The 576,716-nt window shown below is 42.3% G+C and overlaps 1 protein-coding gene, 1 long non-coding RNA gene and 1 other non-coding gene across 3 annotated transcripts; 2 read left to right on the top strand and 1 right to left on the bottom strand.

Annotated features, from left to right (window-relative positions):
• Nucleotides 1–12,985: 12,985 nt before the first annotated feature.
• LOC123587095 lies at nucleotides 12,986–13,066 on the bottom strand. Its single transcript, XR_006707151.1, has one exon. It is a non-coding gene; the product is annotated as a small nucleolar RNA SNORD115 (small nucleolar RNA).
• Nucleotides 13,067–136,894: 123,828 nt separating this feature from the next.
• Nucleotides 136,895–556,519, top strand: XKR4 (XK related 4). Its single transcript, XM_045455233.1, has 3 exons — nucleotides 136,895–138,006; nucleotides 400,863–401,062; nucleotides 555,399–556,519. The coding sequence occupies exons 1-3, from the start codon at nucleotides 137,186–137,188 to the stop codon at nucleotides 556,343–556,345; spliced, it is 1,968 nt and encodes a 655-aa protein (XP_045311189.1). The 5' UTR covers nucleotides 136,895–137,185; the 3' UTR covers nucleotides 556,346–556,519.
• Nucleotides 556,520–556,568: 49 nt separating this feature from the next.
• On the top strand, nucleotides 556,569–567,520 carry LOC123586246. The gene is made up of 2 exons (XR_006706705.1): nucleotides 556,569–561,871; nucleotides 565,090–567,520. It is a non-coding gene; the product is annotated as an uncharacterized LOC123586246 (long non-coding RNA).
• Nucleotides 567,521–576,716: the final 9,196 nt, after the last annotated feature.

The following is a 576,716-nucleotide window of genomic DNA, read 5'->3' as shown; positions in this document are numbered from 1 at the left end:
GCCTCCAGGAGCTTGACCAGGTTCTCACAGTAGGTATGAGAAAGAAAACCAAATCTCATGCTTCTGGCAGGGAGAAGGGAAAAGGAGAACCATTTTTGAAACAGAGCAGAGCATTCTGTTGTCCCTAACAAGATCAACCCTTAGGAGAAACTACTTATCCAGGACCTGCATGTTGGTGTTTTGTCAGAGCTAACTGACCTGGCAGAAAGGAAATGATGGGTTCCAGTCAGCTCCAGCCATCCTTCCCACCCAAGAGGAGTAGGGGGTAACTGAGAAATACCCATGACATGTACCCAATTAAAAAATGTGCCAAAGACCTTAACAGACACCTCACGAAAGAAGATATACAGATGGCCAATAAGCATATGAAAATCTGCTCCACATCATATGTCATCAGGGAAATGCAAACTAAAATAACTACGAGATACCATTATACACCTGTTAGAATGGCCCAAATCCCAAACCACAAATGCTGGTGCGGACGCGGAGGTACAGGAACTCCCATTCGTTGCTGGTGGGAATGCAAAATGGTACAGCCACCTTGGAAGACAGGGTGCTGGTTTCCTGCAAAACTGAACACTTTTATTTTATTTTATTATTTTATTTTAGAGAGAGAGCACAAGTTGGGGGGAGGGGGTGGGGGAGAGAGAGAGAAAATCTTAAGCAGACTTCACGTTCAGTGTGGAGCCCAACACAGGCCTTGATCCCACGATCCTAGGACCATGAACTGAGCCAAAATCAAGAGTCGGATGCTCAACAGACTGAGCCACCCGGGGCCCCCCAAGACTGAACACGTTCTTACGTATCATAGGATTCAGCAGGTGTGCTGCCTGATACCCAAGCAAAGGAGTTCAAACTTACGTACACGTCAAACCCTGCAGAGATGTTTATCACAGCTTTATGTGTAATTCCAAAACCATGGGAGAAGCTAAGGTTTCCTTCAGCAGGGGGATTGATAAATGAACTGCGGCACATCCAGGTGATGGAATTGTTAATCCACCCTGAAAAGAAATGACCTATCGAACCATGGAAAGACACAGAGGAAACTTACATGCGTGTTAGTAAATGAAAGCCTTGTTACTAATCTGAAAGGCTGCGTCCTGTATGATTCCAACCATTTGACATTCTGGAAAAAGCAAAAGGATAGAGGCAGTGAAATGTGGTTGCCAGGCACTAGAGGGGAGACAGGGATGAATAGGTGCAGCACAGAGGAGGTTTAAGACCGTGAAACTACCCCGCAGGAGACTATAATGGTGGACACATGGCATTATACATTTGTCCGAACTCGTAGAATAAACAACACCAAAAACCTAACGTAACCGGCGAGAGTTGGGTGATGAATATGTGTCACTGAAGGTTTGTCAATTGTAAAATATACCATCTGGTGGGGGATGTTGAGAGTGGGGGAGGCTAGGGATGTTTGGGGAGCAAGGGGCATATGGGGAATCTCTGTACTTTGTCTCAAGACTTCTGGGAACGTGTAACTACTCCTAAATAAATAAATAAATAAATAAAGTCTTTAAAAAGTGACCCATGTTTGGCAGGTTTCCTCTTAGAAGCATTCACTTAAACATATGTTAGCTTTCTCAAGAGAATTTGAAAAGTTTGGCTGAAACAACATAAGGAGGCACGGCATTCGATCTCTCCCCAAGTTTGTGTGATGTGCTGTTTTAACTCGGGCAGATGAAAAGGCGTAATCAAGAGATGTGGAGGGGCGCCTGGAAGGCTCTGTCAGGTGAGCGTCCAACTCCGGATCTCAGTTTAGGTTTTGATCTCCAGGTCAGGAGTCCAGGCCCTTCGTTGGGCTCTGTGCTGGCTGTGGAGTCTACTTTAAAAAGAAAAAGGAAGAGAAAGAAAGAAAGAAAGAAAGAAAGAAAGAAAGAAAGAAAGAAAGAAAGAAAGAAAGAAAGAAAGAAAGAAAGAAAGAAAGAAAGAAGAAAGAAAGAAAGAAAGAGAGAGAGAGAGAAAGAAAGAAAGAAAAAGAGAGACGTGGAGGAAAACCTGTGGTCAGAGGAACATTTGGAACTACTTCTCAGACATTTGGGTATGTAGCGAAAACCAGAATTGTCTAAGAAAATTTATTTTCCAACACTCTGCCAAGTCCCAAATGCCAGCGAATCTTGGCAGACTCCTTGGTAATTCCGTGTATCTGCTCTGAATCATTTTCCAGAGACTGGGCTTTGTGATGTTACACGTAACAGTGTTGAAAGGAAGCAAAACTGCTCAGATATCATCCTATTTTAGAAACAATGCCAACAACCAAATATGCTTTGAGTTCTAGTATGGAAAGATTCTTGTTAATACTGCCTTTCTATTCTGTTTGGGTTTTTTGTCATTTTACAGTTGCATATTGAGAGCAGAGTGCTATAGGTGAAGTTTCTTTTCTATCACATGGCTTATATTTGGAGAGAGGAATTAAAGCTACATAAGACACTTTCAACATTGCATATCAAATTGTTACACTTAAATAGATAGAGGTAACATATCACTGACAGGTCAACGCTTTTGGGTAATACGGTGCATTTCACTCTTCGATGATACATATTTTTAACTTTATTTATTTATTGAGAGAGAGAGAGAGAGAGAGAGAGTGAGGGAGGGGCAGAGAGAGGGAGAGAGAGAATCCCAAGCAGGCTCCACGCTGTGAGAGCGGAGCCCGACAAGGGGCTCCACCCCATGAGCCATGACATCGCGATCTGAGCTGAGATCAAGAGTCGGACACTTACCCCAATGAGCCACCCAGGTGCCCCTATTATACTTTTTATCGACAATGAAAGGAAGGTAATTTCTCTAGTCAATGTAGTAGATCTTCATGCAGATGAAACTCATGATTTCATAGGTAGGGGGTTAAAAATCTAAGTGATGTAGTAAGCTGCAATTTTTGTCTTGAAAGCAAATCTTTGAAAATATAACTTTGTAACTTTAATTTGGAAATTAAAGTCACAGTCCTAGGAACTTGGATCCTAATATATATATTTCTTTCTGAAAAAGCTGTTATGGCCTTCTCAGTAAAGTGGCCTAATCCCCCGACCAACAGCAATACTCAGGTGAAACCACGAATATACACTTTTCTCCAGGACTATTTTTCAGATAAAGGAAGCTGGTCTCTCTGAGAGTAACTGATTCCCTGTTGAGCATTTGGAGAAAGAATCCAGAGGTAGCAGGAATATCTTATTATTGTTAACAAGCAAAGATACTTTAACAAAATGTCTCGGGTAATGTTTAAAGGACAAAACGCATCTGAAACTTGCTGTTCGTAGTCAAGATGTAAATATTTGAGTTACATCAAGTCACTGTCATTAATTATAACAAGTTGCATCTTTGTCTATGAGATGCCATAGATTCGTAATGATATTCAAAGAGAGAAAAGTGAAAATTGAAGTATATAAGAGCTACTTTTAATGCAATTGAAGGAAATATCATAGGACATTTATTCTAATAAGGCTTAATTGGATATTGATGCATGTAGGGATTTAATTTAATAAATTTATTAATTTATATTAATAAATAAATTATTAATTATAATATATATAATATATATAATATATAATTATATATAAATATATTTATATATTTAATTTAATAAATTTATTAATTTATATTAATAAATAAATTATTAATTGTAATATATAATAATATATAATATATAGTAATATATATTATATATAATATAAATAATATATATTATATTATTTATATTATATATACAATATATATTATATATATGATATATATTATATTATTTATATTATATATATAATTATATTAATATATATAATATATATTATATTATTTATATTATATATATAATTATATTAATATATATAATATATATTATATTATTTATATTATATATAATATATATTATATATAATATATATTATATATAATATATTATATTATTTATATTATATATATAATATAATAATAATATATTATATATATTATAATATATATAATATAAATAATTATTAATAAATAAATAAATTTAATAAAAAGATATCTGTTCATAAAGCATTGATATGTATTTGTCTTTGAAGAGATGGCAAGACATTGGAAATTTACAGTGGGCTGAATAGTTCTAGAAAAAGATGGGGTTTTCCAAAGAATAAAAAGAACAAATGGCCACCTGTGTCACACTGTAACAGGGTAGACGAGGTCCCACTGTGAGTGGTGAACTGATAGATTAGCCACTTGTCCAAATAAGAGAACTGTACAAATAAATCACTGTAAAGGCGCTCTCTCCCTCTCTCTTATCTCCTGGGAGATAAGATCTCAGAATAACTTGACTAATTATAACAAAACACCAATTAGCCACGCTTCGATTTGCAGAATTGTTAAGAGATCGGGTCAATATAAGATATCGATGTGGCAAAGGGTTGCAAAATCTGCAAGCACATCATTTTGGATAAAGGTTGCATTTAACAGAAACTCAAGCCTGTGGGAAAGCTTCAAAAGTTCCGTGGATGTAACAACTTGTCTGTGCGACGGGGCTCCAGCTTGAAGACCAGAAACAAGGCCGAGAACTTGCGAATGCAATTTGGCAAGACTGCTGAAAGCTGAAGAAGGTACGGAAACAGGAGAGGCCTGAGATGGCACGGAAATAAACACCAAGGGGCAGGACATTGTAGCGGATCCCTGGGGGGCAATGCAACATGGCGGCTCCAGCCTGTGTGCCCACCCCCGGGAGTCCCCAGGTCTCCTCCCTTGTCTTCTTTGGTCGGAAGCCTTTCTGAGTTCTTCAGGAGACAGATTTTCCAGCAGCTGCGCCCCAGCTAGGCTTCTTGTAGGATAACTATCTTCGACTACTTTGGAATTTGGGAAAACGGACACACAGGACCCCTTGTGTCCGGAGGCATTACGACTCGAATGGAATAGTTGGCCAATCATAGTTGTTACCAATCCTAGGACAGATGAGTACGTGCCTCCTTGGCAAAAATGCTAACCTGAATCGAATCATGGGGGGTGGGGCAGGGAGAGGCTGGGGCAGGGGGAGGAATCCGATAAATCCAGATTGTGGGACAGGCTGTAAAACGGGACTCCAAAAACCACCAAAGACACAAAATGGTGGAAAGGACCATTTTAGATTAAAAAAGACAAAAGCAACCAAATGGTCTCTGACTGGATACCAGATTTTTTTTAAGTTTTCTTTTTTTTTTTTTTTTTAAGTTTCTTTATCTGAGAGAGAGAGAGAGAGGGACAGAGCAAGGGAGGGACAGAGAGAGAGGGAGAGAGAGAATCCCAAGCAGGCTCCTCATTATCAGCACGGAGCCTGATGCTGGGCTCGAACTCACAAAACATGAGATCATGACCTGAGCCAAAATCAGGAATCAGATGCTTAACTGACTGAGCCTCCAAGGCGCCCCCACCCCCATTTAAGAAAAACTGTTTTTGATACTGGATTTTTACAAAACAAAGACTTATAAAGGCTATTTGGGGATCACTGCAAAATTTTATGTATGCACTGCATATTAGGTAATATTGTACCAACGCCAAATATCTTGAGTATGAAAATGATACTGTGTTTATGCTGGAAAATGTCAGGAGATATCTAAAAACTTAGATATTTAGAGGTAAAGTGTTATGATGTTTACCATTTATATTTAAACTGTCAGCAAAAAAGTCTGTCTGTATGTTTGTATGGATGTATGTAGGTATGTATATGTGTGTGTGTGTGTGTGTGTACCTGTGTACTTATCCATCTGGAAAAAAAGATAAAGCACATGTTATAAAATGTTACAGTTAGTAAATCTTTGTAAAAATACACAGGTATTTACTGTAGTATACTACTACTGTATCAGTCTTTCCATTTTCTACAGATCTGAAAATTTCCAAAGTAAAATGTGAGAGAAAAAGTATATGTCACTTGCTCGACACATTTACATAATGCTTAATTTCATTATTGCCGTTGGCCTTTATAAAATGCAAAAGCATACTTGCATTTACATCTAAACCTTCTGTTTACAAATATAAATGAACTTAAAAGACCTTAGGCAAGGAAGCTGTTAGATTCGAGGGAGAGAGGAAGAAAAAGAGATAAATTTTAGTTAAACCAGGATCCTCCAAATAGATATTAAAATAGAGGAAAGTGAACAAAATGCGACGAATATAAAATAACATTTCTGTGCAGTTTCTAATCTGACAGCAGATTAACTGTGACTTAAAAATGACTTTGCATTTTTTGACTGATACTTAGAGGAAGTCGCCCCAAATAAGCAGTGTATGCCGCATGAAGCCAGACTCCCTAAGAAAACTAGGCACACACAATCTAGTGTTTATTTTTATTAAAAAAAAATTTTTTTTAATGTTTATTTATTTTTGAAGGAGAGAGAGAGAGCATGAGCAGGGTAAGGACAGAGAGAGACAGCGACACAGAATCAGATGCAGGCTGCAGGCTCTGAGCCCAGAGCCCAGAGCTCTCAGCACAGAGCCCGACTCGGGGCTCGAACTCAGGAACCGCGAGATCATGACCTGAGCTGAAGCCAGACGCTCAACCGACTGAGCCACCCAGGCACCGGTCTAGCGTTTATTTTTTTAAAAAGTATTTGTAATCACTAAAAGTAATGGTAAACAAGTCACTTTGTATTTCATTTCATTTTATTTTTGTTACATTAAAAATGAGTTTGCACATAGGCCTTCTTTTTCTCGTGGCTTTGGCTCAAAGTCAAGGATATGAGGTAAGGGCTCTGTTTCTAGACACCGTGTGCCCGGGTGGGAAAATGTGGCAGGGCGCCTGCCCATCCAAGGGTCTCCCCCAGTTCTTTCTCATGTCGGGGACCTCATTGGCTAAGCAGGCCAACCTTGCAGAAGGTTCTCTAGCACGCTTGATTTCAAGCATTCATGGTCACATGTCTAGTCTGGAGGTTAGGGATTTCAATATCATTTCTGTTTACTATTTTAGACCAATAGCATTTCTTGCTAAACACACTTTGTACATCTGTAAGTTCTTTTCACCGCAAATGGCTGTTATTTACTGGCCATTTTTAAAATGCAATGCCAAAAAGCAGATAAAAAAGAAAAAGAAGTGTTTAGAACAGCCTGAGGTAATTTTGACCAAATAAGGTGCAGCACTGCAGATGAGGCCATCCGTGTCCACACTGGTGTATACACTGTGGCCCATGGAGACCGGTTTTGTATGTCCGTTTGGGAGAAGGTCAACAATACTACTCAGAGCCGGCTGGCCAGCCTGCGTCACAGCCAGGACATCGGTGAAATTGCATAGGGAGGGGCTTCATGGCATTCAGTTCTGTAATGAGTCTCCGTGAGCCTCGTTAAAATATTTCTGACACTCTGCCTGAGGATCGTGTGCTAACCATACTTATCACCTAGAAAACACGCTACATGCTAATTATAATTACTCTCCTGCATGAAAAGTGTTAATGCTTGGTGATGGGAAAGGTGGAGCCCTTTCCCAGGCCACATTAATGGGAGGTGACAGTGATTACCTCTCTAACCGGCCATACTGCCTACTTCTCATTTGGAAGAAAGTAGAAATTCTTCACGGTGAATTTTCTTCTTTATACTCCTAAAGCTCTACAGCAGGCAAGTAACCTACAACTCACCGAACTGAAGGGGCGTGTTATGTTTTAAACATAAACCTGAACTAGAATATTAATATTCCATGTTGGGTCTTTGAAAAATTGAAAAATGACAGTACATAAAGTCAGAAAAGGACACTCGATGGGGCGACTCAGCCCCTACATCCTCACAGTAAAGATATCTGTGTGGGGGTTGGGGGCCAGAAAACATGATGGGCTCGTTATTATATCTCAAGAAAAATAACTTCCCAGTATTAACTCTGGATGCAGGAAGTAATATGTATCTATTATTAAGGCTTCTTTCTCAGTGTTTGCATTAATAATGGCATTAAAGTTGTTTCCCACTTAATTTTTTCCCACTAAGTTCTTTTTTGAAGACCGTGCTTTACTTGGCCAGAGTCCATACAGAGGTGTAATCCGCGTCTGGAACAGATCAAGACATCTTTCATTTGAGGAACAGGATCATTCTTCCTCATTCTTATAAAACTTCAGTATTTCAGCATCAGCATAAGGGCATATTTAGGAAAGGAGAGGTTAGTAGAAACTCCAGAAGACAATATTATGAATGCACATTCATATGTCCTAGCCCACTTAGCATGCAATTTCTTTAACAAAAACAATTAAAAATAATCCACTTGAAACAATAGTTTAATAAGTGAAGAATGGTGATTTAAAAAAAAAGTCTTCAAAATATCTTGTTAGTAATATTTAAGTGAAGATTTTATTTTATTTTTTATTTATATATATATATATATATATTTAACGTTTATTTATTTTTGAGACAGAAAGAGACAGAGCATGAACAGGGGAGGGGCAGAGACAGAGGTTCCAGGCTCCGAGCCGTCAGCCCAGAGCCCGACGCGGGGCTCGAACTCACAGACCGCGAGATCGTGACCTGAGTCGAAGTCGGACGCCTAACCGACTGAGCCACCCAGGCGCCCCTTAAGTGAAGATTTAAAAAAATTGGTGGGCTTTTCCTTTTTTCATTTCTTTGTTGATGGTTCCTGGATATTGATGTTTGGACTGACACTGCAGTAAAGTGTATGCTGCTTTATTGAAAGCTCAGATCTGAAAAAAATCACAAAATGGATAAAGTACTTACGAAGGCACAGCAATTTCTCTATTAACAATTAAGTCAACAGCTTAAAATAGCATAGACACTGTATTCACAAGGCCATAAACAATTCACAAAACAAATAGGTCTGCTGATATAAAGATAAGGCCAGAAATCCTTTAAAAAGCGTATATAATAAAAACGGAAGTTAAATGAAATGATATGAAGATCACTGGTAATATTGGGAAGAAACCCTAAGAACAAACTTTGCAGCTAACACTAAAGTAATATTATAAAATTTTTATCCTCCCATTTTATGGGATCAATCTGCTCCTGGTCTAATAGAATGGCTCTCAACTGTTTCTTGTTTTTGTTTTAGCTTTCTTTTTTTTTTTTTTTTTTTCAACTATGGACTATTTATGTGGGAACACCTATATCATAGTTCCCACCTTTTGAGGGAAAAGGAGTTAGAGATAATAATAAATAAAATAAATTATTATTTTATAATAATTTAATAATTATAATTAAATTAAAATAATTTAATAATTAAATAAATTTAATTAAATTTATTAATTTATTAAATTAAGTAAATTAAATTAAATTTAATAATTAAAATAAATAAAATAATAAATAAAAGAATTTTTTCAGGAATTACTTATGTATATGCTTTGGCAGTCGGGAGAAGTCACTTGAACTACAGATTCTATGTATTTAAGGATAATTATTGGAAGCAACGTTGACTTCCATCACAATGTTTTATTGGTGAATTTTAAAAGAAAAGTCATCTAGATTGACTAAATTAAAATGACTGAATATACCCTTAAAAAATAAAACCCTGATCAACATCAGACAATTTTGACAATCCCTTGGGTATTCTTTACAAATCTGCTGGGAATCTACTCTCTTTATATGCTCTGACAAACCAAATGATCATCTACAGTTTGCTAAATATCTTTATATGTTTCCACCCAAACTAGTACTTTGATTTATGAATAATTACATTTAAGATGTACCTTAGATACGGTCAACGAGTTTGTACAGTATAACATTAACATGCAGAAGGAGAAAAAAGAGCAGATAATATTTTGGTTCTGTTGCTTTAGTTTGGGTCCTCTAAGAAGCAGACCCCAAATGGCATCAGCGGTGCAAGAGAGTTTCTTTTTTTAATATTTATGTATTTTTGAGAGAAAGAGAGTGAGTGGGAGGAAGGGCAGAGAGAGAGGGAGACAGAGAATCCCAAGCAGGCTCCATACTGTCAGCACAGAGCCCTTCACGGGGCCCAAACTCATGAACCCTGAGATCACGACCTGAACCAAAATCAAGAGTCAGATGCTTAACCAACTGAGCCACCCAGGTTCCCCATTACGAGAGAATTTTTAAGGGAGGAACAGGGGAAAGTGACGAAAGCCTTCAGACCGCATTGCAGGGAGGAGGTAGGGAGGAAAACCCTGGGCCCAAAGAGACTTGAACTACGACAGAGTTCTGAGAAAGATTGGGCCATGTCAATACGAATCCTCAAGCTGGTGGCCGCTGGACATCTTCCCACACCTCAACGTAGTGGGACGGCCTTGCTCCTGCACCACACCCAGTCACAGCTGGAGCGTCTAGCAGAAGCGTGGCTTCGGAGCTCACTGGTGAATCCAGCAGCTGGGGCCATCAGGCAACTGTGTCCCCTGTAGCAGGAGTCCTGAGTGTTGCATTTTCATGCCCGTCCAAGTTTAAACTTTGCCCCACACAGATTGACTTCTCCGTGTAAGTTTGGAACTAACTTCTCCATGGTGCTACGGGCCTCTTTTCTTAAAGGGAAATGTAGAAGCCAGAGCAAAGTAGGAGGAACTACACCCCCCATGGCTACCATTGGTCTGGGAGCTACAACTGGTTCTCATCCTTACCATCCTGCAGGAACCATCCTGAGTTTTTCTCACCCTCCACCATCACCTGGACAGGTCCTGGTGGCTTCCCTGGTGATGTCACCAAAACCTTCCTTCTTCAAGGTTCTGAGCCCTTGGCATCATCCCCTTTTCAGCCAAAGTTGTTGTCTGGGCCCGTTCATAGTTACCACGGAGAAATCCAGTGGCATGCAAGTTCATGGCCCTACTCCCATGTGGAAAAGCAGCCTTCCTCCTCCTGCAGATCAGGGTTGGTAACTCCTGCCACAATGATGACTCCTTTTTTTTTTTTTTTGGCCTACTGGACCCTGAGCACCAGGAGTCCAAAGCTCCTTGGCATCAGTCATCCTTGCAGTTCAATAGAGCTGGGTTGTGCCCCCTTGTAAGGATATGAGCCTCTGGGGACTAGAACCTCCAGCACAGTTATTGAAATGGGAAGCACGACAACCCCCAGTGGGTCGTGGGGAGAGATGGTGAGTACACCTACGTATTCTTCCTATTGGGAAACAAATATATAGAAGCTTCTGATTTAATGCATGTATCACGCCGTGAGGAATGTCGCCTCATCCTTTCAAAGTGTTGCCTTGGAGCTGGCATTTAGCTGACTTTTAGAAGATTGTTCCAGTACTCTGAAGCTCGCTGCTTCCAAGCAGTGCAGTATATGATATGACTAGTGGTCCTATGACCGCAGGCGCCCTCAGTGAAAGCTGTGTCGTGTGGGCTTCTGTGCCTGTGAATCAGGACTCACGTCAGCAACACCAGACAGGGGTGTTGACTGAAGATTAGCACCAGGAACCCAAACCCATACCCGAAATAGGTCTCTGTTTGAGGATAAAGTCCTTCCCTTCCAAAGTAGGATAGATGGTTTGTTCAGGTGGCCGTGATTTCATATTTGTTCAACTATTTCATATCAGGGACTTAGCTTTGGTCTCTGTTGCTCACAAGTGGACATTGAGAGGTGGCAGTAGCTAGCTCAGCGTTGGTGAGTGGGAGCCCATGCCTTTGGGTCCATAACCAGCCTCCATCTTTACCCACACATAAGCCACCCTATTTATGTGTTTATGGTGCTACTTATGCCGATTCCAAGGTACCCAAGACAAAGTCTGGCTGCAGCCAAGTAACTGTGTCATTTTGTCTACTTGGTTGTTCAGTGACTCTTCTCTGGTGGCTGTTTTCTGCAGGGCATTAAGTTAAAATCTTTACTCTTTGTGCTCCCTCTTGTATGTCTGTCTGTGTGTCTCTATCCTCAGACCTGCCATTCCCTTTCCTTTCCCTTACAGGCCAGGCCACTGGCCACCTCCTAGTTGCCTGGATATGATTTTACCTTGGACTCCTTTTCCTTCCACTCAAGGTGAATGACGAGGAGCACTCCTTGCCGGTTCCTATTTTTTCCCTCTCCGCTCTCTTCTGAGGCTCCTGTCTGTGGTAGTGGTGAAGTCTCCATCCGTTCAAGCTCGTCCCCACATGCATAAGGGGCCTGTCCAGAAGCCAAGCTTGGCCATTTCTTCTTCTGCATTAGTCATGGGGGAACCTGCACTCGTCTATGGCCATCGGTGTGAGCTGGGGGGAGGGCACTCATAAATCCATGGTGGGTATCCATGGGCTACCTGCCCAAGAAGCCTCCTCATGTTCTCTTATTCTGCTCAAGCTCAATCCCAGATGTACCTCCCTGGGCCTTTTATTTCTTCTTCCATCTGACAGGGCACCAAAGGTGTCCTCCCTTTGCTTGACATTGGACATCACCTTTACCAGGCTTCCAAAGGCCACTCCAATGGTGATTTTGTCCATTCCCTTGGTCCTTGCCAGGGTATTAACCCTCATGTCCCAAGAAAATGTCTCCATATGAATAAATTCTTGCGTATCTAGTTCCAGCTTCCTTTATCAAAATTCTCAAAAATTCAATCCTAGATGTATCCCCTGGCTCCTGCTGTTTCGCTGTTTTTTTTTTCCCCAACTGGTCTCAACCTGTATAGAGATCGAGGTGAATGTTTTTCAAGGGCCACTTAAGGAAAAATTTCCTCTATTTACAATCTAATCAATTTTAGGTATAAAAGAAAGGTTCCTATCTCCAAAGGATCCCTTAAGAGTGACACTCAGAGAGAAATAAATTATATACATATATTTGTATTAGGTTCCCTAAATGAGTAAAACCTGTTGCCTTTGGGCAGGACTCATCACTAATCCATTGTTCTATTTTGCACATATCAATGATCAAGGAAATCTACTCACTTGAGATCATTAGCATTATGGTCTGTGTAACCTTGGGTAGAACGTCTCACTGAAAATCACAATGAGAGAAAAGAAACTACCCTTAAATGTGCCCTACTACTAGGAAATATGTATCATTTAACAAAGCATAAAGTATGAGAGTGCGTTGTTCATTGAGAACTTCATAGACGGGTTAGGGCCATGTGAGACCCCTGCAAGGGACTGATGGTCTCGAGCCTCACATACCATTATTCTAAGAGGGAAATAAGGCCTGTCCCGGGATTGTCACTGAGATTGGGCCCCAGTGTAATTCTCCTGAGCGTGACTGTTAGGTCATTAGCTCTCTTCAAGACAATATAAGTTCTCATCATTTACCTAACCGAGGTACTCCCCACACACCCACACATTTGGACCTGAATATGCTTTTACCAGGGAAGGATTGGGAAAATTCTGATAACAAGATGGACATGATTTTCCATGTATTCCATACTGGGCATCTTGCTGATGTAGGTTGTATACAATTATGTTGAGACAGTGAGGAAGCCTGTCAAATTCTCATCTTATTTACTATTTTTTTGTCCACCCCCAGTCCAATTAACGTGTCCTGTTAATTTGTGTCTGCCAGAAAGCATGCACAAAAACAGGATTATCTATGCAGGAAATTTATTGAAAGAAGGAGCAGGAAAAAAGTGGGATTGCTTTCAGCCCACACTTCAGGTCTGACACCTGTGGAAGGAGAGAGGGAAGGAAGGGGATTGGCTAGGAAGCATCTTGGACTGTAGTGTGGTTCCCAGAAATTTTTGGCCAGGCTGCTGGAGAGCTCACGAGACCCCAAGTTGCCCCTTGGAGGAGATTCTAAGGAACAAAGGGACAGATCTGAGGGGGGCAGCAGCAAGGCCATCAGGCAACGACGCAGCTTTCTGCAGGACATGTGGGTGGCACATTTTCACGGCTGCCACATCAACTATCAGAATAAGAAGTTACGAGAACCATTATTCTGTAGCAGAAAAAAACTGTATTTGAATCCTGGCTCTTTAACCTCGGACACATTCTTGAACTTCTCGAAGTCTCAATTTCTTTCATCTGTAAATATGGAGATCATAGGAACTATTGCACAGTGTCATGGAGAGTATAAAATGGAAGCCCTTAACATGGAATCTGGTTTGTACGTGTAGGTTCCTCTAAGTATATGGCTGCGAGAGACGTTTGCATTATCTGGCCAGATGGCTATTTTCTTCTGCTGCTATAGAATGTGCAAACTTCAGTCAGCATTCAAAAAATAATGGAAGGCCTCTTCTTATAATATGTATGAAGAATATACATGGACTCACTTAACATTAGTTCAAATAGTGTGTAAAGTATTACTGATATCATAGGAATGAACACAATGTTTGCTGATTAAACATCAGTTTAGTATCTGTAACTTAATAGTAAACAAATTTTTCAACTGTAATAACTTTTATGACAAATAAGAAAAGGGGTATACTATATTTTCTGGCATTTCTTAGCAAGACCTCTTTTAAAAATTACAACCCAGGGTGGGAGGGTGGGGAAGGGGGCAGTGATGGGTATTGAGGAGGGCACCTTTTGGGATGAGCACTGGGTGTTGTATGGAAACCAATTTGACAATAAATCTCATATTTAAAAAAAAAGAAAATATAGTTAAAAAAATAAAACAGAACTTGTAAGCTCAAAAAAAGATTACAACCCACTTCTTCTAACTCTCAAAATAATGTGCAATTGAAACAATGGCTCTGTCATAGATGAGTCATTAATTCTGGTTTATTGGTTTATCAGCTATTACAGAGTTTCATACTTCTTGCTATGAATTTAATATTAGATGACAGAGATACTTGTTTTTACCTTTGGCCTAATGTTTTGGATCACTGTGAACAAAAATTCTAATGTTTACTTGAAAATGTTTCATTTAATGTAGGTTAACCATTTTAAGACTATTCAGATTTGAAAATCTTACATTACAGCAATTCGAGGATGGAAATCAATCCCTGCATACTGAGAAAAATTAAAAAACTAAGGAGGTAAGCATGATGTATAAAATATCACTTTAATAATAATCATATAATGGAAAATGTGATGCGAATTCACTCAAAACAATGACTGATTGTGTCCATTGGTGCCTAGTGACTAGGAATTATTAGAGAGAAAGTGGATTTGATGCCAAATCTGTCCTTGTTCGTCTGGTCTTTGGCGCTCCTCGAATGGTGTAGTGGTTGGCAATAAAGGGTTGAACTTCCTGCTTCTCCCTTTCACCTGTTCCCTTTCGTGTCACCTGCACATTCACCCATGTGTCCACGGCAGAATCAACCCAGGATGAAGACACTGATTCTCCGTGTCATTTTACAATTACTGCGTAAGACGTGTATGTAGAGTGATCAGGTTTTTCACAATATTTGTGGGGTCCTTGAATCAGATTCGGCTAATCCTGTAATTGTTACTAAACATCTCATATCCCTTCTCTGTTCTAAAATTCATCTATTTTACTACTTTTGTTATTCTGCTTAGGTCCCCAATTAGAGAATGCTGTGTTGCATTTCTCACCAAATCTAACCTCCTGTCCCTTCAGTGCCTCCTCACGGGAACAGATTGTTGTACTGAGGATGGTCACGGGGTGCTGAGATACTGATCTCTTTGGTTTCGAGGAAGCGTGGCGTGAAGGTCTTTAGGCTGCTGCTCTCTAGGTAAGCAGCGTTGTGCATTTGTTCCAACACGCTGCACAAATTCTGTCATGCTTTATGTGGAAAAGGCATGGGACAGCATGGTCCTAGACTTGTCCTAGATCCTTCTTCTCTGCCTCCCCAGAACATGGTCCCATTACCTTCTCACTCTCTCCGTCTCAGATTTTTAGTGTCTGCACCATGTCGTCTGCCTCAGTCACAGCACAACCAGGATTTCCCAACCTAGCATCCCAATACTAAAATGGACACACACAGACATGGCTCCCTCGTCTCAATGGCATAAATTGCTAATAACAACAAAGAAAAAGAGAACCTCCGTATTCAATTGAAACGGAAGAGCTCTGTAAGCTCAAACCACAATAATTAAGGAAGGATGACCATAAGCAGAAAGGGAGACCAGCAGAGCTAGAGAGAGAAGATGCCTGAGCCTGGGGGGCTCGGACAAAATGCCCGGAGCACAGATCTCCACTCAGTTTTCCAAAGCAAGTGTCATATTCTAAGAGAAATAGCTGAAACAAATATATTTGTTGTTCAAAGCAATGAGAACTTGGCACACAAACTGGCTGTGGGGTCTTCCCGAAATTCATTTTGACAAGCAGGATTGAAGAAGAAATGAGGCAGACGCCATATTTACAGGAAGCAGTATGTTGTTGAGGCGAGAGAGGTGCGTCTCTGTGTGAGAAGCAGCTATGGTGCCCCTGACCACTCTGGCCGGGACACCTCATCCACTCACACAAGTCCGTGTCATAAGGAACTCTGTTGTGTACCAGGGAGATTTCCTAAGAGCCTTCAGCTTGAAAGCCCTGGCCCCTTCCTCCTCAGAACTGCCCACTACCACTGGCCCAAGGAAAATGTTCTTCTTCAAAACTCTACTTTGAATACAAAGCACCAAGAGATTCTTTTTTTTTTTAAGGAAAAGAGCAAAGGAATAGAGAAAACAAACTGAAGATGAAAAACACTTAGAAAAATGTTGGAAGAGAACAACGAAACTTTCGCCCAGATGGATTGTTGTGAATTCAAAAACTCGATGAAGCCAAAGGCAATAAACTGGAATGGAATCCAAAACAAAGGCGTATGGCAGTGTATTAAATGGCGTGGAGAAAAAGAGAACTGGTCAGGAACCCATTGACCCCTGAGCCACATCGCCACCTATAACTAAGAAACCACCTTGGGGAAAAAGCCACCCTGAGCAGGTCTATTGTTCCCAGGTCCAAACCCAGGCCTATGCTGTGGTCCCCACCACACATGAATAAACACCCCATGTCCCTCTTCATGACATCTGTGGCAGTGGTCACCAGACACCGGGCTGCTGCAGAAATCCGTGCAACACCACCACGCTTGCCAACACAAACAGCAGAAGTGAAATTTCCATCTCACCTCTGCCTCCCGGCGCGCATGAGAGCGCATTTGCTTTGTCAAATCTAAATCACGCCTCGAGTGGTGACCACATAAAAGTCTGAAAAACGGAGGCTTCAGCTTTTCAGTCACTGCAACACAGGGAAACAGCTAGAAGGACAGCAGGTAGGACCAATCTGCCATATCCATCAGCAAATACCTAAAGGGAATACTAATGCAATCATATAATCGTTGGAGTTTGGGTGGTGTGAAAGAGAAAGGGGAACTGATATCACGTAAATGTAATGATTTCATCTCTGCTCATATTAGGTAATAGATATCTAACACGGTGTCTTTTCACACCACGAGCCACATAGAAAATAATATTTACATTCCAAATGCAGTATATAGGTGATCCCCTGCTTCTGCCCTGTGGTTGGTGATACACCTAGAAGCCACCATATAACATGCTGTGCCATACTCGTTGAGAAGCTCTGCTCTAAAGAATGAGAGAATTAAGTGTGAAATGCACTTTGTGAGTTTTTATCAAAATTATAAATTAAAACGCCCTGGATATTTACTTTACACACATACCTTCACATGTGTAAAATGACATGTTTATACAGATATTCATGGGAGCACTATTTGCAATGGCCAAAGCTTGGGACCAATTTTATTCATATAGGGGGCCAGTAAAGTAAATTGTAATGTATCCATAATATGGATACTAATGTGTAGTAGTTAAAAGGATGAAACTTTCCTGTGCATCGATACAGAATGGTCTCTGAGATGCACCCTGTGTAAAAGCAGCAATATGAAATTAATTTGTGTTAAAAAGAAGATACACCAGTGCACGTATGTGTCTGTGTGTGTTGGGGCCTATTCTAGAAATCCTCTGTGTTCCTCTTCAGGTGTGCTGTCCACCCTTCTCTGCCCTGCTGTGTGTTCTGGAAGGTTGACCTGTACGGGCTGCTTCAGTGTGTTTACCTGCACTCTGGGTTCCCGTTGGCCTCCACAGATAGGAAACATTGAGAAGAGATTGGGGGGAGGAAAGACAGGGAACCCGGGGTCTGTGTTACCCCCTCCAATGTGGCTCCCTCTCTGTGGCTCACAATGAATTGGTTGTGGAGATTCATGACTATTTAGTTCTCAGACCTAAGTCAGTTTTTAGATTGGAGACCCGACTGAGACAGGACTCTGTATATGGTGATTCTTCTCACAAACCTTCTCTAGAGGGACCTCGGCCATTTATCAGGGTGACTGCCCTAGGAAAAAAGAAAAACATAGATTTTCTAAGGATTATTAGTACTGGGTTTAAATTGTTGCTAATACCCGGAAACTGGAAATACCCCTGTAGTACGCTGGTCAAAGTGGGAGCTTATGGAAGTCACGTGATGGATGGAGTGTTGGCTTGAGTTCATCCCAGAGAGAGCCCATTAGGAGTGTAGACCCATCCTGTGGTTACTTCCCCAATCCCCAAATATATAATGAGAAGAGACATGATTAGTCTCAAGATAGCTTACAAGATAGTAAACCAAAGGCAACACCACATTCCTAAGGAAACCACATGGTTTTTCCTACCATCAACAAATTGAGAGGTGCAGGAGTAGTTATTCCTACCCATATTTCCATTTAATTTACCTTTTTAGACAATACAAAAGCAGATGGATCATGGGGAAAGATTCTGTAGTGCTGCAAACCTTATCAGGTGATGATGCAACCGCATCTGTGATTCCAGATGTTATGTCTTTATTGCAGAAATAAACACAGCCCCTGATACCTATTTACTATCAAACACTGTATTTTCCCCACTGATATCAGTAGATCTCGGAATGTGGCAAAGATAGAAGGAAGACCTTCATCAACAACTCTGCCCGTTGTCATCATATTGCCTAAGGCTGTGCTGGCCGATTTGGTAGCCATTAGCCACATGGTTGACCACTAATAATGTAGCTGGGACAATTACAGATGTGCTGTGAGAGTAAAATACATACCAGATTTCCAAGACTGAGTATGAAAAAACATTTCAACGTTATTGATATTTTTTATATTGGTCACATTTTGGAATAACATGTTGATGCACTGGGCTAAATAAAATATTAAACACATTTCATCTGTGTATGTTTACTCTTTAAGGGGGGGGGGTTACTAGAAAATATTAAGTGTCAAGTGTAGCTAGCCCTTGCTGTTTATTTTGTGTTTCTATTGGACAACGTTGGTCTGGAGGAAACTGGATTGTATTCATAACCAACAGAACATCAGAAATACCCATTAAATTGATGAAATTAAAATAACCAGACCCAGCAAGAAAGAAGTAGGACATCTCTGTGATGCCTTTGCCAGTTTTATGTGTGTCAAGGGGTAAGTGATTCAGGGACCTGCCATTCCAGTGAAGATTCTGGGGTTCAGGGGTCTTTGTGAGATCTCTCCTACAGTGAGAGATACAGTGGTACGTCTTGCATTGCAGACAATATATAAAGAAATACAATGTTTGGTGGCCCTTTTTGGCTTTTAGAGGCAACACATCCATATTTGGGCACGCTACTTTGACCTACTTATCTCTGTAACCAATAAGACTGATAATCTTGAGTGAAGCCTGTGGGAAAACCAACCAACCGAGCAAAAATGAAAATTTTAAAGGCTCAGCAGCAGGTCCCACTGCCCTGCCCTGTGGGCCCTTCGTCCCCAAAAGCCCCATGAGCTGAGAGAGTCTGTTGCAAGACCCAGAAGGGGAACCAGTGCAAGTCCCTGGGGCTTTGGAGTAAAGTCACTCTCTTTTGTACTGAGAATTATTCTCCTTCTGAAAAGAATCCCATAGATAACTACTGTCCCTGGTAGATAATGCATGCTTAATCATGATGTACGAAAGAACTAACTGTCGTGAAATGGGTGTTATATAGCCTATTTATTCAGAAAAATTGACACACTCCAAACATTCCATTATAAAACAACACAAGTAAATAGTGCCGGCAAGAACTCAGACTCCCAGGATAGTTGTTCCTAATCATCTGCCATTTTCCCTCTCAGCCCAATTCCCTGGCCTCATGGGATTTCCCAATGACCAATTAACCGAAGAGGAAAAAGCACAGGCCTCGTCTCCTTCTGTGTCTGCTGCACTTCTGCTCCGCTCTGGGGTGGCCCTGAAGGCAGCCATGGAGAGAAATCTCAGCGGCTCCAACCTCAAATTGAAACTGTTGCGTGAAGCTTTGCACAGCCAATCAGGTTTATCCGAGACGCCATTATTGCTGATTAAAAGCATTGTGTGAAATGAGAGATGGCCTTAAGTACAAATCTACACTGATTCATGAGCATTGGTTAATGGGCTGGCAGGCCGGACATGGACTGAAGAAAAAACAGGACTGGATGGTTGTTGAAAAGGTGGTGTGAGGGAGGGGTACACAGATGAAACTTAGGGAGTTGTCCTGGGATGTGGAAATATTCATATGGCAGGTGAGTGCACGCCATAGCCTCTTTGATAAACTCTCTAGTCAGTAGGCCCGTGTGCAGAGTGGGCATGATGGCAGGGTGGAGGACATGGATAGGCTCAAGAAAATGGACGTGGTCTCACCAAAACTTATCTGGTTGTTGTGACTGTTGAACACACAATTTGTAAACAGGAAACACCGACACTGAGACTCAGTGAATGATCATCCCCTATAGAGCCCTCTTCTGGCAGGTTGACTATATCTGTTCCATCCACCACTGATTACCTTCAGAGGCTTCAAGGGCAGCTATAGAAATGGGCATAATGGCCACGTTTATGTCACCTGTGTCTTCTGTCCTCTCCTTATCCCACTCACTTCCATGAAGTACCATAGTGATGGCTAATGTTTTAAGTTTTAGGGAGAAATATGATCAAATTGATATCACTCTGTGATGACAGTGTAGCTCTGTCCCTGAGGTGTGTCCCATGTGTGGAGTCAACCCCAAACTTTTCACTGGACAGAAGGATAACTGTGGTGGCTAAAGGACCACCACATAGGGGACATAGGGTTGACTATACTAGATACCCTCCGTTTTTACCTTGAGATCCACCTTCCACCTCTCCATATTATTCTTTACCTGTAAATTTGGCCTATACAGACCACATCAATGAACTCTCTTGCCTTCTTCAACTGGGTTTAGTCAATGTGGAGCGCTAGAAGAATGCGTTTTTTTTTTTTAAGTAGGCTTTGCCTCAGCATGGAGTCCAATGCAGAGCTTGAACACATTGCCCTGAGATAAACACCTGACCTGAGATCAAGACTTGGACACCTAACCAACTGAGCCACCCAGGCAGCCCTAGAAGAATGCATTGTTGAAGACTTTTTTGAGGTGAGGAAACAGTGTTCCCATGGAGTTCACATTTTATTTTTTTAAGTTATTATTTGATAACTATTTATTTATATTATTTAAAAAATTTTCAATTCCAGGATTATTAACATACAGTGTTATATTAGTTTCAAGTGTACAATCCAGTGAGTTAATAATTCTAGATATTACTCAGTGCTCATCGTGGTGAATGTTTTTTTAATCCCCTTCACTTATTTCACCCATCCCCCCACCCAGCTCCCCATTGGCAAACGCCAATTTATTTTCTATAGTTAACAGTATTTTTTTTCTTTTTAGCTTATCTCCTTTTTGTCTTTGTTCATTTCTTTTTTCTTAAATTCCACATCCGAGCAAAATCATATGGTATTTGTCTTTCTCTGACCGACTTATTTCACTCAGCATAATACACTCTAGTTCCATCCATGGCAAGATTTTATTATTTTTCATGGATGAATAATATTCATCCATATATATATATATATATTCATCCATACTATATATATATTCACATATATATTCATATATTATATTATATTCATATATATTCATCAATATATATATTCATATATATTCATATATATATTCATCTATATATTCATCTATATATTCATCTATATATTCATCTATATATGAATATATAGATGAATATATAGATGAATATATATATATTCATCTATATATTCATATATATACATATTCATCATATCTTCTTTATCCACTCATCAATGGATGGACACTTGGGCTGCTTCCATAACTCAGCTATTGTAAATAATGCTGCAATGAACATAGACATGAATATATCTTTTCAAAATAGTGTTTTTATATTCTTTGGGTAAATGCCCAGTAGGGGAATTACTGGATCAAGCACCAATTCTAATTTTTTGAGGAACCTCCATACTCTCTTCTACAGTGGCTGCACCAGTTTGCATTCTGACCAACAGTGCACAAGGATCCCTTTTTCTTCACATCCTCGCCAACACCTGTTGTTTCCTGTGTTGTTGATTTTAGCCACTCTGACAGGTGTGAAGTGATACCTCATTGTGGTTTTGATCGGTATTTCCCTGACGATGAATGATGTTCAGCATCTTTTCATGTGTCTCTTATCCATTTGGATGTCTTCTTTGGACAAATGTCTGTTCACGTCTTTTGCCCACTTTTAGTTGGATTGTTTGTACACATATATTTTTTGGCCTTGAGTTGTATGGATGGAGTTTACATTTTAGCAGGTGAGACACAAAATAAACAAATAAGTGTATGAAATAATGTCAAATAGCACATGGAGGAAAAGAAACAGTTAGATGAGGACTTATCAGGAGACCTATCACAGACAGGTTGATCAGACAAGACCTTGCTAAGGGGTTTTGTTTGAATATGGACATTAATAAAATGAAAGGAGATTCCAGAGAAGACCTGGGGAAGAGTATCCAGGCAGAGGAAAGTACACTTGAGGTATTGCTAGATGGTGGAGAAGAAAATGCAATGATGTAAGAGGTAAGTTTGGAGAAGTAGAGGCTTTAGATTGTGCAGAGATTTGGAAACTTAAATGGAATTTGGAGTGTGACAGGAAGTCAGTAGGTAGTTAGTGAACTAGAGAGTGGTATGATCTAATTTATATGTAAAAAGACTACCCTGGCTGCTGCCTAAAGAATCCACTGGAAGGGGCAAAAGGGGAGCCATAAATTTACTACTGTAATACTCTTGCTGTGAGCTGGTGCCTGTTTATAGTAGTATGGAAACTGGGAGAGTGCTTGGACAGGAGGAAATACTTTAAAAGCAAGGTTGAGAAGCCAGTAGGCTCTGCTTTCAGAATGGATGTGGGCTTGGATGCAAAGAATTTGATAGCTAGGATATGACCTCAACAGCTAGGCCCACAGCATCGCCCTTAATTGAAACAGGGGAGATGGGAAGGGGGGTTGTGGGTGGAAGGAAATTAAGAATTCAGTTACATTTGGGATGCCATTTTTCAAGTAGAGAATGTTGGAAAGGCGGTTGAGGATAGCATTCACCTTTGATACTCAGGAGAAAATCAGGATAAAAGTGTAAATTTGAAGTATCTTAGTGTCTAGATAAATTTTAAAACCATATACTAGCTGAAGAAACCTAGGGAATTTGTACAAATAAAAACAGGAAATAGCTAAGGTCTGAGATGCGAGCCATGCCAATATTTAGACTTTAGGAAGATGGAGAGGTGCCGATAAAGAAGAGAAGCGAGGAACAACGAATTCAGGAGGAAATAGCATGGTATCCTGAAATCCAAGTGAAAGTTGTCTTTGGTTAGAGGGAATGATGAACTGTGCCAAACAGTCATGAAAACTGGAGTCTGGCAACTGGCCATACAGTTTGGCAAGATGGAGATCATTGTTGATCTTGACAAGAAATTACAATATAGTGGTGGTACCAAAAGTCTAAGTCAGAGTGAAGCAAGAAATGAACAGGAAGTAGAGAGGTACCACGTCTGGTAAGAAAAATTCTTTGAGGATTTTTTATTTTTAAGGGATCTGAGTGGGGGCGGGGTTGCTGGGTGGCTCAGCCGGTTAAGTATCCGACTCTTGGTTTTGGCTCAGGTCCTGCCTGATCTCTCGGTTCCTTGAGTTCAAGCTCTGCATTGAGCTCTGCACTGGCAGCATGTGGCCTGCTTGGGATTCTCTCTCTCTCTCTCTCTCTCTCTCTCTCTCCCTCTTCCTCTACCCCTCCCCCACTCACACTGTCTTTGTCTCTCTCAAAAGAAAGAAACTTTACAAAATAATGAAAATAAAGGGAGTTGAGACATGGGGTAGTAACTGGCAGGATCTAGGGGTGCTAGAAATAATTTTTTTAAGGGGGAATATTAAACATGTTTAAAAACCACAACTAGAAGGCAGAGAGAAAGTAGTGAGAAATATTTTATGTGGTAGTAGTTAATGAAGCTCAGATTGGAAAGAGAAGGCAATAAGACCAGGAAGTGGGGTTCTGGTAAAATGAGAATGCTTTCGAGCAGGGAAAACAGTGAGAGCTGGAGAGACAGACAAGGTTGATCAGAGTCCTCTGTGTAACACTGTCCTTCCGAATTCAGATGACATTGTCTGGAATCCCCTTTCTGGTGCCATGAAAGCCTCATTCCTTCCCTTGCCTCTGCAGATACAGTGCTAAAAGCAGGGACTGTCCTTTCAGGCTGCCGGCTTCTCAGAGGGCCATGCATTTAATGGGGGGGGGCCCTTCACTTTGTGTATGCCGCCCTTTTTCCTTCCCTGCTAGAGCAGGTGTGGATTTACTAACTTCCCATGGCGTCTACATGTAGAAGCCACAGGAAAGAGGCGTCACCTAAGCAGACTTTACAGAAGTTCTACAGATATGGAAGGAGTTCACGTCACAGAACACAAGTCACTTAAAATGGAGTGTTTGGCCGAACCTGTTCTGAAAAATCTCTCTCCACCAACTCCAGCTCCAGCCTCCTGCTGGGAACACAGTGCTCTCCCTGTCTGTCTAGTCTCCCTCGACCTTTCGTCTTGGATTCCTGTTTACTCCATTTTACTGAAGGTTTAACTGGTTGAGTTTCCTTTTCTCCCGCCAAACCACATTCTGGGGACTTGTCTGCCTCTCCCAGATCACTTTTATGAGCATTTTCTTAAACGCAGACAATTCCATCCTTTCTAAAAGTTCTGGCCTCAGTAGTTCCGGCCATCCTCCCACTGGGATGCCTGATGGGGGGGATACACAAGTTCACCTTTGACGTGCAGCAGTTTTGGAGTGGGGTTCTTGAAGTGTACCTGGGAGCTATTACTAACTGTGATCTATTGAAGATTTGTGAAGTTCGAATGTTGGTGGTGCACCCATGGGGATATTCAAACTAATCAGTTTGGACCACACAGTGGGGATGAAGAGACAGACAGCAGAAAGGACCAAGGTGTCCAAAAAATCTGCAGCCCAGATGATAGCAATGAGCTGAATTGTGTCTCCCCCAAATTCGTATGTTGAAGCCCTAACCCCCTGGCACCTCAGAATGTGACTGTTTTGGGAGATGGGGCCCTTAATGAGGCAATTAAGTTAAAATGAAGCCACTTAGGGTGGGTCCCAATCCAATAAGCAAACTGGTTCCTCACCTTCCTGTGTTTGTCACACACCTTCCAATATGGGAATTTCCGGTCTTAATACTGAAGGATGTGAAAAGCAAGCACTAGTTTTAAAAAAGAAATTCAAGAAAGTGGAAAATAATTATTCGTACAGTTATTACACTCTTCACTCTGTGCTCCAAACCCCACATGGCTCGGTGTTGATAGAACCTGCTGACAATCCTGACTTGGCCCCGTTTTAGATACGGTCAGAGGCTGTTCTCATGCATCCCACAATTTGCAACCAGTTTTAGTCCGCTTTGAGTTGTATCCCATGATCCCTCAGCTTCCATCTCTGCCTGAGAAAAGTCATTCGAAGTGTGTCATCATTTTTAGAAAAACAAATTGTACACACCGGTAGAAACTTGAAGGCCCCTCTGTGAGGGTTTTAGGGCCCCTCAGTATGCTCCAGCACACTAACTGTAAACCACTACTGTTGAAACGTGAGACCCAATGAAGGCACTCATCCCCAGGGCTGGGATCGAAATCCTCACTTGAAGGGATCCCTGCAGGTAGAAAGGAAGGCGTGCTGCTGTTCACCGCCTTGCTGTTTCTCTATTGACCTTTCTACAAAGATCGTGCTACAAGAACAACCACACCCACAAGCCGTCACATTTGCATATCAGAATTCTGCTCTTCTACCAAAGACACTTGAGTATCCCTGTGTTGCTCTTGTGATTTGCTCCTGATCAGTTGAACCCCTTCACTCCGTGTGCGGTTGACCTGGGCAGGTGAAGACAGGTGCCCGTTATGCAAGAGCGTGCTGAATGTCATCTGTGACCTGGAGGTTATCCAAGGAGAAGGAGGAGTAACAAAGCCTTGGCCTTTCCCTGCCAGCAAGACTTCGTGGTAAGGTTAGTGACAGATCAACTGGAAGGGAGGTGAAGCTCCTTGGATGGTTCAACAAAGAGATACCACTGCTCCATAATAGTCAAGGTGAACTGTCCTTGGTAAGCAGCTGAACAAGGGAACCACTGGACTGAGAACAGCTTTCCCCCTCCCCAGTGTTTCAGTGTGTGTGTGTGTGTGTGTGTGTGTGTGTGTGTAGAATACTTTTTTAAACAATGCTTTGGGTGACATCGTTTCATAGATTTAAAATTTTTCCTCTTTAAAAAATTAACCACTGTGGTAAAATATGCTTGAAGAGGTTGCATAACTATTTTTATAGATACCCCCAAATTATATGTTATTCAGGACTGACATTATTATTTCAGATGATATATCATTTAAAGACAAAAGATCTACACTCAAAGCAGAAACTGTCTTACTCACTCTAAGCAAAATTTGGGGGGCCTCCTGAAGGACAGAATGAGGTACAGAATTCAGAACTCGTTCCTCTTATAGTATTTCTGGGTGTGTCTGATTTGTCTACTGTGCCTGTATATATTCAGTTATATTATGGGTTTGTACAGTTTTCGCTAAAATCGGTCATGTCAAAACGTGCTATCATTACATTTACTTAATCAGTTGTCTGGTTGATTGAAATAGGTGCATTCAGTCCTTTGTAGATAGTGAGCTTGTAGCTCTTTGAATTTATTTCTGCTTTTTCCAGAATGAAATGATACTAAATATAATGCCCTAACTCTAATGGCTTTCTGCATCATCGTTTCTCCAGGAATTCTTGTCCAACCCACTAAATGTGGGGACATGACCAAAATTCAAGGGCTGTCTCATTGATAACTGTGATCACTACAGCTGTCCATGGAACATAACAGAGGCAATTATCTGCTAATATTTGATATTAGGTAAAGTTGACAAATCAAAAACTACCGAACATCAATGTAAGTAAACGTGTGCATTTTTTTACCCACATATAATGATATCACTTCCATATTCCTTCTCCCTGCTCCCAGGCTGCTCTTTTGTGTATTCCTGGTATTATTCTTTAAAAAAAAAAAGAAGTTCTTTATTTTGAGAGAGAGAGAGAGAGAGCACGAACAGGGGAGGGCCAGAGAGAGAGGGAGAGAGAGAATCCCAAGTCGGTTCCGCACTGCCACCATGGAGCCTGATGTGGGGCTCGAACCCATGACCCTTGAGATCATGACCTGAGTCGAAATCAAGAGTCTGGCGCTCAACTGACTGAGTCACCCGGGTGCCCCTATACTCCTGGTATATTCTTAAATCACCCAAGTTCAAGCTCCAACTTCCTGTAGACATATAACAAGTCATGATCCATCTCTGACCTCAGTGGCTGCTTTCTCTCTTCTGCTCACGAGACTGACTTAATTTTATGCACCGAAACCACACCTCGAACCCTGTGCCAACTCTCTCTTTGCTAAATTGCTTAACAAAGATGTCGCTAGTCCACCCAGCATCACTGTGAGAGCTAAAAGAAGGTGTCCTTTCCTCAACTATTTCGCTTCCACTTGTCAAAACCGCAGTACCCATTTGCAAATCAGTGATGGCTATCGTGTAAAGGTGGCTCCCAGAATAGGGTGGGGCCAACCGTCTTCAGAGCCCTGCCTGAACGTCCAGTAGCCAATTCCTCCAGGACGATGACTCTCAACAGCCCTTTTTAGTTTAACTGAAGTACCAATGTCACATTGGTTGCAGGTGGACGACATCATGATTCAACAACTCTATCCATTATGCTAGGCTCATCACCAGTGCAGCTGCCATCTGTCACCAGGTGACACTATTATCATCCCATTGGTTGCACTCCCCATGCTGTGACTTCCCTCTGGTGCTTATTCATTCCGTAACTGGAAGTCTGTACCTCCCACTCCCCCTTCACCCATTTCCCCATCCCTGCACACTCCTCCTGTCTGGCAGCCACCAGTTTGCTCTTTGCATTTGTGGGTCTGTTTCTGCTTTTGTGTTTGCTCGGTTGTTCTGTTTTGAGATTCTACACCCGAGAGAAATCGTATGGTATTTGTCTTTCTCTGTCTGACTCATTTCACATAGCATAGTTCCCTCTAGGTCCACTGGAGACCTCTTTTTAAATCCTGATTATAAAGGCAATACTGGACAAATAGAAAAATTAATGAACAAAAAAGTACAATGTCGTTACCCAGAAACAATCACCTAGCTAAGGGATTAGTTTGATCAAATGATGAAAACTCAGTCAAAGTAGCTCAAGTAAGGGGACTTCTATCAAAAGAAAACAATAAGCAATTTCATAAAGAATCTCAAAAAATAGGAACAGGAATAAGAATGTCAGGATCTTCTCCGAGGCTCTATTCCATTGGTACTCTGCTCCCAGCAGAGGAGATTTGTTGCAGAAAGTAATAACTTCCTTCTCCAACTGGACTTGCCTGCACCACCGTCTGGCTTACTATGTGCATCTGTTCATTCAAATCTTCAATAAAATCATTAGAATAGTTCATTCAGCCCATGACTGGCCATGCTTGGGTCAGACACTTGCTACTGTCCGAGTCTTAAAAAAAATCATGGTTGGATTTTCGTTGCAATTTCATTAACCTTTTATATTAATTTACATTACCAGTAATTTTAGAATGCTGACTTATATAGTGGAGAAGTGGTATGTTCATCTATTTTGTCAAATATTTCTTCTTTGATATTTTCTGTTTTGAGTTTCCACATCATTTTTTTAATGTTTATTTATTTATTTTTGAGAGAGAGAGAGAGAGAGAGAGAGAACAGGGGAGGGGCAGAGAGTGAGGGAGACAGAATCCCAAGCAGGCTGTGTGCTATCAGAGCATAGCTGGATACAGGGCTCAAACCCATGAACTGCGAGATCATTACCTAGGCAGAAACCAAGAGTCAGACGCTGACCCGACTTAGCCACCCAGGTGTCCCAACACATCATTTTAATTCTTTAAAAAAAATTTTTTTTAATGTTTATTTATTTTTGAGAGAGAGAGTGAGACAGAGCATGAGCAGGGGAGGGCCAGAGAGAGAGGGAGACACAGAATCCGAAGCAGGCTCCTGGCTCTGAACTGTCAGCACAGAGCCCGACTTGGGGCTTGAACCACAAATCGTGAGATCATGACCTGAGCCGAAGTCAGACGCTTAACCGACTGAGCCACCCGGGTGCCCCGGCACATCATTTTAATTCTTAAACATTCTGTTTGTTGTTGCTTTTACAAACAGAATTATCTCCAGATCTATTTTAGAAACCCATTTTTAGGATATATTCAATAATTATAAATTTGCACATATTTATCAAACAAGACTTGTTCTAATAATTAACAATTTGCCTTTTATTCATTTGTTTCCTCTTTGAAGATACTGGGAGGTATAGGAAGTCCTACTCACCTGAAACTGACGAACTGATGGAATGCTAGTCAGAGGCTGCTACACCACAGGGCATTAGGACAATGACTGGCTCCCTGCTCTCTCTTACCTAACCTCCTGGTAACCCACTAGGAACTCTGCATTTCTTGTTCAGAGATGTTCTCTGTACTGTGCCCATCATTAGGGATGCCATTTGCTTCTTGTGGTAACTTCTTCCTGCTTCTTGATTACTGTGCCTCTAATCTTGTGATGCCCTCTATATGGTCAACATAAGGTCTCACATCTGCCCGAGCCTGCCCTTCATATCATCAAAGCCGGTTGTATCTCCCTGCCTCGCCTGCCCCACACCAGAGACAAACATTGTCATTCCCAGTGAATCTCATCTCTAATGTCAAGCCTTCTCACGCCCATGGTTACTAGAGAGTTGATGACGCTTTTGTGGTCTGTATTCAGGCACTTCTTAAAATTTAAAATGAACCAGTTGGTTATACATCACAGTTTGGTCGTCTTCCTGATTCTTTATTGTCTTCAATGATGACAATGACAAAGTAGCAGGAGGCCCTGGTAAAATAGGATGCACACATTTTGATTTTTTTACATCTTGATTTACTGATGTCAGTCCTTATCAGTGCTGACATGTTGCATAAAGTAGGCTCCGAAAGAATCAGGAGAAAGCATGAAGGCAAACGGGTTGGACAATCATAAAGCCACTGTCATCTCAAAAGTGAGGAAATGGTTTCTATGTGTCACTGCACCATCTTTCCTTTAAAATATTTGCTAACCAAGAGACTCGTTCCTTTAACACCAGCAATTTCCTAAACGAAAACAACTTTTTATTCACCCACATAAAATACCAGGGTTTTGGAAACAACAGGAGGAAAACCCAAAGCCACAACAGTAGTTTCAAAGGCATCAATTGTAGCGTTCCCTCAAATTACCTTGTCAAGCTCTGAGACTGATCAGCCTTTGAAATAACAGAAGTTAAACACTTAGTATGGTTTGAAATGGAAACAAAACCATAATTCTTTGCGTCTATGTATTTGGTGAACGTGTACAGTATTCTACCGCAAAACACAAGTCAAATGCTTGCAATAAAATACTGTGCTTGTCTCATAGAGAGCAGCGAGCTAATGATTAGCGGTTCCCAAGCTTGGTCTGGCTACCCAAGCTGTCATTTGACTAGCTAAGGACACCCTTTCCCAAAAAGTCCGGAGTCTAAGTATTCTTGTCTCCTGTGGAGGGGGATGTGCTCGGCAAAGATGTCAGAAGATTTGTTTCCCAGCTTTATCTCTTAGCACACATGTGAGCTCGGGCAAGTCATTCAACCCCATCAAACTTGATATTCGTTACCTGTAACATAGTGGTAAAAACACCTGTCTTATAGGCTTGTGTATGATTACTGCAAATAAATCAGTATGACTAGATCATGGGGCGGTTTGGGGACACTGGAGAGCAAGGAAGCCAGAACAGAAGGCAGGGTTCAATTGTTGAAAGGCACACAAAACCACAGTAGGGGCCTAGGGTTTTATTCTGCAGGGTTTGTATTAGTCACAAGTTTGTGATTGAGCTGCATATATTTGTTTTCATACCTCTTTTTTTTTTTTTTTTCTAAAATTCAAGTTGGTTAACATACAGTCTTGGCTTCAGGAATAGAACCCAGTGATTCATGTCTTACATCTGACACCCAGTGTTCATCTCTACAAGTGTCTTCCCTAATGCCCATCACCCACCTAGCCCATCCTCCCCACCTAACACCCCTCCAGTAACCCTCAGTTTGTTCTCTGTATTTAAGAGTCTCTGGGGCGCCTGGGTGGCTCAGTCCGTTAAGCGTCTGACTTCGGCTGAGGTCATGATCTCGCGGTTCATGAGTTCGAGCCCTGCATCCGGTTCTGTGCTGACAGCTCAGAGCCTGGAGCCTGCTTCAGATTCTGTGTCTCCCTCTCTCTCACCCCTCCCCAGCTCACACTCTGTCTCTCTCTCTCCAAAATAAATAAACATTAAAAAAAAATTAAGAGTCTTTCATGGTTTGCTTCCCTCTCCATTTTTACCTTATTTTCCTTCCCTTCCCCTAATTTTGTGTTTCTCAAATTCCACATATGAGTGAAATCATGTGATATTTGTCTTTCTCTAACTGACTTATTTTGCGTAGCATAATACCCTCCAGTTCCATCCACATTGTGGCAAGTGGCAAGATTTCATTCTTTCTCATCGCGAAGTAGTATTCCTTTGTATATACACCACATCTCCTTTATCCATTCATCAGTCGATGGACATTGGGCTTTTCCCACAAATCTTAATTCATACTTTGATGTGTTTATTACACCCCCAAGCAAACAGCATCTTTAGCTGTCCTGAAGTCACCCCCTTTACGTAAGAGGGACTGTTTCAATTAGACCCTGTCACTTCTTATAAAGGCACTGCTTGATAACCTTGCAAACAAGGAAATAAAACCACGAGGAAGCAAAACATTAAACAAATGTAGTAAAAAATAAAAATGTAACACCGCGATGAATAATGTATAAAGTACACATGATGAGATTCAGCACATGTATCACACGAGGTCCAAAACGTACGTTTTGCAACCTAGATCTCCACTGCACAATGAAATAATCACATGTGACTATTAACCACTTGAAATGTAGTTGGTTAAGGTCAACCTGTGCTGTAATTGTAAAATACACCGCAGCTTTCAAACACTTGGAAAGAAAAAAACGTAAAAGCACTCATTAATGTGCTTATAGTGACGACAAGTTGAATGATTACATTTTAGAGTAATGTTAAATAAGATGTATCGTTACAATTAATTTTTCCGTTCTTTTACCTTTGAAATGAAGGGACTAGAAAATGATAAAAGTGTGCATGTGGCACACATTCCATTTCAATCAGAAAGCATTGTACTAGATCATCCTGGAATAGCACTAGAGGCAGAGCATCTCAGCACCATCATTTTCTCTTTAGGTATTTTCCCGGAGAATGATTAAACCCGCTTGAAAACAGATGTTTTATGTATCTTTATACTTCTTGGAGCAAATGCGTATCTATCGATGGCCATGTGCTTTTTTAAAAAAAATAGAAAGTTGGGAACTCACGTTGAACTTGCCAAAGCTGGAGCCCCGAAGTGACCTTTGTAGTTTGCTGTGATCAGAGTGTTTGTGCACTGGTGTTGGTCCTGAAAGCCTGTCTTCTGAGAGCGGCAGGGATGTGAGACAGCATTGCCAATAAATGGAAATAAAGGGACCTTAAATATGGTGGGTCTACACATCAGGGACGTCCAGAATGGGAAATCCATTGCCATCAAGTAAACAAGTAAATCATTTGCATTCTCTTATTTCTTATGTTTGTGTTTTGCCCCCACTTCCATATTTTTGGAGGACAGGAATTACACAGGAACCCAGCATCATGTTCCACGCAGGCAGGAGTTTGATCCTTTTCAGCGATAAAGCGCTTAGCATGATTTGACTTGGTGCTCGGTTTTCAAATTATTTTAGCCGCTAAGTCTCAGCATTGAAGGTTTTATATGCGATGAGAAAACATACCACTTGTGTATTCTTATTGGATGATCTGTTCATTGGAACATTATTTCTAGCTGGGAGAGAGCCGGAGTTCGTTTGGTGCGAAAATCAAGCTGAGCACTGCCCCCACTTCAATGTATTTTTTTACTTTTTTGTGAGCATGCAAGAGATTATCAGCATAATTCCAAACTGGCTGCTATATGCTCCAGACGTATAATCCCAAGGAGGTAATACACCGAGACTCCGGAAATGCCTTTGGGCAAAAATGTCTGCCACGTGGGTTAACCTGCTAAAAACGAAATGAACGTCTATTTGCGTGAGGATCCCGAAGATAATCCTCTGATCACATCAAAATCGCTGGGCAAGGACTGCGGTCGTAAGCAGATTAGGCTCTGATCCATTTGTCCTGGCAATAAGGAAAAGGAGCAAGGTGGGGGGGAGGGGGGGAACCTCCCCTTGAAGGTTTACCAGCCTGTATCTAAGAATATCTTGTTGTTTTTCTGTGTAAGCATGGAAAGAAAACCTCTTTATCAGTTATTAAGTGTTGGAACTGGTGGGGATGATGAAACACACAGCGAACATTAACCTTCAGGCCCACCTGCCAATTTCAGCTTCCTCCTCCTGTGAAAGATGCACCCGTTGGGCCAGGTAGCCTACTTAAAAGTGATTTTAAAGACCGCACTCACTGGCTGGTGTATCTCAATAGCGGGCACATACTCAGGGCTGGAACTTTGCAATTAACTGCTGGCACGGGACCCTCCACGAAAGCCGGTGATGATTCAAAGCCATGAAAAAAAAACAAAACAAAACAAAACGAGAGAGAGAGAGAGAGCGCTACCAGAGTCATAATAATAATTCAACCCCGAAGGTTTTCACAGCTGGCGTGTCAATTTGGCATGGCTGTTCCCCTGATCTGTTAAGTATGTCAGATTTTCTCGTGACAAACACAGAGGGGAGGGTCTCACTGCATGGTGTGTTCAGGTCGGAAGAGCTTAATGAGAATGGCTCTGTGTTCTGTGCCTGCCCCCATAGGAGCTATCAGCTAATTGTCCTGAAAGCCCTTTGCAATGAATATACTCAGAGCCAGAATTTCGACACTCAGTCTTCAATCTGATGGAACGTCAAGCATGTTCAATATCAGCCTAATAATACCAGGCATAAAATAAGGCACATTTATGCATTAAGTATTTAGGTGCGTGATCATCCTTCAGACTCGCTCAAGTCTGTTTGTTTATTCTGGGATTTTTCTCACAAGGGGCCCCTGTCTTCAAGGTGCCGTCATTAATATTGTCATTTCCAATAAAAATACAATTTTTAGTTGCTTTTAATATTTGGATATATACTTGCTGACTTGATGTTCCTCTGAAAATAAAAAAAGCAGTGAAAGGGGCGCCTGGGTGGCTCAGTCAGTTAGGCTTCTGGTTTCGGCTCAGGGCATGAATTCATAGTTCACGAGTTCGAGCCCTGCATTGGGCTCTGTGCTGACAGATTCTGTGTCTCCCTCTCTCTCTGCCCCTCTCCCACTCACACGTTGTCTCTCTCTCAAAAACAAATAAACATTAAAAAAAAATAAAACAGTAAGATAATCTCGATGGGGTCTGGACCGCGTGGCAGGGAGGCTATGCAGGGGTTCTGCCACGGAATTTCCTGACTCCTCATCCAGTGTTTATCTCACCTCTCAAATAGAGCCACAGCAAAGATGAGACAGGAACAGCATAACCAAGGGTTAATATCAGTGTGGCCACAAACAGGGCACTATGAAGCCACGGATGTCAGGATGCCCGTTGTGACCTGGCCCAGTACTGACTGGCAGCCAGTCTGGGGAGCAGATCCTAATGGTTTGTGTTGCCTCGGTGGTGTTCCAGAACGGAGGACGCGTTCAGGGTTGCTTCGGCTTCAGCATTTCATTGCCTCCAAAATAGAATATGCCCATCTGGGAGAACCTGATGTTATGAAGAGCAAAGGAACCAGCACAGAATAATAATAAAGCCACAGGGTTCTTGCCAGAGGCAGAACAATGCTTCAAGGCTTCCCATTTGTACGCTCATAAAGACAATTTATACCTCAGCCATTTAGCAACGACTACATTGTCTTTTCCAGCCGTGTTCTTTTCCAGGACGAAATCTGTGTAATTGAAGCAGAGGGCATTTTGCCACAGCCCTCATATGAGTACTAGATCTTTATCTTACGGCGTTTTCACCCCGTATCTACGTGGGCTCGGGCTCACAGAGTATGGGTAGTGACAATGGAAGCGTGACCGAGGGCACCGAAAATGAAACTGGGACATCTGGCCAGGAGGTTCAGAATTCCAGTCTGTGTGGCCACTGTGAAGGGAATGCAGACTTTGGGGTCTGAGCCTGGATCTGGGATCCATACTCACAAGCTGCGGGCAAGACACTTCGCCAGCCAGGGCATCAGTTTCCACGCGTGTGAATTAGAGTTGTAACAAGGCTTATGTCAGAGGATCGTGTGAGCCAAGAGACATCAACATGCAGTTTAAACTGGCAAACACTCTTCAAATATTAGCTACCACCAATTTCTATGGTCTCAAACCCAGGAATCGGTGGGAAGGGCTAGAATCTGGTAAAGTCCAAAGCTGGAACCAGAGCACATGTGCAGAGATCTCTACCTTTTGATAGAGGCTCACAAAGTTGATTGTGAAGGAAATTTTCAGTTTTATGGTATGGGCTACTAAAGAAAATATTCTTTTTCAACAATTTGATTCTCTTCAAGAAAAGCTCTTTCTTGGGGACACTTAAATGTCTTAAAGGGACAAGTGACGCAGCCACCTGAAATTGACGCAGTTCCCTCTTGCCTGTGCTTAACAGGGATTTCAATATAATGGAAGAGGTCTTAGGTGGTTTCCAATTTATCCAAGATTTATCTTCAGTTTCCAAGATGAGAATGTGTAGCTCTGCTGTGATGTCGGTTTTCGTTGTACAAATCATTCAAAACATAACCTGTGTGTTCTTTGAAAATTGTTCCAATCACATACATGACTGATGTCATAGGCTCCTATGACGGCATGTGGATAGTATGTCTGCATTCCACTGTATACAACTCAGAGTCTGGGACACCGGAGCTTCTTAGAAAAGTTACTCAACTCACCCACATCACTAACGCGTAATTCACATTCACAACCGCATAACGAGCCTTCCGGTCTGGCTTTTTTTGCCGCAGCACAATGTTTTCGAGCTTCACCTATGTTGAAATTACTTGAACTACAGTTGCAGCACTGGGCGAGGACTTCATTTCCGTGATACAGACACACAACATCTCACTTATCCACTCATCACTTGGTTGATACCCGCTCTGATTGATTCATATACAAGTTTTCGTGTGGACATATGTTTCCAATTCTCTTGGGGATATAGCTAGGACTTGGCTTAGGGTAACAAGTTAAAGGGTAACTATATCAAGCCTTCTGACCAATGGTTTTCCACTGGCTGCATCCACCCCGGCTGCATCAATTCACATTTTCTACAAGTGTGCAAGGATTCCAGTTTCTCCACATCTTCACCAATACTTATTATCTTTTTTTTTTTTTTATTTTACCCACCCTAACGAGTGTGAAAGGTACCTCACTGTAGTTTTGAGTTACACTGGTGGCTAATGGTGTTGGATATCTTTTTACGTGCATATTGGCCATTTGTATATTTTCTTTGGAGAAATGTCTATTCAGTTCCTTTGTCTATTTTTAACTGGACTTTTTTTTTAAATTGACTTGTAAGATTCCTCTATACATTCTGAAGATAAGTCCCTTCTCAGATAAATGAACTGAAAATATTTCCTCCTATTCTATCGGTCACCATTTCACATCTAAATGGTTTCATTTACAGCATAAAATCTTTTAATTCTGATGATACTAACTTTATTAATTTTTGCTTTTGTATCTTATGCTTTTGGTGTTGTATACAATAAACAATTATCCATTTCAAAAGCATGAGATTTACATCATTGTTTTCTTCTTAGAGCTTTTATGGTTTTAGCTCTCACATTTAGGTCTTTTATCCATTTCAATTAATTTTTATATATGGTGTGAGGTAGAGTTTCAACCTTATTATTTTGCATATCGATATCCCATGGTCCCAGCACCATTAGTTGAAAAGACTTTTCTCATTGAATTGTCTTGCCCTGTCAATTACCAATTGATTGTAAATGTGAAGATTTATTCCCAGACTCATAATTCCATTCCATTGATTTTTATGTCTATTCTTATTCTGGTTTCACACTGTTCTGATTACTGCAACTCTGTAGTAAGGTTTTAATTTAGGAAGTATGAGTCCTCTAACTTTGTTGTTCTTCAGGATTTATTTGGCCATTCTGGGTCCTCTGAATTTGTATAGGAATTTTAAGATCAGCTTGCCACTTTTCACAAGCCAGCTGGGATTTTGATAGAAATTGTGTGAAATTTTTAGATCATTTTGGGGAGTATTGCCATAGTAACAGTATTAAGTTTTCTGATTCATGAACATGGTTGTCCTTCCATTTACCTAGATTTACTTTAATTTTTTCAATAAAATTTTGTAATTTTCAACATATCAGTTTTATACCCCTTTTGTTAGATTTACTCTTAAGTATTTTATAATTTCTATACTGCAGCAAATATAATTGTTTTCTTAATTTGATTTTTGGATTGTTCATTATAGGTGGATATAAATGCAACCGATTTTTTATATCTTGAATCTTGAATGTTGCAACCTTGATGAACTTATTTATTTGTTCTAGTAGTTTTTTATCAAGCTGAAATTCACATAAAAATTTTAAAGTGTACAAGTTAATGGCAGTTAGTACATCACAGTGTTGTGTGACTACTGCCTGTGTCTAGTTCCAAAATATTTTTATTCATTGTGTCTCATAAGGAGTCATATCCAATTCCCATCTACCCACAGCACCTGGCAACCACCAGTCAGCCTTCCATTTCTATGGATGTACATATTCTGTATGTTTATATAAATGCAATCGACTGGTTATATATTTATATTTTATATATATATATATTTGCATATTATAAATTATACGTAATTTTTGAATATAATATATATTTAATTCTGGACTTTCTTTTTTTAAATTTTTTTTAATGTGTATTTAATATTATTGAGAGACAGAGAGAGACAAAGCATGAGCAGGGGAGGGGCAGAGAGAGGAGGAGACACAGAATCGGAAGCAGGCTCCAGGCTCTGAGCTGTCAGCACAGAGCCTGACGTGGGGCTCGAACTCACAAACCGCGAGATCTTGACCTGAGCAGAAGTTGGAGGCTTAACCGACTGAGGCACCCAGGCACCCAGGTTAAGTTTATTCTTAAGTATTTTACTCTTTTTCATGCTCTTATAAATGGAATTATTCTCTTAATTTCCTTTTTGTGTTGTTCGTGCTCAGTATATAGAAACGTAAATGATTTTTATGTGTTGGTTTTATATCCTGCCACTTTGCCAAATTCATTTATTAGTTTGAGTAGGATGTTTTTTTTATTTCTTTTTTTACATTTATTTATTTATTTATTTTTGAGAGACATAGAGAGACAGAGCACAAGTTGGGGAGGGGCAGAGAGAGAAGGAGACACAGAATCTGAAGCAGGCTCCAGGCTCCAAGCTGTCAGCACAGAGCCTGACATGGAGCTTGAACTCACGAACCGTGAGATCATGACCTGAGTGGAAGTCAGATGCTTAACCCACTGAGCCACCCAGGTACCCCTCGAGTAGTATTTTTGGTTGTTTGTTTTTGTTTTTGTTTTGGCATGAATTCACTTGGGATTTTTACATAAAGGTTCATATCATCTGTGAATAAAAATAGTTAAATTTTTTCCTTTCCAACTTGGATGGCTTTTATTTCTTTTTCTTGCTTGATTTTTCTAGCTATGACCTCTAGTGCAACGTGAATAGAAGTGATAAACGTAGGTGTCCTTGGGGTGCCTAAGTGGCTCAGTTGGTTAAGCATCCAACCCTTGATTTCAGCTCAGGTCATGATCTCATGGTTCATGGGATGGAACCCCACATTGGGCTCTGTGCTGACAGTGCAGAGCCTGCCTGAGGTTCTCTCTCTTCCTCTCTGACTCTCCCCTGCTCTCTCTCACTCAGTCTCTCTCTCAAAATAAATAAATAAATAAACATTTTTAAAAAATGTAGGTGTCCTTGTCTTATTCTTGATTTTAGTGCAAAAGCTTTCAATATTTTACCATCGAGCATTATCTTGGCTGTTGGTTATTCATAAATTCCCTTTATTATATTGAGGAAATTTCCTCTATTCCTCGTTTCCTGAGGGCTTTTTTTTTTTTTTTTTATGAAAGGGTACTGGATTTTATCAAATGCTTTTTTCTCCATCAGTTTAAATGATCAATTTTTTCTTCATCTGTTAGTTATGTGGTATATTACATAGATTTTATGTTGAATCATCTTTGAATTTCTGGGGAAAAATCCCACTTGGTCATGTTGTATAATCATTTTGCTATGATATTGGATTCAGCGTATAGCATTTTTTGAGGATTTTTGAATCTCATAAGGCATATTGATCTATAATCTTCTTGTGTTATCTTTGGCTTTGGTATGAGGGTAATACTGTCTTGTAGCATGAGTTAGAAGCTGTTCCTGCCTCTTTTAGTTTTGCTTATTTGTTGGTTTTTGGAAAAATTTAAGATGGATCGGTGGATTGGTGTTAATTCTTATTTAAATGGTTGATAGAATTTACCAGTAAAGCCATTTGGTCTGGGACATTTTTTAATTTTAATTTTAATTTTTAAAAACGTACATCCCAATCAGTTAGCATATAGTGCCACAACGATTTCAGGAGTAGATTCCTTAATGCCCCTTACCCGTTTAGCCCATCCCCCCTGCCACAACCCCTTCAGTAACCCTCAGTTTATTCTCCATATTTATGAGTCTCTTCTGTTTTGTCCCCCTCCCTGTTTTTGTATTATTTTTGTTTCCCTTCCTTTATGTTCCTCTGTTTTGTCTCTTAAAGTCCTCCTATGAGTGAAGTCATATGATCTTTGTCTTTCTCTGACTGACTAATTTCACTTAGCATAATACCCTCCAGTTCCATCCACGTAGTTGCAAATGGTAAGATTTCATTCTTTTTGATTGCTGAGTAATACTCCATTGTGTGTGTGTGTGTGTGTGTGTGTGTGTGTGTGTGTACCACATCTTCTTTATCCAGTCACCCATCAATGGACATTTGGGCTCTTTCCATCCTTTGGCTATTGTTGATAGTCCTCCTATAAACATGGGGGTGCATGTGTCCCTTCAAAACAGCACACCTGTATCCCATGGATAAATGCCTAGTAGTGTAATTGCTGAGTTGTAGGGCAGTTCTCTTTTTAGTTATTTGAGGAACCTCCATACTGGTTTCCAGAGTGGCTGCACCAGCTTGCATTGCCACCAACAACGCAAAAGAGATCCTCTTTCTCCGCATTTTCGCCAACATCTGTTGTTGCCTGAGTTGTTAATGTTAGCCATTCTGACGGGTGTCAGGTGGTTATCTTATTGTGGTTTTGATTTGTATTTCCCTGATGATGAGCGATGTTGAGCATTTTTTTCATGTGTCGGTTGGCCAATCTGGATGTCTTCTTTGGAGAAGTGTCTATTCATGTCTTTTGCCCATTTCTTCACTGGATTATTTGTTTTTTGGGTGTTGAGTTTGATAAGTTCTTTATAGATTTTGGATACTAACCCTTTATCTGATATGTCATTTGCAAATATCTTCTCCCATTCTGTCAGTTGCCTTTTAGTTTTGCTGATTGTTTTCTTCGCTGTGCAGAAGCTTCTTATTTTTTTTTTTTTTTTAATTTTTTTTTTCAACGTTTATTTATTTTTGGGACAGAGAGAGACAGGGCATGAACGGGGGAGGGGCAGAGAGAGAGGGAGACACAGAATCGGAAACAGGCTCCAGGCTCTGAGCCATCAGCTCAGAGCCTGACGCGGGGCTCGAACTCACGGACCGCGAGATCGTGACCTGGCTGAAGTCGGACGCTTAACCGACTGCGCCACCCAGGCGCCCCAGAAGCTTCTTATTTTGATGAGGTCCCAGGAGTTCATTTTTGCTTTTGTTTCCCTTGCCTCTGGAGACGTGTTGAGTAAGAAGTTGCTGTGGCCAAAAAAGAGGTTTTTGCTTGCTTTCTCCTCAAGGATTTTGATGGCTTCCTGTCTTACATTGAGGTCTTTCATCCATCGTGAGTTTATTTTTGTGTATGGTGTAAAAAAGTGGTCCAGGTTCATTCTTCTGCATGTTGCTGTCCAGTTTTCCCAGCACCGCTTGCTGAAGAGACTGTCTCTATTCCATTGGATATTCTTTCCCACTTTGCCAAAGACTAGTTGGCCATACGTTTGTGGGTCCATTTCTGGGTTTTCTATTCTGTTCCATTGATCTGAGTGTCTGTTCTTGTGCCGGTACCATACTGTCTTGATGATTACAACTTTGTAGTATACCTTGAAGTCTGAGATTGTGATGCCTCCTGCTTTGGTTTTCTTTTTCAAGATTGCTTTGGCTATTTGGGGTCTTTTCTGCTTCCATACAAATTGTAGGATTATTTGTTCTAGCTCTGTGAAGAATGCTGGTGTTACTTTGATAGGGATTGCATTGAATATGTAGATTGCTTTGGGTAGTATTGACATTGGAACAATATTTGTTCTTCCTATCCAGGAGCATGAAATCTTTTTCCATTTTTTTGTGTCTTCTTCAATTTCTTTCATAAGCTTTCTATAGTTTTCAGTGTATAGATTTTTCACCTCTTCGGTTAGATTTATTCCTAGGTATTTTATGTTTTTTTGTGCCACTGTAAATGGGATCAATTCCTTGATTTCTCTTTCTGTCACTTCATTGTTGGTGTATAGGAATGCAACCGATTTCTGTGCATTGATTTTATATCCTGCAACTTTGCTGAATTCATGAATCAGTTCTAGCAGTTTTTTGGTGGAATCTTTTGGGTTTTCCATATAGAGTGTCATGTCATCTGCGAAGAGTGAAAGTTTGACCTCCTCCTGGCCGATTTGGATGCCTTTTATTTCTTTGTGTTGTCTGATTGCAGAGGTTAAGACTTCCAATACTATGTTGAATAACAGTGGAGAGAGTGGACATCCCTGTTGTGTTCCTGACCTTAGGGGGAAAGCTCTCAGTTTTTCCCCATTGAGGATGATATTAGCATTGGGTCATTCACATATGGCTTTTATGATCTCGAGGTATGCTCCTTCTATCTCTACTTTCTTAACGGTTTTTATCAAGAAAGGGTGCTGTATTTTGTCAAACGCTTTCTTTGCATCTATTGAGAGGATCATATGGTTCTTGTCCTTTCTTTTATTGATGTGACGAATCATGTTAATTGTTTTGCGGATATTGAACCAGCCCTGCATCCCAGGTATAAATCCCGCTTGGTCGTGATGAATAACTTTTTTAATGTATTGTTGCATCCAGTTGGCTAATATCTTGTTGAGGATTTTTGCATCCATGTTCCTCAGGGAAATTGGTCTAAAGTTCTCCTTTTTAGTGGGGTCTCTGTCTGGTTTTGGAATCAAGGTAATGCTGGCTTCCTAGAAAGAGTTTGGAAGTTTTCCTTCCATTTCTATTTTTTGGAACACTTTCAAGAGAATAGGTGTTAACTCTTCCTTAAATGTTTGGTAGAATTACCCTGGAAAGCCATCTGGCTCTGCACTCTTGTTTTTTGGCAGATTTTTGATTACTAATTTGATTTCCTTACTGGTTATGGGTCTGTTCAAATTTTCTACTTCTTCCTATTTCAGTTTTGGTCGTGTATACGTTTCTAGGAATTTGTCCATTTCTTCCAGACTGCCCATTTTATTGGCATATAATTGCTCATAATATTCTCTTATTATTGTTTTTATTTCTTGGTTGTGATCTCTCCTCTTTCATTCTTGATTTTATTTATTTGGGTCCTTTTCTTTTTCTTTTTGATCAAACTGGCTAGTGGTTTATCAATTTTGTTAATTCTTTCAAAGAACCAGCTTCTGGTTTCATTGATCTGTTCTACTGTTTTTTGTTTTTTGTTGTTTTGTTTCGATAGCATTAATTTCTGCTCTAATCTTTATTATTTCCTGTCTTCTGCTGGTTTGGGTCTTATTTGCTGTTCTTTTTCCAGCTCCTTAAGGCATAAGGTTAGGTTGTGTATCTGAGATCTTTCTTCCTTCTTTAGGAAGGCCTGGATTGCTATATACTCTCCTCTTATGACTGCCTTTGCTGTGTCCCAGAGGTTTTGGGTTGTGGTGTTATCATTTTCATTGGCTTCCATATACTTTTTAATTTCCTCTTTAACTGCTTGGTTAGCCCATTCATTCTTTAGTAGGATGTTCTTCAGTCTCCAAGTATTTGTTACCTTTCCAAATTTTTTCTTGTGGTTGATTTCGAGTTTCATAATGTTGTGGTCTGAAAATATGCACAGTATGATCTCGATCTTTTTGTACTTGTTGAGCGCTTCTTTGTGTCCCAGTATATGGTCTATTCTGGAGAACGTTCCATGTGCACTGGAGAAGAATGTATATTCTGCTGCTTTAGGATGAAATGTTCTGAATGTATCTGTTAAGTCCATCTGATCCAGTGTGTCATTCAAAGCCATTGTTTCCTTGTTGGATTTTTTGATCAGATGATCTGTCCATTGCTGTGAGTGGGGTGTTGAAGTCTCCTACTATTATGGTATTACTATCGATGAGTTTCTTTATGTTTGTGATTAATTGATTTATATATTTGGGTGCTTCACATTTGGCACATAAATGTTTACAATTGTTAGGTCTTCTTGGTGGATAGACCCCTTGATTATGACATAATGCCCTTCTGCATCTCTTGATACAGTCTTTATTTCAAAGTGTAAATTGTCTGATATAAGTATGGCTACTCCGGCTTCCTTTAGTTGACCGTTAGCATGACAGATGGTTCTCCATCCCTTTATTTTCAATCTGAAGGTGTTTTTAGGTCTAAAGTGGGTCTATTGTAAACAGCATATAGATGGATCTTGTTTTCTTATCCATTCTGTTACCCTGTGTCTTTTGATTGGAGCATTGAGTCCATTGACATTTAGAGTGAGTACTGAAAGAGGAATTTATTGCCATTATGATGCTTGTGGAGTTGGAGTTTCTGGTGGTGTTCTCTGGTCCTTTCTAATCTTTGTTGCTTTTGGTATTTACTTATATATACTTTTTCATCTTTTCTCCCCTCAGAGAGTCCCCCTTAAAGTTTCTTGCAGGGCTGGTTTAGTGGTCACAAACTCCTTTAATTTTTGTTTGTCTGGGAAACTTTTTAATCTCTCCTTCTATTTTGAATGACAGCCTTGCTGGATAAAGAATTCTCAGCTGCATATTTTTCTGATTCAGCATACTGAATATATTCTGCCACTCCTTTCTGGCCTGCCAAGTTTCTGTGGATAGTTCTGCTGCAAACCTGATCTGTCTTCCCTTGTAGGTTAGGGACTTTTTTTTCCCTTGCTGCTTTCATGATTCTTTCCTTGCCTGAGTATTTTGTGAATTTGAGTATGATATGCCTTGTTGATGGTCGGTTTTTGTTGAATCTAATGGGGGTCCTCTGTGCTTCCTGGATTTTGATGTCTGTGTCTTTCCCAGGTTAGGAAAGTTTTCTGGTATGATTTGCTCACATAACCCTTCTACTCCTATTTCTCTCTCTTCCTCTTCTGGGACCCCTGTGATTCTGATGTTGTTCCTTTTTAGTGAGTCACTGATTTCTCTAATTCTTAAATTGTGCTCTTTTGCCTTAATCTCCCTCTTTTTTTCTGCTTCATTCTTCTCTATAATTTGTCCTCTATGTCGCTGACTCTCTGTTCTGCCTCATCCATCCATGATTGCAGCTCAGTTATAGCATTTTTAATTTCATTCTGGCTATTTTTTTCCTTCTTTTATCTCTGCAGAAAGGGATTCTAATCTATTTTCAACTCCAGCTAGTATTCTTATTATTGTGATTCTAAATTCTGGTTCAGACATCTTGCTTGTATCTGTGTTGGTTAAATCCTTGGCTGTCATTTCTTTGTGCTCTTTCTTTTGGGGTGAATACCTTCATTTTGTCATTTTGAAGGGAGAAAAGGAATCAATGAGGTAGAAAAATTGAAGTAAAAAAATTAAAATGAAAAAACATTAATAATTTTAATTAATAATTAAACCCACAAACACACACAAATCGAATAGATGATGCTAGGTCCTAGTTGTGTTTTGGTCTTGGTGTTGAAAGTGGTTTGATAGATTAGAGAAAAAGAAGGAAAGAAAAAAAAAGGAAGTCGTTTGAGAATTTGAAAAAATGAATACACTGAAGTAGACTAAAATGAGATGATGGGAGTGAAATAGAATTTGAAAAAATTTACATGAAAGTAAAGAATATAGTAGCAAAAAATTAAAGAAAAATGTTTTTAATAAAAACAAAATAAAAATGAATTTTTTTCTCTTTCTGTATTCAAGAAAAAGTAGGGTAAAAGAGAAAAAAAAAAGAAAATTGAATAGATGCACCTGCTGACAGATTGAAGTAGGACTGAAATTACTTCGTTTTCCCCTAGAAGTCAGTCTATGTAGAGCCTTATAGTCCATAAACTAAGCCCTCGGTGAGACTTGTGTTCTTGAAGAGCAAGGTGGGCCCAGTTGGGCGGGGCTCGGTGTAACGGCTCCGTTCTCCACTAGATGGCGCCGCTGGCCTCCTGGGGTGGATGGTTGCGGCGCTCGTAAGTATGCGCGTGCGCGGGAGCGTGAAAATGGCGTTCTCCAGCTACCCTGTCTGTTCTCCCCGATCAGCAATCGCGCACCTGTCCTGTCTTCAGCTTCTGTCCACTCCCTGCTTCACTCTCCATGACCAAGCACCAGGCAGTACCTCTCTCCTGAGTTTTGTCTCAGATGCGGCTGTTTTCCCCGCCCCTTACTTCTGACGGACTGCGGCCTTGACCCGTTGAGCCCCTCTGCGGGAGGGTCTCCGAGCACTGGCCGAATGACCAACAGCCCAATGTCAGCTGAACCCAGAAACGCTTGTGGGACCCTGCTGCTGCCAGAGCCCCGAGACGGCGGCCAGGTGCCAGCCCGCCCCAGGAAAAGGTCGCGAGATGGTGTAGCAGCAGCGTTTCGGGGATTATGGAAAATCACAACACATGCCTGGCAGCGGGCTTCACCCTTGACGACCTTGTTCCAGCACCAGCGAGTGTGGCCGTTTTCCGGGGTCTTCCGGGACCAGGTGGCTTCAACCGTCTCCGCCAAATGTCCTTCCAGCAGTGGAGCCGCTTCTCCCCGTGTGGCCCGAGCACCTCCCGGACCCCACTCTGCTCCTGGGGATTCGCCCTTCCCACCAGAGCACCGCCAGGTAGGGAGCTGCGGAGTTGCGGTCTCTGTGCCCCCCTTGTTTGCAGTCTTAATGGCACTTAAACCCTCTCCTTTCTCCTTCCTCCCTTTTTAGTTCAGTCCCTGTGGCTGTTTCCAATTTTCCACTTTCTCCCCGGCTGCTTTTGGGGAGGGGTGCTTTTCCCGGATCCTCTCCCCCTCCCCAGTCTCCGTCCTCTCTCCACCCACAAAAGTGGTTCCCTATCTTTCGCGGCTTCTCGCTCCCCAAGTTCACCTCTCCGCACCGCCTACCTGCTGAATTCTGTGGTTCAGGTTGTGCAGATTGTTGTGTTAATCCTCAGATCAGTTTTCCAGGCATGTAGGATGGTTTAGTGTTGGTCTGGCTGGATTTCATGGACACGAGACACACAAAAAACTTCCATACTGTTCTGCCATCTTGGCTCCTCCCCTCTGGTCTGGGACATTTTTTGACTGAAAGATTTTTGATTGGTGATCCGATCTCTTTATTTTGTAATTATTTGCTGAGCAGTTACTTTGGGGGTTACAACCAACCTCCTAATTGATAACAATTTGGTTTGAGTTGATCTCAATTTAACTTCAGCAGCATACACAAACTCTGCTTCTAAATAGTTCTCTCCCCTCTGCTGTTATTATGTTGTTATTGTCACAGATTACATTTTTATACATTGTGTATAAGGCAGGGACAGAATGTGACAAAGACAAATAAAAATGACACAAAAACAAAAGTGCCACAAATATAAAAGTGCCGCAACGCTTTCTTACTGCTCTAAATTGTCTCTTGATTCATCATTTGCTGGGTTTCTGGGAACTTTAACAATTTCCCAGACTCATGACAGAGTTGAATCAGACAATTTTTGCTTGATTTTTTGATGTTTTTTGGAAGAGATGGGCCCTTTGTGCTGTCTAGTTTTCCGTTTCCCTGACTCTTGTCCTCTAATAGTTCTTTAACTTGGATTCTCTGTAATTCCACATATAGTTTTGCGTCCTATGCAAACAAAGATTTTTACTTCTCCCTTTCCAACCTGGATGATACTTTTTTTTTTCCTTGCCAAAGAGCGCGGACTAAACCCCCAACACTAAGCCCGGAACACTAGCACTAGTGAGAACAGACATCCTTATTTTGTTCCTGATCTTAAGGGAAAGCTTTTGGTCTATTACCTATGCTGCGTGCTATGGGGTTTTCATAGGTATCTGTTATCGGGTTGAGGAAGTTCCCTTTTATTTATTCCTCGTTTATTGAGTTTGTTTTTTTTTTTAATGAAGAAAGGGTGTTGCATTTTGTCAAATGCCTCTTTTAAATATACTGAGTTGATAATGTGGCCCCCCCCCCTTTTTTTTTCTATTGAAATGGCGTATTTCATTAATTGTCTTTCAAATATTAAACCAAGTTTGCATTCCTGTGATAAATCCCACTTGGTCATGGCATACACTTCTATGCGCCCGCCTTGTACACTTCTACACATACACACTGCTGGATGTGGTTAGGTAGCATTCTGTTGATAATTTTGAATCTATATTAATAAAGAAGACTCTGTAGTTTCATTTTCTTGAGGTATCTTTGTCTGGCTTTATTATCAGGGTAATACTGGCCTTCTAGAATGGGTTGAGAAATAATTCCTTCACTTCTAATTTTTTGGAAAAGTTTGTGAAGTATAGATGTTAATTCTTTAGATATTTGCTATGATTAATTAGTAAGGCCATCTGGACCTGGGATTTTCTTTGTGGGTAGTTTTAAAGAATCTATTGATAGCTCAATCTTTACTTATTAAATAGCTGTTCAGATTTTCTACTTCTTCTTGGGTCTTGATAGTTTGTGTCTTTCTAGGAATTTGTCAATTTCATTAAGGCTCTCCACTTTGTTGGCATATAGCTGTTCATAATAATCTCTTATAATCCTTTTTGTTTCTGTAAAGTCATCTCTTGCTTATTCCTGATTTTTGTAATTTGAGTGTTCTGGTTTTGCTGTTGTTGTTGTTGATTGTTGTTGTTTGGCATATCTCAAACTTTGTTGTTTGGTGTATCTCAAGCTACCGTAACAAAAACTATAGACTAGATGGCTTACACAGTAAAATTTATTTTCTAACAGTTCCGGAGGTTAGGAAGCCCAAGACCAAGCTGCGGGTGGATTCAGTTCCTGGTCAGAGCTCTCTTCCTGGCTTGTAGGTGGTCACCTTCTTGCAGAGTGTGCTCTCATGGGTTTTCCTCACTGTGAGCATGCAAAGAGAGAGAACAAACTCTCTGATGTCTCTTCTTACGAGGACATGAATCCTATTGGAGCAAGACCCCACCATTATGGCCTCATTTAACCTTAATTACTTCCTAAAAGCCCCCTTTCCAGATAGAGCCACACTGGTGGTTGGCGCTTCAAAATATGAATTTTAAGGGGACACACATGTTCAGTCCAAAACATTCCACCTCAGTCCTCCAAAATCCATGCCTTTCTCACATGCAAAACACATTCATTCCACTCCAGTAGCCCCCAAATCTCAGTCTCATCTTAATCAACTCTAAAGTCTCATCTTAATATCATCTAAATCAGATATGGGTGCAACTCTGGGTGTCCCCCATCTCGAGGCAGAACTCTTCTCCAGCTGTGAAACTGTGGAACCAGACAAGTTATGTCCTTCCAGAATATAATGGTGGATGGGCACACTGTAAACACTCCCTTTCCAAAAGGAGGAAAAGGGTAAGTTTTGTCATCCCTTTGATGACAAGCAAGCAAGTCCAAAACCTAACCAGGCAAATTTCATTAGATTTTAAGGCTTAAAAATAATCCTCTTTGGTTCTTTGGTCTGCCCTCCAGGCTCACAGGGGTGGCAGCCTCACCCACAAGATGCAGAGAAGCCCTGACCTTTCAGATCTTCAGGGTGGTCATGCTCCTTTGGGCTCTAGGGGCAGCCCCCCCCCCCCCCATGACTTTCTGTGAGGATCCTGCCCTGAGGCCCTCTGCAAGGGTATACTTTCTCCCTCAAACAAGAGAGGTGGCTGTACCCTTCAAAATGGAGGAGGAACCAGTCCTGCCCTCTGGGTTTGTGGTGGAAATGGCAGTTTTGATGACCTCTGAATCATTGTAAGAATGGAGCCTGAGCTGATAGGACTTGTGTCCTTAAATAAGAGACACCGGAGAACTTTCTTTCTCTCTCCACGTGCAGGAACCAAGGGAAAGTCATTTAAAGACAAAGCAAGAAGATAAACTGTCCATAGGGCAGAAGGAGAGCTCTCCCCAGAAGCCAAATTGGCCGGAAACTTGATCTTGGACTTTTAGCCTTCACAACTATGAGAAATAAATGTCCATTGTTTAAGCCACTCATTTTGCCTCTCCAAAATGTTGTCAATCTCGGTTATCTTTTAAAAGAATCTTTTGTTTATGTTACTTTTCTGGATTGCTTTGACTCATCTGCCTTTATATTCATTTATTTCACAAGCGTTTTTCAGGTGCTAGCTGCCATGCTAAGATTCTAGGAATATAGATGAAGAAGTCATTTTTCTTGCCCTCATGGAGTTACAAGGTCTTATACATTAGTCTCAAACTTTAGTGTGATTACATATCTTCCTGTAAAGCTATTCAAAAATGAAGATCACTAAATCACATGTGAATAAATTATGTTTTATTAGCTATCGGTTATTACTTAGCTCAGGTATGAACCCAACCTAACGATCAATAGGTGTTTATGATGCACTCGTTTATGAACCATACACTGAGATTTATAACTCTAGTGGGTGAATCAGACATGAGAAGACATACTTAGGATACAGTGAGAAGGGGATCCAAGAGAGGTATGCAGGGGCAGCTGGAATTTACAGAAAATAGGAGAACAATAGGGTTTACAGGTAAAGTCAAGGGTGAACAAGGGAAGTCATCAGAAGGAGATGACAACTGAGGTAAACTTTAAAAGCATAAGTAAGGGGCGCCTGGGTGGCGCAGTCGGTTAAGCGTCCGACTTCAGCCAGGTCACGATCTCGCGGTCCGTGAGTTCGAGCCCCGCGTCGGGCTCTGGGCTGATGGCTCAGAGCCTGGAGCCTGGTTCGAATTCTGTGTCTCCCTCTCTCTCTGACCCTCCCCCACTCATGCTCTGTCTCTCTCTCTCTCTCTCTCTCTCTCTCTCTCTCTGCCAAAAAAAAACATTAAAAAGATTTTTTTTTTTTTTAAAAAGCATAAATAATCTTCACGAGTTAAAGAGATTGGAGAAGGGAAAGTTATCCCAGCTGGGGAGGAAGCTAGAATAAGCAAAGACAAGGAGTGGAAAATCACCTCTTCCCTTCAGGGAAGTAGGCTGTCTGATACTGGGGGAGAGTAAAGTGTCATCTCTGTGTGAAGGTCTTGCTTACTTATGCCTTTTTTTCTTCAGACATCACTTTTAAAAATCCTGATCTGGGTTTAGTTGGGTTACCCTTCTTTGAAGAAAAACTGTATGGATTTAAGTTCTAAGTTCTTTTTATTAGGTTCCATGCCGTCATCGAGGCATTGCCCTTCTGGTGGAGTGTACTTACCAAGGGACCCAACTGGTTCATTAGATCAGTAGACTCATCACATCAGTGAATTGGTTTTCAAGGTATATGAGCAGCTAGGTGGTGGTGATTATATTAAACCTGGCATCTATGCCATTCAATTAATTAATGGCAAAAGCAAACACAGGTGTTTGAGATAAGGGACAATATATTTTCTGTCCTCTTAACCAGAAGAATATTATACGTACGTGTGGATGATAAATGAGAAGTAGTAGAATTGACAACCACTGTATAAAACCGAAACTAAAATAAAATAGAGAGTCCATCATTCTTGATATGTGCATTGGGAACTGGAAATAATTTCTGGTATTGTAAAATATTTCTCTATAAATGCCTGTATTCTATACATTTATATTTATAGTAGAAACATTTTTAAACCGGATCAACTTGCTTTTCCACTCGTCTTCTTGATTGTTCACTTAAAATTATCCTGCTACTCCAGTCATGGAGCTTTCTTCTCTGAAATTTTTGTTAGGCCTATAGAATTAATGTGGAAGAAAGCCAGAATTATTAACTCAGTGAAATTTCCTACCATACCCAGATCTCCAAGGAGATTTAAAATTCTTTTCTTCATTGGACGTGAAGGTTGTTCTTAAGAGGAAAAGATGGGCCAGGGGGAAAGTTATTAGGGAAAAAATGGCATTGCAAAGCCAGGTTAAGCCCAGAGCAAGATGTTCTTATCCCCTTGAGCCATGGCATGACCTGTCCATTAAACAAGATTTTATTCCTGGAATCTCAGTGGTAGATAAAGTCCCTAGATGCCTCATCAACCAGAGAATTTCTTTCTTCATTTGTTTCTGGCTTTAATCTTAAAATAATGTGATGTTTTGAGTAGCATGACACTATTGGTACTTAGAATAGCATTTAACCAGAGTAACTTCTTATGATAAAATTATTCTCAGGGTGCCTGGGTGGCTCGGTCAGTTAAGCATCTGACTTCGGCCAGGAGCTCACAGTTCATGAATTTGAGCCCCACATCAGCCTCTGTGCTGACAGCTTGGAGCCTGGAGCCTCCTTCAGATTGTGTCTTCCTCTCTCTCTGCCCCTCCCCTGCTTGCCCTCTCTCCCTCTCCCTCTCTCTCTCTCTCTTTCTCTTTCTCTCTCTCTCTCAAAATAAATAAACTTTATTTAAAAAAATTATTCTCTTCCATCTGGTCTACTCAGGTAGTTTTTGAACACAGAGCAAGTCAAGGAACTTTCCAGAACTTTCCAGAAGTTCTTCTAGAAGTTTTCCAGAAGAACTTCCCAGAAATTCTTCCCAAATGTAGATGGATACTCAGTGGCTGAGGGTGCTGTTTTTATGGGCAGCCACTTCTCCTCATCACACGTGTCACGATTTTGAGGCAAAACACTGAAAGGTCAAGCCCTGCTTTTGGACGATGGTATTTGAAACTACATAAAACAGGCAGCTGTCACTCGATGAGCTCTTATGAGGAGTGTACCTGCTACTACTTTCAGTGCTTTTTCTTAAGCATGAAATGTAAAATCTATACTTGTGAGGCATTTGGCTTTTCTAGATCTCTGTTTCCTTAACCGTAAAATGAGTGAGTTGGACAAATGGTGTCAACTTTTCTTTTCAGTTCGAAAAGTCTATAATTTATCTTAGGACATCCAAAAACTGCCCTAGTGAAGATAACAATTATTTATGTCGCATGACTTATGGATCATTTATAGATATGATCTGTGAGTCGTGCTGGCAGACGCTATATCATTCCCGATGCTGCACAATGCCAACAGCAGAAATGGAGTGCACCACGGAGCAGGTTTTAATTTGCTAAGTACATTTTCATTAAAAAAAGAAAAGTGATCCCTAAGAAATTGCCTTCATTCTCTCTCTCTAAAAACCTTGAACCTCTCTATTAATCTGCTTCTAATTTTAGATTACTTAAAGTGGACCACTTAATAAATACTTATCACCTGAACACAAATGATGTAGACACATCCAAGTGAATTACAGGAGACCAAACTCAGGACAGGTAATCAGTTGACAGGGTTATGGGAACATGGGGAATTTTCTAACTTTTACAGATCTCAGATTTCTCATCCTTTTGTAAATGGATATTTACAAAATATACTATAAAATATATATATGTGCTTCTCAAATTCCCAATGTTGTGAGACCTTAGTTTGAATGGATGTACTCTATTATTTAATGAAATAATTTTGCTGTTTCAAAGTTTCTCAGTGACTGAAAGGAACAGAAAGGTCAGAACAAACAGCTGACGGTGACGACAGAAGGAGGAACAAAACCCACTCAGTGCTTCTACCAGAAGTAGCATTGTTATTTTAGTGAAATAAATATTCACTTTAATAAAATTAAGTTTTATTGAGAACCGAAATGCAGTCGGTAACGCTGGACTTAACGTTCCCTTTAAAGTGTGTGTGGGGAGCCAGAAATCTCAGAGGGTGCGAATAATGACAAGATAAACGTGAACATTTGGACTTCCTATGCACTAGAGCTTTTGTTGGCACCTTGCTGGTCCTCCTCGCCAAGATACCATGAGGTAGACATTGTCTCTCTCTTATCTGTGGGATAACTGAGGCGGAGAGATGTTCGTTACTTCTGTGGGGTCAGATTTTATTGACCGGACTTGTTCTACTCAAAAGGACCATTATTCCTTTACTTTACCTTCTTTAACTCTATGCGATTCCATCATGCCAGCCCATGGAAAATTCCACACGTATCACCTCTGGTAGCTGTCCACACGTGCACACGCACACACACCCCCAACACCCTCACACACAGGGAGGGACCCTCATGGCGGTGTCACGGTCAGATACACAGCTGGAAACTCGGACAATGACATCTTCTCCATGTACAGTGTTGTCCTTAATACGAGTGCTTTAAACGTCAGTAAGATTCAACCTCAAAGTTGTAGACAAAGAATTTTACGTGTCATCAAATCATATGGTAAAACTTATCATGGTGGGAAGGTCCTGGATTTGCCGTAGCACAGTCTCTCCCTGACAGTGGAAATAAACTAGGTCAAGAGGTCCCAGGAGACTCAGTGTAGTTCTGTATCAATTAACAGTGTGTTTACTTTATGAGAATACTGTGTTCTGCTTCGAGAGAGAAGCCATGCTTCCTTCCCTGCTGGACAGCCCCCCCGGGGGTCAGGCATTGGAGTCTTCAGCTCTCACTGGGAGAAGGTTGCTCAACAAGAGAAAAAGTGGGCGACACTTTTGCAGGTTTCCTGACTTTTTCTTACGTTCCCTTTCTTCGAATTGGGAGAGGGATGTTGCATGAACACAAAAACGTATTCTTTTAGGGAACTTATTTCCTCCAGGAAGCAGATAATTTTTCTGCTACTGAAAAATCTCCGTTTCCATATTCTGCCTCTTCCAACTCGCTCTCAGCATGCTCCCCACAAACCTCTAGTTTTCTTAGCCGAAGGCATCATTCTTTCTCTCGTTCTACCACTTCTTTGCCCTTTCCAGATGTTTCTTTCATCCTCTTTCCTTTTCCCTCCATGCTCACTTACCCAAGACCGGTCACTGCAGCTCTGTGGCTTGGCTTGGGGCAGTAACAGCTGCTAGGAACACAGACTGCACAGAGAGGTGCCCCAGTTCAATCCTGCCTCTGCCACTTTTTTTTTTTGTTGTTTATAAAACAAACATGAAAAACCTTCTACAGCCTTTGTACTAACTCCTAGAGCTTTTTGGAAGACAGGACCTATAAAACACCCAGGACAGCCCCCAGCGTTGCCCAGAATTTAGTTGGGTTGGGTGTCATTGTCACTGCCCTCAGCCACATCCAGGCTCAGTGTAAGACACAGACGCAATCCTCAACTCTAACGCTGAATAATTTAAGTTTGGTGCCTGCGTGTTCTCATTCAAAAACTAAAGCTGATAATTACCATCTACATCAGGAGCTATTTTCAGTGCTTGAGCTGTACCTGCTTCCTTTCCCCTCACTTCTGAAGGTAGATGAATTCTTCAAAACTGTTGCCATAGTCTTTAGGAAAGAGTCCACTGCGCCATTAATTAAAATAGAACTCCACTGGCCTCAGTGAGACCATACTCCTTCCAAAGGTAAGTGTCTGCCTCCCTGACTGCTGAGAGGGTATTTGGAAAATGACGTTGGGCTCTTTAGATGTATCCAAGTCCCAGAAGGACACTTCTTGAGTTAAGTAGTCACCTTTCCCTGAGGGTCACAGATACTTCTAAATTCAAAAAGGAATTTCTCTCTTGAAGGTACTATGTTGCCTTTGAGAAAGATAGTTTGCACACCTGAGCACAGTTCTTTTCCTGATATGTTATAACTGGTTAGAATTAGGTGACATTAAGGGTGGCTAGGGAACGCACAGTGAATAAGAGACAGACCAACTCATGCCAACTTAGCAGATGAAACTGTGGGGGACACGAACGTTATTTTCTCCTCCTTTTCCTATCTTGATAGACACCTTTGTCCCCTGAGAAGGAGCTCAGTTTATTCCAGAAGTCCCAACCCCCAGCCTACCATGAACAGATAATAAATGCAAGTCTACCCCAAACCTTAGGAGGTCAATTCTAAGGACAGCTACAGAACCCAGAGGGCACTGTCAGGATAAGGAGTCAGGATAGAAAAATTTTCCTTCCTTCCTTCCTTCCTTCCTTCTTCTCTCTTCCCCTTCCTTCCTCTCTTTCTGTCTCTCTCTCTTCCTTCCTTTCTTCCTTCCTCTCTCTCTTCCTTTTTCTTCCTTCCTTCCTTCCTTCCTCTCTCTTCCCCTTCCTTCCTCTCTTTCTGTCTCTCTCTCTTCCTTCCTTTCTTCCTTCCTCTCTCTCTTCCTTTTTCTTCCTTCCTTCCTTCCTTCCTTCCTTCCTTCCTTCCTCCCTTCCTTCCTCTCTTTCGTTCAGTGTTTATGTGTGTGTATATATGATTAGCTCTGAATTTCTTTGGGCTCTTTGGTTGATTTGAAATGAATGCCAGTGTAAGGTGTAAGGTTACTGGCCCTTGGCATCTTACCTTTAGAGGCATTAGGATCTCGGTTGGCTGCAGTACCTATGGATGAGTTTCCAAATCCCTGCTCCATCAGACATGGCAGCCTGGTTGGTGGTTGCTGGATGAAAGACATGACTGGAATCTGAAAACGGGTTTTAGTTCAAAGCCTGTTGTCCATTGGAGGGAGGGAGCCCAGAAAAATCTTATCTTCCAAGCCCATAAGCTTTAAGATTTTTGTAATATTTATTTATTTTAGAGAGGGGGGAGGGGCAGAGAGGGAGGGGGGACAGACGATGTGAAGTGGGCTCTGTGCTGACAGCAGAGAGCCCAGTGCGGGGCTCGAACTCATGAATGGTGAGCTCATGACCTGAGCTGAAGTCTGACACTTAACCCACTGAGCCACCCAGGCGCCCTACTCCATAAGCTTTAAATGCAGCTGGATGGGTTTACATTGTAGTCTCCTTCTGCCAGTCTGGAATCTCCTGACACTTCAGTGGGCCTTTCCACCACTGAAACGGGACGCCTCTGGAAGTAAGAGCTGCCTTCCCGAACGGGCAGGGGAGGGGCAGGGATGAACCCCAGCTGCTCTCCCTAAAGCTCAGGATGGGCAGGCTGGGAGCAGGGGACGAGGCCCCACCCAACTGCACACCCTTCTCTCTCAGTCATTACAGACACTTAGCAAGAACCATTTCTCTTAAAGAAATCCTGACTAGTTCCAGCATTGCCATCAGATTTGTATCTGATAGAAATAAACTACTTGTATTGAGCTCTTCCTTTATGCCCGGTGTTCTTCTGAGCACTTTGTGTGTCTTAAGCCTTTAGTCCGTAAAACAGGGACATAACTCAAGCACTCTTAATATTCCCTTTTTCTAGCAAGGGAACTCGGGTACCGTTAAATAACTTACTCTAAGTGATAGAGAACGGACAGAAGGCGAAAAAGCCAAGGTTTGAACCTTAATCCTAGCCCTGACCCTTAACCGCAACCCCAACCCACTGTCTCCGGAAACCTCACTTTTAACCACTTTGCTCTAAGGAACAGTTACACGCTCATTAACGTTATTTGGGGACTAGTGAAAGCATTCAATACAGAATAAAATGTGCAGGAATTACTAGATACTGAAAGAGAAGATAATTTCATTAAATAAATTAATTCAGTGAATGGCCAAATACGGTTTTGAGCTAGTGAGATGAAGACAATATCCAAAAGGTGCAATTGTCATTTATGCCTAAATCCCACATAGTTTTCAAGGAGGAAAAATGCTCCAATAGGATTAGAAGAAAAAACATTCATGAGAGTAAGAAAAATGGGATTTTAATTTTTCAAATCTCATCGACCATCTTAAAAAAAATATTCTTTTTTCTTGTAAGGCTCTGTCTTGTCTCAAAGATGCTACAAAACAGCAACTATATTTTACCACTGAAATAAAATGCTGTCAAAATATTACGTTAGTTATATAACAATCCAACTACCGAGAACACAAATATTAGGTCTGTTACACCCCAAAGACTAGCACGGTGCAAAGGAAAATGGAAAACATCAACATTCAAAATGATTTTCCATGAACTGAAAGCTCATTTAGAAAATGATAGATTCTTTCCCCTTGTGAGCCGAACACCAGCTGTAGGTCAATGGATATTAAATTTAACATTCAGTTTTATATTCAAACATAGTAACAATGGAAATCACATCCAGCATCCACAAGAGGCCAGATAAATAAGGCAAAGAGATAGTGGAGATGTGCATTTCTGGGATTGTGACCTCCCTGAGATTTTGCCCCAACAACCTGTAGAGCAGGCCCCTAGGTGTCACATCCGTGCTTAAAACCTACTTGTTGACTGGATGAAGAAAGAAGTCATCACAGCCGATCCGTGTGTTTGAGCAGGTTCGGGGACAGACTTCAAGATATTGATGATGTATACCATACAATTTTAGTGAAGCGTCTTCAAAGAGCATATGGAGAGGGTAATGTACTTTTTATGTGTTTGGGTTTTTTTCCTCAACTGAGAGAGACATAAGTTGCTTCAACTCAGTAAAGAATCTAAACATGTTAAAAATCACTCCTTGACAAAAAAAACTTCTCTCCAAAATAAGATTTGTTCAGGAATAGTGATTGGACTCTAAATTCGCATCTATGTAAATTGACCACATTACTTAAGTTGACAAAATTTCCAATGGAAAGGGAAAAAAAGGAATGTAACACAGCAAATTGTAGCTTTTTCTAGTGTTTGTTCCTTCGTAATAGTAAAGGGTCACTATGGCCCATGTCTAGCTAAAGGTAATTGCAGTGCTAACCCCATTCAACCACAATTACTCTCTGTTCTTTCTTCCACATGGCTGGAATAATAAACTTTGCTGTGTGTCTAAAGTTGGGTTGTTGATTGCTTCATAGAAAGATGTGACGGCAATATAACATCATATCACTCTCTTGCCTAAATCCTTTCTTTGGATTCCTTTGTCCTTAGAATAAAACCTTAGATTAGATTTGTGGTAGTGACTTCTGAGACCCTCCATGCACACCTCCCTGATTAATTGTGCTACATCATCTCCTACCAATTTCCTCCTTGATTACTAAGCTTTGGTCAGTATTGGTTTGCTCATAATATTTGGTTCTTTTTCTTTTCACTTGTTACAATGTATAATCATATATCTATTTGCATGTTCTTTCATTCAGTGTCTTTTCTTCCAGTTGGTTGGGGGCATGAGATTTTAGAGTGTGCTCTTTATTTTTTTTCTAATTTTTTTAATGTTTATTTATTTTTGAGAGGGATAAACAGAGTGCAAGTGGGGGACGTGAAGGCAGAGAGGGAGACACAGAATCCGAAGCAGGTTCCAGGCTCTGAGCTGTCAGTACAGATCCCAATGTTGGGCTTGAATTCATGAGCTGTGAGATCATGACCTGAGCTGAAGTTGTATGCTTAACCATACAACTCAGTCAACTGACGTTGACTGAGCCACCTAGGCTCCCCTAGAGTGTGCTCTTTAAATGAAGGTGGGAATGACCCCTGACTTCAAGGACACTTGCAATGCAGTGGGGACACAAAAGTATACACAAGAGCCAGAGAATTATATAAAAGGAGGTATATCAATTGTACAACATCCTCTGTCGGCACTGTGAACATTATGGCAGTTAGAGACAATGAGTGATTTGAACTAGGGTTTTTGAAACAAGTTTCTAATGGAATGAAGCCTGAATGGATGTAACCTAACAGGTGGGGAGATGGCTCAAGACAGGGGTGAGAATTACCTGTGAGATTGCGTCACAGGTGTTGGGGTGGGGGGCGCGCGGAGAAGAGCTGGCTAAATCAGAGCAATTGTGTTTGACCTGATCGGCCTTTTGACTCCCAGAGCATTTATGGTAGACGTTCCTCCTAAACCCTCACCTTTGCCCAGAATACGGACCATAGCCCAAGTCTGATGGAGTTTAAGTTGGACACAATTCCTGGAACTCCATCACCTCCCCCTCAGAGGATTTGGATAGTTTTGGCAGAATAGTCTGGAAAGGAGTTCAACCATTGCTCATATTCACCTTACCTCTTCCTCTTCTCTCCCCATACCGCCCTCCAAAATAGAACTCCCATTATCTTTTTTTTTTGAACCTCCATTATCTTAAATTCATGAGGCAATCAATGAGGTACTATTGGCTTCATTAATGATGCACTAATTCACACATCACAGAAAAAAATAAGGGGAGTTGAAGATGCTGATTGTTGAGACATCCCCCAACGTCTGTTTTTGTTCTTTATCAAGTCCATTGGCTTCATGCTTCTTGCCCTGCATGACTTTCCTCTGGCTGAAGTCAATATGACTAATTCCTTCACTCAACATTTGCATACACAGGACAATTTAATGACTATGTGCACATTTTGAGAAACAGGTACGGTGGGCGTGAGCAGTTTACGTCTTTGGATTCAACATTATCCTATTTCTTCATGTATCTATTCAAAAAAATACTCCTTCGTGTTTCTTGATGCTGAACTATACGACTGACATCTTAGTAGAAATAAATTTTTCAGAATTTTTCTATGACAGAAAGAACTTTGGGGCAGCTGAGCACTTGGTTCATGTGAGGAAGATGGAGGAGACCCTACTGAGTCTGGAGAGGAGCACAAACATAGGGCCCTCATGTGAACACTGTGCCCACTTAGCTCACCGCGGAGGCAGCCATCTTGAATGGGCTGCTGTGTGAAAAGAGCACTGGGAAGGCCGTGTTTGGAACAATAGATGTGAGTAAGGCTGGCACCCAATGGCTTAATCTTCCAGACTTTGTATTGCTGCAGACAGGGGTGTTGCTTCAAGACGTGGCAGCCCTGACGGCAGGCAGCACCTTCTCAGGATGTTTTCACACATGCCTTGTTGATGAGCATGGCTCCCAGCCCGATTCGCTACCTCAGAAACCAGTCATTTCCAAGGCTTTGGCGTTGGGCTCCCCAGGGCACACAGCCTGAGTAAACTAGTCCCTACTGGTTGGTGTGGTGTCCACCAACATTAGTGCTGGAAAAACACAGATTCAGGCTTGGCCAAGCTCCATTTTATTGTCAGGATGCTCGCTTCAGAGGGACAACTGTCCAGATTCTGTCAGCATCCACCAGAGGCACCACACTGGCTTACAGGGGTCGTTCCTGTGTGCCAAGCTCTGGGGGAGCCCAGAGACGAGGGGTGAGCAGACAGAGCCCCCTTCCACAGCCAGAAGCACTCACGCTTCTGACTCTGAGCCCAGGGCTCCCTTGCAAACCACGTCTAGGGGAAGGAATCTCCCTAGAGAAAGAGACAACTTGTTTGACATGTTGTTCAAAGTGGCTGGTTTTAAAATAAATCAGTCTGCTTTACATGAACAGTTTATGACTCCAGAGTCAAATGGGTACTTTTATGATTTCATACACTGTATTTTTTTTTTCCTGGAAACTTTACATTTTGTGAGTTCTCTCAAAGTTCAAGTTGTTCTCATTATTCTGGAAAAGGGCACAAATTCTTATATTGTATTCAAAGGCCTTTTAGTAAATACAACCATTGCAAGGGATTGTCATCTTGGCTCTTGTAAAGTGAAGGGTCATATAATGCATAGGAAGTTTATCTGTGGCCATGAAACAATATTGTGTTTCTTTTTTCTTTTGGTTATGCCTTTAGGTAAACAAACGCCCCCTTCCCCCCCCCCCCCCTTAATATGTATTTTCTCCTCTCTGCCTAAAATGTTTTGAGTCATCACAAGGTGTTTCTCCTGAGTAATTTCCACGTATGTCATACCTACTTGAGCATTACTAAAAGAGTCATTCTAGAACACAGTTGTTTATTTATCACCCCCCCCCCCACTTCCCAAATAGCTTATGATCTTTTAAAAAAGCAAACTTTAGCACAACATCAATGGGTAATGCAACAAACAACCTCAAATATAAATAAAAACCATCAATCACTCTTTCTCACTGTCTTAACCAAAAAGATGAAAATGTATTCTCCCCCCACCCCCCGAAAAAAATAATGGCACAGAAACATTTATTTTTCTTTGCTCTTCAAATTTGTCTTTTAGTAGTTGAGAGCAGATGAAATCTTTTATCACTATATTTAGACGTCAACCAGGCAGGTCGGTGCCATGGCAACCGCTGCACGAAGAAATGTTAGCAAGGGAGGCGCAGGCGTGCTCCGAGGAGGTGCTTACTTAGTGCCACTCGACTGAGACGAAAGGTACTGTCTGGCCAAGGCTACGTGTCCCGCTGCTCTTGGACCCCTGCAACAGGGGAGGGTGCACGGCCGTCATTGTGTATCATCCAAGTGCAAGAAATGGCTGAAGGCTGAATGCAAATGAGCCTCTGTGCCTGAGTCTCCTCTCCTGATTCCGGGCTCCTCTCATCACCAATGACTCTGCCTTGTTCTTAAAATTCCTGCTTACCTTGAGTCCCAAGATTATTCTAGATGCTCACTTGATACCCAGATACCAGCAAGATAAGTTCATACCCATGCATTTGTATTCCATGGTTTTCCCGCACACCTATCTGAGGGTAAGAATGCACGCAGGCAACAGGGGCTTATCCAGAGCTTATCCATTGCCAAATACTGTTTTAGGCACTAGACACAAGAAGGGATGGAACAGGCAGGGTCTTGTCTTCTTGGAGCTCACATTCACTGGGAGAGAGATAGATGATGAAATACAACAGTAAGTAAGAATAACACGCGTATAGTAGACACACATTTAAAATGCCATATGTGTCAGTAAGTGATGTAACAACTACCAGGTGAGACAGTTTTTGTACAATGGGGCCAGGCTAGTGGGTGGAGAACCTGGGGAAAACTGCTCTGAAAGACTGACACTTGAATTGAAACTTGAATGACAGGAAGAACAGCCACCCAAGATCCAGAGAACGGGCTTCCAGAGCGGGCAGTGGTGCAAAGGCTCTTGGGAAAAAACAGCCCTGCCATATTCCAGGAATAAACAAAAGTCCAGTGTGGCGGGAGAGCAGCAAGGGCCAGGCAAGCACCGAACTGCACTTGTCCAATCTACCACCCACATGTCCTTCAGAACCACTCCCGTCTGCGAGCACCCCGCAGACAGGCATGGGAGTCCCCAGGAGAAGTTGTCCCCTGAGATCTAAAACGAAGAGAGTGTGTCCACCTCGGCCACGGTGGCTACGTCTGCCAATGCCAGGGTGACCATAGCAGATCCCTTCATTCATGCCTTCCTCGTGTGGTGGTCTTCTTTCACTAGGACTCAGTCAGAGCATTTGGTGACCACACCTGGAGACAGGCTGGAGAAGAGGCAGCAGGCCTGGCTTAGAGGTGTCCTTCCCTCTCAGGGATCCTTAGCTTCCAGAACTTGAATTTCCTCTTCCTTTGAGGCGAACTCTTTGTTTCTTTTCCCAGGAGGTTCTCTGGTTTCTCATGTGATGGTACCCCTCTCAGTTTTCTAAGGGTACAGTTAGGCCTAAATTTGAGTAGGTAGGGTTCAGCTTGGGTTCAAGTTGGTTCTTTATTCAAGAGTGCTTACTTACCTGTGACCCTCTTGAACACCTCCTTCCTCAGCACTGTTGAGAAATGTACGTCGTATAGGTGAGCTACGCGGACTGGGACACGAGATTCCATGATGCTTCTTGGAAAAGGATGTAGAGTCAGTGGTTTTCCTTTCCTGGGTGGGAGGGCTTTCTCCTCTTGTTTCATTGCAACAGATTTAGAGTAATCCGGGCAGCCCGACATCATCATTGTCTCTAGCCGAACAAGCCTAAGAAAAATAAAGGAGTCTTAGAAAAGGCAAAGGACTATGGGAGATAGTACTTTCGACTAGCCACGCTGCTCTATTCTCCATGCCCTAGCGAGGGATATGAATTAGAAACCAAAGCATTTATTTTCTTTAAAACGGAGATAAGGCGTGTAGGCAGGGCATGTAAGGAACCATGGTTTTTCAGGCTAAAATATAATTTGTTCTGTTTCTGAACTTGCTACTCGGAAGGAGGACATGAATCTTCCTCTTTGAGATACTGACCCTTCAACTAGTGAGAACGTTCATTATTTCTCACATTTAATAGGAACTGTGGAGAGAGTCAGGACATTTTGGCAACCTCCTCAAGAAATATTATGAGAAACCTACCAAGCCGAAAACACAATACTAAGACTTTATAGTGGCTGAGCCCAAACAAGGGCAAAGTACCATTGGTTGCTTATTCACTTAATGCACATTTATTGATTACTTCTGACGACTGGTCCTCGGGTCATAGCTGTGTTAATCACCCTTTCTCCCAGGGTTTCTTGTGAGAAATAAATGAGATAAAGTTACTTAACAATACGTGTTAACTGGTACCGAATTAGTAAATAATTATTTTCCTGCCCCTTTCCCAACCTTTTCAAGATAATGTGCTTGATGTTTATGACTCTTAAAAAAACAAAACAAACCAACAAATAACCCACTTCTAACACCCATCTAGTCTTATTTTCTATGAGTTTTACATCTGGGACTCTTATGTCAGCAGTGGTATGTCGGTCCTCTGGGGCTGCCATAACAAATGACTGCACACTGGGTGTCTTAAACTACAGAAATGGATTGTCTCACAGTTGTACAGCTAGATGTCCTAGAGCAAGCTGTCAGCAGGGTTGGTCCGTTCTAAGGGCTATGGGGGAGGGATCTGTTCCAGCCCTCTCTGCTTGGTGTATGGAAAGCAATTTTCGCGTTCACGTGGCATCCTCCCTCTGTATGTCCAAATTGCCCCTTCTTACAAGGACACCAGTTATACCGGACTGGCGCCCGCACCACTGATCTCATCCTAACTTGAGTAAATATAAGTGCAGCACTGCTATTTCAAAATAAGTTCACATTCAGCTCCTGGGGTTAGGACTTCAACGTAAGAAGTGGGGGGAGCAGAGAAGAGGGACAATTCAACTCATAACAAGTGGTATTGTTTTACTTTGAGTATCTGAACTCACCCTCTCTCTTCTCTCTCTTTTGCTCTTTCTACTCTCCTAAAATCTATTGAAACCTCTTGTATCCTTCAAGTCTAATTTAATGCTTCCCTCTTCCATGTAGGTCCGATTTCTCTACCTAGAGTGGAATTAATTTTTCTGAATCCTATATGTAGTTATTTTGCTTTTTGAAAAATAGTTTTATTTATTCGAGTAATTATTTTCTATATCATTAACATATGGCACTATTCAATCAATAAATACTTTGAATGAATGAAGGTATTTGTGAAGATTTCTTCTTCCCCCAAAGACTATAAACTCTCAAAATAAGGGCTCATGTTTATGCTTATTTCTATAACAAATGTTTTTTTCTTTTTATTACGTTTATATATTTAGAGAGAGATTGAGCACAAGCAGGGCAGGGACAGAGAGAGAATGCCAAGCAGGTTCTGTGCTGTCAATGCAGACCCCGACATGGGACTCATGAACCTTGAGTCATGAACCATGATCATTACCTGAGCTGAAATCAAGAGATCATGACCTGAGCCAAAACAAGAGCTGGAGACTTAACCGACTACCCAGGTGTCCCTATAATAAATATTTTTTTTTAATTTTTTAACATTTATTTATTTTTGAGAGAGAGACAGACAGACAGACAGAATCCAAAGCAGGCTCCAGGCTCTGAGCTGTCAGCACGGAGCCCTACACAGGACTCTAACTCACCAACCATGAGATCATGACCTGAGCCAAGGTCAGAGGCTAAACCAGCTGAGCCACCTAAGTGGCCCTATAATAAATGTTTTTTAACACAGATATTTGTTTGTAGGGTGGTCGAATGGAGAAAATGCACCAGTGGGAAAGAGGCAGATTACTTGGGAAGAGAATCCCAAAGGATGACATTTCCCTGGTAGCCTTTTCACAGTACAGAGGCTACTTGTTTACCTTGTTAGCTTTGAAAACCGATTCCAACAGCAAATGGAGAGTGGTTTCGTCTTTAAGATAAACGCATGCATGAGGTCAATGGATAAAATCAGAACATCGATTTATTAATTTGCAGTGAGAAATGAACTGTCATAAACCCTGAAGGGCAATGTCTCTTGGTTAGTTCTATGTGGGAAGTCAGATATAATCAGAAGTTTACTGAACGAGCAGGGGGTCAGATCAAGGAAAATCAATAAGTGATTTGAATATATAATGACATCCGACTAAGATAGTCTGATGCATTTATCTCCACATTTGTGGTTATCTTGCCAGTGGAATAACATCCTTGAGTCCGGGGGCTTAGCACGAAGGTGCTTCCAATGTTTGAGTCTTGGGCTGTTCTTTCTGTTTGTGTAAAGTGAGTATCCTGTTTTATAATCCTCATGGATCATGCCTTACTCTTAATATCCAAACAAAATACTTTATAGCTCCCATATGGTGTGACTGTAACATAATTCAGTATTTCTCAAATATTTCTGAGAATTTCTTGTCCTAGTTATCATTTATTATCTGTCATTCCAAAGTCCTGCTCCTAGAATCCCCTCCCCAGCCGCTTCTTGCCAACTTACTGCTATCTCTATGTTGTTTTATCTCTCACTCATATTACTGAGTCCCAACACCTGTATCTAACCTTATCTTTAGTTCCCAGAAAAAGTGGAACACTTAACTGTCCTCGTTAGCTAGTTTTCTGGAAATACGTGTCATAAGGGAATTTCAAAGCAGAAAAGGGGTAAAAAAAAAAAGAGCTAACCAGACTGGCCAGCTGTCACTGCTCCCAAAGATTATTGGCCGTGGTCCATCACAGACCATCCCTTCGTGGCAATTTCTGCACTGCCATGTTGTTGCAACAACTATCCTACTCTATTAAGAGATCTCAGGGCACCTGGGTGGCTCAGTTGGTTAAGTGTCTGACTTCTGCTAAGGTCATGATCTCACAGTTTGTGAGTTCAAGCCCTGCATCGGGCTGTCTGCTGTCAGCATGGAGCCTGCTTTGAATTCCAGGTTTTCCTCTCTCTCTCCCCCTCCCTCTCATATGTGCATGTTTTCTCTCTCTCTCAAAAATAAATAAACATTAAAAAAAGAGATCTCCACCTTCTCTCTTAAACTCCCAAACTACCTTTCCCAGCGTACATGTAAAAATAGCAAAATCCCTTATTTAAAAAAAATGGGCGTACAATTATGTATCCTAGTTTTGCACTTAGCTCTGTTCTAAAAATTATTCATATTGTTGCATAATCTGAACGGTTATTTTATTTTATTTTTTTAATGTTTATTTGCTTTTGACAGAGAGAGAGAGAGAGACATACAGACAGAGCGTGAATGGGGGAGGGGCAGAGAGAGAGAGAGAGGGAGACACAGAATCCAAAGCAGGCCTCAGGCTCTGAGCCGAATGGTTATTTTAATGTTTATTTAGTTGTTCATTGGCATTTGACCCAAATATACCTATAGATTACTCTGACGACTCTGTATAGATACTCTCTTGCTGTTTAGATACAAGGGAAGCACCACTTACTTTAATAATAAAAGATGGCGTATGTAAGTTTTAATAAAATGACCGTCGAAGCATTCTCATTAAAACTAATAACAAACTAAAAAATTCCCCCTTTTATATAATCATACTATCATTTTCAGAAAATGTTTATTAAATGCCTACCATGTGCCGAACACCGTGATAGGCCTTGGGATACAACAGAGAGCAAAAAAACATACAGCCCGTATTCTCAACTATACATTAAATAAAATAATTACACAAATGAGTATATAATCACAAAGTGAGGTTAGTACTCTGAAGAAAAGAAACTTGGTCTTTGGGAGCATTAAACGATAGCTTCTAGCCTAGGCTGGGCATCAGGAAGGCGGAGTCACATTCACACTGATCAGGAGACATGGCTGGTAAGCCAGCAGAGAAGGAGGAGTGGACAGAAGCACAGCCTTCCAGACAGAGTCGGTGCTCGGTCACTTAGGATAACAGAAGATGTCCACCGCAGCTGGAGAGCAGGGGTGCAGAGAGGAGTTGTATGAAGCCCACGATGAGGCTGGAAAGACAGGCGGAGAGGCTGGACCATGCAGGAACTCAGAGGATTGTCAGAACTCAGATAGAAATTTTGAAAAAAGAGCCACTCTGGTCGTAGTGTGGAGGAAGTACTGGAGGTGTGCCAGAGTCTGCAGAAGAAAACAGTCCAATCCAAAGATGATAAATGTTGGAACTAAAAACTGCCCCCCAACTGAAGAAAGGACAGGAGGAAGGATCGGAGAATCGGAGAGGAAGAACATGAAGAAGAATCAGCGATGGATTGGATATTAGCAATAAAAGAAGGAAAAGCCACAGATGTGACTCTTGCACCTGAAAGGATGCACGTTGAAATAAGAAACCCTAGGGAAAAAGCAGGACTTGGAGGCTAAAATCATGAGTTCAGTGCTGGTCATGTGGAGTTTGGGTGCATTTGAGATACTCAATTAACCTGTTAATAGTGGCTGGTTATGCTGGCTAGAGCTCGGAAGAAAGACCTGAGCTCTCTCAACAGTTGATTTGAAGAGGTAGTTGAGGGTGGGTGAGATTGTCCTCGGAAAAGAGTACAATGTGGAAAAAGCAAAGGGTCAAAACACGAGTTGCAAGAGGCACTAGCATTTCGTGGCTGTGGAGAGGAGCGTGTGTCCAGAAAGGGCGATAACCAGGAGAGGGAGGTGCCCCACAAGGCACTAGGAGGGGAAATGACCCCAAGGGAACAGGAAGGAATGGAACCAATCAGTAGGGACCAGTCACTCAGGAGGTTTTCTATGGAGTAGAAAAGCAAAAGTTTGGGGTGTGAACAGGGAAGTGTGATAGAGAAAGGTTTTTGTTGATCATGTATCTGATTTAGTTGGGGGACTTTAAGCGCCAATGGCAATAATAGGGTGGATCTATGTGGGTGATTACACTAGACAGAGGGGATTATTAGTAATTTCGGCTACCTTAGGATCAAAACACTGGCACAGGGGTTAGCTCTGGATAGGGGAAGGGCACAGCTGAGAAAAACAGGAAGAAAGAAAATGGATGTTTCTAGACACAGCAGGGTGGATTAATTTGGATGTTGAAGGATATTCCAAATGATGGCTTCCACTTTTCTGTTAAGAAGAAGGTTTAATCTTTGCCTGGTGAGGGAATGGTTGGGTGGAATTGTAGATCATTGCAGATGGATATGATGAAAAAAAAAAAAGGGAGAAAGCAGTTTAGGGTCGTGACAAAGCTGTCTCTGAAATGGAGGGACATGAAATCGAAGTTGAGTAAGAAGGAAGCAAAGAAAGATTTGGGACATGGTGATTGGGACATGACTGGAACGTGGGGGAGGCATCCTTGGAGACCTCTTCCCATTGGGAAGAATGTGGAATACTTGGGGTGGATCAAGGTCAGTTGGTGACAAGTCCTGGGCATGACTTTGAGAGAGCATGGCTGAGGCAGAGGGAAGAAAGTCTTACAGGGCTAGGTCATGGAACTGAGCGACTGAGGTATTGGATGGGCCATCTTAGTGGGGGCTGAAGGGCAACTCAGGTTCTCATTTCAGTCTGTCTCTCAAGACTGAATGCTGGAGCAGTAACCTACAGAACCTAAAAGGAGCATGACAACGCTTTCCTAATCAAACGATAAGCCTTTTCCTGAAGACAAATTTTGTTTGCATCCCCAGAGGCTTTTTTCTTGATGCCAAAAACCTGGTGTCTTTTCCAACACCGACCCTCCGATTCGCAGTCAATAATTGTTATGGGATGAATGTTTGTGTTTCCCCAAATTCTGTGTTGAAGCCCGACCCCCGGTGGGGGGTTTCTCTCTTTCTCCACACGTGCATGGAATAAGTCTGTGTGAAGACATAGGAAGACAAAAGCTGCTACAAGGCAGAGAGAGAGGTCTCACCAGGAATTGACCATGCTGGCACTTTGATCTTGAACTCCCAGCCTCCAGAACTATAAAAAAAGAAATCTTTAGTATTTAAGCCACCCAGTCTATGTCATTATGGCAGCTCAAACAGACTAATATGCAAACTGTCCAGAGTGAATGCAGACCGCCCAAGTTAACGAGCTCAGTTCCACAAGACTGCCCTTATTTCAGATGTAAGTTGCAGGTTCAAGTCCCTGCAGGGTCCCTATACTTCTGTCTAACCTGGCTATAAATTCAGGGGTTCTCATGACACCTCTACAACTTTGATAATTTGCTAGAATAGCTCACAGAATTCAGAAAAAACACATTTACTGGGTTATTATAAAGGATACAACACAGGAACAGCCAAATAGCAGACATGCAAGGTTAAAGTATGGCATGAGCAAGCGAGGCACAGAGCTTCTGTGCCCTCCCTGGGTATGCCATCCTGTCACTCTGGTGTGTTCAGCAACCCAGAAGCTCTCTGGACTCCATTGTCTAAGGGGTTTCTATGAAGGTTCTGTTATATAGGCATGATGATTAAATCGTTGGCCATTGGTAACTGAACTCAACCTTTGGCTCCTTTCCCCTCCCCAGCAGTCAGGGGGTAGGAGTGAGAACTGAAAATTCCAGCCTTTTAACCATACCTTGGTGTTTCTGGCAACCAGCCCAACCAGAAGCCATCTAGGAGCCTGCTAGAATCACTCTATTAGCATAACACAGGTATGGTTGAAAGGATTTTGTTATGAGTGACAATAGAAGCTCCTGCCCACTCAAGAAATTGCTAGGGTTTTAGTTAGCTCTGTGCCAGGAACCAGGGACAAAGAGCAAATATACATTTGCCATTATACCACACATCCTTTGAATGGTGACCTTGGTGGCAGACACCTTTTGAAAAAACGATCACTGGGGACCTGGGTGGCTCAGTCGGTTAAGCATCAGACTTCTTCTCAGGTCATCATCTCATGGTTCATGAGGTCGAGCCCCGCATCGGGCTCTGCACTAACGGCTCAGAACCTGGAGCCTGCTTCCGATTTTGGGTCTCCCTCTCTCTCTGCGCCTCCCCTGCTCACTCTCTCTCTCTCTCTGTCTCTCTGTCTCTCTCTCTCAAAAATAAACAAACATTGAAATAATGATCATCGTTTCTTCCTGGTCCAAGTTTCCTTTTTTGACCAATTCATACACTCAGGCAGGTGTGATCAATCCAGGGTAGTATAACAGCCATCATCCTTCCCCAAGATGACCTGTGGCTCTCGTATTCAAATCATTATAGTTTGATTTTATACTTTACCTCAAAAGATATCCATAATTGTTTTATTGCCAAGTTCTTCAGGTGTACCTTGTAGTAAGTAGCCTTTATGTCTTTAACAACTGTATTAAGTGAATAATTCCCATAAGAGCTCAGAAATAAACAAACAAGCAAACAAATGAGAACAAACAACTACATTTTTTTCTGTTACTTTTCACATTGTTACCCATTTGGGTGTTTTGAATTAATACGTACAGAGGATGTCTATTAATTTTTATTTTATGTTACTGAAATGATTGAATGTGGTATCTACATGTGCATACACTTGTATACATTCCTTCTTATATTGACTGCTTAGCTTTCTGTGCTCAAGGATAAGCGGGCATTAGGTATGGTTGTCATGAAGAGACCCCTTGTTTCACCTGATAGCAGTGTCTGGGCAACCACAGACAATTCCTTGGCATAACAGAAGCTATTCAAGGCCCCCACTTAATTTTTAATTTAATTTTGAAATTCTTTAAATAAAATGAGAAATCATCACAGTAAAAGTGTTTCAAACTGATAAAGTGCCTTTGGACTTCCTGCCTGATGCCTTTAGAACATAATAAGCCTTAGCCATCATGCCTGTATTTTTTATTTGGTTTTTATGGATAATGACACACACACACACACACACAAATCCTAAAGTGATTTTCTCAAGGTGCTGTAATGTTTTGAAGGGAACTTAGCACCCCCCCCCTTTTTTTTGGAAGAGAGTGGTAAATTTATTAAGGAATATTAGGGAGGCTGTACATTATATATTTCAGAGTGAGATTTATTATAAATGACTACAACAGTATTTGCTTCTTTAGCTATTGTTAACAATCTTTTTAAAAAAGTCAAGAGGCAAGGATGTGGAGAAAGAGGAACCCTCTTGCACTGCTGGTGGGAATGCAAACTGGTGCAGCCACCCTGGAAAACAGTATGGAAGTTCCTCAAAAAAAAAAAAAAAAAAGTGAAAATAGAACTACCCTACGACCCACCCAGCAATTGCACTACGAGGTATTTATACAGAGGATACAAGTGTGCTGTTCCGAAGGGGCATGTGCACCCCAATGTTTATAGCAGCACTTTCAACAATAGCCAAAGTACAGAAAGAGCCCAAATGTCCATCAACTGATGAATGGTTAAAGAAAGTGTGGTATATATGTACAATGGAGTATTACTCGGCAATCAAAAAGCATGACATCTTGCCATTTGCAGCAATGTGGATGGAACTAGAGGGTATTATGCTAAGTGAAATCAGTCAGAGAAAGACAAATATATGACTCCCCTCATATGTGGAATTTAAGATACAAAATAGATGAACATAAGGGAAGGGAAGCAAAAACAATATAACAATAGGGAGAGAAACCATAAGAGACTCTTAAATATATAGAAGAAACTGAGGGTTGCTGGAGGGGTTTTGGGTGGGGGAATGGGCTGAATGGGCAAGGTGCGTTAAGGAGGATACTTGTTGGGATGGGCACCGGGTGTTTCTTATACGTAGGTGACAAATTGCTGGATTCTACTCCTGAAATCATTATTGCACTAGATGCTAACTAACTTGGATGCACATTTAAAAAATAATAAATAAATAAATAAATAAATAAATAATAAGGTCAAGAGGGTGTCTTAGTTTTACTATTAAATCTAATCAAATAATTTTGTAGGTGAGCAAATTTGGCCCAATGAGACTAGCCCAGATTACAGGTCAGGCTGGGCTTCTCCAACCTTGGACTCCATTCTCTCTCCAGAATAGCAAATGGCCTTCAAAGCCACAAATCAACACAGAGAGGCAATACGCTGTCGTACCCTGATTCTCATTTCCTCTACCTGGTATTTCGCTTGCAAACTTCTCATAATTCTTTTTTTTTTTTTTTTTTTTTTTGAGAGAGAGAGAGAGAGAGAGACAGTGAGCATGTGTGGGGAAGGGGGCAGAGAGACAGAATTCCAAGCAGGATCCATGCCCAGCACGGAGTGTGATCTCAAGAACCATGAGATCGTGACCTGAGGTGAAATCAAGAGTCAGACACTCAACCAACTAAACCACCCAGACACCCCAGAATTCTTTTTTTACTTTTTTATGGAGGATGTGTGGCTTGTGAATTAAACTGAGCTGTTTGACAGAGCTCAACGTTTCAACATTTGGTATTTTCATTATGAATACTTCTGCCTGGAGGTGTTGTGACACAGTGGCAAGCCATCTGCCTTGATGTCACCTGGACAGAAAGCCCTGGACCCGGTGGGATCATCATGAGCTCTGGAGTGAGTTGGAGCAGCCCATAAAGTTTTGAATTGGTAGCCATGTGACATTGGGAAAGCCATCAAGCCCTTTTGAGGCTTCAGTTACTTATCTGTCATATGAGAAATAACACCTAAGTTATAGAGTCACGTGAGGACTAAATGTAGTGCACTATTGGTGGGGATGAAAATTGGTTTTCCACTGTGGAAAACAGTCTGGAGGTACCTCAAAAAATTAAAAACAGAACTACATATGATCTAACAATTCCACTACTGGGTATTTACGCAAAGAAAACAAAAACACTAATTCAAAAACATATATGGACCCCGATGTCTATTGCAGCATTATTTACAATAACCAAGAGATGAAGCAACCCAAGTGCCCATAGATAGATGAATGGATAAAGAAGATGTAGTGTGTGTGTGTGTGTGTGTGTGTGTATTCATATATATATATATATATATATATATTGTATGTATACATATACAATGGAATATTACTCAGCCACAAAAAAAGAATGACATTTTTCCATTTGTGACAACAGGGATAGACCTAGAGGGTATAAATGTTAGTAAAGTAAGTCAGAGAAAGACAAATATCATATGATTTCATTCATATGTGGAATTTAAGAAAAAAAAATGAACAAGAATAAAAGAGACAAATGAAAAAACAGACTCTCAAACACAGAGGACAAACTGGTGGTTAGAAGAGGGAAGGTGAGTGGGGGGATGGGACAAATCAATAGAGGGACTAAGAGCACACTTACCTCGATGAGCACTGAGAAATGCACAAATTGTCGAATCACTATTGCACATCCCAAACTGACATATCACTGTATATTAATTATACTTGAATGAAAAAATAAAAGCAAAAATAAATGTAGCATCTAGCACAGTAGTAGATACTTAATAACTAGACATGCTTAGTGTAGTCTCTCTGTTTTCCGTGCCATTTACCCGATTTGTGAATCCGGGCAAACTATCTACCTCTTGGAGTCTCGCGTGCTCACTGGCCAAACAGAGAAAATCAAATCCTCACAAGAATGCTGTGAGGATTCAACGGTAAATATAGGTAGGGTGACATTCAATACATACAAATTTGTTGGCTTTTCTCTCCCTCTTTCTCCTGACAATAATTGGCTCTGATTAATCTGAGCCTGTGAACTCTTTAGAATAAAATACGGATTAGCAACACTTGATGGCGAGGGTGTTGGTGTCTTCACTGCAGGAGACCCGTCGTCTGCCCGGACACTGTAAAAGTAAGCAGCTAATGCCTCGAGCCGTGGTTTTCTTGGTTTTGCAAACACCTCTTCCAGGGGATTTCTGCTGAGAGGCTCTTGCGTTTAGAACAAGTTTCTTCCATCATGGAAACTCCAGCTCTGGACAGAGTTGGTCAGGCACAGCCCTCTTGGCAAGGCTTACAGATCTAGGAGATTATGAAATGGTTTTAACCCAAACTGTCAGGTTTATCTCACAAAGAAAGGAGGCTGGCGCTTATGACTCAGCTTTACCCGGAGTCGGGTGTTTCTCTGAGAAGGAAAGGTTTGTCCCATGCTTCTCCTAGGTTGCATGCAGATGAGGATTTCCTCCTTGTGAACCAGGATGCCTCAGCCGGCAGGTGGACACGCTCAGGGTGGAGGCAGTTGTCCTTGTGCCTTTGCAAACGTTGCACGGGTAAAGGGGGCAAGGCCTCGGCTAGCATTTGAAAAAGCTAACTGCGAGAGAGGCATCCGTGAACGCAAAAGGCACTGCGGCTTCTGGCTCAGACCTGCTCCGACACAGGACAGAATACTTACTGGTTACACGAAAAATCACAAGTGGTGTATTTTTCCTTTTGGTAAAAAAGTAACTCCCATGATAACTACCAGCTCGTGAATCATTTTCTACAATCGCTGTGGAAGAGAAGTGATCTAGCCAAGCATTTCTGTTGCCGTTAGAGGACATGATAACGGTTTCCATTTTATGGCAAACAGAAGAGCTTGGGCTGGACGCAGCAGAACAGGCAAAGCCGGAATCAGCAGAACTTGATTTTTATTTCCCACTTTGGAGCTTGCTCACTGAAGGAACTTGGGGAGAGATGTAATACACTCACCCCAACTGCAACAAAACTTGGATTCTCTAAGCTGTAGCAACCGAGGGGGACGTGGGGCTTAATTGGATGATCCGTGCATGTAAAACTTATCACAAGACCCAGCATCGGGCACAGAGCAGACCATTTCTGCACATTGTCTTGCTTAATTAGGAAATGCAATTGGAAATTGAAGCCTGGGAATTCATTAGATCCAGGTAATACTGTTGTCAAAAGTGCCCCAGTGTGATCCAGTTGCAAATGGTAATATGCTTACCTCTTATAGATTTTATGATTTATTTATATTATAAGAAAAAAAAGAAAATATTTTGATACTTACTCTGCGTTACATCCACAGGAGTAATGCGGTCTGCTGGTGTTTGTTAGCATGTGCATTGTTATCTAATTTTTAATTATCTAGCCTTAATCTTATTACTGTTTTTTCAAAGAAGTGAATCATTGTCATCTGCTTATAGCAAATCAAGTTATTAACAATGTGTTGTTAAAAATCTTGAGCGAGTCTTAACAGTTTTACAAGTAATTCTTAAGAACAATGGATATTATAAACTTCGATACCAAGTGTTTTGTGAACTACAGAAATACGGAGGGCTTTTGCTGACTTTGTCACGAAATCAAAAGAGAAAAAGTTGCATTTTATTGTACACAGTTGCATCTCATTATGACTTAGGTAATTGGCTTGGTATTAGAAATATCTGATTAATTCAGACACATCCAAAGCAGTGAGAGCAATAATTAGGTACATGAAGCATAAATAATGAAAAATGAACAATAGTGAACGTCTAGACCTAACGCTTTTCAAAATACTGTCTGTGTTCTCGAACCAGCTCGTTATGCAGAGCAGTGTCTAGGAGGGTAAAGTTAGGTAGAAAATCACATTGTAGACTTCTAAGTTTAATCCTAATCTAAATGATACTCAACTGCCTAACCACAAATGAATACGTATGCTCATTATCATTGAGATACTGTTTTGCCAAAACATGAATTTGGATTTCCATCTCCTTTTCAGTTAGAAATCCAGGAAAGCAGAAATATAAATGCCTTGTCACTAAGACACTGATACAGGACATCAGGTGAGGCACATGCTACCACCACCAAGACTGGGCCAGGTAGTTTAAATCTAGTCATGTGTTGGCTGTTAATACCTATGTGAGAATTTGCCTTTTCCAAGGAAGCCTTTTTAAGTTCTCCTGTGCTATTTAAAAATGGAGATATGTTTAGAGTCTATCACCCAGTCAAAATACACATTTTAATGTATTTTAACTTCTTTTCGTTCCTTAAGTTGCCGTCTGGTATAAGTTTAGCCCCCAAAGACACATAACAATTTTCAAAAATAGCTCATTTTCCCTAAATTCCTGCCTTTCTGCTCTAAGGTAGAAGCAATATAAACACTGGAAAGTATACTTTGTTGGGTGCTAGGCTGCCCGGATAAAGCCTTGATTGAAATAAAATGAAATGCATTTCCTTTTCCTGATTTATTTTGGGCTCTTCACAGGTTTTATGTTGGAAACAATTTTATCTTACATTTATTATATCCTTCCTTACATAATTTGGTCAGAAAGTATATGGGAAATATGCCTAAAGGTTCAAGAAGAACCAGCAAAAGAATGTGAAAAGTTTGGACTAAATGTGTCTTATTTGGGGGAATGTCTGCTTTCAGATAGATGAGTAGAAATACTCTTCTATATTCCTCCCACCAAGTACCAAAAACACCCCCTCTAGACATTATACGTATGACAAACATAAGAAGATTCTGAAAGGTGAGAGAAGGTAGACTGACTGGGGACATCGAGACCTGAGGAACAACACGAAGATGAATTCTCTGACTTTTCTTTTGCCTCACGTGTCCCAGACCAGATACTGGAGAAGGCAGCAATCTATAAATGCCATTGGGCACAGACTAAAAATAAAAATAAAAATAAATAAAATAAGAATCCTGTTTTCTTTAGTCACATGACCAGGAAAAAGGCAGAGTAGAAAGACAGAAAATCTTCTAGGTAATAACCACTTTACTGTAGCCAATACCACGGGGCTGGGAGGGGAATGTGTTGTTTCCCTACACTTCCTACCAAAGATTGAATAGAAAGCCTAGATATTCACACTCTCCAGGCTCTAAAAAGATACCTCAATCATCTCCACGAGTATGATGTCAAAGGAGAATGAGTAGGAAGTCAAAATTTTCACCTCTGCTGGATGGTAACAAGACACCTTCTTCCACGAGGGGTCAGTGGAGGCCATATTGGGGTCTCTAACTTCCATCCCATCTGCTAGCAATGAGGTGCCATCAGAGGGGGATGAGTGGAGAGTCAGAACTTCCACCAGAGATGAAGTACAGGGTAAGTTCTACACCAAAAGTGTAATAAGAGGATATTATGCACAACTCTACACACATAAATTTGACAATTTAGATGCAGTGGACCAATTCTTCAAAAAACACATACTACAACTCACCCTGTATGAACTAGATAACTTGAATAGCTTTGCCACGATCCAAGAAATTGCATGTATAATGAAAAGCATTTCAAAAAAGGACATCTCCAGGCCAGATAGTTTCACTGGAGAATGGGTTTAAAGAAGAATTATGAAAGGTTTAAAGAATTAGCTCCAGTGCTACACAGTATCTTCCAGAAAATAGAAATCGAATTTGCCAGTTCATTTTATGAAGCTTGTGTTTCATGTTATCCTGATACTAAAACCAACGACAGTACAAAACAAAGAAAAATAAAGACCAACAGCACTCATGAACATAGACACAAACATCCCTAACAAAATATTAGTGAACATAATTTTAGCAATAGGTAGAAAGAATTTTATATCTTAAAGAATGGCATTTATTTGAAGAATGTAAGGCTGGTTCAAAGGTTAAAGATTAATAATGCAGTCTGCCATTTTAACATAAAAAAATCACATGATTCTATCAATTGATTCAGGAAAATCATTTGACAAAAGTTAACACCCATTCATGATTAAGATATCAGAAAACCAGGAACAGATGAGAAGTTCTTCGCTGCCAAAAAACATCCAAAAAAAGAAAACCTACAACGAACACAATATTTGATGATGAAAAATTGAATGCTTTCCCCCTAAGTAGGGAGAAATGAGTACCAAGCAAGATTGACCACCAGTGTCATCGCTATTATTTAAAAAATCTTTTTCATGTTTATTTTTAACTTTGAGAGAGCAAGAGAGACAGAGCATGAGTTGGGGAGGGGCAGAGAGAGGGGGAGACAGAATCTGAAGCAAGCTCGGGGCTCTGAGCTGTCAGCACAGAGCTCGACTCAGGGCTCAAAATGACAGCGAGATCATGACCTGAGTCCAAGTCAGACGCTTAACCGACTGAGCCACCCAGGTACCCCAGGGTCATCGTTATTATTGAATGTAGTATTAGAAGTGTTGGCCACTTCAATAAGGCAAGAGGAAGAAATACAGGAGTACATCTTAGGAAGGAAGGGAGGGCACCTTCCCTATTCACAGATGGCATGATCATATATGTAAAATTTCGCAAGAAATCTACCAAAGGAAAGAAAAAACTTTTAGGATTAATAATTGAACTGAGCTAGGTCACAAAATTCAAGATCCACACAAAAGTATCGATTGCATGTCTGTCTCTATACTGGCAACGAATACACGGACATTGGAATGTAAAAATACAGCACCACTGGGGCAGCTGGGTGGCTCAGTCAGTTGGGCATCTGACTCTTGATTTCAGCTCAGGTCATGGTCCCAGAGTTGTGGGATCAAGCCCCACATTGGACTTTGTGCTGAGCATGGAGCTTGTTTAAGATTGTCTCTCCCTCTGTCTCTCTCCCTCTGCCCCCCTCTCTTTCTCTGTTCCCACTTTCTCTCTCTCTCTCTCTCTCAAAAAAAAAAATTACAATACCACTTACAATCCCCTCCAATACAATGGGAAACTCTACTTAATACAGGTATCAATTCTAAGTTGATATACTGGCTTAATGCCATTCCTATTGAATTCATGGCAAATTTTTTTATATAGAAAAGATTATTCCAAAATAATATAATGAAAGACAAAGAAACTAGAATAACTAAAAGCAATTCTGAAAAAGAATAACCTGTGAGCAGTCTACCCAATTTTAAGATTTATTATAGTTTGAGTAGACAAGACTGAGTGGCATTCGTGGAGTGATAGATACCTCCATCAATGGAACAGATTGTAGAATCAGAGATAGTCTCCCACACATATGCCCAACTTATTTTTAGCAGGAGTGCAAAAGTGATTCAGTGGAGGAAGGAAATCCTTTTCAACAAATGGCATTGGAAGATTTGACATCTATAAGCAAACAAACAAACAAACAAACAAACAAAACCCATAAACTTCAACCTATATCTAATGCCTTATACCCAAAATAACTCAACATGGATCATATATTTAGATGTAAAATATGAAACTACAATATGTTTAGAAGAAAACATAGAAGGAAAACTTCAGGACCTAGGGTTTCACTAAGAATCCTCAGGCATGAAAAACATAATTCATAAAGGAAAAAAGATGATAAACTTTTCTTCATCAATTCAAAACTTCTGTTCTGCAAATGACCCTGTTACGATGATGAAAAGATAACCTACAGATTGTGAAAAAAATATTTGCAAGCCACATATCTGTTACAGGAATCATATCTAGACTATATAAAGAAGTCTCAAAATGTAACAGTAAAAAACAAGGACCAAACAAATCTAATTAAAAAATGGGCAAACAGCATGAAGGGACACTTAACTGAACAAGATATATGGAGAGAAAGTGAGGCCATAAAAGATGTTCAACATCACTAGCCATTAAGACTACAACGAGACAGGGTGCCTGGGTGGCTCAGTCAGTTAAGCGTCCAACTTAGGCTTAGGTCATGATCTCGCAGTTTGTGAGTTTGAGCCCCACGTTGGGCTCTGTGCTGACAGCTCAGAGTTTGGAGCCTGCTTCAGATTCTGTGTCTCCCTCTCTCTCCACCTCTCTCCCGCTCATGCTCTGTCTGTCTCTCTCTCTCTGAAAAATAAACATTTAAAAAAAGACTACAATTAGATATCAATACATACCTGTTAGAGCAACTACAATTGAAAAATACTGACAATACTAAATGTTGATGAGGATGGAGAGAGGCCCTATCTCTCAGACATTGCTGGTAGGACTATAAAATGGTACAGCCATGTTGGAAATCAGTTTGAGTGTCTGTTAAAAAACTAAACGCACACCTAGCACGTGACCCAGCAATTCCCCTTCTGGGCATTTACCCAAGAAAAAAGTAAAAATGTTCTAAAATAGGCAAATGGTTAAACAAACCCATACCATGGAATACTCCTTTGCAATACAAAGGAGTGCCCCAACATAAAAAGAAATGAAACGACCTGGATAAGTCTCAAGGATCTCATGCCAAGTGAGAGAAATCCAGTGGAAAAAAGCCACTGTACAATTTCCCATGTGATTCCATTTGTATAATATCGTCACAATTACAAAATATAGAGATGGAGAAAAAAATTAATGGCAGGGAGGTGAGTGTGCATACAAAAGGGAACCGCGTGGGAGAACGTAGCGGGGATGAGACATTTGTGTATCTCACTGCAGTGTGGTTACACAAACCTACCCACGCAACCCCACTGCAGACCCAGCCACATACTTTGTTCCTGTGTCAGTTTTCTAGCTTTGATCTTGGGCTCTGTGTAACAGGTAACCCGTGGGGGAGGCTGGGTGCTATCTTTGCAATTTCCCATGAACCTGTATTTACTTCAAAACCAGAAGTTTAAACAAAACAAAAAAAAATCCTACTTTGTCTCTGGTGATCTGTGGCCCTCGCTGTCCATGACACCCTGTGTGGCAGAATCAAGGAGCCCTTCAAAGTGGATGAGATTTGCTTATTGAGAGGTTTGGCTATCGGGTGATAATTTGGGTCACTCAGTGCCTTCTAGGTTCTGATCTCTTTGACTTGGGAAATGATCAAAGAAGTCCTACTTGAGCTGAAAAGTTTGGGAAGCAGCATCTGTGTTTCTTCATAATTTTAAAATGCATAATAAAGCAACAATGGATACTTTTAGTTGTTCTATAAATAAAACCCTTCCTCTTTCTTTTAATGGAGACAGATGGATTGAGTCCCTGCTGAGTGGCCATTAAGGGAAACACTTTCTGGTGCGTATATATCTAGTTACATAGAATATGGTAAATGATTCTGAAGCTAATGTCTGTCATCTAATACATTTTTTTCACAGTAGTACATGTTTGGTATGTTTAAAAATTCCTGAAAGCCATTTATTAATCCTAGGTTTAATTCTAATTAAACTGGAATCCATTTAGTTTTTGTTTCAGAATCAGGATATCTAGAGCAAGAGTAAGTATTTTTTTACACACTTCGAGTTTTTCATATAATGCATAGCTAAGCATTACTTGGCAAACCACTGTAGTTGCACATCCTTCAGCATCCGTTAGTGTTACTTTCCCGTGCCAGGGTGGCCCAAATCATAGAACTAAGAAAGACCTTCCACATCCTCTGGTCCAGAGGGCTCAAATTGGCAGCCAGCAAACGTTCTCTCTGGAGCATGACTATTTTTTAATGGGATTTGAAAGTCTTTGGATTGAGCCCAAGATATCCCCAGTTGGCCACAGCCCAACCAGCCTCTCTGGGTCGCCTCCAGGACTTTCCCACAATGCATTCCTTACTTGGAATTTGAGTGTGAAACTCCTCCTCCTGGTTCAGTGTCCTCATGGATGAAAAAATCAGAGGCCATGGGATATTCAGTTATTTTATCAAGGTCACATGGCTAATTCATTGCAGAGCTGGGTCTATGTCCAGGTCTCAGTCTTCTTGTCTCCATCTTACTCCACTGTCTTATACACCCAGCAGGCATTAAAAAACAATAATAATAAAATAAAATAAAATAAAATAAAATAAAAGTAGAGTAGAGTAAAATAAAATAAAATAAAAGGAAAGTAAAATAAAATAAAATAATAAAAATAAATAAAATAAAATAAAATAAAATAAAATAAAAAACAGCTCCTCAGGGGACCAGAAACCCCACGTTTCTTCTTCTGTGTTCAGAAATGCTCAAAGGAGCAGCTCAGAGGGAGACTCGGGCCGAGCTCAGAGTGATCTCTTACCGCTTCACGTAGACCAGACTCTACTGCAAGGAACAGCCCGCTTCTCTGCCAGCTGCCTCCCACCCCCACCCCCAGTCCAAATTGATTTTGTGCTTCCTGTTTTCCTGTGCTTGACAAAGAAAGCAAAAGTAACATGCTGTCAATGGAGAGTTGCCAAAAAAAGGAGAGTGGCCTTTAAAAAAAATCACTTGCTTCTAATTTCCAACTGCAGTTCAAAGTCGCCTTCCAAGTAGACACCGCATTATGCTAATAATATGCTAAATCATTAAGGTCTTCCTATTTGTCTATCGATTGTTTAAGTAGAATGTTATGACAGGGAAGTTTTGGTGCTAGAAGTATCGATTGCCTTCAGTGTGTTCTTAAGCAGGAGGCTCCGGTGTATACATTACACTAACTCTGATAAATTGCACATCATAAGCCATTTCATCTTGACCCTCGATGTTGCACTGAGACTGTCTTTTGGGGACTTTAACATTCCAGAAACATTGAGAAAATATGGAACGTATACAAATAATATTAATAATTACTTATTACTTATTGAGTGGCTTCTCTGAACCAGGAACCATGCTAGGCATTTGACCTATATCATACCATTGCTGCCTATAAGGAGTACCGTCTTCTTTGCACATTTGGTGGAACTGAGACCCAGAAAGGTGACGTCCGCTAAACTCTCTTGGTTGCTGATGTCTATGATCAGGCTCTGAACCTGGATCCATGCTAGTTGAAGTCCAGGCTATTGTAAAAATGTCTGCACGTTGCTTAAAGAATTATTCAGATTTACTTGGTCTCATTTTGGCTTTGAGCTCTGGAGTTTCGGGCAAATAGTTAGATGTTTTGGGTTTCACACTTTTAGTAATCAGTTCCCCTACTGGTGACCAGGTGAAGGACCTTGGGCCGTAGCGAGCCGGGCACAGCAGTGGCCCTCCGTGAAGTAGTAACATCCGTAATTCAGTCACGCACTTGGCACACCCAGAACCCAGTGCACACTTACTGGTGCTCGGGGCACACTTACTGCCCATGTGGTGACTGTCACCAGGAAAAGTGGCAGAGGTGAGGTTTGCGGGGGAAGAGGGAAGTAGGGCTTAGAAGGGCTATTTTGACCCCTAGTGGAGTAAATAAAATTTTCAAAAACAAGGACCTTTTTTTTTTTTTTTAAAAGGCTAACTAAGTTATGAAATGGTTTTCAAATGGAGATCCATGGAGATATCTTAACACCCAGGAGGCTGGAGAAAGGCACAAATTGAAGAGGAGGGAGAATTGAAATGGAGGCACTCTGGGGTCCTAACGGCTTGGGCTTGGCACTCTTTATACCGTGGAGACAATGTATAAGCTTTGTCCTTTACCGAGAGAACTCCACGGGGGAAAAAAACTTCTGAAATCAGAATTAGATTGGCTTGGAATATTTGGAAAAGAATCACAGATTATATAAAAATCAATTCACAGTTGTCCATTTTAACTTCAGAATTTTGGAAAGGCTTTTTTCCTTGACCCTACAGTTCTCTCCCTCTCTCTTTCTTTCTTTCTTTCTCTGCCATGGAAAATAGGACTCTTTGCCCCTACCACTCATCCTGACTATGAACTTCCTTCTAAATTTTACCTTCTCAGCAGAGCCCAGCCTAGTATAACCGTTTGCTAATTCTCCATTCACACATTACATGGATTCGCTTTCTGTAAGAAAAAGGGACAGCCATTGTATTTCACAAGGTAATTAATAACAACATTCTTTCTGTCAACGAGGACTAATAATTTTCTTGCTGCCTTTCTAGAATACTATGCTTTGAGCTTCGAAAATCCTCTCTCATTTTCATGATTTTTTTTTTTTATCTTTAATACTTTTCCTTACCCAGGTCTTTGTTCATTAATCCTTCTTATGCATGGCTCACCGTCTCTGAATATAAGACTGCTTCTTTTCCTGCCTCTACCACAAACCGTTCTTTGGGCTCCGTTTAGAGTCCTTCAAAGTACTGTTTTTCCTCTTCTTTCCTTTTTTCCCTTCTGACATTATTTACCTGACGCGTTTAGAAATGAAATGACAAGATTTCTTCCCAGAATTGACTCTCATCTGCTATTGTCCCTGGAGAACAATGTGCCGTCAGAAATTAGAAGAATCCAGCAGGGTTTTTATTTCAGTTCAAGAAACATTTGTTGCACGCCTCCTACTTACTAAGTCATGTACATGGTACGTAGACTCTCACGATTCAAATAAACAGTGCCAGAAACCCTCCCGTCCGGCATCTTTGGGGTCACTCTCCATAACCTTCCTCCTGACTCCTTTCCCCTCTCAACATAAAAACTCCTCTCTTCTCTTAAAAAAAAAAAAAACAACTCACAAAGAAATACACCCTGCCACCCCCACCCCCAGATTCAAATGATACTCTCTGCTTCATAGGCAACACACCCCTTTCTTATCTCCCCTCCTTCCGCTCCTATCCAGTGTTCTAATCCCTTCTGCTCCTACTTTTAAATATATATAAAACCTGGGGCGCCTGGGTGGCGCAGTCGGTTAAGCGTCCGACTTCAGCCAGGTCACGATCTCGTGGTCCGGGAGTTCGAGCCCCGCGTCGGGCTCTGGGCTGATGGCTCAGAGCCTGGAGCCTGTTTCCGATTCTGTGTCTCCCTCTCTCTCTGCCCCTCCGCCGTTCATGCTCTGTCTCTCTCTGTCCCAAAAATAAATAAACGTTGAAAAAAAAAAATTAAAAAAACAAAACAAAACAAAAAAACCTATCACTAAAAAGCCACCTCTAATATTTCACCCTGTGCTTGCACCTGTCTGCTTATAAGTCTGTCTTCCTTCCCAGGCCGAATCCCATGAGGACAAGGGGCATGTTTTACTTCTTAGGTTAAATCGTGTGAAATTGCTGTTTAAATTGCCACTAACTGTTTTAACTTAAAAAAACCGAAATTCCGGCTCAAACTGCTACTCTGTGCTCTGTATCCTTAGCGCCAGATAACAGTGTGAAACACAAAGTTTAGGTCCAACAAATACTCAGTAAGTATGAATTCATACATTACATTTCCACGCCTTATGGACTTATTGAATGGTTGTTACAAATTTTAACCGATATTCATATTTCAGAATTTATCTCCTTTTAAATGATTTTTCCTCTAATGCTTCAAGTGCCAGAATAAATTTTATTGGAAGATAATGTTATCTATATATTTATGGAATAGAAATCTTACATATTCGTATACAGATACCGAAAGTATATATGAAGCCATATTTAGATCTCTGAAGTAAGCCATATTTATTTATTTATTTTATTTTTTTATTTTTTTGAACGTTGATTTATTTTTGAGAGAGACAGAGACAGAAAGCTAGTGGGTTAGAGGGCAGAGAGAGAGGGAGACACGGAATCTGAAGCAGGATCCAGGCTCTAAACTGTCCTGATGCGGGGCTCGAACTCATGAGCTGTGAGATCATGACCTGAGCTGAAGCCGGACGCTCAACTGACTGAGCCACTCAGGCCCCCCTTATTTGTTTTTTTTTTTTTTTAATTTTTAAAAATATTTAGTTTTGAAGGAGAGAGAGCAGGAGTGGGGGAGGGCCAGAGAGAGAGGGAGACACAGAATCTGAAGCAGGCTCCGGGCTCTGAGCTGTCAGCACAGAGCCCAACATGGGGCTCGAACTCACCGGCTGTGAGATCATGACCTGGGGCGAAGTCCAACGCTTAACCAACAGGCCACCCAGGAGCCTCAAGCCATATTTAATTTGTAACTGTTATTATATTATAATCATAAAAGTAAAACTTTGAAATTCATTTTATTTCTATGCGACAATTGTTTGAATTTATATTTAAGTATGTTACTTTAAAATGAGAAGATGATGCCTTCTTTATTTTGTTTTTTTGATGCCTTCTTTTAAAAGCAAATTTCGAAGTTATATTTAGAACAGTAACCTGGATGGTTTTTCTTATCGATGGCAGTGTTTAAGTGCCAGCTGACCCTGAACTCTTGCCATTTTCTGATTTGGGGGATTGAGTTCACCTTAAAATTTTCATCTTCAGAACCAGTAGAGACACAGAGACTTTCTCTCCAATCAGAAGCATGTCCTAAAAAAAATGTAAAAAAAAAAAGGCAGAATGGCATTCCATCTTTCATTCTCTCTAGGAGATGCATTTCTTATTTTCTTTGTCTTTGAATTATTAATGTTTTCCCCATTCTCTTTTCAGTGCCTTGATCTTGATCCTGGATGAGTTTGTTGTTGTTCTTTTTTGTTTTGGTTTTGCTTTTTTTTCCCCCAGTAAAAATGGCATCATATTATCTTCGTTATCAGCAATTCAAATGTATCCTTTAAGTAAGCTAAAAGAGTTGAAAGAAAATAGACCAGCACAGATCTCAGGAGACATGGGCCGCTTTTATGTCAGGAAGGAAACGTATCACCCAGGCATGGAAGCCAAAGTGGTCTCCTGGGATTCCACTCCTGCTCATACCAGAAAGCCTAGAAGTGTGATGGGAGCAAATCTCAGTATGTGCATCCCCACCTTGGGGGAAGGACACACACAGATGGATCTGTTTGTCCATCTTTTGTGAAAGGCCGTGGGAAGCAATGTCCCTCAGTCCCAGCAAAAGAATTCAAGTAAGAGAAAAAGAAACTAATTTTTAGTCATAAACGGTGTCATATGTACCTGTAACTACCCACTTATGTACAATGTAGGGTATAATGAGCTAACTCCGGCAAGGATCCGAGTTCTGCTTTGGCAAGAAAAGTCCAAAGGAGCATGCTAAAATTAAAAAAAAAAAAAAATTGTCGTTGTGCCAATTTCACATGCACAAAAGGCACAGATATTCTTTGAGATGTTTCAAAGTGAAGGAAGAACGCAACTTTCTCAAGGGTAAAGTGTGTGTGTAAAATTGTATGCTGGAGGAAATGAAGAGTTTGAAGCCAAACGAGGCAGATTCGAGTTGAACAGAATGATTCTGGGCAAATGGTTTGAGTCTCGGACTACAGTTTCCTCAAATGGGAGTGGAAGTAAGAATGCTCGCTTCTCAGGGTTACTGTGAGCATTGAAAGCATTGAACGTTTGAAAATGTTTTGTAAATGTAAAATGTGAACCAGGTGTTAGCTATCCTAGCTTCCGCTTCCTGGGGAAGGAGTTAGCAATCTGTGCAGAGTCGCCTGGCCCTTCGAACTTTATAACTCTGCCTCTTACCTTCTTGCTGGACCTGGAAAGAAGGTGAGGCAAAGCAGATAGACTGGGGCTGGAGAGTCAGAAAGATTTGCATTTGAATCCTGGTTCCATTACAGGTAATCCTCGGAAAGTTACTCAGTGGTAGGATAAGAGGCAGCATGTGTAGTTAAGTGACTTGGTTCTGTAATTGCGAATTTCATCTCTACCACTTCGTAATCTTGGAAACTGAGGCAAGTCGTCCAACCTCAAGAGCAACGTCTATCAAATGGAGGCAATAAAACGTGTTTCTCGTAGTGTTGAAAGCAGTAGTAATAACGATGGATAATATTTGTTAGTTCGTGTTTTGAGAGTATGAAATACTCAGAGTACGGACGAGCAGACCCTTGAGTCATGCTGAGATGGCCTGAAAATGCCAAGTGTCTGCTACAGCCAGCATGCAGGGAAGGAACTTGGGCGAGCTCTTCAAGTCAATGTTACTTTGCTTCCTTTCCTTTCTTTGGCTATGAACTAGATATTACGGCACTATATCTGAAGGCAACTCAGAAGAGAGCTCACTTATGTTTGTGAAGTGAATAAATAAGCCCGATCCTCCTAACTCACCAGACAATCTGGTGTGTAGGGAGCTAGGGAGAAGGCCTTTTAACAAGTATGCTGACTTCTAATCTCCCCCATATGTGAGAAAAGCAAACTGTCACACGAAGGGGCAAATGTGTCCACAAGGCTCACCAGACTAATTCCCACGCTACATGGGCTGCCTACAAAATGGGCATAAAAAAGAGTAAGGCTTTTAAAGATACTCTCCTCTAGACCCCTAAATATGGATTGTTTTCACCGACCCCTCTGACGACATTCACAGAGCACGTAGTCCGGACACAAGGCATAAGCTCCAGGATTGTGCGCCCTGCGGATTCTTCTACAACACCCAAGGAGAGGGTGGGAGGTGCCGTTTTATTCACACGTAATGGGATAGAAAGCCAGTTACCATCATCAAGCTCCCTGTGGCTATTTGGAGCCCACAGAGCCTATTTTACCTTACACAGTCAGGAGGGATGCCCCCAACCCCCAGCCCAGGCAAGAGTCAACTGGTGACAGGTAGCAACACCCAACTGTGATCGGGCTGGATAGTGCAGCATAAGAAACAAACCACAAGCCATTTTATAGAAAAAAAAACCCACAAAACTGGAACTGAAAGCCATCCCCTGCCTAAAGATTTACTTCTGTTTTTCCATTCTTTGTGACCAAAACCCAAGAGCAATGTTCGATGCCTCGCTACAACTCATTATGACCAGAAGTCTGTGCCACTAAGGCAGCTCTCTCTCTCTTTCTCTCTCTCTCTCTTTCCCCCTTTAACAAGTCAGCAATCTCCCAATGCATGTGGCCCAACCAATTTCTCTCCTTATAGAAATACTATTGGTTATAATAATAATAAAATAAGCAGTTATTATTCCATAGAGGACTTGATAGGCAGTAGTTCTTCTAGATATTAGCTTGTGTACCTCTCACAACAATCCCGGGGAATAAATGCTATCCATTATAAGGAAGAAACGTGTGGCTAACCTCCCCAAATAAGGAATTCGTGGTTAGTTGTCTGTAGTCACCACATATTTTGAAGGTGATGGCTTCATGGAATTCTCCAGGCAAAGAAAAAGTTTAACACCATGTGAAGCTTGGGTTCCAAATTCTCTGTGATCTTTCACTGTGGTCAATAGGGCTGGACCCAGATGAACATTTAATCTTTCTTATTTTAAACTCCTTTCCCCTGATCTTACCCTTCTCATTTGATCATGGAAAGGTGAAAAGCCACCTGTTCTCAAGGGTGAAGAGACCACAGATAAATCCAGATCACTGGTCACACTGTAAGAGATGAAACTATTTCAAAATGGACATATGGAGTCTAAACAAGATGAACTGAGAAAAAGATAATCCAGTGTAAGCAATCCCACACAAAGTCAGGAACTGTGTTCTCTGTCCCAAAGTGCCGCCTCTGGCATCTCTATCCAATATTCACTGGCAGCAATCTGTCTCATCAATTTTCCACAGAAATGAGATGGAGGGGGTTTTGACCTTCACCCAAGGAAGATCCAAATGATGCTAATGTCCCACCCCCACCCCCCAAAAAAGACGATCATCAAATTACCAGAGAAATTTTCTCTGCATCCTTCTGAGGCCAGTTTTCTGAACTTGCCTTTGCTTGTTCGTATTCATGCTGTACCATGTGACATTGTCCCAACTCACCTCTTAAAGGTGCACTTCTGGTTGGGATTTGGAACAAAGATAAGAAGACTTTATTCCCTCAGCAGCAACAAGAAAAACCCAGATAAAATTATGAGCATGATTTTCACAGGGCGAGTAAGGAATTGTGCATAAAAGTGAGCCCTGATATGCTGAATTACAGAAATATGCTTTTATTTGCTTAGCCCAAAACAATGGCAGCTTCTATAAATGAGGCCAGATACCTAATATTGATGTGGTCAGGCAGATTTGGTTAGCTCTACACAGAGAGATATTTCAGAAATGAGGAAAAATCTGCTGAACCTTAGATTACAGTATAGGCTGGCAACACTTATAGCAACTATGTATGGTGTTGGATATGAACTGTGATCATTTCACAATATATACAAATATAGAATCATTATGTTGTACACCTGAAACTTATATAATGTTGGGTGCCATTTGTATCTCTATAAAAAGAAAACAACCCAATTAGGTATCAAGTTGAAAACAATTTAAAAAAAAGAAAATTTTGGGGCGCCTGGGTGGCGCAGTCGGTTAGGCGTCCGACTTCAGCCAGGTCACGATCTCGCGGTCCGTGAGTTCGAGCCCCGCGTCAGGCTCTGGGCTGATGGCTCAGAGCCTGGAGCCTGTTTCCGATTCTGTGTCTCCCTCTCTCTCTGCCCCTCCCCCGTTCATGCTCTGTCTCTCTCTGTCCCAAAAATAAATAAACATTGAAAAAAAAAAAAAAAAAAAAAAAGAAAATTTCTAATTTTTGGTAAAAATTCTAAACCCACAGAACCAAGAAACTAAAAATGATTACAAGAGAGACAGACAGACAGAAAGAACCCTACGCAGTTTGCTCAAATACAAAGATAAATTAAAAAAAAAAACTCTTTAAAGTAGTAAGAGTAAATGACACATTCATAGAGATAATCAGCAATAAGAATTATAGCTGATTTCTAATCATAAAAAAAGTAAATCAGATGATAATGGAATGGTATCTTTAAAATGTTAAAGGAAAAAGTAATTAACAACCAAGAATTCTGTTCTATTATCAGGGAAAAAATCCTTAAGCATTAAGGTACAATAATGACATTTTCAAATAAATGAAAGATGTGAGAATTTGTCATCAGCACACTTTAATATTTCAGATGGAAGGACACCTGGGTGGCTCAGTTGGTTGAGTCCAAAATACACATTCTTTTCAAGTGCACATGGACCAGTCACCAAGATATGCCATATTTTGGGCCATTGAAAACCTCAATAAATCTAGAGGGAATGAAACAATATGTATTACAATCCATTAACAATAAGATGTTTTAAAATTCCCCCATGGAATTAGACATTAAGCAATGCCCTCTGAGGAAGAAATCACAGGGAAATCAGAAAACACTTTGAGTGGTAATATTAAAGAAATTAAAATTTATGTACTATAGCAACATCAGTGTTCAGAAAATATATATTCTTAAAATGTTTGTATTAGAAAAGAAGAAATTTTCATGTCAATGACTGGCATTTCCATGTTAAGAGACTAGGAAATTCAGAGCAAATGAAACCCAAAGTTAACAGAAGAAAGGAAATGATAAAAATGAAAGCAATAATCAATGAAATTAAGAAACCACAGAGTAAATCAATAGAGCCATTATGGGTTGAAATGAAAACATTATTGAAATTGAAATCATTATTAAAATTGATAGATCTTTAGCAATGCTGTTTAAGAAAAAAAAAATAACTACCAATTACCAATATTAGGAATGAAATAGAAGAGATAGCCATTGACCAATCATTAAAAGGAAAGTAATCATAAATACCTTTATGCCACTAAATTTTGTGGGTTACATAGGATAGACAAATTCCTTGAGAGACAAAATTATGAAAACTGACACACAAGGAAATAGAAAATGTGAGTAGTTCTCTATCTACTAAATACACTTAATTTATAATTAGAAACCTTTCCATAAAGAAAATTCCAAGCCAAAATAGCTACCTTGAATAATAGAAATTTTAGACAAAACCTTCCAGAAAACAGAAGTTATTGTTTCCCAATTCATTTAATGATTTTACCAAAAACCTAAAAGAAAAAGCTGACAAGGAACACTACAAAAATGAAATTAAAGGCAAACATTCATAATGAGCCTAGGTATATAGAACCTTTAATAAATATTAGCTAATTAAATCAGGCAATATGTGAAAAGGATAATACGTCATATTTAAATGGGCTTTACCAAGGAATACAAGGTAGGCTTAACAGTGACATCCACGTTATTCACCACTTTAACATTTCATAAAGAAAACAAATTAAGTAATCATCTAAAGAGAAAAAAAAATTGATAGATTGAAAGTGACATTCATCATACAAGTTTTCAATAAACTATAAATAAAATACACTTCATCATTTTGATGATGGGCATGATAAAAGCCTAGAGCTAATATTATACCTAATGGTAAAGACTGTATTTTTTCTCCTGTATTAGGGCTCTCTAAAGACACTCTATATCTATATCTATATCTATATCTATATCTATATCTATATCTATACCTATACCTATACCTATACCTATATCTATACCTATATCTATATCTACATCTATATATCATCTATGCACACATATATATGTGAGTTTTATATTTTATCATACTTTCATCCCACCTTAATAAAAATATATATGTATATATACGAATTGCTTATGCAATTATAGAGGTGAAGTCCTGAGATCTGTAGTGTGCAAGCTAGAGACCCGGGAGATCTGATGGTACAATTCCAGTCCAAGTCCAAAAGTGAGAAAAGTCAATGTCCCAGCTCAAAAAAGCAGTCAGGCAGGAGTTCCTTCTTATTCACAGAAGGGTCAGCTTTTTGTTCTGCTCAGGCCTTTGACTGATTGGATGAGATCCATCAACATGGTGGAGAGCAATATGCCTTACTCAGTCGTCTACCGATTCAAATGTTAATCTCAAGAAACGCCCTGACAGACATTCCCAAAATAATATTTGACAAAATGTCTGGGAACTCTGTGGCCCAGTCGAGTTAACACGTAAAATTAACCATCACATCTCCTAATTTCAGGAACAAGACAAAGATATTCCTCTTTTACCACTTGTGTTCAACATGTAATAGAATTCCTAGTCTGTCCAATTAGATAATAAAAAGAAATAAATGGGGGCACCTGGGTGGCTCAGGCGGCTGAGCGTTGGACTTCAGCTCAGGTCGTGATCTCACAGATGGTGAGTTCAAGTTCCATATCGGACTTGCTGTTGTCAGCACAGAGCCTGCTTTGGCTCTTCTGTGCCCCTCTCTCTGCCCCTCCCTGACTTGTGCTCTCTCAAAATATAAATAAAAACTTAAAAAAAAAAATAAAAAGAAATAAATGACATAAAGACTGAACTGGAAAGAAAAGGTAAAATTGTCTCCATTGGAGATGTAATTGTGTATATAGAAAACTCAAGGAAATATTGCAAAAAATAAAAACTTATTAAACTTAATAATTGAATTTATTGAGGTCATGAGACATAAAGTCAATATGCAAAACTCATTTTATTTCAATACACCAGTGGGAAACAATGGACAAATGAAATTCAAATAAAACCATTTATGACAGCATCAGGGAAGGTAAAATAGAAAAAGATCAGATACCTGCAAACCCCTACCCTGAAAACCACAAAACACTCTGAGAGAAATTAAAGAAAATACAGATAAATGGAAGGATACAGTATATTCGCGGATTAGAAGTTTCAATATTATTGAGGTGTCAATTTTCCCCAAAGTGACCTATAGTTTCAACGTAATTTCGATCAAAATAGCAACTGGCCCTTCTTTTATAGAAACTGATAAACTGGTTATAAAATGTATATGGAAAACCAGAAGAACTAGAAAGGCCAAGGTAAGATTGAAAAAGAATAGTTAGAGGACCTATACTACTTGATTTGAAGATTTGCCAGAAAGCTACAATAAACCGTAGACTGTGTCGTTGGTGAAACATTCGATGAATAGGTGGGTGGAACAGAACACAGTCCATAAATAGTGTCCCTTATAGTTAATTTGTTTATTTCCACAAAAGCATCAAAGCAATGCAACGGGGAAAGGGATATCCTTTCAAAAAATTAGAACAACTGGTTGACTACATGGAAAAAAGTGAACTTGGACACTTTCATCACACCTTCATAAGAAAAAAAAATTATTCCATAAGAAGCATAGACCTAAATATAAAATCAAAAAGTATGGAGCTTCTAGAAGTAAATATAAGATGACATATTTGTGATCTTCAGGTAGTTAAGGATTTCTTAAAGTACTGAAAACAAGAAAAAAAATCCAAAGAAATGGATAAATTAGACTGCACCAAAATTAAGACTTTTGCTTTACAAAAGATACTATTAAAAAATCAAAAGGCAGATAGCAGACTGGAGAACATATTTGCCATTATTGCATTTGACAAAGGATTGGTATCTACAGTATATTTAAAGAGTAGTAAAAGTAAAATAAAATAAAAGTGACATAGAAGTAAAAAAACTGTAGTGTATTTAAGTTAAAAAGTACAAGAAAAGAAACTCCATAAAAAATGGCAAAGGACTAACACAGAATAGAGATCTCTAAATGGCCAATAAGCATATCAAAAGGTACTCAATATCATTAGCCATCAGGGATGGGCAGATTCAAACCACGAGGAGATACCACTCCTTCCCACCAGAATGACTAATTAAAAAGGCTAAAATCACTAAATGTGCTCATTGGAACTTTTATATATCGCTGGTGTGAGTGTCCAATGGTGCGATCATTTTGGAAAGCAAATTGCCAGATTCTTGCAAATTTAAACACAGAACTTTGCTACAACAAAGTGAAACCATGTGCCCATCTTTTCAAGAAGAGACTTGGGTAATGACGTCCATAGTGGCTTTATTCAGGATTTCCTGAAACTGAAAATAACCTAAATGTCTATCAATAGGAGAATGGAGAAACGTATCACAACATACTCATTCAATGTAAGTCTTCTCAATGATAGAAAGAACCAACAGCAGCTACATGCACACACCTCAGAAACATTGTGCTGTGCAAACCAAGCATGTGTACAAAGAGGTCGTGCTGCAAGATTGCACCCATGTGAAGGTTAAAGAACATGTAAAACTTATTTGTAGTGTTAGAAATAACAACAGCGGCTGCCTCTTGTTGGAGAGATGTTTAACGGAAAGGAGGACAAAGGAACTTTCTACATTGATAGTTAAAATGTAAACCATAGTTTTTTCCTTCCTATGCAGGAAAAAACCCTGTCTTCCCTTCTATGTGTTTCTTTCCTATGTGTCTCCCTTACTATTCATGAAACACTTCAGGTCATCAAACACGTGGAGGTCTTTCCCCGCATGAAGCAATTGTCTGCCACACCAGTTGGGGCTCCTACAATTTAATTCAACTCTGAACCATCTACTTGGAGATTGTATAGATCTCACTGGTTAAGGGCTCAGTCTGACAACACTACACCCCCACCCCCCACCCACACACACTTCAGATAATGCCTATGCTTTTGGCCAACTGGGTACGGACCAGAGGTTCCAATGACTCACTCTTGGAACTGGAAGATTAAGACCTATGCATTTCACTGTGCGGTAAATTATACCGAAATTAAAGAAAAAGAAAAGAAAATCTTTAGATCACATAGTAGGTCAGAAATCCCCCCTCACCTCTATTATCTTGAGTTTTGCTCAACTGCACTGACCAACAGAGTCTGGATGGAATCGAGCATTGTGGGGTGGATTTGGACCCTGTCCCTAAACTAGAAGAACAACAATCTAAGTTGCTTACATTTTTCATCATCTGATACGTTTTTAGGCAGATTGAATCAACTCATCCTTTGACTCCCTCTGATTACTTTGGAGAAATGAAAGTTACAAGACGTGTACAAAGCTTTTCCTCTCTCCTATTTTCCTTTTGCTCAGCCCTGGCCGATGGACCCCATTCTAAGTTCTGGTGCGACCCGGGGTCTCCGGCTCAGTGGCTGAAGTTTGGGTCAGCTTCTGCTCAAATCTATCCGGTTCCTTTCGTGCCTTCAGAGATAGAATAAGCCAATGATGACAGAATTGCATGTCCATGGTTCCGGTTTCGGGAGCTCAGTGGACACTGCTGTGGATGGAAGCCACCATCCACTACATCTGTCTACAAGATGTCAGAAGCTCTGAATCCCAGAGCCTGACGGGACCTCCTCTATAGCCGCCGTTCAACGTGCTTGAAAGAACCTTATATAGTCGTGCCTCCCCAGAAAAGGGCTATTCCTGGAAGCCAAACGATGCTGCCTTCTAGAGCTTTGTGGCGTGGTTAGCTGTAGAGGAGAACGGAGGCAGTGTTACTAGGAGGAGGTGCATAGCGAAAAAGCAGAGAGAAAAAGAGAAAGGCTTTTTCCTTTCTGTTTATGTCAGTTATCGAGACTCTCTCACCAGTGAATTTAAAATGCATTTGGGGGAAGTGTCCCATAAATAGGTTAACTGCAAAAATATTCCCACAACTGTGCCGACTGCCTCATCTGAGGAGAGTGTCTTCAGAAACACTGTGTTTCTGACAAACTTTAGAAATTTTCAACGCAGGCAACACTGGCCCTCAGGTCTTCCCCAAGGCCTTCTTATTCTCCTTAGCATCCTTAATAAATATTGAAAGAACACTTTTTTTCACCTCTCTCTTTAGCTTTGGCATTCCTGATACTTTAATCCTGCCTTGGAAAAGACCTCTGGTCTAGAACATTCTTCCTTTCTGTGAGCGTTGGTGACAAAAATCTCTCCAAAACACACCAGGCATGGCTTTGCATTTCCTGGGAAAGGAGAGAGAAAGGAAAAGCAAATGCTATTTCATTCACCAGTGTCCAAAAGGCCCAGTTGGAGCCTCTCCTCAGGATCTCCTATTCTTCTTCTTTTTTTTTTTTTTAATGTTTATTTATTTTTGAGAGAGAAAGAGTGTGAGTGAGCAGGGGAGGGGCAGAGAGAGAGAGAGAGAGATTGAATCCCAAGCAGGCTCCCAGCTGTCAGCTCAGAGCCCGATGTGGGGCTCGAACCCAGGAACAGTGAAATCAGGACCTGAGCTGAAATCAAGAGCCCGGCGTTTAACGGGCTGAGCCACCCAGGTGGCCCAGGATCTCCTATTCTGAGGCGAGCCTGCCTGGCCCGGACAGACCCCTCTCTCTCCCGCAACTAGATGGGATGTGCGGATCACGTGGTCCACCAGGCTGCAACTTGAGGTACCTAGAGTGAGGCCGGCTTAGCAGACGTGTGAACAAGCCTCTCCCCCAAGGCTTTCCTCTCCTGAATAAAACTGTGCCAATTAGTCGTGCAGCTGCCTTTGCAGCTTGGGGCTCCCAAGGGACCCGCCCTCCGTTGAGCACGCTGAACTTCGATTTGCTGAGCGATGCCAGATTTGTCATTCTAAAGGAAAGGGATTTGGGAATAAAGCGGCATCCCAAATCCTGGCTGGGCCAACGTCGCCCCAGCGCAACGCGTTCGTAGGGAAAATTAACACATTAGGGCGGTAAAGGCAGAAGGGTATGCTCTATTATTAAACTACAGCTTTGGCCTCAAATTTCTACCTGGACGCTTACCCTGGTGAGCCTGGTGGTATCTAACTAGATCAGGGAGGGCAAATTCATGGTCGGTATGCTCTGCTGCCCCACGAGACACCCACTGCCAAGACCAATCCATCATGGCCTCAGAATCCTTCTCTGTGCAACGCTGTGCACAGTGGAAAAGGAGAGGAAAGCTGTTCACACTCTTGCACTGGATTAAAAGTACATCTGAGAAGCCTGTTCCCTAGGCTCTTTTTCCCAGTTCCTTCTTGTCCTAAAAATGGGCAAGGAGTGGTAATGAAAGAGATCTCTTCTCTCCAAATGAGAGGCATGCCAAACCCCTTTATAATCCTAGAGGAGAATTATTACATTTAAAAAAAAAAAAATTAGAGACACCAAAGCCTTGGGACCCACCAAGCAGGTTTTCAAGTAGAAACGAGACTTTCTCTTGTTTTATCTCAAACTGTGGCCTCGTAGGTCCTGACCCTTATCAGACCACTGACAATGGAAGGTGGTGGGAGAGGGGCGGGGGTTAGAACTTCCACTCGAGTGAGAACGTGTAACTAATATATTTGCACTGTCATCGCTATGTTAAAAATGGTTGTTGTTATCTTCAATTTACAGGTTAGGAAACTGAGGTTGGGGAGACAAACTTACCATCTTGAGGTCAAAGAGCCAATGACAGTTGGAGCTTAATTGGAAAGTGCCCATTACAGCAGTCCCTTGTGTCACCCCATTCCTAGAGAATTCCCCTCACAAGAGGCTAGGAGTCAACAATGTCTGTGGATTCCAGTGCGGCTGGGCTTCATAGCAGACCAAGATAGTATGATTTATGGACTAATGGAGAACCCTACCTCCTCGCCACCCCCTGAACCCTAAGAACCAGGTGCTTGAAGCTCTACGATAAAAGTAATGATTGGAACAATCATTACTCACAATAGACATTTTTGTTTTAATCAAAACACGCCTGAAAAGAATAAGCATCCTCTATCATTCGTGTCTGAGCACTGTACCTGTCTGACAGGTGGCTCTTCTCTGGCACAAGTGACCCAGCTTTAAGAGAGCACAAGCAGGGCGCCCGGGTGGCTCAGTCGGTTGGGTGTCTGACTTCGGCTCGGGTCATGATTTCACAGTTCATGGGTTCTAGCCCCTCATGGGGCTCTGTGCTGACAGCTGGGAGCCTGGAGCCTGCTTTGGCTTCTGTTTCTATCTCTCTCTCTCTGTGCCCCTCCCCTGCTCCTGCTCATGCTCTGTCTCTCTGTGTCTCTCAAAAAAAAAAAAAAATTTAATAAAAAAGAGGGAGAGAGAGAGCACAAGCTACCGAGGGAGCTGGCTTTACAGTTAGGCAGGAAAAGCTTCCCCCTCACAACCATGTACAGAGAGCCTGCCCTCTGCTTAGGTGAGCATGAATCAGCATAGGGCAAAGGTGACTCATGGGTTCTACTAAGTCAAGAAGACCAAGTTTAAGCTCTCTTCCCCATGGTAGGGGAGTGGTTAGTCCTAGAAAGACAGGGGGCTTTCAGTAGGCACATTTTCTAGCATATTACCTGAGTTTAACCTGTTTTTCTGATGCTTCCTAGCTAAAGTGCTAACAAATCTTATGTTTACATTGATTTACTTGTCAGAAAGTTCATTATGAACACTGAAATGCCTGAAATTCAAGAAAAAAAAAATCTCAGTTTCCTCCGTTATTGATAAAAATGCGGAGCTGGCTCTGGTACTGAAATCGTCCTTAACTCCCAGGAGGCAAAAGACCTGGACGCGGTGTGACTGAGTATGAAATTAAAGTATATTAGTATATTAGCATACTAATAATTAGTATATTAGTGGTGCTAAAGATACAGGAAGCGGCGACTATCTGGGAAAGGAGCGTATTTGAACCTCCGCGTGTCCCTGGTCTCAGGACCATTCAGACCCCGCGAAAGACCAAAGATGAATGTTGGTTAAGTTCGTCATGTTACATAAATTAGCCTTATGCGCACAGACACCATCATTCTCATCGTTTTTGGATTTAAAGGAAATCTTTGTAATGCTTGGTATTTATGTCAGATACTTTTTTTTTTTTCCTTTTTTAAGAAACCGGGTATTGACTACTGAAGCAGCTACCTGAGTCTAGGGGAAAGAGCAGGCCGGGTAAAAGGACAAGGTTTAGACTGACAAGTTAGGTATTGTGGTCGTGGAGAGAGTTCACACTGGTCCTTTTGAGTTAATCGTTCGGATCTTTTAACATCTGGTCTAGTGACACCAGTCCCGTTCGGTCCTTAATTCCCATGCTATTGCTGTGATAATCACACAGGTCTGTGAGAAGTTTCTGGGGCTTTCTTCTTGGTTTCTCTCCCAATCATCTTGCTAATCCGTTCCCCAAGCCTTCAAGATTTTATTCCCTATCAAGCAATGTTGACCGTGACAACCACATTTGAAGCCTCTATCTTCCAAAATAGATTGTGAAGGAAGGCTAGTGCAGGGCTTTCCACCCCGCTAAAGATATGTTTAAATGTCAAAACTCCAGTGGACAAACCATTGGAAGGCTGGGAAGGAACATAAGGAACATGACAGGTGGTAGATGGAGGCCAGGGAAGAGCCAGAGAGTTGACCCTTTGCCCGACTGCGTTGTATTAATACGATGCATTGTATTAATTATTATTATTAGGACAGCCTATGGAATCCTGCTTCCTTTTTCTTGTCGGTATGTTTATAGTACTCTAGAAGAAAGATTTTAATTTGAAATTCATTGCCATCCTTTTATTATCCAACTGTGAGAAGCCATCTCACACTTTCAAGCTGAAAAGGGGGAGGAGTTTGAGCAACCTGACAAAATGCAAAGCACTTACTGTATTTTATCCTTTCTGGTCACCTGTCTTTCTGTGTTCCCAGGGCAACACTAATAAAAAGTAAACTATCTGAGTATGTTGGATATTTTCTTAAACTGCGGTTCCAACCGTGTCCCTTTCTGGCTCAAAACCCTTCAAACTCAAATCCAGATCCCTTTATATAGGGTTCTGTCTTCCCTTTTGGCTTTTTCTTTTATATCCAAACTAGACGATTCTATGGCTTCCCAAGTTGATTCCTCCCCCATGCTATCCCTGACGTTCCTCTGTCAAAATCCTGCTAATTCTTTAAGGTCTGCCTCCAAGACACTTGGTGATTCCTTCTCCTGGGTGTAAACTCTTCCTCTTTCTGTCCCCTTAGAACACGTGCAGGTGTGTGTGTGTGTGTGTGTGTGTGTGTGCGCGCGCGCGTGTGTGCGCCCTTAATCTACTCTGCCTTCCTGCCTTCTATTATACATTATTTGTGTAGCAGTTATGCCCATGTCTGAGTGTAAATACATTCCGGTGGGAAAGGTGAGTGTCTTTATTACCCAATACCCTCTGCAGGCCCTAACACTGCAGGCTGTACAACTTTGGTGGCCCCAAAGCCTGTTTGTTGACCTCATTTGTCAAACCATGACTGGGTGGGGGGACCACATCCCTCTATAGACCCCATTTCGAAGTTAAAATGTGCCAGTTGACAAGTTGGAAAGTGGATTCCTCATGTTTAAAGAAGAGAATATTAATTCTGAAAGAAGACACGAAACATCCTGGCATCCATTTATTTGGTACAGTCACAAACCTGAACCAGCCGAGACCTCAACTTTCAATGCTCTGACTTTTATTAAAAAAAAATCTAAGTTTATTTCTTTATTTCAAGAGATACAGAGACAGCGTGAGTGGGGGAAGGGCAGAGAGAAAAGGAGACAGAGAATCCCAAGCAGTGTCAGCACAGAGCCGGATATGGGGCTCGAACTCATGAAACCGTGAGATCGTGACCTGAGCTGAAACCAAGAGTCGGGCACTTAACTGACTGAGCCACCCAGGGGCCCCTGACTTCTCTGTATTTTAATACCCCCACCTCTTTGTCTTTTGAAGACCGAGACAGTCCACATTAAAACAAAAACAAAACAAAACAAAACAAAAAAACTGGGACAACTCCAGAGTACTGAGTTTGGGCATAACAGAAAAGGACTTGGTAAGTTCTCCTTAAGGAAAATGTAACTGAACTGGAGCTATCCCAGATATCTACCAGTGTCTTTTCTAGTCAAAGATACTGCCGCTGACTATGTTGCTATATATGTGCATGAGGAAGGCTGAAAAGACCAATGTGAGCAGCTGTCCTCTCTACAGTGCATTTGAATTAAGGCTGTTCTTTCCTTAGCAGCTGTAGATGCTGTTTGCTGAGCGTGTTGCTAATTTTGGTCCTGCCTTCCTCAAAAGAGAAGACAAAGAAAAGAAAGAGAGGAAAAGTCACACCATCCCTGGTCGGTCTCATGTTCAGCCGCTCTTCGTCCATCTTCTTGAGGCTCAGGACTATAAAGCAGCATATATTCTTATGGTTTCTGTGCCCCCTTTTCAATTCATCTTACTGTGATTCCTATGTACTGAATCTGCAGCCGAACATGAGCCTCACATCTGGAACATCAGAGAACTTGCAAATAATGTTTCAGCAGAGCCAGCTCACTGGTTGCATTCCAGGATTCCAGGTTTTTGTTTGCATCTAGCGATTGATGAATGGGTATTGGCTCCCCAGTAACACCGGTTACACCACCCAGAGTGAGGCATGTGAGATTTGAGGGGAATCCGAGCCCCCACACCACATGGCTTTAAATCCCCTTGTCCCATCAGCATTTAAACCTCTCGTACTTTGACACCTCACTTTACCCATCAACCCCTCCACTGGCATGGCCATCACCTTGATCGGTGCCCTGAGATTTGCTTATTGGACATGTTGCCCCATCTGTCCCCTAGAGCCGAGTGTGCTGACTGCTTCTGGATCTTAATTGGTGAAGAAAAAAATCTCTTGGTTTATGCGGATGAATATGTAACATCTATTTCCCACGGGCTTTCTCTCCCTCATGACTGACCAACAGAACACAATTTCTTGCATAATCTCTAGGCTCTAGACATGGATGCCTCCAGCTTATTATATTCACTGACATTAAAAACCCCACACTCCTACCACCAGGGTTCTCCTGTGTCACTAGAATACTTTGTTCATTTGAGCCCACAACCCCGTAGCCAGGCAGCTCAAATCTTTCCTGCTGCGACCTCCTCTGAACACAGCTTCAATGTTCTTTCCATCCACCAGGGACGTCCTTGGGGAAAACAAAGATTCTCTGATATTTCCCTCTATCCAGCACTCAGTGGAAACTGTTCTAAAATATTCATATACAACTTACACACTGTGGTCCTCCAAAGTCAATCCTAATTCTCCTCCTCGTGGCGAGAAGCACTGTGGCCTCCGGGTCACCAGCGTGGTGCTGAAACTTTGTGACCTGGGTTCATCGTCACGCTCTGTACCTTGGAGCTTGTGACTTTTGAAAGCTGTTTTCTCCTTCAGTCATCTGTACAATAAGAACAATAATAGCATTTACATCATGTGGTTCCTATGAGAAATAACTACGCAATTTATACAAATAAATATAAATTAACGAAGCTGTGGAAAATTCTCATCCCCATACACGGTGTTGCGTACAATTTGTAAAACTCTATAGAATCTACAGAAATCCATTGTTTGCAGGGTGGTTTAACTGGTCAGGATTTTGCCAGAACTGAAGTGTTGACAGATGATTTGCTTTATTTAGCTTTTATTACCCACCCTCCCCTTTCTGGTTGCGATCTCAAAGAAATCCTCATCTTTCTTCAGCAGCTTAAAGGTCACTGGAGAAAAATATGTAGAATATGTAGACATCGTCTTCTCCTCGTGATTTCAAAATATTAGAGCAGACTGTCTTAACTTTGAAAACCAGTATCTGTATATATAATAGTGTTTACTAAAATCTTAGCATGCAGAAAGCCATACATTTCAATCAAATTTCACTGAACGTTTATAAATGCACTTAAATATGCTTGAGTCTACTGTTTTCTTCATGTGTTTTGTCATAAGTCAAATCAATGAATTACATGTCAGCATTTCTCCTTGGAATGGTGGTAGAATATATTTCTTACATTTCATGAACACAAATCAACCAGCCTGTCATGATCACTTAGGCCAAGAAAACAACCACTCATGTTTATGAAATGCCAGAACCATGCTGAAATGTTAATGAAGAATGAGCTGGCCCTGTACAAGTGAGAGGAATAAAAAGTATCGTTCTTTGGGACTACGATTAGGACTTGTATTCCCAGAAAGAGAGTTTAGTAAACCTGTGCAGGTGACCTAACAACAATCGTATAACTTTGTCACTGAAATAAGTGAAGACCAACGAGGGGACCAAATTCATTGACCTGCCTAGACACCTGCCCAAGTCAGCAAAGAAGCCCCTGAGGATAGAAAATACAGTCAGTGCTAAGGATTCAAAATGGAAATCTGGAACTGTCACATGCCTCCCAAAATCTCAAATACGTTTGAGGAGTAAATGCAACCCAAAGCCCAAAGGTGATGGAGGGAGTGTTCTTCTTTAAGTCTGATCTACTCCAAAATCTCTGGTTTTCTCAGAAAAAGTCAAATCCCTCATGACTTGCTGTCTTACCTGGCCAGAGCATCAAGAGCTGCATCATTAGGCTCTAACAGCATTCTTTAACAACATTTCACAGTGGGAGAAGAAGACAAAATTAAAACGTACAAATTGGTGTTGTGTTGCCTCGTGCGGCTAATTTGACGTGATTCACTAAGCTGCTGTTTGGACTATACTTTAAATGGGATCAAAACTCACCTTCAGAGTTTTGAGACTTGCCCTCATAACCCCCACCATCACCGCTAAATAACTTTCTAAAATGGTCTGTAAGCTTTATGTTAGGACTTCTGGTATGGGGTGTGGGGATAATGATAACTACCCCTTAAGCAGGATTTCTCTACAAGCCTCAGGCTACTGGTAAGAATATCTTTATCCATATCTGAATGTTCAGCATATTAAAATATTTTATCACTTGAGTATTTTTCCCTTATAGCGTATGGCTGTTTTTTTTTTTCCTTTGTTTGTTTGTTTTTTGTTTTTTAAATAGCAATTGCAGAAGTCCAGGGAGAAAATACAGTCCCTTCTTCACAATAGGTCTGTACACAAATTTGTGTTTTGTCTCAGAGTGGAAATATCTTATAATTGTACATTCTTTTTTATTAAGTTTTTAATTTTAATTCCAGGAGAGTTAGCATCGTATTAGTTATATTAGTTTTAGGTGTACAACATAGTGATTCAACAATTCCATACATCACAAGTGCACTCCTTAATCCCAATCAACCCCTTCCCTGACCTCCCCTCTGGTAACCCTCAGTTTGTTCTCTCTAGCTAAGAGTCTGGTTTTTTTGGTTTCTCTCTCTCTCTCTCTCTTGCTTCTTTGTTTCTTTTTTAAAAAAATTTTTTTGACATTTATTTATTTTTGAGACAGAGAGAGACACAGCATGAACGGGGGAGGGGCAGAGAGAGAGGGAGACACAGAATCGGAGGCAGGCTCCAGGCTCTGAGCCATCAGCCCAGAGCCTGACGCGGGGCTCGAACTCATGGACCGCGAGATCGTGACCTGAGCTGAAGTCGGACGCTCAACCGACTGAGCCACCCAGGCGCCCCCTGTTTCTTAAATTCCACATATGAGTGACATCATATGATATTTGTCTTTCTCTGACTTGTTTTGCTTAGCATTATACTCTCTAGCTCCATCCATGCCCTTGTAAATGGCAACATTCCATTCTTTTTATGGCTGAATAATATTCCATCTTCTTTATCCATTCATCATGGTCTGCTTTGATAATTTGTATATTCTTAATCTATTGATATATTCCTTATTTTCCTCTAGACCTTCCAACTTTCTTCACTCTGTTAAGCTATCTAGGTCAAGATTCTTCTGATTGCAAGAGATAGACCCTCAACTCAAATTAACACAACCCTAGAAAAAGAAATTTGTTGGTTTGGGTTCCTCAGAAGCCTAGAGGTAGATTTGGCCTCAGGCAAGACTGACTCTAGAAACTCAAATGATACTGTCGGCTTTTCTCTCTTTCTGTCTCTTTCCTCTTTCCCATAATTTCCTCTGATTCTCCCTTACCGAAGACGTGCTTGCTCTATTTTGGCAAGGAGAAAGGCAAGTCAACCTCAGATTTACAACTTTTCAACGTCACTCGATATCTTTCGTGTAAAGAGACTTCATCTGTCCTCAGCCCAAATGTGGTTCCAGGAAATGGACTCTGATTGGTCAGATCCCCAGTCATGGATTAGTAACTGTGTCCAAAAGGAGTGGTTCCTGTTACAGAGCCAGCCTGGGTCACGTGGGCACACTGCAGGTGGAGGTTGAGATCGGGACGCTGTGTTTGATAGCTCCGTTAGATCCTTGAGAAATGGGAAGGAGCTCTGCAAACAGAAAGAGATGCTTTCAGAAGAAAAGGTATTGGAAAATGGGATAAGGGGACCAAAAAAGACAGCTACCCTAGTTTGGCACACTTGCCTTCAGCTTTCTCAGCAGGGATAGCTTAAAGACAAGACACATGGTTCCAAAAGACACGATGAGCTAGTACCAGTGATTACCCCCATCCCTGTCTGTGCGGACACCCCCACTTCTTCAGAACAGGGGTGTTCTTTAGTCATTGTCCTTTATAGGAGACGCCCACTCTCCTCTCTGCATGAAGCAGGGTGGGTGCAGCTTTCCTGCCAAGGGACCGAAGTAGATCTCAGAAGTGCAGCCGGGAGAAAGGGAACCAGGTTACATACACGGTTATGAGAACATAGGCTTTGGGGTCAGAGAGGATGCAGGGCCAAATCTCAGGTTGACAATACACTGGCTTTGTGACCCTAACGTTTCTGAGACTCAGCTTCACCTCATTGGATTCTGGTGAAGATTTACTGAAATAATATACGTAAAATATAGGGCATACATGTGGTGACAAGTAAGCTCTTCAAAAGCAGTATCCCCCATCATTATCAAGGATATTATTATTATTATTATTATTATTATTATTATTATTATCATTACTTCCTCTGCTTCTCAAACTGGAAATGAAGAGTAATAATTAGGGACGGGGGACCCGTTAAGGGCCTGATGTTATAATGAAATACACATTGTTACGTAGGTGCGCAGACGCTCTCACACAAGAACTCTGTATTCTCTCCTTTAGTCGTCAAAGCCCCCACTGAGTTCGATGTCATTAGTATCCAGTTTTCAGAGGAGGAAGATGAAACTTAGTGGGATTGTGATTTTATCGGGTCTCATAACTGGTAAAGTCACAGAGACAGGGTTGAAACAGAGGTGTTCTCTTCTCTCTTAATTAGACCACACTGTAGAGACCTACTTTTCTGACAGCCCAGCATGTGCCAGAGTATGTCCGGCTAATCAGATGGCACAATGGGTATGGGCAGAGGCCTGAGAACGCCCAGAGAATTGTCGTTAAGTTACCAAGGATCAGACCGGTTTTGCCAGAGACCGTCTCAGAAGGTGATAATAGCTGGCAAGCTGTGACTTGCTTGAGAGAAAGGAGGTAAGACAAGTTCAGAAGAAGGAGGAGAAGCAGAGTGAAAGAAAGAACAGGCTGGAGGCTGGGATGAGAAAAATCAAAATCTGCCTGATTAGGACTTGTAGGAAATAAATGTTATTGTTTTTTAAAACTTTTTGCGCTTTTCGGTGAAAGAAAACAACTTGTCCTTGCCCAAAGGCAACACTTATTAGAGAGTTTAAGAAAGGGGGAAGAGAAATAATAATATCGATTTTAAGAATAAATTGGATTAACTTTTGTCTTTGATCTTTAAGATTTTTAACCTTTGAGAAGTGATGCCCTAAGGGATTTCTGTAAATGCTGACTCAGTTTTGCTCATTTAGTTTATTGTTATTAAGTTTATTCCCCTTCCCTTTCAAAACCCCTACATTTTAACTTACACATCCTATTGCTCAAAATATCACCCTGTAAAACACTTTATCCAATACTGACACAGGGATTTAATTTTTAATTATTATTATAAATCTAATTTTCACCTTCCTCCAGTTTTCTCAGATATTCTCACATTCTTTTAGGGATGAGTTTTGGAAGTCTCTGGAAGAGAGCAGCATATATATGTATATATATATATATATATATATATATGTATATATATATATATATATATATATATATATACACACACACACAGACACACACACACACATATATATATATATATATATATATATATATATATATATATATATATATATCAAGCATACAGTATACACTTGAGCTTTGAAAAATATCAAAGAGGGCAGCCATGAGATAAAATCACAGACTTGTCCTCTGGGCTCTTTATTTGTATTTATTTAATTTTTACCTTTTGAGTCTCTGACATTTTCTTTCCTACATACACAGACAAAAGCCAGAATATAAATGTATGACCAAAAGAAATGTTCTTTAGATTTCAGTTATTCATTGCACCCCAAAATATTGTGCTCAGAAGAAGCAAACGAGGTTGAGTATATGATCTCCAAGGTGAGATAATTTCAGTCTGATATGGACAGGAGAGCTTGCATACATAGTTTTAAAACATATATAAACATCAAAATGAATGTCTGATTTTGTTATCAGGGTAATACTGACCACAAGAATGAGTTAGAGATTGTTCTTTCTATTTTTTGGAAGAGTTTGAGAAATATTAGTATTAATTCTTCTTTAAGTGTTTGATAGAATTCACCTGTAAAGCCATTAGTCTGGGTTTTTTCTTTTTTTGTATGTTTGTTTTGTTTTTTAACATTTTTTGATTACTGACTCAATCTGTTGACTTCTTACGAGTTTATTTTAGATATTCTATTTCTTTTTGAGTCAGTTTTGGTGGCTTGTATCTTTCTAGAAATTTGTCCATTTCATTTCTTTCCCATCCACAGAAGAAAAAGAGCTGAAGAAACTGGAAATCAACTACTTTTCTTAGATCCGCCAGAGAACTGAGGTCACAGGGCAAACCGCTACCCTGTGCCCCTAGAGACAGACTAGAAATACAGAGAATCACAACTTAGTGGACCAGGATCATGGGAGCAGAAACCTCCAGGACCAACCAGTGCCAGGGTAGGAAATCTAAGCTATAAGTGAGAGATTACCAACGGCTCCGAGTGAGAGTTAAGAATTCTGGGAGGACCTAGTCATAAGGGAACCCCCCCCCACACACACACACTTTTTTGAGTTTTATCTCCAGGAGCCCTACCAGCTTGTCACAGTAGAGATTGGAGAAAACTCCCCCACGCTTCTGGCAAGGAGAGGAATAAAGGAAATGTTTTGAAATATGCGAGAGCCTTCTATTTTTGAAAACACCTGCCCTCAGGAGAAACCTTCTTCAGAGCGTAAACAGTTGGGGTTTTATCAGAGCCTAACTCTCCATAGAATGGGAAACACCCGACTCCAGCCCCATCTAGACTTCCTGTTTTATGGGGGGGGGGAACCAAACAAAGCTGAGAAACACTGGTGAAGATCATACCTGAGGGACGCAAGGTCACGAAAAGACTGAGACCAAATCTTAGGACAATAGAAACTGAAAAATGCCTCAAGAGATATCAAGAGATAATCTCTTTTCTTTCGAGGATCCAAACTCCATTCAAGTCTGTTCAATTAAAACAAGAAAATCTCCTTTTGAAAGCAGCAGACAGGTCTTACAAGATCCCAGGGTCACAGGGAGAAACCAAAACAGACTCTGAGGGTGCAGGAAGACTCCATCTGACCCCACATGGACCATGATTTCTCTCTCCTCTCTGACTCCAGCCCTCCCTCCGTCTGACCCTCGTCATCCTCCTGGCCGTAACGCCAAAATGCTAGGAGCCCTCTTGCCTCAAAACGTTGAAGTAAGGGAATGTTCCTTCCCAGATATCACAGCTCAGTGCTTCCCCATTTGGGCTTTTGTTCAGTGTCACTTGTCATGTCTGTGTCAGACACCTTCCTTGAAACCTGCTGGAAAATAACACTTACCCGTTCCTTGTTCCTATCTGCCTCGCCCTGCTTGATCTTTGCTGGTAGCACTTATCAGCGCCTCAACTTCTATATGCCTTCATATTTGTTTATTTTCTCTTTCCCTCTAGACTTGCCCATGGTGGGCTCTTAGTAAATATTTGTAGAGTAATTGGATAAATAAACGGATGAGTGAAGAACAGACACCAAGTTGGCTTTAGGGACCAGCCTCTCTGCCTCCCCTATCTTTTGGTTTCTCAGCTTCTCTTTATGCATTTGCTTCATTCTCCTTGTTTTGCCAATCAGCTTCTGACTCTCTGCTCCCTTATTACCTTGGGGACATATGACCCCATCATAGACACCCTGCCCTGTTTGGCTGGTACTTCTTATCTCCACCCTTTATTTTCTTCCCTTTCTGTCTCTTAGTTCAGGGACAATATTTGTCCCGCAGATCTCCTTGATTTGTCTTGTTTTTCTGGTTTAGTTTTGTTTCGTTTGGGTTTGGTTTGGGTTTTTTGGCAGGTGGTGGTGAGAATGGAGTTAAGTATCACAGATGCTGCTATCTACTCTTTGTACATCGGCATTCTTCTAAGGAGGAGTTTAGGAAGTGGGAAGTAAGCACCCAAACTATGTTTTTTTCAAGGCAAGACTTCAGGGGGAAAAAAAAAACAAAGAAAAGCATAATATTTATTCTGAGCCCCTGCTAATTGCCAAATGCTGTGCTCAACCCAAGGCATGAGCATCACTCAACCTTTTTCAGGCTACATACGCCTTTTTTTGCTGAAAGATTAACCTATCGTCATGGAACATTAGACTAGAAAAGGTAGACTGGAGATGCCAACCCCGAATGGTTGACTCCAAAATCAGTGTCCATTCCCTTCTGACATTTTACCTTCGGGTGGGGGCTACTTTCTCGTGGAAAAGGATCTAAGGAAGGGCTTTATAAAGGAAAGAGCTTTTGCAAGGAGGTAGGCGTGGCATTGCCAGATATGAGAGAAAGGCACTACTGATGGAGAACAGAAGAAGCAAGGGGACATGGGACATGCCACAGGAAAGGGAGGAGGAGCAGCCCGGTTTGCCTGGAACACAGTGGGGAGGGAGGGAGAAATGGGGCTAGAAAGTCATTCGGGATGGGATCAGGTCAGGCTAAAGACTTTGGCTATCATTGACCTTGAACAACTGGTGGTTTTGCATTTCTACGAGACAGGACAGTTCAAATTTTATAGCATATGTTTTAGAAAGTGAGATTTTCTGTTAGCGTAGCTCTCCAAGTAAGTAGGCCATATTCGTTTTCCTGAGTTGCTATAACAAAATACCACAGACTGATGGCTTAGACAAGAGAAATTTCTTTTTCACGGTGCTGGAGGCTGGGAAGTCCAAGATCAAAGTGCCAGCTGATTCACGTTTTGGTGAGGGGTCTCTTTGGGCTTGTAGACAGCTGCCTTCTTGTTGTGCCCTTTCATGGCTTTTCCTCAGCGCACATGCATGGAGAAAGAAAGAGAGGGATGGGGGTGGGGTGAAGAGAAGGGGCAGTTAGGTGGGGGGCGGAGAGGGAATGAACACTCTCTGGAGTCTCTTCTTATGGGGGCACTAATCCCATCAAATTAGGTTGCTACTCTTGTGACCACCCCTCGCTACCTCCCAAGACTCTGTCTCCAAATATCATCACATTGGGGGCTTGGCGTTCAAGAGAATGAATTTTGAGGGAACACATTTAGTCTGTAGCCTAGGCCAATGCAAATAATATATGCAATTAATATATAAGATAGTTTTAGACTTCCTGACGAATATCTGTTTCTGCATGAATCAAAATGCCCTTTGGAGGGACCTGGCACCAGACGAGGAAGACTCAGGAATTTTTACTAAGAATCCAACACTGAAGGGGCCTTCTTTAGAGTGATGATCAGTTTTAACTTTTCTAGGAGTGCTCTCTGCCTTACAAAGTATGAACCACTGCTCAAACCTGAAATGTTCCTCTTTAGCCGTCCTCCTTGCCTCGATGTGGCCCTCAAATCCTCGCTGATCGCCTCTTCTGACTGTCATCCACGAGGTTTATGATCCAGGAAGAAAGCCTATAGCTCAAGAACTCTCTCATTTATAGGAGACATAAAGCAGGGATTTTCTCTTGTCTTCAAATATCCAAATAATCCATCCCCCCAAAAAATGAAATAATAAATCTCTCCCCTAGGCTCTTTGCTTTGCTTTATCTTCAGCTTTACTTCTCAATCATCTCGTCCCAGCACAAGTGGCTCAAAATCAGAAAATAATCTGTGTTTGAATGAAATACAGGAGGAAAGGGAAGATCATGAGCATTTTCCAAACAACTCTGCACTAGATATCCCATCAGATACTTTATATGCATTTCATTTAAAAGCTCGAAAACCCTGCAGACAGTGTACTGACATCCTTACCGTACAGACAGAAAACCTGAGGCTCAGAAAGGTTTCATTGTGGAACTCACTCACTGGCCAGTCCAGGAGCCAGCTGAGAAGCCAGGGTCTCCTGTGCTGGCACTGATGTTACCTGTGCTGTTGCCCATAAGATTGTAACATTGAAATCTGCACCCACTTGAAATAGGGTGAAGTCTCTTAGGAAGCCTTAAGAAAGCTTTAAATCCCTCCTGGGTCGGAAGGCCAAAACCCTGCTTAATAGCTATCCCTCATCTAGAGGAGGAACAGGATGGTTGTGGGGCTTAGCCAGGTCTACTCCTCGTCACTCATTATCACCAACATGTACCCAATGCTCATGAGCACACGTGAGCCCCTCCAGGGACCCTAAGCTTCTCCCTTTCTCTGGCATAATGCTTCCGTGTGTGCTTTTGGCATCCTGCCACCATGCAGTTCAAGCCTTTCTCAGTTTCCTGAACCACGTGTTCAAAGGAAGGTATACATTGTCCCTGGAATTTAAACACGATTCCCATAGCCCTCAGTCAGTAGCTGCCATTCTCCTCCATGATGAGACCGACTAATACCTTCAAGGAGCCAGGTATTTATTTCTGCTGTAGAATTTTATGCCAGACATATAATATTTGTAAAAAATAAAATAAAATAAAGCTCTTCGCATGTTCAGCTCTTTCTCTTAGACTGTCTCACGGCACCTAATAAAACTGGGAGCAAAAGACAGGTTTTCAGCAGGCATCTATTGCTTGCGTGGTCTGGATGAAGTCTTAGCAACTGGTTATTTTTTTCCCGTGTGACTAAAAGTAGCAATTGAGTTCATCTTCAGGGCACGAGCAGGCTGATTGGGCTTTGGATAAAGTGGGGATTAGTCCTTACAATTAGGGTGCGTGTTTGCTAGCTGCCTCTTGGATTGACGTGGGGCTCTACCTGAGGCAGCCATGTTTTCTCTCTCCCCCAACCGGGTGATGGACGCAGTGTGTGGGTGATGAGCTCCCTGTTAGGAAGCTCTGCCAGTGAGTCCACTGTTGTGTTTCCCCAGCATTTATTCCCCATGTACTTCTCTCTTTTTTTCCAAGTAAATGCTAATTTTATTCCCCGGATTTCTTCACATGGAATTATGAGGGTCCTCTAATTAATTATTTATGAAGCATTAACAAAACCATGCATTGGTTTCAAACATTGTAAGTTAATGTGCAACCCATCCGCGTGCAATACTAAGTACTTTGCTAGGATGATGTGTAAATAAAGACTTGTGCTGTGAGTTTGCGGTCTGTGTGCATTTTTGATACAAGTTAGCTCCTATTCAGTTCTTTGAACTGAGATCCTGTCCTTGCACTCAATAGCTCATGGCCCGTGTGGCTTTGAATCAGATGACGTGAAGGAGTAATGATCGATCATCTGTCTATTTTTTTCTCCAAAAAATCTTTCACTTGATCTGTATGGAGAAACATAGTAATGCATGAAATTAATAGTGTCAATAGCTGACTGGACATTGGTCGGAAGGCCTTTTTTTCTTCTCTTTCTGTAAATTCCTAGCTGTGTCCTTTGGGTGCGATTGCCCTCATGCCCCCGCTGAAGGAGCGAGACTTGCCTTAGCTCCGTGGCTGTGTTCCATCCCCCGGGGATTTGTTATGGATGAACCGCGTGTTACAGTTTGGGTCCAGAAGATTGAGATGCTTCCTAAGGGGCCTCTGGAAGATGCCTCTTTCTTCTTTGGAGGCTACCAGAGGAGAGATAGTTTCCTTCCCTGCATAGCGTGCTCTAGATTTAAGGTCCGAACTGCGGCTACGATACTACCAGGAAGAGAGCTGGTCCAGAGATAGTGAGCTCACACACAGAAAGCCAATGCTGAGGAACTGCAGAGAGAGAAAGCCCGAGATTAATAACCTGGAGACCCCTGGATGAAGAGCTCTCTTGAAGCTGGCTCTGCAAAAGTTTAGTTACATTAACCAACATACTACTCAGTTTGCTCACATCAGTTGGCATCACGCTTCCTGTTTCTGGCAACCGAAGCGTGGCAATGGATGAAAACTTCTAGTTATCTAAGAAAGATCATACAGCTACTTCACTTTAGTGGTAATTTCCCCAAGTTTCCCTTCTCTTCCTCGTTGATGTTTCTAGATCAGAAAGGCCTTAACTCCTGATTCAAATTTTCAAAAATAATTGAGCCGCGATACCCTGTGGACTTCCTCACTTTTGCCTCCTAAAGGAGTTTGAGGGCCAATCATTCAAGCAGTACCTATGGAACACGTACTATGTGACAACTGTCCTCTCTTCAAAGAGTGCTTCCATTTTGATGGAAGTTTTTCCTCTTTGATGTCCACATAATCTTCATTGTGAATAAAGTAGGCATCATATGCAGTCGAGTATATGAACTACTGGCTACTCCTCATCTTAAAGATCACAAAATGGAACCAGAAAGAAGTTAAATGGTTTGTCCAAGATCTCATGGCAAATTTCAGTCTTAGAAGGAAACCCCAGTTTCTTAATCCACGGTCCAGTGGTGTTTCATTACACTTCCCTGCCTCCTCCCTTTGATTAGCGCTACCTTTGCTAATAATTATGATGTTATTGTTTTATTCCAGGCCGTAATTACCCAAATCACTTTGGCCTGCACAAATTGAATCAGAGAGCTAACAAGAACTGACTTCCTTATGAAATTTCTAGCACTTCCTATTTTCAGACAGGCTAGAAATACCCTGCGAACAGCCTTTCTTATAAGATTTGGCATCTGCCTCTTGCTATGATCAGAAATAAGAAGTATAGAGGTTGGAGAAAATTAACTAGAAAAATGAACCTGAAAAGTCTCAGTTCTACATACCCACGGGAGCTTTTCAAATGTCAGATCTGGACCCTGATATTGCCGAGCTCTCCTGTTGTTTCCTTATACAGCAAATGTTTGTCCTGACTTGTCTTGTCTTCGCAGCAGTTATTTGCTTAATACAAAGTCTGTATGCTGTAAGGCACTAATTTCAGAATTGAAACAAAAACTTTTTGTTTGTAAAAATCAGATTCAGCACTGATTATTGACTGACCGCGTTCCCGAGGCTCTACCATATTTCCCAACAGAAAACCATACGGTCCTCTCAGAAGTTTATCTTTGTTCCCTGAAAAGTAATAATTCCAGTGATTCCTGAGAGAATCCAAGTAGCCAAATCACGACATCATATTAGCTCTTCAGAAATATAATTTCCTCGTTTACTGTTACAGTAGCACCTGGAATGGATTTTAACTCCAGTCCTGGGAGTGTAGTCTGGTTATTTGGTACCAATATTCATCATCCTAAACCACTTCGTTGTGACTAGCTATGTGCTCTGTTTCATTACCATGCCTTTCCATTAATTGTACAGAACATTAATTCTCTTCAATACCGTATTTGATTTTCATGCGTAAATATGGCCAAGCGAATCTTCTTGTTTTCTACTGGGGGTAAAGAATGCTTTCCTTTTGTGGCTGAACTACTTCTGGAGGCAGAGGAGCCAGCCTTCCCACACCTGTCTGTCTCATCAGGGTGCTCATCCCCTGTGGGTCAACAACATGGGGAGTGTATTTTGACCTTTAAACTTCATTCAAGCACCTTGTTTCGATTTTGATCAAGGAGTGACGGAGGCAACTGCCCTCTCTAATTTTAGAGACTGTGCTTGGGAATTACAGTTCTAGGCTTCTCAAGGGGAGAGTAATTCCCGAGTTGCCTGTGTAAGTGGAGCGCGGGGAAGAACAATTGAATGAATAACTAGAAAGGATTTATTTGAAAAGGGAACAGAAGGCACACATTGAAGAATGGGGTATCCAATTTTAACAAAGAAAAAGGACGTTTTTCTTTCTGCTTTCTAAAATGTCTGACACTTCAGGAGCGTCCAGGGGGCTCAGTCAGTTAAGCATCCAACTCTCGATTTCGGCTCAGGTCATGATCTCACAGTTTGTGGGTTGGAGTCCCACCCACATTGGGCTCTGGGCTGGGCAGGGAGCCTGCTTGGGATTCTCTCTCTCTCCCTCTCTCTCTGCCCCTCCTCTGCTTGTTATTTCTCTCTCTCTCTCTCTCTCTCTCTCTCTCTCTCTCTCAAAATAAGTAAAATAAACATTAAAAAATGTCTAGCACTTGGGGCGCCTGGGTGGCTCCATCATTAAGTGTCTGACTTCGGCTCAGGTCATGATCTCACTGTTGGTGGGTTCGAGCCCCGCGTCAGGCTCTATGCTGATGGCTCAGAGCCTGAAGCCTGCTTCTGATTCTGTGTCTCCCTCTCTCTCTGCCCCTCCCCTGCTCACGCTCTGTCTCTCAAAAATAAATAAATGTAAAAAAAATGTCTAACACTTCATACGGGTATTTAATCCAGGAGATTCTAGATAGGTAGGTAGATAGATACATAGTCACATATGTGTATACATATTTAACTGAGGTATTTTTAGTAAATAAATCACTCCAAAAAAATCCATAAACGTCAGGAAACAACTAGGATATTTTAAAATTCATTGGGGTAAAAAGATCTACAGAGGAATAAAAAAGTATTTTTATACTGACCAGTATTTATCGAGTTAACTCTGATGACTTTTATCCTGTCTCCTTTGGCCATCGTTACTCTAGAAGAAAGTTGTTACCTCAGTTGCCTGTAACATTCAGATGATGGGTAGGATGCCACAAGGTATTGAGTTTTGTTCAACTGAGCCTTTTCTAACAATACACACTTGAATACCTCCACTTTGAATATATTACAGCTGTTACTGGCATAATAAAAAATGAACACTACTCAAGGTTTCTTAACGGTGAAATTTTGTCAATAATTTGTTGTATGGTATGGGCACCTTCAATGATTTTTACAGTGTGCTTTCAGCACAAGCTAAGTAGTGAGTGCACTTGAGTTTGTTGTTCTTAAACATTTCAAAATACAAGTCCATTTCACTCGTGGTTTCATTTGACTTATTTACTTGTTTGGAAAACACAACCACAGCTGAATCCTATTTTAAGAGTTAACACACCCTTTCGTTGGTGGCCAAGAGCAAGAAATTCTGCCCTGATTCCCCAGAGGACTCTGATCTGTGGCTAGCTTCCTGGTAATCGATACCGTATTCCCGAGTGAAGATTGTTGTCCTCTTTTTCACATTCCTTGTCTCTTACAGGCCTTTATACCTATGTTTCTGACACGCTAGAAATATGACATCTCCAAAGAACACTTTGGCGTGAGCAGGTACTTCCAGAGCGTAAGCTACTTGATTATTAATGCTGTTGTTTTCAGGGTTCAAGTGCAGCACAAGATTCAGGAGTCTAGAGCTTATCTTCTGTTCCCTCTGTTGATCCTAGAACCACGGCAGTAACAATTCTTGACTTCCCTCACTCCCACCCTGGCCAGATCCCCTTCCTCCCCATGAAGAATTTCTGGTACCTGTCCCTCTCATCTATGAAAAAAAAGCTGTAGGCGACCTATTTTCTTGATTCAGAGTAGTCATTTGACTCCCCCCCCCCCCCCCCACTCCCAACCCAAGCAGGAAACCTAATCCTATCTTGTGAAAAACAAAGTCCAACTGACCTCTGTGCCCTCAGACTCAATGACATCTCGGTCTCAACCAGAACCCGAACCCGTGTGAATAAAGCAGATGCCAATTTTGTTTAGAACTTGCCTTTTCAAAAACATACTCTGTGTCAAATTCATGAGGTGACACTCAATCAGTAATTAAGTCCAGGAACTTTTTGAGGTCTTGGGGAGGCTTCAATATTCATTGTGTGTCACTTGCATGGTTAAGTGAAGCAAGTGTCCCATCGGAGTCTGCCTTCTGCGAAGGGAGACTACAATTCTCTTTGTTCTTGTTCCTACGTGAAGCAGTTAGACCTCACCTTTCTAAATTTAGAAAATAAAAACTGCATTGGAATAGAAAACTTACTTTGCTAGGCTTTTTGTGCCTGTTAGTTTAGTTATTCACACCAATCTTCTGTACGTTTTGAACATATTTCTGCAACTCCTAAAGATCTGTCCATTGTCCAAAATAATATCTGTATGTTGTGGATGTTTTACTAACTAAGGTCTGTTTATCATCACCTTAAAAAAAAAATTTGTCATGCTTCAATTTAAGTCAATTCAATTCAAATTCTTCTAAGTTTATGTAAACAACTGTCACATCTTTATTCTTCCTGACAAGTGGTTTATTATGCTTCCAGAATTTATCTATAACATACACTAGAGCATTTTGGAAGCAGCAGAACCATTAAAACATTAAATACCTATTATAATTCTAGAAGAGTGTTGGGTGTTTTTGTTTACTTGGGGGTTTGGGTATTCTTTTTTAATGTAGTATAGCTTGAGTATGAGAGAGAGAAAAGAGAATTATCCCAGAATTACCCATTTTAATTTTTGTATGTAGTCATACCTTTTTATCAGACTAATTGAGAACATTTTAAGTCTACATACGATTTATCAAGAAGTTACCTTGAAGTGTAAAGCCAGTGGATTTTCCAATTACTTCCAGTTCTATCAAACAATAGAGAGTTCCCATTTCCACTGCCTTCCACCCCTTCATATTTCCTGAGGCATGCACGAATCACCTCGGTTTGCTATCACACTCTTTTTCAATGAGCTTGGAAACTTAATTAGGAAAAAGGAAATCAGCAGCCGCTGGAACAGGGCCCAGTTACCCTCTCAGACTTCAAAGGGAGCTCCCGAAGCCAGAGTGATTCAGGAGAGGAGATAAGAGGTGAGCATGGGGTCTCTGGGCGCCTGAGGATATCTGCTTTCTATGTTCTCTTTGAATGGCAGAAGCCCAGGGATCCAATCCAGAGGATGATTAAGGGTAGCGGGGAGAAAGTGCTATGGAACAGAATTTTTCTTGCATATCAATCCCAGAAACATATGTATTACAATGATTAAGACCTTAGTGGACCCATTTTGCATTGGCCATCTTGACTTTATTCCGTTCAGTTGCATGGTTTTGAAAATTCTCTTATATGTCCCTATCTACTTATCTTCTTGTGAAATTTAATTGCACGTAGTTAAGTAAACATGGCATACGATTCATGCCTCTTTACTCTTAGAAATTCTGCGTGCTCTGCGTGGCATGCACTTCCCCGCTCTGCGGGCCTGACGAATTCCTAGTGATTCTTTAGGAACCCTCCTCAAACATCACCTCTGCAAAGCCATCCCTGACTCCAGAGGGCTAATTACATACTGCTATGAATCCTTATTCTATCTTGTATGTATCACCTAATAAACTTTTCATCCTATGTTACTGGTATTTATGTGTTTGCCCTGCTGGATTTAAAGCTTTTTGAAGGAATGATTCATATATCCTCCACTTTTTATCCTCATCTACTAAGGTCCAGGTTAATGTGCGTGTGTGTGTGTGTGTGTGTGTGTGTGTGTGTGTGTGTGTGCGTGTGTGTGTGTATCAAGTTAGTGTCCATTACTGGCTCCAATTTTTATAACAGTTTCATAGCCATCACACAATGAAGCTGTAATATCTCCAATTCGTTTTCAGGTGAGGAAACTGAGCTCAGAGAATGTTGCTCACAGAAGCAACATTCCCAAGGGAAAGCACCCAGAATTCCCGCCCAGAATGAAATCGTGGTCAGCTGGACCCTAAACTCTGGGCTCACTTAAGGTACCACTATGCACACTTCCGGCAGACTTCTATACAGTTCACATTTGCAGACAATCAGAAAGTATGCATTCCGTGTTTGTTGAATTAATGACGTCACTGACCGCTCTTGGTGGTGATTCGTACTACACGCGTGACGATCAGCTCCTGATCAACAGGATAGATGCCTGCTTCTAGAAAGAATAGATCCCACAAGACAGAGATACTGCATCATTTCTGATTCCCCAGAAAACTCCCCTCAAGTAGGTGCTGCATGAATACGAGGCACGGATATGCAAAATACACCGAGGGCACCTCCTTCGTGGTTACATAAATGGAGAAAAACCGACGAGGTTGGAGGACATGGCGCAAGTTAACCAGATAATAAGTGGCAGAGAAGGAGCTAGTAAGGAAGGAGCTCTGGCCAGTGTTGGTGGTGATCTGGACTTCATGATGTGGAGCCAGCATATGCCTGGTTAGTACTTACTCCTCTGTTCTTTAACACCAGGCTTGCTTTAGCATTTAATTGAATTTTAAATTTAATTAATTTAAATTTAATTTAATTAATTTAATTTAATTTTTCTGTAGTTCCTCCTTTGTTAAATACCTGTACCTTGCTTTGCTGTACATCATTGTGACTTCACCTTTTTTATGTTCAGGCTTTGTATGACTTCTAGATTCTGAGTACGGGGGAATCCAGGGCTAAGATAACTAGGGTTAACCTCCCTTGGTTCCAAAGCATGAAATAAACCCTGAGCCACTGTAAACATTTCTGCTCTGGGCGCTGATGACAAGAACTCATGAGAAGAATATGGGATGAGATATCCAAAGCGGAGTAGGGAGGATAAGCTACACTGCGGTTTCTCGAGTTGCTGGTTATTGGGTGTGGGTTGTCGTGGCAATGAGAGGCCACTGCAGGGAAGGCAAAGAAAGAGTCAGTCTAGACTAGGAAAGGATGAGGAAGTATGGTGGGTGAATGTGTCTCTGGCATATAAGTCTTGGCCAAACTATTCACTTGGCTGAGGGCGGAGACCATTAAAATCTCTTCCCCATGATGCTGGCTGGAAAAAGTCACATCACAGAAATCTCCTGTATTTCTGTAATCCAGACCTCTTTCTCCATTAGCCAAGATCCTCTAAGGCTACAGAGACACAAAGGGGGATCCTGGTCTAAACAGCGTTTAGAACCCATCTTTCCTGGCTCCCAGGGCAGGCACTCTTTGGTCTCATTAGACTATCTTTTGATCGTTAGCCCTATTTAAACTTCTGGGTGTTCAGAACCGTGCAGAACAGTGACTCAAAAAGCAGAAAGCATTTTCAGGAGATTGATTTTGTTGAATTTGAATTCAATTGATCTCTATTTTGGCTTAATCATGAATCAAGAGTTAGATTCAGCTTAGTGACTTATTTCAAAGTCAGAATTCTTTTTAAAGGCCATCGATGTTACTTCCTCATTAAAATTCCAGTTTTGTATTTATATTAAAAAGACTCTCTTGGCGAACCAAGAAGCAGACTCTTAGCTTTAGAGAACAAACCGCTGGGTACCAGGGGGGAGGACAGTGGAGGGGATGAGGGATGGGGATTAAGGAGGGCACTCATTGTGATGAGCACCAGGTGATGTACGGAATCATTGAATCACTAAATTGTACACTTGAAATTACTGTTACACTGTATGTCAACTAACTGGAATCTAAACGAAGACTTTAAAAAATGCTCTCAATACCTACAAAGGAAGTCTGTATGTTCAAGGACCACCCTACCCCCTTTTCAGTTGACCAGCCAAGTCTATCTTGCACGTTACTTTTTTATACAAAATGACTGCCAATACAGGTAAGATTTCTTACCATTCTGTAAAACATAGATCGGGATTACTTCACGTAAAACCATTTTTCCCAACCTTAAAGGATCTGCAAAATAGATCTGAGAAAGCTTGTTACTATAAAACAAGGGTACAGTATCTCATAATACGGTTGGCTCTGAAAGCGTGTGTTGCGTATAGAAACTTACGCAACCAGGAAGTCGCTTTATTTCCAGTTTGTTTCATGGCTCTGCTTTGAGCACAGTGATGCGCACGGCGTCCATTTACATTCATGAGCCGGCACACAGCCACTTGCGCTCCTCCTTCCGTTAAAATGATAGTTTTCTTTTCATCTTTAATGTGCTCTTTCCTTTCCTTTTTTTTTTTTTTTTTTTTTTTTTCAACTTCCTTTTCTTTTCCTTTGCAAACACGCAAAACCCTATTTGGCCAAATGTGCATCACACGGTGTGGACCAGTAAGCGCAAGAGGCTAAAAGGAAGTGAATTCCGGGTTTTGACGCCTGGAATGAGGGAAACAAAAACAAATGCACGATGAATCCGAAAAGGCAGGTGGTAATATAACTCTGTTATTATGACCTCAACCCTGCATCTTTTTGATAGATATGTGTGTTACTTTCATAGCAATAACAATGTATCACAGAGTGGCTGGCTTAAAATAACAGAAATGGATCCTCATGGCTGTGGAGGACAGAAGTCTGAAATCAAAGGGTTAGCAGGGCTATGTCCCCTCAGATGTCTCCACAGGAGGTGAAGCTTCTTCCAGCTTCTGGTGGCTCCTGGCGATCTTTGGCTTGTGGCCCCATCACTCCAACATCTGTCTTCCCATGTTGCCTTTTCCTTTGTGTTTCTGTGTGTCCCTTCTGTCTCATGTAAGGAAGGGCACGCTCACTGGGGAAAAAAAAATTATATACATATGTTAACGCTTTAATACAAAGTATGAAAATTGATGTTCATTTAAAATTATGCTTTTCTGGGAGTGTGTGGGTGGCTCTGTGGGTTAAGCCTCTGACTCTTGACTTTGGCTCAGATCAGGATCTCACCGTTCGTGAGATAGAACCCAGTGTTGGGCTCTACGCTGACAGCATGGAGTCTGCTTGGGATTCTCTCTCTCCTTCTCTTTCTGCCCCTCCCCTGTGCTCTCTTTCTCTAAAAATTAAAAAAAAAAAAATCTTATGTTTTTCTATATCATTTACTTTTGGTTACATTGATGCTATTATTTAAACAAAGCAATAGGACTAGGTAACAGTATTTACAAAAATTTTTTTAATGTTTACTTATTTTTTTTTTCAACGTTTATTCATTTTTTTGGGGACAGAGAGAGACAGAGCATGAACGGGGGAGGGGCAGAGAGAGAGGGAGACACAGAATCGGAAACAGGCTCCAGGCTCTGAGCCATCAGCCCAGAGCCCGACGCGGGGCTCGAACTCACGGACCGCGAGATCGTGACCTGGCTGAAGTCGGACGCCTAACCGACTGCGCCACCCAGGCGCCCCGATGTTTACTTATTTTTGAGAGAGAAAGAGAGAGAGACAGAGTGCAGATGAGGGAGGGGCAGAGAGAAGGGGAGATACGGAACCCGAAGCAGGCTCCAGGCTCTGAGCTGTCAGCATAGAGCCTGACGCAGCCTCGAACTCATGAATCACAAGATCATGACCTGAGCCAAAATCAGATGCTTAATCAACTGAGCCACCCAGGTGCCCCAAGTAGTAGTATTTAACAGTAGGATTAATTAAATGACATATGTGAGGAAATATAACAATATTTTCATATTTTTGTTCTTATTCACAGAAATTTATTTTAGACCTTGGGTATTTAAATTTTCATAACTCATATCATATGTTCTTAATATAAATAAATGTAAGACTTTTAAGCAAGGAAAAAGCAAAGACAATAAGATGATTAAGCAATTATTGTTTATCACCTATATTTCGTAGAAATAAAAATGAAATGTTTCTTTGGGCTCCATAGTTACACCAGGATAGTTGTACTCTATTTCTTTTGTAATAATACTTTTCTGAACTGCTTGCAGCTTTTAAGACCTCCTTCTTTTCTTTTATGTAATGATAAAACTAAAGATGGTCAGACGTAATATTCACTTTGATATGTATCTGTGCTCTTATCGAGCCCACATTAGACTGACTCCTGGTGTCAGTCCAGCGTGAGGACACCAAGCTAAAAAAGTGTTCGTGTATGGAACACTTTTAAATACTACATACTAGAAACAACGGTTTTTTGACTTGCAGGAATTTGTTCTCTGCTCCCCAAGAATGCCTATTCACTTAGTATTGGAGGCTTGTCTTGGTAGACCAGCTATTTGTCAGTCAATAAGGCCCTCTACATCTATGCATGCACCGTATAGGCTCCTCATGACTCACATGACCGCCGATTTTTTAACTTTCCGAAGCACATTAGATACCATCATAAACTAAATCTTTTATTCTCAAGGAGCCAGCGTGGCTCAGTCTGTTAAGCATCTGACTCTTGATTTTGGCTCAGGTCATGATCTCACAGCTCTGTGAGTTCGAGCCCCACATCGGGCTCTATGCTGATAACGCGGAGCTTGCTCGGGATCGGGTCTCCCTGTCTCTCTGCCCCTCTCTGCCCCCCAAATAAATAGACATTAAAAAAAAGAAATGAAAAAAAAAAACCTTTCTCAGGGAAAAAGACTTCAAAGTGAAGAGGTAAGCTGAACTCATGCAATGGAAGTAGGATTCCAAATATGTTAAAATTTTAGTAAAGAAATGAGAGAGTCCTATTTAATTCAGGTGGTTTTCTGGTGACATTTTTTGTTTGCTTGTTTTGTTTTGTTTGTTTGCTTGTTTATTTATTTATTTTGAGTTCTGAGGTAGCCTTGTTTTCAAAATCTGAGGGTCTTTTTTTTCCTGTATGAGGTTTTGTCACAGCCCACGAATGATATTGAACGTGGCACAGTTAGTAAATCCTTTCACAGTTAGTAAATCCTTTCACAGTTAGTAAATCTCTTCAAAGATCATCAAGAAATTTTATTATTTTATTATTTTTACTCTTTTATTGAGACATAATTGAAATACATCATATGGTTTTAGATGTACAACATAGTTATTTGACATAATCGTCACAATGATCGTAGTTACCGTCTGTCACCAAAGTTAGTACAATATTATTGACTACATTCTCCATGCAATACATTACATTCCCATTCCTTATTTATTTTATAAGTGGAAGTTTGTACTTCTTGATTCACTTCACCCATTCCCCACCCTCAAACCCCAACACCTGTGGTAACCACCAATCTAGTCTTTGTATCTATGAGTCTAGGTTTTGTTTTGTTTGTTTTGTTTTTTAGGTTCCACATATAAGTGAGATCTTACAGTATTTGTCATTGTCTGACTTATTTTACTTACCATAATTCTTTCAAGGTCCATCCATGCTGTTACAAATGTCTAGATTTGTTTCATTATTTTATGGCTGATTTGGGTATGTGTGTATGTGTGTGTGTGTGTGTGTGTGTGTGTGTGTGTGTGTGTTTCATCTATTGATGGAAACTTAAGTTGCTTCCATGTCCCCTACTATTATGATCAATTAATATTTGCTTTACATATTTTGGTTATTCTATGTTAGGTGCATGTATGTTTATAAATGTTACTTGTTTTTGTAGGACTGGCCCCTTTATCGTTATATAGTGCCCCCTCCTTATCTTGTATTACAGTCTTTTAAGTCTATTTTGTCTGGTATGAATATAACTACTCCAGATCTCTTTTTGTTTCCATTCACATGAAATATATTTTTGCATCCCTTCACTTCCAATCTGTGTGTGTCCTTACCTCCAAGAGAGTCTCTTATAGGCAGTATGTGGATGTGCCTTGTTTTTTTAAAAAAATTTTTTTTCCATTCAGCCAATCTATGTGTTTTGATTGGAGAATTTAGTCCATTTACATTTAAAGTGATGACTGATAGGTATGTACTTATTGCCATTTTATGAATTGTCTTCTTGAGTGTTTTTGTAGTTTCTCTTTTTTCCTTTATTCTCTTTCTCTCTTTCCTTGTGGTTTGATGACTTTCCCTAGTGTTATGTTTAGATTCCTTTCTCATTTTCATTTGTGTATTTTATAAGTCTCTGTTTTGTGCTTCCCATGAGGTTCACATATATCATCCTATGTGTATAGCAGTCTATTTTAAGTTGATAGCAATTTAAATTTTAACACATTCCAAGACTTTACTTTGTTACTCCCTTCACCATGTTTTATTTTTTTGATGTCAGATTTTACATTTTTTTAATTTCAGGTAATCTTTTACCATTGCAGTTTTTGTTAATTTTACTACTTTGTCTTTTAACCATATTTATACTTTATGCTTTTTAAGTGATTAATCCATTTCCTTTAGTATATATTTACCTTTATCAGAGAGGTTTTTACTTTCATATGTTTTCTTTTATTAATTAGTGCTGTTTCTATTCAGCTTTAAAAAATCTCTTTAACATTTCTTGTAAGGCAAACTTAGTAGTAATGAACTCCTTTAGCTTTTGCTTATCTGGAAAACTCTGTATCTCTCTTTCAATGTTGAATGATAATTTTGCCAGATAGCGTGTTCTTGGTTTGAAGGGGTTTTTTTTTTCCCCTTCACTTTGCCTATGTAATGCCACTCCCTTCTGGTCTGCAAATTTTCTGGTGAGAAATCTGTTGATGACTTTATGGGGTTTCCCTTATATGTTACAATTTGTTTTTCTCTTACTGATTTTAAAATTCTCTTACTATCTTTGACTTTTGACATTTTAATTATAATGTCTTGTCTTGATGTGGATATCTTGGTGTTCATCTTACTTGGAAATCTCTGGGCCTCCTGTACTTGGATGTCTGTTTCCTTTCTCAGGTTAGGGAAATTTTCAACCATTATTTCTTCAAATAAATTGTCTGCCCCTTTCTTTCTCTCTTCTCCTTGTGGGAGCCCTATAATTCAAATATTATTCCACTTGATGTTATCCTATAGGTCCCTTCAATTATCTTCATTTTTAAAAATTCTTTTGTTCTGGGGCGCCTGGGTGGCGCAGTCGGTTAAGCGTCCGACTTCAGCCAGGTCACGATCTCGCGGTCCGTGAGTTCGAGCCCCGCGTCGGGCTCTGGGCTGACAGCTCAGAGCCTGGAGCCTGTTTCCGATTCTGTGTCTCCCTCTCTCTCTGCCCCTCCCCTGTTCATGCTCTGTCTCTCTCTGTCTCAAAAATAAATAAACGTTGAAAAAAAAAATTAAAAAAAAAAAATTCTTTTGTTCTTTTTGCTGCTCTAGCTGGGCGAGTTCCATTGCTTTGGCTTCCAGTTTGCTGATTCACTATTCTGTTTCACCTAGGCTGCTGTTGAGCCCCTCTCGTGTATTTTCAGTTTGGCTATTTATTCTTCAGCTCTGTGATCTCTGTTTGGTTCTTTCTTATGTTTTCTATCTCTTTGTTGAAATTCTTGCCATGTTTACCCATTCTTCTCCCAAGCCTGGTAAACATCTTTATGACCATTACTTTGAATCTATATGAGGTAGATTACTTATCTCCACATCATTAAAGCCTTTCTTTGGCTTTGTTCTTATTCTTGCATTTGGAACATTGTTCTCTGTTCCCTCATTTTGCTTGATTCTCTGTGTTTGTTTCTATGTGTGAGGTGAAATGGCTACGTCCCTCAGTCTTGAAGGAGTCACCTTGTGCAGATGATGATCCTTCTCATTCAATCTTGCCCTCACCCTCATTTGTCTCTCAAACCTTTGTGCTTGTCTCAGCCACCTGATTTATTCTTGATATGTCCCTGTTGAAGCTGGGCCAAGACCCGCCAGTGTTCCAAGGAGGGAGGAGGAGGATCTCATTTAGTGCTGAGTTTCAGGCTGATGGCAAGCCAGACCCTCAGGTTGTGGCTTTTAAAGTATGCAAATATATATAGTTTTGTGGAGCTATGATCATCATTTCTGCTGGCCTACAGACCAGGAGGTCAGGAGGTGTCCCTTGGGTGACAGTTGTAAAAAATTGGGGGTCTAAGCAAGTGTATAAGTGCCTTTCTTGGAGGTCTCATTGAGCTGTAGTGAGGGCAAAGGGATGTTCAGGGAGAGGGCCTCCCTGCTATGCTCCCCAGGGAGAGGCTTTTTAGCCTCTAGATGTGTGGGAAACCTGAAGCCTGTCCCTCAGGCTGAAGCTTCAGGCTAATATGCCTTTTTCACAAGAATATTGGGGTTGCGTTTTAGTTTGCTGTCCGCACGGTGCCCTGAGGGTGGCAGCCTCTTAAGAACGGTTTTTCTCATTATTACATTCCCACGGAACTCAGGGATGCCAGCCCCTTGGCCACCAGGGCCAGGCAATCAAGGGGCGCCCCCTGTGTGGGTTGTGCACACCCACTGGCTTTGGAGCTGGAGAGTATAGGCAGCAGGGCAAGCTCACTGGTCTGAGAAAGGTAGGGTGATTGTGCTGTGACTGCTCACCCTGCCTGTCTCAGTAAGGCACCAGGAGGACAGCTTGCTCACCTGTGCTAGCTGGCCAGGTGAAAAGTGCAAAAGTAGCGTCCACCAGTGCCTCTGTCTCCAATAAGTCAACTCTCCCCTGCCCCTCCCGCAATGCTTTTAGAGTAGCTAATAAATCTCATAGTCTAGGTCCTTTGCAAACTTCTGGTTTTTGGGGGTCACCCCCACCCCCCGCCTAGGTCTCAGGGTGAGCGGGACTCCACGTGAATTTTTAAAAGCAGAATCTCACTTTCCTCTATCACTTGGGAGCCCAAGTGACTGGGTCCCACTCTGCACTCAAGGTAGTCCCGGTCTGGCTGTCCCACACTATGGTGACTCCACTGTTTGGCCCCGTCTTGTTCAGCCTTGCAATTGCATCTGTTTGTTGTAACATTCTTGTTCTTTTCGTGTCTCTTAGCTCTCTTCCAAATCCCAACTGAGCCCTCACAGACATCTTGCCCCTCTCCTTTCTCATGTACTCCCCTCGTCTTACATGAGTTTTGTTTCTTATCCTCTACATCCCTAAAGTCCTATATTAAGAAAAATGTTAGTGATGTATCTGCATCACAGAAGCGGATAGTAGAATAAAGAATCCTTGCTGACATCTTCTAACGCTCTTGAGAGTGGGAGGGTCTGCTTCAACATTTTTATAAAACTCCCTTTTTATACCTTGTATGGGAGACTATGTACTTTTTCGGGTCTAGTGTTAGATTTACAGAAAAGTTACAAAGATGTCATCGAGACTTCCTTTATATACCTCTCACTCAGTTACCCCCGTTAACACCTTACATTGGTGCGTTACCTTCGTCACAACTAAGACACCAACACTGATACATTCCTACTAGCCAAACTTTGAACTTTATTTGAATTGCACTGATTTATCCACTTATGCCCCTTCCAGGATCCTACCCAGGACACCCTTACTCCTCATTTCCTTAGCTTCCTCTCGGCCGTGACAGTTTCTCAAACTTTGCTTACTTTTGATGTGTACTAGTTGGGCATGTTGTAGAATGTCCCTCTACTAGGATCTGTCTGATGATTTCCTCATGATTACATTCGAGTTGTAGCTTTGGGGGAAGACCACAGAGGAGAAGTGCCCTCATCCCCTGTTTTAGGGGTACCTGCTATCAACATGACTTATCACTGTGGATTTTGATCTAGATCACCTGGCCAAGAGAACGTCTGCCAGAATTCTCCACTGGAAAATGGCTCCCCAACCTTCCCAGGGTAGAAGGTAGGGCAGGAGCGGGGGTGGATTAAGCCCTTTCTTCTCAAGGGGTTCATGTGCTTTTTGATTCTGCTACTTTCCTCTCAAGCACCAGAATCCAATATAAATAAAACTCTTTCTTAGTCAAGACTATAATACTTTTAAAATTTGTCTAAGTGCTAGAGTGGAAACTACATGTTTTCTGCTTTTTTATTGCAAATGTACATTTTAACTATGTCAGAGTTAAACAGAATCTTATTGGCTAGCTTGGGGACTTAATCACCTAAGCACCATTTTTGTTTTTTGTTTTTTTTTTTTCTTATGGGAAAATGCACTTTAAGACTTAAATGACTCACTAAGATACTTCAGAAACAAAACTCACTTGGTTGGCCAGTCAGAGGCTATTATGAAGTATAGAAAGAAAGCCAGGGCTCCCTCTTTCTTTCTGCATCAAATCTAACCCTTTGTCCCCAGCAATTAAGATATTTCATTTTAGGAGTGCCTGGGTGGCTCAGTCGGTTGAGTGTCCAACTCTTGATTTTAGCTCAGGACATGACCCCAGGGTGTAGGGCTGGGCTCCCAGTGCTGAACGCAGAGCCTGTTTAAGATTCTCTCTCTCTCTCTCTCTCTCTCTCTCTCTCTCTCTCTCTCTCTCTCTCTCTCTCTCTTTCTCTCTCTCTCTGCCTGTCTCAAAATAAATAAACAAAAAAAGGACACTTCATTTTAGACCCTAAATTGCATCCCATTGTATTTGCTTTTCATCAGCTTGTGTTGCTCTGCCCATTTGGAGATTAGAATATTGGGGCAATTCAACCCTCCAGATTCCTCTAATGATCATTTTTGGTGCTTAACACCTTAACATCCCTTAACATCCCTTAACACTAACCTGTTCCTTCCCCAGCTTCCTTCTAAACTTTAAATTCCATGGTACTGCTCTAATTTTTTTTTTTTTGGATTTTGAGCATTTTAGATGACTTTATGCTTTTGGAGTTTTAGTTTTTGGAAAGTCATGGGCATAGTTCTCCTGGACTTCAGAAGAGGTGCAGATTATTTGTCTAGGAAACCTTTTCCAGAATATTTACCAAATGCCTGCTAATATGGCAGACACTGTGTTAGGCTCTGGGCACAGAGTCTATACATGGAAGATTAGTGGTATCTCATAAATCATAAAGGGTCTTATATAAGATCTCTCTTTAATTCTCAACTCTGCTACTCGATTGTTCATTCTAAAATGCAAAATTAGCCATGCTACTCTTTTACTTTAAATGGTTCAAGAGTCCCTATAGTTTTGAGGGGCAAATACATCTTATTAACTCATCCCATAAGAACTGTGATATCAAGTAGTCTTTCCAACTCTCAAGGTCTCATTTTTTTCAAATAGTAGTAAAATGCCTGTCTGCATTCTTTTTAAAATGTGTCATGAGGTCTCAATAAGGCAATAGTGTTTGAAAAGCATAGGGTATGAGATAATTTTATTTCCTCTTGGTTGTAAACTTTTTATTTCTTTTCTTTTCTTTTTTACATTAACTATGTGTTATTCTATTCATTTAAATGGAATCCTGAAGAATGGACAAGAGTTAGGAAAATGGGTCTTGTGGTGGCACAAGGGTGTGGCCCAGATGTCTGGAGAAGAGAGGAGATCTCTCCACATCTGGGATGGCACAGTGAAGGGTGTGCCGGAACATAAGACGGGTCTCTGGCTGGCCAACAAGGAAGAGCAAAATAGCTCCATTATGATGGGTTCCTACCAACTCTTAGAATACCCCCAGAGGGTATTTCTTCACTCATTTGAAATGACTGGATGTGAAACCCTACAGTCTTCTCAGAATTATGGTTGATAGTGTAAGTGAAAAATCTTCAATTTGGTAGTTTCCCGGATGGACTCCAGAGAGGGGTTCTAGGACATATGCCACTGGCTTATTCATCAAGACACCTGTCTCAGTAGCATTCAGTTGCTTCGGTAATACAAGATTAGCTTTTCTTTTTCCCCCCAAATGAAGCTCTTATTGGTAAACAAAAATACAAGGGAGGAATATAAGTATGGATAGTCACCCTGTCTTAGTTTACTTAGGCTGTGCTAACAAAACACCATAGACCAGTGGTGACATATATTCAGTCCATACCACACCCCAAGTGGAATCCTTAATTTGGTTGGGGTTGAACGACTGACTTTCCTGTCTGACCATAGGGGACAGCTGGGTCTTCTTTATTTTTTTTATTTTTTTTTTTTCAACGTTTATTTTTTTATTTTTGGGACAGAGAGAGACAGAGCATGACGGGGGAGGGGCAGAGAGAGAGGGAGACACAGAATCAGAAACAGGCTCCAGGCTCTGAGCCATCAGCCCAGAGCCCGACGCGGGGCTCGAACTCACGGACCGCGAGATCGTGACCTGGCTGAAGTCGGACGCTTAACCGACTGCGCCACCCAGGCGCCCCAGCTGGGTCTTCTTCAATTCACCTCTATCTTTTCAAGGTCAAACACGTTGAATCAAAATATTTAATACTGACTATGTTTTACTAACTACCTTTCTCCCAAGTCCGAATATTCCCTCTCTGAAGTTGGATTATATATTAAAAAAATAGGGGTGCCTGGGTGGCTCAGTTGGTTAAACGTCTGACTCGATCTCCACTCAGGTCATGACCTCACAATTTGTGAGACAGATCTCCATGTCAGGCTCTGTGCAGACAGTGTGGACCTTGCTTGGGATTCTCTCTCTTTCTCTCTCTCTCTGAAAATAAATAAAGAGACCTTTAAAAAATAGAAACATACTAACAAAGACCCAAACAAAATCTGCTTTCCACCCCCACCTAATATGAATCTTTGGGGCAAATGTTAACATTAATGCCTATTCTGATAGAGCTTCTACATTGGAACCTATAGGATAAGCTCCGTACCTACTGGTAAGTGTGTGGGCTCTCTGCAGAATGGGAGATCATTCCGTGCCCCACGCTACCTGCCATAGAACAAGGTAGAACCTTAAGTAGACAGGCAAAGAGTCAGGCCTCTTTCTCTTGGCCTAGATGAAGGGACTAAGCATGTAAGTACAATGAAGAGAGGACTTGTATAAAAAATGAGGTTGCCCGAACTGGTGGCGAAGGGTCTCATCGATGAGGATTTGAAGTGCAGATTTAAAGAAAATGAAACAAACCTTATGGATACTGGAGGAAAGCATCCCGGAAAGAACAGACAGCCTGTGCAAAGAATCTGGGAAGTGGCCTTACAAGTGCATCTGAGGTATCATCATAAGGAGAACGGTGTAGATGGAGTGGAGGGAGGGAATGGATGAGTAGGGTCAGAAGGAAACTGGCCGCCCGGGAGTCAGATTATGTAGGGCTTTGCATGCCAATATGAAAATGTTTCTTTTTATACGGTGAAAGACGGGAAGATGTTGGACAAATACGAGTCAGGGCTGACCTCGTGAGTGTGTGACCAGTGCAGGTGCACAGGGCTCCATGCTTAGAAGGGCACTTTAATGCGTTGCATTTGCCACCTTTTGTTCTTTGAATCTGTGTTTTGTAAGTGAATTCTGATCCGATAATGAAGCATGTGCCAAGGACTTGGAACCTCAGCTCACAAGTGGCCTCCCTGCTTCCCTAGGATGGATTCTCTGCCACCCACTCACCACCTCCTGGTGCTCTAGCCCTGCCTGACCTCCCACTCCACACTTTCACCTGTGTCCCAGTACCATTGCTATCCCCCACCCTTAGTGGAGCCCCGGGTATGAAGCGAAGAGTGTTGCGGTCAGGTGTATGCTCCATGGCATTTCAGGGTGAGGCAGGGTGGCAGCCCTCCCCTTCTCGGGCTGGCAGCTTTAGGAGCCTTCAGCAGGGGTCTCTTGCCCACCGAGGACCCAGGTATTCAGCATGTCCCAGTGTGAAGGCTGCAATCTCTTAAGGATTGTTTATCCATTACGGGTTGAAGCAGAGGTTCACGGGGAAGGAGACTGGCTTCCTTGCCCCTGACCAGGGTCCTGCATTATCATTTCGTGCTGGGCCCCACAAGTTATGTAGCCGACGCTGATGTGAAGCAATGAATAGCCTGACCCGGCTTGCTCATCTGAAGGATCCCGCTGACTGCCATGTTGACCGTAGGGGAAGCAAGGGAGGACACAGAAAGACCAGGAGGGAGACGGGAATCCAGGAGGGAGGTAACTGTGAATCTAATCAAAGTGGCGTCAGGGAAGATGGCAAGGAATGGTCAAATAAAAATAGATTTTGAATGTGGAGCCAACAGTATTTTCTGGTGGATTAGATATAGGGTCTAAGAGAAGGAAGTGGCCAAGAATGACTCTACAATTCTTTGGTTTGAGAAACAAAAGGAAAGAGTTTCCATTAACTGAAATAAGGAAGGAGGAACAGATTTTGAGGGGTGTGGGAGGACTCGAAGTGCAATTTCAGACTATTTAAATTTGAGATGTCCATTAGGCATCCAAGTACAGACGTTGAGAAAGCTGTTTGATGTATTCTGGGGTCCAGGGCATATCCAGCCTGGAGAAATAAATAGGGGAGTCATCACCATATAGATGGTATTTTAAAACATAAGATTTCGTGAAATTATCGAGGGAGCAAGAGTACACAGAGAAAGATTTGAGGACTGAGCCTATTTAAAGATAGAGGAAATGAGAAAGAATTAGCAAAGGACCCAGAATTAGCAGAGAGGCAGGCTTTGAGAAAGAAAAAACCAAGAGTGTGTGGTGCAGTTTAAGCCTAGTGAATAATATATTTCAGTGAGCAGGGAGGGAGTGGTCAACTAGGTCAAGGGTGCCGAAAGGTCCGAGTGAGATAAGAAGTGGGACGTTTAATAAAGTAGAGAGAGATGGGGTGCCCTTGGTGAGAACAGTTTCTCTGGAGCTGTCCTGGGTTCATCTGAGAGTGTGCCAGAGGTTAGGAGAAGAGGAATGGAAGAGTGCCAGGTTAGGTAACTCTAGAGGAACTCTGTGTGAAAGGTTTTGGGGAGATTTAGTGGTACCTAAAAGGGTACTGGAATTAAAAAATTTGGGGTGTATGTTTTGCGTTTTTTTTGGGGGGGGTTGCTTTGTTTTCTAACTCGTGGATACATGAGAGCATGCTTGTGTGCCAACTGGAATGACCCAGCAGAGGCAGAACCGATGACTGTTGAAATTATCCTTGAGCTGTGCTCTTGAGCATTGAGAAGGGTGAGAAAGCGGGGTCTCCTGGTGCAGGCAGGAGGCTGAGTATGTTGGTACCAATGCCAGTAGGTAGGCTGGGAGGTACTGAGAGTTTTGTGGGTTCTGTTCTGATTGCTTCGTTTTTCTCAGTTAAATGGGAAGCATCAGCTGAGATTAAGGATGAGGAAGGAGGTAAAGTTGGAGAAGGGAAAATTAAAAAAAAAGAAATAATGCTTTAGAAGAGTAGAAAAGAAAAGGGACAAGTAAGGCACAGTGTGAGGCTGAGCAGGACTGGGGGGTCCCTGCAGGCTTTTTGTGACCCAAAAGGAGCTCAGTCAGCCTGGCTGCACCCTTCCTCTGACTGCAGCTGGTTGGAGGGACCTAGGCTTCCAGTTGGTGGAGAGCGGGGTTTGGACAGGCTCGGTGTTTTGTGGAGTGGGAGGGACAACAGGGATGAGGACGTGTCTGAGAAAGAGCTGATGATGGCTGACCATGGAAGTTCTGCTACGTAAGGAGAAAAGTGAGGGCAAGATCAGGTTAAAGGGCATGAGAATGAAGCAGAAAGGAATCCAAGGGTACTTGAGGGAATGGGTGAACCATTTGGGACGGAGTAGCCGCAGTGGGATGCCTGCCGTTGAGTAATGTCACCGTTTAGATTACAGTGGAGGTGAACTTCTGAGATACAGTAGAAGATCAGATCATCGAAGGAGAGATTATAGTACAGACAGGCCAGGAACCTGCATCAAAAACCAATGGATTCTGACGCAGTTGGTCCAAGGACAGTATTTTGAGGAAATCTAATTTTAGGGAGAGTTGACAAGCTGAACATTAAATTTTAGAGTTAAGCCAGGAAACATGAGGGAGTGGAAGGGGCGCCTGGGTGGCTCAGTCAGTTGAGTGTCTGACTTATGCTCAGGTCATGATTTCACGGTTTTGTGAGTTCGAGCCCCGCGTCGGGCTCTGTGCTCACAGCTCAGAGCCTGGAGCCTGCTTCGGATTCTGTGTCTCCCTTTCTCTCTGCCCCTTCCCTGCTCATGCTCATGCTCTGTCTCTGACTCTCTCTCAAAAATAAATAAACATTAAAAGAAAAAAAAAAAAAGGAAAACATGAGGGGGTGGAAGAAACATGAAGAATATTAACAGAATGTTGTGTATTTAGTGTTTGAATGTTCCGGACACTGGATGTGGTGTTAGTTTACATGTATCATTTAATTTATTCCTGGCGACAACATTGGATACTAGAGACTATTATCATCCCTGTTTTACGAGTGATAAACATGAGAGCCAGAGAGGTTAAATAACATGCCCAAGGGCGCCTCTGTCTGAGTCTAAACCCTGAGCGCTTAAGCATTATGTCCGTCAGTCTTGACAAGTGCCATGATTATGATAGAGCAGGTGATATTAAAATCCGCATCCTGAGATGTGAATAATAGACTTATGGGATTAGAGACTCTCGGGAACAATATTGTATACAAAGCCCAGTAATATGCATTATCTCATCTAATCCTCCTCTTAATCCTGTGTATTAAGCAATTTGCCCAGATCCTGGGGCCAGTAAGCAGCAGAACCAGGATGGGCCAGAATGTTCATCTTCTGATCACCTACTTGTATACTCCTTTCACCAACTTCCACTAACATTTCCAGAGATGGTCCAGACAGAAACTTTCAAAAGGGTCTAGACGGTTTCGAGCAAATGTATTATTAAGGAAACCATCACTAGTTATTTCTTTCTTAGAACCTAACAGGGTAAGTCTCATAATTCCTATGTTGCCATGGGAACATAGTGAGTACAGAATGTAGTTATGGAATGTTCTTTCTATAAACTCATGCATTCATTCAACTGTAATTTTCTGAGCAAATAGTCTGTGCAGGTGCCGTGCTAGGTGCACAGGATACAACCGAGTAAGAAACATCCCTGCTCTAAAGGAACCTTCAGTCAGCTCCCGGCCTTTAGAAGCTCAGATGCTCTGCAGGCTCTTTTCCCTGGAACAATTTAAAGGCACTGCATTTGACCTAGAATACACTCCATCCCTTAGGACCCGGTCACCTAAGAGATCATACCTCTCCCCAGTCGTTTGGCACACAGTAAGATGAGCTGTCGTGCCCTGGAGATGGAATCTTAGATTTGGACCTTGGGGACATAGTACCAGAGTGTTATTCTAGAAAGGATTTTCTCACTCCAGGAGGATCCGAGTTGAAAGTTAGATTTAAAAGTATGCCCTTTGCCTGGCATTCTGTCTGGCTCCGTGATACTGCATTGACCTTTATTCACCACTGGGCCATGACTTTTGCTAGACATAATGGATTTGTACATGCCATGTAAGGGGCAGGGGGCTCTGTGGCCCTACAGGCTCCTGCCACACAGGAAAGGCCAAGTAAAGCGGCTCCCAGGGCCGCCACCTGTAAGAGTAAAGGAGGCCGCATCCAGGGCTGGGGCGAATTCCACTTTGTCCAGGTTGGTGCTAAAACAGCCCTAGCACCACCAGATGTCCGGCGTGGCTATTTCTACGCGCAGAGAATTTTTCCCCCTGCATTTCTACTTCATGATGCTACTAATTAAGAATGGCGCACACACTAGTTCAAATGGAGCCTGGTGTCTACAACGGGGAAGGAGAGGAGGGTGCTATGTTTTGCCTCCAGACTTAGAAGACCACAAGTGGTGCTCTTAATGGCAGTGTAACACGTGTTGCCTCACTTCCCTCTGGTCTTAAAACATGTGAGTCACAGTGTAATTAAAGAATTACACTCTCTGTCACTTACACTGCAAAAGTTAAGCGAGACAAATCAGACTAAGTTTTCTGGCTTTAAAAACAAAATGAGGATCCTACGTGCGTTGGGTTTTTAAGGATCTTTTTTTTTTTTTTTTCAAGCCCCCAAATATCCTATATTCTCGTCGTTTCTCATTTGGCGAACCACTCCCATGACAGATTTGATTCACTCGAGTCATTTCTGGAGTTGGGGGACCACACCTCAAGTCCGTAACTCCTACAGCTTTAAGAGAAGGTAATTCTCCTTTTGGAGTAGGGGAGGTGGCGCCCGCTCGCGGCTCCGCCGCTGCCTACCTGCCGGCGGGGCCACAGTTTCCCGGGGTTGCCGGCCCCGCCCCGCTTCCCCGCGGCGCCGGGAGCCGCCGCCAGGGGTGCTGCGCTTCCCTCCCGAGGGAGGAGTGGGTGGAGGGCAGCCGCCAGGCCCGCCGCTCCCCCCGGCTCGGCTGCTGCCCGGCGGCGGAGAGCGCGTGGGGCGTGCTGGCCGGGCGACGTGGGCTTGGGTCGCAGAGGGGGCATGGGCCACCTCCCCACCTCCCGGCTCCTGGCGCCGGGGTCCACCGGAGAAGCCCGGCCCGCACCCTCCCCCGAGGGCGCCGGCTGGGGCTCCCCGCGGACCCGCCCCCTCGCCGCGGCACTCCAGGCCGGCGGTTCTGCGCTGCGCTCCGCGCCTCTGCGGGCCCCGCACGCCCTCTCCCTTCTCAGCTCTCCCGAGGCCGGGCACACCCACCGCCGCTGCCAGCATTCGGGGCCCTCGTGTCCGAGTTAAACCCCGTCTCCCAAACCGTCGCCAGCCCCAGCTGCACACCCAGCCCTGGTCCAGGTACCCGCAGATGAGAGCGGCATACAAAGAGGCCTGCGCCCCCTGAGCCCCCGCCGCCGCCGCCGCGCCCGCCCCTGCCCGCTCTTCCTCGACCTCCGCGAGGGCTGGACGCCGAGACCCCTCCTCTCGGCGCCCTCCTGCCCCTCCCCCTGTGTCGTTCAAATCCACCCAGCGTTCCCCCGAAATCCTGTGAGCTGGGGGCCCTCGGCCGTCCCTCGTCGACCTCTCGGCCGCTGCCCCCGGCCCCCGGGACCCGCCGGCCGCCCACCCCCACCGCAGCCGCGAGTCTCGGGCCCGGCCCCTCCTCCGGGGCCCTCCTCCTCCTCCCTCGCCCCTCCCGAGCCGGGGTGGGAGCGGCGGCAGCTGGAAGAGAAGGGATGAGGTCATCCTCTCCCTCGGAGTCAGCTGGTGGAGGAGAGGAAGCGGGAGGAGGGAGCGCGCGCGAGGGGAGGAGAGGAATGTGCAGGTCCGAGGAGCGCCGCGGCGGCCGCTGCTGCTCCTGCTGCTGGCGGCGGCGGCGGCTCGGGCGGCAGCCGCGGGGCCGGGACGGCGAGGAGCGCGGGCGGCTGGCAGGGGCGCGCGCGGGGCGCCGCGAGCAGCTTGGCTCCGCGCAGGCAGCCAGGCGGCGCTCCTGCCGGCCCCAGGCGCGCCGCTAGCCCGGCCCAGCGCCCAGCCCGGCGGGCGGCGGGCGGCGGCGGGCGAGCCGGCGCAGGAGCAGGAGGAGGGGGAGCCGCGCCGCCAGGGAGGGAAGCCGGGGCGAGGCGAGGAGGTGGCGGGAGGAGGAGACAGCGGGGAAAGGTGTCAGATAAAGGAGGGCTCTCCTCCGGTTTGGAGGCATCATGGCCGCTAAGTCAGACGGGAGGCTGAAAATGAAGAAGGGCAGCGACGTGGCGTTCACCCCGCTGCAGAACTCGGACCACTCGGGCTCGGTGCAGGGATTGGCTCCGGGCTTGCCGTCGGGGTCGGGAGCCGAGGACGAGGAGGCGGCCGGGGGCGGCTGCTGCCCGGACGGCGGCGGCTGCTCGCGCTGCTGCTGCTGCTGTGCCGGGAGCGGCGGCTCGGGCGGCGGCTCCGGGGGCTTGGGCGGCCCGGGCGGCGGCGTTGGCGGCCCGGGCGGCAGCGCGGCGGGCTCGGCGGCGCTGTGCCTGCGCCTGGGCAGGGAGCAGCGGCGCTACTCGCTGTGGGACTGCCTCTGGATCCTGGCCGCCGTGGCCGTGTACTTCGCGGACGTGGGCACGGACATCTGGCTCGCCGTGGACTACTACTTGCGCGGCCAGCGCTGGTGGTTCGGGCTCACGCTCTTCTTCGTGGTGCTCGGCTCGCTCTCGGTGCAAGTGTTCAGCTTCCGCTGGTTCGTGCACGATTTCAGCACCGAGGACAGCGCCACGACCGCAGCCGCCTCCAGCTGCCCGCAGCCTGGAGCCGATTGCAAGACTGTGGCCAGCAGTGGGTCTGCAGCCGCGGAAGGCGAGGCTCGTCCTTCCACGCCGCAAAGGCAAGCGTCCAACGCCAGCAAGAGCAACATCGCCGCCGCCAACAGCGGCAGCAACAGTAGCGGGGCCACCCGGGCCAGCGGCAAACACAGGTCTGCGTCCTGCTCCTTCTGCATCTGGCTCCTGCAGTCACTGATCCACATCTTGCAGCTCGGGCAGATCTGGAGGTACCGTATCAGGGGTGGGGACGAGGGAGAACTGCTATTGCTAAGCACAGATCATCCTCACTGCTTTGCTTTTGCACGAAAATCCTTTAGGGTTGCTGTGGTAGTAACCCTAGTCACACTCTTTCAGTTTGTGGGGTTTTTTTTTTTTTTTTTCTTTTTCTTTTTCTTATACCGGGTTTTGCATTTTTAAGATTTGTGATCACAGCCTAAGGTGGGAGGGAAGTGAGAAGCAAGAGACAGGCAGCAAAGTGGTTTTGATCAACCCATCCCTCCCCTCTGTGTCCCCACGCTGCTTCACCAGCTTCTCTCTGTTTATATGCTACCCCCTCCCCATTTTTAGTGATACTGTTTCAGTGGCCGGGAGAGGATTCCTGTCACATCTTCTAAAAATCCTTTTTTATTATGTTGAATTTGCGGGGTATATTGCCCTTTGGATGGCTTCTTTTGTTCCCTGTTGCTAATTCTAGTTATATGGGAATTCTTACTGCTCAGAAGTACCCACATTGGAATGCTCACTGGTAGGAGAAGTACTGTGCTCCAAGTAAAAAGCTTAGTGGGCAGACGGCTTGTCCTTTTTTGGAGAATACCGACACCTATATCTATCATCTATATTTATATCTATCTCCAACCATGAGTAGGTTCACTTTTATGATGTCTTTTCTGCTTAGCTTGCAATAACTCCACATTCTGATTTCTCACATAACTAAGAAACCTTAGAAAAGGGGTGGCGCGTCTTGTAAACTTTAATCGGACTTGGCATCTTCATTGGTCGCTCTGCTACTTGTCATCTGATGTACCAAGTCTTTTTACACAGATATCACTTCCACTTAGACACTGGAATACAAAGCTAAACTCTCTGGGCAGAGGGAGCCGTCATTTGAGCGGTCACTGCCTAGCTTTAGGAATATCATGAAACAGAGTGCTCAGAAGTATGCAGTGTAAGTAAAATGAGGAAACTTCCTAGTAAGCGCACCAATGTGGGGCTCACGTGCTGGTATGCCAGTGTCCTTTTCCATTTCATTTGTAGTTATCTTTGTGATAAAGGCTTTATAAATCATTAAGTGTGCCGAGGACATGTTTCCCATGTGGAAACAACTCAGAGGATTTGTCGAATGGGACGAAACGCTTGTTTTCTTTGCGGCGAACGATAGTGTTTTCGTGGAGAAGAGTAAGGGTGGTTATTTTGCAACCTTTCCTGGGACTGTCGTTGCTTTGTGAAGCAGGATGAACATTGCCATAGACGGCAAACTTTCAAATTGCGAAACTTTTTTTTTTTTTTTCCAAACGGATACTTTCTGGAAAAGTGGTATAGGAGAGGCAGTCAGACCCGTCGGTGTTGGAAAGCTCCATAGTTTGGACTCAAAGGACTTTGAAATGTCAGTTAAATGTGATAGCTGTATGTTCCATGAATGACCATTATGAAGCCTTATATGCAGCCATTATTACATGAAGCCATTCAGATTTGATGAAGAACTCAAATGTTCACACTGATCGCTGAAATTGTTTAGTGGTGAGGTGCCTATGATTAGTAGTTTCCATCTGATAATGTGGAAAATGAAGCTTACACGCTTACCATTCCATTTGGTGACTTTTGCAAACCTTGTGCCGGATTTGGAAATCACTTACTATTCGATCACCTTTGAAATGTCTAGATGTATGTAAATAATGCAGCCACTTCTCTTATTAGCTGAAGAACTGCCCGTGCGTCCTCCAGATTGATAGTTTATGAAAAATATATTATCAAATTCTGTGACCTGAAAAATAATTTTCATTATCATTATGTTTACTAGACTGTCGAAACCAAACATTTTCCCGGTTGAAAATTGACATTTAGTTATCTCAGGAGATAAAATGCAGAAAGTGAGAAATAATTAGGAAAAGAAAAGGGCCCACATACATCTCAGGGAGACCACAGCCACTGGGTCAACTGGCCGTACAGAAAAGCTGATCTAGGAGGCGGAGGGAAAGAAGGGTAAGGTCAAATGCACAAGGAAAGTCACAGGCTGTCTGAAAAATGCAGTGACCCACCCAACTCTTAGAGAAACTGTGGTTACACAAGACTCCTTTTGTTAAGTATTTCTACAGGGTTTTGAGGTTTTTTTCTGCTACTGCATGGTTCCCTGGGAGGAAGTATTGTGGAAAATATTTTCAGATATTTGCCCACATTTTCAGAATATTGTGTTTAACACGTAAGTCTGAATGATCTAATCCACCTGTTCTTGGATTCTAGTTACGATATTCGGGGGGCAGTGGGGTAACTTGATGGAAGTATGGTCTAAGACTCACCCTCGTTTTCTCCTTATAAAGTATGTTTAAACAAACTTTAGCCTAATGTAGGAAACTGGAAAGGGATCGGAAAATTCATGGAGTTTAACACTCAGATGCATTCTAAATTGTTTCAGCTTCTCCGAGTGTAGAGTATTGGAATGCAACTTTGGGCAGTAGGTCCATCTTTGATAAGCTGGTGAAAGGCAGTTCATCACAGATTGTTGTATTAGATCATTATCTTAGACCATTAGGATTCTTTAAATTAGGAACACCCCTCTGCTTCTTCTAGCTTTTCTTTTCAGTGCATTATGCACAAATGTTGCAGAAACACCGAGGTACTGAATGGTTCAAAGCTCAGGGGCCATCATTCCTGTTTTAACATGCTACTTTCTGAGATCAATAAAATAGATTTTAGCTAGGTTGCTAACTGTCCCTTGTATTTCCATGAAATTTTAGTTATTTTAGGTAAGGGCAAGGTTCTAAAAGCTTTCTGTAGATACAGTCCTTTGAAATAACATCAACGTGTTTGCTTGTTCAGAAATAGCTATCTGAAACATTTTGGGCAAGATTTGAATGTATTTATACATTTATTACAAATGCAACTGCTGAAAGCAATGATACATATTCATTTTAATTAAAGTTTACTAATGGGAAATTAATGGCGGCTTTTAAAGTCACAAGAGTTGAGGGGCGCCTGGGTGGCGCAGTCGGTTAAGCGTCCGACTTCAGCCAGGTCACGATCTCGCGGTCCGTGAGTTCGAGCCCCGCGTCGGGCTCTGGGCTGATGGCTCAGAGCCTGGAGCCTGTTTCCGATTCTGTGTCTCCCTCTCTCTCTGCCCCTCCCCCGTTCATGCTCTGTCTCTCTCTGTCCCAAAAATAAATAAAAGTTGAAAAAAAAAAATTAAAAAAAAAAATAATAAAGTCACAAGAGTTGATTCTGAGAAAGAGCCATTTGAAATAATGAAGTGAGCTTTTGCTACCATGTGAAAAGAGCAATCACGACTTTAAAGGAAATGTGTGTGCAAATGAACAAGTATTTTTTTTCTTGTTCATTTCAGACGAGTCCAGAAGTTACTAAGAGTGAAATCTAGCCAGTGGAAATCACAAATGCCCAGCTGGAACAGTTTTTAAGTCTTCGCACCCATAACCAATTGTATCTGGATGCCTTCTTCCTTCAGAATTTATGACTTCCTCTCAAAATTCTAACTCGGTTTTTCCCGTGTACGCGTGTATATACTTTTTTGGTTGTCTTCTAGCAAGCAGGCATACTGCATACAATAAGTGAGTAGATGGTAGAATGGGGAGTGTTTTTAGTCTTTGACTGTTTTGGTTTTTGTTTCCGAATGTCTATCATGAGAGTCATGTGGTGACGACCTGGTGAAAGAACATTTCTACTCTTCTCATGCTTGCTATTCCACAAGGTATGACATGTGTTCCATATTCAAATAAATTGGAAAAGGGCAATTGGAAAAGGGCAGCTTAAATGGAGTTAAACAGATCTCTCTACAGCAGGACTTCTCAGAGCCTTTAATAAGCTGATATGCAAAAAAAATAAATAAATAAATAAAAATAAGCTAATGTGTAGTTACCGATAACTTTGCAAAGGTATACTTATTAAACACTCTTGTGGCACACAGGGAACTTTGAGTAATGCTGTTCTAAGTCGTTCTTAAATCTGGCCAACCATGAATAATAATAATTTCATATAGCACTCGAAAAATTTACAAATGTTTTTATATTCTTTATCTCAACTACGCTTTACAAGAACCTAAGAGAAAAATCATTAGCATCTCTATAATATGAGAAAAGTGGCTCAGAGAATTACCCAGCTATTATGTGACATAGCTAGGAGTCAAAGCCTGGCCCACCATACCCAAAGTCTGTGCTCTTTCTGGATCAGTTTGCTGCCTCCAAATGCCAGCTTGGATAATAATGACAACATTGTGTAACAGTGACACTTGACCTTCACTAAGGATGGCAAAGTGGGAGAGGGAGCTGCGGTTTAGACGGGGTAAGAGATGTGTCCAATAACACACCAGTAGTCAACCCCGCCGAATAGGGCCTGGGGCTCAGCTTGTCTGACTCTTAAGTCCAGTGCTCCTCATGCTGAGCTTGCGACATTAAATCCCAGTTGGGTAACAGGGTCTTGCAGTGGCATTAATGATTAAATGGCGCGATGCAGGTGAATGTGTGGAAAGTGCCTTGCAAATGATAAAAGAGGTTCTAGCAATCAAGAATGGGTAGGGAAATAGCATACAGGTTACACCTCCGACCACTGAAAAAGTACTTTATCGATTTGGAGTTAGTTCTGAATTCTGATATAGGTCAGGCAAGATTGATGCCCTTTCCTCAGTTCATTGAATGGTTACTTTTCTGTATATTTGTGTTTCCCTCTACTGCATATTAATTAACTTATTCATTCTGCATATAGTGAGGACTTACTCTATGCAAGGCACTGTTCTAGTTATTAATTACCCCCAAATGAATAAAATACACATCATCTTTTAAGGATTCCATTGTCTGGCGAGGAAGACAGAAAAACAAACAAACAATTTCAATACAAGGAAATAAGTACTAGGAAAGAAACAGGAACCTCAAACCATCTTAGTGATTCAGATGAGACTCCGGAGGAGGGGATGTTTGAGCAAAGGTTTGAATGAGGAGAAAATCTGCTGTCCGAATAAAGCGGGGCAATGGCTGCAGAGCCTTGGCTATGACTTTGTGTAAAGGCATGGGGGGTAGGGGTGGGGCGGGGAAGAGAGAACAAGGCAGGTAAAGTGTGTCCTTTGAATAGAGAGTGAATGAGCGATAGTAGCTAGAGAGGAGGAAGGAGAATTCCTTGGGTAGACAATGAAGGGGATTTAGATTTTATTCTGAAAGCATGGAGGAATCCTGGATTATAAGAGCCAGGGAGGGGAGGGATTGTTACAAAAGCGTTAAAACATTGTTTTAGCCGAAGGAATGGCGCGTAGTTCAGTTTCAGAGGATACGTCATCAGTTCCTTTTGGATTCAGTCATGTCTTTTTCATTTGTTAAAATTCGTTGATTTTAAAAAGGATCAAGTTTGGATGTAATTGGAGTGCCTAAGTAGGCTCAACAAGTTGGGGAGTGCTTTTTCAGAAAAACAGATCGGTTGAAATTGTTCCTGGATTTATGCCAAAGTAAACTCTTTTTTAAAAAAAATTTTTTAATGTTTATTAAGTTTTGAGAGAGAGACCAAGAGACAGAGTGGGAGCAGGGGAGAGGCAGAGAGAGAGAGAGGGAGACACAGAATCCAAAGCAGGCTCCAGGATCCAAGCTGTCAGCACAGAGCCCGATGTGGGGCTTGAACTCACAAACCGTGAGATCATGACCAGAGCCGAAGTCCACCACTTAACTGACTGAGCCACCCAGGTGCCCCTATGCTAAAGTAAACTCTTGGCAAAAGTTTATTTCTGGCTACCTCTGGAAGAGATTTTCCTTAGGATACGGTGGTCTTCGTGTTATTCAAATTTACGTTTCCTTGTCCTTGGAAACTTGTTCTTTCTGTTTTTGTAACACTTTTTTAATTTTCCGAGGGCTTTGATCTTCAGAGTAATCTCTGAGGTAGCCCTTTCATTTTGCAAATGTGGAAATTGAGACAGAGAATGTTAAGTGTGTTTTCTGTCCAGGTCATATAGTTCAGCACCGATTCTAGGTTAGAATTCGGTACCGATGTGGGAGGGGAAAAAAGGCCACATGAGAAAATCATTGATGAGATTGAGGGTCCTTAGGTAGAAGAGAAGGCTGAGAAGTTAAGAGCTCCCTGGTAAGTACTGAAGGGTTGTAATGAGGGCCAGGCACTGGACTTGGGTGTGGGCCCTCTGGGGTAAGATGGACAGATTTTGAGTCAATGTAAGGAAGCAGTTTTTAGCTAGTCAAAGGCATCCAGAGATCAAGTATGATTCCTTATCAGCAGCGAGTTCCCCAACACTGGAGTGTCTAAGCATCATTTGGAAAACTGGACGCAGAGTTGTAGCAGAAAAAACTTTTAAGTATCATGCAGTGGGTTGAACTAAAAGATCATCCTCCAGCCCTGAGGTTTCATGACAGTTTCCATCATTAATTACATGCTGCTCCAAACATAGTAGACTGATCTTTGCTTTCTCGTGGATGGAAGAAGCAGGAGTTTGCTTGGAACACTGCAGTTATGTTACTTTGAGATCTGTTCATTGGTTTATGGACCCGCTATCTTCCCTAGAGCACCACAAGTCTCTGTAACATCCTTGAGTGCTGGCCTTGCTATTTAAATCTCTGAGTTACCTAACAGATATAAATCCACACACAACCAGCAGTCCTCTGTGCATGTACTGTGGCTTCTCTATGTGTTGGAATAATTTATGCATAAATCTATGTGATAGATATACTTATTTCAGTATCTTTGCAATAACTAGTGCAAAAATTGTATTTTTTTTCCCACTCACTTCAACCATATACTGTTTATTTATAAGGGTGAAAACGGATTTTATGGTTATTACATTCTGATGGAATTTGCCGACTTCCTGCATAGCGTAGTTAAAAGTATCTATACAAATGGATGCTATCATTTTTGAACAGTATCCACAACTCCTTGGCTCAGTAGCTTTGAAGGTCTTTGCTCAGTCACTTGCAAAAAATTCTTTAATGTTTGCGTATCCAAGTACACATCTTGCTGTTAAACGTGTTCTATACTTTACAGCTTGAGCGAAATCGTTTACCTGTGATATTAAATAACACCAACCACTGGGTAACCGGTACAGAATGATTCCCCTTTGTCTGAACTCACTGGCTAATCCAATTAGCACATTGCTTGACTTGCTATAGAATTTGAATGACACCCTAACTAGGCCCATGGAAGCAAGATCAGGAATTAGAAGTTTTAGTCTTAGGTGTTATCAGACACAAGGTGCAGTGTGGTACCAGTCATGAGAAAGTGCTTGTCAGGTGTAATCTTATAAAATAGTCGTAATGTGTTGAAGGATGTCAGGGAAGAACAAATTCTGTTGAATGGCGTTGCACAATTCTGACCACCACCGAGTGACTTCCTTCCGGCTATATGCCGGTGTCGTTGGTAATTGGTGGCATGGCCGGTCAGGAAGGAAGACCACGGGCCCGTCCTTGGGAAGTTACTCCAATGGTTGTGGAGGTTCCATGCTCAGTGAATATTTACTGACCTGTGAATGAAGCCCAGGCATTATTCCTTCTTCTCTATGAGAAGGGGGCTGTTTGCTTCTTGAGTTTCTAAGGGTGCAGCGAATCAGAAGGGGTGTTGCTATCTAGAAACGATATCCCTCCTTGCCCCAGCTCTTTTTTTTTTTTTTCTTTTCAGATCGCCAGCATTAAGGAAGTGGGGATAAATTCCATAAAGTACTAGTTCTGCTCAGAGAAAGATGCATCCAGAAGCCCAGCTTGGCATTTCTGTGCTTGCTGATGGAAAAGGCAGCCCGGGAAAGCTTTGGGATAAAACTTTTTCACTTTCTTCTTCCCTACACCTGACTGCCTGAGGGTATATTTATGTATGGAATGATTTTGCTCTTTCCGGTGCTTCTATTTGTCTATGCAAAGAAGGTTTGTAGCTTCTGCTATTACTCGTGCCACTCCCGTGTTTGCCATGCTTCTTACCACCGTAAACCAGTAATTTCACGTCTAGTATAGCCACAGAACTAATCTAGATTACCGGTTGCCAAGGAAACTAAAGAAGGGTTCAAGTGGAAATAAATCAGTCCAGAGGTTTTCTAGAGGCAGTGATCTGAAGGACAGCATTACTTCCTTTCCAACCCTAAGATGATGGGTCCCAGTAGAATATCGGTGACGGATCTTCTTTCCAGAGGCAGCTCCTTTGGGGGCAGTGGACTAGGTGAGGAGTCAGAAGAGATGAACTGGCTGCTTGATAGCCCAGACCCCAGGCAGGTCACCTCAGTGCTCTGGGCTACGTGTGTCAGCATGATGGCAGAGTGCATCTCCCTGGGTCCCCGCAAAGTTTAAATCTTCATTTGGTTTCCTCCTCCCGAGCCTTAATTTTCTATCTGTATGATGTGATCGGTCAAAAAATAATATTCAAGGTTCCTTTCCAGGTCCAAAATTCTGGTCTTGCTTTTACTATAAATTCTTCCTGTTTACCCAGTCCCCAGGGTAGCAGCACCACAAAGTCTGTATGTGTTCTTCCAAGGACATCATCGTTAATAGCGTTTCTCTGGTTACCTACAAGGGACTTTCCAGAGTTGATGATATTAGCGTCTAACATCTAGGAACTGGTATGATCCATACACGTAGACAGAATCTTAAGCGTGTTCGTGTAATGTAACTTACTTTGTGTCATTTCTGAATTTTACTTACAATCAAATAACACCATATTCATAAAAACCCGTATCTAAGTATTTGACGCTGATGTGGGAAGTGTTCCCATATCACTAAACCTAAGGTATCTATCATATAGACCTGGGAAGCCAAAAATACTGTTTCCATTTCATGTAGCGAGGTAGGCACAGTTGGGGTGCTATGATTAGCAAATAAAAACAATGCTTCACTGGCTTATAAAGAACTATACGTTATGTCAACAAGAAGGCTGTTGTCAGAGCTAGGTGGGCTTTTAAATCAAAAGCCTGTCCTGGGTTACACTGTCCCTGATTTAATATGGTAGAAATTGAATTTAAACTCTAAACAAAGACACTGTATCCAGGCCTGTCCTCATTAAAGAATAGGGGTCTGTCACTCAGAGCGCAATGCATTAACCTTTCTTGGATAGGAATTGCCTGGATCTCTAGGATGTTAGCTCTCTGTCATGAAGCTGAACAATTTTCAACCCCACGCCAACATTTCAGATATTTAATTTTTAAAAAAAAATTTTAAGCATCTATTTTAAAATGATCCGAAGTGTGTCAAACTATTTTTTCTTCTTCATGATTCATAAGTAGGCTGTTTGAATCAGTTCTACTTCTTTTGTTTAATTTATGCACATGCCCTGTTTTCCTGCCAGGGGAATCCTTTTATATAAACAGAGCAGTGGGCAGTGTGTGGGGCGGGTGAGGATTAGTCAAACAGAAAATCATGCATATATAGAAAAAATAGGATCTACAGTGAATACGGGTCTAAAAAGACTTGGGATGACTTTGATTTGGCTTCTTACCAAGTACACTCGGACAAAGTCACCTTTCTGAACCACCAGTCTGAGAGATTTCATCCATATAAAGAGCAGTAGGACTTCGGATGACAGTCGTGAATAAAGATATGGGGATTCTTTACAGTTCAGGTCTTTTTTCAGTAACAGAGAGCCAATAATCAAAACAAAGGTAGCCCCTGTAGCTGTAACAGTAACAAAGTGATCCTCCATTATTTCTACCGTTGGTTTATGGCCCGGCCACTGGATCGATGAAATGGTAACACTGAAGAAGTAAATGATTCTTTAGCAAAGCGGGGGAAAGGATTTGCAGAGGTTTCTTTATTTTGGTACCTTTTCAGCTCATTAATTAATTTCCTGCTTTACAAAAGTAAAATTAATACCAATTATTTTTGTAAATGTAGGTCAGTTTCAGAAGACTCTCCAAAGAGATTTATAGCACTTGGATCCATTATTCTACTCTAAATTAGGAAGTACGTCCCATAGGGTTTCATATTTCCAGGGGACATATTACTATTAAGAGTAGCAGTCACAGATATATCCTATAGGATTTTTCTTGATTTGGTGATGGTTGGGTTGGAAAAATTGAGTTCTACACAGCAGCGGGTAATGTAACACTATTCTAATGAAAGCATAAATATTATGTGTTCATATTTCTGAAAAGTAGTCAATAGTTATTAGTTACTTAGGGGCATAATATCTACCTACTTTATTTTTTAATGTTTACTTATTTATTTTGAGAGAGAGAAAGAGGGGGAGAGGCAGAGAGAGAGAGAGAGAGAGAGAGAGAGAGAGAGAATCCCAGGCAGGCTCCATGCTGTCAGCACAGAGCCTGATGCGAGGCTCGAACCCATGAACTGCAAGATCATGACCTGTGCCAAAATCAGGAGTGGGACACTTAACCGACTGAGCCACACAGGTACCTCTCTACCTACTTTAAAATAAGGCTGGAATCAAATGAGTAAGAGGGAGGAGACCTGAAGTTTCTGTCAAGGAAGCATGACCAAATACCCTGGACTCTATCATTGAGATCCACTCTCTCATCTGCTCATAGGAGATGAGGGTATTGAAGATCAGGCATGCATTTATGAGCCCTGAGAGAAATTTGGCCACGAGAGAAATGAACAAAAATGGAAAATTTTGTTCCAAAATCAGAGGCTGAAATTTCGATCCCTGGTAGTGTGAGTGGGAAAATTGTACTGACAACCATTTTAAAACTCATCACAGCAAAGCTTAAAGCAACACTTCACTAGGCAGACCAGACAAGATCCATTAGAGGAGTTTGTTCTAGGAACAAAGGGGCAAAACTCCAGTTGTGAAAATAGTCAGGTTTAGGTTAACTGGATATTGAGGGCACCAGTGGGGTGTGTAGTCTGAAGGTGTTTGACCCGAGAGTCCTGGGTTAAAACACAAATCAGAAGTAGGTATGAAATCACTGGCCAAGGCACATCACCACTCATGGTAACATAAGAGAAACCTGGGAATCCAAGTGAGGTGCAGAAACAAACTTGTTAATAGTAAAGGTAGGTGAGAATCTGAAATCAAGGGCATCACAAAGGCAAACTATAACTGCTTCAAAAAACTAAAGGGAAATTTGCTTCATTTATGTTCTCGTTATACAATTTCTGCCTGGTCAGATGTTGAGAGTAAGGGTACAGGCTGGACGTCTAGTTCTTTTTTTTTTTTTTTTTTAATGTTTATTTATTTGTTTTGAGAGAGGGGTGGGGAGAGGCAGAGAGAGAGGGAGGAGAGAGAGAATCCCAAGCCGGCTCCGTGCTGACATGGGGCTTGACCTCAAGAACTTGGGCTCCCATGAGATCATGACCTGAGTTGAAATCAAGAGTCTGATGCTTAACTGACTGAGCCACCCAGGCATCCCATGGAGGTCTAGTTCTGATGGCAATGAGGGGAGGTCGCAGAGCTGGGATGACGGGTTCTCACTCAACTGCTATTGATATGTGCAAATTCATTAGCAGTCTATCAACTAAATCACGACTTGGTCACTGTAATCAGTTGTTGAGAATAGAACGATAAAAAATAAGTGACCACAGTGATAGCCTTTCGATCGTGGATTCCACAAACATGTGTTTGAAATCATCATAAGGAGGACATTTTAAAAAAGAACATGCTCTCCTAGGGAAGGAGGCAAGTCATGTTCATAGCACCAAATCTGTCTGTGATGTTGTGCCAAGAGTGGAGCTATCACCTTACAATACAAGGTAGGATCTTCAGCCAGTGCAGCCACATCACTTGGAAGTGTGTCAGCAACGCAGAATCTCAGGCTCACCTAGACCCACCTAGTGAATCACGACCCATAGTTGAACAGGATCCCCCGGGGATTAGTATGCACATTGAAGTTTGAGAAGCAGACAGGGGAGGAATCCCCTTCAACTGAAGTGGTGAAGGAAGATTAATCTGTGCTGGATATCAACGGAAAATATGGTCGATCCAGATGTGTTAACGGGCTTTCTCACCAAAGTCAGCTCACCCACTAGGAAAGCAAGGGCTGGTACTTGGAAATGGTAACAGTGGGATCTCCTTATAGGCAATACTATAAACAAAGATGTGAAATCTCCCATTGACAAAGAAAGTGAAAGGTTTTAATAAAATCTTTATGAAAAATCCATTACTTTATAGTTTTGTTGTTCACAACCAAACTCTAGGAAATTAAGTCAGCACATTGGCCACCCATCTCTCACAGTTCTGTAAGTCCTCATGCCCTTGGGATGGAATGGACAAGGCGTGGGGAGAGGGGAAATAGGTAGACAGTAAGGAAGGCGGTGCCATCAGAGTAAGCAGACAGAGGGGAGAGATACAGGGTGGCTGTTGCTGCCAAGCGGTAATGATTGCTGTCTGTGCTCAGACAGGTGGAGCTGGGCTGTTTGTGCTATTCCTTCCTGTTCCGAAGTTTCTGAAAAAGCAGCAGCCCCGAGGGTGAGCAAAGGACATCACCCTCCCTGGCTGTCCGGACAGTGGGGAGGGAGTTCAGGTTGTGGGCGTCTCTCACCCCCAGCTTTTAGTCTGATAGGCCAAGGAGCCTCTGCCTCTGCAAAGGGAAGGAAGAACGAAGGGAGGAAGAGAAGAAAATGGAACTAGGCCTCCAGGCCCGCAAGGCTAGGCCCTGGCCAGGAGTTAGCGGGATATTTTTATAAAATAATACAAGAGACGTCTGATGGCCAATCTGCTTCATGCAGTTCAGTCCCTCCCAGTGACCCCAAGACCGACAAGGCCAGCGAGATCATGGGAGGATTTCATGCTTTGCTGTTTGTCATCCTAAGTGAGAAATAGGACATTCAACTTGAGGACAAAATACGTCCGTGTCTGTGGTGAAGAATGAAAAGAGAACGTGAACTGCACCTTATCAAATGCATGGTTGTGTAAAGGTATTGCCAGTTGCCTTAGTTCATACCACACAAAATAGAGAAAGGCGGACCTTCCCAGAAATGCTTCTCTTCAGAGTAGTAGTTTTCTAATTTCCCTTTCGTACAACAGCTGGTGTTGCTATGCTGTCGCTTATGTTGCTAGGGCTCCTTCCCCCATCTATGTGCTAGAGTGTGATTGTTTCCATCAGTGTTCTTTAAGGGTTTCCATGGAGAGTGACTAAGTTAATTTTTCTAGGTTTGCGCCATCAGTAGGTGTGGTCACCTGCCAGGCTCGAGACCTGCATAGCTTTTCAATATGGTGGCCCTGAGCGGCACGTTGCACGTTGAGCATGTGAAATGTGTGTTGCAAGGGTCAAATTCCCTGGGGACTTTGAGGACTTGGTGGGGGGGGGGGCAAAAAAGGGGATCTCACTAATAATTTTCGTATTGATTACGTGTTGAGCCGATAACATTTGGGATATATTGGGTTCAATAAAATATGTTGTTTAAATTAATTTCACCTGTTGCTTTTTATACTTTATAAATGTGACCACCAGAAAACTAAAAGTACGTGTGTGGCTCGCATGATATTTCTGTTGGGCAGGGCTGCTCTAGGTAATGTCAGGACTCAATTGTTGAGAGGGGAGAAGAGGAAAATCCTAAGTGAAATGGCTCAAAATACTAAGAATTTACTCGAAGTTACCATAGAAAGGGCAGTGAGTGTGTCACTGCAGAAGCGGGCTGACTTAATGGATTTTGCAAATAAGATTACCTGCTGGTAAAAACTTGACTCTTTGGGAGATAAAACCCCTAATGTGAATAAAGCCCATTGTCTTCCCTGCTTCCTGCTTTGCTTAAGGCCTAGTGACATGCTGTGCTTATTTGGTGGTTTAATAAATAGTATTTGGTCATGACAATAAGGACTAAATCTTTGTTAAGTGCTGTTCCAGCTTGCAAAGCACATTTACTCATATTAAATCATCTCGTCTTCTCGCCAGCCTCTCAAGGTAGGTGTTACCCTTGCCCTCATTTGAAGATGAACTCACTGAGGTTCAGGGAGGTAGCAGACTTGCCCAAGTGCACGCAGCTGCTAAATAGCAAGTATCAGCAGTCTAGAATCATGACTTTGGCTTCCCTATCTTGTACTTTCGCCGCTACGTCTTACTACTCTTCGTGGGGCATATCAGCTCCTTTCATAGACCTGACTGAACATACACGTGGGAAACAATATTCATGCTTTATTGACCTGGGCTAGGTTTCTGATAAACTACTCCCGAGATTGATATTTCACACCAAACTTCAAACACAGAGACCATGGATCAATTTTATCCATAATATGTCACTTTGATTTGATAACCTCCTAGTAAAATACATATACTTTCCATTGGGAAATGCATGACACTACAGAATCCTAAGTAGGCTCCAGCCCCGTGTGAATAGTATGTAATTAACCTGTATTTATATCCTCATTTTGCACGCAGTCATGCTTTGCATATACTAGAGTTCTCCTCCACATATGTTCACGAATTATGAATTCAGCTACAAGTATGCAAGGCAGAACCTCTCTGTCAGTCACATCACTTTCTCTGAGACCAGCAAGATTTACGTCTATGTGACACAACTTCAAATTCAAGTCCTAAACCTTGTCTCAGAGGACCAACTCTATACAAGTCTAGCATGTGCAAGTGCTAGAAAATTCATTCTCAAGTGCACACAATTCAAAATTTTCAGAATCAGACCTAACTAGCTTTTATAAAGGCGTTTCCAAATGTTTATTTCCAAAAAAAAAAAAAAAAATTCCCCTCTGCCTAATTTAAAAAATGCACCCCCCTCCCCCCCCTCCCCCACCAAGTAGATACAATTTGCCTTGGAAGGGCTTGCCAACTTCCGTCTGGTTTTTTTTTAATAGTTTTTTTTTTTGGGGGGGGGGTGGTGGTGAGGGTAGGCATTCAATGAAAAATATGCACTATGGTTTTTCTTTTTAGTTCAGTGGTATCTCTACAAAATGTAGTTTTTCCAGAGAGACCGAGTGATTTCCAAATGTGTTTTTAAGGCTCATGACATTCAATAGGTTCTGATCTACTGGATTTTTTATCCCAAGTATTAAGTTCTAAGAATCATGTATATCTATAGCATGGTTATTTTTCTCATGATTTGCTTCTGTGTGTGCCCCTGATCATGTGATTATATAGCTTAGGACATGCTGGAAAGCGCAGAAATAGTTTAATGAAACCAAGATGGTCTGGAGTAAAAATGCTTTCGTTCATTTAATATATGTTTGTGAAATATTCACTGAGTGCAGGCTCTGGGTGCACCAAGAGTCGCAAAAGGCACTCCCTGACTTAAGGGAGTTACCTGCCGTGCAAGGGTTATATTTGTTTATACCTCGAAGGGTGATACATCATCAACAATGGCGGGAGGAGAAATGTTTAGGGATTGAAGACGGAGGATTTCTTTCCTGGAAGCTTTCACGTGGGAGTAACCTTTGAGTAAGACCTCAGAGGATTCCAAGCAGAAAGAAAAGAAGGGACAAAGGTGGTCCGTGATGGGTTCTGTAAAGGACTGACGTGGAAGGTGTCAGGGAAAGAATATCAACAGATGAATTTTGAGTTTAGGACCAAACTGACCAGGACTGTGGTGCTTCCCTGGGGAATCTGGACTTGATTCCGTCGGTAAGTGTCAGCTCAGGGAGCAAGTTCAAGGCTGTATTTCCAAATGGTCGTTTTTTGTAAAATAGTATAAATATGGGGACTATCGGAGAAGGAAGTCTCCACTCTTCAGAGGCAGGGAAAAGATATGAATGAGGGTAGACTTGAAATTTATTTGGAACTTGCAAATATTCTATAATGAGGAAATGCACGGAAAGCACTTAAGTAGACTTGGACGGTTCTCACTGAGGATTCTGATAGTACTGGTAAGAACTCTATTTAATGAGCTATTGGAAAAGGCATAAACATAAACAGAGTTGGAAGCGTGTTAAATAAAGATGCTCTGTAAATGCGGACTGGGCAATTAAAAAAGATTTACCAGAGGAAAGCTAAATACAGTATAGGGGATAATTAATGGGCCTTTGACAACTCAGTAATAAGTACCCTGAACTTTTAAAATAGCGCATTAACATGTGTGCGTGTTGGAAGGAGGGTTGGCTTTTACAGTCAACGCCAGCTAGCTGGGAAGTTCCCCCACAGAAGTTAATTAGGGATTCCCAGTGAAGGAGCCTGCTGGTTAACCTCCTGAGCCAAGGGTGACCCCACTGCTATTCATTCATGGGTTTCTCACTGAGCCTAAGAGGGCTTTGGTTATAAATTCCCTTCCTTCTCCTCAGTTCCCTAGGCCCTAGATGCTATTTTAGCTTTTAGTAGGATTTACCTTTCTTAGTTTAGGAAATGAGCTTCGCTTTGTAGGTGGGAGAACTCCGACCTGGAAAGACCTCTGTAGGTGAGCATTCCCTGAATGGACCAGGCCATTCGCCATTAGGACATGGTGAACCTTTGGTACTTGGCTCAGTAAAGATTACTTGGAGGAAGGTGCTTTTGAGACGCAACCAACTTCTTTTATTTCTTTGTATCTTCATTGAACAAATTTAAGCAATGTTTTTTTTTTTAATTTTAATTGTTTAGTTAGTAGATTTTTTTCAAGCAGTTTTAGGTTTACAGAAAAATTAGATGGGAAGTACAGAGTTCTCAGATGCTTCTCACCTCCAGTTTTCCTGACATTGACATTGGATATTACTATGGTACATTTTTCTTTTTCTTTTTTTTTTTTTTTAAGTTTATTTTTGAGAGAGTGAGAGACAGAGCCTGAGTGGGGGAGGGGCAGAGAGAGAAGGAGACACAGAATTTAAAGCAGGCTCCAGGCTCTGAGCTGTCAGCACAGAGCCCGAGGCGGGGCTGGAACTCACAGACTGCCAGATCATGACCTGAGCCGAAGTCAGACGCTCAACCTACTGAGCCACCCAGGTGCCCCATACTATGGTACATTTGATATAATTTGTGGACCAATGCTAATACATTATCATTAGTGAAAGTCCATACTTTACATTAGCGTTTACTCTTTATCTAGTAAATTCTACGAATTTTGGCAAATGTATAATGATAGCTAACCACCATTACAGTATGTTACAAAATAGTTTCACTGCCCTGAAAATCCCCTGTGGTCCGCCTCTTCATCCCTGCCTACACCCAACCCCTGGCAACCACTGATCTTTTTTCTTTATCCTTAGTTTTGTCTTTTCCAGAATGTCATGTATTTGAAATCATGTAGTATGTAGCCTTTTCAGACTGGCTTCTTTCACTTACAGTATGCATTTAGGGTTCCTTCCTATGTTTCTATGGCTTGATGGCTCATTTCTTTTCAATACTGAGTAATAATTGTGCTACGGATTCACCACAATTATTCATTCACTTACCAAAGGCCATCTTAGTTGCTTCCAAGGTTTGACAGTTATGAATAAAGCTGCTACAAACATTTGTGTGCAGGTTTAGTGTAGATATGTTTGCAACTCATTTGGATAAATACCAAGGAGGACAATTTCTGGGTGTTATGGAAAGAGTATGTTTAATTTTATAAGAAACTGCCAAACTGTTTTCTAAGTGGTTGTATCACTTTACATTCCCACACTTAACAACTTTTGTTGTGCCCAAATCCCCTCAGCTGAGAAACAAAGTTAGTGAACCAGGACACAAAATGTTATTCTATTTTTTTTTTAACGTTTATTTATTTTTGAGACAGAGAGAGACAGAGCATGAACGGGGGAGGGTCAGAGAGAGGGAGACACAGAATCTGAAACAGGCTCCAGGCTCTGAGCGGTCAGCACAGAGCTTGACGCGGGGCTCGAACTCACGGACCGCGAGATCATGACCTGAGCCGAAGTCGGCTGCTTAACCGACTGAGCCACCCAGGCGCCCCACAAAATGTTATTCTAGATGGAGTGAAGGTACCATGCACTTGTCCAGGTGACAGATCAACTAAAATTTTGGAGTGGTTTCCTGATTAAGATCTATGCTGTCTAGACCTTTATAGATTAAGATCTATACACACTACATAATAATTCTTAAATGAGAAATGGATAAAATACTAGAAAATTTGTTACAGTAAAATACTACAATTAATCCAAGGATGCACTTAAGTAGCTTTATAAAATTAGTCTGCTCTATATCTAGATGCTGAGTTTGGTTTCATATGGATGAAAAAAAACCTATTGGAACAATATTTGTCTTTAAAAAATTTTTTTTAATGTTTATTTTTGAGAGAGAGAAACAGAGAGAGAGAGAGAGACACAGTGTGAGCAGGGGAGGGGCAGAGAGAGAGGAAGACACAAGAATCCAAAGCAGGCTCCAGGCTCTGAGCTGTCAGCACAGAGCCCAAAGCAGGGCCCAACTCAGGAACCGTGAGATCGTGACCTGAGCTGAAATCATATGCTTAACCTACAGAGCCACCCAGGCACCCCTATACTAGTCTTTTTTTAAATGTACCTTTGGGATTAGTGATTTTCATGAATTTATAAGGTTGCTCAATAATTAATTATTTCTTGAAAACAGAAAAAAAAAAAAAGCACAGCTTGTGTGCATACACACACACACACACACACACACACACACACACCCCTTCTGAAATACTTTGGAGTCCTGCCAGAGACTTGAACAATTACCCTGGGGTAGTAGCATCCTGATTTACTTACTCCTGCTCCGTTTGGCTTTTGCCTCCAATGGACTTGAATGAAAATTGTATACAAATAAGTGGTGAAAAATTGATTTCTCTACCTTTTAAAAGGCCTTGTCAAAATATTTATTTGAACTGTGATACTGTTAACTAAGATTGAGCAGAATTAGTTTTGTAATGTTTCTTTATTTTTATTTTTGTACTCTTTTAAAGTTTACTTATTTATTTTGAGAGAGAGGGAGAGTGTGAGCAGGGGAGAGGCAGAGAGGGAGAGAGAGGGAATCCCAAGCAGGCTCCACACTGTCAGCGCAGAGCTCAATATGGGGCTCGAACCTACAAACCGAGATCATGACCTGAGTCTAAATCAAGAGTCTGGAGGCTTAACTGACTGAGTCACTCACCCCTATTTTTGTAATTCTTAAAAGCAGATAATGAATTGAAATTTTTGTTCTCATCGGTTCATCAGTTCAACTAAAGCAACAAAGAAGATGAATGTGTTCATTTTCGCCTAAATTATATAATCAGATATTGTTCTTTATTCCTTTGTCTAATATATACTTTATAAAAATAACTGGATGTCAGTATCAAATGTCTTTGCATTATGTATAAACGTTCATTTCAGTACAGGTTCCCAAATTTGTCTCCATATCTCCACCTTTCTGGGTCTTAAAATTGTATACAAACATTTGAGAAACGGAACATTTTACATGCTATGTAAAGACAGTTCTAGTAAGACTGGCTGAGGACACCAAAACTTTACTAAGTTCATCAAACAGCATCAGTCATTCTATCTGTTGAGACCTCTTAGCTTGGAAAAGCATTGAGATGTTTGCTTCTCTGTCCTGAGCATAAACGCATGTCTGTTGTTTAAAATGGGATAATTAGTGAGCGGGCAGGGTGTGCCCCCTTCTCCCACCCCCCGCCTGGTTTTTTTTTTGTAATTAACAGAGAAATGCTGAAGAATCACTTTTCCCTGTGCTTGAAAGGAAGAACAAAGTTTTAATCCGATACAGATATGAAGGCTCTGAAATCTACCAATTTAAAAATAAGGATAAGATACAAAAACAATAGAAAAAGGAATGTGGTTCACCTGAACTCGACTCTAAATTCCCTGACTTGCAGGAAAGTGCTGTCTCCCTTTCCTTCTGTGTAAGAAATAATTAAACCTGCAGTCCTCTGAGCCTTTTCCTGTGGTCACCTGAGGGCCTCCTGGAGAAGGGAGAGGAAGAGGAACTGTCAGGATGGCAGAGGACTGGAAAGGCAGGGTGTGGGGCAGGCGTGTGTAAAAACCCCTGGTATTTACATACTGGCTCCATTTAGGGGATCTCCCTGGGTGTTAGTTTGCAAACTTCTGGAGCTTCCCAGATGAAATTCGCCATTGGCCCCTGGAAAATGGAGGGCAGGGAGGAATGGGAAAGAAAGAGGCAGACCCCACTGGTAGGTGGCCGTTTTCATAAGCAAAGGGAACTGACATATGCAAGGCTTGTCTTGGGCCCTAGCAAAATAAGTGGGTCTCTGCACCCGCCACGGAAGAAGAGGCCTTCACTGGGTTCAGTTAAGTACACACTTGTGTATTTCAGAAGGTAGTTATTCAGATTGCTTGGTTTTATCAGCCTCAGCTTCGTTTGTAAGTTCTGCCCTTTCTGGAATGTGCACTTTGCGGGAGCAGAAACTGATGTGTTCTCTGCAGCGTCCCCAGTATATAATATGGGTGTTGGGCACATTGTCATTTAACACATATTTGTTGATTAGATGCATACAATGGAAGTCAGCAAATTATTAGAGGATTTTATTTTCATTCCAATGAAAGGTATAGTCCTTATTTCTCTATGTTCTGTTTTACTTGTGAATGTAATCCGTGGATTAAAAAAGCATTTGAGGGGCGCCTGGGTGGCGCAGTCAGTTAAACGTCCGACTTCAGCCAGGTCACGATCTCGCGGTCCGGGAGTTCGAGCCCCGCGTCAGGCTCTGGGCTGATGGCTCAGAGCCTGGAGCCTGTTTCCGATTCTGTGTCTCCCTCTCTCTCTGCCCCTCCCGCGTTCATGCTCTGTCTCTCTCTGTCCCAAAAATAAATAAACGTTGAAAAAAAAAATTTTTAAAAAGCATTTGATGCCCAAGGTACCCCTTTTAGCATGCCTGACGCCCTCCCTATTGAATTTGGCAGCTGACATCAGGCTAGTGGACGGACAGGATTTCTGCAGAGTCAGGGCTGACTTTGACCCCAGAGGGTCGGCACCAGAACACGAGAGCCTACCAGTCTGCAAAGACACTGCGGAGTTAAGTTTGCCTGTAGGTTCCCTTTGGGAACATCTAGGAATGACTGCCCATGGAGAAAACTGTGCTGTCTCCCACTGCAGACCCGGGATGAGCCTGGCCCTTTAAGAAAGTAGAAGCTTTGGTCCTGCTGGTTACGTCGCCGCCCCTTTCCACAACCCCCCTGAGAAACCGGTCTCTGCATAATTGGCTCCGGCAGTGCCCCTCCCACAGGGGAGATCCCCTGGGGCTTCCTAGTGACAGCCCAGGTTTCCTACTCTAGGTGGTCCCGTTCTTAGTTTGTCTTGTGGAGCCGGAGTGAGCAAGAGATAACAATTGGCACCATTTTCTTAGACCCGAACCTGCATTTTCCATTTAACAGCTCTGATTGAACAAAAACAAGCGGCAAGAGTAATCATGGCACCGCGTCTTTTGTACCTGCTTGTGTTTGTTTATAGCAATCCCTCAAAGCGCCCCCCCCCTTTTGCCACTATCAGATGAATTCTCATGTTTTAATGAGGCCCCGTCTTCCCTCCCCCTCCCTCCCCAGTGCTACCATCCTTAGCTGTGCATGGTTCCCAAATGCTTCCCCTGACTTACTCCGCGTGGCTTGGGAGGCCGGGTCCACTTCCCCACACCGGCCACCGCGCTTTCTCTAGATGTGAACCCTTCTCCTGTCTCCTTGGTTACTTACTTGCTGTCACTGCCTGTCCCACCGCCGTCCCCTCTCCTTATCTCTTAAGACTTGAGCACAGGCTGCGCCTCTGTTCTTTCTCCCCAGCCTCTGCTTCCTGCAGAGCGGAAGGCATCCCTCCCAAGGCAGGACAAAGAGGCTCCCTCCTCCAGGTGGCTCTCAGTCGGGTTCTGAACCCCAGGGCTGCTACCTGACTTAAAAACCCACCGCTGTTAATGACATTGGTGACGCGGTGGTGTCCGTGATACGAGATACGATGTTGTAGGTTGGTGTAGCTTTTATTATCCTTTTCGAAGCATTCCCACAAACTTTCAAAGCTAAATGCGTTTTCGTGACCATTTCTTCTAGCACATCCTAGTGTTGAAACTCTTGAGAAGAGTTTTCAGCATCTGGAGAACAAGGACATTTGTGGTTTTACTGTGTTCTTCTCGGAGACAAACACTATCCAACCTATTTTCCTTATCCTTATTTTTAACTGGAAAGCTAAGTGACGTTTCTAAATGTAATGCAAGACCACCATCATTTTCTTCAGTAATAATGAATCTACCCATGCTTGAAATATTACAGTCATTAGAAGTATTTACTAAGGTCCCACCTCATGTTAGCGGCCATTCATGGCCCCACTCGCCTTCTCTGCTAATCCCGTGAAGATACTTTTCCCTCACAAATTATACATTTTAGCATGAAGCCATTTCCCTGGAAAGTGGTGTTGCTGGGAGAAATAAATATACCTGACGTCACCCAATAAAGAAATCCAGTTCAAGTGATTTTCAAAGGGCCACAGATGGTGTGTGGAAACTGAGAAATACTATTTGCTTACCGATATTAATTTGCTGGTTTTCATTTCTTTACAATGTATTGATTGCCCGATAATATGGTAAAATATCCTTACACACACACACACACACACATACACACACACACGAATGTGGTAAAACATCCTTTTACACACACACACACACACACACATGCACACACACACACCCTAATGTGGTAAAATATTCTTTCACATACAGACACACACAGCCTAATGTGGTAAGAGATCCTTACACACACATACACACACACACACACACACACACACCCCTTAATGTGGTAAAATATCCTTTCACACACATATGCACACACATGCCACAAACTGTCAAGAGACATATGACAAACTGTATAAATACCTTTGCAACATACAGTACATATTTTGGAAAGAGTTTTGTTTCTCCTAACAAAAATTGTCATCAATCAGTAAGAAAAAGTGGCCAGTAACCACTCAAAAATGAACAAAGGACACGTGTAGATGGGTCACAGGAAAGAAATGTTTTTAGCACACAAAAAGATGAACAGCTTCACTTACAATTAAAGACATTCATCTTTATTTTCAGGCTCTGTTTGCATTTGTTCAATATATAAAATCTGCTGTGTGTCTCTTGAATGCAAATGCAGGGCCTTGTATTTATAGCACCGGTTCCATATCCATGAAGCAGACCCTGAGATTGAGATACCTTTTTTTTTTTTCAAAGTTTATTTATTTATTTTCAGAGAGAGGAAAAGGGATAGCATGAGCTGGAGAGGGGCGGAGGGAGAGAGAATCTCAAGCAGGCTCTGTGCTGTCAGCATAGAGCCCAACACGGAGCTTGATCTCAGGAACTGAGAGATTACGACCTGAGCGGAGATCAAGACTCAGAGGCTCAACCCACTGAGCCACCCAGGGGCCCCGGGGTTGAGACTCTTTTTATCCCTTTGTTTACGTAGCAGGTAATTATAGATTGGCTCACCAGACACCCATTCCAGCTCCCTTCCTACGGTGTCGTATGTGATAGAAACTGGAAAGCTTTGAAAAAAAAATTAAAAAGAAGGAAAGAAAGGAGGGAGGGGGGAGGAAAAATGTTCAGCCTTTCCTGCAGCTAAAGAACCCAGGTGTTTGTAGTACTTTGGAATGGTGAAGCCCAACCACAGGTCAGGCGCAGGCTGTGTGCGGGGACGTGGTTTGTTCTTCTGGGGAGTGACAGAGATCCGGAGGTTCTGTTCCTTTCGTCCTAAATGCTGAGCAGCAGGTGACCGCCAGGGCAAGGTTGCTGGAAGAAAGGTCTCAGGATGTGGTAAGGTCTCCAGCTGCCCTGCTCCTGGCCCCCAGATCATCGGGGTTCCTTGACGGCCCTGACACCCTTCAGGTGATCTAATACCTTGTAACAGATCTTTCTCCACTTAAACCGTCTGGCATCCTTTCAACAGATGCATTTCAAAAGTCAAATTGTGTTTTGCTAAGGAGAGAGGAGAGGCGGAAGACGGAAGGGAGAACAGGTACATAAATAAGCCAAATATTTTCAAAACCAAGAAAATCCCGTGGTAAGTTTCCATTAGATTTTCACTTCCACCTACTTCACTGCTGAAAAACACTGTAAATTAAAGCTAAACTTGCTTCTGGTTCTCCCCCTTGAAATCTCATAAAATGTTATTCTCTAGATATTTACTCATTCACTTAGTCAGATAACATATATCCATCAATTAGCCACAATTACAGAATTCAGGCATACTTTGATTTATACGATCTATTTTCTCCTTGAAACGTATAAACCCAAGCAGTAACTTGCTGTTTTCAAAAAATCTTGACAGGAATCCTTTAAAAAAAAGAGAGACGATTCAAAGATGAACGGGACTTGGTTTCTCTGCCTCAGGAAAATGTCATCCAGTTGGGTAAACCGGTTAGAAAACCAGTCACAACAGGGCAACACGGGAAGTCCTCTATTAGTAGGTTGTGTAGAATGCTGTGGGAACACAGGAGAATGTCAGAAACCAATTGAGAAACCCAGGATTTCTCCACTTTTATTTTATTTTTTTTAATTTTTAAAAAACGTTGACTTATTTATTTTTGAGGGAATGGGGAAGGGCAGAGAGAGAGAGAGAGAGAGAGAGAGAGAGAGGGAGAGAGAATCCCAAGCAGCCTCCATACTGCCAGTACAGAGCCTGATGCAGGGGGCAGGTGGGCTCAAACTCACAAACCCTGAGATCATGACCTGAGCTGAAATCAAGAGTTGGACCCTTAACTGACTGAGCCACCCAGGTGCCCCGGGATTTGTCCACTTTTAAACCATTCGAGGGGTGCCTGGGTGGCTCAGTCCATTAAGCGTCCAACTTCGGCTCAGGTCATGATCTCGCATATGTGGGTTCGAGCCCCGCGTCAGGCTCCGTGCTGACCGCTGGGAGCCTGGGGCCTGCTTCTTGTCACCAAGGAAGAGCAAAAGTGATTGAGCTTGTCTTGGATGACTGTATATACTTTCGGTTCACTTAAAACTTATCAAATTAAAAGTTGATGTGGCCCTGGGAGGTTTTCTCTGGCTGACAGTTGAACCAAAGGTACAATTCCTGGCATTTCAACTCTTGATGTTTGAACGGCACAACCAGTAGATTCCCGATTTCTCTTTTGGGGGAAATATTATGGAAAAGAATCTGTCCAAAAAATGAGTAGCACAGGTAATCAGAGTGCAAAAGGCATCACGTGTGAATAACAACACCTTTATTTTCAGGATATGGGAACACCGGTGCTTGGTCACGAGGGTGGATTAAGGACTGGAATTAGGGAGATATGTATGCTAAGCTTTTATTTCGGGGATCATCTCAGCAACGGTGATGGGCTCTGAAGCCTTCATCAACCACACTGAATCAACTGAAAGCTTCCACAAACCTTCTTATATTCCAGCTGAGCTCAGGAGATTTTTTAATTTGAGTGGGGAAATCTTGACTTTGTGACAAAACAGTTTTTTTTTTTTTTTCCTGAAAAATCCCAAGAAGGAATGAATATCTGTTGGGTTTTGAAAATGGAGAGAGTACCCAAAAATCTCAGAAAAAAATGTTTTTCTTTCCAGTTCCAAGGCTGGCTACTCACGTTATATTCTGAGAGCCTATATTCTAAATCAAGAAAAGAATTTTCCAAGATAAAGGAGGGATGCCCTCGAGGGACCTACCCCCTCTGGGCAAATTCCAAGAGGAGAATTTTTGTATCCTCTCAAACACTGTAGTAAGTCTGGTGCCAGGGGGCACAACTGCCGTATTCCCAGAACGGCACGTCCTTTTGAAGTGAGGCGAAGTTAAAGGAAGATTTCAGTTTTCACTAACTACAATAGTTTGACCTCAATTACTTGGATCTTAACTCCTTGCTTCCCTGCAGAATGTTCCCTGGATTTAGCGACGGTTCGATTGATCATTGCTGGCTGGGTAAGAGCAGTTTTGCCCCAGCCTGGTGGGCAGAAACGGGTTGTCTGTGGATGCGGGTCTGAATCCGCAGGGTGGAGGTGGGGGAGGTGAGTGTGGGCAACTCTGGACAGAATTGACCCTGAGGCCCGGAAGAGGGGCTGGACCCAGGGCCTAGGAAGGGAGAAACTTTAAGGTTTTTTCTCCTGTTCCTGTTCTTTCCTTTTCTTTTTTTGCCTCTTTGATGTCACATTTTAAATAGGAGAATCTGAAACGTATTTGCATATGGTTGAGACAGATCTGAGAGAGGATGTGGTGGGGGGGACGGCGGTAGTGGAAGGAAGAGGAGAGGAAAAGTGAAATGGTCCCGCACTGCCACACCTCGTGACCTTGAGGGACGTTTTCCTGGATGGCATTTGAGGAAGTCACCTGGAAAACCAGGCAGTGCAGGGATGGACTGCGTTCTTGTGGCATACTGTAGAACTGTGTGCCAGTACCCAGCGAGGCGGGCAGTCGGTGGTGAAGGAGGCCAATGAACTCCAGGGCGTGAGAGGGACGCCCCCCTCCCCAGGCTGAGCCACCTGGAGTGGCAGGAACGGGACTGGGCAGCCTGGCCCAGGGGTCCCGCACATTCTCTGGAATCGTCTTTCATGAGCCTGTTTGGAGCTGAGCCTTGGTTTATGATGTCTATGCACCCTGCTCCCGCCTTTACCCTGGACAGTGTTTCTAGACTCCGGTCCCACGGTATGGATCGCCTGATGACCGGACCCCAAATCGTCTGTGAGCGAGTTCACGGAACTCCCCCTGCGTGCTTGTGTGCAAGTGTGAGTACACAAGTCCCCTTGGTAAAGGGAGGTTGGAGTCAGCCCCTGATGGTGTGCACCTGACTTGACTTTGCGGTGCCCCTGGTGCAGTGCAGGTTCCATACCCAGTTTTTGTTTTTGTTTTTTTAACATTTATTTATTTTTGAGAGACAGAGAGAGACAGAGCGTGAGCAGGGGAGGGGCAGAGAGAGAGGGAGACACAGAATCGGAAGCAGGCTCCAGGCTCCGAGCTGTCAGCACAGAGCCTGATGCGGGGCTCAAACTTACGGACTGTGAGATCATGACCTGAGTCGAAGTCGGACGCTTAACCCACTGAGCCACCCAGACGCCCCTATCCCCAGGTTTTGATCCTCACTTGCTTGTCAGAAATGCAGACCTTTGGGCCACACCTGAAATCTAGTGGATTAGAACCGAATTTTGCATGAACAAGATCTCCGGGTGTTTTGTATGTGTATGAAACTTGAGAAGTCCTGCTCTAGAGAGCGTCGAAAAAAGTAAGCAAACAAAAAAGCTGGAAGGTTTTCATTTTCTCTACTTCAGATCATTTTTCTGCCATCCTTCTAAGCACAGTCTAACAGGCCTTCTCTACTGTCTTGGGGCAAAGTAGAAACATTTGTGTCATTACTTTGTTACAAAGTGGAGCCCCCATCATCTAATTACATGTGTAATGGGAAGCCATTCCTTTTTTGCATCTTACCTTTTCTTTTAAGATCCAGATCCTTTTATCTTTCTAGATAAGAGTTCTCTTCCCTTGAAGCTTGGACCACTTCACCTACGTCCAATGTCTCACTTGCGCTTCCCCTGAATTGAGTTGAGTTGAGTAAGTCACATTGGACGACTAGGGTGCTTTTCAAAAGTGTATTTGTAAAGGTTTTCCAACATCTTCCTGATGTTAGTTTCGGGACAAAGGCTACTAATGCTTGGCGTTGTGCGTGGCTTCCTGAAAATCATTCTAGGGATGAAACGATCATGTGTCTGTCTCCGCAGAGCAGTTTCAGTGGGTAGAGAAGCAGGGGGCCTGAAGCGTGTGACAACACCGGGTCATCAGTTGAGCCGGGGCGTGTCCAAGCAGCTGGACATCCTCGAAGGTGGGCAGAGCACTGTGGCAGGGACTAGTAACAGGGACTTCAGGGTGTTGAGTTCCTCCTGTCGTCAGGCCCTCTGCTTTGCCCACATGACCCCCTTTGGGTCTCATAACCTGCCCAATCAAAGCTGTGATTTGCCTGCTTCACAAAGAGGTGGACAGAGAAGTTCGTGGCTTGTCCAAGATCATATAATTAACAGGCAAAGTCGAACTGCACATCCAGATGTACCTGACTCTAGGAGCATATTGTTAACCTCTGTGCTAGAACCACTTCTCAGAAATGGAGGTGGCAGATTATTAATGTCAAGGAGGTGTGGCTACTGGGAGTGGAGAGAGCCTACCTGCCTCATGAGGGGCCCCGAGTGGGAAAACTCCGGTGGAAGGTGGGAGTGGTACATCCAGGATATTATCAAAATAGAATCGTAGTCAGAGGAACCCGGGAGAGGTCAAGGTCTAGGAAGAAGGTAGAAGTTCAGTTACTCTAACTGGCTGCCCCAGCAGCACCCAGCATGTCATAAAGTATAATGACTTTATGTGGAGCCACTGATGGTGGTGAGGGTGGCTGGGAGCCTATGCTGATCAGTTGGGCTGGGTCCTGGCTGGGGTGGGTTCAGGTCTGCGGGTGGGAAGTGACTAAGTGACCTGGCTGGTCCTGGAAAGGTGAAAAGGTCCCATTGCACGACCAGTATGCTTTTCAAAAGCGCATTTGTAAAGGTTTTCCAAATACATGGAAAGAGAAAAATGTGGGAGGAAAGAGAAAAATGCATGGTTGCCTGAGCGATAAGGGTTTGTCAGCCCTGCTCCTTCCATTTCTCCAAGTTCATAGTCATAAAAATGGGAACGGTTGTTGGAAAACAGCCACAGATTTATGGGAAAGTTGATGATGGAATAGGGGAGAGAGAAATGTTAGAGATCTACCATGAAGGCTAAGTGCAGGGGTGAAAGTAATTTAAAAAAATTTTTTTAAGTATTTATTTTTTTTAATTTTTTTTTTTTAAATTTTTTTTTTCAACGTTTATTTATTTTTGGGACAGAGAGAGACAGAGCATGAATGGGGGAGGGGCAGAGAGAGAGGGAGACACAGAATCGGAAACAGGCTCCAGGCTCCGAGCCATCAGCCCAGAGCCCGACGCGGGGCTCAAACTCACGGACCGCGAGATCGTGACCTGGCTGAAGTCGGACGCTTAACCGACTGCGCCACCCAGGCGCCCCTATTTTTTTTAATTTTTAAAAATTTTATTTGTATTTGAGAGAGAGAGAGAGAGGGAGAGTGTGTGGGGGGAAGGAGGGGCAGAGAGAGAGAGGGAGACACAGAATCTGAAACAGGCTCCAGACTCTGACTTGTCAGCACAGACTCCAACGTGGGGCTCGAACTCAGGAGCCATGAGATCGTGACCTGAGCGGAAGTCGGGCACTCAACCGGCTGAGCCACCCAGGCGCCCCTAAAAGTATTTGTTTATTTATTTTGAGGCTGAGAGAGCGAGCGAGCAGGGGAGGGGCAGAGAGAGGGAGAGACACAGAATCGGAAACAGGCTCCAGGCTCTGAGCCATCAGCCCAGAGCCTGACGCGGGGCTCGAACTCACGGACCGCGAGATCGTGACCTGGCTGAAGTCAGACGCTTAACCGACTGCGCCACCCAGGCGCCCCATGAGTGGCAGATTCTTGTAACGGCTGCTCCTGAAGATTACTGAATAATAAGTTAACACTCCCGGGCGCAGGAAACCTGAGAATGTGTTTACGAGTCAAAGTTGTCAAGGTCTTGGATTAGGTATTTTGATACATAGTGGATATAGGTTTGCTCCCCTCGGTAACTGTCATCAATTAAAAAGAAGAGATGGATAGGGAGAATTATGTTGCACTTAATTTTGTCTGAATATTTAATCACAAATAATGGAGATGAAGATTTATAAGAGATATTTTGACATTCTGGGAGATGCAGCAAAGTTAATATTGTGGGAGCCTTTTCAGTTATGGATGGCCTAGAATGTGAGCAAGTCTGCAATAGCTACAGAGATTTGAGACTCGCAAATTCAACCTTTTAGATGCTTTGGAAAAGTTTTTCTCCTAGAGAGAATTTTGTTTTTTCATAAGTTTCCTCAATTACTGAATTTGAAAGGAAAGTAAAAGACGACTTACAACAACTGATTAGGGAGAGAGAAAAAAAAGAAAAACCCTTTTCCCTCAGTACTCAAATACATCGATATCTGTTATCTGTTATGCATTAAGATTGTCTCCAAATGGGAGCTGCCAGATCAGTTCATATGAATTCTAGAAGAGAACGCAGGTGAACGGTAGATTGCTGGATGGTACTTGGGATGGGACATTTCTTTCCCTTTTCCAAAACAAGTTGGGTTGGTCTAAAAACATTTCTGCTGTTTGGGGAAACCGTTGTGTACGTTTACGGAGATGGCAAGAGCCAGAATCTTCTCTGTGGAGGTAAAGAAAGCAAAATTTAAAAAGAGAAAAGGTCTACGCTGCTGTCATCTTTCACGTAAAGCCTAGGAAAGGGCAAAAGGAAGGCAGAAAAAAAGGCAGCCCACCCGTGTTATCCACATTTGTTGCTTCCTTCCCTCATCCGTTCTGTGTTCATCCCTCCCGGATGTTGGCATGGGCCATTTGCCTGGGCATCTCTTAGCTCAGTGGCCGACAGGCAATGAGGTAGAAGAGAATGTCACAGACCTGGCTTCTGGCTTTCCCACCGCTGTTTCCTAGCTGCGTGATTCGCAGGAAGTAACAGTCTCTCAGCTGTAGTTTCTTCATTTGTAAGGGGGTAATAATATCTGTGACCCTGTCTTGGCAGTCTCTTGTAGCAGATGAAGCAAATCTCGTGAAATTAGTTCCTACTTTTTGTTCAAATAGCATATTCGTGTGCAGCACGCTGAGTACGTCAGGTACTTTATCTCATAATAATTCTTACACTCTAAGCCCTAATTAGGAGACAAAGAATATGAGGTGCAGAGAACTTAGAAGTCACAGGACTAGTAGGTAGAGAAACTGGTATTTAAACCCTAGCGGCAGGGGTCTCGAACACGTTTTCGTTTTTTTCTTAAATGGCCCGCACAGTAAGAAGTACGTTGTACATTATGAATCAGTACAGATAGACGTGATAAATACGGACACACATATATAGAGGGCCATGTGTCCAACAAATATGTATGTATGTATGCGTACATAATCTGTTCCATGTCTTATGAATAACGAAATAGGAATAATGAAGTCTGCAGACCCTCTAAAACCCTTCTCTGGACCAGTAGCTTCAATCTTCAATCCCTTGTAATGTTAGCTCTCTTACATCAGTCGAGAACAAGAAACACAATCCAATGAAACCAGGACTTTCTGCACCACCATAACGTAAGCAAGCTGGGGAGAGGAAGCCCAGGGCAGGTGTATTAGCCAGACAGCTGAGTTTTCAAAGGACACGAAAGCAAAGTCACAACTAAGGTTTTGCCGCTTGTCCCATCGTCGTCAATAATACCAGTTTTCAGTTCTTCGGCGACTCCTTTTGACAACCTCATGGTCAAGAAGAAGAAGTGGGATGGTTGAGCCACAGAAGGGAGCCTAACCTCATACTCTTCTTTGAGTACCTCCTTGACCCCAGACCTACCAGGCAGGTCTGCTCATGTCCCTGCTGTTGGCTGCTGCTTCTCACCTGTCTCAGGAGGTGGGAAGGCTCCTCACAGAAGAGATTGGCCGTAAATCTTTTATTTTACTATTCTTCCGGATTTTCTTTGAATGTGCTCAATCAAGAGTTGCCATTACTGCAAACAAAGTCACAATATAATTATGGACTGTTATTTTATAACTGGGGTATATTATTGGCTATGCCTGAAGTGAGGAAGGCATTGTTTTGGGAGCAGCAGGCATATCTTACTTTCTTCGGAGCGAGCAGTCTAAAATTTGCGAATATTCACTTGCCTATCCCTTATGGGGATTGAAGCTGAATGAATCACCCTTCAAATATCTCCTTAGTTTAACTAATGCTTTGAGGCTTTCTGTAAATATATACATTTAAAATAAAGATTCTATGGGTTGCCTGGGTGGCTCAGCCGGTAAAGCGTCTGACGTCAGCTCAGGTCATGACCTCATGGTTTGTGGGTTCGAGCCCTACATCGGGCTGTCTGTGCTGACAGCTCGGAGCCTGCAACTTGCTTCAGATTCTGTGTCTCCCTCTCTCTCTGCCCCTCCCACACTCATGTGCACGCATGCGAGTGCTCTCTCTCTCTCTCTAACAATAAATGAACATTTAAAAATTTTTTAAAAAATGAAATATTTTATATCTTAATTTTCTTTCTCACACCAGCAAAGTATTATGCATATGAGAGTTTCTAGTAAGTGGTAGTATGTAGGGTAATAGTGTATTTAATATAAAAAGCACGCTCTCAAGAACCGTGTAAGAGCTTTTGCTGGTTGTATTATCAGAAATATTGGCCAATAATCAAACAATAATAATTGGAGTAATTCACATCTATAGGCCTGGATAATTTTTATTCATTGATAATAAATGGATTACAAGTTCTCCTTTACTGTGAATACATCTGATGTGTTTTAATGAACTGATAATACTTCTTTAATTACTGGTGGGATTTTAAAATAGTAGTTGTACAAAGAAATAAGAAAACCTATTAAATCACTTTAGCTTAGTTCTGAGCAATTTTGACTCCTAGAATAGTTTTTCAAAAATGCCCTTGTGCTTCTGCCATGTATCGTAGCTTTAAATTCATAACAACTGGTATTTCCAAGGAAGAATACGAGAAAGAAAACATTGAAAAGACACCAGTCTTTGAGGAATAGAGAGCTAATTACGATATAGCATGATTAAGTGTCTGTGTCTGTCGTTTCTACTGAGGACAGAACCGGAATCTGCAGCCTTAACCACAGAAGAAAAGATAATGCCAGACAATTGCGAGAACAGGTATTTAGGTCCTGCAGCTGAACTTACAGCGTGAGCATTTTATGTCGATAATCTTTAAGGCTAGACTCTCATGTCAACATCTGGGAAGACATCCAGAGAATCTTCTAGGAGAAAGGTTGGAAGGATTTGTATAAGGTCCAAAGGAAGTTGGGGGGTTGGCTAGAGGATGGATAGGTTGGAAGAGAAGGGGGGAGGAGAGGGGAGAAGGAAGAGATAAACAAGAGAACTTCTGAAATTTCTTCCAGGCCTTTGAACTTCTGCCTAGAGATCTTAAAATGTACTTTTTAGGTGATTATCCAGTTGTCCATTATTATCCAATCAACTGGTATTTTGAGCACCTAGTCTGATCAAGGCATTTAGTTAAATTAAAGAGGAATGTGAAGAAAGAAGGTTTCTCAAGCCCTTTAAGGGATGATTATGTAATTGAAGAGAGAAAATACAAAGTACCTGAAATAATCTGAATAGCTAATAATCCAAAGCTAAGAGTAATAAGAGGCAGAGGCACTTCAGAGGAAATTATAGAAGATCAAAGAATATTTGGGGGAGGGGGGTGGGGACACAGATTTCTATATTTGCAAAGATGGGAAGAAGGAGGCTGACTCACTGTTTTTAAAACCCGGCCCTTGCTTGTGCCTTAAAATGGGTACAAAAAAGAGGCGCCTGGGTGGCTCAGTCGGTTAAGCGTCTGACTTCAGCTCAGGTCACGATCTCACGGTCCGTGGGTTTGAGCCCCGTGTCGGGCTCTGGGCTGATGATGGCCCAGAGCCTGGAGCCTGCTTCCGATTCTGTGTCTCCCTCTCTCTCTGACCCTCCCCCATTCATGCTCTGCCTCTCTCTGTCTCAAAAATAAATAAACATTAAAAAAAAAAAATGGGTACAAAGGGGGTGGGGCTGATTCCAAAGCAAGTTTCTGTTTATGGCTTCTCAGTTCAAAAGATGCTTTCTTGTTTGTGTGTATTAGGGTTGTCTCACCAATTATTTCTTTGCTGACATCTAGCTCATTGAGGCAAGTTTACTAGCTCTTAGTAAGTTAGTTAAAAAGGTACCATGGGTGAGGAGTTCGAAGCCAATGAATTCTTCAACAGGGCTTTTAGATAACCGTTCTATGCTTATCCCCCCCAAAAGGGGTATCCCAGAGTGTGTGCTTGGAGGGAGGGTGAGAAAGAGAAGGAATCTGGGCCAAGAGGACAGAAGAGAAAAGTTTTGAATGTTAAATCACAGGAAAGTATTCAGAGAATATTCTAGAGCAAATTATAAGAAAGAAAAATGAAGTCTTCTTTCTTAGATGCTCTAACTGGTAGAGAGTTCCTAGATATTTCTAAAACACGACGTCTAAGAATCGATGCCACGTTCCATAATGCAAGGGCGGTGCATCTAATAAAAGATAACTGTCAATTAGTGTTTTCTCTTATGAAATGAGGCTCGCATTCAGCTCATCCATTTATTCTATAATGTGCTAGGCACTGTGCTGAGGGAAACGATAGGAAAGTTTTCCGGTGGGGATGTAGGGTTGAGGGAGGTGATTCCTTTGTTTAGCTTTTGTACACGCTTGAATAAGAAAGGAGGAAGCTCTTCTGACTGAAGTCTTCAAATTCTATACTTTAAAAAATATGTTCCTTTATTTATTTTTGAGAGAGAGAGAGAGAGAGAGAGAGAGGAGAGAATGAGTGGGGATGGGCAGAGAGAGAGAGACAGGGAGGCAGAGAATCCCAAGAGGCTCCATGCTGTCAGCACAGAACCCGATGTGGGGCTTGAACTCAGGAACCATGATATCCTGACCTGAGCCAAAATCACGAGTTGGAGACTTAATCTACTGAGCCACCCAGGCACCCCCAAATTCTGTACTTAATCACTGCATTGTAGACAGTGAAAGTGTAAATGGTGCCCATATGTACATTTTTTTGTACTGAGACAGGATTCTGGAAACCCACATTCTAATCCCCATATGGCCGTCTGGTTTTATACTGCGTTCCATCTTCTTTGAGAAGACAACAGTAATGTTGACCGCATGTCTGTCTCAGGAGGGTCTACTGTGCCAACGAGAAAGAACTTGGAGAAGAAGGAAATGCTATTTAAGTATGTTTGAGCCCTAATTCTCATTCCATGTTACTCGGAGGAAAATATACTCAGTACCAGTGCTGTGTTTACAAAATAAAGATCCTAGAACACATAAATCTCATATTAAAGAGAAAATAATCTTTTAATACAATTATCTTCTTTGAGAAAATACCGAATGAAAACATCCAGTTTCTCAAAAGATTTGTTGGAGCATTTTATGAGCTAATAAATTTAAAGTGTGCCTGGTGTAGTAAGAGGACTCAGAAATGGTGAGCTATTATTTCTATCATCCTCATCAATAAAAAACAATAATGAAACCTTTTTACTTAATTGAATATGTACACCATTAAGCCATGGCCTTAATTTACCAAATTATGCATAATTAAAGTTAATGTATTTACAAATCATTGATTCCTTTCCATTTCAGTTAGCTAACAGTTGGGTTTTAAGCTAGCAAAAATTGGGAAAGGCTTGACTGAAGAAGTTCACGTTCTATTTTATTTCTTAAATTGAAAAATATTACCTTTTTAGACCATTTTACAAGGTGGGGTCTTTCCTGACAGTGAATGTTCTCTCGATTATTCTGGGTTGGTACCCTCTTGACAGAGTATCTTTTCCAATGTAATTGTCTCAAAGTCGAGTTCCATCGGCAGACTCTAATAAAGAAACATCAGTTGCAGATTCTGGAGTCCATTTCAACTCTTAGGAAGAAAAGGGTGAAAATGTAGGGATGTGGCCTTCGTGGAAGTCCATAAAAATATTTGCATTTGGGGCCATTCAAAGACCGTTATGAAAACTTCAGATTATGATGCCTCTTGTCACAGAGAAACGTGTTCACTTATCTTATTAAGGGATGTCCTCGTTGCTGGGGCCCCACGCGCCCGCACCTGAAGATCTCAGTTCAACGAGGGGCTTCATTTCAAGGATGAGGGCAGAGGTTCCCAAACTCCCCGCCCAACGCTCCGTGCTGGTGGCCGTCCTCTGCCCGTGCTCATCAGGGCGCTCATCAGGGCGCTGAGGGTTACCCCCATTTTGGCACCATAGATGCACTAGAAAATACATCCATCTGGGTGTTTTCAACTCTTCAGTTTCCTCTCGTTTTTTTCTCTTTCTCTCTTCTTTCCATGAAGTGGGCATGAAAGTATGTAGCAGGGGACAGATCTATTACATATCCATTTGAGTGTTGCTGCAATGGCTCTCTGGTGGCACAGGGTGCTTGTCCTTTGGCCCCAGGTCGAGTGCCATCCTGCGTGACGCTTGAGGTGGGACCTTGGCCACCTTGGCCGACGGACTTCGGCCCGTTCCTGAGAGAATAATCTCCATCAGGTGGAGAAATAAAGTTAAAACCATAAGGCCATCTTGAGAGAACTTTCAGATGAACTACAGATATTCATTTGTGAATTTTCATGCTGTGCTATGGTGAGTATTGCATTTTGACTCAGCAGTATGGACCGCCCTGCCAGGCAGCCCAGCTGTTCCTGGATTTGTCCCTCCCTCCTCCCTTCTGCCTCCACTCCCCTTTCTCTGCCTTCCTGCGGGGTCTCCCCGCCCCCCCCCCCCCCCCCGCCCGGAATCCCTTCCTCCCTGTTATCAGGAAGGATAATGCTTTGGCCTGAGGTCCCTGCTCAAGAGTGGAGATGTCTGATTTCTCCCTTGCTCCCTTCTCCTGACCCTCCCATCCTCAGTGGGGCCCAAAACGCATGTGCCCGAAGGAAAGTTGGGACTCACCAATCTGCACCCTACTGAAACGCACAGAATGGAAGGAGAGAGATGCTGGGGAAGGACTGGGGGACCCCGGGCTTGGGGACCCGGGCAGCTGAGGGCGATGGTTCTGATTATTCTCTGTGTCTGGATAGACTGGGGCTCTCTTTCTGCCCCTCTCACTGCTGCTTTTGCTTCATTCTCTTTTTTCCGCGGGAGGACGGCCACCTCTAGGCCCTTTCCTCCTGATCGATCAGGAACAGTCCCCAAAACAACTTGCCAGAGATTCGAATCCCCGAGTCTCAATTACGGGCTCCCAGAAAGGAAAATAGGTTGGACTCAATTCGGTTGTTGGTCAATCAGCTATGAGGAGAGCATGTGGGGTGGGGGTCTCACGCCTTTACACACTCAGCAGGGGCTGGCCTCGGAAGAGGGGAGCCAGCAAGGCTAGGAGAACAGGCATGCTGGCCCAGCACCCCTTTCTTAGCTCAACGCTCCTCAAAGATGCTTCCCTGGCTCCACCCTTCCATCAGAGATGGCGGGAGCCTGAGCCCGGCTGTCTGGAAAGGCGTGTTTCCTTTCTCTTCCTCTGGCATCCCCCTGCTGACTCTTCCTGCTTCCGGGGAGCTGTTACCCAGTTATCCTCTCCTCCCTGTGGCCATCCTGCCCGTTTGGTGCCCTACTTAGAGAATTTCACGGTATTAAAACTGACTCTCTGCCCTCTCCTTTCTTTCTCCATTTTTCTCAAAAGCAGAAGTTGTCACCATTCTCCTAGAAATGGAAGGGGTGGAGTGCACAACGCCCTCTTCACGCTGGGGACTGATTGCACCTTTCCTACCAAGGGCTCGTTCCCCCTGCTCCCAGCCCTCCCTGCCCTGGGTCCCACTTACACTCCCGAGGTTGTCAGACGGCTAGCTGAGCCTCCTGGGTCCTCGTAGAAGGCCAAGAGCTTATTCGAAATGGGAAGTTTTCTGTATTTTAAAATATCAATTAAAAAGTTTATGCTCAAGTATATTCTAAAAGTTCTTGTTTCAAGTGCATCACAGGTGGATTTTTTTTTCACGACTTAGATTTGGAGAGTTGATGGGGCACCTGGGTGGCTCAACTGGTAGAGCGTCTAACTTTGGCTCAGGTCATGATCTCACGGCTTGTGAGTTCGAGCCCCGAGTCAGGCTCTGTGCTGACAGCTCAGAGCCTGGAGCTGCTTTGGATTCTGTGTCTCCCTCTCTCTCTGCCCCTCCCCCCGCTCATGGGCTCCCTCTCTCTCTCCCCTTCAAAAATAAACATTAAACAAACAAACAAACAAAAAGATTTGGAGAGTTGACCTCCAGAGATTTAAATAAAGAGAACTTTTTAAAACGTGGTGCAACCTCTAAGTATATTAATTCTTGGTATTCAATAAACTTCTTTTTTGTCTCATAGTTCCCAATTTGAGTGAGTAAACCTACCAACCCTCTGAACTTGGAAGCTAGAGACTTTGGGTTGACGCCTTGTGTTATTTTTTTAGCAAGCATTCCCTGCGTGGATGTATGAAGTCTAACATGCGTGCACACACATGTGCCGTGACATGCAGCTCAGAGAATGCTCACCGCACGAGCCCACGCATGTGACCAGCACCCCAGTGGAGAAGCAGAGCGTCACAGCCCCATTCACGCCTCCTCTTGGCCAGCAGCCCTTCAGGGGCGACCACTAGCGTTCCTTCTAACACTCTGCATTAGTTTTGCCTGTTTTGGTTTTGGTTTTGGTTTTCATTTCGGAGAGCGGGGCGAGCCGAGAGAGAGGGGGACAGAGGGTCTCAAGTGGGGTCTTGCGCTGACTGCAGACAGCCCCATGCGGGGCTTGAACTCACGAACCGTGAGATCGTGACCTGAGCTGGAGTTGGACACTTAACCGCCAGAGCCCCCCAGGCACCCCCGTTTCGCCCGTCTTTTAAAGTCACACAGATGCATGCTCCTTCTGGTCTGACTTCCTTCACTCAACATTAAACTCGGAACACTCACCCCTGCCATTGTGTGGTGCCATGGTTCACTTATTCTCATTGCCATGTGCTATTCTGTCCTGCAAATTTACCACATCATCCAATTATTGCTGGATGCTTGAAATTTGTTTCCTATCTGGGCCGTTAGAGAAAGGGCTGGTGGGACCATTCCCATGCATGTCTTTTGGTGAACATATGGGCATGCTTGGGCAATGACTGGGGTTGGAATTGCCGAGTCATGGAGTCTGTGTATGTCCTGCTTCGGTAGGCACTGCCCAATAGTCTTCCAGGTTGTTTTACCTTTTAACGATGATTTAAAATGTATGGGGCGCCTGGGTGGCGCAGTCGGTTAAGCGTCCGACTTCAGCTCAGGTCACGATCTCGCGGTCCGTGAGTTCGAGCCCCGCGTCGGGCTCTGGGCTGATGGCTCAGAGCCTGGAGCCTGTTTCTGATTCTGTGTCTCCCTCTCTCTCTGCCCCTCCCCCGTTCATGCTCTGTCTCTCTCTGTCCCAAAAATAAATAAACGTTGAAAAAAAATAATAAAAAAAAAAAAATAAAATGTAAAAAAAAAAAAAAAAATCTGATAAAATTTCGATTTTTTTTTCTCAAAAGACCTAGTATATTTTGGATCTTTCTCAAAAGAGTTAATATCTTTATAATGTAGAAACCGCATTTTGTTCACTTTCGGGAAGAGTAGCAATCATTATTCATAGAAGGGCACAGCACAGAAGAGGTTAGAATTTTCCACTAAAAGAGACTGTAGGGGTCGTCGGGGGCATTTTGAAATATGAAACACATTCCCTAGAATTTGGTGATACGATAGTCAAACTGTGAAGGAGTGACAAGGAAGAATGTGCTTGGGGTCCCTTACTTCTAGGACTCATGCGCTTTTCATTGTCATTCATTTCTACAAACAAGTTTGACCTCCTTCTCCAAGCAGGTCAGTACACTAAGCAGTACGGGAATTTCGAGCAAAGGCAGAAGAGAGCATTATAGTGTAGGAGCTTAACCTTCAGTGGAAAAGCAAATCCCTATAGTATTTTTCTGCAGCGATTTTGACTCCGTTCTGACTTTGGTCTTCAATAGCCAACCTGTCATTTATACCAAATTGACCCTTTTCCTTTGGCTTTTTATTACTTTCCCCCTAATTCAGACCCTCATCATTCCAGGGCTGAATTATCGCGACGACCTCTTGGCTGGTTTCCGCAACTGCACCTTCGGTCGTCTCTAATATTTCTGATCATGTTACCGATCGGATTAGTCTTTGTAAAACAACACATTAATTTTGCATGTCTTCCGATCAGTGTTCTTCAAGACGAGTTACACACCCAAACACCGATGGGGCCAGGTAATGCGTGTGTATAAAGAAGACCAAATAATAGCCTTTGCATATTATGCGTCTAGTAATACCCTTTAAGCCCCCTGGGAATTATGCTTTGTTCCATATCCCTTGGAATCCAGAGACCTCTTGGTCTCTCATTTTCATGATTTGATAGAAAGGCATCAAAAAAAAAAATCACTTCCCTGTTAACCCTATGATGAGAAAATGAACAGCACAAGCCCAACTAAAAAGAGTGCTGGGATCCCCAATTATAGATGGCCGTCTGCTACTACTCAGCTCTAGGCAGTTGTCGCCATGATGGATTTTAGTCTAGTGTTTCTACATCTTCCAGTTTTTCAAAAGAATGGGGAAAGCCAGATTTTTCTGTGAAACCTCCTTAAGTTTAGATGTTGACATCTAATCCAAATTTTTTGGGAAACAATGTGACGTGGGTCCCTGGCTGCCCGTTTGAGTCCTGCCATTTATGAGACACATTAACTGCATTTCTGTCATCCAGTTATGGCCCTTGGTGGCTAGGCCACCCTCACTATTGTCATTATTTTCTGTTTTCTCCAACACATGTGCTTAACTTCAGCCCCTCCCCTGCCTTCTTCAGAGAATATATCCACTCATTCCTGTGGCTGTCCCTTTGGCATTTTTGAATTTTAAGTCTACTCATATGCTGCCCGCCATCATCCGTTCCACTTCCTTCTTCCTTTAAAGCTCCCTTGAAAGTTAGAGAGGGAGGGAGGAAAACCATAAGAGACTCTTAAAAACTGAGAATAAACTGAGGGTTAATGGGGGTGGGAGGGAGGGGGGGTGGGTGATGGGTACTGAGGAGGGCACCTATTGGGATGAGCACTGGGTGTTGTCTGGAAACCAATTTGACAAAAAATTTCATATTTAAAAAAATAAATAAACTTGATAGGGGAAAAAAAAAAAAAAAAAAAAAAAAAAAGAAGCAACAACTCCCTTGACATCTGACTTTGTCCAGGAAGCCATTCTTGTAACTTCAGGATACATTGATTGCTCCTTTTTCTGAAAAGATTTTAAATCTGTGCCTTTGAAATCACTGACACCATAATTGCCATAAACAGTTTTTTAAATTTAATTTTCCTAACGAGACTATTTGTTCTCAGGTTTTAGATTCGTGTTGTAGTACCCCTCCCCCCAGGAATATCTGGTATTATTTGAGGGCACATAGAGAGTATTTAATAGCTGTTTTGTGTGGCTGATTGATTACATAAAACGTAAGCTGCTATCTCCAGCCCTTTAAAATGATCATAATATTTTAGCAACTATTCAGTTGGTGGTGATGCATACACACTTTAACTCAAGATATTTTGTTTGCTATCTAAAAATGTGAAATAAGGGTGCCTGGGTGGCTCAGTGGATTAAGCCTCCGACTTTTGGCTCAGGTCATGATCTCATGGTTCGTGGGTTCGAGCCCTGCATTGGGCTCTGTCCTGACAGCTCAGACCCAGGAGCCTGCTTTGGATTCTGTGTCCCCCCTTCTCTCTGCACCTTCCCCACTCACACACTGTCTCTATCTCTGTCTCTCTCAAAAATAAATAAACATTAAAAAAATATATAAACAGGGGCACCTGGGTGGCTCAGTTGGTTAAGTGCCTGACTTCAGCTCAAGTCATGATCTCATGGTCTATGAGTTTGAGCCTCGCGTCAGGCTCTGTGCTGACAGCTCAGAGCCTGGAGCCTGCTTCCGATTCTGTGTCTCCTTGCTCTGTCACTTCCCCGCTTGTGCTCTGTCTCTCTATGTCAAAAATAAATAAACATTAAGATGTGTGTGTGTGTGTGTGTGTGTGTGTGTGTGTGTGTGTGTGAAATAGATTTAAATAGTCTGGATTTTGAAATAAACTCACTTAATTATGTGCTCTTGAAGGTGCATTTCCCTTGTGAAGTCCTGAAGAACAAGGCCATCTATTTGTCTTTGCATCACATAAACTTCTTTTTTTTTTCTTTTCAGCTATTTTTTTGTTTCAATTTTTTTAATATGAAATTTATTGTCAAATCGGTTTCCATACAACACCCAGTGCTCATCCCAACAGATGCCCTCCTCGATGCCCATCACCCACTTCCCCCTCCCTCCCACCCCCCCCATCAACCCTCAGTTTAGTCTCAGTTTGTAAGTTTGTGCAGAATGAATACATGTTGGCTGGATAGTTCATTCCTGCAGCCTGATGAAGAGATTTGAAGAGAGTGTCATTATCACAAGCAGATGATTTGTGAAACAAAGACATTATCACTCATTTAGGTTTGGAAAAAAATGTTTTCAGCTTAGTTGGCAATGTAGATATTATCTTGGATTTATTTTTATGAGTTGGCTAAGCTGTGAAGCAATGTCATGCTTTGCAGAGGTGAACAATGAAACGACACTGTAACCCGAGTCACCGCAGGGCATGAAATGCGACGTAAGGCTATGCTGGTTTTTGCTCTGCCTTTTGCGTTCTACAAAGTGACTTGACCACTGGTGTTCTAGGAGGTCTGGAAGATGCATTCCTTATCTACTCTGAAAACAAGGTTGCCATTCCCAAGGAAAAGCCAGGTTTTTCCCTGGGCGCCCTCCGAAACAACCGCCATGAGCTGAGCAGAGACAACTGCCAGGGAGAATAGCTGGGAGCTGGGGATGAGAAGTAGGAGCCTCTCGTTTCCAAGAGGATAATGAAGGAGACTTTCTGAAACAGTGTTAATAACATGCAGTAATTATAATGAGGTGCAAATGAGTTTCCAATATGATAAATACCATTCTGTTACAAAGTATCGTATTTTCTAGAGTAGCACTTCCCAATCGCAGATAGAAATGTTTCTGTCTTTTTTTTTTTTTAAAGTATTTATTTATTTTGAGAGAAAGAGAGAGAGCAGGGGAGGGGCAGAGAGAGAGAGAGAGAGAGGGTGGGAGAGAACCCCAAGCAGGCTCCACACTCAGCGCAGAGCCTGATGCGGGGCTCGAACCCACGAACCTTGAGATCATGACCTGAGCCGGAATCAAGAGTCAGACGCTTAGCCAAGTGAGCCCCCCAGGCACCCCTCTATCTGTGCTTTCTAACATGCGGCCGTTGAGCCCTTGAAATGTGGCAAAGGTGGCAATTGTGACTGAGAAATGGAATTTTTAATTTTAACTAAATATAAATAGCTACTCGTGGCTACTGTATTCGACAGAATAGTTCTGGGGACAAATAGGTCTTTTTTATGTCTTTTAGAAAGGGCTTAACATAATTTTTGGTCTTCTATCCAGGTCAGGAACCCTGAATATCTTCAACGCAGGTCTTTGCTTTTTAACTTCTCAAGGTGAAGTCTTCAGGCAGAGATAGGATGTGGGCAGTGTGAATGGCAGCCACGGCCGACACTTGGCAGGGGACAAAAGCCACCACTTCCACTGTTCCTTTGAAACAGCTGCCCTCTGGGTGAGGGGACGTCCACGCCAGCCTCCCTTCTACAGCAACAGACAGAGGTTGGGGTTGAGCGACAGATAGCCATTCCAGAGAAGGATCGGCTACGCGTGATCCGATACACTGAAATGCGGGTTTTGCAAATAAGTTGGGCATCTTATTCAAGTCGAGGGCAATCTAATTTGATGGGTCTCAGAATTAAGCGTGGCCATGCTTATCGTTAAGGTAGGTTCGAGGGATCTTTCAAGTCACACGTCGACTTTTCAGCATGTGTGCCCCGGTGAGTGGGAGACGCAGGTACATAAGAAAGCCAGTTCGTATCTGCCTCGTTTCCCGTCTTTACGGCTTCAATTAACATCTGTGCTCGTTTAAAAAGAGACTGAAGCTTCATTTGGAAAAATTACTGGTCATAAAATAACCAAATAAAGCAGCTTATCAAATGGTACAATATCGTAAGTAAGAGACTGCGAAAGCCCTAGCGTGGTTGGCGACATCAGCTTCAAGAGCAGGCAGGGAACTGAAAGGAGGAATATCTCTCCTGTTTTTAGCGACCGTTGGAGAGGAGATCTAATAACCTCTCTCGTCTTTTAATTATGAGGAACATCCTATTTTCTGCTGATCCTCACGATCCAGAGTCTAACGTGTGGACTTTGCAGATCCCCCAAACTCTTGAAGGACAAACTAAATTGTTTCCAATGCATCAGGAGCAGGATATGTGGCTTCTTCAAGTCCCGGACGCCGTGATTCAGAATGGAGGGGCTTCGCCTGTTGCCGAGAGACTCCTGTTGAGACGAGGCGGGAGGCGCATTGATCGCCTGCCCCTTTCCCCTTTAACCTGTGCATTTGGTCTTGAAGTGTCATGTTTAGTAGAGCATTGACGTCTAGGCCCTGAAAGAATCTCTGTCAACACGGGATGACGCCAGACAAATTATCAGCCTTTGGTACTTTGGTTGTATTTTGTGTTTTTTATAGTTTCCTGTCGTAAATACAAAATTGTGCCCAAAGGGGGAAATATAGCCTATTGAACGACCTGAATCAAGAAAAGCCACTACGTTTTTTAAATGTTTATTTCTTTTTGAGAGAGAGAGAGAGAGAGAGCAAGCAGGGGAGGGGCACAGGCAGGGGGACCCAGAATCTGAAGCAGGCTCCAGGCTCCGAGCTGTCAGCGCAGAGCCCGGCGCGAGGCTCAGACTCATAGACCACGAGATCATGACCTGAGCCGAAGTCGGACGCTTAACCGACTGAGCCACCCAGGCACCCCATGCCACTACATTTCTGAGTCAAGACTTTTGCCCTTTGTAGAGTCATAGCTCTCTTTGACTCTAGAGGACAGGGCTGTAGATGTTCTGTAGGGAAGGTGCTGGGGCTGGAACTTCTAGTGGCCTTGGGATCTCATTTCCCATTTCTCTAACCTGCTAAAAAAAAGGAGGGGGGGGGGGAGTAGGCCGCTTTTCAAGCACCCTGGTTCACGTTACAGCATTAAGACATGAACACTGAATGTTCTGCATAGGAGAGTTCCGATATATGAATTTTAAGAGGTTTGGACTTCAGAAGGAAATCTGTCACAGAGGCATAGCTTCCTTTTCCTAAGAATTATCGTAGCTTCAGTTGACCCAGGAACCGATGACCCCCATCTCCTTTATTAGAAGTGTCTCTCATATCCGGACCTAGGATGCAGTGTGGACCTTTCTCTTTTACGTCAGTGTGATTTAAAAAAAAAAAACAACAACATGTTTATTTATTTTGAGAGAGAGAGTGTGAGTGTGAATGGGGGAGGAGTAAAGAGACAGGGAGAGTGAGAATCCCAAGCACACTTTGCACTGTCAGCACAGAGCCCAATGTGGGGCTCGATCTCACAGAAATCAAGAGTCGGACACTTTGCCGACCGAGCCACCCAGGCGCTCCTTTTTATGTCACTGTTAAATAATCAGGTCAGATAATGTAAATTACATAAAATACTTATCTTGTGGCCTCTCCTGCCCCCACCAAACCATGTCAAATTTTATCCAGTGTAATTATCGAGAGGATTATAATTTACGATTTGCCCTTGAAACAATTAAATGTTTTTCTTTTCTTCTTTCTTCCTTTCACAATTAAAACCCAAAGCTAGACCCTTGAAGTGGCCAATTAACTTAAGGGCAAATTAAAATGATGTGCAGCTACATTAAAATTGGTGATTTATGTTGCACAGCTGGGTTCTAGACTTGCTTGACTCACAGAAGGAGTTCTTCGTAGAGAATGGACTTTCCTTCTTAATGATTTGCTTTCCTCCTATCAACCCGTTAATTCTTGGAAAGGAAGGTAATATCGAAGCCACACGTACAGATAAGACAAAGGCTCGCATGGCTTAATTAGATGGCACTCAAAAACTCCTGCTCTGGAAACATATGAGCTTTTTTTTTTTTTTTTTTTTTTTTGACTTCTAAGACATAGTCCTATTTAGATTTTGTCCAGGAGCAGTGGTTAATTTATTTGGCTAACGGGCATGTACTTCACCCTGGGTCTCAGGTTTGCTGGCTATCTATGTCATTCGAATTTCTGAGACTTCTTTATAACACGCTTGACCCATTCAAGAATTCTAATTGCCACTGAACCATCTGATAGTTTCTTTCACGTACCTCAGTCAACGAGTTCTCTTTTCCAATTGAACTTCCTTTGTCCAAGTGCTAGTGAGGAGGAAAAGCTATAATATCGTCAGAGAGAGCCGCCCCAAAGCTATGTGGAGTCGGAGAACACGCAGGGAGGTGGGAGCTGGGGGCAGGTGCACAGAGACGATGCGTCTGAAAAAGTAGGAGAATGAGAGAAAGGAAGAGAAGACGTAGGCCTGGATGGGGCGGCGGGGAGCCTTTGGGATTGGAAGTTTAAATTTAGGCATTACATCCTGTTCCTCAAGGTTTCCTGGTGACATGGGGGTCGTTTTTTGGTAACTAACAGCATGACGAGAGAACATGGTGGTCAACAGGCAAGAGCGTTTCAGCAGAAGCCACAAGGTCTGCCCTTTGGAATATTTACAGCTCGGTTGGGGCCATAGCTCGGCAGCAGCCGGCAGACTGGGATCGGGAAGGATGTGAGCCTGGTTCCGTGTGACCTACTGCAGACACAAGCACTGCCTGCAGCACAACCAACGAGCACCTGTCATAGCATGCGAGGCTTGGTCTGGGGACACTTGCCTATCAAAACTCTTACTGGGAACCTTGGCTATTTATTGGTAACAATCTCATACAAGGGGAAACCGTATTGACCTGTTATTTATCTTTGAAGTGCCTGCTTTCCAGCGGTGCACCGTGGTGGGCAGTAGGAAGAACCCGCATCGTGAACCTGGAGACTCAGGTCCGGTATCGGCCGTTCTGCCGCTGGCCATGTATTCTTGGATGAGTCAGCATATAAAGCCTCAGCTTTTTCATCTGTGAAATGTGGATTGATTGCACTTCACCTCGATGGTGCTTTACAACTCGAAGATGATAGGGGCACCATTTCGTGGGTTGCTTGGTGAAATTGTCATTGGTTTATGTAACCGAGTCGTGAAATTAATCAGAGCAATAGTTGCATCATCAAACACTTTTTGTGACTGTACCCAAACACTCTGGGTAACTGTAGCTGAAACTGCATTTTTCTGCCATTTCTTTCTCTTCTTGTTTTGGTTCAGTTTATATTCAAATCTGTGCTTATAAGTTAAACACAGCAGATTTATTGCAGACTGATGCTGGTATGTTTTCGTATACTGTATGAGTTGCTGAAGAAGGAAGTAGGAGGGAGAAAGTTGCTAATAGAGGGTTAGATTTAGCTATTCCAGACTATGTAGATGAAACATAATTTTAGCATCCAACAATTATGGAATAATCTTAGTAAGGATATCACTCATACTGAGCAAGTCATGTATGATCCTTCATAACTCCCCCACTTCTCAGGCCAACTCATGCTCCCTCTACCCTATCCCACGTCCTACCCTGACAGCCACAGGTCAGCAGTAGGCCACGCGTCTTCACATCACCTAACCCTGCCCTTGACGTGCTCTCTGCGCTCTCTTCCCTTTCCTTTGTCCTGCTCAGGAAGCGCCTCCTCAGAAAACATTTCATCCTGGAAATCCCAGTCTAGACGTTACCAGACGATGAAATGTTGTCGGTGGTTGTTTGTTTTTTTTTTTTCCTTCAGGACTTGCACAGCCCATTGTAACTATCTCTCATATGATATTTATCACGTGTCCCAACTACCTGAGTGTTTTTATACTCCAGTAGACGGTGGGTTCCCCATTGCATTTCAGCTCTTGAAGGAACAGAAGCTTTGCCAACTTATACCTGGTTGAAAATAACAGTGTTTGATTTAGTGATTACTAAACTTGCCTTCGGTATTTAAAGGAAGTTAATAATAGTAACACCTTAGTACTTTTTGTCTGTGTGAGGATGTCTTTGATTGATTTGTTTGTTTTTTGCTTATCACCTCTCAAGCTATAATGTACCCAAACCCAGCTCGGATGGCCTATTGACAGCCCATCTCACAAAGCAGCATATGAATCGTTAACGAACAAAACTAGGCACTGTCTTATTAAATCTCAGATTTATACCTAAATTTCTGGTTTGCAAAATGAAATCCACAAGTCCTTTCAAAAGACAGTGTCCGACCTTAAAAACTTATCTGGCTGAATACCAGATCTGACAGTGAGAGAAGAAGCAGAGAATGAGGGATGAGCCACAGGAATGCAAGGTGAATTTCGATCACCCCCTTCATCTGCAAAAGACATACTGGCCATTGTGCGGCAAGCTGGTGTCCCTCCTTGTCGTCTAGTTTATGACATGACCGCAAACCGATCAGTGAATGCCACACTGATAAAAGTTCAGGCGTTATCCTCTTTCCTAAGTGTACATATTGCTACATGATAAAAAAAAATAGGTAATTATCACGGAGAATACACTCAACAAACATTTAGATGTTGCTTTTCATAAGTATAAGAATAATAACGTGCTTCCTGGAAAGACTTAGAAAGGTGTGAAAAAAAAAACTTAAATCACTCTCTGCCCTCCACTCACTTTCGATATTTTTGTTGAGTTGCGAAGAGAGAGCGATCGATACATAGATAGAATTGGAACCAAGATGTAAATGGTTTTTTTGTATCCTGTTTTCCCCTAACATTTCATTATGAGCATTTCCTCATATCATTAGATGGCTCTCAAAAACATGATTTTAATGCCTTATTAATATCCAGTGAATGCATTTATCATAATTTATTTAACCATTTCCCTAATGTCTCAACTATTGCTATTGTCAAAATACAATGAAGAGTCTTGTGAGTAATTTTATGGGGACATCTATATTTCTTGAAATTAAATTCCCGGAAGTGTAATTGCTGGGTCAAAATACGAAGGATTTCAAGGCTCCTGCCATGATGGCAAATTGCCCATCTTATCGTATATGTCTTCTAACAACAGCAAAGCCTACTTAAGTGAGAATAATTCCCACCCTTACGATGGGGGGGGGGGGGAGTAGTTTTGCATTAACCTTAGCTAGAAAACTTCCCAAGAAAAGGGAATATTAATAGAATGAGGTGGTTTTAACATCAACTATCTTTATGAAAGAGGGCCCTAGATCTCAGATTCACCAGAGGCTAATGGGGTAGTAGCTCCGACAGTTCTGTTCTCTTTTACATCTCCGTACTCTGTTCAAAGCTAGGTAATAAATATTATGTACTTTTAGAAGACTCTCCAGAAGGTTTTAGGGCCTGATTTGAAATCCAGGAAGATCTCTCTGTTAGGTACAATTTATCTCTCCTCACAGAAAAATGGCAGGTTTTGTACAGAACTTTCAGTGAGGCACAAATTGAGAAACTTTACACAGGCTTTGAAAATTCTGTTTTGTCTCCAAGCCATGATAAATGAATGGTCAGTCACTTGGATTCCTAAATCCTTAATACTTAGAAAGTGTAGACCCCTGCTTCATGGAATGTCTCCAACTTTCATGTGACTTACATTATATACTAAATCCAGCCCCGGTCCTCCTCGAAGCAAAGAGTGAAAATAATTGTTAATATTGGTGAGTTGTAAAGTTGGACACCTCTAGATCATTGATGACAGGGTGAAGGGGGAAGTCAACTGATTTATTTTGCAGGAAGTTCAGTGCATTCAGGGATCGGAATGTGGTACGTGCTCTTTGTAAGTATCAACCCAAGGCTTTGGGATTGACCTGCTGAAGAAATAGAGGCTTCTATTCCAGGGGATGTATTTTGACCGGCATTTTTCTGGTGCACCCTTGGGAGAGTCCAGGGTCACCCGGGGTTGAACTCAGTGTGCTTCCTTGGCTTAGAATGATCAACGCTCAGAGTCCACGCTTGAGTTGACTTTAATGGCGACATAAATTGTAGCATCAGATTGGCCTTTCAAGGGTCTTCTGATTTTATTTTATTTTTTTTTTTAATTTTTTTTTTCAACGTTTATTTATTTTTGGGACAGAGAGAGACAGAGCATGAGCGGGGGAGGGGCAGAGAGAGAGGGAGACACAGAATCGGAAACAGGCTCCAGGCTCTGAGCCATCAGCCCAGAGCCCGACGCGGGGCTCGAACTCACGGACCGCGAGATCGCAACCTGGCTGAAGTCGGACGCTTAACCAAGACTGCGCCACCCAGGCGCCCCAAGGGTCTTCTGATTTTAGAACGAGGTGGGTTATCTGTGCTTGCTCAGCTTGCGTGTGAATTTTGGTCCAAGCGCGCTACAGAAAAATTTTTTACTGGAACAAACATAGAAAAATGAACATTTTCAGTGCTTTCACCTTCTGGTTGTTGCCCCAAGGGAAGATGTAAGGGAGAAAGACCCAGTTATTTTTGAAAGCATTGGACCCTTAATGGGAGAAAATATTCAAAGACTATTCTATGACCTGTCGACCTGCAAAGAGCGTATGTACCAACACTTCAGCCTTCCAGAGAGAAGACCAAGAGGAAATTATCACTGCTGTTGCTAGGAGAGGAGCCACCTTCACCGCGGAGTATCCACTTTAATGATAAAAATAAAACACCTGAGATGTGGGGCAGGCCGAATCACTGATTTCTTCATACGTTATTGCACATGGTGAATCCCGAGAATGTTCCGCTGAGTTGCGATACAAGGACAACATGCTCAAATTAATAACGGCTTCTCTCTTCGAAGGGATTGTTTTAATGCCAAATCCCTACTGTTCGGGGCCCAGTTCTGCTCCCCTTCTGAGCTTGGAAACAGAGATCAAGGCCAGGGTGTAGACAGATCAGCTATGTCCTCCGCCACTAACCGTTAGGTTTGGTGCTATCTGGAGTTTGTGCAAATCCACTTGGGAAAGGGGAAACCAGCCTCGTTACTTCATGAAGATATTAGACATACGGACACTTCAGAGGTTTTGGGGAATTGACAAAGTATGTTGGTTTAGAGTATCTTCCGACACGGTTTCTATTGACATTTCTTACAGTCCTGGGCACAGATGAGAGAGTATATGGCCCATTGATTGCACTTAGGGCTGTTAATGACAGGGAAGAACATTGAATTCCTCTCCCTGTGTACGCAGGGAAGGACAGCAACATTTCCGTTCAGGTCTCCACACACTTTTGAACGTATAAATCTATTTTCACGCCCTGTTACTAATTTAGCAACTATTTCCAGAGATGTTTTTTTTTATTGTAATTCTTAAAATATTTTAGGAATATTCTTCTACATATGACAGTTCAAGTTGTGGGTTTTGAGTCTCTCCACCAATGAGATTTTGAGAAAATTGTATGAAAAAGGTTTACATCATTCTTGTGTTGTGACGCTTTCTATGTATGAGATCTATCATACGGATTGCAATCTTAAAACCGGACAAAAGCTGATATTTCTAAGTACTTGGGAACCTTTTCCTATTTAAAAATATTAAAGATTCCTGAGAAAAACATGCTTAACATCAGTGACATCAGATATCACATTTCACCAAGCCTTGTAAGATGTTGGATAGTAAATGGCTAACCAGTTCCCTTCGCCTTGCCTTTGACCACAGACCTCACGGCATCCTTTTCATATTCGTGGCACGAGGCAAAATGCTCTGAAAATCTTTCCACTGGAGGTACACTGCGGCCAAAGTCTTCTCCATAAGGACACTGCACTTTAATAGAGAAAAGAAACTCATTCCCACCATTAGGTTATTCGCAGCTGCAAATAACCTAAACTCACTTAAAATGTTTTAGTAGAAAGGAGTTATAATTAATTAAAAGCAGCTTATTTACTGAGGAGGAAAATAGGTCAATTAAATGGAGATTTGGAGGTATGTATTGACTGGGAGGGATCACTTGGAAATTTACAGTCACACGGTCAGAAAATGTTAGTAGTGTCCCATGTGACGATTAGGCAAAGAAGACTTTTGTTCACACATGGCAGATTAAACACGTGGGTGTCCTGAGCTCCCTTCTCTACCCCACAGAGAGGAGTTTCCTTGCTTACCCTGTCTGCAGACCAGAAATTGATTCTCTAGAGAAATCGATCCAGAGAGTCTTTGACTTGGGTCAACAGGTCCAGGAAGAGTAGAGTTGAGATGTAAGAATGAAAGCAGAGATCAAATGTCGTGTTGCCCACTGATCTGCGAGATCCCCACCCCTCCCGGTGTGCTCCCCAAGAGTCTACAACCAGCTGTGCAGTCCTCAGAATTCTTCTCAGAAGAAAGTGAACAATCCCAGAGAAATCAAAATCACAAATGCTCTTTTTTTTTTTTAATGTTTATTTATTTTTGAGAGAGAGAGCGTGCGCGTGCACACGCACAAGTTGGGGAGGGGCAGAGAGAGAGGGAGACACAGAATCCGAAGCAGGATTCAGGCTCTGAGCTGTCGGCACAGAGTTGGAAGCGGGGCTTGAACCCATGAACCGTGAGATCATGACCTGAGCCGAAGTTGGCCTCTGAACCGACTGAGCCACCCAGGTGCCCCCAAATCACAAATGCTCTTCATGTGAGCAGATTGCAAAACCCAGCAGACATTAGAAGAACATTCCCATTGTGAAAAACTGGAACCAAAACAATTAAAAAGAATTTTTTTTTTCAGTTTTATAGATACATAATTAACATACACACTGTGTGAGTTTAAGGTGTAGAGCATAATGACTTGACATACATATACTGTGAAATGATTACCACCATAAGTTCAGTTAACAGCCATCACCTCATATAGTTACCAAAAGGGTTGTTGTTTTTTCTCTTGTGGTGAGAACATTTAGGAATTTTTCTCTTAGCAACCTTCAAATGTAGCATATATAGATAGTATTAACTGTAGTCATTATGTTGTACATTACGTCCTCGGTACTTAATTTATTTTATAACTAGAGGCTTGTGCCTTTTTATCACCTTCACCAAATTTCCCCACCCCCATGCCACACTTCTGGGAACCACAAATCAGGTCTTACTCTATGAGTTTTGTTTTTCTTTTCATTATTTTTCTTTAGTCTCTTTCTCTCCCTCCCTCCCTTCCTTCCTTCCTTCCTTCCTTCCTTCCTTCCTTCCTTCCTTCCTTCCTTCCCTCCTTCCTCTCTCTCTTCCTTCCTTCCTTCCTTCCTTCCTTCCTTCCTTCCTTCCTTCCTCCCTCCCTTCCTTCCTTCCTTCCTTCCTTCCTTCCTTCCTTCCTTCCTTCCTTCCTTCCCCTCTCTCTTCCTTCCTTCCTTCCTTCCTTCCTCCCTCCCTCCCTCCCTTCCTTCCTCCCTCCCTCCCTTCCTTCCTTCTCTTTTTAAAGTTCTGCTTGTAAATGAGATCATTTTTCTCTCTCTGACTTATTTCATTTAGTCAGATGTCTTCAAGGACCATCCATGTTGTGGCAAATAGCAGGGTTTCCTTCTTTTTTTATGGTTGAGTAATATTCAACTGTATGTATGTGTGTGTGTGTATACACCGCATTTTCTTTATCCATTCATCCACTGATGGGCTTTTGGGTTGTTTTCATGTCTTGGCTATTATAAGTAGTGATGCAATGAACATGGGGGTGCAGGTATCTTTTGAAGTTAGTGTTTTCCTTGTCTTTGGATAAATATCCATAGTTGGAATTGCTGGCTCTATTGCTGGTAGTTCTATTTTTAATTTTTTGAGCTACTTCTGCGTTGTTTTCCACAGGAGCTATACCAACGTTCATTCCCACCAACAGTAAATCTCATAGAAAGTAAAGGCCTTAAGAGAAAAAAGATAGAAATCTTAAATGATTGCTCCAAAAAGTTTAACATAACTAACTGCCATTCCAAAAAAACAAACAGACAAGCAAACGAAAAAGAACAGATTAAAAACTTAAGTGAAAGTATTATTTGTTTCTTAAATGATTACAAAGAAAAATTGTTTATTTCTTAAATAAAGACAAAATTACAAAGAATAATATAAACTTCTAAATTAAGAGACTATCAAACACCTAGTCTAATTAAAATTTTTTTTTCAATGTTTATTTATTTTTTTGGGGGACAGAGAGAGACAGAGCATGGGGGGGGGGGAGAGAGAGAGAGGGAGACACAGAATCGGAAACAGGCTCCAGGCTCTGAGCCATCAGCCCAGAGCCCGACGCGGGGCTCGAACTCACGGACCGCGAGATCGTGACCTGGCTGAAATCGGACGCTCAACCAACTGCGCCACCCAGGCGCCCCAAACACCTAGTCTAATTAAAAAGAAACCACACACACACCCATGCTAACCATTGTAAAATAGTAGAAAAATAGGGACAACGTGTAAATCCTAAAGGTGTTAAAAATGGGACCACCCACAGGAAAGATCAGTTAACCTTCAAGTCAACATTAGCTTTTAGGGAACAGTGGAGATAGACGCTAAAATTCTGAGAGGAATATGATTTACCATATAAAATTCTACATTCAGCCATTTATTCATTAAGTGTAAGAGTAAGATAAAGACACTTTCAGACACGTACACAAAAGTACCTCTCAAGCAACCGATCTTGAGAAGCTGCTGGAAAATGTGGTTCAGCGAACAAACTTATTCCAGAATGAGTAAGACCCAAGATACGAGAGACTGGGTGTTGGACATAGGCAAGTGGCCTCCAGGAGCAGCCAGTTTTGGCTGGAGCTGAGAAGCATGATTGTGGGAGGGAATCCTTGTTTTCGTATTGTTTTTGTGCATTTGGAAAAATACCTTGCTACGCTTCGGCAAATCTGTTGGAATGCTTAGGAAGAAATTAGCAATAGATATATAAGAAGACAAATAAACTTAAACTCATTGTTGGGTAAATATTTGTAAGGATATGCAGTCAAGTTCACTGAACACCATGGGGCGCCTGGGTGGCTCAGTGGGTTAAGTGTCCAACTTCGGCTCAAGTCATGATCTCGTGGATCGTGGGTTCGAGCCCTGTGTCAAAAATTTAAAAAAAAAAAAAAAAAGTTCACTGAACAGCAGACAATGTTTACATCATCACAAAGTGAGATGTTAAGGGGAGACAGACGTAGAGTGGGAGAGAAAGGTTAAATCTTTCCCTTAATGGGTAGTTCATTCTGTAATCATGCTAAAATTCACAGGGCAACAAATAGAAACAGAAAGAGATGGCAGACAAGCGTTTGAAGAAATACCTAAAAGGATTGAAACTGTTTGTCTCCGGGATATGGGATTAGGCATCCACACTAAAAAAGAAGACAGCACGTGTGTTACCTTTTCCCCAACGTAAATCTCTTACTATTTGATTTTTTTAAAAGGATGCAGGTTTACAATTCAATGAAAGTTTAAAAAGCCTTTAAAAAAAATGAAAAGACAGGAAACGGACTGCACACTAGAAGTGTTCAGCGAGTCGAAATCTTGGTACATCTGCCTTAGACTGGGATGCGGCCCATCCATAAGAGGGCCCGCATCATGGAGTTCGGGGCTACACCAACGGCATGTCTCTGTAAACTTCCCTGGGAAACTGGCCTCTAACAAGAGTGCTACCAATGGAGCTGAACAGAATATCCGGCATTCTAAATGTAGTATCAGACCATAAAATACCGAGCAGATTTTCACCGGGGAACATCACATCCTCTTCTAAATTGGCGCTCAGCGAATATATATAATCATTTTTCATTGTGTTTGAAGGTGCATGCTGTTCCTGCAGATAATTCATTTGTTCTGTCATCTTAACTCATACCTCCTGCTAGGGGCCCTGGAAAATTAAATCATCCCTCTACCAGTTAGCCAAGTGACCTGTTGTTGGCTTGTTTACTGCTCTCCGACTGGAAGGTTTTAGGTTTTTCGCTGGCTCAACCTGAACTTGCAGCGTGTTAGAATGTGGCGCAAGATCCATTTCCCAGGCTCTTTGCCTACATTTGGTCTTTTGCTCGGTGGTCTTTCTTCACAAGCCTTCACGCACATGCCGCGTAAAGTACACATTCTGCCCAATTTGCAGGGAAACAAAGACAAGTAGAATTAAGGTCACTTACCACCTCATCCGCCAAGGATGACTTGATTCTTACCCTTGCAACTATCCCATTCCATCTGATGCCATACTGGCTTCTTTCTGTTGATAATATCCAGATTTATGCTGACTCACCAGGATCCCAAATTGTCTTTCCTGTTATAAGTACCCTGCGGAATCTTTCCCACTCTGGCTTCTTGTTTCCTGTCTGGTCAGAAGTGATGCTGTTACCACCACATTCCTATTGAACATTCCATCATTGATCACCCATCCCAGCCCTACTCTGGATGTTAGTGTCTGTTCTTGTACCTTCTACAGCATGGCCCAGTCATCCTATGGAATTCTAGAGCAAACCACCGTCTACACTTGGTGACTTTGGGCAAGTCATGAGCTTTACTGGCTTTATTTTTAATCCATCAAGCAAACATTGATTCACATCCTACATAATTTATAGGGATATTTATGAATAGGTTTAAAAATAGAAGTAGTAAGAAGCAAGTCGAACTTACGCAGTCACGGTGAAGTTGGAATAATTCAGAAAACCAGTATGATCCAGACAAAAGGGAAAGGTAATTGGGAAATTCTTAACATTCCTTGCTTTTATTCATCTGAGATTTAGATATATCAGATAGCTCTCGTGCGGGATTTGGGTTTACCAACCCAGGGTTCGTGCCCTTTCTGTTTTCCTTTTTCCTGTTGGTCACCAAGATGCCTACAGCTTTGGAGTTTGACAGCACACCTGGTGCTATGCCAAGGTGCCAAGGTCTCGGCTACATGGACCGTGAACATCAGTCTAACAAGGGAGGGGGCTGTGTCGGGATTCCCACAGGCAGAGATCATATATAAGGGACAAAGTTGGAGTTATGTCACCCGGAAATGTCTCCTGGGCATTGCTGTCCTTGTACCCATTGGATAACAGTGAACCAAATTCAGGGCCAAACTGGGGACTGCTGGGACCAGTGAGCTAAGAGTATTAAAGAGGAAAACATAATCTGTAAGACTGGGCAAGAGTATCTGCTTTGAGGGCTTTAAGTCTATTTAAGAGCCATTCCTTTCTTTCATGGAGGGGCCAAGATCAGACTTGCAACAGATTTTTGTGGGGAGTAGTCAGGGGAGGAAGAAGCTTTCACGTAACAGAGGGTAGAGACAAACTTGGCCTAATCTGACCTGAAGTTTTCTGTAAATATTTCTTAGCTGACAGAGAGCACTCCAGTCCCAGAATGACCCTTCAGGTTATCCTTTTTGTAAGTGCTTATGTAAGGGACTGCCGAAAATGCTTGTCTAGTGCATGCATGAGTAGCAGGGAAATTGTTAATTGCTTTTAAATGGCATAAAAGTCAAACCAAATATAGGGAAGTATAAGAAAATGTAAACTGTATCTCTTCTATTTCAATCTCCCATACACTTATTGTGAGCAAATTTAAACATCAAGAAAAGTGAAAATAAAGTTTAAAAATCATCCGTAGCTGTACCACCTAAAGCCAACTTCGCTTTTCTTTTTTTTTTGCATTTATTATATGATTTGGATTCCACTGTGCCTAGAGCTTCGTGTCCTCTTCTTCTTCATGTAGCAAAATAAATACCATTTTCCCAATTTTGTGAGCTCCTTAGCAAATATTTATGATGCCGGCTCATGGTGCAATTGTATGGCATTATTATAACTTATATAACCATTCGTGTGAGAGATTGGGATTCACCTTTGTTTATGGTTAGTAAACAGAACCTATACGAATTAGAACCTATTGGTTTATATGTTCAAATTAACCCTTATAATTTATTTTCTGGAACTGGCTTACGTAGCTGTGACTTCTTGGGAACGTTTGTCTATAAATAGGCCATGGAGTTTACTTAGTTATGGGACGATACACGTACATAACTTGACTCGTGAAGTTTCTTGCCCTGAAGGATTCTTTTTCTCTTAGGATTAAAAGAATAATGATGGGGGGCACCTGACTCTTGATGTCAGTTCAAGTTGTGGTCCCAGTGTCGTGGGATCGAGCCCCGTGTCGGGCTCTGTGCTGAGTGTGGAGCCTGCTTGGGATTCTCTCTCACCCTCTTGCGTACTCTCTCTCTCTCTCTCTCTCTCTAAAATAAAATGAAAAAAAAATTAATTTAAAAAAGAATAATGATAAAGAAATGCAGTGTCTTCTATAGAGGATGACATGGGATGTGGTCTGTTTTAGTAGCTGAGAACATTATTTTAACTCCTTTTTTTTTAAATTTTTTTTTCAACGTTTATTTATTTTGGGGACAGAGAGAGACAGAGCATGAACGGGGGAGGGGCAGAGAGAGAGGGAGACACAGAATCGGAAACAGGCTCCAGGCTCCGAGCCATCAGCCCAGACCCTGACGCGGGGCTCGAACTCACGGACCGCGAGATCGTGACCTGGCTGAAGTCGGACGCTTAACCGACTGCGCCACCCAGGCACCCCTATTTTAACTCCTTAATAGCATGCTTATCTTCCTAAAACTAGGAGGAAAACATATATGCCTCATAATTTTTTTGGAAGTACTCTTTCCACCCGTGAATATGTACCAAATGCCTACTATATGCCATGCATTTCAAAGCACTGAGAAGTGTTAGTGAACCAAGCAACGATCCCGGTCCTTGTAGAGCTTAAATCCTAGTGGGCAAGACAAGAGACAATAAACAAAATAAATGATTTATGTTTATGTGTATATACACACATGCGCACACATTTTATGCTATGAGGCAATATATGTTAGAAAAACGAATGAAGAGAAGAGTCACGAGGAGGTTTTGGGGGAGCATGCAGTTTTAATACTGTGAGGATGTATCTTTTGAGCAAAGATCGAAGAAGTCATGTCGTCCTTGATATGAGTAGTTTAGCAAGGAGGAAAGCCTGTGACTAAGAGGGGAGGAGAGGAACGAATTAGAAGCATCAAATATATGTGACCCTTCAGAACAATTTTGATGCAAACTTGAGCGTCAAAAGAAGGCAAGATAAGATTCTGTTTGTTTAAGGCATGAGAAATGACAGCTGATGGGGATGATCCAGAAGAGGGGAAACTGATGCTGTTGGAGAGGGGATGAATCTAGGGCACAAGTCGGGAGTTGGCTCGAGCTACGTGAAGGTCATCTGTGGTAGCAGACTGGGTAACATTGCCAATGGATTCTGGTGGCGAGGCGATATGTGCGTAGGTACGTTTCTTTCTCTGATTGCTTCTTTAAACAACCTAATTGAGTCAGAGTAAGGATGATAAGGAGGTGCTATGGATTTGAGTGAAAAGGAGAAGTTGTAACACCCATCTAGGAATGCAGAGGGTAGGTGTACAAGGGAGCTACGGTATTGTCTAGAAGCAGCAGGGGTGTGGTCATGGCTGTAAAATGAGGCCAGCTCTGTGGTTATCTTTCCACTCCAGCTACGGGTGCAGACCTGAAGTCGCGGAAAGTTTGATTTCATCAGGATGTGGTGTTTTCTTCAAGTGAGGACAATGCAGCAAACGTGTGCGGTGCAAGGCATGTTTGAATCGGTTGACATGCAGGAGAACTGGGAAAGAAGGGGAGAAAGGGGGAGGGACAGTGAGGAAGTGGCAGGTTCCGTGGCTCAAAAGTGCCTGAAGGGTTGGCGCTGGCATTCTCCAGGTGTGAACTGGGAGGAAAAGAGAGGATGGCGAGTTAGTGGGGTGCTCGGGGCTAAGATTTCAGGGTGGTTGCTGGCCGCAGCTCTTGGCAATGACAAGGCCTAGGGCCGGTCCCAAGGTGAGAGTGCACAGGGTGTGCTCATCTTGCGACACACAGCTCCTGGCAGAGCCTTCCCTCACCTTCTCGTGGAAGTTCTTGTGCCTCACTCTGCGTTTCTCGAATTCCCTGTAAATATGCGTTATGCATTATCATCACCGTCACCAACGGTATATTAGGTTGAGCCGCATGAAATCACCAGTGTTTGACTGCATTTGCCAACAAAAAGGGCAATTTCATGGGGTCCAACCCAATATTTTTCATGACCCTGAACTTCTTGAGGGAAGGAACCGTGTTCCATTCAGCTCTATATTTCTAGCGCTTATCGCAGTCTCTCTCTTATAATTGGATCTATTAAATGTTTCTGAATAAATCAATAAAATTCTGAAAATAAGACCGCACAAACAGCTTGCAGGTACCATATGCTGTATTCCATTGGGTGGATTTTTTTCAACAGCCTATGGGTGATTTAACGGAAAGGCAGGGGTGTTTCCTGGGCCCATGTCAACAACCAGCAAAGCAGTGGGATGGCTCCGTGGTTCAAGCAGGACTCGTGTCCCATACTTTTCCTTTAGCGGTGACTCTCTTTCATGGGATCTTGCCAGCACCTGGGGCTGGTTACGGCGGATGCTTCCGAGTTGCTTGGGCCCACACGCTGGACAGAAGATTCGTGAACGCAGAGCAGCGGCGATGCTCTTTCTTATAGTCATAAGTACGTCGCAGATGCCATAAAACTGGACACACGTGTCTCTGCTTTGCAGACACATTTGTTTCATCTGCAGACATGTTTTTTTTTGTGACATAAGACACAGGCGTGGACTCCTTCAAATCCACGAAGGACGTTTTTCAATGCAGCGGATTTGGTTGGTTCCCTCCTCACGTCATGGCAGATATTCTGACTCCCAGATTCTCCCTGAGGGCCTGAGGGGACTTGGTGGCCCTGATAACCTGCTGTGGGCTGGGCAGCGATGGGCCTTTCACAGCCACCGTCTTGAGGGGCAGGAAAGGACAGAGAGGTGGCACTCGACCCTCCCATCACCTGTCTCCATTGGCTAAAGTTGGATGAAGAGCAGTTCCCTTCCCTCAGGTTGGAGGGCAGATCAGATGGGTTAACACCTGGGCAGCGTTCGCAAGCACCTGGTTCCTCCCTCCTTGTCACTGAGCAACTACTCTGGGGCGGTGTCACCTGCTGCTTGGTACGTACTCACCCGTGTCATTGCTGCTAAATCCTCTTGTCCGTTTTCCAGGTGACAAAAGGGAGCCTGGCAAAGGTAAATATCCAAGATCTTAAAAGCCAACGTGTTCCTGCCAGCCTCCTTAAAACCCTGCTCACATTTTCAGATAAATTCTTCAATAATCTGTCCCCTGATCTCCCTCCAGTCTCTCCCTCTGCTCTTCCAGCCACCACACACCTTTGATCTGACCGTGCTTTCAAGACTCTAGAAAGATCTCTTCTCACGATCTCCTTACCAATCGGCTATCCTTGTCTAAATCATTTCTACTTGTCTCTTGGAGGTCGTCTTGAGCAGCACCCCCTCCAGGAAACCCTCCTTAACCTAATTCGAAGTCTTCCAGCATTCTCCTCGAAGTCCTGGATAACCTCGTTTCTCATCATCCCATGACATTTATCACAGCCTACTGTGGTCACAGGAGTGTAGGACCAGGTCCCCGTTGAGGCTGGAAGGGCTTTAAGGATACACAGCAAGCCTTATTTGTCTTTGCACTAAGCTGTGCACTGGGCACGGGAGCAAGAAGTGACTTCACTTACTCACATCCGTCACTTAGGAGCTGAAGGAACTGTGCTTCTTGAGCTCTTAAAATCACAACTTCCTCTGTAAAATGAAGGTAATAATACTGTCTTTCCAAAAAGTTTTTAATGTTTTTCTTTATTTTTGAGAGAGAGAGAGACAGAGCGAGTGGGAGAGGGGCAGAGAGAGAGAGAGAGAGAGAGAGAGAGAGGGAGAGAATCGGAAGCAGGCTCCAGGCCCGATGTGAGGCTCGAACTCACGGACCGCGAGATCATGACCTGAGCCAAAGTCAGACGTTCAACTGACTGAGCCACCCAGACGCCCTGGTAATAATATTTTCTTAATACAAATGTTGTAAAGAGTAAATAAGACAACGTATTTAAACGCTTTACTCCAAGCTTGGTGCACAATAAACACTGAATAAATGACATTACTGTTATGATCATCACTTTGTAAATTATTTATTTTATTCTTTTATTTTAGACAGAGAGAGAGCATGAGTGGAGGAGAGGGGCAAAGGGAGAGAGAGAGGATCTTAAGCAGGTTCCACGCTCAGTGCAGAGCCTGGTTCGGGGCTGGACCCCACGACCCCTGGAATCATGACCTGAGCCGAAATCAAGAGTCAGATGCTCAACCAACTGAGCCACCCAGGCGCCCCATGATCATCATTTTTAAAGTCAGGATTCAAACCCAAGTCTGATTCCAGAAGCATCATTCTTTCCACCTGCTATCCAAATCCCTGCCTTGAAAGCAAGCTAGATGCATAGAAAGCACATTCACCAGTCGGGTCTCAAGAGCACCGTGTGGACGTTACCGTGTAAAATTAGACTTCTTGTGCCCTTTTAAAATTCTAATTATTCAGTTAGAAATGTCCCAGACTAGAAGGTTTTTTTTCCTGATACAACTGTATTATATCTGTCCATAGAAATGGTTATTCTGAACCAAATTCCAGAATATCTGAACTTAATAGCATGTATTAACACGGGCCCAATTTAAAAAATGTAATCACCCAAAGTGTGAAATACATATTATACAAATATATAATGTTGTGTAATGCTTTATCTTTTCCACTCGTCTCACAGTGTACAAAAGGGTTAGAATATTCATATGCATTCCTCGGCCCGGCCTTCCCTGTCACCAGGCACGAGCATCTATGTGGTCATTTCAGCAATACGGGAATGCTCCTTCCTCAACGTAAATCCACTCTCCCCCCAGTACCTATGTAGCTGGTAGAACTTCTAAAACTTAATTCTTTAAACTTAACTCCTGGAAGAGAAGACTTTTTACTAAATGTTAGCCGTTTGTAACTTAAGCGTGAATGACCTTCGGATTCTTCCATTAAAATAAGCTGTGTTTAGGTAGGGGCCTCAGGAAGAGACATTCAAGACCCTATGGCCCCAAGAGAGAAAACAGAGAAACAAAGGAACAAGTAAATGTCCAAAGGGACAGCTCATGTTTTGTAGATGCCCCGCGTGGTTCCAATTAGAACTTCGCTTCGATGTAACCTTCCAACTCATCCTCGTGTGTCCCCGTGGATTCTGTGTCTCAATTCCGTGGCTCAGGTAACCATGTTAAACAATTAGCATTATTATAAATACAGTGGACCCTTGAACCACGTGGGTTTGAACTATGTGGATCCACTTATACACAGCGTTTTGGGTTTTCTTCGATAAATACGGCACAGTACTGCGAATGTATTTTCTCTTCCTTATGATTTCCTTAAGAACGTTTTCTTTACTCTAGCTTACTTTACTGCTTCATTATAAGAATACAGTCTATTACATACAATATATGTGTTGAACGACTATTTATGTTACTTGTAAGGCTTCTGGTTAACAGTAGACTATTAGTAGTTAAGTTACTGGGTGGGGGGAGCCAAAAGTTAATATGCAGATTTTTGATTGCGTGGGGCGGGGGGTGGGGGGGTGGGGAGGGTCAGTGCCCCAAACCCCTGGGTTGTTCAAGGGTCAACTATAATTACACATACTCTATAAAGGCTCGCTATTTATTTATTTATTTATTTATTTATTTATTTATTTATTTTTAACATTTATCTATTGTTGAGAAACAGAGAGAAACAGAACACGAGCAGGGGAGGGGCAGAGAGAGAGAGGGAGACCCAGAACCCAAAGCAGGCTCCAGACTCTCGGCTGTCAGCACAGAGCCCGATATGGCGCTCGAACTCACCAACCTTGAGATCATGACCTGAGCTGAAGTCAGACGCTTACCCGACTGAGCCACCCAGGCTCCTCCCCTAAATGTCCTTTAAAATAGAATGAGAAAGCCAGCTAAGAAGTGCCCAGACACTGACACCTGCATGAATATTCAAACGTGCGTGTGGGCATACGCATGCACACATCTCACACGCTCACAACTGCTTCGGGCGTCTCCTTCGCCCTCTTCTGCGATCTACGCTGAGACCTCTGTCCGCTCTTCTATCCAAGCCACAGCTTAGACCAGCCCCACAGGAACCCACCCTGAGGATGGAACACCGATGACCCTCTCTGTCAGGGCACACAAGCATCCTCTCCTGGGGCCCCCACCCCTCAGCACCCTCCTGCCGTCCACAGACATTGGGACCTACCCCGCTTTCTCCAGCTGTCTTCCCCTGACCCTCTTCCACTTTCCTGGTGGGCAGGACACTTTCAGCCCTTGCAGCTTGGTGGGGCAGATGCCCCAGGAATAGAGATAACTTCCTTACGTTCAGAGATCCGGCTCTGACAAGCTACTATGCACGTTTTACTGGTGGACCCCTAAACCGATAAAGCACCTTGAGGGCAGAGGGTGAACCTTCTTCTCTGCGTCTTTTCCACAGCTGCTAGCACAATGCCCTGAACAGAGAAGTTCTCAGAATATGTTCAGGAATTGTTTTTGCCCTGAGGGCAGGGCCAGTGGGCAAAACAGATCCTTCCAGAACCAGCTCCTGTGATGGCCGGACTCTGAGGAAGGGGGAAGGAGACGATGGGTCATGTGCTAACACACGTTTTTATTTAAAGATTACAGAGAGAGGGAGAGGAGGGGAATGAGACTGAGTCCAATCTGATCCATGTATAAGCAGCATGGCCAGTTTTTTAAGTTACTCTGTGTTTTATTCCAAGTCCTCCTAACACAAGTTAATATATATTCATTCTTCCACACCAAAAAGTGCTGTGGTCTGCTTTCCAATTCCCCGGCGGTAACTCCCTGACTCACCCCTGCCTCTCCAGTGTCCTTCAGGCCTGGTGTTCAGGATCTGTCCTTTGAATTCTCCTGAAGGCCCGGTGTTCATTTCTTGTCAAAAGACAAAATCTGTGAAATTATGGGCTCGTAGCACAGAGGAAGTAGGATGGCCCTTGGGAGGAAGATGGTCAGCTCCCATAGAAGGTGAGACAATGAGAATTCAACATGCTTGTTTTCCCCAATAGTTCCTTTTTGGATGAAGGGACAAAGTTGCTTAACTGGTCTTTATTTGAAATTAAAGTGCTGATTTGTAAGAACGTCTCAATGTGAGGCTAATGACATGTTAGAGGTGTATTAATGAACCCATGTACAGGAAGACAAAAAAGGAATCAGGGCTAATCAAAATGCCAGCTATTTTAAGATCTTTCCTTGACCGTGTAATGACCTTCATACATATTATGCACCATTAGTATTCATGACAATTATATATTTTTAATTTCCCCAATGTTATAAAACATTAATCATCAGTACCAGCAAATAAGATATTTTTGCCTGAATAGTTCATATAAAATTTTGGCAGTATTAAACTTGCAAATACCGTGAAATATGTCAAGAAAGAGAGAAGGAAGGGAAAGAAAGAAAGAAAGAAAGAAAGAAGAAAGGAGAAAGAAAGAAAGAAAGAAAGAAAGAAAGAAAGAAAGAAAGAAAATGAAAATAATCTACAAAACACTCACTAAATTCTAAATGTCTACAATTAGTTTTGGCGTCATATTTAATGTCAGGGAGGAGGCGTTTCAAATTCGAAGTTATCTAAATTTTCATCTCTTCATCTGAAAGCTCATAAAATTTGGTAGTTGAGAGTCAAAGAAATCTGTGGAAAAATAGAATGTCAATGCTTATGATGTCCTGAGAGAAAGTAACTACGTAAGTACAAATAAAATGAGTCGGGATACTTTTTACCTTTGCTCTTTTTTTTTTAATTTTTTTTTAACATTTATTTATTTTTGAGACAGAGAGAGACAGAGCATGAATGGGGGGAGGGTCAGAGAGAGAGGGAGACACAGAATCTGAAACAGGCTCCAGGCTCTGAGCTGTCAGCACAGAGCCCGACGGGGGGCTTGAACTCATGGACCGCGAGATCATGACCTGAGCCAAAGTCGGACGCTTAACCGACTGAGCCACCCAGGCGCCCCTGCCTTTGCTCTTTTTATATCTTTCCCACTCAGAGTCAAGTGTGGTGTATTCAGAAATGACCTCGGGCATTACTTTAAACAAAATTAATGGGGTGTAGGGAAAACATATACCTGCGGCAACGTGTAGATTTGACTACCTCTATCAAGCGAATGAGTTGGGAAAGGTAGGGAGTAATAGTGCTCGTGTGGTCTAAACCGTGGCCCAATATATGCGGTATTGCAACAATTGATGAACCAGTCCAAATGTTTCTGTTGTGTTTGGCCACAGAAGGTATCTTCCTGTCTTTTGCCATGGTGCACAGTGCTCTGGTAATGCTTAGGGACCGTTGGACCCTGAATCTGTAGAGAAGTTCCAGCTGTGTTTGATAATGTGATGACAGAGCACGAGGAGGCTGGCCAGTTGGTGGAGGAACAGGCATCTAGCCTGAGTCTTTAAAGATATTTCAAGATATTTCAAGATATTTCAAGATAGATATTTCATTTATTCGCTTAAAACTGTAAGAATGAGCAGAGTGCGCTAATGTCCCCTTAAACTACATCTTAAGGGGCTCCTGCGTGGCTCAGTCGGTTGAGCGTCCGACTTCGGCTCAGGTCACGATCTCGCTGTTCACGAGTTCAAGCCCTGCGTCGGGCCCTGTGCTGACAGCTCGGAGCCTGGAGGCTGTTTCGAACTCTGTGTCTCCCTCTGTCTCTCTGCTCCTGCCTGGCTCGCTCTCTGTGTATCTCTCCTTCTCAAAAATAAGTAAACATTAAAATCTATATATGTGTGTGTGTGTGTGTGTGTGTGTGTGTCTTAAGCACCTATCATGTGCCAAACACCACCCAGTGTTGTGGATACAGCAGCAAAAGCTAACAAACGAAAAATGCACAGAAGTCTCTGCCTTAAAGCACATAATATGTACGATGATGGTAAGTGCCGTGCAGAAGAAAATAAAGCAGAGAATGGCACGGGAGTCCTCCATGACGTGGGGGAATGATGTGAATCTGCCGGAGAAGGTGGTATTTAGCGAACTATATGACATCCGGGGGATATGCGGTTGGAGGGATCAAAGAGAGGTCTTATACAGCTTGTCCAAAGGCAGCAAGAAGGTCTGAATCGGGTGGAAATGGGGAGCTGATGAACCCCTCGATCGGTTTCCTTCTCGATTACGTGACAGGAGGATGGGTTATGACTTCATAGTGATTTTTAAATGCGTCCATTTTTCGACTTCTCTATGCCCCCCTCCTTCTCTGTGCTTTACTTGATAGAGTCAGGAAAGTCACTCTGGCAGTATTGCTCTGAGGTCATTAGAACCACGGGAAGACGCGATGCCCTGTTGTCTCCTCCCCTGTCCCATGTCATCTGTCTACTTTCAATCACGTGCCTTCACAAACGTTTTTTGATCGACTTTTTCTTCTTTCAAGGCACGAGTTGCATACTAAACCCTGAAGAGGAAGCAGTCGGGTTTTTAACATGTGTTTGTTGAAATACCGACACGATCCACAGTTTTTGCACCTGCTGCCATTTGCTAATGTTTTATGTGTAGTTTAAAATCTCAAACTCATCTCATTTCCCACGACCTTGGTGCCGGGGAAGGCTCCGTGGCTCTTGGTGCCTTTCTGCTGCTGGTGGATCCTAACAAGCTCGCCTTGACTGGACGCTAGAAGGAGGAAGATGGGAGGCTGGATAAAATGGCAATCAGGCCCATCAGGGGTTTCATCCCCTTGTGAAGATTGAATCTGAACAGGAAATGCCAAAGCAGGTATGAAAGTTACCAGTTCGGGGTTACAGAAGGGCACCAACTCATTAGTTTCTCAAGGTCTTTGGTGTTTCATGTCCCATTTCTCACGTAATACCAGGTGGACACGAGTCCAGCATCAGCACTGGTCCTTTCACAAAAGCATAATGACTGAATGGGCGCTCGGGATCGGGAATCCTCCCTCCTCTGTGCCCAGGAGCGCTGGTGTGCGAAAACAATTCATTTCTCTCTGTTCCATCCAACTAAACTTTATTGATTTCAGATCAAGTGATGGCAGGCTGTTTCTCCAATCACATAAAAACTTAAGATTGTGGAACCACAACGGGAATGTCTACTATTCCAGAGTTAAGTTTTGGACCTTGAATAGCGATATTTACACAGCCACGAACTCCTGAATAAAAAGGGGCCATTGGATGGAAGGATTTCTTACTCTCCTCCTAACCGATATGGATTCTTGTAAGAAGTATCAGAGTGAGCCAACATCCCCTTAAACTTAGTCTAACTTTTATTAGTCTGCCATTTAATGATGTCGCATGTATCTTGAGTTCCGAAAGTAACTTATTGTCTCACACGATCACAAAACACACAATACTTGCCTTCCTCCCAATACATCTTCATATTCGCATTCTTCATATTCATGGACAGCAGCCGAAGTTTACAGCATATTCCTAATCACACCAGTTTGGCTCATGCCTGGTGAATAGGACAGTAAAATACCACAGCCGGCCGAATAATGGCCCCCAAAGATGTCCACATCCTAATCCCTGAACCTGTGAATACGTCAGGCTACAAAGCAAAGAGGATTTACCGATGCGGGTGGAATTAAGGTTGCCAAGCAGCTGACTTTAAAGTAGGCGGGTATCCTAGATTATCCAGATAGGCACAGTGTCATCACAAGAGTCCAGGCTCCAGGCTCTGAGCGGTCAGCGCAGAGCCCGACGCGGGACTCGAACTCACTGACCGCGAGATCATGACCTGAGCTGAAGTCAGACGCTTAACGGACGGAGCCACCCAGGCGCCCTTAGGCCGCCCTATTCTTTATTCCCGGACCTGACATGCACCTCTGCACACTTGCCTAATGTGACTGAAATCTTCATCTGAATGTTGTTTTGCTTTCCCTGCCTCTCCTGGGGATCCTGCCATCCATTCTGTGTTCAGCCACAGCCCCTGGAATTGCTGTATACTCTCCCTTCCTGCACCTGTCAATCAGACAACCTCTTATGTGGCCTTCTCCTGTCCCTAAGCTACTTTCTCCATTCTCCACCTCTACCTCCTGAGTTCAGACCCTCGCCGCCCCTCAGCTGAACGGCTCTTTGCTCCCTGGCTGGCCTCCCGGTGTCCACGTCAGCCCCTCTCTCCCGACAGAGATCTTTGTAACAGGCACATGGCCGTCGTGGAAATGCTTGAAGGGTTCCCTTCACTTACAGGACAAGGGTCGTGGGTGGTTACTCGTTTTTTCTCTGCCACAGTTACCTCATCTCTAAAATGGAGATGATGCTAATAATAGGCAACCTTATAACAGTTTAAAAATTTACTCTAGTTTTTAAACAGGCAATACATTTCCGAGGCTCAGAAGTCAGACCAAAGGCGAAAAGTCTTACTTCTATTCTTGGCCTACCTAAAGGGTTGCTCATGTGCTCCGAATGGGCAATGACATTTATATTTTCTAGTATTTTCTTTCATATTTTCTTCATATGAATACAATGCATACATATATGTGTGTGTGTATATATGTGATTTTTAAAAAAATTCCTCTCTTCTTACACTAAAAAAGAGAATTGGAGCCAAAAGCATATAGAAAAGGAAAGAAACTAACTTGTAAAGCATTACAAGTGGGCTAGCCAAATTTAAAACAGCACAGGTAGGGGCGCCTGGGTGACTCAGTTAAGCATCTGACTGCGGCTCAAGTCACGATCTCACAGTTCATGAATTCAAGCCCTGTGTCGGGCTCTGTGCTGACAGCTCGGAGCCTGGAGCCTGCTTCAGATTCTGCGTCTCCCTCTCTGCCCCTTCCTCGCTTGTGCTCTGTCTCTTGTAAATAAATAAACATTAAAACAATTAAAAATAAAATAAAATAAAATAGCACAGGTATTTGGGATGCCTGGGTGGCTCACTTGGTTAAGCGTTTGACTCTTGATTTCTGCTCAGGTCATGATCTCACAGTCGTGAGATCGAACCCCACATCAGGCTCCACATTCACAGTGAGAAGCTTGCTTGGGATTCTTTCTCTCCCTCTCCCTTCTGTCCCTCCCCTGCTCATTCTCTCTCTCTCTCTCTCAAAATAAATAAACTTAAAAAAATAAAATAAAATAAAATAGCACAGGTATTTAAAACACACGCACAGTTATCAAATTTATCAAGATGGCAGTTTTTCTGTTCATAAAAAAAAATAGTTTCATGCACAATTAGCATATCCACAAAGTCTGGAACACATTTCCAGGCATCAGCAATGGAAAAGCCAGAAATAAAATGGCTTCTGTTAGGGCATTGGCAATTTATGGGAATATTCAAGGTTTCATTTATTTGGGAAGCTAGTGCTAGACGAGTTGACCCCGTTTTTGTGTGTTTGTTGGGCGATTTGATTTGGTTTCAACGTGCAGTCTGATTGTTTTTCTCTTCCTCTGATGGCGGAAGATGCTTATTCATCATGGCAGCAGGGGAAGATACCCGTGTTGCCTCTGCACAGTTTTGCAGCCGGAGCAAATACTTGTGTTGCTTGGGTACTGTGGCTGCTCACTTCATAACTTCTCCTGGACTTCGGGCTTTGGGTTGGTGCAAATTCTGACCCCCGCGGTTGTCCTGCGTTGCTGCCCCTGTGCGCTCAGCTGATAGCTTAACCCCCTCCCCCCTGTGCCGCAGTGAGGATTACAAGGGTTAATGCATGTGTGCTGAGGGCCATTCCCGGCATGTCCCATGGGCTCGATAAATGTGTGGCGTTGCTGTTGCTGTTTTCTCAATATGGCCTGGCCCTTCCTGACTTCTCCAGCCTTGTTTCCAAGTATTCCCCTTCTCCGTTGTCTCATACATCATGCCACCCCAATATAAGAATATATACAGCTTTAGAACATGTGATATCGTGTCGTGCTTTAGGCCTTTAACTGTGCAGTCCTCTCTTCCTGGACTGTCTCCACCGTTCTTCGAATGCTTTTTCTGCTTTTCTCGCAGAGGAGGTGACTTCTATCCCCATAGTTTCCCTCATCCCTGCAACACACTGTGTAGCACAGTTCCAAGCGCATTGTGAAAACAAAATGTTTGTTGCACGAACACGGTCATGGGGCCCGGCACAATCGCCTTTCCCGAACATGCTTGCCTTGTGAGGGAATACGACCGATTACGAATACGGATGTTGAATCCAATGAGAAGTTTCATTGCTCATGTCAGAAAAATGTCTGAAAAAATGTCTCCTGGATTTCTTGCGTCAACCCATCGTGCTAAGATGTCAAGCTACCTGGCTTTTATGGGTCACTTGCTATTCACAGTAAAAGCAGCACCGCACGTGGAATTTGTGTCCACCTAGAAAGAAAGGGTAAATCCGACTTTTTTTCGCACCCTGCATTGAACTCTTTCCAAAGAACAAAAGAATGTTGCTTGCACAAGAGAAGTAGGATGGAGACCATATCTATATGGCTCTGAGGGCCAGTGCCCTCCATGATGCTTGGAATACAACGGTAATGCTTGTTGAATTGAAGAGCTTCCTCAGAAAAAAGAATACAACACTCATCCTGTGATTTTAGGTTAATTCCTACTACCCTCCATCTATGACTGACTGGTTCCCTGTCATATTGGGCAGTACGTTGGGAAAGACTCAAAGACCTAGGGCTTTGATCCAACTCTGTTTTATCAACTAGTTGGAGTAGAGACTGCGAGTTAGATTTCCTAGTTGACAAGAGAATCATACACCAGTTAAAGATAATTCAGGGAGGGGCGCCTGGGTGGCTCAGTTGGTTAAGCGTCTGACTTCGTCTAGGGTCATGATCTCATGGCCCTTGGGTTCAAGCTCCGCTTTGGGCTCTGTGCTGACAGCTCAGAGCCTGAAGCCTGCCTCGAGTTCTGTGTCTCCCTCTCTCTCTATGGCCCTCCCCTGCTCGTGCTCTGTCTCTGTCTCTCTCAAAAATAAATAAATGTTAAAAAAAAAAAAAGATAATTGAGGGATTGTCTATTATTTAAGAGGTTTGAGATGGGAAGTGATTCAGCAGTGCCAGAAACATCTCCCACCGAGTGTCCTGTGACAGGGCCTGCTTGTCTCAGGTTGTTCTCCAGGATCTCATTGAGAGTATTAAGTTCCTCTTCAGATGAGAAGACAGTCAGACAGGTGACCAAGAGAACGTTTCTTTCAGTAGAAGCAGGAAGGAAATTAATTTCATTAATTTCATTTCACTTCAGAATTTTATACTGCATACACACTAATGCTAAAGAATATGATTCAAAGTAACGAGTAATAGATTGGTGTTGCGTTGGCTCAGAATACACCCAAAGATAACACAATGTCTTGAACATTATTACCGTCTATATGAGAGTTGTTGGGAAACCCAGGAGATGGTGGTCTGTTGCGAGTAATTAGGAGATTTAAAGCCATAATTTCACCTGATGGTTGAAGAGGCTTTTAAGACCTTTTTTATGAGAAGCTTAGGTTTTGTAACTCAAAGCTATAATAAAAATTGGCTTTGCCAGAAAGCAGTTTTGTATTCAATATTTTTGTTGCTATGGAGTCAATTTGGCAGATTATGAATAATACAAGAATAATGTAAGCTTGAGTTTCCAGAGGCTTGGAACCATGGTTAAGAGATGCCGCTCCTTGACCAGCAATGAATGTTGACTCATGTTTTTCAATCTCCAGTTGTGTAATTGCAAATACTTGCTAAAATAATCACGATTTATGTTTGGCCATTTAATGACTCAAGGAGGCTTTTTAAGCACTATACTACATGTTCAGAGTTCTGTCAGGATGCTAGGGCCAGGAAGAGAGCATCCTATTCAGAACTTCTTCATGGCTAGGCCTGTGTCACGGAAATAGCATCAGCAGTGCCTGAATAGAAATAAAGCATCATGCCTGATTAAGCTTTATTTTAGCGTCTGTTTATAAAAAAAAAAAAAAATGATCTGCCTTTGAGTCACTTGTACATAGGAAAGAACATAGCAGTGTGTACAAATATTTAAGCCAAATGGTGAGTAAACAGACAATAAAATAAGCAAATATCAATTATGTGAGCCATCCACACGTCTTAGGGGATGCGCACACTTAGATGTTTGGGGGTGTAGGACCCCTTCCTCCTAACCAGGGGAGGTAGGTTAAGTGATGTAATAGCCCCTTTACACTCTGTAGGATGAAATTCTTAATATCTATAAAAATGCGAGATGTTTTTTCTCTGCGTACTCAACAGAGCGGGAGTTGAGACTCCTTTCCGAAACTTGATAAGCACACATCCTCTTTCTAAGTTACCTAATAAAGTAAATCATAGATGCAGGTGGTCTGTGACAAAACACAGATCTGTATTGTCAGAACCTAAGAACGGATTGTGCACAGCCACTAATATTTATCTCTCCTAGATAAAGCTTGCACTGCATCATTTTTCAAGGAGCTCAGAAGTGTGTTTTCTATAAATTTAGTAGCCTGAGATGGAGATTAACACTGCAACGTGGACAGATGAGGTCCCTTCACGACTGGCAGGGCCTGCAATGGAAAGGGCTCTGCGAGCTCTGCATTCTGTGCACCGACCCTTAACCAGTGCCTCGAGAGACACCTGTTTAAATGCAGAGTCCCATGCTCCACGGAGTGTCTAGGGACTCCTGCTCGTGGGCTGGGGGGCTGGTACGGGAGATCGGGTATGTGCACATATGTAGGAAAGCCTCCCAGCTAATTCTGATTGTCAGGTTTTAGAAGCACTGCGCGAGGCCATTCTTTCTGAAAGAAATCTATTCGCTTTATGGCGGACCCCAGACATTCACAAGGGTTGTCTCTCTAAACCTTTGTCAATGTCCAGATTCCCAAATATGGGCGGGCTTCTGACATTGATCCGACTTTCCTGTGATTGGCGATCATGTGTTTTCTCTTCATAAGGCTCACAGCACACCTGGATATACTTTTCACATTTGTGGAAATTTTCTCCCGCTGGATGGCCGTTTTACTTATTTGTTTTGTCACAAGGAAATAATGGTGAGCTGTGGTTTCATGAGAATCGGGAGCCAAGGATGATGGTAACGGGTTGAGCCGTGGAAGTGTTGATCAGTTATCTCAGTCTCTACTAATTCACTTTTTTTTTTAAGTTTATTTATTTATTTGAGAGAGGGAGAGAGTGCACACGCGTGGGAAGGGCAGAGGGAGAAGGAGAGAGAGAATCGCAAGGAGGCTCCGTGCTGTCAGCGTGGAGCCGAATGTGGGGCTTGATCTCAGAAACTGTGAGATTGTGACCTGAGCAGAATACGAGAGTTGATGCTTAACCGACTGGGCCACCCAGGCACTCCTGGCTAACTCACTTCTACACACCAACATCCACCTCGGTGTATCCAAGGCATCATTTGTGCTCAGCCAAATTCTAAAATCACAGATGTAATTGCCTAATAGTTTTTCAAATAACCGCGGTAGAAATGTTCAATTCATAAATGTCAATGGTCTACCCTTCTTAACTATAAGACACCATACTGCTCCTTGATTGACTCTTCCATTGAGGACATCTAGTACGTATTGGGTTCCCACCCAGGGGCCCATCTCAAGCACATTCCATCTTATAGGCAGAACCTGAGCACATGCCCGCTTTGGAATATCCTTCCCAGTAGGCATGCTCCTCATACAGCTAACCCATGCCTGGCTCTCCTGTTGGCTTTGAAAGTTATTCTCCCTGACTTGTGTTGGCTCTGTGGATCACAGGGAACTGGCTGTGAGTCCTGGCAAATTCCCTCCTGCTGGGGAGAGATGTGTTCTCTTTGTCATTCCTCGTAGGTACCGTTCACTGACACCAACCGAAGAGATGTCATTGTTCTGAAGTTACAAATGTCACGTTGCTTTTTTTTCCCAGAGGATTTCGCTTTAGAGCATGGCAGTTGTGGACTTTGAGATGGTTCTGATTTGCCTTGCCTATCTCATTATTGTTCTTTATCCCCGGAGAGCCAGTTTTTAAAAAGGATGATTCCACAGCTACCCTGGCCAGAGGTACATAGGCAGCCAAGGACCAGTGCCCTGCCAGGACCAGCCTTGGCTCATCTAGGGATACCCACTGCCCCATGAAGGTGCTCTAAAATATGTCCTATCAAGGATTAAAACAAACCCCTTTAATAGCAGTGATTTCTCAGAAGGAAAAACACCGTTGGCAATTTTTGCGTCGCCCCTTGGTTTTACTGAGGTTGTACACATTCTCATGCCTGTGGGCATACAAATGGAGACGGAGGTAAGAGGCATTGGAGCCTCCCAGGAAAAGTGCTACAAGGCGGCGAATGTTATTCTTTACATCCATTTCTGAAACTCTGTGGCCTTAGAGTTCAATCCCTCATTGTCTTCACTAATATTAATAGCTGAGAGATGTTAAATAACCTAGTTGGGTCAGTTTCATGCCAGCAACTATGTGATCTTGGGATATCAGCTTAAATTCGGTGCCTCAGTTTCCTTATCAGTAACATGGAAATGGTGATATCACCTAATTCACTGAGTTGCTGTGAAGGTTAAAAAAGATATTGGGGCGCCTGGGTGGCGCAGTCGGTTGAGCGTCCGACTTCGGCCGGGTCACGATCTCGCGGTCCGTGAGTTCGAGCCCCGCGTCGGGCTCTGGGCTGATGGCTCAGAGCCTGGAGCCTGTTTCTGATTCTGTGTCTCCCTCTCTCTCTGCCCCTCCCCTGTTCATGCTCTGTCTCTCTCTGTCCCAAAAATAAATAAACGTTGAAAAAAAAAAAAAAAAAAAAAAATTTAAAAAAAGATATTGAACATCAGGCGGATAGTGCAGTCCCTATCACATGGCCAACAGTGTTTTCTACAATAATAACTATTAGTATTATTACTGAAACAGATCTCCTCACCCCCAGCCAGCAGAGGCTTCTTCTATGACCCTGCCACGTGTTCTCTCGATAAAATATCCTACTGTGGTAGAGGACAGAGCCCTGCTAACCATCAGAAAGCCTGTAGTGTAAACGCATCTGGACCCTAGTCACGTGACCTTAGTCAACCCATCCAACTTCTTTGACTCCCATTTCTTGATATATAACATAAGGACTAGGAAATACACAAAAACCTTCATGCACCCTGTCATCTCTAACAGTTCTGGGTCTACAAATATGAAAATAGCCACCCCAATGTACCCTGTCTTGCTTTAGGCTGCTGGCTATTACCATGGCCCCAACTGCCTCAGTTTCCCCCAATGAGTAATCCAATCTTACTCTTCTGAGCAACAGCTCAGAGTGTTCATTTATTTGCTTCTGTTAGTGGAATGTGGTGCGGTAAAGTGGATTTATCTGAACGCTGGGGAAATATGCGTGATAATGAGAGCCTGTTCTTTATCTTCCCCGAAAGAGTAGACAAGGGAAAGTGAGCTTAAGTGTAGCAGAATGAGCTAGAAATCAAGGAATCAGAGTCTTCTATAGTAGAATAGAATATTAGAGTTTGTCAGTAGAAAAAATCCTGACAATAATAGCCTTAAATGCAATTACCAAACAATATTTGAAATATCTACCTTAGAAACTTGAAAATACAACAGGTTAATTTTTCTGAGATGATTCAAGAACGACACTGTCAAATGGCAGGAGCATGAGGACACTCCACCTCCTCATTCACTCATTCAGCGTGCATTGAGTGAGTGCCTGCTGTATGCTGGGGCTGATATGCATGACTTCTCGAAGTCCTTTCAGTTCTAAGATTCTCCAGTGTTAGCGAGAGAGGTATTGTTTTGACCCCGAACAGATCATCTCTCACATTTTCAGACTGATATGCCTCTGTGGATTTCTACCAATTAATTACTGTTTTTGTGCTGTGCTCTGATCATTAGAAAATAATCTAGAGCCTACAACTTACTGAATTTTAAAATCGCTTTATTAATCAACTTTTCATAAAGATCGAGGGAGTTTCAGCTTTGCATTCAGATCTGCAAATGTCAAAGGCACAGCTAGCTTGCGGTAGGGTATTCTCCACATTTTTCACTAGAAAATGTGTGAATCTATTTTCGTTGCCTAGGTAATAACACAGCTTTGCTTCAGCTTCCTGGATGCCCAGCAATAGTACAGAATGGATTGTGATAAACAGCGAAGTGTGGCTGGTGTAATGGAATATTGTAGGAAGTCGCCCGGCTCTACCCTTTTTTAATATTTGTCTCCTGTGCCATTTCCATTAATATCATATTATAATGAAAACTACTAACACCTTACTTAAATATGATCATGTTTCCTTTTCAGTGAAAATTAGACATTTTTTTCAGAAGCCTTTACGGAACAGTTTCTTCCTCTTCTAGCACAGAGTAGAACTATACAGTGGTCTCTTAGAAGACCTTGATTATAGTTTTTCTTTTTGTGCAGTGATGTTTAAACACAATATGATTATAATTATATGCAGCATGAGCTATATCTTGATGTCAACACATGGATTATAAACCTGTCCGTGTGAATCAAACACTGGTTCTAATGAACCAAATCATCTTAGATTGGGCCGTTGAAAAGGTTCACGAGTCAGAAGGTTCTTTATAAAGACCATTGATGGCATGATGTCTTCAGCGTCTGTTGATCATTAATCCATCAGAGGTTATCTGTGTAGGCAACGGCTGCGTGGAGTGGTGGATGTGTGGATACACCTGTATGTGAATGAGCATGAATTGGATGGATATGCGCCTGTCGTATCTAAGACTTCGGTAGAGAACATGACTATTCAGAGTTCATAGCTCTAATGAGACTACCTGCCTACTCTCTTGAAGAGATCACTCATTCCTTATGCTCAGGAAAGACAATGTGGCCAAAGGAATTTGGGAGTCATTTTTTTTTTAAAGATGACTGTGGAAAAATATCCTGTTTCAGTAGAATTATTTCTCCCTCTCCAGACTTCCTTGTCTCCAAAAGAGAGATTCACTGTGTTCTTATGTGATGAGAAGCTACCTGCCATAGACCATGACAAACTTACTAAAGGGTGATATGGATGGATGATGTTGATACTTGATGTTATCAGTGCAAATTCATTGAGGAAACCATGGAATAAAAACCTTAAAGTAAATTTGGACTTAGAGTCCTATTGGCAAGTCTTCTATGAATAGAGTCAAGCACCTACTATGTCTAAAAAAAGAGCAAATTTGCAATTCTGAAGAAATGGACCAAGTCTTGCTTACCATCCTTACTCTGCCTTCTGATGTTGTTGTTCTTCTAGGGTTCAGGCTTCATTGCCAAGTAAGCATCTGTACTCTTCACATCCTTCTTTGTGAGCGGTAATTAGCTGGGTTTAAAGGGATTGTTTCTTTCTCTCCATCCATCTCGTTCTGGCCCTGACCTCTTCCGCAGCGTCATCTCCTGGCCCCTGACACGTCTCCTGTGCGTGGGTAACTCCGATGACCATTCCACAAGCCTCTTTCCTCCTTCCCCGCGTGTCTGTCTTTTACACTCCTCCCTCGGATCATCTTTTCTGTCGCTGCCTTCCCTTCTTCTCTGCCCGCCTTCATTTTATCCTTCTAGGAACACTTATTGGGGACTTTTATTGAAATGTTTTAAGCGAGCTGAGGGCCCACTACTGACAGGGAGCAGGCATCAGGTAAAGGTGTGCGCAATGAATAAGGAATCTTCATGTTAGGAAGGTCACCTGGGCGCCAGCATGAAGGTTGAGAGGCAGGTAAGCCTATCAGGGGCCTGCTGGATTCGTGCCAGTGGGAGATGAGGACTTGACTTGGCGGAGGCGGGAGAGGAGACACTTGAAACGAGAGGCAGTTGGGTGGTAGAAGGAAGAGGACTTGGAGACTGATTTGTTAAGGGAGGGGAGGTGTACATGAAAGCAAGGAGGGCAGAGAAGCAACGAGAAATCCCATATTCGTTGGGTAATTGGAGACCCAGCCAGCTTGAAAGTCCCGTCCTCTCCTCCAGGAGTCTTTTTTGATCTCCCGCAGCTTGGATTCCTTCCTTCCTTCTCTTGATTTCCATCACTCTATAGTGAATTGAAATTTTTTTGGTTTTGTTGATTTTAAATATCTACATTTTATTATCTCCTTGGGACTGAGGCTGTACATGGTTCGCTGTTGTATCTTACAGCCAGCATGACCACTGACAGGTCACAAGTCCTCAGCACATGCCTGGGGACCAAAGCCCTGTGTGATGCTGTGTGCACTGGTTATTCTTCTTAGGTTTTCTTACAACTAACGATACATTCCACTTCTGGGAATTTTTCAGTCTACCGTGCAGTATAGGTCAGAATTCCTTGAGTAACGTACAAATACATTTAAAATTTTTTGTTAAAAGAGATTTTCGGGGCTCCTGGGTGGCTCAGTCGATTAAGCGTCCGGCTTCTGCTCAGGTCTCGTGGTTCATGAGGTCAAGCCCCATGTCAGGCTCTGTGGTGACAGCTCAGAGCCTGGAGCCTGCTTCGGATTCTGTGTCTCCGTCTCTCTCTGTCCCTTCCCTGCTCACATTCTGTCTCTCTCTCAAAACAAACAAACAAAAAGATTAAAAAGAGATTTTAGACATAACAATTACAAAGACAGTAGAAGGAGTTCTGGTATATTCCACCTACCTAGAGTCTCCTAACATCTCATGTAACCATGATATAATTATCAAAATTTAAAAATTGATATTAATATAGTATAATTATGTAATATAGTATAATAAACAGTATAGTAAGTTGACATTAACATAGTATGGCTAATATGCTATAGTTAATAGTATAAATATGGTATAATTCATATTTATATTAATTTATATATAATCTAGTATAATTAATCTAGCATAATAATATAGTATAGTATATAATACTATATATAATATAGTATAATTATAATGTACTGTAATATAGTATAATAATGTAGCAGACATGATTTAATGCAATATAATCAATAATTAATGTGAATGCTATTGAGTAAGCTACAAATTTAATTCAGATTTTCCATGTTTTTCTGTTAATGTCCTTTTTCTATTCCAGGATCCAATGTAAGTATGACAACTTGTTTTCTTTTTTTCTTAGTCTTCTCTCATTGCTTAAAGTTCTTCCCTTTATCTTTACTTTGTTTTATGATCTTGAGGCTCCTGAAGGGTGTTGGCCACGTATTTTGTAGAATGCACCTCACTTTGGCTTCATCTGATATTTTCTCATGATTGACCTGACGTTATGGATTTGGGGAGACAATGTCCCCTTCTCACGACATCATCTCGGGAGTACTTGCTATCAATATGTCCTGTTACCAGTGATCCCTTGATCCCTTGATCCCTTGACCCCTTGATTAAGATGGCATCTATCAGGTTTCTTTCTGCATCATAAGTTACCGTTTTCCCCTTTGTGTACTATATTCCTTGTAAGCAAGTTGTTATGTCCAGCCCATTCTCAAGAGAAGGGGATTTAGCTTTTGCCTCCTGGAGGAAGGAATGTCAAAGAGTTTGCAGACATATGTTGAAACCACTGAAGTAACGAATACGTTGGAGGACATATTTTGAGGTTATGCAGATGTCCTGTTTTTCCTTAAGGTCACTGGTTTTAATGTATATCAATGGATTTTTTTTCTTGCAGCAATTATTGCCATCGTGATAGGTGGCAATTTTCTGGCTTTCTAGTTTTTTCTACATGTACTGATTGGAATTCTTCTGAAAGGAAGACATGTCTCTGCTCCCACATTTGCTTCTCTGTTCCATCACTTACTTATATCTGCATGGACTTGTGGATATTTCTTTTATTCTTTGTGTTAGAATCCAGAACTATCATTATTTGCTTTACTGCTAAAACTGTTCCAGCTTTAGCCACTGGGAACATCTTTCATTTAGCATCTGGGTTCTTTTCATATGACCCATGGCTTTCTTTTGTTTTTATTTTTGTTGTTGTTGTTGTTGTTGTTGTTGTTGTTGTTGTTGTTTTGGTGGGGAGCAGTGAGAGTGGTAGGTCTGCCCTCTTTTACTTTTTGGCACAGCAAGATGCTACAGGCCTATCTAGCATTTCCTCTGCCGCAGTCCTAAAATTAGCATTATCTCTAAGGAGCCCTGATGCCTTTTACTGGAGAATGTTGTTTAGAATCCAGGATTTGGACCAAAAAATGTGCTGGTTGCTACCTGGGAGACTGCTTCTAGTCCCTTTCAGGAGACAGGAAATTCATGGATATGTACTAATGCATGTATATACACTTTATGTTTCTCTTTCGATCTACGTATCTAATCTATCTATATCATTTATCATCTATTTACCTGTTCAAATAAACATGAGTTCATAATGATGATTGGACTCCAATGCAGCCCCGCCGGTTCATTCTAGCGTTTCCTTATTTGCGGCTTTATTTGCAAAGTTGAGACCCGGAGTGACATTACACACGATATATTTCCTTACGTGTTCAACACTTGTGTGCATGTGAAGTTGTCTTAGAGTTGGTAGGAAGTAGAATGTGGTGTCTGTGTATCGTTCGTTTGTCTTTAGCCTCACAATATTGGTCAAAAGTCTGTTTAATTCAGCGTTTGCATATGTGCTATCATTGCATCACACAAGATGCTCTGTATATCCCCAAATTCCTTCATGCTGCCCCTTTGTAGTCAACGACTCACTCCACCCCCAATCCGGTGACAAGGGATTGCTTTTCTGTCCCTACAGTCTTGCCTTTTTCAGGAGAATGGAATCATTTGATATATAGCTGCTTGGGTCTAACTGCTTTCACCTAGAAGAATACATTTCAGATTCATTTCTGTTGGGGCAACTGGGTGGCTCAGTCAGTCAAGTGCGGCACTCTTGATTTCAGGTTCATGAGTTTGAGCCCTGCTTCGGGCTCTGCCCTGACAGCGTGGAGCCTGCTTGGGATTCTCTGTCTCCCACTCTCTCTGCCCCTCTACCCCTCGCACGCTCTCTCTTAAAACATAAATAACAACAACAACAAAGAGATTCATTCCTGTTGGTGCACGGATCAACTGTTCATTCTGTTTTATTGCCGAGTGATATTCCATTGAATGCGTGGGTATACCACAGTTTACCCATTCACTTCCTGAAGGACACGGGAGTTGTTTTCCAGTTTGGGGAGATGGTGAATAAAGCTACAATTATTGATAAAGATGCTAATCGGTTTTTGCACAAACATAAGTTGTCAATTAATTTGGCTAAATACCTAGGTTTTGCTGAGTTGTATGATGAATGAATGATTGAGTGTTTAACTTTACAAGAGACTCCAGATGAGTTTCCAGTGTGGCTGGCTGCAACATTCTCATACACTCATCTGCATTTGACATTGTCAGTTCTTTTGTTTATCTATTCTAATGGGTGTATAATGGTGTCTCACTGTGGTTTTAACTTGCATTGACTAAATGGCTAACGATGTTGATCTTTTTTGCATATGCTCACCTGCCATCCTTAATTCTTTTTTGATGAAATGTCTACTCAGATATTTTGCCAACTTTCTGTCAACTTTCTTGTTGCGTTCTTATTGCTTAAGTTTAAGAGTTCTTTATATATTTTGGAAAGGAGGGTTTGTTTGTTTTGTAAATCAGATATGTGATTGGCAAATATTTTCTTCTAGCCTGTGGCTTGTCTTTTCATTCTCTTCAACACAGACACCACGTAAATTGCCAAATTTATGAGGATAGGATTGTTTGTGTGTAGTACCCCATCATTCTCCTTTTAATGTCTTCTGGGGTCAATACCGATATTCCCTCTTACATTCACAATAGTGGTAATTTGCATTTTCTTTCTTTTTTCTTGTTCAATCCGACTAGAGTTTTATCAATTTTATTAATCTTTTCTAGGAACCAGCTTTTGGTTTCATAGATTTTCTTTTTTTTTTTTAATTTATTTTTATTTTTGAAAAAGAGTGAGAGAGAGCATGGGGGAGGCAGGCCAGAGAGAGAGAGAAAGAGAGAGAGAGAGAGACAGAGAGAGAGAGAGAGAGAGAGAGAGAGAGAGAGAGAGAGAATCCCAAGCAGGCTCTGTGCTGCCAGTGGTTTCCATGTCACAAACCATTAGATTGTAAATTGAGCCAAAACCAAGAGTCAGATGCCTAACCCATTGAGCCACCCAGGCACCCTGGTTTCATGGATTTTCTTATTATTTTTTTCTATTTTCAGTTTCACTGATTTCCACTGTAATAAAATTTAATAAATAATAAATATTATTGCCTTTCTTTTGCTTGCTTTGGATTTGAACTGATGTTTGTTTGTTTTTTGTTTTTTCTGGTTTCTTTTGGTGGAAGCTTAGGTGAATGATTTGAGAACTTCCTTCTTATTAATATAACCATTAATGCTACAAACGTACCTGTAAGTGCTGCTTTGGCTGTGCCCCACAAATTTTGTAAGATATATTCTCATTTTTTTGATCAATTCAAACTATCTAAAATATTTCCTCAACACTTCTTTCATCATGGATTTACAGGTGTGCTGTTTAATTTTTGAATGCTTGGGGATTTTCCATACATCTTTTTGTTATTGATTTAGAGTTTAATCCCCTTATGATATGAGAACATACTTGGTATGATTTCTATTCTCCTAAAATTGTCAGCCTCTTTTATGCCCCAGAATATGCACTTGAAAAGAATGTCCATCATGCAGTAGTTGGGTGGAATGTTCTATAAATGTCATTTAAGTCAAATTGGAAGATAGTGTTGTTCAGGTCATCTGTATCCCTGCTTATTTTCTGCCCATTTGTTCTATCAATCATGAGAGAGGAAGGAAGTCTCGACTACAGTGTGGATTTGTCTATCTCTCTTTTCAGTTCCATTAATAGTTTTTGCCTCACATAATTTGATTCTTTGTTAGGGATATACACACTCGGGACAATTCTTCTTCTCTCCCCCCATCACCTCTCTCAAGGAAACTTTCTTGGGATTCTTACCAAATTTGTCTGACTGTCTGCTGGGTTCATGGAGAGACACCACTTATTCTCATTCCTTATTCTGCATCCCTAGGAACCTGACCCCTCTTGATAGTCCACACTTAGCCTTTAGTGATTTGTTACAAACATTTTCAGCTTAAGCTTCTTACCAGCTTCCACGGTGTCCAGAAGTCTGCCCCAGGTTAAGCAAAGGCTTGGGTTCTGTTGCTCCCTGTAAATACCTTTCTTCCTCCAGGTCTCATCGTGGTTGGTTGCTCTCCAACCTCAGTTTGCCCATAGGTTTGCTGTTTGTTCAATCTTTTCCTGGTTGCAAAGGTAGGAGCAACAGTCTCCAAGTTTCCAAGCTGAAACCAGATGCCTTTACAAATATTTTTGAGAACTGAAAATCTGTTTTTGTTAGTGCTGCCATCTCGCTGATGGAAATTTGTGCTATTTTGCCCTTTGACTTCCCGTGTTGATAGGAATCATGGTCCACTGAAGCTGTCCACTGGCAGAATATTACTTCTCTCTTTCTGGACATTTCCAAGCATTGATGTTCACAGTGGAAATTGTGTACAATTGACCCTTGAACAAACACACAAGTCCACCTATATGTGGGGTTTTTTCCCCAACAAATACAATGCAATACTTTAAATGTATTTTCTCCTCCTTATGACTTAATAACATTTTCTCTTCTCTAACTTGCTATTAGAATACAGTGTATAAAACATATAACATACAAAATATGGGTTAATTAACTATGTATGATACTGGGAAAACATCCAGTCAACAGTAGGCTATTAGTAGTTAAGTTTTGGGGCATCCAAAGTTGTAAGTGGATTTTCAACTGCGTGGGGTGTCAGCACCCCACACCTCTGCTTTGTTTGAGGGTCCACTGTATTTTTCTGCTGTGTTTTCCTATAGTTAGGTGTATCTGTTCTGTGTATCTATATAATTACATTGGTGCTTTTTTGGAAACAAACTACATACGAATGTCTGTGGCAAGTGGGGTGGGCTCACTGCTGAGTACATGTTAAATAAGGGAAAGATCATATCAGTGATAATTGTGGTAAACATCACTCACGTTCATGGTCCCCAAAACCATATTTCTCCAGCGTTAGCCTCAGCTCTTCTGTCTTCTAATCAGCATGTGTGTTGTGTTGAGATCATAGAAGTCATTTTTCTCAGGAGTATTTTCTGTTTTCCCTTTTTTTAGGGCTAGATGATCATTAGTCACGGCATAGTAATACACAACTGAAGAATTACTTAACTCCAGAAAGGTATAGATATCAATATCTAAATATTCAATAATGAATGCCAGTCATGAATTCTCATTCATTAACCTGATACCATTTGAGATTCCATTTAAAATTGTAAAAAAATAAAATAAAAAATAAGAAACACGGCAGTTTGGGTACATAAGCCAATCTGGGACATCGCGTTGTTAAGCAGTGACACAAAGCAAATTTCTTTTTTAATAGCTTGGCTTGATGAAAAGTGGCTAGAGAAACATGGGGATCTGGTTTTTACTGCTTGAGGCAACCTCATTTGCAAAACCATTTCAAAACCAAAGCCCATCTATCACTACGTATCTGGAATCCGGAATAATTTTTTCTTTTCAGTATTGGTATGTTTGGATTCAGAAACCCACTGTTACCTAGTGGCACTGAGACAATAATTCCTATTGAAAGGTCACCTTCTGGGGCACCTGGGTGGCTCAGTCGGTTGAGTGTCCGACTTCGGCTCAGGTTATGATTTCACGGTTCATGGGTTCAAGCCCCGCGTCGGGCTCTGTGCTGACAGCTCGGAGCCTGGAACCTGCTTCGGATTCTGTGTCTCCTTCTCTCTGCCCCTCCCGCACTCATGCTCTGTCCCTCTCTGTCTCTCAAAAAATATAAATAAATGTAAAAAGAAAGGAAGGAAGGAAGGAAGGAAGGAAGGAAGGAAGGAAGGAAGGAAGGAAGAAAGAAAGAAAGAAAGAAAGAAAGAAAGAAAGAAAAAGAAAGAAAGAAAGAAAGAAAGAAAGAAAGAAAGAAATGTCACCTTCCATCGCTTTATCCGTCCTTACACATCCATTGTACACACATCTCCCTTCATGCGGCTGTTTTTCATATCCGCCGGGTTTTCTGACAGACACATAGAAAGTCACCACAATGGAATGACCTTTTAATAACTATTAAGACAATCGAGAAGCTGATGAAAGGCCTTCTTGCTGCCATAGCCATTGGTCTCGTACTTAGAGTAATAAGAATGGAACTAGGTGAACTTCTGATGAAAAACAGTTGTATGTATTTAATCATTATTTGGAATTCAAGAACTCTGGCTCTTAAGGGTTTGCTGTCACTGTCTGCAGTTAGGTAAAACGTGCTTGCTTAGAATATGTAGTTCTAGTTGGAGAACTATACGCATGAAGGCTGTCGCTGAAATGACAGTCTATTAGTGTATTAGTGGACGGTAGACATTTTCCAGAAGAAAGTATAAGAGTTTGATTCCACCTAGAAGCTAATCAAATGTTGAGTACCCCGGCATCTTTGCCAAGTTATCGTGAAGTTCTGCAAACTCTTTAGGCACAAGAAAGCCAATGGGGGTGATAAAAGAACCAAAGCATGAAACTGGTCATCCAAAATGGTTGGTGCTTGCTAAACCATTTATATTTCTTTTGGGGAAGCGCTTCATATTTACATCAGGAAGAGTCTTTCTAAGGTTCCAGACGTTCATTGTACCCCCCGAAGAGTGTAATAAAAGCAAATTGCAAACCCAGTAATCTAAGTTCTTCATTCTCACTGGCGCTGGACTATTTCACCTCTGAAAATAATGTAAAATATCAGTATGAGCACAAGCTTGACCCTCGTAACAAAATTGCTGATTCGTGTTTTTCCTAAAGGGCAGAGAAGTAACGGTTTCGATTTCAAAGCTCTGCTCTTCTGATTTGTGCAGATACGTGGACCCCGCTCATGTTAACACAGTGCTTCATTAAGTCAGAGAGATGACAATGTCAGTAAGAATTTGAAAACAAGATTTGGCTTTAAAAATCCAAATAGGGGTGATCTGTCCGAGATAATCAACGTAATTCTGTCACACAGTATATATACTGTTTTCACCCTCAAATGTGCTTCATAATATATCCTACTTCTCTTGAAGGAAATTATTTATGCTCCCTAGATTCAGATAATAATAGTAATGAAATAATAGACTGTTATATTTATAATCAGTAATTATGTAGTCACCAAATAAGTGGCCAGTATCTAGGGAAGAAGCAATTAGATGAGCTATGATTATACTAAAGAAGTAATTATGATGAAAGATAAACCCGTCTTAGTTGTGCTTTTTTTTTTTTTTTTTTTTGCCTTCTCTTAAGACCAGCATTTATATAACACAGTCCCTAATCTGTAGAGAGTGTTTGTTTAGGTCTGAGAGAATGTGCATCTGTCCTGCACAGTTTAATTCAGGAAGCCTTGGCGTTCATGGATTTGACATTCTCGATTTCAGCCTAGTGACTGACAGTTTGAAGGACAGTGGCTTACTGTTACTAGTCTACAGCAAGGATCTGAATCATTTACTCAAGGTTTCTGTTAAGGATTCTAGAGTGCCTGGCATTGCACTCTGATGTCATGACTTGCGGTGGGGGGGGGTGGGGGGTGGGGGAGTCTCTCGTCTAGTGAGAGAAGCTCTCTGTCCAGGACCAAAAAAAAATAAAAATAGCTGCTACTGATAGTGATGGAACTAAAGAAACATGGTTGGTATGGTCTGCATATTTATGTCCCCCCCCACCCCCCGATTCATATGTTGAAACCCTAACTCCCAAAGGTGATGGTATTAGTAACTAGGGCCCTTGGGAGATGTTTAAGTCACAAGGGTGGAAGCTTCGTAAGTGGGATTAGTGCCTTATTAAAAGGCTCCACAGAGCTCCTCGGGCCATTTGGCCCTGTGAAGACACAGGGCAAAGTCTGCATGCGACCCAGAAGGGAGCCCTCAGCCGACCATGCTGGCCCCTGATCTCGGACTTCCGGACCCCAGAGCTGGCAGAGACAACCTTCTGCTGTGTATAAGCTATCCGGCCTGTGATATTTTGTTACAGCAGCCAGAAGGGACTAAGACAGTAATGGGAAAACTGAACCGTGGGGGAAATTACATACTGAAGGTGTTTGATCGAATTGGGGAATTCTCAAAGTTCTCAAAGCATGGGCCTGTGAGTAGTAAGGGACTTTGGTGACCTTGCTAGGTAGGGTTAGTGCTGTGTTTGTTTGTTTGTTTGTTTTTGAGGTATTAAGATCTTATTTTAACTGGTACAATGGGATGCAAGAATTTTACTTAAGAGATAATGGCATGAAAAAAAGTCTATATTTAGCAAAAACACCTGCATTTCCAATGGACCCCAAGGCTGTCATTTTCTCTCTATCTGTGTTTGGGGGACGTTTTATGTTTTCTCAGATCCTGGATAATTCTGTCTGTTTATTCATTCTGCACATATACAGAGAGAGAGCTACGGTAGGCACAGAGAAATGGAGGTAGGTAAGACCAGATCACTAACTGTTGGAAATGATACGATGGGTCAGAATTTGTAGGGAGTTCCCATGAAACATGGTCAGTAGGTTTGTTTCCTTTTACTGGTAAAAGTTCCCTTTCTCTTTAAATCCAAATTAATTATAAGAACTGTCTCTCTGACAAACTTGTAAAGATTGAATTTTCTCTGTTTACTTGGAAACTTAAGAGCTTTCTTCAGCGTGTGTATGTTTTTTACCTTTTCCAATGAAGACAGAATTCAAAACAACTTCTTCCTGGTGCTGATACAATTTTCTTAGAAGTCTGAAAACAATTTGTGAAAGCAATGCTATTAATTTTGTTTCAGCAATACAGATATGGAAGTGGATACGCGAGTGTGGATTCATAGATAAGTACAGGACTGTATATTTAAGGTACAACCAGAATTAAATTTGTAGAACATCTCCTGCAACTAACCTTTTGTAATTGTTTAGTGGTGCTTCATGAGACATAGTCACATGATTGTCTTCTGGCCTTAACCATGAAATCAGTCTGATTTAATTTATTCCTAATTTTACTTGGTAACAGTAGGAATTGAATTTATCAAGAAGGTAATTACTCATTCCCCTTAAAAAAAAAAAAAAAAAAAAGACAAACAACTTCACCAGTCTTCGAAACCTCTTAATAGTCCACAGTTTGTCCAAAGCAATCCTTCGTGATTAAAAGAAGCCAAATAATAAAAAGAAGAAGAGAGCAGATAGTAAGAATAAGGCCCCATGCTGAGTCCAACAGATCTGGTCATTAATCCTCTAAGTTTAAAAGGGGGAGCGTTTTTTGAAGTTATTATCGTTATTATTTTTAATACTGCCACTAAATTACTCATATTGCCAAGTGAGTTGGTATCTACAAAAGAGTGTTGAGAAATGCTGAAGAATTGTAGGTCTAGGGTCAAGTTGCTAGGGTTTAAAGCCTTATTCCGCCATTTCCCAGATAGGTGACAAGCTGAGTGGCAATACTTAGTGATTGTGGGAGGCAGGCATGTTACCTAACTTTGCAAGGCCTCAGTTTCCCCATCTATGAAATGGTAATAATAATAATAATAATAGTACCTCCTTTGCAGTAGGGAGGTTGAATGAAATAATGCAAGTTGAAGTCCTTAAAGTAAGTGTTCAATTAATGTCAGTTATTATTTATTCAACATACGTATATGGAGTACCAGCTCTATGCTAAGCGATAGGATACACAAATCTCTTCTGGTATGTTTATTGGTAGCTGGAAATCTAAACACACAATTCTACTTCAAAGTACAAGTTTAGACACGAACGACTGGAATCTTGAACTACTCCCTCTGCTCTACTAAGCCTTCGACTCCTACACTGATGAGTTAACTTGTGATTTAATGGAATTGTGACTCTGGGTTAACTTAGGTTATTTCAGCCATTTTCCCCCAGAATGTGCTTATCTAGATATACACCCTAGTAACAGAGGTTAGCATAATCTGAAAAAGGTGGAGTTTTGCCCATCAGCTAATGATCTTCTTTTGAAAACTTTTTTCAAAGATGCAAATGTTCTGAGGCTTCTTAGGAAATTATCTGCCAAGTCACAGCTGACATATGAGTATTCGTATTTGTCAGGATTTGGGTTTCCTGTTCATTATGAAGTCTCTTTTCTGCCCCCACTTAACTGTGGTGTAGTCAGTCTATGCTGAGTTTGTATGAGTTTGAATCTCATATTAGGAAAAGGTGAGCAGCAAATGGGTATCCATGCAGTCTGAAAATCTACACGGCAGGCGCTTCTGTCCCATTTCAATTCATTAAAACTAGATTTCTCATTTCTTAAAGACCTTGGGTTCTGTTAGTCAGAAGGATATTCCTGAACCAAGATCAAAATTCCAGCTCTGGAGAGAATCGCGGACTCCCTTGTCTCCCTGGACAAGGGAGGTGTATTGCTAGGCTAATACATTCCCAGTCTACTTAAAACAGATCGGCTTTGCCCTGTATCTATATTGGGAAGCTTTTGAAATCGACTCTTTTCCGGGACCATGTTTATGAATGGAGCCCGGGAAGGTTGGCTGTCTGTGGCTCTCCCGTTCTTGTCACAAGTATTTGTGAAAAGGCTCCGATGAGCTTGTGTGCAAGCAAACCACTGTTGGTGCGGGCATGCCTCGTTCTGTCGTGGTTCGGTTTATTGCACGCGCAGATACTGCCACTTGTACGGATTGAAGGTTTGTAGCAACCCTGTCCCGGCGAGTGGGCTGGTGCCCTCTTTCCGACAGCAGTCGCTCATTCCATGCTCCTGTGCCACATTTTGGTAATTCTCACGATACTTTAAACTTTCTCATTATTATATTTGTCATCCTGGTCTGTGATCAGTGATTACGCCTCGCTGAAAGCTCAGATGACGGTTGGCCTTTTTTTTTTTTTTTTTTTTTTTTACCAATAAAGTCTTTTTATTTTTAAAAAAAAAATTTTTTTTAACGTTTATTTATTTTTGAGACAGAGAGAGACAGAGCATGAACGGGGGAGGGGCAGAGAGAGAGGGAGACACAGAATCGGAAGCAGGCTCCAGGCTCTGAGCCATCAGCCCAGAGCCCAATGCGGGGCTCGAACTCACAGACCGTGAGATGGTGACCTGAGCTGAAGTTGGAGGCTTAACCGACTGAGCCACCCAGGCGCCCCCCAATAAAGTCTTTTTAAATTAAGGTAGGTACCTTGGTTTTGGGGGGACCTAATGCTGTTGCACACTTAACAGACTACAGTAGGGTGTCAACGTCGCTTTTACATGCAATGGGAAACCAAAACATTTCTTTCACTCTCTGTATCACGACATGCGCTTCATTGCCACGGTCGGGCTCAAGACTGCAGCGTCCTGGGGACGCCCGGAACTCACTCAGCCCGTCCGCAAACCACACACTGTGACACTTAGGATTTGGCCATGCTTTCATGTCGTTTCTTTTCTTTTCTTTCTTATTTTTTTAAATCCGGTTCTTGCAAGGTCCTTGATTTGAGGTCTTAAGACGAAAAGAATCTGAATATATACATTGGACTGGTTTAGAACTGCAACCCCGCCCCACAAGCCATCACACTTGGTTGCCTGAGGCAGGTACCTTGATTTATTTATGTCCCTTTTGCTCCTTTTTAACTCCAACCCTTCTGTAGTGATTAAACTTACGGATTTTTTTTTTCCACACTTCTTCTTCCCCTTTCACGTCGTCCATCCAGGGTTTCTCTGTTGTTAGCTTCCTCCCATCCCCCTTTCCTCCCCAGGTCTTTCCGTCAACCCCACATTTCCTCCCTTCTTCCTTCTTACAGAGCTCCTAGGTCGCTCGCCACAGGTCCCAGACCCGCTGTGCCCTAACCTCTACCCCATCGGGGACTGGGTTCTCCAACCACAGCTGCTGTCTGGGGTGGCCCAGGTCCCATTGTGGGCCCCTGAGCCACATTTTGGGGGGCCATGCTCCTGTACCCCCTTCCTTACTGCACTCCCCCCCCCAGAAGCAAGTTGCAAGAGTTCTCTCCTGTAGTGACTGCCTGTTTGCAGAAAAAAATAGCCCCCAGGCAAGAAAAGACCAGACGCATTGCAGAGCCCTTCTGTCATTTTTCTTAGAAACCCTGAGGCAGTCCCCTCAGGCCACTGGAGCAGGTGCAGAGCTGTGTCCCCTGCTGGCACCTGGGGACTCTGGGTATGAGCTAGCTGAAGTACAGACGCTGTGCTTCTGGTCAGGAACGCTGGCCACCCCACCAGGCACTCTCCCAAGTTTTCAGGTGATATTAAGTATTATATTTCCTGACGGATGGCTATGATTTGGAACATATAACTTGAAAAGAATACAGAGAATTGAGGAGGCCACTTCTAGGAAGTTCTTTCCATCCCTACTCATTAATGTGAACAAAGCTTTTAGTACCTCGTTCTGAAAAAAGGGGAAAAGAGGAACAGAGTTGATACTGACCCTTGTCCATCCCAGCAATAAATAATTTTCACATACAAGTACATGATCTAATTTAAAAAAGTATTATCTGTCTCATTACTAGATGCATTTACCATCAAGTTTGACTCTTCATTATTCTCTCTCAAAAGTCTCCCCCCTCTATATTTTTGACTAATTATACACTAATAATAATGTAATTAAAACAAACAAGTTTTTCTAACACTTTAGGGATCTACAGTTACACCAAATATTTTTCATTCGCACTTAAAATGTGATTTTTGTTTCACAAAAGTCTAACAGCAAGATCCATTAAATTTTCAAAGTGAAACTATATTATGTTAGCCTAAAAGGCAATAACATAAGTGAAATGGAAATAAAAATTCAAGGGGAAAAGGGAATTACCAAAAATGTCCAGTAGCTTAAAAAACAATGTTGCATTTTTTATTGAGATACAGTTGACATAAAACGTTATATTAGGTGCAGGTATACAATGATTTAACTTTTGTTAGTATTAGGAAATGATCACCACAATAATTCTAGTTAACATCCATCACATACATAGTTATGAATTTCTTTTTCTCGTGAGGACAACTTTTAATATCTCTACGTACATAGTTATGAATTTCTTTTTCTTGTGAAGAGAACATTTAAGATCTCTTCTCTTCACAACTTTCAAACATGTACTACAGTATTACCAACTAAGTCAACATGTTGTGTGTTTTATCTCTATTTATTTTAAAACTGGAAGTTTATACTTTTTGACCCTTTTCCCCCATTTAGCACCACCTCCTGGCCTCTGGCAACCACACATCTCTTCTCTGTATCTGTGAGTTTTCTTTTTTTAAGCCCACGTAGAAGTGACGTCATGTAGGATTTGTCTTTCTCTGTCTTATTTCGCTTAGCATAATGCCTTCAAGATCCCTCTCTGTTGTCACAAGTGGCAAGATTTCTCTCCTTTTTATGGTTGAATAGTATTCCAGTGTGTGTGTGTGTGTGTGTGTGTGTGTGTGTGTCCCATTTTCTTTGTCCATTTGTTTATCAGTGGGATTTGGATTGCCTCCATGTCTTGGCTGTTGTAAATAATGTTGCAACGAACCCGGGGGTGTGTATATTTCTTCAAGGTATTTTTTTTTTCATTTCCTCCAGATAAATACTCAGAAGTAGAACTACTGGGTCATATAGTGGTTTTATTTTTAATTTTATGAGTTACCTCCATATTGTTTTCTATAGTGGCTGAACCAATTTACATTCCCACCAGTGGTGCACAGGCTTTCTTGAGAAAAAGAACGTCTTCACCAACACTCCTTGTTTCTTGTCTTTGTGATAAAAGCCATTCTGCAAGTATGAGGTGATATCTCAGTGTGGTTTGATTTGCGTTTCTCTGATGATTAGTGGTGTTGAACACCTTTTCATGTACCTATTGGCCATCTGTAAGTCTTCTTTGGAAAAATGTTTATTCAGATCCTGTGCCCATTTATTAATCAGATTGTTAGCTTATTTGGTTTTTGCTATTGATTTGTATGAGTTCTTTATATACTGTGGATACTAACCCCTTATTGGATTTATTATTTGCAAATATTTTCTCCTATTCAGTAGGTCGCCTTTTCCTTTTGTTGGTGGTTCCTTCTGCTGTGCAGAAGCTTTTTAGTTTGATGTAGTCTCTCTTGTTTATTTTTGCTTGTATTGCCTTTGCTTTTGGTGTCAAATCCAAAAAGTCATCACCTAGACTGATGCTAAGGAGCATATTTCCTATGCTTTCTTCTAGAAGTTTTATGGTTTCAGGTATTACATTCAAGTCTTTAATCTATTTTGAGTTAACTTTTGTGTATTGTGTAAGATAGGGGTCCAATTTCATTCTTTGGCATGTGTCTGTCCAGTTTTCCTAACACCATTTACTAAAGAAAATGCCCTTTTCCCACGGTATATTTTTGGCTCTTTCGTCATAAGTGAATTTACCATATACGTGTGGCCTTATTTCTGGGTTCTTTATTCAGTTCCATTCATCTGTGTGTCTGTTTTTATGCCAGTACCACAGTGTTTTGATGATCATAGCTTTGTAATATAGTTTGAAATCAAGAAAGGTGTTGCCTCTGGTCATGTTATTTTTCAAGAGTGCTTTGGCAACTCAGGGCTTTTATGGTTCCACATTTTCTACGTATTTTTCAAGTGGATAATTTTGGCTCTCAACTTGCTTGGATATTTAGCTTCTATTGCAAATATTTTTATGACATGGGAGGTAAAATTTTAAATGGCGTCAATTTTGCATCCTTTTCCGCTTTTAAAATTATAAGAAAACATTTTAGATTTTCACTAAATGTCAGGGGACGTGTCTGGTTTTTACAGTTCTTTTGAGTATGCCAACAAATCTGTAAAGACTACTTTGGAAGACACTGACCACTGACCACTAAAGGAGGTTACCCATCAAAACCACTTTGAGGCATTTTCACATCTTATCAATACTGAAGCCGCACCCCCAAACCCGCCAAATCGGTGCCAAATCTGTGGCCGTATGACTTAGGAATCTAAGGTTTTATAAATCTCTCCCAGCTAGTCAGCCAAGGGGGTGGCTTGCTCTCCACTGCTTTATGCACCAAATGACACAACCCCTAATTATCCAGACCTTGTTGCAAAGCTTCTCTTCTCCAGCTCTCGGCGCTGAGGGTGGTGTCCTCATGCTGCCATTTGAGACATCAGGGAAGCAGCAGGTGAAGCCAAAAGGGCAGTCGCTAGTTCTGGAGAGAACTGTGCTTGTCCTGGGCTCTGCCACTTGCTGAGTGTGTGGCCTCAGGCAAAGCATTCCCCATCTCTGGGTCCCAAAAGCCCTTCTTAGGCTGTTCAGAGGACAGTATGGCACCTGATACATGATGATCTTTTAATAAGAGGCAGTTTCCTCCTACTCCTTAAGAGTAAATATGCTAACCCCCACATGAAAATGTGGTGCTTTCACTAAGGATCTGAATCCATTTTTCAAAGCTCATAATTGAGCATCTTAAAAATGCTGCACTGGGGCACCTGACTGGCTCTGTCGGTAGAGCATGTGACTCTCGATCTTGGGGTTGTGAGTTCAGGCCCCACATTGGACATAGAGCTTACTAAAAAATATATATATATTGCGTTTCTTTTTTTATAGTTAAAAAAAAACCTCAACCAGGTTAAGGGACTATAAGGGCAAATGTCACATGGGGATAAAGACACGGTTTACTACTTAAGTAGTTGTAACTTAAGTTACTTAAGTTACAACTACTTAAGTAGTAGTAACTACTCATTAATTACTTAAATGTAAGTGCTGGGAAAAAATAAGGAACAGTTGGATTTGTTGAAGAAAAGAATGAATAAGAGAAAAACTGTTAATATCTAGATTTCTATGAAAAGAATGAGGATGAAGCCGAAAGATGAAAAATGAGTTAGAATATTTAGGACAGCGTAAAACGGAAGGAGAGAAGGGTGGTCCTCTCTCTTTCTTTGCTGCTTCCCAGGAAGGCACATAATGAAGGCGATGGACTGGACACCAGAAGAAGAGTTAGAATTATCTGAAGGGTAGAGCTAATGGAAGGCTTCTAAGCCGCCTCATCCACCGCCATTCCTGGTGTGGTTCGTGGAAGCAAGAGAAGTACCTAGTAACGCAACTCTGAAGAGAGAGAAGATGTATGGGGAGGGGAAATAATCTGCATTTCCTTTTTATCATCTGTTTGTTATGAACATCACTAGGGAGAGCCCTTGACCGGGTAGTTTGCACTGCGGTTTCAGGTGTTCTATGATGCCACCGAGGCCGCCACAACCCTTGATGAGACACGCCAATCACTGTCTCAGCCACCTTTATATACTTATAATCTGATTTTCTGTGACTCTTTTAATGGGGTGGGCCCTCCATGTTCCCGTTAGTAAGACATCACTATGGTATTAGTAACATTCAGGACGAAGCATCTTCAGCCACGACCACCACTGATGACCTTCTTGCAAAAATTGGATTTTTGTTACTTAATGGGCCAAAGGCGTTCAGTTTGCGATAATTTTAATGTAACTCAATGGGTAGATACAATAAGCTCCTTATGAGCTTTGTATTTGAAACTTGAAAATGGAATCTGTGTAACACGAAAGCACTGGCTTCCGCTAAATTTTTAAAAATGAAGTTTTAAGACTAAGATCCCTGATTAAAAGTAGGAAGAAGTAAGAAATGGCACTAAAGCTCCGTCTAATTTTACGGTGGTCCTAAGAATCCCAAAACTGTCAGAACAGATGCCCCACCTAAAAGTGTCTACACTGGCCAAATGAAGTGTTTTCCTGAAAACCAAAGGTCTTGCCTCATTGACTGTTTCAGGCCCTAGTACTCCTTATATGTTTTCCCTGAAATACTTGAACATCTCGGTCATGGCTGCCCTTGATTCTAATACAGGAGCCAAAAATGAAGAGTGAAAGTACTCTGCCTGTACATATCACCTAAGCCGATGACTCGAAATATCCGTGTTCCTTGGACACCAGAAATATCTGTGTTATCCATATAGTGATTTTTATCAGAGTAATGACTGGTCACGACAGTGATGGTAATTCTCATCTGCTTTAGCTGGACAACTTGTAGTTTGGTGTCTAATCCAAAACGCAGCTTCCTGAACATCAATCATGTTTCTATGGAGTGTAGCATAAATGATCACAAATCAATAAAAACACTAAAAAGAACACCTCAGAACTAATAAAGAGGATTAAATTATTAATATATATAAAAATAATATTATATAATTAATATATATATTAATATATAATATAGTTAATTAGGAATTGAGGACTCCTAAAATATAATATATAATATAATATATAATTATAATATATTATTATATTTATTATATTATATATTATATATTATATATTATATTATATATTATATTATATATATAAATATATATTTATATATAAATATATATTTATATATATAATTATATTATAATTTATATATATATAAATTATAATATATATTTAATTATATATAATATATATAATTATATAATATATATGTAATATTATATAATATATATTTATATATATAATATATATTTATATATATTTTTTATATTTTATATATTTTTATTTTATATTTATTTTATTTTATATTTATTTTTATATTTATATATTTATATATTTATTTTTATTTTTATTTTTTATTTTATATTATATATTTTTTATATTTTTTATATTTTTTATATTTATATATTTATTTATGTATACAATATATATTATATATTATATATTATATATTATATATTATATATTATATATTATATTTTAGGAGTCCTCAATTCCTAATTAACTATATTATATATTATAATATCATAAATAATATAGATAAAAAGGATTAAATTATATATATATATTAAATTATATAGATACCACCCATGTGGGTGCCTTCACATAAATTAAGAAGTGAGTTTCATTAAAAAAAATTTTTTTTCAACGTTTATTTATTTTGAGAGATAGAGACAGAGCGCAAACAGGGGAGGGGCAGGGAGAGAGGGAGACACAGAATCCCAAGCAGGCTCCAGGCTCTGAGCTGTCAGCACAGAGCCGGACCCGGGGGTCAAAACAAGGAAACCATGAGATCTCGACCTGAGCAGGTGGGACATTGACCCGACTGAGCCACCCAGGAGCCCTGAGTTTAACTTTTGAATACACTTGTCATCAGTTAGAAAATTGAAGTAACATGCTGGTTTTGTATTTTATCGTCCTATTTTCGAAATGTTAGAAATGTTAGAAAAATATACTTATCATAAATTTGTCATAATAAATAAATAATCCTTACAGGGTGAAGGGCACCCTTATTATATAACACACAAACTCATAAATGTGGGTAGTCCAGTGTCCTTTTATGACATTCTGGTAAATATAACAAAGGGATCTCAACCCTCTCTTTTGCACGGTGGGAGAGATTTCGTACCCTGATGTCAACCAAAAAAAAAAAAAAAAAAAAAATACAATTTGACCTTAAATTTAACAGTTTGATAATCTAGCCTTTGAACCAGCTATACACAGTTGGAAAGAGTATGTAAAGCAATTTTAAAAAGAAAATGAAGAAAGTATTCAGCTCTCATATAAAGAAGCTATTAAAAACTTATCTCAATATAAGAACAAAGATTAAGGCAATAAATGTGTTTGTAGTTCTACTCCTTACATATTAATGCCGCATTATAAAATGGTCCATTGTAGAGCTAGAGGTAATCACATAATGACAGAAGGTCAAAGGCATCTCCCAAAATTACAGTGGGTTAGACTTTGAATTTTGACAATAATAACAATGTAAAAGAAGAGAAGTTAGCAATTCACCTATTAATAGGTTGCAAAACTACGACATTCCCTTTATATAATTTCACATTACACTTAGGGACAGGAGGTAGTGCGTCTGAAGTGCTCAGCACACTGTCTGTCTGCCTCATAGTAAACACAAAATAATCGTCGGGTATCATCCTCAATTCATCATGATTTCCATTTACCTGAAACACCCATTAGTAATAACGTAACATCTCGTAGGTGCTGTACAATTTCCAAAATACTTCCACGTATGGTTACTTTCTCTTTATCACATACCTTTCTGTGAGTTATGTCCCCATTGCACAGGGAAGGGAACAAAACTCAGAGATGTCAATGACCTGCGTGTAGTTTCAGAGTCAATAATTACAGAATCCGTGCGCCAAAGTATTTGGACTCTTAATTTGATGGTCTCTACGATATGTCAACTGCCTTGATCATAGCTATGTATCACTAACATTGGAGAAATAGATAAAGACTCCTCTAATTAGATCGATGGCCAATTTAGTGTTGGATAATATATATAAAATAGTTATGTAATAGTATTAACCGCTAATGTTTATCCGAGGCTCACTATGGGACAAATACGGTACGAAGATCGTTACTTGCGTTGTTCTTTAATTCTCCCAGTATCCTTCCGAGGTAGGTGCTATCATTTCTGTCAGCCTTCAGAAGAAGATACTGAAGCTTGAAATGGTTGTTCTCCTGAGGTTGTGTAGCTGGCCAGTTGTAGAACCTCTCAAACATAGTGACTGGGTTGCAGAGTCCTCAATTCCTAACGAGTTCGCTTCTGTCGATGCACCTCAGTTAGACAGTGCATGTGGCTAAGCCTGGACCCTTCTTATACATCCAAGAAGAGATAGCGAGGATAAAGGTAGCCAGGAGAATTATTACAAATACAATAAATACACAGAACTTTTGGCAAACCTATCATTTATGGTTGATCTATGTGCCGAGGAAGTTAAATGTAAAAATGGCATCGTGAAATGTTTTTTGAAACAGAAGTGATCGTAGCTCTTTCAAGCATTTTAGAAATGAGTTAAAAATCGAAACATCTAATTGTTGCATCGTTGTATCCTACACCTGAAAGTAATACAACTGTATGTTATCTATACCTCAGTTAAAAAAAGGAATTAAAAAATGTCTTTGTAAATTGAATTCAGATTTGCAATGTGTTGACACGGTAGTTGGATTTAGTGTGATTTTTACTATCGAAAAAATGACAGCGTTTTTTTTTTTTTAATGAAAGTTATAAGGGAGAGAAGCTGCTTGCAGCATGATTAGCTCTACACCAGGGTCACCTCCTTGACTTCTGGGGCGTATGTCAGCAGAAACAATGATGTGTTTCATGTTTTAATAATGACTAACCAGTTTAAGCATAAGGTAACAAAGTAAGACAAACTAAGTGTTTGTAAACAGTTGCTCCAGACTCTTCCAGTATTGAGTCATAGTTGACAGTGTAGACTAGCCGAATCTAACTAAAATATCCTTTTAACTTATGTTAACTGATAATGAGGTGTGACTTATTTAACTAGCGTTTCCTTTTAGCAGAAGATCATATGAATCTCTTAGGGGATTTTGTTGCTGCTGTTGGTGTTTGCTTTTTTTCTTTATTTTATTTGAGAGAGAGAGAGAGAGCGCACAAGTGGGGGAGAGGGGCCGGGAGAGATAGGACAAGTATCCACAGCAGGTTTCATGCTCAGCATGGAGTCCAGTGCAGGGCTCAATCCCACGATTTTGGGATCATGACTTGAGCGTAAATCAAGAGTCAGACGCTCAACCAACTGAACCACCCCGGCATTCCCCCTCCCTTTTTTTTTTTTTTAATAGAATAGGTACTGGCTCCAGCACAGATAATGAAACATGAATCTAAAAGTAAATCAAGTGAATAAAGTTGACTGTATTATCTCCTAGTTGAACGTCTTAAGGAAATCAAGATTAATCAGTACTTTGTCTTTGCAGCGTATCTCTGCAGAGCCTAGGGTGGTGCAGGCAAATAAAAGGCACTCAAAAATATTTGTGGCTGCAGTTGAATTGAGGAGACGATGCATCTGAAAAATTGTCGTGTCATCGGGACATTTCTGTGCCAATAATTGGTGTGGGGACAGAGCCCATGCTGTTGTAATGCAAGCTTAGTTTAACCTGAACAGTTAGGAGAATACTATGCTACATTTATATATACCTGTCCTGTCTGAACTCCAGAGTAATTTAAAATATTTCTCATGGCACTCCTGGGAAAATTGAGACCCAGAGAATTTTTGTAATCCCCTCGGGGCACACAGATGCTGTGCAGTGGGTGGCCTCCCCCCTTCCCCCAGCTTCACCTGTTACCCTGTCTGTAGGAGAGCTTGCCAGACAGAGAGCTGTCGGGAGCTTTGTGAGCATGAGATTCAAGGAAGGAAGCTTTAGGTCTGATTCTGGAATTTTCCAGTGTTCTGTGAAATGAGGCATTGCAAGCCAATGCTCTGATGGCCCTGGAGACGTACCGAAATTGCCCATTGAGTTTATACAGCCTCTCGCTGCCTACATAAGTCGAGCTGTTATAGGAAGAGACGGCTTCCAATCAATATCTTGTCCAAATGAGGCCTCTATTTATGTTGTTTGGGAAATGTGTTATTAAATCAGATGACCTCTTAATATTAAAATGGAGCGTCGTTCTTGGTTGCTAAAACGGAGAGATCATTTTTTTTTTTTTTTTTAGTGACAAAATGGAGGCTTTGATACTAGTTTTGCTCAATATTACCTGCATTAGAGAACGGCCATTGCTCAAGAATTTTTCTCACTTAAGCAGACAGTGTGAAGAGAAAGGGACTAGTGCCAACAGCTCTTCAGATTCTCATAAGGCTGAAATCCTAACAAGGGAATCGGTTCCAAATTTGAAGGGTGCTCAATAGCTTGGACTTGCCTTTTAGAATCTAGTGAATATATAATCAGCCAAGGGCATGTGGGACCCAAAGTTCGATATGTCATTACAGCCGATTGGCTCAAGGCCTTACGAGAAGGGAAATGATTTATGGCACCAGAGTACGGTGGCCCAAGGGGCCCCTTCCCAGACTTTGAATGAATCTTGCGAACGATTCCAGACCCACAATGAACATTTCAAGATTTACCAGTGATGCAATCTGCATCCTTCTCATGCATATTCTGTTCACTGGTCAACCTTTGACTTACCAGCAAGGCTCTCTAGGCATCGCTCCCCCCCCCCCCCCGCCATTTTGTTATCACAGCTCACCTGGAAACGACCTCCAGCATTTATGGCTGGAGGCCCTTGGTCTGGGGTCTGCTCGTTCAAGGCCACGCCCAGGGATCTCGGTTTACCCGTACTGGTGTAAGAGTGCCTCCATTTGGGTACGATCTAATTCTGCTTCTAAGCAAAGGACAGACTTAAATGTATCGTCGTGATGAGGATTCCAAGAGGGAAGTGAGACCTTCTCTACATTCAGATGCAAAAACTATTTTTTAAAAAGGTCCAACAGAGCGGCCACCAGAGGTGGCAGTTTCCCGAAGTTGCGGGCATTTGAGATGACAGATGAGCCCACTTCACCAGATGCTTGTTCCTCGTGTAGCAAAGTTCAGACAGTTTCAGGCTCAGCAAAGTATGGGGCAAGGAGCCTGGCATAGAACAGCTACCAGGGTGTTTGATAGAAGGACAGGCATGCAGCGTGTGTGTGCGTCACAGGTGGCACCAGCGGTGACACATTGTCTGTAATAATACAGCAGACGTGAACACCTGCCAGCCGCTGCCCCGGCTTCCAAGAGCTGTAACTTGGCTTTGGACCAATACCACGCTGTCCTCCTCCCCCGCCTCCCTTGCCGCCCAGATTGTGTCTCAGCACACCTCGTGTCTGCGTTCACCGGGGAAAGGGGACTTGAAGATGGGCGACAAATAACATAGCGCTAACAATCATAACTTAACAATGGTGCACCTCGTTACTTTCAGGGAAGCCATGTTTTACGTCTCCCCAAATGCCCAGATGATAAACATTTCTCCAGAGGAATGTTTAGGTTACGTATGGGGAGAATCCATCTCAGACCCACTGAATGAAGTTGATAGGATAGGCATGGCCATCTGTACCGTTAATAAGTTTCCAGGTTATTCTTCTCAGGGAAGTTGGAGTAAGTGTGTATCTGGAGAACTGATTCTCGGTCCTGGCTGGAAATAGATCACCCGGGGAACTGGAAGAATCCTAACGTCCAGCCCATACCCAGATTCATGAACTCGTCATCTTTGATGAGGGGACCCAGGCACTGGTAACTCTCCAAGTAACCCGAACGTGTAGCCAAGATCAAGAACCACCGAACTGGATGGAATGTCTCATCGAGGAGTTTCTAGCCGTCGGGAAAATCTGTGTCCCAACAAACATTCATTTGACATTTGCGTACAGAGCACTTCACTGTAAGACATGTGGCCTTATTTTAAGCGACAGAAAGATCCCTGCCTTTCTGGAGCCTTTGATTTGCTGGAAGACATAGGTACACAAAGTGAATTCACAGTTCTTGAGCAACAAATCACAATGGAAATGATAATTTGAAAACGAATACTGTCCATCTGAGGGAACACAAAATAGAGAAAGAGCGGGTGGAGAGGGGATGATTTCTGGAACGTAAATGTCAAACTAGAATTTCAAGTGTACAACTATTCAACCTGGAGAGCACTTTAAAAAAGTGTAAAAGCATATTCTCTGTGCTTTCTTACTTTCTAATAGTCACAGAGGTGACAAAGTGGAAAGTACAAATGATCAATGATACGTGTTAATGTTTTCAGAGGTAAATAAAATCTTCCAAGAGAACTTCCCACAGGACCACCTTAGAGATGGGCTGGAAGGCTGGTTGTGTGGACACTGGGGACCTAGTTAAACATTTCCTGGGGTCACGTGCGTTAAGTGTAATTCTCTTTCTAGTCACCCTAACTGGCTATGGAGGCAGTTCTCTGAAAGGCTTTCCAGAAGTGTTCTGATTAATGTTCACATGGCCAGAACACCCACTGGATTCTATCGTTTCTTATATTTGACTAAAGCATAAACAGCAAGACAATGGCAACAATAATCGACTTTCTCATCTTGAATAAAGGAGATGACTTTTAGCCCAGCCTTTCTTTTTTGTTATGTTTTGTTTTTTTAAGGAGCAAAGAGCTCTCCTGCCTGGCTGATCACATTTCAAAAGTTTCGTGTCATACAACATCCACGTTGCCCTTCAGGTGTTTTATTTGGTTTTATACTTAGATTGTTGGACACACACTTGTTGTCATACAATCAGATTCAAACTCAAAAGCAGGGAATGTTCCTTCTACCCTATTTTCATGCTGAAAGGGTCAATAAAGACTTGTGGAATAAATGAACAAATGTACTTAGGATGTCAGCAAACTGGAAATAGCAAATTCAGGAAAAAGAAACCCAGGGTTATATTGGGCAAAAGATGTGTGCTCCAACTTCTTTTGAAAGATTAACCAGTGACACATTTGACCAAGAGACATCAACACTGTTCAATTTCCTTTCTATTGCAAAATAGTGCATTCAATAATTTTGCTCAAGGGGTAAATTCACAATGAAGTTTATACGTTTGATACAACACCAAATGCAAAAGTTCAAGTAAGTGATTTGTCTCTCGACCATCTCATGATGACAACATTATGTGCAATGTCCTCTTACGGCCCATGTAAATCGCATACGAGGGATGTGAAATTTCCTTTGTCCTACAACACACAATTAGAATTCGGGGTCTCGGGCGGGGGGCGCCTGGGTGGCTCAGTCGGGTGAGCAGCCAACTTCAGCTCAGGTCATGATCTCACAGTTTGTGAGTTTGAGCCCCCCGCCAGGCTCTGTGCTGACAGCTCAGAGCCTGGAGGCTGCTTCAGAGTCTCTCTCTCTCTCTCTCTCTCTCTCTCTCTCTCTGCCCCTCCCCTGCTCACGCTCTGTCTCTCTCTGTCTGTCTCTCAAAAAATGAATAAATATTTAAAAATTAAAAAAAAATTGGGGGTTTTGGGGTCATAGGTATTTACTGAGTGTCTGCTATGAGCCAGAAATGAGAGTGGGGACAAACCTTACAACGATGAGAAAGAAAATTCCAACCTCTGAAAAAAAGAAACTGCCACACAAACTGTACATCTGTCACAAAAGAATCTGGATTGTCCACTCAAGGAGGCATTTGATTTTTTTATTTTTTGACATATTTACGATTTTGGAAAAAGGTCACTTTCTGGTAAAAAAAAAAAAAATGCCTTTTTTGGAGACCCTTTTTTCCCCTCATGGTCAGGGGTATGGATTTATTTATTTATTTATTTTTTTTTTTTTCAACGTTTATTTATTTTTGGGACAGAAAGAGACAGAGCACGAACGGGGGAGGGGCAGAGAGAGAGGGAGACACAGAATCGGAAGCAGGCTCCAGGCTCTGAGCCATCAGCCCAGAGCCTGACGCGGGGCTCGAACTCACGGACCGCGAGATCGTGACCTGGCTGAAGTCGGACGCTTAACCGACTGCGCCACCCAGGCGCCCCAGGGGTATGGATTTAAATTGGAAGTGGTGAAGGCAATTCCATACAGTTATCACAGAAAGAAGGTAAATTATACTAAAGATACCAAGGATTAGCATGACAGACCATTTCTGCAAGAGGGGGACTGAGCTATTCAACAGAGTCACTGGCACATGTTGGGTAGAAGGCCGTCCAGCCCCATGGGAGCAAGTCTGCTTAATCAAGTCTGCTTAATGTGAACCTCATGGCATTGCAACTAGGAATACAGGCTTGGAAGAAAAATTTCACACTCTCCCAATTCCAAAACCATTTGTCATGCTTCTCTGGAAGTGTGCTCAGCAAGGGAGGGGAGGCCAAGCTCTAAATACATTGGTGCTTGGCTCTCCCCCATTCTTGACTCTCCCTGACTCCGTAGTAAGGACAGCATCCTCCTGCAGCTTTCAAGTGTGCTCATTATTATTTAACGGGTAGTCACGCAGAGCTCCTGGGGGCCAGGCAGGGAGGTGGGATAGTGGCTGCCCCCTTGACCTCAGCCAGGTAATATGCCCAACACCCCCATTGCTCCCACTGGGCCATTTGTGCACGGACCTCAGGACCAATGGGCATCCCCCTCCCCAACTTGAGTCTGCTCTCCTTCAGGATGCTGGTAAAATCTCACATTCTCTGTCCCCAGACTTTCCCCCAGCCATCTCCCCTGCCCTAATTATTCCAAGAACTCTGTTCCCCAGGATGAAATCATATTGTCTTTGTATGGAGGTTTCTTTTGTGTGACGTTCTTGTCAACCCCATTACATTTGGAGTTCTGCCATAGCAGGTATCATTCCTCTCCTCTCGTCATCATTATCCCCATCCCTACTCCTCCCTCTGTGGCTCCCTCTATTCTCCTGCAAAACACAGATTTCACCGCCCCCAACACACACACACACACACACACACACACACACACACACACACACACACACTGACTGTGCCCCTACAGAATGCTAAGTAAATGGGAACTTAATCCCTGCTTCTATTCTCATCAAGTGGGTCCAGCCGCACAAGTGAAGATACCTAGGTAGAGGAAGAAGAGGAGGAAAAAAAAGAAATAGATTTCATACCGGCAATGTGATTAGATCTGAATAAACCAGTCCTGGTGTCTACACCTCACCCCGTCCCCATCCTGCCCAGGCTCTGAGTTTCACACGGAGTTGTAGCGATGTGAAGATTCCTCACGTAAATTTTTTTTTTTCGAAAACGCCACTTCACCACTCAAGAAAATACCATGAAGCAAAGGGAGAGAATTTTTAATTATGTTATTTTAGGTGCAAGGATTGAGTGAAGCTGCTCATTGCTATGGTTTGTTTGCTTTTGTGAAGGGAACCTTAAAACCCTCCAGTATGGTGTGTGGACCCCTCCTTCCGTTCCCCCACAAGCCTGTGCTGCTATGTGCAAATAGGCCGCTCTTTTTATCAGTCCCCCTGCTGATAAGCAGCATGAACCTTCCAGTGGACGGACGCACATCGCAGATCGGAGAGAGAGGGAACGAAGACAGTTCTTGCCCATAGCCTGTGACTTGGCACCGTCGTTGGCTTTCTCGTTCTTCCCTTTTCCCTCGCATGTTTTAAATGAACATCTTCTTTTTTTTTTATTATTATTATTTTTTTAAATTTTTTTTTCAACGTTTATTTATTTTTGGGACAGAGAGAGACAGAGCATGAACGGGGGAGGGGCAGAGAGAGAGGGAGACACAGAATCAGAAACAGGCTCCAGGCTCCGAGCCATCAGCCCAGAGCCTGACGCGGGGCTCGAACTCACAGACCGTGAGATCGTGACCTGGCTGAAGTCGGACGCTTAGCCGACTGCGCCACCCAGGCGCCCCTAAATGAACATCTTCTAAACAGGTCCACTCTCGGCTCACAGGCAACCAGCTTTGTAGTCAGGGCTCTGCAGTAACTGGCTGGGTAACCTCAGGAAGTCAACTCACTCCAATGAGCTCCGGTGCTAAAAGCGAATGTGCCGGATCAGACGGCTGGAGGGCCATCGTCCTGATTATAAATAGTACTTATCAGCTAAATTCGCTTTCTCGGAGAGTATTTTTGGTTCGGAAGAGGGGTTCTCAGAACACCTGCTGGAGAGAGAAGCGTGGCAGGGAAAGAGAGCGGTGTTTGGGTAGGTTATCTGTCTACCCTCTCTCCTAGCGCTTTCTAGGGGCAAGGCGCTGAGCTCAAGGCTTTGCCTCTGTTCTCACCCTTGAACCTCAGAGCCGCCTGCCAGGCACTGCCCTCCCCGTTCCCATTCTGCAGATGAGTAGGCTGGCCCCAGGGAGGTCGGTCGATCTCCTAGTTATGTAGGGTGCCCTGCCAGCCCGTGGCCGATCCGTGAGCCCACGCAGTCTGCTTTCAGAGCCTCCGCTCTTCAAAAATACCCTGTGCAGTTTCCGCCTCGTCCTGGCAGAAACAGCTCTTTTCAGGTAGGTTTGCAAGGAGGGCAGGGTGAGGAGCGGTCATCCTAACTGCAGACTTTGCAAAGTTCTCTCACGTGCCTGCCATGGGGTGCTCAGCCGGTGTGCTCCCGGGGAAAGCCAGGCTCATTGCAGAAGTGCCCAGTGTGGCCTGAAATCCCACATGTGGGTGACCTGTGCCACCTGGGACGTGTTGCTGGACGTAGCTGCCTCTTCCACTCTGCGGACCAGGGGGCACCGCTTCACCACGCAACTCGTGGCTCCCCGGGGCCATGCCCACCAGCCAGAGGGGCCCCTTCCCGGAGAGGGCCTGCGAGTGGCCTGGCTTCTTGCCACCCCTTCCCAGTAAGGCTTAAAGGGCAAGGTCAGTACCAAACCCCGTGTCTTTTTCTGACTTTAAGCCCACGTTTCTTCTTCCAGACACGGGCCCAAATGTTTTGGACCCAAGGGTGCCGAATCTTTGGTAGCACTTGTTTTTGCACAGCTAGTTATGGAAAGATCCACTGATTTGCCCAAAGGTTGAACAATGAACTCATCGTATTGGACACCAGGCCAAGAAACACAGATTTCGCCTATTCTAGAGTCTCGTGTCTTCACTCCCCCCCTTCCAGGGTTCTGGTCTTGTCGTTGGCAGTTTCTTCGATAAATCTGCCACACGTACGGGTGATCCAGATTAACTAATGTGGTTAATTTAAGTCATTCTCTATGACAGTCATCAGAGCTTTGGGATATTTTTCATCTCTCTCCCATGAATAAAATGGCAGTTTGTAAGTAATTATAAGGAAGAAAAACTGGAAATGTTTGAGAATTCAAATTGGGTTCTTAAATTATTAATTCATGAGAGACATCGTTAGAAGGCCCTAAAACATCCAAACTTCAGTCACAGTGTGTCTGCATTTATTTACTCTGAAGCTTTAAATATTAACCATTTTGCTATTTATATATCTACTTTGAAGGAGATGAAAATTTGATTGTCCCTCCCCAAACTTGATTTGGGCTTGGAGGTTTGTTAATCAGGTTCTAAGCCAAGTACTTTGTCAAAATGAACGTTTCCCAGATCAAGATTTGGGATACGACCCCTTTGACAGGTACCCGCCAGGAAGGTCCCAAGGGGGAGAGTGCTAACGGTTCTGACTCAAGTTGGCCCTTTACCGTTGTATGTTACTATGTTGATTTCAATTTTTTTTTTATTGTTAATTTATTTTTGAGAGAGAAAGAGACAGAGCACAAGCAGGGGAGGGGCAGAGAGAGAGGGAGACAGAATCCGAAGCAGGCTCCAGGCTCCAAGCTGTCAGCACAGAGCCTGACACGGGGCTCACGAGCTGTGAGATCATGACCTGAGCCAAGTCAGATGCTTAACCGACTGAGCCACCCAGGCACCCCTGATTTCAGTTTTTGAAGTAACTCTGTTTCTCTCTTTTAATAATTATCAGTTATACAGTTTTTTTTTTTTTTTAATTTTTTTTTCAAAGTTTTTATTTATTTTTGGGACAGAGAGAGAGCATGAACGGGGGAGGGGCAGAGAGAGAGGGAGACACAGAATCGGAAACAGGCTCCAGGCTCTGAGCCATCAGCCCAGAGCCCGACGCGGGGCTCGAACTCACGGACCGCGAGATCGTGACCTGGCTGAAGTCGGACGCTTAACCGACTGCGCCACCCAGGCGCCCCCCAGTTATACAGTTTTATGGGATAATTCTGCGTGAAAGAATTTGGACATTAGTTCTCTATCTTTAAATATGTTTGTGCTTATATGTCAATTGTATCTCAATAAAGCTGGAGAAAAATTTGTGCACCCTCTTCCCCTGAGGTCAACTAATGCCATTTATAGTTGTGTCTGGCACCTGTCATGCTCGATCAAATATTAACCTATTGGTTTCCGTTACAGACAAAGGAAAACAGTTCCCCACAAGCATTCCTCAATGCCATGTTGTTTTGGCCTGAAAAATCCAGAGGCTAATGTAGACACTCCTCATTCAATTCAAACAGAACTAAGTCCCATTGAAGCAACATTCCAGAAGGGGTCATGCATTTCTGTTTTTGCTTTGTTTGTTTGTTTGTTTGTTTTTCCTTCTCAGCAACAGACTTGGGTCAAATTGTTGGATGGTGCTCACCCAGTTTCTGTATCAGCTTATGGCAATAGCTGAAGCTGGCCGTTTAGTAAAAGATTAGCAAAACACCAAAATGTAATTTGCTGAAAATGACTGCACGCTGTAGGATAAGGATAATCTACTGTTTATTATACATTAAGTAAGTAGAAATGTACACGGAACACCGAGGACCACGCGGTAGAGTCACGATAGGAAATTTCTAGTTCTTTCTCAGTAGAAATTGATGAAAACTTTTTCAGGATCTGCTGATTCCTTTCTGGGTGTCTTACCCAATTCCTGGTCCTAAACCCTGAGGGGTGATTTCTCATTTTCTTCTTCCAGACTCTTTGTTGCTATTAGGAAAGATTCTTTATCTTTGCGCCCCTCTGGTAGTCATTGGTCAAGCGATTCCTGGTGAAATTTGCTCTTTTCATCTTACTCTGCATCAGGCTGACTGCCTGCTTCGCCATCACCCTGGAATGTCTTCTGCCTGCTTGGTTGGTCTTGCAGCCTATCGAGTGTCTGTCAGTCTTGTGCATCCTCTGATGTACTCTCTTCTCTCGTGACATTGTGTGTGCCACGTGGTGTGGCAACGAAGGGGCAGTTTAAACGCACTTTGGCAGAGTCCCGTCCTGATAGAGGTCCAAACTGATTAAAGGTTATCTGTCTCTTTCAAACTTCTACCTTTCACTTAATAGTGAGCTCAAGCCACCGGAAGACTTCCCATGTAATAATGTCAAACATTTCCCCCGGCTGCAGGCTCGTTTTTATGCATGCTGCCATTACATATGTATTCGCTGCGTTGGTAAGCAGAGCTGAATCAATAAAAGCTCATTATCAATACAGGATCAGCTCAGAAAAATAAAGTAGAAAAATCAAGTAATTAAAAATAATTCAGCCAGGTTTTAAAAAGCTTTTGTAGCATATTATGGATAAAAATACTATGAATCTATCGAGGGTAATGTTTTTCCCTAAGGTCAGCCAAGACAATGATGCTGCCTTAACTTCATAATTTTTACAGTGCTTAACACAGTGCCTTGTACTTAAAGGTACTTAATATATGCTTACTTAATGGAATATTTTATTCATGTTTCCTATGTAGTACTTCGCTCTGTACCTTGACTACAGTAAGTATTTGATACATGCTGATGGAGAGTAAATAAATGAATGAAAAAAATTAATTTGTCACAAATGCCTAGCTGTCATCGATTGGAGTCATGCCAGCACCTAGACGTTACTAAAATATATCGAGGGGTGACAGTTTTTCATTTTAAAATGCCGTGGTGTCATTCAGGCAGGTCCCTCAATTTCATTGAACTTGAGGTTTTGCATGCCTCTAATGTCTATGGTAATCTGTTGTAGATGTCTCAGGTTCGGGAGTTAGGGGACAGGGTTTCACTGACCCTGAAGTTCCCTATTTATCGGTAGGGAGTTGGGGGAGGTCTTAGTAAGGGAAAGAGAAACTACCTTTCCATTTCACTTCATAAAGGAGGTTCATGCATGCATCTGGGACTGGTAGGAAAACAATGCATCATTTATTAAACCAGTTATCTTACTTGATGTCGAAGAGAGTTTTGATTTATCAGAGGCGTGTTTTAGAACTGTACACAGAAGAAGAAAATATACCACAAATTATTTCTCCAGGCTATGTTTCTTTAGCCAAAAAAGGATTGTAAGTTGTGATTCTGCTGTCAGTTAATGTTTTCTGTATTGTAAATTCTAACATCTGTATCATTGACCTCTTAAACTGGTTCAGGTTTAGAGTATACTATAAAAAGAACTCCTGAAGCCCAGGCCAAGTTTATTTGCTTTTCTCTTAATCTGCATTCAACTCCTGAGAAGTATTCCATCAACAGGGATGTGTCAGAACTCCTCCTACATATCCTATGACATTGGAGGGAACCCTTTATGGCTTACTATTGAGGTTATAACTTGCCCAAACACTTACAGACTGTATAATTTAACCTGGTCCAATGAAGACCCTCATATAGGGCTTTTTTGGGATTAAGCAGAAGGTAAAGATTATTTCAATCTTCAATTTTGTTCCCAAATAATTTAAAAAAATGGAACACCCACTAATTTATTATATGATATTAAAACTAGGCAATATCAGTAGAAAGAAGAAAAATTACTGACCAATCTCATTCATGGATACAGATGTAAAATTACTACACAAAATACTAGCAAAGTGAACCCAACCATGATCAGATTGGCTTAATCTTAAGAATGCAAGAACAATTTACCCTTAAGAAATCTACAAATGTAATTCACCATAATAAACAAAGAGACTAAAAACTACATAATCTCTTATTAGATGCAGAAAAAATATGGATAAAATTCAATACCTAAGCATAACTTAAAAAAATGAACTCTTGGGGCGCCTGGGTGGCGCAGCTGGTTAAGCGTCCGACTTCAGCCAGGTCACGATCTCGCGGTCCGTGAGTTCGAGCCCCGCGTCGGGCTCTGGGCTGATGGCTCAGAGCCTGGAGCCTGTTTCCGATTCTGTGTCTCCCTCTCTCTCTGCCCCTCCCCCGTTCATGCTGTGTCTCTCTCTGTCCCAAAAATAAATAAACGTTGAAAAAAAAATTTAAAAAAAAAAAAAAAACAAGAAAGAAAAAATGAACTCTTGGAAGCTAGGACAAGAAAATACTTCCTTAAACTGATAAAGACTGTCTACCAACAACCTACAACAAACATTATTCTTTGTGGTGAGACAGAAGTATTTCCTTTAAAACGAAGAGATGAAAATGTCCACTAACGCTCATTTTATTCAAGATTGCTTTTGAGGTATTGATTAATGAAATCAAATAAGAAAAATAATTATTAGGAATGAAAAGGCAGAAACCAAACTGTTTTCTTGTAAATGGCATGATTGTCTGCATTGGAAATTATCTTCCTCCTCCCAAAAATATTTAGAGAAGAATGAATATATATATATGTATATATACATACATATATATACATATATATATATATACACACACCAAAAATAAGCAGGACCTTCGTGGAAAAATTTTATAAGTTGTTGGAATTTTTAAAGGGAGAACTAATTAAGTGAAGATATATACCATGTTCATGACTAGCAAGATTAAAAAATCATGCATCATCAATTCCTCACATATTAATCTCCATAGGTTGATCAAAGAAAATCAAGTCAAAATCCATAAAGTACGTTCACAGGAACTTGACGAAGTGATTCTAAAACGTGTATGGAAGGGCACAGGGGCAAGTGTAGCCAAAACTCTCCTGGAGAACTAATTATAATTAAGAAGGCATATGCTCTACCTGATATCAAGACTTACAATAGTGCTGTAGTAATTGAGAACGTTTATGGTGTTGGTGCAGGGACAGATGAATAGACTATGGAAAACAGAATTGAGAGCCCAGAATCAGACCTACATATTTGTGGTCGCTTGATTATGCTACAGGTAGCATTGTAAGTACCTGTGGAGAACTAACTATTCAATAAATGGGGCTAAATCAATTGTTTATTAAGGTAGAAAAGTTGGAATTGGGTCCTACCTAGTACCATACAATAAAAAATAATTCCACAGGATTAAAGACTTAAATATTAAAGGTGAAGCTTTTATAAGTCCATCTAAGGGAATAGCTTTAGGAACCCAGGGTAGGGAAGTATTTTTTTAAATGAGGCAATAAAAAGTGTTAGCTGTAAAAGGTTGTTGAGTTTGACAACATGAAAATGACTCATTTCTGTTAATAAAATTACCATAAAGATAAAGGAGAACAAGACTTGATCTGGAATAATGTATTTCCCATACAAAGAAACAGGAAAGCATTAGAATTGCAAATAAATAAGTATCTTTGACCAAAAAATATTCAAAAGAACTACGCACAAAAGACATAGATAGTCTGCACACAGAAAAGATGAATTAATGGCTAATAAACAGATGAAAAAAATAATGTAAATTAAAACTATAAAGTGATGCCATTTTATAACGTCTAGATTGGCAAAAATTAAGCAGTCCGGTGAAGCACTGGGGGAGATTTTAAGTCCAGAGACCTAAAGTTTGATGAGTTTGATGAGACCTGCTACATACTGCCAGTGGGAGTGTAAATTGGTATCACAATATTAGAAAAGAATTTGGCATTATCTCATAAGATTGAACTTGACCTAGACATTCCTTTCCTGAGTCTATAATTTAGACAGTTTTTTTTTAATGTTTATTTATTTATTTATTTATTTATTTATTTATTTATTTATTTTTCTTTTTGAGAGAAAGACAGAGAGTCAGAGTACAAGTGGGGGAGGTGCAGAGAGAGAGGGACTCACAGAATCCGAAGCAGGCTGCAGGCTCTGAGTTGTCAGCACAGAGCCCTACGCTGGTCACAAGATCATGACCTGAGCCGAAGTTGGACACTCAACTCACTGAGCCACCCAGGTGCCCCAGAGTCTATAATTTAGAAATATCCAGGCGCCTGGGTGGCTCGGTCGGTTAAGTGTCCGACTTCGGCTCAGGTCATGATCTCACGGTTCGTGAGTTCGAGCCCCACGCCGGGCTCTGTGCTGACAGCTCGGAGCCTGGAGCCTGTTTCAGATTCTGTGTCTCCCTCTCTCTCTGCCCCTCCCCTGTTCATGCTCTGTCTCTCTCTGTCTCAAAAATAAATAAAACATTAAAAAAATTTTAGAAATATCCCTATATTTTTGTGGCACATTTAAACGATGGAATGTTACTCAGAAACAGAAATAAATCATCCACAACTATGAACGAATGAGTTGTAGATACAAGCTAGTTGTAGAAATCTAAAGGAGCATGATAACTTTTTTAAAAATAGAGATCAGAAGAACATAGGGCAAAACGAGGTAATATGGATGGATGGATGGACGGACAAATGAGAGATACATAGATATAAATATAAGTATTAGAGTCTCAGAAGACTGTTTTGCAACGACAACGAAACACAAATCTTAGGATAGTACTTACGTTTGGTGGGGGTGGGGGAATTAATGAGAGCAGAGATAAATACACAAGACAGCTCGACTCAAAACTTGAATGACGAAAACAAAGAACATAATAGATGATATTTTCTAACGGCTCCCCATTCATTTTTCACCAGATCTTTTCAAAACATTCTCTCTCAAAAGGTAATAGGAACTGGCGAGGAGGCCCTGTGGGTCAGCCCTCAGCAAACGTTTGCATTGACTCCTCACAAGAACCAATAAGCTACATATGACATTACTTATTCTAGAGATGAGAAAACTAAAACCAAGAAAGTATACAGTTGACCCTTGAATAACATGGGGGTTAAGGGCACCAAATCTCTATACAGTCAAAAATCCCTGTAGAACTTTTGACTCCCCCAAACATAACGACTAATAGCCTACTGTTGAGCGGGAAGCCTTACCGATAACCATCCCTTCACACACATTTTTGTGTTAAATATGTTATATGCTGTATGCTTACAATAAAGTAAGCTAGAGAAAAAGAAAATGTTATGAGAAAACCATCAGGAAGAGAAAATATATTTACAGGATTGTAGTGTATTTATATGAAAAAAAAAAAACGTATGAGGGGACCGTGTTGGTCGACTGTAATTATCTGCATGACGTCACCTGCTCTAAACTTCTAGAGCTCACTTTGGAATTCACATCTGCATTTTGAAAGCCCATGTTTGTAGCAAGAGGTCCGATTATATCGTGTGATGTGAGATTATTATCTTTTCAAACCAAAGGACGTTTTCCCTAGGAAGAGGAAGGCTTTCCGTCTGCTTTCATCAAGAAACTAAACTTTTTCATAAAACATAGCATGAAGTAGAATGACTTAAAGGTGGAGTGTACCTGATATTCTGAAACATATCAGAATAGACTGACATGCCATCTCGTACACACTTGTGGCGCGTAGATTCTTGAGTAATGAAAACTAATACAAATCACCACCAGAATTCACTGTAAAGGGTAAAACCTGGTACCCAAATCATTGCACCCAGTGCCTTTTAAGTTATAAGAGACAGAAAGATTTCACATCACTTTTGAAAACTGATGTTGAAATGGTCTCAACGTTTGTAGGTTCGCAGATCTCACTTTTCTTCGCGATGCAAACTTTTACATAGAACGTTTCGGTTTTTCGTGACGAGGGACATTTACGACAAGTCAGCGTGGTCTTTGAAGTCAGTATAAATCTGAACAGACAACAGAGCATGATTCCGCAGCTTTTGAGATGTTGTCACAGGTCTGCAAAAAAGAAGCATCGCTCTCATTTTTGCTTGGAATTATTCCATGGTTTATTGAAGAGCCCTCCGTGTCCGGCAGGAATCGTTCTCACCTCTGAGACCCGAAGGCTGGCATTCCAAACACCTCCAGGTTCAGAGAGATATTCAGTAGTGTTAGAGGCAGTAAGAGCCATCACACCCCAAATTCTAGAAGCGATGCCTTTTTATTTATTTTTTGTTTTGTTTTTATTTTTAGTTTTTTCTCTAGAGGCCTTTATTCTGGCACGAACCCTGCTGCGAAGGAGCGTCCTGTGTCCCTCTCAGAGCTTGGGCTTCTGGAATCCAGTCCCCAGGCAATCAGGTGCTCGGTTCCCATTATCGTTAAGCAATTATGGGAAAAGGCAGTAATATCTGAGATCCCGGTCAAAAGCATTGCTGTTTACTGGGTAGTATCGCCCACGGAGTACATGGTAGCTGGTTCATTCGTGGTCTTGCCGTGGGTCTTTGTTCTTTTCCCATGCAGCATGGGCTCTCCTCGCTTCACTCTGGAGGTTTGCAGCTCCTGCTGACAGCAGCAATTCGTCTTGGCCAGGCTCCCCCGCGGGCTTGGATTTCATAGCTCCTGCAGAGCCGTGCCCAGCACAGGAGGGTGAACTGGCGTGGAGGGGTGGAGGCCGGGCCTCAGTGGTCTGTTCAAGCTGCCTCACAACTGATCTGCTTACCCAGAGGCTCTGGAAACTAGAATATTGTGGCTCTTTTGGATGGACTCTGAAAACGGGTATGGGTGTCTCTGCACAATGAGGGATGCTCTCCTCTCAGTCCATTTCTGGCAAATCCGGAAAATGCCCAGACCCTGGGCCTTGCAAACCAACAGCCTCTCCCCACCCCTTCTCCGAGCCAACCAGCTGAGTATTGATTCCCACTGGAATAAATGCTGCTTAGAAGGCCAAACTTGAGGCCCTTCCAGAACTTTTAGATAACTTTGTAAGCTCTTCCAGAAACTTTTACTTTCTTACAACCTTCACTAATTCTTTTGCTTCGGTGACAAGGGCATAGAAATAGGCTTAAACTTTATGTATGTATTCTGTTCTATGGGAGCTTTAAGGAAAGGGAAGAATTGAAAGTTCCTTTTTTGTTTCTCTTAAGCATTTTTTTTTTTTTGCATGTGTTTACCTTGGATCCCTACAACACCATGAACTCCCAAAGTCTGGGAGTATATTTTCTCCTTTCTGTTCTCACATTGCCCCATGGCTAGCACATGATTGTCACTTAATACATGTGTTACGAGAGGCGCCTGAGTGGCTTAGTAGGTTGAGTGTCCGACTCTTGATTTCGGCTCAGGAAATGATCTCACAGTGGTAAGATGGAACCCCACTTTGGGCTTTGCACCAACAGCGTGGAACCTGCTTGGGATTCTCTCTCTCTCTCTCTCTCTCTCTCTCTCTCTTTCACTGCCTCAAGATAAGTAAATAAACTTAGAAAAAAATACATGTGTTATGAAAGAAAAGCTTAACGATTTGATTTTTTTACCTTATTGCAGAACAACTCTTTAAAGTAGGTCCCTATAGGGCGCCTGGGTGGCGCAGCCGGTTAAGCGTCCGACTTCAGCCAGGTCACGATCTCGCGGTCCGTGAGTTCGAGCCCCGCGTCAGGCTCTGGGCTGATGGCTCAGAGCCTGGAGCCTGTTTCCGATTCTGTGTCTCCCTCTCTCTCTGCCCCTCCCCCGTTCATGCTCTGTCTCTCTCTGTCCCAAAAATAAATAAACGTTGGAAAAAAAAAATTTAAAGTAGGTCCCTATAAGTGTCCTGATAATTATAGAAACTAGAATCTTAAAGTTAACTTGCAAGCAACAAAGGGTTTTTGCTGAAATTAAGAAATCTCAGAAAAATGACTGGGAGTGCATCCTCAAAAAATGCTGGAGCACGTGCCCGTAGCAAATCCACTGATTGCTTAGAAAGGAAGTCCTAGAAAATTGTCTGAGTGTATGCATCTAATGTGACATCTATCACTCCCTCCGGATGACTGAGTTCTTAATTTGCTAGGTCAAACATTCATTATAGACTTGAAAACTACAGATCTCAAATCTTGGCTTGTAGACACACACAAATAGAATAAACTAGAGATTAAGCATAGCAAAGGCAAATACTCTGGAGATGTTCAGCTACATGTCACAAGCGAAAGGAAACAACACACGAGGCTTCCTGGAGATTAAACATCCCATACAAATACTACAAGACCAGTGAAAGTGATCACGGATGTTTAATTTTCTTGAGATAGAACACCAAATTTTAAAATATGCTTAAAAGATATAGCAGTGCCTGTGTTCTTAGCACCAACTAGCTTCATGTACTGAAACCTATAGCCCCTGAGCCAATGCCCATCAAGATTAGCTCTTGGGGAAGTGGTGAAGGTCCTGGTGTGGCTAGAAAGAGCTTGATGGACCCACATGGCTTCCCCACTAGAATCGTCTACTGAATTCTATACACTTTTACTCCTAAACTCTAGACAGTTTGGCTTGGGCTCTGACTGCCTCCTGGGTTTCCCATCTCTTTCCCCAGGAGCTGAGACCCTTGTCCTCTATTCCCGGTATCTGGTTCTAGCCTTACCACTTACTAACTAGTTGATCTTGACCTAGTTACTTAATCTCAATGTTCATCTTTTTAAAAAATGTTTGTTTATTTATTTATTATTTTTATTTAATTTATTTTTTAAATTTACATCCAAGTTCATTAGCATTCAGGAGTAGATTCCTTAATGCTCCTTACCCATTTAGCCCATCCCCCCCCACAATCCCTCCAGTAACCCTCTGTTTGTTCTCCGTATTTAAGAGTCTCATGTTTTTGTCCCCCTCCCTGTTTGTATATTATTTTTGCTTCCCTTCCCTTATGTTCATCTGTCTTGTCTCTTAAAGTCCTCCTATGAGTGCAGTCATATGATATTTGTCTTTCTCTGACTGACTAATTTCACTTAGCATAATACCCTCCAGTTCCATCCACATAGTAGCGTATTTATTTTTGAGAGATAGAGACAGAGCGCAAGCAGGGGAGGGGCAGGGAGAAGAGGGAGACACCGAATCCGAAGCAGGCTCCAGGCTCTGACCTGTCAGCACAGAGCCCAACACAGGGCTCGAACCCATGAACCATGAGATCATGACCTGAGCCGAAGCTGGTTGCTTAGCCAACTGAGCCACCCAGACGCCCCTCAATTTTAATCTTTAATCATGACCTTAAAATGAGGATATTAATTTAGAGGACAGTTATGAAGATTAAATGTAAAGTATTTAATACAGTGCCTTGCATATAGTACATCAGTCGTAGCTATTATTGCTACTAATAATCCAATATGGACAGATCTCTCTTTATCTGTAGCCTATCTTCAATTATCACCTCTGCCAAGACATACCTGTTGTTCCTTCTGTCCGGCTTATTTGGTTATCATTGCCAACCAAGATTAGATTAGATGAGCTGGCCTTTGAGCACCAGGATTTGCAAAGCTGTCCAACCAACATGAAGCCCAGCCCTGTTGTTTGAAATCTTTTAGGGTTTTTTCTTACTTTCCTTGCCTGTTGAGCCATGGATAAAATACCACACAATGACAGCAGATAAGCAGACGATGTATTTGATGAACCCGGGTTGCAGGTGAATTTTGTCAACCTAACATCTGTACAAGTGTGGTAAATGACAAAGGCATAAAATGACAATAATGGCCATCTCTGGCTCTGAGAGAGCCAATGAAATAAACTCCTCTATCCTACAAAGGCCCACGGGTTCATTCCTTCCCTTTAGCATCCTCTCCCAGTCTTTTGGCAAGTAATGTGTGGTAGTTTCTCTGCCTCACCCCGTGGAGGCCCTGGTTTGCTGCCTGAAGGTCAAGGTGGGCATCACTGCAGGTTTATATCTCCTTAGAGAAATTGCTTTTTTAAAATTGGTGGTGCTCACACTGCTTCTCTGTGCCCCTCCTTCCGTTGTCATTCACATTCTCTGACTGAGCTCAGGAAGATCCTTCTCCCACCAGCCATAACTTTCCTCACTGGCCGCCCCCGCAATGGCACTGGTAGGCAGTGGGGAGAAGATACTCTCCTTGAGTGTGCTCATGTCCCAGTTCCTTTGTAGACATGGGACAGCCCCTTCTCCTGAGGACCTCCCAGTGACAGGTTATTCTCTGTCTGCTGGGATTTGGGGTAACACCAATGGTCATAAACTGGCCAACTGTGGCCATCACCACCAGCCTTCAGCTTCGTGAAGAATATGTCAGACCACCTCTGGCTTGCCAAACACAGATGACTGGACACAGAGCAGGTTTTTCATTCTGTAATTGTTGACTGTGCAATGAGGAGATTCTTCTCACCAACAATTAACTTGTGCCAGAAGGCTGAGTCTGTGGACCCTGCTTTTTTCCTATCCCAGAGAGAATTCCTTGAGTACCGTAGGAACTCTGAGATGCCGGGGGCATCCTCTATCCCAGCTGCCCATCCTTGCTTAAGATTTTTGTGTTAGTACTTACAGCTGTAGTCTGTGTAATCCTTGCTTTCTCAGAACGTTTCTTTCGGTCATATTTTTCAAACTCCTGTGAGCCCATAGAAACAAAATTTTCATTAAACACTCTTCTTTACTATGGGCAATGCTCTTTGATGTTTTCTGTTCCACTCTACTGTATTCTACCTTTAAAAAATAACGGCCATAGGGGAACCTGGGTGGCTCAGTTGGTTAAGTGTCCCAACTCTTGATTTCAGCTCAGGTCATGATCTCACAGTTCGTGAGATCGAGCCCTGCATCAGGCTCTGCACTGACTGCACGGAGCCTGCTTGGGTTGCTCCATTTCTCCCCGTCTCTCCGCCTCTCCCCTGCTCACGTGTGCTCACTCTCTTGCTCTCTCACCAAATAAATAAATAAATACATACATAGATGCCCCAACCCACTACATTGATTTTTTTAACCCATGAATACATCAGAACCCACAGTTTGAAAATACCGTATTAAGAACTTATTCATGCCAAGCTCTTGGCATTTTGCCGTGGTCTCTTTAGTGAGGGCACTTTTGTCTCACAGAGGCTTCCCTGATCACTGAATCCAAAGTGGGTCATTGATATTACTTTTTTGACATAGAACTTTGTTGTTTCCCTTCGTAACATTTACAGCAATCTATGTGTATGTTATCCATTTGTTTATGTCCTGATTTTTGTTTCCTTAAAATGAAAATCCATAAAGGCTGAACTTGTCCTTGGCATCACTCAGTTCCCCACACAAAGTCTCTGGCACAGCTTAGCTGAATTAATGAATGGAACCTTCACTATATACGTAGGTATAAGGAAGTCTGGTTCTTGAGGGCATTTTGATTCTCTGTCCATTTCATTTACCTCATTCTGGCTAATTATGTTTTTAAGGAAGGGGCTCCTTTTTATTTGAGGACTATAAGGTCATTCGTGCCATTGAAACAGCAGAAGCCAAAGGGCTTCAGGGATCAAGGTAGTGGATATGGGGGACTGTCATTTTAGGGCAACATTATGAGGTCAGATCATCTTTACTCAATGTTCAGATCCCTGGAAAAGAGCATCTGATTGGCTGAACTTGTATCTCATGTCCCTCTCTTGTGCAGGAGAGGACAGAGCGCCTTCCTGGGGGCGACACTGCATACAGTGGGGTGACACTGTATACTTAGTTGCTCAAAGAAAAACTGATGCTTTTACCACAGATAAGATTCGATGAGCCAAACCAGTGAGGTTCACTATGCACATGTCTTTATGAGTGCCATCCTTTTCAGAATTATCAATGGCAGCCTGGGTGTGATGCTGGCCAAGTAACTCAGATAATATTTCTTTCTTAGTCTCCTAAACCCTTTACTTGTTCAAATCTCCATGTAACTACATAGGTCTCCACGGAGGACTCCTGTTGTACTCTGATTTTGTGTTTGTAGTATTATTAATCCACTTCTTGAAAAAGGACTTAAGATGCCATTTTGTGTTCAGTAATAAATGAGGCACTCTGGAAATTTACAAGGCAAAATGAGGCCTCGTACTCCCCGCTAGCACTTTATAGTCCAAATGGGAGTCTCTTCTCTGAAGAGCACCCACGTAAGCGAATTAAAATATAAGCTAAATTCAGCTTCGTTCAAGTATGCCTCCACCTAGAATCTCTACTCTGCTTCCCATCTTCCGTCCCACCCACACCCCCAGGAAGACAGAAAGACAATTCATGCCTAAAGTTGTTTCGATTCTGTAAGTATCTGGAGTTGGTCAATATTGACCCCTGGCAAAGGCAGTATAAATAAAGGAAATTAGCTAAACATTGCAACAACAACAACAATCCCTTTTGAAGGGAGGAGATTAGGGGCTGAGTTTTCTAAGTGTGATTTAAACAGGATAAAGATCAGAACAGCAATGCTCTAGGTTCATAAAAGGTTTGCACCTCATGAACAGGAATTCTGGAACCAAATTCTCTATCCTAGAAAACCTCTGACAAAATCTTCACCAGTCTGGATATAGTTTGAGCAAATAAAATTCATCAGTGTTTTTAAAAGGAAATTTGACACTTTAAGTAATATAATATAGGACGGTAAAGCAAATGATGGCATTTATTCCATTATTTCTAGAAAGCAAATGATGGCATTTCTAGAAAGGATCTGAAATTCCTCTCCGTTCTTTGACGTAGTTGGAATGAAAAATATAGTTGTTTTCCTTCGCTCTAAACCTCCTTGGACAGTTGTGTGAGTTGTTAGTTTCCTTAATATAGTGATAAGGGAGAGAAAGACATTTAGGGTGAAGGCTAGATTCGTGTTGTGGGCACTTGGACAGGGACTGTGACCTTCTATTGGAACGTAATAGATTTTGCAGCGTGAGGAGAGACCAGGGGATGTGGAGTGGGACGTGGTAAGGTTAACTACTTGACCTCCCGTCAACTTGTCTTCACTTCTTGTGCAAGGTTGCATGTGTGCCAGGGGAAAAAGAAAGAAAGCAAAGGACCGAGGGATGCCACTAAAAGAAGTGATTGAACCAGCAGAAAGAAATTATTGAAGCTTGTTTGTATTTATTTAGCGGAATCGAAAGACTGTCTCCCTTATTGCTATATTAAGTAAACTAACAACTCAAACAACTTTGTCCAAGGAGGTTTCGGGTCTAATTTAGCAAGCCTTAGAAGAATATGGATAATGTCCAAATAAACAATCATCGTTCGTGTGTCCTGAAAGCACGTTTATCTTTCTATGTGAAAATGTAGAAACATTTCATAATGTCAGTTCAAGAATTTCCAAACCAATTTATTGGGCTGGAAAATTACAAGGGAAGATATTTGGCCCTTATGTAGACTATGGAACAGGCTCCATGATTTTGCCCTATGACTTCCTTCACACTCAACTGTGTCCTTGACTTTTAACTATTCTCAATGCCTCACAATTGATTTGGGCTACAAAATCTTTTCAGGACAGCACTTCCCAAAGTGTGCTATATGGAACTGTAGCTTTTGGAAAATGCTAGATTTGATTATTTAAATATCGCTTTGCGGTATTTTCTCATTCTCCAGAAGCATCATTTTCAAGTAATGGCATTTACTGTATATGATTTCAGAAGCTCTGCAGGGGCTCCACACTCACTTTTAAAAAATAAGAATTAGGGGCCTTCTGATATCGATGAGCTATCATTTATGCTATTAAGATCAATACCCATCCTGATTATGGTATATTACCTTAATGAATTAAATGTGATAACTTAAAACCTATTAGTATATATTAATATATAATATTAGTGTATTATAAATACTTAGACCACACATGGTGTGAAACTTACTACACCCTTCACCCTTGTTCTTGCTCTTTCCCTGTGCTGCCTTAACCTGTACAAGTGAGTGCATCTGTCTCATTTCGGACGTATGCAATAGGTCATGCCGTGTGACTGTGCGTGTTCCAGATTTCACAAGCTTGATTGGCTCGCATTTCCTCATTTGGCTCTTTTTCATTTTGATATGGTATAGTGTTTCAATTCAAAACTTACATTTTTTTAAAAGACAACGATGGAGTCTACAAGTCAAACCGTTTAATTTTCAGAGAGGCCTATGAATTGAATGGCACGAGGTCGTATTTAGACCTTGCACTTTAGGTGGTATAGATTCCATAATGAACTGTCTGGTGTTCTTTGCCTCTTAGCCTTGTCTGCACTTGTAGCCTAACTAGGATCACTGCTATCACTGACCCCATTATGGTAGATTGCAACAAACGACTGTACCGATACTCTATGCCTAGAAAGGTCTATGCGACCATTCTCTTCCTGTGGAGACAGATGTTGGGTTTAGCAGGGACCCACGACGCTAGGTCCTACATCCATGTTTTCCTCTTGGTCATATTCTGCCAGAGCCAAAGGCTGAACTCTGCGTGAAACCATCACCTTCTTAGCAAATTCCCACATGAATATATTCACATCAAACTTGGTCTGGCACAGCGACTCGTTGTTTGGAATAAATGACATTGCACTGTGTAGTGTTGACAAGTGTTGTCATTCTCTAGAGAGCATTAGAAAAAGGCACAACCAGCAGGTGAAACTAGGCACTCCGGGTGGAATATATTGTTATAATGTCTCCAGTGTTTTGGTCTATTTGCTTTTTTTGGTTTTTTGTTTGTTTGTTTTTCTTCTCTTTTTTTATTTTTTTTAATTTAATTTTTTTTTTAATTTTTTTTTAACGTTTATTTGTTTTTGAGACAGAGAGAGACAGAGCATGAACAGGGGAGGCTCAGAGAGAGGGAGACACAGAATCTGAAACAGGCTCCAGGCTCTGAGCTGTCAGCACACAGCCCGACGCGGGACTCGAACTCACGGACCGCGAGATCATGACCTGAGCCGAAGTCGGCCGCTTCACCGACTGAGCCACCCAGGCACCCCTAATTTTATTTTTTAAAATTTACATCCAAATTAGTTAGCATATAGTGCCACAATGATTTCAGGAGTAGGTTCCTTAATGCCCCTTCCCCATTGAGCCCATCCCCCCTCCCATACCCCCTCCCGTAACCCTCTGTTTGTTCTCCATATTTAAGAGTCTCTTCTGTTTTGTTCCCCCTCCCTGTTGGTATATTACTTTTGCTTCCCTTCCCTCATGTTCACCTGTTTTGTCTCTTAAAGTCCTCATATGAGCGAAGTCATAATGATATTTGTCTCTCTCTGACTAATTTCGCTTAGCGTAGTCTATTTGCTTTTTTAAAGTAAGGAAGTTTGTTTTGTTTTGTCAAAAGGGAAGTAAAACAGGAGGCCCGTAGTAACCAGAGTTGGCAAGAGTGGAGAAGGTCAAAGTCCTAGTCCTGTGTCTCCACATAAACCAGGTAACTCTGCCCTCTGCCGTGGTTACCCACTCTGCATCTGCCAGTGACCATGGTCCACATGGATGCTGAAGTCAAAACAATCAAAAAAGCAACATTAAAAAAAAAGTTCTTCGAAATACCGCCAATAACTTCAACATACCCTGATGAGTAACCCATCAGAGTGGTAACCCATCAGAGTAACCCATCAGGGTCGGTTAGCAAAATATAATTTATTCGGGGCGCCTGGGTGGCGCAGTCGGTTAAGCGTCCGACTTCAGCCAGGTCACGATCTCGCGGTCCGTGAGTTCGAGCCCCGCGTCAGGCTCTGGGCTGATGGCTCAGAGCCTGGAGCCTATTTCCGATTCTGTGTCTCCCTCTCTCTCTGCCCCTCCCCCGTTCATGCTCTGTCTCTCTCTGTCCCAAAAATAAATAAACGTTGAAAAAAAAAATAAAAAAAAAATATATATATATAATTTATTCAAGGATTCATGAAGTGAGATAGGAAAGGCAGGAAATATGGCTTAAGGAACTTCAAAATTAAGGCAAGAGTGTAAATCTTTCCCCAGACCCCATAGGAATGCTGCCTTAATTCATGGAAGAGAGAAAATGCACACCCAGTAGGGTGACCGGGTGTGTAAAGGAGGCTGAAGAAGGAATTTTGTTAAGTGTGAAATTAAAAGACAAAGGTGGGGGGCGCCTGGGTGGCTCAGTTGGTTAAGCTTCGGACTTCGGCTTAGGTCATGATCTCGCGGTCTGTGAGTTCGAGCCCCGCGTCAGGCTCTGTGCTGACAGCTCAGAGCCTGGAGCCTGCTTCCGATTCTGTGTCCCCCTCATCTCTCTCTGCCCCTCCCCCACTCATGCTCTGTCTCTCTCTGTCTCAGAAATAAATAAACATTAAAAAATTAAAAAAAAAAAAAAAAACAAAGGAGGGCTTTTACACAGCCCATGACCTATGAAATGATCGTCCACTCACAGAATGAAACTTTTTTACTCTGAAAGTCAGGAAGAATTGGCAGCTGTGTGGGGGGTAGGGAACGAGGGATGCCTCCCACTTGGTTGCAAACTATGTCTTCCCAACTCACGTTTGAGAGATTCCTCCTAGATTCCTTCTTCTTCCTTAGGACTCCCGATGTTCAATCAATCATCCAGGGTGACCAGTCCCACTTCCCGAATAGCTCCCAGCTCTACCTTCCTCACTGCCCCATCATTCTTGCCTGGGCGACCAAAGTCACCATGGAACGGACCTCCCCCTCTCGCCTTCTTTTCCGTGCATCTTGCTAGAAGACCCCTACTGCTGACAGTGTGAGCTCTCTAAAACACAAACGTGACTTTCGTCGTGCGACTCGGCATCTTTTATTGGTGGCCCCTCACCTCCAAGATGAAAATGAAGAACGTGAGCAAGACGTGTGAGGATTTTCATCACCTTGCCCCTTGCTTTGGAAAATGCCCCCTATACACCTGGCTCACTCTTACCCCTGCATACTCTTGGGAATCAGCTCATTATTATTATACGTTAATGAGGTAATGGTCCCGCTACCCCGTGCACAGAGAGAGTTTTTACTTATTCGGCACATGTTGACATGATGTGATTTACATGTATCGTGAAATGGTTACAACACTGGGTTCAGCTAACATCCATCTTCTCATATAGATACAAGAAAAGGAAATGCAAGAAGAAAAAATGTTTTTCTTTTTTTTTTTTTAATTTTTTTTAATGTTTATTTATTTTTGAGAGACAGAGAGAGAGAGAGAGAGAGACAGAGCGTGAGTGAGGGAGGGGCAGAGAGAGAGAGAGGGAGACACAGAATCCGAAGCGGGCTCCAGGCTCTGAGCTGTCGGCACAGAGCCCAACATGGGGCTCGAACTCACCAGCCACGAGATCATGATTTGGGGGGAAGTTGAATGCTTAACCCACTGAGCCACCCAGGCGCCCCCCAAAATGTTTCTTATGATAAACTCTTAGTATTTACTCTGCTAACAACTTTTCTATATATCATACGATGCTGTTAACTGTACTCATCATGTTGTATATTATACCTCAGGTATTTATCTTATAACTGAAAGGTTTGTGACTTCTAAGTATCTTCTTCCAATTCCCCTTCCTCCCGCTCCCTTCCCCCTACCTCTGGTAACCACACATCTGAGCTCTTTGTTATGCATTTAGTTGTTGTTGATGTTTTAAGATTCCATCTAGTTGTTGTTTTAAGTGAGATCATACATATATGTGTCTTTGTCTGACTTATTTCACATAGCGTATTGCCTTCCAGGTTCCAACGTATTGTCAAACTGTATCACTTAGCATGATGTCTTCAAAGTTGATCCATGTTGTCAAAATGGTAAGGTTTCTTCACGTTTTAAGGCTGAATAATATTCCATTGTATATATACAAAATATATCTATACATATATATAATATTGTATATATATATATACACACACACACACATACACACATATACATATATATACATACATACATACACACCACGACTTCTTTATCCATTCGTCCATTGAAGGACACTTAGGTTGCTTCCAATGTGTTTGCTATTGTAAATAATGCTGTAACAAAGAAGGGGGCATGTATTTTTTTTTTTTTTTGAGATTGTGTCCTCATTTCCTTTAGATAAATACCCAAAAGTAGAATTACAGAATTATGTGGTTGCTCTATTTCTAATTTTTCGAGGGTCCTCCATACTGCTTTTCATAGTGGCTGCACCAATTTGCACAACAGTTCACAAAGGGTTCCCTTCTCGCCACATCCACAGCAACATTTGTTATCTCTTGTTTGAGAGATAACAAGAGATGATGGCTTGCGATGATGGCTATTCTAATAGGCATGAGGTGCTATCTCCCTTTAGTTTTGACTTGCATTTCCCTAATGACCGGTGATGTTCAGCTCCTTTTCTTATACCTGTTGGCCTTTCATATACCATACCTCAGAGATACTGTGGGTTGGGTTCCAGACCAACGGAATAAATTGAATATTGCAATACGTGAGTCAAATTAATTTTTTTGTTTTCCCAGTGTACGTAAAACTGTATGTTTATGCTATACTGCAGTCTGTTAAATGTTCAAAACATTATGTCTAAAAATGCAATGTACATACCTTAAGTAAAAAATACTCTGTTGCTAAAAATGCTAATAATCATCTGAGCTTTCAGTGAGTGGTGATTTTTTGCTGGTGGAAGATCTTGCGTCATTGATGACTGCTGACTTGATCAGGTGATTTCTGAAGGTGGAGGTGGCTGGGACAATTTCTTTAAAGAAGACAACGTTGAAGTTTGCCACGTCAATTGACTCTTCCTTTCATGAACAATTTCTCTGTAGCACATGACGCTGTTTGACAGCATTTTAGCCTGAGTAGAACTCCTTTCAAAATTGGAGTCAATCCTCTCCCACCCTACTGATGCTTTGTCAACTAATTCCATGTAATATTCTAAATCCTTGATTGTCACTTCAGCAGTCCTCACAGCATCTTCACCAGGAGTAGATTCCATCTCAGGAAACCAGTTTCTTTGCCCATCCATAAGAAGCAACTCTTCATCTTTAAAGTTTTACTATGAGATTGCAACAATCCAATCACATCTTCTGGCTCCACTTCTAAGTCTAGTTCTCTTGCTATTTTGAACACATCTGAAGTTGCTTCCTCTACTGATCTTGAACCCAGTCATCAGTGACAGTTGCCATCAACTTCTTCCAAACTCCTATCAATGTTGATAGTTTGATGTCTTCCCCTGAATCAGGAATGTTCTTCATGGCATCTAGTATGGTGAATCCTTCAGAAGATTCTCAATTTATTCTGCCCAGATCCATCAGAGGAATCACTGTTCATGGCAGGTATAGCCTTACAAAATGTATTTCTTAAATCCTAAGACTTGAAAGTCGAAATTACTCCTTGATCCACGGGCTGCAGAATGTACGTGAATCTCATTGCCCATGTCCATCAGAACTCTTGGGGGACCATGTGTATTGTCCACAAGCAGTAATATTTCGAAAGTAATCTTTTGGTTACCGTTGCTTGAAATGTCTTTTCTATCCCTTCTCCTTTAGTCTATGTGTGTATAAGGCTAAAGTGAGTCTCTAGTAGGCAGAATATCATTGGATATTATTGTTGTATCCATTCAGCTTTAGTCTTTTGATAGGAGAATTTAATGCATTTACGTTTAAAGTAATTGTTGATAGGTAAGGCTTATTGTCATTTATTAATTACATTCTGGTTGTTTTGTAGATCCTTTGCTCCCTTTTTAAAATCCTGCTGTCTTTTTTTTGTGTGTGTTATGATGCTTTTTTGTATCAGTATGCTTTGACTTCTTTATCGTGTTCTTTTGTTTAATTGCTACAGGCTTGTCTTTTATGGTTACCACGAGGCTTTCATAAATATCTTAAAATTATAACACCCTATTTTAAGCTGATAGCAACTTCAATAGAATTTGCAAATTTGTACATTTTTGCTTGTTCTCCCCCTCACAATTTAGGTTATTGCTGTTATAATTTACACATTTTTATATATTGTGTAGTTAATAAGAGATTAGTGTAGTTGTGGGGTTTTTTTTTCCACTATGTTCATTTTTTTTTAAGTTTCACGCTAGAGTTGCAAGTGAATTATGTAACACTATCGTCAATTACAGAATCTAGCTTTGACTGTATATTCGCTATTACTAATAGTTTTATGCTACCTTTTTATGTTTTTATTATGTTAATTAGAATCCTGTTACTTACACTCAAAGAACTCCCTTTAGCATTTCTTGTCAGCTCTGTCTGGTGGTAATGAACACTTTTAGGTTTTCGTTTGTTCATTTGAGAAAGCCTTCATCTATACATTTGAATAATGGGGCTCCTCTTCCAGACTCTACAGGTTTGATTTGGAACAGACAGATCTTCAACAGTCAGCTTAGTTTGTGTTTCTGGGTGAGTCTGCTGGCAATGTCCTTGGGCAGGTGTTACCTGCTACTGTGGTCGATTTTTGGGTGAGGCAATTGTTTGAGCTCTGATGTTGGGGATTTGGTAATGCGCCACTGGCTGAAAACAGTTGGATAGGTTGGACTGCTTGCTTGGTTCCTACCCAAGTGAAACTGTAGGATGAGCTCTGTGGTTGCCTGGATTCTCTGTCCAGGTTTACTAAATGGTTGGGCCTGGGTACGATATTCCGTAGTAGATGGGGCTATGAATTAATTTCCCTTTCTTGGAAGAGCAGCAGGATGGGATAGATGGCATGTACAACTTGCATGGGAACCTGGATCAGGCAAGAGCTTGCAGTGAATTCCCTGATCAGGTGAGGCTCCCAGTTTTGTTCCACAGGTCAGGGAAGCTCCAGGCTGTGCTTTTTGTTCAAGTGCCACTGTATGTAAGGGGCTGTTGAATGGGCTATGATACTTTCTTTGAGCTCTGGTTAGGTTCCCTGGTCAGTCAGGCTGGAGGCAACATTCAGCAACGAGTGGGGCCATGAATTCATTTCCCGGTGCCGGCACAGTGGGAGAAGCATCTCTAAAGAAGGTAGAGCTTTTTGTTCTTGTTGTCTTAACTGGGGCCAAGCCACACCCCAGCTTTCAGGTGTTTTCATCGGCCCTTCTGGTCAGATGGGGCCTTGGAGCCACAGCAGCTGGGCCTACGTCTTAGCCTCCTTGCCTGGGTGGGGAGGGGAAGGACTGCTTCAGGCAGACTTTCAGTTTCCTAGACAGGTGCTCCAGTTGGGAGGGACAGGGAGCTGTCCTCAGCCTTGGCTATGAGTTAACCCACCTGCTGGGGCATAGCCCTGGCACATTCCATGCTAGGTACTGGCTTTTCCTGGAGGGCAGTTGGCTCTGCTCACACGCCTCTCTGCTTCAGTGCCACTGGGCTGCACAGTTTCCAGGTAGCCTTTCTGGTCAGGGGGGGATGGGAGACACTCTCCATGGCTGATGGGGCTGTGACTCAGCACCTTGCCTGAGTTTGGGCAAACGAGGCTCTAGGGCTGGCCAACCTGGCTTGAGGATCCAAATCAGGTAGAACTGCACCCCACCGAGTTCCCTGGTCAGAGTACACGACTGAGTTAGCTCTGCAGAGGAGGAGAGCTTCTGGCTGGGATTATTCCTTGGGCACTGCAGGTATGAGCTTGGTCTGCCCAAATTTGTATGCTTGTTGCAAACCCCCTCCCCACCTCTCTGTCACAGACACCATCCTGGCGCTGGGCTACATAGGTTCCCCCGCGATCCCTGTGGGGCAAGATCCCAGTAGGGGCTCCCACAAAGCAACCCGCAATGCTGGGGGGGGATGCTGGTTGTTCCCCCCGGGTTCTCTTTTCCCACTGGAGGAACTAGAGGCTCTGGAGAGTCTCTCTGGCTGGTGCTGCACTGGCCTGGGCGAGAGGCAATGTGGTCAGCATGTAGCCACTTCCCTTACCTTCTGGTGTGGTCTATTTTGGTCTCTGGTACAGGGGCTGCCTCAGTCTCCACCCCTTCCCCTTCCCATGTGTTAAGATCCTCTCAGTGGTTTCTTGTTCACGATTGAATGTTAGTTGTTCCTGTGAAGCGGGGGCAAAGTCACCATGATGATGCCGCCATCTTGTCGACCTTTCTCCACTTTTGATCGAGAATACTAATGTCTCTTCCTTAAGATGGGGAAACAAAATGAGTTGCCTGAACCAATGGGCCTTGAACGGGCTCTGGCTGAGCTGCCTCGCCGTTGCTGTGGGACTTCTGTGCAAACAGAACCCTGGGGAGACAAGCAGTTGGAAGAGAGGGTGGAAGGACCAGGCGAGGGCCGGAGGCACAGCACCTGCCCACAGTCGGTGCTGCCCAGGCACCCTCGTGCTGTGTGGCACAGTCAGAATGTGCACCCCTCTGCTGCAGACTGGTGCTCCTATGCACGGCTGTCACTGGTTCCACATCCACCACCTAATACCATTACTGGTTTTAGCACGCCTGTCGTGTGGGAGCAGAGAGTCACCGATAGAAGGGCGAAGCATACGCAGCTCTGAATACAGCAAATCTCACAACCTATTCAGTACAATTTGCTATAAATAGTCGATATCAAAAAGAACCGCTTAAAAAAAAACAACAACTACTCTTCGTCGTAAGAGGCTGGACCAACGGGAAATGGTAACCTTCAAGGAAAGGCAAATTTTAATAAAGGCAAATTTTAATGTAAAGTTGTGTGAGAGTGTACTTTATTTATTATGCGTTTTTCGTTTGACTTATTACCAGTATTCTCATTTCTCAGAAGCCTTGGGCACATGTGTGAAATATAAATGGAATCATTAAACCAAACAGTTGAAATCTCCACAAAGGAAAAGAAAATCAATGTAGTGTTATTGTTTATAACTTAATTGAAGAAATCCCTTAAAACATACAGCCAATTAAAGAATTTAATAAGGCTTTCACACCCGTCTGTGAAATGAGGAGTTTGAATCCACCTTATTGTAGACCCCCTACTGTTATGTCTTGTATAGTAGCACCATATCTCTATTCCTCATAACTTAGCATAGTTGCACAGTTGTAATGATTTTATTTCTTTTCCTTCTGTGTGTTTCATTAATATTTGTTGAAATGTCTCTATGCATGCATGTGTACATATATGTATATATAATATGTGTACATGTATATGTATATGGGTGTGTATGTATTTCTATACACACCCACTTTTCTATTTCTGTCTCTAAAATGTGATTCTGGATCCAGAAATTTATTTAAAAGAGAACACCCTGATCTTGGGGCTCCCTTCCATTTGGCTGATGTTTGGTTAAAGAGGCATCACTTCACTTCAGTCAGCAATTTCTACATCTTGCCACTGAAAGCATTTTTCTTCCCGGAGAATTGAATAAAATCTTCACAAAGGCGCAGAGCACCAGCTGCTGTCCCCAACAGGAAGCATGCTATCGGATGTCTGTGGCCAGGCTCCCAAACTGAGCCTCCCCGTCCTGGATAAGGATCCTAATGGTCCTTGCTTAAATCCGTCCTGCCTATAATGTAGGCAGCAGTGGAAGCCTGCTGTATACTCTGGACGGGTTGGCCCTTGGTGTTCACTGTCCACATGTTGTTGATTTCAGCTCAGCAGTCTGACCGCGGCTTCTGGGCAGCCCAGAGGTTGTAAGCAAAAGAGCAAAGGAAAGAGGGAGCTGGGAGACACGGAGAGGATAGAAGTGAGGTGTATCCTTTACTTGTGTCCTCCCCTTCCTTGGGATCTGATGGATTCTGCACACCTACACTGCAGCTGTGGCTTATTTGGAGTGTGGTTTAGGACCAGGAACAGAGTAAGTGCTCAGTAAATGAATGGATGGATGGATGGATGGATGGTTGAAAAGAAGGGAAAGAAGGAGGGAGGAAGGAAGGAACTGAACACTATTTCTTTCATATTGAAACTCACCTTTCTTCCTGGTTTCCTCTCTCTCTGTCTCTGTCTGTCATCATCGGCATATCTTGGTCCTCTCTGTGTCTCTATTCTCCGTTCTTGTGACGACTATATTTTTGTGGGTTTCCCATAGGAATCCCTTGACCTCTCTATAGAATGTGGGCCCTGCATTGCCAAATTCCAGTCAAACACTCTCCGTATTGCATCTACTGTATCTTCATACCAAATACAGCTGTTGCCAAATTAATCAGTTTGTTTGTTTGTGTGTTTGTACCCCTAACTTCTCCAGATTTGGCTAGCCCCTATGTAAATCATTATCCTTTTGTGTACCTGGGCTTGAAACCTCGTAGTCATCTTTGTTCTCTGTTTCGTCCTTTGCTGCACACCGCACCCCCTCCCCCCCCACCTCCAGGCTCCAGCTTGCTTTTTCCTCTTACTCTGTGCTGATTGTGTAGCAATTGTTTCCTAAGCGGGCTTCCTGACTCCATTTTCTTCCCACTAAAGTTGACACTATCCACTGAAGGACAATTAATTTTCCCAAATTACTTCTCTGATCATGTTACTCTCTGATTTAAAAATCTCCAGTGACTCGTTATGGCTTAAGGCAGTGGTTTCCCAGAATTTTAGATATGATAGAGCAGTAAATAAAGCAATTAGAAAAAAAAAAATCCAAAGTACCGAAAATTTCAGGGAGGGAAATCTCTTATTTCTCCTGGTAAAGACATTTTAAAAATCACTGCTTTTATGGTAGACATTGTTACATGTAAGGAAAGATATTTTCATCCTAAAAAGTAGGAGTGACCATCCCGGAATGGAAGACGATCTTTTAAAAAGGAAACAGTGCTTTTTTGGAAAGCTCACGCCATTGGTCACCTTTATCTCCTCGTTCCTTGGGCTGGTGGCAACTATCCCGCCCTGTGGGACCTTCTGTGTTCATCCCTCCTCCTGCTGGCAGCTGCCCAGTCCGATCACAGCTGAGCCTTAGCAATTTTACCTGAGAGGAACATGGCATGTTGCCTGACCTCTTGACGGCCTCAGTTTCCTCCTCTTAAAAATGAAGAAACGGGAACCCTCTTGCACTGTTGGTGGGAATGCAAACTGGTGGAGCCACTCTGGAAAACAGTGTGGAGGTTCCTCAAAAAATTAAAAAATGAACTACCCTATGACCCAGCAAGAGCACTGCTAGGAATTTACCCAAGGGATCCAGGAGGGCTGATGCATAGGGGCACTTGTACCCCAGTGTTTATAGCAGCGCTTTCAACAATAGCCAAATTATGGAAAGAGCCTAAATGTCCATCAACTGATGAATGGATAAAGAAATTATGGTTTATATACACAATGGAGTACTACGTGGCAATGAGAAAGAATGAAATCTGGCCTTTTGTAGCAACGTGGATGGAACTGGAGAGTGTGATGCTAAGTGAAATAAGTCATACAGAGAAAGATAGATAGCATATATTTTCACTTTTATGTGGATCCTGAGAAACTTATCAGAAGACCATGGGGGAGGGGAAGGAAAAAAAAAGTTAGAGAGGGAGGGAGCCAAACCATAAGAGACTCTTAAAAACTGAGACTAAACTGAGGGTTGATGGGGGGTGGGAGGGCGGGGAAAGTGGGTGATGGGCATTGAGGAGGGCACCTGTTGGGATGAGCACTGGCTGTTGTCTGGAAACCAATTTACCAATAAATTTCATTAAAAAAAAAAATGAAGACTTTGAAATGGAAGATAATGAGGTTTCTTCCAGTCCTAAAGTCTATATTGTTGATTGATGGATTTACCTAATCAAAGGTAATAGCTGTCTTCATTAACGCTGGCTTTCTATGTACGTAAACTTAAATTAAGATGTTGAGGATTACAGGCAAGGATGTTCTCATCAGAGATGAGGGATAAATCAAACTCTTCCTTATTCACACCTGGTTAGCTTGACATCTGTACATTGGGAAAGCAGGGGGACATGATGAGTAAAATGGGACAGGATGATGAAAATACTCATTTAATACACATGAGTTCAGTGTGTGGGGGGAACAAACAAGATGAAGACGCCGTTAGAGAATTTCTGCTCTCCCAGTTCATTTAGCTGTGAAAGAACCATTGATTTAACTTACGCTGTTTTTAATCCCTTTGATTTGGCTTTGTTTACTTTCCCTGTCTGACCAAGGCAGGGTTGAAACGGAGGTAGCCATGACCAGAAAAAGGGGGAGGGGGGGCGGGTGGTGCCCGATCAATCATACCAATTCATATTTTTAGGCAGAGGAAGCATGAAGCTTGTGATTCCTACTCTTGGCAGAAGGGTGCGATCTCATGAGTCTATTTTGTGTGCTTCCAGCGCTGCCCAGGAAGACCCGAGTGAAAAATGAGTGCAGAAGAACATGGAGACAGGGCTGCACCTGCAGAACACAAATACTTATAAACCCTGTAAATTCCGACCCAACTTATCCAATTTGGAAGATTCCCTACCACTCTACATATGTAACGAGCGGATTGCTGAGAGAGCTGGAGATACTTAACTGCAGCATATTCACGTGTGGATCCCCAACTTTGAGGGCCAATTATCATTTCAGGTCCATTTAGTGTGACTGAGGGTTTCACGAACGCTTCTTTGATACCGACATCAGAATCAAACTGATGGACGGGTTCATAAAAGAAAGATGTTGTGTCCTTTCCGGTTTGCTGTCTCCCTGACAAAGGCATTGTTGGTTCACAATTGAATCCCATTTCAGACCCGTCTATCCCAACCACAGATCGTATCTCACCTCTCAAAAGTCATTTCCTATTATGCTGTGCATCCAAGTCCCCTGGCTTTGGTGGCTGAAAGGAGGGCCCCCTGGATGGCTCTCTTCAACTATGGAAGTGGAATTCTCACTTTTGGTGTGGGCAGGCAATGTGCTGGTCATTAGCGATGCTTGACCGAGAGTCAGGAAGAGACCATTAGCTGGGTGCACTGCTGGGAAGAGGCCATTAGCACCCGGCTGCCAGCAATGGTTTGGAATGTGGAGCATGCTATATGTTCACAGCCTGGAAACCGTGCATCTCTCAATATCCTGCAGATGGCTTGGAAAGCGGCAAAGATGAGTCACATTCCACAGTCACTTTGATACTTTATCCCTTAAATGTTAAAAAGACAGAAGAGGGGCGCCTGGGTGGCGCAGTCGGTTGAGCGTCCGACTTCAGCCAGGTCACGATCTCGCGGTCCGTGAGTTCGAGCCCCGCGTCGGGCTCTGGGCTGATGGCTCAGAGCCTGGACCCTGTTTCCGATTCTGTGTCTCCCTTTCTCTGCCCCTCCCCCGTTCATGCTCTGTCTCTCTCTGTCCCAAAAATAAATAAACGTTGAAAAAAAAAAATTAAAAAAAAAAAAAAAAAAAAAAAGACAGAAGATACGTGAAAACTGTGGTCAGCCCCCTAATACATTAGATATACACGGAGCTTATTTAGAAACGTCCGATGAGTGACCAAATGTTATCTTTACGAACATACAGAGGATCCTCTGGAAGCCTGACTTTTCCCCATAAGAGGATTCTGTTAAATGCAAACCTATATTTTAAAACATTAGTCATGAGTTAAGTAAAAAAAATAACCATAATAACAACGGACCAAAATCTTCGGGTAGAGTCGCTTTCCAGAGTCTTAAGAGAGCATCTGTTTTGTCCTCTGCACCTCCCATCTCACTTTTAGGCATCTCCAGTGAGGAGCTAAGAGATTGTAGTAGTCAGGGTTCTCTTGAAAAACAGATCCAATAGGAACCAATATATATATATATATATATATATATATATATATATATATATATATGAAGAGATTTAGCGTGCAGAGTTGACTCACGTAATTACGGAGGTTGAGAAATCCCACAATCTGTGGTCTGCAAGCTGGACAGTCAGGAAAGCCAGGGGTATGGTTCCATGCTGAGTCTGAGGACCTCCCGGGAGTCCAGGGAGCCAAAGGTATAAATCCCCGACCAAGAGCTGAAGACCAATCTTTCAGCTCACACAGACAAGCAGGAAGTACAAAGGAGCCAATGTTTACTTCCTCCACCTTTGTGTTCCCTTTAGGCCCACAGCGGCTTAGGGGACGCTTACCCAAGTTGGAGAGGGCACACCACTTTATGGGTTTACTGATTCAAATGCTAATCTCATGCAAAACACCCTCACAGGCCCCCCCAGAAATCATGTTTAACCTGGGTCTCTGTGGGCCCAGTCAACTTGACACATAAAATCCCCGTCACCGGGATCCTCCAGGGTGCGTCTGTGAGCTCGCAGCCACCTGTCCTGGGCCTGGTGGTCTCCACGCTGTGCATTCTGATCTCCCCCCCCTTCTCGGCGTTCTGGCTCTGTGTGATCTTCGTCTCCCGCAGCCGTCTCTGTGCCTGCATCTTTTTAAGCCGCGTTTGGCTGCGTCTTTGCTGCCTTCGGGGAGTGGAACATGGACAGGAAGGAGGGAGAGTGCATCTGTGGGAGAGGAAGTGGGTTTAGGGAGGGCTGGGCAGACTGGTTTGGAGAAAGTTCTGTTCACGGGTTGCTTGTCACTCCATGTTTGGATCCAGGCAATTAATTGTAAATTAAAGCCACTCAATTGGAAAGGGAAATTCATTATAAGGGCTCAGACATACGGAGAAAGCCACGACACCGGCCCCCGAAAGGGCAGGACGTAGGGTGCGTTCACTGACCTCAGCAGCCGTAGCCCGTAGAGTTTTCCTCGTGGTCCGCCTCGAGTGAAATTTATCTAGATCCCTTCCCGTCTCCTGGTCTCCGTCTTGCTGCTCACTTAGTCTCTTGTTCCATTCCAGTTTCCCCCAGGAGAATCTGATCCATCCCACCGTTTGTTTTCATTCGGCCAAGGTTGCTGGCCAGGCTCTGGATGGCTCCTTTCTGATCAGGGGACAGTACTTGGTCTAGTCAGCTGGGCTGGGACAGAGGCGTGGCCTCGTGCTTGCACCCCCTGGGCAGGCAGCTGGGGAAGGAAATAGATTCTTTGAGAAGGGCTGGGCATGCAAAGCACATGTGATTACATAGCCAAGAGCCATGATACCTGCCACAGTAAGGTGGGCCAGATTTCCCACTCATAGAGCTTATGTGTGTGGGGGGGGGGGAGTGAGAATCACCCCCAAAGTGTGCAATTGCCAAAACTGTGACTTTAAGAGAAACCTGCAAAAAGTCTCACACATTTTCATGGGCTTTTTTCCACAGTTGCATTAGCCCCTTGTTTCCTTAACCCCATTGAAACACCCTCCTTTAATGTTGAACTAAAAAAAATGCAATAAGCTTACACCTGTTGCAAACACACCGAACAAACCATGAAAAAAGAAATTGAGGTGCAGAAGACAGTCTTTCAGAGGTTGTGATTATCACATTTCTGGACTTAGAGAGGAAAGACAAACATGAGATAGGAAAAACGGTCCTAACTGGGAAACGCAGCAAACATGTGTCACAGCCAGAAGGAGCTTATGGGTGTGTACCAGAGCCAATGCCATTATCAACCCCCTGGAGTCGGAGTTAATACAGCACAGGATTTGGGAAACTGTGGTCAAGGATGATATTAGCAAAATGTAATTTGCACGGACCAGGAATGGGGAAGTCTTCATTACCCATGTAGATGCAGCCTTCAATTTCACACTGGTGTAATTTTAATGGCTCCCGAGAACTGAAAATGCTTTCAGACTTGTGCCCGTCCCCTAGGTTTGGATATCGTGCTTATTGAATGTAAAGCAGGGCAAAGTCAGATTTGTGGAACAACACTGTTTTCCATCCTTGTCCACTTACAGCTGTCTTGAAAATACTTTCCTTAAAAACAAATGTGAATTTCAAGCTAAAACGGTTCATGAAGAGAGAAGAGGCATAGATTTGTTAGGTTACCTGAAGTTCTGTACCTTCAAGGCTCAGTCTGAAGGCTGCCTCGGAACTTAAATGTTTGCGGTCTGAACCAGACGTTTCTAAATGTCTTCTGCTGGAATCACCCCACATTACACATATCACAAAACCTTATTACTTCCAAATTCAAACTCTTGTTAAAATTTGTATCACTCCAGTAGTTTTATATCAGTAGGAACGCTGGTGATGTTGAGTGATTTTAAGGTAATTGAAGCATATTTATTTTAACAGGCATTGGAATCGGGCAGCCGGTGAAGCAAATACAGAGTATTGTAGCAAATGGGGATATTGAATGGCTTATCACCACGGCGGTAATAATCAAATGCATTAAAGACATACAGTGGAAAGCAGGTATGATGGCTCTGAGGAACCTCTCAGGACGCCCACACACCCCTTTGGCTCTGGAGTCTGGAGTCGGCACAGCAGAGTGATTGGAAACACCCAGACTGCTTGGCTTTGCCCTTACCACCTGAGTGTCCTTGGGCAAGGGCAAGGGCTTTCGTGGCTGTATTGGTGTCCTATGACTTCCACGACAAACGTTGTAAACTGGGTGGCTTCCAACAACAGAAATTTATTTTCTCACGGTTCAAGGTTGGGTTGGTTCCTTCTGGGGGCTCTGGGGGAGAACCCACTGCTGGCCTCCCTCCCAGCTTCTGGCAGTGGATGGTGTTCCTTGGCCTGTCCTTGTATCTCAACCCATCTCCGCCTCCACCTTGGCACGGTCCCACCCTAATCCAGGGTGCTGTCTTTTCCATCCTTCCTTTAGTTTACGTCTGCAAAGACCCTATTTCCAAACAGGGTGACCTTCTGAGGTTCCCGGTAGACCTGAATTCTGGGGAGAGGGGCATCACGATTCAACTCAGTACAGTTGCCTCTACTGTAAAGTGTGGCTGCTAAGAACATTTGCCTCATAGGTTGTTGTAATCGATCAGGGAATGGAGATAGAGTGCTTAGGACAGTACTTTGTACCTGGCAAACAGTGCGTGTGTGTTCAGCTTTTCATCGGAGCGCTTCACTGAATAACTACGTTCATTTTTATTTGTCATAGACTCCTTTGCAGGCGCTTTTATAAGAGCGCAGCCCCAAGTATCCCCCTACCTCCTTTTCCCTTTCTTTATAAACTGTCCGTGTTTGAGAAAAAAAAAAAAAAAACGCCTGGGGCACCTGGGTGGCTCAGTTGGTTACGCGTCCCGCTCTTGGTTTCAGCTCGGGTCACGATCTCCCGGTTGTGAGTTCAAGCCGTGCGTCGGGCTCTGCACTCGCAGTGTGGAGCCTGCTTGGGATTCTCTCTCTCTCCTCTCTCTGTGCCCCTCCCCCACCACTCGCCCTGTCTCTGTCTCTCTAAAAATAAATAAACTTCAAAAAGAAGAAGAAAAAAAAAAAAGAACCCAAAGGCAAACTTTGGCATGAAACACCGCCACGGCAATAGGAAGGGGAAAGGAAGTCAAACCAATCCACGGCCTGATCCTGGGTGACAGAGGACAAAGAATCCATCGAAAAAGCGCACGGCTGCTGGTTGCCAAGTGCCAAATTGGCAAGCCTTGCTGGGCCTAGATAACCGACTCACTTTAATTAAATTGCCTCCGATTGAGCTTCTGGCTATGACTTTTCATATGGAGTCTGGCTCAGCGGCGAGCCAGGCTCAGGCCTTTTGGCATAAAATCGTGGTCGTCTAGTTTTCAAACCCCAAAGCGTGTCTCACGGCAGGCCGCTTGGGTGGTGTAGGCATCATACCCGGATCATAAAACACAGGTGCTGTCAGTCTAGAGGCCCAGGGTGGTCTTTGAAGGACAAGATGAGTCGGGGTGTGTACAAGATGTGGAGGGACATAGACGTCAGCTTGTACCCTCCCACGTGCAGGCAGGAGCAGAAGGGGAGCCCAAGCAAGCTACATAGAAAAGACAGGAACGCGGTGCTTTGTTATCTTTCCCTTTCTCCTTCCTTTTGCCTGGGGAATATTGTTAAAGCGGGGCCCCGCAAGACTGCATGCCTTCCACCACTGGCCCCGATTTCCAGTGGTTTCTGGCCTCGTGTCTCCCGGTCTACTTGATGAGCACTTCATGTTAACCCGCATGATCATTTATGCAGCCTGCCTCCGGTGCGGTCCAGGCGAGGCTGAAGATCCTTGCAAAAGCAGGTGTGAAGGGAATCCCCTGAGCCACTGGGCCAGAGGCAAGGCGACGAAGTGGCTGGCACGGGGAGCCCGCTTTGGGTGGACCCCCCGTGAACACAAGCCGTGTGACTCACCAGTCTTGTCCTCACCCTGTGGGTGACCAGCACTGGTTGGCTAGCATCCGGGCACTGCCCTGGATGGACGGATGGTTCACACCTGCCCTCCATCCATCCACCCATCCCTCCGTCCTTCCCCGTCTCTGGCTCCTGCTCCTCCCCACCACAGCTGCTCATCAGGTCTTTTCTCCTTCTCGATCTTTGTATCTGTCCCTCCCCGCCTCCCATCGGGCCAATTCCTATTTATCTTGAAAGCGCGAGGGCAGGTTTTCATGGAGGAGAGTAAGGGTTGTGGGGAAACCAAGCCCCCCGCTAAGCGTCTCTCTGCCCATCTCTCTCTCGTTCCGTGCTGTTTTCAGTCACGGGGTTCCCACTGCCCCTCTGGTGATGCTGGCCTCCAGAACCTCGTGGCCACCTGTCACCTATGTATTATTGAACACTGTGTCCTCAGGGCGGAGAATGCATCCTCTCCTTCTGTCCCCTCTGTTTACCCTTCGGCTTCGAGGTCTGGTTCATATGTCACTCTGATTTGAAGCGTTCAGCTCTCCAAGGCAGAGGTGTTTTTGCTTTCTTCTCTGAGTCCCTGGTGCTTTATAGAAAACTGTGTACCCTTTTCCCTCTCCTTCACTGATCTGAGTTCCTTGGATGAAGGCACAGAGAATGTATCCCAAACGCTTTCATACTTTGCTCATTAGCATAAAGCAGGTGCTCAATGATAAGGCCCAGAGGGAATGAACAGGCTACAACGCATATTATATGTATTAATTCATTTTATCCAGGTTTAGTATGTCAAAATCTGGTCAAAATTAAATGTGAAAGAAATAATCACTTTCTTTTCAATAGCTCCATACGATTTATGTCACTGACCCTGTCAGGCTTCTGGGCTGGTAGAAAATTAACCTGTCGCACTCTGTGTGGCTTTCTCAATCCCCGTGGTAGTACCCTGTCCCAGTTCTTAGGCATCACCAAAGTGCTGGAGTAGGGGGATATGGCCTCTGGTCCTGGGTAACTGTTTGACATAGAGTCAGCTTAATCTTTCCTTTCCATGGTCTGAAATATCCTTCCAGGTCCAATAGACTGGGCTGCTCATGACCATTCCTCTGGACATCGAATCTTACAGTGATATGGGTTCTGTCTGTCTCATCTACTATGGGGTCCTATTTTCTCCCTAGAAGGCTATAAAAAACCAGGCTCTAATGTCATGATCTTGGCTGCCCGAAGTTTCCTTTTCTTCCCCCAATCCGGGGAGAAATATTTTTTAGTCTTGGCTGAGGGTGGGAAGAGGGAGTTGACAACCTTACTTTCTTGCTGCTTTCGCAAGACACCTTTTTTTTTTCCTACCAAAGAATCCTTTTTATGTTATTTTTGCTTCCTCCCCAAATCCTCCAAATTCTAAGGGATTAAGCTTTGGGGGAAAAAGAAAAGACTCGGTCACAAATCTCCTCTGAGGCAATGATACGAACTGGCATGACTTGGGGGAAGAAGGATGAAAATCAGAGTTAATCAGTAGGCAAAGCACCCCCCACCCCCAAATCTAGTAGCTTAAATAAATAGAGCTTTATCTCTCTCTTTCATAAAGCAATTCAAAAATAGGTAGGTTACCCAGCCAGATATACCGCTGTGGACCAAGAGGTTAATGGCACCATCTAAAACATGTGGTTTCTGGGGCACCTGGATGGCTCAGTTGGTTAAGCGTCCAACTTTGGCTCAGGTCATGATCTCACAGTTTGTGGGTTCGAGCCCCGCGTCGGGCTCTGTGCTAACAGCTCAGAACCTGGAGCCTGCTTTGGATTCCAAGTCTCCCTCTCTCTCTGCCCCTCCCCTGCTCATGCTCTGTCTCTCTCTGTCTTAAAAATAAATAAAACATTTTAAAAAATTGTTTTAAATGTATGGTTTCTACCTCTGGGTCCAAGGCTGCTGGTTCAGCTACGCGAAGTTCAGCGTTCAGCCCAGGAACTGCTGTTCCCTAGCAGGAAGCAGAGTTCAGGGTAAGCATGGCTAAGGTAATAACCTGGAGTTATACACACCACCTCTGCTCATTCCCTTTGCCCCGAACGGGATACGGCCACCTCTAGCTGCAAGCCAGGCATGACAGGGCTGGGAGCCAGCTGCCACGAGCCTAGCTAAAACTCCTGTGGAAGGAGTTGTTCCGTTATTAAAAGGAGAAGTAGAGAATTAATTCCAGAGCCCAGTCAGCAGTCTGCCATGATACAAGAAAAAATAAAAACAACATGAATTAAAACCTCAAATATCGCCCAATTATGTTGGCAACAAAGCTATTCTGATTGCATTTTAAGGGTGAATAAATGAGATTCAGAGAACATGAATAATTTATCTCGGTTCATACGAATAGCAAATAAGTAAATGGTGGAGTTAAGACTCAATCCTAAATCTGTCCGCCTTCAAAATCTGTACATTTCCTTATACTCTACTAGTTATCGATGCATTTGGTGAATAAAACGTAAGCTGATCTTTTCAATTTCCATGGTCAGCTGGCACGTTTTATTTTTTAATATTGCGCTATATGAAAAATGTAATAACTTGACTTCTGTTTTGGTGGTCTTGGTTCTTTACAATTATGTAATTTATTGTGACGGCGATGTGTGAAATGTCGACAGACTCTTAGGACGCTGAAGCCTGCAAAGCACTGTTTGCTCCACTGCTCCGTGTTAGGTAGAGATGTCATGAATTCGTGTCACTTTATACGCGAAGTATCTTGTTGTTTGGTCACGGGTGAGAGCTCAAATTGTGTTCGGATAGAAAAGGAAGGCAACAGATCAATATCAATAAACCCCAAGCTCAACCATGTGATGCTTTTTTATATGCAAAAGACGTACTGCCTGCAGCCCAGAGCAGTTGAGAAATGCCTCTGACTCTTTGAAAACCAAGCTGCCTCTTCATGCTGACTTCCAACCCCCACAAATTGGAGCACGTCGCTTCCTGCACTGTCCTTCCCCTGACCCTCCTCCCTGCCTTCCTGGGCCTCTGTGTGTGGATGCTCTGCTAACCTTCCTCCCTGAAACTCTTCTCTCTCTGGGTGTTCTCCTTTAGAAACTCATCCTTTCCCATTGCTTCAATAATTTGAAAAATTGCCAAACTTATATATCCAGCCGTGACTCCTCCTGGCATATTATAATAATGACACCATATGCCATTGGGGAGATGCAAATGAAAACAATAATGAGGTGCCTCTATACATCGTTCAGAATGGTCGAAATCTAGAACACAAACACCAAATGCTGTGGGGGGAGGGATGAGTGGGAGGACTTTCAGGGCAGTGAAACTACTCTGCATGATACAACGGTGGACACATGTCATTATACATACATCCTAGAATGTCGAACACCAAGAGTGAACCCTAAGTAACCATGGACATTTGGTAATTATAAGGTGTCAGAGTAGAGTCATTGGCTGTCACAAATGTTGATAATAGGAGAGGCTATACATACGGGGGCCCACGCGGCATATGGGAAATCTCCATACCTTCCCCTCAGCATTGCTGTGAACCCAGAATGGCTGTAGGCAAATAGAGTCTTAAAACGAAAAGTGGAAGGGAAGATATTGGATTGGACATCAACGCTAACATTCAAATGTTAAGTAATCTTTATGTTCCCCGATGCACAAACAATGTATTTAAAGACTTGGATGGGGCGCCTGGGTGGCTCAGTCAGTTAAGCAGCCGACTTCGGCTCAGGTCATGATCTCGCGGTCCGTGAGTTCGAGCCCCGCGTCGGGCTCTGTGCTGACAGCTCGGAGCCTGGAGCCTGTTTCAGATTCTGTGTCTCCCTCTCCCTGACCCTCCCCTGTTCATGCTCTGTCTCTCCCTGTCTCAAAAATAAAAAAATAAAAAATAAATTAAAAAAAAAACGTTAAAGACTTGGAGCAGAAGGGCTTTTTCGCTTATACTGATGAATCTTGGGCCAGTTAGTAGCATCCCAAGGGAGATGCGTACCTGGCACAGCAGAGAGATAAGGAGGACCCACCCTTGGGAGGCTGTTTGCTCTGGGGGGTTTGGAGGCTGGAAAGGGTAAGCCTGGGGCGAGGGAAAATCAAAACCAGGCGTTAAACAGCAAGAGTAAACATGATCAGGTGGAACTGGTAAAGTAAACTAAAACTTTAGGTGGCTGGGACGGATGGAGTCTCATCACACTACAGAGGACGATAACAAGAAAATAAGCCCTTATTTTCCCTGTGGGAACACTGAACCCAGGAGGCAGGATTGGAGAGTTCAGGGCACACAGGCAAGGGACTAGCTTTGAGACTCTGGAAGCTGATGGCTGAAAGAAAGAAAGAAAGAAAGAAAGAAAGAAAGAAAGAAAGAAAGAAAGAAAGAAAGAAAGAAAGAAAGAAAGAAAGAAAGAAAGAAAGAAGAAAGAAAGAAAGAAAGAAAGAAAGAAAGAAAGAAAGAAAGAAAGAAAGAAAGAAAGAAAGAAAGAAAGAAAGAAAGAAAGAAAGAAAGAAAGAAAGAAAGAAAGAAAGAAAGAAAGAAAGAAAGAAAGAAGAAAGAAAGAAAGAAAGAAAGAAAGAAAGAAAGAAAGAAAGAAAGAAAGAAAGAAAAATCTTTTTATTAAATAGTCATTTCACAAGACAACACACTGACTTTCGTTTCTGACCACGACGTTTCCCGAGACTCAGATAGCTTAAAAAAGGAAGCAATAACTGAGAAAAGGAATTTATTCCAAAGTGGTGCTTTGGTTTAACCTCAGACGATGAGTGTCCAGAAGATTGGAGTTTCCAAAGGATTCGGGCTCGTCATGTTTTTGCTCCTAGAACCCCCAACCTGTCCACTTATTTACGCATTCTTTCTTTCAGCAAGGATTTACTGAGTACCTTGTCATGCCCATTTAGATTTCCTCGTATATTCCCCTATCTGTCCTCCATGCGTGCCCTGTGCGTCCCTGCCCACGTGGTGCTTACACACCTTTCCTGGGTGTCTCTGACCCGGGCGCTGAGATTCCTTCCCACCTAGCGGCTGGTTTTCCTGCCCTGTGTCTGCCTCGTGTCCTTGCTACTTGCGGTCCTCGCTAGGGACTGCTACTGCTCTCCCTTCTCTGCAAGCAGCACGAGCGCTTTAACCAGAAGTGAATAGACTTCTTTCTCTTAAGCCGTCAAACTCTAGCCTTTATCTTCACTGCAGTCCCTTCCGCCCAGGAACCCAGTTCCTTCGGGGACTGGCCCGGAGACTCCCAGGACAGCCGGTGTCCCTGAGTGTGGATTCTGTGTCATGCCTAAAGGGAATTTCTGGCCTTTTCGGAGGTTCCATTGACTTTATACTCTCTTCTTTTCAAAATCTTAATAACAGAATTTGGGAGTTGTGATCATTCGGCCAAGGGCTCCCTTACTTCTCATAGTTCGCTTAAGGAACTTGATGCAAATATGTCTCCATGCTGCCTACTCTGGTATTTCAGAGTTCCAGAGCTAGATTTTAATCATATGAGATGGTGTTTATAAAGTCGTTACCGTCTGACACGTAGGAGATGCTCAATAAATTATAGCCATTATAGCCGTGTATAATTATGACAGCTAGGATGTAGATTAAACCCTAAAGTTGATCTCAACTTCCTAGCTTTGTATGATAACAAGAGTAATGCTGGCATTAATAATAAATTATGGCTGTCATGCATTTGCAAATCCGTTACATCGTAAACTTTTAGCCCTTTTCTTAAAACATTACTAATTAAATAAATAACCTCTTTTATATTCCCAACTCGTTAGTGCCAGCTTTAAGTGCCAAAAGATGAAGGCAACGTACGCGCGTTCAGTTATTCACTTATTAAACACTTGCTTTGTTCTTAGTTTCTTTCAACTTAATCCCATTTGAATCTCTTCTCAGTCCCCCACAGGCTTCTGGAGCTTTGTTCCTGTCCAGGTTGGTATGCATCCCTTCAGAGCCTCCACCTGGGAGTAGAAGTCTATATCGGCACCTCCTGGTGTCCTTCTACTGTGTATGAGGTTATGAATACAAAGGGTCTGGTGGGGACCAACCTGCAGGAGCTTTGCCTCGGTTCCATCCCAACTGTGTCCGCACTGATTGTCTTCTGAGTCTTAGAGGGAGACAGGCTGACCTCTGGACTTGGTGGATCCCCCGTGAGAGAGGAAATGAGACATTTAACAAGACGGTGGAAGAAGTGAGAAATGTGGTCTAGACTCTTAGTCACTTGGACGGTGATTCCAAAACGGAAGGGGGTTTTTGAGTAGATGAAAATGTTTTAACTGTTGATCCAAGAAATACAAATAGAATATTTGGCGAGATGCCACTATCACTTTCAAAATGGTAATAATTAAAAAAATAATAACTCAAAACTTTGGCGAGCATGCAGGAAAAGGAACATGTGCCTGCACGGCGTGAAGATTCTGAAACGGTCCCAGGGTTCTAGAGGATGGTTGGCAGAGAGCAGCATGGGAAGCCTGCATTCAGTTTTTAGTTCTAGGAACTTATTCTGTGGACAGTATCGGAAGTGTTATCAAAACATTTCTATATAGGGGCGCCTGGGTGGTGCAGTCGGTTGAGCGTCCGGCTTCAGCCAGGTCACGATCTCGCGGTCCGTGAGTTCGAGCCCCACGTCGGGCTCTGGGCTGATGGCTCAGAGCCTGGAGCCTGTTTCCAATTCTGTGTCTCCCTCTCTCTCTGCCCCTCCCCCGTTCATGCTCTGTCTCTCTCTGTCCCAAAAATAAAATAAACGTTGAAAAAAAAAAAAAACAAACATTTCTATATAAAGGTCTCCGTTATTTGAGGAAAACTGGAATAAATGCCATAGGCCTCTCAGCCGCCATGACATGATACCACAGACTGGGCAGTTTGAACAACAAACATTTTCTTTCTCATAGTTCTAGAGGCTGGAAAGTCCAAGATCAGCGTTCCAGCAAGGTAGGCTTCATTCTGAGGCCTCTTCTCTTGGCACATTCGTGGCAGCCATCTTGCTATGTGATCACATGATCTCTTCTTTGTATGTTCACAGAGAGAAAGAGAGAGAGAGAGAGAGAGAGAGCAAGCTCTCTGGCATCTCTTCCCATGAGGACACTAATCCCATCACAGAGCCTCCACCCTCATGACCTCATCTAACCTTGATGACCCCCCCAAAGGCCCCATCTCCAAATGCCACCACATATATGTTAAAAATAAACATAAAAGCACAGTTCAAACAGCCTAGAAGCTGAATGAAAGATATTGGACACTGCACGAGTCCACCCGTGGCCACCTTAACAAAACACCACAGACTACACACGGCTTAAACAGCAGAAATTTCTGTCTCACAGTTATGGAAGCTGAGAAATCCAAGATCAAGGTGCAGATGAGTTGATCCTTGGTGAGGACTTTTTTCCTGGCTCTCAGATCGCCACCTGCTCTCACCGTACACAGTCTTTCCTCCACACATGTGTGCACGTGTGTGCGTGCGTGCATACATGCACTTCCGCACTTGCATGCGCGCGCGCGCGCACACACACACACACACACACACACACACACACACACACCTCTCTGTTGTCTCTTTTAAGGACATGAGTCCTATCAGACCCTATCAGAGGCCCCACTCTAATGACCTCATTTAACCATAATTACTTCCTAGAGACCCCCTCTCTCAAAACAGCCACCTTGGGAATTAGCGCTTCAACACACAAATTTTGAGGGAACACAAACATTCAGTCCAAAACACTCCACCCCTGACCCTCCACAATCCACATCTTTCTCACATGCGCAATGCATTCATCCCGTCACGACAGCTCCCCCACCAAGTCTTTACACATTTCAACGTAAAGGCTGAAGTCCAGAGTCTCATCTAAATATCATCTAAATCAGATATGGGTGAGGCTTGAGGTATGATTCATTCTGAGGGTAAATTCTTCTCCAGCTGTGAACCTGTGAAAACAGATAGCTGTGTGCTCCCAAAATACGATGGATCAAGCATAGGATGGGCATTCCTATTCTAGAAGGGAGAAGTAGGAAAGAAGGAAGGGGGTTAAACCATAGTCCAGGGGCGCCTGGGTGGCTCAGTCAGCTAAGCATCTGACTTCGGCTCAGGTCATGATCTCGCGGTTCATGGGTTCAAGCCCCACATCGGGCTCTGTGCTGACAGCTCAGAGCCGGGAGCCTGCTTCGGATTCTGTATCTCCCTCTCTCTCTGCCCCTTTCCTGCTCGTGCTCTGTTTCTCTCTCTCTCCCTCCCTCTCAAAAACACACACTAAAAAAAAAAAATAATAACAATAAAAATAAAGAGCAAAAACGTAGTCCAAAACTGAGCAAGGCGAATTCCATGGATCTTGGAACTGGAAAATAATCCTCTTTGGTTCCATCCTCTCTGCCCTCCAGGCCCCCAGAGAGCTGTGTGTGAAGGCCCTGCCCATGCAGCCCTCTCACTTTTATCATCTCCGAACCCACACTGACACATCATTATCGCCCAAATCCCAGCACTTATATTAAGATTCACACTTAGCGTTCTACATTCTATAGGTTTAACAAACGTTACGGTATCATACACAATAATTCGTATCATACAAAACCATTATAGTATCATCCAAAATAATTTCGCTGCCCTAAATATTCCCTACCTTCCACCTGTTCACCCCTCCCTCTCCACAAACCGCTGGCAACCACTGTTCTCTGTACGGTCGCTAGTTTTGCCTTTCAGAACATACATTGTTGGAATCATACAATATGTAGCTTTTACAGATTGGCTCTTTTCACCTAGTAATACACATTTACACGTCTTCCTTGTCTTTTCGTTGGTCGCTTCCAAGTTTGGGCTATTATGAATAAAGCTCCTATAAACATCCACGTGCATGGACAAGCGTTTTAAATTCATGTGGGTAAATGTCGAGGAAGCCGATTGCGGGATTGCGTGGTAAGAGTACGTTTAGCTTTGTAAGAAACCACTCAACTGTCTTCCGGCGTGGGTGCGCCATTTTGCATTCCCACCAGCAGTGCATGGGGGCTCCTGCTGCTTAATATGCGCCTTCTAGTGGCAATTCTGTGAAGGTTGAGAAGGTAGTAGGCAAAAGCCAGGCTCTGGAATCCAAAACCCCGAGTCCCAGGCACCTCTGTCACAAGAACAACTCTAGGAGGGGGGTGCTTACAGGATCTGTCGGCCACGCAGCGGCGAGGAGTAAGGGAGACAGCGCACACCAATGCACGCCCGGTGCCTGCCTGCCTGCACAAGTGAGAGTCACTCAAGAAACATTCTAACAATAATTGTTACATGCGCATGTGCATGCATGAACATTTAGGACAAAATAGGAGGTGGCTGGAAACTGAATATTAAATATTCTGATTCTTATCTTACCTTTTTGGGTATGTTATAATTTTAAAAACCCTCATATTCTCTTTGGAGTAAGGAAAAAAACTCTTCTCTATTAAAAAAAATCCTACAGTGTGTATAGCAACTTAAAATAAACGGTCCACATGTCTCCCAGCTAATTAATCCCGGCTCTTCCTTGTTCTTGAGCTCACTAATTGCACCTCTCAGCTCTTTTCGCTGGCCCCATTTCTCCTGATCTTGATACCTAAATGGCATCTCGACTTGGGTATTGAGCAGACACAGCAAACTTACCAAGTCCCAAAGAGAACTCTCGAATTTTCATGGAGACCTGTTGCCCCAGGAGTGCCCCCCTTTCGAGGTGGGACTGAAGATCCCTGTTGGATCAGGCCCAGAGTTACCATGCCCTCCTTAGCTCCTCCCTTCCTCTCACACTATACACCCAACCTGTCATCAGCTCTGGTTAGCTCGATCTTAACAATGCCTCACCCAGCCTCTTCTCATGGTCTTGACCTCAAACACCCAAGTCCAAGCCACCATCCTTTGTCCCCTGGACCGCTGGTATCATGACTTGTCTCCCTGGCCAGCTATCTCTTCTCCACCCCGTAGCCACAGTATTAGGCCAGATCATTTTAATTTGTGCTTAAAACCAACGACTTGCGGGGCAGAGTGGGGGGGGGGGTACTTAAAACCACCTCCCAGTGGCTTTCCATTTGAAATTTGAATTTCCCAAATGGCATTCAAAATCCTCAAAGCCTTATACAAACTTCTCAGCCTCCCATGCAACTAGCCTCTGACAGTTCTCTTCTCTCTGCCCTCCCTCATGGTTCTCCAGCCTCGGTGTCCACCACCTGTTCTCTGTACCAGTGTGCTTAGAATGCACGAGTTTTCCTAGAATGTTCTTACTCCAGTTATCCACGTGGCTTACTCCCTTACTTTCTCTGGCGTCCACTCAGCTCTCATCTTTGCTGACCACATAGAGTGAGCTTGCATGTGTGCATACGTGCGTGGGTGCACACACACACACACACACACACACACACACAGATCAGACCTTTCCACACACACACACGCACACGCACACACACACACACAGATCAGACCCTCACACACACACACACACACACGCACACACACACAGATCAGACCTTTCCACACACACACACACGCACACACACACAGATCAGACTCTCACACACACACACACGCACACACACACACACACACACGCACACACACACACAGATCAGACCCTCACACACACACACACAGATCAGACCTTTCCACACACACACATGCACACATGCACACACACACACAGATCAGACCCCCCCACACACAGATCAGACACACACACACACACACAGATCAGACCCTCACACACACACACACACACACACACACAATCAGACCTTTCCACACACACACACACACACACACACACACAGATCAGACCCTCACACACACACACACGCACACACACACAGATCAGACCTTTCCACACACACACACACACACACACACACACGCACACACACACACAGATCAGACCCTCACACACACACACACAGATCAGACCTTTCCACACACACACATGCACACACACACACAGATCAGACCCCCCCACACACAGATCAGACACACACACACACACACACACACAATCAGACCTTTCCACACACACACACACACACACACACACACACACAGATCAGACCCTCACACACACGTGCACACACACACACACACACAGATCAGACCTTTCCACACACACACGCACACACACACACACAGATCAGACACACACACACACACAGATCAGACCTTTCTACACACACACACACGCACACACACACAGATCAGACCCCCCCCCCCCACACACAGATCAGACCCTTCCATCCCTATCCTTTTTCCCCCTTTGACGGTCTCTACCTTTTATATTTTCATTTGGGGATTGTATATACTGTGTTCATTGTGGTGCCTTGGGCACCTGATAGCATCTGGCATATACCGTTGAAGTGAAGACACAGAGTGGGGCCTGTGGGAGGACTCAGAGCCAGGTTGGTGTGGATGAGAATCTTCTGTTGCCTGGTGCTCGGTAGCAGGGGACACAATCTGAGGCAGGTCATTAGGGAAGCACAGAGAGCAAGGGTGAGTGCGAGAAAGAAATATGGTGGGGTTTCCCCAGTATGTCGCGGCAAGAGCGTAATTTTGAAAAGGGATGAAAGAATGTGCTGGACCCATCTATTTGTGGCCAGTTGTACCTGCAGACAGTCCAAATGGACTGATGAGCTCTCGACTTTGTGACTTCTAGAACAGAAGGTTTCCTTATCCTCATTCCTTGAAAGGGTTTCTCCTACCCGCCAATACTGGACATGTAAATTTTCCTCTATTCCTCAAACCAGGGTGTACAAAGCAAATTCCTCTGAAAACCATTGAGACTGATGAAGGTTCTGGGGGGTATCTGGACCTCAAGAAGACATCGTTGAATTTTGAGTCCAGATTGAGGAGATTTGGATTCCATTTTCAGCTTCAACAATGACTCAGAGGGTGGTTCTTTGAGTCGGCCACTCAATCTTTTAGCTCCAACCTTCTTCATTTGCAACATAACAATAATGAGAGCTGCCATACCCAGTGCTCAGAGCACCATTGAGGTCCTGCTTTATTCGCTGTGTTCCAGATTTCTAGGAAGAGATTCCCTAGGGTGAGGTGAGTAGAGACCTGTAGAGGGAGAGATAAGACATCTTTGTGTCTGGAGAGGATTGCCTAAAATCCAAGCCAGGAGGGTAAGGGAAGGGCAAGGGCGTTCTGTAGAGACCAGGCCAAGAAAATTGCCCCAAGTATTGCTATTGTCTTTTTCCTCCTTCCCTGTACCCCCTCACCAATATTTTTAAGCCAAAAGGAGAAATTGGGTTAATAAGAATAACAAGGGGAGTTCTGAAAATGAAAATGTGCCTCCAAGTGGCAAATGAAGCCTGAGGTTTATTGAGTGGTCAGTGTAGGTGGCAAGATGGAGGGGCTGTGAGATAGAAGCCTCTGGAATCATCTGGGAGTGTGACCCCTTTTCCTGCCACTTAAACTACTTCCCAAACTGCTTCACCCCAAACTTGCCTTGGGACTCCTCAAGGGATTTTTTACTTAATGATGGGTTTTATGACACCCATTTTGAAAGTACTCCATTTTGAAAGTACTTTTACAAGCATTGTTAGCTCTTTAGAGTTTCAGAATTCCTAACTTAGGGTGAAAGCCATTATTATTATCAGTTTTCTGATGAAGAAACCAAGCCGAGAAATTAAATGTCTTTCTTGGGCTCATACAGCCCACAAGTGATACAGTTGAGGGAAAGCCTGGGCCCTCCAACTCCAAGTCCCATATTCTCTTAACACAAAATGTTACTAACCACTCAAGGTTATGGTGCTGGAACCTCTCAGTCTCCTTTATGCCTCCATTCACCTTGCCTTTTCTGCCAGATGAAAGACCTGGTCTCTTCCGTAGTTCATAGCTACAAGCACTGTGTTTTATCCTTTCTCTTAAGGGCCACAGAGCTCTACTGGGCTACTTTGAGTAATCAGAATGGGACTACTTAACATTGGGTTGGGTTTTTTTTTTTTTTTTCCTTCTTATTTACCCCTACCAAAGATCCAATGGAGAGATCCTGGAAGTCTCTTCTTGGGACACTTATCATCCTTCATATGAGGGCCAGTTTCCAATAATGTTTGTAATCTTTCCTTTTCCTTTTCCTTGGCATGCAATACTAAATATGCTTTCTAAAAAGCTGATTCATCCCCACCAAAAAGCATCCGTCCTCTGTTCTGTAACTTAATTTCTGTTGTTTGACATCCACACATATGTGTGATTTCCACTGCTAGCATCGTAGCTCAGAATAAGCAGACCTGTCAGCCAGGTTTGAAAATCAAATTGCATTGCACACAGCTTTCCCCTCCGTGCCTCGCGTTCAGTGATGAATATTTTATTGTGTATCAAAATAATACATAACAATAAAAGTGCCTTGTGTTTATACAGAGCCTTTTTACTTCTCAAAGTACTCATATATTTACTCTGCTTCATTTATCTTCAGGGTTTGTTTTTTTATATATATATATGTTTCACAGGGGCACCTGCATGTAAATAATTCGGATGTTCTCATACAGGTGGATCTATGTATCAGCATGTTTTTAAACTTCATATTCCTTCACATAAGTTACACTTGTATTTCTTTTTTTCTCTAATTTTTCCAGACTCACTTCTGTCCATGTTAATTTGAAATATATATAAAGGGCTACAATGACCAAGGCAGGCAGGCTGTAATTTCACAGTAGGTGGCCGTGAGCAAAATTATTCTATACTGACGTGTGAGCCATTCCTTCCCAGATGCCACTTTACTCTCATGTCTCAGTGGAGACATAGAGGCAGACCATCTGGGACCCTAGAATGGCAAAGGAAGGTAAGATTTTTAAGGTGTGGGTAAGGAACGGAGGCATGAGAGCAAAGTGATCCCTCTGTTAATTATGTCTGAAATCACTTAGCATCATTGCTGGATCATAGGTACACACTAAACGTTGGTTAAGCACAAATCTGAAAAACACTTTGCTGGTGCCTTCCCCTGCCTAAAAGCTTCTTCTCTTGTCATGTAAGTCCTACTCAATGTTGAAGGCCTTTCTCCATTTCTATCTTCACTATCTTATCCTTCACAGAATCCTTTGGCACAATTTATGTTTCTCTCCTCGTAGTCATTTCATTCAACGTCTTTGTTGGTTGCTAAGTGTGGTTCTTAAGTCATGGCCAAAACAGGCAATGCCCCCACTTTTGGGAAGCCCATATTCTGGTCAGGAATTGTTTGGCTGTAATAAAATGATACCAACTCAAGCTAATGAAAAGGGCAAGTTATACAATTCAAGGATGTGAATATAGTCAATACCATGAAAGAGCTAAATCTGAAATTGGGAAGTCATGGGAGATAAAGCAACAATCCTTTCCCCCTTTACAGGGGGCTTGTGCCAGAATCTCGTGGGCTTTTGTGTCTTTGGTTGTGGTTGTTCATGGCAACATCATTGTTCTTTCTGCGAACTAGCTTGGTCCACTCCAGTTACACATAGTCAAAATGGCTGCCTAAGCCTGACTTCATGTGACCTCAACTTCAGCTGAGTCTCTCAATTCCTGGTTCTTATGATTGGCTGTCCACCCAGTGGACCATCCATTTGTGGACCAAGTGCATGATGCTACTCATGTGGCTTATAAATTGACAACTTCAAATTGCCATTTTGAGTTTTAAGCTTTGGGACTTCTCTCATGATAAGTCGTGTTCTTCCCAACCGCCTGGCATCTCTAGAAATACTCAGCATCAGTTGAAGATGCACCAGCAAATGTCCACGGAGACTTATTCAAAGTGAAATAGACTTAGTTTACAGCTAGCCAATGATGTAGCCACATCAAACTTAGTGTTCTATTTAGATTTGGATTCTATAGAATTGACGTGTCAACTCTTGTGATACTTGCTTTATATCCGTATTGGCTGCTTTCATTTGTCCATGGAATTGCACATCGTTAAATAGCACCATTTGACTTGAGGTATTCTAATGCGTAAGAATGTGAGTGGGAAACTACACACTCAGTAGCTAAGGAACAATTAATTACCTATTAATTTTTTCTTTACATCTCTGGATCAGGGAAACTATCTGAAAAGTTAACTCTGTCTTTTCTCTAGCATTGGCAAGTTGCATGATGCGTTTCTTATCCACTAAATTCTGAATCACATTGAAGTTCATATGAATTTTCAAGGTCATTTTAAAATTCCACAATTCTTTCAGAGAAAGTGTCTTAGGTTTCTGATGGTTTGACTAGAAAGTTCTGGATATTTTAAAAGTGTGAACTTTGGAGACAGCTTAAGGATAACTGCATGTGAATCAAAGAACCTCCTTTTTTTTTCTTCCCCAGAAAGAATGCAGCACGTTGGTTTCCACACGTAAAACCAAAATTATCTCTCTTCCAACAATAACATGACAGAATGACTCACATTTATTGTAGAGAAATCCATAGATCCTGAGGAATGTCTCCTTTTTTTATTTGCTTTTTCACACTCTGGCTCTGGATGCCCTGATTCTGTATCTTTGGATGTCTAATTTAGAACCTCATAAGAGATTTTTCTCTAAGAGCATTGGATGAGCGCCCTAACTCCTGTAAAGATACCTAGACCTGTATCTTTGCATGGACCTGACCCAGAATCATCGTCTCAACTCATCTAGTACATTCTACTTGACCCAGCTGTCTATGGATTCAACTAAATTAAAAAGATGTTTCATAGGTATAATGGTACTGTTTTTACTTTCTAATTCTAAATACATCCTTTGGTTTTTGATCGTGTTGTTTGAAATGGAAAAAAGTGTAATATCAAGTATGAATGTCAATTTTAGAATGCTCAATTAAAATAGAAATGAAGGCAGGACTTAGTACATACTAGGTGATCCATTATGATAAAGGATCCTTTCCCTTAAAACAATGCAAACCATGTTTTGGGCACGGTGACAGCAAATTGGTATTATGCCACTTTCTGTGGTCATCATAATTCATTCTTAATTCTGGGAGAACTGTATATTCATAGATTCCGCAATATTTATAGAGCAGACTGTGGCTGTGTTAAGGATCCTACAGATAACCAGATATATCCTCAAGAAGCTATAGGAATAAGAATAAGAATAGGTACAGGTATTAACGTAGGTATAGGTATAGGTGTGGGAATAGATATGGTCCTTTTCTGTTACTGGCTTCCACCAATGTTATCATTTTCTGGTGTCATCCAGACCTCTGGAAACGATCCACATTCATTTAAGGTCAAGATTAAGTGGAGTCAGAGACAGCTTTCAGCTGCTGAATATTAAAGAGGATTTTGAATTTCAAATTGTGTTTAAGTAGCAACGGGCTCTTCTGCAAGGTTTTCTATGGACTGTTGTCTTCATTCCCACTGTCAACCTATTACCTCTCTTTAGACGTTGAATACCATTGAATGACATCAGTAATTATGGAGCTAGGAAAGAAAGGGTCCTATAGACGCTTACAGCTTTGGGAGAAAGTAAGTGGCTGTTTCTTATTAATGATTTGGAAGCTTTATGAGTTAAAAAAAAATCCATAAAATGAGTTAAAAAAAATCAAGACCTAAATCTCTAAACCATGAAGGAAGTCCATTATCCTTGATTTGATTTTAATACAGTAGACTACGAGGACCAGAATGAGCATGAATTCATTATTCTAACACTTTTGTCCCATATACTTCTTCTCAAATAAAGAGGGCAACATTTCTTTTTTTCCTTTAGAGACTTCATAGATGTTTGGCTTGGGCCACCAGTTAGAAAATATGCCATCATAGGGGGCGCCTGGGTGACTCAGTCGGTTAAGTGCCCGACTTTGGCTCGGGTCGTGATCTCATGGTTTGTGGATTTGGGCCCTGCATTGGGCTCTGTGCTGACAGCTCGGAGCCTGGAGCCTGCTTCGGATTCTGTGTCTCCCTCTCTCTCTGCCCCTCCCCCACTCACACTCTGTCTCTCTCTCTCCAAAATAAATCAACATTAAAAAAAGTTTTTTTTTAAAAAGTGCAGATATAAAACTGTATAAACTATTTGCCTTTCATGTTCCTGGTTTCCCCAAACTGAAGGATCTCAGCCATGCATCCTGGATAGCAGGGACTATTATTGTTTTATCATTGTATTTTGACTGCCTAAGCTTGGAACAAGGTAGACATTTAAGCATCTGCTGAATACATGAGTAGTGGGCCTGGGAGAAGGGCTATAGCATGAGAGACTATACAAGGTGGACCAGTTTGCCACGGATGGAAAATCAGGAGTTGCTGCAAATAATCTGAAATATGTCAGATTTTTCAGTCCACACTCCCCAGTCTTTTGCATAAACTGCTCACCAAACTGGGCCATTCCCAGAGGGAGCTGCCTTGAGGGCCATATGTAAGTAAAGGCACGTGTTGTTTATGCCAGAAGGCACGTTGGTTACTGATCACCGATCATTTGGTCTATGGGAAAGCCTTCTCAGAAGGAAGAGACCCCTCTCAAAGTCTCTGAGGTGATATGAAAGCTGAGGACCCGAGACTTAGTTTGCTTATGCGTCCAGCTGCTGGATCTGAGGCAGAAGCTACAGTAGAGAATGAATGTGAGTCAGAATCTGAGAGAGCAGACACCAAATGAGGTAATGTGCAAGGTCCTTCTGGAGCTCATGCCTCCAGCTCGCCTTGTCTTGTACTAAATTCGGGCAGGGGATTTTCAAAGACCAGTGTGAGTAGAGACTGGTACAGAAAAGCATAGAGAGTGGCAAAAACACAAGTCAAGTGAATCCACCCGACGTTAGTGACTTTCTTAAGGTTTTCGGTACAAAAATGATTTGCAAAAAATGGAGTGTTGGGGTGATCTGAAAGTTTTAGTTGTTCTTGTACATTTTTCCCTTCCTTTACAAATATTCTATTCCTTTCTCAGCTCAGTGGTAGTAAAACGTTCCCATTCAACTTGTCTCCACCATGAAAGCCAAATGCAAAACAATGGCAACATACCGCCTTGTTATTTTCCTGGGATGCTTCTTCGCAAAGACGATGGATTTATTCCATTTAATCCTATAGATGGTAGAAATACACACCTTTTTGGTAGCTGCCATGTTAGTTTTTACTGGGTTTATTTTTTATAACAGCAATTAAAGTACCAATAAAATTCTATTCAACACCTTATATTTTTTCAGACTGACCACTAAGGGAAAAAAAGGCCGGCATGGCTCTGTCATGTTTGTTCTCAGGCACTGCCTAGATTGCGTCATGCGCCGAGTGTCTTCTCTCAAAGATCTATGATGAACTTTAATGCAGGAAAAAGTCACTTTTTATTCGGAGAAGATGAAAGCCAGGAGCGGAGGGGTTACTGTCTCGGTGACACAACATCGTATTCGGCTGGGATCTCTCCAAGGTCATCTTACGTTCTTGTACAGACCTTGTCTTTCCTCTACTGCTTTGACTTGGTTTTATCTTTCTCTTCAACAAGTCAAAGTGTTTCCTGCAGTGAAGTTGTTAAGTCGATATAGATTAAAGTTTTCAGTTGAGTCTTCCTTCTGTGTTGAAAGGCGGGGTGGAGTGGGGGGGGGAGGGAGATAAGGTGTGATCTCTCTGCTCTCACAGCCTCTCTTCCTTTCCAAATGCGAAAACTTATTTTTCTCTTGCACGGCGCCCGTAAGAATGGATCTGAACGAATTTTAAACACACTGGAACGGCTCGTTCCAACCAAATAATCAGTGTGTGTAATCCCGTCACCTTTGGTAGACTGCTCTCCGTTACACACAGTTGTCACGGATCGGTTGTACGTGAGTACAGGACAAAGTACAAACTTGAAGTGCTTCTTTTCTTTTCCCAGGCAAGATCTCTAAATGGCCCCTTTTCAGGGCCTTGCAAATAATCTCATGGAACAAGTGATTCTTTCTGGAGTAGAAAAGAATGCTCACGCTTTGATAAAGACATCGGTAGCAGAAATGCTCCCGGACAGCCTTTCTCTGGTGCTGGGGCTCAGATTTCACTGGAAGCTGAGGAAGAGGTGTGCCAAACTTGTCCCCATGAGTCTGAGAACCCCATGCTACCTGAAATCAGGTGCTCCTTCCTCCTCCCAGCCCCCTGCCCTCCATCGGTCCCCATGCTGTTGTCCCTGCCCCAGGAAGTGGAGTCCAGGCTCCAAGTGACTTCCCACCACTTCCAATTGCCTTATTCAATGGTTATAAGCTTCCTGATTACCAAGGGCTCCTCCTACTGCATGTTCCCATGGGTCCTCAATATTGAAAGATTTTCTCTACCAACAAATTGTATTTCTGAAGCACTGATACACATTCTCTAGTAGCCAGTGTCATACGCGACAGCCAAGTTGAGCTTCTGGATGCCATGAAAGAACCAGCATTGCCGTGCAGTTTGCAGAGTTTAAGCTAAAACCAAGCACATCTACTAGGTTTTTAATTATTCTGCACAACTTGCTTGAGCATAAACGTGACATTTCCATCAGGTGTCTGCACATCTCCACTGTTGCATTCACAAGCTCTTTAGAGAAAACTTTGACCCGTGCAGGTGTTCTGTAGTGTATTGTTTTGGGGTTTTTTTGTTTCTCTTCTGGTTCTGGTTTTGAAATCTGATAAGACCTGGTTTTAAACTTGGCTAACTTAGGCAAGTTATTTTTCCTCTCAGGGCCTAGAGTAAGAACTGAAGAGAAAATCCATCAAATACCTAAAACAGAGCCGGCTACATAATGAGCATTTAGTGAATGTTGCCTTTTTCTTTTCTTTTTTTTTTTTTTCAACGTTTTATTTATTTTTGGGACAGACAGAGAGACAGAGCATGAACGGGGGAGGGGCAGAGAGAGAGGGAGACACAGAATCGGAAACAGGCTCCAGGCTCTGAGCCGTCAGCCCAGAGCCCGACGCGGGGCTCGAACTCACGGACCGCGAGATCGCGACCTGGCTGAAGTCGGACGCTTAACCGACTGCGCCACCCAGGCGCCCCTGATGTAGCCTTTTTCAAATGATTTGCCTATCATTCATTAGCTACCACTATCATTTCCTCCACATTTCCTAGCATATGCCCCAATGATTTTTATTTTTACCACGTGACCAAATTAATAATTAAATACTTTATTGTCCTGAGGGCAGACACGGAGTCTTTCGCTTTTGGATTCTCGGCAGTCACAGGGTTGTTTAAGCATAAAGAAAACAATCAGTACATGCTTAGCGATAAACGAATGGCCAAATTTTAAGAGCGGTGTATAATAATAAACAATAATAATCACGTTAATGATAATAGTAATATTCTTACTATAGAGTAAGATTCACAATTAAACAGTAAAGTAAACCACTAAACGAAGTCTACGTGAATAGGAGATTTTATCCTTAAGAGATGAAGGAGTGGCTCTGATTTTGTGAAGCTGTGATAGTCTTATTACCTGTAGTGGGAGCCAGAGAGATAAAAATGAGTTTTATGACATGCCAGATAAAACCTAGGTGCTAGAGATAGAACATGCAAGATGGATGTTTTCTGCCCTTCATGAGCTTACAGGTGAATGGTAAGAGAGACATATAGGCAGATAATTATAATAGAGAGAGAAATGCAATGATGGAGATGTGCCCAGGATGCCAGGGGTGCATGGAACAGTGGGTGGGGAAGGGGCATGGTTTCCTGGAGGTGTTGTGCCCAGGCAGAGTGTGAAAAGGTCAGTAGGTCAGGGAAGTTGGAGGGTGAAGTGGGGTTTGGGGGTAGGGAGGTGGGGGGGGGGGATGTTGGGTAGGACAAGGGCAGGGTAAAGACATTTCAGGAAAAAGACAGCAAAATTAGATGGAGACTTCACAGAGTCTTACATTGCTAAAGGCATGGCCCCTCTGGATCTTATTAATGAGCTTAACTTTGTTCCATAGATAGTTGGTGCACTGAAAAATTTTAAGCCAAGGAGTGTCATGGCCGGACTGCATGTTGAATGAATCCCCCCAGTGGCTGTGTAGGGAATGGATTTGAGGAAGACTGGACTGGGCCTGAGCAACCACTGGGGGACTGTGTTGACAATTACAGTTGCCCCTTGAATAATGCGGGGGTTAGGGACATGGAGCCTCCATGGAGCTGAAAATCCACATATAATTTTGACTCCCCCAAAACTTAACTATTAATCGCCTACTGTTGACTAGAAGCTTTACTGATAATATAAACAGTTGATGAACACATATTTTATTCATATGTATTATATACTGCATTCTTGCAATAAAATAAGCTAGAGAAAAGAAATTATTATGAGAAAATCTTAAAGGAGAGAAAATACATTTACAGTATGTATTGTGTTTACCGACAAAAATTCACATGTAAGGGGACCAGTGCAGTTCAAACCCACGTTGTTCAATGGTCAACTGTGGTCTGACAAACCAGAAACAAGTGCCATGGAGGTTGGGATGGACAGGAGGTAGTAATTCAGGAAATACTTAGGAAATAGTATCAGCAGAAATTGGTGATCCATGGGATGTTGGACTTTAGTTGAAGGAGGAGCTTAAGACAATTTGAGATTTTGGGCCACCGGGGTGGCTCGGTCGGTTGGGCATCTGACTTTGGCTCAGGTCATGATCTTGTAGTTCATGGGTTCAAGCCCTGCATCAGGCTCTGTGCTGACAGCTCAGAGCCTGGAGCCTGCTTCAGATTCTGTGTCTCCCTCTTTCTCTCTACCCCTCCCCTGCTCATGCTCTGTCTCTCTCTCTGTCTCTCAAAAGTAAATAAACATTAAAAAAATTTTAAAGAAAAAGAAAATTTGAGATTTTTAGCTTGCATGGCTAGTTGCGAGATGATTTTAACCACTGGAAGAAAGAATGCCAAAGGAAGAATGATTTTTAGTGGTAGAGGTGATGAAATGAGTCTGAGATGCCCACCGGATGCTGGCAGTGTTTGAGCCTGTCTCAGAGAAGACATTGGGCCAGAGAGATGGGGTCACCTGAACCAAGGAGGACAGGGATTTCACTTCGGAGATAGCCCTGTGGCATAAACAATGACCGGTTGACATGGTTACGTAACATAAGTAGGACACTGACCCAATGTGGGTAGAATCAGGGCCTATATATAACTGCTTTGAGTTTCCTGGGGCTTCTTTAGAGGAAGCAGTCAACTCACAAATTTTAAAATAAAGAACGGCATCAAAAGAGTTCATTCAATAAGTGTATATCCACCGTTTAATGTATAAAAAAGCAGATATTTCTAAAGAGAGAGAAGAATAGGGATTTATAAAAGGAAAGAAAGAGGGGAGTAGAAGGAAAAGAAGGGGGTAGAGAGAAAGAGGTCAGAGATCTCATGGGAGAAGAAAGAATTTCTGTTCATGGGAATCTGAAGATGATCCTAGCCACTTGTCTGCAGAATGGACACTCCCTTACTTTTCTTCGTCGAGTGGGAAAACTTAAGCTTTTATGCAAATATATACAAAATCAATATTATATGTGTATACCAAATATGCATGGGTTTCCATTTGGAACTTTTAAGGGTGTGTTCAGGTATTTATTAATGTTGAATTCATACAGGGACAAGTCACTTTCAAATGGAGGGCTTAGAAAGAAGGAACTACTGACTTTTGTATTCTGGTGTGGGGTTTTTTTTTTTTTTTTTGAGCCCTTTTGACTTTTAAAAATATTTCTTAGGTCAAAAAATACAATACAATACAATACAATACAATACAAATGCAAATATTTCTTAGGTCATACTTGTCCTACGATTTCTGTTCTCTCCTCTGAGGTGCCCCTTCCATTGGCCACCAGCCTTCCCCGCCACCAGTGGGGAGGGGAGCCCTACAAGATGAAGAGTGGCCAGTACAACGAATGGTTCAGGCCACAGCCTCTGAACAGGAGTAGACCAGTCTGGTTCAAATTCCAACCCTGAGTCCTGAGCTGATGACCCTGGGCAAGGCACCTGTGCCTTGTTTGTGTCAAATCCAAAGCCAGGATATGTCATGCATTTACCTCTCTGAGCTGGGGTAGGTAAAATGAGACAGACGTGGGCAAAACACTTAGCCCAATGTCTAGCCATGAGTAAACACTCCATAGTGGGCAATTATTACTATTATTTAATTAATGATCATTTGTGTTTCACCGTTGTTTGAATGATCAAACCCACCATCCTATGGGGAATGGTCCTCCAGCGTGCGTGCCACTCCCTTGCTGTCCACTAAGAACCCCAAACTCCAAAGCTCAGGGACTGGGCAGGCTGGTGAATAAATGTGCAGCCACCGGGGAGTGGGGCAAGCCATGGTGGAATGCGTTGGTTTAGAATTGCCCGGATGTAAGACCACCACCTTCTCTTGGCCAGACAGCGAATTAAACGCCTTTATCACCACGAGACTGAAATCTCAGGACACAGAAAAACGTTGCAGTCACAACGCACCAGGTGTTACCTGCCCTGCTTGACGCTCTTGCTAGAGACCTTGAGCCCCCCAGGCCATCCCGGTGCTGGTACAGCCCCTGGGGAGCCGACCACAGGAGGGCTGCCTCACTGCAGTGTCCCCGGACAGCAGGCTCCACTGGAGCACGACAGTTCTGCTCCCATCCCTGTTATTACTACTTGTTCTGGGGCAAGATTCAATTGTGATTTTTGCCTCCGAAGAAATCTCCTTGCAACATTCTTTGGCCTTATCTGGGAGAGAGAGAGAGAAGTTTCTCCCTATTCTACTTAAGGAGACATACATGCCTAACGTTTTTAAAAGGACCGTCACCCAGGGTGGGTACCGTGCACATCAGTCAGTCCCCTCCATGTAGCTGTGCCCACATCTTATGGGAAAGGCATTTGGACTGTGGTTGACAGACCCTTGCCTCAAAGCACTGATATCCTTTACATGGATTCCTGGGCACAGAAAGTGATATGCCCGAGGGACCCATGGTTTCAGACTCTGACCGAAGACCTTCCTTGGACTGCACCGTAACTGGAGTTACGCCCTGGGCAGAAGGATGGACTGCTTATGTGAACTAAATACCCCAGTCCTTTCCTCCTGCAGCGTCTCTCTCCATCAACCTCTCTGTCCACCTCCTTTTTCCGTCCCCCTTCTCCACCTTATTTGATGGGAGCACATTCCCCTCATCAGACTGCCCACTTTTAGCTGAAGTTTAGAGTGATTTCAGGAAACTCAACACCTCCCCTGACCCTTTGCACAAAGGATTTAGCAGGAAGTTTGGGGTCGCTCCAGACCTTTCCAGTCTTTACCTACATTATTTTTCTAGATCGTGGAGCAAAGTGTCCTGCACATTGAACAAATAGAGCATTGAGTAGCTCACTGAAACCCATTTTTTCTTTAATTGGCACCTATGCCAATGAAGAGGGCTCCTCTCAGCTCCCTGGCTTGGCTATTCTGTTCCTTTCGAGTGGCAAATACTCGCCCGCCTCTGGGAATGTAAGTTCAGCAAGTGCATTATGTCTGTTCACAGGGACACTGTCACACTTGGAAATGGCTTCAGTCACCACATCCTACAGCACAGTGAATGTGGTGGGAGAAGATGACGTTAACATTGACCAAGCGCCTTCTGAGCTCCATGCCCTTTGATGGCGCCCACGTCTCTAGAGACGACACCTGGGCAGGGGATGGGCCTGGTGGTGACCCTCGGCTTCAGTTCCGGGATTCTGGGTTCGGGCCACCCTTCAGAAAAATTGTTAGCTTTTCTAACCCTTGGCTTCTGCATTCGTGAAATGGTGACAATGACACGATTTAATCACGAGCGTTGAAGTAGATCACGTATCTAAAGGGCTTAGCGTTGTGTCAGGCGTTTAATAAACACTACATGCATGGTAGCTACTAATATTATGCTAATTGATTTAATCCCTACTCCTCTGCTGTGGGTGGGGACGCTGGGCTTCAGTGAATTAGTGGAGTCCATCCAAGGTAATGGAGGTATTAGAGAAGTGGCGAGGTGGGGACATTTTCAGGTTGACTCTGACACCATTCTCCTCGCTGGCCCAGAGCTCCGTAGCCACACCTGGGCACTTGAGTCGGTGAGGACCCCCTGATGTGTGTGAGGGCGAAACACATCCAGAGTTGAAGGTGGCGATTTCTTTCTTCAAGGCTCTTGGACTGTAATGGTGTAAATCATGAGCCCTGTCGATCCACCTCCGTGGTCATTCGTATGGCACATTTTAGGGTAGAATTTGGAGGCTTATACTAATTAATAGTTCTCAATTCTGACACACTATATTATTTAGAAAAGAGAAATTCTTATTAAACTTAACTGAACCTTATCTTTTTCAGATCTTTTTCAAACAGCATCCCAGGGAGGCCTGCCCGAACCATCCTATGAACAATTTCACACGACACCCACACACACGTCCTCAACAGATGTATGAAACATCCTGAAGCATGAGTCCTTAGCACTTACCAGTGTCTGGGATTCTCTCTATTTCCTTCTTTATCTTGTTTGCTGTCTATCTCTCCTGCCAGAGTATAAGCCTCAAAAGTTGGTGCTCAGGGAACGCTTGCTGAAAAGTGGGGAAAAGCATTCATATAATTTGCCTCATGCCTGTTTACTCTTGAGCCTGACAATTCCACAGAACCAAAATTCTCCACCTCATCGGGCATCTCCCTGCTTTTACAGTTTTCTCCCAAAATTCTTCATGAAGGTTCATTTTCTTAAAAAGCTTATTTATTTGAGAGAGAGAGAGAGCATGAGTAGGAGAGCAGCAGGGAGAGAGGGAGAGAGAGAAGCCCAAGCAGGGTCCGCACCGTCAGCACAGAGCCCGACTCGGGGCTCGATCTCATGAAGCGCGAGATCATGACCTGAGCCGAAATCAAGAGCTACTTAACCAACTGAGCCACCCAGGTGCCCCTGGAGTTTCATTTCTATTCCGCCACCTGTTACGACCTCAATTAAAATAGTACATGATACAGGTCTGTTTTGCTGTGGAAGTGTTGAATTTATTTCTCCGAAAGGTATAGAAATATGAAAGTATTTCTCACATTATACTTAGGGAGTTGAGGCTCTAGGAAAACCAGATTATTTTTAAGGGGAAAAAGGAGAGGGAAGGGAAGAGACAGGGGAGAGGGTAGTAGACCAGGCATCAGAGTACTTAGGTTCTCATACTGACCGTTACTGGATGTGTGACTTTGGGAAAGCTTGTTTGGAATTAAGTTTCCTTCCCTTGGAAGTTCTCGAAGTCTCACAGTTCTCTAAAGGTCTAACTTTCTAGGTTTTACCACATGTAGATCTAACCAGGTCTGACATTCTGTGACTCAAGATAACTCAAAGTGTGTTTTCTAATGTCAGGGACACTTCTCAGGTCTTCCTTCTTTCTGTTATGGTAAAAGAATGGTCTTCCTGTACAGGTGTAATCGTTGATCCAACGAGGTTTAGCCTAAAGATCTTCTATTTTTGAATTCCTTTGCACCTAGGCCAACCCTTTGTTTTCCAAAGAGTAATATAAACAAAACTGTCAGGATTTTCAAAATGGATGGAAGCTGGCCCTTGGCACTCTTTCAAATTTGCTCCCGAGGCTCATGCAAAACATGCAAAATAAAGACTCCAGCTTTCTTTGAAAATAAAATTGGTTGGAAACTAGGGGATTTGGAAACAGGCAGCCGAGCAGATTTCCTTCTGTAAATACTACATTGACTCTCCATGGGGGGACAGGAAATGCAAGGAATTTAAATATAGGTTTTGGTTATTAATAGGCTAAAGGGTCACTCCCGTGGAATACGAGATATTACTGGTAATATTAAGTTCTCTCTACTGCAAAAGGGAAGACTTGGTTTAGAAGTAAAATGATATATTCATACAGAGTATCTCCTTTTAGATCGTAATCAGTCCTTATCCATGTCCTTGTCCTAGAAGAGAGAGAGAGTTATTAGTTTTATTAAAATGAGAGATCATGAGAGCACTAGTTTGGGGAACTTTGATAAACAAGGTCAAAACCAACATTTCCCAGATATCTTCTGAAAACTGCCTCAGATAAGTTTTAAAATGAGTATGATTTTGCGTAGTATTAATGGAGAACACACATGTAAATATTTTGTGAGCATTAATAAATAGGCAGGCTGTTGATAGGTAAATTAATTCATTAAGGAAGCAAACATGTTTAACAAAAGAGAATGCCACTGACATCGACTAAGCCTCTTGTCTGGGTAAGTCCTTCATACAAGTTTCCAGAATGAATCCACTCAACAAGTGCATGAAGGAGATATTATTTTCCCATTAAGCTAATGGCAAAAGTTTGGTAAATTGCCTGCTACCAAGTAGTTAATGATGGTTGTTACAGACTGAAGGTTTGTGGATTCCCCCCGACTCCCACCAAATTCTTGTGTGGAAGCCCTAACCCCCAGGGTGATGGTATTGGGAGGTGGGGCCTTTGGGAGGTGACTAGGTTCAGATGAGGTCACGAGGGTACACCCCCCACAATGGGATTAGTGTCCTTATAAGAAGAGGAAGAGAGGGGCCCTGGGTGCCTCAGTCGGTTAAACGTCGGACTCTTGAGTTCTGCTCTGGTCATGATCTCATGATTTCATGAGATCGAGCTCCTCCTTGGGCTCTGTGTTGACAGTGTGGAGCCTGCTTGGGATTCTCTCTCTCCCCCTCTCTCTGCCCCTCCCCTGTTTGCACATTCTCTCTCCCTCTCAAAATAACCAAACTTTTTTATAAAAATAAGAGGAGGAAGAGAGATCAGAGCTTTGTCTCTCCGTGAGCACGCACAGCAAGAAGTCCGCTGCCTGTGAGCCTGGAAGAGAATCCGACCAAGAACCAAATCTGCCAACACCTTGGTCTTGGATTCCGCAGCCTCTAGAACCGTGAGAAAGAAATGCCTACTGTTGAAGTCCCCCAGACTGTGGTCTGTGGCATGACAGCTTGAGCTAAGACGGCGGTAGAGCTGGCATTGTGACTCAACTCTGTTAGATTTCAAAGTCCACGCCGGCAAGGACATGGGGTCAGGAAGCTGTCATGGGCAAGGGGGCGCTGATGGGATAGATGGGATGCACAGAAGGACCAACCTTAGATGACTGTGGTTCAAGCAGCTGGCATCTAATGGACCCTAACGCCTTTCTTCCCAAAGTAGGAACCCTGAACGTGGGAGACACCTTCCACAGTTTCCCCTTTCCCCCCGTGTGCCTGCACAGATTCAGGCTCTGTGCCCTGCAGCATCCACATTTTATCTTACCTCGAATCTGTCCCTTCTGCTGACCCTGACCTTCCTGCCTTAGTCCAGCAACTCCTCTCCCCACTGGTCTCCCTGCCTTTGGTCCATCTTCACCCTGGAGTGCTCTCCTTAAAACTCAACATTATTTGTGTTACGCTCCTGCTTTAAATGCTTCAGTGGTGCAACGTCCACTGGGGGAGTGTCAGCGTCCCACTGTAGGTGGACGACAGTGGCGACGTGGGAAATACAGCCCATCACAAGGCGACACCGCGGGCTGCGCCCTGTGCCCCATGCCCCATGTGTTGTGTCTCCCTTGCTTGACTGATGCCGTTCTTCTCCCTCGCCCTTGTCCTTAGGATCAGCCAGATCCGGCAGGCGGGGACGCTTTTCTAGCTAAAAAAGCAGAAATAAATACAAAAATAGATCCTTAGGGTTTTGAAACTGAAATTGTATGCAAATGTAAACAATGCATATGTAAAGTAATCACTGTAATGCTATTTATATAACACCCTTTCACCCAAAGATGGGAAAGCCGTTTACAGATGGATATTGTCTTCCTAATCTTTACCATCTTCCATTGAATCGTGTGACACATGCTGGTTCGAATCATGAATTTCGTTCCCCCTTTTACCTTCCAGACCATCACTGGGTACTTTGTTGAGTGACTTAACACGGGCAGCTCGTTGCTTGACGTAAGTTACTTAGCGGAGGAGCCACACTCAAGAATCGATGTCTTTTCTTTCTTTTTTTTTTTTAATTTTTTTTAACGTTTATTTATTTTTGAGACAGAGAGAGACAGAGCATGAACGGGGGAGGGTCAGAGAGAGGGAGACACAGAATCTGAAATAGGTTCCAGGCTCTGAGCAGTCAGCACAGAGCCCGCCGCGGGGCTCGAACTCACCGACCGCGAGATCACGACCTGAGCCGAGGTCGGCCGCTTAACCGACTGAGCCACCCAGGTGCCCCAAGAATCGATGTCTTTTCTATTAGAGACTGAAATGCAGTGTTCGGCTGTAACAAACACCTGAGCAAGTGACGTCATTAAGCCACACTCAGGTGTGCATAAATGTACCAAAGGCCCATTACGGCCTCTGGACATTTTCTCGATTGAAATTGGAAGGGTAATAATTATCAGTGTGCTGAAGGCCAGAGAATCCTCCATACACGAGCTGTTTTGTAAAAGCATGCTACTTTTGTTTTTTTTTGCCGTCCAGAACACGCACTATGGCTGAGGCATGGGACTTCTAGACTTCACATAATCGGTCTTCTGACCCTGCTTGCTATCTTTTATCTCTCTCTCTCCCTTTTTTATCTCAGTCCTATTCCTCTGGCCTCCTTCTATTTCAAGAACATACAAGGCATGATCTGACCTCAGGACCTTTGCACTCACTATTCTGCTGGCTGGAGGCTCTTCCCCCTATGTCATCCCAGCTCACTCCCTCATGAGGGTCTAACTCAGCATCCCTATACCATTGATTCGCCCTACCCTATTTTATATTTCTTCTTTGCCTTTATCAGTACCTGGCAGGCTTTATGTTTAGTGGTTTATTATTCTTTTTTTTCCTTTCCATGATACAATCTCCATGAGAACAGGGACTTTGTCTACTTTTTACCGTTGCGTCCCCTAGTACCTAGAACTGGCCCAAAATGTAGAGGCCCTCAATAAATATTTGATGAATGGATAAATATGCGGATAAACAAATGGCCCTAACCTCTGTGGCATAATTAGAACAATCAGTACATTTATGTACAGGTGTGCTTCTCTGTCTGTACTTAAGATAAATTGTTAAAGTCAAGGTTTCAGCCTCCATTAGTACCTTAGTATAGGAAACTATGTTAGAATGCCCATGCGATTTGTAATTTTCACTAGAAACCGCATAAAGGAAAGATATTCTCATGGTCTACAAGTTGTTATCAAGGCAGAAACTTATACAAGCAATTAACTAGCGTGCAAATTGCAACGCACAAAAGCGATCCTTAGTTATCCCTCCTGTGTATGATGGCTTCTGTCTCTACCGAATATAGTCAGAATATAGGTATATATACACACAACATATAACATGCATGGTTTGCATTTGTTTCTGAAGGTATAATTTTGAGACCTGGTGATATACAGCCTTTCCCCCCTCCCCCCCCAAAAGTCCCTTCTGGTAGCTGCCAGATGGTTCCGGCTGTTTCCCAGAATTCCATAGACTGTCTGTATTGTCTTAAATTATGTCTTTTGACCACTGTGTGCTCACCACAGGACATTTGCTCATATAGTGCACTGTCAGCCAGTTTCTACCCTTGGTCCATCAGGCAGTGGGTATTATACCAAGCAGGGCTTCAGTACTGACAGATGGATGATATTCCAGGACCTTAATCCTGGTGGTCCTCTCCGTTCCATGAAAAAAAAAATTTCTAGAAAAAACATTCTGAATGTAGAGATCTGTCATCATAGGGACCACTGGCACATTGTCATCTCTGCTGTTTTCCAACATGTCGGGGAATAAGGATTAGCAAATATGTGTCACAGGAGTTCTACGTTTGCTTCAAAACATGCATTAGATGTGTGCCGATTTCAGGGCCAAAGCCAGTTTTGTCCCTACGCTATTTGGAGGCAGCGACGAGTTATTCCAGAGGTATAGTTCCCCACATGGCCCCAAGGCTGACCTCAAAGTGTGCCCATCCCAGCAGGACCTGCCAAAGGCCAGAGCTGGGTTTGAAGGATGGAGGGAGTTATGCAGGCAAGGAAAGAGCGAATATAATTAGAGAGGGCATAAAAAGCCTGTTCAAGCTAAGAGTAAGACATGGAAAATTACAAGTGGGATGGTCTAGTCTGATGAGGCAACTCTGGGAGCAGTTAGGAGGCCAAGGTGTCAGGAGTCAAGGCAGAAGAGAGGGACGGAGCAAGCCCAGCGTTTCCAGGAACCTGCGTTCATGAGCTGCCTCTCTACTCAGGTAGCATCACCTACTGTACTCACCACTGCATCACGCAGCACCAGACGGGCCTGCCTTAAAGGTCCACAGCGAGGGTGGTCACAGATTTCGCTCACAAATAGGATAATAGAGCAGAAAGGGTGCCCGTGACATTTACTAATGACAGGACATCGAGAAAGGGGGAGTGTTCAGCTCTTTCAAAAGAAGATAGAAATTCAATACACCTTGAAAAAGTTGAAGACCAGGGTCAGTTCCAACCAGTGTCAAATACAGGGTGTCCCTGGGGAGGGGGGGTGGAAATTTGCTCAAATACAAGGTCAGAAATGAAAGGTTTTGTGACTTTTCTGGATGGTGTGGCCATATATTGCTATTAAAGGATCAGGAAACTTGAGAGTCTCTATCACCAGAACCACCCTCTACCCTGACCCCCTCTCCACTTCACCTCATCCCTCCCCACCCCGGGCCATTGGATCCTCTTAAAGAGACATGCCTTTTTCTCTGAGTTTCTCTTATTCAATCCAGGTCGGAAGCACAGAGTAAGAAGTTAATACCGTGTCTAAATATCATCAACATCCCATGCCTGTGGGATAAGTTGCATGTTCTGTGTGTGGTAGTGTCCCAGCGAGAGGAGTGAAGGGACTTACATGCGCAAACAATGATTTTCCAAATGACTTCACTACATCTTCTCCCACCGTGCGGAGAACATATCAAAGAGGAGGTGATATGCCGGTCAGAGTGGCTAAAATGAACAAATCAGGAGACTATAGATGCTGGCGAGGATGTGGAGACACGGGAACCCTCTTGCACCGTTGGTGGGAAAGCAAACTGGTGCAGCCATTCTGGAAAGCAGTGTGGAAGTTCCTCAAAAAATTAAAAATAGAACTACCCTTCGACCCAGCAATAGCACTACTAGGAATTTGCCCAAGGGATACAGGAGTGCTGATGCATAAGGGCACTTGTAACCCAATGTTTATAGCAGCACTTTCAACAATAGCCAAATTAGGGAAAGAGCCTAAATAAATGCCCATCAACTGACGAATGGTTTATATATACAATGGAATACTACTTGGCAATGAGAAAGAATGAAATCTGACCATTTGTAGCAACGTGGATGGAACTGGAGAATGTTACGCTAAGTGAAACAAGTCATACAGAGAAAGACAGATACCATATGTTTTCACTCATATGTGGGTCGTGAGAAACTTAACAGAAGACCAGGGCGGGAGGGGAAGGGAGAAAAAAAGTTACAGAGAGGGAGGGAGGCAAACTATAAGAGACTCTTTAAAAAATCTGAGAACAAACTGAGGGTTTATGGGGAGTGGGGGGGGGGGCGGGGTGATGGGCATCGAGGAGGGCACCTGTTGGGATGAGCACTGGGTGTTGTATGGAAACCAATTTGGCAATAAATTACATTAAAAAAAGAGGAGGTGAGATTTTTTTTTTGAGGAGGTGATACTTTAATAACAGCTGGAACAGAGAAGATGAAGACCTTTGAAGGGGATGGGGAGGGAGGACTTGTGCAGGTTTTAGCACAACCAGAGCACAAGGATGTGAGGATATGAAGTGGGCACAGGAGGGCAAGGAAGAGAAGCTGAGAACCACAGGGGCCAAATGAGGGGCTGTGACAAAAATAAATAGAATTGGGATTATTCAAACCAGAGTGTAAAAATATGTGGGTTACTGGATAGCAGGAATCCAGTGTCGATCAGGTATTACAAATAAATACACTTTGAGCACACAGGGAGAATAATGCTAGTAACTAATATTTACGTGACACGTACAGGTTACAAAGCACGTCTCTATGGAATGGCTACTTTCCCCTCCCAACATCCCCGGTAGAAATATCCTCACTTTCCAGTTGAAATAGTGGCACCCAGAAAAACTTAAGTGACTGTCTCTAGGACACAGAACCTGTATTAGTTAGGGTCACACACACTAGCTGTTGAAACAAACAAGTCCCAAGGTGAACTGGCTTAATAAACAGAAACATATTCCTTGCAATAGATGATGATGATGAATGATTGATAGCTAGCTAGCTAGCTAGATGATACATAGATAGATAGATAGATAGATAGATAGATAGATAGATAGATAATACATAGATAGATAGATGATAGATAAATAGATGATAGATAGATAGATAGATAGATAGATAATAGATAGATAGATAGATAGATAGATAGATAATAGATAGATAGATAATACATAGATAGATGATAGATAAATAGATGATAGATAGATAGATAATAGATGATAGATAAATAGATAGATAGATAGATAGATAGATGATAGAGAGATAGAATTAGCTGCAGTATTAACTAAGAGATTTCAGGCATTAAATTATAATTAACCCATTAACGACGTTTTTGATAGTATGATGATCTCATGAATTTTCTTCTTTTTATTCACTTTTTCCTGTCTTTGTGAAATAGTTTCATCATTTTTATAATGACTATAATTTATAATTGACAAAAGGCGATCCTTTTATTGCTTTCTGAACTTGGCATGAGAGACTCATCTAAGAGTCATTTGCTTAAGACACATTTGCATTGTCTCTTCTACCAGAACATACCTGTCGTACGGGAAGAAGAGTGGTCTCGTAAAACATGTGTTGACCCACTGAATAGTTTGTAGTTACGTATGAACTGAGACACCCTTATTTCTCTTGTATGTTTTTAATGTTTATTTAATTGAGAGAGAGAGAGAGAGAGAGAGAGAGAGAGAGAGAGAAAGAGCACGAGTGGGGGAGGGGCAAAGAGAGAGGGAGGGAGAGTCCCAAGCAGGCTCTGCACTGTCAGCACAGAGCCTAATGTGGGGCTGGAACCCACAAACCATGACACCGTGACCAGAGCTGAAATCAAGAGTCGACCGCTCAACCGACGAGCCACCCAGGTTCCCCTCTCTTAAATGATGTTAATTTAGGAAAAAAATCCTCCCCGAGAAATAGAAGCGGAGGCAAGGCAATGAATGGAAATAAGATGGAGAGATTAATTGGAGAAAGAAAACATCGCGTTGGCTCTGCCCTATATTGGACGTTCGCTACGTCAGCGAATGGATGATATATAATTATGAAAAGACATTGTCGAAACAGTACACGAGTCTATTGATTTTGCCATCATGGGTACATTATTGTCTTACCTTCGTGAGATTAAAATGAGTGAAGAGAGTACAAAGATGCTCCGTAAATTAGAGTCCTTCATTTTCATTTTGAGAAAAAGAAAGTATGTCATATTTTCCACATTTTAATTGAGATCTGGCAGATAAGAACTTTGTAAAGTAATACTTTTAAAGGGAATTTACTTCTGTCATAACAGTAAATAAGCATGATGATAACCGTGGTAGCCTCAAGGTAAAGTATTGAAGAGATTTCGCACCATAAAGGACAGGCAGTTTGCAAGTGATGTTGATACTTTTAATTGTGCTGTCACAGATACTGTAATGCGTGGTATGTAACTTCACTGTATTATATAATTAGGGTTTTAATTCAGCAGGTATTTACTGCATACCTATAAAAGGTACGTTCCCATGGGGCGCCTGGGTGGCTCAGTCGGTTAAGCGGCCGACTTCAGCTCAGGTCATGATCTCGCGGTCCGTGAGTTCGAGCCCCAAGTCGGGCTCTGTGCTGACTGCTCAGAGCCTGGAGCCTGTTTCAGATTCTGTGTCTCCCTCTCTGACCCTCCCCCGTTCATGCTCTGTCTCTCTCTGTCTCAAAAATAAATAAACGTTAAAAAAAAAAGTTTAAAAAGTACATTCCTGTCCTAAGCGGTACAGAAAATAAAAAGAATGTTAGTATATGATTCTTGCCTTCAAAAAAGGAGATGACCTAATTAGGAAGGCAATACTCACACACGCAACAATCAACAACAACAACAACAACAACAACAACACCAACGGCAGGATCAACATTTGTTGAGCTCTTATTATGCGCCTAACACTGCACGACTCGTTCTTACTGGCAGAAAATCGTGAATCACAAGTCCCCGCCACAACCCTGTAAGCAGGCCATTATTCTATTCCCATTTTATAGATGAAGACACGGAAGGTCAGGGAGTTTATCCAGCCCCGTCAGAGAATAAGCTGGTCTACATAAATTTCCAGATACATGAAGAAACATTCGAGGTCCCTTGCTTCATCATTTGGGATGCACTTGTGCTAACGCATGTGGTCCAACTTGTACAAGAGCAGAGGGATCTGGAACTCTTTCCTTGATGACTCAGGGTTCTCACGATGCACTTCGGCTGTTTCATCTTGTTTGAATTTGGTGATTCAGCGCTACACCCCCTGTTCTGACTGGTGTCGGATGGCCAGGAGCCACAATTGTTGCAGTTATGTGTGAAATAAGGGTCAGTTCCCTCTAAATGAAGCCCGGGGTGAACTTGCTCGAAACGAAGTCATACACGTTTGAAATACATTTCCTATGTTCCCACGGCTCTAGGACTTTTTTAGTCATGTGTATGTGTGGTGGTCTTTCTTCGGGTTCCAGGCTGTGAACCGAATGATGGGGCTGTGTAATCAACGAGATACGATTACAGGTGTCGCAAGAAGAAAAACATTAGCAACACTTCCCTTTCTGCAGTTTGAAATCACTGCAGTAAACAGTAAAGAGAGAGGTGGAGAAGGAAAAGATCGTAGAGATAAATGAAGACCAACGAATGAGCGAAGCACAGACTGTTTTTTGAGCTTTGCTGCGGGGACGGGATCAGCCATGTCACCTGCGTTTTGGCAAAGACTCAAAGGCAGACGGGGGAGTGGGAGCTGTGTTGTGCAAACTGGAGTCTGCTGGTGTGGGAAAGCTACATCCGGGCTAGCTAGAAGTGGGGTATTCGTTCAGTGGTTGGCAGGGGAGCGTATGTGGCTTTCTCTGGTCGGTCTTAAATTCGATGCAGGGACAAAAATTAGGGAAGCCGTCAGTTTTTGATCAAGTCCTAGCCATTTCCGGCTGTTACAGACATTACTGCTTCGCTTCCTGGATTGTCACTAGAGATAGCAATCTGGCTTCCTGGGAGTCTGATAGCATACTGGTATCCTGGGTGGTTTGTCGCCAGGAAAAGTTGGTTTCCCGGGGGGGCAGTTTGCTGTGTGAGTCAAAATTCTGTTTTCGTATATGGTGTCAGGACATTGTCCAGGCGTACGTTTAGTTTCTCAAAACAGAGATGTGAACTCAGTGTGCGGTCTCGTGTGAAAGCATGGACGTGGCAGGGAATGGGCAAGAGAGTTGGTTACAGAGGTGTTTCCGTAGGGACAGACCCTAAGAGAAGCAAATAACAGAGCGAGGAATAAGAAATGACGCCATTCTCTATCACACAAGCGGCCACTAAAGTGGCAGGGCCATCTTCTTACAAGAAGACGTCAAGGGCTTCCACTATTAAAGCAAGTCGACAATTGATGCCTTTTGCTGTTAAAAAAAAAAAATATTCGGAGTGAGTTAGTAACCCAAGATTAACAAGCAACTGGATAGTGAATAAAGTTTAGAATGGTGTAAGTGGTACCTTCCAGAGGCTGCTGGGTAAAGCCGCTGAGTCATGGGACAGCCCAAATCAGCCCAGCGGTGGCAAAGAGGCAGACCGTCGGCAGAATTTATGGGGCCCTCCATTTGCCACAGAGCTCATAACAACCCTCAGTCGTAGATCAAAGCCTGCTTCCTAGATTACAGCTTTGGAACACGTTTGACAGGGTCTTAGCACTTCATTCCAGATTTCTGTTAATTGTCCATCTGTCAGCCTCCTCGCTGCCTCCAGGATCTCTCACCAAATCTGTCTTCCGTGCCTGCGTGTCAAGCTGCCTCTTCCTTAGCTTCTGTCTCTACTACCCCCCGAGCCACACTAGATCAGCAAACCCAACAAGTACTATGTGATGCTTAAATGTCCTCCTTCTCTTCAAGTTTCCAACCGCTGACATCCCTATGCTTGGGCACCGTGATGGTGAACACTTACTGTATCCTGTCCTTTACAGAAGAATTCCAAGAATTCTGTTTCCGGGTAAATTGTACTTAGGCGTAGAATGACTTCCTTTTTCTCCATTAATGAATCATGTCTGGAGATAGCCGAACTATGGGACATAAGCTTCTCTGATGAATAATACCGCTGCCCACGTTGGGCCAGTTAAGCGAATTGCAGCGGGGATGCCTTCGAATGCCTGACCCTGTCTCTAAGGAGGGTGCCGAGGTGATAGAATCACATTCAATGGAGGGAAGATTACATATCGGTTAGCTTAATTTTTCCCCCAAGTGTAATCGGAATAGAATAGAACGAAAGCAATAGAGGAACAGAAAAAGAGGGGTGTGTGTGTGTGTGTGTGTGTGTGTGTGTGTGTGTGTGTTGTCACGCCTGCACTGACTAATCATGGCTTTGTTAGCAAATTTGTTGTCAGTGTCATCTAGCGAAACTCAAAGGAGAGGGTATATGCAACACTCTCTAATTCTGAATTCTTGCCCCTGAGGATGAGCCGTACAGGAACAAAGTGGGTTCGCCCAGAGTCGTTTCTTTCGCTATGTTCACGCATAAGAATTTCAGACTGACACGGAGCCATTGACAAGTGCAAGTTCCTAGAAACCAGATGAAGACAAAGATGATGGTCACGGGCCTCATGAATCCAGAAACATGAAAAACAAGATAACGTCAGTGCCTCGGTCACTAATAATATGGCCAGCGCTGTGTTCGTTTCCTACCGCTGCTGTAACAAAATACAGCAGACGGGTGGCTTAAACAGAAATGTGTGTTCTCAAGAGTTCTGGAGGATAAGGATCAAGACATGGGGAGGGTTGGTTTCTCCCGAGGCTTCTCCTTGGCTTGCAGACGGCTGGCTTTGCCCTGTGTCCTCGCATGGTCTTCCCTCTGTGAATGTTTGTGTCCTCATTTCCTCGTCTGATAAGGACACCAGTCATGTTGGCGTCAGCCCATCCTAATGACCTCCTTTTACCTTAATCACTTCTTTAAGGTGCTGTGTCCAAGTATGGTCACATTCTGCGATGCTGGGGGTTTCGAACTTCAACCTAAGAATTTGGGGGAGATGCAAATTTGCCTATAACAAGTGCCTATTTGCAGTAAAAGTAGGCTCCTCCAGGGGCGCCTGGGTGGCTCAGTCGGTTGAGCGTCTGACTTCGGCTCAGGTCATGATCTTGTGGTGTATGAGTTCGAGCCCAGCGTCGGGCTCTGTGCTGACAGCTCGGAGACCGGAGCCTGCTTTGGATTCTGTGTCTCCTCCTCTCTCTGCCCCTCCCCTGCTCATGCTCTGTCTCTCTGTCTCTCTCTCTCAAAAATAAATAAACATTAAAAAATTTTTTAAAAAGTAGGCTCCTCCATTGTGTGCTAGGGGTAAAAATAGGGCTCCCGTATTGAAACTGATCCGGAGTTACATCTTGTTTCCCGGGGAAATATTAGAATATTGCAATTCTAAAATCTTATTTTAACTTTTATAAGTTCACATATTTTGCAGAAAATCTTATAAAGTGAAATATCTTTACAACATATTTGGAAGACTCCCATGATGTTTCAGGTTTAAAGAAAATCATTTTAATTTTGAATGTAAAAGTACTCATCATTTCATATTGCTATTTTTATAGATACTTAGAATAAAATACCTAAAAAATAGTTTTTTCAAGCATGCAATTTGAAAATAGAGCATCACATGGCTGTCTTATATGCCACTATTTCAGAGGACAAAGTGAATAGATTTTATAGTAATCAATCTGAAAAAAAAAACTGTAAATGAGTAAAAACTGACTAGAGAGGAATTCAGTTTAAAGATGGGAAGATAAGAATATGATAATGAGATTCGATTTTTTTTTAATTTTTTTTTTCAACGTTTATTTATTTTTGGGACAGAGAGAGACAGAGCATGAACGGGGGAGGGGCAGAGAGAGAGGGAGACACAGAATCGGAAACAGGCTCCAGGCTCTGAGCCATCAGCCCAGAGCCCGACGCGGGGCTCGAACTCACGGACCGCGAGATCGTGACCTGGCTGAAGTCGGACGCTTAACCGACTGCGCCACCCAGGCGCCCCTCGATTTTTAATTATACAGGGATAGAAAATTGAAATCACCCGGATATCTTTGGCTCCTCCAAAATATTGTATAATAAATATATTCATTTATATGAGTAGCATAAATAGCATTTTGGCGTGGGTGTAACCAAGCTAGAGAATGTCAGGGAAGGCTCCTTAGCAATGTTAGACCCAACGATCCTCCTGCAGAACCAGGTCAAGAAGGAATGCATCCCCTCGACACAGAGTGAGAGCTGCAGCATTGATATTCTGTCGTGTCTTTTGGTATTTCAACAGGGTACTGCTCCAGCTCCTCAAATTTGCTCAGCCCAGAAAATCCCACGTGTCCATCAGTTCACTGGGTTCATCCCAAGGTGATCTAGTTTAAACTGATTCATCTAGGGGCACCTGGGTGGCGCAGTCGGTTAAGCGTCCGACTTCAGCCAGGTCACGATCTCGCGGTCCGGGAGTTCGAGCCCCGCGTCAGGCTCTGGGCTGATGGCTCAGAGCCTGGAGCCTGTTTCCGATTCTGTGTCTCCCTCTCTCTCTGCCCCTCCCCCGTTCATGCTCTGTCTCTCTCTGTCCCAAAAATAAATAAACGTTGAAAAAAAAATATTAAAAAATAAACATTAAAAGAAACAAATAAACAAAAAACAAACAAACCAATTTCCTGTACTAGAAAGTTCAAAGTCACTCCACACCGTGCACCCCTAGTAACTGAATCATACTTCACACGGTGTTTAAAAAACTTTCCTGGATCTCCTAGATTGTATTTAACAGAACATCTTCAGTGCTTAGCTTCTTTGAAGACATCGGTTCGGTGATGAATATCAGAAAGCTGAAGGGGCTTTTTACCTGGAGAAATCAAGCTTCTCAGCAATAAACTTGAGTCCCTCTAACAGAGCAGATTCAGGACAAAATTATTCCAGCGGTCTGACAAATGCACAAGAAGGTTGCTTGTCTTTCTAAGTCCTTTGCTCAAGTCGCCATAGCATAGACAGCAAGTGTAAGACTAGTAATAACCAAAACAATAGTAATAACCAGTGACTAGCTTCACATAGAAATCGAGAATCACTCCTCGTTTTCTACCTTTTTCCACTGCCTTTCTGAATGCCAGGAAACCATAGTGCAACTCTTCACACCGATTTATAAATGGAGATGTAAAGATACAGTCTCACGCAATTGCTATTTCCTCTTCATTCCTGAGGACGCCACAATTTCTGTGAGTCCCACTGTGAAATAGTCAACCCTTTTTCTGAGCTGTTTTCTAAATAAGCCATTATAGACAAATTCGGTTTATTCTCCTTCAGTAAATACGGGACACATTAATTGCTGTTTTTGAAATGTCCAGGCAGAAACAAATCATTGACTCTTCTTCCATTTTGCAGTAACTTTTTTTAAAAAGGCAATTTGATTTTTCTCGCAAATCCCAGAGAGGCATCCACAGCTAGTGTCTGAATCGGGAAAGGAAAGAACAAAAGAAATCCAGTCAGACAATAGACAAAATAAATTCTATTTTAGGCAAAGCTCTGTAAACTGCAGTATGACCATGGAACATTTGTTTTTTGTAACTATTTATGGAGGATTTAAACCCAAGGACTAGGTTTCATCTGCTGCCTCTGTGCATAGCTGAGCCTGGCAACTCTTGGAGAAGCCGATAAAAGCCAGGTTGGATTATTGAGCAATGCTCCATAGAATGACTGCGTCCCAGGATTTATGTCCAGATCTTGCCCTTGGGAACACTCACTCAGCTCCCGTGGAGGTCAATATCAGCTGTGGACAGATCGTGTTCCACATGATGGTTGTTCAGTTATATACATTTCTCAGATACCATCACTTGTTTATGTCATTTATAGAGCCACGATCCTAAGGTTCGACTAATGAAATGAAGCAGTATACTCATGATGCGCCATTTGATAACTGTTTTGTAAGTATATATACATACTTACACACACATATCGCCTGAAACATTTCCAGGGGCTAGGGAGCAAGAATACTCATGTCTAAATATTGTAAAGTCATTAATGAATCTTACAGACTATTAAATGAAATACGTTCTGATGTGTTCATCCTCCTACCTTGGTAAATATACCCTCAGATAGCGAAACAAAAAAATTGTAAATACTGTTTCTCCTGCTTATCTATGACTGAAAGTCATCAAAATAATCAATGGCGACTCAGTTTATTTATTAATGCACACGTGTGTCTAAGTATTAGGCTACGGATCAGAAGCATTTGAGTAATCAGATAAAGCATATGTAACTCACAGATCATTGTATATTGTTCTAAAAATACTATTTTTCTTGACTTTTTTCAAAAAAATCACCAAATTTGTTGTTACAAGTAATATCTTGGCACAGTTTTTGTTCTAAAGGCAAGACTGTCAGATTAACAACTTTTCTTAGGTTATTGTAGTTTTTAGATTTTTTTTCACTCATTTCAGTTTGTAGAAACTTTATTCTAGTAAAGAAGTACCAACCAGGAGTGTCAATGAAATATTTAAAGCAATGCTTAGATTCAGAAGTCACTTTCGTACCAAAATATTATAATGGGTCACCTATGATACCATTATCTTATAGAATATTACAAAATATTTTATTAATTGTTTTAATGTTTATTTATTTTGAAAGAAGGAAAGCAAAAGTGGGGGAGGGGCAGAGAGAGGGAGAGAGAATCCCAAGCAGGCTTCCCACTGTCTTCACAGACCCCCATGTGGGGCTCGACCCCATGAACCGTGAGATCATGACCTGAGTCGAAATCAAGAGTCAGGTGCTTCACCAACTGGGCCACCCAAACATCCCTACAAAATATTTTAATTTCGCTATATAAATTACTATCAGAAAGTATGATTTTCATCACCTCTGTAACAATAGCTGGATCTTCTCTCTATAGCTACACCTACATACATACAAATTTAATTATATAATGGCCTGTTTAATATTTCCGAATGTTCTTCAGCCTTTACGGACAATTCTTGAGATATTAGGCTACTCCATGAGTACATCAGGAACCACAAATTAGAACATGAAGAGAAGAAGGAAGGAAGGGAGGAAGGAGGAAAGAAAGAAAGAAAGAAAGAAAGAAAGAAAGAAAGAGAAGGGAGAGAAAGAAGGGAGGGAAGGAGGAAGGAAGGAAGGAAGGAAGGAAGGAAGGAAGGAAGGAAGGAAGGAAGGGAGGGAGGAAGGGAGGAAGGAAGGAAGGAAAGGAAGGAAGGGAAGGAAGGGAGGAAGGGAGGAAGGAAGGAAGGGAAGGAAGGAAGGAAGGAAGGAAGGAAGGAAGAGAAAGAAGGGAGGAAGGAAAGGGGAACAAAAGAAATGGACTTTCAGTGGTTAGTGGGAAATAATTCTCTATTATTCAAGAGCCTATTTTGTCCACGCCTTCTAAGATAAAGGACTCAACAATTATTTCATTTTTCTTTTCTCTTACCTTAGCCATTCCACTCTATCAATCCTTTCCATACACCAAAGAACATCAACTCTGGCAGCAAAATAACACAAAACGTCAAGGCATTCAGCCGTGGTCTCCTTTTGCCTAGAGAACACAGTCAAGCCATGTAGAGAAGTACCTCCCAGAAGTTTGAAAAACGTTCACCACAAATGTGTGTGTGAAATGCAGGGCCTGAACACAGTTCTCTTCCCCACTTCTAGAACGTTCTCAGGTACTGACCCTCCACCATTCATCTCCACCATTGCATGTGTGTCAATTTGCAAACGATGCTGAGGTGACGACACTATCAGTGGCTCTGCTTCCCGGTTGGCAGAAATCACTTCAGTTGTTTCAATTGCGATGTGCCCTTTTGCTCACTGTTTAAGTGGGCCTGCTGTGTTGAGGTCAATTTGTTATCCTCTCTCCTGTGTTTTGATATATCATAAGTGATAAGGGCAACAAATTCTATAGGTTGGTTGGCCAGGTTATCATTTCAACCCAAGTGTCATGTTTCACGGGTTCGAAAGCTGCCACCATCTGAGAGCCTTTATTTTCTGATTGGGCCATCTCTTGAAATGCTAGGAGAGGAAGCTGGGGTGCTGTGCGGGGGACCACTCTTCCTCTCAACGTCATTGCCCAGTAGCAGCCAGCCTTCGTCATGACGTCACATTTGTTTCCTCCAGAGTGGTGTCACTTTTTGAGATATTTTCCCCTGAGATACTTATCATTGGGAAGGGTACAGAGAAATGGTTTGATGTGGATGCAAATAGATATAAGTATTTGTAAATTTTTGCAGAATAAAGCCATGCATTTGGTCTTCTCTCAAATGTGAGCCAATAGTAGGGGCCCCTGGGTGGCTCAGTCAGTTAAGTATCCAACTTCGGCTCAGGTCATGATCTCATGGCTTGTGAGTTTGAGCTCCGCATCAGGCTCTGTGCTGACGGCTCAGAGCCTGGAGCCTGCTTCAGATTCTGTGTCTCCCTCTCTGTCTGCCGCTTCCCTGCTCTCTCTCTCTCTCTCTCTCTCTCTCAAAAAAAAATAAACACTAAAAAAGTTTTTTTTTTTTTAATGTGAGCCAATAGTAATGAAAGCATAAGTTGACAAAGCTCTCTTAACTAGTTTTGGAGAGATGCATCACATTTCTAAAAGTAACAGTATCATTAACGATGGTCCAATCATTTCCCTTTAGCTTTGTAATGTATTTTTGTGTTTCATTCAAATACAAACTACCTGATTAGAAGACTGACTACTTTTGAAATTTAAAAAAAAAAAAAATAGGTGATTTTATTAAGGTCTGTGTCAGGAGAGTGTAGAAAAGTATTCCAATATCCCTGACCCACTGATGTATTTTGAACCTAAGAATTACCTTAAGTGTTTTTATGTTTGCTGCAGTTATTGTTTCTGTTTCCACCTGGCACAAAATAGCGTTTGCTGTGTATGGACCGAGTCACCACCCACGGAACTGGGAGTATGGTTGGCTTTTAGTAAATGTGCACATTGGCAAATCTAGTAGGTAAGCTTCTGTTAAGTCAGGGTGTCCTGTTACTTAAACACAAACAGTTGGTTGTGAGTTCCTGGCCATTAATCAGCTTGTAAATAACCACATTATTACAACAGGAGAAAATTTTCTTCCTGTAGGTCTCCTGTTGTATGTACTACGTATCCCTATTTCTCCATGACATTGAAAATGACACCATGTTGAGGCGCCTGGGTCGCTCCATCGATTGAGCGTCCGACTTCGGTTCAGGTCATGATCTCGCGGTCTGTGAGATCAAGCCCGGCGTCAGGCTCTATGCTGACAGCTCAGAGCCTGGAGCCTGCTTCGGATTCTGTGTCTCCCTCTCCCTCTGTCCTTCCCCTGCTCATGCTCTGTCTCTCTCTCTGTCAAAAATAAATAAACCTTTAAAAAATTTTTTTTAAAAAAGAAAATAACACTCCCCTTTAGAGAGGCACAGCTTAAGCTTATACATCACTCGATTATTCTTTTTTTTTAATGAGCATATGTATAAGTATCGATTCTCTAGCATGACCATTCATAATCATTTTTAAGGGCACTTGACTTAGTGAGACATTTGGGATTTTTAGGAAATATTTTATTTTAGATATGAAAAAGACCATTTCACGATAATACTTCGTATCAATGGCTTTAATACGATTAATAGAAGTTTGGAAAACAGGACTCAATAATGACCATTGTGTATATTAAAATATTATAATTACATATAGGTTTGAAGGCTAAAAATTCACCTGCTATCTGTTGAACATCAAAGTAAAATCTATCTCCTAAGTTCTGGATTGGTCTAAGAAGATTTTATTCCGAGTTTTGACTAATTGTTTTGTTAAAATGTGCTATATGAAGAATCGCATTACCTGCTGCTTTGGATCTGGGAGAAAAGACCAGTGTTTCATGGTGTTTCATGTTTCCACTGATAATAGATCCCAGTGGAAAAATAAAATCCTGATACTTCTCTAGGATAACTATAGAAATGAGGGGGGGGGCTTGTTTTTCTCTCTTTGTGAGTTGGGCAATGACTTTTCTAAGAGCATTTCATTATTAGCTCTTCTTAATTTGGGGGAAAAGTTATTGGGTTCATTATAAATAATCATCCTCCGATCTCAGCTGAGTTGGGTGATCAAAATGAAGTAGTACATCCAATAGGTGTGCAATACCCGTTTGGTGAAGTTGATTATTTTGTTCTAGAAAACTATTAGCTGCTCAGAGATGTGATGTCTTGTATCTTCACACAGAGGAAGGTACTGAGTAGAAGAGGGCTGAGGAGGGACTCTTGAAGTCCGGGATGGGAAGTAGGAAATCTCTAAAGTGAAAACTTGAATGAGAAAAATATTTATTTTGGATAAAAATTTAGAAACTGTACATGGCATTCCCATCAAATAGTGAGCCTCACAGCCGATGTCAAGTTTTGCTAACTAGACGTCAGGTGGGAAACCCATTATGACCCATTCTGGATTTGAGGGGAGTGAGGGATTGACGAAGAGGGAGTTTTAAAAAATCACTTCCCTTGTTTATATCCTTGGCATGCTCCATCAAAAAAAAATCCTCAAATGAGCTTCCTAGTATGATTTTCTTCAAGAAAAGACTTTCAAAACTTTATATCCCGACCATCAAACACAGCTATCAGACTGCATGGTGACAAGCAGATGTGAATCTTCTTGTTCCTGGATAACCCTGCATGATTCCCCAGGAATAACTGTGGAACTCACTAGATACCTTCTGTGGCCAAGTACTTCTCCCCAGGACTTGGGCAATAGACGCTACATCCCAATGTCAACTCTGCGAAGTGACCAGGCACCCAAGGGGTTCTTCTGCGAGGAAGGAGTCAGGGAGATCTATATCCCAAACTAATTCCAGTGAAAGAGTTCTAGCCACAGTTCTTTCTTAGAGCAGTGTATCATTTTGGTTCCTTGAACGATAGTCATCATTTGCTGTGCCATTGCTATATCCCTAAAATGGGGCTAAGTGCCTTGTTTTTAATGACAACTGGGTGACTTGGAGAAGTAGCTATGGAGAACTGGGCCTGAAGTTAGATGACCCACTTCTGACTACCAGCTCTGCCACCAACCACTCCGTGGACCGAAGTGATTCCAAACTTCCCTGAGAATCAGGATCCCATCTGTCAACTTTGTACATCCACACTTCACGAGCTGTGATGTAGATGACAAATCTCTTCATACCTCTGAAAGTGCTTTATAAACTGTAAAGTGCTATCCAAATGTCAGCTGTGACTTAGATTAAAATTATCCAGTGAACGAATGCTGGAATGGAAGCTTCCATTCCTGGCTGTATCCATGGAAGAGAGTGCTGGTGAACTTTTCCTCAAGTTGAAAAACGCATTCCAAAACCTTCTCTTTATAAATAACCTCCCCCCAAATGATAATGAACAAAGTCCTTCTTCTTCCACACCCAAAAGCACATGTTGTTCTCTAATAACAATGAAGGGAACTGTAGTTTCATCTCATGCTTTCACTGAAGTCCTGTGTGGAACTCCCAACCATTCTCCTCAGGTCTGATGTGAGGCCAGCCTGTTTCACAGCTGATGTGGTTGGAAAATCATCAGGAAAGAGAAAGAGGACATAGCAGGGAATTTGCTGTTTGGTAATATTTTAAACAAGATACCCACATGGTAATTCTACAGAGCCCTCCCTCGATCCTACCCACTCTGCCACGATTTCTCAGTGAAGGCTACGTCACAGTAGACGTTGAATATGATAAACTCGTGGATATAAAAGTATATGCCTTCTCTTCTGCTTTTTCTTACTGATGACTGGAGACCTATTGAGCATTAAAAAAATAATAATACAGATATGGAGGCTTGAGTTATGCTGAGGCGATGACCAAGGTAGCAGATTTCTTTATAGTTTCTTTTCTCATTTATTACGTGAGAAAATTCAGGAATTACATCAATAAGCTTACTAAGTTATGTAACTTGAAGCCTTATTGATATTTGTGACTGTAGTTTTATTAAACTATAATGATTCATTGGTTTGTTTTTTAAACAACAAATGGTTATTTTTCCCATAATTCCACGGGTCAGAAATTCAGGAGCCATGTAGTTCTGGCTCTGAATCTCTCATGAGGTTGCTGATATCGGGTGAGCATGCTACATCATCTGAAGGCTTGACTGGGGCTGGAAGACACACATCCAAGATGACTGAACTCATATGGCCGTTGGCAAGAAGCCTCAGTTCCTAACACATGGGTCTCTCCATAAGGCCGCTTGAGTGTCCTCATGATATAATAGCTGGCTTCCCCCAGGACGAGTGCCTGAGGGAGAGCACAAAGAAGGAAACAACAGGACATTTTATGTCCTAGCCTTGTGAATCACACGTCAGCACTTCCATCAGTTTCCATACATTTGAAGCACGTCACTAAGTCCAGCGGGCCCTAAAGGGGAAGATTATTCATCTACACCTTCTCGGGGGAGGATTGTTAAGAATTTGTGGCAATACTTTTAAACTATTGCATCAGCCTTGACTTTTTTTTTTTTTTTTCACTTACAGTCCACACCCAGTCCATCAGGAAGTCCTACAGGCTGTATCTTTGTTAAAAAAAAAAAATTCCAGAATTCAACCCTCTGCTACTAACTCAAATGCTATTCCTATCTAACTGGCTGAAGTTTGTTGTTTTGCACCCCCTATCCCCCCAGCCTTCACCCTACTTTCAAGGTGGCAGTCAGATGGATCCTTTTAAAACACAAGTCAGATCACAACCCATCTCCCACAGAGTGGAAGGCCAGTCCCTCACAATGGTTGGTAAGGCTGTGGTCCTCCTGCATCTTTGAACATAGCTCCCACTTTCTCTTCCTGATCCTGGCTGAGTTGGGTGGCCAAAATTAATCAGTACGTCAAATAGGCACACATGCCCATGTGTCATAGACTCTGGGTCTAAAGTTCTCTCTTGTCTAGCAAAAGAGTAAGATGCAGGATGAAAAACTAGAGATGGCTAAGGTCCAAGAAAAGACGAGCCCCGAATAAGTGTCCTTGCCCTGTATATTCAGATCAGAAGGCTTACAAACATCATGGGTGTGTACAAAGAGAGAAAGAAACTGGGAACATTAACTTGGGGATGTGAGGGAAGAGGGGGTTTTGAAGATATACAGTGTTTGGGGTTTTTGTCAGTATAAAACAAAATCTGGACGCCAGGCAGTCGGGAAGAAGGTTGTTTACAGCAGACGTGAGGCAGCACCTCTGTTTATCTTTGCCAGCCTTGGGGATGAGACAGATAGGGGGAATAACCTCAGGGTTAATAAGGCACCTTTTCTTTTGTTAACCATCTTCGCTCTGGGCTGCTTTGCCTGCAGCGCAGGGGTCAATAGTCCAATTCACCAATTTACCTAACCTGGACCTATTCTCCTGTGAAAGCAGCTTTCTGCTATAGTACTAAATTGGGGGTGCTTTCACCCTGAACATCTAATCTTGTTTATTTCATATACCTGTGTATTGGGCACCTTTGCACCGTTTCTATTTTAGGCCTTTGCCTCTCCCTCTCTATTCCAGGGGCTTTGCACCCCCTTTCTATTTTGGGGTGCCTTTGCACCTCCCTATTCATGGCGCCTTCGCACCTCCCTATTCTTAGGGTGTCTTTGCCACCCCCCCTATTTTTGGGGTGCAAATCTGGTTTACCCAAACTCAATGTGAGCATTTTATGGCTCTGTATTTCTTTATGCCTTGTTAACCGATTGGTGTAAGCCCGGGGGATTCCTAAGCTTATCCCCCACACTCATGAAGTAAAGTTGAGTATCTTATTCTACAAAATTATTGGCTGCTCAGTAACATGGACATCATTCATCTTTCCAGTGAGGAAGGAGAAGGGAGAGGCTCCTGAGGTCTAAATTGGGAAGTGGAAAATCCCTAAAGTTAAAACTTATGGAGAGAAAAATTGATTTCATAAAAAAAAAAGTAGTAACATACAGTTTTGAGTGAATGAATAAAGAATTGAATCAGTCTAGTAGAGAGAGGAAGAAAAGAAGGAACAGAGAGATAAATGGTATATTTAGAGCAAGACTTGCAGACTCCTTTTAGACAGGAAGGGAACCCACTCAAAGAGTTTTTCTGTCCTTTTATTCTTCATTTCTGTAGTACACGCACTGCTTCTATCTCTCCATCAGACGTGGTTCAGATCTACGCACTGACATAGTTCACTTGGCGTTGGGGAGTGTGCAGATGGCTTTGCGTAGCTCTGCCAAACCATAGCCAGGATTTATGAGCACATGGGGGCAATTGCTCTGAATCTTTTTCTCCCTTCCTCCCACTCCAACAGCTGTCCTTGATGTCGGGCTATCACCTCTCTTACCCTGTTCAAGACAGTTGACATCACCTCAGTCAGGACACTGAGAAGCAAGCATGCATTTATTTTCTAATAGGAACAAGAGGGGGCTCACAGAAATTCTACAAACATTGTTGATACTTCACCCATTGTGTGTATGAATCTATCTTCTGGGGGGGGGGGGGCTGCATGCAGCCCTGCCATACCTGGCTTGGGACTAATAGTCACATTTATGTCCCATAAGAAGAAAGAATTGTCATAGATATTGTCCAAGTGCCCCAAAGCAAATGAAAAATGATTTTTCACGGGACCTCCTGTCTCTGGATGACAATTGCAAAATGAATGATTCTAGTTCTGAGAATAGAAGCGACAGAGAAAGAGAAAGGAGGCACACCACACCACAGTGGAAGTGCCTGGAAAAGTCAGATGTTGGGGAGGCTGGAGGTGGGCTGCGAAGGGAGACATGGGAGTTATGAAACCAGGAAGAGAGAGAAGACTCCCAGGGGAAGTATTCAGTCTTCCTGGTCACCAGGGCCACTGGTGGACAGTAGGTGGCATTTATTCCTTCACATTCCTACTGTGAATGCATAGGATAGATGTCTTTCAAAGGCACCGTGCCAAGTGGCAGGCTCTTTGTTTTCGTAGTCCTGGGTAGGAGGCCCTGTGTTCTGACTTCACAGGGATATGGGATTGTGAGGATGTGCTTTGAGTGGTGAACCATGGGGAGGCAGGCGTGAGTGCCCTTGAAGAGGGAAGTCCTCCAACCACAGGGCGACACAGGTCCCTGGGCATGAGGCCAGCCGCCAGTGCCATCTAGGAAACAGATTGCTCGCCTCTCTGGCAAGGTGCCTTCAGTCGAAAGCTGATGACATCTGGGACGTTGTTCTCTTTTCCTCTTTTCATGGGATCACGGAGCTTTTGAGTTTATTCCTTCAGTGGATGTACACGATAGAGAACTTCCTTAGATGTGGTTAGTATCCACCTCCCTTCAAATAGGAGAGCCTTTCTTGAAAGCATCAAGGTTTAAAAAGAATTAGATTCAAATTAGGTGTTTATTTAGAACATTTGTGTTTAGAATATCTAAATAGAAAAATATTTAGATTCTGTGTTCTAAGGAAAGCTACATGAAATGACCTGACAGGTCATTTTTACTTGGGACCAAACTAATGCCCTCCAGAAAAACTGTCCTTTAAACTATAGTTTAGCCAACAAAGTTGTTTAGTCTAGGGGGTTTGATTCACTTGCAAAAATACAGCATAGTTTTGTGATACTTCTTGACTTACATTGCTTTTCACTTTTAGCATCCTTGTTTTTCCCCCCATGCTTTACATATTCTTTGTAAAGTAAGTTAGTTCTAGTTCATCCCCTTTCCATTCAATGTGAAACTGCTAGACAAAATCTGGTTGGTTATTTTTGCTTTTCTGTAGATCATTGAAGTACAGAAGAGAAAGTTATACTGGGAAACTTAAGTTTCAAAACAAGGTATTTCAAAATGTTTATTGAACAAATCTCCAATAACCCAGGAAAGATTTTAAATTAATATATATATATATATATATATATATATATATATATATATAAAATATATATATACACACACACACATATATGTGTATGTATTCACACACACACACACATATATATATATATATATATATATATATATATATACACAGATCACCAAACATTTGCAGCCAATTTATATTTCCAAAAAATCAAAATATAGATAGGCACATTAAAAGTGCCAAAAGTTTGAATACCCTCTGTATACCTAGTGATCAGATACTGGTCACTGGAGATTTCAAAAGGACAATCTTGTGTTGGGCTATTAAGTTCAAGGCCATATTTAGAAAATCAGTTTAGATCCAAGCATATTTACATTTTAGAGATTTTAGGTAAATCTGTGAGGTCTGTAGGGCTCATGGGAATAGGCACCAGGAATCCCCAAATACTAGTTCTCAGCATCCAAGATGCTTCAACTCGTAAGGATTCCGGTCAGGGAACCCAGAGCTAAAGAAAATATTTTACGTAATGGGTTGGAGAAAGGATCTTGGAAATGGATGCTAAAGGTGCTGTTGGCTCACCAGACCCTGCTATACTGACACAACCAGATACAGTGTGCTCACGGAGGCTTTTCTTTGCACACTAAAAGTTGTCGACTTGCTCCAGGAGGGGAACAGACAATCCCCCAACTCTCCTGCCCCTGCTCTCCCTCAGGGCCTTACACAGAATGCCATTCGTGGGGACTTTGTGGGAATTACAAGCCCTGTAGAAGCATGGTTGCTAAAAGCCTGCCAAGCTAAAATGTTCAAAGAGCCTTTCCGTGAGCGCTGCTAACCCAAATCAGTAGGAAAAAGAGTACCTGACTTACTGTTGTTAGAACCTGACCAAGTTTCCATTGCACAAGACATATTCTCCCTTCCTGTCTTCCGCTCAAGGCTCTAAGGTTCGAGGGATTCTGTCAGTATCAGGGGCAATGTGTCCCCATCCGGGGGACATGCAGGATTCAGTCACACACAAAGACTGCAACTGAGGTTTTAAGGACTCGGGGAAAGAGCCCTGTTGTTTGTGAAGGCTACTACGCATAGTGACTTAATTTCAGGCTTTGCCATTTTCCAATAGTTAAAAAAATAATAGCTAAGGTTGTTGCCAAGAAAATTAAAGGATGCAAAACTCATTTAATTCACTGAAGAATCTTGGGCTTAAAATAAAAAGCAAACTTAAAAATAGAGGCTTCCACAATAGATCCTGAAGGTACATTCTGGCATGAAACTAGACATTATAATTCACTTGTAAAAGAACTTTCAGCCTCTTGTTCCTAGTGAACCAAATAATAATGAATTTTATACTCAGAGAATATTGAAACTCAGGACAGAGCAAAATTTTTTTCAAAGCAAATGCTCACTGTTTCCTCCAACTGCTGTTTTTCCTATTGTATTTTTAATTCAGTGTTTGTGGGTTGTTTTTTTTTTTTGAGAAAAATCACCTACTGACATGCGGTTGTAATAAATAATATGGAAGGATAGATCCTTGTACTCTTTACCCAGTTTCCCCTAATGGGGCATCTTGCAAAACTTGAGTCCAATATCACAAGCAGGATATTAACATGGATACAATCAAGAACGTTTCCACTGCCCAGGATTCTCATATTACCCTTTATAAACTTGCTCACTTCTTTCCACTCTCACCCCCTAAGTGAAACCTGACAGCCTTGAATCTGTTCTCTTTTCAAGAAAGTAATATAAATGGAGTAAGCTTTTTGCAATGAAGTAGGGATGCAGCCAAGTTGCTCCGTGTGTTGATGGTTTGTCCTTTTTCATTGCTGAGTAGTATTTCATGGTGTGGATGTACCTACCTCACAGCTTGTTTACACTTGTTTCATTCCTAGTCATGGCAATTTGGTTTTTTTTTTCAATATATGAAATTTATTGTCAAAGGTTTCCATACAACACCCAGTGATCATCCCAAAAGGTGCCTCCTCCATACCCATCAGCCACCCTCCCCTCCCTCCCAACCCCCCATCAACCCTCAGTTTGTTCTCAGTTTTTAAGAGTCTCTTATGCTTTGGCTCTCTCCCACTCTAACCTCTTTTTTTTTTTTCCTTCCCCTCCCCCATGGGTTTCTGTTAAGTTTCTCAGGATCCACATAAGAGTGAAACCATATGGTATCTGTCTTTCTCTGTATGACTTATTTCACTTAGCATCACACTCTCCAGTTCCATCCACGTTGCTACAAAGGGCCATATTTCATTCTTTCTCATTGCCACGTAGTACTCCATTGTGTATATAAACCACAATTTCTTTATCCATTCATCAGTTGATGGACATTTGGGCTCTTTCCATAATTTGGCTATTGTTGAGAGTGCTTCTATAAACATTGGGGTACAAGTGCCCCTATGCATCAGCATTCCTGTATCCCTTGGGTAAATTCCTAGCAGCACTATTGCTGGGTCATAGGGTAGATCTATTTTTAATTTTTTGAGGAACCTCCACACTGTTTTCCAGAGCGGCTGCGCCAGTTTGCATTCCCACCAACAGTGCAAGAGGGTTCCCGTGTCTCCACATCCTCTCCAGCATCTATAGTCTCCTGATTTGTTCATTTTGGCCACTCTGACTGGCATGAGGTGATATCTGAGTGTGGTTTTGATTTGTATTTCCCTGATGAGGAGCGACGTTGAGCATCTTTTCATGTGCCTCTTGGCCATCCGGATGTATTCTTTAGAGAAGTGTCTATTCATGTTTTCTACCCATTTCTTCACTGGGTTACTTGTTTTTCGGGTGTGGAGTTTGGTGAGCTCTTTATAGATTTTGGATACTAGCCCTTTGTCTGATATGTCATTTGCAAATATCTTTTCCCATTCCATTGGTTGCCTTTTAGTTTTGTTGGTTGCTTCCTTTGCTGTGCAGAAGCTTTTTATCTTCATAAGGTCCCAGTAGTTCATTTTTGCTTTTGATTCCCTTGCCTTTGGGGATGTGTCAAGTAAGAAATTGCTATGACTGAGGTCAGAGAGGTCTTTTCCTGCTTTCTCCTCTAGGGTTTTGATGGTTTCCTGTGTCACATTCAGGTCCTTAATCCATTTTGAGTTTATTTTTGTGAATGGTGTGAAAAAGTGGTCTAGTTTCAATCTTCTGCATGTTGCTGTCCAGTTCTCCCAGCACCTTGTTAAAGAGACTGTCTTTTTTCCATTGGATGTTCTGTCCTGCTTTGTCAAAGATTAGTTGGCCATACATTTGTGGGTCTAGTTCTGGGGTTTCTATTCTATTCCATTGGTCTATGTGTCTGTTTTTGTGCCAATACCATGCTGTCTTGATGATGACAGCTTTGTAGTAGAGGTTAAAGTCTGGGATTGTGATGCCTCCTGCTTTGGTCTTCTTCTTCAAAATTCCTTTGGCTATTCGGGGCCTTTTGTGGTTCCATATGAATTTGAGGATTGCTTGTTCTAGTTTCAAGAAGAATGCTGGTGCAGTTTTGATTGGGATTGCATTGAATGTCTAGATAGCTTTGGGTAGTATTGACTTTTTGACAATATTTATTCTTCCAATCCATGAGCACGGAATGTTTTTCCATTTCTTTATATCTTCTTCAATTTCCTTCATAAGCTTTCTATAGTTTTCAACATAAAGATCTTTTACATCTTTGGTTAGATTTATCCCTAGGTATTTTATGCTTCTTGGTGCAACTGTGAATGGGATCAGTTTCTTTATTTGTCTTTCTGTTGCTTCATTGTTAGTGTATAAGAATGCAACTGATTTCTGTACATTGATTTTGTATCCTGCAACTTTGCTGAATTCATGCATCAGTTCTAGCAGACTTTTGGTGGAGTCTATCGGATTTTCCATGTATAATGTCATGTCATATGCAAAAAGTGAAAGCTTGACTTCATCTTTGCCAATTTTGATGCCTTTGATTTCCTTTTGTTGTCTGATTGCTGATGCTAGAACTTCCAACACTATGTTAAACGACAGCAGTGAGAGTGGACATCCCTGTTGTGTTCCTGATCTCAGGGAAAGAGCTCTCAGGTTTTTTTTTTTTTTCTGTCTGGACAGCAGCTGGTCAATGTTACGAATCTTTAAAAAAAAAAAAAAAAAACACCTTTGTTTCATTGATTTTCTTTGTTGTTTCTCTGTTTTCAATTTCATTGATTTCTTTTCTAATCTTTTTTTTTCCTTCCTTCTGCTTGCTTTGGGCTCATTTTGCTCTTCTTTTTCTATGTTCTTGAGATGGGACATAAATTATTGCTTCAAGACTTTTTCTTGCCTCATATGAGGATTTTAGTGCTATAAATTTCCCTCTTGGTGCTGCTTTAACTAAGCCCCACAATATTGAATTTTCATTTTTTCATTTCTTTTAACATTTATTCATTTATGAGAGACAGAGAGCATGAGCAGGGTAGGGGCAGAAAGAGAGGGACACACAGAATTGAAGCAGGCTCCAGGCTCTAAGCTGTCAGCATAGAACCCACCATAAGGCTCCAACTCATGAGCTGTGAGATCATGACCTGAGCCGAAGTTGGATGCTCAACTAACTGAGCCACCCAGGTGCCCCATTATTTTTAATCATATATATGCATATATATATATATATATATATATATATATATATATATATAATCATGTTTATACATATAATATATATTATCATATATATGTAGTCATATTCATATACGTATTATATATATATAATCAAAAAGTATTTAATTTTTTTTCAGCATAGTTGACATACAATGTTATGTTAGTTTCAGGGGTACCACATAGTGATTGGACAAGTCTATGTGCTCAAGACCATCTGGCACCATACAGGGCTATAACAGTACCACTGAGTATGTTCCCTGTGCTGTGCCTTTCATCCCCATGACTTATTCATTCTATAATGAGAAGTCTATATCTTCCACTTCCCTTCGCCCATTTTGCCCATCCTCCCACCCTCTCCCCTCTGGCAATGATCAGTTTGTTTTCTGTATTTATAGATCTGATTATGCTTTTTAAAAAAAAAATTCATTTGTTTTGTTTTTTAGATTCCATTTATGAGTTACCATCTGAGTTCTACAACTTTTTTAAAATTTTCCCTGAAACTTCCTTTGACCCATGGATTATTTAATAGTGTGTTTGTTTTTAGTATCTATGTATTTAGAGATTTTCCTGTCTTTCTGTTGTGGGCTTCTAGTCAATTCCATTGTGATCAGAAAGTATGCTCATTAGTGTCACCAAATGCCATTTTTTTCTGTCATATTTTAAAATCCAAATGATTTAATATATATTCTTTTAGAAGAAGAAAGAACAAATGTGAAATTATAAATGTTCAGTTGTAATAGTTTTTTCAATAGTTCTTGTGAGATAAAATTACTACAAGTTCTCTTTTTTTGGACATGATGAACTGGCTACATTCTGGGAAGAAAATGTAAAATAAATCGTAAGTTTTATCCTTATACCTGCCTAAAATATGAGAGATGGTTTATTGGTTATTAAAACACTTTTTCTGTTTTGTTTTTTAAAAATTATAGTATTCTAGTAATGCTACGGATTTTTATTTTTATCCTAGAAAGAAATTGGAAAAAATTTATCCATTTTTTTAAGAGAATACCATATTTTAAGCTTTTTGTAAAGATTCTTTACATACTAAATGTGAGCTCTTTTTATTTGTTTCTTTGTATAAATTAGCACTTGGCAGTGTTGCATAAGAAATCTGAGCTCAGGATATTGATTGATTCTATCATAATCAACCTGATATGGCAAATCTGGACTACTATTTGGGAAATAAAATATTCAGGGAAAAATATCAATCCATTCTGAATTTAAGCTCTCCATTACAGTTATCATTGGGTTAACATCTTGAACGTCCCATCAACCTCTAAGCTTGATTTCTTGAAACTTTAACTCATTAAAATCTCCCAAACTCAGAACACTGGGACACAAGAATGGGAACATTTGGACCCATACAGAATCTTCAAAGCCTTCTATCAACTTACTTCACTGCACCTTCAATTTTATTTCTTCCCATTCATCATCATGACTATTTCACACCACCAATCAGGAGTCTCCCGCCTCATGATTTGCTCATTCCTGCTAGTTTACTTCCCACTTTAGGATTCCTTTCCAGGCCTTCTTCACCATCTTCATAAAGATTTAATTTAAAATTCATCTTCTCTAAGAAACTCTTGATCAGAAAAATGCATTCCCTTCTTGGCAGTAAATTTCAAACTAACTATTTTTGTGTTGGCCAAGTGCATGTTTTTGTTTTGTGCCATCGTCACTCCAAGACAACCATGCTCGCCATCCCCCCAACACACACTAATCTCTCCATCTTGGCTCATGAGTGGTGGTCTTCCCTGGACTAGCTGGATGATGTGGGGCGGGGGGCCCTGGGAAGAGCTTTGGACACAAATGAGCATCTCTCCAGCTAGAACATTGATGGGCAACATCTGGATAATTGGTAATCCTCAAAGATGGCATCGAGAGGGGCAATTTGCTGCTGACACTTGACCCCCATCACTTCCTGGTATGGTTTATGTTTGTTCCCTCGCTTCCTATTTGTTTCCAGGCCTGTTCAATCTGTTTAGCTGTAACTCAGGGATGGGCAAATGTATTCTTCTAGCATTCCTTAACATTCTTCTGTCACTTGGACTACCTGCTTTGGTGACTTAATAGCTGCGTTTTTACAGCCTTTGTTTCTGGTTCTGTCATAATGCTATAAGGGAAAGATGAAGCCCTCAGGATACCAGTGAGGATATTGATATAAAACCACTTGAAAATGTTACCCAACCACATTTCCATAATTAACGTCATTTAATCCAGTATCCCTTTGCTGCTTAAGAAGTCAAAGATTATTAAATTAATAGATCTCTCTCATCTTCTTTTGGTTCATTGCTCTCTCTCCATGCCTAGTCAACAAAACCACTTGAGATAATTCACAATAAAAATATATCTACAAAATTGGGACACCTGGGTGGCTCAGTCGGTTGAGCATCCGACTTCGGCTCAGGTCATGATCTCATGGCTGGTGGGTTTGAGCCCGGGATCGGGCTTTGTGCTGACAGCTCAGAGCCTGGAGCCTGCTTCGGATTCTGTGTCTCCCTCTCTCTCTCTATCCCTTTCCCTATCCACACTCTGTCTCTCCGTCTCTCAAAAATAAATAAACATAAAAAAATACATATATCTACAAAATATATACATTTCATATTAGGTATTAATATGTGTTTCACTACTCCCAATGCTAAATATAAGACACCATGGTAGCCATACAAAAAATGGAGAAGGACTGGCATGAGTTCTGTCCTTTCTCTGCTTTCAAGCTCTACACGGGAGGGGAGAGGAGATAAATATGAATTTCTGTGATAGAAAGTAGTGATACAAGACTTTCGAGAGACACAGAAAAGGTATTATGAAAATTCAGAGAAAGAGATCTTTTCCAGCTGAAGGCATTGGGGGAAATTTCTTGGAGGGGATGAGTTTTGAGGCTCCCATGTTAGGTTTGATGAGACGGAGATTTGGAAACGGGGCGGGTACTCCACGGTGGAAAACATGTTTATCCTTTCTTTCTGTACACCGAAATTGAGCACCTACTATGTGCTAGTAACACTGACAAAGAAGTACCAGAGCGTGATGACACAGTGATTCTTGCATCGAATTGTAAGTAATTCAGTTTCGCTGGAGGAGTGACTTGCCTGAAGGCGTGGTGCGAAATAAGACGCAATAGTTGTGCATGTGTAATACAGGATCGTTCAGGTAAGAAGAGGCACTTACTGATTTAAAGCGTATATTTGTTTGACCCTCACCGGGTTTCAGGCTTCTTCTTGTTAGAATTGTGTCTTCTAAGCTTATTGCCAGAAAAAAGATAATTAAAATGCTCAACAGAGTATAAATACTAATTATCTGCCTCTTCCGGAGAGCTTTTAAATGGGTAGATTTATTAGTCATATGTACTCACTTTATGTTCAAGTGGTTTTGGTTAATGTTTTATTCCATTTTTATCATTTCATACTCCACAAATCTATTAAGACTTTGATAGAATAGCATTAAATGAAAATTACATATTTCATAGGCCATCAGTTTGCCTGAGGTAATAGAGAAATTCAAAATAATGGTGACATAGGTAAGACAGAAGTTTATTTCTATCTCATGCAAGAGGAAGATAAATGGTCCAAGGCTGGAACCATCATCAGGGATCCCGGCTCCTTACATCTTCTTGCTCTGACATTCCTGCACCTCAAGTTCAAGAGGCCAGCTCTGTCTACGACTGATGGGCCAGGATTCCAGCGGGCACACAGGGGAAGAGAGAAAGGTGGTGTAGATCCTTTCCCTTTAAGGGCCTGAACCAGATAGCGCACATATCACTTCCATTCTCATTCCACTCTTTAGAAGTTAGTCATGTAGGCCACCCTCAGCTGCTGTTGCTAGGGAAACTGCAAAATGGAGTCTTTGGCTGAATGTCCACATGACCAGCTAAAACGTGGCATCCTATTATTAAAAGTTGGGCCGCAGTTAAAGATCTGTGTGATAATTATTTATTAAAGTTATAAGCAAGCTGTTCCATTGATGGAGGTCTTTTACTTCTTTATCCGTCCGCCTAATTGGCCACTACTTTTTTTTTTTCTCCTCCTTATGGAGAAAACAGATGCAGATACCACACAGAAACTCATCACTGGAATCCCATTCCAGAGAACATTTAGAGAGTTCATGAACAGTAATGAACCACTTATGCATACGTGAAAGGTCATAGTTGAGCTCCTAGTGAGATCAAAAGACGAAAGTAACAGTTTTAGACATAAAGAAATGGCCTACGACCAGGCAGGATCAGAGGGGACCTTAGGATGGGGGCAGCCAAACAAGAAGGCTGACATAAAATTAGCAATTTCACACTCACTACAGCTTTTCTTTTGGAGAAAAACATTTACGTGTTTATGAATATATGCAGAAGTTCAAAAGCAAAAACAGAGCTATATTGCAAAAGAAAGAGCAAAGGCTAGTCGTGAAGAAGTCCAGGTCCTTATTGTTTATAGATATTTCGCTGTGTGGTCCTGAACAAGATGCTTAAACCCCCAAGGTCTCTATTTCTTCAGCTTAAAATAAAGATGTCAAATTAGATTTATCAACAACACAAAATACTCTTTGAAAACCTATTCTGTGCCACACGACATTCAAGACATGTGAGTAAAGCGCTTCAAGGAGCTTATGTTCTCCTGGGTTGGGCCTGGGGGCTGGTACAGACTAGTAAACAGGCCACTGCAATGCAGTCCTTCTAAATGCAGTGACACAAAGAGGTACCAGGTGCTTGGGGGCCACACTCACAAGGGCCTCTGAATGCAGACTGGAACCATCAGATCTGATGAATGAGTAACACTGAATTATAATTTTATTAACTAAAACCAAGTTGCGGTACTAAATTAAAATTGACAATCAGATGAGAAGAAGCAGAAAATGTGCAATTAAAGCAAGCTGGTGTGATGTCTGCATAAAATATTTGCTAAAAATTAATATGTGCTGGGTTGTCAACAGAGGTTAAAACAAGTAGGGTCCCTGTCCTTACAAAGCCTACAATATACGACCTCCAATGGTAAGATCTAGAATTTAGATCTTGTTTAGAGATTTGGCATGAGGTGTCTGTGTATAATCTGGTCATGATCTATTGTGATACAGGAGTGTGTCTGAAGGGCAAGGTTGCCATTTTGTCAGGAGAGGGACGGAAACAAGGAAAAGAGACTTGAAAATTGGTCACACATTTTAAGCCTATAAAATTTTGGTGAATAACTTTTTCTCTAAGAATGACATACTTAGACTCCTTGGGTATTATACATAATTAAGTAACCCGAGATGCTCTTCAAGACAGCTCTGTCTAAATGTGCTTTGCTCCCAGATCCTATCAGCCAAGGCCGTGGGGAGAAGGTGCTTATTCTCTTTCTTTTCTATTTTTCTGTTAAAGCACCTTAGATGTATGTTCAATTTTATTAACTGATTTACACATACTTACTGCATTCACATTTTACAAAAAAACAAACAATAAGAAAGAAGAAAAGAAAATCACATACAATTCCACCATTTCCATCACCCGTTGATAACGTCGTTTTGTATATTCTCACAATTTTTCCAAACGTTGCATATGATTAATTATACTTACAATATAGTCTTCTGGCTTGTACCCAGCATTTTTTTAAATGAAATATTTTATGCTGTAAGAATTTCTATAACATTTTTTAATTTTGGCTCTCATAGACCCAAAATAATGAGGAGAACGGAAGCTCTCACATTTGCTTGACAACAATTCAAAACTGGAAATCAAAAGTCCTGGAACTTCCTTTTTCACTTTTCTTTTCTTTTTTTTTTTTTTTTTTTTTGGTAAAATAATTTCAAGCCTACAGAAAAGTTACCAGAACAATACATGGATCTCCTATACCCTTTGCCTAAAGTCACCAAGTTTAATATATTGCCACGTTTGTTTCATCACTTTCTCTTCCGTCCGTGTATGCATCTGTGTATCTATCTATCTGTCTGTCTGTCTGTCTATGTATCTATCACCATGCATACACCATCATATACATATATATACACATGAATATGCGAGTATGAAATTTATTTTTCCTGAGTGATTTGAAAATAAGTTGGGTTGGGACGTCTGGGTGGCCCAATGGATTAAGCATCCAACTCTGGCTCGGGTCATGACTTCAGTTTGTGAGTTCAAGCCCCTCACTGGGCTCTCTTGCTGTCTCCCTCGCTCTCTGACCCTCCCCTGCTTGCTGCATGCACGCACGCCTGCTCTCTCTCCATCTCTCTCGAAAATACATGAACGTCGAAAAACAAACAAACAAAAGAAGTTGAGTATATCATGCTCTTTTGCCCTTTAATAGCAGTAACAATGTAACAGCGTCACATAACAATAGACATTATAGCCAGTGTCCAGCTCTTGGATTCAGAAAATGAACACTGATAGAAAACTTGAATCTAATCTACAGTCTGTGTTCCACTGTTTCCAGTTGCCCAGCCCTTATGTATGTCTTTTTCCCTCTAATTTGGGATCCAACCCAGGACCACACGTGGCCTCCAGTTGTCTCTGTAGTTTTCTTCAGCCTCGAATAGCTTTATTTGATCTCTCACTACATTGACATCTTGGAGAACAAACAGTCGGTTATTTTCTGGGATGGCTCTCAAAATGAGTTCATCTGGCCCTGCTCGCTTTAATAAGTAGGTGCTAATAAGTACCCACTAGGATAAAATGGTGAGTAAAGATATTCCTGGCAGCATGAGGCGCCGAATGCAAAGAGAGCAAGAGGGAGCCTGCATCACAGATGAGGAAATTAAAAGAGGCCCGGCGTGACCGGCTTATCATCTGTGGAATTCAAGTGTAAACGGGAGAAGCAGACAGTGAGACTAGAGAGATAACCCAGAGTCAGGTGCTCGAGAAGGGCTTCGAATGCGAACTTGATTCTGAAGGCAGTGGAGATGGTCAGACAATTTCAGTCAAGGACATAATAATTTTTATTTCTTAGAAGGAGGGTGTTTTCGAGATAATTCAGTGACTCGGTCTGATTGAGAGCCCAGAAGAGGGGCTGAGATTTCTGTTGAAATGACCACGGTCTGGACTGCAGCAAAAGTGGGGCAGAAAACACCCATTGGGAGCAACGGAGTAGAAAATCCCGAGAATGTGGTGATTTGAAGGCAAAGAGTGAAGACCGGGAAGGTCAACATGGCAACTCAAATTCTGTTGTGTGTGCCAAATGGTGGGTGGTATCATCTGTTAAGATGGGGAACGTAGGGGGAAACAGCTCGGTGGATGGAGGGGAGTCCGGATCCTGTTTTGGACACAGTCCGTTTGACGTGTCGGGGGGCCGATCAAGGGGACCTGTCCTCCGGGACCCTGGGAGACAGATCGGTGCCAGAGACCCAGACTTAGGTACCATCCACTCAAAGGCACTGACAGCATGGGGAGATCTCCCTGGAGAGTGAGGCCTGCCTGGAGAAGGGGGCGGAGAGGGGCTAGGGAGGACCCAGGGGAGTCTGGCCGTACAGATGACCCCACCGAGGTGGAAGAAACGGCATGTTGAATTCGCAGACAGCAATATGCTGGCAGGCTGCCTCTTCCGGCAACGCGTCAGAGCTCACGTGTAGGAAAGGTGAGGCAAACAATTCAAACGAGCCAGGTGCGTGTGCGGCACAGAGCACTGAAGGAAGGAGTGGGATTATTGGCAAATGAGCAGTGGAAAAGGTAGACGGCAGACCCCAAGCTGCACAGTGAGAGAAGTAAGGCTAGCTGGAGGCCGAAAGATGAGTATTGGGCTTAGAAGATGCTACAGGCCAGACGGTGGAGACCGTAGCTTTATCTGAGTGGAAACAAGAGAGCTCTCTGCATAGGAGGCAGAAATCCAGCTTACTGGTTTTAACGTGTATTGATTTATTTTGAGAGAGAGAACGAGAGCGAGTCAGGAAGGGGCCGAGGGAGAGAGAGAGATGCCCAAGCAGGCTCCAAGCCGTCAGCTCAGAGCCGGACACAGGGCTCAGTCGCATGATCCGGGAGATCGTGACCTGAGTCAACGCCTGGCCAGCTGAGCCACCCACCCAGGCGCCCCTTAGGTATCCTATTGAATGATGAGCAGGTCAGGGATAGTTGGCAGACAGTAGGTAAGGTGAAGTGACCGTGGAAACCCTTGAGGTTAAGGGGATCGAGCAGGTAAGGCAATGGAATCTCGTGTGCTGTCCTCACAGGCGATTAAAACATCTGAACGGTGATGGATCTTGTGACAACGAGAAAGTCTGTGGACAAAGCCTTCAGTCAATAATGGGCATGGTAGAGGAGGTAAGGAGTGGCGTTGTAAAGATGGTTTACACCATTGGAGAAGGGTTTCCCGGGGAATAGGGATCAAGAAGGCGACACTTTGGTGTGGGAAGGAGGGGGCAACAGAAGGCCGAGCATCACGAGGCTAAGAGTAAAGAGCGATTCTATTTTAAGAATGTTAAATTTTAAGAATAATAGGGAACAAGTGAGGTCCAGAAGGATGTTTTTCACTTTTCTTATAAGACACTTTATTACAAGAGGCAGAAAGAATAAGTTTCATAATGTCAGGAAAGATCATAAAAATGGGATTATTCAACACTTCCATAAGATAATAAATATTTAAAACACTTATTTGTGTTTTTGGAAGGCTAGGGAATAGGTCAAGGTCAGAGATGGTGGGAAAAGAGGCACCCAAATTGCGCTCAGCCAATGAAGGTGGGAAGAGAGAGGGAAGCTTAGGACAGCCTAGGCAACAGCCACTAGCCATATATAGCTATTCAGGTTTCAATTCAAATTAATTAACATTAAAATTCTAGTTCCTCCTAGCATTAATCACGTTTCAATCATTCAAAAGCCACATGTGGTTTGTGGCTGCCGTGTTGGGCAGAACAGATACAGGACACTTTCTGTCATTGCAGAAAGTGGTGTTGAACAGTGTTGTTCTAGAAGGAGCATCCTGTCTTGAGGTGAGGATTCCTGGTCACTTCATTGTTCTAAGGAATTCAGAGGAGGGGAGAAAGGAAGGCTATGGCATTTCTCATCTCTTACTTTTAAAGTAAGAGATGCTTGTTAGAGTAAAGTGAATACTGGAGTTGAAGTCGTAGGACTTCAATCAAGTTTATATGTACTGTGAGTATGTCCCTTACAGACTTTACCAGTCTAAATTGGGTATAATGATACCTTGCAATGACCATGGGGATTAAATTTTACATACTGTATACAATTACTTAATAACAAACACAGCACTACGTAAACATTAGGAGTAGTACTAGAAATGTCAGAAATAAACCTGGTAAGACTCCAGGTAAGACTGCCTTTCCAATCCACCAAATTGAGTACCCCTCTCAAATCACTGAAGGGAAAAAAAAATCTGATTTGCTTGTTGATTCATGAAATGTCTTTAGACCTCTCCTCCCAATAAAAATAACACTACGTGAATTAGATAGCAAAAACTTGGAAGTATAGAAGAACGGCAGACATAAACATTTAAGCAAAAATGGATCTCAATGTATTCAATCAAAAAAATGCAGAGAAGTAGTTTAGTTCTTTTCCGACTGCAGGAGGGGCCGATTTGGGTGAAGAGAGGACGAGAAAGACGAGATGTGGATGAGGTTTGGAGAAGACAAACTTCCGATGCCACAGTTTTGTTTCAAGTAGGGCATATTTACCTACTCCTAAACAGAGACAAATAAAAGCTGTGTGCATTTTTGTCAGAAAGCTGTGCGTGTGGGCAGATAAACTTCCCATGGTTTATAAACATTGAAAAAAAATGGGAGGCTGATTTCGTCTAAAGAAATGCTTATTGAGGTAATATTGTACTGTGCTACTCAGCATCTCCTGTAGGTAGCCGTTCAACTTGCAAGCAGAAAGACACAGTGAAGAAGATCAAATATAATGGGCACTAAGAAAATCAGCTCCTTAAACAGGGCAGAAAGGACATATAAGGAAACATGACATGGTATGAAGGGCAGGATTGACTCAAATGTGCTCAACTGCTTTTCAACAAAGGGTGCAAAGGCAATTCAGTGGAGGAATGATAACCTTGGAGAAGAGACAGCTGGTGCTGGTGTAAGTGGGCTTCCATATGCAAGAAAGAAAAAAAGAGAAAGAGAGAGAAAGAAAGAGAGGAAAGAAGAGCAGGAAGGCAGGAAAGAAGGAAGGAAGGAAGGAAGGAAGGAAGGAAGGAAGGAAGGAAGGAAGGAAGGAAGGAAGCAGAAGGGAGGAAGGTAAAAGAAAAGGAAAAGAAACCATGAACTTCAACCTAAACCTCATACTATATACACAGATTAACTCAACATGGATCATAAACTTAAACGTAAAAACCTAAAGCTATAAAGTTTTGGGGGAAAAAAAAAGACAAAGTCTTTGGGATCTAAAACTAGATGATGAGTTCAATGAGTTTTTAGATTTGACACCAAAAATATCCAAAAAACAAAAATTGATAAACTGGGCAACATCAAATGTAAAGCTTTTGCTCTGCAGGAGACCCTATTAAGGGGATGAAAAGAAAAGCTACAGACTGGGAGAAGATATTTGCAAACCACATACCCAACCAAGGACTAGAATCTAGAAGAGACAACTCTCAAAACTCAAAGGTTGAAAAATCCAATCAGATATTAGACAAAAGGTATCAATCTTGAGCAATTATACCAGAGAAATGAAAACTTATAATAGCAGAAAATCCTCTGTGTGAATGTTCATGAGAGCTTTATTTGAAATAACGAAAAACTGGAATCAGCCCAAATATTCCTCAACAATTGAACAGATGACCAAACTGTGTCCACACTGCAGTCCCCAGAACCTGTGAATATATTGTTATGTGGCAAAGGTGAATGAAGGGTGCCGATGGAATTAAGATTGCTAATCAACCGACCTCAAGATGGGGAGATTATCGTGGATCTTCTGGGTGGGTCCTTTTTTTTTTTTAATGTTTATTTCTGAGAGGGAGAGAGAGAGAAAGACAGAGTGCGAGCAGGGGAGGGGCAGAGAGAGAGGGAGACACAGAATCTGAGGCAGGCTGCAGGCTCTGAGCTGTCTGCATACAGCCCAACATTGGGCCCAAACCCAGGAACTGCGAGATCATGACCAGGCCGAAGTCGGCGCTTAACCAACTGAGCCACCCAGGCACCCCTGGGTGGGTCTAATTTAATCTGAAGTGTCCTTAGCACTGGAAGAGGGAGACAAAGAGGAGGTCTGAGGCAAACAATGTGAGAAGGAGTTGACAAACTCTTGCTGGCCTTGCAACTGGATGTAGGGGATCATGAACCAAGGAGAGTAGGCACACTTGAGAGTCTGGAAAAGACAACAAAATGGATTCTTCCTTAGAACGACCAGAAACAGAAAGAAGGAAGGAAGGAAGGAAAGAAAGAAAGAAAGAAAGAAAGAAAGAAAGAAAGAAAGAAAGAAAGAAAGAAAGAAACTAAGGAAGGAAGGAAGGAAGGAAGGAAGGAGAAAAGACAAAAAAGAAAAGGAGAAGAGAAGAGAAGAAAAGAAAAGAAAAGAAAAGAAAAGAAAAGAAAAGAAAAGAAAAGGAGTTCCAGAAACTAACACAGTGCTGCCAACACCTTAACTTTCATCCAGTGGGACTCTGACCTACAGAGCCATAAGATAACATATTTGTTTCGGGTTAAGCCATGAAGTTTGTGCTAATGTGTCACAGCACCAATAGGATACTGACACGCAGACTATGAATGCTATTCAGCAATGGAAGAATGAGCTATGGATACACCAACAACCTGGATGCGTCTCCAGAGGATGAAACCGAGTGAAGAGAGCCGGCCACAAAATGTTCCATACCGTTTGATTCCATTTAGATGACATTTTTGATGTGACAGCATTTTAGAAGAGGAGGACGGATTTAGTGGTTGCCAAGAGTTCAGAACGGAAACGGGAGGGGCACGTGGGAGGAAAGTGGAAGCTGTTACAAAAGAACGGCATCGTGAGTATCTGTAGTGACGGACTCAGTAACCATCTTGACTGTCGTTGAGATATACATGAAACTACACGGATGATAAAATTAGATCGCACTCGGTACACGCACAGAAGTACGTCCAAGTGAAACAGGGGAAGTATGAATTAGATTGAGGGACTGGTCGATATCAGTATCCTGGTTGAGATCCTATGCTTTTGCGAAAGGTTACCATTGGGGAAAAGTGGGGGAGGCCTACGAAGAATTTCTCGGTGTTATTTCTGACAACTTACAATCTACAGTTGTCTCGAAAAACTTGCAATGAAAAAACTGTCAGAAATTGTTACCTTTGCTGCTTAGGGTGGCCCTGACTATGAACTGTCCCGTTAAAACCTAGAAGGTAGGAGCCAGGCTCTCCAATGACATTTGTATGCTAGCTCCTTCAGCAGCATATGCCATTAATCATTTAGATGCTTTTTATTACTGATGCTATGTTCTGAGTGTACCTTATAGTAGGGATTGTTAACTTATTTCTGTGAATTCGGGGGGGGGGGTTCTAATTCACCTGGAAATCGTATTTAATACTCTATGTGTATGTGTGACATCTTTCAAAACAGTCTTGAGTTTCAGAGGGTTCCGTTACCCCCTTAAAAAAAAAAGATCAAGAATCATTGCCTCCAAACTTTGCAATCCTATAATTTCAAAATAAAGCCCTTAGAAACACAACAAGTGTGAACTTTAAAGTTATATTTCTTTGGAGCTAAAGTGATGCTATGAACAATGGCATTTTTTTTTTTTTTTTTTGATGTTAGAAAGCATGCATGATTTTTGGTAGAATGGGCTCTTGGGTCAGACTTCCACGTTTCAAGCCCCAGATGTGCCATTAGCAGGTGTATGACCTTAGGCAAGGTCATTATTCTTTCTAAGCCTGTAAGTTTTCTCATCTGTAAGATGGGGAAAATAATAACTCCTATTTCAAATGAAATAATGTGCATGAGTCACTTAGTGTACTTTCTAACATATGATAAGAACTCCATAAATATTAAGGGTGCCCGGGTGGCTCAGTTGCTTAAGTGGTCTGACTCTTGATTTCGGCTCAGGTCATGGTCTCACAGTTGGGAGTTCGAGCCCCACCTCCCTGATTGGAATTCTGTTGCCCTCCCTCTCTGCCCCTCACCCCCACACATAGTTTCTCAAAAAATAGATAGACACTAAAAAAAAAGAACTCAGTAAATATAAGCTCTTATTAGTGTTGTTACTATTATGGTTAACATTGAAAGAACTAAAAGTGACTAGTCTTTTCAAAGGACCTTTTCCAAAGAACAGAATAAAGGGTGAATCATTTAGTGGGGAGAACGCCCGTGTTGGTAGACCTGCTCTGCATCAGCTGACTGAGAAGGTTTGGACAAGTCACACTCTCTGAGCCTCAATCTATAAGATAAGAGGGTCAAAATTGTGACTTGGAGCGATTCCGGGTGGGCACCGGTTATTAAGATGCATATATATATATGTAATTGGCTTTGAAAACCCACAGGCGGCTGATGTGTCTGAAATTGTGAAAGGGATTCAGGGCTCTGAATTGAGACCAGATTCAATCTGGGCCCTGTATTGACAGCATCTGAAAGGTAGAGCTTTTTTCCCCTCTGCCTGGGACTTACAACGTAGTGGGGGAAAGTGACAAGTGACCACACAATCAGAAGCGGGTAGACACACCCAGGGTGTTGAAGAACACAGAGTGGATGGTCTTAATTGAGCCTCAGGTGGTGGGGAGGAGCTTGGGGAGGACTTTTAGGAGCAAGGGAAGGAGAAGAAATTAACCAAGCAAAATAGGGAGGCAGTGAGAGGTGAGTGTGGGTCAACCAGCTCAAGAGAATGTGACATTCCCAGAATTAAAATCAGCCCCGTATAACCAGATGGAAGGGGACAGGAAGGGCTGAAGGTGAGGTTGGACGGGGAGGAGAAGCTGGAGCTTGGGGTGAATCACGTGAGTTCATTTGTAGGGTCTTAAACGGTGATACACAGTTTGAGTAGAGACAAGTAGCAGCTGAAAAGAAGATTTAAATTCCTCCATTTACCATGAGAAGATAACCTGAAGTCTGGATCCTATTTCAGGATTAATATCCACGGGTTGTAGAGAAAGGATCCCTGGGGACATATAATCGTTCTTAAAGAATTGAAGCGAGGTAGGTTTAAAATTCTTCTGATATCTTTTGCATGCTGAAAGGTAACAGAAAATTTATGTAGAGGGTAAAACAACTAAAAACGTCTCTGTAATTTGGCTTAAAAAAAAAAAAATAACCAAACACAGGGAAAGCTTCCATGGTTGATTATGTTAATAATGTCCTGGATTTTCCTCATTTTGTGGTCCAGAGTGGTTTACCATCTACTGAATTAAATCTGTAGATTCTCGTTTAGATTTTCTCCGAAACAGCCTGTTCTAGCACAATTTAATTTCATGGTCAAATGAGGATAATTATTCCAAAAGGCTTTTAGCCGTGAGCCTCTTGTGATTTTTGGTTGCAAATGTAGCCACTGCTCAACCTCTTCTTTGGTGTTTAGATGTGGATACGATAAAGTTTTTGCCCGGGTCCACTCTATGTTTTGTTGTTGTTGTTGAGAGGAAAAATTATAGAGATTTTCTAGTGACAATAGGAGACCACCTTTGGATATTTCTGTTGTTACAGATTACTGAACTACTTCCTCAAGTTAGTTAAAGATAACAGCAAATCACTCATACCTGGCCAATCTACAATAAAACCTTTGTCTTTTTCAAGCTTCCTTACATGAGACTTTTAAGTCGCAAATTTACATTTGTTTCATTTATTTATACGATCAATTACAACAGCGTTACAATTACTCTGCGTATATAACAAGCTGATACACACCCCCAAACTGTGATTAAACCTGCTACCTCAGAGATCTCCATCCTAAAATCACAGTTTAGCACTTTGGGTAGGATTTGAAGAGTAAGTCTTTAAATTGTCTAAACTGCAGGCACTTTACAGGATGATGATTGGAATGTAAAGTGGATACTAAGATTACTGCTATTATATCACCAATGCAATTAATGCCCATCAGCATCTTCCTTGGAAGTATTCTCTTTTCACGAATAGCTTGAATATCTTTTTTATATATATATATATAATGAAGGCAAAAATTTTTTTTTGCTTTACTCTTCTGGAATTAATTTAAATCTTTCTGATAAAGTTTAGATCACTAGGATCGAAACCCAGCTGCAGCCCGAGATCCCTCCTATCATCTTCGGTTTATAGATGGGGTCAAGACAAAAAGAAAGACACAAGACCTGGTTTGTCGTGGTTGTTAGATGGCAGTCTCTCAGTCTTGTCCCTTAGGATAGTTTTGCATTTAGATTCTTTAAACAAGACAGAGCGTTTGATTAGTTTTTCTTAAAGAACTTCACATGACACAGTTGTTTGGTTACATTATTCTCCTTCCTTTCTCTGGGTTTATAGCATTTTAATTGCTGTTTTAATCTTGTGCTTTATATAAAGCATACATAATTCCCTTGGTGGATAGAACCCATGGAAATAAAAAGTGTTATTATTATGCATTTCCCAGTCTGTTAGTGCTTTGATAGATTTCCTAATTCACTCTTCGAAATAAAATTGCTATATACATTGTGTTCTTTTTACAACATTACTATCATGAGTAGGAGGAATATTTTAGGGTAGGATAAGCAGTAATTGGCAAGGAGCTGTAACATTGATTTGTACAAGCTTAGTGTCCAACCCGTCCTGAGGATGCTATTAGAGTAATGGGTGAAATGAAGGGAGGGCTAATTTGCTAAAATTTACTTCGGAAAAAGATCAAAGTGGCATCAGGGCTTTGGAGGCGGTACCCTTGGCCGTTTCCTGAACACTCCGTGGCTCCAGTAGAAATAACTGCACAAGCTACAGAGCAGCAGCATAATATTTGGGCAGAAAATTGGCCCAAGAGGCTGAGAGAAAATATCGTGCTATCGAAGCCACTAGATGGGGGTGTCTACTTAGTCGATCTGGTCAAACGCCCCATAAGCCGCCCTTCATCAAAGAAAGAAAGGTTAAGACGAGGTTAAATTCCACACTTCTCAACGCCACTGCTCTACAGAAAAGCAAATGTGCTGCGTACCCCCTGCCTCCAATGATTCCAGGAAGAATCCCTGGTTGGAGCTTCTGATCCTTGGGGCACCCGACTGAGGATGCCATTCCTCTTAGGAACCAGTCAATGCGGAATGACTAATTGGAATAGAAGGCCAGCATTTTGCTCAGTTTTTCTGCACAGTTCTGAGTCATTCTGGCCTGGTCATGTCAACCCTGGATCCCCAGGGCTTTCTATCTTTCTGGCGAACAGACTAATCCTTGTCAGCGACGGTCACCAATCATGACGTTAACTTATGATTTGTAGGTGAGCTCCGAAGGTGGGCAGTCCTCAGATAAATGAATTGGAAAGGTAGGAGCCAGAACAGTAGTGCAGTAATTTCGGGATCCAGCTAGCACCAGATGGAAGTCCCATCCTTTGGTTAAAATCTTCCAAGGCCTTGGCCGACTAGTGAACTTGGCAGACCCAATTATTACAGCAATTAAGATTTAAAATGTGAGTCACATTAGGAGCCAACCTTACGCCAGCAGCTTGCGGATTGAGACCCTGAATTTAGGTCAGGGATGTTATCCCCTGAACCAGAGGTCATTCAATGACACCCCAACCCCAGGCCTGCGGGTGCTGACCCCGGGAGACCTGGTGATCAGAATAGGTCCTCTTTGGGTGGAAAATACTCCGGGATGCCCTTTTGGCCTCAAGCCCACATCTCTGGGGCGCTGACCTTGAGGAAGGCCAGGTGGGCACCATTTGTTCGACATTCGGCCCCTTGGAAACCTGCCACGCTGACACAAGCACCTTCCGTGGCCAGATCTGCCTTTGCTGTGTTCATTACAAAAAGGTTAGTGGAGCATTGGTTAGTATTTCCGACAAGATCTTGAAGTGAAACTGTTTGTCTTTAAGGAGGTGCATTTGTAACCGTTCTATCTACCTGTTAGCGTTGAGTATTCTGCCTTTAAAGTGCTACTATTACTACTAATTATTATTGTTGTTTAGATCCGGGGAGCATGGTAAAAATCCACATAGGGTCAAATCTCGCCACATCGATACATTAAAGGAAGGCATTTTTATATGTCAGTAAGCGTGCAGCCAGGATGGTATTTAGAAACAAGCCTCCATTTTCTCAGCCTACTTTCCCCTGTTTGGCTCACGACTATAGAGGAAAATACGCACTTTTGCAAAGTTGGCCTTTTCTATTAATCTGTATGTTCCTACTCATTTCCTAAAAAAACAGTAACAATAAAAAGGGACTTGGGAGGGCAAACACAATGGGTAACAACCTGCCGAGGTCTGGGAGCTAATCCCCTCTCCCCCTAGCTAACTGCTGGAAGAGTCCTCTAGTATTCTGGACGTCTGTTCTCCCATTCATAGAAGGGAGGGGATAAACTACATGAAGAGGAGAAGGCAGGTTCGTCTGCGGTGCCGGCTCAGTGTGGAGAAGGCTCGGAGGTCCAAGAGGCCCACGTAGAAGAAACGTTCTGGGGGACCAGCAGTAGGGATGGGAAAGACAGGAGAGGAGAGAAAGAGAACAAAATGCCGGCATTAGCCGTTCCTGAACCGAGTGATTTTATGGCACAGTCTTCATTACATAATCTTTAAGACTAAAAATGCACTTCTCAAGTGTTCTCGTGACAGCCATTCCAGGTTAGAGCAATGTGCCAACATTATACCTGAGTGCAAGGGACAGGGAGACCTATTTTAAGTGACAGGTACTAATTTCATTAGCAATTAGCTTTAGCACTCATTCATGGACCAGCTGTTACGTACCTAGCTCTACACTGGGCTCCAAGGACGCAGAGATGAGTAAGCCAGGTGCTAAATGTCAGGAGTTTACAGTCCAATGGCTCCAGTGGAATTTTTGGAGATGCCATAAGTGGTTGAGTTTCCTGCCCAGCGTTGGTCAGTGTCAGCAGGGAGCATTTTCTGGGCAATGTTGCAGAATAGACCAACGGAGCTTTGCAAGGACAAGAGACCTGCTCTCTGAGGGAGATTTGCTGCTGGGGACCCCACTCTTGGGCCGTGCCGTTCCGAGGAAGAGCCTAGAACCCCTTCAAAGGGGAAGAACCATTTATTCTACAAAACCACCTCATTACGCCCTTGCAGCCCAGGAAAGCCCCAGATGAACCTGTGTACATGAACACCCTCCCAAGTAACACTGAGATCTCATGCTAATGCTTCACAATTTCTAAAGCATGTTCACGGGCATTTCTTCTTATTTTTGGAAATCTGTGGAGGGAGCTTCCCCACCCAAGCACTGAATCTTTCCTGCCCTTGCTCCTACGGCCAGCAGCCCTGAATCTCATGCTGTGAGGAGCCAACAGTCACGCACAAGCCCCAGCCTCACCCAGTCCGCGCCACACTCGTAGGCCCACGATTTCGGACATGTGGTAGGACCTAGGACACGACACCCGCCTTTGAGTCAGGATTTAAGTCGTGGCTTGTCTAGATAAACTCCCTTTTGCAAAGTTGGTTGTAGCAGAAATCTATTTAAAACTGAAACTGTCCCTAGGAGATTGATCGTGTATAGACGCCCTTAAAAGAAAATCACACTGGGGGTGCCTTAGTGGCTCAATGGGTTAAGCATCCAGCTCCTGATTCCAGCTCAGGTTGGGATCTCATGGTCATGAGATCGAGCCCCACATTGGGCCCTGTGCCTGGCATGGAGCCTGCTTAAGATTCTCTCTCCCCCTTTCTCTGCCTTTTCCCTGCTCGTGCACTCTCTCTCTCTCTCTCTCAAAATAAATAAATAAACATTTTTTTTTCAAAAATCACACTAATTTTGATTTAGAAGGATGGTTTCCAAAACTCAGCTGCCCTGTGTTGCAGCTACCCCTTTCTCTCTCTTGTGTTTTGCCCCTTCCTCTGGTCCCACTCTCCCTTCTGTCTGAACAGCAGCTAGGGTTAGCTGAAGTCCCAGGTCCTCTCTCTTCGCTTTGTTCTCCCCTCCAGTCCTGCCTCACCACGCCCATTCTCTCTCTCTCTCTCTCTCTCAACCCCCAAGTGTATCTGACGTGACTTGGAGGCACAGTAGCTTGGACTGAATTAAAAGAATGGATGCATAAAAGGAATTCTCATACTCTGTATCTAATGAATTTCTCTGCTGCAAATTCAATATTAAGTGCATATTGCAGCTAAAATCGTTCTTAAGGGAATAGCAGAAGGATGTAGGATCTTAAGGGGACTGCTAATTGAAAGGCGTCGCTGGCTGGAAGGCTTTTAATAAACATTTACTTTCTCTGGCTTAAAAAAATACGGCTTCTGGAAGGAGGCAGGGGAGTGGAGATGACTGTAGCCTTTGTTAAAAATACCCCGATATTGATTAGATTCGCTTGTAATAGTTAAGGCCTTAACTTTCTTCCCTGCCACGTGAGAGGTACTTGGTCAATTGAATGTGGAACGCGCACCTCCCATGAAACGATGGTTTCAGGAAGACGAGCATCAATGGTGGCTGATGCTCTGTGCACGCAGCGCATCGGAGTTCTCTGGAATCGTGTTTGTTCAAAGCATCTGCTTATTGCATTTAAAATTTGTCCGCGTTAAGCATCGCTCACCTTCTGTCCTTCGTCACACCACTTTACATTTTTCTTCTGCTTGAACGTCCTTTCTTTTGGGGGCCGTGTTCCATAAGACAAACTGTCCTTGAAACTTCATTCACTGAGCCAGTCCTGCATAGGATGTAGGACCGGAAACATTTGATCTCCCGGAAGTATGGTGTTTTGCCAACAAACCTTGACACGATTCCCCAAAGGCACGGGGATCCAGATGCACATCTGGGTCACTAATAACATGGCACGCACAGAGTCCTCATAAAGCTCCGGAGACCTGAATTCCAGTTCTGGGGAGCCTTGCTCTCCCTTAGCTTCTTGGTCCCCAGTTTCCCGTGTGCAGACTTGAGGAGATTGCCTGTATAGACTTCCTAAGGTTGTCCTTGGAAAAGTATCTGTGGCCTTGTTCTGTCAGATTCTTCCACCCTAAGGTAGTTATTGTTCCCATAATATGCAGGACAGAATGGTGCAGTACCCGAAGAGAATAAACACAGTTTATTGTGCTTAAAACATTACATTAGAGTTTATTTTCTCTCCCTCTCTTCCCCTCTTCCCATCCACGTGGTCTATCGCTCCTGGCACTTTCATGACCCCCTGAGATGACAAAAATCTCTTATGCCAGAGCATATGATGATATCTGTTCTGGGAAGTTTCAAACCAAGAAACAAAAGTGAGGTTGTCTTTATCTGGCTCATTGCTGCAAGATTTCATAGTCACTCATTTCAAATATTTATCTGAACTACTTGGCATATTATGGTAGCAACGAGTGGCCAAAACAATTACTTACATCTCAGGTAGCCTGGAATGTGTCCGATTGTGTCTAGATGCCTTTCAAAGATTGGGTTCACAGATAAATAAAAAAAAAAAAAAAAAAAAAAAAAAACAAAAAAAAAACCAAAAAACAAAAAACCCGTCCCTGCAACTGCTCGTCATTTTTCTAACCTCGAATTGTGTCTTTTTTGAGTCTGGGAATTTAAGTCTAAGTTCTCTGAGCAAGGCTTTGATCAATTAAAATACCCCCATCATTTCATTTCTCTTAGGAAAACTATTTCATACCACATCCGCGGAAGCAGGCTTCATGTTACACGCAGCATTTCCATGTTGCTTGGCGGTCCCATCTTTATGGATAAGGAATAGGATGAGGTAGAACTCAGCTCAGAGTTAGTTGGGAGTCAGCCCTAGCCTTCCAGCCAGTGATCATGACAAACCTTGATCACGTCCAAGCTGGGCCCATGCAGTGATGAAGGGTTCAGGGTCTGGAGGTCACTCCACAACTGTGGGTGACAGAAACTGCCAGGGACAACCTCAGCAGCAGATGGTGAGGAAAAGCATGACGTCAGGAAAGCATGGAAGTCACCTGGCACGACAGACCCGACTGGTGGCAAAGAGGGTCATAAGAAGTAGCGGGATCCTGGCCCCAGAGACCAACAAGGCCCTGAGCCGGAAGACAGTGGCTACAATCTAGAGACAGCTGAAGAATCTGGAAAAGTATCAAAACGAAACAAGACAGATAGGAAACCGTTTCCTGAAAACATAGTACCAGAATGGAATTTATTCACAAGGACCTAGTAATAATCCCATTTAGTAGAACTAATATTAGGGTCAGACAAAAACCTGTACCAAGTTGATTTGATACGAAGTTGTTTTGATTGTTGGCTGGGGTTTATGTCTCTGCTGACAGGAGGGTTGACATTTAGGTTTGGAGTTAAGAGACAGGCAGGATGATCTTCTGTTTTGTAAACATCTTCTTAAAGAATTAACCTAACTAGCCTGAATCATTGGCCCATCTCTTCCCACCTTACCTGAATCATGACAAATAGGTACACAAAGAATAGATAATCCTGAGGCTGGTAAAGCCAAACGCATTATTATAAATATCTGATCGTCACTAAATAGTTGTTCTCACATGAACTAAAAATCCAAAGCAGTTCTTCTATTCATGTCAACAAGTGTTTACTGAGCACCTACTATCGCCTGGGAAAAGTACAGAAGGCTGTGACGGCATACACAAAACAACTTTGACTTCAGTGCCTCTCCTCTGTTCTCTTTAGCAGTTTGTTGCAAACTCAGACAGAAACTCTCCGTTGCCTGGCCCGAAACCAGAGAGGAGGCAAAGTGCAATTTTGCCTCCTTGTGAACTGAGAAATGGCAGAATTGGGAAATGGGATTTATGCTTACCCTCTGGAAAAGGTGTTGAGAAGCTGCTGTGTGCCGAGCATTGTGCGGGCCTCTCGGGATGAAAAGATGAACGTACAAAGCTTGACATAGCTTGTAGTCCAAAAAGGAGACCACACACAGTGCGCATTTCCCTGGGAATGAACAGCTCAGCTCCCGTGTCAGACGCCTAACCTCACCACCAGCGTGGCATACCAGATCGTGCTTCCCACTTTGCAGGAAAAGAATTGTTAGAAGTTTCTCTGATATCAGATGTGACAAATTAACAAGTAGGGCGGTATAGATAAAAGAGCATTTGGGGAAAAGAAAATTTTGTTTCACTATGAAAGTTGTAGGATAAGGATGTTCTAGCACAGTACGTATTATCAAAACAGAACAGGAGTGTCTACCAAGAAATTGTAAATTGCCTGACTTTTGTTCATTTTCTCTTTTCGTGGCAGCTTGTTCTCTCTGCATCTGATTTTTTTTTCCACGGAAAACTCTTAAGGTCATTGTGACATCCCATGTTACAGAGGGACAGCGAAAAGACAGAAATACACTGGGGAAAAAAATATCATAATCAAGTCAGATCAAAGGAACTCGCCTAGTTTTTCTGGGATTTTTTTTTTCTAGGAAAAATTCAAAAGAAAAGTAAAACCTACATGCATAAAGTTTTGCTCGATGCTCTGAAGTAAAGTACATTTCGCGATTTGTGATTCTTTGTTGCCTTGTAGTTTTACTACAGAAAAGCAAAAGCATTATTCCTTAGCCACTGATGTAACATATCATGAGATAGAAGTATCTGAGTTCATTTTGCATATCAAATAAACCACTCTTTTGGTGCACAGCTGGACACCAAAAGCTTAGTACCCTCAGGTCATGCATGCTCCGAAAGCCTATTCTGTCGTAAGAACAAAAATGTGAAAATAATCATTCTCCAATCCACATTAATTTGTGGGCAAGAAACTGCCATGTGTACAACTGGTCTACAAAGATGAATAAGTCATGATCTTTCTCTTCAGGAGCCTACGGTCTACTGGAAGAGATAACATAAGCACAGCTAGCTGTGAAATTCAAGGCGTATCATGGTAAATGCTATGAAACGCACATAATGCAACGTAACAAAGTATTAAGGACCTACATTGGCTAAAGTTATTTTCATCTCTTAATCTTTTACAGTCCTAGGAAGCATGTTATTTTTATTTTAGAGATGAAGAAGAGTTACTTGAAAAGATGGGATAATTTCCTCTAGCTTGTCCCAGTTAGGCAGTGGCAGAAATGAAATTCATGTCTATATGATGGTGGGACCCATAACCAATACCTCTCAGCAAAGCATTGTGATTAAAAGGAGGCAGCATTAATTGAGGAAGCAAACTAAAGCGAGGCTTAACACCAGATATTGTGATTTTTTTTCCTCCAATTTCTTGCTGGGAAAGGAAACTGACTTCTCCCTCTGCCCTGTCTCATTTCTGCACTTAATTTCCTTGTGCCATTTCTCACAGAACACACGGCCTTAAGAACCCAGGGGCCCCTGCACTGCCATGGGCTCTATCGAGCTAGGCAGGCTGGAAAATGTTATCTATTGACCCAAAAAACAGCCATCGAAAAGCAGTGAAAAGCAATAGAAGTAACAGTAGGTTCAAACAATGAATATCTTTAGTGAAAAAGAAAAGCCAAACCACTTGCTTGATGTCTATCCAACCTCAGTATCTCACCCTTTGGGCTCAGAGGTTGCCCCGATAATAGGCAGGAGCTAATGTCCTTACCTAGCCCTAAATGAACTATCCAGAATGGTTGAAGAAATATGAGGTCAGTTTAAATCAAGTCACTTACCTAATATCAAAAAATAGCCAACTGCTAAATGTGCAAATGCAGGGTCAGCAGCTCTGCATAGTAGATGTTGGTTGTTTGGGGAAAGGACAGGAGAAGGAGGAGCATTCTGGGTTTTGTACAAGTGCTATGAAAACTTGCACTGGCTGGGGAGCGCCTGGGTCAGACTTCGGCTCAGGTCCTGATCTCACGGCTCCTGGGTTCGAGCCCCGCATCGGGCTCTGTGCAGACAGCTCAGAGCCTGGAGCCTGCTTCGGATTCTATGTCTCCCTCTCTTTCTGTCCCTCTTCTGCTCACAGTCTCTCTTCTGTCTCTCTCTCTCTCTCAAAATCAATAAATTAAAAAAAAAAAACAACCTTGCACTGGTTGGGCTTCATTTCACAAAAGTAGTAATGGTTTATTTGGATTTTATTTAATTTTTAATTTTTTTATGTATTATACACTGTATTAAAATTTTTTTTCTTTCAGTAGAGTTAACACAATGTTACATTAGTTTCAGACGGACAACATAGCGATTTGACAAATGTATATGTTGTGCTATGCTCACAAGTTGAGCTACCACCTGTCGCCGGACGATGCTATTACAATCGTTGTGTATTGCCTATATCATTGACCGTAGTCCCCGTGCTGTGTCTTTTATGCCCATGACCTATTCATTCCATAACTGGAAGACTGTATCTTCCACTCCCCTTCACTCATTTTATCCACCTCCTACTTGCCTCTCCTGTGGCAGCCATCAATTTATTCTCCATATTTATAGGTCTGATTCTGCTTTTTGTTTGTTTTTCACTCATTTGTTTTGTTTCTTTCAAGCCCACGTATGAATGAAATCATATGGTATTTGTCTTTCTCTGTCTGAATTATTTAATTTAGCGTAATACCCTCCATCCAGGTCCATCCATGTTCCCAAATGGCACTGTCATCTTTTTTATGGCTGCATAATATTCCAGTGTGTGTATGTATATATGTGTACACACACACACACACACACACACACACACACACACATACACATACATACCACATCTTCCTTATCCATTCATTTATTGATGGACACCTAGGTTGCTTCCATATCTTGGCTATTGTAAATAATGCTGCAAGAAACATAGGGGTGCACATATTTTCAAATCAGTGGTTTTATTTTCTTTGGCTAAATACCCAGTAGTGGAATTATTAGATCATATGGTATTTCTCATTTTAATTTTTTGAGGAACTTTCCTACTGTTTTCCACAGTATACTCAACGGAAACTTTTTTGTCCTCATTTTCTTGGCTTTTCAGCTGCGTTTGAGACTGTTGACAGTGACCTTGGTTTCCACGACCTCACCCTCTGTTTTTTCTCCTTTAGCTATTCTCTGAGTTCCTCGTAAACTTGTCCTTCCTTACCTAGATTTTTTACCTTGCTTGTTATTAAGTGTTGAGAGGGTCACAAGAAAATTTATAAAATAGATGAATGGTATAAAACATGATTCGGCTTACATTTGTGAGCCCACCACCTACTAAAAATATGTCTGTTGTCCATAATCTGAAATCCTCTCTTGACTTTCCCCATTCTCATTCTTTCTGCTCCGTTCTACTCAGTAATAATCACTATTCTAAATGTTCCGTGTTTTATTCTTTCATTCTCTATAGTTTTGCTACCTACTTTTCTCTCTGAGCAATTGATTGCCTCGTTCAGTATGTTTTTGAATTTTGTAGACATGGAACCCTATTGTAAATATTCTTTCTTAAATTGCTTTTTTCACGTAATAGGATGTTTCTAAGTCTCTTCTCTGTTCTTGCATATTGCTGTACCCCTACATCTCCACCTCTACATAGGGGTACAATGTACATATATGCATGGATATCATCATCATCCTTTATTTATATTCTGCTGTTGCTGAAAATTTTGTCGTTTCAAGTTATTTGCAACTCAAAACAACGTGACTGATCGTTCACATGTATGTCATCTTTTACAGATTTGCAAAGGTTCTCTAGGACATACTTTTGCTTGAAATTGCCAGACCATAAGACATGAACATTTCCAAATTTGCCTGATATCATCAAAGTATTTTCCTAAGGTTTTTCTTAAATCAATTTGTACTCCTGCCATTAGAGAATAAGAGCTCCTTTTACTCCATAATCTTGCCAAATATGATATAGTCAGACTTTTAAAGTTTTGCCGATCAGATAAATGTAGCATAGTATCTCATTTACGTCTTAATTTGCACTTCCTTGCTACAGGACATGTTATCTTTTTATTATTATTTTTTTTTTAATGTTTATTTATTTTGAGGGAGAGAGAGACAGAATGTGAGCAGGGGTAGGGCAGAGAGAGAGGGAGACACAGAATCCAAAGCAGGCTCCAGGCTCTGAGCTGTCAGCACAGAACCCAACACAGGGCTCAAACCCAGGAACTGTGAGATCATGACCTGAGCTGAAGTTGGACGCTTAACCGCCTGAGCCACCCAGGCGCTCCTGGACATGTTATCTTTTAAAATTATGTTTACAATTGACTTTTGCACACTGATTTTATACAATGTGTGCTTACTAATGCTCGAATCATTTATCTTTGATTTTTTCCTGGTAGAACGCAGGAACAATCATACCATTTATCAAAACAGCAGCTTTGTTCTTCGTTGCCGGTCTTCATATCTGATATTTTGTCTCTTCCCTCTTTCTTGTTACAACCTCCAGAGTAATATTGAAAATGAAACCATGAAAACAGTTCTCCTCTCATACTTTTCTTTCTCTTAATGTTTCAGTGTCTCACCATTCAGTATGATGTTTTCTGTAAGGGTTTTGTGCATACCATAGGAGATTAAGAACTCTCTTCCTTTTTTCTTAGAAATAATATTTTTTAAATTTTGTTTATTTTTTTTAAAATTCCAGTATAATTCACATGCAAAGTTTTATTAGTTTCAGGTGTACAACGTAGAGATTCAACAATTCTATACATTATTCAGTGCTTATCTTGATAAGTGTACTCTTAATCCTGATCATATCTTTTACCCACCTGCCACTTACCTCTCCTCTGGCAACCACCACTTTGCTCTCTAGATGCAAGAATCTTTTTTTCTGTTTGTCTTTTTTTTGTTGTTGTTCATTTGTTCCTTAAATTCCACTTATGAGTGAAATCATATGGTATTTTTCTCTGACTTATATCACTTAGCATCACACCCTCTAGATGCACCCATGTTATTGCAAATGGCAAGGTTTCATTCTTCTTTATGGCTGAGTAATATTCCATGGTATGTATGTATGTATATATATATATATATATATATATATATATATATATATACACACACCACATCTTTATTCATTCATCTATCAATGGACAGTTGGGTTGCTTTCCATATCTTGGCTATTATAAATAATGCTGCAATAAACATAGGGATGCATATATCTTTTTGAATTAGTATTTTTTTTCCTTTGGGTGACTACCTAGTAGTGGAATTGTTGGATCATATGAGAATTCCATTTCTAGTCTTTTGAGGAAACTCTATAGTGGTTTTCACAGTGGCTGCACCAGTTTGCATTCCAACCAACAGTGCACAATGGTTCCTTTTTCTCCACATCCTTACCAACACTTGTTTCTTGTGTTTTTGATGTTAGCCATTTGGACACGTATGAGGGGGTATCTCGTTGTGGTTTTATCTGCATTTTTCTGATGATGAGTGAAGCTAAGCATCTTTTCATATGTCTGTTGGCCACAGGTGTGTCTTCTTGAGGAAAATGCCTATTCATGTCTTCTACCCATTTTTAATTGGATTATTTGTTTTCTCATGGATTTGTATAAGTTCTTTATATATTTTGGATACTAAACCCTTTATGTATTTTGGATATTTCATTTGCAAATATCTTCTCCCATTCAGTGAGTTGTTTTTTAAGTTTTGTTGATGATTTCCTTCACTGTGCAGAAGCTTTATATTTTGCTATAGTTCAAATAGTTTAATTTGCTTTTTTTCCCTTTGACAATGGAGACATATCTAGAAAAATGTTTCTATGGCCAGTGTCAGAGAGATTATTGCCTATGTTTTCTTCTAGGAATTTCATGGTATCAGGTCTTACATTTCATCTTTTATCCATTTTGAGTTTATTTTTGTGTATGCTGTAAGAAAGTGGTCCCATTTCATTCTTTTGTATGTAGCTGTCAAGTTTTCCCAACACAATTTGTTGAAGAGATTGTCTTTCCCATTGCACATTCTTGCCTCTTTGACATAGATTAATTCTGGAGTTCTGGACTCTCTATTCTGTTCCACTAGTCTACATGTCCTTTTTCTGTGCCACTACCATACTGTTTTGATTACTACAGCTTTGTAGTATATCTTAAAATCTGAGATTGTGATACCTCCAAAATAGGTTTAGGGGGACTATAACTCAACATAATGAAGGCTATCTATGAAAAATTCGTAGCTAACATCATGCCCAATGGTGAAAAACAGAGATTTTCTTCCAAAATCAGGAACAAGACAAGGATGTCCATTGTCACCACTTTTGTTCAACATAGTGCTGGAATCCTACCCACAGCAATCGGACAAGAAAAGAAAAAAAAGTCATCCCAATTAGTAAGGAAAAAATAAAACTCACTACTTACAGATGGCATGATACTATATAGAGAAAACCCTAAAGACTTTACCAAAAAGCTACTAGAACTGATAAATGAATTCAGTAAACTTGCAGGACACAATATTAATATACAAAAATCTGTTACACTTCAATACACTAATAATAAACTAGCAGAAACAGAAATTTAGAAAATAATATCACTTATAATTACACCTAAAATAATAAAATACCAAGGAATAAACTTAACCAAGGAAATGAAAGACCTGTACTCTGAAAACTGTATGAAACATTGATGAAAGAAATTGAAGAAAACACCAACAAATAGATACTCTATGCTCATGAATTGGGAGACTAAATGTTAAAATGTCCATGCTGCCCACCAAAGTCTATAGATTTAATGCAATCCCCGTCAAAATACCAACAGCATTTTTTCACAGTTAACTAGAACAAATAACCCTAAAATTTGCACAGAACCACAAAAGACCCCAAAGCAATCTTGAAAAAGAACCAAATTGAAAGAACTTTCTCTTATCATCCTAGTTTGTTAAAGTATTGTACATTAAATCATAAATGGGTGTTGTGTTATAGGAATTTTTTTTTGCATTTATTGAGATTGTCTTGCTTCTTTAATGTATTAATGTGGTGAATGCTTATTATATTATTATTCTTTTATTGCATATGGTAAAACTCATTTCTTTTGCATCCAGTTCTATGAGTTTTGACAAATGCATACAGTCCAATACCCACCATTGCAATCAAGATATAGACCAGTTTCATCATCCCAATATTCACGAATTCGACTTCTCTGTAGTCAATGCCAATCCCAACTCCATTTGCCTATGCTTTCACCAGTTGAAGGACATTTGGGTTGTTTCCAGGTTTTGGCAATTTTGAGCCAAACCACTCTAAATGTTTACACATAGGTATTTTTCTAGGCCTAAATTTTTATTTCTCCTAATAGGATTGCCAGGTCACAGTGTTAGGCTGCTAGACATAATTTCACCCATTTCTGATACTTTGCTCATTTTTTTTTTATTTTCTTTTAACTTTGTTCTTCAAATTAAATAATCTCTGTCAATCTGGCTTCAAGTTCACTGACTCATTCCTCTGTCACCACTGTTCCACTATTATATCTAGGAAATTATTTTTTTTATTTCGGAAATTATATTTTTCATTTCTAATATTTCCATTTAATTCATTTTTATAACTTATTTCACTGCTAAAAAACCTACCTTTCCACTTATTTAAGCATACTTACCATTATCTTATAGAGCATGGTTAAAACAGCTGCTTTCATGTTTTTGTTTTAGAGTTAAAACGAAACAGTTGTCTTTGGCCTTAAGAATTGTCTTTTTTTTTTTTTTTTTTTTTGGTTCTCAGGCGTCACCTAATTTGGGTGGGTCCTTGATCCTGTCATTATCCCCTGTAATACGTTAATGTTTGCTTCATTGTTCTTCTGAGACAGATCCAGTTGGATTCAGACCACAATTGATATATCTCAGCTTCTTAGGTTGGCAGTTCAGCTTTCAAAACCTTTGGTTTTCATCTGTCCTGCGCAGGCATCACTCAGAGATTAGTCTGATTTTGGAAGGTGGTTTAAATATTGGTTCAGTCCTCAAAACCTTCACCATAGGCTTGGCATTTGTTCCTTTGCGTACACAGCTCAGGAGGCAACCTGGCACTTTGAGTTCATACGTAGAATTAGGGGATTTCTTCTTCCATTTTTCTATCTTTCAAAGAACCACCAACCTTAACATTGTTGACATTTGAGGCCAATTCTTTAGTTGGCAGTGGGGGGGGGGGGGCTGGGGGCTGTTTTGTGCATTGTAAGATGTGTAGCGACCTTCCCGGCCGCCGTCCTAGTAGACATTGATTGGTAGCACTCGTTTCCCAATTATGAAAATATAAATGCCTCCAGACACGGACACTTCCTCCCCCTGAGGAAGGAGGGCAGCAAAATTACCCCCAGGTTAAGAACCCCTGCTCTAAGTTCAAGTCCAAGTACTAAACTGCCTACCTGACTTCTCCATTCAGATGGCTCAAACACTTCTCAGTCTCCGTGTGTAAAACTCAACCCTTGGCCTGCGTGCCACGAGAGCTAACTTATTTCTCGTCTAGAATTCTCTGTCACTGAAAGACAACAACACCCCTCCAGTTGTGTAGACACCTGGGAGTCGTTCTGGATACCTCCCCCTCTCTCTCTCATCTTCCTTTATAACCAAACTAACATTTAAATGTGATGGTATTTAGGGGCGCCTAGGTGGCTCAGTCGGTTGAGCATCCGACTTCGACTCAGGTCACGATCTCACGTCTGTGGGTTTGAGCCCCCTGTTGGGCTCTGTGCTGACAGCTCGGAGCCTGGAACCTGCTTCCGATCCTGTGTCTTCCTCTCTCTCTGCCCCTCCCCCACTCTCACTTTGTCTCACTCTCTCAAAAATAAATACATGTAAAAAAAAATTAAATAAATAAATATGACAGTATTTAAATATCTCTTGAATCTGTCTTCTTCTCTCATCAGCTTATCAGTCTATTCCATCTCCTCCTAAGGCTACAGAAGTATTTTCTTATCTTCTCTCTTTCATATTCACCCATGAATTTGCTCGGACAAATCTGTTTTCCGTTTTTGCGGCAACTCCACTCTTCCTCCGCACAAAATATAGAAGAATCTGGGAAGAACAAGCTAATCTCAAACTGAGACCAAAAACAGGAGTCAATCCCATGAGCTTTCAATTATATCTTAATGTAGAAATGTTACGGACCCTACCCAATAACCTGATACCTCCTCTGCTATTTACAAATCCAAATCCCCCAAGGTTTCCACACCACTGCTCCTATCCACCCGTCGTTCTTGCCCAGGGCTCTATAGCTCAAGAAATTTGTACTCATTGTTATAAAACCACGCCATTTTCCTCTGACCTTGAAGTTTTTTGCTCAGTGATTTACTAAACTTTAATACTTTCGCCTTCATCTCTTAATAGTCCCATTACACCATGGCTTAACTCAATGTAGAAGGAACCTGTCATTTTTTGAATTCCTGGTATGTGTTAGATCTTGTATTAGAAAGCAGTGCCCCAGAGTGGATACTTTTATGCCTGATTTGCAGGAAGAGGCGGAGAGTAGGGAACAGGAGATAACTTTTCTAAGATCACATAATTGGGAAGAGTCAGTACCAGGATTCAAAGTCAACAAGGCTTCACATGAAAACCTGTTCCTTTACCTTTCACAACCTCAAGAAGGCTTCTCGTGTGATATCAAACTTTATAAGCCTTGACTTTGGTCTCCTGTATCAATATTTTACCACCTGTCTCAGCACATGATGCTGTGGGGTCATTGACCAATGTACATCTTATTTCTGCAATAAGAATGATTCTTGGCAGTTAAAAGAGAGTCTTCTATTCTTTTTATGTATCTCTCAGAATATATACCACATCTCTCATGTACCACAAGATTTCTATACCACAAAATAAATGCTAAGTAAGTGCAGATTAGAGATTTGAGGGAAAATAACAACTGAATATTACCCTAGTTATAAAGAAAACATGGGGCATAATTTCAGCCATAGTTTGGTTAGCAGCCACAAAGACTAATCCATTTGCAAGATGTTAGTACTGCTGTGCTATAATCAGAGAACAACAATAAAGGAAAACATGTTTAAAGAACATGTTTCCTATACATCTTCTCACATATCTATTTAGAGTTTGATGCTTGGGTTTGATTACATAGACTCCACTAACATTTGAATCTGGTTCTAGGGAATTCCTGACCTAAGAACTTCCTTCCATCAATCTCTGTGTTGAGTATCCAGGCAGGGAGGTAGATAAATCTGATTCCGATCCCACATCTCCCACTGATTTACTGTGTAGGCGTGAGTAAAAGATTTACTCTGCGGGGCCTTCTGTTTGTTTTAAGACGAAAAATTTTCTCCTTGAATGTGAATATGAATAAAATGTGTTCAAACAAAGAATTTTGAAGGTTTTATAAGAAAAGCTTTCTATAAACCCTCTTTTATTTCAATCTTAAGTCTTATTTTTTCTTTCCTAATTAATTTCAGAAGGACTCAAGAAGAGGTGACAGAGTACAAAAGCACCGGTTCCTAAAATATTGTTCACTTTCCTCATCGTTGTTACACATAATTGCCTGTCTTCCTGGCCTGGAACCTGCTTTGGATTCTGTGTCTCCCTCTGTCTCTCTGCCCCTCCCCCCCTTGCACTCTGTCTCTCCCTGTCTCTCGACAATCTTATCACTGTCAGGAACAATTTCGAGAAACTTTCCATGTAAGAGACACCCTACAAATAGCTTCTATGGGGAAATTTTTACAAAAGAGTACGACATGGCAATTCCTCTCTAAGAAATTCATGTATAGCTGAGGAGCTAAGGCTTTTTCACAAGGAAAAAAAAAAATATTAGGGAAGGTAGAACATGATAAATTTCAAATCGGTGGCGTAAACGTGCCAAGGTTTAGAGAAGAGAAGAGGATGAAGTGTGGATTGAGTCCAATTGTGTAGCGTACGATTTTGAACACCGGACCAACCATCTGGGGCTTCATCCCGCAGTCAACAGAAACCACTGTCTGAGTTCCAGAATGACCTGATGTGAGTGATATTTAGGAAGATGAATACGGACGTCAGGAAACTGGAGGCAGGCATCCCTGTCAGGGGTAGACTGCAATTGTCCAGGCAGGAAACTGATAGGCACCGGGAAGGGGATATTGGTGGTGATAGTGAGGACCACTGTTTAATAGTTACTATTCCAGGCCCTGTGATGGAAGCTTAACATACATTACTTCCAATCTCACACGAACCAAGCAAGGTCGGCCTTGATGTCTTCTTCCTGCAGATGAAAAGAGTTTCCCAGTGATGTGATTCGTTTAATGAGAGTCTAAGCCAAGTCCCTCTGGATCCTGAGATATCCGACGCGATGCTACCCTCAGCGGGTGTGGAAGTCGTGGAAATTAGGTAGATTGGGGTTACGGATGTAAGCTGCAAAATTCTGAGTTTCTGAGCTCAATCAGTTTGAATTTTCAAGGACGAGGAGGCCTAGAGAGGCCAGAAAATGAATGTGAACAACAGTCAAATGCAGGACTATTTTTTTTTTAATGAAATTTATTGTCAAATTGGTTTCCAGACAATAGCCAGTGCTCATCCCCACAGGTGCCCTCCTCGATGCCCATCACCCACTTTCCCCTCCCTCCCACCCCCCATCAACCCTCAGTTTAGTCTCAGTTTTTAAGAGTCTCTTATGGTTTGGCTCCCTCCCTCTCTAACTTTTTTTTTCCTTCCCCTCCCCCATGGTCTTCTGATAAGTTTCTCAGGATCCACATAAAAGTGAAAACATATGCTATCTATCTTTCTCTGTATGACTTATTTCACTTAGCATCACACTCTCCCGTTCCATCCACGTTGCTAAAAAGGCCAGATTTCATTCTTTCTCATTGCCAAGTAGTATTCCATTGTGTATATAAACCACAATTTCTTTATCCACGTGCTTTCAGAGCAAGGAGGAAACTCATGTCACTTGCTTCTGCACACTTGAGGCCACTGTGCAAAAGGCAAGACCTACCATGTCAGCAGCCCCAGGAGAAGAAACTCACTCGGCTGAGTTCACTCCAAAGCATATAGGAGACATGTCAGATCGTTTCGGGCAAGAGGGTTTTGACTGGCTTGTCCACAGGCCTAGGCCTGAGGTCAGTAGGCCCCAAGCCGAGCAATGATAGGAATCCTGACTGACTTCGCAGTTTGGCTAAAAGTGGCCTTTATATCAGGGCCCTTTTATTGATTTTGCTAGATTCCCCCCCCCCCCCATTTTGAAAAATAAAATGTTTGCACAATATATGCTCAAAATCCACTCCTGGCTTTGAAGGCCTCTTTGTGCTGGAGGAAAGGGAAATCACTACCTATAAAATACACAAACTGCCCAAGCCCTACTTGGGAAGCAGTTTCCCCTTTGATTTCTAACAATATATGATGAATGCCCTGCTAGAGATGGCACAGAGGTCAGCCGGAGTTAAAATAGGCCTCCCCACTGCATGGTAATTAAGATCATTATAGGTTTCAATTGCTTCAAGGCTGCACTCTGCCGAAGCCATTTTTGAATGACACCTTGCAATCAAATAGTATTTACGTCCTTTAACAAACCAATTTGACAATAAATTTCATATCAAAAAATATATGTATAAATGAAGGGTAGTATCTTTCCCATGATTGCCACAAACTTCACTAACATTCTTTAGTCATAAAGAACCATATTTGACAATGGCACCTGGGTGGTTCAGTCGGTTGAGCGTCCGACTTCGGCTCAGGTCATGATCTCGGTTTGTGAGTTCGAGCCCCGCGTCGGGCTGGAACCTGCTTTGGATTCTGTGTCTCCCTCCCTCTCTCTGCCCCTCCCCCACTCGGACTCCGTCTCTCCCTCTGTCTCTCGACAACAAGCAAACATAAAAAAAAAAATGTAAAAAAAAGAACCATATTTGATAGGGAGCTCAGCAAAATAACGGAGTAAATACAAAGGTTCCCTGTAATAACTTTGACTTTTGTGACATTTGAAATGGAGAAAAGTCAGTGCACCTCCCCTTAACAGCCCTGATGAATGAGACGCCAGTTGCCAAATTCACATGCTTAACTCGAGCAAGAGAAAATAAGAGAGTTTTGCAACCAAAATGTCGGCACAGTGTGGTGACGGTGTCCACCAAATCTTAGAAAGGTTCACATTCCAATTTTTATGGATTGAATTTTTCACACGCAGACTTCAAGAGAGAGGTGCACGGCGTTACTGGACCAGTCCACGGTAAATAAGGAAGGGACAGCCCTGGCTTTGGGCGGCCTATTTTTTCCAGAATGTGACATCAGTGTCCCAGAGAGTGCCAGCAGCAATGACATAACATTTGAATAGCATCTCAAATTTTCTAAATAGCCTTACTTCTCACATCCAGCCCTAGGGAAAGTCCCACCAGCATGGCTTCCAGAATACGTGTCAACCCATTTACTGCCTTCTGAGCTCACCTTCTGAGCTCTGTTCCCCGATAAGCACAGCAGTCTCCACCTGATCCGGTTTCACATGGTAGCACGGAAGTGGGTTCACGCCACCTGCTGGGACGCCTGGGTGGCCCAGTCAGTCAAGCATCCGACTTTGGCTCAGGTCATGATCTCACGGTCCATGAGTTCGAGCCCCGCGTCGGGCTCTGTGCTGACAGCTCGGAGCCTGGAGCCTGCTTCTGAGTCTGTGTCTCCCTCTCTCTCTCTCTCTACTCCTCCCCTGCTCACATGCTGTCTCTCTCTCAAAAATAAATAAAGATTAAAAAATTAAAAAAAAAAAAGAACCAGCCACCTGCTAAGCCTGCTCAGTCTTGCCCGGCCTGACCCTCTCTAACACCATCACCTTTCACTCATGGCAGTCCCACTGCGTGGCCTTCTTTCTACTCTTTGAACATGCCAAGCCCATGCTTACCTTGGGTCTCTGCACTCACCGCCCTCCTGCCTAGGGCCCCCTCCCCAGATCTTCTGGGAGCCAACATGGCCGTCTCATTCAGATTTTAGCTGCAGTGACTCCCCCGAAGAGAACCCTTCGTTAACGACTCAATCGGTTTCAGCCACCACACGTATACTCTCTTTGTTTTCTTTTCTTAGTAGAAACTGTTACCCCTGGAATTACCTCGTTCACATATTAGTTCAAGGCCTCTCCTCTACAATAACCTTGTAGAAAAGGGTCCCAGACCCTCTCGTTCACAGCTCTGTCTCCAGTGGCCAGATCAGTGCCTCTAACAAAATCGACCCTCAATGAACATGTGCGGAATCTTTATCATAATCCTGATTTAATAGTATGCTATTTTCTCTTCCACCAGGAAAGTTGGGTTCCTAAACCCTTCTCGTAGCCCTGCTCCTGCCGCAGGATGGTAGCATTCGTAGTCGATATATTTAAAAATCCACAGATTCTAAAGCTTTAATTTCTGTTGATTAGCCTGTGCTTCCTAGACTTTCTACAGGATCTCCTTCCCTTGCTCTTTCTCTAAGATGCAATAAGGTTTCCCAACGTTCCGTACAAAAGGTGACTATAAGATGATAAGACTTTTGTCAATCCACTCACAAAGATGAATCTTATTTTGTTATCAGGAATATTACTTTGAATTTCCACGTCTGGGCCCATTTACAACCACTAAAAGTGCACTCACCCCAACACACGAGGCAACATGATCCAATGGAATATACTAGAAGCACAGGACAGAGGTTTGATTTAAATTTTTTTTTCAATGTTTATTTGTTTTTGGGACAGAGAGAGACAGAGCATGAACGGGGGAGGGGCAGAGAGAGAGGGAGACACAGAATCGGAAACAGGCTCCAGGCTCCGAGCCATCAGCCCAGAGCCCGACGCGGGGCTCGAACTCACGGACCGCGAGATCGTGACCTGGCTGAAGTCGGACGCTTAACCGACTGCGCCACCCAGGCGCCCCCAGAGGTTTGATTTAAATATGAGCTCAACCACTTTCTGGTTTTCATTTAACCTTACCTAGCCTCAGGCTCCATCTGGAAAATGGGAAAAATCATTCAATCACAGAGCCAGTTCCAGGAACAAGTGGCAGAACGTATGTAAAAGGTTTGATATCAATTGAGTGTGGTTATAAGTGAAGGTTATACTACCATCATCATCATCATTTTTTTGAGCCAGATCAGACATTACTGGTGATTTTTTAATTGTCATATAATATTTTTCTTCCCGAGGAGCCTGTCACAAAGTACATGAGACAACACAGCTGAGCGGTGGAGAGTACAAACACTGTGGTCAAACAGACTTGACTGTTACCCAATCTCACCAAGATCCAGTTTCCTGACCTGAAAAATGAGGGAAATAATTGTCTTTACCACAGAGGCAGGAGACAAGAATTAAATGAGAAAATAAGGGTTTGATAGGCATCTGTTACATGATAAGCAGTCAACTATCATTTGTGTTGGTACTGAATTCTGTCAGAGTAAACAGTGGGGAAAGACATGCTGTTCTGTGAGTATATATACCATGGTCCACAGTAAATTAAGTGCCGTTTAAATCCTCTTAATGTAATGCCCTTGAAAGTTTGCTTTTCTTCCACCCAAAGTGACTGAGTTCAGCAGTCATCATGTTATGCTTGTTCTAAGCTTTCTACTGAGATCGTAAACTTCATGAAACTTCGCCTCCATATCCCTCCGTCATCCATATCCAGGCATATTCCATTAGTCTCCATGGTCGGGTTCATCATCTTCCTCCCCAGTGGGGGGGGGGGGGGTCATGAGCAACCTCATCCTGAAGTGCTTCTTCCTTCAAGCACTCGCCACTCTTGCCAACTGGAACAAGATGGCAGGGTGGGGAAAGGACGACAGTGCTAGCTCAGACACGAATGCTCAGGGACATAGGCATATTGAATAGATTTGGAGTCCATGGGAACAACTTGCACGTTTTATGATCTTTGCTATTTCGGTAAAACATACACATCTAAAATGTACTATGTTAGCCGTTTTTAAGTCTGCAGTTCTGTGGCATCGAGTATATTCATATTGTTGTGCAACCATCACCATCATCTATCTCCAGAACAGTTTCAGCACCGCAAACCGAAACCCCATATCCATTAAATACTAACTCCCCATTCTCCCCCTCTCCCCGGTCCCTGAATGCTGGGAGAGAAGTGGCCACCGTCCCACTTCTGTCTCTGTGATTTTAACTACTCCAGGTACCTTGTACAAGTAGAAAAATACAGGGGCGCCTGGGTGGCTCAGTCAGTTGGGCGTCCGACTTTGGCTCAGGTCATGATCTCACGGTTTGTGGGTTCCAGCCCCGCGTCGGGCTCTGTGCTGACAGCTCGGAGCCTGGAGCCTGTCTCTGATTCTGTGTCTCCCCCTCTCGCTGCTCCTCCCCAACTCATGCTGTGTCTCTGTCTCTCAAAAGTGAATAAATGTAAAAAAGAAAAATACAGTATTTGTCCTTTTGTGACTGGTTTATTTCACTTAGCGTAATTCGCCCATGTTGTAACACGTGTCAATATTTCCCTACTTTTTTTAGTGTTTATTATTTTGAGGGGGTAGGAGGGGCAGAGAGAGAGGGGGACAGGGATCTGGCTGAAGCTGACAGCACAGAGCCCGAGGTGGGGCTCAAACTCACAAACCGCGAGATCATGACCTGAGCCAAAGTCAGATGCTTAACCCGTTGAACCACCCAGGCGCCCTAATATTTCCCTACTTTTTAATGGTTGAATACAATTCCATTGTATGCATATACTACATTTTGTTTATCTGTTACTCCATTGATGGACACTTGGGTTACTTATAACTTTTACTATTGTAAATAATGTTGCTATGAACATGCGTGAAAAAATATCTGTTTGAGTCTCTGCTTTCAATTATTTTGGAGATACACCCAGAAATAGAACAAGTGTATCATATGGTAATTATATTTTTAATTTCTTGAGAAACTGCCATACTATTTTCCACACAGCACCATTTTAAATCCCCAATGGAAATGCGCAAAGATTCCAATTTTTCTATATCCTTAGCAACAGTTATTTTTCAGGTTTTTTTTTCCCAGTACTAGCCATACCAATGAGTATAGAGTGGTATCGCATTGTGATTCTGACTGCATTTCCCTTATGATTAGTGATGTTGAGCATCTTTTTGTGTGTTTATCGGCCATTTGTATACTTTCTTTGGAGAAATATCTGAGTCATTTGTGCATTTTTAAGTGAAATTTGTTTGTTTGTTTTTGCTGCTGAGTTTAAAAGTTCTCTATAGACTGTGGATGTTAATCTCTTATCAGATATATGATTTGCAAACATTCATTCTCATTCTGTAGGTCGCCTTTTCACTCTCTTAATAGTATCCTCTGATGTACAAAAGTTTTTAAATTGGAGGAAGTCCAATTTATCTTTTTGTTGTTACCTGTGTTTTTTATAACATATCTAAGAAATCATTGCTAAATTCGATGTCCTGCAGCCTTGCCTCATTGTTTTCTTCTAAGAGTATTTTAGTTTTAGTTTCTTACAGTTAGGTCTTTGGTCCATTTTTACTTAATTTTGCATATGGTGTAAGGTAGGAGTCTAAGTTCATTCTTTCTCGTACGTGGATATTCCATTTTCCCAACACCATTTGTTGAAAATACTCTCCTGTCACCATCAACTGGCCCTGCCACTCTTGTTGAAAATCATTTGACCATAAATGCAAGGGTTCATTCTGGGCTCTCTGTTCTATGACATTGGTCTATATATCTGTCATATACTACGAATACATACTATACTGTTTTCCTTACTGTAGCTTTGTAGCAAGCTTTAAAATTAAGACGTGCAAGACCTCTAACTTTGTTTTTCATTGGCAAGATTGTTTTGCCTATTTAGGGTCCCTTGGGATTCCATATAAATTTTAGGATGGATTTTCCTATTTCTGCAAAAAAAAAAAAAAATCATTGGGATTTTGATAGAGATAAAATTAAATCTTTAAATTGCTCTGAGTGGTTCTGACATTTTAACGATGCCGAATCTAATAATCCATAAACACGAGATGGCTTGGCACTTGTGTCTTCTTTATTTCGCAATATTTTAGAGTTTACAGTGCACAAGTCCTTCATCTTTTTGGATAGATTCATCGCTAAGTGTTTTGTGGTTTGTGATTCTGTTATAAATGGAATTGTTTCTTAATTTCTGTATCAGGCTGTTCATTTTCAGTATATAAAAAGTCAACGAATTGTTGCATGCTGATTTTGTATCCTGTACCTATGCTGAATTTGTTTATTAGTTCTATTTTTTTTTTTTTTTTTTTTTTGTAGAATCCTTAGGGGTTCCATCCAAAGATTTCATGCCACCTGCGAACGGAGATAATTTTATCTCTTTCTTCCTGATTTAAATGCTTATATTTCTTTTTCTTGACTCATTGCTCTGATGAGGACCTCCAGTGCTATTTTGAATAGATATGGCACAGGCAAGCTTCCTTGTTTTGCTTCTGGTCTTAGAAGGAAACTTTCAGTCTTTCACCATTGACTATGATGTTAGCTGTGGCCTTTGTATTATGTGATTTTTATTATGTTGAGGTACTTTCCTTCTATTGCTATTTTGTTGAATGTTTGTTTATCATAAAAGGGTGTTGCATTTTTTCAAATGATATTTATGCATCAGTTGAGATGTTCATATGGTTTCTATCCTTTATTTTATTAATGCGGCATATTTCATTGACTAATTTTCGTATACTGAACGATTCATGCACGAGAGGATTAAATTCCACTTGGTCATGCCATATAATCATTTTCATATACTGTTGAATTCAGTTTGCTGTTATTTGGGTTAGGGTTTTTTACATCAACATTCATCGGAGAAATTGATATGGTTTCCTTTTCTTATAGTGTCTCTGGCTGATTTTGATAGGAGGGTAAGAATGTCCTCGTACAATGAATTTGAAAGTATTCCCTTCTCTTCACGTTTTTGAAAGAGATTGAGAAAGAGTGGTATAAATTCTTGAAACATTTGGTAGGATTCACCAGTGAAGCCATCTGGTCTTGGATGTTTCCTTGTTTGTGAGGTTTTTCTTTACTGACTCAATATCATTACTATTAACTGGCATGTGCAGATTTTCTGTTTTCTCATGATTTGGTCTTAGTAGGTTCTGTGACTGTAATAATTTATCCATTTCATTTATATTTCCCAACTGTTGGTGTGCAGTTGTTCATAGAATGGCCTTGCAATCCTTTTTATTTTTGTGAAATCAAATGTTCCTTCTTGTATTTATGATCTTAGTAATTTGAGTCTTCTCTCTTTCCTTAACTCAGTCTATCTCTGGGTTTGTCAATTTTGTCAATCTTTCCAAAACCAACTCTTGGTTTCATTGATTTTCTCTATTAGTGTTCTATTTTTTTTTTAACTTATCTCTGCTCTAATCTTTATTGTGCCTCTCCTTTTGCCAACTTTGGCTTTAGTTTGTCCTTCTTTTCCTAGTTCCTTATGATGTAAATTTGGATCATTGATTTGAGATCTTCTTTTCTTAATGTAAGCATGTATAACTACAGATTGCCTTCTTAGGACCACTTTTGCTGGTTCCAATAAGCTTTGGTATGTTGTGTTTTCATTTTATTTGTCTGAAGAGATTTTCTAATTTCCCACATATCTGTGAATTTCCAAGTTTTCCTTCTGGTGATTTCTCACTTTATTCCATGATGATCAGAAAATATGCTTTATATGACTTTAATCTTTTTATCTTTATTGAGACTTGTTTTGTGGCCTAACATATGGTCTATTCTGGAGAATATGCACTTAGGAAGAATGTGTATTCTGGCTCTTTGGTGGATTCTGTATCTGTTAATGTAATTGAGTTATAATGTTGTTCAAGTTCTCTATTTCCTTATTAATCTTTTCTCTTATACTCTATTGTTTAAGACGGAATATTGAAGTCTCCAACTATTGTGGGAATGTCTCTTTTTCTCTTCTGTTCTGTCAACGTTTGCTGCATATATTTAGGAACTCTCATGTTTGGTGCATATATATTTATAATTATTATATTTTCTTGGTGAGTTCACCCTCTTATCACTGTATAATGTGCTTCTTTGACTCTTGTAATAGTTTTTTACTTAAAATTTGAATGCCATTAGTTTAGTTACCCCTGCTTTCTTTGGGTTGCTCTTTTCAAGGGATATCTTTTCCTGTTCTTTCACTTTTGGTCTGTGTGTGTCTTTAGCTGTAAAGTGAGTCTCTTATAGACAGCATGTCGTTGGATCTGGGGTTTTTTTTTAATTAATTAATTTTTATTTATTCACTCTGCCACTCTATGCCTTTGGCTCAGAGGATTTTAATCCACCTACACTGAAAATAATTACTGATATGGAAGGATTCCTTTTTGCTCTTTTTGTTCTCTCTATGTGTAACCACTTTTTGTCCTTCATTAACCTCATTTCTGTCTTCTTTTGTATTTAGTTAACTTTTTGTAGTGACATGTTTTGATTCCTTTCCTATTTCCTTTTGTATATATTCTATAGACATTTTCTTTGTGTTTACCATGAGGATTACACGTAATACTGCAAAGTTATAATAATCTATTTTAAACTGATACCAACTTAACTTTGCATACAAAAACTACTCAACTGAACCTCCCACTTTATGTTATTGATATCATAAATTACATTATACATTGTGTACCCGTTAACAAAGGTTATATTTATTTTTATGCTTTGGTTTTTAAATCCTGTAGAAGAATAAAAAGTAGAGTTAAAAACTAAATTACTATAATCCTGGCCTTTACGTATGTCTGTGTATTTTCTTTTACCAGAGAATTTTGTCTTTCTATATGGCTTCAAGTTACTGCGTAATGTTTTTTCATTTAGGTCTAGAGGCAATGAACTCCCTTATCTTTTGTTTACCTGGGGATATTGTAATTTCTCCTTGATTTTTGAAGGACAGTGTGGCTGGATATAGCTTTCCCAGATGATAGGTTATTTTCTTTCAGTACTTTAAATACACCATTCCACTGCCTGTGGCCTGCAAGGGATCTCCTGAAAAATATGCTGAGAATCTTACAAGTCAGTTTTTTGTTTGTTTGTTTCTGCTTGAGTATTCTCTTTGTCTTTGAATTTGACAGTTTTATTATATGTCAGTGTAGGTTTCTTTGTGTTTATTTAGTCGGAGGTACTTGAACCTGTCTGTGTATACACATATCTTTTCCAAAATTTTGATAGTTCCCGGCCATTATTTCTTCAAGTGTTCTCGCTGTTCCTTTCTCCTTCTGTTTCTTCGTCAATTCTCACAATGCATATGGTGGGTCCACTTAGTGCCTTATAAGTGCCTCAGGCTCTGTTACTTTTCTTCAGTCTTTTTTGGTTTGGCCCCTAGACTTAACAGTTTCAAATGACCTGATTTCAAGTTTGCTCGTCCTTTCTTCTACCAATATGAGTCTGTTGTCTGAATCTCTCTAGTGATTTTTTCGGTTCGGTTCTTCTACTTTTCAGCTCCAGAATTTCTGTTTCATTTGTTGGTAATTTCTGGTTCCTTGTTGACACTTTCATTTTGTTCATGTATCGTTTTTATGATTTTCTTTCCTTCATCATTTGGGCGTATAGAAGACAGTTGTTTTAAAGTCTTTATCTAGCAAGCCCGATGCCTCTATGTCATCACAGATGGTCTCTGGAAATTTATTTTGTTCTCTTGAATGGGCTGTGTTTTTCTGTTTCTTTGTATGCCGTGTGTTTTTGTTGGAAACTTGGCATTTGAAAAAAAGCAAACCACTTCTCCCAGTCGTTGATGACAGGCTCCATGCAGGAGCCACTAATCAGAGGCCTTCACTAACCAGCCAAATGTGGAGACTTAAGGTCTCAAATCTTTTCTAAGGCTTTATTTTCCTCAGACCAGAGAAAGAGACAGAGGGGGGGTGCGGGGGGGGAGAGAACTTTTGTCTGATTCTGTACACATGACTGCTTTTACATGTCCTAATTTCCCTAGGACCCCTGCTTCTTCTCAGAGTCTTAACTCTTCTACTGTATTCCTTAATCAGTAATCTCTTGCTGCAGCATCTGTGGGTCTATAGTCTCCTTGCAGTTTTCTTGAGCCATAACCACTGCCTCCTATGGCTTCCACTGGCATGAAATTTGAGCTCCCCACTTTTAGCCATCTGTGCTCCAGGTTAGGCAACACAGACACCAAGCCTTCAGGCTTCCTGGACAGGTGAAAACATTGCAGATCTTGTCTGCTTCTGCTCTTCCTGATTCCTGGGGAAGGGACCTGGGAAGATGGGGCCACTGCTTCCCTCAAAACTTACTGTGTGGTGCTAGGCAGGGGGGTGGGGCAAGGGTAAGTAAAGACGCCATGAAATTTCCTACCATTTTTAGTATGACTTTTTCTTGACTGAGAGTTCACTTGGTTGCTGTAGATTTCCATAGCTCCTATAAAGTTGTTTTAGCCAGTCTTTATTGTTTATTTAATGTTTCCCTCGGGGAGCCAGGGCCTGGAGCTTCCTACTTGGCTGTCTTGATTACACCACTCGCTGTAATATTTTAATAAAGAAAAAAAGAAAGAGACAAAAAAGAATAATGTCTCCTCCTTAACCCTAAGGTGTGAGCACAGCCAGCACTACCTGAGCAGAGATGACTGGCTGAAAGGGAAGGGCCTGGAATGTTGAAACTCAAGTGTTTGATCATCGCTACGAAGTGGCCATGTAAGGGAGCAGCGGTGACTGCACCAGAGGCTAACTATGGGGTCAATTACCTCACAGATACTTTTATGGACACTTGGTGAGTCAGAGGATACAAATTAAATGACAAAGATGGGCACAAGCGTACGTATAATCAGACATAACCGCAGATCAACCCTGGATCCTTATCCCATTCCATCTACAGCAGAGATTCCCAACGTGTGGTCCCCAGACCAGCAGCATCAGCAGATTCTAGTTTCCAATCTCTGATCTACTGTGTATCAGAAACTCTGGGGTAAGTTCTCAGCACGTGCTGATTCCGATGCACATTCAAGTTTGAGCTGATCATACTTGTAGCAACCTCCCAGGCCCTTTCTCCAATCCCAACTCCCCGTAAGCACCAAAAACACTAGCTCCCTATACCTGTGTCTTCCAGAATTTTTAAGTTTTTTGTAATAAAGCGAGTAATGGCCTGATTACTTGAGAATGCATATGTATATATGCATATATATACATATATATATATATATATATATATATATATATATATATATGGGTGTGGATAACCCGTAGGTCCTTCCTAGAATTACCCCTTTTATAAGAAAGCTACACCAAAAAATGAACTTTTGTGTGTGTGTGCAGGACTAAGGATGTGTGACCTCTGGGCCTGTGTGAAAATCATGTACTTGTGTTCCATAGTTAATTTGGGGGGGCCCTTTGTTAATGATGATACCAATTCTGGATTACTTCCTGTCATTTTCATGGTCCTTCAGCCATAGGCTGGGGATGAATAGATCCTGAGATCAGCTGTTTTGATCTTGATAGTAGCCTACAGAAGAAACATGAGTCTATGATGCTACTCCCTGCGTGGGTGGTTAGCTCTGTTGCTATGAACTCTGGAAAGTTCTTAGATGACATAGAGACTCTACTGTATGCATAAACGGGACCCAACCTTAGACAGCTGCTATTAATACCTGATAATGTTTTCATCAATATGCAAAACCATGAAGCAAGCCCAGAGGCAATAAAGAGACACAATAAGAAAACCCAGTAAGTAGAAACTTAAATTCACTGAACAAATTATTTATGGGGCATATTTGTTTCCAAAGAACCATTTGCTTTACAAAATGACGACTTATAGTATTCTTTGAGGTAGGGATCTTCCTCACAATACTAGGCAATAATTAAAGGAAATAATCTTTATGTGAATTAGATAATCACTTAGCAATACCTATGGATTTTAAAAACATGGTACCGGGTGAAAAAGAGAAGTAAACTATCTTTAGCACAATGGCACTTAATACACAGATGCATGCCAACAGAACAATTGCAAGAATAGAGGCCAATGTCTTAGAATGTCACACATAGATTTACCATATGACTCAGCAATCCCACTTCTAGTCATTCAAGAAGGAAACTCACATTCACAATAAACCCTGTATTTGAACATTTACAGCAGTTATATTCATAATCACCAAAACCTAAAGATAATCCAAAAGTCCTTCAAAGGTTAAATGCCCAAACAGACCGTAGTACATTTATAAAATGGAGTACTACTCATCAATAAAAAGAAATGAATCACTGACACACATAACAATTTAGATGGACGAGAAGGAATCTAAAAATGATTTCGTTTCTGTAAAGTATAGTTATGGAGGACAGATCAGTGGTTGCCAGAGTTAGGTTTCGTGTTGAGTGTAACTGTAAATGGCTAACACAAGGGAGTTTATTTAGGATGATGGTGATGGTAGTTAGATGAATCTACACATACCATAAAATTTTATAAAATTATACACCAAAAAAGGAAAAACAGGATGCTTGTAAAAGCTGGTAAAACCCAAAACAAGGTCTGTGGCTTAGCTAAGAGTATTACACCAATGTCAATATCAACATCCTAGTTTGATAACTATACTAACGTTATGTAAGATGTTGCCTTTTGGGGGAAACGAGGGGAATTCTTCGTGCTATCTCTTCAACTTCTATGTGAGTCTAAAATTATTTCTGAATGAAAAGTTTTTTAAGAACAAATACCAATTAAGAGAATGAACATGAACTCGTTTTAATGATTGACTACAGGAAGAAGGGAATGGAGACCAGAGAAGGAGAGAGAGAGAGATTCCAGAGTATATGTAAATACTTGATTTATAATTTTCAGGAGTACATTTCAGTGCTCTATTACTAAATTATAAACAGCATGAGGTCAAGAACCATTTACTAGTCATTTTCAGATCTCTCCGTGACTAGCGTAGTGGTGTGTATACATCAGATTCACAATGAATATTCATTCTGTCATTAAACAAATGAACTAGTGAACATATCGATTTCATAGCTAAGCTCTATAAAGCAGCCAATCCTATATTTGCAAGTGACCACTGATGGAAATGTTGACACTTTTTTGCATACATACCAAGTATCATGCTTTATATTTAGGTCTCGAACATTCCTGTGTGGTGCAGTTACCTCACGCCCAGCTCTTACCCAAAAGCGAATGGGACCACAATCAATAAATTTGGGGTTTCAGTGGGAAATAGCAGATGCAGAGTCAATGTGATCTCATCACTGAGAAGGGTCTTAGTGTCTCCTACCACCAAGGTTTGCCTTTCAACAGAAAAGAAATTATAGTTCCTAGAAATGTCAACATGGAAGTTTCTGGAACCCGAGTTGGACTCTTGAATTAGAATACCCCACTGATCAAATCATGCTTTTTGTTTCACTAGTTTTCTCATTTTCCTCATGCTCCTCTTTTACCTTAAGAGGCCTGTATATAATTTGATATTTCTTTATGATATTTTATGAACCAAGGCCATGTCTCTCAATCAGTAATTGAGGTCCTTAAATGTATAATGAAGGCTGCTTAGGAATATACCATGCTGTGTTTCCTTATTCTTCTTTTTCAGTTTATTCCGGAAAAGAGTGAAAACATCTAGGAAGGGCATAACCTATTTTCAATACTGATGTGAAGAAAAGACCAAAGGTAGTAAAAGGAAGAGAGGAAAGAAGGGAGGGGATAAGAAAGGGAATTTGTATGTGGTAGAAGGGATAATAGTAAAATAAATGGGTATTTCTGGAAATCAGCAGGTACAAAGGGAGTGACTGTGAAAGGGTCACATGACCTGAGACATCAATGCAATGCGTTGGATGAAGGTTTTCTAAAGGAAAACCTTTGCTAGCTTTTCTCATCTCTGAATCCAGTGATCCTTCTGAGAATAGGATAAGTTTTTCTTATTCTTGATAGAAAAATCAGGGCATTTTTGTCCCTGCGTTCTAAGAAAATCAAACAAGTGACATTCGATTACCGCCATATGCTGCCATATTCAATATGAAGTATCTTCCTTTCATAATGAACAGTATGTCTCCATATTGTCTCTTGCTTGAGCTGCCTAGAAAAAAAAACTTGATTACAGAAATAGGCTGGTTTGGCGTGGCCTTTACAATAAACTTAATGGAACAATAAGTGAAAATGCGCGACTCTCATCAGGTGTTGTAAAAATGGAAAGTCGCATGGATTTAGAAGAGATCTGCTCTTAAAAATGAAAAAAAAAGATGGTTTTAAAAATGCCAATTTCTTGGGGCGCCTGGGTGGCGCAGTCGGTTAAGCGTCCGACTTCAGCCAGGTCACGATCTCGTGATCCGTGAGTTCGAGCCCCGCGTCAGGCTCTGGGCTGATGGCTCAGAGCCTGGAGCCTGTTTCCAATTCTGTGTCTCCCTCTCTCTCTGCCCCTCCCCCGTTCATGCTCTGTCTCTGTCCCAAAAATAAATAAACGTTGAAAAAAAAATTTAAAAAAAATGCTAATTTCTTTCCCAAATTTTGTTACAAAGTTTGCATCTTTAGTCTGGGCAACTGTCACTTACCTAGTCCCCAACTCCCACACAGTCCCAGATGAGAAAAATAAAGCTGTAGATTCACTTATAGTAGACATCTTCGCCTGGACCCCCAGAGAGCAGAGTCTGAGACAAGAACGAGTATGCATGGGGTTTATTCGGGGAGGTGGTCCCAGAGAGCCTGAGTGGGAGACAAAAAAGCAGGGACTGCCAGCCCAGGGCACTTTGTCAAGTTGACCGCCATTGTGGGCAAGTGCACCTGGGCGCATCCAGGTGAGGGAAAAGGAGAGCTTTTATCCAGCGACTCCCCCGGTCCTCCCTCATCGAGGGTGACCCCAAGGGTGACCAAAGACTGTGGCCCCGACAAGGTGCTATTCGGTTATCCTGTGTGACACCGAGAACTCAGCCGTGGCTACAGTGCACGCAGCGCATGGCCTGGAGTCATGGAAGCATGCAGAGGGTAGTGAGCGGAGGCAAACGGAATCCTCAACACTTGAAGTCTGGGAGCACCTCAGCCAGGCCAAGCCCTATGGTTGGATTTTTGGATAGTTTGGATTTATACAGGCGGTTTTGAAAACAGGCTCAAGAAAACCATGCTTGTTTGTGACAAAGTCAATCGATCAATCAATCAATCAATCAATTGAACTGTCTCATGTAGCTGTTGACAAGCAGATTGCTTAGTGTCAGGACCCATGGGAGGAATCCCAGGACTGCCTTCTGGAAACTCACAGGCTGCTTTGAACCACACAGTATATCAGGTTCAACTCTATATTTAAAACACTAGTGAGTTTTGACCCCAATACATTTTAATATAAGAAAACCAAGTCGCAATTTAGGCATGGGTAGCTGACACATTTTTCTGGACTGGAAGCCTGAGGTTGTCTGGTGATTGTAGGATTCTATGGAAGTTGGTCTCGTTATGGCTCCATAGCATTGGGTCTTGGAGAAATAGCGTCTATGGTCCGCTCAACTGCCCACCAGCTTTATGACGTTCCTAAATGACCCAAGCGTCTTATGGCAAGGATCCTTTCTGGATCAAAGGGAGTAAACAACACCACTTCATAAAGCATCTGAGAAGACTAAGAAAACATATAAAGCATCTAACCTAATTCCTGTGTATTTTAGGCAGAAAGTTAATTCCCTTTGCTTGAGCACGTGCATTCTTTCCAGAAAACTGAGTAACAGAAGGGAACCTCGAAACTGCTCACATACACCATCGTACCTCTCTTGGACGGGTTCCATGTCCTGCCCCTCAGCTGCCAGTCAAAACCCAAGTTGCAAATTCAAGTCTGGGTGGCATGGCACCTTCTTTTTTTTTTTTTTTTTTTTTTTTTTTTTTTTTTTTTTTTTTAGGTCAGGAAGTTTAATTTTAATGCTGGGCTATGGTAAAACAACAGAAGGATGTAGGCAGTCTTTTGTTACTTATGCAGCATGCCAAAAATTATGTGATAGACAGTAAATTAAGTAAAGCTGTCCTATAAATTTCAGTTAAGCCTTACATGTGCTTTAATAGTTAATACATCATCATGAATCACATTTCCATAAAGCACAATAGAGGTCCAGGCAAGGCCTCTAAGAATGTGTTGGATTTTGCTAACATTATTTTTTCCTCGGCTCAAGCCATCCTCTAAATAAAGTGTGACATCAGTGGGATTTTTCCCTATGATATAAAACACAAAATTAAGTCTCACTGACCACTGATCCTGCCGAATTGAGTCCAAAGCACAATGTACAACTTCAGTTCATAAATTACCAGAACAGCTCAAATTATATTCTGAAAGAATGAGCATACACGCCCATTCCCTCTGGATTTATTCTGTGATTCCAAGGAAAATTGGCTAGGAAGCATTAGTTGATAACCAAATGTGATATGGCACAGGAGGTAGGTCTGTGTCGCAGAATGCTCAAAGATGAGAAAACTGGTTTTATTTTATTATTTAAAAAAAATTTTTTTACGTTTATTTATTTCTTTTGAGAGAGAGAGAGAGAGACACAGAGCACACGAGCTGGGGAGGGGCAGAGAGCGAGGGAGACAGAGAGAATCCTAAGGAGGCTCTGTGCTATCAGCACAGAGCTCGATGTGGGGCTCGAACTCTCAGACTGTGAGACCATGACCTGAGCCGAAGTCAAGGGCATGCATATGTATGCATGTATGTATATGTATACGAATTTGAACCCCATAATTCATGTAGATTAATGAATCTACATTTAGACTGATAAGTTGGATAGGCTCAAAGGAGGAAGAATATACATATCACAGAATAACCAGCTGGAGGGGCTTATAATTTAATGAGTCAAAACTAAACACCACAAGAAGGAATTTGAGCAAATATCGGTTGCATTAGCTATTGCTTATCACATGGCAGATTCCACTAATTAATGCCAAGGACCTCAAAGACCAGCTCAGAATCCTTCTCAACACAGTGACCTCCAGTGGATCAGAGTTAGCACGCAAAACAAAACTTAGGCTTTCAGGCATGGATTAGGGATCATTGGGGATCGAGACTTTTGGTGCTGAGAGAATTCAGTAGAATTTCAAATCACTGTGCTAGGAACAGCAGTTGGAGAGAGCTTGGGCTAAGCCTGGGGGAGTCGCCCTCAGATTTGATCGGGCACTTCGTTCAGGGAGAACTAACGTGGGTAGACGCCAAGGGAGGAAGGAAGGAGGCATGCAGGGCTGTGAAGGAAGTCCACGTGGGTCGCATGGACACTGCCATACAATGAGATGAGCTGCGAAGTTGGACCTGATCAGAGACCACGTGGAGTGTTTGGCAGAATAATCGAGACACAACAGGAAACTCGGGAGCCACTGCGGGGTTAGTGGGCATGTCACTCATATGATGCCACTAGTATATTTGGAGGACTGATGTCCAGAGGAGGTGTCTCATTGGGGGTGCCGCTCTGAAGAGGTGTTGTAATTAAGAGGGGGGCTTAAGTGTGAATGGTTTATTTGAAGGCAACTCTGGGAAGTACCAACAGGAGTGGGGAAGCAGACAGGAAGGGAAGGGAAAGCAGTCATCAGAGTGCACGTGAATGACTAGGTAACCACTGTGGGCAGCTGGGACACAAGCCGCGAGGGTCTCTTTGAGGCGGTAGAGAACACACCCTTCCAAATTACATTCCACGAAGCAGCTGGGGTATTTATCCAACCAACCACTCTGCCTTGTCATTGGCAGAGAGCCGACCGTGGGCACTAACTCCTCAGCCCCTCCATGCTGCCTTGCGTATGGGTTGAGAGAAAACCCTCAGCATGTACCAGGGCAGGGGTGACAAGGGACCGTGGGCAGGACATCACCATGCCCGTGCACACTTGCCATGATGGTGCCTTGGATTCTCTGTGTTTTCTCTCTTCCCTTTCCAGTTAAGGGGAAGCCCAGACATTTCTGGCTACTCTGTAAGGAAGAACTTTCTGAATATAACTGTGTCATTTTCACCAGCATATCGATTGAAAAAAGATGACCAAAATTGCATCTAGGTTTAGACATCATGGACAATTTATCATCACATTAATGTCAAAGCCACACTATCCAACTTTCTTCTAGGAGTTCGAAATAACACTGTGGTCTGTTGGGTAGACAACCCTTGTGCCCCCCACCCCCTGGCTTAGGTAGACTTCTTTCCCACTCCAGGACTTGAGAAAGGAGTGACTTCCTGGGCATTCACACTTCCCTGAGAGAATCCCCTGCCCCTAGGATCACCTGAGGTATTTAGGCATGGTGCCTTTTGAAGTAAAACTCTCTCATGAGGGGCATGAAACCCATGCCTAGTGAGGAGGCACACAGATGATTAAGGTTGGCACAACTTTACTCCAAGGGAGGATGATCTCATCTTGTAGCTTTAAATACTGCAACGCCTCCCAAATCATCCTCAGACTGGGCTTGAATTCCCGACACACCCAGTGGCCTACTCAAGATCTCTGCTTGGATGTTTAAGAAGCATTTCAGAATTAACATGTCTGAAGCTCATCATCATCTACCAAGTCACTTACCTCAGTTTCCTCAGCTCAGTAAATGTCAACTCCATTTGGCAGGAGCTCAGGGCAAACATCTTGGAACCAACATTGTTTCCTCTTTCTTTCACACCCACGTTTGATCAGAGCAACTCCCACTGGCCCCAACTTCTAAATGAACACCAGAGGCCACATCGTTTTCCACGGCTATTATCTAGGTCCACACAACTATCATCACCTGCCAAGGTTATTACAGTAATCTCCCTGATTCTACCTACTTCCCTTCATCCTGGTCTCAGCACAGCTGTCAGAAAATCCTTGTGAAATGTTGGCCAGACCACGTCTGTCACCTGTTCAGACCCTCAGATTGTTTCTCCTCTCACTTAGATGGTCCGTACAGACCCCAGCAGGCCCTTTGTGATCAGGCTGTTTTATTTCCTCTCTGATCCCATCTCCTACTACTCCCCCCTTGCTCGTTTTTATCTATTTGGTGCTCCTGGAATGGACTAGGTATATGCCCATCTTTAACTCCTTGTACCTCCTGTCCTTTCTGCCTGGAATCTTCTTCTTCAGGTTTAAGTGAAGAGGGCTTACCTCTCTTCCATCCTTTGAATTTTGACTCAGATTCATCTCTCTAGTAAATTCCCCGGCTGTATTGACATTGACAAGCACCCCAACATTCCTTACCCTCCTTCCTGGCTTATTTTTTCCTCGGCACTTGGCGTGAATTGTATATTTTATCTTCTGCTTGTTTATTTTGCTTATTGTCTGTCTTCCCCCACTAGAATTCAAGTACATATTTCATTCCCTGCTATATTCCCAGAGCCGAAACAAGTGCCTATCTCTGAACTAGTGCTCAATAAATACTTGCTGAATGAATGAATGAATGAATGGGCCACTGAATTCATTACTATAAGCAAAGGGGACTTTGCTTTTGGAAACACCGAACTTTTTGTTTGTAGGCACAATCCCCAAGGAACAATTTCCATAGTTACTGGCTTGTAGGTGGTCCTGGAAACTTTGACTGCAGTATTCCTGAACGGGACTCTACGTGCCGTTAGATTATTTGGATAAAGGATCACCCCCTGCCACATTTACCATATTGTTTCCTCACATCTTACTTGCCGAATTCTTACTGCCAATTGTCCTATGACAATTATCCCTGGGGTATTAAAAACAGTTGAGCACACAGATTGCCGAACAAATGGGATAAGGAAAGAATTATGTCCGTCATTTTAGAGAAAGGTGTTCCCCCTTTCCTGACTCATCCCCACGAGCCACTCTGTACTGTCACCACCTCTGTGATGTCAGCACCTCCATTAAGGGAACTCTCCAGTCTTAGGAAGGTCCTCTGCTTTCTTCCTGCTGAATTGACATCACAGTCTCCAAAAGTCTGGCCTCTGGAGCCTTTTAGCAATCCCGTCTCGGGAATTAGGTGCTTGGGGTGAGGCTGTGATGAACTCTAGACTAAACCAGCCACTGTAAGCTTGGAGTCAGCAAACATCTTATGTTCTCATCTCAGCATCTTGCCACACAGGGCACAACCGATGGTCTCAGTGGAAAGTGAAACCTGACGGCTCATGACACAAAGATCTCCTATGCACAAACACTGAAATATTTCAGACCCACTCCATCCAGACCCACAGTTCTTTTGTTCCCCTCTCTTTCCACAGCACTATATTTTATGTTATCGAATTCTGCCAAGATTCTGCATAAATGAATAAGTAAATAATAAAGTTATAATAACAACAATGTAAACAGTAATGAAGTATGTTAACGAGATTGCGACATGATTGCATTTGGACCCAAACAGCTATAAGAATTCAATGGTGATGGTAAAATCGATCCCTATAATGTATGTCTGCTTGAGGACACTCCAGACAGGACCCCAGAGCAACCCAGGATCACAGCACACCCTGAACTATAACAAGGTGTCCACGGTTGGCCCCCTCATTCTCTTTTCTTCCCACTTGGCCACTCAATGGATGTGATTCATCAGATGCCCCAGGCCTATGGATTTTTCAGTTAACTTCTAAAACCATACATGTCCATAAGTCTGCTAAAGTCAAGGATATAAAAACTGCAAAGCATTATATTTTAAAAAGAATAAAACACACACACACACACACACACACACACTTGGAACTTTCTTCGCTTGTCATAAAATCAATCCAGCAGAGCTTAACATGAAGGTTCTGATTCCATCACAATCACTATTTCCTGAAGAGTGAGAACCAATGTTCTGTTACCCTATGTCTTCTAAATATCGTTAATAATTTCTGCCAGTAGTCTCTTAATCATTGGAAGGCTTGAATTGAAGCTATACCACGTAGGGTGTTGTATGGAAACCAATTTGACAATAAATTTCATACTTTTAAAAAAAAGTTATACCATGTCAATAGCATGCTATATTTTCTCCAAGCCACTCTTCTCCATTTTAACACATATTTTACTATGAAAATATTAGTATATTAGAACTCTAAGAATCATTTGGGGAGAAACGCATCATTCTGAGGGCCTAACACCTGGTAGGAGGTGTTAAGAATGAGTAAAGGAACTTCCTTTCAAGTTCAACAGCTTTCTTTCCTGTTTCAGCTGAATGTACCATGTGTCCCAAGAGGCCCTGGCTGGGATGCCCATTCTAGGGGAAACTATTTTGTAGAGAAAACAACTCTGTTCTCTCCTACTCTAGATTTGAGGAAATACGTGAAGAGTGCCTATTTATACATTAACACCCTGAGAGGTACGTGTGAAAATTAAACAACACAGGGGCGCCCGGGTGGCTCAGTCTGTTGAGCCTCCGACTTGGGCTCAGGTCATGATCTGGCGGTCCGTGAGTTCGAGCCCCGCGTCGGGCTCTGTGCCAACAGCTCAGAGTCTGGAACCTGCTTCGATCCTGTGTCTCCCTTTCTCTCTCTGCCCCTAACCCACTTGCATTCTGTCTCTGTCTCTCTCAAAAATCAATGAACATTAAAAAACAATTGTTTTTAAACAACACAAAAATAACCCTGTCTCACACATAAGGTTTACTTTCACAGAACAATACAAATAATTAAGAAGTTTTTTGAGATGCCAAGTAAGTGTGATTTTACTGGGTATAAGATAACGCCCTGCGAGGATGTTCTGTACCATAACACACAGTAGTACCTGCGTGCTGTTCTGTGAGGACCCACGTTAATTCTCCTTTTCTGAGCAGGAGATAAAGGTGACAGGAACACAGCTCGGGGGCCAAATATATGCAGAGAAATGCAAACCCTCTTTAGTTGGAGAGGCAAGTGTTGCCCTTGGGGGAAAAAAGTAAGTGTAGGAAATGAAGAAAAGGTTCTGGAATTCTTGTCCCTGTCAAGGGTTTCCTGGGAGATCCTGAGTGCACTCCCGTCTTTCTTACCGCGGATATTCTTCTCAGGCATCTGAGAGGCTGGCTGCAAACACGCCCCTTGGTTTGGGAGAGATGACGCACCCAGGGCTGGGTGACAACACAGAGCAGGGTGGGTGTTGAGGAGGTGTCTCCGCAGTGTGAGGTGACACCTCACCCTGGTCCCCTGGGGGGGGGGGTAGGAGGAGCAGCCCAGACTGTCCTCTGATAGCTGTGACCCGTAGTGTTTGTCAAGTGCAAGGTCATCCAATTCATTCTTTCACCTGTCACACACACCGCTCCCCCTTCGCCCCCGCCCCTTTGGGTGATGGATGGGAAATAGAACCTGATTTTAAAACAATCGCCACTAGGAAAATCTTCCACCATGGGCATATAGGCCAGGACTTTTAGTCATCTTGACTGTTGTTCAGCATACATTGAGATCTGGTATTCTGGTGTTTAAAAAAAAAAAAAAAGTGCTGTGGTATGCCCTTATTGCTTAACATATCCACCAAAGAGCTTCTTCTTTTAAAAAAATTTTTAATGTTTTTTTATTTTTGAGAGAGAGACAGAGTGCAAGAGGGGGAGGGGCAGAGAGAGAGGGAGACCCAGAATCCGAAGCAGGCTCCAGGCTCCGAGCTGGCAGCACAGAGCCCGACGCAGGACTCAAACTCGCACACCATGAGATCATGACCTGAGCCGAAGTCGGATGCTTAACCGACTGAGCCACCCAGGCGCCCCTCCAAGAAACAGCTTCTTAAGACAAGAAGCCATACTATTTTGTTACTTCTCAGCGTCTAGTGTTGAGATGTGCGTACATGTGTGTATATATACACCTGTATGTGCGTGTGTGTGTGTGTGTGTGTGCGCGCGCTCTTGCCGTAAATGTATATACATTCCTAGTGTAAAGCTTTGTAGCCAAGCCACAGGAAACTACCACTTGCTGGAATTACTGTTTATTCATGTTGTTTCTTTAAAACTCTTCTGCACAGATTTTGCTCTGCATTTTTCAGGTGGTAGAAATAACAGTGCTTAGCAGCGAAACCGTTTAATGTGCTGGGAGATACAAAAATAATTCCGTATTAGAATATGTAGGCACAGTACCCTCATAGCTAGTCATGACTTCTGATTCCGCTCGTGACATACCGGTAGTGAGCACTTGATCAAACATTATTTAAGGACTGAAGTATTCATTCGGATATGAACTGTCTGAAACAACAGTTACACACAGCTCCTTTCCGCACAGATGATTGAAAGATCTCAGTCACGTTACGTGTCAGATTGAGCGCATTTATAATGCTTGACATGACGAATGTGTGGACTTTCCCCTCTCCCCACCCCCACGTCGATTGCTTTTTGCCACGTTATGTTTAGGTCTGAGTTGGCCATGTGGGAGGCTGAGACGCTAGCCCAGGTTGCTCTTTGCACTTGGAAACTGACGAGAAGCAGCCGAGCATTTCAGCTCCATGGGAATCCCCCGAAAACCACCAGACGTGAATTGGTGTCCATGTGTGTTGTAGAGGGGCTGGGTTATACGTGGGTGCCTGGGGGTGCAGCATGGTGGGAGTCAGGTAGATGCGTTGCTGTGCACAGCCTCAAGAAAGCTGAGGAAATTACAAAATCCAGCTATTGGTAGACCGACATTATGTTGATAAAGCCGGTGCAGAATTCCTGGTGACCTTTTGTGATGTTAAGGAAAACCGTGTCTTCTCTTAGCACACTTCCCCAGGCAACAAATAAGAAGAATGAGCCTCCCAGAAGATGAATCAGTCCTCCAGTAAGAGCGGCAAATGTCATCCGAGCGTATTTACCTTGAGGGGCAGGCAGGACACGTTGATATTTCAGAGTGGGCTTTTCTTGGGAACATCCCCCATCAGCACTAATGAGAGCTGTGGAGTTAAAGCCACTGCTCTCTCATGCGTAGGGCGTGTTTCATCCTCAAGGCTAAAGCTTTGAAACTTTTTTTTTACCTCTTACATGAAACGCTTTGGTAATTAGGCTAAATTTTTAACTATAAACATGGCTTTCTATGAATCCTCCCTGCCGTGTGTATGAATATCTAAAAAGTATTGAGGCTTTCATTACTATGCACTTCCCTGGTCACCATTGCCCCTTTCAGAAATACCTTTCTTTTATCAACACAGCAAAGCCAAATCCTAAGAAGAAAAAGCTTAGTGAGTCCCTCCACTCCCCTTGTGGACCCCCACCGGGATTCCTTTGATACTCAGAAGGTCTAGGAATTGTCTCGTTTTGCAGTAGAGTGGCACTCTTTTTCATCTGCCCCTCTGGAAAACCAGCCAAAGGCCAAATCCAATGTGGTGGAAATACTCCCAAGAATAAAATGCCTAAGGAAAATGAGAAGAGCTGAAGACAAAAAACTACCTTCAGTTACTAGGGTTAAAAAGATGAGCATTCTGGAAGAATTCAGAGCATCAAAAAGATGAACATTCTAGAAGAATCCAGAGCATCAATAACCTTGGAGAGCAGCAACCTTCCTATCGTGAAGCAGGCACGTGTGTAAGACACATCCTCCATTCAACCCTCACAGCAGCCTGTCAGGAGGTTCAAGCCCCACGTCAGACTCTGCGCTGACAGATCAGAGTCTGGAGCCTGCTTCAGATTTTGCATTTCCGTCTCTCTTTGCCCCTCCCGCATTCATGCTCGCTCTCTCTCTTTTTCTCTCAAAAATAAACACTAAAAAAAATTTTAAAGCAAACAAAAAACACCACCATGGAAGAGCAAACTTGACAATTTTGCTTCTTTTTCAAGGAATACAACTGCTTTTCCTTGGAACACAAGCCCTTAGTCACATTGTTCTAAACTTCTGTAGAAAAGGGACTCCTGGGTCTACTTCTCTGTGTGTACTTCTCAGTCTCCTATGTAGTTTACTAGATAAAAAAAACATAATGAAGGCTAGCCTGGCCTCTTTAAACAACTCAACATCTTTATCCATTTGTTAGAATTGAATGATAAATGTCACCAGACTTCCTTTGCTTTCCGCACTGATGGTTTGTCTCTAGAACAGGTGACATTAGCAGTTAGTAGAGGGCTATCTGGGGCTTTTTGTCAACACGGATGGAATTTCCTGTCCTGAGAAGTAAATTTTCACAGAAGCAGATCTCCCAGAAGTCAACGCTCCTGCCATATGTGCTGCGGGTGTACAGTGTGGAATTCCATGATGGTGGTCAAATGTTGAGCACAAGCTGAAAAGCTGAAGACTTCTCTTGGGGCCTTACTTTACAGCTGGAAGGCAGGAGTCAACAGAGCCCATATCGGAGGTAGCAATGGCAGAGGGGAAAGAATATGACATTGAAACACAAATTTATGTTTTCATCCCCCACTCACCTGGGGCAAATTTTTCTTACCGTGTTGTGAGGAATAAATGGGAAGCTGTGTGACTCATAGTACATGTTTCTCTTCTATTTCAACCTCTCCTTCTGGTAGCAGATGAAAAATAAGTCACAAAAAATCATATGACCAAAGTATGTTATGCAATTAACACGTTGGCAAGATGGAAGAAATCCGATTGTGGTTGCAAAGCCTTTTTATTCTGGCCATTTTTCAGAGCACAGACTTGAGAAAACCCGAGCTGACGTTTCCTCATGACCAAGTTATGGGCATGACACTCCTGATGGCTATCACAGCTGATTTACAGAAAGTAGAACACTATCGCGATACTACATAATATTCATAACAAGGGGACTATTAGTTAAATATCATAAACTGTTGTGTCCTTCCAACCAGAAGCAAAACTTGATGTGACATAGGCTATTTACCAAGCTCATCGAAGTAACTAATTATAAAGAAATACAATTTGAGGTTTTCTCCCCCCCAATTCAATTGAGCACACATTTGTGAATGCTTGCATGAACAAAAATAGTGCTGAATGGAATCCAACATAGAAGCAAATAATCTTAATACGGTGAGATACCCGCAGTATTAAAGGTAGGCACGAAGTCAGGTGCAGGGAAGGATTCTTGGTTGCGGGTCACCGAGGAAGGTATTCTGAAGGGAGATGTATTACTAGAGTTTTCAACCACAAACATTAAGTTTCCTTAGTGGAGAAAAGAGGGAAGGCCATTCCAAGAAAATGTAACACGAATGTGCAAAATACGTCCAGGTGAAGGGAACTACATATGCAAAGGCATTTCTTATCGCGACATAGGGCTTTCCCCACCCCCATCTTTCTGCCTTTACATATACGGCTCATTTGGCCTTAAAATTGTTTTGTTTTGTTTTTACTATTCTGGGTTTGTAGGTATTTCAACTCTGTATGTGCATTATCGGAAGATTAGATTTTTGTGTCCTATTATATGAAACTCCCGAAGGCCAGATTACCTGTTTGTTGTGTTCCTTAGGAACAAACCTACCACCGCCATCAGGTTAACTGAGAACTCCCGGTGCTACCAAACAAAACAAAGCAAAACAAAACAAATGTTTCATTGCACCAGAAGAGTTCAGTCCCCATGGGCCACGGACCAGGGAGATCCATTTGTGGCTTTTTAGCCTGTGGCTGGAGAGCTTAGAGGATGCATAATCTCCTCCGCAGGTGAAAACTGGCATTGAAGGAACTCCGGGAGGCATTTGTGGGAGCTTTACTGCCTCTGTCAATGCCATGGGGGTCCTGGATTTTAAATTTTTTTTTTTCAACGTTTATTCATTTTTGGGACAGAGAGAGACAGAGCATGAACGGGGGAGGTGCAGAGAGAGAGGGAGACACAGAATCGGAAACAGGCTCTAGGCTCCGAGCCATCAGCCCAGAGCCCGAAGCGGGGCTCGAACTCACGGACCGCGAGATCGTGACCTGGCTGAAGTCGGACGCTTAACCGACTGCGCCACCCAGATAATCTCAAGAAGGTTGAGCATTGAAATCATTCATTTGTTCACTCAACATGCAAAGGGTGTCGGTGCCCTCTTCACCATTATCCAGTTCTGATGCCTTTTTACCACCAAGGCCATTGGCGGCCTAGTGAAAATCCGAGTCTTCTCTCGCCCGGATGATCGCAATAGTCTTCCAGCTGATGTCCCTCTCTACCCCCTTGCCCCCCTGCCCTCTCCTTTTCACACAATAAGCAATTTTGTTAAAATGTAAGTCAGATTTCTCACTCTTTTGCTCAAAACTGGACAGTGGCTGCCACCCCCCCCCTTACAGAAAAATACAAAATTGCAAACATTGCGACATGTTTAATACATATTCACTGAAGGCATAAAATGCCGTGAAGTAACTTGAGTGCCTGTTAATCATGAGAAACTGAGCTAGACGTAGGGACACAAAAACAGTGACATTCTTTTCTCTCCAGGGGTTTATATTTGGGATGTGAGATGAACTCACAAATGAACAAGTACAAAATAATGGTATTTGCTCTGGTCAAAAGTCCGCATAAATATAGTTGGGGTACAAACAGTGGAACGGCTTCCTGGGTGGTCACAGAGGGTGAGGGAATGATGATATTCGACTCATAAAACAATAGAAATTCCAGGGTGTTAAAGGGTGTGGAGAGACTTTCCAGGCAAGAGAAACATAGGAACAAAGGTATTGAGGCGTGAATTTATAGCCAAGGAACAGCAAGTGATTGAATATGGCAGGACACAGGATATAGAAAAGGGGGGGGGGGTGGTGAAGGGTACAGAAGCCAAAAGTTAGGTTAGAAGGGATAAACTAAAAGCCTTAACTGTCTTTCACTGCTTGAGTTCACTGTATATTTTCTAGGCAATGGGGAGTCACTGAGGTTTTTAAGATGGCAAAAATTTGGGGGTGCCTGGGTGGCTCAGTTGGTCAAGCTTCCGACTCTTGATTTTGCCTCAGGTCATGATCTCAACATTCGTGTGATTGAGCCCCATGTCGGGCTCTGTGCTGACAGCATGCAGCCTGCTTTGGATTCTCTCTTCGTCTCTCTCTGCCCCTCCCCGACTCACACGTGCACTCTCTCTCAAAATAAATAAATAAACATGAAAAAAGATTTTTAAAAAGATGGCAGAATTAGATTCAGTTTATACACCTAGAAGCACGGTGATGGGTCCATTAGAGAATCCAAAGTTGATTAAAAGTAAGAACTAACATTTACTGAATGCCTACTATTTACCAGGCTCTGTGCTAAGACCTTCGTGTTTACTTCATTTACTTCTCAGATCAGCCTATGCAATTGGTGCTGTTCTCTTCCGCCTTTAGAGATGGAAGGGCTGAGGCAGAAAGATGTCAAATCTAAGGTCATACTGTGGTAGGTTACAGAACCAAAACAGAAACCCAGAGACTCAGACTTTAGGAAACAGAGGGGAACATACATTAAGGAGATAGCGTTCCAGAACATAGTCTATTATCATCTATAAGGGGTAAGGGAGCAGTAGTAGCCTCATATGACCCCTAGGCTTGTAGTTTGGATGACTGAATAAATGGCAGTATAGATTATTATGTATGAGATGGCACAAATTTAGAAGAAAAGCTAATCAAGCATTTTGAATATATTTGTTTTTATATCCCTATTGGAAACCTGGAAAGCAGATGGACATACAGGTTGGATTTCAGGGGAGGGCTGGAGTGGGAGATGCAGATTTGGAACAGAGGAGGAGAGGTCATAGGGTAAACAAGATCAAATTCAAGAGAAGAGCGCTATTGGTTGAATTGTGTCCCCCTAGAAGATGTTGAAGTCCTAACATCCTCTACGTGAGCGTGTGATCTTATTTGAAAACACTACGAGGTTTTGCAGATGATTAAGTTAAGATGAGGTCATTAGGGTGGGTCCTAATCCAATACGACTGCGCGTTTATAAAAAGGAGAAATTCAGACTGAGACATGGAGGAGACCATGTGAGGAGACCATCACCATGTGATGAAAGCAGAGAGTGGGGTGATGCATCCACAATCCAAGGAACACCACAGAGTTCCAGGAAACCACCAGAAACTAAGGGAGAGGCAGGCAACAGAGTCTTCTTCACAGTCTCAGAAGGAACCAACCCTACCAACAGCTTGATCTTGGCTTTCTAGCCTCCAGAACTGGGAGACAATACATTTCTGTGGTTTAAGCTACCAGTTTGTGGGACTTTGTTAAAGCCCTAAGGAAGTAATACACACAGGGAGAGCACGGGAGAGTGAGTGATTATTGGTGATTGCCGGACAGATCTGGTCAGTTCAAAAATGAGTTTGCCAGTCCATGAAGCAAGAAAGGCACTCCAAGAAAAGGATGAGCTTGTGAAAAGCACATGGAAATCTGAGAAAGGGGGTGCCAGCGCATTGCACCAGGCTAATCACAAGCAGCAGCTGTGGAGTGGTAAGAACACAGGGATCTGTTCATGAAAGTCCCTGTAAGCAGTGCTCTACAGACTTCATCTTATACTTGATAGAGAGCAATCCGAGGCCCCAGGGAATGATTAAATCTGCTTTTGTGTTTTAAAATGCTCTTGCTCTGTAAATGCAGTGGCAGTGGCAGCATAGTTTTTGAACCTACCAAAACGATCCCGTTAAAATAAGCAGAGCAAAACTGAAGTTTTATTGCAATACCCGCAATAAAGCTCAGTGCTGAGATACCCCCGTCATTACCAATGGACAAATTCGGGACAGTTCATAAGAGCCATGTGGTATCGGCAACTATGTAGGAAGAGGCAGAGGGAAGACCTTAAGAACAGGAGAACCTCCAAATCCCCAACAGCCACTCACTGGAATATCCAATCTTACAGGAGAGGAAGAAAGGCCTAGAAGTGTGTTCTCAATGATCCAGTGCAAGGATGAGCCCAAGGGGACCATAATGCAATTACATGTGATGCTACTGGAGCAGTCTCATTACCCACAGACTGCAGACCCTTCCAAGACAAGGCTCCACACTAAAGAGAATCTGCTGGGAATAGATTCCAACTGAGCAGGACAAGGACAGCCACCAGAAATGAACGAGAAGGCCCAGAGGGAAAGGAAGGGTCACAGAAACAAAGGCAGCTGATGTCAGAAAGTTGACAAGTTCTTCCTTCGTGAGAACAGCAGAGGAATAAGCTCTGGAGCTATGAAACCAGCCAAACTATCCTGGCCCATTGACCCCTCCTAAAACTACATACAAACTAAAGTAACTCATTAAACTTAGCAATGAGAAAAAGATCAAAACTATTATAAGGAAATGAAAATAGGAAAAATGATGATGTTCCTGCAGATAATGAAAGCATACCAGGAAAAAAACACATGTGGAAAACAATAAAAACCCTAAGCAAATATTTCAAAATGAGTTGAAATAAATTAACAGAATTATAAAAACTATGAAAGATGTAAACCAGAATAAGAAAAGCATCAGAAATAAATAGAAAGAAGTTAAGATTTGACAAGAAAGATGATATAACCCAATATAGAATTCTCATTTTTTTTTAAAAGCAGCTGAAAAATGAAAACTCAACTACAAGGAGTAAGACACTATCAAAACACCATAGTTAGCAGATAAATCGAAGGTCAAAATGAGGAAAAAATGAAATCATTAAGTAATTTGAGATTAAAAGAGTTCAGGGAAGTTGGTTGATACAGAAGATAAAGAAGATACAATACAACTAAATAGGAGTCCTCAAAGAAGGAAACCAAAGTAATGGAGAATAAATAAATAAATCTCAATACTATAAATCAAGAAGACTCGAAACTACATAATGAAGAGTGTATGTACCACATTCCAGAGAAACTTGTGCAGAATATTCAGTATCAAGATACATTTTAATAAAACTATAGGTTTTCAAAGGGAAACAAAATATTGTTTGGACATCCAAACAACAAGCTCAGGTAGTTTATAAGAGAAAGAGTATAAGATTTTTATCAGACTTCCATTACAACACTCTATGCTAGTAAACAGGACATTAACAGATTTGTTGGATTTAAATAAATAAATTGCAGATCTTGGGTCTTGTATGGAATAGGCATAGGTGGGGCGCCTGGGTGGCGCAGTCGGTTAAGCGTCCGACTTCAGCCAGGTCACGATCTCGCGGTCCGTGAGTTCGAGCCCCGCGTCAGGCTCTGGGCTGACGGCTCAGAGCCTGGAGCCTGTTTCTGATTCTGTGTCTCCCTCTCTCTCTGCCCCTCCCCCGTTCATGCTCTGTCTCTCTCTGTCCCCAAAATAAATAAACGTTGGAATAGGCATAGGTTTTACAGCCAAGCAAACTGACCCTCCAGTGAAAAGGTTGTCCCAGCTGTTCTGCTTTTGTACTTCACTGCTGTATCCCTCCCATTCTCCCCTCTTGGTATCGGAGAATCTTTGCATTGGGTAGGCTCTTTCACCGACTCTAAAAATGGGCACCAATTTTCATTTCAAATTGTGAGATTTTAGGAAACTTATTCCCACACAAGGCAAGATTCATAGGCACATGCTGTTGTAAATATGCAAGACCTCAAACACTATTGTCCCTATGCACCCTTCTTAAGTGATCTACTGGAGAATAAGCTTCAGTCAACCAAACATACTGCAAAGACATTGATCTAACAGCTGGAGAAGTATTCTAGCCAACAACAACAACAACAACAAACAAGAACAAAATTACAGTGATATGAATAGCCAAGGCAACCTTGAAAATGAAAAGCAAAGGCATCATGAAGGCATCATGATTCTGGACTTCAAGTTATATTACAAAGGTGTAGTCAAGGCACTACGGTACTGGCACAAAAATAGACACATAGATCTATGGAACAAAATAGAAAACCCAGAAATAAACCCACAGCTATATGGTCAATTAATCTTCCACAAATCAGGAAAGAATGTGCAATGGGATAAAAGACAGTGTCTTCAACAATTGGTGTTGGGACAATTGGACAGAAACATCCAAAAGAATGACACTGGACCACTTTCTTACACCATACACAAAGACAGATTCAAAATGGATTAAAGACCTAAATGTGAGGTGTGAAACCGTAAAAATCCTACAGGAGAACACAGGCAGTAATTAATGTCTTTGCCATTGGCCATATCAACTTCTTTCTACCTATGTCTCTTGAGGCAAAGGAAACAAAAGCAAAAATAAACTATTGTGACTTCATCAAAATAAAAAGCTTCTGTACGGTGAGGAAAACCATCAGCAAAACTAAAGGCAATCTACAGAATGGGAGAAGATATTTGCAAATGATGTATCTGATAAAGGGTTAGTATCCAAAATATATAAAGAACTTATAAAAGTCAATACCCAAAAAACACATAATCCAATTAAAAAAATGGGCAGAAGACACGAATAGCCACTTTTCCAAAGAAGACATGGAGATGGCCAATAGACACGAGAAAAGATGCTCAACACCACTCGTCATCAGCGAAATACAAATCAAAACCACAGTGAGATATCACCTCACACCTGTCAGAATAGCTAAAGTCAACAACACAAGAAACAACAGGTGTTGGCAAGGATGCGGAGAAAGAGGACTTCTCTTGCACTGTCGGTGGGACTGCAAACTGGTACAGCTACTCTGGAAAATAATATGGAGGTTCCTCAAAAAGCTAAAAACAGAACTACCTTGTGATGCAGCGATTGCATTACTAGGTATTTACCCAAAGAATACGAAACTACTGATTCAAAGGGATATTTACACCCCAATGTTCATAGCAGCATTATCTACAATGGCCAAGTTATGGAAACAGCCCAAGTGTCCATTGACTGATGAATGAATAAGGAAACGGTGGTATGTTTATACAATGGAATATTACTCAGCCACTAAAACGCATGAGATCTTCCCATGTGCAACCATGTGGCTGGAACCAGAGAATATTATGCTAAGTGAAATAAGTCAGTCAGAGAAAGACAAACTATATGATTTCACTCGTATGTGAAACTTAAGAAACAACCCAAAAAAATGAGCAAAGGGGAAACAAAAGAGAGAAAGAGGCAAACCAAGAAACAGGCTCTTACCTATAGAGAGCAGACTAATGGTTACTAGAGGGGATGGGTTAATTAGGTGATGGGGAGTAAGAAGGGCACTGGCTGTGATGAGCCCCAGCTATGTATGGAAGTGTTGAATTACTCTATTGTAAACCTGAAGCTAAGATTACACTGTATGTTCATTAACTGGAATGTCAATAAAAACTTAAAAAATTTTTAAGGGTGATAGACTCAGATATCACCGTTTCGCATCCCTAATCAATGAAGAGATCTTGGAAACGATCAACAGTGGATGATGGTGTCATAAAGGAGAACAGCAGGGTCTCCTCAAGAAAGTACTCAACCTCACCTGCTAAAAATGATCAAACTTGAATCTGATCAACACTAACTACCTCACTGAAGAAAACAAAAAGGACAGCTATGTTAACCACACCTCATGAATGCAATCATCAAGATCAAGACAGTGAAAAATATGCAGGAAATGAAAAAACAATGGAAGAGGAATCCGTGGCATAAAAGAGACTTACGATACATGTCAAATAATCATCACACAGGGGTCTTATTCGGATTGTATTTCAAACAAACTGTAAAGAAATTATGATAATCAGCAAAACGTGAAAACCAAGTATTTGACAATACCAAATTATCCTTATTTGTAATGTAATAGCGGTATTGCATTTATGCATGTAAATTATCTTTAATAAAATATTTACAGATGAAATAACATGATGCCTGGGATTTGCCTCCAGATAATCTGGTGGCAGGGAGTCAGTGGAGGTATAAATGACAAATGACGTGTGTGTTGTGCATACACGTATCGACAATGGCTTGATCCGGGTGGCTCAATACACGATTTTTTTTCTCCTTTTGTACATGTTTGAAATTTTCAATAAGAAAACTTTCTTTAAATTTTTTTTTAGACATTTATTTATTTTTGAAAGACAGAGAGAGACAGAGCACGAGCAGAGGAGGGGCAGAGAGAGAGGGAGACACCGGATCCGAACAGAATCCGAAGCAGGCTCCAGGCTCTGAGCTGTCAGCCCAGAGCCCGACGTGGGCCTCGAACTCACGAACCGTGAGATCGTGACCTGACCTTCGCAAAGTCGGACGCTTAACCGACCGAGCCACCCAGGCGCCCCAATAAAACGTTTTTTAAAAAGACATCAGGAGGGTTTACAAGCACATACACTTTAATACTTCAGGCTTGCGTGGAGCCCTGGGAAAAATCCGTCTCCCGAATACCATTGAGCCCCTAGGGAAACTGACCGGAAAGAATGTGTGTAGATTGTCAAAGTAGCAAACCTCTTCTCCACCCGCGTTTCCAACACATTTCACCCCCCTCTTCATTTTGCAAGTCGGTGGAATACCTTGCACGACTTCTCAAAGTCACCTTGCAGTGACTTCTCAAAGTGAACTTTGAAGAATAAGGGTACTTGTTCAATGGTTAACTTTGGGCGTTAAATTAACGAGCCACCAAACTCATTGTTTCACGTGTCCTTGCACATTGTGATTTGCAGAAAAGAAAAACAGCCCGGGTGTTTGAGTTATAAATTGCCACTCATTTCTTTCTTATTCTCCATGTTTTCTTTCCAGATATTTCCACACCATATACTTAGGTATTCGAAGCCGGCAGAGTGGGGAGAATGACAGATGGAGGTTTTACTGGAAAATGGTGTATGAGTATGCAGATGTGAGTATGCTGCATTTGCTAGCCACCTTTCTGGAAAGTGCTCCACAGCTGGTCCTGCAGCTCTGCATTATCGTACAGACTCATAGCTTACAGGCCCTCCAAGGTAAGGGCTTGCAATTTGGTTTCTGAATTTGGGGAAAGATTGGCTACTTTTGTCACAATCCGAGGAACTGTTCTAATATGCTGTGTTGACAGAGGCCATGGTCCTCCCTGTTAGAAGTCTGCTACTTGACACGAGAATTTGTGAATGATGCACATTTTCTGCTTCACAATTACTTGTTACGGCTAATTTACAGAAAGACGGTTCTGGTTTGCCTTCCAGCTGCCCTCTGAGTAGGGAAAGGGCTTGTATGATTTGACATGTGGTCAGTATGAAAATAGTCAGCGGAGTTTTTCTGTCTTGTATGGTAGAATGATTTCCAAAAATTTGGGGGGAAAACGGCCTAGCTCTCTCTCTCTCTTTCTGATAATATTTATAACATATTTGAATATTAGGGTAATCTCCATAATTTCCTTTTGACAGTAAGAAACAGAGAGACAGAAAAAAAAAAAAAAAAAAGAAACAGAGAGACAGAGAGATTAAAAGGAAATGGTAAAGGTGGCCATAATATTGTTTTCAAATCATTGGGAAAAACCTGTTGTCAATACTTAACAATTCATTGTTTGTACACTAAGTTTTATGAAACGAATATCAGACTAATATTTTTGTCTTGCTGTCTTGTTTGATAATCTCATCAGTAAGGCTAACACTTATAACAGATCTGCCCTGACGTTTCCTTAGGATCTGATACTCAAATCTTTTCTAGCAGCGAGAAGATTCAGACCAGTGAGCACATAAGTGACTAAATGGCTGGATGGAGGTTGGCTAGGCAGCCCCTTTCTAAACGAGGGGTGTCCTGGTAATTTGTCAATTCTGTAACTAAACAGATGCTGTGGAACAGTGAACATGTTATAATGTGCTTGTTGTTTCAATCTCATTAGCGCCTTTGCTGTGACTTCCTCCACATCTATACATGTTGCCGTCCTGTTCTGGGCCACGCTCTAACTTCAGATTTGATCTGGCTGGTGTGGGGAATCTCTGTAACGTCCTGATAACTTCTGATAGCAATGGGCACGTTAGTTTGGACTGAGCGCTTTAATTGGCAAGGGGTGGGGGGAGCATATTAGAGGAAAAGAAAAATGGAGAGGGTACTGTTAGATGGGGGCCCATTTTTTTGTGAATGTCTGGCCCACTCTGGCTCCGCATTAGAAGAGCTTCGGTCCAAGAAGCTTGAGAAAAAGGTCAAAGAGATCCATAGGGTGTGATTCTCAAATGCTAGAAAGCACATCGGAGGAAAGAGAACGTGGTGTGTTAGTATGCAAACAGATGAGAAAGCAAGACGCGTAAGTTAGCTGCAGACAGACGACTCTCTTTAGTGGTGAAAGGCCACAAGCTACAGAAAGACGATCTGGCTTGGGTTAACTCACTTTTTTGGGAGACCGCGTGCAAGTCACTTAATGTCTCGGGGCCCCCGCTTCTCAAATGTAAAGGTCCCAAATGAAACTAGATGATCTCCAAACTCCTCGGAGCTCTATTCCGTCTCCGTATCAGTGAATGTCCAGGAACCTCACAGGGCCAGGTTTATATGCATTAGGAAATGGTGTGTAAATGAGGACATCAGTATAAAGGGCAACATCAAACTAAATCTCTACCCAGGAATCTGGTACTTATCTCCAGAACAACTCGACAATCTCTTAGTGTCGTTACACAAGAGGGAAACCCAGGCACGAAGGTGGAGGGTTGCAAGCTGCCCTGCGCTGGCCCAAGATTACTGGATGTCCCTACAAGTTTTCTAAAAGATTCAGAAAATCATAGAGGAGCTTTGATCCTAAAGATGATGAACTAGGGCAAGAAGGAGGTGAGAGAGGGCCTAAGAAAATGAGATCACTTCAGCTCGAGAGTTTTACAGGGAAAAAAAAAAAAAAAAGTAGAGAAAAGGCAATCCTTAGTTTTTCTCCCATTATTCATTCTCAACATAGGAATCAAAATTTCTGTTTCTCAGAGTTGTGGCTCTTCACTGACACCTGGTGTCCCCAGCTCATCTGCTAAGCTCACATTTGCATGAGGCTTGCTTTGAGAGCCAGACCTCGTCCTTGGCCAAGGCGAGCCATGCTGTGAAACTTGGAAAGCTCTAGGGGAAATATGTTCTGTAGCGCTCCCAAGGTGGTCAAAAGACTTGGCTGATTCAAAGATCACCAGGATCAACGCAAGTCGTGGAGCACGAGATAAGGCATTAGCCTTCGAGGGGGATCCTAGTGTTGCATTTTTTTAAACAAGGGAGGTGGGCAGAAAGTTATGTTAAAAGACCAAACAGTGGAAATACCTGACACCCAACAACGAGCACAAAACCTCCAGCAAATGAAGTTGAGCGCAGGCCCCACTATCTAAATCATTTTGCATTTTAAAGAGAAATCTGTCTTGAGAGAGAGCTCCCAAATTCACCCCTCTGCTGATAGATGATCCCGCTTGAAATGAACCAGCTTGTAAATTAAATGATGCGAATACATTACAGGAACAGAGCTTTTTCCCCTCTAGGAAAAGAAACACAAATGTGATAGAAGCTAGTCTGACATATATTTTCATATGTATTTATGGTGGAAGATTCTTGGGATTTTATAGGTAAAAACAATATTCTGTAACGAATGCAAATAATCAGTGGCACGAGCCCTCTGAAGTATTTGCAAAGAGCTCGGAATTAAAATCTTTAAAATATTCTTGTTTAGTGGGTAGAGAGCGGTCCTACGTCTGCGAGTCCTTCTTGTACGTGACTGTCTAGAATTATTATTTTTTTAGGATAGAAATCTCAATTTCAACCATCTACTACTCTCCAAAGGTCTCTCTTTTAAAAACCAATAAGAAAGCCAAGCAAAAAAATACGACATGTTAAAGGCAAGCAAAAAAATACGACAATGCTTAAAGGTTGTATTCTCCTTATGTAAGTTGGCATAGCCCTGAAACACTGTGAGCTGTCGAAATTCCTTTCTCAGCATTCCTTGCTTATTGAATAATTAAGTCAGAGGTACCTTGTCATACTGGAGGCTGACAGGCTCAGTGGTGAGCCATGCAAGTACAGTATAATTATTTCTCCGTTTGCACTGTCCCGGGAAGGACACTTTGGCTCCTGTCCTGAGACCAGGAATCAGAGTAGAGCAGAAGTTTGAACGTGAACATCCGGTCTTTTCACTCCGCACTGTCACCTTAAACGGAACTGCTGCTCTTCATAGAAACTGGAATTTCCCTCGGAATATCTATCTCTGAAGTATAAGAAATACTCAAGAAGGTCCGCTTGTACATGCATAGCTTAGATGGCGTATAGTGCCTGGGGCCACTTAGGACAGCATCCTGTGCTTGGAGTTTCCAGCATGCATCTTGTTATGATTTTCCAGTCCAATTTCATATCACCTGCCAGGAGAGGAAGAGACAGAGAGATTAGAGAGATTAGAGGAAGGGAGAGAGGGAGGGAGGGAGGGAGGGAGGGAGGGAGGAAGGAAGGAAGAAGGAAGGAAGGAAGGAAGGAAGGGAGGGAGGGAGGGAGGGAGGGAGGAAGGAAAGAAGGAAGGAAGGAAGGAAGAGAGAGAGGAAGGAAGGAAGGAAGGTGGGAAGGAGGGAATGAAGGAGGGAGGGAAAGGAGGAAGGACAGGGATGGAGAAAGAGAGAGAGAGGTAGAAAGACTGCCTGGAAAGCCGAGATGGGCAATGGTGTACCGATTAGTCCCCATTTGAGGACACTGCTCTTGGTGTTAAAGATGTGAGATGTGGCCCAACGCCTGCCTGTCTTCTTTTTAAGCAACGTCTCAAACCCATCCAGGGCCGTTGATTGTATCTAGGTGGTACAAGCAGGGGTAGAAGGTTGACTGTCTACCTTCTATGGAAAGAAGCTGCCCTACTTGACCTTTTGGCAAGCTAGGCTAGAGAGTCTCTAAGTCACTTTTAGTGTTGTGAGCGCAATTCTCCGAACGCTCGGTTTTGGTTGCGTGTGGACCCAGCCTCCCATAGTTGGCAGAGAAGCTATTGATTCAAGTACAAACAAGCGTCCCCAGGTCTTTGCTAGCTCGATGCCATGCTCCGTGGGGTCAAAGGGTGTGCTCCGTGGAGCAGCCCGGGGAATGCTGTGCAGGGTCATGGCACACGATGTATTCTTGCCCAGGGAGTGTGTGTGTGTGTAAGCCACAGCTCAGGCTGGTGCGGCCCGGTCGCCTAGCCCTGGCGGCCAGGTGCGCATGACCACCAGTGAAGGCATCGTGCAGAAAAGTGATTCCTTGAAAGGAACCATCTAGGCAAACCAAGGGAAATCAGGCCTTCACTAGATGCAAGTGGGTGCCAATCCGCGAACCCAAACGTTTCCCCTTTTTCCAGCTGGCTGAGGCTCTTCGTTTCCAGTTTCCACCTTTACGTGTCATTACGAGAAGATCCCATTTTACACTCTACGTGCACTTGGCTGTGATGTGCGGAGTGAGTGACAAATAAATGCCCTCCCACAGGCCATGTGTCCAGGACAGCTTTGTCGAGCAAGAAGGACACCGACGCCTTCTTCGATACTGGTTTCTTCATATCCAAAACCCCACGTGTTGCCCCCTTTTTCCAACAGTTTATCCCGAAGGCTTTGTGAAAAGGAGGGAGGAAAGGGGGGCTGGGAGAAGTGCTTACTGATTCATTTCCTCTCTTGCCTCCCGCGAGATCACGGGGGAAGTCACAAGTTAAGGGGCTGTCCTCAAACATCCAGCACCGCCCCCAGAAAACTGAGGCAACTGAGACATCCCTGCAGTGTGAAAAACACCTCATTTGCCACGTCCTGATGAGGACCTTCAAGACCGAAATCGTGGGATGCCCAGGCGTTCAACTTCGCGGTAAAGGCAGAGCCACGCCCGGCTCCCTTCGCGTGGTGCAGGCCAGAGGAGAAACCCAGCTACCTCAACCCTCCTCCTCTGCCAGATGGCTGTCTCCACATGTGCCTGGCTCCACCTCTGCCTTCGGGGGAGGGGAAGCACAGGCAAGAGTGCCAGCCTGTGAGTGGGACTGTGTCCCACATCCCTTTAGATCTGTCTGCTCTGCAGTTGCTATTTTCATTAGTTAATTAACACATTTATCGAATGTCTCTCATGTGCATGATGGTGTGTGAAGCCCCACAAAACTTGTCCTAAAAAAAGTTCATGTTTTATTAAAAGTGTATACTGTGACATTATAAACAGCGTGACAAAATATATTTAGAAGCACCTGATTTATCTGGGTGTGTGCTGGAATGTTCTATTCTCTCGACGGGATACTTTAAATGAGGGGAGCGCTTGACCGTGTCTAGCTCACCCGCCCCCACTGAATGCCCACTGAGCCTCTGCTTGAGTCGTTGTTCATCATAGGACACTTCTGATGGCATCACAGAAACTGTCGGAAAAGGGCCTTCTCGGGCCTCTAGCCCATCGCTCTACCTGACACATGAATATCTGATCAATTCCACCTTTGCTCCCTACGTTCAATCTCAGGGTCCACCCTCTCACCAGGAGGGATGCTCCTTATAAGTCTGAGAAGCAGAAGCTCTCCTCTCCACCTCTGAACAAGCAGTACCCCATCCCCTCTGTGGAATGTTCTTCCCAGTGCCCTTAGCGCATTGGATGTTCACGCCAAGCAGGTTACTTTCAGTCCATGGGCACAGTTGTCTCCTGGAGTTGAGCTGAACACATCACAGGAGTCATTGTGGGTTTCTGAAGCTGTTCGTTGAACTTCTTCCCCGTTCTTGTGACCCCTTAGCCTAATTAGATAGCATAGAAACTAGATGAAATTCTGCATGTGCAAAAGAGAGGTGTTTCTGTGCAAGCTATGCTGACAGTTTCAGGAAAAGCAGAGCAGCCCAGAGCAGGGGAGTGCTTTCCCAACCACGGAGTCTCAAAGCATCGGGACGCCGCTCCTGTCACCTGTTGTCTGGCCCCCCAGAGGTGGTGGGTGCCGCGCTGAGTGTGGCGGGTCCCGAGGGCCGCACCCTGGCCACTGCCCCCACCCCCTGCAGTGTGGTGTGCGTGCCCATAGCCGTCCGCCCTCCTTTGCACAATGCTTGCCAAGAGCCGCGTGCACATGCCTCGAACGTCCCCCCAGATACTCTGTGCGTTTTAGTATTGTATCTCTGAACGTTAGCTGCAGGGTTTTTGGTGTGGTTTTGGTTTTTTGGGTTTTGGGGTTTTTTGGGTTTTTTTTTCTTTTTTGTTTTTTGAGATGATTTGTCAGTTACAGTAATCAGGAATGCAGACCACGTTAGATATCCCGGAAGAAGAGATTCAAATCAGGCTGTCTACTCCATGGAGGCTGAGAAGCTGAGAGGACAAAAAGGCAGATGTCATAAAAGTAAGAGATTCCTAACGAAGGGGTGAAGCTCACGACCCTAGAGCCAGAGGAATGAAGGAAAAGGCGCTCAGATCTCTCGGGAGGGCACAACCTGATGGGTGTGGCTGACAAAGGGGCGGGGCACGGCCTCTGCCTTCACTGACGTTGACCAGCCTGGAAGGCAGCCGGGCAGGGATGCGGCAAGCCCCCCCCCCCCCACCCCCGACCTGGTGAGGCTGTGCCAGGCGACAGCAAACGAAGCTGAGGACAGGAGGTAGGGGCTTTAGAAGCCAGTAAGGATAGGATGCCGATCTGAGCTGGAATCCAGAAAAAAGTCTCCTCTCTTCCTACCTTCCAACCTCCTGCCAGTGCTACCTCTCAGCAGAGCTTCATGGGAAACCAGCTGATCGGGGGGTCCTGGAAATCTCTGCAGGCCCAGCCCCCGCCCTCAGGTGAGGAGCAATACATTCCCCATTCTGTGGTGTTACTTTTGCCGGCTTCCATCTGAGAAAGGGTAACCAAACTTGTCAGAGCCCGAACGGGGACCGTATGAGACCGATGCATGGGTTTTAGATCATGGAGATTGCTCATGTAAAAGATCTGGCAACTGACACGTCCTCCTTCAGTGTATGGCCACAGACCTCAAGTGGCCCCCCAGCCGTGTCTAGCAATCCTACCTTATCTCTCCCAGAAATTCCCTGTCCTGCCCCCACACTCGCCGTTTCCTACCTTCTCCTGTGTCCTCGTACTCCCAATACTCCGCATCTGTTACTCTGAACTGCTAGCCTCACTTCTCATTTCAGTGAGAAAACAGAAGCAGTCAACCAGGAGCTGTTTCCTTTTCCATTCTAACTGTACCGTTCTACCAGCTTCTACGCCCGTTGGCCCCTCCATTGACAAGGATAAACTGAGCGGGCACTTATCCATGCCCCCCCCTTCAGTGCTGGATTCCGTCCCCGTTCACCCACTCAAGCATCTTCTTCATGAAATTGGCCCCTCTCCCTCTCCTGCATATCACTTTAACTTTCACTGGATTTTTGCCAGCATCCTGCAATAACCCTCATCTTCATTAGAGGAAAACCTTGGCCCTTATCTACCATAGTACCTTCTCGCTCTTCACAGACTCCTTGAAAGATATGTCTACCTCTCTCCTCTTCTTCACTTCCTGTGCTGTATATCTGGTTTTGTTTTCTAATTTTTAAACATTATTTTTGAAGTATAACACATGCACAGGAAAGGACACAACCATCATAAGAAACTGCCACCAACAGAGGAACATTAGCAGCATCACAGAAGCTCTGTTCTTTTTTTCTTTTTTTTTAATGTTTATTTATTTTTGAGAGCGAGAGACAGAGCACGAGTCCGGGAGGGGCAGAGAGAGAGACACACAGAATCTGAAGCGGGCTCCAGGCTCTGAGCCATGAGCCCAGAGCCCGACGCGGGGCTCAAACTCACGAACTGTGAGATCATGACCTGAGCCGAAGTCAGACGCTCAACCGACTGAGCCACCCAGGCGCCCCTTATTTTAAAATGTTTTTTTAATGTTTATTTATTTTTGAGAGAGAGAGAGAGACAGAGCACGAACAGAAACTCACTCTCATGCTCTAAAATAATCCATCGTAAGAATGAACCTCAGTTTATTTATCCACTCTACTGTTGTTGATGGACGCATGGTTTGTTCTCAGTTTGAGAGCGTTATAAATAATGTTACTGTGGATGGTTTTTGTATGCCTTTACACACGTACGCATATTTCTCTTGGGCTAATACCCAAGAGTGAATTTGCCGAGTCCTGGAGTACGGGCACAGCGAGCCTTTGTAGATGATGCCGAAGTATTTTCCAAAGTGGTCGCACCAAATTACAGTCGTTGCTACCGCAGTGCGGTTGTGTTGAGATTCCTCCGAACCCTCTCCAAAATTTGGCAGGGTTGGTCTCAGTTCTAGCTCTGAGTAGGATCTCAGTGTGATTTGTATTTGCATTTCCTGATAACAATCAAGCTAAAAAGTGTCCTTGATCCTTCTCTGTTTCCTCCCCCCTTTATCCAACCGGTCAGCAAATTCTATCTGATCCACCTTCAAAATACGCCCCCAAGCTGATCCCATACACCACCTCTATCTCTACCACACCCCCCTCCGAGCCACAGTCTAGCGAGACTTCTCCCAGGAGCTGCTCTCCCTGCCTCCTCCCTACCTCCACGTGGTCTATGTGCCATATAGCAGCCATCGTGATCTTTGTATCTCTTTGTCATTTTACTTCACTCTTTAAAACTCTGGTGATTCTTCGTTGCAGTTAAAACAAGCTCAACTTTTCGGGGCGCCTGGGTGGCGCAGTCGGTTAAGCGTCCGATTTCAGCCAGGTCACGATCTCGCGGTCCGTGAGTTCGAGCCCCGCATCGGGCTCTGGGCTGATGGCTCAGAGCCTGGAGCCTGTTTCCGATTCTGTGTCTCCCTCTCTCTCTGCCCCTCCCCCGTTCATGCTCTGTCTCTCTCTGTCCGAAAAATAAATAAATGTTGAAAAAAAAATTAAAAAAAAAAAAAAAACAAGCTCAACCTTTTTTTTTTTTTAACGCGTGTGTGACAAGGTGCCCTGGTTTGGCACCTCCACACCTTCTAGTGTTCACTACTCACCCAAGCCCGGTGACACTAGCCTGCTCTTTCTTAGACACACCACGTTGGCATTTGCGGGGCCTTCGCCTTGCCATTCCTTCTCATCCTCACGTGACTCATCCTCTGCACGCGGGACCACACTCAAACGTCGCTGCTAAAACTCACATCGCATAACACTCTCCAGTTCCGTCCACGTTGCTACAAAGGGCCATATTTCATCCTTTCTCATTGCCGTGCAGTACTCCATTGTGTATATTGACCACAGTTTCTTTGACAATAAACTTCATATATTAAAAAATAAATAAATAAATAAAACTCACATCGCCTTCCCCACCAATAGCCTCTCCCTCTCTCCTCACTCCGTGTTATTTTCGCCACGGCCAGTTGAAATTGGTTTTCGTTCACGTGGATTATTGTCATTCCGTCACCCCTGGTGGAGGGCAAGCTGTGTGACAGCGAGGAACGGAGAGATGGCAGCGAAAAATAGAAAAGCACTCAAAAAGTATTTGACTAAAGAATTTAGCGTGTAACTACCATGTTCAGGAGCTACCTTATTTTTTTACTGGTTTCTCCACGGGACTAGGCAATTCAGACTGCGATTTAAGTTTCCATGGAAAATCATAGTGTTATTTTACATAGATGAAAGACATAATACAAGCTCCCCCATATATTGTATTAAAAAAATTTTTTTATCTATTTGTGAGAGAGAAAGAGAGCACTAGCAGGGAAGGGGCAGAGAGAAGGGGCAGAGGATTCGAAGCGGGCTCTGTGCGGACCGCGGAGAGCCTGATGTGGGGCTCAAACCCACGAGCCATGAGATCATGACTGGAGCCATAGTCACTCAACCAACTGAGCCACCCAGGCACCCCCCCCCCCAATACTGTATTCTTACATGTTTGGACATTTTAAAATGTTAACTTTGATTCTCTATTATACCTGCCATTCAAGATAAAATAGAAAACACAAATACACACAAAGGAGAAAATAAAAGCTATCTTCCGGAGAGAAGTAATAAAAATCCTGCAACTGAGAAATAACTCGTGATTATATTTTATTGCTTTTCCTTATAGACTTCTTTCACGTTTTAGTATATGTTACAGTACAATAGAATTAAAATACGGATACTGTTTTATAACCTCTTTTTTTGACAACACATCATGAACATATGTCCATAACTATGTGTATATTGTTCCTACACCATTTCTTTTTAAAAAAAATTTTCTAACGTTTATTTGTTATTGAGAGACAGAGGGAAACAGAGCATGAGCAGGGGAGGGACAGAGAGAGAGGGAGACACAGAATCCGAAGGAGGCTCCAGGCTCTGAGCTGTCAGCACAGAGCCCGACGCGGGGCTTGAACCCACAGACCCCGAGATTGTGACCTGAGCCAACGTCGGTCGCCTAACTGACTGAGCCACTCAGGTGCCCCATTCCTACACCATTTCTAACAACTACATAATTTACCAACATGGGTTATCTTCTTCTTTTCCACGAATTCCCTGTTTTTAAAATCATAAGTTATCAAATGATAGTAAGAACTAAATCTTTGCAGATAGCCTCAATTACTTCTCAAAGATAAATGCCTAAAAGTGGAAGTTCTGGAGTTAAGGGCAGGCAGGGTTTGAAGGCTTTTGACACATACTGTCACATTGGCAATTTTAAGGTATGCTCCTTCGGAAGAATTCTGCAGTGTCTCAAGTTTCTGATCCATAAGCATAGGAAGTCAATGAGCACAAAAGTTAACAGGGACCGAAAAATGGGCAAATCTCTTGATATCTAGGGAAGAGCGCTTAACCGTGCCCATTGGAATAGGAAGGTCTTAATTCCAAGAAGTGTCCTCATTTCGTTCCTTGTTACTTCGTTGCATCCGCCTTCGTTGTTGATGAAACAAAAATTTAAGAACAGCGCCATCCGAAACTTTTGACTGGAATCAAAATTGTAAGGAAAAGCGGGCATTAAGTTCCTCAAAACACATGACAAAAATCTGACCAAGGAACACTTGTAAAGGGTTAAACGATACAAAAACTACAACACAGCAGCCTCTACGCTGGACAGTTGTGATCTCTTCTGGCTTTATAAATATACTCAATGTACCCAATAGCATTTAGTGCAAAACCCTGCTGGGTATTGAAAAAATAAATAAAAGACGGCAGGCCCTGCCTTCCAGGTGCTGACAAACTCAGTCGAGGCTGCCAAAAAACAAGGGCAACCTTAGCAATGATGCCTGCACTCAAAGGCTATTACACATTCCTTCCTGGCCCGCGCTTGGCTCATACAAAGCAATCGATGGATATTTGTTGAATAAAATGAAAAATGAATACCTGCTATGTGGCAGAGCCCTCTGCTAGATGTGATTGATACAAAAACAAATGGCACAGCCCCTGGTCTCAAAGACTTCAACGTACTGGAAAAGGAAGACCAAGAAGCCATTTTAACTCCATTACACTCCGTGTTCTATTTGCGGCCACGTTCACACCCTTGGGTGACCCAGAATGATCCCTTACGGACAATGATGCAGGGGAAGCAGAAATGCCACGCCTGCTGACTGTGTTCAAAAAAAGATGTCAAGGCACGTAGGAAGAATCATGGAAGGTGTCATGAAAAGAATGGCCTCCAAGCTGGGTCACAAACGATGCCTAACATTTTTTCACATTCTTTTTTAGGAAGGAAAAAAAAAAGAAAGAAAGAAATGTGAACAAAACCAGAAGGGGGAGGCTGGTGATTTTGTCTATGCCTGTCTGTTCAGCAACGCTGGTGATAATGGTCTCCTCAAAGCCATGGGATCGTTGATACCATTTATAGCACACGATTAAGAGTTATTTCTCACACTTGAAAGAGCGTTCTAGTGGCATGGTAAATCCTTGCATGTATGCTTTTAAAGAAATACAACCTATTTTCCTCTATCTCTGACTTTTCAGCCTGTGTTTTTGCATTGTTTGGTACTTGGGATTCTCCACAGATAAATCAATAAAATAGTAAACTGCCAGTCTGCTTAATCAATACATATACAGAGTTGAATTTGAAACGCTATCAACAACTTTGTGGGGAGAGACTTACAAGGCTGACATGACGTGTTGGCCATCCTGCTCCATTCTCTTGAAGCGTATTGGCGGGATAAATGGTGGGTGTCGTGGGGGTAATGATATTATTGATCTCTTTGTTTCGCACTCAATAGCCTCTGAGTCATGGTACCTCCCCAAGTTATACTTAGAAGGAAAGAGAGAAGCTTCATTTGCTTATCATTGATTCGAGTGCTTGAAATCAACTCTGTATGGTAGATCAGCGCCGGGCACAGCTGCGAATGGTTTTGAATTTGAATCATTTTGAACATAATATGAAATAAGGGCCTGACTATTTTTAGGTTCTACTTAATTATCTCCAATAAGCAAGCACCATCTTGGTGTTTTTCCACTCAGTCTTCCTCCTCTCGCCCTATCTCCTTCCCTGTGAGATGGGAGTCGGCTTTGCATGTTCAGGCACAGGGTCACAGACTGGGGTCCGAGTGGGGGTCACGGATAATAACAATTGCACATACGTGCCTATGGAGAGAAGAGACCCGGAGAAGAGGTGCAGAGGCCAAACCCTGGTGGATCAGAGAGGCACACATAAACACAGGGCTGTCTGCAGCGAATAGGGTCCCCAAACACCGGCTCTTCCTTTGCCTTTTTCATGGCTTTGGTTGCCAACCTCCAACGTCCCCAAATACCAGGAGCATTTCAACACTTCACACCTTCAGGAACACAGAAGCCCACGGTTATTTTCCATTTGCCTGACCCTTGGCCTGAATTCAGACCAGGTGTTTACTTTGACTGAATATCGACATACCGTAATTATTATTTCTAAACACTAAAAACTCACTACTGTGGAGAGTCAAAGTACTCACTGAGCAGGGACAAAGCGAGGTCAACTTAGTACAGAATTCACGAGTGGCCTACTAGGGCATTTCCCCAGATTGCTTTATTTTCTAGGAAGCCACAGACAATCTGAGGATCAGGATTTTCTGGCGCGATTCTGATTCGGCTGGTGGATGGGGGAAGCCCCCACAACCATTTAGGTAGTTTTAATTCCAAAGCCCATTCTTTGCCGACAAACTTTTGCCATCCAAAAGCGTACATTCCAGCCCAGAAACATATTTTGCATTTATTTGGCGGATTGGAATTAGACCGAGTCTTACAGCGTTCCTTAGACGTGTAAGTTAAGATTGTCCTGATGAGTCAGCGGGGTAAAGAACTATGCTCATTTCCTGTCGAATGATTCAAGAAAGACTTTTTTTAAAAAAACGTCCCACTCGTGCAGAGGACTGTCTATGTGTGAGAGATCCAGAGCCCCGCACGCTGTCAGAGCCAGATGCAAAAGCAGGAGGAGAAAGAAGCAACTGATTCAATTGGTATGTAAACGTTCCTCCTCCGTATAAAACCGCAAAACTGTGTGGAAACTCACTCCTCAGCTCACAATGAGCCGCTGATTGCAGAAGGACAGGGCCTGCTGAGCGCTGCCTGCCTGAGGTTTGGTCAGCACTTTCATTGTGAGCCTAAATTTCCACAGCTTTCCATCAGCTGTAGAAAAAGTCTCAGAGTCTCCGAGACGAACAAGTCTCCAGAACTCAAAAACTTTTTAACCGTCCATGATAGTACCAGTTCAACCCCTTGGACGATTCCACTGGGGCTCCAGTTCTCTGGCGGGGGGTCGAACTGTAGGACTTTCCAGTGGGTAGGCTTCAACAGAGGCGACCACTTCCTGAGTTTTGTTAGCCGGAACACGAAGGTCAAAGGCAAATGGAAAAAAGAAAATCTAAAACGTAGCTCCCGTGATGGAAGCGGATATTTTGGATCTGGACTTTAGGAATAAATGACTGAGTCAATAAATGCACAGATTGTAAAGTTTACAGACGTAAAAAAAAAAAAAAAAAAAAAAAAAAATCAACCCGGAAAAGTAAAAAGTCAAGCAGCTGCAAAAACCATTTGAAGTAAAACGCGTTTTTTGACATGTTTTGTGAACACAGAAGGAGACATTTGTTTCAAAATCAGGGATGCCACTTCATGAAAGAGGGAGTGTTAGATCTTAAAGAATGAGTGGAGTGTCAGTCTTCCAGGAGGCAGGTCTGCCGGGCCCTGAAGCAGAAGTCAGAGCACGAGGCACGTGCGTCGTCACACGGCCAACTCCAGGAAACAGTAGGGGAACAACATGAACTTGATCCTGAAGCTCGAGGGTCCTGAAAACCACTCTGTGCTCTTGAGGTCCAGCAACACATCTCTCAACCATAGATAGGTTGCAGTGTCTTGAGTGGGACCTAAGGGAATCTTCATTAATTATTACATTCATTTACTCAACAAATATTTGTTGAGCACCTCTCCATGACGGGCACTGATCTGAATCCTAGGAAACGAAGATGACTTAAAACCATTTACCCGTGAAGAGCTTCCAAGCTAGTAATGGTAAGCAACATACAAACAACTAAGTGCAAATGTTGACATGGGTACCATGATAGAAGTAGACCCAGAAGACGGGAGACACCCAAAGAAGGGAGTGGCCCGCTCCACCTGGACAGGATGGGAAAGGTTTTATAAACACGTCAGCCTGAGCTAAGTTGATAGTTGAGGCAGTAAAAACAGAAGAGATCACCTAGGGAGAGATCAGTGGAGAAGGAAAAGGCCAAGAACAGAACCCTAGGGGTACCACCTTTTAAGAGTCTAGAATGGAAGAAAAGACAGTGAAGCAGGAGGACATAAGAGAGATGGAAAGGTCAGATGAGCCCAGGGACATGGTGGCCAAGGCAGGTGTCTCCGAAGAAATGCCAGTGAGGGACCAGTCAAGGTGAGAACTGAACAGAGCATCAGATTTGACAATTGTGACATCGCTGTGACACAGCCCAAAACATAACAGTGGAAAGCTTAAGAAAGAAAAATGTGAATTAGAAGAGAAGAAAGAGGAGTAGTAGCAAGGAGGGAATCTCTAGACTCCAGGGAAGACTAAAATGAGTAAAGTGGCTAAGAGCACGAGTTTCAGGGTAGAGGAATAAACATAAGACTGTGTTGAAGGAGCTGTTAGAAAATAGACTTGAGAAGCAGAACCAAAGCAAGATTGTTCTCGGGATCCTGTTCCTGCCTCCCTGTCCTGGTACTTAACACAGGTACCAAGGGTGATACTCAACAGGTAGAGCTAAACCCGAGCCCAGGGTTCCGGGCTCTTCCCCATCGATGAAGGACCTCAACATGGAGAAATTCCATCATGAATGATCTTTTGTGGGTTCACCCACCTTGTAGCCCTGCGTGGGTTATTTAACCACAACGAGCATTAGCTTCTCTGACTGGAAAAGAATTTAAAGATCTAAATTGCAGTGTTGTGTTAGAATCAAACACACGACCTGAAGAACCACCATCTCCTGTCTGGCACAAGGAGGGCGTGGCACAAGCTGTCCACCTGGACCATCTTCTCGCTTCCCTCTTTCCTGCCTCAAAAGGAGAAGGGGAAGAACACCCTTAGCAATTTTCTAAATTTGCTATGAAATGAGGTTTCGTAACTCACATTTTCTTTCTCGTTTAAATAGATGTAGACCAGTGTGAACTCATTTCACCTAACCTTGAAGTTAAATATTGGCTTGCTCTCCCCCTGAGAGTTCTCCGGCCGGCCTTAGGTTACACATGCCCTCCAGAGCCAATGCTGACTACTTTTGTTGTGCTCTGGTCTCCTGAACTCAGAGTTGTCCCAGAGGGGTTGAGACCTCAGAATCTTCCAGCAAATGCCACTTAGAGACTCTGATCTGTCCGCTGACCTATATTTTTAGCACAAAGTGCTTTTAGCCATGATTTCTTGAAAGAATAGATATTTATGGGGGGGGGGGACATGTTGTGCCGTGTCTTTACATTTTCTAAGCACATCATCTTCACTCCATTAGACATCGAAACTAATCTTTTTCCCACAAGCTCATTAGCATTCAAATGCTAAGTGTCGATTTGAATATTTTCAGATATTTTCTCCAGTCCTAGGAAAGCATAGCCTTTCTAAAATTGGTGGCCATGTTTTCTTCCTTTTTAAATAGATTTTATTTTTTAGAACAGTTTGAGGTTCACAGCAAAAATAGGGAGAAGGCATGGATTTTCCCACGTGTCCTCAGACCCCAAAGTATAGGCTCCTCCGTTATCAACATCCCCCACCAGGATGATACATCTATTAAAAAGGACAAACCTACATTGACACGTCCTTATGACCCAAAGTGCCGGGCGTGCACTAGGCTTCACTGTTGCTGCTGCACATTCTCTGGGTTTGGACAAATGAACACTGACATGTATCTGTCATCACAAAATTATACCGAGTGTTTCCATTGCCTCAAAAACCTTCTGTGCTCCCTGTGTTCATCTTCCCACCCCCCCCCACCCCCCAGCCCCTGGCAACCACTGATCTTTATACTCTCCCCATGGTTTTGTCTTTTCCAGAATGTCATGGATTTGGAATCATACAGTGTATATCCTTTCAGACTGGTTTATTCCACTTAGTAATGTGAACTTAAGGTTTCTATCTTTTCATGGCTTGATGGCTCATTTCTTTTTGCACTGAATAACATACCACTGTCCAAGTATGCTCTAGTTTTTTTTTTTGTTTGTTTTTGTTTGCTTGCTTGCTTGTTTTATCCCATCACCTACTGAAGGACATCTTAGTTGCTTTCAAGTTTAGGAGATTATGAATAAAGCTGCTATACACATCTGTGTGCGGGTTTTTATGTGGACGTTTGTTTTCAACACCAAGGAGGGCAGTTGCTAGATTATATGATGAGAGTATGTTTAGTTTTGTAAGAAACCACCAGCCTGTTCTTCCAAGGTCATTTTACCATTCTGCATTCCCAGCAGCAATGAATGAGAATTCTTGTTGTTCCGCATCCTCCCCAGCTTTTGATGTTGTCAGTGTTCTGGATTTTGGCCATACCAATAGTCTGTGGTGGAATCTCATTGCTGTTTTAATTTGCATTTTCCTGATGACATATAGTGTGTAGCATCTTTTCATATGCTTATTTCTATCTGTATTTCTTCTTCGGTGAGGTGTTTTTTTGTTTACGTGGGTTGCCGTATTATTGTTGAGTTTTAAGAATTCTTTGTATATTTTCCTTTATCCGATCTATCATTTGCAAATATTTTATTTCAGTTTGTGGTTTGTCATTTTGTTCACTTGATGGGGTTTTTTTTGCAGAAGTTTTCATTTTAATGAAGTCCCACTTACCCTTCCTTTCATGAACCACGCCTTTGGTGTTGCATCTAAAGAGTCATCACCATATCCAAGGTCATCTAGATTTTCTCCGATGTTATCTTCCAGGAGTTTTTACACTTTTTCATTTTAATTTAGGTCTGTGATGGATTTCGAGTTAATTTTTCTGAAGGTTATAAAGGGTGTGTCTACATTCATTACTTTGCATGTGGATGTCTGGTTTTTCCAGGACCTTCTGTTGGAAAGGCTATATTTTCCCTATTGCTTTTGCTTTCTTGTCAAAGATCAGTCGATTATATTTATATAGGTATATTTCTGGACTCTTTATTCTGTTCTCTTAATCTGTTTGTCCATCTTTTACCAATATCGCACTGTTCTGATTACTGCAGCTTTATAGTAAGTCTTGAAGTTGGGGGGTGTCAGTCCTCCAACTTTGTTCTTCTCCTTCAGCATCGTGTTGGCTATTCTGGGTCTTTTGCCTGACACATGAACTTTAGAATTCATTTATGAATAGTCACAAAATTACTTACTAGAACTTTGACTGAGATTGCATTGAATTTACAGATCAAGTTGTGAAGAACTGACATCTTGACAATATTGAGGCTTCCCATCCATGAATATGGACTATCTCTCCATTTTTATAAAGCTCTTTCATTTCTTTCATCAGAGTTTTATAGTTTTTCTCATATAGATCTTGTACATATTTTATCAGACTTATACCTAAGTATTTCATTTTGGAGAATGCTAATGTAAATGGTATTGTGTTTTTAATTTCAAATTTCACTTATTCATTAATAAATAGGAAAACACAAGGGCGCCTGGGTGGCTCAGTCGGTTAAGCATCCAACTTCGGCTCAGGTCATGATCTCACAGTTCGTGGGTTCGAGCCCCGTGTCGGGGTCTGTGCTGACAGCTCAGAGCCTGGAGCCTGCTTCAGATTCTGTGTCTCCCTCTCTCTCTGCCCCTCCCTGGCTCACACTCTGTCTCTCTCTCTCTCTCTCTCTCTCTCTCTCTCTCTCATAAATAAACATAAAATAAATAAATAAATAAATAAATAAATAAATAAATAAATAGGAAAACACAATAGAAAAACAATCTATTGTTAAGCTGGTATTTTGCATCCTTTCTCTAATCTCATATTAGTTCTAGGAGTAAGTATTTCTCATTGATTCTTTCCGATTTTCTATAATCATGGCATATGTGAACAAAGATAGTTTTATTTCTTCTTTTCCAATTTGTACACTTTTTACTTCCTTTCCTGCCATGTTAGAGGCATCCATGTTCAATGAAAAGCATTAGTCCAATAAGTGAATCATCGTAAGTGATCGTATTTCTTTTGGTTTCCTCATTTCTCACCCTTCTCTCTCTCTCCCTCCCCTCCTCACATACATGCTCATGCATATGCACACGCACACACATGCCTGGTGAGAGAAAAACAAATGTACTTGGGATTACAGGCACAGACTGCTTGTCACACTATAACACAATATTTGAAAGTCACGATGCCTAATGACAATGACACTTGTCCCTCTACCACCACCCAGGGAATGAGAGAGAAATGCATACTGCCTGCTCAAGCAGCATAATGGAGAGGAACTTCAGATTCAAAGGACTGTTGTGCATCTTGAATCATGACCTAGTAACATTGATCTGTGGCTCATTTCTTTCCCTCTCTGCATCCGTGTCCTCGTCAGAGGAGTGGGGAAAGTACGCCCTACCTCATAGGGCAGGCGTCAGTGAGACTCTGCTAAGACAACGTGAAGGGCAAACGCCCTGCATCATACCTGGTGTATGGCAGGCACTCAAGAAGTGAGGAATTCCATGGGGAATATTTAACTCCAATGTGCCAGTACAGACAGCAAAGAGCAGACCACCTTCAACCAAAGTATCAACATAACCAGCAAGGCTGCACTACCAAATAACTCAGGGGATTCGTTAGGAATGCATCACTGTTTTGGAAGGAGAGAGAGGAAGGAAGGAAGGAAGGAGAAAGAAAGAAAGAAAGAAAGAAAGAAAGAAAGAAAGAAAGAAAGAAAGGAAGGAAGGAAGGAAGGAAGGAAGGAAGAGAAAGAAAGAAAACTCAACGTGAAATATCAGAAGTCCAAAGAAAACCACCAGAACTTCCTGAGTCTATTGTGCCTGCATGCCCTGGAGTTGCCTTGATTCTCCACTTCCCTGATGCTTGCCAGGACACCTACATGGTGCACTTCAGGGACACAGGGGGGAAAATGGGAAACAGTAATGTGACATTATCAGACCCCAGAAAGGCACTTCTGGAAACACTAATTAGATTTTCTCCGGCCTGTTTTAATTTAGTGAGTTCCAGGAGAAGATCACACCTCTCCTAACACTTATAAAGAGAATTTGTGAGCGAGACTGTATGCGAGTAATACCTATTTGACACTCGAGGCAACATGTTGCCATGGTACCAATCAGATTTTGTCTTCATCTGGGAATAGGAATTAAAACTGCCAACGTTTGAGTATAACTGTTTTTGTTTGTCCCGATAAGCAGTGTTAGTGCTTGGGTAGAAAAGGGGGCCTAGTTTTGTTGTTGCTGTTGTTGTTTTCTGGTTTTGAAACAATAGTGCATTAAAACGAATAGGATATGAAATAGTGCGATGAGTTTAGGGAAACAAAGAATCCCCCAAAGGAGCTCATTATCCTCATACATTTACATTATCAAAGGATGTGGAAATGCCAAAAAGCGAGTTCTTAATGGTCAGAAGCAGCGATATCATCTCCAAGCCAAAGAGAGTGAATCGGTGACTAATGGGGTACAAGTGCGAGATTGATCTGGAAGCCTAATTGGCTATTTTTATGGCTTTAAAATTCTGATCTTATATTAGAGCTATAAAACATCCATTGTGCTTCAGGGAACATCTGTGCATTTGGCTCTCATAATAAAAGAAATATTGCGAATCAAGAGAGGTAGCCTGCTATGGAGAAAAACAAGAGAATGATGAACTTGGAATTTGGGAAAGTGGTTGCCCGTGGGAATGAGGTGGAGGGGGGAAGGGGCCCCGTAGACATCGATAATGTTCGATTTGTTAAGTTGAAGGGTATTTTACTATTTCTCTTAGAACTCCACGTAGGCATTGCATGTACTCACAACAAAAATTTGCTTATAGAGGTAGAGAGAATAGAACACGGCAAGTCAGCGGACTGGGGTCAGTGGATTCAAGTCTTGACTCCACCGCTAAGTAGCTAAGTGATTGGCATGTCACCATGGCTGAGACTCAGTTTTCGCATCTGTAAAATAAGGCATGGTTATTGGTCACTATCCTCCTTTCCAGCTTGAAAACTGTCCAACTCAATGTTTATCACATGGAATGCAATATTGCTGAATTAATCTTGGTGGGGAATACTCTTTCTGTCACATAAAACCAACAAAATCCAACAGTTACCATTCAATCACCCACCTCAGCTTGATTAGCAAAGCAAGTTATTCTCTTAACCCCGGTGATCCTCTGTAGTTAATCACGCTAATCGTTGAGCAGAATTTTGGAGATTCTTTACAAGGCACAAAATTATGAAGTCAGTGAAGCAGCGTACAGCGTGGGAGTCAGGGGTCCTATCTGACACTGACACTCCATGCTTCTCGGTCAATTCAATTTGTCAGCTTCTCTGCACGTAAGATAGCAATATACTGAACTCAAGTGGTATCTAATTATTTTAATCATCAAATGCTGTCAGGTACTTCATATCTTCCCCCAAATTACCAAACATATATATATATATATATTTATATATATATATATATATATATATATATATATATATACACGCACGCGCACGCACACACACACACGTGTGTGTGTGTGCGCGTGTGTGTGCGTGTGTGTATAATATGCTTTTCAGGACAGGGCTAATCACCATCCCAGGAGGGTTTCAAGGAAACACTCCCTTTTGGTTTGCAGAATCAGGAACGCAAACATCTGCCTTCCTCATTCTTTCCACAAGTATTTATTTATAGAGTGCCTACTGTGGGCCAAGTCCTGTGCTGGCTGCTGATTCCTGCTTAATTTCAAAGCCCGGAGAGGAGACGTGATTATTCCAAATGTTCCCCAGGCATCGTAGCAAATTTCCCAGGCGCTGGTACTCACTCACCGTCATGTGGGCGTGTGTGTCAAATGAGAATACACTTGGGCTGCTGCCTTCCACTTCCGGTTTTGTTTCTGGCCCCAGTGTCAACTGAGGCAGAATACACTCTTGTGGGCCCTGCCCCGCCCCTTAGCCTCCATCCTGAGAAAGTGCTACGCAGACATCCTGTGGTGGTTCCCCAGCAGAGCCCCATGGGAGGCCATAGGAGAACCCACCCCCTGGGTTCCGAGCTTGAATGCCAACTTCTGAAAACGGGGGCCAATGTCTTAACCTCCCAGAGACTCCATTTACTCACTCTGAAATGGAGACGTCGCTCAAGTGTTAACAGTGAGCATTGTGAGCACGTACCGTGGCGTAACACATGTAAAAGCACTGAGCTTGAGGCCTGGCACTTAATATCGGCTCAAAAAAATTTCGTATGCCTCCTCTTACTGTTCTAACATAACTAAAAACGCAATCATGCTTCAAAGGGAAAGCGTCTGTCCTCAGGAGAACCACCTGTTGCCTTCTTGCTCGGTTGGTGATGATGAGAGTCTCGCTGAGGGAATCTGCTAACATCCTGTTCCTTGAGGAATGATCAGATTTAGGCACACACTTAAATTAAGGGGACAGTGCTTGGCACTGTGTTGTGGCATCTTGGGAAGCAACATCAGAATCCAAAGGCCGGTGTTATCAAGAGACTACTTGAAGGGGATTTGGCTACTTTCCTAACCCCAGCCCCCTTCGATGCGAGTTTAGCATGAGATTAATTAAGAAAAGTTTGCACAGTGTCTGTGATGGCACGTGAAAGGGTACAAACCATCCCTCTGATAGTCAAAATTATTGAGAAAAGTCAAGCTCCTTCTAAACGTTGGAAGAAAAAGAAAACCCTCAGGAAATTAAATCTGAGTTCTGGGGCCTTCTCCCTCTTGCGCCAACATCCAGACAGGAGCAAAAACATACAGTTTATGTGAACTTTCAGGGGCTGTATTTTTCTCATTTCATTCGCTCCCAGTTACTTCTAATGTTTCCAATTCATTCAGACAACTACTAAGTCATTTCTTGTGGGTCATTAGGTGGGGGGTAAACCCATATATCCACAGGGGTGCCTGGGTGGCTCAGTCGGTTAAGCGGCCGACTTCGGCTCAGGTCATGATCTCCCGGTTTGTGAGTTCAAGCCCCACATCGGGGTTCTCAGCTGTCAGCAGCCCAGCACGGACCCTGCTTTGGGTCTTCTGTCTCCCTCTCTCTCTGCCCCTCCCCCACAGGCTTGTGCTCTCTCTCAAAAATAAATAAGCATGTAAAAAATAATAAACCCGTAAACACACAGAGAAACTGAGCGTGGTCCACTGAATCACCAGAAGGAAGAGCCCAGGTCTCTCACCACCACCCGTGAGCTTTGAAGACTTCCCGCTATTGATTTTCCAGATGTATCTCTGGTATCGCTAGCAGTGGTCTGTGCTAAGTACCAGCTAGTTATTCACAGAGTACGTACTCCACAAACTACTACTGACGAAGGTGATTCATGAAAGACTCAAACTAGGCCACCTCTAAGTCCGAGATTCGGAATAAGTACAAATCGTGTTAATTTCCATCAGAAACCATTTTATGACTGCTCTGTTTATCTTTTTTGGTATATCTAATATTAAGGTAGCAGTTATCCTTTAAGAGCGTTTCATATCTAAAAACAAATGCGTACGGATCGAGCATCGGCTACGTAGAGCACATACAGGTAACCATAAAGCCAGATATGAGAAAATCCAAATTTATTAGGCACGTTGATAAGAAGGTGATTAGTTTCTTTTCAAGAAGAAAAAAAAATTAAAATTACTCTGAATATGATGTATTTGGGATCTCAGCTCTCATATTTTATGGTTTATGACTGATTCCAAACTGTTTCCCTTTGCATTTTCCCCTTAAATGAGATAGACTTTATTTTTACTGCCAAGGCAAAAGAAAATAATTTAGAATCAATAACACAGTGTCTTAATTTCTTAAATTTCTTTTTAACGTTTATTTAGTTTTGAAACAGAGAGAGACAGAGCATGAGTGGGGGAGGGGCAGAGAGAGAGGGAGACATAGAATCCGAAACAGGTTCAGGCTCTGAGCTGTCAGGACAGAGCCTGACGCGGGGCTCCAACTCACGGAGCGCAAGATCATGACCTGAGCTGAAGTTGGATGCTTAACGGATTGAGCGACCTAGGCACCCCTGACGGTGTCTTAATTTCTAAATATGATTTCCTCCCGGATGTTTAATAGAGATCCACATTAAGTAGACGTTTAGTGATAAACACTTATATGACACCTTTTCATCAAAGCATTTCTACCTCTATCATGCCTCTTCGCTCTTTACACAGCTAATGTGTGTATTTTTATTTCCATCGTCCAAGTGGGAAGCTGAGATCCAGAAGGTGAAGCACCAGGAAAAGTCCAATCAGGGTCCGAAAGAGACCTGTATCTTGTCTTCCAATTGTGCCACGATTCTATGATAAAGCTCCTGAAACAATAACTAAAATATTGGGCAAATTCTGAAGACTACTATTAAAGAAAAGAGTCATTCTTTGCACTTTGATAACGTTTTACTTGGAGATGACTTTGCCCACTCGCTCATCCCGACTGGCCAAGAAAGGCAATAATTACTTGCCTGATGCTGAGGTGTGATATTTTAGCAGAAGAACTCAAAGAATGCCATGTATTTCACTCTACAACAAGAGTACGCCGTGATGAATGGAGGCGGTCATTGACCTGGAACAGGATCACTTTGAACATGACACTATTACACGAAGTGGCAGCGTTTATTTTCAGATAACCACTTTTTAAAAGCAATTGTGAATATATTCCAAAGAATAAAAATGCCAGCTACTAGGTTTTGAGAAGCGGAATAAAATATGATACTGAGTTATGGAGGGGTGATATATTTGGGCTGATATGGCTGAGGTGGTTTGTTTTAGAGTTTTTAGCAATAAAGGTAATCAGGTGATTCTTAATGTTGCCAAGAGTACTGCTGAGGGGCCATTAAAGGAAGGAGAGAGGGAGGGCATTTGGAAGGTCAGAACTTTGATTCTGGAAGATTTCAATTAGGTATCGATTCCATTGACACAGCATCCTAAAGGTGGAACATTCATTTGGAGAAAATTGTTTTGTTACAGAAGGTTGGCTGAGTGCCCAACTCGTACCAAGCTTTACGAGCTTGTATTCTGGAGGGAAGTTTCATTGGTGAAACACGTGCGATTTTTTTTGGTTAGCGTCTCTTTTCTTTATCACTCAGGATTTTAGGCACACGGTCTCATTAATTCACAAACTGTTCCAGTGGGGAGTCCGAGAGGTGGGGAGAGAGACGGGTAGATGTACCCAGCACCAAGCAGGGCTCAAGGTGGAGTAAACAAATGTGCCGATACTCGCCCTTCCTCCCCAGACTCTCACCCACAGAGCTTCTGTCCATACTCCAAGTCTCGGGCACCTGTTTTGATCCTCGGGGCACACAGCAAAGAGCCACGGGACCTGACTAAGTACCTGAAGAGGGACATGGAGAAGGAGAGTAAGTCACTTAATCCAATTAAAGGGAGCCGCTGAGACATTCAGCTTAGGCTTTGAAAGAGCAGACGTGTTTGGTTTCGGTATTTTACATTTTTGGTACAAGTAACTTATTATATTTTGGGTGAATTGGTAACTTGACAGCTGCTAAGATGATAAGTATGAAATAGTTAACATTCCTGAAATGCTTCCTGTCTTCCTAATAATTAGAACATTGTTCTCACTGTTAAGGTATTAATTTCATTCAATCCTCCCAGTGGCCTTTCAAATGCTCACATTATCCCAATTTTACACCTCAGTGTGATGAGACAATCGAGAAGGTAACTTTATTATCCCAATGTCCCTTGAAAGGCAACAGAGGTATGGAAAAATAACCCACCTAAGGGCACAGGTAGAGAAAAGGACAGAAGCAGGATTCACATTAAGGCCATCTGGCTGCAGAGACAGCCCGTGGATGCACTCCCAGCCATATTGACCCATAAACTCCCTCACGTTGTCTTGCATTTTAATAAATAACTAATGAGGGGAGGAGTCAAGTGAGAATTCCCAGCCCTGACTCACAAGTCCCCCTTGCAAATCGTCTTTGGTGTTACCACATCATTTTTGGACGCACAGACTATGCCTGCAGCCAGTGTAATCCTGGAGGGGAGCATTTTTCAAAAGGAGGAAACGGCATGTGTCAGAGACAGGGCCCAAAGACCCATTTCAGGAATAGCAAATTGTTTTATGTGCCTGGCGGGGTGACAAGTGGGTTGACCATCTGGGGTTGTGGGCGAAGGTTGGAAGAGCAGGTTGGGGTCAAGTCTTCCCTACAGGCAGAAAAAGGCATAAGCAAACCCATTCTGGGAAAACACTTCACTTTTCTGGAGGAAAAAGAAGGGTGCACTGGGAAAAATTTGTGAGATATCAAGTGCGTTAGGTCTTTCATACGATTTTGTTGGCCGCGTTTAACTTGTCAGCTCATGGTTAGAGTAAGAAGGGCTGCGGGGACAGAACAAAAAAGTTCTAGAAATAGTAGCCGTGTAACTTATCATTGAAACTGCTGACATATTTTTATCAAGGGAGAAAATAATAGCCCAAAGACAGGATGAGAAGTGGCAATTCCAGGTGAGGATTCTGTGGTTTTTGTTTTGTTTGTGTAACCGAACCACTGGTTAGAACGAGCAAAGGAGTTGGGTTTATTCTGCCTGAAGGAGAAAGATCCCTGAAAACAGTGAGATGCCACGACACCTTGGAGACATTTGCCTTCAAATTAGTAGACAGGGAGTTAGGCATAATGACAATAAATACAGGCCGTCAAGAACACCCGCCGAAGCCAACAGTAAGAGAGTGAGCAAGGTGCCTCTGAAAGCACCTATCAGCCCACCTAGAGCATGTTTGTAAGGTAAGAAGTCTGATTCTCTAACAAATACACCAACATATAAATTTCAAATGATTTTTCTCACCTCCAGAACAGATTCCATGGGTAAGCTTAGTGAGCTATTGTCACAGCTAAAAGGACACCAGGGACTCCTGTTTGAGAATTGCCATCATGACTGGTGACAATTCTCTTGAGCGTCGTTAAAACAACAAACAATATTTTTTTTTTTTTTTGAGAGTAGGTATGATTTGGGGAATATGTAAAAAAAAAGTCACATAATTAAGTCTGGTCAATCAGGAGCCTTCAAATTTGCAATAGGGTCAACAAAAATTGTGGTTACAAAGAAAGAGATGGGTGGGGTGCCTGTGTGGCTCAGTCAGTTAAGTGTCCAACTCTTGATCTTGGCTCAGGTCATGATCTCATGATTCATGAGTTTGAGCCCTGTGTCAGGCTTGGGATTCTCTGTCCCTCTCTCTCTGCCCCTTTGCTACTCACTCTCTCTCTCTCTCTCTCGATCTCTCTCAATAAATAAATAAACTTAAAAAATTATTTAATTGAAAAAACAAACTGAGAGATGGGTTTTATCGACGGAAGGCTATTCTGTTGGAAACTCTTCCTGCTGGCCGGCCAAGTCTTTCTACATTTCCAGTTATACTAGGGATATTCACTTCCCACTCATGAGGCCTCGACCCTGACCCTTTTCCCTTTTAGTCTGCCAAAATCCTTTCCTTTAAGAGTTTGTTCAGATATTATGTCCTTCATGTGTAGCTGTGTCTGACCTTCCATAGAACACACCTCCAGTGGCACGTACCTTACTTTTTCCTTTTTTTACTAAACTATATGCTTCTTGAAGGCAAGAATCATGCTTCATCTGTCTCTCTATCTGTGGCTTCTACAGAGTACCTAGCACATGACAAATACTCCATGAATATTTGCTAGAGAAGTCAATGAAATAAGCCAATTCCAGAGAATGTTAAGCAACATAGCACCACAGAAGAGAGGAGATAGAACAGTGGTCTAAGAAAATTGCTTCAAAAAATCCATAATTCTAGCTTTCATGTGTATATTTTGCTATATATTTGTTTAAAAATTGGGTCATCTTTACTCTCAACTTTTGGAAAGTACATAACGTCATTCATGTGCATACAGCGTTTAACCCAAGAGCCAAGAGGAGAAACATTCTGTAGTTCCCACAAAAAGAATCTGAAAAGAATTGGTAGTGAATGTGATAGAAACAAAAATGTATTTTATGCCTTCACATTCAGGGTGCTGCCCTGATTCTTTCTATTAATTGCTTGGGTATTTCATACGTACAGTATTTAAAAATTCTTTTTAAGCCGTTTTGTTCAAAGAGTAGTTAAAGAGACTCTCAATGCAGAGCAGCCACTGTCTGAAATAGAAAACACCTATGCTTAATGACATGTCAGACACCGAAATGCTCATCCTTTTTTAGGACTAGAGAAGAACCAATAATCACCCACATGAGCTGAAACATTCGTGATGACAAATTTAGTAACTTCTCGAATCCTTAGGGACCCCCAACAGCGATCAGGGAACATATTGCATCACCACTCCTTGAGAGTCTGCTGGGGCTCCCGGGAGTCTGCCCCCAGAGATCCCCACGCCTGGCATGACCTTCACACATGATGCAGGAAGCCTGACAGTCCCAGCAAAGGGAGTTCTGGCCTTGATCTTTCGTCGTGGCCGCTTGTCTCCAGAAGCCAATTAGCACACCTCACAAAGCACTGATTAAAGTCTTTTTATAAAAATCCCATCTAATGGTCTGGATAGTTCTGAACCGAAAAGGCACTCATTCAAATAACGGCCAGGCAGATTGACATCCTTGCAACGTGTGTTCCCTCTTTTCTAATTGCTGATTCAATAAGAAGCTTCCGTGCTGTCGAAGTCCTAGCCATTACTGATGAAGTGAAAGTGAAGGTGACTCCACTCCTGTCGCCTCTATAGCAATTTGGTTTTAATATATCGTGGGATGTAGTAGCAAGGAAGAGCTAGGTCTGCAACTGGATAAATGGGGAAAGCTCTGGACCCCCGTGTTTCACGATAGGAGGTACAAGTGCGAGCCATGGGAATTACTGCACTCCATTTTTAATCAATAGGGTTCTTTCTTCTAACACATTTTTTTTTTTCATTTTGCTTTTAGATAAATTTTCAATTCTCCTGTAGGAAGATGCTTTAGCATAATACATGAACCGCCACATGTTCTGTTCCTGGTAAAGACAGTCCCGTTCAGGCACCACACTGGCGTTTTCTGTTCTTCAGGCCTGCCCTTCCCCCAGAGCAGAGCCACTGCGCCCAAGCAGGGCTGAGGTCAGCGACCCACTACTCTCAGGACACCCTGGCAGTATCATTGGGGCTCTGGGTAGGGATGGTACCTTGTCTGCTCAGCTCGTCCCTCACCACATGGGTCTTCTGGCCTTTGAGAGAACCTGGGCAGGGGAGCCCAGCATTCTCAGCCAGCTCTGTCTGGACTAGAGCTTTGACCCTACAGTTGTGGAATCGGGGGTCGGGGGGGTGGGGGGAAGGGAGCCTTGTCATCTTGGCTGTACCCACGTGGACTAGAGCTTCTCCAGTCCAAAGCTGGAGGCGGAGGTGAAGAATGATGTCAGCAACTTGCCCCTTCTGTGGCGAAACTGTAGATGCAGACTGCGAGGCACAAAGAGAGGGACCCCCCCTCTTCTGAGCCATACCCAGAATAGAGTCCTGCCACACTGAGCTGAGGGAAGGCAGGAGCTAATGTGAGCATCTCCTGGTTCAAATGACACAGCGTCTTGCCGTTCTGACAGACATTTCGTAGATTTTCTTCACTAGATGCTTCACCATTTGATATAGTCCCTTCCAACAATTTTGAGAGACTTCAAGAGGGTTTTGTTTGTTTGTTTTGTCTTGTTTAATCATTTTCAGCAGTTAAAGGGCTGTTTCACAGGGGAAAGGGTCTGTCCAGCTCCACAGCCTGTCATTTAGGAAGCCATTATCTCCTTACTTTTAAATCCTTACAGTGGTGGCAATCTAAACATTTATCCTTTTCATTGTTGGGTCAGAAGAGTGTCATTTGCAGTCAAATGCCCTCCCACTGAGCTACACCCCCCACGAGTGTCATTTAATGTCAACCAACCTGCTGCTTTACATTCCAATCATGCGTTCAGGCATCCCAATGAGATCATTTTCTTTAGGCCAAGATACAGCTTTTATTCTTATTGGCACACTCTCGAAAGCCTTCTTCTGGAATAAAAAAACGAAACAAAACAAAACAATTTGTAACTCTTAACTTTTCCATATTGACGGGCTTCGTCAGCCATGGCCACCTCATAAGACAATGACAGAGGATAATGTGGTCTGTTCATTCCAGGTTAAGATCTATCAACTATACTAAATGCATGAGACTATACTAAATCAACTATATTAAATGCATGACACTATACTCATGCATTTAATAGCAATTAATACATTCCCATGAATGATCTCACCACTAAGATCTCTGCTATGAGTTGAGTTGTGACACCCAAAAATACATAGGTTGAGGTTCTAACCACCCCGTTTACCTCAGAGGGTCAACTTGTTTAAAAATAGGATTGCTGGGGCGCCTGGGTGGCGCAGTCGGTTAAGCATCCGACTTCAGCCAGGTCACGATCTCGCGGTCCGTGAGTTCGAGCCCCGCGTCGGGCCCTGGGCTGATGGCTCAGAGCCTAGAGCCTGTTTCCAATTCTGTGTCTCCCTCTCTCTGCCCCTCCCCCGTTCATGCTCTGTCTCTCTCTGTCCCAAAAATAAATAAACGTTAAAAAAAAAAAAAAAGAAAAAAAAATAGGATTGCTGCAGATGTTAGTTCAGATAAGATAGTTCAGTAGGGTGGGCCCTATACTGATATGACTGGTCCACCTTTTTTTTTTTTTCTTTTCAGATTCAAGTCAGTTAACATGTAGTATTGGTTTATATTGGTTTCAGGAGTGGAATTTAGTGGCTCATTACTTACATCCAACACCCAGTACTCATCCCAACGAGTGTCCTCCTTAATTCCCATCACCCATTTAGCTCATCCCCCCAGCGAACACCTGCCAGCAGCCTTCAGTTTGTTGTCTGTATTTAAGAGTCTTTTACAGTTTGCCTCCCTCTCTGTTTTTATCTTATTTTATTTTTCCTTCCCGTCCCCTATGTTCATCTGTTTTGTTTCTTAAATTTCACGTATGAGTGAAACCATATGATATTTGTGTTTCTCTGATTGACTTCACTCAGCATAATACATTCTAGTTCCGGTCACATTGTTGCAAATGGCAAGATTTCATTCTTTTTGATTGCCGAGTAATACTCCATTGTATATATACACCGCATCTTCTTTATCCATTCATCGGTCGATGGACATAGGGCTCTTTCCTTAATTTGGCTATTGTCGATACTGCCGCTATAAACATTGGGGTGCCTGTGCCCCTTCGAATCAGTATTTTTGTATCCTTTGGATAAATACCTAGTAGTGCAAAAAAGGGAAAACTCGGACCAGACGCACACAAGGAGAACACCATATGGGGGTTGAAATTACCCTGCCATAAGCCTAGGAACTACCAGAAGCTAGGAGAGAGGGCTGGACCAGACCCTTCCCCTGGGACCTTCAGAGAAAACATGGCCCGACAACAGCTGGATTTCCAATTTGTAAAGTCCAAAACTGTGAAGCAATAATTTCTGTTGTTTCAACTACGCAATTCACGGAACTTAGTTATGGCAGCCCCAACAAACTAGCCCTACCACCTTCATACCGATGGAAAATGATTTCTTGCAATGGCGTGTCATTCCAAGTGACCTATAAGCTACTCAGAATGTATATGTATATTATTTATATGTATATATATATATATATATTATAACATTGACTTTTTAAAATAAAGAGAAATGTAAGATAAAGACTACATAGTGACTAATGGATACTGTTTGTCTCATGGAATCCATCAGAAAATGTACTGAAAGAAGGGTGTTTTAGTACGAAACTTCAAGGGAAAAATGAAATAAACCAAATGGCAAGTAAGAAATAAGGAACACGAATATGCCATACATGTGAGAAAGACAAAGTCAGTGCTCGATTTCATCTCCTGTAGATTCTACTCCAGGGTTTCACAACCGTTTACTCATTTAGCAATTATTTACTGAATGCCTTTATTTTGCCAGTCTCTTCTAGTCCCAGTGCTTATTAAATATCTGTTGAAACCAAGGGAGGTTGTAAGCCTATTTTTAAGTCCCTGGCAACTCACTCTCATCTCTGCTTGGTTCTTGCTATTTCCAGTTACTTGGAAACATGTCCTCGGGTTTCTAGTGCCTGCTAGAACCCATACATCTAATATTTCCCTTTTCCTCTGTGTGACAAGGCTCACAGTCAAAGTCCCCGCCAGAGGCTGGTTTCTGTGTTCTAATTGTTATGTGCACGTTGTACAAGGCCTCTGAAGTGACCCTTGATCCCAGGGAAAAAACGCTAAGGGAAAGAACCAAATTTTGACAAATGGACAGTGCCCTGTGGTTATCTCAATTTCCAGTAAGGTTGCCTGCAGGTCAAGAGATAAATTTAACACCTCATTTGTGAGCATGTGGAGGCTTCTGGTTGAGGTATATTTAAAAACAAAAAAAGAAAATCTCTTTCTTCCTCTGGTTAACTTCTTGGCCTTAGGGTTCCACTGATGGGTTTTTTTGTTTTTTGGGGGTTTTTTTTTGTTTTGGAATCACGACTGAATACGTTTAGGTTAATGATCTCATTTGTCAATTTCAATCTGAAGTTTATGATTAGCAGTCGAAAGCCTTGATAGTAAATATAATTTTAATATCAGAAAAGAAATTAGTCTTTTCCCTGACTCATTTGCCTTCCTGATAGAGGATCCCAACAAAGACTCTTCACAAAGGAGTCACCGCATTTTTGTCTCATCAACATACATGCTAGTTCACACCAAATGAATTTTTCTTCTAACGCAGAGATCCTGGTGTTGCAAATACCTGTCAAATGGAGTCTTTGGAACCTTCTCCTTCCATTAGAACCCATATGTGAATAAGTTTAGACTGTGGGGCTGGGGACTAGAATCCTCAGAGCTCTGCACCTGGGCTTAGGGTTTGAATCACTTTCTCATGTGTTGATTTGCAAAATGCTGTGTGGTTTTCTCCCTCCAGCTTCTGGCCCTAAGCCACCTGGAGCCACTGGTTGCTTCCCCAGGACGTGGTGGTGACCACTGCACTGAGTCTCTTCCTTGAGCATTGCCAGGTACACTGAGAGATTTAATTATCTCAGACCGCCCCCCCCCCAATATAATTATAGAAAAAAAAGAACCTTGGAATTCATTCTCATCTTTTTCTTTTCCTGCTACTAAGTTCTTAGAGCTAAAAGTAGATTGGAGTTTTCACATTGGCAGCTTACGTGGTGAGTTTGATTAGGTGCTTTAGTCTAAAACACTCAAAAGTTGACCACATTCTTTGTTGGCATAGGTACCTGAAAAAACGGTTTGCCTCCCTTACAGCCAGAGAAACCACGCTGAGGTAGCATTTCTTGCCTGTAACACTGACAAAAACCCAAATGTTTGATGGCCTTCTCTGTTGGGGAGACTGTAGAGAAACAGGAGCCCTCAGGCATTGACGGTGAGTGAACTAGGATACAACTCTCTAGGGTGGGACTTAACAACATCCAACAAATTTGTCCTTGCACTCATCCTTGACCCAGAATCTTTCCTAGAATCTACCCTGAAGAGATGCCTCCAAACTATGATACAACTTTAGGAAATTTATTCATTATAGTATTTACTTATAGTAGTAACAAAAATTAGAATCAGCCCAAATGTCCATCAGTAAAGGACTGGTTGAATATATTAGGATATAGCTACACAATGGAGCATAATCAGCTTTAAAAATAGAAGAGGAAAAATAAAACTATGTTCTAATTGGAGCAATTTCCCGGATATATTGTTAGAAACTATAAAATTTTAACTGTATGGCTTATACATGTACCTTGTTATACAGATTTGACTTTGAAAATAACATCGCATAAAATAACACAAAAGTACCTAAAAAAATAAAAATAAGTATATGAATGAATCTATCTGGAGGCCAATTTAATAACATAACTACAAGGAAAAGATTTATTTCAAATGTCTTTAAAAAGTATTTTTGACTACAGTTACTGGAACATGATCTCAAGAAAAATAGAGCTACAAAGAAATCTGAAAACATCAGTAGTCAAATTTGTAGTTGTCGTATTAGTACCAGTCTTTTTGAAACTAACCTATAGATGGTGCAGAATGATGAAAAAAGAATTACATTAATGCTATTAGGAAGCAAGACTATCAAGTGTAAAAGGAAAGAGTTTCATTGTTTCTAGACAATGAAAGAAGATACGTAAAAGTCATGTTACTTGACACATCAAGATGAGCTCATGATTTTTTTCAAAAGTATATGTTTTGTATGTATGTCCTCTAAAAAGGAATAAGAGAAATGACAACCCAAGTGAAGCCCTGACTGTGGTGTCTGAACATCATTTCCTACTGAAGGGAATTCCCTGGAGGGATGGCCAATCCCCAGTCGAGGGAGGAAATATATAAGATGAGCCTGGAGTATTCTGTTGTCCCAGAAGTCAAAGAAGCTACCTAGGAATCTCAGGTCATATTAAATGGGAACCGAGGCCAATCTGGAGGGACTTCCATTGACAAAAGATAAAATAATTTTAATTTAAATAATAATGAATGCAATTGACTGAATTGCATTAATATATATTTTAAATGTTTGAATTGATATTCACAGATAAAAGAGAAGAAGCCCAAAAGAGAGAAAAATATTTTGGGAATAACTAGGATAACTTCTTGCTCTAAATGTTGGCAATTAAAAATAAGGGGGTGGCGGGAGCCTGGGTGGCTCAGTTGGTTAAAGCTTCCGACTTCAGCTCAGGTCATGATCTCACCGTCCATGAGTTCAAACCCCACATTGGGCTCTGTGCTGACAGCTCAGAGCCTGGAGTCTGCTTTGGATTCTGTGTCTCCCTCTCTCACTGTCGCTACCCCACTCATGCTCTTTCTCTCTCTCTCAAAAATAAATAAACATTAAAAAAATGTTTTTAATAAAAAAAATAAGGAACTGAGTATTTCTCTTGCCTTTCTTCTTTTTTTTTTTAATTTTTTTTTCAACGTTTATTTATTTTTGGGACAGAGAGAGACAGAGCATGAACGGGGGAGGGGCAGAGAGAGAGGGAGACACAGAATCGGAAACAGGCTCCAGGCTCTGAGCCATCAGCCCAGAGCCCGACGCGGGGCTCGAACTCACAGACCGCGAGATCGTGACCTGGCTGAAGTCGGACGCTTAACCGACTGCGCCACCCAGGCGCCCCTATCTTGCCTTTCTTATAAGAACTGCATTTCAGGGTAATCAAGTGGCCCCGTATGATGAAGAGAAGTTTTGTTCAAAAAGAATCTCAGTTAATAAACCTGAAAAGAATGATAGAATTAGAAATATCATCATTTTGAAACCCAAAAGGAAATAGGTTCCATAAGGACCATTATGGATGAAGCCATTTGATGAAAGATTGATGGGAAACTTCATAATGTAGATATCAGACTGTCTTGGCATCATGGAAAGCAGGACACGACATTGTGTGTCTCCTAAAATGATGTAATACGAAGGACACATCACCACTTCCTCTCCAGAAAAGAGCAAAACTGTAATCAAGCTAAATAATATGACAAGGAATCAAGCAGAAGATTCTAAAGCATGGGATTTCTAAAGCATGACTGATCTTGGTTTTTGAGACGGAAGGATGGAGGGGCACCTGGGTGGCTCAGTCAGTGAGGTGTCCGACTCTTCCTTTTGGCTCAGGTCGTGATCTCACGATTCGTGGATTCAAGCCCCATGTTGGGCTCTGCACTGACAGTGCGGGGCCTATCTGGGATTCCCTCTCTCCCTCTCTCTGCCCCTCCCCTGCTTGTGAGCCCTCTCTAAATAAATAAATGAATAAATACCAAAAAAAAAAAAAAAAGAAAAAGAAAAAGGAAGTAAGGATGGAACGATAAATGAACGGAATATCCTTATTAAGGAAGAAAGGGTAACAGAGGAAGCAAACACGGCAAAATATTCAGAATAGTTGAAGCTACGTGATGAATGTGTGGACGCTTACGCTAGTCTTTCCACTTCAGTTTTGTTTGAATTTTTCCCTAGTAAAATATTAAGAAAACATCTGGGTTTATGACACATGGAGTAGTTTGGCATGCTCTGCCACGCGCAGTAATCACCCCAGTGACAGAGGACACGGCACTTGGCAATGGAGTCACGGTGGGAAGTCGGCAAGCTGGCTACTTGTTGCAAGTGAAAATCTGAAACATCGATGTTGGGTTGATAATGATAAACAAGCATTCTTTAAAGAGATTGAACCATCCTAAAACACCAGCCATAACATGTTGCTCTCTCCTTTTTCCTGGCAAATAAATAAGAACTAGAATTTTCTCTCCTTTCTCAACTCTTAAGATTGTAGCCATGAGCTTACCTGGGTAAGCCTTTTCTTGGTTTTGTAGTCAAGGTTATGAGACTAAGCTGCTTTGCTGAAGCCCAAGAGAATCCCATTCTTAACACCCTTTCAAGCAAAGGAAAACCAACCCAAGTTGTACATTCACTATTCATTTAAACTAGTGTCCCCTTCATTCGGTCTCCCTTGAGTACTGACTGTGTACTATAAATATAAGAATGAAGACAGGGTTTTTACCAGCAAGATCTTACTGCTCAGTAAGGTATTTGGACATCTGCATAAGTAGCTATAGGAGGTACTCACTCTCTGAAGACATTTGAGACCAGAAAAGGACAGAGTCAAACGGGTCTCATAAATGAGGGCCAAACTTCATGAAAAAGAGGAAGATCTAAAATATCGACTAGGTCTTCATCTTCCAAAATAAAACTAAACATGATGAAAATAAATCTGTTTCATTGTATTTAATAAGACGGAGTTTACACTTAACACCATGCACTACTTTGTAGAACAAAGTTACACATGGTCATGGAAGGTGGGAGCATAATCTTCCCAAACAAATCACATAACAGCAGGATATAATACATTTCACTTCCTCTTTGACTTTTTCATAGAAGGATTGTAGAGTCACAAAAAACACACATTTCACCAGCTCTCCCTTAAGCATCTCTTAATCAGTTCTCTTCAAGTTGTTCTCTCTCAAAGCACCTATCATGTCATTAATGATCATTTTTGACTTTCTGTGCCTCAGTGACCTAGTCTTCAATTGCTGACACACATTTATCTTGCCTGTGACTCAGAATTCCCCAGCATCCGCTTCATCACCTTCATGAAATTCCCTCTCACCTTCATTTTATAATCACTTTGCCATTCAAAAATCAAGACTGACTAAGAGATCCCACCAAAGTAGACGCTGCTATTAATCAGGGAGGCATGTGTAAGGGGAGCTAATTGTTTAATTGGTCAATTTATGAGTAATATTTTACTTTCCTATGAAGTGGTATAGTTATGATGTCTTAGATGACAAGTGCTAGGTTGATGAGCCCTCCTGGGGAAATCAAAGCAGAAATGTGCAGCCTCTCCACCTTGGGGAGGTAACACATCACCCGAGGAGCTTTATGAAGCGATCTGAGGGTGAGGGAAGGGCAGTTAGGAATCACTGAGAAAGATTCTCAATTACAACAAGCATCTCCTTCCATGGAGTATGACCAAGGAAGAGTGTGATAGATGTTATGGGAGCTCATGTTGGGCGCATAAGCGCTCCTGATCTATTTCCGTGGAGAAGAGAGCAGTTGAGCTAAATCTGCATAAAGGAATATGGTAGATTGCAAACAGAATGGAGGGAGAGATGGTCCAGGCTGAGGAAGGGCATGACCACAAAGTAGAAAAGTTCAGGTGTTTGAGAAATCAATGGTGAGATGCCATGAGGGCACAGGATTTGTGCTGGGATGCCAACAAGGGGCCAGGAAAGCAGGACAGGCTCAGTCTTCTAGAACGAGGACATCTAGTATGACAGAACAGGAGTTTGGAATTCATTTGGTTGATAATGGGGAACCAGGAAAGGTTTTTGAGGGAGGAGTGACCTGGCCCTCAGCGCTCAAAGGTGGTCACTTCTTGCTGAAGAAGAAAGAAGTGAAGTCACAGACCCATGCAGGAGGGTTTTTCAACACTGCAGTCGGGTCCATCCTGCCTACTTGAGGTCTAGAAAGAAAGCATGCAGCACCGTAAGAGTGTGATTTAAGGACAGTGGAGAGAACTGCCCTTCACAAATTATTTTCCCACTGACCCTGATATAGTGCTGACGATTTTTGATATTACCCAATTCTTACAAAATTCAAGGCCTCTTTTGAAATGCACATGCTGTTTGGCTGGAGAAAATCCACAGCAGCAAATCTATACCTTGTTTGCACTGGTTTATCACTTTGAATAGGCATATACCCTGCAAAAATGTTGTTGGGATAAAGGGGAAGGTCTATTGCAAGGGATGAAGTCAATGTTGTGGAAAATTCAGGGCAATTGGGGATCAGTCTGAGAGCATCCGCAGGCTGAAGGAAAGAGAGTCATGTCACCAGAGCCCCGGGTGGGGGGTGGGGGGGAGAGAACAAGAACAGCACAGAAGATGGGCCTGGAGAAGGGTCTCACCTGGTTTACAGTCATGCGTGAGGCTAGAAGATGCCCCTTCTTTCGTCACTCTTGGATATTGACTTTAAGATGGCAGACGAAAGCGGACGGCAACAGTTTTGTTAGTTTCTTTAATGAAGAACATATCCTGAAAGCACATATGTGTGTTCACAGCCCCATTCCAGCCATGGCTTTTTTGAATAAATCATTGACATTTAACTGTTCTTCCAGAACTAAAATTACGCTTTAAAAAATGTGTGTGGATTTACTTTGCATCTTCCAGCTGTTACAGTGGGCTGAGTTGCGTTTGTGTCATTTGTCAGTAAAACATAAAACTACTCAGAACTCTCTTTGAATATATTTTCCACCCTCTGACAATTTCTATTGGTACCTTTATTTACAGTAGGGAGTGGTTTGCATCTTACCAGCTACAGAACGGTATCAGATAGAGGAAAGGTAGGGTAATTTTCAAAATCTGTCTTTTTGTTCAGGAACTGGTATTTCCCCATCATTTCTCCACGATTGGTTCACCTCATCCTGTGTCTGCACATACAAAGTGAGAAGCAAAGACAGATTCTAGCTAACTCAGAACAAAAATTAACTTTGTGCCTCAATCATTCTCTTTGTTCCAATTGAAACATTTTTAAGAGGCGAATTGTGTGGACATCCACTTAAATTCTTTGCCAGACACTGAAGGTGTATAAATAATGCTGGTCCTATTTAAACTTTCTCTGGCCACAGTGATTCTTGCCTCGCCTGTGTAATTTCCATGCAAAAGTTTGTAGGAAACAGTTCAAAGGAAGCCAGAGCCCTTCACGTAGTTGTGTTCAAAGGGCTGTCGGCTCCCATCTCTGAGCATCACACTGGCACTAAAGTGAGCATATCTGTCTGTTGAGGGGTGAGCTTGGGTTTGGAAACCTGTGACCTGAAAGTAAGAGGTGGCCGATGGGATGGGCAGGGACAGCGTGATCAATACTGTAGTTAGTGGGCTTTGACTTTGCCATTATCAGAGCTGTGCCATTAATGAAACACAACTTTCGTTTTCATCTCTAGGGACTCCTTCCTGCTGTTCTAGCCTACCACACATGTGCATGCACATGCACAGACACACATGCATATAAATGGAGACGTGTGTACACATAGACACATGCACACATATATATAGACACACATGCACACAGAGATCCAAGCATATGCTCATAGGAACACATGTGTGCACACATACATGTATGCATATATAGATACACAAGCACACGTGGATGCATGCACACACACAGACCCATGCACATTTAAAGATGAACACACATAGACACACACACACACAGACACACATGCACACACACACACATGCACACCTCTCTCAAGCCGAGGTGTGCATCTTAAGTTCCATGATGATAGCTAGTTTTCAGATAAGCCCCTGACTCATCAGTGGTCTCCAGGACTCACTGTGCACCTTGCAAAACCCTACCACCTTGGTCCCAGTTCTAGATGTTGCGACGTAGACACCAACAGCATGAACTCCCCAAGAGTGTGAGCTCCCCTAAGAGCGAGAACCACCCTGAGGGGCTCCCGTCTAACCATTTAGGGGATGATTTTCTCCTTGGGGATCCCCCATGTGTGTGCTGCAGCATTATTTGAAATCAAGCCAACCCAAACTATCCTCAAATTTCAGTGAAAACCTATGTAGTCTTTTTCAAGTAACATAACAGACGGAGAATGTAGAGAGCAAGAAGATAGGTACATAGATGATAGATAGATAGATAGATAGATAGATAGATAGATAGATAGACATGATAGATGGTAGATAGATAGATAGATAGAGATAGACAGACAGAGATAGATAGATAAATAGATAGATAGATATAGATGATTGATATATCTATATCTATCTATATATATATCTATATATATCTATATCTATATATATCTATATAGGTGATATATATATCTATATATAGATAGATAGATAGATGATAGGTAGGTAGATATATATATATCTATATATATATGATATATATATGTATCTATGTATGTATGATATATATATAGATATAGATATATGTATCTATGATATATCTATATATATCTATATCTATATATATCTATATAGATGATATATATATATATATATCTATAGATAGATAGATGATAGATAGATAGATAGATAGATAGATAGATAGATAGAGATAATAGATAGATAGATAGATAGATAGATAGGTAGATAGATAGACATAGATATAGATAGATCGATAGACATGATATATAAATAGATAGATATAGATGATAGATAGATAGATAGATAGATAGATAGATAGACATGATAGATAGATAGATAGATAGATAGATAGATAGATAGATAGATAGATAGAAAAATAGATATAGATGATAGATAGATAGATAGATAGATAGATAGATAGATAGATAGATGATAGATAGAGATAATAGATAGATAGATAGAGACAGATAGAAAAAAAAAAACTCCTCATATCCCGCCAGTTGTTTGTGCCTTTTGAAAGGATAGAAGGAATAGAACTTTGCTCCCCTCCTGAAAACCTTTCGCTCTCAGTTCAAAATGGGCTGCCTCAAGCCTAAAGGTTTCCCCAGGAGTGATGCTGACCTCCTCCTGCCCACAGACTGGGCCAGCCACCCCACACCAGAGCAGCTGCAGAAAGGAAGGTGACAATGACTTCCACGGGCCACCACAGCCCTCTCCCTGTCCCTACCTCGCCAGATTAGGGAGCAAATGAAATCTGACCAGTCGCTGAACATCCTTTTTTAGATATTGCTTAGGTTTGGTCCAGCACTGTCTTTCTGCAGATACCATTCTAGGTCTTTGCAAATTTCCCTATCAGTCCAAAATGGCGTGCTGTGGAAAAATACCCCAGAAGACATTTGGTTTTTGTTGTTTGGGTTAAACAAGTTAAGGAGTGTCAGCATTGCAATGAAAGAACACGCAGGGGAAGGGGTGGGGGGCAGGCTGTAGTCTTTGCTTGGACACGAGTAGCCTCTATGGCCGTAGGCAAATCACTTCACCTCTCTGGGCTTCATCTTTCAAATGAAGATGCTGGGAAAAAAATCCAGCGTCAGATTCACAACCATCATGAGGAGACAAAGAATTAGAAATGAGTGACAAGACAAGGTGGTAAAGAAATAGGGCTTGCTGGCAATCCGAAGACATTCATATCTGAAATTTGAAAGCCAAGTAAAATGCGTTGGCAAATTCATTGCAAGGGCTGTCAGGGTGACCCTTTCACAAGAGGGTCTTTAAGTGTCTTCTTGCCCTCATATATTATGATCTGAAAAAACTAGTGTTTTGGTGTATTTGAGGCCTTATAGAAACAGTAACAGTTTTCTATGAAAGTTCACGCACCTGTTAAATTTCATAATAAATTCAAAATTGTATTATGCCTCATGGCAGTATTTTAGTTCACCAAAGCGCTACATTTCCCCTTCCTTTGTCCACCACCAACAAAGGCTTCCTAGAATTGGAAGTTACTGGGTCGTCGTCTTGGGTTACCTCAAGGAAACAGATTTATTCAGAGTGAGATTGGAGTCAGCCTTCTGCCCCTGACTTTGTAGCAAGGAACTCGGATTTCCCATAGCAGATGTCCTGATAGGACCCTCTGGCAGAGACACATCAAACTCGACCCTGAGATCTTAGAATAAGGGCCCAGACAGGAATCCAAATATGTAATCCCAGTTGTCTTAGAGAAGGAAACTGTTTGCACGGCTGTCTAACACGAGTGCCCTTGCCGGCCAATCCACCAGGGAGGAGAGAGCTTGGCTAGTTGACCACCGTGGGTCAGACAGAAGGATGGTGACTTCCTCCTTGGCAGAGGGCTGGGGAGGCAGAGGGAAGACGAGAACAGAAGAGAGAGGGAGAAACCTAGAGAGGTTGTAAGGATACAGAGCACAAAACTGCCAGGACAGGAGCAGCCCAGCACACCCAGGGCTCTGGGAAGGGGGCATCGAAGAGGTTTGGTGTCTCTAGTTTGTTCCCATCCTGTTGGGTTTTCCCACTGTCCTCAACGTGCCATGCATATGCTAGTCTCTCATAAAAGCTCACACTCAGGGACGGATAAGACTTCATCTGTAGCTTTGTCCTTGGCACAGTCAGACAGGCTGGAAGTCTCAAACACCTATAAACACTGAAAGAAAATCAAGAGGAAATAAATTTAGAGAATACAGCCAACACATAGGTCAGCTTTCCAAATTACAGGTTTCAGAGCCTGAGGAAACTAATGGGAGTAGCCAAGAACTTTCCTTGACCTTAAATTCTCTAGCCCTTGACGGGCTGCCTCAAATTTGCTTCCTCCTCCTTAGATTCACCTGCCACCATCTTGCTTCCCATCCCAAAGACGGACCTGCCTGGTATCATGTCTCTCTAAGAAATGGTACAAAAGAAAATAAAATCTAGTTCAGACCTAGATTCCCCATGCTTCCCCAATTCCAGTTTCTGATGTCCTAGTCATAACTGAGTTGTAACTCAGTGCAGCCCTGAACCATTAATTTCTTCCTAATCCCAGTTATCAGCTACACACTCCTCTGGAACCTTCTATGAAAACGCTCAAATAAGACCCCTCCTATAGGCTCAGGCAAGTGTGCTCTTAACACTTCCTCTAAGTCAAGGTCACAATATGAAAATACATAATATAATTGCACAATGATTCTTAAATTTGGGTAATCTAAGAACCACCTTGGGGCCTTGTAAATCCAGCTCCCCTTTGTGTCTCCCCACCGTGATCGTTCTGATACAGCCTGTCTGAGATGGATCCTAAGAGGGCTGGTGATCATTAAAGCGCACTTGGAGAAATATCACCTTAATGACTCAGGGACCACAAAGCACACACAGTCCCTATAGGGTCATTTTCTCTTTGAGGTCATGGGACAAGGCCAGAGGAAGCAGCCCTGCTGGATGGTCCTGGGGATCAGAGTTGGGATGAAGCAGAGGGCGGCGGGAAGACGGATGAAAATCCACAGCCACGTCAGATTCCCCCCATGCCTCCAAATCCGCGGTCTGTCCAAATCCTGAGAGGTTTCTGTTTTCCACCAATGAAGCAAAAGATCCAGAGTTCTGCAGGTTGGGCGGGTGAGCAATGGTTTCCTGAATGACACAGAACTCGGACATGTTTGCGCATTGCCTTCCAAACCTGGAGTAATGGGGTCTTGCGTTGCCTATCCAACATTGCGTTCCCCAGCTTGCCTGCCTACGCGCTGAGCTGTTTTGTGAGGGTCTTGGGAGACCCTGTCTCCAGGATGACTGGTGGCAGCCTGAGTACCACGTGGGAATGCCCTCAGAAAGACCTTGAGGACACAGTCTTAAAGACAGACAGTGGGGGAAACCAGGGATGATGCGGCAACCCAGCCTCACACACCGAGCTCCCGACCCGCAGGTTCACGGCTGCTGTGCCTTTCCGTGCAGGCAGGCACTTGATGAGGTCAGCGCCTGGTACCTGCCCCGGGAAAGCACGGGATCTGATGAGCGACTGAGGGCCAGCAGCCGAGCGGAGAGACGCGGGGGACGTCACGCACACACTGACTCCCCACCTATCACAGGTGTCGGTCAGATGCTTTGTTCCACCTGCAGATAAGAGGACGCACCAGCCGAGCTGGCATTTATTGTGGCCATCCCGAGGGCGGATCCCTTTGTGAGTGAAATGGCCCATGTCCTTCCATCTGGTATCCCAGAGCACGGAGTGAGCAGGAGGCGTGTTTTAATTATCACGCATCTTCAGGAGAGGACAAGACCGAGAAGACAGGGCAAGGAGCCACGTGCGTGGATCAGGTCCTAGGGGTGCACCACAAGCAGCTTCCTCCTTGCTCGAGGCGGAGGGCCAAGTGGCAAATGCCTTCGGTCACCTCTCCGGCCAGTGGCTCAGGGACCTGAGGGGTGGCTGTGGGCACAGCTGTGGCTGCAACCTCATCCACGGCTCCCCCTCCTGGAGGGCCTGCTAGCCACCATTGCTGCCACGCTGCTCACCAGCTAATCTGCAGGGTCTCCTTCATTCAGGGAGAAGAGGACGCACAAAGAAAGTAGGAAACAGGCCACCAAGTTCTAGACCCTTAGGGACGAGTTTCGATTTACAGCTGGGTCTGCTTGGCTCGAAAGCCCATGTAGTTCCCAACAGAGCAAGCGTTCGTCTCTGTTATCGGGGCCCCTTGACGCTCTCCAAGATTATTGAGGATCCCCAAAGTTCTTTGTGGTGGTTACATATATCAATCTTTACCATTTTAGAAAGTAAACGTGGGAAAAATGTTACTTATACATTTATTAATCATAATGAACAATAAAAAAATTAACATGACGTGTTGACGAGAATAGTCTCCCTGATGAAAAACGACATCAGCATTCAAAACAAAAGACTAATGGAACTGATGTTGTTTTCCATTTCTTGCAAATCTCCTAGATGTCTGGCTAACAGAGTGTTACATCCCTCTATATTCAATCTGTTGCAATATCATCACATAGGCTCTAGAAAACTCTATTGGATAACTCCCGAGGGAAGTGGGAAATGTCTTAATATCATTTTGGAAATAGCTGTTACCCCAAAGCCCTCCTGGAAGGGTGTCGGGGATCCCGGGGGTCTCCGGACCATAATTTAAGAATCCGTGCTCTCCGGCACACCCTTCTGCATGGGGAGTGGAGGTTGGGTCCGCCCTGTGAACGCGCCCTGGATTTGTCTTCCAGAACCCCCTTCACCAAAGCAAACCCCTCGACCATGAACCATTGCGCCTATAAGTGTTAGAAACCTTGCTTCAAGGATCTCAGGCTTGAGGCTTCCTCTAAGGATAAGATGATTTCTCATTTGCCAGTGTGGACCCACCAGAATAACACAGTACCGGCAAAGCTGTGCTTCTTAGAAAGTAGGATCGCCACGCCCTGAGGGACCATGCACGGTCCACCCATACCTTGATCGACCCAGCCATAAGCCCCAGCTCCCGAATATCTGTTTCTGCAGCTCACATCCAAAATGATTAGAGGCATTTACTCCAAAGTGGCTGCTTTTAATTTTCACCGTAAAAAATATGAACCTTCATATGCCATGAGGCAAGACACGGGGCACTGCCTGCCTTTTTCCTTCGGTGGGGTTAAGCAGAGTCAGGTAGCATTCAGGGTAATGATCATCGAATTGAAGCTTCAAGCAAAGGAAGCAGACAGGGCCGGGGAGTCAGGTTAACAAGCTGGAGCCAGATGAATGGTGGGGAAATGCAGCCGAGGGGAAGGGAGGCCAGCCCCACAGATCAGGGTCAGGCTGCAGAGTCACGGTCAGGAAAACAGACCCCCCCGCCTGCTCAGCTCAAGGTTGGGAGCATCACAAATCAGAATCAGAAAGGGCAAGGGCAGGCCACGGCTTGGCTTCCATGCTAAAACACCATGTTGGCAGCAAGAGGCTTCTGGGATATCAAGGTGCTGATTTGCTCTTTGGGGCACCTCGGGCCATATGGTGCCCCTACAGAATATATCGAACATCGTTTTTATAATGGGATTTTTTTTTCTTTGTATTCAACTTTTTCAGTAGTTAAATTTTATTCGTGTTTTAAAATGACATTTCAGGGGCACCTGGGTGGCTCAGTTGGGTTAAGCATCGGACTCACTCTTGGCTTCGGCTCAGGTCATGATCTCACGGTTCGTGGGATCGAGCCCCGTGTCTGGCTCTGTGCTGACAGTGCAGAGCCTGCTTGGGATCCTTTCTCTCCCTCTCTCTCTCTGCCCTTCCCCCCAACTCACTCGAGCTCTCTCTTTCAAAATAAGTGAATAAACATAAAAAAAGAAATCAAATAAAGTAACATTTCATATCAGCTTGATGCCTCTCAAGATTTCTGTGTACATCTTTTTTGAACTACAGTTTCCATTAACTTTGCCATTAAGATCCAAAATTATCTCTTACCTGTTGCTTGGGCTTTTAATAGTTGTGCTAACTTTTTTAACTTTATATTTTCTCATTTTATAGCTAGGCTTGGAGGTGATTTGTCCAAACTATGCACAACTGCCAGTGAGGGACAAATAAAAACTAAATAGACTTACCTTTGGAAAAATGTCATCCTACTGCAGACAAGCATCAGCCTTTGGGCAGTGAGCCACCACTTTATGGCCAGCAATTAAGTAATTAAAAGGTTGAGCTCCATTTGCCTCACCACCATGTCTGAATCTGGCAAGTCCGTATTGAGTGTCCATTATAACAAAACCATGGAGAGTGAGTTGCTTTTTGAGACAGTTAACATCACCCATCTTCTGAGGGCTCAGAAGCAGACTCTATCGGGGTTTTCACCTTGCCTTTCCCCCACCAGCCTTCTTCTCTCTCTTTCTTCTCCTGCAGCTCTCCGTTGCTCATCCAAAAAACCTATGGTGAACACCTTTATGTTGTTAGGAACTCTGGCTTTTTCCCCCAGTGAAAAGCTGTCCGGTCTTCACTGCAGAGACCTGGCAAGGATCACATGTCAGAGGTTATAGACCGCCCAGAGCACACCTGGCTGGATGCTTCCACTTGGGTGTCAACACCACCCTTTACTACTAACTCTTCTCGGGCCCCTTTGTGCCCTGGATTGCCTGCTGTAGGCTTGGAGAAAGAGAAGAGTGGAGAATAGTCCTTGGAGTAGTATCTGAAAGAGGGTATACATGAAAGTGTGTGTGTATATACTTGATTACCTTAAACTCTATTTTATGGTATCCTTGTATTGTTTGTAATTTATATTATATGTATTATAATCCTTATATTATTTATTAATTTATATTAGCACTGTTGCCATTGGTATTTATTAACTGTAGGAAGGTTAAATGATGTATGTGTAGAAATAGATATAGCTGATACATAGATAAGAGAGAGAGAGAGAGAGGGAAATAGACAGACAGACAGGTACATATTTAGAGCACAATCCCTTTGTTCCATGATTAGGGACCAGATAAATTAACCTGAAGCCCTATGTAGCAACGATGATGAACAGCAAATCCCATTGTCTTGTGTCTTGTGTAAAATCATTCCCCAGGAGCTTCCTGTCTGAGGAAAGATCAAGTAAACAAACATTCACTTCCGTGCTAACTACAGAAATGCCTCCGCGTCCATTTATCTTCCTAACCCCCTTGTTGTGATTTTCACGTTTGCGATCAATACATAACAAGATGCACATTTCATTGGCCTGAACTGCTCAGTCCAAGCACAACTGATTTCTCAGCAGTATGGCTTTGACCAAAGCCCTTAATATATACAGCTCTTGATCACTGCCTGTGTTGCTGGCTGCCTCGTAGATGAGGAGGGGTGGGGAGTAGACACCTAGGGCAGAAAGAATGGCAGGAACTCTTGCAAGGTGTTCACCTGCTCATCCTGGCGAAGAATAAACTGTGTTTGGATCCGCTTCACTCAAGGGCTATATTAATGCCTACTTGCCTTCCTGCCTCACAAAGCGACAAGCACAGATTATGGCTCTGATACCGTGTTGGGCTGCGGCTTTATGTGATTTGACATCCGTGCAACATCTCTGTCTCTTCACAACGAAAAAAATGTCTGTTACAATTTGTGCAAGAATGTGATGCCTTAATACGCTGGGTGATTTAGACGTTCCTTTTAAAGGGTTTCTGCTCAGGGAGAATGAAGAGCTGTTTGCCTGAAATACCAGTGATGTTCTGGTTTTCCTAGCACTCTCCGGACCGCTGGAGAAACCCCCTCATCCTCTTTTGAAGTCAAGCTGTCACTGTTGTGCGACGGTCGGATCCTATGTGTATAGCTGTGAACTGGTCCTGACAGCCTGGCTGAGCCAGCCAAGAGAGGGGCAAGAGAAGGACGGGAAAACCTAACAGCAGTAAAGCCACTGCCGGCACTGGGAATTGCTCCCTGAACAAGCTTCAATTACCATTATGATGGCAACTGTCACCCGGAAGGCGTGGCTAGCTGGCTCCATGATTTGCTTGCTGAAGCTTCAAAAATCCCGCCACCCTTTCTCTGGTAAGCAGAGCTGAGAGATGCCAGCACATCTTCGCCTCCATGCGTCCAAGGTTCTATTCGTGGTACAGCAACAAGTTACAAGGGAGGAGCTTTATGACGTGTGACGTGTATATGGCCCTTGGCTCCCAGAAGGACTCAGCAGGTCTCATCAGTCCACGAGGAATCCACAGAATGTGTCACCAGAACACACACTCTTCTTGCTCGTGTGTTCCCCAATCCTTTCGTTGCGGATGATGGTTATTCCAGGGTTTCTGGACAAGGAGGTGGGTGCAGGGGCACAATCTTGGCGCAAGAACGGTACGGTTTACTCAAAATGGAGTCATTTTGCAGCAACAACGTCGCTGCGTCCACTTGGCTGTGTCCTGGGGGCCTCTGCTACGGGAGAACATGTGCAGTGGAAATAGCCCTCTGCCATGTCATGGCAGGTGTCTTTCTTTCGGAGTGAGCCCTTCCATTCGTATGCAGGACTGAACAGCATAGGGCGCGGCCGCGAATACCATCACGGCCCTGTGGTTCTGAACCGTCATTAAAACACACGTGGATTTAATGCTTTTAACCACTTTGCAGTTGATCAGCCGGGCCCCAACTCAGCAATGACATGTTGTTGCATCTTTTCACTCAGCCTCCGGGTATAGGTCATGGGTTGGAGTCATGGCCTTTGGACAGGATTGATTTGATGGTAATAGGATTGATTTGACTTGTAAGATTTACTTAGGTAGGACTGCAATAAAGACAATCAAATGCTTCCCTGATTGCGTCTTTTCTTCCAGCCTCTGGATTCGGTATCTGAAATAATGACAAAAACCCACTTGTGAGCATTGCCTGTATAGACACGGTACTCGGGGCTGCATGTACATCCCTCAGTCCTCTCAGAGCCTCTCTGAGGCAGGTGCTGTTACCATCTCATTGTGCAGATGAGACTGAGACTCAGAAAGTTTAAGTGCCATGCCCATGGTGGCACAGCAGATATATATGTATGTATCCAACTCAGAGAGGGGCCCCAGAACTCGGTCTTACCTCGTTTCTGCTCTCCTGCTAAGGAACGTCAGTCAACATGTCTGCTAACAAGCATTTAATCCCAGATCTATCTTTCATGAGCATTCTGATTTGGGGCAAATTATTTAATGCTTCTGGAACTGATTTGCCCCCGCTATAAGGTAGAGACCGCACTACCCAGTGTTGCCAGGGTGAAATGGGAAATGTAGTGTTAATATGGTATCTGATTCCTATGCATCATTCAGTGTCTCTTGAGGGAATAAATGGGAGAATGAATGAATGAATGAATGAGCCTCTGTTTATTAATTCCTGTTCCTCTTTCAGAGAGTCAGTAAATATAGAGGGTAGGGAAGACGACAAGGAATCATTATTGACCAAAATACTCAATAAGTACCTTGTTGGAAATATACAAATAGCTTATAGTAGATCTTGGTGGGGAAAAAAAAAAAAAGGACTCACATCTTTTTTGTACTTGTACGTCTCCAAAGTCCTGGAGCCAGAAAACCAGAAAGATAACAAAGGACAGTTATCCTTTTCTTGGCTTCTCTGGCCTGAAAACACGCTTATTACCACTGACCAAGGATTCCCATGAGGTCCGGCTGTGTCTGCAGAACCCCAACTAGAAAGACTTCAGATCGACTGCAGGGAGCCTGCGGGGCATGGGCACTTTGTGGTCTGAAAGGACCACAGGGGGTCAGTCTCACATGGACAGGACTTGGACTTTTAAAAAGTGTTCAGGTCCTGGTCAGGGGCAGAAGGAGCCCCCAGGGAAAATGGGAAGTTGTCAGGATGCCAGCTGAGTTTTTGATATTCATCCCCTTAAACCATCACCCTATAGGAGGAAAAGGAACCCCGGGCATCTGATTATGGGGTTACGGTGGTCGTTAAAATGATTTTCAGTGTCCCGCTTGAGCATTACTGACCTACAAGAGCTTCAGTGTCACCAGTAGTCGCATCATCGGCAGCTGTTGGCCTTCGTGTCACGGACCCTGTCTTGTGTTCATGGATCTGCTGACCTGAAGGGGCAGCGCCGGAGCAGGGCGCAGAGTGGGCCTTCGGGGCAAATGCACCTGGGCTCGAAGTCCAACTCCACCTCCTGCCTACTTCCTGTGTCACCGGGGAAAGTTCTGAGTCTCCTTGAGACTTAGCTTCCCCTTTTTGCAAAATGAGCTTTAAAATGTTCTCTCTCCTGTGGGGACTAAGTAAGATGACATACACAGCGTTGCCAGCCACCAGCAAGTGCCTGAGAAGCTCCTAAGAAATTCCCAAGGAGAGGAAGTGCTGCCCAAGCTTCTTCTTCTTGTTAAATATTCCCATCAAAAGGTCTCATTTGATTTTGTTCCATATGGGACTTGTTGCTTTTATTGGTGCCTTTACACTTTGACAAAAGAGTATCATTTTGCCCATTCTTTCGTGAAAGACAAAACACAGGCCGAGAAACGCTGTGGGACTTTGGGACTTTGGAAATAGAGCCAACACATTCCATTTCACGATGTAGCTTTTCAACGTCCATGTATAGCTAACCTGAAGACAGGATACCAACATTCAAGAGCCTCCCCACTACTTACCTAGATGAGTGGCTTAGTAAGTGAAGGCATGAATGAGTACTTCCTTTGGTAACAAGCCAAGATGGAGCTCAATCAATATGGCCGCTCTGGGGCGCCTGGGTGGCGCAGTCGGTTAAGCGTCCGACTTCAGCCAGGTCACGATCTCGCGGTCCGTGAGTTCGAGCCCCGCGTCGGGCTCTGGGCTGATGGCTCAGAGCCTGGAGCCTGTTTCCGATTCTGTGTCTCCCTCTCTCTCTGCCCCTCCCCCGTTCATGCTCTCTGTCCCAAAAATAAATAAACGTTGAAAAAAAAAAATATGGCCGCTCCAACGCATAATCCACAAATGTAGTACTTAGCCCTGTTGTAAACTCCCTATTACATCATGTAGCACAGGGAGAAAGCAGGTAAGTAGTAGTAAAAAAAAAGATGAGTGGTAAAAAACAACAGCCTTCAGTTCAGATGAAACATTTTTTGAGGGCCAGCTACCTACCGCAAGCTCTTTTATCCCCCTAGCGACCCTTGGAAATTAATATGATCGTCCTGATTTTTCATCCAATGAAAATGATGCCCAGAGAGGTGGAACAGTTTGCCCAAATTTACACTGCTAGTAAATGGCAGGTAACCAGATCACACAGGAAGTGAAAGAGAAAGATGATTTAATGAGAAAACAAAAATGCCGGCTCAGAAGTTAGTGGCCCTAGCTTTGCGATGCACTAATTCTATGTAATGTCTCAGAACATGGCCCAGGGAACTGCAGCAGGATGGGGAAGACCAGGTGTGGGGGGGCAGGACCCCAAGGACAGCCCCTCCCAGTGGGGAAGCAAACAGCCACGAGAGGGACCAGAAGTCCAGGGCATCCAACAGCAGTGTTTCTGGAGGATGTGGACACAAGGGTCCTGAGAGAGCCCTGAGTCCCCCCTGACAGGTGGGCCAAGTTTGGTTGCTAGGAGACAAGCGGTCTAAGCACCTAACCTGTGGGAAGCTGACAGGACCCCAGGCACTGGCTAGAACCAAAGATAGAATTGGGGCAGCCAGAGATGGGGGTAAAGCAGGTTCTGGTGTCCAGAGGGGACTAAGATAGTGGACCTAGGACCAAGATGGAAACTGAGGCACCGAAATCAGGGACCTACTCGCAGGAAGAGGCCCAAGCTATGTGTCATCCCAGACCTGACAGCCAGTGTGTTTGTCAAGGCTCCCCTGCCCAAGTCAAGTTTCCCCATAGGGAGTAAGACCGAGCCTGTGGGCGAAGCGAGAAAAAATTTCGACTCTTGGGAGCTGAGAGCTTTTATAGGTGATGCCCAGAAATTCTCCAACCACGGGACTTGGGGTAAGCCCATCAGCCAGAATGAGCTTCGGTCAGTAAAAAGAAAGGGTGGAACGTGATTCCCACAGTTCTTTCCAGTTTTCAATCTCTAGGTTTATAATGTCATGACTCAAGAAGAATAGATATTGAAACGTGACTTGTCTGAAGAGGTCAATGGAATACGAAATCAGTTGTTCTGAGATTGTGGAGCCTATGGTATTTAATTTCAGGAAACCCTTTACCGTTGATTTGCTCGACTCTAACCTGGGGACAGCAGGATGTGTTCTCTGGTCATGCTAAAGTAATTTAAACTGAGTAAAGCATCCACACGCTTAGAAGGTATGCAAAATATAAATACTGAAAATAATGGAAATCTATGATCCTAGGATCTCTTTAAAAAAAAAAAAAAAAAACACTCCTCCAGGAGCAAAAGAAAGAGCTTCCTTCAATCCCAGCAGCCCAAGAGAGCAGAGGGTAAGGAAATTCTGATTGCTAAGAAGTGGCGAAAACACAGCTGCAGAAGAAACTGAAACTTAAATACTTTTGCTGCAGTAGCTTTTCTGCCTTTAATCTCTTTAATTGACTGCTCCCAGCTACACTGACATGCGTCTTCATCTGTTTGAAATAAATGGTGTTGAACAGCCTGACTGGAGTTGGGAGATGATGGAGAATTGCTTTATTTCTGTTTTCCATGATGGTTGACTCCTCTCTGACACTTGCCTCAAAAAATAATAATAATAAGTCTTTTTGCAATGGAAATGGTCAGAGTTCTCTTTCTTGAAGGTGTCTCCTCCTATGTCTTGACTCAGCCTTCTTCTCGGAGCATCTCTCGGACACTAGCACCCCGACGCCAAGGCCTCCTCGGGCGCCCGTTGGGGGAAGGTGCTCACCGCTCCTGCTCCACAACCTACCTTGACCGTCTACCCACTGTGGGGATTTTGCCAAACATCTCTACGCTAATGACTGTAGACCCAATCTCTTCCTGGGTTCCAGGATCCCACATTGGGCTTTCCTGGGTATTTCCATATAAGTGATCTGCAAGATTCACACGTGCCCAAGAACCGAGGTTGTCCCTGTCACGGTCCCCAGCTCCGAAGCACCTCATACAACCTCTCCTCCCTGGGTCACCCTGTCTGGGCCTCTGGCAGGCTGGGTACCAGTCCCCCCCCACCCCGCCTTGCATGTAAGCAGTCACCAAGCCTTCTAGGGTGCCATGACTCTGCCTCTCTTTGCACCCATTTCTACTCAGCTCTGCTCTACTTTGGCCTCTCCCACCCTCACGTGGACCCTGACAGTCCTCCCTGTCTGAGTTCCATCTACTAACACCTAAAACACAGGGTGGCTCATAGCACTCCTCCCTAAAATTTAAAGCTGGTTCCTATTGTGTGCCAGGTAAAATCCACCTCGTTGCTTTGGATTCAAACCGACTCATGACCCTGTTCCAAATTACATTGCAGGCTGTTCTCCCACCCTAGGGCTCCATGGGGCACACACCCTCCCAGGGTGCTGAGCACTCCCATTTCTGAGACAAAACACACCCCTCTGCGTCTTTGGGTCTTTGGCCACCCTCCGTTCATGCCTCAGCTAACAACACCCTAAGTCAGGAGCAAATTTTTCTCCCCTGTGTTCTGGCGTTGCATTGCCTTTACCACTACGTAGCAATTATTTAACTGTATCTCATACTCATGTTAGCTATTTGCATCCCTGATGAGACTAGAAGTTTCTTGAGTGCCATTCTCAAGGAGGCTGCAAGTTTCTTGAGTCCTGGGTGGTGGTTAAGAAGCCAGGCCCTGGAGAAGGACCACTGGGACCTAATACCTGAGTCTACCACTAATGAGATCTGGATTATTGGACAAGCGTCCTAAGCACTTTCACATGACTTTCTGGATGTGAGGTGAGGGTCACACCTGATCCCACCTCATCAGATTCCTGTGAGGACTGAATGTCATAATATATGTAGAGTGTTCAGCACAGAGCCTGGTATAATACCTGTTGCAGAAGGGTTGCTTTGATTTTTGTATTGTTATGATTCCTCAGTTTTGTACCCGGAACAGCAGAAAAGCATTCAGGAGGTTTGCAAAATTGAATTCTTCCAGGGAAAAAAAAAATTGTTAAGTCTGGAGACTCAGACCATCTAAGAGTGATGGGGGGTTAGAAAGCCTCTGCTAGCCCTTGGTCAGTGGGCCTCTTGCCTATCTAGCATCCAAGATGGATGAGCAAGCTAGAAATGGAAGACCCAAAAGACCCAAGCCCCTTGGCTCTGGGAATGAGGTCAACCTCGTGAAATAGGTCAGCATTCTCTTCTGTCTCCCTGACAGCCGGGGTCTGTCTGCAAGCCAAGTGAAATGAAATGTGATAAAGGCTACTGCCACCGATCTCCAGTGTCGTGAAATGGCCCAGGTGCAGTAATGATCAATCACAGTGGGTGCCCAAGTCCCCCAGTCCCAGAACTGCCTGATGGCTCTCAGGCTGCACTCATCCATGAAGGACAGTGACGAGACAGGCGGTCAGCTCGCGGACATGGAAGGGGCTTCCCTGAAAAGCTTGCCTCTCTGGAAGGTGCTCATCTTAGGAGATTCACATGTAGTCTCCCAAAAACCAGGAAGAGAGACTTCTCAGGTAAACTCTCAAAGCTGTTGGAAAATCTCACAGGGCTTTAGGCTGTAGGAAACTCTCAAGTCTGTGGCTGGCAGTCAGACAGGGGCAACAGGGCAACGCATGGGAGTTATGCATAAATCCCTGGACCAGCCACTGAGAAGCAGAAAAGAAGCAGAAGCAGGGGGTCGGTGGGCTGAGTTCTGAACCAGCTCTGTAAAAAGTTCTGGCATTCATCAATCAACCACGAAAAAGAGAAGTCACGTTCATCAATCAACCACGAAAAAGAGAAGTCACATCTCAATACATTTGAGATGGGAGGAGCAGCACATGATTTCCATAGTCCTTTTTGTCACCAAAAGTGTCTTTCTATACCCTGCGATCCCAGTCCCTAGTTCCCAACCAGGGAAAGATGCAAAAGCCACGAAGTTCTAATGGCAGAAGCGAGACTAATACGCAGGGCCCTGAGCTGGTCCCGTATCCATTGGTTGACAACATTTGTACCAGATGCCCTTTGGTCACTCAACGCACCCTGTCCCCTTCCTTCAGTCACAAGATGAAATTGAAACATTTGAAGCTCTCAAAAAATTCACTTGGAGAAAGACATTTAAAACAGCTGAAACAAAGGGTCTTTCCTTTTCCCTAGCCAGCCTGATCTGAATGGGAGCATCTTGGCTCAGGAGGAACCAACCATGTGGAGTTAAGGATGTGAGAAGACTCGGGAGAGCCCTTGCACCTCTGCTCCCCCCACACCCCTATTCCCCCACCCACCCACCCACCCTCCAGCTCCTGAGGAACCTGACAGAAGCCGGCCGAACCAGTCACTTCCTGCCATTTCTGAAGCAAAACCAGAGGATGAGAATCGTTTGACTTTTAAGGTGGCCTGGGGGGGGGGGGGGGCAAGGAAGAAATTTCTGAAACTGTCCAACGTGGCTTTGATGAGAAAATAATTAAAGCCACCAGCAGAACTCTCCTCATGTTTGAGTCAGATAACAAAATCATTGACAGTGATGGTCTAAGTGGAAAGGCAAGAATCAGGAAACAAATGAGAGCATATTCATCCTGGATAGTTTTATTGGCATTTCCAGCTCCTTTAGTTAGTAATATTTAGTCCAAAATAATATATAGAGCATATATATTGTATATAGAATATGTATAGATGTATATATAACGTAGGTAATATATATAAATAATCATATATATATATATATATATATACACACACACATATATGACATTTTTTACTGATTGCTAGGACAATGATGGTCTTCACTTTCCTCTGACAATCCTCACTTAATTAAAGTGTCTTTCTCTATTTCTTCCTTTTATGATGGAAGAAAAAGAACACCCCTTACATGTCCTTTAACATAAACAGCCTTTAAAAAAAAGCCCTCTGCTTCTGTCCAAGTCCTTCAAAACCCAGCCTGATCTCTATCAATTTGCATCATAACCAGCGTGGCACATTCTGTGACACAAGTGACAGCAGTGTGTCTCAGGCTCTCACTTTGCCCTTCTCCAAGTCAGTCTCAGGGACCCTCCTCTCCTCCGTGTATCAGTCATGTTTTGTATTTAAAAATAATAGCAAACAACTATATAACAAGAATATACGAGTGCATTTTCAAGTGAAAATACTGCTTTGTTGCTTGTAGGAACAGTTCTGCACATCGCTGATGAAGACAGGCTTGTTTTCTATGTACTCTCAAATGACTACTCACTTTTACACAAACTATCTTTCTGAGGGTAGAAATAGAAATGATGCTTTGATTTATAGCCGCGTGTTACAAATTCCCAACATCATAAAGAAATAATGAAGCCACAGCATTTACTCAAGCTTTAATTGTGTCTTCTTCAGTAGAAGGAGGAATCTCAGCAGAGATTATGCTAGAAAATCGGTTATTAATATATTAGGATGCATGGAGAATCAAGGAAGTGATTAGCAGGTCAAATTGCTTTGTCTAACCTCAAGTTACCCAGCTGTATCTCGGCCATTAAAGGCAAGATTTATTCATGTATCTGTTAATCAGGTGTTTATTCAGCATTTGCTATATGTGAGGTTCATTTCTGGGACCTGGACGAATTCAAAAGTCAGGAGCAGTGAGAGTCTGTTCCCCAGAAGTTCGTAGCCAAGCTGAAGAAATGACACATATCTATGATACAGGTTAGACTGTGGTGAATGCCACAAAAGAATGCGTTAGTATTTTCTCACAAAGGACAAGGGACAGAAAATGCAAGTGGAGTTTGGCGCTTTTGCATCTTGATATGTAAATTTTCTATCGCTGTTCAATAAATTATCCCAAAACTTAGAGGCTTAACACGACAGATATTTACCATCTCATAGTTACCGTTGTGTGGCAATCTGGGTGTGGCTGAGTTAAGTTTCCCTGTCTCAGGGTCTCTCATGAGGTGACAGTCAAACTGTCAGCTGTGACTTACAGGCTCATCTCAAGTTTCCAATCTCACTCACGTAGTTGTTGTCCAGCCTTGGTCCCTTGCCCTGTGGGCTTCTCTGTCAAGCTGCCACGCCACATAACAGCTGGCTTTCTCCATGGCCAGTGGTCTAAGAAGGAGCATCGAGAAAGGAAGCCACGATTGTTTGTGACCTAATCGCAGACGTGCTGTGTGCTGTTCATCAAGTCCAGCCCACATCCAAGATGAGAGCATTACACGAGAACACAAAGACCAGGAGGTGGGAGTCACGGGGCCATCTTAGAGGCTGCCTGCCACGAACACACGATCTCTCCCATTTAAATGCTAGCACAGGACAAGATATACTGTTGTGTCTGGAGTCGTCCATCCAATTTTCCAGACGCATCTTAAATCAAAAGTCTAATAAGAATCCTTGGGAGGAGACGAACATGCTGTGTATTTTTTTGCCTCTGCCTTCTATATAATATGAAGGAATCGTAATATTTATCTTTTTTCCAGCCATCTCAAGCCTCTTACGTGCCAGAGGGTAATGTGGTGTTTAAGTGCCTCCAGGACAAGAGACCAAGGTGTGCAGGATAGCTTTACATGTCTCTTCCTCTTGTTTCTTGTTCAGAATGTTTAGATCTGTCAAAACAGGCAGAGGACATCTCGCATCGCTAACAAGAGTCTGTGATCATGGGGAAGAAAGAACCAAAATCTTAAAGACAGCTTCACAAAGAAATGCCAGACAACAATATGTACCGCCTTGTATCGAAGTCATGATTTTATCCCAGATTATTCAGATCAGGAATAAGGGAAAAGCTTTACCCTTCAGAATTTCCAATTGCCCTGTTAAGTTTTTGGAGGCAAAGAGAACCAGGGAACCATATTGGGACAGGGGAGGGCCAGGCCTAGACATGGGGGTGGGGGGCACTAGAAAAAAGAATTTATTAACCGGTCAGAAAAACCACACTTGTAAAAAGCCATGAGTACATTAGAGGCTAATGCATAAGAGCCGAGTTACCTTCACCTAATATAGGAAAAGAAATCAACCCCTTAGGCCTTACCTTGCATTCAGCAAGCATTTATGAAGTTCCTATTATGGGTCAGGTGCTGAATCCATGGATGAAGAAGAAAAAAAAATGAATATAAGTCAACAATTTATTGCTACAGGAAACCAATATCCTCTTTTGTATTTGGGCAGTGTTAGACTCCTTCAAATGAAGGCTGCTATCACCAAAGAATTCCTGGGCCACGATATGTGTATTTCCTAATTTTCAAACAATTAAAACCTCGTTAGAAAATTGTTATAAGGACAGAATGAGTACACAGTGAAAGCTCATAGATTATTGAGTCAGATCTAGCTTGATCGTGGCCTTGCAAGTTCAAAGTTGAGGACTTGGACGCAAGGCTTAAATTCATTGTTATGACAACTACATAATATAACTTGTGAAAATCCTCTAGAACAGTACTGGGCACAGAGCAACTGGATAGTAATTATTATTAATAACAATCACACGGATAAAAATCATGATAACCTGGTAGCCTAGAGTAACCAGAACTGCAGCTCACGCAATAGAAACAGAGGGGTACTGTCTTTAGGAGCCAGCATAGCACTAATGCTATGAGGTTATTATGGTTCCACTCCTGCCAGAATTTATAAGTTTGTAATTAAAGACCTGGTCTGGAACCCTGCAAGTTAAGTGAACGTGTGAAAGTGGGGGAGCTCTCTGGAGGAGTGTGCTGAAAGTGATTAAGGGCTGGAAAATGGGGCCAATGAGAAAAACCTGTAAGAAAGCCTACAGCCCGTGGCAAAGAAAAGCCATGGAGGGGTCTAACTTAGAGCACGTTGATATTCATTCCATTTAGATTACATTCTCGAAGAAACTTCTGGATTAACACAGGAAGTTTCAGAACCTTCGGCAAAGAAATTTTGGTTGTGCGTTTGAATTACATGCTCACCTCCTTTCTTTGCTAATTTCTTTTTTATTTTTTATTTTGAATGAGAGAGAGAGAGGGGAGCATGAGCAGGAGGGGGGCAGAGTGAGAGGGAGAGAGAGAACCCCAAGCAGGCTCCACGTTCAGCATGGAGCCTATCGCGGGGATTGATCCCACGACTGTGAGACCATGACTTGAGCAGAGATTGAGGGTTGGGCGCCTAACCAATTAGCCCCCCGGGTGCCCCTACTTTGCTAATTTCTTAACGTGGATGAACCATAGCTTCATATAATCATTTGTGGGTTATAGTGACAGCAGAATGCTCGGGGATCTGACCGGAAGTTATTTGGCTGAGATCAATTTTGTTGATAGAAAGTTGGTCAGTATTAACATGCCAACAGTGATCTGGGACAGAGTGTCCTGGCAGCAGGAAGAGCTTGGTTGATCGCAGAAAACCAGCACGGCTCGGGGATCATGAGCAAGGGGGTGACAGGAACGGGACACTGTGCGGGGACAGGGGCCTGACCACAGGCAACTTGCTTCCACAATTGTTTTCAGCCAGATGTTTTCCATTCCATTGTTTTTAACCCAAAATGTGCTTTACCTGATAGAGCAGGGATTCTCAACCGGGTCTGCATGCTAGAATCATGGTGACCTGGGACACCAAGAAGGAAGACATAAGTTCTATTTGGGGGACCCGCATAAGATGTCTTAAGGTAGGCTCCCTGAAAACAGACTGAGGTTTGGGTGCAGACAGCTTCTTGGAACATGCTGTCAGGGACAACACAGAGGGTCTAGGGGGGGCCGGATTGGGCTGAGGGGGCAGCTGAAGGGTGAATAGAGTTGCCACAGAGGCGTGAGCCAATCCGAGGAGGCTTTGTGTGGACCTTCACTAAGGCAAGGGGGCGAGGCCTCCTACCCCCTCCCTGAGCAGCCATTGGACAGGATCCAGGCTGCCCTCGTAGAGGAGGCGTGACGTTAGCAAGGCAGCGCCCTTCAGGAGGCAGTGCCCAGTGGCAGCAGCCACCTGACAGGAGTTCCTGAGGGTTGTCCTGCCTCATGTTAATTTCCACACTTCCACAACTCCGTCGACGGGTCCTGTTGAATGGATACGCAGGTCACGCCGTTCCTCTGGTCAAAACCCTCTATCGTCTGCCATGTCTTCTCAGGCCCTCCCAGATGCACACGAGCGTTCCAACTTTAGTGAAGGGTGTTCTTGGCACTAGCCACCCCTGGCCTCCGTCGCTCCCAGCCTCCTGGGGTGGCTGTTCCTTCTCCCTGACACCCTGTGGCCAGCTCCTCCACTTTCTCAAGCCTTTACTCCAAAGTCACCTTCTTAAAGAGGCCTCCCTGCCATACTTCCCTGTGATACCTCATCCCTCCAGCCCTTATCTTCTTTTTTTCTCATCACCATTTTTGCTATCAAACCTCACGTGGTTTTCCTTTTGAGATGTGTTCATAGACTGTCTTTCCCAATAGCGTATAAGCTCGTTAGGACAGGCAGGGGTTTTGTCTCTTATGTTCCCTGGGCGTCTCCAAGCCTCTGGAGCAGTGCCTGGCCCAAGGGTCCATCCAACCTCCATTAACCAGAAACCAACAAGGAGTCACTGAATCGCAAAACTCGGAGGGCACCTCCTTGGTGTTCTGATCTATTGGCCTCAGTTTCTAAAACTGACCATTCTAGACTCCATGATTCGAGATGTACCTACCACCAGGTGTAACAATTTTCAGTACAGTGCTCTGTTATCACCACTGCTGTGTATTCAAATAGTTTTGATGCAGGACGTAACTGAGAAACTCCCTGAGGCTTCTGGTGGGAATGGTAGATTCTTCAGTAGATAATGAATCAATACAACGATCTCTTGAGACCTAGTTAGGGTCCTCCTACTTAACAAATTAATAATGCATCCATTTCTTCTTCAGGAACGTCCAGCTTCTCATTCTCTTCAAGAGCTCGCCATTCTTTTCATCACACAAAGCCCCAAGGAAGTTTTTTGGTTTGTTTTGCTTTGATTGTTGTCTTCTATTCAGGATACTTAAGAGGACTGGGTGGTAAAATGGAGACGTTGGAACTTTTCTTCTCTACTATTTATCAGCTTCTTCCAATTTCTTTCTCCTAAATCCAGCTCTTACCATAACATAGCACAAAAGCCTTTAAAAGCTACATGAAATTCTTGTGATTTGATTTCTAAAGCAGGAATCATTCCAATAATTTTCATACAAAGCCTTGGTATTTTGGGGGGCACCTCGATTGAGCGTCCGACTTCAGCTCAGGTCATGATCAAGTGGTTCATGAGTTTGAGCCCCTCATCAGCCTCACTGCTGTCAGGGTGGAGCCCACAGACCCTCTATCCCCTCTCTCTCTCTGCCCCTCCCTGCTCATGTTCCATCTCTCTCTCTCTCTCTCTCTCAAAAATAAATAAACTTAAAAAAAAACTACCATAAATATAGAAAGCCCTTTTTGGCTTTGCCGTTGCTCCTCAGACTAAATCTTTCTAGGAATGCAAAAACAACAGTGAATGGAAACAACCTCTCTCAATTTTAAAAGACTACATAAAAGGAAGCCATGCTACCTTTCTAGTCAAGAGCCAGAAAAGTCCAGAAGAGTGTTTCTCAATTCCTTTTGCTGTTATTGTTCAAATAGTTTATTAAACTACACTTTTCTTCTATATGTGATTACCTTTTTAGATTGTGGAGTTTACTACTCATCCCTTGTGGTTTAGTTATTTTTTTAAGTTTGTTTATTTTGAGAAAGGGAGAGGGCAGGAGAGGGGCAGAGAGAAGGGAGGAGAGAGAATCCCAAGGAGGTTCCATGCTGTCAGTGCAGAGCCTGATATGGAGCTCGATCCAAACCATGAGATCAGGACCTGAGCTGAAACCAAGAGTTGGACACTTAACCAACTGAGCCACTCAGGCATCTCCTTGCGGTTTAGTTATGAAATCTGATTAGAGAGGTGAAAAATATAAATTATTTGTAAGTAATATTTCAGAGTAATTTAGCAAGCTTTCTGCTATCTTGGCTTTATAAAACATTTCCCCCACCCCCTTCAAAAAAACTAGCAGTTAAGTTGGTTAGGGTTTTAGTTCAAACTTTCTAACAAAATTTAATTCAAACTGTTGCTTTATTTCCCTCTTCCAGTAATAATAATAATAACACTTCACTTTAATGAGGCACTTTGAAGTTTGTAAGATGATTTTCCATAAGGTATTTTATCTGATTCCCAGTATAACTTTGTTTTGAGATTAGGTATGCCAATAGCTTAAGCAATTTGCTCGAGGTCACAAAGAAATTAAGGGTAGAGCTACATAAAATATAAAAACTTATTTTTGAAATTTAAATCCAGGGATTTTCCTACCTTACTTTATAGGCTACTTATTGGATACAGGAAAGGAAGGAAGGAAGGAAGGAAGGAAGGAAGGAAGGAAGGAAGGAAGGAAGGGAGAGAGGGGGAGGGAAGAAAGAAAGGAAGAAACTAGATCCAACCAGTGGGCATCAGTGAAGGCCTGCAAATATTTAGTGATTCTAATCACCTCTCACTGAAGCCTAATGCAGTAACAGCAAAGAACAGCACCACCAAGAAGGAAAATCCAGATCACCTGCACCCACATGCCTTCTCTCTCCCTCTCTCCTCAGGGTCAACAGGCAACATGGTCTGTTTGCAACAACACTCGCTGAAAATTAGGAAATGGTAGTTATTTAACAAACTTCAGCTGCGAGAATAGACACTGAATAATCCAAGCTAATCCTCTGGGTTTCAGGCTGGCACTTGACTCCATGGCCTAATTGCAATTCCTCAAGTTGCTGCAGGAGCCATGTTCAATCCTAACCGACTAGTGTCGAGTGAGAAAATACTGATGTCAGTTACAGCATGTACATTTAACTGGGGCTTCAGAAGGGAGAAAGAGACACTAGGAAAGCAGTCGCAGGTGGTAAATGGCAGGGCCCAGAACAAAAAGAACTTGGTTCCAGCCCCACCTCTGTTCTTTGCTAGCTCCATGAGCTCCAGAGAGCCCTTTCACCTTTCTGTGCTTGCGCCAAGAAAGATACCATGTTGATACATGTATTAATGTCTCATGAGCCTTAGGGCATAAGATAGAATAATAAACACAGAATCATTTATGAACTCTAAGTGCTATACATATACAAGATAAAAAATTAATGTCTCCACGAATTGAGACCACGCCAAGTACAAGTACATAAAATCAAGTCTTTTTCAACTCAAATAAAATTAGCATAGCTGGTAGGATTGCTAGACTTGAATAAATATTAATTATCTACAGTGTGAAAACCCTATGCTAAAAGATCTAAAAGACGCCAAGTTTCGGAACACAGAGCCCTCACCCCTCGTCTATACGCGTATCACACTTGAGAAGGCATAATTTTACAAATGTAATTCAAGAGACAGACACATGGCACTGTGCATGTGCGTAGGGTACTGGGGATTTAAAGGAAGGACGAAACACAGTGAGGTGGTCCGGGGGAGAACTTCACAATCAAGGGAGCATTTGAGCTGGCCCACGAAGTGGTTATTTGAGCACGTCCACGCGGGGGAAGGACATGTGAAACTGAAGGATGTTGTGAGCCAAAGCTAAGCAAGCAGGAAAGGGGTACAACAACCTGTCCGAGGCGACTCCCAAGGAGCAGGCTAGTGGGGAGGCAGCCTGGAGTCCCGGGGAAGGCAGTGAGTACCGAACTGAGTGGTTGGTCAACAACATCTCAGGCTGCGGGGAGCCCGTGAGAAACTCCAAGCATGGGCGTGACGGAATCAGAGCTGTATCCCAGGAAATGGAATTTTGCAGCAAAGTGTGAAGGGAGTTGAAGTGAGGAGAGAACACTTGAGGTAAGGAAATCCGTGAAGACGATATTGCATTAGTTCAGTAACAGGTAACAAGATCTAAGTGTGAGAGGGGACAATGGGAGGGAGAGGATGATGGGAGATGATCATCTAGCTCTGTAACATTGATGCACGTATAAACGTCTCTAAGATCTATGAAGCTGACAGGTAATGTGCTCATTTTAAAATGGCAGTAAGTCCGAGATGATGCTCCAGATAATTTAATATTACATTTAATAATGTAATCTGTTAAATCGACAACACGCGCCTTGAAAATTATCCTAAAACCAAATCTTGACACGTAATTAAGAGATGATGACCAGCCGGGTCGAAAGCCACTTTATTGGTCTTTGTAACATAATAAATACTTGCTCCTGCCCATCTTGGAACTTTCATCATCTTTCCTTATCTGGCTTACTTAATTTTACATGTCAGTTTTCACATCACTTCCCTTGGGAAGCCATTGCTTATCCTCAGACTAAGTGAAGTGGTCCTTCTATGAGCTGTGCCAGGAACCTGAATTTATGCTATGTCTTGCTTAATAGCCCGACTTCTTCATTGGATAATCACCGCCATGAAGGCTGGGATTTGTCCGTTTTGTTCTCCTACCCTGCACCTGGCTCAGCACCTGGCACTTCGCAAATGCTTAATTAATATTCCCGGAAGTCATAAATGCTTTATATTGCATGACAGACTCTTCGATATGCACAATCCTTGTCCGACCCAGTCGAACTCACAGGTTCTGTCTCGTGAAGTCGGCTATCCCCCCTGGCCACAGAGGGTCAGGGCAGATTCTCTGTGACTTGGTTCACTTGAAAGACAAGAGGTGTCAGTTTGCGGTAATGGGAGCAAACCTTTCCCTCAGCAACTCCATTGTCAAGAGCAACCCCCAATCCCTACAGGATCCAAACATACATCTGTGTCCTCCCAGGAGCCCACCAGGGGATCTTATTTGTATTAGCATATGAAACTGACTGGCAATTAATTTGATTTTGCATCTGCTTAGGATCACTTCGGGGCATTGCCCTGAACTCCAGGAATCAATTTCTTTAAAATACAGCTTTCAGCAAAGTAGGGTTGCCTCTCAAATGGCTACTCACACTTTCGTGAACAACGTTCACATTTACATCCTTTATGGGATATAACGCTTACTTACGTGTTCTAAAATCCCTTATTTTAGACACACGGGTAGAGTGCTGGGTCAAACATCATAAGCATTATTAAGGCTAACCTTTGTCGTAGACACTTCAGACATATGACTCGAGTCTCTCATTGGCTCTCTGAGTTGGTCCTATCATTATACACATTTCACAGGCAAGAAAACAGAAGCACAGAGAGTTCTGAAACTTTTCCAGGGTCTGTCTCTTATAGTTGTAGAGCCAAATAAGTGGCAGAACTAAATATGAACCCATCAGACACCGGAAAATTCTTCCACCAAACCCACCCAGATTTGTTTCACCCACATGTCAGTATCCCAAAGAGAATAACCACAGAGGGCGGAAGTCGTATGTGTAGTTCATGTTTCAGGATTTTTGACTCTTACTCACCACTGACTCCCTGAACCTCGGCACGTATGGGGCACAAAACAAGTACTTATTGATGGAATGCGGTCCCTGTGACGTTAGGACGTCAGGACATCACAACTTTATGACCCTCAACATGACTCCCAGTCATTCCAACCCAAGTTACCTATTGCAGAGAGCACAGAGCTGTAGCCCACAGGCATTATTGTTTCCCCCTTGGCTGCTGCATGGTTTTAAATTTTAAGTAGCTGTCAAGAGCGAAAAAGTGGAGTATTTTATATAAAAATCTGGATTTCTTAATTCTCATGAAAAACTGGAAGCTCTGGCAACCTCCACCTGTATTCTGTAATGAAGACAACCGAGGTGACCTGTGGTCGCCCTCTTTCTATGGGCACACATGTCATTCTGCCCTATTCCTCACCATGTCTTCTTGTCTTTAAATCAGTGCACTGCCCTCCATAGTTGACCATTGATGACCTTACAACTAAGCAGTTTCACTGATTGATGTTACTTGCCTGACCCTTGGAGGCACACAGTCAGCTTAGATCTACAGTAACTACGATCCCAGCCTACAGTCAGGTCATTCATAATTTCAAGGAGTCCCAGGAAAACCATCAGTGTCGATTCTGGAATTTGCGTGCTCACCTCGAGGTTGATCCCTCAGCCTTCAGGAAATCAATCTGTCTTGTCCTCTGTGCCTGTCCAGTTGCTTCCTTCATCCTGTTCACTCCCTCCCAGGTTTCTTGCTGTCTTGATTGTAACAACTACCCTGAGGTTGGTGATCATCAGAGGGAGACCTCCAGGGCTGACCCATCTCCTAAGTTCGGGTGATTGTAAGCTGTCTCCTGTAACGTCTCCCCCTGCGTGTATCAGAGACCCCTCCACCTCAGCATGTCTAAGCCTGAAAATGCATCTTTCTCTGTAGGGTCCTCCCCTGTGGGAGCTGGGTGTTGGTGGCATCCTCTTAGCTGCTCACAGTGGAAATCTGGGTGTCTCATGCTGTTCCACCTCTCATCGTTATCACATGCAAATGCTGAAACCTGAGACCACATCACTTAAATGTTTCTCAGGCCCATTGTCTCTTGTTGGAGCTTCTTAGCTCCCAGCTGATCCTCTGTAAGAGCTGTTCTCACGTCCAAGGCTTCTCCAAGGCTATCCTAGACAGAAACATCAGAACGACCAAGCTAAAAATTGAATGTAACTGGGTAATCCTGACTGCTTAAAATCCATCAGTTCGATGACTTTCCTTTTCCCTTGATCTAGCGTAGGGGACCTCAATGTTCAGCACCCTCCACTATCACCCCATCTCCAGACTGAATTCCCACCACATTTTTACTTCCCTTTGGTTCCTCGGCAACACCAAACTGCTTTGGGTTCCCTGGGTAAACAATAAATGGATGACTGGAATGATCTCTGGGGTGATATAAACATAAATGGACACTTTTGTAAGACATTCGTTCAGGGACATTCGTTCCAGCGATGGAAGTCTGTTATTTAGTCAAAAAGAACTTGACCTTTCAAAGTTAGACATGGACAATTGCAGATTTTTTTTTTCCTTCAGTAACGCTCATTCAGTTCCTTTTCTTCCCTCCATTTTTGCCTGGCTAATTCCTATTCAGTATTTAACACTCTGCACAGTTAAGTTCTTCTGGAAGCCTTTGCTGAAACTTGTAGTGTTTCCCACCCCCGTCACTCACACACATGCGCACACCCACACACCTTCCCATACACACACACACACACACACACACACACACACACACAGGCTGGGTTTGGTCCCCTTAATATATTCCTCCTAGGGTCTGTCCAAACACTCACCATGGAATTTAATACATCATATCTTAGTTATCTTTTTACTTTCCTATGTCCATTCCTAAAGACTATGAGGGCGCCTGGGTGGCTCAGTCAGTTAACTGATATTAAGCAACCGACTTATTTTTGGCTCAGGTTATGATCTCAGGGTCATGAGATCGAGCCCCATGTAGGGTTCTGAGCTGAGTGTGGATCCTGCTTGGGATTCTTTCCCTCTCACTCTCTCTGCTCCTCCCCTGCTTGTGCTCTCTCTATCTCTCTCTCTCAAAATAAATCAATAAAACTCAGGGCACCTGGGTGGCTCAGTCCAGTAAGCGTCCGACTTCAGCTCAGGTCATGGTCTCGCAGTTGGTGAGTTCGGGACGGTTGTTGGGCTCTGTGCTGACAGCTCAGAGTCTGGAGCTGCTTCGGGTTCTGTGTGTGTGTGTCTCTCCGTGCCCCTCCCCTGCTCATGCTCTGTCTCTCTCTTTTAAATAAATAAACGTTTACAAATTTTTAACAAATAAATAAATAAAACTTAAGAAAAAAAGACTATGTATTATGTTTCTTTGATTCCCCAGAACCAAGCAGAGCAGTTCAAAACTACTAAATGAGGGGCGCCTGGGTGGCGCAGTCGGTTAAGCGTCCAACTTCAGCCAGGTCACGATCTCGCGGTCCGTGAGTTCGAGCCCCGCGTCGGGCTCTGGGCTGATGGCTCAGAGCCTGGAGCCTGTTTCCAATTCTGTGTCTCCCTCTCTCTCTGCCCCTCCCCCGTTCATGCTCTGTCTCTCTCTGTCCCAAAAATAAATAAACGTTGAAAAAAAAAATTAAAAAAAAAAACTACTAAATGAACTAATGGATGAGCAAACGAATGATGACAAGTAAAACATAGATCAGATGCTAAAAAAACAGGTTGATATTCAGGATAAATTGAGGTGGAAGCCATTCTAGTCACCAGTTTAAGATCAGGTGATGTTTTTACCACCCTAATTGCAAAACCAATGCAAAATGTGCTAAAAAGTTAAGTAGTTGTGTGCCTTTTCTTTTTGTGCAAATGTGGTAGTGTTTGTAGACAAAGAAATAGCATCCCTCTCTCAGAGAGATAAATTGATCTTTTAATATTGACCGACTTTCTGTAAATTCGTAGATGATGTAATCACAATTATGGAGTAATGATTTCCTACCACTGCCTCCAGCTGCCATTCACAGCAAATTATTTACCAGAATTTCCAGGTAGTAAAAGCAAATTAGGTCAGCGCTACATATAACATATGGTAATTGTTAGGCACAGTCTCCTAGATTATTACTGTAAGACCACGTTTTGCATCCATATAAACAGAATCTCGATGATAGCAGCATTACGGAATTTGATGTTCAGCAGTGATCTCAAAACAGTAATAAACAATGCTCCCCTGTTTATAGAATAGACATAACCGGAAGAGATGTGTTCAAAGGAAAAAATACATTAGAGGATTATTACCAAAATGGTTAAAAAATAAAAACGTGTTTTAACTCTAAATTCTCTATGGTTGGATATGAACAAGTATATCAAAGTTGATATATTTTTATGGTATTAAATGTAATATTAGAATCAATTCTTTATTTTTTTTGAGGGAGAGAGAGCAAGAGAGCACAAGTGAGTGGGGGGCAGAGAGAGAGGGACAGAGAGAGAGATTCCCGAAGTAGGGCTCAAGTTCACGAAACATGAGACCATGACCTCTCATGACCTCAGATACTTAACCGACTGAGCCACCCAGGCAGCCCAGAGTCAATTCCTAACTGTGAGTTAAAAATTTGGCTACCTGCAGGTATGTAACACAAGGGGGAAAAATTGTCTCCATTTCTCTATAAAAGTAGCATGATAGAAAGCTCTTTTGATCATACACACTCTGTGTAATGAGCTTTGTGGATGTGTCCCTATGTAATTTTAGAAGAACTGCTTATCCCCAACCAAATAATAGGCTCTCTTAAACAAATGTTGTTGAGCAAATGTCTTACTTCCAAAAGTTGCTACCTACTTAATGGTTATACATCCCAGAGATATCACTGGCTTATTCTTCCAGCAAATGCTTATTGAGCCCTTAGAATCTGTTCCAAGTCGGCAGTGGTGAAAAAGAGGCATGGTCCCTTCTCTTGAAGCTTAGAGTCATTATCCCGATTCGTAGATGAGCTCATTGAGAGACAAGTACTCAGATTCTCATGGTGGGACTGCTATAGGCATTCTCTATGTAGAATATCATTTGTGTGAACTGAATACTAACTAGTGAGACAAATAGAATGTTGTGTAATTTTTTTAGTCTATGGAAGCTGGAGATGGTTTATATAATCTATTCTTACTAAATACAACTAAACACTGGACATTATATGTAAAGCAAGTAAGAAAACTCTAAAAGGTGTAGAGAAATAGCCAGACTAGATAGAGACTTTGCTATCCAATCAACGGCACAGCAGTGAATTCCGCGAGCTTTCTTTTTGCCTCATATATCCCAGGTTTGAAATATAATACTGGCCACCTAGAAGTACCAATGGGCACGGACAAAAAAAAAAGCCCCAAGAAAAAAGACGAGCTGAGTGGTATCCTAGCAAGACAGCAAGCCTTTAGATAACAACTGGCCTCATCCAGCCAAATACCATGAAAAAATACTGCTATCACACTCCTACTCACCAAGCAAGACTGAGTGGGGACCCTAGGTGTCCCTGCTAGTCAGGCTGTAATAAGTTGCCCCAAAGCCTGTAGGATTGCTGGCAAGTAGGGATGCTGGACTTTCATCCCGACCAGGCACTAATCACTTCCCTCCTCTCAACCCTTGCCCATGTCAGTAGAGCGCCGGACTTCTACCCTCACCCAGCAGTAGTGAAGCAGCCCTCCTCCTTCAGGGTAAACCTGACGAAACAGGTGCAGAACTTCTCTGCTGAACATTACAAACATTGAGGTAAAGGAAGTAAAGAAGATCTAAACAAATGGAGCCATTTACTATGTTCATCAGTGTTAACACCCAACATTGCAAAAATGTCGGTTCTTTCCAAATCGATATCTGGGCCTTATGCGATTCTTACCAAAGTCTTAACAGGATGGTTTCTAGATATAGATGGGATTGTTCTAAAATGTATATGGAAAGGCAAAGAGACTAGAATAGCTCAAACAATTTTTGAAAACTTAAGAACAAAGTGGGAGGAATTAGTCTATGAAATTTTACGATGTATAATATACCTACAATAATTTTTAAAAATTTTTTAATGTTTATTCAGTTTTGAGAGACAGATAGAGACAGAGCACAAACAGGGGAGGGGCAGAAAGAAGAGAGAGACCCAGAATCCGAAGCAGGCTCCAGGCTGTGAGCTGTCAGCACAGAGCCCGATGCGGGGCTCGAACTCACCAACCATGAGACCGTGACCTGAGCAGAAGTCTGCTGCTTAAGTGACAGAGCCACCCAGGCGCCCCTCCACAATAATTTTTAAATGCTTATTATTTATTTCGAGAGAAACAGAGAGTGGGAGGGGCAGAGAGAGAAGAAGAGAGAGAATCCCAAACAGGTTCCATGCTCAGCATGGAACCCGACATGGGGCTCGAACTCATGACTGTGAGATCATGACCTGAGTGAAAATCGAAAGTCAGATGCTTCACTGACTGAGCCACCCAGGTGCCCCAAGACTGTGTAATACTGATGGAAGGATAGGTCCCTAGGTCAATAGGATGCAGAAAAGGCCCGCAAATATGACCAACTCATTTTCGACAAGAAGTAAAAGAACCTCAAAAGACTAAACATAGCCTTTTCAACAAATGGTGCTAGAGCAACTGAATATCCATAGGGGAACAAAATTCAAGCTAAATTTCAAATTTTATACAAAAATTAACTCAAAATGGATCACAGGCTTACATGTATAATGCAAAACTACAACTCCTTCTGAAAATGACACAGAGGAAAGAAAATCTTGAGAGCTAGACCCAGGCAGAGAATTCTTCGCCTTAACACCAAAGGCGAATTCCTAAAAGGAAAAATTGATAAATTGGACTCCATAAAAATTAAAACCTTTTGCTCTGCAGAACACCCTGTTAAGGAAAGGAAAAGACAAGCTATGGGCTGGGAGAAGATGTTCGCAAAGCACATGTCTGACAAGGACTAGTATTTAGAAAACAGAAAGGTCTCCGAACTCAACAGTAAAATACAATCCAACTAAGACGTGGGTGAAGGACGTGAAGAGCGTTTTACCAAAGACCTATTCAGATGGCAAAGCAGCACATGAAGAGATGTCCAGCATCATTAGCCTTTAGGAAACTGGAAATTAAAGCCACGATGAGATATTAACTGCACGCCTATCAGAATGGCTGCAATAAACAAGAGTGACCTCTCTCTCTCTCTCTCTCCCTCCCTCTCTGCCCCTTTTGTGCACTCTCACACTCTCTCTCTCTCAAAATAAACAAACCTTAATAATAATAATTGTTATTATAAATATATTATAAGTATATTATATATAATTATTATATTTATGTAATATACAATAATATAGAAGTGATAATTATTAGAATTATATTTATATTACAAATATAAACATATTATAATTATTATTAAGCAAATCTCAAATGACTCAGCAATTGCAGTCCTGGGCATATCCTAGGGAAAGTAGTTCACAGAAAGAGTTATATACAGGGGTGCCTGGGTGGCTCAGTCGGTTAACCATCCAACTTCAGCTCAGTTCATGATCTCACAGCTCGTGAGTTCGAGCCCCGGGTAGGGCTCTGTGCTGACAGCCCGGAGCCTGAAGCCTGCTTTGGATTCTGTGTCTCCCTCTCTCTCTGCCCCTCCCTCACTCCTGCTCTCTCGATCTCAAAAATAAAAATAAACATAAAAAAATGAGCTATATACAAAGGTTCATAACAGCTTTATTCATAATACTCAAAAACTAGAAACAACCCAGATTTTGTTCAGTAGGTAAATGGCTAAACAAACATATGATTCAATTTATGTAACAGTCTTGAAGTGACAAGATCCTACAAATGAAGAACAGATCCGTAGCGGCCCAGGGTTAAGGAGTGGGTAGAGACACAGAAGAGGGTGTAGCTGCAAAAGGTCAATGTGAGAGAACCTAATGTTAATGGAACTGTTCTGCATCTTGATTGCGTCAGTGTCAATACCTTGGTTGTGATTTCGTACCATAGTTTTGCAAGATGCCATCATTGGGGAAAACCAAGTAAAGGGTATACGGAATCTCTGTATTATTTCTTTTTTAAAAATTTTAACTGAGGGGTTCCTGGACGGCTCAGTCAGTTAAGCCTCCGAATTCGGCTCAGGTCATGATCTCACAGTTCATGGGTTCGAGCCTCATGTCGGACTCTGTGATGACAGATTGGAGCCTGGAGCCTGCTTCAGATTCTGTGTGTGTGTGTGTGTGTGTGTGTGTGTGTGTGTGTGTGTCTGCCTGCCTCTACCCTGCTCGCACTCTGTCTCTCTCTCTCTTTATCTCAAAAATAAATAAGCATTAAAATAAAAAATAATTTTAACTGAGATGTAGTTGACACATAATATATTAATTTCAGGTGTACAACATAGTGTTACATAGTGGTCACCACAGTAAGTATAGTAAGTGACCCTCTGTCACCATACAAACATTATAATATTATTGACTATATTTCCTATACCATACTTATTTATTTTGCGACTGAAAATCTGTACCTCTTAATCCCCTTCACCTATTTCTCCCATCCCCTCACCCCCTCCTCTCTGGCAACCACCACTTTTTTTCCTCTGTATTTATGAGTCTAACTCTGTGTGCCTGTTGGTTTGTTTTGTTTTAGATTTCGCGTAGAAGCGAAATCATATGGTATTTGTCTTTCTTTGTCTGACTAGTTTCACTTTGCATTATACCCTCTGGGTCTATCCATGTTGTCATAAATGGCAAGAGCTCATTCATTTTTATGACTGAGTGATACTCCGTTGTATGTACGTGTGTGTGTATCACATCTTCTTTATCCATTCACCTATCAATGGATGCTTGGGTTACTTCCATATCTCGCCTATTGTGAATAAAGCCATAACAAACATAGGGGTGAATGCATCTTTTTAAATTAGTGTCTTTGTTTTCTAACTGCATGTGAATCTACAATCATCCCAAAATTAAAAGTTTAATTTGAAAAGTATTCATAAAGCTGTTGGATTACATAATAAGTCAACTATGGTAGGAGTGATTGGACCTTGATTCAGTGGAGAAATAATGAGGGTTGTCCCCGATGAAGTTTAGTCTTCTCCCTGGGAGAAAGCAAAATGGTGTTAGAAGAAAGAACATCTAAATGCCTCTCTTTGCTTTATATAGAGAGAAAAGCTTTTAAGTGATTTTAATTGACAGAATTTCTTTCATATCCGAAACATCATTGGACTATGTAACTCCACGTATAGATTGAATGCAAATTCATGTCAAGTCAAAGGAATTCAGGATCAGAGTTCAAAATGCTTTTAAATGATAGTATTAAATCATATCAATAACTACAACTAAAGATCAATTACTTTGGCCTGCTGAGATTTTAGGAATGTAGGTGATTTTAAGCCTGAGCACCCCTTCCGTTGTTCCTATTATTTTGAGCATGAAGGGTACATTCCCGTCTATGTTGCCCAAGTGAATGCTTGGTTAGCGTTTTTCACTAACATCTGAAAAATAGATTGCGTATGCAACTTCTTAACCCTCTGAATGCTTTATCACCACACAGGTTCATCTGAAATTGTCCATTGCAGGTGCTGGCATAACATTTCTTGTATTCATTTTTCCTCATCTTTATATACTTCCTTCTATAGTTGTTCTTCAGTGAATTTTTGGAGAAACTAACAAAATCCTCAAGAAAAACTCACTATTTTCTCATAAGGTGCCTTTCTTGGGTTGCACCAATGAACTATTCCAGCATCCGACTGAACGGAATGAATTTTCTTTATGAACTGGATAAACAAACTCATGAATGGTTCATCCAGTCATGCCCAGGTGATATTATGGGTTATAGCATTTAGCTCTTCCTATAATTCAAAATGCTATCTGTCTGTAGTTGCAAAGATTAAATTCTACCCAGGAGGAAGGTCACCGCAATCCAATCGTGGTGCTGACAGCTCGGAGCCTGGAGCCTGCTTCTGATTCTGTGTCTCCGCCTCTCTCTCTTCCTCCCCTGCTCGTGCTCTGTCTCTCTTTCTCTCCAAAATAAATAAAGATTAAAAAAAAAAAAAAATTTTTAAGAACATGAGCTCTGGAACCCAACTGCATGATTTGGAATCTTAGCTCTACCATTATTTGCTGTGTGACTTAAGGCCAACTATTTTAACTCCTCTGGACCCTATCTATAAAGTGAGATCACTTACAGTACCGACCTCCTAGGGATTTTGTGAAGATTAAATATTTGTAAAGCTCTTAAAACAGTACCAAAATAAGCACCGTGTAAGTGCATATTGTTTCACCCCTGAGCTGTTGCAAACCATTTACTCCTTGTATGACCCTGGTAACCAGTCTGGCTTTGTCTCCAATTAGAAAAAGGCAATAGTGGTTGGGGGTCAGGGGCAGACAGGGAGAGGCATCATGGGGAAGGTTCATTGGTATTGGCAGTAACCTTTATTGTATGCTAAGTGATGGGTGGTTCAACATATATACATGCTATCTATTGTCATGTGAATATGAAAACATTGGGAGGGATATGAAGTTCTCAGAAAATTCCATTTATCAGAGAAATTACACTATTTACATCTTTTTTTATTCCCCTTTCTTCCCAAAAGCCTCCTTATCTAACGGCCTCCCTTGACCTTATTTTCATCAGCTTTCCCAAAGGACAGCTCCCTTTCTCCTTGACTTTATCTCCCTCTTAATATCACAGAAGGGCAAAGAAAAGGGAGATCATGACATGTTTCCACATGGGTCTTTCTGTGGTTCACCCAAGGCCCTCTCAGCAAGGTAGCAAATGGATTCTTCATCCACTTCCCTCCTTCCTGATCGACCTTAAATCACTCTTCATTACCTGCCCTCCACATCCAACCTTCATGGAGACAAACCACCTCTTAAGGAAGCACTGCTTTTCAGTTTATTTAAAATAGTTGAAAATGTCCATTTAAACTACAAATTTATTTTTGTAAGTATGCATGGCACTTTCCTTGCAACAGCAAAGTTTTGTTTCCAACCCAAGAATTATTTCTGCCCATTCAAAATACAGAGGCAAAACTGTAACACAGAGGTACAGAGCTAAATGTGTATAAGTGTCATTCATTGCCTTACAATTTCTTAAACATTAGTTAACCAACAAGATTTGCCTTGGAATGCTAACACATAGTAGAGGCAATTTTTGTTTTCATTAATGGCATACAGTAACGGTGAATCTGTACAGAATTCACTAGTGATTTCACAGTTATCTGCCTATGGAATCCAGGAGTTCCCTCTATGAAAAGTGTTACTGAACAACGGTTGCTGTAGGGACGGACAATAATAACAAATCATGAACTCAAGCTTTATTTACTTTTTTATACTCTTATTTTTAAGACCACCAATTTAAGTGAAATGTATGGTCTTATAGGTCTGCTGATAATCATTTACAAATGAAGAGAAATTTGAATGTCTATACATCTGCGTCTAACCCCCCTGAGCGCCACCCCCCCCCCCCCACACACACACCCCCACGCCAGCCAAGAGAAAAAGACATGGTCATCTCTCCAAAGGGAGAAACATTCCTGGAATGAATGAAATCCTTTGGGCAGCCCCTGGATGGCTCAGCCAGATAAGTGTCCAACTCTTGATTTCGGCTCAGGTCATGATCCCAGGGTCATCGGACCAAGCTCGCACTGGGCTCCTCACTGAGCCTCCTTCTCTCTCTCTCTTTCTCTCTCTCACTACCCCTCCCCCTGGCTCACTCTCTAGGAAGGAAGTTAGGAAGGAAGGAAGGAAGGAAGGAAGGAAGGCAGGAAGGAAGGAAGGAAGAAATAAATTTAGGAAGGAAAGAAGGAAGGAAGGAGGGAGAAATCCTTTAGAAAAACAAGCATAATTAAAACAACTGAGGAGACACTGAGAGTAGACAATAAATGCTTGTTAAGTGAAGAATGGAAAGAAGGGATACAACAGATCAAGAGTCCAGTTGGTTAAATAACTATCACCAGAGAAAAATCTGATTCAAGATGTACTTCCTTCTTTATTTAAAATAGTTTACTGACTTTAAAATGTGTGTGTGTATCTCATAGAATATGATCAATCGTGACCTAAGCCAAAGTCGGAGGCTTAACTGAGCCACCCAGGCTCAACTTATAGATCAACTTACAGATCCACTAGATAAATTTAAAAGTGAACCACAATATGAAACTATAGTATATTTTCTCTCTATTCTCTAAAACTTGTAACATAACAAATTTGCCAAGAAGGGAGTGTTGCTAGCTTAACTTTTGGTAAATTTGAATCAATGGAAAATCAACCAGTGGAAAATGATTAAATGCAGCTTTGCAAGCATCTCACGAAACAACTTAATGTGAATTTGAAAACCTTCACTTTGGCTGCTTCCGCTTGATACTAAATATATATATATACATATATATATATACATATATACTATATATATGTATATATATATAAGCAAATGGCATTCAAACTGTTCAAATATTAGTTAATTGGATGAAATCCAATCACAGTATACAAGCCAGATTGAAAATGAGATTTCATCCTGGGACTGTGATATGAAGACAAAAGCTACACCTCAATTAACATGCACAGAATAAACAGTCCTAAGATTTTAGTTTTATCATTATTATTCATCATACGGTGTTTGCAAACAGTCTCCTGTGGATGTGTTGGACTTACGTGTATAAATCTGTTCATGGTAATGGGATTTCCGCCCACTCAGTGTGGTGACGATTAACCCCCCTGTGTTTCTGCTTAACTGCTTCTTTATTTGTTCAGTGGAAGGGCAGTTTAATTCAAAAATTACTTGCGCAGTTTTACCGCGCTTGCTTATTTAAGCCCCAGGGCTATCCTTGCCTAGCTTCCGAGACTCTGTGGGGGGCCCTCATGGCCAGCTGTCCTCTTCCCGGCACTTAAAGGGGGGCTCGCCCTGCAGCCCATTGTTCGGCTACTCATCTTACAAAAATCAATGAGAGTTCACTACGCATACACCATAAGCATGCTTATGAGCACTTCTAAGTCTAAGGTACGTTTGTGCTTTTGAAACCAGGGCCATTCACACACAGCCAACGGTGCCGGAAATCTTAGTGGGTCAAAACACACCCCCATCAGCCCACCAGAGTATGCACCAATCCCAGCCCGAGTGTCACCTGCTCCGGGCTTTCCCAAGATGCATGCATTTTACCTCGGTTAAAACATTCCATCAGCTCGTAGGGTTAATATATTGGTTTGATGGCACATTAACTAGGATTTGTTTGAATTTTTGACTTGTTAATTAATCCCCTTTGGGCCCTAGACAGAGAAGGGGTCTCTCTCCTTAGAATGGAGTACGATAGAAGAAAGCATCACTGAGGAGAAGAAAGGAGGTCGATGTGAAGCTTGGGGCATTTCTTGGACCCTGTGAGTCCCCTAAGGGTGGTGTGCAAAGCAGCATAAAAACCAGCGTATGGGGGCGACTGGGTGGCTCAGTTAAGCCTCCGACTTCGGCTCGGGTCACGATCTCACGGTCGGTTCATGAGTTTGAGCCCCACATCGGGCTCTCTGCTGTCAGCGCAGAGCCTGCTTTGGATCCTCTCTCTCTCTCTCCCACTCTCTCTCTGCCCCTCCCCCACTACTGCACACTTGCTCTCTCGCTCTCTCTCTCAAAAGTAAATAAATAAACATTAAACAAACAAACAAAAAAAAAAAGCCAGCATGACTGCAGCCGAAGGAAAGGAAGTTCCAGACAAATTTTGCTCATTTCATAGTCTGCTCATTCTGCCTACAATCAGACCTAACAGACATCCTAACTTTTTAATCCACTCAAAATATATACTTAGAGATGAGTTAGCTATGCCTGAAACCTTTGGCGGGTCCCCAAAGGGCTGCTAGCGTTCTGTGGAAAACTGTAACGCTGCAAAATTTTCTGCACCTTGAGCCGCTCAAAACAAGTTGCCTTGTTACAAATCATCCTTCAACACAGCATATTTTTCTCAACTGCTGCATACATATCAAATGCGTATGTATCATATTCCTTACACACTCAAATCTACCATCTCCGTGTTAATCTTTAACGCACAAGCCGTTTTATGGCTTGGGTTTTGAAATGAACCATGTAATGCATTCAATCACCAAATTTTTCTTCTTAAGACAAATTAGCGGGGTCTTCCTGGAGTTCCCCAGAATGCCTAGGTGCTTTACTTTGGGGCGCTGTTTTTTTTTTAATTTTTTTTTCAACGTTTATTTATTTTTGGGACAGAGAGAGACAGAGCATGAACGGGGGAGGGGCAGAGAGAGAGGGAGTCACAGAATCGGAAACAGGCTCCAGGCTCCGAGCCATCAGCCCAGAGCCCGACGCGGGGCTCGAACTCCCGGACCGCGAGATCGTGACCTGGCTGAAGTCGGACGCTTAACCGACTGCGCCACCCAGGCGCCCCTGGGGCGCTGTTTTTAATAACAATACTTAGCCAACCCAAATTTAACCCTTGAGAGTCCTTCAATGCTACAGTCAATTAAGAAACGTGTGTGTCACTGATATTACAGTTCTGCTAAGAATAGTCCGCAGATGTGCTTTTAAGTGAAGAGGGATTTAAAAATAAATGTATTTGACAAGTTGCTGATCAGAAGCCTATATTTACCACAACCGAATTAGAACAGTATTGCACAGAAGTTGAAGTTTATCCTGGAACATTCATGAGGTGTGTTCGGATTTGACCTCAGAAGTCTTTTTCCATTACTTTAGAAAGACATCTTGGCTTCTTTGGGCCACATTTTTCTCTTATAACTCAAAAAAGGACTTCTTTTCTACACGGTCTTTTGACCTCTGACCCTCCACATTGACTATTTATTGCCCAGCACCTGTCATCAGAAATGCCTGGTCCCTAACATTGTTCATATTCCTACCAATGCAGATGACATAAAGGAAACATTTTTTTTTTCCTAAAAGCCGAATAGGTAACTTTACATAACCCTAAAATAACTACTTAATTTTTTTCCAAATAAGATTAAACAATAAACTGTGGCACTTTTAAAGTTGCACACAACTTCCGCTTTAGATCGCAGCAGTGACTCCAGATCTCTGCAGCGGGGACCGTTAGTAAAACTCCGGCATTAAGCAGGAGGCCTCCCTAAACTGGAGGAAATCTGTGTTTCTGGTCTCCCCTGCGGCCCCTCCTGAGCCTTCAGGACCACAGACAGCAGGGTGTATATATACACCTTGCAGGGCATTCTTCACTGTCACACGATCAGACAACCAAACTGAGTCTCCATTTTTTGAGCTAAATCCTGCCTTTCTTATAGAAGACTGTGGGAGAAATAGAAAAAAATGACTAGCAGACTGTATGGGGAAAGTAATAATAATACAGTTTGTTATGCTATCACATTCAGTTGTGGAGCTATTTATAAAAGCAACTAGGTCAAGCAAATGTTCTTTGTTCTAAACACACACACACACACACACACACCCAAGAAATGGCTGGATCCCATGTTTCTGTGGCACAGTGTTCAAAGGTGACCAGCCTGTAAATTGCTTCTCTTCTCTGAGCCCTCATTTCCTCATCTGCAAAATAAAGGTGTTGGACTTGATTACCATCATGGACTGTCCAAGGTTTAAGAGCTGAGCCATCTAGAGACCACTGATGGTCTGGCTGCTAGTACATCTGAGCCCAGGGTCTGTGCACTCTGAGAGGGTTTTCGAACATGTATGTCTGCGCTCAGCATTTTTCATTAATTGCATGGTTATTTCTGCCATATCTAGTTTTCTAAACAAGGAAGACAAATCTAGAGTACACAAGTTATGGAATTTGTCATTGCTGCTTAGCATTCAACACAGAGATTAAAGATCAAATATGGGTGCTTCGTAGTAAAAAAAAAAAAGTTTGTAAAGGAAGTTAGTTATGCATAAAGATATTGATAGCAAGATTCTGATATCCAACCTCAATCAAGAGTTGATTTTAGAAAGAAGCTTACCCAATTTGCTATATTAAGGAAGGAGGTCTCTAGCCCAAGTCAGATTTAGAAATTTACATGTGATTTTTTTAATCAGGGTTCAGAAACAATCCAGTCAGTTGTCTAGAGAGTCTGTTCTAATCTCAAGGGTTTATAACATGAGTCCAAAGCTTCCTTTATTGTAATTAGGTTCCCAGTCACCTACATGGTCAACGTTAGAGCCTTGTTGTAAAGAAATCCCACTAGTCCCCCCATATTACATGGATCTGAGAATGTGAATGAGATGAGGAGAGGAACAAACACTTGTTGAGTGCCTGCTGTGTCACATGAACAATGCTAGTTACTATGCATACATTTTTTTTAATGTATTGGAAGGCGGTATTTCATACTGGTAAAGATATGGGCTCTGAAATCAACTGTCTGGGTCAAAGCCATCCACACTATTCAATAGCAATAAAATGTAGGCATGTTAGTTAATCTGTAGATGCTTCAACTTCCTCGACCATAAAATGGGAATTTTCAATGATATCTTAAGGTAATTGGGAGGACTAAATAAGATAACGCTATATACTTGGATATAGCAAGACATAAAAAACATAGAAACATAGAACATAGAAAATACCCAAGCAAAGTTCACAAATAATAGGTCTGCGTGTATTAAATATTCATGGCTAAGAATCGTTTTGCATGTGGCTTACAGATAGAGGCCTGATCAGCAATTTTTATGTGCGAGCAACAAGAATAAGAAATTTTTAAAGGAAAAGTCAATAAGAATGAGATTTTTTTTAAAGAAATGTTAAATGAGTGACAAAGAACAAAGATGCAGACATGTGAAGAACCATGAGACACCCCACCCCCCCGCCTTTTCCAGAAGCTAGGAAGGGGCAGAAACAAGATGAATGGAGTAAAACTGAAAAGGTCCTGATTGTTATCATAAGAGAAGATGTGATAGCTGAGCAGCTGAAGAGCAAGAGAGGTTGGACCCAGAATGACTCAGTGCTGGGACACTGGGGGCATATTACCAGATGAAAAAGTTAACTTAGGTCTGAAACTCAATTCAATGGGGAACACCTAAAGCAATGCACCAAAATAGCTTTGCATGTTCAGTGAGCAGTGACTCAGAACAGCCTTCTTCCTGGCCTGAAGGTGAATAAAATATGGAAATCGGAAGCAAAACACAAAGAGAGGATAAAAAAAGACAGCGGCTTATAAAAGAAGATGCCAAGGAATGAGCCCACCCAAATCAACTTAAAGAAGGACCAGTGGTCTTCAATGCCAGGCAACATGACCTATAATACAGCTAAAGAAAATGTTGGATAAAGTATATTTTAAAATATCAGGGCATAGCTGAGTTGACAGGAATGTAAGAACAAGAGGGGCTACAAACAACAAGAAAGACTGATCCAGAGCAGTGACTATGAAACTGGTTTTCACACTGAGAGCATCTGTTTATCCCTAGGGGCAAAGAACCTGAATTTTAATGAGTCCATGTAGTGAAAAGGGCCAATCAGAGATTCCCACATAGAGCCAGAACCCCAAAACGTGGAAAAACCAGAGCAGAAAGGGAGTAGGAAATATAGGAAACAATCTGCAGAGAGGAATTTGAATGGCTCAGTCTAGACTCTGAGAAGAAAAGCAAGTAAGGCTGACATGTTTCCTATGAAAACTTCCAACCACCAGCTCAATCAGACATGGACATGTGTCTTAAATTTACATTAACTGTGGGACATGAAAATCCTCAAGCTAAAAATTTAGTTGAAAGTGCCATGGATTGATTTATTTTCCCCCAAACCCTTGTAAGAAGGAAAACACAAATGTGCTCTGTATCCATGCCTCGAGTAATGCCCACATATAAATTCCCAAGGAACATGAGGTCCCTCCTAGCCAAAATTCCCTGAACACACAAGAAAATAAGCCACCATGAGTGAGAGTCAGAGACTTCAGAACAGATCTGCTAACTCAGCAGATACTGGAATTATTAAGGCCAAAATATAAAATAAGGATTTTTAACATTTTCAAAAAATGAAATGGTGCAGAAATAAGAGACAATCAGGCAAAGTGGGACCAAATAGAATGCCTGAAATACTGAAAAATTAAAGTTAAAAATTCAGTGGGTGGATTGAACAACAGATTACGTACACCCAATTGGTAAAGTAGCAGAGAAATCTGAAAAATGCAGCACAAGGAGACAAAGACATAGGAAATATTTTTTAAATGTTAAAATGTATAACAGATGGAGTAAAAATGGGTTACCATATGCCTAATTGTAATTTCAAAAGAATACACTAAAGAAAATTAGGGATAGGCAATACTTGAAGAGAGAATGGCTGAGAATTTTCCAGAGTTGATCAAATATGTCTATCTTCATATTCAAGAAGCCTAACAATAAGTCTTAAGCAGAATGAACGTAGAGACAACTAGAAACAGCGTAGTGAAGCTCCAGGACACCAAAGAAATAAAGATAAATAGTGGAATATAAGGAGCCAGGAGGTGGGAGGAAGGAGAACAAAGACAGATTATTTACAAAGAAATCAGTTTTAAGACAACTGGGCTCTCAAGAACAGAAATGGAAGCCAGATGATGTTAGAATACCATCTCCGAAGAGTGGAGAGCAAAAAAGCTGTCAGCCTAGAAATGTTTACCTAGTGAAAATATGTTTAAAAAAAAGGGCTAAATAAAGACATTTTTACAACAAAAGAGAAATTTTAATATCAACACAACCAAAGGAAGTTATACAATAGGTAGAATAAGAATGCTTCCATGAAGAAAATGTAAAGTGCACAAAGGAAGGGTGAGAGGGGGTGAAAAAAGAGATGACTAAACAAATAGTGTTGGTATTAAATAGTAAAAAAATAATGCCTAATTTAGGGGATTTCAGATTTTGAGATAGAGATAAAATCCTGAAAAAAATAACAGCATATAAATCTGGACAAGGTGATCAGACTTAAAAGATGTTACGGTTGGGGCGCCTGGGTGGCTCAGTCAGTTGAGCGTCCGACTTCAGCTCAGGTCATGATCTCACAGTCTGTGGGTTCCAGCCCCGCCATGGGCTCTGTGCTGACGGCTCAGAGCCTGGAACCTGCTTCGGATTCTGTGTCTCCCTCTCTCTCTGCCCCTCCCCCACTCTCACTCTCTCTCACTCTGTCCCTCAAAAATAAATAAATGTAAAAAAAAAAGATGTTATGGTCTGGGAATTATCTGAAAGGAAGGCAAACATTTTGATTTAAACTTCAAGTTAAATATGCACGTTAAGATTTCTCGGGCAACCTCTAAAAAGAATATAGAGTATATAACATCCAAAATAGTAGTAAGAAAAATAGAGTGATGGGGAGATATTAATGAAGCAGAATGATATAAGAAAGGGAAAATGAAAGAGACAAAGAGTAGAGCAAAAATAAAGCATTAATTATATGGTAGAGAAAAATATAAATATATTGAAAATAAAAATGGTTGTAAATGGACAATTTAATCACCAGTCAAAACACAAGAATTTTCAGACTTTTTTACAAAAACAATACACTTAAAATTCCAGGGCTCAAAAAGATTAAAGGGTAAAAATATGATAAAAATATATATACAGAAAGCAGATGCAATTATTCAATTATCAGGAAAAAATAGAAACTTTAAATAAAACATATAGCAATAGGACGTAATTACACTTAAAAGATAAATAAATCACCAGGAAAACTGAATAGTTATAAACTTATAGGCATCTAATAATATACCAACAAAATACAAAAGGCAAAGGTTTTCAGAAATATAAAAAAAATGACAAATCCATCACCAAATCAGACTTTAACACAGCTCTCAGTAAATAATAGATGAAGTAGACAAAAATGAGGAAATGCATCGAATATTTGAAAAATATTTTAAGCTTGAGCTAATAATGGACATATTTGAAACATTGCACTCAACTAAAGAATACACATCCTTTTAGAGTACATATGAATCATTTATGAAAATTGACCAATTTCTAGACCATAAATCAGATCTCAATATATTTCAGACTTGGTTTTACACAGATAACATTTCTCTAACTACAAAATGATATAAATCAGTAGAAAATATAACGTAATAAGTATCAGTTAAAAGGTATACATCTGAAAAGTCAAAATCAAGACCAAAACAACCATGGGTCAAAGTGTAAGCTATAATGGAAACTGGAAAATACTTTGAGTGCAACAATAATAAAACATTGTATATTACTGTGAGATAAAGCTAAAGCAATGTGTAGAAAGAAATAATAAATTTTAGAAGAGTATATTAGAAAAAGAAAAAAGGCTCAAAATTAATGAATTAAGCCTCCAAATTAGGAAGTTAAAAGAAAACAGATAAGCCCAAGGACAATAGAAAAAGATGAGATTATAAATATAAGAACAGAAATAAATAAAATGGAAAGATACGTGACAGAATATTAACAAAGAAAGTGTTCTTTCTTTGAAAATAATAATTAATTGACAGATACCTAAATACTCATCACAAATGAAAGAGGAACACACAAAGTTTTAAAAGGAATGAAAAAGGTTATCAATATACATGTTGAAGAGAAGGATATTATCAATAACTTTATGCTTAAAAATTTGATAACTTGGTTAAAATGGACAAAGTTCTAAAAATATCAATTACTGATTCAAAGATGAGTAGATACCACTTTGCCGACACTAGGATGGCTAAAAACAAGAAAACAAACCAAAAAAAACCCCACAAAAAAACAAAAACAGAGAATATCAAGTATTCACAAGGATGTAGGTAAATTGAAACCCTTGCATATTAATGATGGGAATGTAAAAGGATGTAGTCACTTTGGAAAGCAGTTTCACAATTCCTCAAAAAGTTAAACAAAGAGGCATTCTATGACACAACAATTCCTAGGTATATATCCAAGAGAATTGAAAATATATGTCTACCTAAAAACATGTACATTAATATTCATAGAAACATCTTTCATAATAGACAAAAGAGGGAGGGAACATAAGTGTCCATGGATTAATGAGTAGAAAAACCAAATGTGGTATATTTTTACAATGGAATATTATTCAGCCTTAGAAAGGAATGAAGTGCTGATACATTCTACAACATGGATGAACTTTAAAACACCTGCTAAGTGAAAGCAACCAAAAAGATTACACAATATACGATTCCATTCATATGAAATACCCAAAAGAGGTAGAAAGTGGTTGTCATGGGCTGGAGAGAGGGGAGGATACAGAGTAAATGCTAATAGGAACAGTGTTTCTTTGATGGGCAGTGAAAATCTTCTGGAATTAGATGGTAGGGATGGTTGTACAAGATTGAACTATACACTTTAAGAGGTGAATTTTATGACATGTGAACTATATCTCCATGAATAAAGGGGCTTGAAAGTCTGAATGTTCCCATAACCACTAAATGGATTAATTTGTAGAGTCAAATTTTTCTACAAAGTCAACAAACATCAAGCTCATTTGGTTTTATAGCCGAATTCTACATCTTTAACAAACTCTTTAAAGGTGAGGAAGTGAATGCCACACAACTTATTTTATCGTACTAGTATATCATAACTAGTATATGTATACTAGTATATACTAGTATATCATAACGAGCATAACATTATCCTACTAGTATAACATGCTATAAAACAGCAAAGAAATTGTGAGAAAGAAAATTATAGGACTTTCTTTTTCTTGAACATAGACACAGAAATCGTAAACAAATATTAGCAAGCTGAATCCAACAACGTATAATTAGATAACTCTCTAGGGCCAAAGACTAGTATCAAGTTAACACATTAGAAAATATGTTATTATAATATATCACATTAACAGATTAGCAAAAGACAAATATCCCAACAGATGCAGAAAACCTGCTGATAAAGTTCACAATTAGTAGTGATGAGAAGGACAAATTTCCACAGCAAAGATCACGCTCAATGATTGAATGTTATTTTTAATTCCCTAAGAACAATAGACAGAGGATTGAGAAATAAAAACAAACACAGTGTATAGATTTATGATTTGTACATTTAATAAAAACACAAAAAAATATATGGGCAAATTATTAGTTATTCATAGTCCAATAAAATTGATGAATATGAAAGCAACATGCAAAATTCAATTATATTTCCCTCCAGCAACAATAGTTAGAAAATGAAGTTTTCAAAAAGAAATGATATGTTTAAATATATATATATATATATATGTATATATAAATCACAACTAACAATAGAGTTATAATATGTGTTAGAATTAAGAATCTGACTTCAGAAACATTGAAAGACTTAGAAATCCATGTGGAAAGATTTGATAATGTAAAGATGTTATCCCCATACAATATATAGATATAATGTAATTCCAATAACACTTCCTACTTGGTTTTGTCTATATACAAGGTAACTCCAGAATTTATACAGAAAAACAAAGACTAGATAATAGTCAAAATATGACCAGACATGACAGCTGAAAGAAAACTCTAAGAACTAAAATTGCAAAGCAATACTGCAGGTATCAGTAAAAAGATTAATGAAACAAACAAAACAGCCCAGAAATCGACATATGCATATATGCATACCTGATATATGTCAGACTGGTCTTCATAACACTGATAAAGGAAGGACCCTTTCTGATTTAGGGATTAAATATACATATAAAAAAACTAAAATGAACTTGTGCCTCATAACATAAATTAAAGCAATTCAGGATGAATAAAAAAAATAAAATATGAAAGGCAAAATTTCAAAACCTTTAGAAGAAAATATAGGAAGAAAACGTTTATGGACTAAAGGCATGGATGAATTTCTCATAAGGATACAGAAAATGAAAACCATAAAGAAAACAATGCATAAATTCAACTACATTAAAATGAATGACTTCTGTTCCATGAAAAGACCTCACAAAAAAGAATAAGACAAGTAGAGAAGTGGTAAATGTTTGCAAGATATATAATTGACAAGGGATTAGTAACCCAAATATATAAAGAATTTCTATAAATCAATAAAATAGATGAAATGTTTGATCATTTCACGGACAAAAAAATACAAATTACTAATAAACTTTGCCAAAGATTCTCAAATATTTTAGAAATCATTAAAATACACATTAAAACCATATTCATCAAATTGACAAAAATTTAAAATTTACACAGTATCAAAGAGTCGGTGAATATGTAGAGTTATGGGAATTTTCATACACTGCAAATGGGAATGTACATCATACTTTGGAAAACAAAATTTTGGCATTACTTAATTAAAGTTTAACAGGGGCACCTGTGTGGCTCAGTGGCCTCTTGATTTTGGCTCAGGTCATGATCTCACAGTTCATGGGATCAAGCCCCGATTGGAGCCTGCTTGGGATTCTCTCTCTCCCTCTCTTTCTTTCTCTTTCTGTCTCTCCCCTGCTTGCACGTGTGCACCCTCTCACTCTGTCTCTCTCTCTCTCAAAATAAACATTTAAAAAAAATAAAGTTTAATATACACCTAGTCCAAAGACTTGGCAATTCCACTACTATACATTTACATTAGAGAAATCCTTGAACACGTGGCAGGAGATAAGTACAAGATTATTCATAGCAGCGGCGTCTATAATTATGACAGAGCAACCTAAATGCCCCTTAATTGTAAAGTGGAAAACTAAAAGTTGCAATATATAATTATATCATTTTCATTATCTAATTGCCATGAAAATGAATTAATGAACCACAACTATATTCATATAGTTTTTAAAAACATAGCATCAAGTGGAATGGGAGAAGCAAGTCACAGAAGGGCACTATACCCTGATTATTTTACATGCATTCAATTTTATATAAAGTGACTATATATAAAAGTACCCCCATTAACATGAGACTCCTACTGAACTAAAGAAGGCTTGCTAAATATTTCTTCCCTCAAAGGAAAAGTCCTAGAAATCATGGATTCAACTTTCTGGCCCAAAATGACATTTTCTAGAGTATATTTTTGGACCATGAACAGAAAGGGCAGGTACCAGCTGAGGAGGAAGACTTGAATGGGATGCCTTCTCACTTAGCCTGATGATGAAGCACGATTACCCCCAGTCAAATCAGGAAAAAAACGGTCTGTCCCGCTCCCAACGCACCAAAAGTCTTTGACGGATGGCAAAAACAATTTAAAAAGTAATTGTTAATCCCAGTGAGAGTAGCAAAAACATTATTCATGGTATTTTTATTCACGTAGGCTGCTCTTCTGTATCTGCTATGCCAACCGCATAAGCCCAAGTGCCCGAACAGAAAAGGCCCCAACTGCATGCCTGCGAAAATTTTTCAAAGAGAAGTCTCCTTGTGCTGTCTGGGGCTCTGAACCATTTCTGTGTGAAGAGCTGAGGGATCCCAGTGAGCCAGGGGCAGATTATTGTCCTCAACTTGCAGCCTGTTTCTGTACTTGGCTCTACTGTCTGTCTTCACCCCCCATGCCTAGTTCAGCCTTCACCCCAAAATCTACAGCTTTACCCTTAGGAATGTACAAGATAGGTGGCCTGAAGGTCCAACTCACCATGACCTGGAGATGCCTGTCTGAGGACAGACTAATCTTGGGGCTCATGTCTACATGCTACAGGGGGTTTGTAGGGCCCAACATTGGCAGGCTCGGCAGTTCCTCCAGAATTTTGGCACTGGGAGAATCATCCAAGAGTTAGACTGAAATGAATCTGCTTTACCTCACCAATTCCAGCAGGAGATCAGCGGTAATTCCACTGTGATAAGCTTGCCCAGTAAAGTTGTGGGATAGTGGCTTCATATATTCGCCATCAAATACCTATTTGGTGACAACCGAGCCCTTTGCCAGTCAGTTCCTTCTGGGAGAGGATTTCTCTCCCTTCTGGATTCCTTTAATTGTCTAAGGAAATGGCCGCCTGCTTGGATCAATCAACACCTACAAAGTGAGTGACAGAGAGCCTCTAGAAAGCAGCCCCTTACAGAAAAGTATACTTTGTTCCCCATTTCTGTTTTTGTTGTCAAAAACCTCAATCCTTCTTTTGTGAAAAATGGGATAGGAAAAAAATCCAATTTCCGTTAACCTCAGAAAAGACACTTAGTCTTTCTTTCACCCAATTTTTTGAGATGATGGTATCCTATCTGGTTGGGGGGGGGGGGAAGAAAGTAATGCTTAAAGTGGGGAATAAAGCCCCTAATGAGAAAAATGCACAGATGGAGACCTATGGGGACCATCTATCTGGACAAGAGTTGCACGATCGGCCAGTTATGGGACGGTCAAAGCTAAATCTGAGAATGTGCTAATAGTTGAGGCCAAAGAGCAAAGAAAAATATTAGAAACCACTTTATGTGGCAAGAATGGAAAGAGGATATGACTTAAATCACATAGTCAAATCTGTGCATCATTCCAAGATTGAAATCATAGCCTACAGATTGTGCACTCTTACCCCCAGTGCTCTTGTTATGGGCTGAGAGGGGAGGAAGTGAAAACAGAAAATGAAGTCTAATTTTCTAAGAAGGTTGGCCAAGAAAGAAAGGAAAGAGCAAGACTCCCCTTGGCAAGTGTTTTGACAGTACATGGGATCCCTATCTACCATTATTATCATTCTTTCCTTGAGAGTTCGTTGGGTGCCATGGAATGGCCCCTGTCCTCTGCGACCCAAAAGACAACCTCACAGGTCTCCCTTCACAGAAAAGAGACTGCTTGTCATCGGCATTTTTCAGCTCGCAATAAAATTCAGGCAACGTACATTTTTTGTTTCTTGAGATTTCTTCCAACCTGTGGACTTTTGAGGGACAGCCTTGTCTCATCCCAAGTCTATTCTACTTGTAAGGGACTCCTTACGTTTCCATGTGTGTTTTCTTTTTAGCAAAACAATTGGGAGTTGGAGACTGGGGAATTTAAGACTTCCTTAATTCCATTCTGATGCTTGGTTTATTAAACTCTCCATTTTGAAGGAGAGTCACATTAACCCCTCAGAGTGAATGGCTCCTGTCTGTTAGACTCTCTCGGTAGGTTATCAGTCAGCGAGTGGATTACACTAAGCTGCCGCTCTCACTCTTGAGATTGAGTCAGCCCTGGGTACCAAGCTCCCTGGCAGGATGCCTGTCAAAAAGAACAGTAAAAGTAGGAACAGCCAAGCTTGTACAATTTTGCAGTTCCTTTCTTCTTTCAGTGTATTTTTAGGCTGGCAGACATCAGTTTTCTTTTGTATGCTTTATACATTTCTATTCATAAGCCTGGCATTACCAGACAATTTATTAAACTTCATTTTATTCATATAAATAGTCACTGCTCTGGAAACGAGTAACTCAATAAAGTACTCATCTTCCCATACACCTGGACTTCTTGCCAGAGAACAAGACGCACTGTGTACAATGAAATGAAAACCATTTTGTGCAAAATAAAACTTAGTCTTGAAAATGGAAACATTTCTTTTACAAGTCATTGATTAAGGGGATCGTGGCAATCGAAATGAACCCAGGCAAACCCATGCTACTGAAATGTGGTTCATTAAATCAAAATCTGCTCATCTGTGTAATGTCTAGCTCAGAAGTTAGATGCTTTTGATCAATAGAAAGATTGTGGTTTGGAGAGTAGATTCCAGGTGGGGTTTGGTAGCTAGGACATTTTATTTATTTCTCTTTTATTGGGACTCTGCTCTTTAATAAAATGATTGTAATTCCTGGTTTTCTGGTTTCTTACCCAGCATTTATTTTCATCACTGTAAAGAAGATCTTCCATATGGCCTACCCAACAGTAATCAACTGAAATGCAATGTTGGCCAACCGAGTTTGCTGGAGTTTTGCTTCATGTATTAGGGATGATGCTTGAGACCAAATATGCATGCTATGTCTTGCTCATAACGTTATAAAGAACCATGGTGAGCCAGCCATGTATACAGATCAGGAAATCCAAGAGGGACAGTGTAAGGATATGGAACCACCTCTGGTCTGTGATCAAGAGCTTTACAGACCTGAAACAGTGCTCTACACTGGGCTCTTCTAGTGACTCTAAAATCCAACTTAATGATTTGTTTAACATATGAGTCATAAATAACTTGAACTTCCAGCCATGGTAGTGCTAAGAGCCCAGCAAATCCTCTCAGGGGAAAAGCATGTATAAAACTAGAAAAATTATGAAAACAATATTTTAGGACTCTGCAAATTAACAAACGGCAGACAACGAGCTGATATTTATTTATTCTTGAAAATTTTGTAGCGTTCCAGGTAAGGGCAGCAGGAGTCTGCGACCTTCTTCACAGAGACCATTCTCATCTCTCATTCCAAATCAAACAGGGAGATCAGCAGTTTACCAGCCTGAAGTTGGCCATGGAAACCATCAGCTTTGGTGCCAGATTTGGGTGGGGGTAGGTGGGTCAAAATCCCTTAGTTTGGTCCACTAAAAGTGGCAAACCCCGCAGGGAACAAAAGAGGAAACCTGTTTAGCTTTTGCAGGCAGAGGATGCAATCCTAGTTGGGGCAAGCGACAAACCAATGAGAAATTAAACAGGGAAAACTTGGATGTGAGAGATCCATGGAAGGATTAGATCCACACGTTCCTGGCCTACTGGGAACCGATACACATGTGCAGTGGAGACTTGAAGGACCCTGGTGGGAAGTTATAGTTAAGGCAGAGCTAGGAATGGTAGAATTCTGAATGTGCTTCCTGACCCACACAAAGATCGGTTAGCAGAGCATAAAGCCTGATGAGCTCAAAGTGTTTTTTCCAGTTTTACTAAAAAATGATTGACATGTAGTGCTGTATGAGTTTAGGGGGCGCAGCATGATAGTTTGATTTACATATATTGCGAAGTGATTACCACAATAGGTTCAGCTAACATCCATCATCTCGTAAAGATACAACATAAAAGAATAAAAGAAAAAAAATATTCTACTTGTGATGAGAACATTTAGGATTTACTCTCTAACAAGTTTCTTATATATCACACCGGAGTGCTAGCTGTAGTCATCATGTTGTACATTACACCCCTAGGACTCATTATCTTATAACAGGAAATTGATTTAAGTTTATTTATGTATTTTGAAAGAGAGAGAGAGGGAGCAGGGGAGGGGCAGAGAGAGAGGGAGAGAGAGAATCCCAAGCAGGCTCTGCACTGTCAGCACAGAGCCTCACGCAGGGCTCAATCTCACAACCCTGAGATCATGACATTGACTGAAATCAAGAGTTGGAGGCTTGGGGCGCCTGGGTGGCGCAGTCGGTTAAGCGTCCGACTTCAGCCAGGTCACGATCTCGCGGTCCGTGAGTTCGAGCCCCGCGTCGGGCTCTGGGCTGATGGCTCAGAGCCTGGAGCCTGTTTCCGATTCTGTGTCTCCCTCTCTCTCTGCCCCTCCCCCGTTCATGCTCTGTCTCTCTCTGTCCCAAAAATAAATAAACGTTGAAAAAAAAAAAAAAGAGTTGGAGGCTTAACCAACTGAATCACCCAGGCACCCCTCAGAAATTTTTACCTTTTGACCACCTTCCTCTAATTAGCCTCGCTCTCAGCCCCAACCTGTGGTAGCCACATGTCTGATCTCCTTTCCTATGAGTTAGAGGGAGAGTTGTTTGTTTGTTTGTTAGATTCCACATATAAGTGAAATCATACAGCATTTGTCTTTCTCTATAGGACTTGTTTCACTCAGCATAATGCCCTCCAGTTCCATTCATGGTGTCTCAAAATGGTAGAATTTACTCATTTTGATGGCTGAATAATATTCCAGTGTGTGTTGTATCTCAACTTCTTTTTTTTAATTTTTTTAATGTTTATTTATTTTTGAGAGAGAGACAGAGTGCAAGCAGGAGAGAGTCAGAGAGAAAGGGAGACACAGAATCTGAAGCAGGTTCCAGGTTCTGAGCTATCGGCACAGAGCCCAAGGTGGGGCTTGAACTCACGAACCGCAAGATCGTGAACTGAACCGAAGTCGGAGGCTCAACCGACTGAGCCACCAGGTGCCCCTATCTCAACTCCTTTATCTAGTCATCTATTGATGGACACCAAAGTTATTTCCATGTCTTGGCTACGGTAAATAATGCTGCAATGAACACGAGGGTGTAGCTATCTGAGTTTGCGTTTTTGTTTTCTTTGGACATATTCCCAGAAGCAGAATTGCTAGATCATATATATAATAGTTCTCATTTTAATGTTTTCAGGATCCTGAATACTACTGCCCATAGAAATTTACAATCTCATCAATAGTGCACAAAGGTTTCCTTTTCACCACATCCTCACCAGCATTGCTGTCTCTTGTCTTTTAGGTGGTGGCCATTCTAACAGACATGAAGTGATATCTTATATGGTTTTAATCTGCATTTCCCTAATGACTAGTGATGTTGAGCATCTTTTAATATACCTATTGGCTTTTTGCATTTTTTTTTCTTGGAAAAATGTCTTTTCAGGTCCTTTGCCTATTTTCTAATTGGTTATTTGATTTTTCTTTTCTTTTTTTTTTCTTTTTGCTATTGACTTGGACAAATTCTTTATCTATTTTGAATGTTAACCCCTTATCAGATATACAGTTTGCAAACACCTTTTCTCACTCTGTAGGTTGCCTTTTCACTTTGGCAGTGATTTCCTTTGCTGTGCAGAAGCTCTTTAGTTTGATGTCATCCCACTGGTTTATTTTTATTTGGTTGCTTGTGTCTTAGGGGTCAGATCCAAAAAAGTCACTCTCAAGACCCATGTCAAGTGGCCTTATTCCTGTTTTCTTCTCACAGTTCCCTGGCTTCACATTTTACATTCCAGTCTTTAATCCATCTGAAGTTTATTTTTGTGAACGGTAATGAGATAGGGGTCCTGTTTCATTCTTTCACATGTGCATATTTAATTAGCCAACATCATTTACTAAAGGAGTATTATTCTTCCATGGAGAATTCTTGGCCCTTTTGTCAAATATTAGTTGACTTTATGTGCTCGGGTTTATTCCTCTCTGCCTAAATCTTGACCGACCACTATGTTATGCAGACACAGAGTCAACCTCAGTAGCTACATGTCATGGGGAATGAATAATATAAGTTCAAGTCTACGGACGTTACTTAAACAACAACAACAAATCCTCAGAAAAATAAATCAGGATTAAGAGTTGCTACAATATATTATCTAAAATTTTAGTATTTAAGCCATCAGTAAAGTGTGACTAGTACTGGGGGAAAAAGCACTGGTACTGGGTGGCTCAGTCAGTCGAGCGTCTGACTTCGGCTCAGGTCATGATGTCACAGTTAGTGAGTTTGAACCTCACGTCAGGCTCTCTGCTGTCAGCACAGGCCCACTTCAGACCTTCTGTTCCCCTCTCCCTCTCTCCCCTCCCCCATGCACACGTGATCTGTCTCTCAAAAATAAATAAGCATTAAAAAAAAAAGTACTCAATAGTAACTGACTCTGAGTAGCCCCAAATGATGTATTTAGCAAACTTAGACTGTAAGGCAGCTATGATAAATATCTCCAAAGAATTTGTCTTAAAAACTATATTCAAAGAATTAAAGAAAAATATATATAATAACAACTCAACAAACAGGGACACTCTCAGTAGAGAAACAGAAACTATGAAAAAGAACCAAATGGAAATTCTAGAATTAAAAAGTATAATAATCGATATGAGAAATTTATATTATGGTCAATAGCAGATTTGAGAGGAAAGAAGAAAGTATCAATGAATTCAGAGAAAGATCAATAGAAATTATCTCAGTCTAATTAAAATAAAATAAGATTTTTATAAAATTAACAGGGCCCCAGAGATATGTGGGACAATGTTAAGCATCCCAACATATATGAAATGAGAGTGCCAGAAGGAAATGAGGGAAAGGAAAAGGAAAAACACATATGTGGGGAAACAGTCACTAAAATCTTCCCAAATTTGATAAAAAAATAATCTACAAATCTTAGAAGCTCCATGTATCCCACATAGCAGAAACAACAGAATTCACACCTAAACATATCATAGTCAAGCCTCTGAAACACACACAGAGAAAAAAATCTTAAAAGCAGCAAGAGAAAAATCACTTACTATTTACAGTGAAACGATATGATTGATGACCGACTTAGCCCTAGAAACAATGGAGGCCAGAGGCAGTCAAATGACATAGTCAAGTGCTAATTTCAAAAGCAAAAATAAAAGCCCATCAACCAAGAATTCTGTAACCAGAAAAACCATTTCCCAAAAAATGAAGGCAAAATAACATATTCCAAAGCAACAGAAACTGAAAGAATCCATTATACCAAGCCTAACCTACAAGTAGTATTTTTTATTTATTTTATTTATTTTTTAATTTTTTTAATGTTTATTCATTTTTTGAGAGAGAGAAAGAGAAAGAACACGAGCTGGGGAGGGGCAGAGAGAGAGGAAGACACAGAATCCGAAGCAGGGTCCAGTCTCTGAACTGTCAGCACAGAGCCCGACACGGGGCTCAAACCCATGAACCGTGTGATCATGACCTGAGCCTAAGTCAGACCCTTAACCGACTGAGCCAGCCAGGCACCCAACCTACAGGTAGTGTTAAAGGAGCCCCTCAGGCCTAATAAAATGTTCCCAGACAGAAACTTAAATCAATAGGGAGAAATGAAAAGCACTAGAAATGGCAGATATATAAGTGCATTAAAAGACATTTCTCTTAGTTTCCTTTCAAAATAAACTTTAATAATAATTGTAAAACTTTTTGCTGACTATGTAATGTAGAAAGGAAATATAAATGTGTGAATATACATATATAAATGAAAAATGTGTGTGTAGGTAATAGCACAAAGGAGGAAGAGAGAAATGGAGCGATATATTGTTAGCGGAGTTACTGTATCTTACTAGAATTAAATCAGCATTAACCTGAAGTAAACCATAATTAGTTAAATATACATATTCCCTTAGTGTAACTAGTAAAGAAAATAACAAAAAATATTCAAAAAGTTAACAAAGGAATAAATATGATACACTAAAAAGTATTTAACACACAAAAAAAGGGTAGTGTAGAAGGGACAGAAGAACAAAAAGTACACGAGACAGAAAACAGATACCACAATGGCAGGTGTAAAGCCAATCTCATCAATAAACACATAAAATATTAAGGAACTGGATGCTTTATTCATAGGCAAGAAATTGTTAGACTGGATAAAACAGCAAGATCCAACCACAATCAGTCTACAGGAGACACTCTTCAGATTCAAAACCACAACTAAGTTGGAAATTAAAAGATGAAAAAAATAGACCACACAAACAGTAACCATTAGAAAGCTAGAGTGGCTACGTCAACATCAGACAAAATAGTCTTTAAGGCAAAGAGACTTTACCAAATGCCAAGAGGGATATTTCATAATGATAAAAGAATCAATTAATCAAGAAGATACAATTATAAATGTATTTGTACCTAACAGCAGAACCAGAAAAACATAAGCAAAATCAACATAATTGAAAAAAGAAATAAAAGTCAATAATTATGATTGGAGATTGCAATATTCTCGTCTCAGTAACTGAAAGAGAAACTAGATAGCAAATTTGTAATGATATAAAGACTTGAACTGATTTAATCTAGCTTAATATATAAAATGCTGCACCCAACAACAGCATAATACACATTCTTTTCAAGTACATGTGGAATATTCTCTAGGATAGACCATATTCTGGATCATAAAACAAGTCTCAATAAATTTAAAAGGTTGACATCAAAGTACCAACCACATTTTAATTAAATTAGAAATTAACAGAAAGAAATGTGGGTAATCCCAAATTATTTGGAAATTCAGTAACACACTACCGCGTAACCTCATAGGTCAAAGAAAAAAAACGCATCAGAGCTTGGAAAAACACCTTGAATGAAAGTCAAACACAACATATCAAAATTTATGTGGTGCATCTAAAGCATTGGCTAGAGGGAAATTTCCAGCTTTAAATATTTTATATTAGAAAAAAATATCTAAATTCAGTAATTTAAGCCTCTACTTTAAGAAGATAACAAAAATGAAATGGAATCAAAACCAAATTAAGCAAAAAGGAAATAATAAAGAGCAGAGAAGGGGCACCTGGGTGGCTCAGTCAGTTAAGCATCCGACTCTTGATTTTGGCTCAGATCATGATCTCACAGTTAGCGAGTTGGAGCTCCATGCCGGGCTCTGTGCTGTCAGCACAAAGCCTGCTTAGACTCTCTCTCTGCCCCTAAACAGCTTGTGCATGCTCTCTCTCTCAAAATAAACAATAAAAAAAAAAAATAAAAAGCAGAGAAGAAAGCAATGAAATATAAAGCAGTAATACAACAGAAAAAAAAATCAACTAATCTAAATATTGGTTCTTTGAAATATCAACAAAATTGATAAGCCAAGACTGACAAAGAAAAATGAAGACAGAAATTACAAATCAGGAGGAATAAAGGTACAGATCATACCACAGATTATAAGGAAAAATTATGAACAACTTTACGATAAAAAATTAGACAACTTAGATGAAATGGCAAAATTTCTTAAAAGGCACAATTTAACCAATCTCTGTCATGAAGAAATAGAAAATCTGAATAGATCAAGTATATTAGTTTTCTATTGCTGTGTAACCAATTACTACAAAATTGGCATCTTAAAGTGGTATCCATTTGTTATCTCAGTTCTGTGGGTCGAGAGTCTGGGTACAGTTAGCTGTGTTCCCTGCTCTGTCTCACAAGGCTACAGTCAACATGGCAAAGGGCTGGTTTTCATCTGGAGGCTTGACTGGGGAAAGATGGCATCTAAGCTCATGAAAGTTGTTGGCAGAATTCATTTCCTTGCTGTAGTATGACTGATGGCTCATTTCTTGCTGGCAGTCAGCTGGAAGTTGCCCTTAAGTCTGGAGACCGTGTGAAGTCTCCTGCCATGTGGTCCTCTCCCACTATCTCTCACAACATGCCAGCTTCATTCTTTTTTTAATGTTTATTTTTGAGAGGGGCGATGGGCAGAGAGAGAGGGGGACGAAGGATCTGAAGCAGGCTCCGTGCTGACAGCAGGGAGCCTGATGTGCGGCTCAAGCTCACTAACAGCAAGATCATGACCTGAGCCTAAGTTGGGAACTTAACTGACTGAGCCACCCAGGCACCCCACCAGCTTACTTCTTTAAGGCCAGCAACAGAATCTCTCCTCAGTAAGGACCCGCTTCCTCTTTTAAGGGTTTTTACCTGATTATTTCATGTTTAAAACCATAAATCAACTGATTTGAGACCTTAATTATGTCTCCAAAACCCCTTCTCCCTTGCTTTTGTTATAACATAACCAAGCCACAGGAATACATCCTGTCAGATTCACAAACTCCCCCTCACCCAAGGGCATGTATATCATGAAGTAGAAATCTTCGAAGCATTTTCTAATTCTTTCACTGCTTCAAATAAAGGCACTGAGTTAGTATTTTAAAGTCTACACATGTAAAGGGACAGGTCCTGATAGATTCTCTGGTGATGTTTGAGAAAGAAACAATACCAACGCTATACAAAATCATTCAAAAAACTCCAGGTAGAGGTAATACTCAGAACCCATTTTTATCAAGTCAGTATTATTCTAATATTAAAACCGGACAAAAATATCACAAGAAAACTACAGAATATGTCACATGAACATAGACACAAACTCCTTAACAAAATATTAACAAAATTAGGGACAGTGATTAAGTAAGGATTGTTTCAGGAAAGGAAGGCTGGTCACATGATCATTTCAATTTATGCAGAAATAGTCTTGTTAATGTCCAATACTCAATCCAAATAAAGTTTCTGTGCCTAGGTTAGTAGTATTGTACCTGCACTGATTTTCTGTTTTTGACAATGCACCATGGGTGTGTAAAATACTATAACTGAATGAAATTTGATGTAGGGTGAACAAGAACTCTCTGGACTATTTTTGGAACTTACTATGAGTCTTAACCTTTCCCAAAATAAGAAGTTATTTTTAAAAATCCAGCACCATTCACAATAAAAACTGTTAAGGAACTAGGAATAGTTCTCAATCTGATAAGTGCATGTATAAAAAAAAACATAGCTGACATCATAATTAATGGTGAAAATTTGAATACTTTTCATCTAACATCAGGAACAAGATGGAGATGTCTACTCTGGGATGTCCACTTCTGTTCAACATTGTACTAGCCAGGACAATCAGGCAAGAAAAATAAATTAAAGGTATACAGATTGGAAAGAAAAATTAAAACTATTCATTCACAGATTACAAGACCTATATGTAGAAAATCCTTTAAAATCTACCAAAAATATCTATTTAAACTTGTAAATGAATTTAGCAATGTCACAGGATACAAGATCCATATATAAAAGTAAGTTGTATGGGAAACCTCTGTACCTTCCACTCAGATCTTTCCATGAGCCTAAAACCACTCTAAAAAATAAAGTTGCTTAAAAAAATCAATTGTATTTCTAGTTACTAGTGGCCAACAATTTCAAAATGATATTAAGAAAACAATTCTATCTATAATTAGATTGAAAAATAAAATATTTAGGATTAAATTTAATAAAAGAGAGGCAAGCTACATACACTGAAAACTACAAGACATTGCTGAGAGAAATTTAAAGAAGGTCTAAATGAAAAAAGACATACTACATTATTGGATTAGAAGACATTACTGCTAATATAACAGTTCTCCCCCAGATTCTATATATATAGCTTCAACTCAATTCCTATCAAAATTCCAGCAAGCATCTTTCAGAGATATTGACAATAAGATCCTAAAATCTATGTGGAAATATAAGACTTAGAATAGCCAAAGCAATTTTTAATAAAAAAATACAAATTTGTTGAATGTGCATTAAGTTATTTTAAAAGTAATCATAAAGGTATACTAATCTAGAGAGTGTAATAATACTGAAGTGAGGACAGACATATGGATCAATGTAACATTGGAACAAATATAGAGTCCAGAAATAAACTCTCATCCTTATGGTCAACTGAGTCTTGACAAAGAGGCCAAGACAATCTAATGGAGAAAGGAGAGTTATTTCTGCAAACGATGCTAAAACAATTGGATATTCATTAGGGAAAAAAACAAACAAACATAGATCCTTGGCTGACATTAGACACAAAAACTAATTCAAAGTAGAACATAGACCTAATTATAAGCACTAAAACTATAAAACTTCTAGAAGAAAATCTTCCCGACCTTGGTTTAGGCAAGCATTTATTCAGTATGGGAGACATCAGAAGCCTGACCCATAAGAGAAAAAAATTGGAAAGTGCATTTCATAAAAAAAATTAAAAATGTTTGTTCTTCAGAAATAACCTTAGGAAAATGAAAAAAGAAGTATAGGCTGAAATAAAGCACTTGTAAATGATGTATATGATAAAGAACTTGTATCTGGAATACACAAATAAACTTACAACTTAGTAAGATAAACAACCCAATTTTTTTTAATGCGCAAACGATTTGGACAGACATTTCATCCAAGAAAGGTGTATGAATGGCTAATGGACACCTGAAAATATCCTCAACAACCTTAATAGTTAGGGAAACGCAAATTAAAACCACACACCAGTAGAACGGCAATAAAAAAGACCAGCAATTCCAGGTGTTGGCATGAATGTGAAGAAACGTTGCTAATGGTGATGTAAAATGGTAGTCGCTTTGGAAAATAGTTTGGTGGTTTCTTGAAAAGTTGACTATATACCTAACATATGACCCAACAATTCCATTCCCAGGTATCTTCTCAAGAGAAATGAAAATATACGTCCACACAAAGACTTGTCCACGAATGCATTATTTATAATAGCTAAACACCAGGAAAACGCAAATGTCTATCAATCAATGAATGTATAAACAAGGTGTAGCATATTATTGAATACTAGTTAGCAATACAAAAGGAATAACTCCTGAGAGATACCAATGAACAATATGGATGAACCTCAAAAATATTGCAAATAAAAGAAGCCGCACACAAAAACTAAATCCTACACCTGAAACCAATATTATACTGTATGTTAACAAACTGGAATTCAAATAAAAACTTGGAACAGAAAAGAATGAGAAAGTTGTCCCTAGAGGAAAACAAATAAATGGATAATGTTTTACAAAGGAGAAGTAAAAATTGCCAAAGACCGTAATAATCTTAACATTAATGAAGAAAGGCAAGACTTACTCTCTTTTTGCCAAACCTCTGTCCAATGGCCCCAGGCCATCATTACTTGTCTGTCTTTGGCAAAGACCAGAAGTAATGATAAAATGTAGTTCCAATGATTTGAAAATTCTAGAGAACACAAAACCATAGAAACAGAGAGCAGATCAGTGGTTGCCTGAAGCTGAGAGCAGAAGCAAGGACCAGCCGCAAATAAGCACAAGGAAATATTTTGGGGTGATAGAGTGTTCTTAAACTGGATTATGGTAACAACTTCACAAGTGTATCAACTCACTCAAAGTCATTGAACTGGACATTTAAAGTGAATGGAGATGAATGATATTAAATTATACATTCATTAGGCTGTTTTAAAAACCAATAGATATTTGTCAAAGAAAAGGAAAATGGAAAATGAATTTCTTGACCCACCATCTTACCACTCATATAATCAGTTACCACTGTGGTTTATATTCTTGCATATAATTATGATACAGCAGAACGTGTTTCATCAATCTGCTACCGTTGGGACTTTTAGCTTATTTCTAGTCTTCCACCAATAAATAATGCTAAAATAAACATCCTTATATATTTTTTGTTTGTTTGAGCATCAGATGATTACCTCCAGATAATTTCCCAAGGTTAGACTTAGTTACTCAAAGTATGTGGTTACTTTTCTACTGCCTTGGAACAAATTACCACAAACTTCCCAGCTTCAAACAACACACATTTATTACCTCACAGATTCTAAGGGTCAGGAATCTGGCAGGGCTTAGCTGGATTTTCTTCTCGGCATCTCACCAGGCTGCATTCAAGGTGTCAGCCAAGACTGCAATCTCGTCCGGGGCTCAAGGTTCTTTCCAAGCTCAATGCTGTTGGCAGAATTCAGCTTCTGGTGGTTGAAGGTCTGTTCCTCAGCTCCGAGAGACCACCTGCCATTCTCTGCCACGTGGCCAGCTTCACAGCATGATAGTTTGCTTCCGCAAGTCCATCCAACAGAATAGCATCTGCTGACGCTTCCTGTCATGCACCTCTAGACTCTTCCTTAAAAGGCTTACCTGATTAGGCCAGGCCCACTGAGGATAATCTGTCATTTGGTTAACTCAGAGTCAAGTGATTGGCAACCTTCATTGTATCTACAAAATCTCTTTGCTTTTGTCATATACTGTAACCCAATTACAGGAGGGCTATCCCATTATGTTCACAGTCCCACCCTCACTCCAGGGGAGGGGATTGTACAAATACATAGAACAGGAAGCAGGAAAAGTAGAGTCTCTTAGAAGTCTGCCCTGCACAAAGAGTTTGAACATTCGTTAAGATTATGGTTCAAATTACCAAATCTTTTGAAGAACATTTATTCCCCTACTAACTGAATGCTGGTTTCCCTAGCACTGGATATTATCATCACTTTTGATCTTTGCCAAAGACAGACAAGTAACAATGGTCTTGGGCCACTGGACAGAGCTTTGGCAAAAAGAGAATAAGTCTTGCCTTTTTTCATTATTAAGATTATTACGGTCTTTGGCGATTTTTACTTCTCTTTTGTAAAACATTATCCATTTATTTGTTTTCCTCTAGGGGCAATTTTCTTATTCTTTTCCGTTCCAAGTTTTTATTTGAATTCCAGTTTGTTAACATACAGTGTAATATTGGTTTCAAGCGTAGGATTTAGTGATTCAGTACTTATATATAAGACTCAGTGCTCATCACAACAAGTGCCCTCCTTAATACCCATCACCCATTTAACCCACCCTCACCCCCCTCACCCCCAGCAACCCTTAGTGTGTCCTGTATAGTTAAGAGTCTGCTTAATGGTTTGCCTCTCTCTCTCTCTCTTTCTCTCTCTCTCTTTGTTTTTATCCCTAGGTTCATCTGTTTTGTTTCTTAAATCCCCCATATGAATGAAATCATATGGTATTTGTCTTTCTCTGACTGACTTATCTCACTTACTATGCATACTCTCTAGCTCCATCCACATCTTTGCAAATGGCAAGATTTCATTATTTTTTATGGCTGCATAATATTCCATATGGTATGTGGGGGAGGGGTTACTTTCTGATACTTGCTGCTTTGAAAACTCATTTTGAATATTAAGAATATTAATTATTAGTGGTCCATGTAGCAAGTATTTTCTCTCGATATATTTTCTTTTCAACTGGATTATAGTGCCCTGCACCACTGAAAAAAAATAATAACCCCCATAATCAGACCTAACCTTTATAGTTTATTTTCTTTGTTTTTTTATGCTATGACGTGTTTTCCTGAATGTTTGATTTCTAAAAAGAAAGGAGTCAGATGGGATTTTCAGTTTCCATCTCAGATGACAGCTAGGGACTGTGGACGAGAGAAGTATATACAAAGAGAAATTTCTAGTAACGCAGCACCCATCAGTCCTCTACTTGTTACGAAAACCAATTCTTAACCTCAGGTGTCTAGCCAGACTGATGAATGCATCATTCCCTCCATAGGCTTGGCCTGGGAAATCTACATATTGGTCTGTTGTCATTTTAGGACACCAGGGGTCGGCTCCATTGGGTTTTTTTTTTCCCATTTCTTGTCTTTGGGCTATCAAATTATAGCCTCGAGTATTTGAAAACAAACAGGGATGAGCTCAGCTTTTTTTAAAAGCATTTAACTTGGGTCTTGAGTTTTATCTCTATCCCTAAGCATTCATTCTGTATTATATTTAATATCTCCATTGTAATCTGGGATCTAAAACTAATCTCCTTTTTTAAAAACATGAAACATTTTGGATAACTAAGAGAGCATGCCTTTCAGGCAAGATCATTTCTCCCTACTGAATTAAAAGAATAATGATGAAATGTTTGCTTGGCAGAAACAGTCACTTTATGATTTTCCTGTTAAAAACTAGCCTAAAATCCCTCCTTCATTTATAGATGAGTAAATCATAATGGAAGGATATAAGTAAGTTCCTTAAGCCTTCTTTGAAGTCTCAGGCATTAAATTTCCTCCTCTATTAAATAAGAAAGTTAAACTAGCTGATCTCTGAGGTCCTGCTCAAATCGAACATTCGGATTTTACGTGACATTTGACTCATGGTTTTCTGCTTACATTCTTTCTTTGGCCCTTTCAAACTCCCAGCCCTAAGTCCTGCCTTCAGGTTCTTCCACTTTTAATTTTTCAGATTCCTACCAAAAATTCTTGTAAAGTACCCCATTATCATCTCTAAGTCAATGTTATCTAAAACCAAACTCTTGCCATCCCTCTCAAACTTCTTGGCTTCCCTCTTCCTGGGATTTGTTCCCCTCTCCTTGCAGACATGAAATAAGGGGTCACGTTTCATTTTCTTTCTCTCTCTCTCTGCATTTAATCCGTACTCAAGGCCAGAATATTTGTCCACTGCAATGTTTGTCTTCTTAACTTTTCAATTTTTACCAACATATTAGTTCAGGCTCCTAGAATGCCATTCTATAACTCAAGGTTGAAAATCCTTTATCTTCTTTATCTCTTTGGATGTCATTAATCCAAAACACTGGAGCCATATTGACATTCCCATCGCTCCTTTTTTTTTAAGAACAAACTATAGAGCCTGATACCAAAACCCCTCTGCAATATATGCAGCCTTGCTTTCCAAACACTTTGTCTTCCCACTGGCATATGCCCAGTGTCCTAGCCACTCAGAGGACTTGCTATTTCCTGAATACACCCTATGTTTTGCCATTTTCTTGCCTTTTTTTTTTTTTTTTTTTTTTTTTTTTTTTTTTTTTTTTTTTGGAGAGAGAGAAAGGGAGAGGGCACAAGTGAGCAAGGCGCAGAGAGAGAGAAAGAGAGAATCCCAGAAAGGGCAGAGAGAGAGAAAGAAAGAAACAGGGCTCACCTGAAACAGGGCTTGAGTTTACCCCAAGCTGGGCTTGTGCTCACCCAAAGCAAGGCTCGAGCTCACCCGATGTGGGACTCTAACTCACGAACCATGAGATCATGACCTGAGCCGAAGTCAGATGCTTGAAGGCTGAGCCACCCAGGCACCCTTCCTTGCCTTTTTAGTTTGATTTTGAATTCTACTTTCAGTGTTTAAAGTTTCAGCCACTGTTTGGGATATCTACTTTAGGATATCTACTTTAGAAAAAATAATAAGTACCAACTTCAAATCTCTATTTCCATTCAAAACCTCAACATTTTTTTTCCTTGGGGCCAAAAAATATGTTACATATCAGTAAAATACAACAGAACCAAATAGGGGTAGGGGACCTGAGCTGTTTGGTTGATTAAGCATCCCACTCTTGATTTCAGCTCAGGTCATGATCTCATGGTGGTGAGAAACAGCCCCACAGAGTGGGCCTGCTTGGAATTCTCTCTCTCTCTCTCTGCCCCTCCCCTACTTGTTCTAAATAAATAACTTAAAAAAATAAATAAAAACAGACACTGAGGGTTGAATGTGTCAGAGTTAGATGAACCCTCAAGAAACTCTACTCTCCAGCCCCTCCACTGGGAAAGATCAGAGGAAAGGGGCAGATTACCGAGGCCACAAAACAACTACTTGGGAATCAATCGTGTACCAAAACTTAAATGGTTTTCTATAGCTATAGCTCAAGGAACCGTCAAAAACTTACTTTTCCATAGGACCTGGCCCATGATTCTCTCAACAAGTTGGTCTGTAGTGCCTGCAGTGTGTGATGTATGGTCCTGGGGACACATAAGCGAAAAATGGTCCTGCTTTCCAGGAACACAGTCTAGGAGGAGCAGATCCATGTGGACAGATAAATGTAATAAAAGGTGATAGGTGCTGTGATAGAAATTGTGTATTTTTCCAACAGAAAAGGACGAGGTAGTCAGCCCTACTTGCTATGACAGGGGAAAGCAGAAAGATTTCATAGGTAAGGTGTCCGCTCGGGCTCAAAATAAAAAGATGTGTTTGCCAGGGTAAACCAATACAACTGAAGACACAAAAACATGAGTTAGGTGAGACTATTTGGGGAAAACACAAACAATTCAGGGAGTCTAGAAGTTAAGGCCCAAGACACGGTATATCAAAATTGAAATGGGAAAGCAAGGGGCAAGCTCCAAATTGTAAAGGGACTTATGTGCCTTATAACAGAGTTTGGAATGATAATTACTGTTGTTGCTACATTATTATTCATGGCTATCAGTTTCTTATTAAAATTAATGGGTTCTAGTCACTGATCACGTGCTATGATTAATATAATGTGTTATTACATTAACAAAGACACTGAGAATCAAAGATAAACTCACTTGCCCAAAGCAATATAGCTATGAAGTATTGGGGCCAATATTTGAACAAGTCCACCTGATTTCAAAATTGAAAAGGAATTACATTATAATGCATCTTTAGTCTATGGCCCATATAGAGCCATTAGAATATTTTAAATGAAGAAGAAATATGAATAGATTCTTGTCTTGGAACAGAGTTGCACCATTCAATACAGTAGACACTCGCCACATTGAAAATTAAATAATAATAATTAAAACCTCAGTTCCTCAGTTGTAGTAGCTGCATTTCAGATGTTCAATAGCCTCATGTGACTAAAGACAACTGTGCTGGCATATCACAGAAAGTTCTCTCGGAGTCTTGTGAGATGGGGAAAGGAGGGATTACCTAAGGTAAATGAGAAAGTGTTAGAGAAAAACATAAGTCTAAATGCCCCTTCCTACGCCCTCAACCAGCAGCATCAGATTACCCACAATCACTGAAGTGCGAAGACCATTGATTTGGAGGAAGGGATAGATTTGTAAAATGTGCTACAGAAATATAAGCAACTTCAGCCAAATGTGGAGTAGACAGGGGTAAAATAAATCTAGGAAAACTCCAGATGGGCTGGCGAGTCTAGAAGGAGAAACTTGTCCAAGGGAAAGATAACAAGGTTGAGTTTGAGTTCAGGAGAAAGACTCAAGTATCGTGACCTTGTTAGAAGCATCAGTCTAGAAATCAAGAGAAAATTCTGGAATAGAATTTCAATTCTCAATTCTCAATTCTCTTCTCTACACAATATTCAATTCTCAATTCTCTTCTCTACACAAATGATATTTCTACAGGTGTCTGTAAATGTTGAGAGGTGTGCCTAGATCTAGAAGCAATCCTCCACACGTAGGCTCCTTTTTTCCCCTATTCAGGGAGGCATCTCCAATGCAAATTTGGTCAGATAGATGTGGCCATATTCTATCCTTAGAAATAGCGAATTAACCTACCTTGTTGTTCTGTTATGACAACAGTTGTTATTATACAACTCGTCAGACAGGCTACCTGTGGTCCTGAAGTGTGTATCGTGAAAATAAGACAGTTGGAGGGGCTGACTTCCAACCCTCCAATCCTAGAGAGTGAGCTGCAGCAGAGGAAGCGGTCGGAGGGGAGGAGCAGTGGTCAGAGAGGTAACAGGATTGTGTCCCACCGTCCAGACAGGAGCATCGCCAAGAGAAAGTGATGAACTCTGTCATAGTCCGGAGAGACCGGTAAGATGAGACCTTGGACTTAGCTCCTAGGCAATCATCGTTGAACGTTTTCGTGGTCATTTCAGTAGAGCAGCTGGTGACTATTGGGCCAATCAACTAAGAAGATCAAAGTGACTCAAGACAAAATAGCAAGTGAGGAAGTGGAGGTTACAAGGGTAGATTTCTGCTTTGCACTGATCCTTCCTTACAAAAGAGTCACTTTACTTTCCTGGCAGAGATTTTAGTGGAACAACGCTTCTAATTTTTATCCTTTCTCTCCCAGGGCCCTGGCATAAATATGGCATGAAGGGGCGAGCATACTATAAATGAAAGCATTCCACCTGTTGACATCGAGCCGCTCATCCTAGACAATGATTGAGTTCATCTTAATCCTCCCTTCCCCTAGGATGAGTTCTAGGATTCGTCTTATCCTTCCCAGTCTTGCTTGGTCTGCCCCACGTATTCTAAAAACGCCGAATCCTGAGTCCTTAAAGTAAATATAGCTTAAACTTCAAAGCTGGGACCTTCTGTACAAAAATCCCATTTGTCTCTTCCTTACAACGGACCTGGCCTAAATGAATCCTCACGGCCATCTTGTGAAGGAGGTGGGAAAGTATTACTATGTTCATTTTTGCAGATGAACGCTGAGGTTCTGTTACTTACCTAACAAATCTCATAAATCCCCCCTAATAACTCACAAAGCAACAATCCTATTTCACTTTATGAATGTGCTCATTCCACGTTTTTCCATGAAGGATTCCAGGTAGGGGTGCCTGAAATACAATAAAAGGAGAACGCCAAGGCAAGATGATAAAAGAACATAGATACTCCGTTGTTCAATCTCTGCAAAACTGGCAGAGCTGAGCTTTAAATTTAGCTCTGAGATTTTTGGCAACCGAACAAAAGCCAGACACTGTCAATTATGCAGCTCCTATTTTCATAAAGGAGGAAGTGTGCCAGTTTCCCGGAGGAGCCAAAATGCCTCCCTGCCTACGTTCTAGAAGAAACTTCAGGTCCACATCCTCACAGAGAGGGCATTTCTGTAAACACGGGTAGTGAAATATTCATATGGAGACTTCTGATGATTTCCTTCAGTACAACTTCATTTAAACCATTGAGTTAAAAACGGGCTTTTCAACACAAGCACACATACTAATTTCCTGACCGCCGAGGGAGAGTTACCACAAGGATACAAAACCTTACATCGTGGGCTGGATTTCAATTTTCATAGTTGTGGCTAAATGCTGTGCACTAACTAGCATGTATTCGTGGAACGTGTTCTCTCCTCATTAGAGCTAAAACTCAGGCAGCCTCCCTCGGTGTCCACACGCTTATGTACACACTGCACGCATACTCACGCGCTCTGCCATTTAATAAGAAAAGGGCTTTTTAGAAGAAGAAATGGAAGCATGCTCAGGTTTTTAGGAAATGCTAATTGGCTTCAGTGACATGTCATCTATTATTCTAAGATGTTCCTGGAATGACTATACATTGAAGGGACTAGAATACAGGCAAATTTTTTTTTTTTTTTTTTTTTTTTTTTTTTTTTGGCATTTAAGTTCTAATTAGAGCGGATGCTGAGTAACCGTGTCCCCTGACTCTCAGGCACTAATGATCACTAACATTTTTAATTAATCACAAATCCCTCCCGGATGCTAATAAGGCTATCCCAAAATGGCCCCTTCCCTCTCATGAGGTGCCAGATGAGGTGGGTATCTAATGCTGTATTCGTATATCTCATTAGGTAATCTATGCATGGATATCCAGTCACTGCATTACCATGGAGCTCCCAGGCCATTCTTGTTCTTCTCAAGCTGAAGATGTGTATGCAAAACACCAGTCTGTTAAAATGCATTTCATGAACACCTGCTGGCCTCAGAGTTCTGAGCAGGGCACTGGTCCAGAATACTAAAGAAAGGAGCCTTTCTCTCTGTCTTCAAGCAGTTTAAAATCTGGTTGGGGAAGCTAAACATACACCCCAGTGTGGGGAGACTAAACATAACACAAGTTATGCAACTAAAAATAATAACCTGAGAACCTAGAAACACATATGTAAAATAATATAGTACCTAATCAATGATACGAAGCAGCACACAGAGAATCAGAACAGCAGGAAAGGAAGGCAAACACTGATGGATGAAGACTAAACTAGTGACCTTCGTCCCCACGGGTTGGTACAAAAGTAATGTAAAACGGCACCCAGAAGCGGAGAGCAATTTTAAATAGGATACTAGCCATGCCTTAGGGATGTGGGCAGGTGAGCCCAATTATGGTATGTGCGGAGAAATTGCAAGCCTGAAAATACAGATTGTCTTGTATCACATCAGTGATGCATACATTTTAATGAGCTCTGGCTTGACTTAGAGTGATTTTTTTTTTGAAAAGAAAAAAAAAAGGCAGATTCCAGGATCAGTTTTGGATATTCCGATTCTGTGGTTGTGGGGCCTGGGAAACTGTATTTTCACAAGTCGCTCCAGGACAGAGTGAGTTCAGACTGCAGTGGAAGGCCCACTGCCAAAGATGTTTACCCAAAACCAGCCCATGTGTGGACATAGGGGGTGTCAGTAACAGGGCTCCCAGTGTTCCTGACCACCACTAATGAGCCTTACAAAGGAAGGGGTAGGAATTCTAGAATGATCCCGCCAAATGTCAAAGTGCCACTCAGAGCAGGAAACTGATAGCATTTTAACTGATGAAATTTCACGCCAGAAATTGTAAACACATGGGCAAACAGACATAGCAAAGTATTGTTCTATGATTCATTTACTAACCCGTAGACTTGGTTGGATGATTATATGTTGGATTTTGTAAAAAAATCACTTAATTAAATTCTTTGAACTTAGAAAGGAGTATAATATAAATTCAAAGGGTTACAATGAAGTGGAATTGTTTGAGTTACGTTTGCTACCTGGTAATTTTCGTTGAATGCATTTTGGGTTTCCAAAAAAATAATTTTGTGTTCTCCGTTATTTAACAAGCCTCAATTAGATGTATTTGTTCTCTCAAATTAAATACTGTAATAATATTCTGTGAAACCTCACAGATGTTGTTATTAGTTATATATTTAAAAAAAAAAAAAAACCTTTGCACATATGAGATCTCCTTACCCAAGGCATTTTGCAAATGAATCATTATTAGCCCCGTTCAAAGGAAACTTGAAAAACATGAGGAATTTACTCAAATTCTCAGAGCAAATGAATAAGAGTGGGAATTGACTATGGAGTCATCCATTTAAATGGCGGTAGACATTCATCACACATTTTCAAGGCATGGCATTCTGTATTGTTTGGGAACAAATCAGGTATACGGTCAGAAACCCAAACTCTGGACAGTAATCTGACGACTCTTTAATCTGATTTCCCCCAGAATGATTACTGTTTATTATATTTCCATAATTTCAACCTACAATTGTTTCCTAAGCTAAGAAATAGAATAACCGTTGGGCGCCTGGGTGGCTCAGGCGGTTAAGGGGCCGACTCTTGGTTTCGGCTCAGGTCATGATCTCACAGTTTTTGTGGGTTCAAGCCCCACATCAGGCTCTGAGCTAATGACGCAGAGCCTACTTGGGATTCTCTGTCCCCCTCTCACTCTCTGCCCCTGCCCCACTCGCACTGTCTCTGTCTTTCTCAAAATAAATCAATAAACTTAAAAAAAAAGTAGGAGCGCCTTGGCTCAGTCGGTTAAGCGTCAGACTTTGGCTCAGGTCATGATCGTGGGTTCGAACCCTGCTTCGGGCTCTGTACTGATGGCTCAGAGCGAGCCTGGAGCCTGCTTTGGAGTCTGTGTCTCCCTCTCTCTCTACCCCTCCCCTGCTTGTGCTCTGTCTCTCTCTCCCTCAAAAGTAAACAAACATTAAAAAAAATTTTTTTTAAGATAGAATAGCCTTCAAATGACTTTGCAACCAGTGTCTGGGAAGCTAAAAAACAAAACAAAAACAAAACACCACAAAACAAAACGAAGCAAAACACCTGAGCAACCAAGAATTCTAAATATAAACAGAACTATAAATCCAGGAAGATCCAAGGTAATGTTGAGAGAGTGGATGGTATGGTACATTGAGCTGGGCTGGAGGTAGGGTTTCTGCTCCAAGCAGCAAGGGGAAGTGTGACTGAAACATTGATTGAGAGCACAGAGGAGGATGTAAAATCTAAGCTGACCCCCTCACCCTGGCATGGTCAGTGGAGGCCAAATGGAAACACCTGGAAGCAAAACAGCACGCTTCAAAAATGGGTCAAAGACGAAGTCTCACGGGAGATTTTAAAGAATGCATTAACTGAATTTCCGAGCAAAGGGCAGCCTTTCAGAGCACGTTAGAAATCCCTAAGAGGAGGAGGGCCCCAGCATGAAGCAGGGGTGTGGCGAGGCTCTCAGACAGAGAAGCAGCCTGGGTGCCTTGGGAGTGCATCACCTGAGCAATGGGGAAATGAAACAACCAGTTGGCATCCAAGAGGTGGAAAATCTAGAAAATATAAACAAGGGTGATGGGGCTTCTGAGTGATTGTGGGGTCTGGAGCTGACGGCCAAGAAAGAATTCTTGAAGACATCTTTGGTGCAAAAAGGTGATTTTATTAAAACCTGGGGATAGAATCCCCGGGCAGGAAGAGCTGCTCCAGAAGAGTGACTGCTTATATACTATGGAGTTGGGGGAGTAAAGCAAAAGGGAGGCCTCTAGAAGGACTTTGATATGCTAAAGAGGACTCAGAAGATACCTGAGGCCTTGCTATTGTGGAGTTAAGGTTGTTTTCCCTCTAGTAAGGCATTAACATTAGGACAGTAGGGTTCCTGGAGGAATGTTCTACTTGGTATGTGCCTCACAGATTTGTCAATGGGCTGCAGGTTATAAGGGAACTTAATTTTACTTGCCATTTCCTTCTTGCCTTTGTTCCCCACATCACGATGGAGGACAAGGTGATGTTGGGTCTCCAGGAAACTGAGTCTCTAGGTTGCTGAAGATCAGGCTATCAATAAGATTGCTTTTTCTTGTAATTTACCAAGACATATGTAAACTGATGGAGACTCAGGTCCTTCAGGGCTGTGGTCTCTATCATTTAACCATTGTTTTCCCCTTTCCTTTGTCCTTGGGCAGCTGGGAGTGCCTGAGGAATGTCACACACATCCCAACTGGGGGTTGGGAGGGTATCATTAGCTTTTGCCCTCAGCTTGTCTTACGCTCCCTCATCAAATGTACTTAGGGGAACGCACAAGGTGGAAAACACTCTAGGAAGGAGTGTGAGTGTGGATCACTGCAGGGTGGGGTGGGAGGTAAAATATTGAGAGGAATTAGACATAGTGGAATTGAATATGCAATTCTAGAAATGTGGCTGCAAAGAGAACGGAAGCACATTGATTGACAAGGCAGAAAAGTCCAGTGAAGAGGGCTTTTTTTGTTGTTTTTTTTTTGTTTTTTGTTTTTAAATTAAAAGTGTTTTTAAAAGCACACAAACCGGAGAGACTGGGCAAGTTTGTTGGCAGAAGGAAAAACATCTGGAAAGAAAGAAATCGTGAGAGACGGGATGCAATTAAAACCACGAGAAAAAAAAAAAAAAAACCAGCATCTGTGGGAAGGAGTCCATGAACCTTAAAAGCAAGGATACATCTTCCAAGGGGGTGGAAGGAAGAGGACATGGGGGCAGGGGGGCGAGATCACCTCCAGGAGCGAGGATGGAAAACGAAGGAAGGTCTCGAAGGAAGGTCTCGAAAGTCTCCGTGGACCTGTGTCCTTACTGCCTGGGGACTGGGGCTCAAGGAGAGGAAAGTTCAGAACAACTGGTCTTCAAAGTGGGATCCCAGGAGCCCCAGGGGAGCACAGGGCACCAAGTCGGTCCATCTTGCTGTTTCCTCTTCACCCACCACCACCCCCCCCACCCCAGCCCTTCCTTCCTCCACTTTCTCAAAAACAAGCGAATTTCTCATCCATCCCATGCACTGCCTGGGTGTAAAACTCTCAGGTGCACAACACAAAGAAAAAACTCAATAGCTCCTTTCATTACGTAACCAGATACTCGTTCCTATCTGCCTAATTAGCATGCCTTTCCAATAAAACGTGTGCTTTCATACCTGTTTTTCAAACTGCCATATATGTGTGATGTTTGGAGCAACTCTGTACTTGTAATGATTTTCACGATAGCCCAATCAAAAAGAAATGTTTTAACACATAAATCTTGTAGTCACAGTAAAGAAAAATAAATTAAATACTGCCTGAGTTTCATTGTAGAGAAATCCGACAGAGTGATGACATTAAGCATAAAAGGACACTGAGATAAAATGTGGGGGAAGCAGAACAGAATATGAGCTCAAGAAATAAAAGGAATAATGAAAAAATTGTTAAAAAAAAAAAAAACCTTTGTGTATTTTTTAAATGGATAAAGTCAGGTGTCAAATTACCATGGTATTTCTATTACACTGGATTCATTTAAAGGGATAATGCAACACTTTTATTTTAAAGTGTCAATCTGAAAATAAACCAGGAAGTACATACTTGTGAACTATTTAAATCTTTGCCGAAAACGTTGGTATGTCCATTTTTAAATGTCTGAGGAGGTTTAGACATAGTGGAATTGAATATGCAATTCTAGAAATGTGGCTGCAAAGAGAACGGAAGCACATTGATTGACAAGGCAGAAAAGTCCAGTGAAGAGGGCTTTTTCAAAATCCTTTTCAAAATCCTTTTAGGATGTACTCCAGTTTAGAAGATCATCGCGGTTTTCTGGGGGAAATGAGAAGACATGAAATGATAAGCCTGATAAGCAGAAATGTATCCCAGCTGAAGTTAACACGAATACATTGTCGATCGGGTTGGCAGAGTTCCAGCATATTCTTTGGCAGTGATCCGTGGCCCAGAAGCAGAAATGAGAAATGAAAACAGCAATGACAGAAAATTGGATATGGCAGGATGCTTAATAAGGCCTCGAGGATTAACAAAGAGAGTTAAAATAGCTGACCACAGTATCGAAATCGGACACAGAAGTAAATGAGACCGGAAGCAGGTTACTGAATAGTGTAGGTGATTGTGTGCCATTAGCTAAAGGCTGCATCGGGGTGGTAGAAAGGGAACGAGTGAGGGATACACCAATTCCAAGCTTTTGCAAGCAGAGGAGTAGAGTGTAACAATCGGCCATTGCTTAGTGGTTGCAAGACAAGGAGGTAAAGGAACCATAAGGCCAAAGGCAGTAACAGAAGGTCACCTGGGATGACCTTTATTGGGGTATGTTGAAATATATTAAAATAACTGGGATGCTGAAATGTGCTAAAATAGCTAGAGATGCTGTTAGGATACAAGGTAAAGAGAAGGGACATAAACAGATGTTAACAGGTGGGCTGGTATGGAACGGGATGTCATAGCAGCAGTCAGGGAAAGGATGCTGTAATTGGACGGCACGGACTCTCAGATCCAAAGAAAGAGTTTCATGTTCCAGAAGTGACACGGGGGCTTGCTTAGAAGATGCAAAATCTCACACTCTATGTCAGTTGTGCAGAAATGGAACTTTATTTTCTATATCTTAACTTGCTCAAGAGCATGGATTTCCATTGAGGGAACCAGAAAAAAAGAAACAACACATCTTCACCCCACTCCTGCATGGCAACTCAGGTCCTCCTGTTTTACCACTTGGCCTACTTGGGATAAATATTAGGTCAAATTCAAGATTCTTCCAGGAGGTGATGGAAGTTCCCAGCGTTAATGCCTAGTACCGTCCAGGTGTCCAAAAAGAGGCATCCGTTTGGGTGGTTCATTACAGCATCTCCTTCTGTTTCGTCGTGATGAATTTGCTGTGAATTGATCCACAACAGAAGCCTGAGTGATTCTCCCTGCCTGCAGCTTTGGAGGCTCAGGTACACCCCCATCCAGAGGCCAAAGAACTGATGACACAAATAGGTCTAGCCACCACACATGTGCTCCACTGTGGCTGACTTGGGACATGACCCTTCCCTTAGTTTTAGGCAGAAGGCAAAACACTAAACCCCTTTGGATGTCCTGGGGTCTTTCTTCATATATGCTGCCTTATCACATGCTGTATTTCCCTCCTTGTGGTCTAAAATCTATGATCAGTCCAACAGGTTTTGGCTTAGGATCGTCTGGGGCACGGCTCCTTGGGAATCCAAATTAAACCACTTCTCTCTCACATACCATCTCGCAACTGAAAATCAGATTTCCCAAACCCTGTCTGGGAATCCCAAGCCAAGAATCTCTTAGTGTAAAGCCCAACTTTTCCCCTGAGAACAGTGCATGCACGTAGAAAGCTTTTGCTTCCCCAATGGCAGAGAGCAGAAAAATTGTCCCAGAATGCCGAAGAAACAGGAGCTGTTTCCTGTCTCTCAATGCTGTCTTGCTACTTTTGAGGAGGGGGCCTCCAAGAGAGACGGTGACAGGGATCCCAGTGTCTTGAGTGCAGACTAAGCTGCCATCCAGGCAATGAGTGCTGGGGAAGGAGACAAGGAGACAAGGGGATCCCAATGAACAGACCAAATCCGTTCTTCTAGGCTGAGGGTCCTATAACCAAATGGACGTCCAAAGGGGACTCAAATCCAACAGGAACAGAATGGAACTCAATTCACTTTCCAAACTGTGTCTTCAACGCCAAAGGCATGACCTGCGAAAGAAAGAATTGATGAGGTGAACCTCCTTAAAATTAAAAACTTCTGCTCTGTGAAAGGCAGTGTCAAAAAATGAGAAAACAAGCCACAGACTGGAGAAAATGTTTCCAGAAGACGCACCTAATCGTGGACTGTTACCTAAAACGTACGACGAACTCTCAAAACTCAATAATAAGAAAACAAACAGCCTGATTTAAAAATGGGCAAAAGACGTTAACAGACACCTCGCCAGGGAAGAGGGCCCGGATCTAGATCCCTGATAGCACCAAATGCTGGCGCGATAGGAATTGTCATTCGTGGCTGATGGGAGTGCAAAACGGGGCAGCCGTTTCTAAAGACGCTTTGGCAATTTCCTACGCGGCTAAGCCCCTTGCCATACCAGCCAAGCAATCACACTCCTTGATATTAACCCAAATGAGTTGAAACCTTATGTTCGCACAGAAACCTGTACGCGAATGTTTACAGCAGCTTTATTCAAAATCGTCAAGGAATTGGGAGCAACCGAGATGTCTTTGAGTAGGTGAGGTGGTGGAATATTATTCAGTTCTAAAGAGAAATTAGCTATCGAGCCATGAAAAGGTATGGAAGAACTTTAAATGCGTATGACTAAGTGGAAAAAGCCAAAAAGCCAGGCTGAGCAGGCTGCTGACGGTATGATTCCAACTATATGACGTTCCGGAAAAGGCAAAACTATGGAGACAGTGAAAAGATCAGTGGTTGGGGGGCGGGGGGGGGGGGTAGAGAAGTGAATGGGAGGGGCACAGAGGAGTTTCACAGAGGCAATGAAGAGAGCTACAAGTCTTCATACATTTGTCCAAACTCAGAATATGCAACACCAAGAGTGAACCCTAATGTAACCTACAGGCTTCCGGTGACGAATGGTCAGTGCGGGCTCACTGATCGTCACAAGTGTACCACTGTGGTTAGGCCATCGATGGGGGCGGGAGGTCGTGCATTGGTGGGGACAGGGGGTGTAATGGGAAATCTCTGAAACTTTCCATTTTCCTGTGACACTAAAACCGCTCTGAAAAAATAAAGTGTTAATTAAAAAAAAAAAAAAAGATCTGCCTACTTCCGTTATTACCTACCTGGGTGAATGCACCATTTGTCTAATCAGTTTCCCAAGCCGAACATATAGGAGGCAATATACTCGATTCCTCTCTCCTGACAGCAGATTAATCACCAAAGACACCGGCTCATTCTCAGTCTCTGGTATCTTCACCTTCTCTCTATCCTTCCGCCTTTATTCTCGTTGGTACTCGTTCACTTCCGTGAATTACTGAACCAGTTTCTTGAGTGTTGTGGTTCCACGTTCACCCACTCTCCATAGTCTTTCCAGAACACGAACCCAGTCATGTCACAGCCCTTTGATGCTTCCCTGTTATTCTCTAGGTAGAGCCCAAGCAGCGTGGTTTACACCCTCCATCGTCGTCCCCACACGCTGGGGCCTCAGGACCGTCTCCTGCAATCTCTGCTCTGGCTACACTGAATGAATGAATTTCTTTTGGGTCCTTAACACTCTCTTTTCCAGGTTTTCCCACAAGCATTCCCTGTGTCCGGTACATTCTCCCAGGACTCCCCTTGTCACCTGTCTACCCTTTTTAATCTTTGGGGTATCAGTCCATCACGTTTCTCTCCAAGAAGTCTTCCCTGGATCGTCCAGTTCCTGTTAGGAAATGGAGACACTACTCTTCGTACAGAAGCTTAAAGTAATGTTGTGGGCCTTACTTCTGCCTGCAGAGGTAATGAACGCTTGCCCTTATCACCACCTGCCCCCTATGTCTTCCCCACGAGCTCCCAAGCCCTGGGCGGGGGGGGGGGGGGGGGGGGTGTGGGGAGGGCAAGAGTTGACATCAAGACTTAACACATTGCCTTGCAGCTGTCAGCACAGAGGCCGACGCGGGGCTCGAACTCACAAGCCGCGAGATGATGACCTGAGCCAAAGTCGGACGCTCAACCGACTGAGCCACCCAGGCGCCCTTCTCCTGGTTTAATTTTTAAACATAACACTCCATGGTTTTTTACTTTGCAAAAATATCTCCATGTCTCTACTATAAACGTAATAAGTTTACATTAACGTTACATTAATCAAGTTACATTAAAACAGATAATAAGTACTTAACACCTTCTTTGTGGGAAAGCCAATTAATACTTTTTTAGAGGGTGGCACTGTTACTGTTAACGTATATCTTTTAAAAAAATGAATAGATTTGATGGTTTTTTTGTGCAGTTTTAAGTTGATAGAAAAATGAAGCGGAAAATACAGGGAGTTTCCACAAACACCCCCCACCCCAAGTTTCCCTTGCTGTTAACATCTTGTCCTGCTATGGACATTTGTTACAACTCCCATTGCTCCAAAACTCCTGTGCCCCACCTATTCACCCCTGCGCCCTGCCCCTGAGCAACCACTGATCTTTACACTGTGGCCACAGTCTTGCCTTTTCCATACGTCAGATGGTTGGAATGATACGGCATGCAGCATTTTCAGATTGGCTTCTTTCACTTAGCGTATTTAAGGTTCCTCCGCATTTTGTTTTCAGTGCTTCCTGGCTCATTTCTTTTTAGCCCTAAATAATAGTCCATTGTCTAGACGCACCACAGTCTACCCATTCACCTACTGAAGGACATCTTGATTGCTTCTGAGTTTGGGCAATTATGAACAAACCTCCGATAAACACTGGTGTGCAGGCTTTCGTGTGGACATGGGTTTTCAGTCTATTTGGGTAAACACCTAGGAGCGTGATCGCTGGATCATTTGGTAAGACTACGTTTCGCTTTGCAGTAAGCTGCCAAACCGCGGTCCACACCAGCCGCACTATTTTGCATTCCCTCGGCAACGAATGAGAGTCCCCGCTGTTCCACATCTGTGCCAGCCTTGGGTGTTGTCAGCCTTCTGGATTTTGGCCCCTCTCAGAGGTGTGTCACAGCAGCTCGTGGTTTCACATGACCTTTTAAATGTTATTTATGTACGTGTCACGAACCATGGGATGGGATCCTATTTCTGAGCCATGAACTCAGGTTTGTAACTTCGGCTCTAGCTCCCAGAGGCGGGACTGTTGTAGAAGAATGGAAGACGAAAGGATAGGGCCAAGGATTCTGAGCTGGCAGGGCTGGGATTAGGCAGAGCTGTGGGGCCACTTGTCTTGGAGAAGTAAGGTGGGACGGGGCAGTCTGATGGTCACCTGATATGCCTCTTCTCTGCATCAGGCCAGCTTGGCACAGATCTGCCCAGCCAGCTGGGTTTGCGTGCAGTTGCCCAACAGGCCGTTTCCCTCTCTCCTCTGTGCAGCTTCTCACAAGCCCTGACCTGTTTTCTCAGCTTGACCGCTCTAAGGTGAGATGGCATCCAACCCAGCCCAGGACAGCGGTTTGTTTTTCGTCCCCGGGTGCCTCCTTCCGCCCAGCGTCTGGGGCCACAGCAGCCGCCCCCACACCCCCGCCCTGTGCCAGCGGACCGGAGAGAAAGCACAGGGAACACAGCAGTCAGTTCTGTAACCAACGAGAGAAGAAATATGTTTCGCAGCTTTAACGGATAAATGATAAACATCCTGGCTGTCGGTTTCACCACATAGAGAGGCAATCGTCCATAGGTTCTATGGGTGCAGATACACTCTTGAGTTCTCTTATTCTGTGAAAGTGTCTCCGCTTGGCCCAGATCGTCTCGTTGGCAATGAGTGCCCGTGTGTCCAGACACCTGGAAAGATGCGACAAGGGCTTCACAGAGTGGAGAAGAGCCTTCAGGCTGATGGGGGGGGAGGGTGTCAAGTCCTCCCCTTGGCTCAAAGGACTCCAGAGACTTTCCTCTCCTCTCCTCCTGACCACCCTTTCAGCTCCGTCTGGCGATCCCTCGGAACCCATTTTCTTAACGCTAAGTAAACCACTTATTTGCTTATGCTAATCCATGTGTGGGCATGCCAAGACTTCTTTCCTCAGCATCCAGTTCTGTAGCAAATCTTCTCTTCGCCTCCCATCCTCTCTCCTCCCAGGGTGGGGGGCAGGGGGTCTCTTTGTTCATCTCCTTCTTTCCACATGTCCCTCCATTGGTTGATTGACTCTCTTATTTAATAAGTTACCTGAAATGCATAGTACATTTCTCAGCATCCCTTGATGATCATAGATGTGGTTATCTTTTCTTTTTTAATGTTTATTTATTTTGGGGAGACAGAGAGACAGAGTGCAAGCAGGGGAGGGGCAGAGACAGAGGGGGAGACACAGAATCCGAAGCAGGCCGCGGGCTCCGAGCCATCAGTACAGAGCCAGACGCGGGGCTCCAACCCACGAAGCTCCGGATCCCGACCTGGGCTGAAGTGGACGCTTAACCTACTGAGCCACCCAGGCTTTGGCCCGTAAGATATAATTAGAGGTGGTGCATGTCCTTAACGGGAAGGGGAATGCTCTTCCTTTCCTCTTCCTTTCTGGGACTGCTGTGCATTCTAGATAGCTGAGGTAGAGCAGCCCTCTTGAACTGTAACAAGGAAAGGGGACAGGAAATCACAATAGAAGCTGCTTTGGGTTCTGATGCTCTGGGAGCCGCCCTGCTGGCCAGCGACCGCCCCTGTTCACTTGAGCAAGAAATAGGTCCTTGAGCCACTATTTTTGTTTTTATGTTGCCGCTTGCAGCTCACTCTATCTTGATTAAACCTTTATTAGGTTAAAGAAATTCCCTTTTTATTCTTCGTTTGCTCAGAGTCGTGTTTCAAATATGACTGAGTAATGATAGAGGGCACAGTGCTTTTTCCGCGTTGATCGGGATGACCATAATTCTGTCTCCTTTACGAGGTTCTTGCCACCTCACCTGCATTTATTTTTCTCTGGTTTGTTTCTAACCAGGACAGGAAGATTGACTCTTCTAAAACATAGATTAGGGGCGCCTGGGTGGCTCAGTCGGTTGGGCGTCCGACTTCGGCTCAGGTCATGATCTCACGGTTCGTGGGTTCGAGCCCCGCATCCAGCTCTGTGCTGACAGCTCAGAGCCTGGAGCCTGTTTCAGATTCTGTGTCTCCTTCTCTCTCTGACCCTCCCCCATTCATGCTCTGTCTCTCTCTGTCTCAAAAATAAATAAACATTAAAAAAATTTTTTTAAATAAAACATAGATTAGAATGATATGTTTTCTGCTTAATTAGAAATACTTTGAAAGCTGGATGAGAATGAACTAATTAAGGGACCCAGAACCCTAAGGACTCTCAACTCAGGGTGAGTTTCTTTAAACCGATTGGCCAATGTAATTATAAAGTTTAAAGAAATTTAAAAAATAAATAGAAACAAAATTAAAGCCAGGAGTGAACAGATGAAATCTTGGACCTTCGTATTGTGTCACTGAAGTATTTCATCTGACATATTTACAATTTTTCAAACAATTCCTAGAAATATATCACTTGTAAATACAATAACAGAATGCCTGGGTGGCTCAGCCATTTGGGCATCTGACTCTTGATTTCAGCTCTGGTCATGATCTCCTGGTTATGAGATCAACCAGCATGGAGCCTGCTTGGGATTCTCTCTCTCCCTCCGCCCTTCTGGCTGGCTCACGCCGTTCGTCTTTCAAAATAAATAAATGAACATTAAATAAATCAATAGATAGATAAACAAACAAACAAGCAATGTTATGGAAATTGCATAAACCTGGGAAATTTTCAACATGAAAATCAAGCCAAAGTCAGTTGCACATTAAATTGGTTACATAAGCATCTTTAACTTCTCTCTACCTTCAGATGACTTTCTACCACTGTGAGCATAGAATCTTCCAGAAGTTCTTCCGTTTACCCCCTCTCAGTCTTTGTCCTACCATCACCACCGATTTCTACATGTGTTCTAAACCCCACAGTATATTGTAATCATTTTTGTCTAAAGAGTCGGTTATTTTTAAACCAGTTTAAAGTAAGAAGTATTTTATATTTACCAAAGATTTACCATTTCTGGCACTCCTTGCTGCTTTGTGCAGACCCAAGTTTGCCTCTGATACTATGTCCCTACAATCCAAACTTTGTTTAACGTTTCTTAGAGTGCCACTCTGCTGGTGACAAATTCTCTCAGCTTGTATTTATTTGAAATGTCTTTATTTTGCCTACATTTTGAATTTTTTTTGAATTTTTTTTAACGTTTATTTATTTTTGAGAGACGGACAGATCATGAGTGGGAGAGGGGCAGAGAGAGAGAGGGAGACACAGAATCCAAAGCAGGCTCCAGGCTCCGAGCGGTCAGCACAGAGCCCGATGCGGGGCTTGAACTCACAAGCGGTGAGATCATGACCTGAGCTGAAGTCGGCCGTTTAACCAACTGAGACACTCAGGCGCCCCTCTAATTTTTTTTTTTTTAATTTTTTAATGTTTATTTTTGAGAGACAGAGAGAGAGACAGAGCATGAGCAAGCAAGGGGCAGAGACAGAACCTGAAGCAGGCTCCAGGCTCTGAGCCATCAGCACAGAGCCTGACATGGGGCTCGAACTCACAAACCGTGAGATCATGACCTGAGCCAAAGTCGGATGCTTAGCTGACCGAGCCACCCAGGCTCTGACTGGTTTTAAGACTTTTTCCTATATCACAGCTTTTTAGCAATTTGACTATGAAGTGCTTTGGGGAACATTTATGGTGTGTGTGTGTGTGTGTGTGTGCGTGCGCACAACATGTGCATGTGTTCTGCCTGTGGTATGTTGAGATTTGTAACTTACCGTTTCATCAAATTTGGAATTTTTCAGCCATTATGCTCGCTGACATTTCCCCCCCACCCCCACTTTTCTGACCCCCCAGTTACACATACGGTAGGTAGCTTTCTATTGTTTCATAGGTCATGGGGGTTCAGGTTTTTCCCTAGACTTCTTCCTCTCTGTGCTTCAGTTTAGACGGTTTCTCCTGCTATGTATTCACGGTCACTAATTTTTGTCTTCTTGAGGCCTAATATTGTGTTAATCTTATCGCTGTTCTTTTTTATTTCTGCTGTTGTGTTTTTCATCTCTAAAGTTGCATTTGGGTATTTTTTAGGTCTTCCATTTTTCCTCCATTATGCTCATATTGTCTTCTACATTCCTAAGCAAATTTATAATGGCGTTTAAAAAATTTTTTAATGCTTATTTATTTTTGAGAGAAAGAGAGAGAGAGAGAGCAGGGGAGGGTCAGAGAGAGAGAAGACACAGAATGCGAAGCAGGCTCCAGGCTCTGAGCTGTCAGCACAGACCCCAAAGTGGGGCTCCAACTCAGGAGCCGCAACATCACGACTGAGCAGAAGTCCAGCGTTTAACTGACTGAGCTACCACGGGCCCCTATAATGGCATTTTTAAAGTTTTTGCCTGTTGGTGCAAATATCTTTGTCATTTGGGGTTCTGCTTTTATTGATTGGGTTTTATCCTGGTTATGGATCACGTTCTTTTGCATCGTCACATGGCCAGTGATTTTTGATTGGATGCCAGATACTGTGAATCTGAACTTTGTTGTCTCCTTTTGAAGAACATTGAATTTTGACCTGACAGGCAACTAAGTTACTTATGGATGAGACTGATACCTTCGGGGATTGTTTTTAAGCATTATTAAAGAAAGTCTGGAAGATCCATTATCCTGGGACTAGCTGAGCCCTGTTTTTTTTAAGGAGTCATTCGAGGGTCTTTTCTGTATGCTCGAGGTACTTATTCAGGTCTTTTATTTCTGGCTGGCCAGAATTTACTGTCTCCTAGCCCCATATAACCTCTGGGAATAATTCCGCTTACAACTTCTCTGTGGTTTATTTTTTGCCTGGCGCTTACACATGTGGCTTAGTATTCAGCAAAAAACTCACAGGGATGCCTACACAGATTTCTGGAGCTCTTTCTCTGTGTCGTTCCCTTTTCCCCAGTATTCTTCCCCACAGATTCCAGCCATGTCAGCTTTCCTGAACACTCATATGTCTTTCAGAGCGGCCCTGAACTTGAGTTCCCCTTCCCGTGCCATCGTTCTAGAAAAAGCCTCCAAGCAAAAAGCCAGGACAGTTGTTGGTCTCACCTTATTTCTTTCCTTTCTGCCTAGGAGGTACACTTGTGTTGCCTACTGTCTAATATGTTTTGCTTTGATTTTTAGTCATTTGCAGCAAGAAGGAAAACCCAATTCTGGGTAGTCTGTCAAAGCTTTATAAACGTACTTAAGTTGTAAGACTGCCATATTTCTTAAAATTGTGAGCACATTAAACATTAAGCATGATCATCAAGATCAGTGAAACAAAGTGTGGATTCTTTGAGGAGAAAAACAAAATTGACAAACTTTCAGCTAGACTCACCAAGAACAAAAGAGGGCTCAAAGAAATAAATCAGAAGTGAGAGAGAAGTTACAACAGAAACCACAGAAATACAAAGGATCACAGGAGACTACTATGAACAATTATACATCAACAAATTGGACAGCCTAGAAGAAACGAACAAATTCCTATAAACACACACTCTTTCAAGACTGAATCGTGAAGAAATAGAAAATGTGAATAGACTGATTGCTAGTAAAGAGATTGAATCAGTAATCAAAAATCTCCCAACAAACAAAAATTCAGGACCAGATGGCTGCACTGTTGAAATCTACCAAACATTGAAAGAAGATTTAATACCTATCTTTCCCAAACTTTCCCAAAAAACTGAAGAAGAGAAAACTCTCCCAAACTCATTTCATGAGGCCAGCATTACCCTGATAGCAAAACCAGACGAGAACACCACACACACACACACACACACACACACACACACACACACACCTGCCAGTATCCTAGATGCGCATAGAGGCAAAAATTCTCAGCAAAATATTAGCAAAATGATTTCAATGATACATTAAAAAGAACATACACCGTGATCAAGTGGGATTTATTCCATGGGTGCAAGGATCATTCAATATCAATAAATCAATCAACACGATACACAATATTAACAAAATGAAGGATAAAAACCATATGATCATCTCAACAAATGCAGAAAAAGCATCTGACTAAATTTAACATCAACCTGATATCCATTTTATTTTCTTAAAACTCACAACAAAGTGGGTATAACGGGAATGTACCTCAACATGATAGATGCCAAGCCACAGCTGACGTTGTAATCCATAGTAAAAGCTGAAAGCTTTTCCTCTAAGATCAGAAATGGTACAAGAATGTCATTTTTATTCAACATGGTACTGAAGTCCTAGCCAGAAGAGTTAGGCAAGAAGAAGAAATAAAAGGCATCCAAATTACAAAGGAAGAAATAAAACTGTCACCATTTGTAGATGATATGATTTTACATATAGAAAAACCCTAAAGACACCACCCTGTTAAAACTAATAAATTCAGTACATAGGATAGTATAAGTTCAGTGTAGTCAACATACAAAGGTGTTTTTTTTGCATTTATATACACTAACAACAAACTCCCAAAAAGAGGAATTAAGAAAGCCGTCCTAGTATGTTACTTGTCAATTATACCTCAATGAAAAAAATTCAATCCTTACCACTGATTTGAAACCAATTAACAATATTTGCTTATGTTTATTTTTGTGTGTGAGAGAGAGAGAGCACGAGCAGGGGAGGAACACAGAGAGAGAGAAGGAGACACAGAATCTGAAGCAGGCTCCAGGCTCTGAGCTGTCGGCACAGAGCCCGATGTGGGGCTCGAACTCACAAACTGTGAGATCATGACCTGAGCCAAAGTCAGACATTTAACTGACTGAGCCGCCCAGGCTCCCCTGAAACCAATTAACAAAATTAGTGATAGTTGTAGCAATAATAACAGAGTAATAACAGCTAATATTTACCAAGTTAAAAACAAACAAAAAAAAAGTAAGAGTGCCTGAAATAGTAATACCATTGTTTTACTTCTCTTAGCCATTGTTATGCTTAACCCTGTTTGAAAGGTTCTCACCCTTTAAGGAAGACAATTGCCGTTCCATGGAATGGAACAGACCTTAAACACAGCCCTAGGTTCTTACCTGCAGTGCTGAGGAGACTCACTGAGTCCCGTTTATAATTTCTATGTTGATAAAGCCATAACTTAAAAGAAGGGTCACTTGGCCCACGTCCCTAGATTCAAAATAGATGCATTACTTAATTCTTCAGTCTACTTACAGAAGTCCACAGCTCCCGCTCAGGTGGATCAGTTAATCATATTCTGCATTTTTTGTTCCTAAGTTATATATATATATATATATATATATATATATATATATATATATATATTTTAAGTTCTCAGCCTCAAGACTTACGAAGGATACATTGATATTCAGTTGGATTTTAGGTATTTCACGTGGCTTTGTCAAAATGGCAGCCATAACATCTGAAGTCTTTCTGCTGACACAGGGGCTCATGAATTTTGTGAGCACTCTGCCTGCACGGCCTTCAAGAGTTGTGTTACAGACCGAGCAGATGGGATCCTCAGTAGCAGGGCAAAATGGTGAATATGCTGACCACAGCTTTTCAGGACTGGGCAAGGCCCACTTAGGTTGTGAGGAGGCACAGGAAGATAATGCAGGCCAAATGGAGATGCTCTTGGTTCATTCAGGGAAATACAAACCACTGCAGGTATCTCAGATGGAAAGTTATTTAAATTGGGAAACTAAGAGACCAAATCTGGGGGCCGAAGGAGCAAAAAATGGGAAAGCTGGTGGTTTCCAGAAACCAGAAACTCTGCAAAGCCATCGCATCCTGGAAGGAGGTCATGCTCCCCTGAGCCCACACTCCTCTGCCCAGACACAGCATGTAGGCTCCAGAAGGTCTGAGTTTGTGCTAACTGTTGTCTCTGCGGGAGTTCATGCTTATTGTCCGGGGGTATAGAATCGCTGGCAACTACTACCTTAGTGTGCGGGCACCTGCCACGGCCAGAAATAGGGTAGTTTCTATTTTCTTTCCACTTTTAATTAGTGATGATTACCTCCTACTGCCTCCCGTGGACACCAGCTAAGCAGGGAGTCCGGAAAATGAAGTTTTCAGGTTTCCATCCATAGTGGTTTCGGGGAGATTATAAAAGGCAAGTATGGAGGCACCTGGTTGGCGCAGTCGGTTAAGCTCCCGACTCCTGATCTCAGCTCTGGTCATGATCACATGGTTTGTGAGTTCGAGCCCCACGTTGGGTTCCGGACTGACCGCACGGAGCCTGCTTGGGATTCCGTCTCTCCCTCTGTCTCTTCTGCCCCTTCCCTGCTCGCTCGCTCTCTCTCTCTCAAAAACAAAAAACTTAAAATAAATAAATAAATAAATAAATAAATAAATAAATAAAAGGGAAGTACGGGGTTGTGTCCGCAGGCAATACTTGCCACAGTTTATTGGGCCACCTACGCCCAATCCATAAAATAACAGTGATGATAGTACCATCTCATAGTGTTACTGCAAGAATTAAAGAATCTATAGTTCATAAAATCCATAAAGCTCTTAATAGCAAACCCACCAAAAAATCACTGTCAATAAACGATAGAATGAAAGGCCAACCTGCGTCTGGGCTGATCGTGCAAACACAGACGGTGAAGGTAAAGTGCCCTTTACCCAACAGAGCTACCCTGTGTCTGGGCTGTGTCTGGGCTGATCGTGCAAACACAGACGGTGAAGGTAAAGTGCCCTTTACCCAACAGAGCTACCCATGCACACAGTTCTCATTTTCCCGTTCAGGGAGGGAGAAAACAAAGACAGTATTGATTTCCTGCTCACCATGATATTAATTACTTAACGGCCCCCAAACGCTGTGTAAGTTAATGAGCTTGGTATCCGGCCATTCGCTGCAAAACAAGTTCTTTATCAAATGCATGTGTTCCCACACCTCAAAATCGCCATATGCGAAATATTTAAGAAAAATTGCCTCAGGCGGAACATCGAGGTCAAATTAACCTGAGACTATGAACTCAAAAATCTTTGCTTATAAATTAGTTCAGTCACTCGATCGGCACTCCCCTGCTGGCTGTCTGGAAGCTTGGCCAGCAGTGGGAAGCTTGGGTAATGTGTTCTGTAAGGAACCCAGGACAAGGATACGCATTTGATACACATTAAGGAATAGTAAGGAGGGTATTGGATGGAGCTGTACCAGTTAAGGAGAACCCTTCTAAGCTCTAATGTTTAATGGATAAAGATGAAGACTCTAGAAACCTTTCCACATCCACCAGAATCACTCTCTCTTATTTAGCATCTCAGCCAGTTCCTGGACCAGGGACCGATAACATGAGTATCTCTTTAAACAAGCAGCCAGCAAGAGAGGGAGAGAATGGGAAAGGGGAGAGGGTGGGAAGGGCAGTGGGGAGGGAGGGAGGGAAGGAAGGGGGTAAGGAAAGGAAAGGAAAGGAAAAGGAAGGGAAGGGAAGGGAAGGGAAGGGAAGGGAAGGGAAGGGAAGGGAAGGGAAAGGAAAGGAAAGGAAAAGGAAGGGAAGGGAAGGGAAGGGAAGGGAAGGGAAGGGAAGGGAAAGGAAAGGAAAGGAAAGGAAAGGAAAGGAAAGGAAAGGAAAGGAAAGGAAAGGAAGGTTATATGGAAAAAGAAAACTTCATATTGTAGTTTTTTTTAAAAAAATATATCAGCCTTTGGAACACCTGGGTGGCTCAGTCAGTTAATTGTCCGACACCAGCTCAGGTCATGATCTTACAGTTGATGGGTTCTGGGCCCACATCAGGCTCTCTGGTGTCAGTACAGAGCCTGCTTCAGCTCCTCTGTCTCCCTCTCTCTCTCTCTGTCCCTCTCCCGTTCACTGTCTCTGTCTCTGTCTCTGTCTCTCTCTCAAATAAATAAAAACTTAAAAAAAAAAAAAAGTATCAGCCTTTGAGCCAGCCAGAGACCTGGGTTCAAATTCTGACTGCCCCTTTCAAAGCGTGGGATCTTACTACAGTCAGCCTCCGGAGCCACAGATTATTCATCTAAAAATTAGGGGCATTGATAATAACGCTTCAAGGTTGCAGAGTGCTTCTCACATAAGTAATGCATTTTTTATTCTAAAACCAACCTGCAATGACAAGCAACTCTGTATCGTTTATCCTCTTTAAAAACCGAAACCAGAAAGCTAGACTCAAGTAAAAAGCGATCTATAGGACTTTTGAATGTGATTTTGTATTCAAATATCTATGTGTCACGCATACTTCGAACAAAATTATAATCCCGTGATGATAAAGTAACAGTTGACATAACAGGATTTATTCAGTAGATCTGAATAGCTGTAGGGGGAAAAAATTGAGGCAACTATTCGGGCCGGTCTACCCAACTCTGTTCTTCCTTCAGGGGTGATCTCTATCTGAAAACAAAACCTGCAAGGGCTTGTCCAGAAACTTCCCCAAACCCTTACCTAAAAGTTAAGTAGCCGCTTTCATTCTATACGCATCAGAAGAAGGAGACTGATTTCTGAATCCATTTCCTCCTTGAAACTGTCTTGTCTTCAATGATCAGTGAAAAATATGTTGAAGCTCTAAAATCAAGATTCTGACTAGTAGTTCCCAGATGCCCATTTATCAAATCGCTATTTCCCTATTATTTTTAGTACTTAGCACGAAAGTTAAATGAGAAATTGACTATAAAGTTGTATGTGCTAATCAAAACATAATTATGAAAAAGCTCTCATAAGAACTCTACAAAACTGCTGAAGGGGAATTTTTTTTCTGTTATTTTAATATGTTTTTAAGTGGACCACAGTAATAACAGATATGCCGCTTATTTTTTATTTTTATTTTTTAATTAATGTGCTATAGCTTTGGGGGAAAATGGTGTTTATTGAACATTTATTATATGTCACTTCTAAACTCTTGCTGTATTGAATCGTTTACCCGCCAAACAATCCAACGAAGCGGGTCCCATTATTATCTTCATTTTCATCCCCATAGGGGTCAAGATCCCATCTTGGAATATGCACACTCCACTCTTCCAGCTGTTCAGGCCGAAAACCTTGGCATCATGTGTGATTCTTCTCTTCACTCCCACGCCTTGTCCAATCCACCAGAAAACTGCGAGTTTCCAAGCGTTACACGTCGTTGTTTTCTATTCCACACCATCTGGATTACTCTAGCGGCTCCCTCTTCCCTGGCCTCCCTGCTTCCTTCCTCGTCCCCCCACGTCTAGTGACCACAACAGCAAGGGGATCCCGAAGTCCCACGCTGTCCCTTGTCAGACCCAGAGCCCGCTGCACCTCCCACCTGAGCTCTGGCTGTGTGTTAGCCACGCTAAGGCCTGTACAGCTGGCGGGGCTTGGCCTCCGCTCGGCCCCTGGCCCCTGGTGGGGGGGAGGGCAGCGGCACCCTCCACACCCCGGGTCGCCAAGCGCCCCCAGCATCGCTCAGGCTCTGACACCAGCCCGCCTTCAGAGTCTCTCCCGTCTGCTGTGCTGGGTGTTGGAGGCCGGTGGGAAGGCAAGACTGATGCTCCGCCGGGGCCAGGACCCCACCTTCCCCACCCTGGCCCCATCTCGGACTTTGCAGTGACCACTTGCACTCCCCAGACCCGCAGGGCTTCACCTCCACTTCCCTAAGGGCTCTGTCAAACGCCATCCTGTGGGGGCTTCCCGGCAGCCCCTCAGTCTGTGTCCCCCTTGCCCTGGTTAATTACCTTCAGAACAGGGGCACCCTTCTGGGCCTTTGGTTATCGCTTCCTCGCTCCAAAACACCGCGAAGTTCTAGGACAGCAAGGACGTTTGGGGTTTTGTGCACTGTTGCATCCCTAGCTTTGAATGCTTGCAAGTGGGAGTTCATGAAAATTTGCTGAATAACTGAATCCCCTTTTTGTAGATGGGGACACTGAGAATCAGAGATGGGAAGTGACAGGCTTACTGTCACAGCACAAGGACTCACATCCAGACAGTGTGACTGGGAGGCCCTGCTTTGGACAAACACCGGATTAATCAAGCACCCTCCTAGGTGGCAAAGCTTGGAATAAACACCGGTGGTAAATCAAGCCTCCACAAATTTACCTGCTGGTATTTGAGTCACACTTAAGATAAAATGCCATCTGTTTTATTTTTCTTTTAATTTTTTTTTTTTGATGTTTATTATTTTTGACAGACAGAGAGACAGAGAAGCAGGCTCCAGGCTCCGAGCTGTCGGCACAGAGCCCAATGGGGGACTCGAACTCACGGACCGTGAGATCATGACCGGAGCTGTAGTCGGCCGCCCAACCGACTGAGCCACCCAGGCGCCCCAAAACGCCATCTTTTTCAGATGAGGAAATGTAACAAATATCTTCAAAATCCAGGAGGGTTGACTGGCTTCTAGGTCATAGTCTTATGGTAACTATAGGCACCAACGTTAAATGTGAAATGTGAAAAATATCAAACACAGCCTGTATGGAGAAAACGTATGAAGAAAAAAAAAACACTTTGAAAATACTGTTACATTACTTGACATCAAGGAGTCATTGTCATTACTTTTAATGCCTAGCATATGGAGGCCCATTAAACAAATGGGATATTGACATGTTCCTTAAAGTAAAGCAACTTTCTTCCAAGCTCATTCTTCCTGCCATTTGCAAAGTATTTCCTGCCTACGATGTGACACGCATTGGTTACTCCTGGGGACCTTGGGAACAGAGGTTTCTCAGCTCCAGAGGTCTCCATCTTTGGAAAAATAATGACTACTAAAATATCTTTTCTCCTATTATTTTTTTTTTGCAAATTTACAAGTTACGACCGTGAGAAGTATGCCAGCAGCGCGGTCGGTTAGCAAGCAGAGAAAATTTGCAGCTTGCTCCCCACATAGGCAGAGACCTATTGTGAGCTGGCCCCTGGGACCCAGCTGGAACTTTCAAAGATGGCAGGGAGCATTCAAAGCAACTGATGGCATCCGTGTGACAGGGAAAGCCACCATGCACTACTACTAATATTAATTTGGTCTCTATTTATTAATTTACACAGCGGGTGGCTAAATACCCAGCTGTTGCTTGGACTTCAGCTCGCAGTTCTCCTTTCTGATTTCGTTTTGTTTTGTTTGGGCTGCAGCTGGAATTCAGGTTGGAGCCCAGAGATTTTCCTGCAGTTTATGAATTTATCAATCCCTAGGTGTGCCTACCTTGTTTCTATATGAAATAGAACATGCATGTCTCTTGAAAATAAGAGGGAAGTGACCTGATACTCAGTGCCAAAAGTTTGATAATACTCATTTTCTTCTTCCATGTCTTCTATCCTTCTTCTCTACAGTTTGAGAGGAGAGGAGACAGAAAACACCATTCCCGCCCCAAACACATCCCCTGGATGCTCTGTGCTGCTGGGAGAAAGGGCAGGTGCAGTCAGCAAGTTGGTCAGAAGTTTTGGGGAAAGCAAATTGGGCCAAAAAACAAAGAAATGAGAACGTTGCAGTGAGAAGGAAAAAAAGAAATAATAAGCCGGTAACCGATGAGTTCCCTTGCTTTTCCCAGCTTTAATTTTCCTCTAGATTTCTGCAAGCCTAAGGTATTATCTTGGCCAGTACCAAAAGCCATATTCTATCCCCAAAGGTCTAGAGACCTATTTTTGTTTGTTTGTTTCTGAGATTGTCATCAAAGCTAGGTGAATGCCATTTTGATGCTTATGTTCCCAAGTTGACAAAATTTAATCGTTATCCTCTACGTTTATTAAGCAGCATTTATTGGTCTTCTAGACGAAAGACAAAGATGGCCACTCCTTATCTCTAGGATCTTACAGTCCGGCTCACTACAGGAGACCCTTCTGCAAACTACCGAAACCACTCTCCGAAACCACAGTGAATCTCTGAAAATTACATGGCACTATCACCATTTCAGGAACATGCTATGTGCTTTCGTACTTACAACCTCATCTATCCCTCCCAAAACCCTACGAAATTAATGTTGTTAATGCTATTTTACGAATAAGAAAACTGAAGCTCCGTGTGCCATAGAACTGAGGAGGGCAGGGCCAGGCTTCAATTCTAAATCTACACTGAAGTCCAAAAATCCGACCTCTTGCCATTCTACCTCACATTCCTACAACTAAGAACAGCTATTCACCTAACAGATGTGTGCAGGCAAGCTGATAGAAATAGAAGAGAGGCAAGGTGAAGTCACATGGGTTTCCAACCCAAGGGGGAAACTGGGACGAAACTTGCTAAGTGAAACCGACGAGGCGTCACACAGTAGGGAATCTGGGGACTTCTGGCTGGTTGGAAGGACTTGTCAGTCTAAAGCAACAAACTCAAATGTACTTTTTAACAAATGTGTGGAAACCTAAATATATTTGGAGCCAAAGTTGATGCCCAGGGTTAATGTGCCGACTTCCACTTTAGCTATTCAGTTTAACTAGGAGCAGCAACTGATTGTTTTTATTGTGGTAACATACACAAATCATAAAATGTACTATCTTAACCATTGTTAAATGTGTGGTCCAACGACACTGAGCGCATTCTCGTTCTGTGCAACCAGCGCGCCATCCCTCCCCAAAATGTTTTCATCATCCCAAACCGCAACTCTGTATCCGTTAGGTAATAACTCCTCATCCCCCCGCCCTCCAGCCCCTGGAAACACCCCCACTTCTGCTTTCTGTTTCTATGCATTTAACTAATCTAGGTACCTAATAACAACGGGATCACACAGTATTTATCCTTTTGTGACTCGACATCCTCAGGGTTCATCCACATTATGGCATGTGTCAGAATTTCCTTTCTTTTTAAGGATGAATAATATCCCGCTGTGTGCACCTAACACATTTTATTTATCCATTCATCCATCGACGCACCTTTGCTTTGTTCCCACCTTGTGACTGTTGCGAATAATATTGCGATGAGCATGGGTATCCAAACGTCTGTCCAAGAGCCTGCTTTCAGTGCTGTTAAGTATAAGCCCAGAAGCCGAATTGTTGGGTCATATGGTAGTTCAGTGTATTCCACTGGCCAGAAGTAGTGTGTCACTGGTTTTGATTTGTATTTCTCTAGTCCTTAGTGATATCGAGTAACTTTTCATGTACTCGTTGGCCATCGGCACATCTTCAGAAAATAAGAGAAATGTTCATTCGAGTCCTTTGCACGTGTTTTAAATGGATTTTTGAGGATTTTGTTGTTGAGTTGTGGGGATTCTTCCTTTATTCTGAATAGTGATCCTCTATCAGATAGACGATCAAATGTCGTCCCTTTCTGTGGATTGCCTTTTCACTCTGTAGATGTTATCTTCTGAGGTACAAGAGTTTCAAATTTTGACCAAGTCCAATTTTTATCTCATGTTTTCTTTTTTTTGCCTGCATTTTTAGTGCTCATATCAAAGAAACCATCACCAAATCCAACATCATAAAGCTTTTCTCCTATGTTTTCTCCTAAGAGTTCTATATTTTTAATCATTTCTATGTGTTTTTTTTAGCTCTTCCATTTAGGTCTAATAATAATTTTTGTGCATGGTGTAAGATAAGGTCTAATATCATTATTTTGCTTGTGGATATCGAATTTCCCCAGCACCATTCGTTGGAAAGACTATCTTTTCCTCATGGAATGGTCATGACATCCTTGTCAAAAATCATCTGATCACATATTTGAGAGTTTAATTCTGGGCTCTTTTTTTCTATTCCATTGGTCTGCCTGTCTGTCTTTATGCCAATACCCGACTTTTGATTACTATAACTTTGTACTAACTTTTGAGAGAGGAAAGGGTGAGTCCTATAACTTTATAGGTTTTGAAGATTGTTTTGGATTTTCAGGGTCCTTTAAGATTCCATATGAATTTTAGGATGAGGATTTTTTCCATTTCTATAAAAACATCACTGGGACTGTGATAGGATTACAATGAATCCATAGATCAGTTGGGGGAATATTGCCACTTTAACGATATTAAGTCCTCAATCCACAAACCCAAGATGTGTTTCCATTTATTTCTTTCAGCAACATTGTGTAGTTTTCAGTGTACAAGTCTTTCACCTTCTTGGTTAGTTTATTCCTAACTCATTTACTTTTTTTCCCCAAACTATTATACGTGGAATTGTTACCTTAATGTCATTTTCAGATTGTTCATTATTAGTGTATAGAAAGGCCTCTGATTTTTGCATGTTGATTTTGTATCTTGCAACATTGCTGAATTGGTTTTCTAGTTGCAACAGTTTGTGTGCGTGTGTGTGTGTGTGTGTGTGTGTGTGTGATCTTTAGTGTTTTCTACGTGTGTCATCTGTGAACAGTAATAATTTTACTTCTTCCTTTCCAATTTGGTTGTCTTTTGTTTCTTTCTTTTCTTTCCTTTTTTTTTCTTTTTTCTTTTTTCTTTTTTTTAGTTTAATCATTCTGTTTGGAACTTCCAGTCCTATGTTGAGCAGAAGTGGTGAAAGTAGTCACTCTTGTCTTATTCTGAACTTAGAAGCAAAGTTTTCAGTCTTAAGAAAAGTTTTCAGAAGTATGATGTTAGCTGTGGGCTTTTCATCATGTAGCCTTTATTATATTGAGATAGTTTCCCTCTATTCCCAGTTGGTTGAGTGTTTTTATCATGAAAGGATGTTAAATTCCATCAAATGCTTTTCCTGAATCAATTGAGATGATTGTGTTGTTTGTTTTCCATCGTTCTGTTAATGTGATGTATTACATTGATTGATTTTCATATATTAAATCTTTCGTGCATTCCAGCAATAAATACCATTTGATCATGGTGTATAATCCTTTTAATATGCTGCTGAGTTCAGTTTGCTAGTATTTTGTCGAGGATTTTTGCATCAATATTCATCTAGCGTATTGGCCTGTAGTTTTCTCGTCAAGTGTTTGTCTGTCTTTTGTAGCAGAGTAAGGCTGCCCTCATAGAATGAATCAGAAAGCGATCTCTTCGATTCTTTGGAAGCTTCCAAGAAGGACGGGTGTTAATTTTTCTTTCAGTGTTTGGTAGAATTAACCAATGAAACCACCCAGTGCAGAACTTCTTTGTTGGCAGGTTTTTGATCACGGATCCTATCTTGTTGCTAGTTGTAAATGTCTGCTCAGATTCTTTATTCCTTCAGGATTCAGTGCTGGCAGGTTGCGGGTTTCTAGAGTTCTGTCTGTTTTATCTACGTTACCCACTCTGTTGGCATATGATTGTCCCTAGTAGTTGCTTATGATCCTTTTTACTTCCATAAATCAGGAATAGCGTCCCCACTTCCATTTCTAATTTTAATTATTTGCATTTTCTTTTTTTTCCTTAGTCATTCTAGTTAAAGGTGTGTCAATTTTGTTGATCTCCTCGAAAAACCAACTTTTGGTTTCATTGATTTTCTTTATGGTTTTTCCACTTTCTACCTTATTTATCTCTATTCTAATTCTTTATTTCTTGTTGCTCGATTTGGGTTTGGTTTGCTCTTCGTTTTCTCGTCTCTTAAGGGTAAAGTCAGATCTTTTTCATTTGATATTTTTCCCTTTTTTTAATGTAAGCGTTTAAAGCTATAAATTTCCCTCTTTGCATTTCTTCGCTGCCTTCCATCATTTTTGGTATGTCATGTTTTTGTTTTCATTCGTCTCAAGATGTTTTCTAATTTCCCCCGTGATGGCTTTTAAGAGTGTACTATTTAATTTCCACCTATTTGTGAATTTGTCAGTTTCCCTTCCACTATCGATTTCTACTTTTCTTCCACTGTGAGCAAGGAAGATACTTTGTATAATTTTAATCACTTTAAGTTTGTTAATACTTGTTTCGTGGCCTAACATGTGGTCTACACCCAGGAAATGCCCCATGTGCTCTTGACAAAAATGGATATTCGGGTATTACTGGGCAGAATCCTCTGTATATGTCCTTTGGGTCAATGTGGCACGTATTGTTGCCCCAAGTCATATGTTTCCTTACTGGTCTTCTTTCTGATTGCTCAGTATGTGATTTAAAAAAAAATGTTAGGAAGCTGAAGAAAACACCAAAATACTTTAAGCAATGTGCACACCAGTCCATCATCTGTCTGTGACTGACACCCCTTTCCCTACCAATAGCTGGTAAAAGTTGGGTTCATGCACCATTTGATTCAGATTTTAGGTCCCTCCTGCCTTCATCGTGTCTCATTCCTGAGAGGAAAAGCACATACAGAACAGACCTTCTGTGTATCAGAGCTGGCTAAGATTTTTAGCAAATTTACCATGGAAACAGGAGTCTGTGAGCCCAGTCAGCACTCATCCCATGAAAACGAGGAGCTCTGTTGGCTCATTCCTTTTACAATATTCTACCAGGACAAGTCTGACTTGTTTTCATCCTACAGTGAAAATGATTTAACCCATTAGTTTTTCTTCTTTTTTAATTCGCATCTTGGAAGCTCAGTCATAAATTTCCATGCTCCAGCAGAACAGTAACATTTGCCTAGGGTTGTGCTGTCCCTCTGTTTTATTATTATTCTCTGCTAATCAGTGGCTTAGATATGTTGACTTTACAACTACCTGCCTCAAGTCCTCTTTGTCTATCAGTAGCCCCAAATTGCACAGTTCCTTGTATAATCCCAGAGTTTTTGTTGAGCCCCCAGACTTAATTTCTCTTAACACAATCAAAATCGCCCCCATCTGTATTTTTAGAAAGCCTAAAATAATTTATTCTGGTCAGTTTTAGAAGATTTGAAGAGAGGGCTTTTTGAATCTGGAGTTGGTCATTTCCATTTAAAAGCGGCTGTCTTGGGAAATCACTGCCTTTTCACTGCTCGCTAGCATACAAAATCCTAATTGAAAACCCTTTACACCTGGAGGTGGCATGCATTTAATTGACTTCTGTCCTGTTAGGAACAGGTCTTGGTCAAGGAGGGAATGCAGTGGGAATCTTGATGATTTGTGTTTTATAGAGTCTGTCCCCGAGGCCCGAGGCCCCAGGACACTGATAAATAGTCCCAGATCCGGGTCATTTATATCTCTTTTATTATAGCCAAGAACGGCATCCAAGCAATACCTCGATTTAGAACATCTCCAAATTCAGTTCGGTTCAATTCAGTGCAATTTATCAAGTAATTATCAAGTGCACTAGGCATCTTCTGAGTCTCTGGGAGACTGAATGAATAGAACTCAGTCCCTCCCCTCATGGATTCCACAAAAAGAGAAAGGCTAACAAATAGCCTGCGGATTAAAATCGAGGTGGACATAAGGTGGTAAGGGATCAAGAAGAGGGGCTTCCAGCCGCCAGTGGAGAGGGGGCAGGTTCACCTTCTAAAGAGAATGGCTCGGACATCGCAGGGCTATCAGGGAAACACGATGCAGAGCCGGGCCCAGATACCGGTCAAAAAACCCAAAAGGTTCAACAGAGATGATTAGGGTCACCCTACGTGTTGCCAACACTAATCAGTGGCAGACCCCACGTAGGCGAGGAAGATGCCCGGTAAATGTTTGTGGAACTGAACGAGGGAACACAAAAGAATTTTAAAAGAAGCACGTGGCACGTATGGTCAGAAGCTGATCGTTATTTATTTATCTGAGTCCCTAAAGGGTTTCCGCGTTCAAGCTGCAGACTGGTTTGAACTGGGGCTGAGTGCATTGACCTGATTTTGAAGTAATTCTTAATGGAAGCAACCCTCCTTTCTGTTTTCAACGAATGGAGGCCACAGAAAATAGCTTTAAAGTCGACTTCCATGTAGACGCTTTGGGGGATAGACACCAAATAGCTGAATGTCTTTCACACCACTTAATTTAGTCACGCATGCCTATCGAACAACATAGAGAGTGAGAAATGTTACCTTGTCCTTTGTCACCATTTCTTCACCATCTGGGACAGCTTTGGGAGGACCGCCTCTCCCCTCTTCCCGTGTTGTTGAAGACACCGCAGGTTCCAGACAGGTCTAGGAGGCGGTCAGTAGGCCCCGTGTCACATGATACGTGTCCTCCTCTGTTCCCGAAAATCTTCATGACCACTTACCATGTTGCTTTGAAAAACCGTCGGAGAGGAAAATATCTCTTCTTCCCGCCCTCCCAAACTCTTGGCTAGAGCCCCTGTAACAACAGATGAACAAGGGAAAAACATGCGAATTCATTTAATACAAGTTTCACGTGGGACACGAATCTTCCTGAGGAAATGAAGACCCCCAAGAAACAGTAAACCTGAACATGTTTTTTAATTGTAATTTTTAAAATGTACCCCCAAATGGGTCAGCCTATATGGCGCCACAAGGATTTCAGGAGCAGATTCCTTCGTGCCCCTTCCCCAGTGAGCCCCTCCCCCCTCCCACAACCCCTCCCATAACCCTCAGTTTGGTCTCTGTATTTACGAGTCTTTTCTATTCTGTCCCCCTCCCTGTTTTTAGATTGTTTTTGTTTCCCTTCCCTTATGGTCATCTGTTTTGTCTCTTAAAGTCCTCCTATGAGTGAAGTCATATGATTGTTGTCTTTCTCTGACTAATTTCACTTAGCATAACACCCTCCAGTTCCATCCACGTCATTGCAAATGGCCAGATTTCATTCTTTTTGATTGCCAAGTAATACTCCATTGTATATATACACCACATCTTCTTTATCCATTCATCCATCGATGGACATCTGGGCTCTTTCCATACTTTGGCTATTGTTGATCGTGCTGCTATAAACATGGGGGTGCCTGTGCCCCTTCGAAACAGCACACCTGTATCCCTTAGATGAATACCTAGTGGTGCAATTGCTGGGTCGTAAGGTAGTTTTATTTTTAGTTTTTTGAGGAACCTCCATACTGTTTTCCAGAGCGGCTGCACCAGCTTGCATTCCCATAAACCTGAGCATTTTTATATGATGTTTAATGAAGATGAGGAAGCCATGGGGAAAACGTGACAGGGACCCAGGAGGCATGAGCTAGGGATCTGTCGTAAACCGAGGGAAGCTTAGGAGGCCTGTGTGTTCAAGATTCCTCTGGGGTCCTTACCATCTTCAGTGGTAAGGAGGCTCCTTTTTTCCGGGTATAGGGAGGACACCTCTCACGTGAAAGTCTTATGACCAGCTTCAAGGCAAAGCCAGAAAAATCCTTTCCGTATCTGCTACTTCTCAGAGTCTTTCAGCTTGAAACGCATACTACGTCGGGGTGCCGTATTTTGGGGTCGCGTGTCCTAAACCTGTCAGAGTGAAACTGACATGTGAGCTCATACTTCCAGAAATAACCCTTAAATTGAGTTAAATGTCTTCACCTCTTTTTTCTCTTTTTTCTTTTCATTTTTTTTTTTTTTTTTGTTTCTTTTTACTGATTCTGTTAGTCTCTACGATGCAGCAGTGATGCAGGTAATTTCAAGCAAACGCGTCTTCCCAAACGGAATTTTGTGCTTCAAACACACAGTAACTGGGAGATCACCTCAGACTCTGACAGTTCAGCTAAGAGGCGACTCCCTCTATTCTTAGGAGCGGGTGTTGTGAGGAACCTTGCCATCATCAATGACATAGGCTACATATAAAACTAGCGTGTCTGAGCTGTTGAGGGGCTTATGTATTTCTAAAATAAGATGATACTAGAAAAGATGTTTCAACTGGTCTCAGTACCCCTGCACAGGGGACCTGGAAGCTGGTCGTCACTCACAAGTTTCTGTGGACTCACAAAGCACAAGACATTTTGTCATCTAGGACGCTTAGATCACAAGGATCTAGCCTGTCAGGTCTGGTAGTTTATCCAGAGATGTATTAAAGTGTTCACAATGTTCCTCAGTAATCTTTACAGATTACAAAGCACTTTTTTTTTAATTTTTTTTAAATGTTCATTACTTTTGAAAGACAGAGACAGACAGACAGAGCATGAGTCGGGCAGGGGCAGAGAGAGAGGGAGAAGGAGACATAGAATCTGAAGCAGGCTCCAGGCTCTGAGCTGTCAGCCCAGAGCCCAACATGGGGCTCGCACCCACGAACTGTGAGATCATGACCTGAGCCAAAGTCGGATGCTTAACCGACTGAGCCACCCAGGCGCCCCTACAAAGCACTTTTAAAGCCACTGGCCCCTACTGCTAGCCATAGTCCTGGGAGTTAAGAGTTGAGTCTATTTACAAGTCATTAAAAAGCATGCATATGCTGCGGGCAGAATGGCACCGCTTTGTGTGTCTTACATGTGAGGGGTGTGGATGAGGGCCTTGGGATATTGGCAGGTCCCCTGGCGGTGACGGATGCAGGGGGAAGGCAGTGATCAGGCGAAGGGAGCAACCAGGCAGGCTTTCCTTCCAGGAACCCTTGAGCTGGGGTCTGGGATGCGGGAGTTCTCCAGGGGGCGCTGGGGGAGGGGACTGAGAGGCCCAGGCAAGAGAGAGGAAGGGTCTGGGCCAGTGAGGCAGGAAGTGAGGGAGGACCAACCAGGGAGGGTTGGAAATTTTGCTTGGAAGGATGTTCGGCGGGGAAGAGACTCGATCAGAGGTGGCTGTGGCCAGTTCACTTGACTCACAAGGTGAAAAAGCCCCGGGAGCGGGGAGCTGCAGACCAGGCCGGCTGGGAGGCCAGGCGGGCAGGGGCCTAAACTCGGGGAGTGGCAGGTAGGAGTTTAGCAGTCCAGGAGCCCACAGCCCCTCAGGCCCCCCTGGCCTCCTGGGCATGTCCCCTGGCACCTGCTGGAAATCCTCTCCAGGGCAATCTTCATCGTCCTACTACAAGCTCTCCAGCCTTTCTTCTCATCTTTCCTCTCCCAAAAGTGTCTCACGGAGGCGTTTATACCAAATGACACCCCCGCCCCTCCAGAGGAGAGGAGAAAGGAGGGGCTGGGGGAGGGTGGCTGGGAAGGCTGAACCCCCGGCTCCCTGGCAGGAGCCATTTGTGAACCCTTGGGGATCCTGGCAGGGAGAGCTTTCTCTGAGCCAGCCCAACCGTAAGAACAGATAGTGCTACAAATCCGTGTCCTCGGGGTATTGAGTCATTTTTTGTAAATCACCTAGAAAAGCATTTCGGGGCTCGAAAGCACAGTTTATTGCTGCATTATTAAATGGTCCCAGCCGCAAGCCACGTCCTTTTTACTGACGGAGTAAAAATGAGGCGACCCAAAGGGCAAGTCACTAGAAAGCAGGGCAGAAGCTGGGCCATTCCCGCCCCCGCCCCTCCACGCCCCCCCAAAATGGCCTCTGCTGCTCTCTGTGAACCCTGCAGGCCAGGGAAGCAATTAGATACTGGAAAGCCTTAGAGAGAGCTACATCCTGTTAAAAAAAAAAATTAAATAAGAAAAAAAGCAAGGTATTTTTAAAGTACATCCGTTTCTGCCGAAATGGAGTCGTGAAAGCAAGAAAAATAAATGATCAAAAGCAGATAAACAAAGTGTGTGTTGCCCTCCCCCAAGGACCTCAACATGGTTTGGGGGCAACCATCTCCTGTCGGTCCCTTTCTTTCTCCAACTGATGGCCCCCTTTCCCTGCCCCCTCCCTTGTCTCCACCATCTCCCCTCCAGCCTAGGAGAAACACACCCGGTGCCCAGAGGTCCTGGGGTGCCCGGAGGCCTGTGCCCTGGGCCAGGCCATCCCATCCATCTGGGAACCATCCTTTCTTGCATACAATTCAAGCAAATCCTTCGGGCCAGCACCGTCCCCATGACCTAGGCTTTCCCCAGACTGAGCCAATAACACTTGTCTCTGCCTCAGACTTTCCTGCAAACCCTGAAACCATTTCTTCTGCGTCCCCTCCTTCCTTCCGAGAGGGTGGCCTTTACTTCAGCAGCCTTGAGTCCAAATAAAATGAACCCCATATTTCACCTAGGTAAATAATAACCAATTATTTTTTTCTTCCGGTTTCAAAGTGATTTTTAGTCAGTCGTAGCCTCCCGCCAAAAAATTATTTACTATGTGCAAAGAGAAAAAACCTTTTTCCCTAGGCTGTAGATTGTACCTCTTATCCTGTTCTTTCTCTGTCCTGTGATTCTGGTAAAGCCAACCTCCTCCAGTAAAACTTCTCTACATCCAGACGTAGAAGGGCTCCTGGGCACAGGGAGGGGGGATGGGAAGAAGGGAGTAAAATTAGGAGAAAAGCTAGAATCTGGAATGGCTAATCATATCTGTATAGTAAGTTTTCTGCTCGCAAAATGCTCTAGCAGCCACGATTTCGTTGATCCTTGCTCAACCATGGGAAGAATACATGAAACCAAGGGACTCGCCCAAAGTCACAAGGCTACCAGATATCATTTCCCCCATCCTCACCGCTGTCTTCCTCAGTGCCTGGCACTTTGTGTCACCAGTTCCCATCTTCTGGGCCCCTTCCAAGTCCTCTGAGCACGAATAACTATAAATGTGGGGGACCAGCCCGTAGTTCTCGTTAGAGTTAACACGTGATTATAAACCCCCGGGGGGGACCCGGACTGTCACTCTCCCACGGACAGTAGGGAAAAGGGAAAAGGATTTAAAGTCAGATAAATGTGAGTGCAAATCTTAATTCCGCTACTTGTTAAAAATGTGCCCATGGGTTAGCGGGGCCGCCAGGAAACTAAGGCCAGCGGGCCAAATTCAGTCTACTGCCCAGTTTCCCATGTGTTGAAGTATTGTCTGTGGCGGCTGTCTCGCCACAACGGCAAAGCTGAATGCTAGTGACGGGGACCCTTGTGGCCCGCAAGGCCCAAAATACAGACGATCTGGCCTTCCACCGGAAAAGTTTGCCACTCCCCCAGGGAAGATTATTTCACCCCCGAGCCTCCGTTTCCCCCTCTGTAAAATGGGCAGAATCGCTTACATCAAAGAAGTGAAGCTGTGACAAATAAATAAGGTAATAAATGTGAAAGGGCCACACAGCAGTGATTGATACGTGTTGGGATTTTTTAAATCATTATTTTAGTCTTGCTGTTGACACCCATGTCCCTCTGTGGTGGGTGAGGGGAGGACGCAGCCTCTGTCTGTCTCCCTCTTTATTTCTCTTCATTTTGCCCCACTTCACCCCCTAGCCTCCAGAGGAGAAAAACTTTAAGAAAAAATAGCGTGAGGGTTAAGAACATTTTCAAGGTGGGGGCGCCTGGGTGGCTCAGTCGGTTGAGTGTCCGACTTCGGCTCAGGTCATGATCTCACATTTCGTGAGTTCGAGCCCCGCGTCGGGCTCCGTGCTGACAGCCCGGAGCCTGGAGGCTGCTTCAGATTCTGTGGCTCCCTCTCTCTCTGCCCCTTCTCCGCTCATGCTCTGTCTCTCTCTGTCTCTCAAAAATGAATAAATGTTAAAAAAAATTAAAAAAAAAACATTTTAAATGGATAGAAAGTAAACTAACTCTAAAGAAAAGTTCAAAGGCCCCTGGGTGGCTCAGTCGGTTGAGCGTCCAACTTAGGCTCAGGTCCTGATCTCACAGTTCGTGGCTCGAGCCCCACGTGGGGCTCGGCGGTGGCAGCTCAGAGCCCTCTTTGGATTCTCGTCTCCCTTGCTCCCTGCCCCTCCCCCACTCACACACATGCTCTCTCTCTCAAAAATAACCATTAAATATTAAAAAAAAAAAAGAAAGAAAAAAAAAGAAAAAGTCAATCTTCTTGAACAGCTCAGGTTACTTATTTTTTCAATATAATTGAAATTGTATTTTTCAATATAAATTTAATCACGCAGTTTGTAACATTGTACTGAGAACGGTAACTTCTTGCCTTCTCCTGTTTACAGGGTTTTTCCCCTACATATAAGCATGATATGTTTTCACATTCCCCCATTCAAAATGTTTGTCTCCTTGGGAAATTCTAATAAAAATCTAAAGATAATAAACTTCAAAATTATAAGATAGATGGATCTATGTGAAATCATCCACAATCTTCTCCAATCAGAAGGAAATAACTTTCCACGTTTGTGAAGACACTTTGTTTCTCTCAACAACCTTCTTCGACTCCTTTCATATTAAAACGCTTTCTAAAAATTTCAGTTCAGCGTTTCCCTTATCAACGCCTTCACAGCCTGACAATTTGCCTTGCAAAGAAGTCGAAATCCTCAGAATGGATTACGAGAAGTGTGCGTGTCCCTACCAAAACTAAACATATTAAGCACTTAAATATTTTTAATCAGAGCTATTACAAGGTTTAAGACAGAGATAAATCGTTTCAGTGCAGGAAGATTTAGAACATCCGAGACCCATTGGAGCTAGTGTTACTTTGTTTACCTTCACTGCTCTCACCAAAGATCACAGCACAGAGGGCCTTACATTTTTTTTCAATTGTTACATTCTTTCAACCAGGTCAATCCAATATGCATCCAGCCAAGATCTACTGCCTTTACATCTGGAACTGAGAGACCAGTTCTAATCATGCGGAAGAAATGGAAAACCATTCTGGCTCTGGATAGTCAACTTGTGACCTCCTCCTCTTCGATCATATACTCAACTGAAATTGGTCAACATTTTTCCTTAGGGGAAAATCCAGGAAAACCAGGAGGGCTGGGTTTGGTTCAGAAAATGTGAAGGAGAGAAAAGCATGGTTTTCCTCCTAGGTGTTCATGCTTCAGGTCTGTTTTGTGAAAAGAATCCAAAATGGGAGCCTTTGGCCTGACGACAGATACGGTCGCTGTGAGATGGGAAGACTTTGGGAGCCAGATGCCTGAAGAGGCGGCATGTTCCAGAGTCATCTACATTTCTCCGTGTTATTGTCCCATGAGCTTGGACCGTGAGGGACCTGAGATCTCTCTGCATGTGCCCATGCCTCATGACCCTGTGGCCGATAGCCATACCAGTCTATGGTCATGGTGGACGGCTTTTGGAATCTGTGAATTCTGACACCTGCCCTCCTCGCTAATTACATGAGCTCGGGCACATTACTTAACCTTTCTTTGTGTCTCTGTTAAACAGCGCTTGCCTCAGAGTGTCATCACGAACTTCGGATTGGACAGAGGACATGGGTACCCAGCACATCACAATGCATATAGCACGGACCCATATACCTCCTCTTTTATTTGTCTGTGATTAGGAGCTTCAAATGCACTAAAGAAACCTTAAGTTTCTTATATTGTCAACATTATATTGTCATCTAAAATTCAATGTCTTGTCTGTTGAGGGACTATACTTTTAGGAGAAAAAGCTATCTTGTCTGCGATGATAAGACAGAATACGGTATGAAGGGTTGAACGATAATCTCACCTTCACAGCTGGGAAAGGCTGTGATGTAAATCATCTGTTCCCAAACTATCGGTCAGGGAATACTTTAAATTTCCAACAAAAATGTTTAAATTGACAGGATGAAGGAATGGGGTGTAAGGAAGGGAAGTCAAGATGTGTGCAATCGAGGGGTGCCTGGGTGGCTCGGTCGGTTAAGCGTCTGACTCTTGAATTCGGCTCAGGTCACGATCTTGTGGTCCGAGAGATCGAGTTCTGCGCTGATGCCTCAGAGCCTGCTTGGGATTCTCTCTCTCTTCTTCTCTCTCTCTCTGCTCCTCCCCTGCTCGTGCTCCCTCTAAATAAATAAATAAACAAACAAACGCTTTTTTTAAAAAAGATGTGTGCAATCAAGATAGTGGGCAGAGAGAGAGACAATATGAGAGCAGTGACTGGGTGACAAATGTACTACTTTCAGAAATCAATACACAAGAGAGTGACCGATGTCAGGGACCCAGCAGTCAGCCACAGGATACAGACCGGCCCTTTGGGGAGACACGTACATCATCACCCACACGAATGTGTAACAACAGCGAGGGTTCCAAGGTGTGGCGTTAAGAACCAACACAAGATGCCGTGGGCACTTACAACAAGGGACGGGATTTGGGACGGAGGCTAGGAAAGGCTTCCCTAAGGAAAGATGCTTACAAAGAGGAGTAGGGATGCCCTGGAAAGAAGTGGCTTTTCAAGGGTGAGCCCAGCATTTCCCATCTGCAGGAAGAAAATGCAGTCTTAGCAGCCGAGGAAGGCAGACAGGGCAGGCAGTGCGTCCGAGGTGCAGAGAGGCAGGAGCAAGATGAGGTCAAGGGGCTGCGAGAGCTCCCGGGTCAGGCTTTCTCAAAACGTGTTGGTGAAACCTCAGTGATCAGTGAGTTCGCTTCCGGCACAGCCCTGCTGTCTCGGTCAGGAGAGGGAAATGCGAATTCAGGAAAGGGCAAATGCAGGAAGATTCCGATTCGGCAAGGAGTGGACCCAAGGAGACATCCAGAGGCGGGCGTCTTTGCTGGCCCAAGTCGTCTTCCCTCGTGATGGATTCCAGAATCACTAAGCGCCCGTTCACTGACGCTGCAGGAAGGGGGCACCTGTTGTATTATTGCTTCTGTTTTTGCATATGCTTGAAATTTCACATAATAATGAATGTGTTAAGTTAAAAATGCAGTTTGGATGTAAACACGGGCCACTGGCCAGTGTTTCCCTGAGACAGTAAGCTTCGGCTGGCCTGTTGCAGGGGAAGGTTGCCCTTCCTAAGAAGGAGGAAAGAGACAGGCTCATTATGATTGTCGAAGAAGCAAAGAATTAGAGCCCTTGGTTCAATTCCCTGAATCTCCTACATCTGGGGAATTAGGCTATAAATCCTACGAAGCGTTCTCTGGAGATTTCCAAGAATTGTTCACACCCGGGCCACAGACAACACGACAGGAGCACAGACTTTATTTCACACTGTTTTGGCATTTGCAGCTCAGACTGAAATTGCAAAGCAGCAGAAGAGGAGAGCAGTGAAGAGTTGTGCACATGTTTTGAATATTTCAGTCTCTCTGTGGTTCCAACTTTATATTTGAAATACTCCTTCTTCCTCTCTATTTCTTCCTCTCTCTTGCTCTCTCCTTCCTTTCTACGTTTTCTTCTGCCTTTCTTTCCCTCTAACTGCCAATTCTTTTTTTTAATTTTATTCGTGGTTTTTTTTTTTCCATTTGAGAGAGAGCACAAGCAGGGGAGAGGGGTAGGGGGAGAGTGAGAGAATCTCTTCTGGAGCCCAACGTGGGGCTCGATCCCATGACCCTGGGATCATGACCTGAGCCGAAATCAAGAGTCAGATGCTCAACTGACTGAGCCACCCAGGCGCCTTTCCAAGTGCCAATTCTCAACATATGCCACAACCCATCCAAGGCCCATAGAGGACAGGAAGGTAAAGAAGACAGATACTTATCCTTACCTAAAAGTCCACTCTAGTGTTAATAATAACACTAAACAATTGGGGGCCTGGGTGGCTAAGTCGGTTAAGCATCTGACTTCAGCTCAGGTCATGATCTCACAGTCTGTGAGTTCGAGCCCCGCGTCAGGCTCTGTGCTGACAGCTGGGGGCCTGGAGCCTGCTTCGGATTCTGTGTCTCCCTCTCTCTCTCTCTGCCCCTCCCCTGCTTATGCTCGGTCTCTCTCTGTCTCAAAAATAAATAAAAACATTAAAAAAATAATTTAAAAAAAAATAACACTGAGTAATTAAATTAAATCAAAATTAAACAACTGACATTAAAATTTTAAAAATTAAAACACAAAATCAAACATAATTTTAGACCAGGACACATGCTCTGAAGGAAGAGGACGGGACACGTGATATGAAAACATGTTTGTAGAGAGAACGAACTTACAGCTGGGGGCCAGAAGTAGCCCCTTCCTAGTTTAGAGGTCCCCAAATCAAAATGGCTTTTTGCATTATAATATTCCCAAGGGTCTTATATTCCATGCCAGCCCCATTCTTTCCATTCTTTCTGGAAGGAAATGCTTACATTGAGATGATAGAGCTTTTGCCCACAACCGCCCCCCTCCCCAACCCCCACCAACCATACTCCAACCTGTTATTTTATCCTAAATAAAATATACAGATTTTCTACTTCTGTCATTAAGACTGCATTTAGGGGGGCGCCTGGGTGGCGCAGTCAGTTGAGCGTCCCACTTCGGCCAGGTCACGATCTCACGGTCCGTGAGTTCAAGCCCCGCGTCGGGCTCTGGGGCTGATGGCTCAGAGCCTGGAGCCTGTTTCCGATTCTGTGTCTCCCTCTCTCTCTGCCCCTCCCCCGTTCATGCTCTGTCTCTCTCTGTCCCAGAAATGAATGAACGTTGAAAAAAAAAATTAAAAAAAAAAAAAAAAAAAAAAAAAAAAAAGACTGCATTTAGGTCCTACTTAGAAGAAGATTATAAGAAAGCAAGTTACTTGTAATAAAAACAAACAAACAAACAAACAAAAAACAAAAACAGAGGTTAGCAGTGACGAATCCTTTCAGTGGGAACTCCTTGAAAGCAAATCTGGATTTGGAGCCAAGCCACAGGATTCAGAGCGGTCCTCTCTTATTCTGAATTTATTTTGAGTTTTCAGAACAGTTGGGAGGCTACATTTGGGCAACCCCAAACATTATTTCATGAATACAATTACATTTTAAAAAATAATTCAACTCCATATCATGTCGGATGGGAGCCGGAAATGGGCAAAAAGACGGAAGAAGGACAGAACAGACGCAAAGCGGGGGTGAAGGACAGACTGACAGAAGGAGAAGAAAAAGAAGGAAGAAAAAGACACAAAAGAGACACGGAAGCACCATCAGGGGAAAGGACATCCGTAAAAAGCAAAGAGAAAAGAAAGAAGAAAGTCAAAACTGTTGTTCACTTGGACAGCCCAGTATCGATTCCTATCCATTCCCTTTGAAATGCTAATTAGCCGCCGAGACAGTATCAGACTCAAAACCCTTATTCTGAGAAAAATCTTTATTCAAAATGGGGAAGCATCTAAGACTTCCTCTGAAACACTAGTCTGAGTGGCTAAGCAATGTAGGTGACAATTCAAGGGCACGGATCTCAGAAGCTAGAATGTTAACTAACTTGGATTTAAAGGAAAGAAAGAAAGAAAGAAAGAAAGAAAGAAAGAAAGAAAGAAGAAAGAAAGAAGAAAGAAAGGAAGAAAGAGAAAGAAAAAGAAAGAAAGAAAGAAGAAAGAAAGGAAGAAAGAAAGAGAAAGAAAAAGAAAGAAGAAAGAAAGAAAGAAAGAAGAAAGAAAGGAAGAAAGAGAAAGAAAAAGAAAGAAAGAAAGAAGAAAGAAAGAGAAAGAAAAAGAAAGAAGAAAGAAAGAAAGAAAGAAAGAAAGAAGAAAGAAAGGAAGAAAGAGAAAGAAAAAGAAAGAAAGAAAGAAAGAAAGAAAAAAAGAGAAAGAAAAAGAAAGAAAGAAAGAAAGAAAGAAAGAAAGAAGAAAGAAAGAAAGAAAAAGAAAGAAAAAGAAAGAAAAAGAAAGAAGAAGCTAGAACCCCCACCCCATTTAGAGGTTTTAAAATAAAAATTCTCAGGTTATAGCTCCAAAGGTGTTACATCCCCCTCGCCACATCTTATCCAAATATACACATTCAGCTCAAAATGATGGAATAAACTGTCACACTGACTTTATGATCATTAAACCCTTTGAGTCAAAGTCAGATCAGTTGTTTGGGCTGCAGTGAGAAAACAAAAACACGTGGGGTCAACCAGAACCAATCCGGCGGGCAGAGGTTTTCTGGAAGGCGAACTTCTCCTCTACCCTCTTAGGTCTTTGTTTGAGGGCCTGCAAATTACACTGGCAGATTAGCAAGACAAAATGCAGATTTAATTACATATGTAATCACGTGTGTAAAGATGTAAGACATGTATGTCATCTTGTGTGTGCACACAGGTTTTCGCAAGGAAACGTGACCTGAGGTCATTAGAATTTGGAGTTTATGTATCTTTGTTTTTAAGTTTATTTTTGAGAGAGAGAGAGAGAGAGAACAAGCAGGGGAAGGGACAGAGAGAGAGGGAGAGAGAGGATCCCAAGCGGGCTCCGCAGTCAGTGCAGAGCCCCAGGTGACGCTCAAACTCCTGAACCATGAGATCACGAACTGAGCAAAAATCAAGAGCTGGACACGTAACCGACTGGGCCACCCAGGCACCCTGGAGTTTATGTACCTTAGTAGGGAATGGGGAGGGGCAGAGGGATACTTCGGGGAGAACAAATGCCTTCTCAAAAGTGGGGGAGATTCCAAGAACTCAAATGCTTTCAGCTTAAATAAGTGTTATGCCACGGTGGTTTATCCTGGATCCCTTCAGATGCAACACACCCAAAGGGCACAGGTTGTGAACTCTTGGATTCCGACGGCTTGGCAATATGGTATTTCTCAGGCAAGCTGCATACAAAATCACCTTCTTAGAACCGTGGCTGCCTCTCCGGAAATTTACGTCCTCTCGCATTCTGAGAAGGGCGCTATACCAACCACAGGGAGCATAGACGAAGAAGAATTGTCTTCTTTCCACGAGAAAGCAAACACTGTCATCTACAGCCAGAATCCTTCCAGGTGTCCGATCCTGTGGACCTGGAACACGGAGACTGTAGGCTTGGGGGTGCTCGGGTAGATAATGAGACACACGGCTCTGGGGCTGGAGACGTCTGGTTCAGGGATGGGTTTGCTGAGAACTGGGAAACTCAGGAGGTGTGGAGTCTCTCAGGGAGGGGCTGAGAAGGAGGAGGCCCAGGGCCAGCATCCCAGCCCGTGCCAGTATCTCAGGGAGGAGCCAATAAAAATGGAGAAACAAGAAACGAGGAATAGAAGGGAAAATGGGAAAGGGTGTGGAATAAAAAAAAGAAGAGATTCAATCAAGTGAAGAGCGATTCTTGAGGTTAAAGGGGGCCTGTCATTTGTTTGTGATCCCTGGGGATCCTGCGCTCCTAAAGATGCAGGGCTGGAATGCAGAGACAGGGCACAACTGAGAGGGTCCTTTCTCCAGGACGCAGGGGGTTCACTTTGGGGTAGAAGGATAATTTTCATCAGAAACCAGCGTGGGGAAGGAACGAGGGAAGATAAATCATGTAACCTCACCAAGGGAAACGGTTTCGCTTCTATAAGATAAATCATTGCAGTAGACAAGCTCTGAGGTCTCATCACCTATTTTAACATTTTAATAAATAATATAATCCCACTGAGTCCTCTGTTTTTGAGAGTTTGATTTCAGAGTGAAGTTTTATAACGCTATTACGCTATTCATTACTTTCAAAGAAAATGCTGACGGACACATTACATGCTTCTTGGGACTACTGAAGGAATCCTTATATTTTAATATCTTAATGGTGTCGGGGGAGAATTATTGTTCAGTGTCACTTATGTAATATTCTGGCTCGGGAGGCCTAACCTCAAAGTAACTGTGAGGAAACAGACAAACCCAAAACAAGGCACACTCTTTTCTTTTAGGTACTGTGCCTCCAAAACAATGCCAATGTCAAAAAGGCAAAGAAAGTCGGTGGAAATATGCCTGATTGAAGAAAACTAAATTGATGACACAACTAAACGCAATCTCCGATTCCAGACTCAATTCTGTACCACAGGGAAAAATCCTACGATGGGCGTTGTTCAAGTCAACTGATGAAATTAGAATACTGATAGTGGATTCGGTGGATTAGAAAAAAAAAAAGTATGGTATCAATGTTAAATTCACTAACGTTGACAAATGTACTTGGTTATCTAAAAGAAAACCCCTATTCATAGGAAATAGGGTAAAGGACCATTGTCTGAGTCCTTTGGGGCCGCTGTAACAAAATACCACAGGCTGGGTAGTTTATAAACAGCAGAAATGTATTGCCCACAGTTCCGGAAGCTAGAAGTCCAAGATCATGGCCAGCATGGTCTGGTGAGAGCTGTCTTCTGAGTTGAAGACTTCTCATTGTATTCTTAGGTGGCAGAAGGGATTTAGGGAGCATTCTGGGGCCTCTTTTATAAGGCACAAATCCCATCCATGACAGCCGCACCCTCATAATTTATGCACCTCCCAAAGGCCCCTCCTACTAATACCATCATCTTTAAGGGTTAGGGGTTCAACGCATGAATGGGGAGGGGGACGTGGGAGCACACATTCAGACCATAGCAGCCTAGATGCACGCAATTTACTCTCAAACGGTTCAGAGAGAAAGAGAGGGGTGGGGATGGGCAGTGATAAAGCAAAGGAAGCCATATGACAATCCTGGCAAAGAGTAAATAGGTGTTCAACGTACTATTTTTATTTTTGCAATTCTTCCATTAAGCACTTCATGGGGGTGTGAATTTGTAATAAGGAATAACTCTGAGGTTGCCCCATATCTTCCGTTCAGGCCTATTATTTGTCTTATAGAAATTCACTGCTAAGCAGAAGGAAAAAAAAAAAAAACCTCAAATGAACCAGGGAAATTCTAATTGTTGCTAAAGCAGAGAATTCACGAAGGGAGCGGTCATAAATGGACACGAAATTGGCCTCCGCTAGAGGCAAAAAGTTTACGTCTTAAATCGTAAGATACGCTGAGAGCAAAGCTGAGAGGAACTTACTTTTCTACTGCCAGAATATTGCCTTAACAAGTTCCTGGAGTGTCCTGAAGCAGGCTGGATTGCTTTCTTAGGACATAGAATAAAAGGGGTGAAGATTCCCCGGGGAATTTGGACTGAGTCCGTTTTCCAATTGGTTTACGTCGGCCAACGGATGATTTTACGATGCGGCGTACGTAAGGTGTGGTTTTTGGTTTTTTTACTATTTATCACTTCTTTGTAAAACAGTCTTTAAGAACGCCTGTGAAAAGTGGTAACCCAGATGGTTCTGACTCCCCGAGTCGCCTCGCGCTTTATCCACCTGCCCGACAATGTGGCCGTCTTCCTGAAGGTGGCGCTGTGCGCGAGCGCGGGGTGTGAAAAAGAAAGGACCTTTCCGGTGTTGCACCTGCCCTGGGGCGTGGCGTACACGCACAAGGAATACACTCCAGAACAATCTGTACCATGGCAAATGGTGCAGATAAGGAATGAGGTCGTGAGCCGCTTCTATGCCCCTCAAAGGGGTTGGCATTAAAACGGCACAACCTTTTGGTCTTCAGTCCTCAAATGAAAGTAAGGGTGTCCTTCCCAGAGTCGTCATTCCACGACCTTTTACTTCCCGTTGTCGCACCTTCTTCTTCCTCTAACTTTTCTTCCTGCCCTCTCCTCTCTTTTCACTTCCAAATTTGCTTTACAATTGGTGGAGGTGTTTTCTACCTCATAGAAATTATATTATCATTTAAAAAACCGAACAACCAAGAAAAAAAGAAAACAGCAAAAAAAAAAAATTTTTTTTAACACAAGAAAAAGAAAAGAAATTGTATTATTAAAACCTCCTTTGCGTACTGGCCTTGAACTGACCTAAAGTATTGCCATACCTGCCCAAGAGTTATGGTAATGGAAGGTGTTTTGTGCTGGCCAGAACCAGGAAACCAAAACTCAGGATTGGGAGGCACATCTGGGCATTCTGCTAACTTGATTGGGGCTGGACATGAGAAGTGGCCGCTGGAAGTCTTGTGACAGTTTGTTGAGTAGTCTGCAGACTGACTGACATTTCAGTGGCCAAGTGAATTCCCCCAAAGGGCTCTCTCCTGAAGGAGGCCAGTGCCTTTCCCGGTGAGCTCTGTCCATGTCTGGACCATTCGGGTGACGCTTCAGACACAGGAGAAGCAGCAGAAGTGGAGGGAAATAATGCAAGTCATTTTAGAAACTTGCAGACACACTTTTGGAGAGCGTACTAACCAAAGGGGGTCCATAAAATGATAGGAGAAGGAGTTGAGGTGATTTCTGTACCATCTTTAGGAAAGAATAAGCCATCTTTCTTCTAAGGGAAACATCTTCTTCTAAGGGAAGGGCAGTAAGGAACAGACAGAAGCTATGGGGAGAATTACATTTGGGTTCTGTTAGGACAAACTGCGTACCAGGGGCCACAGGAAACATTGCCAAGAAGGTTTTATGGACTCCTACTTGTAAGAAAGAGTGAACTTTCTTTTGTGAGTGAAGTGCCTTCATTCTTGTTCAGAAGCAGGAAGGGAAACCGGCTGTCTCCCCCCCTCCCCGCCCCCCCCCCCAGTTTCTGGTGATTATTTATCCCTTTCATCCACAGAATCTCAAAGCCGCCTGGAAACTTGGAGATCACCCACTTTGCAGATGAGGACGCCAGTTGAAGTGATTGTCCAGAGTCATACAGAGTTGAAACAGCAGCCCAGTTCTGTCAGCCTCCCCAGTCCGTGTTTATTTTCCCACTGCACAAAACTACCTCCTTAGTTTATTTCCAGCACACGGAAAGTTACCCCCACCCCGCCACCCCATTTCCAGATCCCACACCCCTCTCTGGTTTTGAGTAGCATTCCCTTTGTACTGCATGACTTCTCCGTACGACTGGGGCCCACCGAAGACACACAGTAGGGCCCCCGTGAGCGTTTAGCCCAACCGAACCTCAAAGAAACGGACAGCTTTGCTGATGTCACGGTTAGCCTGTCCCGAGCTCCCAGCTCCACGTGACATGTTCAGGGGACAGCAGTGCATCTCGCTTTTGACAGAATGTCTTCCCTTTTGCCTTCGTAGGTTTCACTGCGGCGGCCTCCCTCGTGTCTCTGGCTTGGGCCCTGGCCTCTTACCAGAAGGCCCTCCGGGACTCTCGAGACGACAAGAAGCCCATCAGCTACATGGCCGTCATCATCCAGTTCTGCTGGCACTTCTTTACCATTGCCGCCAGAGTCATCACTTTCGCCCTCTTCGCCTCGGTTTTCCAGCTCTACTTCGGGATCTTCATCGTCCTCCACTGGTGCATCATGACCTTCTGGATCGTACACTGTGAGACAGAATTCTGTATCACCAAATGGGAAGAGATTGTGTTCGACATGGTGGTGGGGATCATCTACATTTTCAGCTGGTTCAACGTCAAGGAAGGCAGGACTCGCTGTCGGCTCTTCATTTACTACTTTGTGATTCTTTTGGAAAATACAGCCTTGAGCGCCCTCTGGTACCTCTACAAGGCCCCCCAGATCGCAGACGCGTTTGCCATCCCGGCGCTGTGTGTGGTGTTCAGCAGCTTTTTAACTGGCGTCGTTTTTATGCTGATGTATTATGCCTTCTTTCACCCCAACGGACCCAGGTTCGGGCAGTCACCGAGCTGTGCTTGTGAGGACCCAGCCGCCGCCTTCACTCTGCCTCCAGAGGTGGCCACGAGCACGCTCCGGTCCATCTCCAACAACCGCAGCGTCGCCAGCGACCGCGACCAGAAATTTGCAGAGCGGGACGGGTGCGTCCCTGTCTTTCAGGTGAGGCCCACGGCCCCGTCCACCCCATCGTCTCGCCCACCACGGATTGAAGAATCTGTCATTAAAATTGACCTGTTCAGGAATAGGTACCCAGCGTGGGAGAGACACGTTTTGGACCGAAGCCTCCGGAAGGCCATCTTAGCCTTTGAATGTTCCCCGTCTCCTCCAAGGCTGCAGTACAAAGATGATGCCCTTATTCAGGAGCGGCTGGAGTATGAAACCACTTTATAAAATAGAAGGCTTTGGAGGGGCCACAACCTCCAGGGGAAGGGGTGACCGCGGGGCCGTGGCAATGATGAAACTCCGTCCTAGACCAGGGCAGAGAGCTGTAATGCGCTTAGTGTGACCGCCCGTCAGCTGGCTGCCCTGCTGTGGTCTCCTTTCCAAACAGCAGCTGAAGGGAACATGGCGGCTAGGAGGACTCCACATGGCGGCTTAGGAGGACTCCACATGGCGGCTTAGGAGGACTTCTCGTTGCTACCAGCCCTCCTGTCCACTCTCAGTGTGTCCACCAGAGGGTACAATTATCACGGAAAATGTTGCCTCCAATCAATAGGGTGTTTTGATGGAGTCAACTGATCTTTGCAGAAAAATCTATTCAGTCACACACACACACACGCACACACCTGCTAATACACACACGGCACCAGTCCTCTGTCAAAACAGCTTAGGTGATTTTTCTTGATGCAAAGCTCTGATTCTGAATATAAAAACAAAGAGAGAGAGAGAGAGAACATATCCCTCAAGACTCCAGGAAAAAAACACAAATAGTACCACTTAGAAATCATAGACCATTCTCGTTCGGAAGCTGATACCATGTGTGAAAATCCTACCCAGTGGACCGCAAACTCAACTGTTGTTTACACGTGTATTAGAATCAATGGAATGGTTCGTTTTCCACACATTTCAGGATTTGTCTTTTCGTTTAAAGTTTCCGTTGAGAACATCCTTTCTGCCAGAAATCCTATGCAGTGCATCTGTGGCTTTTGACAAGGCCAAGGAGCTCGAGAAGTTCGGGAGGTACACGAAATGGTGATCGCGAGTCAGTATTCAGTTGCAGACGTGTAATAAATCGCTGAAGAGGAAGCACGGGAAAAACAAGGCAAAAGCGAGCGTCAGATTTCCCGGCCTGTGCGGCTCACACTGGCATGTAAGTGCAGGGGCAGAAGAGGGACAGGCTGACCCGGATGTTACAAGACGCGGAAAAGCGTGGCTCCGTGTGAGCACGTGCCGGGCCACACCCACCTAGTGCCAAACACCGTCCAACCACAGGACTGACGTGCAAGTCCCAAACACCTGAGAACGAGTGGCCTGAGCCCCCCCCCCCACCCACCCACCCAAACGCGGACGTGAGAGTGCACCATCAAGTTCCCCACTGTGTACAGACTTTCCCCACCCCCAGCCCCCAATCCAAGGTCAAAGTGATGTGTCTTTTAGAGGCTTTGGGACCCTTTTTAGTAAGTATGAGCAGACAATGAATGCAGTGACCATGCTACGAGAAAACCCTTCCCAACTGATTGAGGGCTTATCACTCGATCCAGCTAAGATTTGTATTTGAATCGTTTGTAAAGTCGCACTCTTACAACAAACTTCTGGGTTTTAAATACCTCCGTACAGCAAGTAAACGTTCCCTGCTTTCTGTTCCCAGTGTCCTCGGTCATGGTGCTTTTTGTTGCATTAAAAGTGCCGGTCAAACTTTGATAGTATTTTTTTATAGTTGGTGCAGAGTGGAATAACTCATGGATTATTTCAATATTTTTGTAATAAAAAAAATATAGGGTATACATGTAGGCATCATCACTTTTTTTATAGACCTGGAATCGTTTAAAATACTTTAAGCGTCATCATTCCTTGGGATGTCCGAAACTGGTCCACAAATTCCATCAGCCTGCCTCAGCGGATTGAGAACACCTGTCTCTTGGAAGATCACCCTACTTGGCAATGTCGGTGCCCCCAGGAACCTGGCCAGGGGTGCTATCAGAATATCAGGTGACGAGAGAATCAGCTTACCTAGAAAGGGCTTGTCAAGACTGGCCAATGTTTCCCAGGATGTGAAAGCTGTTAATGATTACTTTTATCCATCCATTATCACGAACCTGACCACAGTGGAAGATGTCTTAAACTTCCTTCCCTGGTTTTATATTAACCCAAGTGATATATTAAATATTAGTCCAAGTCACTAAAAAGAGAGAGAGAGAGACAGAGAGAGAGAGAGAGAGAGACAGAGAGAGAGGGGAAAAGTCCGTTTAACTTCATGACTCCGTTATCTGGACTGTCCAATCCACTTAAAATAGTCAAGTTCTAGAGCCACCACCTGTAATGGGTGGGTCCTACAGAGACTGCTGTCCCCGTGACATCCACAGGAAATGGCAGAGCGCTCAACCTAGGACTTCTTTTGGTACAAAGCCCCAGAGCAATGTTTTCAAAATAGATGACTTTTTATCGCTTGATGTGCTTCCCTAGTACTCCACGATTTCATCCTCCAAGCAAGATTGCCACTAAAAAACAATGATCTTTTGTCCGGATGTGAAAAGTTTACCCGGTCGCCAGCAAAGGTCCAGGAAGACGCTCTTCTTGTCAGTGACTGGTGAAAACATTGCGCCCCCCATCGTGGAAGGAAGACGTGATTACATTGGCAAAAACTCTTCATCTTTGTGCAGGACCATGAGTTATTAGCTTCGTTATTTCCAAGAAGACTTGTAAGTGATGATGTCTGGAAACTGAATGGCTCAGCTGAACTGTACCTTTGATTTCACGAGTAAATAACAGATCACAATTATAGCGTCAATCGACACAAACTCAGCAGGCCCCACCACTCCTCAGTCATGTAAGTCCTGAGTTATTTCTCAATTTGATCCCTCCTTTACCATGTTAAGAGTCAAAATGAGTGCTTTGTGAATCAACCGTGATGTACTGTGCTTCGTCCTGGAGGTCAGAATGCAGTGTTAGGCGGGCGTAAGAAATCTGCATCTTTCCGTGATTTCCCAAATACTGGAAATACTCTGTTGTCCAACATACTTGAAGAGTGTGATGTTTTAGTTAGTCAAAAACTCTTGCTAAGTAAATGACATCTCCACCACAAATTCCAAACTTTCTTCAGATTACAAGAACCAAAACCCTCAACCTCCCAGGAAAATCATGACTTAATCTTGTTTCCATGATCGAGAAGAGCACGGCAGGGCCCTCAGACTGTGCAGTGACAGGAACTGTTATTAGATGCTAGATTCACAGATAACAGAGAGTTTAAAGTATGAGGATTTAAAGAGACATTGTCAATGTACAAAGGAACAAAGTTGGATTTTTGTGCTTGTGTTTTAGTTCTTCCTAAGATTTCATGTTCAATCTGCCGTGAAACCCTCCACGGACAGTAACTGGAGAATCCAAAAAAGAACAATACTCTGGTTAGCGTACAGATTGGAAGTGCTGGGTTCTTTCTCTGTGGGATCAGACTTCCTGTGCCTGAGTCGACTCGGATTCTTGGCCGGGGAAGGGGTCCTGCGCTTAGCATTCCCTTTTTGCACTGGACCATAAAATTTTCTAAAAGAAAATGTTATACCTTTCTTTCACTTTCAAATTAGCATTTCGACATGAAACCTCATGTAAGATTAAAGAACGTACGTAGCTTCACATACTGAGACTTTTAAGTATTCGCGTGGAAGAAAACAAATTTTTTCCATGTAAGTGACAGTTTGGTCCCCCATAATGACTCTTGTCTCTTCAATTCCCTTAGCCGTTGACGCTGTCCTACTTAACTATGTACTGGCTAGTTCAGTGACACTGACTTTGCAGACACTCAGTTACTACTCACAACGAATGAAAGAAATTCTCTTACTGACTTGGCAAGCACATGCAATTCGAGTATTAGCACAATATAAAATACAAAGATAACCTGAAGAGTAAAGTATAATGAAGTGTATATGCTTAATTCCTAAATGCCCGATTTATTTTTGCTCTATGAATAAGTGACGTGATAGCACTGACCAAATATTTTCCTTCTCCTTTTTGGCCCGAGCTGACAGTCCCTGTCTATAAGACGTCAACATCCTTGTGATGTTGTGGGAAATACCCAGGTGCAATTTAATGCTTTCAGCTTGAATAAGCTGTCTCACTCCGGAAAGATTTCATCTTTTAAGCAGCTGAATAGAATAGTTTTGAATCATCTCAAAGTTCCTTTCTCCAAACCGATTGAATTGAGCGAAGAAAAACTCTTGTGTCCTCACCAGGAATTGTGCAAGATTGCACGCTTGCCTTTAAACGCGCCAAATGCCATTGAGTGGAGCGAGTTCTCCCCCAATGTGTAGACGAGGATCCATTTTTTTTTCCTAATGAACCATTTTCTAGACTACATATGTGCTTCTCTGCAGTCCCCTACATCTTTGCCATTAGCCATTACTGTTTCTATATAAAGCTTGGGTGATATGCCTGCATTTTTATGTTTCTAAGGAGAATTCCTTAAAGCCTGTTTACAAACAGCTCAGACTGTCTTTCAGAAGTGTAGCTTGAAGAATGGTTGAAATGCACAGCAGAACTGAGGTGGTTGTTTCTATACATCCAGCAATGGAAGCACATCAGCTCACGTCCCTTTAGCTTCAGCAATCCGGTGTCACTCCTGAAAACAAGCAAAACGGTTGCTTCTGCCAGCTTGTGACTCAAAACGCCCCTCTTCCCCATCTGAAGCTGGGGCATTCCAACATGGCTAAGGATGGGCCATTCCCTTCTAGCGCCCACCCTCCCCCCTCCTCCACCAGCACCTTACCTCCATTTCCAAGTCTCCGGTCCTGACCTGTATCAGGCTATGAAGTGAGCTCAGCCGTTGGGTTGTGTCTCCTCTGCTCACTCAGAGGGGCTGCACTGTCCACTGTAGAGCTTTCTCTGGGCACGCATGTCCTGTCCAGTCGCCCTCCTAGAAATGGGCACGCAGGAAGACTAGCGTGTGCCTGTGATCAACAGTCTCAACAGGATTACTCATTCGACAGCGAAACTCCGCAGAATGTGGGCGGAATTGTATAAAAACACAATGAGCCATTTAATTTTGTTAATTGTAGCAATTAGGCTAGCTCGAACACAGGCTGCGCTCACAGCGGAAAGCCAAAATGGAAGAAATGGCAAACAGCCATTTGCCCACAGAAATGAGGGGTTCAGAAGCTCTCCCTTGAGTGTTTAAGGCATCACGTTGTTTGATCATCCATCTGTAGCTCTTTCTCTAGACTCCATAAGAAAAGAAATCAGACTTCTGTTATATCGCATGCCATGGTGGAATTCAGAAATGGAAAACTTTAGTCAACCTGTTGTGGCCTATGTTCTGCTCCGTGAGGGATGGTTGGATGTCCCTGAAATGTCCAATTGTTTTTGCTAAAATATTTTACTCACACAAATGGTATCCTGACCATAGTACGTCAGAAACACTTGGCAAACTCCAATTTTTGCGTCGGTGATTTTTGTTACCCTTAGATTTTCTTGCAGCTCAGTTCCCCATATTGACGGTAACTTACCACGACGGGGACCTTACCGTGTACCCAGTGCTGTGCTAAAGAGCTTTACCTGTGCGATTTCACTTAATCCACCCAACTATCTGTGAATTAAGTACCATTTACAGATGACAAAACTTAAGCTCGGCGATACTAAAATTGCCAAAGGTCCCACAGCTAGGAAGCCGTGGAGCTGAGAATTGAACACGACTCGTAACACTTTTTAACTACTGCAGATTTTTTGAGAGGACCAAGGAACATTTTCCCACCCAAATCTACTTCTGATTTGGTAAGCCTTCAGGTGAAACAAAAGCATGGTCTGATGATGAAATTTCCCAGAGCAAGTTTCATTTGGAAGTCAAAGAGGTCTTCCAGAATGAAAAGTTAAAAATAAAAATGGTAGATAGATAAGTGCTATTCTTCCATTCTAGACAACTGTCCTCTTCCATGGCCCTACTGTACACTTAAGGAGGAGATAAATAGACGCTAACCTGATAGTTCTTCTCTTGTATTCTATACATGTCATTCTATGCTGTCATCTGAGAGATAACTAAACCCCAGTACTTACTCTGACACTCAGAGACAGAAAAAAGAAAGAGAGCGAGAAGGAAGGGAGGGAAAGAGGAAGGGAGGGAGGAAGGAAGGAAAGACAGATCAACAAACCTTTGAAGTGACATGATTCTATCCCATTGCCATAATTTTCCTCTACGTTGTATGCCTTGCAGTTCCCAAAATTTGACACTATTATGCCATTGGCTTGACCCATCATATAAATTGAGGAATCTTTCCGTGGATTGAAAGGTTAGATGTAAAGAATAAAGCAAATGTTCACCCACTATTTGTTGAACTTATTGTAAAATACTTGATGTGCCCTTTCCTTCCTCACTTTTGATGTAACCTGTCTGAGTTCTACAGGAGGACAGTCAAAAGCCATTCAATGACATTGTATTTTAAGTCGTAAGCGATGTTGTTGGAATCGATGCTAAAAAAGTAGCCAGTAATAAACCCCAGATTTTCTCAATCTTGGTGTTTATTTTAGAAGACGACTCAGTGATCAATCTGACTTTAATGTATGAAAAATACAATCTTCTCTCTTCCTACTTTGGTAAGATTTAAGCAGATCTTTCTGACGATATGTTAAATTAGAAGCCACTAATTTTTGTAGAAAATAGTGTCTAAAAGAGATCTAAGAGTTGTGTCAATACATTTCTTTTATAGATGAGACAATCAAGGTCCAAAGAGATCAGGTGATTTTTGTAATCAGGATTCCTTCAGTTATGTGTCCCATAAGCATGCTCCACAGGACGAGCATCGCTAGGCCAAGTACAGAAGGAGTCTCACATTCCAGCAGCTTACGCTCTGGTTGTTAGTAGCAGAATAGGAGTCTTCTGACTTTAACTCTTTTTTTGCTCTACTGCACAGCTTCTATGTGTAATATCTACAGTTCATTCTACGCCAGAGCAATAAAGACACATAGATTCCTCCATATTATATGCTGTTGAGCCTCACAACAAACAACTGCCACACACAGTGACAAACAGCAGGTAACGATATCAACATACAGATAAATCAACAATGGCTGACTATCTATAAAGAGAAAAGTAATTTTATAATTGGTTTTTGTGCCTCTCCAACACTGGATGTCTTTAAATCAAGGTCACAGCGCAGCAGAGAGAAGTTGAAACACTTTTTTGGCACATGGCACTTGACCCAAAACAATCATATCCGAATTCCTTTAAAGGAGAGACATGACGGGGGCACCGACCTGGCTCAGTCTGTGGAGCATCTGATTCTTGATCTCGAGGTCATGCGTTCGAGCCTCATGTTGGGTGTAGAGAACACTCAAATCAATAAAATTTAAAGAAAAGATGCACGACATTCGGATGCCTCTCACATGTCTGAAGACTTTTCTAATAATCTTCAGGAGACATCCTTCATTAGTGCATACGACATGTTTCCAGCAAAGTAGTTTTTTAAGAATAACACATTTCCAGGCCTAAAACTCGGCTATTGGAACCTGAGAGGTTGGTCGAAAGCCATACTTCCTACGCCCAGAAGAGCAACGTTACATTCACAGGTCAGGACGGCCAGACTCACCTCATTTGGATACTCAGTGCTGGCAGAGCACCCAAACTGAGTCTCTCCCCGCAATATGGCCAAGTGGTTGGCTTTCCACAGATGTAAGGGGTGTATCGTTTAAAGATAACTACTAACTTGCATAACGAATTTTCTGTAAGTGAAATAATTCCAGTCAGGGAATGCCTAAACCCATTTGTTCTTTAAGCAAAGGGAAAACACATATTAATTTGTATGAGCACAGAATAATTCGAAGAATTCTTTGGTGAGTCCCATCAAGCATCAATAAAACAGTTGACCTCATAATGGTGGGAGGTCTACGGTAGGATTTCTAGGTTCATGACACCAAGAGTAGTCCATTACCGCGATTGCTATTTCAGCCGTTGCACCAGCCAAGAAGAGTATAGTTACTGATACGATGTTTGCAGAGCAAAGATCCTGATAATAAAACAGATCAACATCAAAACTAATTAATCAACTTGATGTGCAAATATTACCAGCCCAGTACCAACACAAAATGTTCTCTTGTGTTGTTATTAAAGCCTGTCACCTAACGCTGTTATTAGAATTTCAGAAAATGTAAGGTTTCGTGTTTTTATTATACTCCCATCTATCAAATTAAGCTGGTGACCCTCTCCTCTCTCTATGGCTTGATTTGCATTAAAATGGAACTAATCAAATTCTTATTTCAGTTAAGTGCTACAAATATTAACAAATGGAGATGCTGGGCGTTTGAGCTAATTTAATTTAACTGTTCTAGTGGCATTCTGGTATGGAGTTGTATCAGATCAACACTCTTCATTATTTCAAATTAATTCATTTATCAGTGAGTTCTACAACACCCTTAAGTGAGTTGGAAATACAGCTCAGGTTTCTCTCATTGTGAGAAATTCCTATTTTGGTTACAAACCAGTAGGACACGTCTCACTCAACGTCAGCATTTCAATCCATCGCGATTCTGGAAAAGGAGCACTGGAGTTTGGGTGTGTGGGGTACTGCGTTAACTTAGCAATTAACCTTTGACCCGGGCTTTCTATCCCCCTCCCCCCCTACACCACTGTAGGTTCTTATTCTATTCAAATTAGGAGCAGTAGCACTTGTCAGGTAACCAAAGGAGGTCTGTCAGCTGGTCAAAGAATTGTCATTTCATATCCTTCTTTCAAAGAAGTAAAATATTCAACTTTCCTTATTAAGCTCTCTAATGTATTGTACATAGAAAAGGAAGTGGATCGCTGGAATACGTTTTGAAGTCTGGGGTGAAACATTTCCCTTGGTGTGAATCAGAGGCTCTCGGTGCCCCGTGAAGACGACTAAATCTCTCGCGCTACGAGAAAAGGGAAGGGGGACAAGCCAGTCACTCAGAAATGTGAGCCTCGACTGTCACAAAGGTGTATATTGCTGATGGTATCGATTCCCTTCTTTTTTTTACAGAAACATCTTGGAACTTGTCAAGCTTTACCGAAGGTGATTTGCGTTAAGTAATGCAACAGACCCTTTAATCTTGCAAACTCTTGACTTGTAATGTTGTAGCCAAGCAAGGGGAAATTAATCAGTTAGTCGGAAAGAGCACTTCCTGCTGGGCCGTGCCCAGGCCTGAACAGAAAGACCTCTGTGAAAGTGGGAGCACTAAGGAATTCGTGCTACCTGCTTCCTCATCATTCATGCTATGAATATTCATCCGCTTCATTTGTTTTTTCCGGGAAGCGCTGCTTTGAAACAAAGAAAGAAATTAAGAAAGATGGTAAAGGAAAAAAGTCAATGGATTCCTGGGGCTTGTGTAGCTCGGAGAATAGGTACTGGGTCACAGAGACTCGTGTTCAATGGATACAAATCTACATGTGTTTGGAATCGAAAAAAAAAATGTCATTGTCATCTCTTTAATGATTGATCTGAGTACAGTGGCCACCCTGCATTTGTTGAGGCTACTGTTGTCAGCAGCGTGAAAACCAATTTCTAAAAATTGAACCTGTAATTCAGTTTCGGAGGTAAAAATCTGCACGGATGGAACTATTCAGTAATTTGGTTCCTGCCTTCCCTGGGTGGTGACCTGGCAAGTTTCAGACCGAGGCGACTGTGTGGAATTGGCTCTCCTGCTCCTTCTGAGACCCTGCAACGTCTCGGTTACAAGCTAGAAGATCGTCAATTTGAGATTCTTGATTGCCTAAGTGTTTGCTTCAAAGTAAACAGGTAATCTCGCCGTTAAAAAATCACGGTTCTTTCCCACTTGCTTCTCTGTTTTCCAAGAAAGGTTTGAGCTGTAACGGAAGAATGAATGTACCTCAGATGGTAGTTCGAGAGGCTGCAAGAGTCGGGCATCCGTCTGTTCTTATAAAGTTTCTGTCTGACCTTTTGGAAGAGCAATTTTAGGAATGAACCCCAGATGAATGAGTGAAAGCCATCAGATTTATCTGATAAGCACCCTAACGGAAACATTTTTAAAAAAAAGAAGCAAGGATCCTTTTTCTTGTGTTTCAAGGATGTTTCTCCTTCCTGAGCGATCATCTTGGTGATTCTCTCCAAGATGTAGCAAGAGCTACTGAACGATAGTTTCAGTTATGGGCTCCAGTATCGTGCTGAACACGATGACAAAAGTCATTTTTGAGAACTAGCTCTTGGCTCAAGCACTGATATTTAATGGCAAAAACTGGCCTACCACCGTGTGACTTATTCTCAATTGCAAGGCAGTGGAAACTAGTACGTGAAAGAAAATGTTAATTTCCTGAACTCCAAAGCCAAAATGGGCAACAAAGCAACTCTGAAACCTACAATGAGTTGGTTGACCGTGGGGAACCCGGGAGCAATAAACATTCCTCTTCAGCAAGGCTCATGAGTGAGACTGGCTATAAGCTGTGTTGGGACAGAAGGTGATTGAAGAGGACGCCCACCAGTGGCTCATGAGGAATATTTGCCTTTTTAGGGAGCAGAGGTTCAAGGTAGCCCCCTGCTATTCCATAACTATGACGATAGATACACCCATATACGAAGGGCCAAGGCAGAAGACAGAGAAGATGCCAGGGGCTTCATGTCTGAGACTAACTCTGTCTCTAAGGGAACAGCTCTCCTTGGTCATTGGCCCCTATGCTGCTAACTAGCTCTGCATGCCAAGAGCTTCTGATGGATTACAAGATGAGATATTCAAAGGTATTGTAAGTACTCTTGCTCGTAGAACACGAACCATTGAATTATCCCTCATTTCAACAGCAACGAGATTCAGGGTTACTATGGCCTTACTCATCATCCCATTGTAAATACGTCATGACGTCACGAGAGCCTCCGTGTTCAAATTCACTAAAACAGGTTTCCACGTTCCAAGTCTGTGTCTCTATCCGCAAATTGGAAACATAACTTTGGGAGAATGATTTTCAGAATAACGGAAATGAAAAGAGAGTGGACAGTGAAGCAATTTCTCACCATACACGAAACCACTTAGAGTACTGATAGCCCTAAAGCTCTGATTTTTTTTTCTCATGACTAAGTTTCCTTTAACTTAGGGGCTTTCGACATCTGAATTTTCCGGATGATTGCTGACTCATCTTCACCAAACTGAAGCAGACACAACGGCATTGTTAAAAAATAAAGACTGCCCACATGAATGCCAATATCCCAATGAAACGTGAAGAAGGAGGTCACTCAAGGAGTAAATTTGGTCTTGGTGAGGTCAAACATTTGGCTGCTTGGGAAAATCCAGATGTTTGAATGATACGGTTTTTCATCTGGTCGTCTGGTGGTGTCTCGATAGAAAATGCTCAGGTGTTGTAGGTAATGAAATTTAACTTTCTTGTTGCAGTAATCTGTTGCTGGTGATATTCTGCTGCTAACAATCTCTTTGTTGTGCAAAGAGGAATAAATAATGCAGAGCAAATGCTATTTGATTTTTTTATTTACTTTTGGCACACCCGAGAGTGGAAGAGGTTTGGGAGGCTGTCCGAGAGTGGAAGAGGTTTGGGAGGCTGTCCTGGGGGGGGGGGGGGTATTCCGATGTGATTGAGGCACAGACCTCCCTCACCGAGCCGGTTCTGGAGGCCTGCCACTCGGCTCCTTCCTGCCGAGGAAACTTTTTATCCAGCTCTTTTCCATCCTTTTATACTTGCCCCTCTGCTCTTCAGGTAGGTCTTACTCGCTCACAAAGTCTACTTGACAGAAGAGTTCAAGGGAAATGCAGAGTCGTTAACTTTTTATTCTTCAAGTAGGAAGTTTCCATTGCAAGGACTTCTTAGATCTTTGAAGCAGAAAAATCATTGAAACTACTCAATGCAGTTATTTCGTGGTGCATGTTGCGGTGTGGACAGAAGTAAAAGCTATTTTTCCCAAATTATACAAAATGCATACTTGGTTTGGTTTATTGATGTCGTTCTGATTGCCAAGGACTGACTGGTTATACACACTGGAAGAGTAGTGTTGTCTTTGTAGTCCCAGAAAACGGAAAAAAAAAGAGAAAATGTCAAAGGAAAGTTCACTCTCCAGAAAGAAAGTTTGAGATAGTCGTGTGACTCTTGTGTTTGTGACTAATTAGGGACGTTTCCTTCCTTGTTTCCTCTGACTTGGCTCTGGACTAGTGAGTGTGTGTATTTCATCACGTTGGGTGCTTACCTCATTTTCTATTCTGAGGCTGGACAGGAAAACAGGCAAGTTATTCCCACCGATTTTCTCTTCTGTGAGTTTAAGTTGCGGAACTCGTTCCGAGGCACTGACCGTTAAGCAGGCACACAGAGCGCGATCGAAAGGTCACGAGAGCATTTCCAGAGAAAAATCTAAATGTTTTGTACATTCTTAGCGTTTTGATTGCGTCAGGTGCTACCTTTCAGCGCCAACTTAGAACGACTTCGTGGGGTAGGCATTGTCCATGTCCTTGTTGGGTCCCTCCTCCCATCACATGCAGACGTTTCCGAAATCAACTGGATGCTCCACCTTGTGTAGCAAGGGCCTCCGGCCACTGGGTGTCGCTGCTCTGTGCTGACTGTGTTTTGAAAACGCTCCTTCGGATGGCTGACCCGGTTTGCTAGCCCCCCACCTGTGAAAGCCCTCGGGACCACCGTGCCGCCACTTCCTGTCGCAAGTGTACAAACCAACCCAGTTCGGCTTTGCTTTTCTTTTTCCTTGAGATTTTTGACTTCACCAGATCTTTTCCCAAATCTTTTTACTTTCATGTTATCGACAGGATATTTAGTTCAGTGTTTCAGTCAACTGGCAACCAAGAGGCGACAATCCGTTGGCAACTACAGAAATTTTAGGTGTTTTGGTTTGTTTTGTTTTCAGTTATCTTTTATTATGTAATAATTGAATGGAATTTGTGGTTTGGTAGAAAACTAAAAGTCCCTGAGTTGAATATAATGGCTGTTGTAATTATACTTAAATATATTCTACGAAACAGTATCCTTTCACACTATGAAGTATACTCCTTTCTGGAGACAAGAAGATGGAAGGGCCATGGTCCAGCGGTGGAAACACACAGGGGCCTAGCATCTGCGCCCCTAGAGTCCTCATTCCTGGTCGGTCCCTTCAGCCTCAGAAACTCGCCCTCATCCTCCTTTTTCCCATATGTAAACGAGAGATAATCTTTATCTACCTACCTCATAGTGATTTTGTGAAGATGCGTTAAGTTGGTAAAGTGCGTCGGCACTTGAGTAGCGGTGTTAGCGCAAAGGAGGCCTGTGCGCAGCCCTGAAATAGGCTACAGGAGGGGGAAGTGGAGGCAGCTTAGTAACACGACAGCAATAAATCACCAAGCAGAGAGTCCGAGTATTTGTGATCACTTAGCAGAAGTGAAACTTTTTCTTCAAAGGTCTATGTAGAACTTTTTTTTTTTTTAATTATCAGCTTTTTAATGACAAAAATTCATTCCTTTCATACACGCATTGAGAAGCTTCGTACGGAAGGACGATTTCCCTCGTAGCCAAGCTGAATTTTATGAAATAGTTATTAAATATATCTGGAAGACTGGGCTCCTTCTGATGCCTAAAGAGTTTGCATGCTTGATCCCCAAACTACATTTTCCAGAATGCCTGCCTGATACCTGAGTTCAGGACTCACGATTGCCAAGTGGTGTTCTGGAACCCACTACCAGGAGGGAAAATTTTTAATCGATATTGAGATTAGATTTTGTGTTGTTTCCGGTGAAGTTCTTTTTTGACTCTTAGATGACACATCCCTCCCTTTACTACCCAATAAAAGAATGTAAAGCCTTATTTATGCCTGGAACTTCTGAATTGGTTTCTTTTCAGATTATAAATAAATTTTAAGATTTTTCAGAGAAGTGTTTACACAAGGGCTTCAGCTATATATTGATATACATGTATCCTCATACATGCATAGATCTGAGTATTCAACTATAGGACACAGGAGATGGTGGGGAAACAACCATAGAGAACATCCTGTACAACTTCCCCCAAAAGTCACATGCTTTTTCTTACTTAAATATTTAGTCCGGATAAGAACTAGTGCTAAATAACATAATTTGAGGTTATAAATATTTATCATTTTTCAGTCGTGGCGGTAATATTGTAACGTAGGAATATACCCATTAAACTATACTAACAATTCAGGTAATGTCTTAATGCTGTGACTTCACAAGGAAAAGTTAATGTACATAAATACTGTCATTGTGCCCTTAGTTAATAATTATATTCCTTTGCAAAAAAAAAAATGCATGCTCTTAAAAACACGAAATAAGGTTTCAGAAAGTTTATCTTGATAAATGGGTTTAAAATCATGTTGTGCCTAGAACTACATAAAGGACGCATTCCACATAATCTCTTCTGGATTCTACAATCTAGTTGCCAGTGGTATAGCTTAAAATTTCACATTGGTTATACATTTCTAATGCATGGTATTAAGCTTTCCGGAGCATGAATTTAACCTAGGCAATTGCCTGATCCATTAAAAAAAAATGTTATGTTGCCATGCCAGACTTAAGACAAATACCTTTTTTTTAGACTCAAAATAGGAGTATAGTAAGCCAGTCAAAATGATTTGGATTTCTCTGACTTTTTTCCCCCAAGTTCCACGCATCAATATTTTTCAAACCCAAAGTGCATCAGAATATCCTTGTTTCTGAAGGGAAATATCCAGATCGTTTGTTTTTGTGCAAGAAAACGGAAATTAACGGGACTGGATTCAGGGACATGCAAAGAAGATACGGTGTGGCACGTTCTAGGGGGGCTGGCCAGGATGAGGGGGGCGCTGCGAGAGAAGGCATCACTGGCAGGCTTACCACCAAGGTACAAAACAGAATCTAAACGTAGTAGCTGGACAACTCTTTGAAGTGATGGAAATGAAATTCCTCACCAAAGAGATGAACACACAGGTGGAGACAACATGTTATTAGACAGAAGCTATGCATCTAATTCCGGGGAAAACGAAGTTTGAACCTCCCCTACTTCACTCTTAAGGCTTTCCAGCCCACATGGAAGGCTCTAGAGTCTTCCCCAAAATAGAAGACTTTTTTAAGAGAACTACTTTTTAGCAAAGATGCATGTGATTGTACTGCCGTGGACCAGCCATTATGCAATTATCACATATGTGATGCTTTACAAATGTAGTTGTCAACTCTTAGGGTCACTTCCAGTAAATTCTGTCCCATAAACATGTGGCAGAAAATTCTCTTGCTCCAAAGGAATGCCTGCCAACTTGCTTACATCCAGTCTTACCCCTCGCATCTTACTATCGCAAAACTTTCATATCCAGATGATATGGGACGGTTGAAAAATGAAGCTTTCGGTAAATTGCTTATTGAAGGTCTCACCTGAAGCTTCTCTACAGTGAAGGGGGCAGGAGGAGCGGGGAACCTGGGTGAGAATCTTGTCTCTATTAAATTGTCTCTGCTTTTCTTCTCAGTTACCAGACAGCTTGGTAGCCTGGAGCGCAAGATGACAGGGGAACATGCACATTAGGTTTTTCCCATTCTCAGAGCAAGGAGGGCAGCCAGGAAGCCAGAGGTTCCCACGCCTTTGAAACCAAATAGTACATTGAATTTAGGGCTAAGACAAAAAAGACAAAAAAAATGTTGTAGAGTATGAGCGACATCATCCTTCCTACCGGTTCTTTTCTCAGTTTCTACTGAATTCTTTTTACGGTTTAGACCAGAGGTTTCTAATAATGATCACTGATGCCATTTTATGTTATAGCTTCCATGCAGAAATGGTGAAAGCATGAGTTACCCCCAAAATTACCGGGAATACTGACTTTGTCTGAAACTGACACCCTCCCTAGCAAACTAGAAACAAATACAACTTAGTATTCTGGTGTCACTACGAACATCTAGTAAAAAAATAAAAAGTAAACAAAAGGAGCGTTTTGCTCAGCATTAAACCATCGCACAACATAAACCCGCTTCCAAATGGCAAGGATTTTTACTACTGACATTCGTCCTTCATTCTGCGTTATTTTCAGTAACTAATTTTCACATCTAACTACCTCAGCTACCGTCCTTTCATTTAGAAACATGAAACCATGCACTCTGTAACCAACAGGTTTTTCATCTCAAATTTCAAAAGGATACTTGGTGCAAAGCAATTTTCCAAAATTTATATATGACGGAAGAAACCCACCCTCAGCAGCTTGTCCTTAACTCTGTTTGTTTGTTTCTGAGTTGGATTGGGGTTAAAAAAAAAAAAAAAAAGAAAGAAAGAAAGAAAGAAAAAATTCGTTTCCACTTAATACCAAGAAAAGCTGCTCTATATTTGCTTGATTTGCCTTAAATATTTTGTGCTCCTTTCCCTGTTCAATTTTTTTTGTTTGTTTGTGTTAAAGCGATCTCTGAAAAGAAAATGTAACAGGTGGCAGGTGAGCATCAACGAAGAGAAGGGACCGATCATTTCTCAGTTCCCTGTCGTCAACTCTGCATGACGTTCTGATTGTGCGAAATTGCCATTCCTGTGTTTCTCTCTCCCATGACCACTAGAGAAATAAGGTCCGAGAGACCCCACGTGTGTGTTTAGGGAACGGTGTAGACATTTCCCCCAGGACGAGCACAGTGCCTGGACCCGAATGATAACCTTGGCGGTTCTTGGGCTTTTCCTTTGTAAACATTGTACAAATGTATTTGGAATCTTATTTGAAATGAAGAATTAAACTAGTTATGAAATTCTTTTCTTTCCTGTAAATATATATATTCAAACTCCATGTATCCAAACATTCCTTTAGCGTTCGGATTGTAAGAGTGTCTTTATTGGCTGGAGGCCGCCGTCTCGGGCCGCGGTCCCACGTGCTCTAGTGGAAAGCACAGTGTGTGGTGTATTTGATGTACTATAATACCATAGCTATTTTGGTCTGTTAAGTAAGTTGCAATTTGTGATGAAATGAAGTGGAAAGTAGTGCTTCATAACGAGCAAATTTCCTCGGTTACATGATTTTTTCTTGTAAAACTTAAAAAAAAAAACAAAAGAAAACTTGAAATTTTATATATTTGGATTTTGTAGATTTTTTTTTTTATTTTATTGCAACACAAGGTACCAAAATCATTAAATAAAGTACACTGTGGTCATTTTAACAGAAGTCTGAGTTCCTGATTCTTTCTAAGTGCAAGAAGAGAGTAGTCGTTGTGGGTCTGACAAGGGAAGGTGGCAGAAGGCCATATTCTCAGGCATAGTCTCGAGACAAAGTGATTGAAGCCTGAAAGTAAACGAAGCTGAGTTCTGCCAAATCTGAAATAAGTTTAAAATGAAATTATATCCATTTCTAAGTGTATTTCATTTGTTTATTTCTGACACATGCTACAGAATGTTTCTCTAGAACCACTATAAAAGCAGAGATGTTTCAGATCACAAAAAGGGTAAACATCTAAATGATAAACATTAATAAAAGGAAAAACTGTCAGCGAACAAAAGTGCTTTAAAAAAGATGAAGTGGGGGCATCTGGGTGGCTCAGTCGGTTAAGCGTCCGACTTCAGCTCAGGCCATGATGTCACCGTTTGTGGGTTCGAGCCCCGCATGGGGCTCTGTGCTGACAGCTCAGAGCCTGGAGCCTGCTTCACATTCTGTATCTGCCTCTCTCTCTACCCCTCCCTCACTCACAGTCTGTCTGTCTCTCTCTCTCTCTCTCAAAAATAAACAAACATTAAAAAAAAATTGTTTTAAAGATGAAGTGTCTAAATGCCTGATTCTTCTACAAAATTAGGGTTTAGGCTTTATATGATTGTTTTTCTTAAAATATTCTTTTGTCTGTTTGTTTTAAGGAAATTTTCTTTTTCTGTACAGTTTGGCCAGAGGTCTAGCGGTTTATAAAAGCCTTCCTTTATCAAAGGGAACTACAGCATACGCTGTGACGATATGTGTAGAAACTATTACCGATATCAAATAGAAACAGATACTACTATTAGAAAGACCAATGATATAAATTTCAAGAATTCATTTCTTTTCAGAGTAATTTATTAGAGTGCTCCTTATGACTATAATAGTAACATGTGCTGAATGTAAAAATACATGGTTGGTATTGGGGTTGGGAAGGAAGTCACAGCAGGGAAGGAGGTGGACTCCCTGGGTGAGCAAAGTCCTTACCTCACTTTGCCTGACTCAAAACGGAAGCAAGCAAAATATAAACTTCTACTGGGTTGAGCTACTGACAGTTGGGGTTGTCTGTGACAGCAGTTAGCTTCCTCTGACTTCTAAAGGAGCATTCCATGGACCAGGGATCTACAATTAGCTCAGCCATGAGGATGATTAGCCATGATCATGATGATTAGCCATGATGGCTAATGAGGATTAGCCATGAAGATGACTTCCTACCTGAGTTTCAAAAACAAAGAGGAAAAGAAAGGGCAATTCGTGTCTTTTCTATATTCTCTACAATGAGTGGGTATTCTTATAATCTGAAAACAAGTAACATGTATATTTAAGGGGAATTTTTTTTAAAAGAAAACATACCAGGAGCATCTGGGTGGCTCAGTCGGTCAAGTGTCCAACTTCAGCTCAGGTCATGATCTCGTGGTTTGTGGGTTCGAGCCCCTCGGGCTCTGTGCTGACAGCTCGGAGCCTGGAGCCTCTTTCAAATTCTGTGTCTCCCTCTCTCGCTGCCCCTCCCCTGCTCACACTCTGTCTCTGTCTCAGAAATAAATAACACACACAAAAAAAAATAATAAAAGAAAGAAAGAAAAATATACCATATTCCTGAATTAGAAAACTTAATTTGGTGAAGAATGCAATTTGCCTCTGATTAATCTAGAAACAAAATACAACTCAAAATAGAGCCGCAAACATATTTTATAAAGCTTGACAAAATGATTATAAAGTTGATTTGGAAGAATAAAAGCATTATAGTAGTCAAGTATTTGGTTTTTAAATAAGAGTATTGATGGAATTTGCCCTCCCAACCTGTTATAAGTAACAATAACAGTGTTACCAGCACAAGGATATATTTAAAAGTTCAGAAACAGAATCTTATATTTTATATAAATGAACTTAATATATGATAATTTTAAATCAGTAGAAAAAGGATGCCCTCTTCAATAGATGGTCTTAGAATAACCAGCTCACCAACAGGGTCACCTCTTACCTCCAAATCAGATCATACAGATTAAAGATATAGCCCTGAGAAAAGTTCAGCTACAAAAATAGTATGCTCCTGTCACCTGAGATGGGAAATATATTCTTTTTTTTTCTTTTTTTTTACATTTATTTATTTATTTATTTATTTATTTATTTATTTATTTTTGAGAGACAGGGAGAGACAGAGCACAAGCAGGGGATGGGCAGAGAGAGGAGGAGACACAGGATCCAAAGCAGGCTCCAGGCTCTGAGCTGTCAGCACAGAGCCTGACGCGAGCCTTGAACTCACAACTGCGAGATCATGACCTGAGCTGGAGTCAGACGCTTAACCAACTGAGTCACCCAGGCGCCCCGATGGGAAATACTTTCTAAGTTTCATTAAAGAGACAGAGAAAAAGAGAGATAATTGATAAGGAAGTGAACCAAGGAAAGATACATATATCTATATCTATATCCATATCTATATTTATATCTATACACACACATACATAGATACACATATATGCATTACTTCTCTTAAAGGAGAAATACAATTGTCCAAAAATCAACTAAAAAAAAATACTGAACGTACTAAACTGGACAAATATCCTAAAATGTATATACAAAGATGTTTAGAACAGGAAAAATTGGAAAAAGCTAAAGTATATCCTTACAATGAAATATCCTATAACAATGAAAAATAATAACTTTTAAAAAGTCTTTTTTTGCACTAAATGACAATATTAATTATTAAAACTTCATTTTGAAAGCAAAGAACAAAGAAACAAGCGTCTCGGTAAACCATAAAGCAAAATGCACCAGTACATTAGAATATCCAGCAAAGAGCGGCATAATGGGCAAAGAATATTGAACGGAGAACTGACTAGTTAAATACTCAGCTGCCTGAGAATAGTCCTGTCCGACATGCCGGTTGATCAGTGAGTATGAGGTTGGCAACTACTCTAGGTGAGCATTGAATTTCTTTGACAGATTTTCAAGAGAAAGACGTACCCTCGTAGGGCAGCACCTGAAAGCTTCTCAGAAGAATCTGTGCCTAGAGCAGGTCTACAAACAGTAACCGGTCTTGAAAGACTTTAGGACAAGTCTGCATTTTTTGGACAATGGGAGTAAGCGTGAAAAAAGACAAGAGACAAGCAATGGTCACCTTGAGAACGAACATGCATGCAGGAAACCAGGACTGCTAGAGAAGTCTTGCAAAGGAACTACTGTGGTTATTCAGTAGAGCCAAAACATGGTGGCACCTACTACACGTTGAGTACGAGGCTCAAAACACAGGGCGCCTGGGTGGCTCAGTCGGTTAAGCGCCTGACTTCAGCTTGGGTCATGATCTCACAGTCTGTGAGTTCAAGCTCTTCCCCGGGCTCTGTGCTGACATCTCAGAGCCTGGAGCCTGCTTCGGATTCTGTCTCCTTCTCTCTCCGCCCCTCCCCTGCTCATGCTCTGTCTCTTTCTCTCTTGTTCTCAAAAATAAACATTAAAAATTAAAAAAAAAAAAAAAAAAGAGGATCAAAAGCCAAGAACCACCCAAACAATTAAGTTGAATTATTCCTGTCTTTAAAATCTTCATTTCTAGTTCC

Source organism: Leopardus geoffroyi, chromosome C3, assembly GCF_018350155.1.
Source record: "Leopardus geoffroyi isolate Oge1 chromosome C3, O.geoffroyi_Oge1_pat1.0, whole genome shotgun sequence".
Classification (NCBI taxonomy): domain Eukaryota; kingdom Metazoa; phylum Chordata; class Mammalia; order Carnivora; family Felidae; genus Leopardus; species Leopardus geoffroyi.
This window is presented reverse-complemented; position numbering and strand designations above follow the sequence as displayed.

Excerpts from the sequence above, each read along its gene's own strand:
- XKR4 (XM_045455233.1), top strand. The coding sequence starts at position 137,186 with ATGGCCGCTAAGTCAGACGGGAGGCTGAAAATGAAGAAGGGCAGCGAC. Across the intron at positions 138,007-400,862 it reads CAGCTCGGGCAGATCTGGAG|ATATTTCCACACCATATACT; the intron begins GTACCGTATCAG and ends TTTTCTTTCCAG. Across the intron at positions 401,063-555,398 it reads TAGCTTACAGGCCCTCCAAG|GTTTCACTGCGGCGGCCTCC; the intron begins GTAAGGGCTTGC and ends TTGCCTTCGTAG.